Source organism: Aquila chrysaetos, chromosome 15 (assembly GCF_900496995.4).
Source record: "Aquila chrysaetos chrysaetos chromosome 15, bAquChr1.4, whole genome shotgun sequence".
NCBI classification, from domain to species: domain Eukaryota; kingdom Metazoa; phylum Chordata; class Aves; order Accipitriformes; family Accipitridae; genus Aquila; species Aquila chrysaetos.
The window spans coordinates 2,763,844-3,323,217 of NC_044018.1; the positions used below are offsets into that span (position 1 = coordinate 2,763,844).

The following is a 559,374-nucleotide window of genomic DNA, read 5'->3' on the forward strand; positions in this document are numbered from 1 at the left end:
ATTTTTATCAGTTATGGAGGGGAATATGGGAAATGATTTCCAACTGCTAGCAGCCGACCCCAAAACTGCAGGAGTGGTCGTGACAAAGATGGGGGATTGGAATGAGTCTCTGCTAGTAATTTAAATGGTGCTAAGGACTAGGCACAGAACACGATTTTCTTTATATTGCCATAATCATCTATATACTTCTGTACATTGGTAATAAATTAATAAAGAGCCCTTGGGAATCACAGCAGTATACCTCTGAGCCTGGAAGGTCTAATACTGCCCTTGGATAGATGAATGCAAACCCAAGCAGGAATCATGAAACCACATTACATTGGCACTTGCTTTGGTCTGACCAGTACCAGAATGCTGTATTCATAATTCACATCTTCATCAAAGTGAAAAAAAAAATCAGGAAACACATCATTTTAAAACCTGGAGAGGGTACAGAGAAGTGCAATGACAATACTTAGTGAATTAGAAAACATACTTGACTGTGATGCACTCCTAGAGTCCCATTTATCTCATCCTGAGGGATGGCCACAGTCTAGAGCAGTAAGTCTGGATAACAAAAACTACATAAAAGAAACCTCTTCATTCTAGGAAAGATAACCTAAGATTTAATGGGTGGGAGCTGAAGCTAACCTAAAAATAAGGTGCATATTTTTAACAGTAATCAAGCACTGAATAATCCACTAAAGCCTGTGGAGGATCTTCTTTCACTGCATGTTTTCAGATAAAAAAAAAAGAGATTGCTTTTCCAGGAGATGCACACTGCAGCACAAACCTGCCTTCATAATCAGTGCATTACCACGGAGATGGTTACATAGGGCTTCACGGGTTTCAAGACACAGCAAATTTTGCTACCTGGGAAAAACGCATATATCCTAAAACACAAAGACTAGCAAATTTAACTCAGAAGGAAACGATTACGTACAGTAAATGTCAGGTCCTGGAAAAAACTGTGTACATTTCGAGCAAGTTCCTAACACTGGATGACTAGGAATCTGTGTGGAGCAGTGGCTGAAAGGACACACGTAAGCCCACATCTCTTTTCTTCCTGCTCTCTCTCCCTCGTGCCTCTCTTTTTTCCTTCTTCATGCTGGTTTCCTGAAGATTTTTTAGTATATGCCATAAAATTGCTGTGCTGGGAATACTGTGATTATTACATGGGAATGCAAGCACTGTGTAGGTGCCTTAATCTAGGCTTTTTTTCTGACATACTTCTTAATTCGATCTATGTGTTGGTATATATAAAGTCTATGTTTAAGTGTGAAGCGTAGTACACTATAAATAAAAAGATAATCATGTTCTGCTGCTTTCTTGGATAGGCAAATCTGTATCAAGAAAACTTGTAAAAGTTAGAATGTTCTTCAGCATCTCCCACCCAGACCTCAACCTGTGGAACAAAAGGGATAGTCCACACTTCCCTGAAATGTAAGCGGGATTTATCTAATTTAAAAAGAATTCTGTTTCCATCGAGCCAAGAAGCACTAAGCACTTCTGAAAATGAGCAGTTTTTATTTGTTAAGTGGCACGATGGCTTATTACTATTTAATACTTTGGATCCAGTTAGGAAGCAGGAACACAGTGTGTGAAGTGCCATACAAACACAGAATGAAAGACTGTTTCCTGCCCGTAATAGCTGTAATTGAAATGCATCAACAGCCCTGCGATCCGTTGCTGCTCTAACCACTGTTTTGGAGTCCCACCGCCAATCTTTCAGTGCCCTGCTCTGCTGTTATCAGCCTCGCAAATGAAGCAGCTGAATGCAATGGGTGACAAAGCAATTTCTCCCATAAGAATTAATGTACCGGCAGGGACACCTATGATTTAAGAGATACACACAATATCAATACCCAGGGACAGTGTGTATGGCATGGAGGATCACTGGGATCATTTGAGTGCGGACAATGCCCGCTTTTCAGCAGCTGGCATTTGAGAGCACATCAGGGCTCTGGAAGATCTCAGCCACTTCATCTGCAAGGCTGAACAGCCAAACATTAGTCTGTTTTTCTGCCCTTCACCTCTGACTGACCTCAATTCATGCAAGGGAGATGGCAATGAAAATGCAACTGTTCACAAAGAGGCAGCAAGGATGCTCTCGGTAAAAGATTCAGCCTGGGCATTCAGGCTCACAGGCAGATCCATTAACTCTTACGGGAAAATTGCATTGCCATCCATCGTGACATTAACCGGTGTTTTTAGAAACATGTTCTTGGCAGATAGTGGAGTGAGTATAGATATATATGGTGAAACAGAAGAAACGGTCAGTATAAAACCAGTGGACGTCATCATCTTTAGTGGCTTCTTACAAAGTAAGAAAGAGCTGGAATACGTCAGCGAGACTGTAAATGAGAGAACAGCTAAGGAGGCGAATGTGTTTTAAATGAAATTCACACTTTGTTATCAAGCATTTCTGATTCTTACTAACCTGTACGGTTAAAATATCACAGTTATTTATCATATGTATCTCTCTATTCACCCATTCTTTATTTAATGGATTTTCTTCAGGTTCTTGCAGGTTTTTCTGGAGGTCACCTAAGGTCCTCTCCAGTCCTGGTCTCAATGATTCTAACTGTATCGAATTTAACAAAACTTGAAAAATGGACTGCAATCTTGGGACTACTTGTGCTCAAAGAGGATGCTGTTCACCCTTCACACACAGGAACAGTGAATTTGAAAACAGAGATGGGACAGCTTGCCTCTCAGGTTCCCATCTGAGTTTTTAATTTTAAAGAAAGCCAGACTCCCCAAACATGAATTTCCTGCTTCTCTAGATTCTTTTAGGAGCACCTGGGAATTCTCAATATTGCCATAAATATCCAGCTCCTTTATAAATATGAATTAAGTTCTATGTCTTGAGAGTATCATATCCATGTAAAATCCAGCTTGATTATGGGCTGAATGGAGCTGCGTTCCTTTGTCATAGGCCATCTTTTGAGAGAATTATCTGGCCCTCCTCTCACAGACTAGGCATTAGTCTGTTGTTTTATCATCTTCTCTCCTATTCAGCAACCAGTCCAACTCTTTCAAAACCCTCCAGATGAATTCTGCATTGAATTACTATCATGTCCTTTCTGTAACTTCTTTGCTGCTTCTTATTTGTGCATTGCCTGTTCCTATACTCTGAAATTCTCAGTGCAAGACCTCTGCCTAGTTCACAAACCCCCTTTGCAGGGTTTTGTACAAATTTTCCTTCTGTCTATTGACCATGACTACGTGCATAGAATGAGCTTCAACTGGTTGAAGACCAAACCACCATTGTTCTAGCTTCTACAAGTCTTCTACGCTAGAAACCTGGTGGTATTACACGTTCAGCATGCATCGTATTACCCCCAAAGATATGGTGGATATTCTCCACAAGTACTTATACTCTGTTCACTTTTTGTTTCTATATTTTTATTGCAAACATACGTGCAGACACTGATCTCCGGAGATGTATGCTACTTAGAGCATCTTCACACAAAAAGTACTCTGCGAGACCTGCACGACACAGTACATTGGCTAAACATAACACAGGGGAGCGCTGCCCATATCAACAACCAGAAACTCTGGGGGAAAAAAAAAAAAAGATATTATTGTACAATGAAACACATTGCTGCGTGAAGAGTCTGTGTAGCATGTTTCTCTGAATGTGTTTGCACAACCCCCCCCCCCCCCCTCAACTGGGAGCACGGACAACAAGCCAGGGGTTGGATGTGACACGTACGCACACCCCAAGAGGGGCATGCACACAAAAACCTCTCTCGAGGAAGACCCATGCAAAAACATATTGGGTACAACTGTGCGGGGGGGGGGGGACGGATGGGGACTCCAGAGCGAGGAACATACCGCACAGACGTTCACAGCTCGGGGGGCAAGGTCAGGGACAAGGCGAGCAAGGTCAGGGACAAGGCGCAGCGGGCAGAGCTGAAGGAAAGGGCTATTTTTGGGGGCAAGCTAAACCCCGAGCAAGACCCCAGGGGCGGCGGGTGCACCCCTCAGAGCACGCAGACCCAAGGGCCCACCGCTGTGTGGGGAGGGGGGGGGGGGGAACGGGGAGAGGGGTGCCCCCTCCACAGCACCCACCCCCCCGGCACACACCGGTTGGGGACACAGCCGGGAGGCTGCCGCCCCCTCCACAGCACCCACTCCCCGGGACGCACCGGCGTGTGTGGGGGGGGGGGGGGGGGGGGGGGTGTTTTTGCCCTCTCCACAGCCCCCCCCCGGGACGCAAGAGCCGGGCTGAGGGAGCCCGCCGCTGCCCGCCGCCGCCGCCGCTCGGCAGGGGGGGGGCGGGCCTCGCGCCCCGCGCCCGCCCCAACGGCCAGCGCGCGCGCGGCGGGCCGCTCACACCCGCCCCGCCGCTCCCGCCGCCGCCGCCGCCGCCGCCGCCAGCCGACTTCTCCTCAGGGGCGATGCCCGCAGCCCCGCGGCGCCTCCTCCGCACGCTCTGCAGCTCCACCTTCAGGATGGGCGACTCGGCCTCCCGGCTGCCGCTGAAAGAAGAAGCGCTCCCCGGCAGGAACCAGCGCATCCCGGTGGCAGGTAGGGACGACTTCACACACACACACACACGCACACCCCCCCCCCCCCGCCGCCGTTACCGGGGGAGCGGAGAGCCGTTCGGTGAGAGAGGCGGCGCCGCTCCCTCAGGCGGGCTCCGCTGAGGGCGCCTGCGCGGCGGGGCTGCGGCGCATGCGCGGCGCGGCGGGGCTGGGGGGGGGGGGGGGTGTGTGTGTGTGACATGGCGGGGGCCGGCCCGTTCCTGTCAGGCGGCGGGGAGCGGGGGGGGTTCGGGCGAGGGGCTGGAGGGCGCCTTGCGAGCGGGCTTGTGTCGCGGTTTAGCTGCGCGGTGACGTGTCCTGTGCACTCTTGTCGTAAGAACAGGAATTAATCGATTGCTGGAGCAGTCAGCAAGCACGTACCTGTTTTTCTCCTGGCCGGGTGTGAGCGTTCTGTTTTGTTTTTAGGGCCGTGGTAGTCCTGTTCAGGGTTTTAAACAGATTTCCCTAGCCCTTACTTCTTCTGTTGAATAATAATACCTAAGCGTGGCATGGATGTTCTAACCCTAATGTTTGCAAAGTGTTTTAAAGTTCTTAAACAACAACTCTTTCAGTGATTCTCCAATACACCTCCTTTTTCGTTTCGCGTAAGCATGTGCTGTCAGGTAAGCAAAGTAGCAACCTAGAATTAAGCAATTCTGCCTTCTGTCAGCCCTCCTAGGCACTGAAGACACTGCAAGATGACTGTCATCACCGTTAGGTAGGAATTAGATAGGAATTAGAGTAGGTGCTCTAACACACATGATCTCATCACCGTTAGATAGGAATTAGATAGGAATTAGAGTAGGTGGTCTAACACACATGATCTTCTCCCGTTGTACAAGGTGTTTATGTATCTTTGCTCCAGACACCTAAGGTCCCTAACAAAGTCTGTGAACTTAGGAAAAAGAAAAATCTTAAACCCATAAAGTGCATAAGTGCTGTTGGGAGAATAATAAATCGATGATGGCATAAGCCCAGTGAAAGAAGTGTTTGAGAGCATAGTAAAATCTCAGATTGTATAGATATTTGGTAAAATGCTGAAGGTAGCAAGAAGGTAGTGGTGAAATTAAAGGTAGCAGGAAGACTATTCTGTCTGATGTGGAGAAGGTGGACTCAAAGGAGCTGTGCAGAGATGGGGTTGATGTTGTTAGGGCAATGAACTCTAAGATGATACCAAGATTAGCACATTGCCTAGATTAAAGTGGCACCTTCACATTGCGTCTTGATAAAAGCCTGGACAGAAGGTACGCTAGCCCGTTTTATGCTCTGTAATTCCATAGAGAGAATAATTTTGTGCTGCTCTACAAAAAACATCCTCATAAGGCCAAATACAAAATTTTTTTGACATTTTTATTCTCTGACTAAATGTGCTGTTTTGTACTTAATAACAGCATGGACCTCCAGTAAATTGTGAAAGTTAAAATAAGATGTAAACTACTTTCAGAAAAGAATGGCAATTTAAATTTTAACATTGTGTAACATTTACTCAATTGCATTTCCTTTGTTTAAGTTGCTCTTAGGTTGCAGAATCAGAGGAGTGTTGCTTGGAAGGGTGCTCCCCTGTTCAGCCTCTGTGCCAATGCTGCGCCGCCTCCCTGTCAGAGAGTTTTTCCTCATGTCCAACGTGAGCCTCTTACAGCAGAGTTAGTGGCTGCTGTCCTTTCCGATACTGTCTGGTGCTGCTGAGAAGGGTTTGGCTGAATTGTCATTCTCACTCCCTATTAAGCTGCTGTAAGGTTGCCCCTTAGTTTACCCTTCACCAACTGAAATACGCCCAGCTTCTGCGAGCTCTGTAGGTTTGTGTGCTGTAGGCTGCTGACCAACTTGACCATTGACCTTGCAGATCCTTGCCATTTTATTAACGTCTCTTGTGAACTGAGGACCCAAAACGGGACATGGTATTTCAGGTGAATTCTACCGGTACAGCACAGAGGAGAGAGTTTTTTCCTTACTCTGCTGTCCATGCTCCTTGTAATGCAGCCCAGTACACAGTTTGCTTTATTTGCAATGAGAGCATATTGTTAGTTCATATTTAACCTGGCATCCAGCATAATCACAGGTCCTTTCCAGCAGGTCTGAGATTATCTTGCACTGGTGCAGAACTTGCACTTCTCCTTGTTGACCTTCATGAAGTTTCTGTTGGCATAGACATGAAATTTTTCAAAGTCTCGTCGGACTGAAGCTCTGCTGTTTGGCATGTCTGCTCTCACTCTCTGTTTAGTGTTGCCCTCAAATTTGCTGAGTGTGTTTTCTGTCACATCATTCATGTTATTGTTTAAGATATTGAATGATTTCGGTCCCAGCATCAGCCCCTGGGGTAACCTGCTACACACTAGACATCAAGATATTGATCACTGCCTTGTGAGTCTGGTGGTCCTGCCAATTTCTGACATGTCTAGTGCCTAGCAGTCTGTTCTTCAGCCACTACTTTCTCACTTTCCAAATGCAAATGCTGTAAGAGATGGTGTCAGAAGCCCTGCTAAAGTCAACATGTATTACATCCACTGCTTTGCCCTCATCTGCATAGCCAATCATTTCATCATAAAAGGCAACCCAGCTGGTCAAGCATGATTTACCTTTGGTAAATATGTTGACTATTCCTGATTACTTTCCTGTTCTCTTTGTGTTTGGAAATGATTTCTGAGGACATACTCCATAATCTTGCGTGGGACTGAGCTGAGGCTGAGCAGCCGATAGCTCCTCAATCCTCTTTTTGCCTGCCTTAAAAATGGCTGTTACTGTAGCCCATATCTAGTTATTGGAGATCTCCCCCAGTCACCAGGATTTTTCTAGATATCATTAGATCTAGATCTGTCACAGTGTTCTGATGATCACAACAGTGAGCTTCCTCTGCAGCCCTGGAAAAACTCCACGTGGCTCCTTGGACATTTAACTTCTCTAACTAGCCATAATGCATTTTCCCCCACATTGCTGCTTTTCTTTCTGACTGTGCCAGTGCGTGCAGAGGTTTTGGAGTAGTCTTTGTTTCTGAAGACACAGGCAAAAGAGGTTTTGAGTACTTTCGTCTTTTCAGTACTACTGCTAGACTGTCTTCTGTATTCATCAATGCACCCAGATCTTCTCTGTGCTTCCTTTTACTCTTGTAATTTTTGTGAAGTCATTTCTTATTACTGTTTACATCCTTAGCTAGTTTTCACTCCAGCTTTGGCCTTTCTGATTTTGTGCCTAAATGCGTAGGCAAGGCATTTTATATACCTCCTTTGTTGCTTGTTACTGTTTCTACTTCTTGTGTCCTCTCTCTTTGCCTTTTAGTTCATCGATCTTGACTCGGAGACTCTCAGCAGACGTGACTTCAGTTTCTCTGTGCTATTAAGGAGTTTGTTTCCGTAGAGTGCAGCTCCCCATCTTATTCTTCTGTGCTAATCCTTCCTACATACCCTGTGCATGACACTGCTCAAGTTGTGTGTGCTGTGCCAGGTCTCTGATTCTGACCACATCATAGGTCTGTGACCACACTTGGACATCTGAGTCTTCTTTGTGAACCAAACTCTGCCTTAGTGTGCAGACACTTGAGGAAAATGTCTGCCAGACCTTTCTTTTAAGTGGTAACTAGCACTGATCCTAATCTAGTGACCTGACGTGTCCATCCTGTTCATCTTAAATGGTGTTGAGGGCCTCTAACTGTTTCCCAGGTGAAGAGCTGCAGAGCGTTCGGCTTCTTGTCTGTGCGGTCTCTTTGAAGATCCTGTTGGATCTCCTGCTCCTCCTCCCTGATGCGATATAATGTGCTTACTTCTTGCAGCTCCTTCCCTCGCGCTGCAGCGACTAGGTCTGCCAGGGCACAGCTCTCAAAGATAAGGCTGCTGCCACTGCTGCGATCCCCACGGAGGAGCACCAGGCTCTCCCCGCAGCCCGAGACCACTCTCAGGAGTTCGGTCTGGAGGGAGGCTGCTGAAGTACCAGAGGTGTTAGCGCTGTCTGGGTCAGGGCATTGTGTCCTGGAAGGTGTTTTCAGCAGCTGAGGCTTTTCTTCTGTGAGTGGCACTTCTGGGCTCTCTTTGTGCCTCCTGCACATTGTGTTAATTGCATTGTACCTGCTTGCGCATCCTGGTCCCAGCGCTCCAAGTTCCTGATGCTTTCTGGGTGTCAGATAGGCATGAATGTGCTCTGCCCCAAATCTCAGTGAGATTTGTTGTATGGCAGGGAACCTCTTGTGCTGAGGGTTCTTGATCGCCATTCACAAACCTTGTGAGTACAGAGAGGAAAAGACAGCTGAGTGACAACTTTATCTTGAAAGTTGCATTTAATCCAGTCTTGTGAAAAACTAAATTACATTTCTATTCCTTTGTAACTTGCTGACCATGGGATTATGTGAGACTTGACCTTGTCTGCGAAAGTTTTTTTTGTTTGTTTTATTGTAATTTAGGATCTAAGTCTAAGAAAATGATGCAGTTAAACCTCGTATATTATATGGATTTCTGTGAAGTGACTGGAAGTAGTTGGTTTGTGATAGAAAGGATTCTGTTTGTAGAAGTCAGTTAAACAGGGATAAAATACGATACTGTGAGCTGAAAACAATATAAACATTAGTAAGCCTTACTTACTCTTTTTGTAATCAAGTTGGATTTATCTGATCTTCAACAAATTTCATAATCTGGGAATTAGAGTTCGTAGTGCTGTTTTCTTTCCTTGCAGTAGAGCTGCTGCATTCATTTTTGAAAATTACTTGTTTCATATGATTTCTGTATAACGGTGCAATACAATGTCATGCTTTATAGTAAAACCACATATTATTTATTGCTTCTACCATTCTACTATAACTGTAGTTTTCAGAATTAATTTTACTTACTTTACAGCTGAAACATGGCTGTGTTTTATGAATATGTGAGTATATATTGCTTACACTATTTGACTATTTTATTTTATGATAATGGTAGGAGCGCTAGTCAAGGAGCCCTAATAATGTAGAGGGAACCTCTTGTGCAAGACATTGTATAATAGCATATATACACACACACACACACACACACTTTTTTTCTGCTATATAGCCTGAGATAGGAGAGTATAGTAAATTAAAAGAGTGTTTTGACCCACTGGTCCCCATGAGTAGTGTCAGGAAATACCTTCTCTCTCTGTGGTCTCAGCTATGTTCCTAGCAGAGGTACTTACATTGTAACATACACATCTGTAGTGGGTTAACTTTTTTGAGGCAGTAAAGGTACAGCTCATGGGTAGACAGTCTTATGATTGTTTAAACCTATTAAGCCTCTTAGCTTTATATTTATAGACTAATAGAGCAATAATTACAAACGTGGAGGAGGTCATGGTGAACTTTAGTCTGACCTTCTGTATAAAAAAGAGCACAGCATTTCCATGAATTAATTCTTGCTTTAATCAGATCATGCTCTTTAAAGAAAATATTGATTAAAAATGTCATTTGACAGAGGATCCACTGCAAAATGTCATAAATCGTTCCAATGTTTCATAACTCTCTCCATCATAAAGGTGTATATTTTGAATTACTTTGTTGTGTTTCAACTTCCAACCATTGCACCTTGTTAGTTTCTTCATGAAGATGAAAACCACAGTAGTATGTATTTTCTGGTTTTCATGGCATACATTTAGATCATAATTAAATTGCTGGTTAGCCTATTTTTTAAAAAAGCAAAGACTTTAACCAGACATAAACCAATCAAAGTGAATTTTTATTCGGTCAGCAGAAGGCACATTTTCAATCATTTATTAATTTTTGTTTTTTCTCCTTAAACTGTCATGAATTACTTAAGGTCTTCCTTGAGTTTTGGATTTTGGAAGTAGACACAGGATTTTACTAGTGATAGTGTTAGTGCGAACTGCTGTTTTGTTCCTTCTCAGTATTTTCCTGTTTGCGTACCAAAGGTTAACTAACATTTTGGGTTAAAGTGTTGCACTGGGAGCTTTGTGTTTAAGTGATCAACTCCTGCATACCTAAGAGCTTTTCAAGTCATTGGTATAGTGTCTGATTCTACTCTTAACTTTATGAATTGATCTGCGTTTGGTTTGACTACTTGACTTAATTCCAAGTCTGTATATTTTACATTAAATTCATACAACAGTGAATTTCAGTTCTATGTGGAATTAGTACTTCAACCTGACATACTGAACTCAAGAAAAAGTTGCACTGAGTGTTTTTGCTGAGACATCTGGAGAAGGCTAGTGAGCATAGGAAATTGAGATTTTGATAGGTTTCTAGTCTCACCCTTGTTTTATTATTATTGTCTTCAGGTGTAGCAGGAACATTTCAGCTTTAGTTGCCTTGATATTGTTAAAACAAATACATGATCTTTGAGTGAAACGGTCACTCTGCTTAAATTCAGTTAAGCTGGGACATGGTGCTCAGGGGGATCTTATCAGTGTGTATAAATAACTGATGGGAAGGAGTAAAGGAGATGGAGACAGACTCTTCTCAGTGGTGCCCCATGGATGGACAAGAGGCAACAAGCATAAACTGAAACATTGGAAATTGCATTTCAACATAAGAAGAAAACTTTTTTTTCTCTGAGGTTGGTTGAACAGTGGCATAGGTTGCCCAGAGAAGTTGTAGCTTCTCCATCCTTGGAGACAGTCAAAACCTGACAGGACACAGTACTGAGCAACCTGCTCTAGCTGACCTGGCTCTGAGCAGGGCGGTTGGACTAGGTTATCTCCAGAGGTCCCTTCCAACTTCAGCTGTGCCGTAACTCTGTAAATCCTCTTAGCTGTAGCTGTGGTTGTAGTAGCAGTGTCTGTCTTTTCTAAGATACTCCAGCAGTTATAGAATTCCCTCAGGATGTTGATGATGCTCCTCTGTTGGGAGGTTGAAATGACGTCCTAAGCAGATATATCAAAATAACCAGCCAAAGCACACCTGGGATGATGGTACTTCTTTAAGATGGTACTTAATACAGGAGGCTGGAGCCAGACCCTCAAGTCTTCTCTCTTTTTGGCCGCAATACTTTTGCATTTCTGCATGTATAACAGTCTGACCCGTTGCAGAGTGGGGCATGCTGTCAGTCTCGCAGGACACTCCGAGTCCAAGTGGTTAGAATATACTTCTGAAATGTGTTTCAGTTTTTCTCAGTCTGAGTGGAGTTATGTCAGTTTTTTCTAAAGTTCCTAGAGAATGTACTGAAGTTTTATGACAGGGATCGCTTGCTCTTCCTTCAGAGGCACACTTCTTTCCATTAAATTTATGCAGAACATAAACAGGTATTTTATGAGTACTGCTTTATTTTTCCTGTTCTGTCCGCTGCATGCTGAAGTAGCACTTGCTTTTCACAGGGTATAGCCAGATTGGATTCCACGCCAATTGATTGTATATGCATGAAGAATAGTATACCTTATATTCTTACAGAGAGTTTATTTCACAAGAGATTTTTAAATGAGATGATTTTAGGTATCATATGCCCTGTTAAGAATCGTTTAGTTGATTTCTAATGTTGTATTTAGTTGGGCGTCTTTTGAAGCTTAATAGTTTCCAAACACAGTAAAAATAAATGAACATTCGGAAGAAGAACTAACCCTTTAAATTATTTTGCTTCTATACCTGTTTGTTTTAGTGGACTTTCTGTCCGTGCTAATCTTTTTTTAACATTCTTAAAAAAATGAACAGAAATTATTGTGGTCAAACTGGTGGCCTGTGGTCTGGTACTTTTGTTTGTCTCATCCCGTGCCCTTGGAGGAGGTTGCTGGCTGGACTGTGTGTGCTGCCATGGGCACATGGAAGGGTGCTAGGGCTGAAAGACCATAACTTATGCATGTTCATGGCTGGTACAAAGACTTCCCAGTGGAATTTGATCCCTGTGGGCATGGGATCATCCAGTAATTTTCTCAACGGTTAGTGAATCTGTGTTGTCGTTAAAGTTTAAATTATGCTGACTTGTAATGGTACAGGGGCATTGCACTGACAAATTGTACTGGATATCACCGAGCTGTGATCATTGAATTAACTTATTCTTAAATCATCAGTACTTTCCCACCAAGGGCGAATGGCAAAATGGAGAACTGCTGAGTGGGACAGCCTGATCACTTCATACTTGTGAATTAGTATGTCACGAAAATCTCCATGTTTTTGTAGCCCCTTTGTACTGTGCAGAATTAGGGAAAAAATCTGGTACCTTATGCTTATTCTGTGCCTAAATATGTATGCAGTGTTAGGTTGAGAAGTTTTAAAGAGATTTTCCCTGATATTCTGACAGTTTGCTGAATAGTGCAAGGCACAAGATTTTGCAATAGAATTGCAAACGAAAATGTAAGCTTAATGTTTTCTGAGATATTTTTTCAGTAGCATATAAGGAATAAAATGAAAAATATTAGATTTTTTTTCCTTTCATGATTAAAAAAGTTTGTTAATCATGGGTAAATATAAACATTTTTTTCAGACAGGAATTTAATATCACTATATTGTAGATCTAAAATAGAGATTCTTGAGTGAGATGATGACTCAGAACAAAGCCTACAAAGGAAATACAGTTTCTCTTAGGGTTTAGAAGGATTAATTTCTTAAAGTCTTCTACGACTTTATTTACCTGATACAGTGTTTTACATAAAGAATTAACTAGTTACCCTTTTTTACTGAAGTTTCTATGGAATATGGGCCAAAAAATGTGCGACCTGACTTCCATTGAAGTAGAGTTCAGGAGCATGTTGAGTGGCAGTGTCATATGTGGAATAGCATTTCTCAAATTTCAATTTACCTTGCTAATTCAGAAGAGTTAATTACTTATTTCTTCATTCTATGAGATGATCTTTGCCTCAAATACACTTAAGCCATCAATTTCCATAAATTATTAAATTTCATTACAATTTCACTGCGTATGCTGAGATTCAAATCAGAAAGGATGTAAACCAGAGTACGTTTCTTTCCGGAAGCACCTCACTCCCAGTAATTGTTCATTATCTGAAAGACAACTTCTGAAATTTGTGGTTACAACATCTTTACAGGTAGGTGTGAGGTGAATTTGCTTGGAAATCCTGTCTGTACTAACATGCCATAGCTTTTTCTCCTTCTCTCTCTGTTTTTTTTTTCGCACCTTGTCAGGTATTTATATCTAAACACTAAACAGCTCGTTCTCAAGCCAAGTGTACAACTATAAATATTGTACTGTCATTGGAAAAACAGGAGTTACTTTTTAACCACCCATTACATTTACATGTTGGAAGGTGTTGCAAGGAGAAGCAAAGGTTAAGTCAGTCTAAGGGGATTTTTTTGTTGTTTGCATGTGCTTTTTGCTCTTTCCATGGCAGCTGGAAAACAACAAAAAGGAAGTTAGCGTGCACACACGATGCTTGATAGATTAAAAGCATACAGAAAATATGTTTACAGAGCTGCACATCCAGCTGTCAAACGCTGCTCCCAAGGTAACACCACCCTGATGAAAAACCCCTGCACTGCCTCATCACCTCTAACTCCATTGCAATAGAAGGGGCTACGTCAGTCATCACTAAGCCCTCTCCACAAAAATATAAAATAAAAAAAATCTCATGTTCGAGTCCCTGGAGTTCCTGGCGGACTACTTAGCATGCTGCTCACGGTCAGATGTGTGCGCTGGCATGAAGCAGCGCTGCACAAAGCTGTACCCCCAGGACTGCGGCGGGGCGGGTGCGGAGGAAGCTCTCCCCGGGGTTTCTCCTGGCAACAGCGCGGGTTGCTGGGAAACAGAATTACTTAAATGGGGAGAAACTTTACCCAACTGGCAGCCTCTTGAATGCAAATAAGGCTTGAAGGAGACTCCTCTTGCTGATACCGTAATTTCCCTCTCTGAAATGAAAAATGAATCCAGAGGTTCTTTATTCAGAGGATTATGTGTGGATGCTGCTCTGAGGAATCATTCAAAGTTGTGTAATAAAAGAGGATAATTATTTCTAGTAAAAGGTAGTGGTGTGGTACACAGGATTCAATAGCTTCTTATTGCTGCCGTTTTGAAAAGGGATGTAATGTCTGAATTTGGCAAATTTGTGTTGTTAAACAAACCTGTCAGTTATGAGAATTAAACACAAGGGTTATATTTACACAGGTTATTTTTTTCACTAGAGAATATTTTATATTATTTTGTGTGAGTCCTGGGATACATTGGAGTTCTTTGACTAATTGTGTCCATTTATCTTTAGTGCAATTATTGCATGAATGACATTGACTTGACATTTAGGTAATGTTGTGATTTTGACTCAGAAAATAAGTCAGTTGAGAGAAACATCTCACTTTCTTCACTTGGTCTCCATGCTACTATTTAAAAGCCTTTTGTGCTGGGATGCTAAAGATCTGTGGCACCAGCTATGACTTCAGTTGTGCCTGTGTAACTCGAATAACAAGCATTCTTTTTCAGTGTGATGTTTGGCTGACTTCATCATAGTCACACTAACACAAAGTTAGCATATGTGGGGAAGACTAAGTTGGTTTTAAATGATGGGCTGCTGCAGCTATTCACATACAAGTAGGCATTGCTAAAATACCATGTAGTAAAACAGGTTGTGCCCTGGATCGCATACGTGCCTCTGTAACGCTGATTTGGTCAATGTCTGTCATAGGTAGAGACATGGGATTAGGTTGCCCATTGCTCCTTCTCCTACCACACCAGATAGGAGAGTATGGGGGAAACCCCCCTTGTTCTGGCTTTACATTGTACCAGGTACAGAGCTGGGACAGAGCACTGGAAGGGACTGTACGTATTGTTGAATTGCTGCTGCAAGTACTGCTACAGCAAAACACAGAGTTACGCTTTTATAGGTAAAACAGTCACTTGCATGTTTAGTTCATCACATAGTGAATGTCAAAAGATATTTAAACCAGGTGAATAGTGCCCCCCAAATGCCTCTTTCTTCCACTGGCTGCAAGGGGAGTGACCAGTGACCAGCTCAAATGGAGGCATCAGTATTATAACCAGCTAAAGCGTGATGACATGAATCATGTCTTTGGTGTCTTAGGCAACCATAGAATCACAGTATGGTTTGGGTTGGAAGGGACCTTTAAAGGTCATCTAGTCCAACCCCTCTGCGATGAGCAGGGACATCTTCAACTAGATCAGGCTGCTCAGAGCCCCGTCCAACCTGACCTTGAATGTTTCCAGGGATGGGGCATCTACCACCTCTCTCGGCGACCTGTGCCAGTGTTTCACCACTCTTGTAAAAAATGTCTTCCTTATACCTAGTCTGAATCTACCCTCTTTTAGTTTAAAACCATTACCCCTTGTCCAGTCGCAACAAGCCCTACTAAAAAGTCTGTCCCCATCTTTCTTATAGGCCCCCTTTAAGTACTGAAAGGCCACAATAAGGTCTTCCCGGAGCCTTCTCCAGGCTGAACAACCCCCAACTCTCTCAGCCTGTCCTCATAGGAGAGGTGCTCCAGCCCTCTGACCATTTTTGTGGCCCTAACCAGATAGTGAATAATCTTCTATGTGCCCATTGACTTGTATTTCAGTTATGTAGCAGTTTGGTGTTGGTTAAGTCATTGACATGTCTGCCCCAGTCTTCCATTTGGAAGGATTTTCCAGGAGTGAACTGCTTTGACTATTTATAATGTTCTTTTAATTTTGACCCTATTATTTATTGCTTTTCTTATCTCTTTTTGTGTCTACATAGTCATTTAGCGTCTCTCCATTTTCTTTTATTTCCTTGATGAGAGGAGAGAGAGGGTGGTCCCATGCCACCTTCTCCTGTGTTCTGTTAAAGAGTAAAGCTGTTTTAATCTCTGTCAAACAGTATGACCAGCCAGTCAAAAGAGGGGATTATCCTGCTGTACACAGTGTTGGTGCACCCTCACCTTGAATACTGTGTGCAGTTCTGGGCCCCACAGTTTAAGAAGGATGTGAAGGTCCTTGAATGTGTCCAGAGAAGGGCAACAACTGGTGAAAGGGCTGGAAGGAATGTCCTGTGAGGGGTGGCTGAGGACTCTGGGCTTCTCTAGTTTGGAGAAAAGGAGGCTGAGGGTTGACCTCATTACAGCTGCCTGAGGAGGGGAAGTGGAGAGGGAGGTGCTGATCTCTTCTCCCTGGTAGCAAGTGATAGGACGCCTGGCAGTGGTTCAAAGCTGTGCCAGAGGAGGTTTAGACTGGACATGAGGAAGCATTTCTTTACCGAGAGGGTGGTCAAACACTTGAATGGGCTTCCTAGAGAGGTGGTCGATGCCCCCAGCCTGTCAGTGCTTAAGAGGCATTTGGACAATGCCCTTAATAACATGCTTTTGGTCAGCACTGAATTGGTCATGCAGTTGGACTAGATGATCATTATAGGTCCCTTCCAACTGAAATAGTCTAGTCTATTCTATTCTTCTCATAAAATAGGTTACTTTTCAAAAAATATATCATAATCATACTTTTCAGCATGGTAGAGCTCGGTTATATATGGTATTCTTAAAGAAAAGGGTAACTGCTATGTAGACTCATTCAAACTAGACATGACTATGATTTATGTTACGGTTACATGGACAGATTAGCTCAGTGCAAGCCAGGTGTGGATTTATAGCATAATAACTACTCCAGGTAACTGCCTATGTGGATGCCTTTGTTGTGCAGTGAATGCAAAGTAATCTGTCTCAGTTTCATTGAAAGGTAAGCTATGTGTTGTGGTTTAACCCCAGACGGCAACTAAGCATCACGCAGCTGCTCGCTCACTCCCCTCCCGGGTGGGATGGGGGAGAGAATCAGAAGGGTGGAAGTGAGAAAACAAATGATGGGTTGAAATAAAGACAGTTTAATAGGTAAAGCAAAAGCTGTGTGCACAAGCAAAGCAAAATAAGGAATTCATCCACCACTTCCCATAGGCAGGCAGGTGTTCAGCCATCCCCAGGAGAGCAGGGCTCCATCACGTGTAACGGTGACTTGGGAAGACAAACGCCATCACTCCAAATGTGCCCCCCTTCCTTCCTCTTCCCCCAGCTTTGTATGCTGAGCATGACATCCTATGGTCTGGAATATCCCTTGGGTCAGTTGGGGTCAGCTGTACCAGCCATGTCCCCTCCCAACTCCTTGTGCCCCCCCAGCCTGCTCGTGGTGGGGTGGGGTGAGAAGCAGAACAGCCCTTGGCTCTGTGTAAGCACTGGTCAGCAGTAATGAAAACATCCCTTTATTATCAATACTGTTTTCAGCACAAATCCAAAACATAGCCCCATACTAGCTACTATGAAGAAAATTAACTCTATCCCAGCCAAAACCTGCACACTATGTTACATTTACTCCAGGGTAAAAAATTGCGGTTACCACAAAGAGATGCTCTAATAGGTAGAGAATTTTGTTTCTGTGAATCATTTTTATCTTCTCTGTTTATTCCCAGAACAGCACAACCAAAATTAATTGAGGGAATGATGTTATTTAATGACCTATTCCTGTAGCTGGTATTCACTGTAAAGCCTTGAAAATCTTTTCTTGCCCAAACAGTTATTCTGGTTGCCCTGAGTCAAAAGCTGTCTTTTTTTTTTTTTTTTTACTCTTCATCAAACGCCAGTTCACAGAATCATAATTTTCTTCCTTCTTTTCTTTGATTTTCTTGGTTAATGTTCATATACAACATTTTCAATAATAAAGAAAAGAATTTCCAAGGTCAGGTTATGCTAAATGAGGGTTAAGTTTTTCACACATGGAACTTTAGAGGTGCAGCAGCTTTAGTTCCCGCAGAACCCTCAGGAAGTACAATAGTAAAACTCCTCATACTTTAATTGATTTGAAAGAAGATAAGTGCAGAATAGACCTTACGTTAGGTTACCATAAGGCAGATTTAAGGTTGTTTGAGTGTTTTAGCTACTAACCTCTGTGTCTTAGTCCTTTTGTGTTTCTTTGATGTGTCGTATTTGCTTTGAATTTTTTCAGCTTAAAAAGCTTCTGTGGTTTAATGAATGTCTTCCTGTCACATTTATACCTTCAAATTACAGTGGTGTACATTGCCTTAACTTCAGTTTTATGTAATTTTTATTAAATTTATTTTTACTTTGTGACCATTGAATTATTTGGCTGGTAATTTGTTGTGTAATAAGCGTTGCTTGATCTTTGCATGCTAATATTTTATTTATTACATGTAGAATTTCAGTATATACATTTGTATATTGCTCTTATTTTGTTACTTGCAAATTTTTACGATACATATGAAACTTGCATTTAAATTTCTAGTACAATTAAAGTAATACACATAAATAAGTCCTTAGTTCAAATAGGATAAAAACCTGTGCAATATATAATGATGTTTATTCCAGTTTCTTATGTATTGCTCATAGTTAATTCCTGTTGCAGATATGCAAAATTGGAGTTAGTGGTATTTCATCCATCTGGGTGAAGAGATTATTTCAGTCTTAGTTTTGAAGATAGGATCTTATTTTCTGTTGAGAAATGGGGCCAAGTAGATTATATCTGTATTTTCACTGTAGTTTGGGCTTGATTTTTCAGGAATTTGACTTTCCATGAGCCTCCAAAGATATTTTAAGGACTGCCCAAATTTCAGGAATGGCTGAGAAGCAGAACTCTAGCAGGAACCAGTTTTTTTGGTGTCCCTCAATGTGAGGCAGAAAGCTCTCATCTTGAGGACGTATGCTCTGTTTGAGGGTAGAGATTTGGTGCTTGAGACACTGCCTGATACCTTCTGCTAGGAATGCAGTGAGAAAGTAGAAGTATCGTGCAAGGGATGCTTGTTCTGATTAGACAATGGAAGTGCTCATAGAAAGCCTGAAGATTAGCAGCAAAAGCATGCCAATTCCTGGACTACTGCTCTGTAATCAGAAAACGCTTGCCTGCTGTTGTGGGATGTTAGATATTTTCCACAAACCGTAGCCAACTCTGGCCGTTCGGTAGGAGAAATATTTCAGTATTGCACCCTTGCCCTCAAAAGGGAAGCACAGGTTGGTTCATGTTAATGGCAGCGCTGGCCTGTCTGCTTTCATTGAGGGATAATCTGGATGATGTTGATGTTTCTCGGGAGGTCTTTCTATTTCTGACATTCCCCATTCATCTTTTACTATTTACAGGCTCAGAAATGCACTTTTTGGTTCATCAAACATTCAACTCCTGAAAATTTCATTCCAGAACCTGGTTATACATCTGTGGCTACTTCAGTCGATGCACAGCCCACTCCTAAAGCAGCAGCAGGAGTTGGGGAGGACAGTCGTTGATTAGCTAGCAGTCTGGATAAGCAAGGAGACGGATGACTCCAGACAGTCCTGGGGGACAGCAAAATAGAATGCAGAGACAGGGCCTGGTACCTACTGAATGGCAGAGTAGGATCACAGGATAATCCAGGTTGGAAGGGACTTTGGGAGATCATTGATTTATGAGATCAGTAGACTGACAGCTGATCTACTGGTCTTGTAGAGAAAATGTCTGTAAAGAAAAATCTGCTACTTTCAAATGTTGAGCTTACATTTAAAAAAAAGACAAAATACTGTGTCATGGAATCAGTGGATGATTTCCTGATATGTTTTAGCAAACTGCAGTAAGATTTTTTCTAAGATTATCAGAAGCAAAGTAACTGCACCAGAGAAAACATTACAATATGTAGGGTCTGTGGTGGCTATTTATATTGCTTGCTTTCTTTTGTTTATGTTCTTCCTTAAAAATTCTCCTTCTTCATAGGGATGTGCCAATCTACTTTTGCACTTACTGAGGTTGACCTGATGTCTGATGGGGAGCAGAAATGAAATCTCATCTTAAAGAAGTTCCACTCAGACAACTTTTAATAAAATAAACTGCTCACGGAGTAGTAATGTTTAATTTCAGTAGTATCTTGAGTGTCAATTTTCAAAGTTACTACTCAGAAAGGGAACAGGAAAGAGAAGATATTAGCAGGCAAACCAAATGTAGAGGGTGGATTCTTAAGCAGAATGTACTAATATGTCTTTATATGAAGAAAAGAAATATCAGTAAGATGATCCAGAGATATATTTACAGTTGATTCTTAAGATATTCATCTAAAAACTTAGCTAATGATCCTTTTTTTTTTGAGTGATTCTAGGATGTTCTGACCCTCCTCCTATTTTTTATCATTTCACCCATAAATCTAATCATAAATTCAGTGATTTGAGTATAATTGCTGTGGAGCGCAGCCACAACTTCTGAAATTAAGCAGTAGGACCAATGGAGTATCTGTTTGCCATGTTCCCTTCTTCAGAAGTGGAGCATTCTGCTTCTGAAAAGTGTCTTCTGATGATGTTGGCAGCTGAACGTGATTCCTGTTTAAAACACTCTGTTGAGCAGTGAAGGGATTTGGGGTAAGACCTCATACCTTGTATCTTACTGTTGAGCAGGTTAATGCATTTGTTTTCATACCAGGTTGTCTAAATTTCTTCCTATTTGATTTAATTTGGTCCCTTGTGCCATTCTTTGTCATCAAATTGCTTTTCAAACTACCTGAAAGATGTTCTCTTTTACTGGAGTAGGATACCATCCCAGCCAGGAAAAGCTGGATTCAGACTCTAATGCTGAGTACCCAGCATGGGCGTTGCAGGCTGTTTCTGTACCAGTAAATTGCACTGTATCAGAGCCCCAGCTCTGTAGATGTAGATGACTCAGATAATCTCTGTTATATTGTTAGAGAGATCCTGGGTCTGCCTTTGTGCTGGTAAACCAGTACGTTCCTCTGAAATTCTTAGACACAGTTCAGGAGTTAGCATAAATCAGGAACTGCTCCCACTTGACAGTTTGATGCAGCCATCCTTTTTCGGAGTGTACAAGTATGGTGTGGCTGTGCCTGGGCTGTTGACACAGGTCCAGAGGATGGGACCTGCGGTCATGAAGTAGCCTTCAGCAGGACTTTGGTGTCTCTCCAGTCTTTGGTGGTGGGAAGTGCAGACTTTCAGTCTTGCCCTCTTGCATTTAAATGACTAAATTTCTCCTTAAGTCCTCATTAAGGAGTCATCCTTGTGTTGAGCATTTCACACGCCAATTAAGACCTACTCAGTGTTTGATTTAATTTACAACAATTAAAGCAAGCTTTTTGAATGAGAGAGAAAAAACAATAGATCATCAAATATGTATCCTATATGTGTGGATATCTGTGCACAGACATTCCTGGGTACTACTGTTGTAAAGATATTATTAAGTATAATGGAAGTGGAAAATAAGTAAAAAATTGTGCTCTCTGGGCTGATGACTGGATGCAGATGAGGAATTCTGAGATATTAATCTCTGTAGAACCATTTAAAATATTTAATTTGTGAAAATTTAATTGTTGAAGAGAATGTGGAACACAAAATGAAGCACTTTGTACCTGAATTTTACAATAAAGCCCTTGCTTAGTGCAAAACAAAGAATATGTTCTTATTCCTCACACATGGACTGACAATTATGAGACGGTAACCTGACCATATTTTGGATAAATTCTCTTTCTTATTTACTTGATTTTTCAGAGCTTCCTTTTTCATAATCACTGAAGATATTTGAGAGTTTCTATCTACTTCATTACAAGTCTATTTTCACTCTACCCAAGTTAAGTGTAAGTGGATTCCATTATGAGTAACTACTTCTACCTAAAGTGCCATGCATATATTTTTCATGTTGCACGCTGTAATCGCTTTTCTAAATGACAGTCACAAATGCCTGTGAAGCTAGGTTCCTAACATTTTGATTTTCGTAAGTATCTGTTTTTCTCCTGAGATCTAAAAGGAAATTATAAGCAGTTAAGGGTACAAATGATGTTTAAACTTCCATGTGGCACTTTATATATATAATGCATGTATCTAAAGTGTTCCGGGTGGTACTGGACGAAGAGAATGGGAAAACATTTTAACCTATGAATGCAAATTCTGTTTGATATGCTCAGAAAAACAGCTGGTCCTCAAAAAACTGAAGAAGAATACATTTAGTGAAGATTGACCCGTGTATTTTGCAATTCCAAATTGGGGCATCATGCCAGCAGATGATGAGTAGTTGAATTATATTCCTACAGTGGAATATTTAGGAAGTTGTTGACAGCTTCCCATAGAGTTTGGACTTGCAGTTTGTTTGCCTTGCAGAGCTGGAGAACTCCACTCAACAGTGTGACAGTGTGCCAGCCCTAAACCCACTGCACTGCGGCATAGTTCAGGCATGCAGATTTGCTGCTTTGATTTTCAGCTGAATTCAACTGGAACAATCCATTTCTGGTGCTAATCCGTTTCCACAGCATTGCTCGACTATTGCAGCCTCCCATGGAAAAGGCCACAGTCATGCATACATTATGTTGTCTAAATGATAAATGATAATTGAAGATGGTAAGTGGTCAGCTGCCAAGGAAAGGACAGTCCGTCCTGTAGCAAAGTTAATTGGGTACATACACAACTATGCAAAATGAGCTGTCATAGGTGGTGGCTGCTAGGGACACCTCATCAGTCTATTGATTGGTTGCCCTGGGAGTCTGGGAGACCTGAGGTGCACGCTGGAGGTCCTTGCAGATCTAGGCCTTCATGTTCAGGTTGTTCATGCATTTATAGGCTTTTATGCTTGTTTTCTTTTATATTTTTTCCATTTTTGTGGTTGAATCTTGGAATGTCTACTTCAGCTACTGCTATCTTCCTTTGCTGCTTCTGTGTGACTGCAATATTCCCTTCTTTTTTTTTGCCTTTTCAACCGTATTTCTCTCAGTATTCATTCTCCTTTTATATTGGTCTCTATGTCATAGCTACATTCACTCACTTATGGGTTCTTAGAGCTTCACCAGTGTTTGGCTATTTAATAATAAAAGAAAAAACTGGAATGTGGAGAGTCATTAGGCAATTCATTGTCATCATCTGTCTGTAGGAACAGCCCAGGTAAAGTAGCCTTTTTTCTGTCACATAATGTACTTTCACCCTTTAATAATAAATCAACAAAGCATCTGGATCCAAAATTAGACTCCTAAAAAACCTCTGACTTGTTCAAAGAGGAATCGGCTTCACTTATCTGTAATGGGAATGCCCAGAAATGATACCAGGAGTGTGATAGCAGAAAGGCTAATAGAGCTAGCCCTGACACGACAAACCTGCCATGTTAAGAATGTGTTTATTCTTAAGAATAAAATGTTTGGGGAATATCATGCGCACGCTGCTTTTGAGCAATATTGTCATATCAGGTGGTCAGGATGAAGTGTTACAGAGCTTTCATTGATCCATAGCACTTAGGTATTCTGTCAAGGAAGACAAAAAGGGAAATGAGAGATATATCTGACATTAAAGTTTTAAAAGTAACTATTTGGGGTTAAAGTGTCTTGATGAGTTTTCCAATGGATAAAGGCCCTTTTATGTGTACAAATACTTGTTAATGTTTGTAGTTTATATTATCTGTATTTAGGCATGCATTTACTGTGTTCCATGAGAAAATGTAGGCCTGTAAGTGTTTTTGCATTTTGTACGTCATTCTGTCATGTTAATTCTTCTCATAAAACTTGCCTGGTAGATTTGTCACCCCTGCAAGTGAAGAAAATAAGCTGTGGTTATGTGGAAGGAGAGGCAGTCTTGTGGGTTACTTTTGTATTGGATTCCAAATATAGCATCTTAAATGAATGAGTTACTTCTGCTATTCCCAAGTTTTCCACTTGTGAGATGGGAAATCATGCTCATTTGACAGGTATACTAGGACAGGTATCCAGGTATCGTACTTTTGTGAGACACAGGTGCATTTGAGTGAGATGGAAAAATATACGAATAAAGGGGTTTTGAAAAGAGGCAGAATAAGAAGACATCAGGAGGCTTTCATCGGGAGAATTTTAAACGAACAAATTGTAGGGACATCAAGGTAAAATATATAAAAGTTGGTAAAAAGAATTTGAATTGAGTGATGACCAAGGTACAGATAAATATTAACTTCTTAATTCATAAAAGAAAGATCAAAGTGATATCTAAGATATTGCAAAAGAATTAATTTGTGGATTTTTCTATGAGCATGGGGGTGTAGATAGTGTTGAAGGACAGACCTACGTGTTGTTCTGCAATGGTAAACCTGTCAACAATGAAGATGGTCAAATTTGGACTAGAGGTGGATAGGAGAATACTTGGAGAGAAAGATGAGGAATTCAACTCTTTCTATATTTTGTGCATTGGAAGAGAAGATCAAAGAAGTATCAGGAGGATAGCTGGAGATGCAAGAATGTTCAAAAGAAAAATATTAGAGTCAGAAAATACTTTCTAGAGTTACTAATACAGAGCCAGATGTCATTAGAGTGAATCAAGTTACCTGAGATTTGAGTACTATTGCAGCCTCCATGGAAAAGGCCACAGTCTTACTGCAAGAAAGGAGTGACATCAGAACCATGGGAGACCCAGATGACAAAGAGAAAAGCAAATTGGAGAAGCTAGTGGGAGAGTAAGGTGAAAAACAGGTAGAGAACATGAAAAAAAAGTCCTGAAACACAAAGCGTGGAGAAAGTTTTGTATTTTCTTCCTATCTGGCGGATATTGGATTAAGTGGGACACTAGATTGATCTGGGCTGGAAACTTATTTATGGGAAGGAGGAGAAGTTGGTTGCATTGAAAGATTCTGACAGCTCAAATTGGAGGAAGATGCATCTTGGAAGGTGTCACTGAGGGTGGTGTAAGCAATTTCAGTGGAGTGGAGCAGAACTGCAATTACAGAGTATTTCAGAGAAGAGAAAGGGAATTAGGAGAGCTACAGTAAACTACATATTTGAAAAAAATGCTTTAAGACAGGAGGAGTGTAGTCATTTCTGCAAATGAGATCCACTGTATTTGGAGCAGTGTATATTGAGAGATAAAATAAAGCTCTTCATCCTATTAGCAAGGCTCTTCTTTTCAGGAAAGCATTTGGCTGCTAGGGAATGTATTTGGTTTTCTTGTCTTACTTTCAGTAAGAGTAATGAAGGAATAGTTAAAATTGTTCATCTATGTTGGAATGATTTTTTTTTTTTATATGGCTGAAATACTCTGTTGTCAATACATAGGGTTTTTGAAGGAAAACTAATTAAAAGATGAGTTTCTAATAGTGACTGCTGAAGTATAGCCTTTCAGAGGTAATTCCACTGACAGTAATTTCTATGAGATCTTTTTGTTCCCATGTTGATTCCTGATGGCCTTTCAGTAAAGCCAAACTGACATATTAGAGTTTTCTGTCAAGTGCACAAAGAAAAGAAATAGAAAAATTATACATAGGAGGTGTATTTTTTCCCAAGCTAGCCTGTCATAATGATGCAAGGTGCTAATTGAAATGATAGGATGTGCAATATTTTGAGGCAAAAATGTGATTTTAAAGTTAATGATGTTTCTTCTGGAGTTGGGAGGCTATTGGGAAAAGCATGGATAGGTCTGTTACAGTCATTGGTAATAAGACAAGGGGAACCTTGGGAGGATGTCTAATTTATCCACCTGTCTGAAGGTCAGATAATTAACCTGTTTTTTTAAAAAAATCAGTAGTTAAGATTACACAATCTCTTGCAGAATGTAGCAGTTGTTATCTTTAGAAAGTTTTTTCTCAAGGCTTAAGCTAGATATTTATTATTTTGGTTCATTTGTTTGATTTCTTGTCCTGTTCATGGCAGTTACATAGAACAGTTTCTATTCTCCCTTTTAGTACCATATTTTAGGTATTTGAAGTCTGTTGGCAATTTTCTTCTTGATTAAATAGCTGTAGTGTGGGGTTTAGTGCTGGTTTCAGACCTGAAATTTAGATATCTGCATACAGGTATCTCAGCGTGCTGTGGGTGTGTGAGCTCCTGTTATGTTCCATGGAGGTATAGCCCTGGAGTGACGCCTATAGAGCTTGGTTTATAGCCTAAACAAATGGGTGGGGAGAGCAAAGGAAACAAAATTTGTTGATAAATTTACTAGGAAGAAATGTTGATTCATCAGCTGAATACTTGGTATGTCACAGATGTGTATCTGATGCAAAGACGGGACAGGACAGATAGGAATTAGATGACTTGCAGCTTGCCAAACAGTCCCACCCAGCCATCTTGTCTGGCATTAGCCTGTTCTCCAAAGTGCTTTGGCAAATGTGGATCTTAAAGTAACACTTTTAAAACTCCAGGGCTTTCTTAGCCTGAGAAACAAAGCATGCTCTTGTATTACATTGAGGAAGAATATTTTGCCTTCTTTTTTAGCCAAGTGAACTTTATCCCTGACTCAAACCTTTGAGAAGATTGTATCACTAAGTCCCAAATAACAACTTAGCCCCAAAACGTCTGGGACTCTATATTGAATCTCTTAACAAAAACCCAGTAGTATCCATAAACTTACAAAATTATACACTTAGGGAAGTTTTTTTTTTCTGCATAATTTATTTTGCTCATTAATGTAATGCATATATTTTAAAAAGTTGGCATTTTGCCTTGGCAAATAGCTTGAAGATAAAAGAAAGTTTATTCCTGTAATTCTCCTCATATGAATTCTTGTCATTTAGAATCTCTTGAATGAAGTTCCAAATATAATTTTCCATCCTTAAAGTCTTGCAACATATTGAAGATTTTTCCACCAAAGTTAACTGTTAACGCTGAGCCATTTCTCCTATGAATGCCACAACAAGAACTTGTGCTTTTGAATTAACAGATGACATCATTGGCATCTACGGATTTGTGGTGATTGCTGAAGATTTTTTGTGCATTAGCTGGGATCAGATTTAGTATTAATTTTCAGCTCATTTTTAATAATGGTGGAATTGATAAGAACCAGTAGTTTTCAAGCTGGAGTTTAGAAAGTTAAAATGTGCTTGAATTTCGAATGTGATCTTAATTCAAATCCATACGTCTCCTGCTCCTGGCATCTTCCCATGATTCTCGGAAGGAGAGAATGAAAACATATTATTTTAAGGAGTATTTGGTGCTTATTAAAATTACACATACGCCCGCCTTCAAAAGAATCTTGATTTACTGCAGGTTGTTCATGTGTCGCATGCGGACATTTTTAGAGAACAGATTTCTTATCACTGTGAACAGTGAATGGCTTCCAGTGCTCCACGATCAGTGAGCAAAAATGTTATAGCCATTGTAAAAGGTAGGAAACCATGAAATCTATAAGCCGATTTGGCAGAAGAAGTGGTTGTTGGTGCCAAGATTTGGTTACTGACCCACAGTTTCCTGTTTTTAAATATATTAATTGATTCGCAAAGAGCATCTCTTGGAAAACAAGAACTCAGACAGACTGGCACAGGCTGGAGCTCCGCCAAGACTGCTCGGGAAGGTTGCCATGCTGGGAGCGAGCGAGCGAGAGAGAGAGCGAGCGAGAGAGCTGAGGAAAGAAAAAAAGGCAAGACTTGGCACGGCTCAGTCAAATCAGCTTCTTTTGTCTGCTTTCTCGGCTTGAGCTTCAGGAAAGAAAACCGTCCTGGGGTACAGAAAAACTCAGAACTTTTTGGTTTTCAAACTTAGATAGCTTTTTAAGTCTCTTGGGCTGTTTGAAAGTGGTGGTACATTAAATGACGTTCAGTTACCAGTGATAAGAGAAATAAAAAGACTTCCTTAATGAAGCCTCCACAATGTCAGTTTATACATATGGGAAATACGATATTTGATTTTTTTTTTTTTTGTATGTCTGATTAAACTGTAAGGGAGCCGAGTAACTTGGAAGATTACAGAGGGAATACCTAAATAAAAGGGAGAATTTTCATTTTTTGCAACAAAAAAAAGTTTTCGTCGACATGAACGTGCTTTAAAACCAAATCTGACCTCCTTCGGAATATGTTCAGAATGGGAATTTCAGCGTTTCTCTCACATATGCTACAGATACGAACTTTTAATGGAACCTCCTTAAAGATTTCATCTGACCCAGCAATGAAGTAAGAGTAGAGAGAAAGTTGTGACATCTTAATATAAAAGTAAGTATGTTCTTAAAGCAACAATATTTATTTTTGCTGCTTCATACTGTCCTAGCTCCATCTCCCAGCTATTAGTGACAACACTGAAGACCAGCAGGGCAAGCCGAAGACACCCAGACTATGCCTGAAGGGCAAAGAAAGAAATGAGAGCATGGTTATTTTGCTACTGCTCTAAAACATTTCTTCCAGTGCATCTTCGTAGAAAGCATATGAAATTGCTGAATTTTCTGCCTTTAGAGGAAATAAGAGATGGAAAAATATTGACTTCTGCCAAGTGAGGAATGTTTGAAGATGACAGAGCTGGATTTGAACTGATGACACTGGATATAGAAACTTCAATTTGTAGTTACAGTACCTGTTTGCTGTAAATTGTGAAAAAATCTGCTCTTTTCTCATACGTGGATTAAAAAAATCTGTGACGACTGAAGCGTGGATGTCTTATGATTTCAATAAATTTAAGGACCTAAAAATCCATTGTTTGTTTTCTCCAAGGGTGCCTGGATTTTCAGTGAGACAGGTACCTTATTTCTGATTTCATAGGAACAAATGCTAGCATACAGCCTATTAGGCCTGGATGTGGTTGGATTATACTACTTCTGTTGTGACAATCAGCATTATTATTTCAGAGAGTAACTGTAAAGCATAGATTTTTATGGATCGTCTTCACTTATAGTAAGTATTATACTATCCTTAAAGAATAGATTGTTCAGCCTGTAAGATGTGCAATTTCTGGCATGCTGCAGAAGTACATTTCCCTAATTCTTATATGCTGAAGGAAAGTAAGAAACAACATTAATGAAAAGCATTTTAACAGGAATGTGTTTGTATTTAACTGTACATCATGGCATTTTGTTTACTGGACGACTAGAAATAACTGGTCTTTTTGATTAAGTAAAAGAACTTGGCTTACTTTAATATTACATTAAATTCATTTCATAGCAAGATATGTCAGATTTTTACTACATCAGTGAACCTTTTGAAAGATACTGTAGTTAAATAGTGGGTAAGATGCAGTTGTGATTACCATTTGATGTACTGAAACCTTTTAATATGGTTTGTTAGTGATTTTTGAAGAAAGTGTCTTCATCAGATGATATTATAAAAATAGCAACCCTGTCTTTCTAAATCGTTAAAAAATACATTCAACAGCTATGTGTTAAAATTAGTATCCCGCAATAGATTGCAAATTGATACTCAGTGGAAAGGAAGTGTTTGAAGGAGTTCAGTTTTGCTTTCTGTGTGGTTAGCTAGTATGTTGTTCATTCCTGCACAGACATTAACATGTGATGTGATCGGGGAAAGAGAGAGATGTGATGGGTGTAAGTTTGCAATCACAATAGTGTAGGAAGTTTGTCTATCTGTGTGCATATTCTGAAACAAATTTCCTCCGTTTCTTAGAAATAGCATGTAGTCTTAAAGCATATGCTATTTTTCTTTGCTCACAACATTTCAAAACAAATTTTTAATGGGTGCCCCTATTAAAATTCAGGAAACAGTAGAAAACATTTATCGTGGTGTCTTTAAGTGAAAACAAGCTCTGAATATTAAAAGAACCGTATATCTGTCCTGAGTGCTTATATAATTTCATAAATGATTTCTCGGGTTTTAAACATGATCAACATGTGGGTCCTTGTAATGCAGTTACAAATATAAATATTTGTACAAATATTTGAACATATATTGACACTGATGTTATTTTGAAAGCAGTTACTAGAATTTTGAACATATTATTTATCTTTGAAATTTCTAGTCAGGACATTTTGGTTTCTAAATGAGATATACACCACTGCAGACTTCTTTTGGCCTACATAATAAAGAAAGTATTTTTTCTTTCTGCTAATCCCTTTGCTTTTAAGAGTTCATCCAAGTGCTTATTTTTGGAAAATACCCCAACTTGGCAAGTTCAAATCAAAATTTGAATTGCATGGTTTAAATGGTTGGTTCCAGAATGTTTATTGGATTGCATGCAAATGTAATTTGTTAGTGTAATTTGACATGGTTTATCGTATTTATATATTTTATTTATAAACTGTATAATAATTTGGAGTTTTCTGGATACTTTAATCAGATCATTCATTATCACCATTCATTTATGATCCTTAATTATTAGTTAAGTTTAATAACTTCATTGGTTAAGTTTAATAACTTCATAAATGAGCAATTTCTGTTTAATTCTTAATGAATCATTAATATATATTTTGTATTGGATTGTACAATTCCTCAAAGTGTCATATTTCAATGTGGACGTGAGGATTAGGGATTAGGGTTTAACTTGATTTTTCTTATTAAATTACAGAGGCATAATATTATTTCACATAGGAGCATTGCGTTTGATACTGTAATGGGCCTATGTCTGATCTCACTTGTATATATTAATAATATATAAAACAAAGTTTACTCTTCTGTTTTTACTAGTATCAAAGTAGATTGAGATCAAAATGGCACTGTAATGGCTTTTATATTGATATGTGTAAACCATTTTTAACACAGATTTGTACAAAGGTTGAACGAGCGCTTACTATGAACCTGTATGTTTACTGGACAAGGAAGAGATAAGCAGTTCTCAGTGTGGCTATGGATTTTTCCTAAATATGGCTGTAGGATAATAATATAGATGTTAAAATACAGTGTATGCAGATTTTGTGTGTCATTTTGCATTCCTATATCTATCGAAAAGGCTGAAGAGTACCTTGATATTCTACATATGGTAGAACTCCATATTCTGCCATTGCTGAGGTATCTTCAGCTTCTCTATCCAGTATTTTTTAAAAAGCTACATATATTTTAAGGCTCTTTCCATTTACCATTTACCATTACTCCAGAATAATTGCTTATTTTGTAGCCCAGTACATGGCAAGGTGTTTTCTCTCTGTATAGCAGCTTTTCTGGCACTGGTGTCATTTTAATTATTCCATATAACTGTAGCATGTATTCCTTCAGATCTCTCTCCAGTACACAGCAAAGTACCTAAAACCGTAAGTGTATTCCTAATATTTAGTTGCTAAGTCCAACCTTGACCAAGGTGGAAAACTGTCTGAGAAACTGCAGGAAGAAGGCTGTAGTGTTCCCCTCTTTCTCATCATCTATACCTTATCATAATTTAACATAAATTACTTATCCACTTTTTCATGAAAACAGACACAGACTTTCTTCATTTAAGTTAAAATCATTTGTCCCATACTATGTGTGCATGTGCTGGTTAGATTCTCAACACTGTGAATTGGCATAGCGGGATTCACTTTGGTGGAATTCCACTCCTTTATTCCAACTGGAGGTATAGGCCACAGTCTTTATCTGTGCAATAGAAATTCTGAGCAAAATCACTAGTGTTTTGTCTAGTGTAACTGTTAAAACAGCATGTAAGTGAGTTAAGTAATTTTTGTAATCATTGTGGAGGAATAAACACCTTTAGAAATGGCTGTCACATTGGTCCTGTGAATCACTCTCTTTATTGAGCATAACGGTAACCCAGGGCAGCTGGCTTAGACTAAGACATCTGACATTTAGTTGTCTAAATTTGAGGAAGATCAATCAAATTCTTAATAAGATAATTTTAAAAAAGGAAATTTTAAAATAAAAAATGGCAGTGATTGCTTGTACAGGCTTGTGCTCCACTACAATGCAGTATTTGTTAGATTCAGTTTCAAGGTTAAGGAAATAGGACAACAAATGGTAAGAAGAGGAAAATATTAATTTTTAATATTTTTAAGTTGTCTTAAGATAACCATATTGTCTGCTATATTCATATTTATTTTATATATAAGGAATAATCCACAGTTGTTTAGGGCCTGACTGATTCTGATAACCTTGTGGAAATTATTGTAGAAATGATAGAAGCTTGTCCTCTTGATAATTATGGACATCTATATTTTTCCAGTTGTTTTCCTATAATTAAATTATACCCAGCATACATCTGTTTCTCTGAGTCACTATAGCAGTTTTTCCATATCTGGCTGATGCTACAGAATTTTAAAATGTTTGTATCTTCCCTGAAGCAGACAGGGACCACCCACTTAATGTAGTTGAAAGCTGTAGTGGTCTTCACCTTGTCTTGGGTATTCTGTGTCCTCTTATGTACACAAAGATGCCACTTAACTGTGGCTAGAAAAATTAACAAAAATGAATTGGCCACTGTGCATTTTCTCGTCTAAGTCATGGAGATGTGGGATTGAAATGTGGACCTGATTTGAATGTTATTTTCGTTACAAGGGGATGAATTGTGGGTCTTGCAAGAAATTCCCATTATTGTCCCTTCTTTACATTTGTTAAATCACCTATTTTTTTGTAAGTTTGCTAAGATCAAGCAGAACAAGGCTATAATTTCCTTTAGCTAGCTTCGTTTTGTTGTCTTAGTGTAATGAAGGTCAACTTTTCTGTGTCTGCTTTGGTTTTACACATTGTGAAGACAAAGACACTTGAGTCGTGTCTAGTGTTTTAAACTGCAGAGTGACTTCTGTATTTGCTACCTCCTAATAAAAATATAATTCCCTTCTCTACTGTATTTTTTTAGTGAAGGCAAAAGATATCCTTGAAGATGCTTGGTGACACTTCTTATGTTTTCCATGTTCCTAAGTATCTTGGAATGGATTAATTTGATTTTTTCTCCATTTTTTTCATACACCATATAGTTTTTCCAAGTCTATATAAGAGGATACTCTATGCTTAATAGTTGTTTGAAGAGAGTCTGTGAATTTCCTTTTCATGAACTGTAAAATAGCAGCTCACCAGAGGTTCATACTGATGCTGTCTTCATTATTCTCCTGATAGTGGTGGATAGGAAAACAGCTTTTTAGGGAAATAGGATATATTCTTTGGGAACATCTGGGGAGTTTAGGTGCCTAACAGCAGTATATAGTGCCATTTTAGACATCCGAGGCTGGCTTAGATATGTTCATGGAGCTGGCAGGCATGAGACAGGGTATACAGGAGAACTGGGGTCTTTTGGAATGACAGCTGAAGCCAGATGGGGGCATCTGAAAAGGTATTGGGCATTTGGAATTGCTTTCTTTTTTTATCATTTTACGGATGAAGACTGGAGACATTCTGTAGAGATTCTTTTTCTATCAACTATGTGATTCCCAAAGTCAGATTATGTAATGCGAAGGACCATGGCCCTACAAATAATGTAATCTATCTCCTGAGTAATGACAAGAGAAGTTGTGAGTACAGGATGAGGATCCCTCGTGACATGTCCTCTCAGTCTTACATTTTGGCATCTTAACACCAGCATTAACACTTTTGTTCGAAGGAGTGTGTTAATTTGCATATCTCTAAGTTGTTTTTCTTTTTCTCTTGAACCTGTCTTGTTTTCTCTAATCCCTGAAATTTTCAGTTCCAAGATGACTGATTTAGTTTATTTTAGTTGCTTTAACCAATTCTGCTGTGTCTCCATTCTTCCCTATTTTTCAGGGATTCAACACTGAACAAGTCCTTTTTGAAAAAAGAATTTCTTTCTCAGTAAGGGACGCAGGGTTACCAGGGCATCCTGTTACTACCAATTCCACATGAAGAGTTAAGGTTTAAGTTCTATCTTGTACTTCAGAAACCTCAAAGGGTAGATAAAGGGTGTTTGAGTTCGCTGGGCTTGGTTTAGGACTACTGTATTCTGAAGCCGTTCTTTGCCACCCTCCAGAGATGTTTGTGGTTCCAGGGCAAATAGTGGTGTAGTGTATAAGAACACAAAAAGAAAATAGGATTGAATTAGGATCATTGTGGCACAGGAAACTGTAGAAATAGTATAGAATAGCCCAGTGTGGCAGAACAGTAGCGGACTCTGATTTCCCCAAAGTATTTTGATTTAGCCAGGGCAGTGAGTGCTTCTTAGAGCTGGGTAATGGATGTGCTTCCTGAATGTGCTTTATGGGTGTGGGAGGAAAGGTACTTTGTACAATTTCTGGCATAAATTAGATACCAAGAGGTATTGTCTCTCCACCTTGGTAAGGTGGATTCTGAAGGGCAGCAAGATCAGACTGTATTATGTGATCACTTCTGATCAATGTGACTGCTACTTTGCTTAGGGACGTTATCTGGCTGGCACAGATGGCCGTCTTGATGTCATCTTTTCTCCTAAATTCTTATTCCTGCTGACCTCTTCAGTCTATATGAAAGTCTTGGTTTGTCTGAAGTTGCAACCTCTGTAGTATCAAATGTTAGGTTTTTAAAAACAGAAAGTATACAGCATTTGTAAGACAATGACAGTTTGCCCTGTGTACTCTTAAGAACTTATTAATGAAGCATATTAATAAGAGAGAAGTTAAAGAATAGTCATGAAACTGGGATGTCATATTTACCTTATTCCTGATTTATGGTGAGATTGGATGGCACACCTGTGGAGACTTTCAAGTTCACTCTTTTCACAGATGTACATTGCTCTAAGGAAAGCAGTTATGAGAGATGTTTCAGACACTTCAGGAGGATGCTTATAAGGAGGTCCGCAATGTAGGAGGTAATCGGATCCCAAGAAGACTGTCTCTCTGATATGGAGATAATACATTTACTGAATTCGAGAGGAAACTGGAAGGTCTGAAGAAAGGTTTGTTTTGACTTCACTAAACTGTAATGAGAAGATATATAGCTGCCATGCAGATCCTTAAGGAAGCTATTAGTAAACTCTTGATTTAATATGCAGAAGCTATCTAAGATTACATTATCCTTTTGTAAGACAGAGCAGGCCCGTCACAAGCAGTTAAAAAAGTAAATTGATTCCCTGACTTTTTGAAATGTTTCAGGATGTAGTTCTTCATCAAGAGTAGTGTGGGTGGCATGGAGTATCTGAGAGCAGATGTGATTTATATTTAGTGAGTAGTTTATCTCTGTTCCATACTGTGGATTGTCTCCACATACGTTAGGATACAGAATTATATATTTCTGCTGAGGTATGAGATCTAGAGTAGTATATGTGATGCTTTTCTGGACAGGTGCAAAAGGTGGGGAACGGATACTAGCAAGCTGTTATTGGGGCTATTAATATATTTTAATATGACTTTGATTTAATCTTCCATATAAATTAGTATTAGAAGAATCAGAGAAGAGGCATACAGAAAACATTGTCTGTGATCTGCTAGATTACATCAAATTGGAATATTTCTTTGACTGTCTTCTTGGATAATGCACTTAACAGTTCTTGCTTTTTTCCTGACACATAAGAAGGGTTTAGTTCCAGTTCTCCATTTGCAAAATGGTAACTTTGGGTTTCAACACTGATAGGTTTCCATTTGTATTGATTTTACAGAGCAAGCCGTCATCCCTTTTACATCTCAAGCACAGCACCAAATGTACAATGTAAGAGTGCTTATACTAGATGAAAGGCTTCTGTGTGGATTTTGTTTTGGATGCCCCACAGCTGTGTTTTTTCCAGTCCTACAGATAGGAATAGCAATAAGGTCTAGTTTGCTTGTTCATCAAATACATAGCCAAGTAAAAACAAAGAAGTCTCTGGGGTCCTTACTTCTACATATATAGTACAGTGGTATGATGTTTCAAATTTTTGTTTTCCAGACAGTGATTTTGGTAATATGGGTTCCAGCCCAGATTAAAACACCTGCAGAGACTGAAGAGAGGACAGACTGAGAGAAAATGTATATGTTCAGGAGAAGCCTATTCAGAAAAATCTTGACAATTTGTTTGTACTATATTGATAGAAATACTTGGAATTGCATTATAGGATGGAAAGTTTTGCACTGAATTTTATCTACGGATACAATCTTCTCCTAGAAGTTTATGGCCACATCGAAGGCTTGTTTTAGGCAGTTTTCCCATTTTTAAAGAACAGCATGGTGTTTGCCCATGAGTTTATATTGTATCCTGTTCCTAGTTGGAGAATGTTGGATTGTTCTGTCCTTAGTTAATTGCTTGTTCATTGTCTGTCTACGAGAGCACTACTTTCTAATCTCCATAGATGAGAAGGCAGGGAGGATTTCAAAGAAGAAAGAGGGACCTCTTCTTTACTAGTAACTATTATTTTAAGGCTTGCTACTTTCACTGACATTAGTTACCTTACACTTTTCCTTGGACTTCTAGATAATGTCAGGTATCTGTGATTTGGGAGGTGGAATAGAGGAGGTGATAGGTGGATGCCGTTGATTATTTGCTAGTGTATTGTCTTTATACAAAGATAATGATACCATCTTGCACAAATCTCCCCAGTACCCTGTGCTGTGATGTGTGTGGTTCTGAGATTGAAACACCCACTTAAACCTTGGTTATGAAAGTCATAGCAAGCCAAACTTCTTGGCTACAGCCAGCTTAGATTCCAGAAGAGAGCCAGTGATGATAGAAAATCAATCTTTTGAGGGCATATATTTCTTCAGCATCTGGATGGTTGTGATCCTTCAGAGTAAGAAAGCCGAGATGAGATTGTTAGCAAGGTACAGGCAAGTGCCATACTGAACGTGCTGCCAGCAGGAGCATGTTACTGCAAGTGCTTTGCTGTTTTAAAAGAAAACCAATGCTGTTTGCAAATAAAACCAATGCTGGCTTGTATCTGTAGTTACAAAGAGGGCAGCACTTTTATTACTTTGTCCTTAGCTTTATCTAGTGAGTGAGAACATTGTAAGAGTAATCCCATATGTCTGACCTAATTCTACATACCCATTTTTGGCACTATCCAAGGAACTAATGCATGGGCAATTGGTAGCATGCTGGGAACCCACCTTTATAATCTATAGATAAGAGGTTTGTGGTCCCTAAAGGACATGAAATTACATACATATGCCTTTATATTAGTTGTGCACAGTTGCGATGCATTTTAAGTACTTGAGTTGTTTTGTTCTGATGCTATTACGCTTACAGCTCTTGTTTTCTGTTTTTGTGCACCCAGTGTAGTAACTTTTTATAAATGAGCTTATGTAATGCCCGTTGTATTTCTTGGCGCGTTTTTTTTGCACTATGATTAAAGTCATGAACTCATAGCATTGGTGTAATTTTGCATTTAAGATGCATTGTGCTACTGTAATAAGATACATTGTCCCAGTGTAATGTTTTTCCTTTCATATGGATTCACTATACAATATAATTCCTTTTTTCTGTTATAACATTTTTTCTGTGTAAATTAATCTGAAATGGAAATGTTAAAAGCCAATATATTTGTAGCGAATGAACCAGTTTTAGCAGAGAGAGCAATGTGATTCCCTGCAATGCTGTCTCACTGTCTCTTCTTTAAAATTGCTGTGTTGTGGGAGGCTATTGTACTTACTTTTATAGTTGGGAAACATTTTCCTTGTTATTTAATTCAGATGCTGACATAATGAGTGCTTGGCTGTAATGAATATTTGATGTGTTTATGCTAATGTAAATGCTCAACTATCTTGCCAGTTCTCTTCAACCTTTATAACTTTTTAGACAACAATTTTGGGAGTGATGCTGTTTGTCTACCTAGTCCATTTTGATGAAAAGGGAGAGTATTTTTATGGACGCTCCACCACCATTTTCTTGTGGTCTTGGCTGTTATTCAGTGAGATTTTAACTTGAAATAGTCTCTTTAGACTCTTATGAGAGAATTGGGCCAGGATCAATATCTGCAGTGAAGGTATGTGGGACTCATTACTCCCGTTTTCCTCCTCAGTCAGCAGACAGAGGTAGGTGCTTTTAGGCAAATTTGTTCATTATATAATACAATGCTGTTGGAGCCTCAGGTGAAATAGTTTCTAGTAAAACACAGTATCTTCTAATTAATTTGCTTGTAGAAGTGATGAATTATGACTGAGGTGCTCATAAGCAGTGAGTTTGTAAATCAAAGGCTTTCTTTAGCTCTCCTAATCTGGAGCAGATAAATGTTCTTTAGAAATTACTAGCAGTATGCAGAATACTTTGTAGGCACATAATTACGTCTAGCTAGCCCTTTGTGTGTGTGTGCGTGTGTGTCCCCTCTGGGTGATACCACCAAGTTGCTTTGTCCCACAGGAGACATTTTAGAAGACTGTCTGTACGAGTTGATGTGGCTCATTCTCTCTGCTGTTTGCCCTGTCATTCTAGTGGTAGGGTACAATAGGGAGTAATGCACTTTTTAAGATTTTGGCACTGCATTTCAAGAAAAATATGGTCCAACTGGAAATAGTCCAGAAGACATCAATGATAGCGATTGGAAGTCTAGAAAATCTAATCAGTGAGAAAGCAAATTTGAGTCATTTAGCCTAAGGAAGAGAAGATTGAAGGAGAATGTGATAACACTATTCAGTTACGTAAAAGGCTGCTGTAAATCGGAAGGTTGTAATCTGTTCTCCATGCCTGTGGTGGTTCAAACAAGGCATAGTGGGTTTAAACTGTGTCAGCAGAGATTCAGGTTAGATATTAGGGAAGAAGTTCTAAAGATACGGGTAGAGCAGTACTGGAATATATGATCTCTGGGTCTTTGGAGCATCCAACTGTACCAATCTTTAAAATCCGGTTGGGCAAACAGCTGTCAGAGATGACAACAAGTAATCCTACCTTGAGACAGACTGATGGACTACATTTCTCTCCAGGACCTCCAAACCTGTTTTTTATGATTATTGATACAATACATGAAAAAAGAGAGAAAAAAATGACTGAAACAGAAGGATGATGCTTTAACAAAACGCCATAACATTTCTAAGACTGCACTCTATCTGTGGGACTCACTCCCAGTTTGTTCTACTTCCAAAATTGATCCCTTTGGTTAGGAAGGCTAACAAAATTTGACTAACACTGGGGTCTACTAACAGTAAATATGGATGGTAGTAACTGGTAAGGGTTGCTGAATCCTGTAGCGCGATGGAGGTGAAGCTGGAGCAGCTCTGTGCCCTGAGGTCCACCCAGCAGTGAAGGTGATCCATGGAAGGTCTTGTTTGTTAATTTAATTGTTTTCTCTTTTTTATTCTTAATTTTCTTCTTCTAGTATTTTGAAGCAATTCTGTAACAGAAAGGAGAGATGTGTTAAATCTTTCAACCTGTGTGCCTAGCTGTGTCAAAGGATGGCACCTCTGCATTTTATGGTCTTGTAGTGCAAGGAAGTTCATCATGTGCTGGCCAGTTTTTCCCTTGTGAACTTTCAGCCTGTTTTCTTACTCTAATTTTCATTTAAAAAAAGGAAGGTGTTTCTTCTGCTCTCTGTTGTCCTTTTTGTATATGAAACTTGCGTGTTCTGTGCATGCCTAGCATACTTATTATTATCACAGACAATCTCAGTGGTCCTGACCGCATATGTTACTTGCTTTTGACTTATATGTTAGAAGTGGTGAATTTTGCATGTGGTATTTTCCCTCAGCTGTTTCATCCTCTGGGATCAGGCACAATTGCACTGGCAGGAATTATGCATGATATTACCGGAAAACATTACAGCTGACCGTGTCTTGTAATGAAAGGGCACAGCACTGTGCCCTGGAGTGGCCAGGCTTATATTTGCTTTGTGGATTCCTTTATAAGGAGCTCATTGAAACAAATCTTCTGGGTGTTCGGCAGCCAAAGGTAGTTTTAAAATGAAAAAATTTTTTTAACATAATCAGATAGTGAAAAAATCAAAGAAAATTACAAAAATGGTAGGAAGAAAGACAAGTGAAGAAAGGGGGGATAAGAAGAAATGTTTTTAGATGAGGTCTTCCAAGAAGTGCCTACATACATGTTTTTTGTGTTCACATGTCTTTTGCTATTAGGAACAGAAATCTGTTGATTACAAAAAGTTCTTTTACTGCTGCAACATCTGTTTCCCTTGCCCTACATGCTTGTGTAGTAAATGAACAACCTCTTATGCTCACAGAGAAGGAGGGTATTTTATCTTTGTCCTGTATTGCTGTGGTATGAGGGAATATAGCCAATTAAAATAATTTAATTTTGGACAACATATTAAGAGCCAGTAATCCTATTGTATTACTACTGCATATCAGTTAAAGTTATTTGCACCCTTTACTTGCTTGGGTTTTTTTTAGCATATTTGGAGTTTTCTTTGTTCTATATAATCTTTTTCTAATTTTTGGTTTGCTTTTGGATAACTGCGAAATCCTTATGCATTTTTTTATTCCTGACTTACTGATGTGTGTTATTAAACTTATCTTTCACATAGGAGATTTTATTTAAAGATGAGAGGGTTGTGTATGTATCTATACAAATACATGTATATATGTGTGTGTGTGGTGAAAGTAAGACTTTATGCTCATATGCTTCTCTGAGATAATCAAAACATTTACATTTTTTTTCATTATAATCAGATATCACAGAGCTTGTTTAAAGATTTTTTTTTTTTTTTTCTGGTAAATTTTCCAGACATTCTGGTATTCATCTTAGTTTGTACACTTGCTTAAATTTGAATTTCTGAGTGACATTTAGATCAAAGGCTCTGTAATTGTTTTATTGTGAATCATTATAATTTCATTTGTAATAGATAAAAATGAGACAAATGTATGTGGAAAGTCCTTGTCTGCCTACCCTCTAGTAATGCATTTCCTTTTTATTGCCTGTGCTGGGAGTTGGAGTTTCTTACGTTGCTTCAAATTCACTGTTTTTTCTTTACAAGTCACTTCTCTTTTATGTATAAAAAGTTTATAGATTTAGTTAGCTAATGCAGTTATTGGTTTTAAAATGTGCCTTTGGGCTTCAGGCAGTCTTTTGTGTAATGCTGTTATATATGCAAGTGATGGGCATGCTGAATGCTTAACTTGCCTTTCAGAAGGACATGGGAAAATAAAATGTGGTATTTGCATATCTTTCAGGATGAGACCAGAAGTCTTATGAGGCACAAATGTCAAAATATCTGATGGAAAACTTTGAGTGCACTTCCTGTGATCCTAAGCACTGATGAAATGAAAAGCAGGACCTTCATTTGTCTAAAATAGTTAGCTGCTCCTACTACCTTGAAGGGGACCGACACAATTTCTTTTATTTGGGCTTTCTGCTAAAGTACGCAAGTTTTCTCTTGCCTTTCTGTCCACAGGAGCGTGCTGTTTAGTATGCCTGAATTGGAGATTTCTGGCTGTAGTTCTTTTGTCTGTAACTTCAGCTCATGTCATGCCCCCAAACACTTGCATCTCAGAGCTCTGGTCCTTCTCCCTAAGGGTCCTCTGAGATGTCAGCAGCATGAAAAGTTCCCTCCTGTTACTGGGAAGCTGTGAGGCTTCGCTCAGAAGCTCGCTGCTACCATCCTACTTGCATCTTTCCCTTTTCAGAAACATTTACATTACTCCCATATGGATCCACAGTCTTGGTGCCTGATGCTGTGGCATCAGGAACAAAACCAGTGCTGATGGTACCAACAGTATGAAATACAATATGTAGTCATGGATTTATGTCTAAATATTTTAAATTACTTTTATTGGCTCTTTCATTATTTAAACAGTAAAAGTAAAAAAAAGTAAAAAAAAAAAAATTTGTCCCCCACAAAACTGCATCTAACTACTGCTAAGAGTTTTTATTAAATTTCTGCTTTATTTAATCTCACTTTTCTAGTTTTACTTGCTTCATTTTTATCCGTCATGGTAATGGAGGTGATAATGTTTGTTTATTATCACAGTACGATTCTCACTTGTACTGTAACTAAAGTCAGTAGACCTTCACTTAGTAGCCTCAACATCTGAGTTAATATTTCTCTTGCTTTCCTTTTTATTGAGAATTTATGCCTCCAAACATTCTGTTCTTAATACGCTGCAAATAAATCTGTGACTCCCATTACTGCTATCAGGTGCTGAGCACTCCAGAGAACGGGATACCAGATAATCCTTGGCATTCATGCACTTACCTGGTTTCTTAGCACAGTCCAAGTTTGCTACACCCCGAAGAGAACCCACACAGATCTTATAATTCACTGAAGAGGAAATTGAGGAATTTAACCTTGTTGAAGAAGGTTTTGCCACCTTCTTGTGCAGCTCAGGGTCCACTGAGAAAGAGCACTTGCTGCATTTTAAAAATTTTAGCCCCTGGCTCCTCATTGAGCAGTTGAATGACACAAAAGGTGTTTTTTCCTCACTTCTGTGAGTGCTCAGAAGAGGACTACAAGCATCTTTGTCAAAGTTGCAGAGCTAATGATACACCCAAAAATAATGGTGTGGGTTTTTTTTTTTTTTTGTGGATCAACTGCAGATTACCAGTGACAGCCTGAGATTACTAGTTTGGGGGCCACAGTTTGGGAACACTTAGAGTAATATCCTTGTCTAGGAAGGTCCAGTAACCCAGTGTAATGGTACAGTGACTTTAATATTGATGAATAGGCTCCCTACAGTATCCTTTAAATAGTTTTATTAGTAATCTAAAAATACTGCTTAGCAGTTTCAGATAAAATTGGCTTTATATAAAATTGAAGAGGCCTGAGGGAAATTTTCTGTATTGTTAACTCCAGTTTGGCTGACTCTAAACCTGCACATCACAAATCATACTGGGACTTGAATGTAATAGTGGGACTCAAACCTTTGCTGTCTACACACAGATTCTTGTTTCCTTCTGTCTGTATTGCACAAAACTTGGACTTTATTTTTTTGACAGTAAGTGAAATTAAAACCTCCTTCTCCCCTTCAGAGCCTAGGAAGCGTCACCTTTCCTGTAACTCTTTATCTGAAGATTTTTTTGTCAACCTATTGCAGATTCCTAAGTCCCAGTGTTTTTAAATGGACAGCTTATGTTTAAACTGTTGTAAGGATGATTACAGAAATTTTGTGTAGTTCAAATATTTTGAAATCAAGCTGTAATTTTGCCATTGATGATAGCAGTTATTCTGAAAAGGCATTCGTGAGGCAGTTGGAACCCAGCGCGTTCCATGCCTTAGGTAGCAGGAACATGCTTTCAGGGCTTTCCAGATTTAATTTCTGCAGCATGGCCAAATATTTTAAGCACGTATGTTGAAACAGGCTTTCAAAATCTGTATTTAGTCTTTGATTTTATTGGAAGGTGTAAGACGCTGGTCCTTTGGAAAATTAGGCTCCTCTAATTATGTAGGTAACATATTTTAAAATGTTAGATTCTGTCTATGAATCATTCTCTCCCATTATTAGAGATGACATTTCCATTTAATTTCCCAGTGGGATTCCATTTAATGTTTTCAAAACAATGTCAGTTGAAATCATATTTGTTTTGGTTGTTTGCCTTTATAAAGAAATTTTTATTAGAGGAATTGCAAAGTTTTTAAAATGGAAGAAAGAGGAGGTTTTAGAGATGAAATATTTGTAAAAGTTCCACTTGTTATTTTCTTTTAAATTCAATACGTTGACTAGATGTCAGACTTGTGAGGCAGCTGTGGCGCATCTAAATATAATATCAGAAACAAAGGATTTGGGAGTCTGCTGAATTTTCTTATTTTGATCATGTTCTTATTCGGTGAATCATACATATTTAGTGCTACTGTGAATGAAGCTAATACTTTGGTTTTAATTTACAGATGAAGAAGTTAGTCCATCCTTGGAGTATCCTTACCAGGAATGATTTTTTTAGCAGGTATATTGAATTTTTGTTACATTACTGGCTATGATGCAATATACCAATCTGTTCTAAATATGTCTGTTCTAAATAAAAGAAGGCCAAGTGGTTTTTGGCCCTGAGACCAGGTGGCATGGACTGCCTTATGTCAGTCAGGCCAAGGCGTGGACTGAGGCACTGAGACAGGACACTCTGTATTCTCCAGATGTCCTGTTCTTTTGTAGATGACGAAGGCTGGATGTGGCTTAAAGTTTTATGAGCTATCACTAATAAGATTCTCCAAGATATTTGAGTCTTTGCCTTGTTTTGGGTTTGGTGAAATGTGGTGTATTGTGAAATTGTATAAGTGAAATTTAAATGTGTTAGGAAAAATGCTAGATAAACTGCTTATGTGCTTGGGAGAGTGTGAAAAGGGAGAAAACTAGCAGAGGGGGGAAACAACGTATGTGTGAAGAATAAGAGAGACGTAAAATTTTAGTATACTGCTTATTAATAGGATTTATTGCTGCTATTTATAATAACCCTGATTGAAACTGTTTCTTTTACTTTTCTTACTTGATACATTTTCAGGAAATCAGAAGAAAATATTAAATGTTTTACCTTCTAGACCATGTCCCCTTTCTCTTCTCCTGATCTTTTTACTTGTTAGGTTTTAAACATTTATGGGGAAAAAACATTTTAAAAGGCCATGTAACACAAAGGTAATAATCACAGTGCCATGCTGTTTTATGGGGCAATAATCCAGTTGCCTTGTTTGAAAAAACTACTCAGCCTTCATTCTTCTAGGCTTTACCTTAGGGAATGGAGCTGGATTATTGCCTTGTAAAACAGTGCTGCATTCCTGTTGTTGATTAATTATAAATCTTTGCCTATCAGTAGTCTTGGAGTACTTTCTGTCTTACAGCATTCCTGTTCCTTTCCTTCATAGTTTTGTCTTGCATTCAGAGAATTCGCAAATAAAAGCTGAGTTCTATTTCTGGCACTCTAATATTAATCTCCTTTCTGGGAGTTTCTGTATAAGCATGTTATACATTTATTTTCTTCAAATGAAGGTGATTCACAGTGCCCTCCATGTGAACAGCTTCTGAGTGAGATTCCGCCTGCCTAAATTTCACTGAAGTCATTCAGTCTGAGATAACTGGGAGTGCAGTGGTGGCTTTAGTGCAGGGGAGGATCTCCTGCCTCCCCATGGGAGTCTACTCAACTTCAGACCACATATCCACTCATTTTCTGCAACCACTGGAATGTGTAAGCCAGTAGTAAGTAGATGTTAGCAAGGGACTTGATTAGTACCACCCAAATGAATTTTAGGAAGGTTGGAATCTCTTTAGGTTTGAACTGGGAATGTGGGCTACTACCTCACAGTGCCACCATCAAGATATTGTCATTCTTAGCACTTAGCCATATACTGATCCCCCTACCTCTTGTTAACTGACCTTGTTGGGATCTTCCAGAGAATTTTTAAGCCTTTTTCCACTTCCTGAGACTTTCTGGGAATGGGAAGGAACAGTCCAGAAATACCTGAAATAGCAAGAAGCCAGACACAGCCATGATCATATGGTTGCTGGCATGACATTTTCTGAAATGCAGGTAATCTAGTAGGACAGTCAGTTCAGCAGTATTGCCAAATAGAGTTACAAATTGATAGACACTGTCCAAATTGGAAGATTCTAGGATTTGTAACATCATTTGTAATTTGTGTGCTGAAGAAGTCTGAATAGTATTCTTATAAATTACGTCTTTTGTGGGGGGAACAACCTACATATGTTGATGAGTTTGCTCAGTGTACAATTAGTGAACGAGTGTTTTCTGATGTAGTATTTATGATTTGTGCATGGCAAAATGGCCATTACCATTCCTTATTTATTCATGTATCAACTTGGATGCAATGGTTTCTATACTTTAAAATAATTTGAAAGTTGAACCTGGTGTTGTGTGTGGCCACCAGCTTACTAAGTAGTGTTTGATACAAAGGACTTATCATACATCCAACTCAGTCATCAGAGATGGCTATCAATTGTTTTCCTTACGAACAGCAAAACAGTAACAAGGAAAAGTTCGATTGCATGTCAGGAAAAAATTCTTCGTAGTGAGAGTGTGAATCACCATCCTTAGCGATTTTGAAAACTTGACTGGATGTGACCCTGAGTAGTCTGTTCTAACTTTGAATTTGTTCTGCTTTGAGCAGGTGTTTAGGCTTCAGACCTCCAGTGGTCCTTCCAAGCTACGTCCTTCTGTGATTGAAACTAGGAGGTGCTGTCTTTGTGTTACTATTACAAACTGCACTGGAAGCCATGGATTCAAGCGTGCTTCTTCTGTGTCGGACAGCTTTTTCGGCTTCTTGCTGGCTTGTGGGACCCATACTCTTTTCTCATACTCCTGCTTTAGTAGTTCATAAACTGTGCAGCTAGATGGAGAAACTTCTTGTTACTTTCTGGGTATGTTGGAGAATATGTCCTGGGGGCCTGGTTACTGAACAAGTGGTCTACTCCCTCAGTTTCAGGTACAGCACCAGAAGTTGGTGGAATAGCTTCATGGTAGTCATCTGCCTTCAAACCATGCATCACCGGTAAGGTTAGAGTTAGAGTAAATGGAGGATAGTTACAACCTTTTAAAATACTTGGTAGGAAGGAGATTAACCCATGCTTGGTTGACCCATCCCAGGACCACACCTGAAATACATTTCTACATCTATAGTAGGCTATGTCATCATAGTAAACTGAGTGGTTTTCTAGTCTTGACTCAATCTGACCACATTCACACTATTAAACTCTTTCACCTGACAGAACACTATAGCAACATTCAAAACGTCTTTTGGAAAGCTTCCAGGTCCATACTGACACTAGCTGAGTAGATAAATACACCAGCCAGTCAGCAGGGCCAGGATCTTCGATCTAGTGCATACACTACATCCTGTTTAAATTTGCTTAAATTAGAATTTTCCTCCCTTTCCTTTCCTATTCAGCTTCATGATTTCTTGTTCATCGTTTGTCTAGGAGGCAGTTTCTGCTTCTGTTCCTGACAGCTAAGTGACCTTACATGCTAAGATATGCTGGTTTTTTGACACGCCATATGCAAGATTCTCTCTTGTGCTTGTCTGAATTACAAGGAGGTTATTAACTTTTAGTGGGCTGGGCTCCTCTTTCTCACCCAGTAAGGCAGTATGCAGGTTTCACGGCGCACTGCGTTTTATAGTTTTTATAAATACACGCAGTAACAGATGTATGTTATAGGCATATAAATGAGACAAATCACTGCACCCCGCTATTGACTTTTGTTTGAGATCAAACATATTCATTATTGACCACCTGAAGGTGACGGTAAATTTTGGGTGCCTGATCCTCAATCATGTTTTTGAGGGAAACCATGATATTTACCTCTTGAAATTCTCAATGCTTTAGATGCCAGCAGAGTCTGTAGTTCTTTGTATGGAATGGTAACAGGTGTGATCACCCAAGAAATAAGAATCTTTCAGTTCTTTGATTTAAGTGATCATGGATGGATACTCACTTTTACAAAGGTCTTTGATTCTTGAATATTATGAACAGAAGTACATAAAGGTAGCTCTTTCTCAGTTTACCTATGTAAAAGAGTTTAACACTAATGATACCAAAAGGATTTTTATGAACAGTGTATGCTGATGAACAGTGTTGTAGTAAAATTTTATATTGATAACAATTATTTGATAATCTTTAATATGCATTTTTATTTTTACTGTGTCTAAATTTGGCATATAATTGATAAACATATTTAACCATCGAACAGACTATTTAGTAACAGATAGAATTAGGAGGAAAAAGCAGAGGTTGTAGGAGGATGAGTTTTGGGAAGCACAAGGAAGTCACTGTGTATTGAGATAGCTGAACTGCTGATTTTGGTTGCAGCAAATCTCTGAAAAGGTTTACAATGAAGAGCCAATTTAATTTTAGAAAAGAGGAGTCCTCATGTGCTGTCACCTGCATTTGGTACATGCAGGTTAATAAATGTCTTCCCTCTACGTATACTCAAGAGAGGTATTCCTTAAAAATGAAATATATTTCTGCACCCCCATCCCCTAATGCCTTATTGTTTTGTGCAAACGAAGTCAGAACAGAAGTGTATTTTAACTTTGCTTAGAGCAACGTAATTGGTAGGATATATGATGCAAATAAATTGGCTCAAATTTTCACCTAATGTACCCCTGCTTCAATTCTCTTGCTGCCCTTGTGAACTGTAGTTATTGTTCTTGCATTGTAGTTATCTTTGAAGAGGCAGGGTTGCCTGTGGCAGTCAAGGAAAAATCAGAAGAAAATTTAAATGATTAATTAATGTAATCTAGTGTCTGTTTTACCAAAGGCTTTCAGGGACTTATTTAGCTCGATTAATGAGAGAAATTCCAACAGCAGGTTTTTAGAATAGGTTTTTGAAGAGTGTAAATGACATAGCTGCTGGAGGGAAAATGATCTTACACCTCTTTATATTAAGCCACCCACTGAATTAGTACTAAGGAAAAATATTCTTTTAAAGCTTTTATTTTTTATTTAGTTATTATTTAGTATTTGTAAAAAATCAATGTAATACACATTTTCTTGGAAGTTTTAAAGGACAGAGGATGTAAATTTCAAATATAGCTATCAGGTAAAAGTGCACATGTTCCTAAAAGTGGCTGGGCGAAATCATGGAAGAAGAGTCTGCTGGGGGATACTGAATACAGGTACCACTTTGGGCCAGGGAGTCCCTGGAGGCTGTGCAAACATTCTAGGACGTTGTCAATATGTCTTTGCACTGCTTCTATGCTCTTCTGTTGGAGAGAGAGCAAGAGTCTGAACGGGCCTTTAGTTCAACTCATATAGCTGTTTTGCATTATATGTTTTAGGATTCAGAAATACCAGTAACTAAATGAAAAAGGTAAAAGAAGTAAAAATGTTGAGATATTTAAATTTTTGAAATGTTTTAGTTTTATCCATTTAAAATTGTTGTTATCATGCTTAAATTTGGAAACAAACACTGATGAACTAAAATACTGTTATTTCTTACTATTACAGAAAGAGTTAGGTTAGATGGGACTTCTGGAAGTTATCTAGTTCAATTCCTTGCTCTGAGCATGGCTGCCTTCAAAGTTAGGGCCTTGCTCAGCTTAGTACTGAAAATCTCCGAGGATGTAGATTTTATTGCATTTTTAGGTACCTTGTTCTTGTGCTTAACCACTTCTGTTGTGAAAAATCTTTCCCTTGTATGGAGCTGGAGTTTTGCTTGCTGCTGATATTTTTGTTTCAAAAATGCGCAACTAAATGTTTTAATACTTCTGAAAGATTTGCAGGTTTTTTTCAAACCAAAAAAATCTATTTATTGATTATTTCCAGCAAATTTTTAATGTAAGGCATACTAGCAATTGCTATTGAAGAATGTCATCAATTCCTGTCCAGCTGTAATTATATTATTTAATGTCAGTCCAGAAGTTACAGCTGTCTGTGGGGATGCAAAATGTCTCAAGCTGAGTTACAGGATCCTAGAGTGGAACAGTGCTGAACACTGAGAAAGACACACAGAGAGATCTTCAAAGTTGCCTTAATTTTTTTTTCTGGGTAGCCTCAAAACTGTGTCGAGTTCAATGCAGATGCACCGGCTTTCCTCCTCGCTCATCCTTCCCCCTTCCCCTCCTTCTCTATAGGTCATGCTAATCAAAATGGTAGTTAAGTAGAGAAAAACTCATACTGTAATTCTATAGTAGAGGAATACTGTAGTTTTTGAAATGAAAACCAAAAAGTGGAGGTTTGCACTGTGTTGTATAATCATAGAATAATGTAGGTTGGAAGAGGCCCCTGGAGGTCTGTGGTCCAACTTCCCACTCAGAGAAGGGCCAGCTTAGGTAGGCGAGGTTGCTTACCTACCAAAATATAGATGGCTCATCCATCAAAAGTGTTTTATTGGTTGAAAGGTAACAGTAGATTGCCACTTATTCTTCTAGCTGTCTCTGTTAGAAGAGTTTTTAGTGGCCAGAAGTTCAATGACAAAATGAAAAAACAATGAAAAAGTATTTTTCAGTATACTAAAAATGTGTACGCTTTACATGTGGCTATATGGAGTAAGGCTAAGTGCATTAATTTAAAAGATGTGCTAATTAGTCTTCCTCTTTCAAGAACAGGGGCAACAATATTAGACTCACCGAAGGTCCAGCTGACAATCAGGAGGCCAGCATGACAGTGACAGCATACAGAGTTGGAGGTAAAGTGATAAAGGAGTAAGAAAGCTAGAAAATGGAGGGATAAAAATGAATCCCCAGGCAATCTGAATATATAAGTCAGAGAAGGGAAGGAAGGAGGATGACTTGCAGAGGAGAACTAAAGTAGGGAATGAGAAAGTGTGGCTTTCAGGGTAACTGTGACATGACTGTGAAAAGAGGGATTGAGACATGGAATTTCACGGGGACTCATTTTAAGGTCATGAGCCAGAGAGGAAACCCCCCAAAAGAAGGCGTCCATCAAACTGCCTCCTCATTACCATGGACTACAACATGAGCAGAGCAGTTTCCAGGGGAGGCAGTTAACCCTCTGTGGGTCTCCATGTTAGTAGTATCCCCAGATTCTCAGTGCCTCAGACCTAGTGTGCTGGAAAGAGAACTAACACACTAACAACTTGTGTAATCGTTACGAGCAGCAAGGTTTTATTTTATATCTTACGTTTGTACATAGCTTCACCAAATTAGGGCATGTGATATGCCTACATTTTTAATATCAAGAGGCTTCAATAAAGGTGAAGAGAAAAGAATCTTACTCTTTTAAAGCTTGCATAAAATACTACATTTGAATACAAAGCAACTGCTTCCATGAACCATAAACCAGCCCCAGTGCACCAAGGAGGTTCATTATTCAGCCCAAGAACACTCATGCACAGCTCACAAATGCAAGCACAAATGGCATCCCCTATGGCTTTTGTTTTAGTGAGGCCTCTGGCAGCAAGAGGTCTATTTCTTCATTAGCTGTATATACATCTTGATTTATCCTTGTTGGTAAGCTAGCCCACCTTATTCCTTGTATTGTGAAATGCACACAATACCTTGATTATGATTATGATATAGAAGTGACAGTTTAAACAGCTTTTAAGTAGCTTCATCTTATCCATAAATGGCAAAAGGTTCTTTCATCACTTTTCTGTAGTCTGTATTTAAAATGACCGTTGTCCTCTTGGTATGTATCAGGGTAATATCTACCAGGACAGCAAAAGATATGCTGTGTTACCAAACAATTTTCACTGGTGTATATCTGTCAGTGATAATTCTGTTACTGCTTATGCTCAGATACTAGTGCTTCTAGTTCAGTCTTTCACCGGAGAAGCTTATGATTCATTGGCGAGAGAAATGTGTAAGTTGTGTCCAAAAGCTGGTAGAGGGAAAACCACAGCAATGTAGCAGCTTTGTTGGTACTGAAATGAACCTTGGGACTTTTCCTTCTGACAGAGTTACTTTTGGGAGCAGTACAGATGCCATAATATAGCGTTATGCTGACATTTACAAGGTAGTGGTGTAGTAGTTGGTTATACAACTCCATACTGGCTTTCACATAATTTGTCTAGGCTAGAATGTGGTGAAGACCATGTTCAACTCCCATGAGCAACATGAGTCCTGAAAATGCATCTGAGAGGGAACTCTGCTAGATTGGTCATGTGTTGCCAATTCAAGCAAAGATAAAGCATTAAAATAGTCAAACGGTAAAATGAGAACAGTAAGCTGTTGGCATTTGAGCTTATTAAGGGTTCCCAGACTCTTGTCTACCAAGAACCCTTGGCAAAAAGATGATGCAGCCTTGAGTGATATTAGTAGCTGAGCTGAACACATCTGATCCCCCCATTTTTGGGAGCCCTGCCTGTCAGAAATGATGGATCAAATAAGCGTGAGGTATTGATGGTAAGCAAACTCCTTGCTTTAAGAACTTTAAGTGGCACTTCAAAGAAAGTAGATGGCCATACCACTGCGATTCGGGGTGCCTCAGCCAGGTACCGCGTCATCACTGGAACTAGTCACCTCTGAAGATCTTTGGAGACCAATGCAGCGAACTTAACTGAAATGTCTGTCTCCTCTTATTGACTGTAGATGTTTCTGGAGGATGAGTGAGTGCTTCTACATGACAAATATGCCTATTAGCTTCCTGCAGGGCCTGAGAAAATAATAAGTTAAAATTACCCAAATGGTTTTGGGCTTGTGTTTGTACTTTGTGTTGCTCTCCTTGTTTTTCACTCTGAGTGGCAAGCACATTGAACTCTTGTTGTGGTGTTTCTCGGATTTTATTTGTATAGCTGAGGTTTGTATTTCTACAGTGTGATTTTGCCACACATCCACACTAGTTCTTGCTGCTAGAAAAAAGCGGGAAGAGATTTAAACACCACCACATCCCTGCTTTTAGTCTTAATTGCTTTCAGTTGGATCAAAGACTGCCTACTAAAAGAAACTTCTAGTCTGAATTAAAAAAATCTTCACAGAGTTATCATCAAACCCCAAAGAAACATCAGTTCTCTTATTTTTACTTTCTTCTATTTTCCCAGTACCTGTAATCCTTCTCATGTTTCTATTTACCTTTTTTTTTTAAATCTGTGCATTCTTTTTGATGTTTAGCTGCAGAACCTGACTTTTCAGAAATTGTGGCTTTTTCAGTATGTTAAAAATACTTTAGTTTTCATACTGTAGCTGCATACATAATTTTAATATAGCTATATACAGTTTTATAGCTTGCAGTTTTTCTGTGCTTTTATGTTGAAGAAGCAAAACTCCAGTATTACATATTGTTCTTAAAAATGAAACTTTAAAACATTAATCCACCCAACAAATAAAGAATCCTGCAAAGCGTTTGATGTTGGTTGCAAAAATAATGTCAGTACTGTATCATATTCAGAAGAGCATTTTATGTGTTTCTCTCTTTTATGATCTATAACACTGCATTGTTTTTTTCCAAAGCTTCTGTTGGATCCTTCTTGTTGAGATTATTTAACAACTTGGTTTCTTGTGTCCTTATGGGTGCAGAGTGACACTTTTCACTGCTGCCTATTTTAAAATTTTCTTACATCTCATTTTCATGATCCTATAATTATGTTGGATCAATGTCTGATTGTGTGATAGTTTAAGATAAGGATCATCTGACTCAGTCCTCCTCTAACGGGCAGAAGCAAATGCTTTATTTGATCAAGGGTGATACAAACCTTTCACCCATTTTTATTATCTCTTTTATTATATTTTTGCATGGTGAATATGCTGGACCTGTTTTGATATACTGCTGATCTGTCTATCACACATCACTTAAGTAGTTCTCAAGCCTTGAAGACATTGAGTTATTGTGTTAGAATTTTTCTGAGTTAAAAGATTTTTGTTTTACATTGTTTTGAAGGTACAAGTTGTTTTGATCATTCTTTAATAAAATAAAAATATATTTAATAGAACGTCCTTCATCATTATTGATACTTTGAGATTGTAGTCTCCTAGCAACAAAAGACAATTTAAAAAAAAATGGTTAAGTATAGAGAAATCTACTTCTCCCTACGTATTATTTTCAGGCTCTTAGTAATTGGAAAAACTGCAGCCAAATTTAAAAAAAAGTCTTTACTTCTAACTACTTCATGTATTTTCTCAATACTTTTTAGTGGAGAAATGGTCGAAGTATTTGTTTTATGATCCCTGCAGTCCAGCTGTGCAGGAAGAAATGGTGAATTTTGCTAATGAGGTCGAGCTTAAACACAATTTCTAACCACATAATACCAGGTCATCCATGCTGTCGGGTCATCCTAGCCTTGTAAAGGGTGAAACAGACTCCAAGAATAAATGCTTCCTCTGTGCTGAGGAGTATCCGTCTTTAGCGGTCAGTGGCGACTGTATGTCAGCTCATCCCTCGCCGTGGTTATTGTAACCCTTTGTGGTTGTTGTAACTGGGGTCAGCAATCGATGAGTTTACACTGTATAGACAAGAAGCTCCTTCCCCAAGGCTACCTAAGAGAACACCCACAGAGCTGGAAACAGAATTCAGGTCTCCGTGCCTCCATCCAGGTGCCCCATCTGCCAGACCAGAAGTCCTTAATCTATAGCTGATGAGCAACATGTTGCCTTTGAGACTCTGCTGTTGTTCACAGCAATGATTAGAGTTTGTGCGCTGTGACCTAAGTGGACGGGGGAGTGAAGGATGATGTTGCCTGTGGCACGTTACATTGCCAGTACTGTTACCTGTGGGTCTGCAAAGATTCAAGTCCATTTGCTGTTAAACCATGTTTTGCTTTAGATGATACATGGCTACCGGTGGATTGTTCATCTCTGTCGTAATACCACAACTCTTACAGAGACAAAAATGAGTATTTAAAATACTAAATGTATTAAAAAAATTAAACCTATGCACAGTACCAGAATTCTTTTTCCCCAAACAAGTACATGGCTTTACATAATCCTCTTTTCCAATATCACTTTCTACCTGTTTAAAAGAATGCTTCTAAATGTTCTTTTATACCTGTGACTTATAATGTCCCTGTATTCCTGATTTCTGACTCACTGTCAGATATGGCTCTTGACATTTATTTGATTCATTTCTACTATTTCATTACTCTATTAGGATTTTAGGTTTGGCCTAATCCATCTCATGTGTTTTCACTCAGTCTCTTACCAGTACATGATCCCTGCATCACAGATGCTTGTAAGCATTAATATTAAAACTAAGTTAAACTTGGGTTTAAAAGCAAATACTACTTTAAATGAAGCAGAAGCAGCACATAAGAAGACATAACCTTTTCAGCTGTGGGTACTGCAAGCTTTTGGTGTATGAGGATAGTTGAAAAGTTACTGTCAATAAACTTGGATGCTAGCAACATTGTCTTGATTTCTCAGCTTCATACGATTTTATGTCATGCTTGGTTTGAGTGGCTTTTTGGGCTTGTTTTGCATTTTTTAAAAAATAAAGGCACATAGCCTACTTATTGATTCAGAGAACAAACGTTTTAATTCATGGAATGTCACTTTGTCCTTATTTAGACTTTATACACTGATTTTCTCTGTACCAATAAAAATTCCAGTTTCTAAAGATGTTTTAGGTGAGCGTACCAAGTAACACTGTTAAAATTGGGACAAGCTATGTGAGAATCTATTCCTTCTGCATATCTGGGCAGCTCAGAAATCATTCTACACTTTATAAGATGCTGTCTTGAACCATGAGAGACATTTCAAAGAACTTTCCCCTTCTCACAGGGGTATTTGCGTAATCATTTTTGCTGGAACAAGTTCCTTTGGCATGCTAATGAATTCTCAACTCCAGGAGGTTCTTTCTACAAAGTTGCTTTACATCAGATTTAATGCTGTTAAAAGCACACAAGAAAATTTAACCCACAAAACATGTGCCATCATCATTTATGCTGCTTCATGAAAATGTGACATGCATGACATAAAGAGATGATTGACTAAGATAACTGTTTATATAGTGTGAAGAGGAACAGGCTAAGCTGTAACCTTGCTCTGTTGGATACAAGCAAAGCCCTGGGATGATGCCATTGTAGGTCCACATTAATTACTCAGTAATTACCCAAGAAGAGAAACAAAGAATTTTTGAGAGAAAATATTATAAGGGATATTGGATATCTGCAGTTTTAGTTTTTTAAAAAAAGAAATATATTAGGCTTTTCTGTAAGCTCTCCTCTTCTACTGACTTTTATGAGTTTTCACAATTCTCCTTTTTAATGGGTCATCTTGGGGTATCTTGAGTCCCTGGTCACAATGCAAACATAGAGTGGCTTGAAAACATAGCCCTTGAAGGAGAACTAGGGCCTAACAGAGCCAAATTAAAATTGCCATGACACAGTAATTCTAATTTTTTTTTTATTTATTTATCTTCTCTGCAAATTTCCTCTCTCAGATTACATTTTTCCTGTTAAGACTTTTGGCCACTGTGCTACCAAGTCATAGACCTTGTTTGTTTTCCTTCCGGCTGCATGACTCCTGCACGCTTATGGTTTCAAACGGAGGTGTCAGTAGTTGTTCTGGTTAATCTAGTGTTTGGGATATTTTATAAAGGTGCAACAAAAATGGATCTGAATCCTCTTAGGATCCTGCACGGAAGACTGAAATTTAATCTGTCAAAGTATGTGATAGGATGGGTTGATGTGCATTAGCAATACTCCCTAATGGACACTGGTAGAGTAGCCATCTTGGTGAAATCTGCACTTTAGTTAGTGGTCAAACCTTTTGCTGTTTTGAATATATTATTTTCAGTAAGGAAAATAGCACTTTCCCCTGGGCATGCTAAGGATATTAATGAAATGCAGCAGCATTCAACAGCATGTTTAAGAGTGGTAAATACTGTAGAGATGTTGCCTACTGGATTTTCAAAGGGATGTAAACATCCATCTTCCATTTTGATTTTTATGGAAGTTATGCATGCAAATACTTTATTTTTGAACATCCAGGCCATAAATTCTTTTAAAAAGTTGCCAAAAGGCTTACTTTCAGTAATAATTCTTAACGGAGAAAAAAAGCAATAGCGCTACTCCATCATTAGAAATGGTTCCTGAAACCACTCTACATCATTGGTAAGACTACATCAAGAATGATACATCTGTGGATGATATTTCCGTGATGAGAAGGATGTGGAAATAGCAAAGAGAAATAAAGGTCAGCCACAAAAATGATTTTGAAGCTGAAAAGCAAGACTTATGATGGAGGTCTTGAAAAACTGAAATTATAATTCTGTATGAAGAGAAGATGGATAGGCAACTCTCCTTGTATGTGAGTACTTGTATGTGGAGAAGATTCCTGCTAATGAGTGGCATTTTAGTTTTGCAGAGAAAAATGTAAGATAGAAAGGCTGAAGTCGATGATAGATAAATTCATCTGTAAAACGAGTTGGTTTGCTAGCTGTAAAGATCATTGAAGTATGGAGCAACTTCCCAGGGGAGTGTTGTTATACCTGGAGTCTTTAAAATGAGTTTAGGTTTATATTTCAAAAGCTTAAAACCTGTTTTGGGAGAAGTTACTTGACCTGTATGTGCAGAAGATATTTTTAATCTCATAGTTCTCTTGTGCAACCTCTTGCATGACAGTTTTTGAGCACAGAGGATTGCCTGTATTACCCTCAATGTATAAACAGTCTCTGTGTGCTGTATTAAAACAGTTCTTACTATTTTTAAGGGTGGATGCAGGTCACCTATACACATTAGGACTTCTTCTTTAGTACACAGTTGGCTAACTGATTTTTTCTATTATGCTTTTCTGGAGGGTGATTACAGCTGGGGGGGGGGGTGTGTGTCCAAATGGCAGAAAAAGGTTTGCAAATCCACAGGTGTGTGTTTCTGTAGAATTACGCAGAGTGGGGATGTTTGAGGGCACAGGGTCTACTGGGGTAGTGCTGAGCATATTCCAGGGCAGGAGGTGGCAACCATGGTATCTCTTTGGCTAAGTCTACAGGAGGAATTAGTGCAAACCAATAGAAATGGATTTTTAGATTTAGATGGCATTGAGGATCTGATGCCTGTACTGCAGACTTTTCAAGGCTTTTTACATTGGATTAGCTTTAGTCTGGCCCCATGGGCTGAATGCCCATTTGTAGCTGGAGTATATTAGGTGCATTTCTGGAGTGAATCTTCCAGTTTAGTTTTATCCAAGAGGAATCAACTTCCTGCACTCAGAGACCATTCCTCTTGTGAAACAGCAATAAGTGGAGAGTATCACAAAGTTTGCCTGAAAAGCAAACTCCTTCTCTGACCTAACATGCTTAATGTGGATGCACCTTTTATTGCAGCCATGGGGATGAAACTTTGGATTGAATTGTCTCCAACATATCCTGCTTGGGAAGGAACTTGTTTTCTTTGAGAGAAAGTCCAGGAATAAGCTAATAAAGATGAAGTTTTAACAGGTAGAACAAACCCAGAAGCAAACCAGCTATATTACATTGGCAGATTAGACAAACCACCCAATAACACTCTACTGTAGGGTTCACTTCAGTGATGTATCAAGTGTGTTTTGAATAACAGAAGATCTTTGGCAATGCACCAAAAGTACATTTGACCCTCACCCTTTGCAAAGCCTTCTTGCCTAAATCTCATATCAACTCTCAATACAGTGAACATGGGGAAAGAACTGCCTACACTGAAGAGCTGTACTGATCCAAGAACACAGGCACTGTTCATGGCATAATGTGACCAAGAATAAAATTACCTGAAAATTAGAAGAGCATTTCTAAAAATTAGAAACATCAAGTTCTGGACTGGCCTTCCAGTAGCAGTAATAAGGCAAATCACTTAAATATTGTATAAATTAAATGACCAGTGTATTGCTGAGAGCATGGTATTGGACTCAGTGACCCAGATGGTCCCTTCCTAATAGAATAACAATTAAAGTATAACTTACAATATAAAATAGTTTCCAATGTGAATTGTGTTTATCTTAATATCTGACTTTTTTTGAAAATTATTTGACTATCTAGCCTCTATGAATCGTACAACTGTGGGCTGAAGATAAAATTTTAACTCATTCAGGAAAATATGCTTCCATTCATACAGAGTCTGAGATGTGCTATTCCATTTTATATTCTCAGAAAAATGCCTTGGTGAATAAAAGCTTTTTTATTAAATTCATGCTATCATATCTTCTTTTTTACATTTGGTAAGGATTAATATTACTCTATCGTTTAGTCATAAAGGAACAGGTCCTTATAATGAACTGTGACAAGAGAGAGGTGAAGAACTTTGATAGACAGATCTGATATAATGACACAGAAGATAATATATATTCCACACTGTCCTCGTATCTTGATCTTTTATATATGTTCAACTGCAGGAAAACTAGAGGAAAAAAGCTTTTTATTAAAAGAAAAAAACACTAGACAGTTTGCTTACAGAAAGCTTACTTGAATCACTGCTGCAGAGGAGTGGAGAATATGTGTGACCATCCGACTCTCTTTCCCTCTTAGTGGGGAAATGGTAACGTTCTCTCACTGATCACTGCAGCTTAATGAAGGAATCATTTTGCTAAGTTGTCCTCAAAACTGTTAATTTGTCCTGCAGTTCCTTTGCTGGCTGAAGACTGAGAAGACTTTGGAGAAGACGTTAAATATCCAGAGCATTTTGGATGTATGTTTCTCTCTTATTTATCCTTCATCTTCTGCCCAAGGGGGAAAAAAAGATTTCCAGCCTATAGCTCTGTGTTGTAACTGAACAAAGCTTTGGTGATTGTGCTGCACGTCTGTCCCTCATTGTTCCCAGTAACTTCTGAATCAGCTGGCCAGCTTCAAGCAAATTGGAAGGAAGGGTGGCATAACTTGAAGGAGAGAGATCAGTGAGTGCTCACGCTGATGGAGAGGCAGGGAAATGCAGTACTTCTGCTTTAGAGGTAGTTGGCAAGCTGATCAATATATCCTTGTGGCTGTCTAATCAGCAGAAGCATGGCTTCAAACTAGCCTCAGTGTGCTTCTTCAGCAGTAAAAAAAGGGTCAAATGACATTTGGATAGGAGCTGTGATCAAGTGAGATGAGATGAGAAAGTGGAGGGAGCAAAGTTTACGAATCTGTAGGAAACCAGACTTCGCTGGCTTCATTTCTCCACAAAATATCACAATTAAACATTTTAGTCTGCGCGTGATAACAGTTGTAGTGTGGACAAGTCATTGTTTTCTCAGGTGTGAGGGTTTGCTTCATTCCAACGGGTGAAATCAAACCATGCTTTCCACGTTAAGATTTTCCTACATACAACCATGACAATTAACTGTCATACAGAGGCATTCTCCTCTCTTTGCCCCCTCCTTCAGCGTCGATCTCCAAAGTGCACATTTTCCCCTAATTCTCATACACAATAAAATGAAATTGTGAAAGTCTGTGAAGGTGGAAGTAAAAATAGTTGACACCTAGCCAGTTCAACATTGTATTTCCAAGGAAACATTTTCTGCTCAAATACTGTCTGCATTTGTCCTAGCTTAGCACAGCTTTTACATGTTAATTTTACTGTGGCTGGAAGTGTCACCCTGAATCCAAATAACTGCCTGGGTTTGAAGAGGCTGTGTGTGTATTTGCTTGTAACTTTAATCTCCCTAAAACTACTGAAAGAATTATTTTAACTTGGTAGTCTTTGTTTCTTTTGTTTAAAGATGTGTTTAATTCTTCTTAAAAAACTTTTTTGATGAGATATTATCATTAAAATGACTGTATTGAACTCAACATCATGAATAATTCATAATGCAAATTTGAAAAACATTGCCATGCAAAACTACAATAATTAGTTTTATGTGATAGGAAAAGCACTATTTTCATATTTAGACAGGAAGTGAACATTTATTTAGATACACTGTTCATGGTATACTAAATTATGGCATAAAGCAGTGTTTGTAATTTAAAAAAATGAGAAGTTAATTTGAAAACCAGCCCTAAGATGCAAACTTGTACATTGCCACCTACCTGATAAAATTGATTACTTTGTATATTTATGCATTTGCTGTTAAGTGGGTGGTTTTAAAATGTGATTGCACATGTAAAATTAGACTTGAGCCCATGATGCTGCCTTTTATGATTTTTTTTGCATCTTATTCATAATATTTTGAGCAGTAATATCTATTACTGTCTGAGGACACAATGACAATTCTTATTAATTGCCTCCAGTCTTGTAGACAACTTTGAAGGAGTTGTGGGATGGTTGGATGGAGTCATGGCATATGCCTCAAAATACTACTTTCCTGAATCTGGGATTGGAAGGTGCCTAAATACTGTCATACAAATACTAACCTACATCTCCCCAAATGAGACTGTCTGGCAGTTTTGAGCCAAGCTGTCTTCTTTTCTCTTACTGACATCTTGAAAAATCTGCTCCCTTTCTCAAATGCGGAGTAAGGAACTGTGCTGAGTAAGTACCCTGTCCTGCCCTAAACCCCGCATTTTGCAGAATCCTGAGTTTCTAGTTATTCACTGAATCAAGCTGAAGGGCATTTTTTCAACTTAATTAATCACCATGTACACAGCAAATAATAATAAAAAAAAATTATTTCTGTAAGTTGTGATTGGCAAGGCTCCCAGGCTTGTGTAGGAAGAGGGGCAGAGATATTTTCACATTCTCTGTTGACCTCAGTCTTTGGGCTGCTGGATGTTGGCGTGTGTTTTTCAAGAAGCTAGTAAGATGAAATGTAATGTTGCTTGCATTTCAGATATTGAGTATCTGCCACACGATCCAATTAGTAGTATGTGGAGCCTGGCTTTACATCCTGTGCTCAGAAAAGTTTTGGCAAGTTACTTTGATCTTCTTGGCAGTCTGTGGGAACAAGCATTTTAATAAAAAGGCTTGAATAATAAATACAATACATTATTTATTTATTTGTAACAAATATATTACTTTAATAAAGCTGCTGGAAAATACTTTTCTGCACTGGTGACCGTTAAGTGGTGCAAAGTTTAGTTTGTACTGGGTGGATAAAGCTGACTTGTGAGCTGTGAGACCAGGAAAGTTAGGAGGTGAGCTGGGGGCCTGCAGCTTGGGCTGAGCAATTCCTTGGGTGCTCTCAGCTGTAGTTGCAATGAGTTTATACAATCTGTTAGATACAGGCAGGTACCAGGATAAAACGAAGTACTGAATAAAACCCTATTCACAAAACTGAGCTGAGGTCCTGCCAGAAAAAAAACTAATGACATAATTGCATCTGTATCATGATGCATACACACAAGCAGGATTACTGTAATGAATGTGGACAGTCATAATTGTGGCATTTCCAAACTTTTGAGCACTTGGTTTTGTGATTTTAACATGACTTGAATGAATTATTTGAATAGAGTACTGCTGTAAAAAAGGGCTTGTTGAAATGCAGTCAATGGCTCAGAGCAGCCGATAAGAGCTTTTATTCATATCTTCCATTAATTTGAATGGCAGGCATGTCTGAATCTCACAGCGCGCCGTGAACATTGCACTCAATGTTTTTAATATGAGCAGAGGCAAGACACTCAGGCCTTGTCTTTCTGTGTTAAAATACTACCATATGGCGCTTACTTACCTCGAAACCTTTTAAAAGCTTTCAATTAAGTGAAAAGTTCAGCAGAGCTCTGCGATCGTAGAATTCTTTCCCTGCTGTCCTGAATTAAAGATCCTTTTCTATTGGTAGTTGTTGAAATTAGTTACCTGTGTTTTAATTACGCTATTAACATCTTGAGCAGTACCTGGACGTTTGGCATGGGAAGTAAGGCAGAAGTGTACTAGATAAAGATTATTGCTATAAGTATTGAAAATAGCAGTGGTATGTCTAAATTATTCCTAAGTATTATTTTTAGTGTGTTTTTTTGTATCTCCGTGATGATTTTGGGACTACCTCATTAGTGACTGGTACCTAGTTTAAAGACCTGGAAAAGATTTTGTTCTATCATCTGGGAAGATCCACTATTGTTCTTTGTACCATGCAGTTTCTTGAACATGAAGAGGCTATAAAATGTTAGCAAATAATTTTTTTCTGTCTTCCATTAAAGGCATCATCAGAATAGTCTTCACAGCAGTTTTGACACCTTTTGTAACTTCATATTCTGTGCAGAACAGTGCATACTCGTTTCATCAAAGCTTATATATGCAAACTTTTGTTGTGCTAATGTAAGCTCCCTCAGGGTTCTCTGTGGCACTAGCACAAATTTTAACATTTTGACTTCTACACTGCTGGATTTTGTGTATGTCACCTAAAAAGCAGCAAGAATTTTGTTTCTTTTTTGTTGTTATTGCTAGTTCTTTGTTCCTTCAAAGGCTTTTCAAGGCATTTTCCTCTATTTTTGTGGATGCACTGATTTCTTTCCATGATTTAAAGTCAGAAGATTTTCTGTGTTACTTTTTGAACTGACAGATTCTTTTTGAGCTTTCAAAGGCACTGCAAGATATAGGGTTGTGTCGTTATCAACACTGTCATATTCTTTCTGCAATAACAAAAGAGTCATCCAAAGACTCTCTATAGCAAGATGAGAATTTATTGTGGATGTGCAGAAACCCTGCCTAAGGTTTCTTCTCATTGCTCCTGGTGTACCAAGTATCAACATGACAATAGCATTGTTATAAGTAGTACATAAAAGTCATATTGCCTATGTGAAGTAAACTGCCATTTCCTAGTGCAGATACGCTAGCCCCAGGAAATGATATAGCAGTATAAAAAATATTTTCATTTTTGTATATAAAATTTCTACCATATGACTGTAGTAGCTTGATCCACCTTCCGCCGTGTGGCATGTGAACAGTTTCTGATATTTGTGTTTCAGTGGATGATGCACTTCCTAAAGCTGGAGTCATGTGGTGGTAAAGGCTGCATTAGGGTTAGGATTCCTACAGGAGGGAAAAAGGAAGCATTGAATCAGAAAGCAGATCATATCAAAAAGGGCAAAAGAATAAGGGGTTTGCAACACAGCCTTCCCCCACAATTAAAACCTCAATATTTTGAAACAACAGAGAAAGTACTAGGTTTCTTCTATAATAAAGAGCGTACACCATCGTAAGTGACATTGCAGATATTGAGATGTGAGAGCAAAAGCATGTGAACTTAGATAACTGCTGTAATAAAAAAGGAAATTTTCAGATAACCACAAAGTTTAGAAGATGGCAAGCCCAGTGTGACTTCATCAACTTCAGTGGTTTTAGCTTGTAAAAAGGTCTATGTCTGTTCAATACAACATAATAAATAATTCTGTCTTCAGTACAAGTTATGACTTAAAAAAAATTCTGAGTGTAAATTCCAGGACCAAGAATCTGATTTGACTCTTCGTTTTATCAGTTGTGAATTCTTGACAGCTTGCAGCCATAAAGCTGAGGTTAAGTGTACCGGGAAGATAGAGTGTCATATTACAAGATTTAATGTTAGTAGAATGAATATTAACTTGTTCCTTCTGCTAAAAATAGGCTGATATTTGCAGTTCAGTTTCTTAAAAATATATATACTTTTTCTATTGCAAGTGCTTTTATGGTACATCTCTGGGTTACTGAGCACATCATCCTCTAAATTTGACCCAGTGTAATTAGGGAGAAATACTGTATTTTGTGGAGAAATATGATGTGTATTAATTTTCTGTTTCATTGGCATGTTCTGTTTACGTTGCCTAAGTAACTACTGAGAGCAAAATGATTACATTTTAAAGATGTGAAAAATGTTATTGTTCCATATAGGTGGTAATTATTCACTCTGCTATATTTACAAAATTATTTATATGTTGTTTATGTAAAACTTCCTTTTAGAAAAAGAAATCGTCTCCTTTCATAGTATTTTAACATTTATTCTCATACGCTGTGTTGTGCATATAATTGTTTATTTTTCTGGAAAGTGTTTTAAAATTGAATCTCACTTCAACAAAGTCAAGGCAAATTTTCATTTTAATTCTACTGGGAACAGGATTGGGCCAGTGTATCTTAGATTCCTTTTAGTATGGTGATTGACATTTTAAACCAGTTACAGCTTTAAAAAAAATGGGTTTGAGGACTGAAATTGAGTTAATTGCAATAGGTAAAACAGATGAATGTGTGGTTTACTAATTTTATGAATTTTACAAAAAGAGCACCTGTGAAGTCACGATGAGGGGATCTTTTAGCATGCATATTTTAAGTTCTGTCCCAGGCAAGAGGAGCAAATAAATATGCAGCAATGTTATTTTTATAAAAATAAATAAATAACTTGGAAGTATATTCAAGGTAATGATTTAGGAAAAAATATTTGCGATCTAGATTGCTATCACTTCCTTGCTTGCTGCAATTTTTATTTTCATTTTTCAGTGTTTTAATGTCATCTTCTGAATAACTCTAATTAGATTTATGTTGGAGTAAAGCATTAAAATACTATTTGCAGGGTTTTTTTTCACAGCAGAAATCAATAAGGAACATTCTCTCATTTGCCTTTCCATATCATTGTCTGCATCAACTATAGACAATTTCAAACTACAGAAAAAAATGTTCTTAAAGGAGATGCTATAGTCAGTTTGAGCAGAGAAAATGGCATTAAAACTGTGAAAAAAAGAGGCAGAACTTTGTAAGTATACTTATTCTGCTTAGCTGTGTGAAATGTTTGTACTACTTTACATTCCTCTATGAGTTATTGATTTACGTGAAAAACAAGCATCAACTCTGAAAACATGATTTTAGAAATGATACATCAGTATTGGTGTAATATCCCAATGTGCTGTATGCTGCACATATATCTATACAAGGAGAAATGGTTGCTGTCCCAAATCAGATATACTAAGACAAGCAGCAGTATGGGAATGCAAAGGGATAAAAAATAGGTGCATACAGGCTATGCTCATGCTAGTAAATTAAATTGCTGAGAGCTGAAACTCATATTCTGTATACTCTTAATGTGTTGTACATACTCTTACTCTTAAGGCTCTTGGTCCCACCCAACTAGCATTTTATCAGACAGTCCCTGGGCACATTTTGGCAGTGCAGACGAGAGCAACTGAAACAGCCTTGCACCACTTTGGATATAGCCTTCCTGGTTTGGAAGATGAGAGAGGTTAGTGTGGATGCGGCCAGACTGGCGTCATGCCAGAGAATGGGCCATGATGTTCTGCAGTTTGCTATGATAGTGGTACCCAGATAGTTCCCCAGGTGAAGAGCTGATGTCCTTAATCACCACCCCTTAGTCCTACACATTTGTCTAATCATTAAAGTGATCTTTAACTGTTAATTGCTTGTCAAGTCTATGGAAAATCTGATTTTGCAAAAGAATTTGGAGAAATGAGGGAGTATTAGGATGCTCTGAGTGCAAAATTCAGCTTAAAATAAAATAAAAAACGTACATGGGGAAATAGCCAGAAAGTGTGTTGAAATTACGTTGTTGGTACATCGATCGCAGTAACAATATTATAGTAGCAGCTGGTTAGAGAGTTCCAGAAGGTCATACAATTCATTTGAGAGTGTTAAATACAGAAAGTTTTAACTTGGTGTCTGTAGTAGGATCTAACAGAAGAATTCAGTGACAAGTAATTACGGTGACCTCAGCTGTGTTTTGTGTGGAAGGGGAAAGTGCAATGTGTGAATCTAGGAGACAGTTATGGATGGAAATAACATGTCTTTGCTTTACAATTTTGGCTGTCAAGACAGAAAGGAAAGATCATCTCACAGAAATTTGTTGGAGAAAAAGCAGCAAAACCTCTACCTGGAGGGGAGATGAAAGTGAGGGAGGGTATGAGTTGGCACTGACTTTGAAGACCTATGCCCGAAAAGAGCAAAATGGTAGTTTTATATAAAAAATACCTAACCGGTGTAAATCACGGTCTTCAGACTTAGATTTTGCCATGATGAGATGGTGGGAAGGGGCAGACGATGGGGACCTTCAACTGGTGTGACTAGTGTAGCCACACTTAACTTAATAGAGCTACACTGATTTACATCAATTAATTCCTAGCTTAGAAGCTTATTACTGTAAAACAGTTACCTGATTACCCTGATTCCAACTGCAAAACCCCCAAACAGGTAAATTCTTGAGCAAGCCCTGTGGAGTGTGGACTTTTCAAGGATATTTTTTGGTTAATGACAGTGATTAACACATAAGATCATCTCCTCTAATTTGATCTCAGTAGAGGAGCAGAGATGATGGACATAGAGATGCCATGGAGATCTCTTCTTATCGCTAGTGCTCTGGCAAAGAAAGACCATTTAACAGTATATGTTCAAAAAGGTCTCCTATGTAGAGCGTGATGCTCAGAAATTTTGTTTTTTATGATAGAAACTTCAGATGTTTTCACCAGAGATACAAAATTAAAGGTTCCTGCTGTTTTCCTTCTGATATGAGGATCTTAGTTAATGAAACAAAAAACTAGCACATAATTATGATTCCTTGAGCTTTGACAAGTCCAGTTTTCATCATGGACAGAAAACTCGGATGCTATTGCCAGGTAACTTTCACATAGTCATCACAATAAAGTGCATTTTATATTTTATAATTCTCACAGATTACTTTAAACAACATAAGTTATTTTGGTCACTTCTGTGCTCATATTTGTCTGAATTACTTCCTGAGTTCACACTATTCAGTCAAGTTATGGTATTGGGAAGAATAAAGAGAAGATACTTCTCTGCTAAAGTTTAGTCTATAAACTGTAGTCTGTGTTGATCAAATTCTTGGCAAAATATTCTAGTTCCCAAAATAGCCCCACTGAAAAGATTACCTGAATATATACAGTCCACATTTTTGACGGCATTGTTCTGTATTAATAGTACTCCTGCACAGAAATGTTAAGAGCATTTCAAGCTCAGATCATCTTGCTGGTTTTCAGAATGGGGTACAATAAATACCGCCTTCCAAAGCTTCTGTCTTTCTTTTATTCATATCTATTCAGCTATAATACTAGCTGGACAAAGTAAATTTTTAAGTCTTAGTATCTTAAGAGGCTGAAAGTTGGTTGGTTGCCATTTAGGTTTATTTATTTGGTGCTAGCTCATATTTAAAGTTCTGTAAAACTGCTAGTTTTGTTCTTCACCAGCATTCTTTTCTGTTGAATTCTTTGATTCTTGTCATACCTGCATGGGTCTGTGTGAGATCCCTTTATACATCTTAAAGCTTCTTGGATTTAAACCAAGCCCAGGAACTGCTTGTGGAGGCTGATGTGCAGTCTGGGGGAGCAGGTCTGCTCTTTATCTCTCTCTTTGAAGAGCTGAGACATGGTGATTTAACTCTTCATTATTTGAACTTCGCTAATGTAAACTCTTCAACAACTCCCGTCATGTCAGCACTGTAGGTTTGTGGTTCAGAGACTTGTGATGGATTAAACAAACAGATAGTGTTTACATGGCTTGAAAGGGAGACAAGTCCAGATGAAAACAGTAAATTCTGGCAACCCTTTCATGTCTCACTTTCACCGTTGTCACTGAGGTTAGATTAGGTTTCCAGGGTCCTCCTCCTGCAGCTCTTGGCTTGTTGTCTGAAAGACGGTGTTTCTCCTTTGTCTTGGTACAGCCATGTCTAGTCTTGGCTAGCCTCTCAGTTAAAGAAGAAACCGCTTTCTCAGCTCTAGTACAATAGTGTTGCTTTGTTTTCTGAGTGTAAGAGACTCAAGAAGCTTTTTGGTGTTTTGTGGAGGGACTGATTTCTCCCACATCTTTTCAAAGAATTACACTGGGTGTTTTTGTTTGAAGGAAGGATCATTAAAATTTAAGAGATGAATGCTGTCGCTGACCTAGCGGAGACAGAGGCCTAGGACCATGTTGGATGGAAGGGACCTCTTGAGGTCTTCAGTTCAACATCCTGCACTTAGAGCAGGTTGCTCAGGGCTTTGACTATTTGAGGACTAGACAGGTACTGCTGACTTTCTGAGCCCTGCCCCAGCCTTTGACCAGGTCTAAGATAAATTTATTATTCTTTCTTACTTTGAGTTGGAATTTCCCATGTTTCAACTTCTGTCTGTTGCCTCTTGTCATTTTGGTTTACACCTGCAAGAAGGGTCTGGTTTCATCTTCCCTACCCCCTCCAGTTAGGTAGACAGCAATAAGATTGACCCTTAGCCTTCTCCTCTTGATGTCATGCAAACCCAATACATTCAGCATCCCCTCATGTGTCCTGTGTTCCAGACCCCTAACCATTTTGGTACTCTATATAGGGCTCTGCCTGTCTGTCTATCTACCTACCTACCTACCTATCTACCTATGTACCTATCTACCTATATTTTGGTAGCTCTGTATGTATACAGTCATTATAGCAAACAGCTGATTCCCTAAAGCAGTGGATAATACACGACTTCTTTAAGCAGTTCTGTAATAACAGCTTCACAAAGTCAAACTGTACCTGGGTACATGGGTGGAATCACACATTTTTTAAGTCAAAGGGTCATTCTTAATGCAGTTTCAAAGAGATTTTGTAAGTTTTTAAAGTAAGTGATTAATATATAATTTGTAATTCCATGTCTAAGTGCTATTCTCTTCTTTTATAGTGCACATCTTCCTTGGTTACAGTGTTTGTCTCCATAAGCAATGCATACAAAGAGGGTGACTGCAGTCATATGTTTTACAAATGCAAAATATCTAAAATTAATATTTGCTTTTGGAAGCTGAAGTTATGGAAATACCATAAAATAAACATAGAGCAAATGAAAAGAGAAAAAAATTATAAAATATATAGGAATGTGTATTTTTTTAAACTGCCAGGATCTGGAATGAGCTTTCAGATGTTAAATACCATATTGTCTTCTTATTACTTTTATTTTATTCTTTTACATTGGTTATTAGAAGAACAAATGATAATGGAATTTAGTGGATGAGCAGTGAGGATCAGGAGATTGAAAGTAATATTTGCAAGTCCTTAAAGATGAAGGTAGCAGAAAGCCAAATGGTTTCCAAAAAGGGACATTTCATGGAGTGATTTATCTGATATGGCATTGCCATTTGTTGTATAATTTCAGTCTTGTTGCTATGGGAACCAATTTTACTGTTGCAGTGATTGTTAATCAGGATTTGTAGTTATACCATTTTTACCACAAGGCCTTATATCCTTACAGATTAAATCATGGTTCTCATTGACAGTGGTGTACATCAAAATTATTGCCAGAAATAAAATCTGACCAACCTTCCTGTCATTTTTCTCACCATTACCAGAATCAGAGAGCAGAAGCTTGAGTTAACTTTTACAGGAACTCAAGGATTCTGCTTCAGTTACATTTGTCATGCTTGTGCAATTCCAGGAAAAGAAAAAAAAAAGCAAGCTTCTGCCTTACAATGTAATTTTATTTTTCATTTAAGTGGAAATGAATTGAGTACTCTGGAGATACATTTTCTACGTATTGTTTCTTTAAGCAGCTCTTAAGGTAGAATTAAAGCTTAAGGTCAGCTAAACTTAAGAACTTTTCTCCCTATATTAGAAAAAGAGACAGATATTTCTGTTTATGGGGGGAGGATTCAACACTCAAAAGTTTAGATATCTTGGCAGTGTAAATATTCTGTATCTCTTCAATCTTCCCTCCAGTTTTACAACTGTCCCTGCAAAGAGGGTGTTAGGAGGAATAGGGACGAAAGCGCTAATGTAGTGTAGGTTGTATTATCCTTTGCTTCAGTTAAAGGAGGATACTAGGGTCAAAGAGCATGACTTCTCTGGTCCTGGTCCTGGTCTGTTCTCTGTAAGGTGAACAGAAATGGGAAGAATTCTTTCTTTCCAAATTTACTCTCTTGGTGACCTGAAGAGCTAGGCTGAAGTATTTGTCTGGACACTCAAAGCTTAAAGTAACGGATAACGCATTTCTATTTGATTTCTTGTATGTATCTTACTAGTTTCTTTGCTACCAAAAAAATCATTTAAGTTCTGAAAAAAGCCATTGGTAAATTGTAAACTAATGAAATGCTGCACTCAAAATTCACAGAAAACTTGAAAAACATGTGAGAATGGTTAACTTCCCCATTCATCTCAGCGGGTGGTTTATGCTGAAGCATATTGATGACCAATATTGTTCAGTGTTCACTGGAGATCAGTTTAATGGAATCATTAAACAAAATGCTTGCCTCTGAGTCCAAAACTACTGACCTCTGATGGCAGAGCTCCAGTTCTTCACTCCCCTGGTCAGCTCTTTTAACTTGCACAATGAAAAGTTGTCAACGCAAAATTTGTGATAGATTGTGAGATGAAATTACGTGGATCACATCATTTGAGTACAGACTGGGCTGGGGATTATTTTTATGTCTCCTCTATTATTTAAGTGGTGTTTTGGCAGAATTTCTAAAGTGCTAAACCAGAATGATGCAGAATTGCTAGCATTGTTCCCAGATTTATGTTTATCTGATAGTATATTATTCAATAGGATACAGCCAGGTAGCATTTTGTGTGATATTTCACAAAACCCCTCAGATTGTTGGCTTTTTCCTGATGAACCAAATTCACAGCTTCTCTAATTGCAAGTTAGCCCCATTGAGCCAAGAACATCTATGTAACAGTTTTGTTTTCACTTCATTGTATTCCAAGTACACTGAGGGATGCAGAATCAAAATATTAGCAAGGTGCTAGTCACATTTTTCTGATCCCTTTCCTGATTTTCTTTCTCCCTTCTTTCTCCTTTTTCACGTTTGCTGCTGCCGATACCCAGCCCCCACTATAATTCTGATTGGCTAAATTAATTCTGCAGCATCCTGCTGTGAATAATTATGTTCATCCAGTGTGGAGCTGGATGCCTTTCTCTCCCCCCCCTCCTCCTTGCCTAAATTATAATGTGACAATTGAAGCTCACAGCTGGCTCATCAGAGGTGGCCAGTTTGGGAATTGGCACATCTGAATGTGCCTCTCCGTTAACTCTCTGCCTTGATTGCTTAAGACAAGACATATGTAAACCCCATGATTATTACCATTTTGTGCGTTTCACAAAGATACTGCTTTAAACTGCAAAGCTGTTGTGTTTGTTGGGGGAGGGGAAATTACAGGAATTTTTCTCTTCCCCTCCCTACAGTTCCCTCCAACAATAAATAGCTGTCAGACTTATGTCAAGAATGAAATTATAGGAGCACATGAGGCCTTGATTACATTGTTTTGGATAGATTGCTATTAGCATACTGAAATGAAGTCTAATTTTTCAGTGCTTTAGCTCAGTCAAGAATCAAGTGACACAGGAGGGGGAAGGGATATCATCTACAAGAAATGAATGATGTAATTCTGTGCAACCATTCTGAAGCCTGTTTCGGTTATCAGTGGTTAAAAACAAACAATGAAATAAATAAATATAGTCTGCTGAAATCTATTATTAGTTGGGAGGTAAGGCAAAGCTGGCATATTACTGAACAAAACATTCAGGTTAGATGTCATTCTTTGTGAACTTATTAAAGACATCTCAAAAGCAAATTGGTGTATATTTAATCCATCCTCATGCAGCTTCTAGTTCACTCAGTACATTTGTATTTTAGAGTTGAAAATATACTAGTTTTTTATTAGTTGTTTGCATAATTCATACCACATTGCCAGTTTCAGCTACCGTGCGTCCTCTGATGATGCATGCTTATTATCAGATAATGGCTAGGCCAAGTGCCCTTGTTGTGTTTTTGTTGTTTACAATTTCTGATGATGTGCACACATTGCTTGCTTAGTTTGAAAATCTTTCATTTTCTATTCTGTGAGTGTCCTAACCTTTAAATGTTTCAGTATCTGTGGCTCCTAAGATGGTAATTTTATTAGTCACAGATACATTGTTTTAACTACCTCTGTTTCGGTGGGGTGGAAATAAATAAAAATTGTTTTGACTGATTCTTGAAACAATCGACCTGGAGTTTGGAAAGGGTCAACATTCATTTGGGTTTACTGGGACAACTGAGAGCAGCAAGAAGAGAGCGTGAGCTGTGCATGATGATACATAAAAATTCTACTTGCATGAGCTTGAGTTGGCCGTGTTCTTTCTGAGTGGCAAAGTAGAGGGTGAGATGCACAAGACATGCAAAGGATTTATACCACAACATCATGAATTTGCTGGATGACACATACTATGCAGAAAGTTCTTACTGAAGTGTTAGACATTTTATCATTCTAATTTGAAATGCTGAGCACTTTATTTTAACTTAAATTAATATACTGCATCAGCTGCAGAGGGACGTGGTAATTACAACTAATTCAATCTGAAATATCCCTAAAATGAAACAAAATACCTTGCTGCTTCTTAAAAGGCAGTTATGAGTTCTGCTGTTTTCGAGACCTCTTTTTACTCAAAGAAAACACGGTTTACTTTGTTGGAAAGTTGGGAATCTCTTGGTTCAGTGGCTCATGCAGCCTGTGGACCTCGTTGGCAAAGGCTACTGTGAATGCCAGGAGTTTAGCAGAGCTCAGAAGGTGCTTAGAGAAATTCAGAGAAGAAAAGTCCATGAAGAGCTGTTAAAAAATAAGTATCACTTCTAAGAGATGCCTTCAGTGCAGATAACTGTAAATGAGGGGATCTACGAGGAAAAACCACAGTGTGCTTACACTGTTACACTGGGCAACATCTAAAGCACTATCAAAGAAAGGGACCCAGATATACTTTTGGTCAGATCCAGTGTGGATGTTCTCAGGTTTATATGGAATATTGAGCATCTTGCATTTTAGTTAGTATCTACCTAGGGTTTGTCTTTATGTGTACTCCAGATGGTTGGTATTAAATTCTAAAGCTCGTCTTGGACTATTTCAGTACGTTGGAATTTCCTGAACATTTCCAATATAAAGAGGAAAAGACAATTCAAAATATAGCTCTTAATAAAATAAATATTATTAATTTCCATGGTTTAAATGGTTTCAGTTGCTTTGGTACTAGGTGCAGACAGTAATGGAGAGAAGGGGAGAAAGAGGCAGTGTAAGCTGGTGTGGAACCAAAGGCTTTCTAGGTCAAAGCTGATATGTCCACTTGTGCCCAACGCTCCCTGTGAGCATGGACTCCTCACTAACTCTTTCTAGTAAAGTGGTGAGATGCTCCATCCATGATCAGCCAACTAACTCCCTTCCAGGTCTTAGTCTAGACTGAGCATGGGGCTCAGCTGCGCTACCCTGGGCCGAGGAAGGAGATGTGAACCTTAATGTGAGTCTCCTGATGACCTGGAATGAACCAAAACCACTTCAGCCCTTGCCTCGCTATGTGACTCACAAAAAGCCGCTGGTAGTCAGATGAATTGTTGCAACCTTGTGGTCTCCCACTGGAAACATATCCAACATTGGGTAATATTTATTTTGCAATTTCTAAGCTGTCTTGGCCTATGATATGACTATGAGGCCAAAGCATTAAACTCAATGCCTGAAAATTTATTGTGGTGGTTTTGAGGAACATTTAATATGTTCTTTGGTTATAACTCATAGCTTGGTAATCACTTCTATACTGGCTATGACATAAGAGCCATGGGAAAAATGAAAATAACGCAGCATGGTTTGGTTCTCCATTATCCCTGAGGCTTGCAAAATGAACTTGGTAGTTCTGAAATACACCTTTTATATCTGCTGTAGTGAATTCTTGCTGATATTTTGGTACAGCCTCAAAAAGCGCATTGTATTGTCACTGTATTGGTTTACTAAGAAATATATCTCTCACAGTTAGGTGAATGTCACTTTTGAAATTGGTATATAAGAACATCTTGAAATGACATAGAGCTTAAACAATTGAAGTTATTGTTAAACAAACAAAATTTCAGTTCCATTGAAATCAGAGGAAAAAGCAGGCTTACTAAATGGAAAAGGGTAAATTCACAGAGGAAAATAATTTTTGATTTTAAATGGAAGGATGAACTCAGATAAGAAGTAGAGAGAAAAATATATCATAGCTATTAAAAAAAATTAAAATATGCTTAAGTGTCGTGTAGAGAATCCTAATACAACAAATAAAGAATCTTAAAAATTCTACATAACATTTCCAAATTCTAAAAATCTAAAAATATTTATGCAAGGGCTAAGTGATATTTCTTGCTAGATCATGTTTTTCCTGGATTAGTTCTACTGAGCTGTTTGAAACTAGTCCCCCTCAATAATGGCAATGCAGCCACGTCAGCCATGCTGAAACCGATGGCAGTGTTGCTGTTGATGACGGTAGGTACCAAATGTTGCTCAGTTTGAATAAAGATCTCAAAAACTGATACTAAAAAAAAACAAAACAGAATTTGTAATTAGAGAGGATGCTAGTTTTCCAGTCTGTGGTGTCTGAATTTTTAATTTCACTGGTGTGAATGTGTTGTAAATATTTTGTATGGGTACTTCTTGTAAGTCACTGGGAGTTACAAGTTTAAAAGAAGTTAATCAGAGGAATAGATCTGCTAGACATTTGAAGTGCCTTACAAAAAAAGCGAGAGAATGCAAACTCATGTTAGTATCTGCATGACTTAATAAAAGAAGCAAATGATGTGCTAACACAGCCAGAGGGAAAATTGTTATATCACTTATTTCCTGAGAAATGTGAGTTTCAGACATAATTAACCCAGCGTTCATACACTTGTGACAATACTATTGATTAGCTAATCAATGATAACTAAATACACACCTCTAAATTACATAGTTTAAAACACATTACATTATATCAATGGAAACAAACCAATTAAAGTGCTCTAAATGCATACAACTAATCAGGAATTTAATACATGCTAATTGTGACCAAAATTTCAATTAATGTGTTGATACATTACATCATATTCAAGAATGTAAAAAAAAGTGAAGTAATCATGTTCATCATGATCATATCAAATGATCTCTGAAACATACTATCAAGAAACAATGGTAATTTTCTGCCATTTGTCAACATTTTCTTGCTACAGATATGGACTTCATCTCTTTATGTATGTATATACATATACATATATATGTATGTGTGTGTGTGTATATAAAATGCCTGGCTTAGTGTGTCCCAGCTCTAGCGTGGCCTCAAGGTGATATTGCCAAATCTATCTCTTTTTTATAATGTTGTTTCTATCATCTCCTTTTAGTAGGTGTGATTGAATATTTTTATGTGTTACAAAAGATTAGTGCTGGAGAGGATTAGGTGGTGGATTGTAAATGGCTGACAACAGGATAAATATGTTTGTGTGTAGGATCTTTTCTCTGAGTAAAGTAAGATTTGTGTGCTGAATTATTATTTGGAGAGTGCTAACAAATCATAATTTTCTCTTTGGGAAATGATTGGATAATAATAAGAATTTGTACCAGTATCCCTATTGTTGCATTCCTTTTATTTTACCTGTAAACTCTGGTGAATTTTTTTAAATAGACAAAAGATAGTTAAGTATGTAGCTCTCAAAATTAAATGCAAATTGGACACTTTACAAATCTCTTTCTGAAGTGAAAAATATATAGTATAAAAATGAATAGTAACAGCCTAATATCAACTTGATCCGTACAGGAATAGTTGGGAAATAGGTGGGGGAAGAATTGCCAAAAATCTGAAGAGCAGCCGAGAGATAAGAATGCACATTAAGAATTGGATTCAATTCAAAGTTAATACACCTGAATTTAGATGTCTTTAAATGTAGTAGTTGTCTAAGCTCTCATTATAGTCACTGTTGGTGCAACCAGAGAGCTGCCCTGCTAACAACGTACATGTCTGCTTTAGGGTGTGCTATGGGGCAGGTGATGACTTTCCCTGCCTTGTGCTGGGTGTGTTGTAGGTAGAAACAAGGACATGGAAACAACTGTACAGCTAATCAATTCTTCTAACTCATTAACAAATTTGATTTGAAAAAGTGTTTGATAATTTAGAATTTTCCTGTTGAAAACAAAGGAAACTAGGAAAAACAAATCCTTTGGTTTAAAACCAACTGTTTCCATTTGGGGCACCTCTAGGGACATATAAAGCAAGAAGAAGCTGAACTTTACCCAGGAGTTTAGGGACACGGATGCTCTCACCAGATGTGATAAATCCAGCTTTCAGCTCCTTCCTTTCCCTAATAGGATTTTAAGTGATCTTCCCCCACTTTCTAAGAGATTCCCTGGATCACCAGCAGTGGAGGAAACACATTTTTTCAGGTAATGCCTTTGACCCTTTGTCCATTTTATAAATAAATAAAGAAACATCCACTGTAGCAGGGAAGTGAACCCAAGTGTCCCATTTTCAAAGGAGTACTCTTTAAGTGTCCTAAAGTCGGTCTAAACTGTGCCTTTGAGTTAGTCTTAATCCATTGCAACTACAGCTTGATGCTAGAAGAGTTTATCACTAGATGATCTAGAATACATTTTTTCAGTGAGTGTACTCCTGAGAATTTGCTGGTAAATCGTTAGGAACCTGAAAGCAAGCAGGAAGAAGGGTTGAGATGTTAGATATACAGAAAGGTAAAATGACAGCTGAAGTACACATAAACTGTGAGAGGTATATAGAAAATACATGAAGTGCTAGAAACTTTATTACAAAATGATGTTGTTATTTCATGGGCTTGAAATACACAGTTGCAGGAGATGGGAAATTTCATAGAGTAAGTGATGTGGTTTAACCCCAGCTGGCAACTCAGCTCCACACAGCTGCTCACTTACTCCCCCCTGGTGCGGTGGGGGAGAGAATCAGAAGAGCAAAAGGGAGAAAACTCGTGGGTTGAGATAAAGACATTTTAACAAGTAAAGCAAAAGCTGTGTGTACAAGCAAAGCAAAACCAGGAATTCATTCACTCCTTCCCATGGGCAGGCAGGTGTTCAGCCATCCCCAGGAGAGCAGGGCTCCATCACGCCTAACGGTGACTTGGGAAGACAAACGCCATCACTTGCAACGTCCCCCCTTCCTTCTTCTTCCCCCAGTTTTGTATGCTGAGCATGACATCCTATGATCTGGGATATCCCTTGGGTCATTTGGGGTCAGCTGTCCCAGCCGTGTCCCCTCCCAACTCCTTGTGCCCCCCCAGCCTGCTCGTGGTGGGGTGGGGTGAGAAGCAGAACAGCCCTTGGCTCTGTGTAAGCACTGGTCAGCAGTAATGAAAACATCCCTGTGTTATCAGCACTGTTTTCAGCACAAATCCAAAACATAGCCCCATACTAGCTACTATGAAGAAAATTAACTCTATCCCAGCCAAAACCTGCACACTATGTTACATTTACTCCAGGGTAAAAAATTGCGGTTACCACAAAGAGATGCTCTAATAGGTAGAGAATTTTGTTTCTGTGAATCATTTTTATCTTCTTTTTTTTTTTGACATTCACAGAGAAACCTTACTAACAATAAAAGTTTTAATTAGAACACATTTTGTAGCTAGATCATGTTACAGGACTTTTGCACCCATTGCAGTTTTTCAAGGGAAAGAGGGCAACCCTTGAGCAGTAGCCCTTACATGTAGAAGAGGACAACGGCAGCTTTTGACAGCCAACCCACCAATCCAGTATCCTTTAGCAATAAATACTGGAGTATCAAACTTGAGGTCATGATTTTTCTAGTATGTAAAGTTCCAGGAAAGATTTCTTTTTTTTAAATACTCAATGGGGAAAAAGAAGTAAATAAAACAGTGGATATTCAGATGACATAAAAAGAGATTAAACACAGTGGTAAAGGCCTCTTTGAAAAATGAAAATTATGTTAGTCCTTCCAGCTAAGTGATTAGGTTAAATGCATATTTACAAGGTCATGCAGAATACAAGAAGAAAAGGCAGGTTTTTTTCCCTTGTCTATGGCAAAACAACTCTAAACTCTCCTGTGTGAGAGAGACAAGTCTGGAGCTGTTCACTAATGTTTCTACTGGTTCTATGAGAATCACCCTGGGGTCATACTGCCACTTTCAGATAATACCTTTGGTTTACACACTGGAGGCTGAAGAACCTATTAGAATACTTGGAAACTTTGGTCAAAACCTGAGAACCATGGAAAAACCACTGACATATTTGTAGAAGAGAAGTGTTCTTTCTCCCCCAAGAGTGAACAGAAGTAGCTTTTGTATACATGTCTTCTTATTCCTTATAAATACAGTCTTCTATAAAGGAAGGTCTCCTCAGTAACGACAGCTTACGGAAAGAGGTGGTCAACAGAGTTTAAGTAAGAAATAGCCATCTCCTGGAGCAAGCAACAAACAACCCATAGCAGTCCAACAGTTTCTATTGCTATTAAGCATATAAAGAGAATTCCTTCTGTACTAGACGGAAAGTATCTGAGATCCATGGCAAATAGGTATACATATATTTTAAAATGCTGTCCATGAGAACAGCAGTGTTTCCAATAGTAACAGAAGCCAGTGAAAAATAAGCTTCCATGTGAACTGAAAAATTTGAGGGTCTGACCCAGAAGGAGATGGATTGCTGCTCTGCACGTTTTAATGCTCTCAGAAACAGTGATGTTCAAACTTCAATATATATGTCTAAATAAATATATAAAATAGTCCAGATTGTTTGAGGAGACACTGATTGCTATATTTTCCATGATACTTTTAATCAGCTGGTAGTTTTCATATATTGATGACCATGTGCAAATAATGGCACATGGAAAATAAGGAGGTGATTGGTGACAGTCAACATGGCTTCACTAAGGGCAAATTGTGCCTGATAGATTTGGTGGCCTTCTGCAATGGGGTTAAAGTGTTGGTGGATAAGGGGAGAGCAACTGATGTCATCTACCTGGATTTGTGCAAAGCATTTGACACTGTTCCACATGACATCCTTGTCTCTAAATTGGAGAGGTGTGGATTTGACAGATGGTTGCACTCAAAGAGTTGCGGTCAACAGCTCAATGTCCGAGTGGAGAGCAGTGATGAGTGGCATTCCTCAGGGGTCATTGGTATTGGGACCGGCGCTGTTAAACATCTTTGTCGGCGACTCGGACAGTGGGATTGAGCGCACCCTCAGCAAGTTTGCCAATGACACCAAGCTGTGTGGTGTGGTCCACAGGCTGGAGGGAAGGGACGCCATCCAGAGGGACCCTGACAGGCTTGAGAGGTGGGCCTGTGTGAACCTCATGGAGTTCAACAAAGCCAAGTGCAAGGTCCTGCACGTGGGTTGGGGCAATCCCAAGCACAAATACAGGCTGGGCGATGAGTGGATTGAGAGCAGCCCTGAGGAGAAGGATTTGGGGGTGTTGGTTGACAAGAAGCTCAACATGACGCAGTAATGTGTGCTTGCAGCCCAGAAAGCCAGCCATATCCTGGGCTGCATCAAAAGCAGCATGACCAGCAGGTCAAGGGAGGGGATTCTGCCCCTCTGCTCTGCTCTGCTCTGGTGAGACCCCACCTGGAGTCTTGTGTCCAGCTCTGGGGCCCCCAGCATAAGAAGGACATGGACGTGGTGGAGCGGGTCCAGAGGAGGGCCACAAAGATGATCTGAGGGCTGGAACACCTCTGCTATGAGGACAGGCTGAGAGAGTTGCGGATGTTCAGCCTGGAGAAGAGAAGGCTCCGGGGACACCTTATTGCAGCCTTCCAGTACCTAAAAGGTGTCTACAGGAAAGCTGGAAAGGGACTTTTTACAAGGACATGTAGTGACAGGACAAGGGGTAATAGCTTTAAACTGAAAGAGTGTAGATTTAGATTAGATATAAGGAAGAAATTTCTTACAATGAGGGTGGTGAGGCACTGGAACAGGTTGCCCAGTGAAGTTGTGGCTGCCCCATCCCTGGTGTCCAGTGTCCAAGGCCAGGTTGGATGGGGCTTTGAGCAACCTGGTCTAGTTGGAGATGTCTCTGCCCAAGGCAGGGGGGTTGGAACTAGATGATCTTTAAGGTCCCCTCCAGCCCAAACCACTCTATGATTCTATGATTCTATGATAATCCCTTTTGGAGAAGACTTCCAAATTTTTGATGTAGAAAGTAGCATCCTTTCATTTGATTTTTTTACATTCACTCATTTTAGAACAAAGGTGCCATTCTGTGTAAAACTATAAAAAATGTGGAAGTGCATAACTAGGAAATGAATCTCTGAAAACTGACAGATAATTCATGAGATCTTCTCATGGAAACAAAAAAATGAAAAAACTACAAATACAGAACGGTAAGCAAAAAGGGAGAGTGTCGCCAGGTAAAAAGAGTTCAGCTGGCAAAGGAGAACAAAATTGCAATATTGAAAAGAATGAAAGAGAGAAAGAAAGAAAAATTATGCACTCCTGTAATTAGAGAGAGTAGATCAGGATAAATAAAGATTTAGGATAAATATAACCAGAGAAGGCTTTCAGCAATAGATTTCTAAAGTCATCAAAGTTTGATAGCATTTTTCCAAAATTGTGGATGTCTAATGCCACCATCAGAATCAAATTCTAATCAATTCTTGAAGTAAATAGAAATTAGTCATCTCAGTTAAGTATGTGGGGTTAAAGTAAAATCTTGTTTGACTTCATTTTCTTTTCATCTTGTGAAAATAATGTAAAATTCAGAAAGGTATGTTGTTCTCTTGGCACTGTACTCAGCATTTCCAGAAAGGTAGCGTTACTCAGAGAGAGAATGTGATCACTGCAATTTCATGAAAAGTGTTTCATGTTGCATGCAAATCATGCAATAAATTCTTAAGTTTTGAGAACAGAGGTTCTTAGTGGGATTTAGACAGATGGACAACTCAGTTTTTATTTGATTTCACTTCTCAGGTTTCTGACTGCTAATTTTGCAGAGGCGCAGGGGTCATACACATATATGTAATCTTCCACAAGGTCAGAGAAATGTGTTGAAAGAAGCAGAAACATAAACTGGCCACGTATACAATACCTGCTTGAGTAGATCCCAAACTTTGAAGGTCTTTTTTGCTTGGTACGAACAATGCATTCAGATTTTTAAAGGAGCAATACAGCTTGTTTCTTAGAAAATAATGTTAAAGCAGGGGTCAAATTATCACATTAATTACCTGGAGGTCATTTTGAGAAAATTACTATCAAATGTGTTGAAAAAGGTTTTATATTTTCACAGAAATTATGATCTGCTGTTTCTATGGAAACTGCAACAGTAGTTCATAAAAGCTCTTTAATGGAGGTTTACAAAAGCTTAACATCCTGAAGTCTAGCAACATCTATGGAAAAAGCACACACTCACACACACATAAGGCTAATTTCATCGCTGCTGCAACTCTTTGATTTGAGCCAGAGTTACATCAGGCATGAATTGAGTCCCTAGCATTTAATAGTTTTATAAGATATAGGGATAAATATTATAAGATAATATTTGAATTGTAATCCTCAAATCTTTCTCCTCTGTTGGACACACACGCTCTGTCATACTGTCAACCTGATGAAATGGAGCAAATCTTGGAGGAATAGAACTATTTAAAAATGAACATTATTTCAATCTGTAGAACATTCTGGCCTAGGATTTTATTTTTATATTTCCATATTCCATTAACTGTGCTTTTCTGGTGGGTTCAGTCTGGAGTGAGGCTGATCATTCTGCTCTTTTACACATGCTTAACTTTAAGCATGTGAATAGTAATATTGACTTCAATGCATAAAGATAAGAAAATGCTTAAGTGCTTTACTGGCTTAGAGCCAGATTGCTCAGCTCCCAGCAAGAGCGTGCCCAGTATCAATGATTAATAATAGTGAAAACTAGAATTTGCATTTTCTTAGATAGTTTATTGATAACTTTTCGAAGATGAATATTCCTTTTATCTACTGTGCACACCCACAGTCTGTTTCTTCACTGAGATATCATTGTAAAAAAATTTCAAGAGGCATGATGGACTGCAGTTCGCACTCTTTTAGTTGAGAGGACTAATAAACATGAATCTTGCAAAAAGAGGAATAATGTGATATTTTAGTTCAAAGTGCAGTCAGGGTTATTACTGTGATTTTGGGAAGATTCAAACTATTGTTGATTTGCTGACAAACCTGTCATATAAATCTTTAAAGCTCAATAATAGTCCCAGGAAAAAAATGTGGGTGGAGTAATGGTGAAGAATGGGCCGTTACATAATTTAATGGAAGTGATAGAAACAACCTTACAGCAGTTGCCTGCAAATATTAGTTCTATATGCTTTTTTCTGCTTTCTGCTAAGACTTTTTAACAACTCCCGTTTGTTTAGGGTAATGAACTACCTTATGGAATTGAACCACAGACTATTTGCAAACTATGGAATCGTTAATGTTTTTCTGTGTTTGTATTTGCTAATGAACATGTAAGCAATTTGGGATGAAATTAATAAGAAGTTTCCTCATCTGCATAAAAGGTGGATTTTCTAATTTTGCTAAATGGATATCAGATGAAAGGGGAGAGAAAAGAATGGCCAAAATTTGTTACAGCATTGGCATCATTTTAAATGGAATCCTCCAGTTATGCCTCCTTTCTGTGTATCTGTTTGGTTTGGTGTATACACTAAGACTCCTTTTGGAGGAAACTATATGAACTCATCATATTGGAAAAGAAAAGCTGAACTAGTGACTGACCTTTAGGCAGCTTCATACACATATGCAATCAGGGGATCAGAGTAAGTCTAGTCCAGCTAAAATCTTGTGCTGCATATAATATACAGATAGGGACTTTATCAACAACTGCTTGTTTACTGATTTATTTTGGTAGAACTGAATTACTTGCTCTTGTAAACATAACCACTGCGTTTAGGAATGTAAAAAATCAATTTCTGTCTTCATGGCCTTTGTTCCTTGTAGCCACAGTTTGCACATAAAGTCGGAAGTCCTGGGAGATATAGGTTTGCTAATAGTATCTATGAACTGCGTGAATGCTGTTGACTGGAAGCACGTACCTGAAAATGTTAAATAATGATCTTGGGTGACCAGAGTTCATTTTGATTCCAACTGCCAACTCAGTTAAAAGAAAATGGAAGACATTACTGATTTCTGTATAAGGTGTGTATTAGCACGTGTGAGTAAAACTAGCATATATACATTTTAGAGAATTTCCTGAAATGTTAATTGCACTAAAGATGTCAGTTTACTTATGTGGTTGGCTACCAAAAGGAGCATGACTGACTCTACGGCTATTCAGCAGTTACTGATGGTTAGTGCTATTCACTCTTTGGAAGTGAATTGAGAATGCAAATGGTATAGGCATACAGTCAAAAGTCAATAGAAATAGTATCATGCATTTATTGTTTTTACTTTTAGAATACAGTAGGATTAAATTGAAGTCCATGACTAAAACCCCACTATCCTCAATGAACAGCCACTTTAGTAATTGATTAAAGCTTTTTTCCCCTTCATTCTCACTAATTAAAATAAAACAATAGCTAAAAAAACCCAGTAAATGTAAAGAAACTCCATATGTAATAACGATACTAAATATTTTGGTTTTTTCATGGAGACCCTGATACTGCTACAGCCTTTTCCTGTTGAGGGTCCAAGACCAAAATAGATACACAAGAGGACCAACAGAATTTCAATTTCTATTGTACAGGTTCACTTCAAGGAACCTTTGCATGGGTCTGTATCTATAACCTCTCAGTTGCAAGACTTAGCCATACTCAGGTGAAATAGAAAGTTAGTCTTCTGTCTTGTCTACATCACAACCTAGGTTCTTTGTCAGTGTGTTATATTGCTGTACTGTTCCTAAAATACTTAAAAGGATGCCTATTAATCAAAGCCCCCCATAATTTGCCTTCCAAATAAGTAATTCTTAAAATTCTCTAACCTATTTTTCGTGTAGTATTTAAGATTACATTCGTATTGTAATAATTAACTTGAATAATTATTTTTATTGAAGAAATGAAAATACTTGTAATAAGCATAAATATAGAGTTAACAAAAAATAGATTTTTTTTCAAGGAAACTCTTCATTAAACATCAGTAGAGAATGTGTGATATTACTATGCTTTTAGTTGCCTTATTTCTAGGAACTGTTTGTCTCTTAGGTACATTCACTCCATAAGTAGAAAGAAAAACAATGAGCAATGTAGTTTAAATCTTAGTAACCGGCTTCAAAATTTGGCTGTCCAACACCCATATAATTTCATTCCTTGGAGCATTGCCGAGAATATTTATTTAATTAAATATCATCTGTTTCCTCATTAATATGTGGTTCTTCTTGGCTAGTTTGTTGTTTCCTTTGTGCAGAAATCATCCAATAAATTTGCATCAGCCCTGATGTATTTTCTTCATTAGATTCTTGGGATGATGAGTCCCCAGGCAGGCCTTAATTTGATTTACAGTGTACAAAGAATTGAACCTTTTTACAAATTAAAACCAAAATGAAACAAACCATAACAGAACAACCTTCACTGAAGCTCTGAGAAGTGCTACCATTTGTTCTTTTCCTTTTGAAAAATAATGTGGAGAAACTGCAATGATGTCATCGCAAACTATTATCATAAAATTAATTCTAAACCTATTTGTTTATACTCAGTTAAATAGTCCTTACTAAGGCAAGAATTTTCACCAGCTTAAACCTGAAACTTGTTTATTTTCCTTCTGTTACGAGTTTTATTTGTTTAAAATCTTCCAAGTTAGATTGTTGAGATGGGCGTTTCTGGGATTTAACGTAAGATACTAACACATGTGAGTGAATAAGTGCAAATTACGCGTGCCAGTGGTAATAAAGTCCACCGCTTCAGCTGTGACCTGAATTTGCCAAGCTATATCCTGGTTGTCCCCCACCATTTAATTTCAGCTGGTCCCCTACCGGTTTATTATATAGATTAAAACAATGTGTATTGCCTATATTAGGGTTTGAAAATGTCTCGGACAAACTTTTGCTGTCTAACTTGTGCTAACACTGTGTTTTAAAATCAAGCCCAGACAGTACCAAAACCCACACTTTATGTTGATAGAAGTGAGGTAGAAGGAGGGCAGGTTCAGGGAAAGCTACATATACTTAAGAAAGCCACATGAAATAATTGGTAGGGTTATTAGATTGTTGTGTACTATGAGCATCCACCACTTCATTGAGATGGAACACACTGGTAGTGGATTTTGACAGTTTTTTGTTTGACTGAAGAAAGCAACGAGCTTTGAGGCTTCTGCGTTAAATTCCAGACCGAGAAGTCCAAAGGAAGAGATGTTGCACTGAGCAAGCCAAGATCTACATTCAGATTCTTCTTTCAAAACAGGGAGTCAACTGGAACTCTTTAATTAAATGATGGCAAAGATTTTTATTTTAAACATGGGTAAACCATTCCTTTATTTTCTTATAATTGTTTTGACAAGTGGCTGAATTAAAGTTATCTGGAATTTATAAAAATTGAATAGATATAGACATAGGTAATAATTGTTTTGACAAGTGGCTGAATTAAAGTTATCTGGAATTTATAAAAATTGAATAGATATAGACATAGGTATGTGAAAATTTTCTTCCAGCGATGGAAGTGTGGCAGTATTATAGGCAATGTGAAACAAATCTACTGTGAGCAATGGGCAAGCCTAATTATAAGTGTATTAACACTGCAGCTAACATGCTGAGATTCTAATTGAAAAAATCATGGTCATTGTTTTCATATTTTCCTCATAATGAATGATTCTTATTTCTTGGAGTGATTTCCAATATTTTGATACTTGATCCTAGTTTGAAGATTGGTCAGCAAATATAGACCTTAATTTTGCAAAATATTCCTCATGTGGTGCACATTTTCCTGGTAGATTATACAGTTGTATAAGATCTTGTGTGATTAATTTGCAGTAGTGTGCAATCTCAGTTCATGAGCACATTTCTGCAGAGTAAGTGCTGCTTAAGCATAAATATAGCAGGTTCCTAGGTTTTCATCTTGCTCAAATCTCAGCCTAGCTTTTCGCAGGAATGTGTTTTGAGATCAGCTCTGTCTAATGCAGGATGCCCACATACACAGCAGTACTAATGAGAGTGACTCTGACCCCCATGAGCTTGTTTGTTCTTCTGTGTCCTTCATCCAGCTGAGAACCTATGCATTAACATGTGTTACACATAGTAAAATAATGCAGGAGTAGTACCTATTGTGGCTATATTTCTCTATCCCTAATTACTGTCTTGAGATTTATAACGATATAAATGAGTTTGGCTTGAGTCTGTTTTATACATCAAGTATATGTGCTTTATAATGAACTTCAGTTAGACTGGAGAAATGGCTTGGTTCAGTTCACGTGTATAAGCCTAGGGTGTGCAGCTTACTGATTTCCATTTCTGAGTCACACGTGTCTTGGAAGTCTTGCCCTTTGCTTTTCAGAACTTTTGTCTCACAAACTTCTGAAATATTATCGCCAACTTAAAGTGTTAAACTCGGTATAATTTGCCTTTCCCAGTTTAGGAAGCTTGGGACAAATTTAAGGGCTGAATCCAAATCTTATGAATATGACTTTAGCGTATTTACAGTTTACACGGTTCAGATCCATGATTTTAACTACTGTGACTTCTTTACTAAACTCACTTAATTTCCCTGTATTAAATTTTTTTCCTTGTCAAGAACTAGCACTAATTCAAATTATATCTCTTTCCGTTGCTGATTAAGTCATTAACATTTAGTAGTGATTTGAACATCAAAACCACTAATCAAGCACAAATATTAATGGCTCTATTTTGTAGCTTTTCCTCTGACCTAGGTTGTGAGTGCTGCAAATCTGTTATGGCCCATGAGTTCTCGGGGCACAAACTATTTCTGGTACAGCAGTTTTGCTGGTGAGCATGAGGAAAGGTTGGAGAGATTTTTTTACCTACCTCCTTTTATTCCCCAAAGTGATTTCCTGCTGGTAGTAATGTGATTTATTTATGATAATGTGAACCCTGTCTCTTCACAGTACACTCGTTTACTTTGCGATCTGTCCACACTGTTCCCTCCTCGTTCGTCAGTCCTAACTCTCTACCTGTGGACTTCTCCTTTGAAAGGTGGATGGAAACCACTTTGATGGCAGTAAAAATTACGCTACTGGGTTTAATAGAGGAAAGACTGCGTGAATAAATGAATATAATGTAATAGTCTGCTAATTAATCAGTCTAGATGACCTCACTCCTTTTTATCCATCAACTTTATGAATCTTTCCTTTCTAAACAGGACTTCTTTCATTCATGGTCTTTCTTCTTGAGTTTGAATATTATTAAACTGGTGCTTTTAATAGTGTCTCTTTACTCCACTTTTGTTCAGTAAGCCTGCCCTCTTTCTAATGGCTTTTTGTTGCTGGGAATATAAAATTTGCATGTGTACAGTGAACTATAATAACCACGACATCACTGTAAAGGTGACACTCTTGTACCATTTAGTGCAGGATGTCTCAGATACCTTAGGCATCTAAAATAGCATTAGCTATATTTTAAGTACCTGAATGTTTCCAAATGTGTCACAGGAGTATAGTAACTTCCTTGCATTTTTTTTCCTTGTTTTACTATATTAAATACATTTCTATAAATATAGGTACCAATAGCGTGAGACTCTTGGCTCTTTTGAATCATGCACACAACAGGGTGGGATTTTTGCTGGTGCTTTAATTTGGCATGCAGCCACTGAACGTCTTGCCCAAATTCTGAATTAACACTGAAGAACAATTGTCTGCAGCAAAAAATTTAACTTCATGATTCTGGCCACTTACTATGTCTTCCATCTGGCAGTGTGTCTTTTCGAAGGTTATGTGCCCATGTCTAGTCTTTTGGATAGGACTGCTATAGCTGAACGGGATAAATAAGAGTTTACCAGTTGATCTCCATTTTCTCTTGCATGAGGAGAGCTTATTCGGCACTCATCTGAATGTGCTAGAGGTGATAAGCAAGCAATCAATTGAGTTTTCTTTAAAAAAAGACTAAACAGAAGGGAATCCAAAACACTTGGAGGCTTCTGAGAACGCCTTGAATTGCTTTTGAGCTACTCTTTTGGCTGATAGCTAAAGCGATGGCCCTAAAGAAAGCTTCTTACAACCTTTATACGCCTGTGGTAATGGGGATGCGGGATTAGTGAAAAGGAGGGAAGAGATTAAAGGAGGAGGTATTTTTGAGAACAGTTCCCAAACCAAATATTGCCTGTCACGTTCTATAATTTATCAACAAGCTGACAGCCTATTTCAGATTTGGAAACCTCCCAGAATTTTGAAATAAATCAAGTCACCCTTCTCAGTTTAAGTAGTACTTTGCCCCTTATCTTAGCTCTACTGTTTGTGGAATAGTGCAAGGGGATGGTGGCATAATCTAGCTCTAAATTAAATGGCTTGGCATTTTTCCAGTACCTACTTTTTCCTGCTACCATGAACTGTGTCAAGATCTTTTTTCCTCTCAGTTGACTGTAATCAAAATGTCATTTTGTCATTATTCATCCTTTCTTATTAGTGTCTGAAAGTGCTGTGTTTGAAAGTGCTGCTTCTTTGGTCCAAATTTACAGTCAACATACAAAAGTTTCTTCATCCTCACTTCTCCATGACTATCTTTTCACACATTTCCTGTATCTTTTGATGTATTACTTTTAGTGAAATTCATATAAAATGTCTGATCTGGATGAAGAGGGAGGAGGGAAGAAGACGGGACTCATGTAACTCCTCTTCATGCTCATCTTTCCTATTTTTGTTCCTTTTTTACTCCCCAGTAACTTGTTGAACTGTGACATCTCAGAAGCTGTCAGTCAAACTGTCAGCCCCCCTTTTTTTTAGTGCATGATATGAGATTATAACTTTTCACTTCTGTCTTTTTAATGCTCCCTTTTCTCTTTGCTGTCATGCTGCTGCAGTGGTGAAATAAATTACCTATTTGTGTAATCGGTGACTTACCTTTGTACCTTCCGATCTCCCCTTACGGAGTTAGCTTACTATGTCAGGCATTCCCCTGGTGAGCTCCAGTCCAGAAACTTCCATTATTGTTAATTTTTCCTTAGGCAATTGCCAAATAGCTCCACAAGAGATGAGACTTCTTGTTGTGCTCGAAGACAGGACACCTAGTGTAAATGGTCCTGGCTTAAGTGAAGTTAAATGTAAAATCATCTACTGCCACGCTGCTGATCAAAGAGCCAAACTCCCCTTTTCACACTTCTTGTCTGTTTCTGCTTCTGATCATTTTCTCCAACCTGGGCATGAATTGTTACTTTGTCTGTTATGCAAATTTTTTTGCAAATTTGTTGGAACTGGATCTTTGTCCTTTTCAGCAGTTCCCTGTTGATTTCTCAGGAATTGCTGTGCATGAAAAGACATTTGTAAGAGGTTTGTTTGCAGAATGCGTCTTTCATGGGAGCATCATTTAGAAAGGACCTTTGGCCAAAGGTCTCAACTATTTCTGTGATTTTGTTTTTCACTTGTTGATTTCCCACTGACCTTCACTTGCAGCTTTGAGGAAAAAAGTTTGAAGCAGCCAACTGAGGCAAAGAGCAGGAATTATTTTTTTCTGCTTTCTCAGGGAGAAAAAAAAAAGAAAAATAAGAAGAGAAAGTTATAGAAATAATTCCTCATTCTTTCAGTCTTATAGTCCTGCTGGCTAGGAAGCCTATTTATCCATTGGCTCGACCAGACAACATTCTGGATCCACATGTCTTATATGCATACATTTTTATATATCAATAAAAAATATATATGGGTGTATAGATATATACACACATATATTCTTATGTATGTATGTATGTATGTATTTGTATAAAGCAAAATGAAACTTGAAATCCTTGAGATTATTGTGTAGGTGTGAGTATTGCTATGTGATTACTTAATGTTTATAGTTTTGCAAAAAACCACATTAGAACAACTTTCAATGTTGAGGCTGTATACTGAGTCTTCTGTCAGTATTTTAAACTACAGATGACAAAATTATTTTCACTTCCAAATGGTCTAGATCCATCTATACTTTTGAAATAGAGGGTATACAAACAAATTTCTGGTTTGATGTTCCAACGTAGCTTTAGGATAAAAGGTGTCTAAGCTAAACTTATGGTCCAAGCTGGTTCTGAAGTCAATGCAGGTGGCTGCCTAAAGTAATTTCTAGATTCCATCATTAAACGGTTTCAAGAAGAGAAGGGGAACTCATCTGTTTGATTGCCACTTTCTCTCTGTTGCCCACAGAAAGCACTTTATGTGTTCATTAGAGAGGTTTAAGATATGTGTATTAGATTAGATAAATCTCACAGTTAAAATTTACAGATCTTGTTTTCCTGCTATTCAATGGGTTGATGATCTGGATATTTTTTTCTTTTTTTTTTTTTTTTTTTTTTGAGTGAGCAAACAAAATAGTCCCCCATGCTTATGACACTGATATCTTGGCAGGTGTGAACTTTCTCTGTGTGTAATTAAACCAAGTTTTACTCCCAATCCTTGACATGTAAGATAATATTTTAGCAATTCACTGTAGTTTCAAAAAGCTGTATATTAAAAAGACTTTGTACACCACTTTCTGCATGAAATATAACAAGGAAAATACTTTAATTGCATTTTGATTTTCAGTTCACTGTCCAATAATTTTTTGTAATTGTTTATTAGAGATTATTGTAGTCTCTACTACAATAATTAAAAGTTGAAGAGCAATAAAAAGAAGCAATCTTGTTGCACAACAACGTAGCTGCTAAGTTTTGCATGTTTTCTTTTGGAGTTATTAACCAACAAAGATATTTTTCTAGGGAAAGACATTTTTCAAGAATCACATTACCAGCTAAACAATTTAAAAAGCTGCATTTAATAATATTGTAAAATAAAACTATTTCCTATGGTTGACTGAATAATGTAGCTTCCTCAAATAGTACAACCCTTAGCTAATTAACTGGGTGCTTTCATATCAGTAGCTGATTATTGCTTCTGGAAACAATCATTTAGCCACTGAGAGAGGAACAACACATCTTAATAAAGACATTTTTCCTTACAGATCAGCTCATTAAAAATTTTCTAATGCATGTCATCAGCAAGGCTGTAAAGTAGTTTTGACTGATCCTCTAAACTTTCATGGGTTTCTGTCTGTAAAATGGGGATATAATATTTACTTGGGAGTTCTTTCATAGCCTGATAAACTAATGAAACTGGGGAGTATGTACAGGGGCAAAGATATTTGGTGTTTATACCAAAAGGTATAATACCTTTACACAAAGGTAAGTGCACTGTTTGGGGGAAGCTGCACTTGTTGCTTGCAGATGTTTAAAGGACAAGACAGTAAGTATGACAACAGTTGTGACTCCAAACTTTTATGAATCTTAGTCAACATAATTGTACTATGTAAAAAACTTGTGTTAGAAAGTTAGTTCTTCTCCATTAGTTATGTATTATTTAGCTACTTAAAACCTATAATTCAGCCATGAGTAAGAAACAATAGCAGGTAGCTGTGATCTTTCTCATACACAACGTATGTTAGAGAGAGATTAGTCTAATGGTTTCTAAATGATTTGTGAGTTTGGCTGCAACTTAAGTGCATTTCTGAATTATCTATAGAATGAAAAAAAGATTACTTTAAATAATAATCACAAAAAATAATTCAAAGTGTCTGACTTTGAAGAGAGTTACTTTTAGAAAATTTAAACAAGCTTTGTAAAGAATCTTGAGATTCTTTGATAGATTTTTTTTAGAAATTCTTGGAAGATTTTGCTAGTTGAGATAGCCAAATTGTCAAAAGATTTTTTCTGATGAAAGGAATCTACAAGAAAATATTTTTATCCACAATCAGCACTAAATATTGATATTAGAAATACCCCATCTTTAATCACTATTATGAATTTGCGATTGATTTAGGTTGTTCCAGAAAAACATAATTATAGGGAAAGCATTATTGGTATAACTTTTATTTTGATTTGAAGAGACAGAGTTCAATAAAATGAATGTTAAATATTATTTTTACTTAAACTAACAAGCCAGCTTAAATAGAGAAATCAAATATAAAATTATCTGTGTAATGAAAGACAGCCTTCACACAAACGAGGCCATATTTTTTCAAACAAAAGTCTGCATTTGGGATTTCTATGCATCTATTTCAGTATTTGGTTGTTCATTTAATTGTGGACACTTATCTAGAAGTATTTATTATGCTGTTACCCTAGTCAGCAAACCCATCTAAATCCTTTGTAAATGTTTTGTTGACAGTTATGTAATTTTAATTCATTTATATAAACATCAGTAAGAGAACAAATCAGTGACTCACAAGCCCTGGACATGCTGTGACATGCAATCTTTAATATAAGATTTGGGATTGAAAACTCTGTGTGAAGTTCATTATTTTATTTTGACACTTGATGTTGCCTATAGATTTATTTGTACTGCATACTGACAGAGATGGCATCTCAAGCATCTGCTAAGATTTCTCTTTTCATAAAGACAAATCATACGTTAGAAACACAGACTTACTCAGGCTGGAAGGGACCTCAGGAGGTCTCAAGTCAAACCTCCTGCTCAAAGCAAGGTCAGCACTGAATTCAGCCAGATTGCTTATGACTTTGTCCAGTTGTGGCTTGAAAACCTCCAAGTAAAACATTCCACAACCTCTCTGTGCAAACCTTTCCAGTGCTTTATTATCCTCAGAGTCCTCTTTACAGCCAGTTGGAACCTCTAGTCTTCTAGACTAGATATACGGAAGAAATGTTTTGTGCTGAGCTGTAATCCTGGCCCAGGTTGCCCAGAGAGGTGGTGGATGCCCCATCCCTGGAAACATTCAAGGTCAGGTTGGACAGGGCTCTGAGCAACCTGATCTGGTTGAAGATGTCCCTGCTCATGGCAGGGTCTTGGACGAGATGACCTTTAAACGTCCCTCCCAACCCAAACTATTCTTTGATTCTATTCTATGTTCTCTCCTCTTTCAGTTTGTGACTGTTGTTTCTCCTGATGCACAGCTCAATAAAGAACTTGAGTTTCTCAGTCACATTTTCTGCTCTTTTCTGAAGAGGGCAGTATATTGGGAAGACTCTGGCTACAGCCTGTGCACAGATACAGTAAGATGTGTCTCTCACTCTTCCTTCATAAGCAGCCAAGTGTCATTGGTGTTGTTCTGGCCTGGTTCTGCAGCAGCATCATTGTGCAGACATCATCTTTATATTGGTCTGTGTGAGAAAAGGATTGGGGTCAATTTAACTTACAAAACTATGAGTGTTTGTGTCCCCAGACTAACTCTTAGTCTTCAGAGAGAGAGCAGATCCTGTGACTTGTACAGATGAAGCTTTGCTGTTGGCTTCCAGTAGTGTCTATTATGCTTAGATTGGTAATAAATTCAGGTCTCGTGTTCCTCTGTAACATCAGAGTGAACAGCTTTTATATTTAGCCGTGCAAGGAAATAAACCATTGAACTTACAAACTTATTCTACATTTGATCGTATCAATTTTATATTATTTGAACATTTCTCAGTAAACATAGCAGTGGGGCATGAGTTACAGCTGCAGCATTTTCTCACATCACTTTCTGTTCTTTCATCAGCTTTGTGCTCTTCATTTATTGCCTCCCCTGAGTCATCAGTATTGGTCTAATGGACTGGAACAGCCTAAGGTGAATGGTAATTACTTATTGAGTTGCTGATAGCCCAGATGAGAATAGGACTTATTAGATCAGTAATAATGGAAATCTGTGTTTAATGCAGAAATTTTAGAGTCTAAAAGAAAAGTGTCTGGATTTATCATTTTTTTGTATGCAGGAAGTTAAAATGTTGTTATAGAAAGGTTTAAAATTAATTATATGAATCATGTTGTCAAAAGAAGACATTCCGAGAGGTAAACATCGTAAAAGTGCACTGACTGTGGTCTTTCCTAACAAAACAATAAAATGAAAATGGTTTTGAAATCGCCTTTTTTATATGACAGAATAGGAAAGAAAATGTTCAGTTCCCTAGCAAGAAATGTATACAACCTGCTTACATCTGCCAGAAAAGTAGTACCCCTAAATTGCCTGAAAAGCATCCTCAGAAAAACTTCCATTCCCCCTTCATCCACACTGGGATGATGAGGGCTCAGCACCAGTTTGGTTTCAGAATTGCAGGCGTTCTGGGTTGAGATCTTGTTAAATCTTTTTACCTGCCATTGCTTGGCTGCCTTAGTGCTTGGATGGCGAGTTATAAGGGAACATAACCTGTATAAAGTGGCTGCTGATATTTTGCTTTTTTCTATTCTTTTTCTGTTCAGATTAATGTGATGTTCTGTTTTTTCTTCCAATCTTTAAACTTTAGTGTATTGTTGCAGGCGTAGACTTGGCTTCCTTTCATTATCCACTGAAGTAATTTTCTAATTCATCATCATGAAAAGTTCTTTATTAAAAGGTCTGCAGCTGCATTGTTAAATAAAATAACAATAATAACAATTATATTTTGTATTAACCTACATGCTCAATCACGAAGGTGGTGCTCCACTGTACAGGACAACGTAGAACATCTAAGGAGACATGATCCTTTGCTCAGAAAGATTGTAAACTGCTCTAAGAGTAGATACAACAACTGTGTATAGTAAAAAATAGGAAGGAAGGTTAGAAGGATGAGAATAATTGCAATAATATCTGTCATCTACAGATCTTCACAGCCTAATGTTTGCCCTGAAATTTTACCATGTTTGCTACAATATTTGTTTCTCTAGTGAACCAATTGTATAAATACAGTCATAAATAAGACATCAGAGCAAAGAGAGCATGAGAACCAAGAATGAATGAGGTATATCTTACATGATTGCTAAATATATGAAGTATACATTTCTATGTGCTATATTTTTCTCTAGTAAAAGAAAAAAGCTTTTAAAACCTTTCAAAGGAGAAGTGTAAGTGATGCTAAATAACTAAAATTAGAAACTCCATTATCTCTTTACATTCTTACGTGCTATTATTTTAAAGATATGAGACGTCTTGTAAATACCCAGCCAAATGAGAAACCCCAATTATTAGGGAGGCAGTTTATTGCTGCTGTGTGATTTACCTTGGAGCATGGTTTGGAGACTCTGTTTCTGTGATCTTTACCTGAAATATGAAATAACGTTTTAAGCACCGTGTCACAAAAAGCTCAGCCTAATTCTTTCTGAAACAAAGAGCCTGTCATTAAGTTCCCATTTTTATGATGCTGTTGAGCTACTCTAACGGTTAACAGTAAATGCTTCCTAGAATCCCGTGTTTTCAGTAAACAGTATTTGAAATGTTTTTTCCTTAGATCAAGTCTGAAAGACCCTTGAATACTTTTTCCATTTGTAAGAGAAACTTTGCCTTCAAGTAAGCTGAGAGCAGACCCTGATTGCATTACTTGATCTTTTAAGATTTACTCTTTACCACATTTAAAATTCACCTTGGTGCTGGGACAACCTGATAAATTCATGGCTGGACTTGCATAACCAAGTTGTTGGGATTCAGAGGGTCCTTTCCAACATTATATCCATGAATATTTTTTAATGTCAAATAAATCCCAGGGAATCTCAGCTCATTCTAGGATTCTTTACCTTGTTCCTTCCTAATCTTTCAAACAGACTAATCCTTCAAGACCAGTCATGCAGTGGTAGATATGAATTAATACCAAGATTCAGGTCTGCTGCGTTGCTGGAATCTGCAAGGCAGTATCAGATATTGTACAACATCATGTGGAAATGTTGAATGAGCTGTATCACAGGTCTTGCTCAAATATCATGTATTAATTTAAAAAACATTTTTACATCCAGGCTACATTGAGTGCTTTCTGACTGTAATAGGTTAAAAGCAAGTATATTTTATCTAACTAAGCATATAGTGTTATAGTCTCTTATAGTTTGTATTTGAAGAACTGTCTGGAATTGCCACATTATTTTGTTGTCTTGGCTTTTCTTTCTTTGTTTCTATAACACTTCCAATAATCCCAGCCAGAAACTGAGTAGCTAACTTGATTTCTTCTCTCCCTCTTGAGTTGTCAGATCAGGCTACATTTGATATTTGAAGGCAGTTCATTGCCTACTTCGGTGAGTGGTTATTGCTTATTATATTTATAAATATTGCCGCCTTTTTTTTTTTTGGCTTTGGGGAGGTTATATAGCAAAGCATTTCAGTTTACATTAACTACTGCCATAACTTCCTTTCAAGCCAGGAAATCTGACTTGCCTGTGGGTAGAAAAGTTTGTGTAGGTGTAGCCTATACTATAAGATCTAAACAATATGCTGTAAATCAGTGCCTTATTTTCAAAATTACAGAGTTAATCATATTTCTGTCAGGAATTTGCAACTGAGATTAATTACTGAAGTTTAATTATACAGTCATACATGAATGTAGATATATGAATATATGCAGGGTACTTAATTTGAATTTGCAAGGTTGTCTTGTTTGTACTTGCATTACTAAATACTTTTGTCCTTGTTAGATATTAGTCGTTGACCCTCTTTCCATTAGTTTACGTGTTTTTTACAATCATTTGAAATAAAAATTGTAGTGCTTAGCTATGATTATTTCCTGTTTCAGGTTTCTTTACTGTTGACTGTGATGAAGTTGATGATATTGTTAGGACAGGTAGACCCTGGGACACACAGATTCAGTTTCCTTCTCTGCTGCTGGCTTCTTTTGTAGCGAGGGGTATGTCAGGTAGCTCCTAATTCTGCCCTTCTGAGGGCTGTGAGAATAAATTCATTAAAAACTATGAAATATGAGATGCTATGGAGGCTTTCAAAGTAAGTGAGACAAACTGGCAGGCTGCAATTTAAATTCTGCTTCTTGAATGCCCGCTTATGTGATTTTTGAAATTGTTTTTCCTTGAACAGTTATAGCAGGAAAATTCAATCAACTGAACGTTTGTAGAAAGCAAATACAAAAGTGAAGCGAACATGGTCAAAGCAAATTAATTTCAAATTGTGAATGATTTTCATTAGAAAATGCTTTTACTTTATTGCCAGTAAGTATTCATCTGACTCTACATTGGAAGCATTAAGAAAGTTTTTGTTTCACTTTGGGGAAGGCAGTGAAATTTGAAAAAATAGAATGGTATATACATATTAAGTGTTATCAAAATTGAAGATACCTGTGCTTTCTTTAACACATCCACTTGACCATCCTCTTTCTGGATGAACCACTTCAGAGATCCTAATCCCACAGAGGTCACTACTGACCTCATAATTGTTTTATTAACTTACATTAGCCTACCAGGTAAATCATCATCTATATTTTATTTTTTTTTATATTCTACACATAACATAGATTTCCAATTTTCAAATACCAAATAAAGTTCAGCAGTAACCTTAATAAAGACAGCAATTATGTTTTCATTATTCCCTCACTGGTTGTTAAATTGGGTCTAGAGTGTTTTATGGATCTAGAGCAATAAATATTATCTTACTTTGAGAGGTATTATAAAGTGTTGAGAAAAACATAATTATTGTTATTGGAAATGTTCAAGGTTTTAATGTGAGAATGTCAGAGAAACTTAATTATAGTTTTTTTCACTGAATAACTTGATATTTTGGGGCTCTGATAATGTCATATAGAGCCTTTAATCTGTAGGAGTTACCAATGAATCTTTGATAGTCAGTAGCAGACATAAGTTGCCACCTGAATTTTGGCAGCATCTCAACCCTATTCCATCTACATTTGTCCATAGGCAAAGATTACTTCTCTTTCCAACCGTAGCTTTAAGTAAAAAGTAGCACAAAATTAGGAACGATAACTTCCAGGCTCAGCTCTTTCTGCGAATTTCTTGATGTAAAATTTTGCATATGGCTGCGTTCGTGACAGGTTGTAGCTTCCTAGAAAGCTACTTGAGCCTCATCAGATGTACTTACCGTGGCAGTCTTAAACAGCTGTGCCCAGATTCCTCCAGCACATGATGTCTGAAAAACTTCCAGAACCTTTTAAGCCTTCGGCAACACGTATACTAGTAAACTAGGCAGAGCCAAGGCCCGTTCGTTGGCTTTGGGGCCACTGGGGTGGTTTGGCCACCTTCATGCTATTAAACTCTCTTATCTTCCAAAACATCACAGGCGCATCCAGGCTGCCTGCCAGGAATGAACCCCGACCTGCTCTAACTCCTGAACCTTGCTGGGAATTGCCTGGGAGAGTGCTAGAGAACCCCCATGAACCCATGCCGAAGACATGTAACTGTGTAGAGCTTTGTCATCCGGCCCATGTGCCTCTGCCACTATTAGTTTATTATTACAAGCAAAGCCTGAAGAGTTAATAATCTCATGTCAGTTCTTACTGTCCAGGTGCATTCATGACAGTGCATCGAGCAGGGGAATCAGCTGGTATTTGGGCTGACACTCAGGAGAAAAGCCCAAATGCGGTGTGGACACACAGACTGGATAACTGGCACAGATTTGTAGGTGACCAAGAGGCAGGTTCTTCAGGCTATGTGGTTAAATGTACACCAACTCTTTTAAAATCTGATTTTTTTTTTTTTGACTGCTAGTTGAAATAATACACAGGAGTCAGATTTTTGAAAGATCTTACAATATTAAGTGCTGAGCTCTTATGAAAATCTGCCATCAGTTCAATGGGAGCTATTGAATAATTTTGAAAAACTGTCCTTGATTATGTAGTACCGTAAGCTGCAGCTGGTCATAATACATGCGGCAAGAAAAAAACTGCAAAATTGGAGTCACATTTACAACACTATTTCAGCAATATAAAGATAAAAATACTGTTGGACTGTTGTAGTTATCTGCAAACTAGGCATTATAAACTCAGGATACTTGATGTTATATTTACTTCTGGTAAAGCAAGACACATTAAAGTACTAAACCCATGATTATGTTTTGTCATTTTATGAAGGGAAAAAGTGTTAAAAAATCCACATCCATTTTATCTACCAAAAATCTGCTTTGTCTACCGCAAAATAGCAAACATTAGCATGTATTACTCATAAAATTGTATAAGAAGTGACTGGGAAAATTATAAAGCAGGATTTCCCAGCAGTTCAGTTTTATTTCACGCTTTAACTGAGGAAAGAATACTGTGGGCAACCGCTGAAGTAGAAGATACACAGACATGGGACATTTCAGAAGCAATGAGAGCTAGGCAAACTCATCCAGGAAGGAAGGGATGCAATGCAGGCAATATTCCCATATCCCTCATTCATTACAATTTGTAAAATAGTTACCTGTGGGTGAGTTGTCAAGTAGTGATAGTGGTTCAATGAGTTGTATGTCATACCATAACCATGTAGCGCAAGCCTATCCTGAGCTATGGATGAGAGCTCAAGGTGGTTTATCTGTAACAGTTAAAGCAATAATAGATAAATTCATTAGACCTCAATTTATTAAACTACAATGTAAGCTCAAGATGTCAGTTAATTTCAGTGCATAATAGGTCTGAAGATTCAAATTCTGTTATTAAGAGCAAAAGAAGAATGGAAAGAATGCTGAATTTCTAAAAAATGCAGTTTATTAATTAGAGCTTTAATAGTTACTAGAAAGAGGAAGAAATTTTCAGAAAATTGATTCTGTATTCAAAGGAATGTGTTGCCTATTTGGATAACATATACTTTATTTTTCTGGGTTGGAATAAAGGTTAAATTCCTGTTATATAAGGAAAGGGGATTTCACTGTTAATTATGGAATTGCGTCTGCTAACGGAATAAATATTGGGGTGCAACTAATGCTTCCATAATAACACAGTGTGCCCTTCCATTGGACTTGATGTGTTTGTTTTTTTCCTCACAGGAGTGACATTCTTTAGAAAATACAGGATTCCCTGGAAAATTATATTGAAATTAGGTTCTACAGTGAGGATGACAAATCACTTCTTTGCAAATAGTAAAAAATGTTAGACTCATTTGGCCAAAATTCAGATGCTTACAGTACAGATGTTGCTATCTGACCTAGTCGCCACTGGCTCTGTAACAGTCACGGGGGAGATAAATGTCCTCAAGGTATGATTCGAATATTTTAGATGACTGCTTTAGGATGAAATGAATCATATTAGAATTACCAGCCTATACCACTACATGCTTTATTTGTTTATATCTCTTGCTATAATGGGTTAAAATGTTCATTTTGATGATTTTCAAAATAAATTCTAGCTTTCAGCTGAAATTTGTTGCGATTTGCAGGGCTATTAATAGAAACTATAGCGTAAAGAAGCTAACTTCAGCATAAAGAAGCTAACTTTAGCATAAAGGAGCTAAAATCTCCCATGTTTCTTCCTCCACCATCAATGGAGAGACAGAGAGTGGGAGAGAACCTCATTCAGAAGGCAGTTCAAAGCTGAAAACTAATTTTAGGTTGTCTGAATTTTTCTCTGCAACGCCCTATCTCCCTGATGATCATACAGGAGAATTTAGGGCGTTTAACCTTGGGGAATATATTGCTTACACCTGCCAAAATAACCGCCAGATCCAGTTTCTTTCTTTTCAAAGGGAGAAATCCTTTCTTGGCGTACCTCAAACACAAGGTCGAGCTTACGATGCCTGTCTCAGGTCCGCTGAGCAGCGGCGAGGAGCAGACTGCTTGTGCTCCCTCTTCCCATGCTGGCGGGGTGCTCCGTGCAGCCCACGTCCCCCCAGATGCAGCCCGTATCTTCCCCTCTCCAGTTCATCTTGTTCTCTTGAGTATTTCAAGGAGCAGCCTGTTCCTCCTGGTGCTGAGACATGGAGCATTCCTGTCCATGGCAGATGCCTCTTACACTAAACAGTCCGCCGTGCTGATTACACTCCCAGTTGCCCTGTAAGCATACATTTTCCCAGGCCTAAAGCATGATACAGCAATGCCAGTAAAGAAATATTAGTGTTTTCAGTGGAGTTCAGAAACAGATCCCTTGCTGTGCTGCTGTTCAATTTAATAATACCCTCCTCAGTTAGTATTTTGATATATTCTACAGTTCTTTTTAATTTTAGTATTAACATGGGTTACTGATAATTAAATATATGTGAACAATCCCTTTTCTACAACTCTACTTTTCTACAGCTCTGCTGGTGTATTTAACGTGTAGTATCCTTTCTAATCAAGCACGCTTTTCTCCTATGTAGCTTTGTCAGTCTACATCCTTCCTTGTCCACTCTGCCTCCTTCCTTCACGGCTCTGCTAGAGCACCCGCGACATGACCCCTGCTATTCTGTCTCTGGATTTCCTCTAAGCCTTCAGTACCAATTATATCTAATTGTTCTAGATTTGGTAATTGTTTAATGGTGTATACAGTGCTCACAAAGGCCAGGTAAAGGCCACTAAACATGTTTTCACTCTTTAAAGCTGCTGTCTTCACTCTACACATGGCATTTTAGTAAAGTTCTGGATATAATATGCTTATTAGCAAGTTTTTTGAGAACACTTAAAGGCCATAATTAGTCCATCTACTTTAGGTTCCCAAATTAGGCAATGCATTACCTTTAAAAGAGTTGCCTTGGACCAGGAAGGATGATTGAGGACCCCAAAAGGAGGCCCCTTGCTCTTTCCATTACCTGAAAGGAAGCCTCATCATCTCTATCAAGCGCTTCAATACTATAAATGTAGATATTCTTGATGTGAGACTTTACAAATCACTACCAGCATGCAGTTTTTTCCATGTAAAGAAATCCAGGTAACTCCTAACTGTGCATATATAGTCAATGAAAGTCTTACTTACAGTGAATAAAGTATCTGATGCGTTGGGGGTGATCTCACCACTCAGAGACAGTCTTTTTGTTCCACTCTCCTGTCTTTATCCTGGCTTCATCGCCCTCAGAAGTCAATGCTGGACAGCCTACATATAGGATAATTCTTCTGAGCCTCTCGGGGTTGATAGTGGATAAAACCTGGTCAGTAAGGCAGAGTCAAATCCACTCTGCTTCCTTTCCTTACAGCTCATCCACTTCCTCTGCTTTGACTACAGTCCTGCTTAGGAGATCTCTCCAAAGACAATCACTAGACAAACAAGTTTCTTTGTGCAAGTATCTAATATAGGACTTCATATTAGATGCTCTTATCTAATGCTTCTTGAAGGTTTAAGTCTACTTCTTAGCCCAAGTGTAGCTTTGCGATGACACTCTTCTGGGAATGGTTGAAGGCATTTTAAAAATGAAACTTTGGTCTCCAAGAGGCCAGGTTTCAAAGCAGAGATGCTTAAAGGTGCAGTGAAACTAATGTTAAGATGCCACGTAGACAGCAAGCAAGGCTGCGACAAAGATGCGAACAGTTCAGTGCCTAACCCTGTCACCCTATGAGAACTGTGTGCCTTATGCCTAGGTTTTCTGCATCTTCATTCATTTTAATTCCTCTTGCATCTCATCCTAAATCACTCATGCACTTTGGAAGCTACAAAATGTGAATTGGAAGTTTACTGTGAAGCATCTATTCACGATGGGTCCTTTAACTGTGGGTATGGTTTCGTAGTGGTCAGTGGCTAATTTGATGTTTGATGGTCACTGGCATCAGTAAAGAAACATAGTTTGAGCCTAGAATCCTGCAGTAATTTATTTGACTTAAGATAAAAGTGAAAAAAAAATTTGTTAAGTATGAAATATTTTATGATGTATTTCTAGTCACTAAGGAACAGAGTATCAGCCTTAACTGCAAGATGAAGTTGTAGCATATTTTTATAATTTTATATTTTCACTTTAAAAATTGTCTTTTTTAGAATCCCTTCCCCATTCACTCCAGATACAATGAAAGAAGCAGTATCATGACGTAGTTTCACAAAGAGGACAAGCACTTTGGATAAACTATATATATAAGGTTGAGGTGCATTTTTGAAGCTTTGAGTGAGACGCATCCGTCCTTTAAGGAGATAGTTAATTGATGACCGTGCTCATTGTGGTCATTGTGGTGGGTTGACCCTGGCTGGACACCAGGTGCCCACCAAATCTGCTCTATCGCTCCCCTCCTCAGCTGGACAGGGGGGAGAGAATATAACAGAAGGCTTCTGGGTCGAGATAAGGACAGGGAGAGATCACTCAGCAGTTACCGTCATGGGTGAACCAGACTTGACTTGGGGAAATTAATTTAATTTATTGCCAATCAAATCAGAGTAGGATAATGAAAAAAACCCCCTAAATCTTAAAACACCTTCTCCCCACCCCTCCCTTCTTCTTGGGCTCAGCTTCACTTCCAATTTTCTCTCCTTCCTGCCCCCCGAGCGGCACAGGGGGATGGGGAATGGGGGTTGGGGTCAGTTCATCCCACGTTGTCTCTGCCACTCCTTCCTCCTCAGGGGGAGGACTCCTCACTCTTCCCCTGCTCCCGCATGGGGTCCCTCCCATGGGAGGCAGTTCTCCATGAACTTCTCCAACACTAGTCCTTCCCACAGGCTGCAGTTCTTCATGAACTGCTCCAGCGTGGGTCCCTTCCACGGGCTGCAGTCCTTCAGGCACAGACTGCTCCAGCGTGGGTTCCCCGTGGGGTCACAAGTCCTGCCAGAAAACCTGCTCCAGCGCGGGCTTCCCACGGGGTCACAGCCTCCTTCGGGCATCCCCCTGCTCCGGCGTGGGGTCCTCCCCGGGCTGCAGGTGGAGATCTGCTCCACCGTGGACCTCCCTGGGCTGCAGGGGGGCAGCCTGCCTCACCATGGTCTTCCCCACGGGCTGCAGGGGAATCTCTGCTCCGGCGCCTGGAGCATCTCCTCCCCTCCTTCTGCACCGACCTGGGGCTCTGCAGGGCTGGGGCTCTCACATGTTCTCACTCCTCTCTCTGGCTGCAGTTTGCTGTGCAGGTTTTTTTTCCTTCTTAAATACATTATCCCATAGGCTCTACCACTATCGCTGATGGGCTCAGCCTTGGCCAGCAGCGGTTCCATCTTGGAGCCTGTCGGACATGGGGGAAGCTTCTGGCAGCTTCTTACAGAAGCCAACCCCGTAGCCCCCCCGCCACCAAAACCTTGCCACGCAAACCCGATACAGTGGTTTGTAACACTGTTCTCATCTTTATTTTTGCCATCAGATTATGAGCTTCTTCGAGTAGTAAAATCGCAATTCCCTTTTTTTGCAAAAGAAAAGCCAGTCGGCCTAACCTTGGCGCTCCCCGATCCTGCCTTTGCTGTGCCGACAGGGGATATTACCAGAAAAAGGCTGACGTTCGTCTGAAACAGATTGCGAGGGGAGGCCTGGACCCGTCAAGCTTAGCTGAGCATTAGGTCTGGTCATTTATCACTGTCAGATGGGCGAGGGGGGGAAGAAGCACTGGACCGTTCCTGCTCATCTGCTGACTGACAGCTGACTGAAGCCTAATGCAACCTCCAGGCAGATAATCTGCCATCAAGGGGGAATGTGTATGAGAGAGATACTCTATCACAGGCTGCATGCTGCTTCTTGCTCAAAGCTACTGACATCTTCACAAGGAAAAAAGAAATGTCAGTTGTGCTTTAAGGGGCTGCGGTGTATTGTAATGCTTCACTAAAACTGTGCTGTACCTCATTTCCATGGTTTCATGTAGATCCATTTTTAAAAACAGATTAACGGTGTAGTGGAGACATGCAGTCAGGCACAGAAATGATAATATGATGACAATGTTCAGATGAGAAAAAGCGCTGTTTGTTTCACCTATCAATGTAATTCACAGGACTGCAGATATGCTGCAAAGCGGCGTAATTATTTAAAAATAGCAAAACCCACCCTGCCAAATATAGGCCTCTGAGTAAGCCTACATATTTAAGGAATGGGAAAAATATCTTGTGAGGGAAAACTGAAGTTAAAGCAAGAAAAATCTAATAAGTAAGAATTAATACTATTTCCTGCAGTGTTTTGTGCAACAAATACTTCCCGTAGGTGCTAATTTAGAGCAATGCTCTGCAAGACAGGCTCCCAAACCAGTGTGAGAATATCCTGTTTTCAAAAATTCTTGCTCTACCGCCTAATGAAAAATTCTGCATCTTTAATTTTGTCAATCTTAAACTCAAGGTTTTATTGTTTTTAATTTGCTATTATTTTTATTAACAGTATCTAATTTTGCTATTCATTACAAATCATATGCATTAACTTAACTGGGGAACATTTTAATTGAGCACTGCTGGAGATTTTCCAATAAATTAACATTACATACTTTTAACAGATGTCTGAATTAGACATTGTTATTAGACATTGTAATTAATAGAAGTATTACTCAAATTAAAATCTCAGGACCTTAGAAAAATTAAATTGTAGGTGACTGAGTGATGTTAACTCATTAATAGAGAGTGACTGTTGAATTCCCTCTGTTGGGTTTTATTAGCCCAATAAACACCCTTTTCCAAGTACCTGGCGAGGGAGTTGGACAAACTTTGGTATAAGGGACTGAGAATCAAGACATGTTTTACCAGGGGTATTGTGGAGTTCTTTAACCTGTCGTTGTGTTATTGGTATAATGTGCATAATAATACCTTTCTGGGTTGTTGTAAAATTTTAATATCACGTGTTGGTTAGATTTTTTTAGATACAAAAATCACAATAGGCCTGGTTGTTCACTGGCTTGGATCTTCAAAATTATTTTGTTCCATTTTCACGGAGAAGAAATACAAAGGTGGTGGACATTTGTGCAAGGAAGAATCAAGCCCCCTAAATGTACAAAGTATCAACGAGTAGAGGGAGAAAAGTATGAGAGTGGCTTTTCTTTGGTATCGCTTCTCTAAGTGAATGAAAACAGACAGTCTGGTTGGAATTAATTTGACCCAATATAGATATCTTTATCTGAGCTGACGACTGTAGAAGCCTTCATATTAATTGGGGAAAAAATAGTCACCTGCAGGATAAGATTCATCTCTTCTGTATGTGGATACCTAAAAGCAGATGAATTGCCCAATACTGCATATTTCTCCCCATTAGTCCAGGTGCTTTGGGTGAGAGGAACCTTCCCTGGGACAAATTCTTCTGCATTGTATTTCAGAAAAAACAAAGTTACATGTAGAGTGATCTCATCAGCTTGAATGGCATGTTTTAGTGCAATATTAAAATATTGTAGTATTAGTCAAAGAAGTCTACATTGGAGAAGCAGTGTTTCTCTATGAGTCCCTCTGCAGGAAAAAAGTGTTTGAGTTACGGCTCTGTGTATGTAATTAAAGACTTGAAAAACCACTGGTCTACTACTTATCTACAAATTCACGGCCAGCCATGAATTTCAAAGGGATTTTCCCACTTTGAACATGTATGTGAATGTCCAGCAGAAATTACCTTGACTCTAATTTTGAGAAGCTATGAACATAAACAATCAATAATAGCTTGTCGGTGTTCAGATACCCAGTATCAGTTGGCACAGGACTTAACTGCTCTCAGGCTGAGCCCTCAGAAAGTGAGCAGCCTAAATCAGAAGTCACATTTAGAAGGTTATTTATGTAAATATTAACGTGTAAAAGGAAATCATAAAAAAGCAACCTACTTAAAAGCAATTTGGGGGATTTTACCATTAGGGCTGCACTGTTTTCTGTACCTAGCTTTTCTTTGCATAGGCTAGCCTAGAATTTGGCATTTATGTTGCTGATTCACGAGCAGGGAGATGTTGAGCCAAGCAGTGCCAGGAAGCATACCAGCAGAGATTATATCCCCAGCAGCAGTCTGTGCTGAGGGCACATGGTTTCCAGAGTTTGGCCATTATAAGAGCTTATTTTTCCTGTGAATCTTCTGTCCTTCTCTTAGGCCGTGGTCCCTGCCCTTTTAGACAGGTTTTTTTCCTTTTTTTCCTCAAGAAAGATGAGGGCGCAAGCTCTTCTTCTGTAATAAGAAAACAGTAGAATTCCTGGAGCTACTTTGCATCTCTCTGTGCTTCATTGCAGAATTTCTGCCTAGAGCTTTGTGCTAGTTTTCATTTTTCATGGTGTACACATGATGTCCCAGTTGAGTATCCAGTACATGTTTTATTCATGTGCTTTTCACCCCTTCTTTGAGATCATTAATAAAGCTGCTAAATAAACCCAGGCTTAACAATCCTCCTTGCCACACCCCACTGGACATCTCCTCCCAACTCCGTTACACTGTGTTTATCATCGTCCTTTGTTTGGATCTCTTGGTTTTCCAGCCTGTCTAGTATTCTTATCCAAGCTGGTTTAGATAAGGGTTTCAAGTGGGGTTTTGAAAGGCATTGTCTCTAATTCTGAAATAAAGTCCAGTTGTATTTTATCAGCTTCATTCAATTCCTACACTAACAACCAGATGCTGCTGGCACTGCCTGAAAAGCAACGATGGTAGAGATGGCATGGATTGTTTGTGTTGTGTGGATAACTCAATACCACACTCTGCTCCAGGTTTAGGGCTTTTTCTAGGCATTCAGTGCATTGCTGATCATTATAGGGAGTCAAAAAAAGGTGTCGTGCTGCTATATTCTCTCAAATGATGGCATGCTGACCTGTTCTTTTGCAGAAGGGGATAATTATCGATCCAAATTATTCAACAGCTATGCATTGGGTCCCACACAGTAAATGCAACAGTATTTTTATTATTTTTATTTGGGTTACCACACAACGATACAGAACTGACAGACAGCTGAAATCTCTCTAGATCAGTATACTGGCAACCTGACTATGCAGTACATACAAGCCGACTGACTAGTGTCAGGTTTTTCATGTACATTTCCATAACTAGAGTTTAAGGAAGGAGATAAGGAGGTAGCTGTGGTTTTGTTTATGGGGATCTCCTCCCTGCTCTAAGGAGAAGTACCACAGAAATGATGAAGAAACTTGTTAGGAAGTATACAAAGTGATGGCTGGCATCTCTGAGTGATTAGAGGTGGAACAGGATGTTCAGCTTGTGCAGAAAAGATGGGTGGCGGTGTAGTCTCGGTCAGGAGGGCCTTGAAAGTAGACAAGCAACTTCTGCTTGGCGTGATAGAGAAGCAATCTGAAGAGGAGAGTGACATTGGCAAACTGATGGACTGGAACAGTGTTCTTTGCAGCAATGTTTTTGGGGAATTTTAGTGCTCCAGAGAGCCTTTCTCAAGTCTCAAGGAAAGCATATTTTAGCAATCAAGGTGGGTGATAATGAGAACCTAAACAACAGATTTATACGTACATGTAGATAGTGGAGCCATATTGTAGAGGTATTAGGAAGAAAAAATCTTGACCATTTGAACACTGCATATCGTCTTAGAAGGGGAAATTACATTTGTATTTCTTGTTTAATTTTTAACTTCTGAATCTAGGTGTTCTCCATTTTTTTAATCTCCCAACAGGCAGGTTAAAAAGCATAGGTTTTAAAAACGAAAACTGAGACTTGCATGTTATGTCATAACTCCATGAGTTATGTTTTTGGGAAATGAAATGATGTGACAGTCCCCAAAATACCACAAGAGTTAACCACAGTGTGTACCTAATATGTTTCTGTCTACGTTACCTGTCTGAGCTGGGTGAACACTGTATTGATTAGAGGTCTATTACTATAGTACAGCAACAAAACTCCGTGTGAGATAGTCTACCTTCTAGCAGCCCTTGTAGATAGGATTGTTATTTTCCTCTGCTATTGTTTCCTTTGCTATATTGAGGGTATGTTTCAGTATTAACATTTGTCCTGGTTCATAACCCAGAATCTCCATTGGTGTCAAGGCCATGTTTTAATAAATACGTATGTACACACAAGTACGTATAATCCTCCCACTGAATAGATCATAAATCTCAGTGGTATTACTGCAGGTGGTATAGGTGGAATTCATCTGAGTTTGTCACTCATTTCCTTATAATCAGTGCTCAGACATTGACATTTTTAAATATGATTCATTTTATCCTGAAGAAAACATCCAGAATATGTCAGATGAATCACCACAGAAGTGTCTGGTTCTTTCCAGAGTACAGAAGGATCCAAGGCTGAATACTCAGATGTAGATATCCATTGTAGATGACTAAAACCAAGTGGCATGAATCCCAATTTCAGCATATTTAATTTAACCTTAATGTATCTACCCCAGAACTCAAAAGTTAAATGCCTGGCCTACAGAATCAGAAAATACATCAAGCAGCACATATGGGTACAGTCAGGATGCGAGCAGTGTTGTTTATCTAAGTCTCATGTACTTTCTGTGCGTGAAAGTCGCATAATGGTACGTGGCTTTGTCTCCTTGAAAGCAGTAAGTCTGTTATTGCAGTTTCTAGGATACATTCCTCTGGCCATACCCCAAATATATCCCCGATCCTCCTATTTTACCCCCCACCCCACCTTCCTCTGTCCCAGCTGCCACGTACCCAGTACCCCACACGCAGTGCGTACATCCGCTCTCTCTCTGGTCTTACGCAGAGCCCTACAGCCGGCTTTTCCCCTTGCCCTACACATGCTCCTATAGCCTATCTTCCCCATCGCACACGCGGTCTCCTCTGACCTTGCAGCCCATCTACCCCTTCGCACTGCGCAGCCTGCTTCCCTTGTGGTCCATAGCTGCGTGACATACTGCTTCCTATTAGCACAGTCACACAGCTACAGGCGCAGCTGTTCAGCCACTAATCTGCAAACCCCAGTAGATTGGAAATTTCAAAATCGCTATTTTTCCTCCTCTGCATCGCCATTGCCCTATTCTAAGAAATGAATTCATTTACATTTTCAAAAACTTATTTTCCTGTCATTCCTGTTGGTACATTTCCCGGTAAGAACTGTAGAACAAGATCAGTGTGCGATAATCTCGCCTTTGTTCATTAAACAGAACCTATGTTTTTTGAGGAGTCCATGTGTTTTGGGGTCTGAACTGACACACTGTGCTAGGACGCATCACATTTTGTAGCATCAATCAGTTCCTGTGTAGTAATCTGTTTGATAGAATGGATGCAGCAGAACACAGTGTGTCACATTGTGAGACATCATCTCCAGAATACATTTCAAAACTGTTTTCAGCTACCACTCTTCCTTTCCTGACCTACTTTAATAAGCAAAGTTATTTATTTTTCAACAAAATTTGTAATTAATGTTTTCCATTGAATGATGTCATGCTTTTTTGATAATAGTTGGGAACCACCATGTGAGAACAATAACACAATACTACAAATAGTTGTAGGCAGTGAATTACCGTTAGGTAGCTGACCTCTCTTTTTAATTGGTAATGAGTTGACAGCTGATCTCTACTGACTGACTGAGGATGGAACTAGAGAAATGAGAGGTGAAAGAAACCCAGTAGATCATGTACGCCATCTCTCTGCCAATGCTGAGAACCAAAATGACTTGTCAGAGTTGGAAACGTAAATGGCTGGGTTCGGGCAGCAATGTCCCTGTGCTGAAAATATCCTTTGGGAGACAAAGTGATTTGAAACATAACACTTCAGGTTTCATCTGATATGACATTAGATTTTCTTATTACACAGGAGCTTGCAGAACTGACAGTTCTGCTCATTGAACTAGACCTGAAAATAAAAAAGACCTTCTATTTCATCATCAGTGATGAAGAATTTATGGACGAAATTCTGCCATAAATTACACGTCTAATACCACTATTAGCTCCACAGAGACCTGAAGTTGAGCAGCCCTCTCCCTCTTGTGCCTCCCTTTAGTCCTCTAAGAGCATGCCCCTGGTGAAGCTATTCTTCCATGGATTTTTCCATTGAGTAGCTTTTTGAAATCCCCAAAATGATGAAGAGAGGCTCCACCTTCAGTGACAAGGATGAATGGGTGCTTTTGGACAGTTTAGGTTGGAAATGGGGGGATTTAGTAAGTAATTCCTATTCCTTCAGCAGCACTACCTACAAGCTTTCTCTTTAACAGCCAGACTTCCCCTCTGTCCTTCCAGATCATTGTGAAACCATCTCAAAAGCATTTTCTGATATCCAGGAAATCTTGGGAGGGGAGACGGATATAAATAAGGTGAAAGATTTCCCCTCTGTCTGAAGAAGTAAGGATCTGGTTCAATATTAATGACTGGAACAATCCTATCCTTGTACAATTTATAAAATGCTCATATATGACATAATTTGGTACATAGTACGTGCATAACTCCTCTTGGCATACTAAACCCTTTTTTTTAAAGGAAATATCTTCTGGGTTTTGAAACAGGTAGACAGTGAAAAGTTTTGCATTTATGCTTTTGTCTGAAAGAACTATCAGGCTTGCTCCTAGAATAACTGACAAAGCAATCCAAATAACTGTTTTGATCAAACTATCAGCCATGCCTACTGAGAATGATAGGACAAAAAAAGAAAGATTCTGGCTCTGTGACAGCTAGGCTTTCAAACGAGAATTTAGTCAGATTGACTTCAAATTGGATGAATCAATTGTTAAAAGATTTCTCAGAGATTTAGTAATTTAAAGAAAAATAAAAAGACTTAACAATTACTGTTAAAAGATTTAACAGGGGTAAGGTACAGTAAAAAAAAAAAAAAAAAAAAGCAACCACCCAAACCCTCTTAGGTTTAAAAAGTCAGGCTTCAAGGTTTGTATTTAGGTATATAAATGAATGACCTGTTTTTCAAAAATACTGGACAGTTGTGACTTTCAGTGAAGTTAACAGAAATTCTGGAAGCCCAGAAGTTTTTAGAATCAGGGAATTTATGCAGATACCTCATTTTAGGCACAAGTACGGTAAAGGTCAGATCCCTGTTTTCTAAGCCAGGTGAATGAAGTGCAATGAAGGTCTCATCAGATAACATGTAAATATACTGAAATGGAGCTCTGTTTTAAAGATATTGAGTAAGTATTATACTTGGAAATGTGAATAACACATCTGTTACTGTCTTTTAATTCCACAGGCCATGTAGCCTAATAGAAGTGTGCATTTTAGTAGAGTTAGTTCACTGTTAATAAATTAAGTGCTGCCTGTAGACTTCAATATAGTTACTGTAAGGGGTATGACTATTTGAAAAAAAATGAACAGGTATTTAGTTCATTCTCTGTTGACATGTACTGGTTAAATTAAATGGGTAAATGAAAAAGAAAATATTTGTTTGGAAAATATTTGTAAGTAAGGCTAATTTTTGCTTCCTTTGAACTGAGTTTTCATGTGTCACCTGTGTTGAACTTTTACCCAAGGGCAGTGAATTCCTTATTTTTACTACTTCGTCTTCCTTAGCTTAGGATTTCTTCTCTTTGGTGACACTTAACAGACCTTTTACTCATTGCACGTTAAATGGTAACACTGCATTGCCGAACTTCCACCATTTTTTTTCTAAATGTTGCAGTCTTTCATTGGAAATAAAAATTAGATAATTTCTTGTATACAAGAGAAAAAAGAAACCCACTGGCCTTCAGTTGTGTGCTGCATATCGATGGTGCACAGCAGTAAAAAGTGTTATATGAAGAAGCAGAAGGGAATGATCAGGCCTGACAGCCCATGTATCTCACTGTGGGTTACTAGTCATGCCATGAGGAGCTTTTTTGGAATGTCTTACTTCTCACAAAGCACTTCACTTGTCTTGTGCTACGGGTTAGATTTGTTGTTACATCAGTTTTCAGACTGCTGATAATTCTGTCTTCTCCTGAAGCAGTAAAACTTTCTCAGCCATCACAGGAGCAATGAATCTGATGTCTTCACACTGTAGCATTCATTTTACTGTGGTCTTTCTGGAGCATACAAACTCCAACATCAAAGTTAAACTTGGGCATTCAATGAATTTTTAAATAGAAGAACATAGCAGCTGTAGGTTACATCAGTCTGTCTCCATGTTATGAGTTTTCAAATGGTGTCTGTCATCCTACTTTTCATTACTTTGCTTTAGAGAGGTGGAGTTGTGACTGTGGGTGACATAGTCCTCTCACATCCAAAATTTAGGAGGCATTTAAATAACTCGCTTATTCGATGCTGAACATTTTTCTTCACCCCTCTTTATTTAGATGAAAGCAGTCTTTTTCACATAGGCCTGGCTCTAAGTTTTATGCCCCTTCATTGCCTCCAAAATTTTGTTTAAAATGAATCTGGCAACTATGCTAAATGTTATATGTATGTGCCATGCACAGCTAACACTCTGGAAAGTGAGCAGTGCTTTTATGTTTCTTTGGCGCCCATCTTGCAACTCTTACGATATATAGTATGACTTATATGCCACTTTTGGAAATAATAACTGCTGAGCTATTTTTATTGCTGTTTTACAAACTTCTCGTATTGCCTCTGTTAATCTGTCTGAAATTTCCAGCCCCTCAGTGATCTAGCTACTGCATCGACAACTGAGGGAGTGTTTGGTGGAGCCAAAGGAGAAAAAGTCGCCACGGTGGTGTGATGGAAAGTGTAGGAAAAGGAGTCTAAGGGAAAACAGAAAGGGGAAAGGAGTCATTCAAGCAGTCGCTGATTTGCTTTAGGAAGTTCCTTCCTCACCCCATCACTGCTTAGCCCTTTTCTTCCTCCTCTCCCCATGTACACATTGTGTTTGTGCTGGTAGGAGATGGAGGAGGCTCATGGTAATTGGTTAATCAGCTATTTTCAATTCAATTCCTGGCTGTGCTTACCATGGAAAATTAACAGTCCTTGTGTATAAATATGACCCCTGCTCCTGGATTAATTTGATTATGTGAGAATCTCAGTTTTCATTTAAAAATAATAACTTTCTGGCTGCTCTGATAAAACAAGTTTGGATATGTAGTCTAAATATTCCCTAATGGTTTAAAAATCAAAAGATAAATATGAAGAATGTATGAATCTCTTACTAATAAAAATTAAATGTTCTCAAATCTTTACTATGATTACTATGATTGCTTGAGATTGAATATTCGGAGACCAGAAAATTTCTGATTTTCACTCAATGCTGGATCAGCATTCTCTGAAAGGCAAATCTTTTTAAGCAGCTTCATTTGGGTCCACAGATAGAGAACTCATGTTCATTAATGACTGTGGGTATCTTAACCTAGAGTTCCTCTCAGATATCTTCAGTTATGCAAAATGCCTTCTGTAGACTTTCTGCACTGCTGGTTTCATTCTTGGTATTACTTTTATTTCATCTGCACTACTATGAGAGAGGATTTTGCCTATGAGTGACTGGCTGCTCTGCATTAGACCAGTGCTTTAATTTTGCATATTTAAGAAAGAAGCACAAACTTCAGCCTCTAATAATTGCAAGTTTGATTCTGTTAAAGGTCTGATAAGTGCTATAAATTTTGTGGCAATGACTTTATTAGGAATCTAACTTAACAGCAGTGAGTTTATTTAACTGAGCTTTAAATTTCCTCTGGGCTTATAGCAGAACAGTAAATCTGCTTAGAACCTAAGTAAGTCAGGCTCATTTGAAAGGAAATATTTTTTACAAAACTTTCTCATTTGAACATCTTTCGTTGTTAAATTTATCTATTACAGGTGTGATTCCATCGACATACATGCAACTCTGAAGATAAATGAAGTGTCTACTAATAAATAAAAATGTGCCAGGGAACAGGTCCAGGCACTGGAACTTGATTGTCCACACTGGTATATTGCTAGGATAGAATCTAACATGATTTCAGCTAGGCTAATTAACACTCCTTCAAATAGTTTCTAGATATGACTTGTTTATTTTTATAGTTTACTAGTATAGATAGTAGCCTAATATGTGTGTGGACAGAACTTTAGTTGAAGTTAGTGAATCTTTAGCAAAGGGCAATTGTAGGACTATGTTAGAAACTATTGAGTGATAGGCTACAAAGACTGAATAATGCCGAAGAAATACTGAGGACCTGTTTAGCAGCTTATGATTATCTTTCCATATATTATGCTGTTTCACAGATACAGAGGACCTGTGAAGGATTATTTCTATAAAAATCCAGAGAAGCTAGGGAGAGCGGGCCAGGCACTGCACCTGTCTACAGCAGACTTTGCCTGAAGCTAAAGTTGAATGTCAAGACCTCCAGGATATGTGTTGCTTTCAGCACATACCGGTTCTGTTCAGCAGGGAGCAAAGTACGTTGCAGATATCTCTCAGGCTTAGTTTGAAAATGGTAGAGAGTTTCTGCAGTTGAGGATGGAGCAGCATTCGGCAGTTTTGAGAAGAAGTCCCCCATTGTTTGGTTGTGAATTTACATTAATGAAAATGCTGACAGCTTGAATATCAATGAAACAGAAATAAAAATTTATTCCTTACCAATTGGCTTTCTGTTGAAACCCTGAGGATCAAGAAGATCAAAAAAATGACATAAAGATATCCATATCCTCCCAATTCTACTTTTCCAGTGCTGGAATAGTGTTGTAGTCCACTGAAGGATTAACCCTGTAAATATTGACAGTATTAGGGTGAAGTGTGTTGTTTTCACCACTAGGAAGCTGAAGTTAACTTCTCATAGCCAGTTCAGTGTTCACTGATAATCTTTCCATGTCTTTGTAACAACAGGTTTTATCTTACTTATTGTAAGCCCTTGTCTCTGGAATGATGATGAGCTTGGAAAAGTCATTTATTCTTTCTGTTGGCCAGTTACAGGGAAAGTCCTTCTAACTTTTTTCTAACTCCATGGGGCCAAAGTATTTCTGATTTTTTGGAGCTACTGAATCCAATTTGTAGGTGAGAATTAAAGCTTATGTTTCCACAAGAAAAACTGTTCAGTAAAAAGCCCCAAACCGCAATGTTCTTTGAATAGTGTACTTGTTGAGAGGCTCTTTATACTTATGTGTTGTTACTTTCTTCCTAAGGTTGAATGTATGTTTTGTGAAAGTCCTTTTAATTTTTTTTTTTTTTACTATTTAGTGCATCTAGGTAGGGGGCAGGGAATACTGGAAAATTATAAAACAAAGTATGAATGACAAGAAAATGAATTATTTTATCTGGCTAGGATCTTTGAAACAAAAGTATGAAGGCATTGGAAGGCAACTTGAGAACTCTGAAAATATTACTTTCATTCAAGCCCATCTCACCTCTAAAAGTTTAATTTTAATTTTAATATATTGAAAGCCTCACCATTTGAAATGATAACTACTTCATACATCATATATGTCATTCACTGTTTAAATGAAGGCAGCTATCAGGAATAGGGCAGGGTTAGTTTATTTGATCTTGCATGATGTTTCGTAATTTTTCTGACTGTTCGCTCATCTCAGATGGCTGTAGATCATGTTAGTAATACAAGCTATAGCTAACGAGGTTGAAACCTTGTACGACGCTGGTCATATTACTCCCACTCTGGAACCTCCAAACAATTTCCTTCCTAAAGCCCCTCTCTTGGCTTGCATGGCCCAGGGCATTCAATCTTCCTAAATGCAAACAATTGACTTCATGGCACCTCTTGTTCCAATTGCAGATAACCCTGATTTTCCCTTCTCATTGACTGCTGATAAATGTTTGATGCCAGCTGGGATTAGCACTGTGCTATGCCTCCCTGCTAATGAGAAATACTGCTTTCAGAGAATTCGCAAGGCAACCCCATGTTCTTAATTTGACATGTTTTATTCCTCACCAGGTTCCGTACTACAGGAAGTAAAATAATGCACGTACTGAGAAAAGTCTCTTGGCTTTGTCCCTGGAAAGTATTTTGTGAAGAGAAACCTGTATTTTGAGTTCAGGCGATTTTATTTCTTTTCACCGTTGTTGACAATGAATCTTAGTAGATCAAGAAATGAATGTGGGGATGCCAGTGAAAAGGATTGGGAATATTCTGTTGTGGATCTGTACATTTTATTTTATTTGGAGGTTGGAAATCTCGCTTCCAGGTTATAAATACAACCCTTCCAGGTTAGATATACATCCCTGATTATACAGTGGTGATAAGCCTATATTATCACAAGGAGTAGAATTTTCTTTATGCAGAGGAAAGTACATTGGGATGAAAGAGAAGTACACTGGGATGTGAAGAATATATTATTTAGTTTGGAAACTGAGCAGTTTCTAGACCCTGGGAGCCATCTTGTCATGGAGGGAGTAAAGCCAGGCTTCTACTACTTTATTGCATAGAAAAAATCCCTGTGAGCACTAGCAATGCCAGAATATTGCACTTTCCTGTACTCTTTGTATTCCTTAAGAATGAAAGTCTCAGAATTTATTTGTTTTTTACACAAATTCTTTGTATAGGTGTTCTGTCTTATGTCCTCCTGTATACTTGTGCAAAGATATATAACTTAGGCTAGAAATGGATCATTTAACTAAAGTAAACCTCAAATGGACCAACTTTTCAGCTTCCATGAAAACAGCAGATGTGGTTTTGCTAATTTAGTGTCATGCCTCAAGTTTTCTAAGAAAAATTGAAGAAATTTATCCACAGCATAGAGGAAGTGTCCTGTGTGAAGAACATCTCCATTGCAGAGACCTGGTGGGACCTGGAAGGCGCTGGAGCTGTTAACTCCAAGTCACTGAGAACAATTGCACAATGCTTTTTGTTTTGCATTTTGTGCTCCTCTCCCCTTCTTGAGTAAGCGTTGGTTAATGGAAGAGCCGTTACGTTTGATCTGTTACAGTGGTTTCCAGTGGCGGCAGTAATTTAATAGTGTTAAAACAGTCCAAGGTGTGACAGCTGTAAAGGACAAACTCTGTATGGTCTGTCATGGATGGACGCGGCATTAGAGTATGTTGGATGAATATTCATTTTAGCAAAGAGGTTGCTTGTTGTGGTGGGTGTAAATGTCCAGGTTTTGGTGGCGGGAGGGTTGCGGGGGTGGCCTCTGTGAGGAACAGGCAGGGGCTGCCCCGTGCTGGTCACAGCCGGTTCCAGCCGGTTCCAGCCAGTTCCAGCTGGCTTGGCAACAGCCCCACCACAGGACACAGCTGAGCCCGTCAGCGTCGCTGGTGGTGCCTCTGGCAAAATATATGTAAGAAAGGGCAAAATATGGCACGGCAGTGAGGAGTGAGGAAAAAAGTGTGAGAAGCAGCTCTATGAGCCTGAAAGTCGGAGTCGGGAATGGAGTGAAGTTGAACTGGGGAAAAGGGGAGGTGGGGGGAAGGTGGTGTTTTAATTTGTCTTTGTTTCTCACTATCCAAACACATTTTAATTGGCAATAAATTAAATTAATTTTCCCCAAGTTGAGTCTGGTCTGCCTGTGATGGAATTGGTAAGGGATCTCCCTGTATATTACCTCGACCCATGAGCTTTTCCGTCTTGTTTTCTCCCCCTGTCCTGTTGACAAGGGGGAGTGAGAGAGCGGCTGGGTGGGCATCTGACAGCCAGTCAAGGTCAACCCACCACACCAGTGCAGAAAATACACATAGTTCACGCTTGATCATATAAAAAAGCTTGTGGTTGAGCACCAGTATGTCCTAGCAGCAAAGGAGAATTATGATTTCCCTGCTTTTTCTGCTTGCATGAAGAGGTTGCTTTCAAGAGTGCTCCATGTGTGACAGTGATTGCTACGTTATATTGCTCTGTATGTGTGTGTCACGTTGGTATCAGCTGACTTGTCTTAACCACTAAACTGAAACGCATCTCCAGCTTATATCCTGGGACTTGTGGACAGTATTTTTGAAAAATAGACTCAGAGAGTGTGAAGTTCCAGATATTAGTGAATTGTACAGGTCGGCTTTCATAAATCAGACTTCAGGTTTCAACAGAACTGTAAGAAAAAACAGTTAGTTTTATGCAAAGCATATATTCTATTACATTTTGACTTTTTTTTCCCCTTCTAGATAAACATCATGTCAATGGAAACAGAATGGTAGAACCTTTCCCAGAGGGAACACAGATGGCTGTATTTGGTAAGACATCAGTTTTAAAATAAAAGCTCTAAGCTGTATAGTGTTACTGCATGCCAAATTTGTTAATATCAGCCTGACTCCTTAGAGTTTTAGAATCTGGGTTGCTATTGCCATTTTCTAATCACTACATCAGCTAAAGCCACTGATTGTTTTTGGAGATGTCCATGCCGCAAAAGAAGTATACTAAAAGTATTTTTCTGAGTTACACAAACAGAAGATTTAAACCCTTATTTTGTTCCATAAAAATTCCCAAACAGTAGATTTTAATGTATGATAATTACTGTAAGATCATTCATTAGTTTAAACAAAATTCTGAAGATGATCCATGATTCTCCAGACCTTAAGTCATGCAAGGAACTCAAACTGTTGGGGTCTACTGTACTTGCAGAGTTGTTACCGTTTACATGCCCCAAACCAAACCTGCTGTTTTGTACTTTACTTTGTGAATAGTCCCATAGACTTCCTGTTAGGTGCCAACAGAGCTGGAAAGGTGGCCAGTTGTAAAAGAGAAGATGCTTAATTTCATTGTATCTGTGCTATTTTCTGTGAAAATGTCATTCTTTGAGCCCTTTTGTAAAACTTGACAAAAGTGTTTCTCTGGAGAAATTAATTACTTCTGGAAAAAAGAAACATCCTAAACCAGATCAGAATCACCAGTTTTTTACCAAGATATGGACTTTGCCCAAATGTAGGAATCATCAGAGCTGTCATTTCAGAATGTGCTAATGTTAGGGCAAGCCTATGGAATTTATTAGGGAAGAAAAAAGTGGTTTTCTATGACAATTATTCTTAAAACTTAATGTTACAGAGAATCAAAACTAACCCTGTTTTGAACCATAAGACTGGATTGTTTAGAAAGGATATAATTCTCTATTAACTTCTATAGGGTGGTACAAAAGTGCCTTAGGAAATCTATTATATCCTATTAAATGTTTATCTATCTGGGATGTTGAAGTAAATATTAAATTACTACTTGATACACGTGCTATATCATCTAGCCTGATGGAGTTCTAAATCATAATAAGTGCAGGTCAGGTATGTAAAGCAGTCATCACTATTTTTGACCTGGGCCGGTTCTAATAACATACATATATACATTTTGGCAATTGCAAGGAAATGTGTGTAACAACAAACATGTAAAAACGGAGGATGTACCCTGGAAAGCCGTGATTCTGAGAGGTGATGCTAAATAAATGCCCAGTATGATGTAACAAAAAGAATAAATGCAGCCTTCAGACATGAAGTCAGGGGCATAGTGAGTAGGCATGAGTGGGAAATTTTATACCTGCATGCAGTGTTTCCGAGACAGATACTAAAATACATTTCATATTCTATTGAGCAATTTATTAACAACAGCAACAAAAAGGTGAAACACTGAAACAAACTATCAAAGCAACCAAGAGAATCTGCGTATCATCATGTCTTCAGATACAGACTGGGACAGTTAACAGGGTGCCTAACCGGAGGTTTCAGAATTCAGCTCACCAGGCTGCCTGCTGCCAAACCAGAGGGATGGAGGTCTCCTGTAGTCCTGCGGTGTGGATATCTCAGTAGTCCTAGGGCACCCAGAATGAACTTAGACACTTGTGTCAGGCACCCCATTCACCCCAGATGCTTCCTGAGGTTGTGCATCCATGGAAAACACATTATTGATCTCCATAAAGGCAAAAGTACTAGAAATTATCTTCTCTACATGATACAGTAGATCATATTAGATAATCTAATCATCCCTACTGATGTTAAAGATTATGAATCTGTATTTTACAGGAGAAAGTAGCCCATGTCAATATGGCATTTTCTCAGTCATTGAGCTTAGCAATGGTGATCTGGTCTAATTTATAAAAAGAAAGCATAGCATAAATATTTCAAAAGTCTGAGCAGTGTCTGAAAGTTCTTAGTAACAGTTTACATAGCTCTCTGGAATAAACTGTTGATCTTAATCTATTTTCAAACAGAGCTGTATTCACATCTGAAATATTTAGCAATCCTATGTGCAATGCAAAGGGCTAAGTTATCCATGGGCACTAATTTATTACTCCGAAAATTATCTTTTGAATTGATTATTGCAAAAAAATCATAGTAAGTGTTAACTTTCCTGTGGAGCTAATGTTTCTGTAGTTACCACAGTTGAAGAGGAGAAATGGTTCGTGGGTGTCACCCTTCAGTTATCATCGTGATGTCTTCAAGTTCTCTTTAGAGTTCCTCTAATCCAGTATTGTCTTTCTGCCAGTATTCCCTTGTCTGTGGATTGTGGGAACATCAAAAAAATCCTGGAGTGTTGGAATGAGAGAATGATAATTTTTTTTGAGGTAATGGAAAATGATTGTATGTTACCTTTTGAGTTTTAAAGTTAAGATGGATGTAGAGATTCTTCTTCAGATTTCTTACAGCAGACAGGGTGAGAGAGTTCTGGTACAATCTGATATTGATGCAGTCTTCACTGTTTAAATTTTTTTAAAGCTCCTCCTTTATTTCCTGTGTGATGGTCAGGTTGGTTTTCCAGTGGTTGTGGTGGGTGTGGATGTGAGTGCTTCTATTGGTTATATCAGTGTTGATTGTACACGATTTGTAAAATTTCATAGAAAGTAAAACCGTATCTACAGAATTCCATTGGAATAGCGCAAAAGCTGATTAAACAGCCTACTTTGGATCATTCCTGAGGAACATTGTTATATTCATATCAAGCCTGGTAACTTTCATGATTTTTAAATTGCCATAGATTTTCCACAACATTATGATTGCAAATGTTGGGCTAGGTGGTGAAAACTCATGCTGCTGCCATCTGTGCTGTGAATAAATGAAAAACCTACATGTTCTTAGGTTTACTATTAAACCTGAAATATAATAGTATACAAACATGACTCTGATAATAATTGTTGTCATTTGTTGGCATTGGCATCCCATTCTGATATGTGGTATAGAAAAACGGAGCTACAGTTCACTTTTGCTACCTCCCAATGGGGCAGCGTTTGCTGGCCCGTGTGAACAGGAGTGATAGGAAGCACTCAAAGAAGAAAACGATTATCTGTTAGTAATTCTTCTCATCACATTGTTACTCATCCTATCCATGTATACTCCTGTTAACAGCAAGTTCTTTGTATTTTAGGACTCTCTAAGCTAGGGGGAAGAAACTGAGCTAGTCTGAGCTAGTAGGCTTTCTGACTCCACCTTAGCAAGAGAGGGCTTCTCCCTCCTCTTCTCCAGAAACACCCTTTAATCCTTTAATTGGGATTGCGCAGGGACAAGTCTCGAAGAGCAGCAGTTACTAAGAAGTAATCCCTCTTCCTTAAAAAGATCTACAAAAGCTAAAAGATGGTAAATAACCATATGATTTTGTAGATATAGCCTACTTGCAGTGAATTTTCCTACTGCTTGGATAGTTTTAGATTCACCACTAAAAATAACAGTATAAAATGTAATGCTGGGTTGTAAACACTAATCCTTTTACCTGCTTGCAAAACGCAGTTAGATTGCATTACATAGCTCCATCTTCTGCAAAACCTCCTTCAAGATGCTCTTACTAATGCTGTGTTATTTACTTTATGGTATGACATCTTGTTTTGATCAAGGTACAGGGGGAATGTACACGGGTCATTGTTTCTGCAGCTTTCCATTTATAACAGAACCTCACAGTTTTCAAAAGACTATTTAAAAGATCTTGAGATTCTCCGGTTGTCTGTTTAGCATCATTCAGCTGCCTAAGATACACCTATTGTTCGTTAGAATAAAGAAATGCATCCTTGTTTCTACAATGGTAAAAAAGCTAGATTTCAAGGATGAGGGTGACTCTTTAATGGAAATCTTTTAATGCTAACTATCCAGTGACCTCTTAATCCCGTTTCCAGCTAATACTGAAGCACTAAGAGCACAGGAGGTGCACAGGCACTGCTCACAGCCTCACTGGAGGCACTGCAGAATGCTGTATCAAAAATCATTGTGCCCCTTGAAGTAAGGAGGAGGATGTATTCCCAAGTTCAGTGACTGAAACAGATGAAACTCTAGACGTTATGTGCTTGTGTTATGGATGGTAAAGTAGAAGCCATTCAATAAATGCCTGTCCAGAAAGTTTTGTTGTAGGTTTTATGGCCATAGATATTTTCAGTTATTTTGCCTGTAGTGACTGATTTTGACCAGAAACCTAACCAGAAATCAAAACTTGAACATATATTAGGGGGTTGATAATGTTTTGAAAAGAAGCAATTTGAGATCTAAAATCAGCTTTTGGATAGAGGTGTAAAAAATGAAAAGAAATGCTTCAAAGCTGCAGAATGTATGCAACTTTTGATAAATTAATATTTCCATCAGTACCATTGTAATTCTTTGCATATTTTGAACACATTTAAATGCACTACTGTATTATGCCTAGAAATATTTCTGGTCAGCATTTCTGAATTTTAAGTGCATACTCTTCTTATCAACTGCTGCTATTGCAAGACTCCAGTTTATCCCAGAGCACCTATGTATTCACTGTGCTTTATATGCTACCTTATTTCTCTAAGAGGAAGCATTGTGCATATGGTGCGTTCATAGAAGGGCTCTTATTTACCTTTTGTAAAATCTGGCAATAGTTCAGATTTGTAATTATAACACTTTTTAAATACAGGACTAAATTGTGTTGTATTTGCTTGACATACTGGCTAGTAATGGGATAATTGGTTTCTTAATGTAAACAAAATATAGACAGAAGTGGGATGTTAAGTAACTGATAAGATCTAATTACAGACATTTCTGAGTTGGCAGACAGATCCAAGCTTGTTCACCTTCTGCTCTGCACTTATTAGACAGCAGCATGTTCCAGTAATTCTACAGAGACATATTATTATTGTACTTTGCCTGAGTTATGATGTCCTATTGAGATTCAGATGTACCCTATGCATTCCCACAATTCCCACTTCTTCCAAAGGTTATTTAAAAACTAAAATAGGATTACACCAAGATTGTCCAGTTAGCCCTGGGCAGAGCCAGGGGTTTCTCAGCCTTTGCATGTGGCCTGTTCAGCTGCCTCGGCAGTGCAGCTTCACCCCATACCTGTGTGGGTTAGCAGTTGGAAAGCCGTGCTCCTCAAACAAGACTTGCTCTTGAGTGGTTTAACTCTTTCTGATACAGGCTTGATCAGGGCAACTTTTCAACCAAAGGAAAATAATTTCACTTGAAAGTGGGATGATGTGTTTAAGAATGGATCACTCTATCCTGAAACAGCTACTGGTGGCTATGTCAGATAAGAAAGTGTCTTAGGAAGTCCTTTGGTCCAACTGAGTTTTCAATTACTATGTTTTTATGATGAGCTCTGTTCTTTTCACCAGGAAAAGGACATTATAGGAAACAAAATTTGAACCCCAAGAAAAATACCTTTTTTGTAGACAGTAAAAATAGAACAATTTTTCTCTGTTGCACAAAGAAAAGGAAGAAAACTTTAAACCACGCTACATGTCGGAAGATATTATATCTCTGTCTGAAGAGAATGTAAGACTTCATGATGTTGAAACAGGTGTGTGTGCTGTGACCCAAATTGTAGGAGAAACATCTACAGCAATATTACCAGATGTTACAAAGATCACACTGTGGAAGAACTGAGAGCCAGAGGGAATGTCTTCCAGAAGGGATTCATGTTTCTCATGCTAATTCTCTTTCAACGTCTTGGAAAAGTGAAGGAAGTGTACTAAATGGCTGGATTGATAAAGGACTGAAGCATTAGTGCTCTCCTATGTTCACAAGGTGGTGTAAAAATGGACACTGAACTTTCTGCAGTTCTGGAATGAGAAAATAAACCTGTGAAGACATTGCATAACAAAAAGGGTTTGCCTAAAGGGAGTCTGCTCCATCCCTGAACCAAATCATGTTCCTATTCTTACCTTTGCAGTATGTTTATTAAAGAAATATATCCTTATTTCCTATTTTCTTTTATCTTCCAGATACTGACTTATGGCCAGTGTCTTTTTGTTGCCTCTTCTAGTGAACTGAAACACAACCCCGTTCCCTGGCCTGCTATCTGGTCCTGGTTCATCCTTATTGCCACCAGTGCCTAAACATCTTCTTCCTCGTACTCTTGCCTGAAGTATGATGCTGTGGTTTGCTGGTCACACCTTCAGGGGGTATGTCAGCTCTAAGCAATTGCCAGGGAACATTGTCTGTTTAGGATTTAAAAGTACAACCAGGGAAGCCCTGAACTGAAAATTTTCCCCTAAGCCTGTTGTAAAATAAGGCGATAAACACAGAAATAAACATTATTCTGGGACCTTTTAAAAATGCAAATCTTACTATTCAATTTCTCTTGTCCTATAGCATATCATAGGCATTAGGCATTAAATGCCGGTGATCTGATTTGATAGCATTGTGCGTCAACTTTGTGGTAGTGTAAATGGCCGATTGCAGAGCACTATGCAAGACAGACCCAGATAAATACAAAATGCTACTGTCTGCTTGGTCTTTGCCAAGGACGTTTCCTGACATTTATAAACACTAATAAGGGACAATAAAATATCCCTAATGCAAAGTGAAAGCTGTCCTTGATCAGCACAACCCTTCATAACATTCTTTTATTTCAAAGGATCCACATCTCTTTTTCTTTTTGCTTCTGAAAACAAAAGTAATGTGGCCTTCAAACACAATATCTGTCCTTCTCCGTCAGGGACTTGTTTATGTTAATTTAGCTTTCTTGAGGTAATGAAGAATTTAGCTTTGTGTGGATTTCCACTTAGAGTGTGTATTGCACATTAGTGAAGATCCAGAGGCTTTTAAAAGTAAATCAGATCGCAGCTTTTAAGTGAACATCATTCACCTTAAAACAGCCATTTAATTATGTTTTGGGGACTTGCTCACTGAAATGAGTAGAAGAGACATAGTTAATTTTCACGGGTTTTGGGATAAGGCTCAGTGATCTCCAATGGCAGGAATTGTCTTTAACATACCTTTTATTTTTTATGCAAAAAGCCAGCAAGAGCACCTAGATTACTTTAGCAATGCAAAAGCCTTGCAGAGAAGTAATTTCTTGCCAATGATAAATAGGGATATATCAGTGACTAGGATGAACATATGCTTGGCATCATTCTGAGTTGGTTTAAGTTTGAAATAGAAGTAAATTATCCTGTTAATGACTAGAGGCTGCCCTCATCAGATTTATGCTGCTTTGCAGGAGATATATGTGTGTGTGTGTTTATGTGCTGGGATATACACACATACACATTTACCATCAGCATTTATCCTTTGATTCCTGTTAATAAAGCACAGAGCATGGTGACATAGCATAAAACATACAGAACGGTGATGATTTATTCTATTCAGCCACAAAAAATGTGGTGCTAATTGTCAGTAGTTACAACAGCAGAGAAAAAAAAATAAGGAGGTTTTTGGAGGGATAAAATTGTGTTGTTTTGATAATTTTAGACATACCGTGACATTCACAAAGTATTGTCAGTGCATCTTACAGCTCCTAATGGATTTATCTTTACAAGACTGCTGTCACAGACTGACAATATTAGAACTGGGGATGTGAGACCAAGAAAATGGGATCCTATATTAAAAAATATGGATTACTTATTATTGGGTTATTCCATCTGGGATAATTTAGAGTGATTTTCCTGATTTTCAGGAGTTTTTCTCACCTGATGAAGTTACAGGTGATCTCAAAAAATATATCATTAGATATCTGGCTTAAAATCGAAGGTACAAAAATCTTCATCTACTTTTAAAATACTTGCTCAGAAATGCTCCTGAAGCTTGGGGGAGTCAACTGGAATCTTTATATTGATCTCATTGGTGCTTTCAACTCATCGGGCTGGAATTAATCTCAATAGATTTCAGGTATGTAATGTAAAGTGGTCGTCAAGAATTTCTCCCTAGTCAGAGAAAACACATTTGGAGGTCAGTTCATAACGGCTGTCTCAGAAAGGAATAAATCACCCTCCGTAGGTGCCTTGTACTGTCAAACACTGTCTAAACAACTAGCTTAGACTAGGGGGAATTGATTTGTTTGCATAAATACGTTGCAAATGTTTTCTGCCATCTAAGGTGTTCTAGGGCATTTGAGACGTCCACAGGCGGCTGGCAGGGATGATACAGGTCTCACAGGAGAGCCATACTCTTCTGAACTAGGAGATGAAAGCCTGGTAGGTTTATGCAGGACGTCCCAAATGATATTAGATACCTTTGTTTAGGGATTCCATGTGCAGATAAATGTAAGTGTAATATGTATGTGAAATTGTCCTTGGCATCCAGCTTTCAAGGACACAGGTCTACCTTTTGTCATATGTGCCACTCTTATGCCAATCCTATGCAGAATTGCTGCATAAGGCATCTCTGGTGACACCAGATGCCTGTAGTTATGCATCGGTACTGAACCCTCGATCCTCACTGACCGTCATGGGAGCTTGGACACCTTTTGTCCCATCTGAACACCTATTTGTAGAGATCTAAATGTAGTTGTTCAAGTCTGCATGCTGAAGCACACCCTAGAGGTCTCTATTTCAAGTGCCTGTGGTTAGCTGGGAAGAATCGCTTCTAGAGTATTTCTCACAGAATCCCTTACATCCCAGTATATGCCAGGTACATTATTTACCCTTGTATTTAGGGTAATGCCCACATTATTAGATTATTTTCAGTGGCAGTCTATGCTGGCAGGTACAGGCTCTCTGCTTTTTCTGGGTGACACACACAAGTCTTTTGTCTTTAGAAGAGAGTGAAAACTCCACCCTTTAAGAGGGTCAGACAGCATTTTGTTCCACATTTTTCTTCTAGAATACCACCTGACTTTGCTGTCTGTGCAGGACACACTTTAGAAATGAAGGAAAAAATGCACTTCAGCAGCTACAAGGAAGAAATAATATGATCAGTTTTTCAAATAAGATAAGAACTAATCACAATAAAAATCTGATTTGAGTTGAACTGTAAGTAATTTTGAAACAGCCGTAGTTATTTGTTTGTGAGCCAGGGAAAACAGCATGCAATATGTCAGGCTTTGAGATAAAATTTATTGGTGTGTCATTGGCTTAAATCCAACATTATGCTCATAAATAATATAATCCTAGTGTGACACATTTCTGCTTGAACCTTGACTGAAAATTATTGAGAATCATGTTATGAATTATGTAGTAGCAGTCACGCATTCAAGTCAAAAGGATATAACTTGAGTGAAATGCTGAAATGTATTTGTAATTAGGTACACTATCTAAAGATGCATAGTTGCAGAAAGGGTGAGGTGTCTTTCTGTGTATCCAAAGGTATGACATGGAGCCTCACTGCAGACTCAGGCTAATGGTCATTCAGCTTTTATTGACTCATTCTTCTGGGATGGAAAGTCTGATGTGGTTGAATGTTGTTGTCATCTGTATCACTCTCTTCTATGCTATTAGCACCGTCTTTTGTCTCTTAATTTGTACTAGCTCAATATGACCCAAGGCTCCAGACAAACCTTGACAATAATATACAGTCCAACTGCACAGCAGGATGGGAGTGTTATTCAGTGGAATGTGCCTGACAAGCCAAGAGAGGACAAATGTAGGGGTTTAAGCATCAAAATGGTTATACTCAGACTCATCAAGTGTGATGGTGTTTATCCCTGTGGCAGACAAAGAGATTATCAATTGCTTTGCTTTCTGGAGGCCAATAAACCCAAGATCATTTTACTGTGCTGCTACATTAAAGATCTGGACATGTTTTTTAGATGTCGAAGGACTTTTCGTAGCTAACATAGTCCCTCTTCAAACCATTGTGTAGTGTGCTGCTTGGGTGTAGTGGTTATTTCTAGTCTACTACAGAAATCCACACCTGGGTTCTTCTCTTTTTTTTTTGTCCTTACTGTATGCATATGACTTTGTTCCCAGTCTATCTTCTGGAGAGAACCAGTTGGCTCCCTTTGAGATGAAACCTGCATGTGGTTCTGGGGATAGTTCATCCTGGTCTACACTATCCTGCAATAATCTCCTGGCAGGCCTTGTACCCTCAAATGTCCTGATGTGCTCTCACGTCATGCCCCAATGCATGCAGCCCCCACCCTGGGTCTTACGCTATAGAAGCGCCTCTTTTAACAGACCGACACTGATTTGAAACAAAAGCCTAAGCTGAGAAAATGTATGTGCACACAACACCAATTATGCCTTAGGTGAAATGTGGTTTGCATGGTAAATGGAAGAACAAGGTTGTTGACCATGTTTCCCATCTCAGAGCTTTATCTTTTCTTAAATTTCCTAGATCTCATGCCACGGTATTTCCTGAAAACAGGGAACAGCAGTGTTGCATGAATAAATGAAGCCAGGCCATGAACCACCTGTGGTACAGATCTATTCAGCCAACTGGAGCTGACTATAGTGTGAGAATTTAGCATCTGTGAAGAATTCATGAATACTCCTGAATTTTACTTGTTCTAGTACTGTACCTTCAGACAAAGAAAACTGCATATAAGTGGAGACTTTTAATACAGATTTCCTCTTGCTGGCCAATATCTTCTGTATCCTTTCTTTTTGCTTTCATTGACAGACTTTTATTAGGTCACCAATTCCTTGGTGCATGTGACAGGGCCAAAATTTGTATTTTTATAATATATGCTTATAATTGCATTTTTTATATCTTCAGTTAAAATATCGCCACTTCCCTAATTTTAAAACTAATCTTGATCCCTGCCAGTTGTTTGTTCCAGACTACAATTATTTACGCTTTACAATGCTATAGACCAAACCCAAGGGTAATCAAAGATGTTTGTAGCCTTGAGGCAGTTTTTGCTTTAACAGACTTATTGACTCTATACAAATATTATCCCAAGAATTCAAGGTACTGTGTGGATCCAAAATGTTTTGGAGCATGTGCTGGATCTTACAGAAGGGCTATGTTGTTTGGAACCTGAGGCTATAAGAGTCTCTCAGATCTCAACCAGTTGTGTTGTCCCTGGCTGCAGCCTGCTGTGAGTCGAAGGCACTTTGCTGATGACTCCATCAGTCATATTTTGCCCCCAAACTCCTTTCTTATACACAGTTTTAGGAGGAGGGTAATATATGGATTTTAACTGATTCCTAAGTATGCAATTCCTTTCCCTGTTGATGCGTGTTGTTGGAAAGTGGAATAGGAATGGAAAAGAGAACAAAACAGTAGTCATCATTATGGCAGTGTATAAACCCATGGTTTTTCCATGTGGTGAATACTGTATGCATTTGTGCACCACTCAGGTCAAAAGAGATGTAGCAGAACTGAAAAAGGTTCAGGGGGCAAAAAGGGTGATCGGAAGTATGGAGCATCTTCTACACAAGGAACGACAGGGTACACTAGGACTATTCAATGTGAAAAGAGATAACCTAGTGGGGTATGAGAGGTCTACAGAATAATGATAGGCATGGGGAATGTAAAAGGGAATTGATTTTGCAGAATATCTCCCCTTATAAGAAGTAGAGGCCAGAAGAACGGATGCAAGTAGGAGCCAGTTTCAAAATAAATCAGAAAAGCTGGAATAAAATAAGAAACTGTTGGTCTCCTTGCCAAAGGATTTTCTGCATACAGAAGATTTCTCAGGTTGAAATGGGGCCAGGAGAAATAGCTGGAAGAGAGATCCACTGAGAGTTATTCAAACCACAGCAGGCTCAGGAAATCCTGCAAAAGTCAGAGACTAGGACTGGCAGGTATCGTGTGTATTTGTCCTTTTCTTACTCTTCCCTGAGTGCCTGCTGTTGTCAACTGTGAGATGGATCCCTATTATGCCATATACTGCATGTCATAGGTCTCATATATCATGTGTGTATATCACCGATCATATCACATCGACTGCTTTTCTATTATTAATTAATTAAACCTTTGGGGAGTCGCATAGCTAGAACCTGTGTGCTGATTTGAAAGTACAGGAGTTGTTGTTGAAAATTGTGTTGAAAACCATGCAAATGCAAGCCACAGTTGTCATTAGGTCCCTGTTGAGAGATTTGTAATGAGAAATAATAAATTAAAGATGCATGTAAGTTTTTCTGCTGGACAATAAAGTTGGGCAAGTTTTGCAAACTTGATATGCGTTCTAGTAATCGCACCTAAACCTGCTTTGAAGTTGTATGTCAGAAAACCCCCTAAAGCCCCCAAAGGAGGCAAAATGACTGATTGCACAGTGAATGCTGTAAAATAGACAACAGCTCTTTCTGGATGCACGTCTAGCTTGGCATGGATATGAGAGATGTCTCTGCGCTTGGAAAGCGGGTGGGCTGAAGGCAGAGCATAAAGGGACCACTTACTGCTTCCACCCTGGGGCAGCACAGCTCTGTCTCTGTGACTGCGGTACCCGACTTACCCAAGCCTGGTTGGATAGCTACAGTTATCCAAAATACATTCGTACAAAGATCTCTGACCATGGTTTGTATAAGCTAATTTATTATCCGCTTCAATGTTCACTCTGGTGCATCTCAGGCTTGTCTGTCATGTATCACTGTTGACTACTGCATTACTCAGAAATGCAGTAGTCAGAAGTGATACAAATTGCGTTGCTTTTTTAAAAATTTTAATAGTTGCTGATTCAAAACCTGTGAAGAAAGAGAAAAACTTTGCTGTATACAAAAATAAGTGTATCTTTGCTTGTTCAAAGAGTTGCTGTACAACAGCCACATCCAACTTCATGGTAAAGACGGGAATTTCCACCTTAGACGGCTGCTGTGCAGCTGTCATGGTGCTTCTTTAATGAACGACAGTGCGTATGTCTATTGCACATTACAAGGCTCTCCCAAAAGCCAGCTTCAAGGATAGAGAGGCTATTTATTTAAGCAAGAGCATGCTACACCAGCCCTTAAAACAGCCGGAGGCTGTATGCCTCATGGTGCCCTCTAGCTTAATATTCTGCCAACCACAGCCAGAGAAGAGAGCACAGGACGTTCAGAGGATGTCTAAGAAAACCACGGGGTTGCAGAGGGAGCAGGCCATGGACTTCGCTGTGTGTAATGGCAATTCCTTTGCCGAGCCATCAATGCAGTGCAGACGCTCTGCCTCAGCATTTATTATAGTTACTTTATTTTCAACAGTGACATACCATGTTTTTTGGGAATGAGTGCATGTCAACTACTGCATAAATGGTAAATGACTAACAACATATCTATTTGGCCTCTGTCTGTTCCTCTGGATATAAATTAGTTTTTCTATAATAATCTTCTCTAGTATTTTCTGGAGTAATTCTCTTTTTGGGGGTGGGTAAGAAAGAGTTATTCTCTTTTGCGAGTAAGAACATACCATAATTTTACTGGTTACTAACAGATGAGAAAATAACTCTTGGAAATTCTATATTTCCATTAAGGACAGCTGTGGTTCAAAATAGATTAATTTTAATGATCTTCTAGGTACACTTAGAAGGCATTTATTAGTTTGGGCTAGAAGGCATTATTAGTTTGGGCTTTTATTGGAAAAAGGTTAAGGGTATGTTTCTGTGGAGCTGGGGAAAGGAGGACTAAAGGGCTGCTTGTTGAATTGGCTTGCTATTTGAATGTAATTATTTTTTGCTCCTGAGCAATTATAGATTGTAACTTTAAATAATTGTCAGGGTGCCTACAGCTTTCTATTGTTGTCTAAAATCTAAGGTTATAAATAAAATAAGTAATATGAGTTTACTTTTTCTGAATGTGTCTATGGCAGTTAATTTAACTTAGCAATAGGTATCAAAAAAGGAAAGAAAAGGCAAGATTTCTATTCCTTGCAGTAAACAGACTTTGTAAACAAGTTATTATTTTCTGCAGAATAGCCCTAAAAGTGATTCTTATTTTGCTGGTAACAAAATGTTTGTGGTGCTTTGCTTTTATAATAGTAGAATATATTTTGTTTAGCTTCTGTATATTTCAAGCTCCCTAAGGTTGCCAAGTGATTAGAGAGATTTTCACAAGACAAGGGTAAGGCTTTGCTATTATTGCAGAGATGAATTTATATGAAAGATACTGTTTCAAGAGAATCAAATGGATTACACAGCCATGATGACATCTCTTATTTTATGTGTACATCAAGTTCTACTTGAGTAGCAGAGCCCTAAAGTGTGTCAAATGACCGAAGATGATCTAAAATGAATCTCTGCAAAGTGTTGGAATGTTTAGAGCAAAGGAAGATCACAAAATGATTTGAAAGCCTCAAATCAATGACTGAACTAAAGATGTGATGCTTTGCAATGAAGCAAATAATCAGGTTGATGATAGGACCATGTAGCTCTATCTCAATCTTTTTCACATATTATTGTACCAGTGGTCCTTTTTATCCCTAACAGACTTTTGAAAGGTAATATATTAAGAAACTACTCCCTTCTTCAAAGGTGATAGAAGAGTGGCTAGACTGAATTTATCTGTGCAGAAGTTGGCATAATTTATTCTTTATTGACTGTATCCTTGGATATTCTACTGTGTTAATTCAGATTAAGATTTGGTTCCATTTTTTGGGGCACTTCAGAGGTGTGCAAAGATCTTCTGATGCTTTTATTAATACTCATCATATTTTCATTGATCCAATAGTTTATTTTGTAAGAGAAATTAAAGAGCATAAATAGTTAAAGGAGTCAGAATTTTGACCATAAACTCTGAGGTTTGTCTCTGTGTCCTTGGGACACTTCAATCATCATCTTTGTGGCCAAGAAACATCAGGTCCCTACAGTACTTATTAAGACTCCTCTTTAATCAATTAGACATGAAAGGCATGCAATTTTAATCCAAATATGTTGCACTTAAGGACTGATTGTACTTACTCTGTGAATAGCACTTCTTTTCTGCAGGTCATATCAATTTTTGGTGCAATATGGCTTTGTACGTGATTCAGTTGTTCATGGAAAATGATACCCAATTGTTCCCAGCCATGAGCATTCACTCAGTTGCATTCCCAAATCCCCAAACATTAAAGAAAACAGTGTTTATTGGTTTCCAATTCCTGAATTGTACAATTTGTGACAGTTCTCTTTCATGTTTATGGAATGTACTGATATGAATGGCCCCATAAATAGAAATCTAAACTTTTGGGGAGGTTGCAGTTTTGTTCTGCATTTGTACCCAGAACCCAGCACAATGGAATTCAAATGTGTGATGAAGGCTTTTATGTGCTGTGGTTTTGAAAATAGCAATACCACAGATGATGGAAACAAACCTCAGAGAGAAAATCTTTCACAGTCTGCTTTCAGGCTTGAATTCCCGAAGCCTCCTTCTCATCTCATTTTTCCCAGTTCTATACCTGTCTAAATATAATGGAATACTTATTCAATGCCAAGTAAACAGAATTAGTTCCATTTCATGAATGAAACTCAATCAAAGAACAAAATTAATTTTTATAAGATGGAAATTTTCAAGAGTAAGACATTGAACTTTTTGGGGGATGAATTCTTTATTTACTTGTTAAAGATTTTTGGTTTCTTTTGTCTCATGCCTAATCTCGACTGGTTCTATCCTCAGCGTAACAAATATCAAGATCACCAGTTGGTATATCTGGCTCAGCATGTTAAAGCAGTCACAATGTTCCGATATATTTTCTGTATTTTTGGAAGCAGTTCTTTATTTTGTCTTATTTTCCACATTACTATATTGCAGATATATTCCCCTGACTGAAGATGAGTAAGATGAAAGTTGCTACATTTTATCCAGATAAAGTTTTACTGCAGAATACAAACTACCAAAATACAGGAAGGAAAAAGTTAGAAAATACATAGTTTTATCAAGTGGTGTTTCTATCACCCAATAGTCATAGCATGAAAAAGAGATACTTGAAACAAAGGCCTGTTAGTTGGGATCCTTTGGTATTTTTCCAAAAGGGATTCTTTGCTTTGCTTTGGGACCACTCGTACCTCACAACTGAGTACTTAAAGTAATAATTCATAAATTATGGTTCATGTGAGGCTTAATTATTGTGTGCAAAATGCTTTGATGGTTTTGGATGAAAGGAGCTAAATACATGTGAATTAGTATTTAAGTATTTGCTTTCTAGAGGAGGCAGAAAACATGGTTCCCCAGATCCGAACGTGTGCTGCCAGGCTTCCTCCTGTGGCATATCCACACACTAGTGTCCTTTTGGGAGCTGGGAAGTAAAGCCCATGAATTTTATGTATATGCTTGGGCCTAATGAACCCTGCACGTCTTCCAACTCCTCCTAACTTTTCTCTCCTAATTAAGAAAATGCTGAGTGTGATTAATGCAGAACAAATAGATGCAGAACAGTGATTAGGAATACAGCCTGTACCCCAAGACCACGGAAGAAGGCAGAGCTGCGGAAGCGGTTGGCTTTCTTCCCTCTCGCAAGATCTAATTCTCTTCCTATTCACTTTTAGGAATGATTCACAGTGGTAGTTCTGATTATTTAGACCCAAGAAGAACTTGTGAACGGTTCAGGTGCAGCTCACAGGTGGAAGTTATGTTGCACAGTTGTCCTCCCAGCTCTGCCAGGTGGAGCTATGTGTCATGGCTACAGGGACACTCTGGTGCATCTCTCAAAGGTCAGAAAGTTTGGCCTCTGCTGCTTTTACATATTCTCCTTCCAGTGTGTGATGACAACCTTTCAGATCAGCATAAATGATTTTTTGAGTGGGCCGTATCTTCCAGTTTCTGGGAATTGAAGGCAAGAAGTTTTCCAACACAGGATTTTGATGATGGAATTTTCTTATGTGGACTCACTAGAGAACAGTTTATTGACCTTTGGGATAAAATTGGTTTGAATATTCCTGCTTATTGGGCGGGGAAGGAATACTGATGCAGTGAATAAGGCCATCTTTGAAAGTATTTTAATACACTGACTTGGGTATATCCCTGCTCTCTGCTGGTTAAGATCAAAATTACATTTAAATAGTAATATCTGAAACCTCTTGTACTATAACTGTGAAGTTCAGAGCAACTGTGGTTTGTGCCTCATTAACATTCTTGATATTGGCTTTGGATTTATTTAAATCCTGTTGATTTTTTATTATTTATAACTTGTAGCATGCTTTTACGATGGATTGAACAAACACATTTTAAGAATCATATTCTATCTCTCTATCCCTCTATTGCTTTTCCCAGTTTGAGTGCTGTTGTCTTACAGGGTTTTTCAAAAGTCATACTTATACTTATGACATGTTATGCATATTTTTTGTGCTGAAAACATGGCAGTTTTTCTCTTGACAGTAAAATATTCCTTTTCTATTATGGTAGTCTGCTTTTCCTTTTACAATAATTCTAATCTGTTGTGCAGATTTTATACAAACATACATACATACACAAACATGTGCCCACACGCACTTCGAATGTCAGCAGCTACCATACAGGCATAAATGAGTTGCCTGGGCATTTGTTAATTTGAATGAACATGAGGCTTCTGCTTCTCCTATGGAAAAAGAAGCAAACCCAACAGTTTCTCTGGGAATTCATGCAGTGTGAACAGAACACATCTTGGCAAAATGGTGAGCCAAGAAATTCCTCTTTAGTTGCTCTGTTAGGCAAACTGCATTTTAAATTTCTTGCCGAGGGCTTTGTTTGACTTGCCCCAGGCAAGCTGTTCAACATATTTATCAACCCTGTTGTAGCATTAGAGCCAACGCTTATCTAGGAAGATCATCCGCTTAATGCCATCTGTCATCAGGAGTTTTATTTCTTTCAGCTGAGCTTGTTCTCCATTTCAGTTTTTTTTATATTCCTCCCAACCATTTCTTAGTTGATTGTTTTCCAGTGATCTCAAATATTCTGTGATTGCTCAAATATTATGTGGTTGCTGCATGTTAAACCCCTAAAGACATCAATAATACAATTTTACTTTAAATCCTGATTGATAACATTAATCCTATATACATACAGATGGCTCACCAAAGTGCCCTACATCTTACAGTGTTATGTAAAAGATGATACTGCATTTCAATCTGAATCTGGAATTCTTTCCAGATACTCAATAGGAATTTGAAAAAATGCAGAACAAAGACTCTGGAGTAATTCATGCTGTGTTTTTATGTTGGTGCCTGTGAGGACGTGGCTTTGATAATTTTAGATTTTCATGTCCTTATTAACTGTTGTGTAAGTGCACAGGGAGTATGTACATGTTCAACAAAGCTGAATTCACTCACTTTTTGCATGTGATTGTGAGATACAGTTCTACTTTTGGATTTGTGTGCACAATCACAGTGAAGCCAAAGGGACCGGCATATTTCCCTGCAGAGAACAAAATTTAACTTTCTGGAAGTCTGATGCTATTGAGTTACATGAAGTCAAGAAAAATTGCTGTAACCAGGTGTACAACTACTGTGTATAGACTAGATAGAGGCTGGATTTTCTCCTGTATTGCCAGGACGTCCTGATCTCCTGATTGTCCAAACTGGGAGATCTGCTGGGTCCCACCACAGCTTCCTTGTTGCCTGTTTGCCCATCTTCTGTTTGAGGGATGAAACGTGATGGTGCCTACCAAGGTCTCATCCTGACCTTTCACGCTGAAGCCAAGGTACCCACTTCAACCTGTAAAGAACTAAAAATCAATTGTCCCCACAGTTTCAGAGCACACAGCATAAATATCTCTTTGGCTCAGTACTTAGAAATATCAGTACTTGGACTGACTTCAGTCAATCAGCTGTACCAACTGCTCGACACAATTTTTTAAAGAGAAAAACGCCAATCACACTCAGTTAGTATTTGGCGGAAATGTATGAAATGAGCATTATTATATAGGTATATAACTTGAGGTTCAATTTATTCCTTCCAACTGGGGAAAAAATTCATTTCAGTTTAAAGCAGCTGAGCATTTCCTTCTCCAGATTTTATAGAGGTAACTAAGTAAATCGTATTCAAAATTTGGGCCAAGTCCTATACTGGCCAAGAGAAGCAGGGATACTGGCAGCTGTGTCTTCAGCTCCCAGGGAGATGCTGGCTAGAGCAAGATGCATTGAGGTAGGCCGGTGGGATGTACTGTTGGCTGTCCTTTACTGCTTCAATGTATAGGAGCAGCCTGTGCCCCCAGCTACTTTTGGCTGGGTACTGTAGAATTTGAGCAGCTGGCAGAATCATTGCTTCTAGGGTTTCAGAACATAAGCTGGCACAAGAGCCGGTCTCCTCCGTCTAGTGTGCTCCCGAGCTTTGGATAGATCCTGTCCCCCTACTTACTCTGATCTGGGGTTAGGGAAGAGGTTTCCAGGGCACGTTGCTCTTTGTTCTCTCAACATACCAGCATGGTTTATTTTTCTGAGTATATATTTAAAACTGACATTTTCCCCTACTTAGTGGAATCATACATTCTAAAATCCTGTTAACAGAAGGAGGAGCAGGATCCATATCCTTTGCAGTTCATCTTCTGCAGCGAAGCATTGCTATCAGCCTGGCACTGAAACAGCTTCTTAATCTGCTGCATGGAAAAGTGCCTTGAAGTGTGGGTGTAGGGATTGCAGGCGGTGGGCCAGAAAAGACTTGGCATTCCAATGAAATAATGCATTCATTCTGCAGAATATGACAAAAAGAGTCTTCTGGATGTCCTGTTGGGCTGCTGGGAGGGCAGGGGAGAGAGAATGCTTGTAAATAAAGCTGGCAGGAGCGAAAGGTCGTTGGGTAGTCAGGCAGAAGTCGGGTTGTGTATGCACCTGATGCCCAGTGAGAAGGATGTACCTCAAAGGTAAAGGACAAAGGTATTGAAAAAAATGGTCCACGAATGAAAATACCATATATATGTACAAGTTTTAGAGAAATTATGAAAATTATCCAGTATATAAAAACAATGCACCTGCTGTGAGTTTCTTTAAATGGAAAGCTGAGAGTCCCTGACGCATCAGCCTCCTTTAGCAACTATGGAGCTCAGAACTTAATAGACTTTAATTAGTACAGAATGGGTGCATCTTGTGAGGTTTTAGTTTGGATCAGGAATACCATCTGATGCAAATTTACTGCTTCTGCTGATTTACATAATGGAATCATGAATAGGAATTTACATCAGGGAACCTGCATGGAAACCAAGTGTTATTCAAAGATGTGATAGGAACAGACATTGGAGAAGGCGAGTAAAGGTTACCTTTGCAGGATCACGCAGTTTCTTGTAGGAGTGGAGAACATGTCTTGAACGTTGCATAATTTTCAAACAAGTTTTCCAATCTGTTTTTTTGGTTCTGTGTGGTGGCTATTGCATGCAGTACACAAAATAAAGACTCTAACAATATTACAAGCTACCAACATTATTATGAGGATAGATAACTTTGTAATTAGTGGTTTTGCTTAGGATTCATCTAGCTTATGCTGCAGCATAGACTTCTACAACTGAGCTAGTCACGCTAGGCTCTTTTTATAGTTGTGGGAGAGAAATAGGCAACTTTCAGACACAAATCACTGTATTTTGGGGGATTTGATTCAACTACAGGTTCAGAGACTTTCAGGTTTTTGTAATGTCTGCATATGGCGTATGCGCTTGTTTCTCTTGCCTTAAAATATGCAAACAGTTACATTTGAGATGTCCAGGAGCATTTTGCCTGGCCTCAGGATGCCTTTCAAGAAAGGCACATGTCTCACCTGAGTCCTGTGTAATTTATGTCAGACTTGTGTAGATAGATGTCTTGGATATCCTAAGGCATCTCAAATGACCCTGAATGTCTCCATTTAGGCAAATAAATTAATCCCTGAATGTATGAGCTCCTGTTGCAGTCAATGGAGACCTAGTCAATATGGTTAACGTAATCTTTAAAGCTATTCATCCCACTAGAAAGTAAACACCTGGGGTTCAGTTCTGCTCAGTTTATCTCTGTGAATATTTCAAAATTATTACAGATTACCTTTAACAATGGGATGCTTATCTCTCTTATCAGAGTAACACTTTGCTTTCATTATTTTAGAAAAATACTTCAGTTTACACTAACTATTTTTTACAAATATGCAAATGATCTGGGTTGCCTATGGAAACACATGTTCCTGGGCTGGGCGTAAGGCTGTGTACAAAAAGAGTTGTTCAGAAGATATATATGTGTATGGATATATAAAGAGAATAGTTTGAGAAAATGGATGTGAGTGCTAGAAAGGAATGGGGGTACTAGCATTTATTCCCAAATTGTATGATTAATATTGTTTATAGGGATGAATGAACCTTTAAAGATTGCCATTTGAATCTGTTTGGTTTTGATGTTCAAAAGCAAAAAATCTTTAAATACCTTTTGAAATTCCAATTAAGAGCCAGTCAAAACCTATCACTAAAAGAATAGGTTTTGTTTTACAAATTAGCAATTAAAAAGTGACAAATATCTTCAATGCTTAAACACTGTTCTGCAATACCCATTATGTTCAAATAATACTTTTTCTGGGAACATGGGTATGTTTCCCAGTATTTCCTTTTTTTTTCTTTCCTTTAGGAATGCCTCCGGAAGCTGTCTAATTCTAAAGCTGCACTCACTTCACCAGTACTGGGGATTATGCAAATTATTTCATGAATAGTTTAAAATCACATTCTTTTTTCTAGTTTCAAATTATAATACGGGTGGCTTATTTTGCTTTTATGGTTTTTTTCTACTGGTTTTTACTGTTTTTTCCTCTGAGTTTTATTTACTTATTTAATTTACTTATTTTATTTATTTATTTATTTAGTTTTCTTACTAGAGTAGTAATAATTAGTGGCAGTAAACTTTTTTGTACTACAAGAGCATGTAAAGTCTTGAACTGAGATTATTTCCCTATTTCAGTAATCGTTGTTCATGTTAAACATGGCTTAAGGCAGCCAGTGGTCTGAAGAACAGGAATTCCATGAGCTGATGTGTCTTAACACTGGAATATTATGTGAGGTTTTATTGTTAATATTTCTGTCCTTGTGACAATTTCTCTGTAGACCGTGGCACCACTTTAGCAGAATAACAAACATCAACCGCTGAATGTATTAACACTGTGGAAAGCAATTTATTATTTCATTGTTGTAAATTATGTCCCTTTACTAGCAGGTTCTTTTATTATGACAAAGATTTCAATTTTATCTATTCTCGTGGATGTGAGGATTTATTGTTTGTGCAAGGTGCCAGCGTACTTGAGAAATGATGAGACTAGTTCACGAAGAGAATAAAATGTCTGTCTCTCAGAGGAAGGAGGGCAGAATGAATTCAGACATAAACTGGAAGAAGAAAAAGTGAAAGAAACCATGATAAGGATGTAGGTCACTAGGTCAAATCAACAGGTCAGAGAGGTCTATCAATGAGAGAATCCTAAATAATAGTTATTGATCAAGGAGGGTCAGCGACCACTACCCTGATGATCAGTAATTTCGGACAGTGCAGTTAGGGATTTATTGAGCATTAAAATTCTTGAAATAAATAGGAAAAGAATGAGCATTTCTACTTTGTATTTGAAGCTGGGCCTATATCTGAACTCAAATCTGAATTTGGATGGTGTCCTTAATTTTGGGTTACTCATTTGCACTCAGGTGTAGGCCTGGGAGTATGTTGTGGGAAAAATTTTGAGTCTGTACTATTCCTTGGCATAGATGAAACAGCTCATTCACCACCCCTCAACATGGTCCAGCCAACATTAGTTTGATAAATTGGCTACAGAGTCCTTTCTGCAAGGGTCTCGGTGTCACCTGCAGCAGACGGAGCTATCGTTTTAGGCAGCTGGAACTCAAAACTTCCCTTATAATATTAAGGATGCACAGCACTGAAGTATTAGTGTTGGGCTGAAGTTTGTTTTCTGTGCTTCGCATACAGATACAGACTTAGGATCTAACAAACAACCCATGAAACAAATTAAAAGCACCCTTGGAAGCAATCTAATACAACCTAAGTCTGCCCACTTCTATGTGAGTTCCAAAGTCCTGTTCTGCTCTCTGCCTAAATGCAACCACCAGAAAGCTACTGAAAGGTGCCTTTTTTTTCAGGACAAAATGTTTGGGTGAATGCTGTCATGGGAAGTAGAGAAGAACCTAATGAATTCCGAGACCATCAAGTTTAGTCAGTCCTAAAAAATAACCAGAATAACTGGGCAGTGTGTGTAGTTAAATATCTAAATTTAAGATAGATGAGATTTAAGTGGATCCTGCCTCCTTCTTTTGGGGTTGCATATCTAAATACAAAATTTTCTTTTGTTGACAGAGTAAATTAGGATTATCAGAAGGAAAAAAGTCTGTCAGAGCAGACTGGATAGCTATGGAAAAGCTGTGTTCCTAACTTTTCACTATCTTACAATGGAATGGAAATACCTTTTTTTGGAAGCTGTGATAGACTTGGTATTCAATAGGCCTTTCACATAATTAAACTGTTGTCCCAGTCATGATTTTTGAAAATTATGTTTTCTTTTCTGTGTTGACTTTAGCAAAATCAGATGCACTTTTCGAATACATTCTTCATCACAGTCGAATTCTGTAATGCCTCCAAAGTGTCCTCATGGATAAAGCAGTTTGAAGGCGTAGTCAAGGTTTAGCTACATCTCTAAGGCTGGGGATGAGGAGTAAAGAACTGCAGACAGGAATGATGAAGCTCAAGGGTTTTATTTTAACAGAAATTTGCCCTCCTACCCCAAGCTGTGTATGCTTGTGTTTGCTTCTGAACTTTGTTACCATATGCCTGTTCAGTGTAAAAAAGTACAGAATTTGCGTACCCTCCATGTTAAAGTACTGTTAATGAGCATTGCCTACATGCTTCACATCACTCAAATGTACTGCGATGGGAATTTTGGCAGGATGCATGTGGTATTTTTACAAGGAACTTGCAGACATACCTGTGTTCACATGCAGTTTTACATGTACATATGAGAAACATGGATAGAAATATACTTCTAAGCAATTATTTGGTTAAAGCCTCAAAGGCTGTGTCTAAACTATGTGTTCAAAGGCTGTCTTCACAATGGACCAAGGAGCACTTCCCAGCTCATTGCTCTAGGCTCCGTCTCATCTGTGACCCGACTGTTGGGATGAGACATGGGCATGCACTGTCCCCCCTTATACATGCTCTGACTTCTGTGGGAAGGAAGCCTGAGCATCAGGGATTGCTGACGTTCGTTCTCCAGTTATGCTCTTGATTTGGACAACGATGGGACCACAGCTGCCGTTGGTTCTGTGCAACATAGGCAGAGTGGTGTGTAAAAGCTGTCTCACCCTACATCAATTGACTAGACCTAGGGGCGTAATTACTGGAGAACTTCTCAGACTTACCTGAGGTAAAATAGTGACATTAGGTACAGAAATACACCCTAGTTTAAATCGCCATTAGATAGGTGATGTGTGAGTGCCTGGAAAATTTCTGAAATAAGAGTTCTTGATTGTTCTTTCTGCAAAACTGGGAGGGAATTTCACGAGAGGTCCTACAGCAGTTTGCCACCAGCCTAATTTAGCTGAGGAACCCAAGTCTAATAGCCATAGCTATCTCTGTAGTCAAGGGAGAATTACTATAATTTGATCAGCTTTTTATCTCTTCTGTGGGCTGAATTGTCCTCAGGAGATGCCTGCCTCTTTCCATGGTCTCCAGGAGCAGGCTAGGCTCCTAATTTATATGGCTTGCTTGAGCACCTGAATTAGAAGGAGAAATTTGGGTCATCACTTCCGTAATTTTTGGTGCATTATAACTTTAATTTGAAGTTAAGCTCTGAAGTTTCAGAGAAAGAATGTGACTTTGTGAGCCATCATAGTTGATAGAAGGGACTGCTTTGTTCTTCTAGTTGTACTTTGAAGGAACATTTCTGTAATTTTTTAACCTGTCATATCTGCAGTGTTATCAATAGAAAACCCATTATGTATCATTGATTTCTAAGTGTATTTAATATTTAGCTTATTTTTTAGTGCCTTTTATTTCAGATGTTTTAGTAAGGGAATAATAAAAGGAAGTATGTTACCACTGAAAGAGAAAATACATCGCCCATAATCAGGGATAAGCTAAACAATGCTAGAGTGTGCATGACAAGTTTCAGCTTTAGAGAGTCCTCCAAATTGTAGCTAACATCTCTTAACTATGTGAGCCATCAGAGAATTGTGAATGTTAGTGTTGTTTGTTCCTTCCCCCTGGCTTTCATACAATGTGCTTGATTCCTATTGCCAGGAGACTTTTGCTAATTTACACCTGTTGACAGTCTGATGTCCTTTGATAATTGGCCATGTGGGTGAATGACTACCAGAATTTTGTCTGAACATCAAATATCTGCATGCATAAATTGTTAAACTAAAGCATTTTTCCTCCTGTATAGCATATAATTTAATCCATTATTACTGCCACCTTTAAAGACTGCATATGCCTGAAAGCAGAAAATTAAATAACTGTTTGCCGTTAATACAAATTATTGTGTTTTGACAGCTTGCTAATCAACTGAAGTAAAAATGATGCTGTACAAATAGCGCAATTGCCTTTTAAGTAACTTTTTTTTTTATGGGCATGAGAATTCCCCTTCTTTGGGCCTTTGAACCCTTACAGGATTTGTCTGCTGTGATATGTTAATGTTCAGAAGCATAAATAAAGCTTTATTTGAGTTGTGCTCTGATGCAGAATGGATTTTTCAGTATAGTTACTCTATGCATAATCTTGGGAAATATTTGACCATCATGTGCTGGTTATAGATGTTACTTCCACTATGGACTGTATCAATTAATGTGCAAATGAGTGATTTAGTATTGAAGGAGGTTTTGACATAACAATATGTACTTTATGCAATATTCAGGTATGGGCTGTTTCTGGGGAGCTGAGAGGAAGTTTTGGAGACAGAAGGGAGTCTATTCCACTCAAGTGGGTTATGCAGGAGGGTATACCCCAAATCCTACCTACAAAGAGGTCTGTTCAGGTAAGTCTTTCTCTTTGTTTTTTAAGGGTTGTGAGTAGAATTGTGTCGGATTATGAGTGACAATGAAGGGTAAAATGAGTGACTGCAGCCACTAAAAAAGATTTGGTGTTTAGACAACCTTGGTATTGGCCTTGCATCTTAAACTGTAATGGAATCTATTGTGTGTCCATCCCATTGTTATCTCCTAATAATTAATGAGTTAATGTATGTACAAATATTCTGAGGAAAAATAAAAAATTATTTCTTCAGGAAGTTAATTCTGTTTCAAACTATGCAAATGTGTTCCTGAGAAAAAGCATGAGTTTTGATTTTACTTTTGTCTGTATCTGAGTATGAACAAAAATCAGAAAGCACACATTCTTTCTTTTTCTTTCCATATAACCAAGAGGTTGTATAGAGGAGTCTAAATTTCTCATTTGCGCTATTATTAATAATTTGCTAAATTTTTATACAGTTCAATGCACAGCATCCTATCATTTCCATGCCAAACCCTTGCATTTATTTTTCATTGCAGTCTTACACTAATCCTTCTATAGTACTAATAACCCAATACAGTTCCTTTCTGTGATCTAAAACATAGAACCACTGGCAGCCAACTGACTAATGTTGCTGTTAAAGCAAATTCTTGCTTTCCTATACTTGCTGGTGGAGAACAGCTTGGAGGTTTTCTTTTGGTTTATTTTCTTGTTAACACTTTTTATGCCAAATGCTGAAGTTGATATACTGTTCTCCCTGACAATCTGTCACAGAGGCTTGATAGAAAGAGTGTAAAAAGTTCAGTGGCACAAACAAATAACGGACACTTTAGCAACTGTGCAGAAGTGCTGCAAGGCATCCAAAAAAGCAGAAACTTTCTGGAAATAGTAAAAAATGGGAAAAGAGATGTTTTAAGGTGGTATAGAATGGAATGGAATAGAATGGAATAGAATGGAATGGAATGGAATGGAATAGAATAGAAATAGAAATAGAATAGAATAGAATAGAATAGAATAGAATAGAATAGAATAGAATAGAATATTTCAGTTGGAAGGGACCTGCAACAATCATCTAGTCCAACTGCCTGACCAATTCAGGGCTGACCAAAAGTTAAAGAAAGTTATTAGGGCATTGTCCAAATGCCTCTATTTTATAGACAATACTGTACTAATTAGAAATTGCCTATAAATGCTAAAGAAAACATATAGATTGGGGAGAATTTCCAGTGGGAAAGCTCCTAAGTGCAAAAGTTTAGTGTATAGAAAATTAAAAATATCTAGAACAAAAAAAGGGACACCATGCCTTTAGCATTAACTGATGCATAGATACCCAGAACTCCTGCAAACATAGCAATAAGAAGCTTCATCTAGGGAAGGATCAGTGATGCCTGTCTTATTTATCCAAATGATCCATTACTTCCTAATACTTCTGCACTTTTGTATTCTGTACTTTCATCATTTGCCTGCACTATCTGTAATTTTTATAAGAATATATAGTCCAAGACCTATCTGGTAATTATTGTCCACTCTGTTTAATGGCCTGGGTATTAAATAATTAGATTATTTATATAGAATAGGGATGTGCAGCACAACTTCTCTTTTCCAATGCACTCACAGTTCCAGTACACCGAGGGTAGTTATGATGGACTGTTGAGTGTTTCTCCCAAGATCCTGAGTGCTGGCTGTTGGCCAGGGGGAGATGTGAACACAGGACAAGATGATGTATCCAGGGAAGTAAAAAAAAGGTACCATCTCTTTCAATTCTGTGCAGTATAGGCTGGTTTTATATTTCAGAATAGCTCCATAGTGTTTTAAGCTTTGCGTTTGATTGAGATACTTTGAAAGCTTTTTGTAGCTACTTTATGTGTTGTATTTCATCAATAGTGAACAAAAATAAAAAAGATAATTGAATAATAAGAATCCTGGAATAAAGAAATGGGAAAAATCTTTGAAATCTATTTTCTGATAGTTTTTTTAGTTAGATTTGTAGCGCAAAAACACAGCTGAGGTTATTTTTCTAGTGCTTGTTTTTATACAGATTTGCATTGTGGATGTTTATATGCCTCCAGATGCTGGACACTAGAGGATTTTTGCTCAGAGATATCCGGAAGCATAAGCACATATTTCATAGCCTTGTCTGTGTGAACATAAATGGGATGTGTATGTGCAACACACTTCTGCTCCTAGTTGTGCAGCTGAGCTGAGTTGGAGAATTTACTGATTTCTGCATGCTATTTTTTTCCTACTTAGCTTCCTCTAGCTCTATTTTATTCTGACTTTATTCTGATCTTTTTTTTGGCGCTTTTTTTTCATCTTTGAACATACTTTTTGGAAGTCTTTTTAAAGAGAGCTCTCACAAGCTCCCCTAAGTTATTGCCATCTGGCTGCTCCTAGGTGCCATAGTTTTCATTGGGAAGAACAGTTCTTATGAAATAGTAGACTTCAGTTATGCACTGTGTGATTGGCACTTTCTTATTCTTCTGTTCTGGAAAGATCATCTCTATGGTAAACACTTAACAGTCATGTCCTCTAAATCCAGCTCTAGAAAGGACATCAGGGATATCTAAACAATATCCACTTGGCAAGACTTTGAGCTTTACTTTCAGCCCATGCAGTCCTGAGAATCTGTGCAGGAAGTTATTTTAGTCCAACACCTTTCTGACTACTCTGAACAAAAAAAGCAACAATTATTTGGATGAAACATTTAGCACTTCTAAAAGCACATTGTCAGCTAGACCTCAGGCAAAATGGTGTGGATTTACTCTTTTCCCCACGCTAAGGTCACTCAAAACCTATCAACCAGTGGTGGTTTTCTTTATTTAGTTGCCTAAATGTAGGATTTTGTGCCATTTGAGATGTCTGGGAATATCCCATGTGCCATGCTACAGTCACATCTGACAGTTTTTCATGAATGCCCTAGCTGCCCTTGGACATCTCAAAAGTAACTGGATGCCTGTATATGAACAACTAATTCAAATCTAAGGTATCTGTGTGTACATTTGCTATCCATACTTCTATCTGGAACTAAGGACATGGGTGGGCCATGCACTGTTGATTTATGTACATATGTGCTGCTACACAATGTGGAGGCAGGGGAGCGTGTGCCTGCTGAGGCATAAGATTTTCCAATCTCATGTTCTTGGATGCATGCACAGTTTTGATCATGTATCTATCGTCTGATCCATGCACGTTATATATCATAGAATCATAGAATGGTTTAGGTTGGAAGGGACCTTTAGACATCATCAAACCCCCTATGCCATGGGCATGGACAGCTTTCACTAGATCAAGTTGCTCAAAGCCCCATCCAACCTGACCTTGAACACTTCCAATGATGGGACATCCACAACTTCTCTGGCCAACCTGTTCCAGTGTCTCACCACCCTCATTGTGAGAAATTTCTTCCTTATATCTAATCTAAAACTACACTCTTTCAGTTTAAGACTCTTACCCCTTGTCCTGTCACTACAGAGCTTGGCATAAAGTCTTTCTCCATCTTTCTAATAAGCCCCTTTATATATCGAAAGGCTGCAATAAGGTCTTCCTGGAGCCTTTGCTTCTCCAGACTGAACAACAACTCTCTCAGCCTGTCCTCATAGGAAGGTGTTCCAGCCCTCTGACCATTTTCATGGTCCTCCTCTCTACCTGCTCTAACAGATCCATGTCTTTCTTGCACTGGGGACCCCAGAGCTGGATGCTGTACTCCAGGAGGGGTCTCACCAGAGCGAAGTAGACGGGGGGAAATAACCCCCCTCGACCTGGTGGCCATGCTTCTTTTCATGCAGCCCAGGATAGAATTTGCTATCTATCTGGACTGTGAGCATACATTGCCTGCTCATATCTAGTTTTTCATCTACCAATATCCCCATGTCCTTCTCTGCAGGGCTGCTCTCAAGCCACTCATCACCCTGTCAATACTGATACTGTTCATTGCTCTGACCCAGCTGCAGGACCTTGCCCTTGGCCTTGGGGAACTTCCTAAGGTTCACATTGGCCCACTTCTCAAGCCTGTCAGGGTCCCTCTGGATGGCGTCCCTTCCCTCAAGAATACCAACTGCACACTCAACTTGTATTATTACCCACAAACTCGCTGAGGGTGCATTCAATCCCACTGTCTATGTCATTAATAAAGATATTGAATAGTGCCGGTCCCGGTACAGACCCCTGAGGGACACTGCTTGTTGCTGATCTCTGTTTGGTCATTGAGCTGTTAACTGCAACTCTTCAGATGCAGCCATCCAGCCAATTCCTTATCCATTGAATAGTCCATCCATCAAACCAATCTCTCTCCAGTTTAGAGACAAGGATGTTCTGTGGGACCGTGTCAAAGGCCTTACAGAATTCAAGATAGATGACATCACTTGCTCTTCCCTTATCCACCCCCGCAGTCACTCCGTGGTAGAAGGCCACCAGATCAGTCAGGCTTTCTGCTTGGAAAGCTGATCTTTCTTACACTGCAAGAAATAAAGTTCCTGCTCGCTGATATATTCCATGTACACTGGCTCATGGAGCCCACAAATGTTTTTGTCCTCTTGTGTATTTAGGATGTTCCACAATGGTCTTAAATAATATCTTGTTTGGAGACCTCTGAGGACAGCACTGCCTTAAATATAATTGATCTTAAAGTCTACAGTAACACAGCACTAACATTTGTATTTAAATACCTGTAAATTGGGGAATTACTGAGATGGAGGCTTGGAGCATATTGATTGCAATTTGATATTCTGCTTCACTCTTTATATTAAATTTGTTAGTCTTGAGTAAGTATCTTCTATAGAAAACAAGAAAATGCTCAGGGTTTCTGTCTTTTCTTCATGCTTTTAGTATATTTTCTAGAAACAAAAAGTGTTGTGTTTCTTCAAGTGAATACAGATCTGTTTTCCACACCAGTGGTATTCCAGTATTCTGCCACGATCTTCATTTGATGGACCTCACTGGCAAGCAAAAGTGATCTGCAGACCTGGTATTAAGCTGTATGTGTGTGGGGACACCATTTCTCTTACAGCAGCCAGGTGATGGCTGTACTGTTACAGCACTGTGTCGGTACCCCATGAAAACTTAAGCCTCTCAGGATAAAACCTCCAACCTCCTAAGCCTTGAAGAGCAGCATGATTCACCTCACCGTTGGGGAGGTAGGGAAGTCATGATTCTGCTTGAAAGGGTCAGATTAGTGTTATCCTGTTCAGATGTGGGACAGGTCATTGAAGATTCTCCTATCAGTTGATGTGGTATTGCCTTGCTAAATTCATGTTTAAGAGATAATTGAGTTACTTTGAAGCTTATGAATACAGTTCTGGAAATTATTTTTACATTTTGTGGTGACAACCATATAGATGAAAATCTGAAAAGGCGTTCTGGAGTGCGTGAAGGATTTGGAGCTATTTTCAGTGCATTAGCCTAATACATAAATACACCATTTTTGGCCAGCATTAGACAACCCAGGATGTTCATTCAGTATGAACATCTTTTCATATTTTGCTTACAGATGTTCAGAACAATTCTGTTTATCTGTATATTCATAAGCTTTTTGAAATCTGCATAGCTCAAGTGGCACTGAAATCAGAAGGGAAAAACTCTGCTGTTGTTATTCATAAACTGGTTATGTACAATTACCATATAAAATATGCAGCTAATGATGATTTTCTTAAAAACAGGACAGTTTATAGGCTTATGGTTCAAGCTGTTAACATCTAAGCAGGTAATTTTATTTTGTTTTGGGTTTTTTTCTTTTTTTATCTTCAGTGACTATAATATAAAAAAAAATAGATCAATATGCCTGTTTTTATCCAATATTAGTTAGAAGACTTAGTGAACATAACAGTATATTTAGTTAGTTAAATCAATTTATAACCTAGTCAATTCTCAGTACGTTTCTGAAGCATATTCTCTTTTACACAAGTCACATTTCTTAATAATTAACAATGCAATAGAACAGTATGCCACATGGACTTAGTTTCTGTGTTGCGTTACATAAAATACTTGATTGTGAAGTTGTTTCACATTTCCTATGCAGCAAACCCACGTTTTTCTGAGGGATAGTATTGCCTCTTGCATACCAATTAGTCCTTTGACTGATTCTTATATGTAGCAGTTCCAGTCCTCCTTAAAAAGTCTAGGCTTCCAAAGGTCATCCAGAATACTTCTAAATAGCTGATGGAAGAGAGTGGAGAAAGGCAAAATTAATTTCTTGCTCTGTTACCTCCTATCCCTTTGGTCAGTTGGTGATTTACAAAGTTAATTCCATCTCTGCTTCTTCTTAGTTATACTTGAAAGAGAGGGCAAGACAACCATTGAATTCCACAACAGGTTGATGATTAGCATGTTCTTGCTTTAAGAATGGAAGTGCGTGCAGAGGGTTTGACTTGGTGATGTGGGACTTATTTGACATACTTATGCATAAACAGCATGATCATTAAAGCCAACAACAGCAAATCTGACTAGCATTTTTCACAAGTTATTAATAGCAATATAGACAAAATGTAATATGGGAAAATATTTCTTTCCTTCTCAGATTTCCCATTCTCTACAAATACAGATGAATGTCCTACAAGAAACCATCAGTAGGTTGAGACAGTGCCTTATATTACTTGAAAAGCCCTTCATTTAGACATCACAACACTATTCCAAAGTGGGTCTGACTCTCCAAAATGTTTAAATGTATAATTAAACTACAAATATTCCTTTCACTTTCTGTAGCTGATAAAGGGATCTGAAGGTTTTCATGAACAGAAACTAAGTCCACAAGATTAAAGTTTCCAAGCAGTAATGAGAATGGCTCAGAACATTTCTTTTATTATTAAATTGCTGTCAAGAGAATAGATTCCTGTTGTGCCTTTGTCTGTTCTTTTTTTTCTTATAAGAACAGGATATAGGAATTTTAATGACTTATAGATTCTGTGAAGAATATCAGTGTTCACCGTGCCCTTGATCTGTACAACGTGCCTTGATATGATTGGCCAATTGCTCCATCTCTACCCTTTTTTTTTGCCTAGTTCACCTGTAAGGATGGAAGGAAAGCTTAGCCAATCAAAGCACAAAATACTGTATTGATCAAAGTTAATGTCACGTACTGTGGATATTAGTGTTTTGTATATTTTTTGTAGCAATTGAAGAACAGGATTTTGTAGAAAATATATAATTTTTATTAACTAGGCCACAGTTAGAATAGTTGTGCCTCTGTAATCGTATGACTATAGTCCTAGGAGCCTCCTAGAAGTGCAGAAAAAACCTTGATATAACCCTATAAACTATAATTTCTCCTCGATGCAATTGCTAAGTCATGAAATAAAATGAATGTACCAATTTCACTTCAAAAAATCATTTGGAAAGGTGATAGCAGATGCTGCTGCGATGTTAAAACCTTGGCAACAAGAAATATAACAGATGCATTGAATTTCAGTTACCTGCTATATTGCAGTTCTACCTAGAAAATTGTCTATGTTGACATGACTGACATGCTCTTTTTCAACAGAATAACTTCTTGTTGACCAAGAAAACTTCATTATACCTTAGTATACCAGGATACAGAAATATGTTCTGTAGATTCATCATGTAAAAATAAAAGGCAGAATGAATATTTTTACCAGCCATCGTCTGAAAAACAAAAAGCTCCCTGTCCACAAGGAATGGTAGCTTCTCTGCTTAGGGAGTTCTGCTACATCTTTAATCAAGGTTAAGTGTACATTTCCATTTCAGAATTTGACTTCTCAGGGTTAATATCTTGGCCGATTCAGGCTTGAAGAAATTAAACTGATATTTATTATTTAGATACCTGATTGTGCCTTGTGGCAAATTTAAAATCCTAATAGCCTCACTTCTATCCTCTGTTCCTTTTATCTATTTATTTCAGCATTGCCCATAATCACAGGCTTAGGTTGTAGTAGCAGTATAAATACTAAATATATTATTTATTATTAACAACTTTATTTGAATTGTATTCCGCTGAGATGTGTTGTTTCCGTCTTTCTCATCTCCTGGTTTTATTAAAGATATATATAAGATGAAAATGTGATAGCCCCAGAGGTTGAAAGAGCCATTGCAGAACAAGTCAAAGACAAAATCTTCTGACCTGGAGCCTACACTAAGTTCCCAAAGGACCTTCATTTTCAGAAGAGACTCCATGCAGGATTAGGCTGTGCTGTTCACCATGTCGCTGTGCCTGAAGACAGAGGAAGCTGCAGCAGGAAGCTGCTTCTCATTTTAGGCATGGGAACACGGTGTATTTGTGAAAAAGATGATGCTGCCAAAGGGCTCATCATTATTATGGCTACTGGGGTTTTCTTACATTTTGCTTTTGCTATGGAGACACTTGAAAAGAAAAAAAAAAACAACAAGGCCATTCTACTCAGCCTACCAAACTGTCCTCCCAGAAGTAGTGATTACTATAGGTGGTAACTCCATTGAAGTCACCTGTGGCTATTTGTGTCCATGAGAACCATTCTTGGTATGTAATATTTGAAGTATCATGTGCAAACTGATAATACAAGTCAAAAGAAAGAGGAAAAACAACAAGCAAAAAAATGCCATGAGGGGTACAGATTCTAGATGGAAGAAACCAGGGAGAAGTTACAGCTATTGGGAGAGCATTGCTCTGGAAGGAAAGCAAATGGTAGAATATGTTTGCGTTTCCCCCGTATTTCTTGTTTATTGTGGTGTGTTTCTGTTATTTTGCTGCTCCTACTGCTTATTCCCCCAGCTGAAATCTTCATTCCTTTAGTGGCACATGACTGAAATGCTTTGGGGATAATACGAATATTTCTGAGAATGTATTTTTCCTGAAATTGGGAAAGTACTGAAATTACTATGTGGAAACATAGCAGCCCACTTTGGCTTACTTCCCTTATGGAACATGTTCCTATGCTGCCATATAAAAGTTTATAAATTGAATTAGGGCTGTATCAAAAGAAGTGTGGCTAGCAGGTCGAGGGATGGGATTCTCCCCCTCTACTCTGCTCTCATGAGACCCCACCTGCAGTACAGCATTCAGCTCTGGGGCCCCCAACGTAAGAAGGACATGGACCTGGTGGAGCGGGTCCAGAGGAGGGCCACAAAGATGGTCAGAGGGCTGGAGCACCTCTCCTGTGAGGACAGGCTGAGAGAGTTGGGGTTGTTCAGCCTGGAGAAGAGAAGGCTCCGGGCAGACCTTATTGCAGCCTGGCAGTACCTAAAGGGGGCCGACAAGAAAGCTGGAAAGGGACTTTTTACAAGGGCATGTAGTGACAGAACAAGGGGTAATAGCTTTAAACTGTAAGAAGGTAGATTTAGATTAGATATAAGGAAGAAATTTCTTACAATGAGGGTGGTGAGGCACTGGAACAGGTTGCCCAGAGAGGTTGTGGATGCCCCATCCCTGGAAGTGTCCAAGGCCAGGTTGGACGGGGCTTTGAGCAACCTGGTCTAGTGGAAGGCGTCCCTGCCCATGGCAGGGGGTTTGGAACTAGATGACCTTTAAGGTCCCCTCCAGCCCAAACCATTCTATGATTCTATGATACTATGATGATTCTATGAATACTGTCTCACCAAGATGATTAATATTTTGAATAATTCTACAAGTGACCTGCATGGTTTCTCTCTTGGATGAATGATGAAAATATCTAATTACAAGATTTTAACTTTCTTCTTTTTGCTCAGCTGTGCCTAGGAAGACTATTGTATCTCAGTTTATAATAAGCAAAATTATGATAGTCGAGTTCTGCTCTGTCTTACATTTGCAGACTCTGGCATTCTCACATGAGTTTCTCCAGGTGAGAAGAATTTGGTCCATGATTGGAAAGGCAGAGCCTTTGGGGTCCTCATGGCTGTAGTGCACTGTAGCAACAGTTTCCGCATTTGACATTAAGTAACAACAGGGTAAAGGATGCTTTGAGAAGGATTTTGGGAAAGCCAGAGCTCAAGGGAATTCACGGAATTGCTCACAAAAATTAAGAAAGGTTATAAAAATCCCTTTGGGAGTGTGACACACAGTAGTAGGCAACTGCACTGTAATACCGATTTAGAGACTTACAAAGAGAAGACAGTCACTAAGGAAATAGCTTGTTTTCAGTTAGCTGGTTACACTGAAAAAACTAAATAGACATAATGCTTGGGTCAATTCAAATTTTTTTTTTCCTGATTAGATTTGGCTAATAGACAAACCAAAGAAATGAAGAAATTGGGACCAAGTAGAACACTGATTTTGTTTTAAATTTTACCTAAATTTTTAGGAAATATTAAGGTAATGAAATCATATTTTAGAATGGTACTTTGGCTTGAACTAAAAGAAAAATCAAAATATTTCATTATGAAAAGAACAACCCCCCACTTTTCACAATTCTACAGTGGCATCCATTAAGTGAAACCAGCAACAAAATTGCAAAATTTTGTGGTCAGCCTCAGGATGCGTTTTGGGAAGAAGGGCTCATAAAATAGCAAGAGATTACAACTGCGCACAGCAAGAAATATTTTCTAAGAGAGATCAAGCAGTTTGTTTGAGGAGTCCTAACTTATCTTGGTAAAGCCAAGAAATGAAGGATCCTTCAGGGAAGTCATCTTTCAATTTACTCGCTGATGATTTGCTGTGGGCTAGGACTTGAGTACATCCATTGTAGGTATATTCTTTTTAGAAGAGACAAAAATCTTTCAAATGCTTTGGTGCACTAAAAAAGGCAGAGATTGTAAAGCTAGGATAGGCTGTAAATTATAATTGAGTCACAGTTCTGGTGTAACAGAAGGTATAGGATGCCATCTACAAATTTCTGCATGAAGTATGAGAACCTATTGCTAGGTGGGCACCCTCACGTTACGTTTGTATGCTGTCAGGTTGGATGCCCGAAGTACTATTGTAATCACAGTAGTAAGCTATGAAGCCCAAGCTACTGAAAAGACTATTATCCAATTTTTATCTGAATACCCAAAGTGATAGAAAGTCTGCCATTTCCATCAGTAGGAAACTTCCCCACAGAAATAGGATGCAACAGCCCTCATAATTAATTTGTAGAAGGACTGAGCTAGATCTGTTTAACATTGCAGCAGAGATGTTTACCACCAGAGCTCAAGGGATAATCCACAAGCCACACAAAATACTTCTGACAAAAGATAACTGAGGTAAAATTGATACACAGGCTCCCGCTTTTTGTTCATTGACTTCAAGATCCTTTACAAAAATCGTGTCTTCCTGTGTGAGACCTGTCTGCTCCTACACCATGGGCAGGAGGAAGGGTGGATCACTCTTTTCTTGACCTCAGGATCTAAGATTCATTTAATGAAATATGTTAGCCATTGCTTGACTAACTGGGTCACTCAAAGGTTTATTTGGGTCCCCACTCAGAAACCAAATCCCCTTTTTATTTAAGCTGCCTTTCAGGAAATTTCTGGGACGTACAATCTCAAAAAAGGGAGAAAACAAAGGGAAAGTATTTGACTAATTGAAATATAACTGCTGTGTTGTTCCACACCAAGGACGCATTTAGTCTAACAAACTACTTCAGTGAAAGTTAGCGTAAATTCTGTCTTCATATACCTCAGAGCTTCCAGGTATTTTAGTGATTTAGTATTTAATTATCACTGATGACCTTTTCTGTATTAATTTGTCTATCCATTTGTTTAATATGATTTTATTCCTGGCATTCACAAATATGAGGGGAAAATGGTGATTTCATTAACTCTAGTGCTGAACCTGTGCAGGAAGTTTCAAAGATAACTTGCTATAGATAAACAATATTTTGCTAAAGGTTATTTCATGCCAGCTAGGTATCAATACGTCTGGGAATGAAGTATTTATTCTGAGGAGTAAGTGAAAAGAGCTTAGTTTGCTTTACTGACACTCTGCCTTATTAACAAGTATTCCATAGTTACATGCTATATCTCTACCATCAGTAGAGCTCAAAGCAATGGGTAAGCTGGGAAGTGGAGAAAAAACAAGGTAATGGGGATAAAACAAACAGCAGATCTGTCATAGGAGATCTGAAAATATCAGATTTTTTTTTTTTTTCTTCTGGATGGTTACTGCTTTGAAACCCTTCTGTAATACATCTTTGGAGGCTTTCACTTTGGCAGCAGGAAGGAGATGTTTCTTCCCGGCTGCACATCATATGGCATCAGCCTCCCTGGTGTGTTTCACGCACAGCGCTGCTGGCAGGATGTGTTTTTTCTCACCCCATAGTTATAATAGTCGCTGTCATTCATCTACACTGGATTCAAATTATATGTGAACTGTGACCACCAACAGTACTAAGAGCATACCTCATTTCCACATCAATGAGATCTTTTCAGCCTGTTGATATGGACAAAGTGGCCAGTCTAAGGTAACTGCCCTTAAACCTGTACTTCAAAAGGAGGAGAAGCCGCCTGCCTGGAATAGAGTCCACTTGGAGCTGCAGACTCTCTTAAAAAAATCAGCAGGGTAAAGTCTTCTGAAAGGCTGTCTCCTCTTTAGCTTCTAAAGGAGCTTCTTTGTTATCAGCACTAGTGACATCCCCAGAAGAGTTGTCATGGCTACGCACAGGCGATATCTATGGCAGTAAACTGAACAGGGCGCAGATTTGGGCATGGGTATGGGATCAGTCCTACCGCTGGATTGCTGTCGTAGTCCCTGACGTGGTCGTAGCCAGGCAAGTAGCCTGTCCTGGACAATTCCTAGACACAGCTGATGGTTAATACGGTACAGATACTCAAACTCAATGAGCAGTGCGGATGCACAAACCCTTTTCAGTTTAGTTGCAAGGTAGGTTCTGTTGTGGCGTTGGCCGTACAGCCAGAGAGTAATCCTAGGCCTGTTGTACTTGCTAACAAATATTTTGCGCTGAGAAACTCAGTGGATTCTTTGGACTGCCCTACTCTTGTTTTTCATCTTTTTTGAGGTGTATTGTCTATACTGACATTCACAACCAGCCCTTTAAAACCATGGATCCTAGGAGTTCTCTGGCTGGGAAGAAGCAAGAAGGAATTACCAGCTTTGCCTCCTCGACTTTGCATGCGGTGCATGCCTGGAGACACTTCTGTACCTATTACTGAGCGCAAAAATATGCCATGATTGTGGTTGCATACACATGCGCCCACAGTGCTAACACACAGATCAAATCTGCCTGGAAAAAAAAACCAACCCTGACATGTGGCTAATCTTATTTTTTGTCTACTAGTTCCCCACTTGGTTTTATCCAGTGTTTATTCAGTGAAGCGATTCAATTAGAAACTATTTTTATTTTCTTTCCAAGGAGTGAAAAATGTTAATTGTAGCTGAAATGCCTTCGAGTGATTCTGTTCTAATGTCACATTTCCATAAAGTCTATACAATTTGCTTTCTGCTAGAATAGTACAACAGTAGAACAAAAATACTAAAAAAGTGTCATTAATATTTTGAATGCTAGACTTGGCGTGGACTATGACCTTGCTGGGTAAAGCACAGAAAAAAAAAAAAAGTCCTTTCCTCCCAAAGCGTACGATATAAGACTGAGAGAAAAGACAACAGATTGCTGCAGACAGTTGGAGAAGTCAAAAGAAACTATAAGAGAATTTTAATTAATATGATAAGCCATCATCTCAGCATACTAGTAAGTACATGCCACTGGCTTTTTTTGAGTAGCAAGTAAGTGAGGGGAAAGCAGTTTCAACTATACTGTCCTTGGGTTCCCAGGCTGTTACTGGGTTTTAAACTGGAGCATGACGCAGACTGCGATGGTCCTTCTTCTCAGGAATCTCATCAGCCATGAAAAAGAGAGCTGCACTCCTGTCACCTAGTACTAGAGCATTCGGTAACATCCGTTGTAGCACCTCTGGGAGAGGTCGGGAGAAGAGCGCTTCTGTCACCAACAGCGTGAGGTCAGCTCGCTGAGCGTGCGTGGCGTCCCGGTGGAGGTCCCGCTTTGGCTGTCGGTAGGTAGTAGCATTTCGATCTGAGGAACTCAGAGGAACAAGTATAACCTTAATGGGTGATGATACTCAACACATTTGTGTTAAAGGGATGGCAATCTATGCCTATGTTCAGTTTAGAAACTTCTCAGGGGTAACTAGATGGAGATGGCAAAAATCTTTCAGCATAAGTGGGAGGCTGCTGGGAGCACAGAGTAGTTATGCACATTAGGCAAGTTATGGTACTCCCTGGAGAGTTGTTTGGGGAGAAAGGCTTCATGGCCCATGGGCATTGTTGAGCTCTTCATGGCCCTGTCACATCACTTCTACCACCCCTGTTGCGCTTCCTTTCAGGTTGAACCATTCTAGAGGCAGGGGAAATGGAGATCCTTTCAAGTACTTAGAGATACCTATGCATCAGATTGCTGCAGGGAGCTGTAGCCATTGTTTTACCTTGCTTCTCTGCAAGCAGAGGAACCGTTCTGTTCAGCTTAGGAGCCAGCTAAACAGCAGAAATATGCATTGAGGCTAAAACATGCATTATAGCTGGCAGCCTTGACTAAGATGCATCTCCTTAATTAAAAAGGTTAGAAGAGATTCCAAAACGAGGTACAAATTTGCCATCACTGCGAAGCTTTAAATTAGGATTTGTTTATCTTTCTAAAATATGTTCAGCTTAGCCATGAGTTATCCGCCTCACTGGTGTGAAAGAATACTTTCCTCTGCAAAAGGAGACTCTGGTTTAAAGGAGGCTCTCTGGCCTGTGTTATTAAGGAGGTCATAATTTATTCTGGCCATAACTTTCCTTTATTCATCCTGGAAGGGTGACAGGTACTATGTACTAAACTGAAAGTTTGCGTTATCATCAACTACCATGATTACACATTGTTTACTTCTTTTTTTTTCCTCTTTTTTTTTCTTTTTCATTTTTGTGTTATAATTATAGTGGTTTAGATTTTCTGGAAAGGATACAGGGTTTAATCATGTCATTATGTGTGCTGAATGCTGTGAAAATTCTTTGTTCCAACTCAAGTGGAACACCATTATAGTGCTCTTATCATCTATTAAGAAAGTAATAAAATTGGGCCAAATTGATCCCAGACATAATTCTGCTGATGTCAATGGTGTTACATCAGGAAGAAATTTGTCTCAGTCTGTTAATAGGATGACAAGATAAAAGAGAAAAGTGGCTACTGAGTAGCAAACAAGTCTTGGAAAAAGAAGTTCCACTCACTGATTAGGCCCTGTTTGTGCAATGTTTTGAAGCTACAAAGCATTGCAAGAGTGCTAAATATTGTTGTTGTTATTATTACTATTATTGTTGTTTTCTGAATGGACTGTGTATGGTGTTGAAAATGGTCAGGATTCTATTTCATTCTTCTCCTTTCAATTTTTGGCAGTACACTTTTCTTCAGCAGAGCTGACCCCGAACCAGTGGTAGGTGCAGATGGGACCATTATTTTTCACCGCTTCATTTATTTTGGTTTAACAAATGGCTTCATTTTATTTCTTGCCTCATTCCTTTCTGTTCAGGGACAGTTTAGCCCTTCTGCAGGTGTTCAAAGATGTTCAAAGACAGGAGTAATGTGTAATGAGTTCTCCATTTACAATGCAATCTCCCAGCCTGCCTTTGTGATCCATTCAGAAGCCTTTAAGTGAAACTAAAATTAAATGAAAAAATATAGACTGGGATCTGGTGTCCTTAGTCTGTGAGCTGAACTTAGGCACCTAGCTTGAAAGTGCAAAGAAGGAAGGATCCAATTTTCATTAATTAAGTAGGTCAGATTTTGGATGGGGAGGGGACCTTTTCTTCCTTCTGCTTCTGAACGTGCAGCAACACGCGATCCAAAATGGAAATGTGGTGGGTACAGAAGCAAACGAGATGAGATTCTTGCACAGGAAGGAGCAGGGGTCCCAGATTTGGCTTCCCAAAGTGCATCTGGCATGAATCTGTTACAAAGTGTATAAAAAAAGATGTTAACCATGAGAATAGGTTCCAGGGCCTTGCCCTTCTTTCTCTCCTTCTCCTCCCTGCCCCAGATTGCCTTAATCAGTAGACGAAAACCAGCTTCCCATCTGGCTTTATGGTGTCCAAAGAAGAGCAACAAAGCTGGCTGGTGAAGGGTCTAGAGCACAAGTCTTATGAGGAGCAGCTGAGGGACCTGGGGATGTTTAGCCTGGAGAAAAGAAGACTGAGGGGAGACCTGATCGGTCTCTGCAACTACCTGAAAGGAGGGTGTAGCCAGGGGGGTCTCGGTCTCTTCTCCCAAGTAACGAGTGATAGGACAAGAGGAAATGGGCTCAAGTTGCACCAGGGGAGGTTTAGATTGGATATTAGGAAAAATTTCTTCACTGAAAGGGTTGTCAAGCACTGGAACAGGCTGCCCGGGGAAGTGGTGGAGTCACCATCCCTGGAGGTATTTAAAAGACGTGTAGACGTGGTGCTCAGGGACATGGTTTAGTGGTGGACTTGGCAGTGCTAGGTTAACGGTTGGACTCGATCATAAAGGTCTTTTCCAACCTAAACGATTCTGATTCTATGATTCTATAATCTTGCATTTGTGGCTACACAGTGGCCTTGCTTTATCAGGACAAGTAACGAATGTGCTTCCTCAGCATATCCGCTATGCTGGTAGTTAGGATGCTCTCAAGAGATGTATGTTTCTTATTTTGAAAGTCATTTGGGATCCAGGCATGAAACTTCCTGAGCAGGTGTTTGAATCGAGGGCTATCACAGCAAAGGTGTGCAATATTTTGGTACGAGCTCCCACTGTTTCAGATCTAATTAACTAGGAAGAGCAAAATACTCTTCCTGGTCTTTTCCAGAGATTCACACACTCTGAATCTCACCAAAGTCTCTAATGATTAGCAGTATCTTTTATATAGCAGTGGGGATTTAAGGAACTTTGCATAATAAAGAGAATTATTTCTAAAGCCTGCTTGAAGGATGACTGTTTCAGGCAGCTATGGAAAATAAAATAATTAATTAAAAAGGGAAAAAATTTGCAGCAAAACTGCATTTGTTGCTACTGCTCTTGTAATAGGCAGTTTTGATCTTCTACTAAAGGTGCAGAAATAAATAGTGTCACAACAGATATGGAAGGCAGATTCTTCAGACCAACTAAATATAAAGCCAAGTGTCTTACTGCATATTCATCTATTTACTGCCTTCGATTCTTGTCTAATTCCTTTATTCTCAATATGATAATAGACTTTTCTCCATGCAGACTCATTGTTACCATGAAATAGAATTTGTCCACACATGATATGTTCATATAATGTGTGAGGGCAGAATTCATCAAAACAATTGAGCTATGAGCAGGGATATCACTTAGTCGCTTTTTGCCTCCTTTATTCTCATCTTTCTGCATTTGAATTGTTAAACAGGATCTCTGCTGCAGTGTCAAAGAGTATCTTACAAAAGCTGTTGCCATAGTGTTACACCTAGATATGAATTCTTTGTGTATCACTGGCACGATAAGTGGTTATTTATTTGTACTTAGGCTTACTTAATAGCTCTTAATTAGAAGAATGGCCCAGAGTTGAGGAACAACTTGACTATTAGAACTACTGCTCCCATTATAGTTGATAAAGATCAGATAAAACTTTTTCAGATAACTTTTTTCAGCAACTTAGGAGAAAATAACTCCCTCTTTTCTCACCTCTTCCAAGAATCCCTAAACTACCACTGTAGTTGTCACACCAGCAACGCAACCTTCCTCTCCTCTTTTGAAACCCCTCCTAGAAATGAAACTTCTCCCTGAATGCAGTAGGGGAAGATCTTCCCATTTAATTACACTCGTACTGAAAACGGGCAACAGAAGTTTCTCTCCTGCAGCACCACAGTCTTGGTTGGTGTGTGCTTTCTTCCCTTTTGTTGCTCTTGCCTTTCATATTCCTCAGCAGTGGTTTTAATTCTGGACTTTGCCTGGCAGCTCTTTGGAGCAGAACGTATTGCAGAAAGAAGGAGGAGCACCTCAGCTGGGCTGTTACCTTGAGACTCAGCTGATTTCCTTCTATTCCTGGCTCCAAGGCTGACTTGGATGACCTTCAGCTCTTCCTGCCTATTGTCCTCATCTATAAAAAAGGAAATACTTTATCTTATCTTATAAAACGCTTTGAAATCTACAGCTATATGGATTTTTCTGGTACTGAGTGTTGGAGGAAAGCATAGGTAACAAGGGGAAATCTAGTTTTCTTTTATCTCCTGCAGTCATAGACAATTTCAACTGATATATTTAGGTATTTATATATCTAAATTGTTTTATTCAGCTGAAAAGGATCTGTGTATCTGAACACTTTACATTAAGCATAATTTTTAATCTCCATTTTAAAATTCTGATTCCTTTCTAGTCCTGTAGGATGCAGAAGTAGATACTGTAGTGTATCATATAAAATCTTCTTTGGGCACTTTCTAATCTTCCAGATTTTACAATATGTGATAATACATACTATATGCAATGTCTGCTCCCAAACCTGCTCTGTATACTTCATAAAAACATTACTTTTAATTGAAATAAGCTTTCAGACAGAGATTTTTACAGCTCTGCAGCATGTAACTTGATAGCTTCATTCAGTACTTACATATATTGTGAAATGCACTAAATTCATTGGAGTTACTGTTTTCATTTATAATGAAGTCACTGACAAAAAGATCTGCCCGTAAAACTTTTGCAATTTTGACTTATTAAATATATGGTAAATAAGGTAATATATTTTTTTTCCAGTGCATGGACTGTACCATAGTGTCTCCTTCATTGAAGACCTTCTATGAAGATTGAATTTTAAAAATCTTTCCCTTGCAGAAATGTTCTAAAACCCCCTAATTCTCCTATAAAGGTTTTTCTTCCCCCAGAAGTATTTAAAACACTTTTTCTGTATCTCCTTAATTGAAAGCAGCAGTGTTTCAGTGCTACAAGGCAAGGTAAATCTTGTTTCGTTGTAAAACTACTACCTTGACACAACCAAAATAATAATAAAAAAGAAACCCTTGGGGAAAAAAAACCCTGAAGCCAGAAATTACTGCTTATGCAAGGATAGTGTTAGTGGTTGTGCCATTCCCTTTTAAATAATACCTCTCTAATTGGTAACCCAATGTAATGGGTAAGTGAACATATTTCACAGCAGCAGCTGTTGGATGTTCAATGACTGGAAAATACAGTGATGGTTAAGTGTATGGAGTACTCATCCCGTCAGTAAGAGTAAGTTAATCATATACAATTCACTGAACAGTAGAGTTGCATTTGCAGAGCAGTGGGCTGCCTTTTAATTGTTGTAGATCTTTTTCAATATCTTGCAGTATCTTTTGTCTCAGCTGTAGCAGTTTTGGTTGCATCCCTAAAACTGTCAGTCTTCCTTATTTTTGCAAGGGCCTAACAATTCCTCCTTCACAATGCAGCTTAAATTGGACCAGATGCTGCATCAATAGAACAGTCTGCCCATCTCAGAGGCATTAAGCCCAAAATTATTTAGAAAATTGAAGCCTTTAACATACTCTGGATTAATGTGATTAAGTAGAGCTTGCTTTAATTCATAGCCATCTATTCCTTTATTAATAGCCATTTCATCAACAGGAGCAGCACATATGGGTACAAGATGACTGAAAGTTAAATTGATTGCTGTAAGCCTGTAAGAAAAGCATTTAATGTTTCAATAATAACTGATGTAAGACTTCACTGTGGGGCATTTTAGATAGATTTAGACCAGCTTATAGGCACAGTATTTATTAACATCTTTTAATTTTTAATATAAGCTTGCTAAATGAAAGTCTTTTTTAAAAAAATTTTTAATCCCTTCTTTAAGTCTGCATTTGATATACAAGATCAGTGCATTTATAAGGGAGAGTCTCCCTTGTGAATGGTAACAGCTGGTCCAGGGCATAGTAGAGTTGAGACTTCTGTCAGGCTTAGGAAAAGATAAAATGTAACAGAGGTTAATTTTATATGAGTATATATACCCATACATCCTCCAACAACACATATTTCTCATCCTATAATCATTATAGGTACTGGAAGAGTGGGTGCTAGCTCATGTACCGCAGGAAATCCAGGGAATCCATCACTCACACTCTTAAACTCCATTTTTAGGGAGGGTTCAGGTGGTCCTTACTTATTTCCCAACTCAGTAATTATATATGTGCAAATGTATACATGCACACACGTGTAGGGAGAGGAGAGAGACATTTACAGTATGACCCAATGCCATGGGGATGACCATTCCAACAATTTACAGTTGAAGAGTAATCTAATCCCAGTACTTGGGAATGTTCCCTGGTACTGTTTAATTTGCTAGTATAGGCATAGTCTTAAATTCTGCTAAAGGTAACTAAGATGCCAAAGTTTCTTTGTATGTTCAGACTGTGTTGTTTTATCCAGAATAAGTCTATAAATTTAAAATGGAGAATGAAGGGAACTAGCTGTAATTTATTACCATAATTATTGTCAAGGTGTAGAATCATAGAAAAGCTGGTCAGAAGGGACATGCGGAAGTCTTTACTCCAAACTCTCATCTGAAGCAGGACCATCTTCAACACTCAATCAGGTCATCAGTGGCTTTGTCTAGCTAGGTCAGGAAAAGCTCCAAGGATGGAGGTTACGGAAGCGCACAGGGTAGTGTGCTCCACTGCAGCAATGTCCTCCACAAAGGTTCTCCTAATGTCCAGTTTGAACCTTATGGCCATTGCCACTTCCTATACTGCCTATCACTGCTGAAGAAAGAAGACTTTGTTTACATCATTGCTGTAACTTCCCATCAAATATTTTAAGTTGGAATTAGCTTTCCCTTTAGCATCCTCTTGGACAGACTCAGCTTCCTGCAGGTCATGTGTGTTGGCCTCTTGCCATTTTGATAGCTTTCTGTGGACCTGCTTAGTTTCTCAACATCCTTGAACTGGCCAACAATCTGGCCGCCTTTGTGCAGAAAAAACCAAATGCAAATGTCAGTGTCATCTCATGCATCATTACAGTTTCACACTGTTAATGGTTAAAGGGGCCACCAAACAATCTAATTTCGGGCTATGGCACACTTCCACAATTCACCTGTATTTCCACATTGAAGCTCAGATAACTGCAGTACTATGTGCCATATACAAGAAGCAGGCAATGGAAAAGTGCAGCCAACACACAAGGCCTCAGTAGCGGCAGAAGAATTCACTAAACGTTCTTAGATGATCACAGGGGAAAGCTATTGGCTTTCCTGCACATAAAGTGAGAGATGAAGAGGAAAGAGCAAAACATATTAAATACCCATCTGTCATGGGGAAATATCCCCTTCCATTCCTTCATCCGCAATGTGGACCATGTAAGCCCAATGCAGAGCACCGGGCCATCGTGTCCTCGCTGTAGGGGAATCTGTGCTTCGGTGGAAGGCAACAATAGAAGACAGACAGAGAATACCTCTGGCTAGTTATATAGAGGGACGTGGGGGATATTACTTTCTGAGCAGTCGAAGCTCCAAAGTGTACGAGATGACTATAGTAATTGTTTTAATGAGAGCTGAAACTACTATGAGTGCTGAGCTTTACAAGAGTGATGTTCTCAGTAAAGCTTGTGAAAGAAAGGAACGATGGACAGAGCCATAGATTCATGGATTCTGGTGCTGTGGATGATCACCACGACCATCCCTGCTGGCCTCCTGCATCTGCGGACCATAGAATTCAGCACAGAAACTTGAATTAAAAATATCTTAAGAAGATAAATAATGTCGAGCATTTATCCCTCAATGTTAAGAAACTACATTTTATTACAGGTTGAATTTAAGTAGCCTCAGCTTTTAGCCACAGGATCTTCCTGTGCCTCTTTCTCTTAGCAAGACTGGATCTTCTCTCAATAAGAGAAGAAAATATCTCCAAGGAGTGTTGTCTGTGAGAAAGCAGTTTGTGCCCCTCATTTTGCCATATTTGATGTTATTAAATTCAAACAGATCTCACAGTAGTAGGTACTGTACAATAAACATAAATGCGGGCACAGTGATTCACATTATTTGAATATGATACTTCTTCAGTTTGGGGTTTTTTTAATAGATGAACAATTACTTTTTTTCCCTCATTGTCTTCTAAGTACTTTTGGGCACCCAAATTGGGCATTTCTTTCTGGATGAATTAATGTCAAGGAATACTGGTTTCACTTCAATTAAAATCCTTTTTTTGCTTTTCTTAAATGCTCCCATTTAAATGGGAATTTTAGAAAGGATACAAGTGACCTGTAATTTAAAACTCTTGATTTGTGACTGGTTGAATAGAAATAATGGATAGTCAAATACAATGAATGTTCATTAGGTTTAAGCAGGAGGTAAATGCTTTCACTGGGCTAATGTGAAGTATAACATGTACATTTTAGTAAAAAAAAAGCAAAAATATTTTTTGTTATGTGTAAGTAGCAGTATAAATAGTACAGTGTTTACTGGAGTCAATTTTAATTAATTTTATCAGTGGCTGAAATAAAGGTTGCTCTTATTGGGCTATTACAGCGTAATTAATCATCAGTAATAATTCATTTTACGTGACTTCTTGAGGTTAAGCATTGCCACAGCCATTCATTAAAATTGGGGTGAGAATTAATAATGTCTAAAAGGTTTGCCACAAAAAAGTGAAATATCTGTAAAGATTTATTAAAGGCTAATGATTGATCTACTTGCCTTTATTTTTTAAACCTGATCTCAAATATGGGTCATGCTGCTGTAGAAATATATTAGCCGGCTTTTGATCTGTTTCCAGCGGTTAATGGTCTTTGTGAAACCTTTGACACTATGTAGCATATTTTTCATGGTGTCCTTAAGAAGATGCTTGTCATCACTAAGTGAGGTTTTATGCTCAGGGTGAGATTCTAGGAATGAAGAATTCCACTTACCATAATTAGAAATGAGGTATTCTAAAATGTTGACGTAGCCTCAGATGATGCTGGCCACCGAACAAGCCGCCTCTTCTCATTGCAGGGACCTTCCTGAGGATGGTTGGGAGAAATAAACTTGCAGTCTAGGAACTGTTAATTCTTTCCAGCAGGTTCAGTGGGCGGCAGGGCTGTCTCTTATTCTGTATTTATACAGCACCTTGCACAGTGAGATGGCAGCTACCATTTGCAATGTAATGTCCAGGTATTATAATAATGAAATAAGGCAGGAAAGGGAGGAGATGTTATTTTCTAGCAGAAAGACAACCCATCGCTCTATTGTACACTCCGTAGGGTCCCCAGGAGGAACTGTGCTTGCAAAGAACCCCTTGCTAGTGTCACTGGTTTTAACTTCATAATTAAAGAAAATCAAACATTTTCCTAAGTGTGCCACAACACCATCTACAGTTAACGGAGAACAATTTATGGTTCCCTCATGGTGGACGAAGCGCTGCCTTGAGCCAGCTGAGAGATAATGCCAGAACAGCTGCTGACTTAGTCTTCGCAGTATCCTGATTACCAGGCTGTAGGGTATGACATCATTTGTCAAAATGCTTTGTGATGTCAAAGATCAGACCAGGTACAAGAGCTCTACTGTTTCTGTTTATCAGATAGGGATTCTTTGGGAGGCAGGGATTATAAGTCCATAGCCTAGACTGCAACTACATTTCCTTGATTAACCTGAAGTTGTACAGTAACTAACCTGTTTTCAGTGAGCTCTCTGCAGTTTCCTGGCGTTCTCTGCCAGTTCAATCTTCTGCATTCAAACTGATTTAATTATCACAGTTTTAAGTTTTTAAAATTTCTCTTTTTAGGAATCAGCCAACCAACTTTTTCACCTTTTCTGATTGGAACTCCCCTTTCTTGCTCTTTGCAGTCACTTGCACCACCCACCAAAGACTGTACGTTTCTGATTTACCTGTCGCTGACCTTACTGCACTTTTTAATACTTATACTGGGCAAATTTTTAGCCCCCTCCCTCAATAATCTTTTAGGAGTATCACTTTAAGAGGGGTAATAGCTATAGTTTATATTTAAAAGAAATAGTAGGATTTCAAAAGCTCTTAAAGGGAGGGTACAGTTTTTCCAAGGCACTGTAAGTGAAATAACTAAATATAATTTTAATGTTTTTGCCTTGGAGATTTTTTTCCTGATCCTTAAGGTACTTCTCTGCAGTTCCTCTGTCAGGTCTGTAGTCTGTTTTCATTTTGAAAGGTGCTCCATTTTGTCTCTGTGCCCAGTCATTGGTCTTTCATCACGCTACACGCAATGCCTGCTTACACACTTTTCCCCAACATTCTCATATCTGTGTTCTAGATGTATAAATTGTCAAAAATTTATCTTTTTAAGCTCTTACCCAGTTTGTTTCTGCAAAAGACTTTCACAGAAAACAGGTTGCTTGGGCATTTTTAGAACTTTCATTCTAGAGTTCTTTTATTAGTTTTGGTGGACTTAAAAGTGTTTGTCTAGTATAAATTAATTCTGAATTTTCATCCTAGTTCTCTTTTTGCTGGAAGCCCTCTGAATGTCTGTCTGTCATCATGAAGTTCTCTGCTCTGTTGCTGTATCTTTCCAGTTTGATGTCTGTGAGAGGTCTCTGGTGAAACCAGGTTGCCTGTACTGTTTTTTGCATATTTGTTTTTGGGAAATCGTGAGGGAAATAATGATCCCAATCATATTTATGTATATCATATAACTGTCAGATTAGTTTAATAAAAGTTAGATATGAAAGAGGAGCTTTCAGAGTACAAATATAGAAATCTATCCTTTTTTTTTGCATTCTAGCCTATGGTTCTCAGGTGTTAAGATATGTACGTTTTTCTTCTGAGTGCTATGTTGGTGTCCAGATTCACAAAGAGTGAGAATTGGCATATTTCAGAAATCTAACGTTGTATTCAGAGATCTCCTCAGAGTAGTAACCTCTTACTAAAATCACTGTAGAGAGAAAAGGATAAACCCACAATTTTTGTTGTTCTAGTGGAAAATAATAGATATTAGAATATCTTACTCTCATTTCTTCTTTTTTATATTCCAGATTATTTAATATTTTCCAACTCCTTACATTGAGCTTGCTATAAATAGGTGTCCCTAGGTATTTTATTTACTTCCTTTTATCCATTTTCAAAGTTGTTCTCAATGCATGGCATATTCTTCACATGTCTATTATTCTTTGCCTTCCATCATGCCCATTTATTTAAGGAAATTCTGTGTGTTGCATAACTGTAGTACAGAGGCTTTGCAGCTAAAAGCTGTAAACTTTTAAGCAAAAAATCGATCATATTTTCTGCTAAATTGACATAAAAATATTTCCTTTATAGATTGAAGCTGGATTTCAGTACTGAGTCCAGGCATTTTATTTATATATATATTCTTTGCTTTTCCATCTATGCATTTTCTGTACCAGAGCAGAGCTCCAATACTGCTTTGGTTTGGGATATTACAGCCATTTTAGTGAAAAAATCTTCCCTTAAGACTCTTTTCTGGAGTCTGGGGTCTCTATAGCTCCTTACTCCTGAGCCTGCTTGCAGTTCTCCTGGGGAATTCTTGGTTTCCATTTGCCTTCTCAGGAACACGTCGCAGTTGAAGCAAACAAGTAAAGCCTTATATGAGACAGCAATACTCAGGCTATTGAACACTTTTACTCTTTGACTTTTTTAAACACAGGTTGTTTTTTTTTTTTTTTTTCTTTAGGAACTACAAGAAGCATAAATATTCAGGCAAACTGAAATGCAATCTAGAAATAATGGTCTTGGCTTCCTAATCATTTGTGATTGTGTGATTCAGTGGGTTTTTAGGTTCTTGCACCCACTTAAGCAGTCTGTGCTACTAGGATGGGCTCTGGAAAATTGCTCTTGAGTCATTCTTTGCTCTCTACAATCAGCTGCCTCTGTTCCTGGCAGATGCAGTGGTCAGAAGGTTCCCGCTCTTCAAAGACTTATCCTTTGTTTCTCTATCTCCCAGAGCTTTTTGGGGATTGTATTAACATTTGGTTTATTCACTGCTCTTTAAGGAAAATTTCAATGTTTCAACCATCTTCCCTCATTTTGCAGTCATCTTCTTCTCCTAGGGTACTTCACTTTGGAAGCTGTTTGTATTATGACTCTATGTTGTCTTTGGCAAGAGAAGGACATGACACAAGTCCTAAAGCCATTGTCTGACTTCACATTCACCAAGGCAGTAACTGAGGTAGCATTTTTATAAATCAGTCAGGATTCAATCATTATACACAATTCCATTTCTGAAATGATCACAGTCTGCCAACTCACCCATGGTGATGGATTGTATCTGGAGACAACTTCACATATCTTACGTGCAAAATCCTGAGGGAGACATTAGGATACTTGCTCAAGATGACATAGCAGATCTGTGTCTGCACCAAAACTGAGCCAGAGGGCTGCAGTTTGTGTCAGTGGATTTTGCAATAAAATAGAGATTAAAGGAATGGTTTAGTTGCTTGAAGGGACAGACGTTTAGATGCTGTATCTGAGACATCCACGCAGGGCTGACAAATTGTCACTGGGCATGTAGGAGACCTGCTGCCATCTGGAGCAGGAGCTAAAGTCCAGACAATTTGTCCTAAGCCATCTCAAATAAACTACCTGCCTTTATGGCACAACTGAATTAGTGTCTTAATTTCATGCAGCTGAAGATAGCATCCTATTTATTGAGCTTGTTAGAACAGTTATTTTTTTTTTAAAAAAGGTAGGTAGTATAGCCAAATTATTACCTTTTGAAATTCTTATCTGAAGTCAAAATTGCATCACCATATGTATTCCACACATCATATAACTGAATTTTCTATTATCTAAGCATGATAATATTGTTTCCCTTAGTCCCACACTAAATTTTTATATTAGGTAAGGTTTTGCATTTGGGTTTTAAAAGAACAGAAATGCTGTCAGCCCAGGGCTTGTAGTGTTTAGAGAAATTATGTTGTATATATGGAAAATTAACTATGAGGAGCACAATGTAATAGTGAGTTATGCTCTGCAAAATGGGGATAATGGAATCCAAATTTAGAAAGTACTTTGAAGTCTTTAGGACAAAAGCATGGTGCAAGTGTGACGTAGTGTTAATCTTTCATCCTCAAAGTTTTTGATGCCCGTGGATAACAGGATATATTTCCTGGGCTGATCTTTATTCACTGTGTTTATCTGTTATGATAAAAAATGTCAACATAGTTTCATTAATTTAATTTTTCAAAGGAGCTTTGCAATGAAACAATCTTCTGAGCTACTAAATTCATAACTGTATGACAGGAGAAATCGATGAGACCAGAAGCAGACTAAAGCTGTGTGGAATGTCATGTGGTGGGATAATGACTCCTGTGCTTTAGGTAGTGGCAGAAGTTTGAGTTGCAGTTCAGTACAGGTCTTATTCCCTAAGCAAAAGGCAATGAGTATAAGTCGGACACCCCAAGGTCTTATTCTGTCCCCAATTCACTTCTATTGCCATAGTCCTTTTTTATGTTGTTCAAGAATGACCTCTATACCTAATACTAATCAACGAATCAATGTGTTTATGATTTATAAAAAAGCATATATATGAATAAAAGACAGTCGTTTATGGTATTTCAGTTTGTCACAGCTTTGTTACAGTAGCTTTGTTATGTTCCTTAATAGACATTTTCATATCTGCTGTATTAGGCACAAGTATGTCAGATAAGGAATTAATTTGAGGGGAAGTGAATGAGTAGGACTGCAGAATACAAGGACTTAAGTTCTGAATGGCAACATTTTTTTCTTCTGAGGAAACTCAATTCTCTCAATCCAAAGTATCCAACAGAAACCTAAGCTGAGCAGTTCAAGATTGAATTCTCCCCAAACAGAGAATCTAAACTTGTGGACCACTAAATCTTTCCTGTAATATGAATAATTTTAATCAGGGGAGTACCTTTGTATTCATGATATGTTACTCTATTGATAGCAAGTTCATCATGTACTTTGGCCATACTTTTTCCTAAGGAGACTCTATAAAAAAATAGAAGTCTTCCCCGTTTTGAGTTTTTTCTGTGTTACTGATATGCTTATTATCTAATACAGGGTAAAGAAATAACACACGTGAAATGCAGCAACTTTGAGGAATGTCAAAGTAGAAGGTGATGAAATCAAAGAAAATTCTTGCATTACCTTCTATATAAAATGAGTGGGGAAAATACAATAAATGTATTGTGGATTTTAGCTCGTCTTATAAACACCATGTAAACAAAAGATACAGTGTTAATGTACAGTTAAATCAAAACTGTATATTGTGCTGTTGTTATGCTGTTAGGAAGGCTTTGGAACAAGTAGTAGATTTTCTTGTGCTTTCTTTGAGGAGATGGAAATAAATATATTTGGAATAAGAATGATGGACTCTTATTTTGTTGTACTCTTCCAAAGCTTGGATCCTAGTCTAGGGAAGAAAATTGAATGATTTGTACTGCTTTATGCTATTAGGTGTTTCAGTCCCAGCCAGGAAAGTGACAAATTCAGTGACATTTTTCAAAACCACCTGTCTTCAGTGCAATATCTTCATTGTACCATTGTGTGTTCATATGACCACATTTTTTACCTTCTTTCATTTCTTATCACTCTCCAAACTTCTTTTCATGAGATACATTGTGACTTTTCAGTATTTGAAAGCCTACAAAATACGTTTTTGTTTCTAAAAGCAAAACTTAAAGTTTTTGTAAGACAAATGGTTATTTTAGCATGCCATTTTTACAGAAAACTTATAGTATAAACCAGTTATGCCCTAATTCTTGCCTCCATGGTAATGTAAGATACTGTCAATAATACAAGATTGCTGTTAGTTATGAGGCTAAGGTTCTGTGATTCCCATTACCTTCCATATTTAATGCTTCATTTTATTAATTAACTTTGTAATTAATGTGTCCTAACTTAAAGCTAGCATTTCTCACTTGCATGACCACTTGTTTTGTTCTATATTCACCTAATCTAGTGTTCAGATTCACACAGGCTAGATGTTACAAGCCTGGCATTGCATTTCCTTGGTGCCAAGTATGACTAGTTTGTCAGTAAACATAATTTACTGGCATGTAAAGGCTCCATCCATCTGATGTGTAAGTTTAGGGTTAAATTTGGGCTTTTAAATGAGAACTTTGTTAATGTGGCAATACGGTATCTTTCTGTTCCCAACACTGTGTAGCTGAAAGATTTTAACTCACCTGTATAAAGATCATATAGAAATTGTAGTTAGGTTAGAGTCTACTTCGTCAACCATGATGAAAAGAAGATAATACAAAAGTCCCAACTCTTTGTACAGGTAACAGTGTTTGGGATAGAAAGACTTCGTTAAAGCTAAGTGAACAAAGGAAAAAGAGGGGCAATTCACTCATATATTCACAGCATTTAAGGCTGGTAAGGGCTCACTGCATTATTTAATTTGACATCTTTTATATCATACGTTTCATTCACTTACTATTTTATTAAGCCCTATAACTTTTTCCTTTAAGTTTAACTGTTATTTGTCTGAAGGGTCTCTCCCAGAAAGGAATCTGATTTGACTTGAAAACATCAAGAGATAAAGAATTGACCACTTCCCTTGGTTTATAGGACATAGGTTTATAGGAGCACCGAATGATCCAGTGGTGTAATTGAGCAGTAACCATCTTCTGTATTTAAAATATGCACCTACTTTTCTGTTTGAATTTACCTGGTTTCTGTTCCTACCACTAGCTCTTGATATGCCTTTTCATTGCTTGTTCAAAGACCCCTTTTGCACTTACTCATTCTCTTCCTGAGAAGACGCTTATATCCTTTAATTAAAAACCTCTAGGTTTTCTTTTAGAAAGGCTAAACATATCACGCTCTACATGGCTGTCACTGAAACTATTTTTGGGGATCTACTGAATGTCAGGATTGATCTCACCAGTGCTGTTCCTACCAACCTCTTCTTTACTTAGGCAGGCATCCCAATTCAGTCACTATTCCATTTTATTGCAACATTGTAATGAAATTCCGTATTTACTTGCTTTTCTACTGCCACTCTTGCACTTTCCTCAAAGATTGTTCCCCATTTGCAGGTATTGTGTGTGTCACTTTTTCCCTCAAGTAGAGATTTTACGTATGACGTGTTTTTAATACATTTTGGATTGAATGGCCCCAGTGCAGCAAGTAATCGTTTTATAAGAACATCCTATCAGACTTCTCATCTGAGTTATCCCCAGATTTTATAAGAAGTTGAGACTTTTTATTTCTTTAAAATTACTGATGAAAGACTTTAACAGCAACAGGCTTTGTACCAGCCCCTGCAGAGGACAGATAAAAATGCTGCCATTCAATGCTTGTTCCCTTTAGACAATTTTTTTAGAACTGTCATTTAGACAATTCTTAATCCATTTAACATGTGCACTATTGATATTGTATAGTGCTAATTTTTTAATCAGACTGTCATGAAGTAATAAGTCAAATTCATTAATAAAATCTAAGTCTGTTACATCCATGCTATTACATCCTATATTTATTACAACTAGACTTGTAATTTCATGAGAGAATGATATCGAGTTTGGCTGATGAGACCTATATTCCATACAACCATGTTGACTGGCATTAATTATATGCCTATCTGCAACATTTTGTCTTCAGCTGAATGCTGCAGGAGATATTCTGTTGTGTTGTCGAGGTGCAATGTCAGACTAATCCTTATGATGTGGTTCATCCAGTTCAGTGATCTCTGCTATACCCTGGCTAGCAAAGCAACACAACTCAAAGCAGAGATATCCCATATCACCTATCACAACCAAAATGGTTTCCCTAGGATGCAGACATTTCTCCCTATACAAATAGTAAAGAAGCTTTCCACCAACACCTGCAAGAAATCACTGGGATATTTTTTTGAACCTGAGATTCCTTTTGAATGAAATTAAATCAGAATATACTTTCTAGGAGCACACATAATGCACTCCAACTGTGAACAGCATTCAGTCTGCAGGACCGGACCAGAGTGAATCTAATGTAATCCCTCTTGAAGTGCTTGCAGTGTGGACATTCAGCCTATAGAAGACATAACCTATAAGGACAGTGAACAAGATAGCAAAGTTTGACCATCTCCTTTTGTCCTATAGGCTATAGAATTGTTGGGGTTTTTTTCCTTTTATGGGTTCTTCAACGTACAGCTATTTGAAAAATAAGAATAGAAAAAGTGTCAGTAGTAGTGGTCTTGCTTTCAGATATTCTGTTCAGTGTCTGACTCTCAAAACCAATTTGCTGCTAAAGAATACATAGGATTTTAGCAAACAAAAGTAAGAACTTTTTATAGCTATACCGTATAAATTTTAAATACTTGCAAATAAGAAACAAGTTCATTTAGTAGTTACGTAGGTTTTTAGAAAAAAGCAATATTCTTTGTTCAAACTGACAATCTTCTTTATTTGAATTCATTCAACTAGTTTTGCTGAAAAACATGACTGAATTCCTGTGAAAAAATTATCAGTAACAGCATTTTGTACCCCATTTTTCACTGTCACCTTTATTCTCTTAATTTTGATTTGATGGGGTAAAAAACTAAGTGATTGTAACAGTCACCAGAAATGCATTTTATAGCAGTTCATTGTTCTATCAGCAAGTTTTCTTATCTTTAAAATTTTTCATTTTGTGTGTAATTAATCTGTCCTCTACTAACACAAATAAATAAAATTCAAGAAAATTCTCTCTTTAAATCTATGCACCACATTGTAGCTACTCTATGTGCTACTTTCTGTAGGCGCTAGAAGAGATATGATTTCCCGTGGTCCAGGCAGAAGTTTCTAGAATTTATGGAAAATTTTATTTTGATTAACAACTGCAAGATTGGCTGGCCCATAGTGATAAATTGGCTTCTTGCGGTATAAGATTGAGATATTTTAATAAAAATGTATAAAAGAGCGTGGATCACACTGAGAAAGTAAATCATTATATTTTGTAAAGCAGAAATTCACAGTGGATAATAAACGAAACATTATCTCCTAGTTCAATGCTAACAAAGTCATTAAAGTTATTTGAAATATAAAGAAGGTAAAAAAATAGTAGCCACGTGTTAGTGCCATTGTATACCTGATATATTTTACAGTCTCTTCCAAACAGTGGGGAAATCACCCTGAAAAACTGAAAAGTGCTCAGGAAAACATGAGTTGCAGGAGGCGAATGTGTAGGGACGGGCAGCTCACCATCCCTCCAAGCAAAACAAGCTCAGAAGCAGCCAGTGGGAGCCAAGTTCAGATAAAGGCAGTTGGTTCTTCACGTACAGTGAAGTAGACGGATCACACACGCTTTTTCAACCCTACCCTGGGCATCTGCTTATGGTCATGGCCAGGGAGAGGCTGAAGGTCTGAACTAGTACATTGTTATGTTCTCAAAAAGTGAAAAAAAAAATTGTGTCCAGAAAGATTGATTCAGTTGAAATATTCAGAAAAAAAAGTTAAGGGATGACTTGCTAGTAGTCTTTGTCTGTACAAAAAGATCTTTAAATAAACTAACTCAGGTAATAAATAAAATGTCTGTTGTCTTTGTTTTTTTCTTTGCTTGTTTGAAAAGTGAGAGGTATTAACCTCTTGATGAAGTTACCTTGACTTCTGGTGGATGTTGTGTTCTTTGAGTCAAGAGCTGTTACTTTTATAAGTACAAAATACGGGCTTGCTTCAGTGAAATTCTCTCATCTATGTTAGGCAAGAAGTCAAATAAAATTATCATAATGGACTCTTCTTAAAAATCTATTGATCTGTGATTATTTCCATTCTTTTCATCCTCGTTACTTTGAAGGTAAAAAAGTAAAAGTTAAGTAGATCCCCAAAGTGTGGGTTCTCAGCCTGTTAGTGTTGAACCTTCTGTTTATTTAACACATTGCTATTTTAGGAAGAAGCTGGAAATTTTGTTAGTGATAACTACAACATAATAAAAATTCCCAGGCTAGTTTGGAGAAACAGATGCTCAAAAGACCTACTACTTTTTCATGTAATACTTTGCATATTCTCTAGAGCCTAGGCTTTAGCTAGCACAAATTGGTTTAGCTCCAAAACCAATAAGCTCTGAAATGTGCCTCAGCTGAAGATCTGCCACCTATTTCTCCACATTTAGACATTTACTGGATTTAGGAACTTTATTTCAGTGGGTAAAGAGAGGCCAGTCCTTTTTTATTGATGAAGTGAGGCAGGAGGGAGTAGTTTTGGCGTTGCTTGAATTTTATAATTTAATTCACCCAGGGCTGGACTAGCCGGAGATGAAGCACACGTGTCATGTCGCAGCCCCGTAGCTGCTGGGTGGCTGGGTATTTACAGGTGAGGTGCTCTCAAGCCAGCCCTTTGAAGTTGTTCCACTTTGCTGGAAATAATTAAATGCTTACTGGATACAGCGAGTTAAAAAGGATGAGTTGGCTTCTATAATCCATCGGCTTGGGCACTCACCTGGGAGATGATTAAGAAGGTGAAAATCTAAACACTATTAGGAAGAAAAAAATTGAAAAGGAGCACTGAGGTGTCACTCAGATGTCTTTTTCTATTGCTCTTTACAGGAACATTTTTTGCCAGAGTTTGAATCCCCACTGAAAGAGCTCACTGTAGCTAATCCTCTGAGAGTGGCTGTGTTTTCTGTGTGGGAAATGGATATAGGATAAACAGACAATCTGCTGTTGGCACACAGCCCTCTCTGCCACGGTGTAATAAAGTCTTATCATCTGCAGTGAGGTTCTACAATGGCTAAGCTCCTTCTAAAGCTGAAGGAGAACTGAGCACCATAACTGGAAATCCGATAATGGCACCTATAAATAAAGGATTTCTATTTGCACAGTTAATGGCAAATGAAATTATATTTAGTGATTCAATAAATTATTTAAAAAATATGGTTCAAACCTTGAGCTTTTCTGGGAGAAGGCTTCTAGAAATGTTCATACTTGTTAAAACTTTTGGAACTTAAAGTGAAGCATGCTTTTGCTGTGGAATATCAAGGATCAGCTAATTAAAAGCAATAGGTGAACTGAGGACACCATGACTCTCTGACTTAATATAAATGGACCTTTCATGAGAAATTCTGAAAGAGGCACTAAGGTGAAGAGCTGAATATCACTGAAAGAATAGCATCTATCACTGATCATTTTAAATCATTTCAGCTGTTCAGTGTTAGCCTGTTAAATTTCTTGTTAAAAGACATGCAGCTTTTTTGAGAACAAGTGGGTTTATTGTTTCTCTTTGATTACTGCCTCTCCATTTTAAGAAATCTTACAAAAAAGATGTGATTAGAAAGATTTCAATGATCTTTTTACAATACAGTGGAGTGGTTAGCTGGTTTGATGCCTGCTCTGTTCTTTTGGTGCTGTACTGTACCAAATGTATGAAACCCAAACTGAAATGTGATTATTCTGTGTTCATAGTCAAACTTAAGCCTAATGCAAAAAGTGAAATAAGAAGATTAACAGGGAGAACCCAATTTAAGTTCCCTTTTGCCACTTTGGCTGCAGCTGTGTCAGATTCGGCACCACCGAGCTGGTTGTTTCCACTTGCTACTTAGGGTAATCTCCTGGTATTTTTGATTCCTTCCTGTGGGGCATATTGCACCTGTGGAGAGATTGCTCTTTTTCTATTCCTGTCCCCTGATGCCATTTTCTCTCTGTGGTGCTTCTAGGAAATTTTGTGGTTAATCTGTCCCACATGGAGCCATTTACCTGTCTATTTGCTCATGTGTACCCAGTTGATTGGTATAGTTTTCACTAAAATTGTTGGGAAGTAGGAGTGCTTACCACAAATGACTAAGATTGTTCTTAGTAGAAATAGCCACACTGTATTCTGAAAGAAAACCCAGTAGATTGTGGAAAAGCTTTGAGGAAAATTAGAGGTGAATCTGATAGGACCAGCAGCATTACCTCCTTGCTTTTCCTGTGAGGATGAATATTGATTTTAAATATGCTCTGGGTTCTAACAGTCTGTTAGCCACACATCTGAGGATTTTTTTTTTTCTTGAGGTCAGGCTATAGTTTTCAGAGTAGCACCATTATTTCCTTATTTAGAGGAAAAGAAGAAAGCTGATTCTTTGAACTTCTGGATTAGTCAGAGCAGACAGTGTTGACAAGATGTAATTGCTGCTTCAATTGAGAGGAAAGGTAATGCTTCTGTTGTTTTGAAGTTCTTTAAGAAACTCTCTTGTGATCTAAAGCTAGTCATCTTAGACAAGCAATTTGCTTCTGAGTGATAAGAACCTTTCATAAGCTTCACATTGGCTCACAAAAAAAAAAAAAGAAAAAAGAAAAAAAAAAAGAATTAAAGTCAGAAGCCACTCCTTAATCTCTTTAGTCGGTTTGCTCTCCTTTTTTATCTCAAGCAACAACAAAAGTCCTGACCTGGGCTTCAGATAAGGCAAACCCCATTATTCTCACTGATAGTCCATATTAAACCATGAAATCTGGAATAAATTTCCTCTCTGACCTAAACTGGCCATCAGTTCATGCCATAATATATAAAGACCATTTCACTTTATTATTAAGCCAATTACCTCTGACTTGTATTTTTATTCTACTAAATGTATGATCCCTTTCTGCTAATCTACCATCAGAATTTGACTTCAGATAATAAGTTGCTTCCATGGACTTCAATAGGCGTAGTGCATGTGAAAGAGGAATTGGGCCATCGTTCACCTGGACAGTACCCTGGTGGACAGGATGACATGGCTTTAGCTACGGGTTACCGGAAACTTGGATTTTTTTGTCTTTTAATCTCAGCGAGCATATCTTTGTTGTATTGTAAAGCACACTAGATAGGAATCAATTTGATTTTATCAAGAGTTTCATTACAGATATCCCAGATGTGTCTCCTTTTACTCCTCTGCATTCTAGACTAAATTTAATCCCAGTGTTTTAAATCCCTTTTAATAGCTAGCCCACCCCCCTGTGCCTCATTTAGGTTTTCTTCATTTTAGGGGCCCCATTAACTAATATAATGCTGTCATACTTTCCCCTGTTATCTCTCTTTAAAGTATCCTAGCATCCTTTTTATTTCTTTCAATTTTATTTTTTTTTAATTCAGATTTCTCCTGGTACTGAATTGGTGTTTCTACTGAACACTCCCCAGTTACTCATAGACTCTGGTTTTTCTTGTTTGGTGACAGCTAATTCAGAACGCATCACTGGGCCAGATTCAGCTGGTCATTGCACTGCATGAAATTCAACAATTCTATTGAAATCAGTTGAGTAAATCTGAAGTTTATACTGGTATAAATGAAATAAAAACTTCGCCTAGTGTGATCAAGGAGCTTATTATGTCCCCACCAAAAGACAGATCAGGCTGTCCAGTTTACTTTTTTTAGTATTAACTTACTATGATTTAACTGAAGAATGGGATAATGTTTTTTTCCCCATTCATGGATATATTATGACAACAAATATGCCTACATTTATATATTGTAAAATATATAATACATAATATTTATAAAATATAAAATGCTTGTGTAGCTCTCAATGCGATGGACTTTCACCCTGAAATATCTGAGCACTCATCAATCTGTTTAGTTACAATTGAAGTGAATTATGCGGCCAGATTCTTCACATTTTGTGGAGCTGGATCTTTCAATAATATTGTGATTGATTAGACGCATAAAGAATGAAAAAATCATGCCCATAATGTAATTGAAAAATAGGAATAATATGTTTTCATGTGCTGTAACACCTGCTAATCTTCCTTGAACTTCATCTGCTGTCATAAGGTTCAGTCAGGCTCTCTTTGACTCTTTTTGAAGCCTGTTGTCATCAGTGGTTTGGATGATGTTAAATAGTTTGAAATTATTTGTATGGTCTTGTGTAAACTTGCTCTTGAAATTTGTTTTTATAATCAATTATCTTATCCATATCTTACCTCATGGAAACAAAGCGCAGTTTTATACTGTCCAGACAACTTAGACATACAAGTTTTCATATTTTAATGTTATATTTAGAATATTTTAAAATATTTTACTAGTTGTTGGTTACAAAGATTTAAGAACTATTCTTTTTGTCTCCTGAAAGCTGATAGCCTACTGCAATAACATCCCTGTCTTACCTTACTGTCTCTGGTTGGTTTACTTCATGATGGCCTTGTCCAAACTAGCAGACGTCTTAAAGTTGGCATGTATATAAAATATTGTATAAAAAAGCTTAAGTATAAATGATGGTCAATCAAAACACCTTTAGGGAAAAAAAAAGGAAAACAAAGGATTGTGCTTTGAATCTCAGATATAAAAAACTAGATACGCAGTAGCTAATTCTCACTAATAATATCTGATTTTATTTTGTCTTTTAAGGTAAAACTGGCCACACAGAGGCTGTACGAGTAGTATATCAGCCAGAAAACATCAGCTTTGAGAAACTGCTCAAGGTCTTCTGGGAGAATCATGACCCGACACAAGGTAGAGTGATGAGTGAGCCAGTATTTAATTATCTTACTAATTACAGCTGGGATAATTAGTGTTTGAGCTGCATGGAAGAGATGAACCTTGAAATCACACTGGAGCTCAAGAATATGATTGCAGACATTTATTGACAGAGAAAGAGAGGAAGAGAGAGAACGAGAGCACAGAAACTCACAATACCCCTCCTCCTTTACAGCTGTCTGTGCTGGGAAAATTCCCACAGAGAGGCACAGTAGACAATAGAAAATTTTTTTCCACTTTGATTATGACAATTTCTTCTGTAATGCTATCTTTTGTCTCTTAAATTAAAGCATATTTCTTCACAGCTTCAGAGCTGGTCATTTTATTTGTGCCGAGGACCTTTATCCTTCATAAAAATTTTTGTTTGTTTTTTATATTTTTCAATGGCAGTGAATATCTTTTATGATTAGAAAAAGGGAACAAAAAGAGGTAAGAGATTGTGTGTAGAGGCACCAGCAGAGCATTCTAGCTATTTGCCTTATTTGAACCTTTTGATTTAATTTATCTTTCTTGGAAGAGGCTTCATGATGACATTATACACATCTGTGCAAACATAAATGGGAAACTGTGTTGAGAAAACATTTTACATGTTTATATAGTTTCAATAAACATCATCCTTTCCACCATTTCCCAGAAATACTACACACAGTAACTCATTTCAATATTTTAACAGCTATCATAATTATGCCACTTGTTACTACATCTGGGAGCAAAAAAATGCAGATGATACCTTCAAAATGTGATGCCATCCCGGGAAACAGTAACTCTGAGAAGGATCCAGGGGCTATTGTGGATAAGTGTCTTCCAGTGAGCCCAGGGCACAATGCAAAGACAAAAATGGCTATTGCAACTCCTGCCTATATGAAAAGGGAAGCTGGAGTACGAAAGCTATTTTCTGTATGCAGAGTCAGTAAAATCTCAGAACATTTCGTGCAGTTCCTGTGTTGGCATACCGGGAAATTTACAGAGATATTGCTGGGGATTTGAAGGAAGGACAGAAAAAGGATATAGAGCCTAGAAAACTGGCCTGGTGCTGTGAATAAACACGTTCAACTACTTGAAGAGACATAACACTATGATCAAGTAATTTTTACAGGTGCTTATGTGAGGAGCAGATACCTTATAATGAGGTTGACAACCCAACCACTGGTAAGCCATAAGTACCAGTAGCTGGAAGCTGAAGTTTGAAAAGTTCTACCCTGGAATAAAATAGTTTCACAGCTCTCAGTGTAATTAAAAGCTGGAGTCTTTTTCCATCACCATCCTTCCGAGTCTTTAAGATGAGATAATTTATCATTTTAAAAGAGGCGCTTGATTCAAGTCATGAGAAGAAATTCTATGTCTGTGTGTCAAGTGTGGTGGCCTCTACTGTTGATTTATGGGCCTCTCTTTTCAACTCCTTCCTTTATATTTGTGTTCAGAGTAATTGTCTGCACCATCCTTGAAATACTTGCAGCTCTGCATTAAGACAATGACCATCTTCAAATCATGCTTCAGGGCATTTGTGGCTTGCTCATAGGGGTCAGGAAGGAGGTTTTGTCCCTATCCTACCAGTGGTTGTTTTTAGGTATTTTTTTGTTCTTTTTTCTTTAGATTGTCAGAGATTGGCCATCACCAGAGGCTGGCTTCTTTGTAATGGGCTGGTTGTTTTGATACAGCAGAGAATCCTATTTCAGGATAATTGGTTCATGTGTCTTGCTCACATGTTGGGATTCATCCTGATTGCCAGAGCTGGAACTAATGGGCAGGACTATAGGATTCTTCACCTTCCAGAGCAGTATGAGGAATGGATTTCTGCTGAAATAATCTGGGCAAATACCACCTAATCAGTCATCTGCCATGTCTGTAGTCTTGCCTTTGACAGTGTATGGTTGAGCTCTGCCTGTGGCACACGTACAGTAGGTCAGTCTCTAAAGGACTTCAGTGCTTTAGGCTGACTGAAGTTCATGTGCTGGACACAATGGTATGGGGATGAAGTGTAGTAGTTGTGATAACGGGTCAGATCAGATGAATTTATGATTCCTTCTGGCTTCAAAACAAAGTAAAATGATGACATTATGTCTTTATATTCACCTTGCATTCTCAGATAACTGAGGTTCTAAATAGTTCCAGTCTGTGCTTTCCGAAGAAGGTTGGATGCTGGCAGATGTATGATTCGCTCTTTGATTTCTGGCAACTGGGGAAACATCACCTAATTAGCTCGGGCACAGAGCCACGCTAATGTGGCTGTATTCCTTCTGGGACGTGAGCTAATATCTCTGTATGACACTGAGCTGTGTAGATACCCAAGTCATTCACGACTGTCTCAGGCATCTATATGGCACTGCAGTACTTGATGTAAACATACCTAAGCCTTTATCTAAGCTTGGCTCAGTAGAATTTCCAAATGGTTTTGTAATGATTTGCCTGAAGTGAAAGCATCACTTTATCCACAGAGAAGATGGCAGTCTTCTCTGAAGACTTTGCATACCCCCGACTTGGACAGGTTGCTTTACCTATGTTTTTTTATGGTTGCTTAAGGCTAATCTCTGTTCAAGAACTTTGCAAAGCTCATCACATCTCTACAACCTTTCTTGATTTGAAGCAAACCTAAACCACAAGGTCCCAATTTCAAGTTTCTTTGTTTTGTAAGATAGGGATGGTATGCTTATATATCCTTTCAAGTTTGAGCAGTTAGCAGTAGAAGGTCTGTAAGGTGGAATTGTGTCTTTGCCTTGATTTGTATGTACTACCTGCTTTTAGCTTGCTATGGGAAATGTGGTTTTATGTAAAGATACTGAAAGTGAGAGTTATCTCTCTGACCTATGATACTTTTCTCCTTTCCTGAGGTTCAGCTGTGTGCACACAGTAAGTCTTATTTAGCCAGCCTTATGGGAATGAAGGACTCTGTCAAAGAGAAGGTTTTTACTAAGCAGATATATTAGGAAGATTTCTTATTCATGAAATTCAGCACACTCTTTGGATGAACCCAGTGTCTCATATAGCCAGCGAATGCTGGACTTCTTGAGTATAGCGCTCACTCAGAAGTATAAAAGCTTTGTCTGTGGCACTCTTATCTTTTCTCCAGAAGTTGGGTTAATGCCATTTAAGCCCTCCTACCCCCAGCAGAGATAATGGACTTGTCTAATTGTTCTAATGTCATTAAACATCAAATATGTACATTCTATTGCAGTTAAAGACCTTTCAAATATCAGTCTAGATGGTACCAAGCTGCTAAAGAGTACAGACCGGCAGTCCTATCATTCATTATTGTATGAGTGTATTAATATTCAAAAGTTCCTGCTTTCCAAACAGTTGGACCTCCTGCCTTCAAGATGAGACTGACATCTCACTGGGATTCCAGTTTTCTCTGGGAGGCAGCCTGGCTCTTGTTTCGTGGAGCTCTTGAGTCTGAGTATTATACAGAAGTCTATTGAACAGCAAGAACCTTTGATCAAGTCAAACAGTCTATGAGTTGAAAGACATTCTCCCAGATGAGCATCTCCTAAGTGTGGGGCACTGATAAAGTCCTCCTTGACTATTAATTTAGGGTCTATTTTATAATTCATTACATTTGGGAGACTGAAAAAGCAACAAACAAACCCCTGACTTCTGCCAAGTGACATATGGTTGTCATCTCTGTTCAGCCTCTAATGCACAGTTCAGCATTCCTTCTCTCCTAGGAATGATCTTATCTATAAGAGGATTGCTCTGGATAGCTCTATAAGTGCTTGAGGTGGTTGCTTCTTTGTCATTGATACAGAAAAAGAGAATGAATGTGATATGCTGAAAATACTGCAAAAGAATCTTATGGCTATTCACTTTGTACATCATTTAATTTTTCTAAAGTTTATAGAGGTGTAGGACAGATTCTGTATTGCCTTGTTTTTGCACTAAAGAGGCCATCCTCAGAGCCTTCCAGATTTTTACAATATAAGCCTGACTGTGTCCTTAAAATTGCACCTTAACGGTGGTTCTGCTGGCATCTCCATGCTGTCTGGCTGGAGGGATGTGGACTTTCAGACCATAAGTTTGTCTGTGTTGTGCCTCAGCCTGTAGTTTCATGATTGCTGTAAGCTAATCTTTGACTTAACTGTTAAGGAAAAGGGCAATTTTCTTCTCTCTCCCTGACCTGTCTGCAGGATACACCCTCTTTCTTTGGGCTGACACTGGCAATCACAAAGTTCTCTGATCAAGCTGAAAATTAACCCTATGTGAATTGAAGTGAAATGTAATTTTCAGCCAGGATGTAAATTGCCAGGAGCATGACTGCTAGCGGGACCACCCTTCTGGCATTAGCACTGTCCTATAGTGTGTGAGCCAACTGTGAAACTCGACTGTGTTTATGTTCAGGGAAGAAGATGCCATATTTTATCTGATCAGAAAGTTTAGCCACTCTTTGTGGGGTGTCAGAAACTATTTCTCCAAACCTTGGAAAAATCTATCTGATACCAGAGGACTCTGTTTGTCATGGTGCAAATATGATTCCTGTAAAGCATATTACTGTTCATAATTATCCTGACGCTGTGTGTGGTTGAAGTCCTACATGTGTCAGAGATTTCAGCCCAGTCCGAGGCAACTTAACGAAAGGCTCCTTGTTGCTTTCAGTGGCTGTACAGAAGACAAGCAGAAGACAAAACAAGTATTATTTATTCCTCTTTAAAACATGTTTAGGGCAAATGAAAAATCCACTTGCCTCTTTTAGCTCTTTTCTCTCTTGAATACAATCCAAAACAGATGCTTGTTTAGGTAGTTCTGCTCCCCATGTTTGTCAAGAGTACCTAATCCTTCCTAGCCCACAAGAAACAACTTAGGTACCACTACAATTCTCTGGGGTGAGCCCCTCTTGCCCACAAATCCCATCCTTGTTCCTTGCTTCTTCTGGCTTTCTGTTTGGTTATTTGAATTAGTGGAAGGAGCTGAGAGGAAGCCAGGACTCCATAGTTCTGGCCACTCTCTGACAATGGGGTGAAGGGCAAAGGCACCCATGGCCACCGCTGCCCAGGAGCTTCTGGAAATTTTCTTCTAGCCTTATTGATTCTTTGAGTGTGGATATACAAAGAGCCAAAGTTACTGGTAAGTAAAGAATCTCATTCCTCCTTTCTGTCATGAAGAAGTCTTTATCTTGCCTGTGTTTGTACAGGAAATGTAAGCAGAACTGATATTTTTCCAGCAGTTGAGGACCATCTGTACTACAACAAACCCATCACCTGCCAGATTCATTCAGAACATCTCTTAGTCCATATGTCTTGTGTATCCACGACAAAGAAGAGCTGTATGAGCCATTTCTCCTCCCTGTGACCTTCCAAACAGCTTGGCATTTAGCCTTAGTGCTGATACATGAGTTCTCCAGATTAGTATCTGTTTTTCATTGTGCTGACCCATTTTAGTTGCAGAGGGTATATTTATTTCTCACCAGTTTTGAAAGACTGTACTTTTTTTAGACATTGCATAAGGAATCTATCATCTGCAAATAATTAAAATTAGACACTAGAAATGACATTGTATTGCTAATGAGCAGATGTGTCTACTTATACCAGTGGAAGAACAGCTGTACACATAAAAAACGCTACAACGACCCTAAACCAGCATTATGTATTCTGCTACAGGCCTGTAACTTCATTTAGAGATTAAAGGGAAAAAAGTAATCTTTCCATGTAAAATATAACCATTTTTTATTTTTTTCTTTACATTTCTGTAACTCTCTTCCCTTTATAATTTGAATGAAATTTGCAACTCTCGGATTAAAGCACAGAGCACCTTTGTTTTGTATTTCAAATGTTATTAAGAGTCCTGATGGTTTCAGCATTATTACAAGGTATAACAAAAAACAGTAGAAATACAAAATCTATTGTCACCAGGCATATTAAATATATTCAAAATAGAATTACCAACCCCTTAGGGAGCCATTCTTGGTCCAATACTCTTCAATATTTTCATTAATGACTTGGAGGATATAGTGGAGAGGATGCTAATTAAATCTGTGGTAAAGACATTGCTAGGAGGCTCTTGGAAGAAGTGAATAAAACACAGCTCTGTGTTGATAAATTAAAAAAGCCTTGGAAATCGATATGCTGAGACACAATAAAGATAAATGTATATTGGTTCATGCAGGACTGAATACTCAACAATAGAAATATGCACTGAGTTGTTTGATAGGAGGCAGTGTCTTCTATTGCCTTCAGGTTCTTCTAATTCCTGCTCTTTCCAATGAAGTATCAATGGTGGGACATAGTTGACTGATGTCTACCCATCCCACCAGCAACCAATTTAGTGGTCCCTGGCCCATAATCACCTCATAAATACCTGTGGTCTATACTTTTTGAAAAGTAGCAAAGAGAGTCTTTGGCAGTGATGCTTAACCAGTATTGTACTTTGAGAATGCAACTTCATTTCTTTCATGAACTGAAATGCTGAATGATATGTTGTTCCCATTCTTTGTCCTTTCTGTAGAGCTAAATATGCATTAAAAATAAATACATATTATTAGGCTGCTTTGCGTCCCCAGGAATTTTAGCTGTCATGACCTAATTTGCATATTAGACTCTTTTTATCCATATAAATTAGAATAGACTTTTTCTGACCTGTATTTCCAGTTTAGGAGATGTTGTTTTTCCATATCACAGTGAGAAGCTGAGATTTGACTCCGCGTCTTTCTAATGAAGGGGATCATTAGCCAGTGCATTGGTTGCTGAGATGGCTGAACAGTTTGCATTATGAAGTGAGTGGTGCTGAATCAATTCTGGCTCAAGGGCAGAAGTCCTTCTGGGCTCTGATTTCTTCTGGCCTTTAAACTACTTTTAGCCTATTTATTTTATATCTGACAATGATGTGTTAACCAGTTCTCCAGAACTACCAAAAATTAATTTTATCTTTCAGTATTGCTACAGTCAGTAATAAAATGGTTCCTTGAAGATAAGAAAAGCCATGGCATCAGTCTTTTGCGCCACTGAAGATGACACTCTGACTCTTATGCTGTGGGAAGCACGAACCCACCACTCACCTGAAAGGAGGGTAGATTTAGATTAGATATAAGGAAGACATTGTTTATGCTGAGGGTGGTGAGACACTGGCCCAGGTTGCCCAGAGAGGTGGTGGATGCCCCATCCCTGGAAACATCCAAGGTCAGGCTGGACGGGGCTCTGAGCAACCTGATCTGGTTGAAGATGTCCCTGCTCATGGCAGGGGGTTGGACTAGATGACCTTTAAAGGTCCCTTCCAACCCAAACCATTCTGTGATTCAATGATTCCTTTTGTTCATAATGCCTGTATCTACTAAGAACAACTTTGGACAGTGTTTTTATTCTATTACAGTCTTCCTCAGGATCATTTCTGGGTTATTTTGTAGTTATAGCATAGCTGTGTTTCTAATTAAGGAGAGGAAGAGGAAAGGATGAGGCAAGGAATCTTCATTTTAATTCAGGCTTGTTGATTTGTAACTTCTGAAGGAAAATCTGGACATCTCAATGCTTAGGACTTCTCAATGCTTAGGACTGTCTTCATTAGCTTTCAAATATCCATGAAGTCAATGGGCATATGGTGTGAATAACAGCATCTAGATTTTCATGTATGTTTATAGAAAAGAGTAACCTTAGAAGGTCTTTTTCTGCAGATTTTTTTGATGGACTGTTCCTAATCTTTATACAAGGAAAGCAATAGACAAAGTCAAAACAAAGTAATACCAAACATTCTTTTCTTCTTCAAATAACCCACTAGTGAATTTACTGTACTTGGGCCTAGAAATCTGAGGCACTGAAGCATAGCATCATTAATCATAGTTTATGGTGATTATTAGTAGGCTTTTAATCTTTGTTTTCATGTATAATTAGGTACAAGAGGTCAAAGCTGACTCTCCTCTAAACAACAATATTTTCAGTGAATGACTGTTTTTCTCTGCCTGCAATTTTCCCTCGCATATTTATAAGAGCATACTTGTCTGTGTTTTGAGAGAGCAGTGTCCCATGAGTTTATCTGCTGATAAAAGCAAATGACAACTCTGTTATTTTTATTATCACTAATTATTTTTATTACTATTGCAATAAACACCTGGTGGATCATAGTAGGTTTAGATTCATAGTGCTAACACATGCCTAAATTTAGGCAAGGCACTAGTGAGCAACAGATATATGAAGAGAAAGGAGAAGGCACATAAAGAAAACAATAGCTAATCTGTGTGATTCTGTAGCTGAGCTCTATGTAGTACCTGATCTGAGTTGCTGTATTTCTTAATTATATTTTCTCACTTTATCAGTAGTTGTCCAGCTTTTTGTAAGCATCACAACACAGCTAGTCTGTGAAGGAAAGAGGCAATAAGGACCCAGTTCAGATGCCCAAACAGAAATGTCTTTTGCCTTGTCAAATCCTCTTGCGCATTCTGCCTGTTTTCCAGTTGTGCTTTAGAAAATGTGGGTCTCCCTTATGCCCTGTGTCATGTCCTCCAGTCTCTTCCAGACATCTCTGCTCGATGTATTTATTTGTTTTTGAAGACTATGAAGATCTTCGGTCAGATTTGGCTGACCAGCATAGACACGTCAGGTGGGATAAAGACTGAGATAAAGCCACCTAAATTTAGATGTTTCCATAGGCATGGAGAGTCTCAGCTACCATGATTGTCAGTAGAGGTCTAGTTAACATGGTTGACTCACCCCAAATTAGGCACCTATGTTTGGTCAGCTTTTGGGTGCCTAAACATGGACGCTTAGTTCCAGCTGCACCAATATATATTGTTAAAAGTTTTCGCTCCCATCCCAAGTTTGTCCATCCCTGAGACAGATTTTTAAGAGAAGGCACCTCTGAAAGGGCTTAATGCCTCTTTATGATAGAAAAAGTCTAAAAACTTGTCTAAAACTAATAATTTAACTTTTGATTAAAGTTAAGTAAAAAAAAAAAACCCCTACAATAGGTTTAATGCCATTAAGGATGCCTTATGTATATATTCACCGTTCTATTTGCCTGTTCTATACGCTACTGTTAAAGACCTATTTTTAATTAATAATTAGAAATGGATTCAAATTCCTGTCTGCCAGTGACATTTAATACATCAGCTTTGTGACACTCATCAAAAACTAACCTATGTTTTTTTGTGGGCTCAAGTAGATCATGCACTTCCTTCAAAGGTCAAAGAGCATTCAAAAATGCATTTAAGCAATGTTATATCTGAATGAATTAATAAATAATGAAGCATACAGGGAACTCTTCTTTCAAACCAAGTCTTCATTCAGACTTTCTAGTTTTGTAAAATATTTGAACTATCTTGAGAAGCAGTGTGATGCATTTTATAACTGTTGAATAATAATGCTAATAAGAACCAAAGAGAATTGGACAGAGATAGAGCTTAGGCTGGTATACTATCACCGCTTCTTGAGGGCAGCCTGTCATTTCCACTAATGGACAAAAGGGAGACCTGGTAACTCTTCATGGCCCAAATCTGATAATGTTGGAGGCCTGCATAAAGTCCCTTATGTACCGTATGGGAATGTCTCTGTGAACAACTAAGGGGAAAGTAACAGTTATTGACATACGTGAAATACATGTGATATTTATGCTTCTCCTTTACTGGAAAAAAAACCCCTAGCATATGGGCAAGCACAAGGTAAAGTAGGAAGCAGAAAAAAATGGTCGGCATTTTGCTGGATTGAACTTAAAATCTACCACTGCAGAGTTATGCATTCTGAAAGTTGCCCCTTTATTTCATATTGGGTATAAAGCAGGCTGCCAAAACTGTAGACACCAATGCCCAGGAAGTGGGTTTGGTGAATGCAGAAGGGCGGGAGAGATTTATTCTAGATGGGAGAAGGAGGTGAAGAATCTCCTGAGAGTGTTTCTCTTCTCAGCTTCTACTTCTTGGATGACTTTTCCCAGCAGATGCTAGGGTGGGCCATGCTAATTTAGTATGCTGTAATGATGGTATGTGAATCACAGAATCACAGAATGGTTTGGGTTGGGAGGGACCTTCAAAGGTCATCTAATCCAATCCCTCTTCCCTGGGCAGGAACATCTTTCACTAGATCACATTGGTCAAAGCCCCATCCAAACTGACCTTGAACACCTCCAGGGATGGGGCATCCACAACTTCTCTGGGCAACCTGATCCAGTGTCTCACTGCCCTCTTGTAAAGAATTTCTTCCTTATGTCCAATCTAGACTAGACTAGACTAGACTAGACTAGACTAGAATATTGAGTTGGAAGGGACCTACGATGATCATCTAGTCCAAGTGCCTGACCAATTCAGGGCTGACCAAAAGTTAAAGCATATTATTAAAGGCATTGTCCAATGTGGTCAAATTGTGATGGTTTTTGGTATTGCAATGCTGTTAAACCTTTTGGACAGGGTGTCATTAAGATCTACAGATAGTGATAGACTACTCTTTATCTCTGTCACTGTACTAACTGCACTCCTCCCCAGTGGGTTGGGATGGGAAATTGCATAAGAGATGAGGAAGCTGTAGAAGGCCTGGCAGGGAAATTTATTTCATTACAGGGCAGTGCTAAGACTATTTCCTTGTAGCCCAATCCCATGGGACCGCTTTTCTTGGCTGTTACTCCCCTTGTCTCACAAACCCATTTGCATGCCTTCTGTATCTCAGTTCTTCTCTCGTATTTTGCTGGAAGTGAGGAGGAAGGTCTTCCTACTCACATCTGGACAGAAAGGCAGTGCAGGTGTCACCGCTCCAGCTCTGGGGAGAAGGCAGAGGTGTCATGTAGCTGGGTGGCCTGGGCCAGAGTCAAGCCTGGCCACACTGAGGGAGGGACATTACTGTTGTGGCAGATCCCACAAAATCAAAGATTTATAAACTTGCTGTCTTTCACTGGTATTTTGGTTTTGTTATAGCAGCATTCTGGCCATTGGTGGTGGGGAACAGACAAGATTTCTTGTTGCACCAAATTGGTGGCAGCAACTCATCCCATTCCCACAAAATGTCATTGCTAAAAGAGTGATGGAGTGTGTTCTCCATGAAGAATCTGTTGTCTGAAAAACTTCTCTCTACTTAAAGAACTATTGTTATTTCATACAGTGAGTTTTGTATTGACCATCATCAAGAAGCTCATTTACACCAGCACTGGCAATCTTAAGGAAGTAAGTATTTTGTAACGTCTTTGTCCTTGGTGATGTTCAAAACTGGACTGGACGAGGCCCTGGACAACCTGCTCTAGTCTGACATTACTTTGAGCAGGGGTGTTGGACTAGAGACCTCCACAAATCCCTTCCAACCTCAGAAAATCTGTGATTCTGTTTTAGCTTCAAAGCTACACCAGAAAACCTGTAATCTGGTGGTTTGATGAAGGTTAAAGACCAGGCATTTTTGCAGCTGATATGGACTATTGAAAACATTGCTGTAGGCATGATCATAGAATCATAGAATGGTTTGGGTTGGAAGGGACCTTAAAGATCATCTAGTTCCAACTCCCCTGCCATGGGCAGGGACATCTTCAACCAGATCAGGTTGCTCAGAGCCCCGTCCAACCTGATCTTGAATGTTTCCAGGGATGGGGCATCCACCACCTCTCTGGGCAACCTGGGCCAGTGTCTCACCACCCTCACAGTGAAGAGCTTCTTCTTTACATCTAATCTAAATCTACCCTCTTTCAGTTTAAAGCCATTACCCCTTGTCCTGTCACTACATGCCCTTGTAAAAAGTCCCTCTCCAGCTTTCCTGTAGGTCCCCTTTAGGTACTGGAAGGCTGCTATAAGGTCTGCCCGGAGCCTTCTCTTCTCCAGGCTGAAGAACCCCAACTCTCTCAGCCTGTCCTCATAGCAGAGGTGCTCCAGGCCTTGGATCACCTTCATGTCCCTCCTCTGGACCCGCTCCAACAGGTCCATGTCCTTCTTATGTTGGGGGCCCCAGAGCTGGACGCAGGACTCCAGGTGGGGTCTCACCCGATGGGAGCAGAGGGGCAGAATCCCCTCCCTCGACCTGCTGGCCACGCTGCTTTTGATACGGTTGGCTTTCTGGGCTGCAAGCGCACATTGCTGCGTCATGTTGAGCTTCTCATTCTAAGTTCTAAGTATATGTGCAAGTCAGAATTTATAGAGAAAGCTAGTATTTGCTGTGTTGATCCCAAAGCAAATGGGGAAGACCAAAACTATAGTTTCCTCCTTGACATTGAAAACCAGGTATATTGAAAGCTTTGTAAATGTTTTGGTCTATTGACAGTATAAAAGTTTTCTTTAATATGTACAAGCTCATTAATGTATTGTAACCTTCTGAAGAAACTCTTTTATATTTCATTTATCCTTCCTGCACCCCAGCACCTTGAAAATCATCAAGAACTCTCAATCCACAGCACTGTAACTAACTTCTTTTCTATTAACATTTTTCTCCTTTAATCATATGCCATAAAGAGTTTTACTTTCCCTTGGCAACTTTTAAGCTGTATAGATGTAATCATTACAGTGAGTGATGACATCAAGCCAGGGTGACATGGTGCAATTGATTTTTACTAAATAATTATATGATGAGCTGGAAGAAAGAGTTTTATTAGTCTTAACTCAGCAAGGATTGATTGGGGAAAAGAAAATGACCAATCAGTATATCAGGTTTCTGCGGTTATAAGAAAATAAGTGACAGCTGCAGAAAAGTCTATAAATCACAGAAAAAATTATGATAAAAATAAGAGCTATGAACTGCCCTTTAAAATTTCACTGGGTGGCACAGAAGAGTCTAACAGACCTTAGTCATTTATCTCCATTATGCTTGGGATCCTATGAGAATAGTAAGGCTGACGAATGATGCCATTACATTTTTTTATTATTTTTAAATGGAGAGAAGATAAGGATTGTTGTATAAGTATTACTTTCAAGTCATTGGAGGGTTGAGTCTTCAAAAGAAATCCCTGATTTAGATAATAAAATAAATAAAGTATATTTTGCTTTAGCCTTCTGTAGGTAATATATTCAAAAATCACCGTTTTGAAACAAATCTGCTTGTTTGCAATTAAGACTCAATTTCTAAAGCAAAAAAAAAAAAGAAAAGAAAGTATAGTACTAGGAAATATGTGTTTTTATTAATGCTGTGGATATTCCTATTTCTTATTGACCTCAAGATACTCTGGAGTTAGACAGGAAGGACAATGACCTACCTAAGATGCATCTCAGCATCTCAACAGAAACTCAAACTGTAGCGTAACAGCAGTGTAACTGCTTGAAAGGGGCAACTCTTTGCCCCAGCCAAGAAGACACCGTAGTTTTGACAAGGTATAGAAAATATGAAGGAAAAAGCACTGACCAGCTGAATGGAAGCAGGGATGATTTCATATATTCTAGTCATTCAACTGAAAGGAGAGCTAGTATTTACTACTTTGATGCCAGAGAATATGGGAAAGAACAAAACTAAGTCATTCCTACCCAGGTATATCAGAAGATATCAAAGTGTTGGTAAGAGAGCTTTTTAGAGCCATTTCTTTGACTGTTATCTACCTTTTGGCAAATAATAGTTTTTCTAGTGGCAGTGTGTTTGTATTGAATGGCACTCTCAACCTGGGAATCGTTCCTGTTGCAGGATCTGGGAGAGCATCACAGCTCCCTGTTCTTTCCATCTACCATCCTATGGCCACAAATTTCTTTCATGTAAGTCAGAGCAAGCGCTTAGCTCTTGAGGGCATTTTTTGATTAATTAGTGTTCTGGTGTCTGCTGGCACAGTGAGGAAATTTTATGTTCTCCAGAGTGGTCCAAGCTGAGAACCACTGAGGTGCTTTGGTCAGCCAAAGTGAAATTCCTAAATATGATCCATGCCCAAGATCTAAACACATTTAGAGCTCCAGATGCTGTCATCCCCACTGGTTCTCCAGAGACAAGAGCTTTCAAGGACTGGCCAGTGCTCACACAGGCTTTGGGCTTACATTCTTTGGCACCATGCAGCCATATCCAAAACCACGTATTTTTGTGTCTTGCCAGAGAGGTGCAAGTTCTATGCTTTTCTCTCAGTTCTAAAATCAGCCTCTCTATCTAAACATATCTTTGACAAGAGATTTTACAGCTGTTCTCAGCATAGCAGCTGATTTTCTTTGTCTCGGGCATCAACAGCAAGTGCCAGCCTTTTGACTCTAGGGTATATTTGTTCCTGTTGCTGTTGAATGTGTTCCTGATCACCTGGTCAGGGAGATAGATTATTTGCCTTTTTGCCAATTACTGGCTTGCACCATTGATGTTAGTAAAGTACAGCCAGATGAAATGGGGTGATCTTGCAAACCCTGGGCTGGCCAAGGTGGTTCTAGTGTCAGAGTCCTGGAGGACCTGATGTGAAGCTCAAGGACTTGTCTCTGCTCTGAACCTTCTTACACCAGGTACAAATCAGGTAAAACACCGAGGCTTTGGCTTCCTCTGCATCATGGCAGGGACATTGGGTAGCCCTTGAAACTCTGTCTGGTTGTCTCTAGTTACAGAGATTGTGATCAACACTGGGAACAAGTCCTCTGGGTGTGCTTTGTGACAAAGTGGACCAGGTCCGATGCTGCATGTAAGATGATGTTCTGTTTTCAGGCCTCTGGAATCTTTTCTTCAAACTACCTGTTGGAGAGAAATGGGCTTGAGATCACTCAAGGTGTGTCTGCTGGTCATTACAGCTGCAGAGAAGGCTTTTTCTGTGTTATGCCATTCTGTCATTGCAACTTTTCTGAAAGAGTTGTTGAAGGTCTTCCTGTCAGAGACCTCATTCCTCAGTGTTAATACATTTTGTTAACTTCTTTACAAAGCAACCTGGTTATCATCTCAGCCTAGAATGAAAAGGAGGTTCAGACCCTACTGACAGATTTCCCTATGTATTATATCCTTGAGAAAGAATCTCCTGGCTTTACCCTAAATTCTATCCCTAAATTGGCAGGCTTTACACAGAGATTGACTTTATGACGTCTTGCAGAAGAACAGTTGTAGGCAATCAGCATTTCCCTGCCAGGAAGATCCAGCCGCTCTGAAGATGTGCAGCTGATGTTCTGTAGGAATTATTCCTTCTTCCAGTAGCGAAGATTTAGACAAACCTGATTCACTGGTTTGATCTGGAATTAAAGCAAAATCACATGTATCACTTAATTATTTAATAAATAATTTTCACATTCTTATCTGAAACCTAACGTGTGCAACTGTGGTGTTATGTTAACAGAGAGAGACAGAATGTCATGATAGACAAAATAAGAAAGGTATTTCAGAAATGGAAGGAAAGTTAACTACAGATGATATTGTGGAATTTTTAGATAGCCAAGCAGAGATCATTTTTGATTTAGTAGACTTTCTTTCAGACAAAGACAAGATTGTTAAGCTCAATCATCCTACCACAGTTGTTTAGTAAATTGAATTTCTTGCCTTGTTTGCTACTCATTGAGTTAGTGAATCTCAACAAGTAAGATTTGCCAGAGGGTTTTAAAAAATCAGTGATGGACCCTTGAGAAATAAGTTTGTACATGTGAGGTACATTACAAATAATAACAGCAACAGTGGCAATTGATTATGTCTGTACACATGGAATTTATTTTGTTTTATTATCGCGTAGTCTTTGTGGCTTAGATAATAGCTACTTATTATGGGAGATTTAGGTACAAATTAATTTAAGTAACAAGTAAAAATAAATGACATTTTAGCTTAGATGATTGATCACATTAAAGCTACACTTTGGAGTAAAACTTACAATACCTGTTCAGTCTTCTTCATAGCTAGTGGATGGTTTAACAGTGCAAGCCAATGCTTGAGTTCTAGGAGGGGCTGTTATTATCGCACAGTCTGACCTCCTCCTTAACTTTATCATTTCATCACTGGCCTTATACAGCTCTTTGAGCTTTGGTATATCTTTGGGGAAAATGTATATCCTTGATGTGAAGCCCTCAGGAAAGGGGTGTGGCTTTAAGTGCATTGTTCCAGTGAGAAATGCTCTTCGCTATTTAAACGTTGCCTTATTTCCAATCTGGATTTTGTATACTTTGGCTTTCAATTGCTCTACATAGTTAAGCGACTTTGGCAAGATTAAAGAGCCTTATTGCTCAGGTTATTTCTCTCTATACGTATTTTTAAATCAGAGTCAGTTTTCCTCTTAACCTTCTCTTCAATAAATTAATTAACCTGACCGCTTCCCTATTACTATGGAACAGTGGTGGCACATGCATGTATTAAATAATCTTGTTTATCTTCTTACTAAGAGTACCATGCACATGAGCTCATGCTAAACTCATACTCTTGAAATTCATGCTAGAAACTAGCATACTATATAGTGATCCTCCATTTATAGAGATTTTTGTAATCTACTCCCTGGTCGGTTGTTAAGTAATTTGTTAAGCAATAAATAGATTTGTAGAATGCTAATGCTTGAGCTCAAACATCAATCAGCATTAACATATCCTGGCAAAACTAATGCTTTACTGGGCTGTATTCATTTTATGCCTAACTATTCAGTAGCACTGGCTTTACAAGAGCTCCCTACCACCCTAAAATAACTTGCAAAGAAATGAGCAAAATATTCTCTGCCTTGCAGACCACAGTATTAAGTATTGATGAAGAACGTAGTTGTTGTTCTTATGTGTAATAAAGTAACATTTTATCAATTAAAAAGTAACCCAAAGCATCAGAAAACTCCATAACATTTTTCAGAATCACATTCTGTCATGTATACTGTTGGTCACTGAATGGAATTTTTGTCCAAATGCATCTTTTAAAATATTTCTGCATCTTTTAGTTCATAAATATTTCAGCCATATTTCATTTGTTTATTGTACTATCCTTTAAACCATTTTTCTGTTTCCTTGGAAAGTACAAGAGAGATAAAAGTTACCATGTTTTAATGAGTAGTATTATGTTGATAGCATATTCCCCCTCCCCCCCCCCAGTATCACAGGCTCTTTCTCTACCCTCTGCCCTTTGATAGGGGGGTATCAGGACGTACAGGTTTTTTTCCCGTTCATCTCCATAGTCCTGAGAGTTGATGGTAATCTTCAAAGGGGCTTCTGTAGTCTGGTGGCAGTCAAAAGACAAATCCTGATGATTTCCAGTTTTTCTTGGGTTGCAGGCATTTGGGAGGGGTCTGCTTCTTTGAGTCTCCTTTAGAAATTCCAGCTCTTTCACTCACCCAAGTTCATATACACCACCAGACAAACTCAAAATTAATACATTTTATTACAGCAAAGCAAAAAGTTGTGTCCTTGAATGCAAAATTGGGAACAAGATATGCAAGACAGAAACTGCAAAACTGCAATTGCAGTTGCAAAACTGCACCTCCAGATCACTCTTAATGCTAAAGCTCCTCTCTAAGGCTGTTGTTTGACTTTATGGAATGATCCACAGCAAAGCTGGCTTGCAGTATTGCTGCCTGAGGGAATGGGAACGGGTAGCGATGAGAGGCAGCAATGCCTCTGGCCAGCGCGGCTGACTAGCACTGCATAATGCCAAACCATATCTGGGTGAATCACCTAAGGGGATAGTAACCTTCGCTCTGCTTTGGCCCATTATTTTATGGTTTCGTAGGCAGAATCCATCTCATATTTTGGAAATTTGTACATGAGCAACTTCATACAACCAGTCTTTTGAAGGGATTACATAGATCAGCATTAAAGGGGCTAACCCTTGTACCAAAATTACTCATTTAAGGTGTAATTTCAAGGAGTTACTAAGTATGTATAAGCAGGGTTTTGTTTTCACAATGTTACATATAAACAGTATTATATACTTTCGCCATCCATATTATCCACATGTAGGTTGCAAATAGAATTTAGTAAATATTAGATATATACCGGTGTTTTCTACTTCTCCCAAACTCAAAAAAAATTGTGAAAGTGTTGCTGTTCTTACACATTACTCACTCTACAACAGCACTAACGCAGCCAGACTTTCTCCAAACCTTCTCCTTAGCATACTTCTCTATCAGAGTCCTCTTTGGAGCTCAGATGTGAGAGTTTCATAAGAGTCATTCCTTCTCTCCGTAACTAGTGGTGATGATGGTAGGAACTGATAACTTCAGAGTTAATTCAGCAATACATGCGTACAAGTCTTTTAGCAAGATCATTGCTTTATGAATAGAAGAGAATAGCTAGTTATCTCCAAGGGTATTATGAACCTTTCTCCCACTAAGATGTACTCCTCCAGCACAAGAAAATTTTTAAGCACTTGGTAAAATCAAGGGGTTTTTTTGTAACTATTTGCATGGTTCAAAATAAATATTTTAAGAGTACCTTGATTACAGTAACTACAGCTTGATTATTTAAGGTTTTACATCTGTATTTGACTACTGTGTGATTTACCAAAATGTAAAATGCTCACATTTCATTTGCATGTCATTTAAAAGTAGATGTCAGAGTTGAAACTTTTCAGGACTGTTTAACCAAAGAAAGACTTGGACTTCCTAAAAATACCTACTGAGTATGCACATAAGAGACCAGGCTAATCCAGGTGTATGGAACGTCCTAAATTTAGGTCTGTTGAACTTGTGCCTACAGCCCTGTCAAGTAGGGAGGATGATCCTCATGGTGTGCTGCTGTGTTTTCTCTCTCCCCAGGAATGCGACAAGGTAATGACTTTGGCACACAGTATCGCTCGGCCATCTACACATTTTCTCAGGAACAGATGGAAGCTGCCTTGAGATCTAAGGAAGAATATCAAAAGGTAACATTGGGCAGGGCGTGGAATTGCTTCACATACGAGCGGAGGTCAAAGACATCACCAGTTAGCACAAAATCACTTCTCGTGTTGTACATTGTCTCTGTGTTGCTATTGGAGTTTCTCATTTCAGTACTGAACTTGCATCATATTTGCTTTAAATTCCTACTTTTGTGAAGTGGTTTTTTTTTTTTTGTATGTGAGTCACTTTATAACTATGGAGAAAGAAAAATAGTTACTTGTGCAGAGATAGTTTTAATCTCTTCTAGAGATTTTTTTGTGTGTGTGCACCAGAGCGAAAGTCTGTGATCTTAAAGTTATTCAAGTGTATCTGGACCCCATACTTCGAAGGGTGTAGCCAAAATCTCAGACCTAGGAGTTCTTGAACACTGGGGGAAAGTCCTGATCAATATTTGAGCTTGGTAACTCCGGATCACCCACCTTCTGCTTATAAGATGCTTCTAATCAAGCCATTCCATAAATGTCTTTGATTAAATGTGACAGCCTGTGACTTAGTAAGACTATTTGTTTTGACACTAGGGTTTGTGTGAGAGAAGATCGACCATTTCCCTTTCTATACCCAGTCCTGTTTTTCAGTGAAGATGGATTCTGTCTCTTGCCTGCCACATAAGCTATTATTTAACTAAAGGAAGAGGGATTACTGTCCTATAGTGTTGCTGCATTGTAATTGCTGTCTGATCTGCCTAGTGGTCTTGTCAATGCAAGCTCCGGATTCTATAGCAGAGATATATATAAATTCTTATGGCTTACACAAAATAAACTACTCACCTAGGACATCAGGGCAATAGACAGTGTAACTATTAAGTAGTGCTAAAAGAATACCAGCTTTCATGCATTCACTTATATATTATGGCTTCACTAAAGTGTTATGTTGAAGAATCAGGGCTTTTGGTCAATATCTAATGTTAAAGGTAAAGAACTGTGTTTTGAAAAGTGAGGGTACACCAGTCAGAGGCATGTACCAAGGTCCAAAAAGGAGGTGCATGTGCTGAAGTCTTGTGTGGCAGTTTGGTTTCCATAAATGTGTGTGATATTGGTGGGCTGAGCTATGTATGCACTTGTAGGGCTGGTTTGTACATGCAGTTGACGTTATTTTGCATGCAAAGAGATGCTCTGAACTGCAAGTAACTAATTTGCAAGTCGTTCCTAGCAGTGTGATAACTGTGCATGTAAATTAAGTGTTCAATGACATATATCTTCTCATGAGTAGCTGAACACATGGGGATAAGTCAGTCTTGCAGGTGTTTATCTTTGTTAACAGAGTAGTTTCTGAAGGTTCGGTATTCATATTTATCATGCAGAACTTCTTTCTACGCATTGTTTACCTTAGATCCATTGCTTTTCCAAATTGGTTTTGATCCTTTTTGTTAGCATCTGCTGACCAATATCACACTGTAAATCTTACAGCTTTCAGTTTGCTTTCCCAACTCTATTATTCTCTGCTGTTATTTGTCATTAAATTAATACTGACTTGAAAACAAAATTACGATGTAGGAGATTGCAATATGATATTACAGAGATTTCCATCATCAAATATGTCATGGTTTAACCCCAGCCAGCAACTAAGCACTACGCAGCTGCTTGCTCACTCCCCTGCAGTGGGATGGGGGAGAGAATCAGAAGGGTAAAAGCAAGAAAACTCATGGGTTGAGATAAGAACGGTTTATTAATTGAAATAAAATAAAATAAAAATAATAACAATAATGAAAATAACAAAAAGAGAGAGAAATAAAGCCCAAGAAAAACAAGTGATGCAAATGAAAAACAATTGCTCACCACGAGCCGACCGATGCCCAGCCTGTTCCCAAGCAGCGTCCCCCGGCCAGCTTTCCCCTCAGTTTTTATGCTGAGCACGACGTCCTATGGTCTGGAATATCCCTGTGGCCAGTCGGGGTCAGCTGTCCCAGCCGTGTCCCCTCCCAACTCCTTGTGCCCCCCCCAGCCTGCTCGCTGGCAGGGCAGCATGAGAAGCTGAAAAGTCCTTGACTTAGTGTAAGCGCTGCTGAGCAACAACTAAGAACATCAGCGTGTTATCAACATTCTTCTCATCCTAAATCCAAACTGCAGTACTATACCAGCTACTAGGAAGAAAACTAGCTCTATCCCAGCCAAAACCAGGGCAAAATAGATTTTCTTAGTGGCACGATTTAAAATTTACCTACTTTGAAGTCTGTCACCATTTGAAAAGTGTGTATAATTAGTACATTTATATAATTAGGCAGAAATCTGTAAGTGATCACATGTAGAGTTTGTTTTTGCACTGAATTAAGGGGAAGGAAGGCACTGTGTTGCCAGCTAAGGAAGCACAGCAAATATGTACTGAAATTCCTAGAGGATATGTGGTTTCTATGTATTATTAACAACAATATCTAAAATATTATCTTCTGTGGTATTGCAGTAGCAGTAGAATGGTTGTATGGGAAACATACTGAGCAAACAATATGTCCAGGAATCCCTTTCCGTATTAAATGTTTTGCATTACATTATTTTAATGTAAATATAATACAGCCACTTTCCTTATTATTGCAGTAATTTAAAATAAATACCAGGCTCTTCTGGCAGTGACACATGCATATCTGTGCACCTGATAATGACAGATAAAAACATGTGGGGATGGCATAACACTTGATTTTTCCATGATAAGCAGTTGTGCATACACCAAATGGAGGAAGGCCTGACAAATACTAGAAGTAAAATTAGAGTTTTTCGGCACTGCAGGTGGATAAAAACAAAATGTAGTTTGTTTGTTCACTGAATAATTGTGCATATGCTGTTAGATGTCTTTTTGAGCTGAGGACCTGGAAGAGAGCTAAGAATGGCCTCCAAACAGAAAATGATGTTCTTGCTGATAAGTTTTTTTCTTAAAGACAGGTAGGGTTGTTAAGTTAAAGGAAACATTTTTGTTTGCTGAGGATAGAAACCATCCAACCCCAGGGTTTATATCTTAAATTCCTGCCTCCAAGACAGGCGATCCTGAAGCGCTAGCTCCTCTCTAGAACTCAGATAGCCGTGTTCACCTCTGTCTACATTGAGCAAGCAGTATGGGCTGAGAGGAGCGGATCTGCAGAACAAAACAGTTTGTACCGAGGACCCCGAACACACTATGTGCGTTTCAAGAGGGTTTGCTCTTCAGTAGCTGTGGTTTGGTGCTCCGAACCGCGTGCCACGCTAGCAGGTGGAAGTCAGTGGCGCATTTCTGGTTTAGCTCCATCAAAAGGCATTGGGTTCATCCGTCCCAAGACCACTCTGTGATGTGAACCAGAGCATGATAAGTGGCAACGATCAGGAGATTTATTACAAAAGCACACTTCTGCTCCAAACTGAAACACTAATGTAGCTTACACCTTTAGGGTAGTGCTATGCTTGAGTGGAGAAATACTGTAGTTAAGTGCACCACGTCCCTAGCTCCTATCAGCCTACGAGTGAGAATCATAATGCTCATTGAGCCCAAGTATCCTGCAGGGTTACATCTATTTTAAGTTGTGAAACTTGTTGCTGATTCATGCAGCTGTTTTAACAGCTGAGAAATGGCAATACAGCAATGAATATGCATCGAGCCATGCATCTTTAGCTGTTGATGAAGCTGAATGCATACAGTCAGAGTCGGCTAGTGGTAATATATATTATAATACAATAGTGCTGCTGGTAAATTGTAACACAATGTAAGTGTAATCAGAAAAACAAAAAATGAGGGCCAGGGCTTGGTGAAAGTACTGCGAATGAGCTGTTCCATCAGTTTTGCCTGAAGCTGAAGTTTTTTAATACAGTTGAACCTGAGGTTACTCAATTTTCAAGACAGTTGCTAGGCTGGATTTGGTTTTCAAATGAATTATCTAGGCAATAATCCAAATATTGAAATCTGAGTGGGAAGAAGTTTGTATTTATGTTTTCTGAATCAGAGGCCTCCGTTTGTTTTGTCAAGCACTAACACTAGGTTTTCAGGCTCCAAGAATATACTGAGTCCCTCCCCACCATGTTTGGCTTATATTAAAGTAGCATCCCCAAAATGCCAACATCTCCGCATCCTCACGTGGGACAGCACTGACAATGAACATTATGCACAGAGAGCAAAATACAGGTCTATTACTTTGTTACAAAAGCAAATATTTGGCAGGAGCAGATCCTTCCACAAAGCAACTAAAGGGCCTCTCCACGAATAATTATGAATGAATTGAGTCTTGAGCTCTTGACGGAGGTGTTGGATGATGTGAGCAGGTAATAAGCTCCTGATTTGTTATAGCCAAGAGAAGTTGGTGGGGAGAGTTGCTGTCATTTGCTCTTGCAGTTGTAAAGTGGAGAGAGTAATAAGGGCTTAAAGAGACAGGAGTATAGAAATGTTGAGATTTTATGAAGACATTAAAAATGTGGCCTTTACTAAAGTCCAGAGAACTAGAATGGAGTGGGTTTTTACTTAACATATAGGAAATGTAGGTGAAGCACAGAAGTAACTTTTTTTCTGCTTAGAAATGGATGGAGCTTTGCTAGAAGTAACATAATACTTTTTTTTTTTTATGATTTGGACTGTAAGGCTATAATCTTGGAAAGTTTCTCTGCAGGAGTAGATTGTGATGCTGATAGAAATCCTCTCTGAAATCTAAACCAGCTGGTCAACAGATTGAGAAAACAAATCAAATAAAACAATAACTGCACCAAAGCCAGAATTACAAAGAAAAAAAAAAAGAAAGAAGCAATGCTAATTGTTTGCTTTGGGGCCTGCAAATATGTTTAAGAAGTTCAAAAAGTAATGTAAGTAGAGGTGAAGAGATTAAATTTAAAAATTAAAATTTAGTATAAATATAAAAAATACAGGCCATTGAAACTAACCCATTGCCCAATCTATTAGTCTGGAGAACAGTCTCTTTGTGGAAATGTCAGGAACTATAAAACCATAGGTGGGTAGACTTTCTGGAGATCTTGAAGCGAACAGTATATGAGGCTCAGAGGAGAGACTGGGTCCCACTGCAGTCGTAGCAAATAAGTTTCTGTGAAGGTATGAAGAAGATGCTCAGTTAAATGACTGCAACTATCTTTGACTTGGTCAAATGATCATTTTTCTTTGCATTTTGTCAAACAGCATTTTCTGTTTCTTTAACAAAAGACTTGTCCTGAAGAACATGAATTTGACCAAAGATCTAAAATTTCTTTTTGAATCAGGCAAGCAAAGGATTTCTATGCTGCACTAAATTCCCTATTGGTGTAACTCCACAAGAGCTGATATATTTGCACAACAGGTTAGTTCTACCCATATGCTTTATTGCATATTTACTGACATGCAGCTGAGAAGTGAATCTTTCAACTGATAACTTCAAATGTACTGTTTGGTTTCACAAATGTAGGTCTTGGAGCATCTGAACTTGAAGCACCATTGGTTTTTCTCTGTTTGTGCTTCTGTTTTTTTGTTCTGCACAAATTTTATAGTGATGGGGAGGGGTTTTGAGGGAGTGGGGTGGGTGGTGTTTTGTTTTGTTATTTTTTTAACTTTTAAAGCCCTGAATGGTTACATGATAAATCATGGATGACCACGGGGATGAATATTATTTTACACAGTTGTGGATTTACAGTGCTATCGTTCATTTGCAATGGCCAAATTTCAGTGTGGCTACAGTTACATGATAGCACTCCTGGTCCTGAACTTGCTCACAGGAGTTCCAGGAACACATTGAATTAACACTGAGGTTGGCTTTGGTAGTTTTCAAGAAGCTCCTCTGTGGTGGGGTAGTCAGATACCGTGTCTTAGCCGAGAGCTGAAAAGCAGCTGCTGGCCCGTGGTTGAAGCTCCCTTAGTTCCTTGTGAAGCAGAAGTGCTTGCACGAGCAGTGCTATGCTCCACTGGAAGGACTCAACTAACCGCTGACCTGGGAGCTCGCGTTCACCCAAAATGGAGTGTGTGCTCAGCCACGGGACACATTCCCAGGGCCTGGTTCAGCTGCTCGCACCTAGTGCTGTTGGGGAAGCTCTAGCACAGCTCAGCCGACCTCCTCCGGCCGCTTCACAACCCACAAATACCCCTTAGGGGCTCTATCGTACCTGCCAGTCCTGTGAAGATACCTGAAATACCCTGGGCACCTCAAATAGTGCTCAATGCCTATATTTTGGTAGGTGATTTTAGGCACACCCTGATCTCTCATGACTGTAATGGAAGTTCAGTTACCTAATCCACACGTGTACCTCACCACATATAAACCAGGTTGTGATGGATGGATGTGTTCTGCAGGATAAGGCAAACAGTGAATTAGTACGGGCCAGCAGAAGATGCAACAGTCTCTGCAGCTCAGGAACCTAACAGATACCGTGAAACTTTCATAAGCTTGCTGTGGGATGATGTGGGAACAAACCAGCAAAACCCTCAGCTGCAAAAACAAGAGCTTTATATTTGGTATCATAGAAACGACTTTCAAAAGCTGGCATTTCAGGGCCAGTGCAATGAGCCTTGGAGCGGCAATCTACAAAGAAATGGTCAGGATTGTTATTTGTCGAGGCTGGAGAAACGGCTATTTACAGACCTACAGGGTCGACAGTTCTGAGTTTTTAACTGCATGAAGGAATGCCTTGTGGAGTGAATTTACAACATTCAGCTGTGGTTTTATGTAACGTGCTGTGTGAGGTTAGAACATGCTTTGGCTGCGAGTCAGTTTTTCACATGTTTTTTGGCTGGGAAAAGTTAAATAGCTCTTTTAAAAAGTAGGTTGTTGTTATTAAAGCAATACAATAGAGTCAATAAAAAAATAACACCTGCTTACTCCTCTTCAAATTATGTCTATTTCAGAGCTTTACGTATCAAATTATCTTTGCTTCACTCTGATGTGAATAGTAGCTACTTGATTCCTGATTGATGGTGGTAGTTCTTATGAAAATAAGCAAACCTGATCTGATAAGCTAAGCCGTTATTTATTTTGTAATCACTCATCTGTGCTACAGAGATACCCTTTTTATGTTCATCCCTCTCTGAGAAAGCTGCATTCAGCTATGGATGAGGAGGTTTTGTGTGAACAGTTGCTAACTCTTTTCATATTACTTTAAACTGCAGAAAATTTGACTTCTTTGTTACTCCAAGAAAATTTGGTCACCTTGCAGCAGAAAGATAGCTCAAAACTAATACACACTTTTGACTGCATTTCTTGATGACAGTGGCAACAAGATAAAAGCTTTAATGGCATGAACTTAGGATACTGTTGTTGGCTTGTGTGAGTTTCTTAGAATAAACATGTCTGTGAGATGACCTGTCCTATTGTCAACACTGATTAACAACCCACTTGTGCTTTCTTTGTTGAATTTATGCTGAAATGCATCTATATGATGCGTTTATAAAGTTTTATGGTTCTCTGCTATTTTTTTTCTACCTTTTCGATAGGGAATTCTGTTATGATAGACATGGTCAGCACCCTATATTTTTCTTTGCAGCCATAACATACAACATCAGAGTTCGCTCAATATCATAGTTACTGTTTACCTCGCTTTTCTTTCTTAATAAAATTTCCTACATTTCTGTGCTGTAGAAGCTCATCTTGTGTTGTGGGAGGAAAGGCATCTTAGTATCACCACCAAGATGACTTTATTTTGAAACAATGAAATGTACAGGATGTATATGTCCATATGAAAACATAAATGAGCATCCCTGGAAAGCACAGGAGGACTAAGGACACCTCTCAAAATTCACTGAGGCAGAGAAGTGCCACCATCCTACGCTGAGTGCAGCATGCTACCAATTGCATACTATTTCTGTTCCCCTGGATGCAGCAACAGCACATGTTGCTTGCTTTTCTCAATGCTGAAGAAGGCAAGATTTTTTTTTTAGCTTTCAATTCTGCATATATGCTGTTCATTTGATCAAAGGCCAGGCATTTCACTTAGCCCTTTGACTGTTGCAAATATAGCTAATCATGCATTTGAAGTTAGAACGATGAACAACATTATGAAACTGTACTTTCTATTTTACAATCATTTTTTCATCTGGGAGGTCATGGAGTTCAGCAAAGAAGCCATTTGCTTTATTGTACTGTGAATGTGAAGCCAGTGCTTCAAGCTAACGCTTATATTGGACATTTAAACCAATATTAGATATTACCCTACAATAAACTAATGTAAATATAAAATAGAATTGACTCCAAGGATGGCTTGTAAATAAAACATTTCCTGCTTTGTATTGCTTGCTCTGTTCAGCTTGTCAGTAACCTAAAAACATCCTAAATTTGTCTAGACATTAAGTTTTCATATACTTAGGCAGACGAATTCTCAATCTTCAGGGCACATCTCCACGCTGATCCAGAAGATGAAGATTTAAAGGGCTAAGTTGACTTGCCTACAGGAGTCTAGTGCCATTTGAGATGTCCTACCCTATCTGGCCTGGCCTCCAGCTGCCCCTCCAGGTGGGCACAGATCTCCTGTGGGTCCTAGGTTATACCAGTGGTAAGGCAACATAATGGAGTCTGCCGTGATGCCAACACACTGAAGCTAAATACCTTTACATCAGCCTGTAAATGTGTTCCCACATGGTTCAGTGGCATCTATGATCATTCTGAAGGGCTTCTAGTTCAGGCTTTTGAATTTCTTGATGTTGATTATGCATCTGTTATAGCACTTTAAAAGTTTCACAAGCATATTAAATGTCAGGAGCATAAATTTGATAATGATATTAATAATGATGGCTTAAGTGTACACAGTGATTTACAGGGAACAGGATATAGTTCCTTCTCTTAAGGAAGCTCTCAAGGAGCTTAGTTTAACTAAGAGATTAGTTATGGGGAGGACATGATAAAATAGTCTAGAAGGTCAAAGCAAAAGAAAGATGATAACGATTAGCTGTTGCTGTTCTGCGTCAGATCTTGTTGTCTTTGGGTTAAATGTAGCCCTTAAAACTGACTTAAGCAAAAATTTCCAGGAAACAAAAACTGAGAAATCATCTCAAGATGTATTGAGTCTCAATTGAGAATGTCGTGTCTTAATTCTGCTACGGCTATTGAATCCATCTATGTCCAGGTGAAAGATAAGGCTTGTAGTGGGACTCTCTGCATTGATCTGGAGAGGGGGAGAGGGGCTCTCCTGGTTTATTGTTTCCATACAAATTAAAAAATGAAACAAAAAGCCTTTTTATTTTTTTTTTTTTTAATGACACATGCATTTTTAATGAGCATAGTGAAGCCTGGGAACATTACTTCTGCTATCCAAACAGTTTGCTTATCCTTAGTGCAAAGCTGTGGGATCCAAAGAACACTATTCAAATCTCAAGTTTTCTCAGTGACAAAAGTGTGCCTAAGCCAGAATTCAAGTAAGTACTCATGTAACACTTTTCCACTGTTTATCCAACTCTAAAATATAAAGCCAAGAATTTATCTGAAACAGGGCTTTTCAAGTCAGATGTAAGAACATAATGGCCCTTCAAAAAGTTCTGAGCTCCACAAAGCTCAGACATGGAAATGACAGATACTCAACATTTATAAAATATGCTGCATATCTAAATATGGATGTAGGAGTGTCCACTTAAACACTCACGTTCAAACAATTTGATAACCGGATGTACTACAACATGTATTGAGAATTGTCATACCCTGATGAGGTTGCTTTCTAAGTGATGTTAATATTTGCTTAAATAACTCTCAAGATTTTCTAGCAGGACCCAATGCAGATCAGACATACAGCTGCAAATCCAGAGCAACACCGTTGGAATCAATGGAATTACTTTGGATTTCCAGTAATGCAATTGAGATAAAAATCTGGCCCAGGAGTTTCTTTAATTTGAGCATTTTTGTTCCCCAATGAATTGTCAGAGAATTCTGTGTATTATTTTCTGTTTGAAGTATGCCACTTAGTCAAATATGGCGCTCAGCTTTTGGGAAAACAAGTAAATACTTACTGGAAAAAGAAATCAGAGCACACTTTAGCAAGCAACATTGTCATGTCTGTTTTGATCTTGTGATCTTTTTGCATCAAGATCTTTTTCTCTTTTATTGATTTCCACAGATCACTTGTAGAATAGTCTTTTTTTCTTTTAGATCCAGGATGTCTACTGATTTCAGTAAGAGCTAGATTGCAGAAAGAGATCAGAATGGGCTTTTTGGTTGATGGGCAATACCATCAACTCTATTATCGGTCTTGTGCTAGAGCTTTGTAGGATTGCAGACATTAAAACGGAACCAGCTAGGGAAAGCCAGGACATTTCTCTTTATGTCAATGCGTATCCATCATTCCTGAGAAAGCATGGAGTTACAACAGATACTAACTTAAGTATTTTCTCAATGGTGTATCAATGGGCTTAAGCCTGTACATAAATCATTTGTACACAGGCATATAGGAATATATAAAGATATTTAGTTAAGAGCTGCTGTGAAGCACAGAGGAGGAAACATGCTGCACAGATGCTGCTATCCCTAAATATTTGGGTATGGCTGAGGACATGGAGGGATGGGATTTGCCTGAGTTCAGTCCTATTTTGCAAAAATTTCAGTTCAGGAATCTCTGCTTCTACGACTTCGACTGATTTTATTCCGTGGCTCTGTAGCTAGTAATTTTGTCATCTTGTGCTGCAGGGCTTATGAGCCTAACTGGTGAAGTACCAGCTAGATGGATGTCTGCATTCACACCAGGCACTGCTGAGAAGCAAGATGAAGCAGAGCCCACGTTACAGCTCTCCATTGAGCTGATGTAGAAAAATCAGTTCTTCTGCCTTTCTCTCTTCATTTTCCCACTCCCAAGTTTATTTCAACCTTTATTTGTTGTTTGTTTCCTCCCCACATTGTTTCCTGGCTCTTTTGCTTTCCAGGATCTTCTAACATTTGACCTTGCCCCACATCCCTTACTTCCTAGTTCCACATTTTCCCCAGTCTTCGATTTTCCACTTTCTTCCTCAGGCCTATGTTTCTGAAAAGTCTCTTCTCTTTATCCTTGCAGACAAAGATAAACTTGTATTTTTTCTAGCTGACCTTTATTACATGCCATTTAGTCACAGGATCTAAAAGTAAATCTAACTACCCACTATATCAAGGTGGACAAAATATATTCCCTCTTCCTGCTGCCTGAAGCATCCTAAGATACATCCTACTGCAGGACCATGTAGGTGTGAGCTCTGCTGGACCACTGCAGAAAGTGTCTTCAAAGACTGAGAAATGTTCTTCAGTGATGCAGTGCTCGCAGCCCCCAGGACTTTTTGCTCTGCAGGTTTGGGTCCTGACCTTTCCCCAAGCAACCAGCTTCCTATGGCGTATTGAGGTTAATATATTTCCATTCTGGCTGCTCCTTTCTCCTTTGCTTTCGTTATTTTAGGTGACTCGGTTAAACCACATCTTTTTCAATTTTTAAAGGAGCTGTATTTAAGGTGTTCATAGAAGAAAAACTCTTTTACACATAAAGACAATTTGTAAGCTAGTAGGGAAAGGCATAATGTAGACCCCTAGCCAGAAGCTTAAACTAGGTGAAGGTATATATTTGTAACAGCAGGTGACTGACAGTGAAAGCTATGGATGCACCATCTCTTCAGGAGAATAGTCAGTATTATTAACTAATTAATTTTTATCAGGAAATGTGTGTAGTCAAAATTGTAGCTTTATGCATCAATGTTCTCATATCAGTGACTTTCACCAAAAAGGTTTTTTAAATTTAGTTTGGAACTTTCTTCAGTTTTTGTCTTTTAAAATCAGCTTTCTTTTTTCCGTGAAAAAATGGATACCAGAACTGGATACAGTATCACAGAATGAACTTAATCACTGACGTAAATAAAGGTCAAATTACCTCCCTGGGCACACCGCTGTTTATACACGTTTCTGTAGATGTGCCTTTATTCTTTGTTCCTAGATGTAAAATTTTTTGATTTCACCTCCCTAGATGTAGAACTCGGGGTTTAACTATGTTATAATGATCTCAGCTCTGCAGTGTGAGCGCCCCAGCATTACCAGCATTTGCTGTACCTCTGACCTTCATGTGATCTTCCAATTTTACCAGCACTCATTTTGTAATTATTTCTAAGTCTTGGTCACTGCGCTTCATAACAATTCTGGTGAAAGTCCATCTTAATCCAGTTATCATTTGCTGTATTGATACCGTGTAGCACTTCTTTTTTTATATACTACTAAATGAAACATGAAATGTTAACTGTATTATATCTACGAAGTTTCCTTTGTCAGCTAAACTTGTAATCTCATCAAAGATGTTGGGTTTATATTTGACCTGTTTTCTACAAAAACATGTTGATTGGCACTAATTATATTCCTTTCCATTTGAATGTCGTTTAATTTTTTGTTTGTTTTTGTTTTTAACCAAGTACAAATTGGCACAGTGTTGTGTGTGTTGTCTTACTTGTCCCTTTTGAAGTGCTGCAGGAAACCGGTGCTCATTCCCTCTTTTAGAATATTCAATACTAACCATCCACTGATTGTGTGAAAACCATGTTTTTCTAAAAAGTTGAAAAATTGGACAACTTTGGGTTTATTAGCCAGTTCTTCATGGTGAAGGACTCCCAGCTGCAAACTTCAAGGCTCAGTTTTTGCATTCCTTAAAGAAAGCGTCCCGATTTTTTTTTTTTTTTAGTATGGAAAACACAATATTTTCCCCAGTCGTATTTCTAAGAAATGGCTGAACAATTACCCTAGAAAATTTGGAAAATTAATTGCCTCCAGCAAATACGATTTGATGACAACTTTCAGCTTCAAAGGTAAAGTTTCATAGAGCTTAAAAAATCCAAAGAAAAATTCTGACAAAAGAGGAGTTAGAAAATCTCAGTGAGGGATTGTAGCATCCCTCCTCCTTCTCCACATACACACACAAATGTGCCCTTATTAGCATCATCTCCCTCATTTTACTTTCTGTAATATTTTTTATTTTTATCTCAATCAGCTAATTATATCTTGGATGATTATTTTTCATCCAACTCTTCTTGCCATTATATATACGTGGTTGCTATTTTATGTGCCAACAATCATAGGAAATAAATTTCCCCATTATCCCATGATATATTATTATAGGAAAAACCTTCAGTGCGACATTAGGGGCTTTAACAGGGCTGGAGGAAAAACCTGATTTGTTTCATTGCCCTCTAGTGGCCTCGCAGCACGTCTGCAATGGCATGAAATGCAGGAGCTTGTTTTCCTTTCTCTTTGTGTGCAGCACAAACCATCGGGTTTCTTGTCATCTGAGCATCCTGAAGTTGTTTGTCCACATTTGTGTAAACCACAGAGCACTGTTTTATATATCAGATAAGGCAGAATTATCCTACCCGTGTTTGTAAATGATGACAACAGGGGATTCTGTGTTTTTTATATTTTGCTATGGAAAAGAGGAAGATGCGCATTACCTGTATGAACATTATTTACCAAGTGAGTTTTGGGAGGGACACTAGTATATGGTGCCCCATCATTTAAATATATACAGTCTAGAGAAGTAGACATCATTTTTTAGGCATCGTTTGCTGCTGCCATTGCTGTGTATAATTGTGATTTCATCACACAGTCCAGCTGAAGGAGGGCTTGGCAAATGTTTCATCCCATTTATTTGTAAACTATCCTTCCATCTTGCAGTGGAAATCTTCATTGGCATCCACAGGGGCTGACCACTGTATGTGTGCAGGTCCACTTGCAGGTGCAGAGATGTTGAATGCCCATGAGAGTTCATGGTTTCACATCTTGAACTTGCTGAGCATCTTCAGCTGCATTGATACCCACAGAGATGATGAGTGCTCACCACCTTTCAGAGTGAGCTCTTCACTGTTGTCACACTCAATGCTTGACACTGGACAGAGACCACAGAAATCAAGGGGATCTAATTCTTATTTTGCAAATAGAAAGAACGTGACTCCCCACCCCCCAAATTTCACTGCAAGGTAATGTTTCAACAAATATATAAGTAAGGTGCATTAGGCAGTGAATTAGATATGTACAAGACATACCAAGGGAAGGAAGAAGATGAAATAATGCTTGTGTTGGGAAAAGATCATAATATCAAGAATGGCCTTTTGTGAATTAAAAAACCAAAGCAAAACTTGAGGCAAAGATATTAATTTTGAACAGTAAGATCAGAGGAAATCAAACACTGCTCCAGACTGGTTGTTACTATTTTTTACTTTGAGTTAAATTGCAATGTGCAACTGAATTATGGCTTGTTAGTCTTAAAAATGGAGTGACGTTTTGCCATAAAATGCCTAATATATATTGACTTTATACAAAGTCATATTTCTGCACTATCCTGGAAGGAGAGGAAGGGAAAAAGCTTTACAGGGCATTTTTGAAATGACAACACAGTTCTGGCTGGGAGAGTTGTTTTAGGTCAGGCATTAATTTAGCATCACGAGAAAATCACAGCTTTCATTAGAGAGCGGAGCACGGGTGACTCGAGCACCTGTGCGAGAGATGAAAGCACATTTATTTGTACGTCCGTGTTTGCGGATGCGCATTGAGAGCGCAGGAAAAAAATATTGCAGCTTTGCACTTACTTCAAAAATGACTCACTCCCTCTGGTGGGAACATTTAATTCTGAACGTGTGATGCTGCTTTCCCTCCTCCTCTTGCATCCACCCCCCTCACCACATCGCATTCATCTTGCTTCGCGTGACATCTGCTCCGTGTGCTGCAGAGCAGCACTTTGGTTTCTATGGTAGCTGCTGTAGCCAGTGGACCCACGGATGGGATAGGGAGAGGAGGAAGAAAAAGCCCAAAGTGGCCGGGTTCGGGTGCACGATGTCCACTCGCCCTCGGCCGGTGGGCTGGGATGCTTTCGGAAAGGGTGTCCCAAGAGTAGGTCGCTTCCACGGCCGGCAGCTGCCGGGGTGTCCGGGGCCAGGGGTGTTTGCTTTCTCCTTCAGTGTGAAGTGGCTGAAGGACAATAGTCAAGTGGAGGGTGTGAAGAACAGCGGATTGTGGGTTTGGTTGAACTTCACTCCGTGTTTCCTTTTGTCTTGTTTAGGTCTCCAATTTTGCAGCAAAGAGTCCTGGCTTCTGCCTTTCAGATGGTGAAAATGCAGATGCCAGACCTAAGATATTATAATTAAGTGTCTATTTATAACATAGTTTGTCATTAGAATTACCATGTCATTTTTTAAACAAGAGAGGATAATGCCAGTTCACAATCTACACCTGTAGCTTTTTTTTTTTTTATTTTAAGCACACTTCTTTGATTTGTTCTGGCTCTGAATTCATTAAGAGGCCTGAATTAGCATCCTGCCATATCGTCTGTGGCTTCTTCGCTCCTCCATCCCCCCAGGTATAAACACCGGGATTCTGAGCTGGCTCACTTCAGCTACAGTGGGTTGAATAAAATACAGAGCCCACTTCTTCCTTTTTTTTAAAAATTCTTTATATAATAGAATCAGAATAGGGTTTGTGTTTGTTGAAAAACCCGCGAGGATTGTCATTCAGGTTGCAACGTCATGGCTCGTGTGCCACCGCTTACCGTGGGGCATTGCTGCTATGAAACGTCCCGTGTTCAGATCAATGTTATCATGTTATACCATTACAAAGACTTATTCATTTTAGAGCAGTTTGTACGTGGTAGACTAAGCCTGCAGGAGCTAGGATTTTCTAGTAAAATTAATAGGAACTTGGCAAATGTGAGAGGAAAGGTTGTCAGAGATTAATATCACTCCTGTTTCCCGTATCTGGTATAACGAAGGGCAGGCATCACGTGCCAGTGTGCGGTGAGTGAGTTCATGGATGATACCGGGCTCTGACATGTCTTCAGAGAGACAGCTGCTGGCTTGGTGAGGTAAATGTAGTGTTGGATGTACTTTAGAGAACTCTGAATAGTCTTTTTTTACAGCAGATGAACAAGTCCTTTTCATGTCTGTGCTTCTTATATTTCTTTTCTTTGAAAAACCTTTCCTTTTTTTTGGTTCCATTTTCTTTAATGCTTGGAATGTCAGGAAGGTAAGGCTAAGTGTTTTGTCCTATGTGAACAACATTTTGCATCTTCAGGCATGCCTGCTATACTTTGTGTGATTGTATTATCTAGCTGTGTTTGTACCTTGCATCTTGTCCACTTTGTCAGTTATTCCCGTTTAATCCTATATAATCTTTCCCTGAGTCTTTATCAGCGTGCTAGATATCAGATCCCCCTCAAACTGTTTTAAGTAGCTGTCAATGGCATGATAAATTCTCTAGAGCTCAGTTGTAGTCTGTTGTGTGTGGTTCTCTGGTGCTGTCCTAAAATAATACAAATTAGGCTTTATTAGAAAAAAAATCACAGAAAATTATGCCAAAAGAAGAGGAATACCTTTTACCAGGCTTCTTAGGATCTATGGTCATCTCCCAATTTTAAAGTGCCTCTTGCTTGCCTGTTCTACCCTTAGTCTTGCTCCTATTCCCATCTGTTGTGTGGAGCCTCTTCCAGTTGCGTGGAAATCCCATCCTAGTCTCCCATCTTGATGGACATTTTATTTCTATTTATTATTAATAGTCCTCCTTACAAACAACTTTTTTTTTTCTTTTTTCTTCTTGTCTAAGAGCAGACAAGCTTCATAGCCTTTAAACTGACTAAGCATCTGACTTGAACCCCTTGAGTTTTCTAGAGGTCACAGTGTGTAGCTAAATCCTATGCTGGCCTTCTAAAGGTAGCTGGAAAAAAAAGTTAGATCACTCTAAAAGATGATAAAGTTATGTGGGTCCTCTCCCCCACTTACAGAGGGCATCGTAGACTCCGCCTGGTTTACATTATCCTATAACGGTGCTGTTCATTGCTGTAACTTCAACTGTAAATGATTTCTTTGGGAGCTAAGATCATCCCACATTTTCCAGTATTTGGCCCTGAATGGTTGTAGACCCTGTGATCCACTTTGGAGAGGTGGAACAGGAATTCTGCTCGTAGGAGATGCCACATCAGGAGAGGGGGGATGGCCTGAGCAGTTACTCGGAGAAGGTTAAGATCTTTTCCTAAAATGATGCTGTGAGGAAGCTGATTGTGATCAGTAAGGGCAGAGACAAAAGACAAAATTCCAAAGGCAGAGGGCTGCTTGCAATTGTGCAGACACCTGATTTATTCAGGTTATACATTATATACTGTTATAAGTTCCTTGGGCCCAGCATGACTTTCATTTTGCATGCATGGTACCATGCTCACGTTCTCAACTTCCATTTGCTTTTTTGGCTACTACCTCAATATATATAGTCCATACTACTGCTATTAGTATAATGCATACTAAAAGGTTCTTTCTTAACATTGTTAAGAGTCCATGACATCTTGGTTGTAGGTGGAGTGTAGTTATATTTACATTTTTTTATGTTTCTTTTGCACCAGTTGTTTTTTTTTTTTTTTTGAGATCAATCAGTTTATGACTTATGTGTCTATGTATCGATCAATGTTTGAAGATAATATTAAAAATGGGATTAGCACGTAGGAATGATATATTAAACAGTGCAATTCATCATTCTGCAGAGGCCATCATTAATTTAATTTGTTTAATTAAAATAGCCCATTAAAATGCTGGTGCTGGATTTAGTTACTGGCATAAATACACTACTGGCTTCCTTTTTGTTAATGGGACATAATATTATACAAGGTCTCAACAACTTCAACATTTTGCTAATTGAGTCAGCAGTTCAATTTGAAATTAGTGTTGCTGGGAAGGAAAAACAAATCAAATATATAACCTAGTTAGCATTTAAAACTTAAAACAGGGTGTTTCCTTATTTTCTTTTTAGTGAATGTGAGCAGGAGGTCAGGTTGTTATGTGAACATTAAAAAATGTCATCACTCGACCTGCTGTATGGCTGACAATGCGTCATGTTTATACTGACAGAAAGAAGCAAACAAAACAAAATGAAAAGGTAATGAGGTAGAGCACAGAGGGGCTGAGAAATCTTCCCCTCAGAAAGCTCTGCGATGTTTATTAATGCTGCTGGTTCAACATAAAAATGCAACCTGCAATAAAATGCCACTGTGTATTTTTCCATTTCAACTTGTGCTTCTGGAATTTGCCCACGATAGAAAAGACAAAAATGAAATAATTTCATATCTGAGCATAAAAGCACAGAATATATCCATGCTGGCAAGCAGGTTCCATTTCTACCATGGTTTTGAAGCATTGTGCATGGAGTGGAGAAAGTCCAGTTTTACCCCTTTGGCGAAGTCTTTGTTGTTAATATTATAGCCCTAACCTTCCTGCAGGCTTTCCTTCTGCAGGGCCGATCTGGTTCTGCCTTCTCCTGCAATCTTCCTTCTTTGGGTTGAGTTTGTGCTGCCTCAAAGTGAAATCCCCGACCCCCTTTTTTCTGTACAAAAATACAGTAAGTGCCTGTGCTCAGGGCTGGCAGAGCCATCCTGGATGACCTACACCAGTTCCCAAAACTTGAACACCAGGGTCTGATGGCTTAGTAATTTTGTAGTAGATGCTAGGGTAAAAATTTGGTTGTCTAACTTAGCACCTGGTGCAGTCTGAGATGCTTCAGGATATCCGATATATTGGTATGGGGCTGCTAGATAGGTCAAGGGACCTGCAGGAGTCCTGCACACTTCTGGATCAGTGGCTGGAGATCAAAGCAAAGTACCTGTATTTAGACCACTGAATCCAACCTCCAGTTTACTAGCAGACACCTCTGCTGTAGGTTTGTCCAGAACCGAGTCATGGAGTGAGCTACTATTAAACAACTTGCTTGGGCTCTCTCTTTGGGCTCTTTTGTTCCCTGTTACAGGTGCACGTGAAAGCTAGGCTGATAATGGTGTGCTAAACATGGTTATGGCCTGGGTCCAAGTGCTGTCCTGCGACTGTGCGCGCTCTTCAGTTGTTGGCGTGGTCGCTGGCATGGTTTTAGCTTTGTCTCACTAACAATCTCCAAAGCGATGCCCATGAGAGATCTGAGGGTGGCAAGGTGAAGGACAGTTCCCAAGAGGCAGTTTCGGTGTGACCAGACCGTTGGGAGTAGGAGAGTCTGGTTGCTTGGACGTGAGCCCAGCTGCACCGCCTGGCCTGTGGACTGCCTAATGAATAATGAATGATTCAGCACACTTCATTTTCCAGTATGAATGAAGCCATTCCACATCAAGAATTACTTCTGTGAATGAGAAGGACTTATACCGTTGCCTTTGATCATGGTGAAATCAAGGAATACTCTTCTCCACAGTTGTTTCAAATAATGCACTTCACTCAGATGGGTGTCTTTTTGCCTGTTGAGAAAGTTGATGGAAATCTTTAGCAAAACCAGTGCCATAACCTTCGCTGGTGGTTGAAGATTTTCAGATGCTCCAAGCAGCGAAAAGGGGTAGGACCTGCAGAAACTTCTGGGTGACACTGTGAGGCAGCAGGGAGGTAGATCTGGAATCTATCAGCCAAGTTATTTTCTGCAGAACCGGGGAACTGGAACTGTAATGGTAATGTGGAAGACAATAGTTCAGAGCCCTCTGCAGTGTTGTGTACAGCCCTGGTCACTCATCCAGGACAGATACAGAAAAGTCTTACTAGGATGATCGGGGAACATAGAAGTGTTAAACAAGACAAGACTCTGATTTGTTATCTAGCAAACAAACTGAGCAAAAAAAGAACATTTTTTTTTTCCCTAGAAATAGGAGAGGAGTAAATATCAGGGAGAGGGGAAAAAGCTGTTTAAGGTAAAGAACAATGTTAGCACAAATCCAGGTGGGTATAAATTGGCCATCTTTACGTTTAGGTTTGGAAATTAGATGTTTTATAATCATTAGAGCAGCTGGGTTCAGAAACAGCTGCCCAAACAGAATAGAGGGGATAAGAAATCTGACGATTTATGCGACAGTGCTTGCAAAGTTCATGAAAGGATGTATGTGAGCTTCCAGTGGCAGGAAACTGAATTTGATAACACAGGAGGAGGTCTTTCAGACCTGTGGCCCTATCGGTGCAAAGTGCTACTATTTTATGAACTAATTTATCCTCAATTTTTCGCTATTTAAAAAGAGCTGGGACTGCATTAAGCCATTATACTGCATCCCATGCCTTGTCTTTATGAATTTATAGATTCACTGGGAGGACCATTACTTTGTTCATCAATATTCAATTTCCTGGACCCTATGGTACACCTGTTTTGTGTGTCCCACTATTCACAGCTGTTCGTGTAATGTCACAAGTTGCAAAGCCTGATGTACTGAAAAGACATGATGTACAGAAAATAAGCAAATTCTATGGCCAGAGTGTACTCTGATGTTGGTAGAAAACTAGGTTTCCTGGGATCATACACAGACAGCCAGTCAAATTGCAAATGCCTTGTTGTCAACATCATCATAAAATACATTATCTAAAGTTACCCATGAAAAACTCGTACACTGACCACAGCACTCCCAACATCTTTGTGGGGAGTTGACCCTGGCTGGACACCAGGTGCCCACCAAAGCTGCTCTATCACTCCCCTCCTCAGCTGGACAGGGGGGAGAAAATATAATGAAAGGCTCGTGGGTTGAGATAAGGATAGGGAGGGATCACTCACCAATTACCATCACAGGCAAAACAGACTCAACGTGGGGAAAAATTAATTTGATTTATTACCAATCAAATCAGAGCAGGATAATGAGAAATAAAACCAAATCTTAAAACACCTTCCCCGCACCCTTCCCTTCCTCCTGGGCACAACTCCACTCCCGAATTCTCTCCTTCCTCCCCGCCAGTGGTGCAAGGAGGACGGGGAGTGGGGTTTGGGGTCAGTTCATCCCACGTTGTCTCTGCCTCTCCTTGTTCCTCAGGGGGAGGACTCCTCACTCTTCCCCTGCTCCGGCGTGGGGTCCTCTCTCCCCGGGCTGCAGGTGGAGATCTGCTCCCCCGTGGACCTCCCTGGGCTGCAGGGGACAGCCTGCCTCACCGTGGTCTTCCCCACGGGCTGCAGGGGAATCTCTGCTCTGGCGCCTGGAGCATCTCCTCCCCTCCTTCTGCACTGACCTGGGGGGCTGCAGGACTGGGGCTCTCACACATCCTTACTCCGCTCTCTGGCTGCAGTTTCTGTGCCACAGCAACTCTTTTTCCCTTCTTAAATACGTTCTCCCACCGTCACTGATAGACTCGGCCTTGGCCAACGGCGGGTCTGTCTTGGAGCCGGCTGGCATTGGCTCTGTCGGACACGGGGGAAGCTTCTGGCAGCTTCTCACAGAAGCCACCCCGGTAGCCACCCTGCTACCAAAACCTTGCCACGCAAATCAATACAATCTTAATGACAACCCTGAACAGAGAAAGCTTAACACATCTCTTTCTATGCAATAATCACAATGTAAGATGGCTTCTTCTCTTTGCTGATTATGACTGATGAATCTATCCCCGTTTTATATTTTTTTATATATATATATTTATTTATTTATTTTATTTTTACCATGTCCATGTGTCAGTTAAGTTCATAAAAGGGGATCTGATAAAAGATGAGGTAGAAAGATCCCTAAAATTTGGAGAGACATGATTAGCCTGATTAGCCAACCAGTTCACCAACAAATGATAGATTTAGAATTTATTTCCACCAGTGAATTTAGAGTGCATACAGATCACAAACAGGTAAAATACTGTAATATCACAGATATTGAATGAATAGAATAAAAAGGGCTATATTCACAGAGTAAACTGCCAAATAGTCTGTGAATGGATGCAATAGGGGTTTCAGATCTTTTGAACAGATCCTCATTTCCACTTTCAGGCTCCATTTTGCCAAAGACATCAGCACTTGAAATAAGTATTAGATATTGGTGATCCACGGTGTCTTCTCAGGACCAGAGGTTTCCTGTCAGTAACCACATTTAATTCAGATGATCAGTGTATCTGAAAACACTACTGAATATTGCAGCATATCCCTGATGCGGAGAACTGGATTGCAAATGTAGTTTCTTTTTTTTTTTTTTAAACTACTAGGTTAATTATTGCTTTGATTATAGAGCTAGAATTGCCATCTGTCACAAGCTCAGTGGGATGACCAAGCTTATTTTGGCTTAGTGTTTTCCTACATATAATGTTCATTATTCCCAAAATAATATAATGTGGGACAGATACTATCATCCTGGGACAACTTGTCATGTGATGACTTTACTCATCATACTGTACTGTAATGCAATTACATTTTCATGTGCCACTCTATTAGGCTGTGAGCTACATGATATTATATTGTGCATAGCTTAGAGTTGTGACACAGGGAAAAATGGTGCATCTGACTGACATATCTCCTCTGTTTAATTAATGTTATTTCCGTGTAACGAGTGTCTAGCCGTTAGCCAGTAGCTTTCTTGAAAGTTGAGAGCACTTGGGAAAATAGGATGTTACTGTCAGATTAAAATATCTTCATTTTGTTAAGGATCCTCCACAGATCTATCCCAAAACAACCCCCTTTGCCTTTGCATTGGGAAGCTGTAAGATCAAGTCTCCTGGTGCTGACTGCTATTGCTGTATTACAAGGAAAAAGGCATAAACACATTCAGTTTTGTCTGAGGCTTTGCAGATAAAAGTGAATATTTAACTATCATCCTAAACTGAAAATACTTCCAGGTGAGAAAACACAAATCTGTGGAAATACCATTAAATAAACAGGCAGATGTATTATCCTCTAGCTCGAGTCTTAACTGAGCTTGGGCTCTAATTCTGGGGAAATACATTACCGTTATCAGCCTTGCTATGACGAGGGCTGCAGCTAACAGGAAAAGTTTCGAGCTCCTTGCTGTGTAAAGTTTGGGAAAAACTCACATTCTGGGCCAGAACTAAATTAAAGGATCATTTTACACACTGGCAAGTTAATATAGTGACACCACCAAAGCCTCTTGCAGGTATTTTTCCCTAAAAAATAGGTAGAGGAAAACTGTAGGATGTGTCACTCTTACCTATTAACTGCTAAAAAGATACCTCCATGTCTTCGCATGCCATTCCACCCTGTCACTTACTCCTTGCTTCTTCAGGCTTTTCCTTTACATTTTTTGATCTAGAAACAATAAAGGATATTTGAACCCAAGATGTGTGCACGGAACAACTTCAGAATTATCGGATTTTTTCAAATGTTTCATATTAAGCTAATCAGCCGTAAAAGAGAGGGCCAGGGCGTTACCTCCTTTTTCAGTTTATTGAAGTGATCCTGATGGAAATCCTTATGACCATTTCTAATCACATAAGAAGGAGGAAAAAAAAAGAAGAAAAATTAATTGCCAGCAGCCTAGCTTTCATGATGAGCTGTACTGACAAAATGCTATGCCTGTCTATAGGCAATGAATAAAGTGCATGTGATTTCAAACTCCAGGAGATGAGAATGTAAAATCTGTAGCAGGTCTCTTGTCACCGCCTCTTCTGGCCGACCAGAAAAAAATCCTTTGGTTTTTTTTTTTTTCCCTTTTTTCACAATTTTGCTGTGGAACACTCTGTGCAAACAGGCTTCAAAACCCAAGTTACCGAGCTTTTCAATTAAATTCCCATCAAAGCCACAAATGGAAAAATCAATATGGTTCATCTAGCATTTCTAAAGTTGCTCAAGTACTGCCTGAAAAAGGACACACTGGCAGTGGTTCCCCCCCCTCATTGTTTTGTTAATGATTTAAAAAAATCTGATATTTTAGGGTCTCACCTCCAAAACTTGAAACAAACTTAGAAGCTTGTTTTCCTCCCCTTCACGCATTAAATACGACTTCTTAGAAACCGCTTGGCTATTACTGATTGTGTGTGTATTTCTGCCAGCTGTTTTGCCAGCGCGATACCAATAAAAGCAATTTTTTCCTTGGGCAGCCGTGCCGAGGACCTGTCAAATGCAGTCGAGCACGTGGGTCCGTGCGTGCTCCGGGGGACACCCTCCAGCCATGCCCGAGGCAGCGCTTGCAAGTCCCGGCGCAGGGCAGAGCTCTTTTCGAGGGTGAGCCTCAGAGGAGGTGCTGGAGACACTCAAGGAGATTTGCGATTTCAGATGAGGCGGCAGGATCGGGTCCCCGAAGCATTGTAGGCGTTTTTGCTGACCGTCTTTGCGAGCGGGTGCAAAAGCAGTGGCAAATTGTGAACCTAGCTGCCGCGTCAGCATCATTTTAATTAAGTATATATTGCTTTCTTTAGCTCTACGGATAGCATCAGTTGTATTATTTCTTTAAATGAAGGGCTGGAATGCAAATGGCATGCATTTAAGTGTCAAGAGCAAAGGATGGTATTATAGTAGGAGAAAATGTCTAAATGAAACACAGAGAAAAGAGTTGAGTCTCAGTGATATTACTGCTTATGGCAAACTTGGTTGAAATGTGCATTCACCCATTATCTTAACTCCTCATGTGCACACAAATCGCATTCCCAGCTTATTCGGAGCCTGCATACTGTTAGCACAGTCACCAGGGTGTTTGGGCAGCATTATTAAAACAGCATTAGTATGCAGCAAGGTGCTCCTCGCCCTGCTAAATCACTTTGTAAAGTGGGGCTACAAGCTCTCCCTCTCTTTGTTATGACAGCATTACTCCTCGCGCTTCTGATGCAAGACTAATAAGACTTAAAAGTAGAGAGCTAAATTAGGTAGATGGGAAATGAAGGCAGGGGTAGAGACTGAAATGGGCTGATGGAAAAGAGTGGGCTGGTGGGAAAGGCAGAGAGAGAGTGAACATGGATGGGGAGAGGCCCTGGGGAGTCAGGCTACGTGAAGAGGGCACAAGAGGCCCAAGCAGGAGGGGAATTCAAGCTTACTCTGAGTCTGGCATGATAAAGATGGCTGAAGTGTCAGCATTAAAAAGAAAAAAATGAAAAAAACCCACAGTATGTGCAAAACAAGATGATCCAGTGAAACGATGCATGTGAAAAAGAAGAGAGTGAGGAATAAGGAGGACATAATATACAAAGGAAATAGAGAGAAAAATGGCTGGAAAATTAGAATATTTCTGTTAGAAGGAAAGAACATTCAAGTAATCTTTTTTTTTTTTCCTACAGACTTTTAGTTCAAGAATGCTTCTAACCAAACAGAACACCGTATTCCTGGTCCTATATGGTATTTTTTAACACTTGCCAAATGGTGTCTGTTAGCTTGTAACAGATGTAAAAGATTATTTCCCAAATCTGCAAGAATTGTCACTTTACACTTGCAAAGTGAAGACGTCTTGACTGGAAATACAGGAAGAATGAATTATGCATGACAGTGCTGCATGCCTATTTTTAATGGTGCATGGGCATAGTCTGAAATATTATTTGTTTCCTTGGCTTACGTTTAAGAGGGGTGTGAGTAAGGAAAGAAGGTGAACAGGGAAATCTGCCTTGAAAACATGTGCTGAGATTTCCTGATTACAGAGACACCAGTCCAGCACTGTGGAGCAATAAATACTGCTCTGTGAGGAACTAAAATTAGTACGTATAAAATGATAGTAACTTCATGGTACCTTTGTCACCATCACTAATAAAATGGCATTACAGCTGCAGGGCAGGCCAGCGTTAACAGTAAGCTTCCTAAATTCAGGCTAGTTAAATGGTTTGTTTATTAATTAGCCATACAGAAGCAAGCCAGAAGCAATCCTGATCAGAGCAATGGTTTCCCTTGCATCGTGGAAGAGGAACGCACGTTTCTTGCCGTTGTTTTGAAAGTCACAATTTGGAACATCAGGTGGAAGAAGTGACGACTTTCCCACTGTGCTGGCTTGTCGCAGGTGATAGATGGCCCGTGCTCCCCCATCAAAGACCTCGCGCATCCCTTGTTTATATCCAGTTGTAAAAGACAGGGAGAGTGAACAGCTTGCACATCAGAAAGTTTGTATTGGAGGGGAGATTAATGAGATGAGACGTACCTGCTAGAGTCATTTGGATCCTTAGAGGAGTCTGAATGAAAAATTTCCAAACAGAGAACCTGTTCAGGTTGTAGCTTCAGTACGTTGTAATACATATAAGCAGGAATGATTAGAGAGGTAGTCACACTTAGTATTTCATTCTAAATTGAATTTTGACTCCCCCAGTTAAGTAAAACAGATTTCTTTCCAAAATGTCTATTATACTTTGTAGACTGTGTAGGGCAGGTCAGAAAAAAAATTCTGTTTCTTAGAAAATGTCAGGATTATCAAGGTTTATGTGCTTGCTTTTGTTTCACATTAAAACAAATTTTAAAATGATTTGATTTTTTTGTGTGTGTGAAAGAACAAAGATATCCTGAGAAAGGGCGGATTTGTGCATACTGCCCAGTTTGTGATGGCTGTGAGATTGCTCCCCAGCACTAATTCCTGGATGATCCTGGTGAGGTGGGACCTCCTGCCACATTGCACTGAGTTATCACCTGATGGGAGGTGATCCCTACCTTGAGAAATTTTTGTGGCAAACAGCAAATATTTCCATTCTGATGCGTTAGTGGAGAGCTGTAGAAGAGAACAAAGTTGACTGAGGCAGCACAAAGAGCAGGAAGCAAAGCTTGGTTAGGGATTTCTTCCCAGCATCTAGTGATGAATGGGACCTTCATGGGTGTTTCCCTTGGGTAATTTTTCCGTGGTTTAGGAGACCACAGTGGCCTCTCAGCATCCTCTGGTTTTCCTCTCTCTTTTTTTATCTGCTCAACCATTGAGAATATCCTGCTTGACACTGATCTTTGTGTGAGGTGGTGTTGTATTGGTACTTTGCTATTTAATAACTAATAACTTTATCGCAACTGTATAATGGAGATGGGTGTAGTTGAGAAAATTGGTAGTTTGAGAGATAAATAGGCCGTCAAGCAGACAGTCCACATGCTCTCTGGGAATACTGCTATGGAGCTGGCAGCGCACACAGGATGTGTTTGTCTTCTGCTTCTGTAAGAAATAAGTCATTTTACAGTAATACTCCCCGCTGGCACTGCCTCTTCCTTTCGGAGAGGATGGGAAATGTGTTCAGCCCCCAGTAGATTGGTTTGGCAGGTGCCTACCGCTGGCACGACTTTGGCAGCTGTAAGACCCAGATGCCTGGCTCTGACTAGTTTATCCATGGCATCTGGGAGTCAGTTCTTATGTGACCTGGCTTGGCCAACCTGCTTCTTGAAGAATGTGGTGTAAAGACTTAGGGTTAGTACGTTACTTTCTTCTCAGTTTTTAAAATCTGATTTATTCTTCGTGGCCTTGAAACGATGGGTAGAGAATGCATTGCTGTAGCGGAAGAGTAACAGCAAAAACTGTATGCAGTGAACAAAACACCCAACTATATCAAATATTTACATCACCATACAATGCCTCTAACAAGTTTTCAGATAACTGTATGGTTTCGTTAAGAATTACATCTTACGATCTTGTGGTGTGTATCGCACTCAAGCATGTAAAATCACAGAAGGTAGAAAGGAAGTCACATTCCAGGCTAAAATTACATTAAAATTTTGGCATATCCAACAGCTTTTTGAGTGAAAAGTGAAATTAAGATTCCTTTAAATTCTGGGAATGTGGCTCCTGCTATGTGTTTGCAGTCATGCCCATTGACTCCAAGGGAAGCAGTTAATCCATTTTTGGGTCGTAGACTGGGGGATCTGGTTTTCATCTTTTAACGAATGTCTCTTGCCTCCTTGGGGAAAAATCTTTCTTATATCATGGCAGTGTACGCTGTTTTTTGTATGTGTTTTATATTCTCATGCAGTTACATCTTGTGCACTACACGTGAAAATCACAGTGACCCCATGCAGACTGATCATGAGTCGGTATAAATTATCACAGCTCTGGTGGTTTCCAGGCATTCACTTTGTTTTATGCTAGCTGAGAATATGACCCGTATCCTTTCAAACCTGCTGCGGTAACAAACTCGGAGCCCAATCCTGCTTTCAGCCAACTCAGGAGACTTTTTGCAAATGGCTTAATGGTGCCTGAGAAGGCCCCAGATCTTATAGCTTCCTTTATGTGCTGCTTGCAGTTTTAAGGTTTGGGAATATGTTAACTTAGCTCTGATGAGAAGGGGAAAAAGCAGCAGCGCTGTTCTTCATCTGTGGAAGTACATTTGTTGGGTAGGCTGTGTTCTTTTAATGCTTTCCTCAAATGCCATTTTGTAACAGTAAAATGCTCACTAAAAATACTAAAATATTTTTAGTTGTCGAGTACAAATCAGATTGAGCTGCACATTTCCCTCGTGAGTAAAAGTGATGAGTTTGTGTTCATTAACTCGGGGCCATCTGGTGCAGACATGCTGCAGTCTGTGAATCAAACATGCATCAAACTCCAGGGATCAGAATAACCGCCAGACCCAGTGTTTAGGGGGCTTGGGGGTGGAGGGAGGAGGAAGAGGGTAGTCGACTATAGACTTCACTCTTTTTAAAAATTAACTCCACTCTACAACAGATTTTAGAGTTTAATGTTACACTATTGTAAAATTGTGTTCCAGGCTCACGAGTGACCATTCAAGTAACCTTCAGGGTGCTCGCCTGCCATTAAAGTAATTGTACCTGTCATCCTGACTATTCTGTGTACAAAATGACTAAATGGTACTGTGTTTCTCTGAATTTTTAAATAATGCATCTTGAGGGTGCAGCTACACAGATGCGTATAAGAAATAAATCTACGCTCCCTTTCTCAGTTTTTCGGGGTTTGCACCGATGCAAGTCAGTGGTGTTTTCACTTACATCAGCAGAACTGGATCAGATTTTGTAGGGTTTCATAGAAAACTTTGAAAAAAGAAGGAGTTGTAATTAGAGGTGCTGATTCCATCTTAAAGGTCTTTTCCAACATAAATGATTCTATAATTCTATGAAATCCACTCTGATTACCAACCTGGCAGCCTTTATATGTTTCTCACCCAAATGTCTCCAGACTTTCTTCCTGCCTCTCCTGTGTACGTTTTTTCTGGGCTCTACTTTCATCTCTTCCAAGTTCACGTCTGTCACTGGTTGCAGTGATAGCCGGGTGATCCCACAGGGCGGGGAAGAGCCAGTTTTAAGCCTGCACATATTTTGTGATGATCCAAAGGCACCAGGCTCCACCTGCAAACCTGTATAACCTTGCGAGTTCATCGTCACGTGACTTGGGCTCCTCCCATCTGCATTGCATCATGTTTTTGTCATTTTTCATCTATTAGCCTTTGTATAAGCTTGAGAATGACATAGACTGGGGCTGTGAGAAGCATGACAACACTTCCTTTAAATTCTGGGAACATGGTTCCTAACACGAAACATTTTTTCTTTTCTGAGGATAAATATGTGTGACTTGGTTTCCCTTTTTCTCCTGTCTACCAGGACCTGTGAAGTCTGGAGGGGTGAATTTCTTCCCCACAAATGATGAGTAAGAGGTAGGCACAGGCCAGGCAGGTGTGACTGGGCTGAACACAACCAGTGTGAATGGTTTTACTGGGGGAGGATGATGGCAGACCAGTGATCATACATGGGTGTTGCAAGTGCAGTCCATGGGAAGTCCATGGGCACATAAACCCAGCAAAGCTGGAGCATGAAACAACAGCAGAAAAAGAGCAGTTATTAAACAGTAATGAGAACCCTCTTGCCTAGGAGAAAGGGAAGGATTGAATTTAGCGTACTTGGGGTCAGCTCTGTAGTGGTAAAAAAGAAAAAAGGATCAGGCCCATTGTCTGTCCCGGAGGCCAAGTTGTCTCATTCATGTAGTTGCTCAAATAAAAACAAACTAGGGGGGCTGCGTCCATATTGTCTTCCGAGGTGAGTCCTGGGCCCGTTGCATCCCCTGGTACAGGCAGTGCTGGGACAGACACCAGGGTCTGCAAGGTGCCATGGGTCACCTGTGCCTGAGACCATGTCCTGGCCCTGCTTATTTTACTGATATAAACATAACCTCTGGGGCTAGGGGGTACTTTGCACAGTCAAAATGCATGTGCATATCAACTTTGCTTTTTCTTTCCAACCTCAATCCCTATAATAACATATTACACTATTTTTATACAAGGTTATCTTGTTTTGAACAGGCCATCTGTGTCACTGTAAACATCTGCTTATTCCTAACTTCAGTAGGTTTTTCTTTTCCTAACATCAGGAGGGGTAAAATCTCCAAGAGGGAGCTGAAATTACTGTAAGCTTGCTGAAAAAGCCATATATTTAGAGCCATAAAATAGACAGTGCCATGGCCGATGTCCATATCGTTTGAGTTGTTTTAGTGGTACCTTGCAGAGTTTTGCCCAGGACAGCAGTCACTCCCCTGAGTATCTCCTAGGTGCTTGATCCCTGTGTTTGGGCAACTGAATTGAACCCCCAGAACCTTCAGAGAAATTCTGGTGAACAAAGATAGATGTTTACTTTAGAAGGAATTGAATTGCTCCCTGGGCTCCGCTGGGCTCATTTAAGTTGCCCACACATATATGTCAAGTGCTGTTAAAGATGATCTCGGATATCTGAGATGTCCGTGTAAAGCAGGCAGACATGACTCCGGTACCCACGGGAGATCTGAGCCAAGGGAATGGTAGTCAGGGGCTGGACAAGATTCCCCGTGGCATCTCAGTGCCTATGGATGCCTATGTTTAGGCAACTATATCCTGCAGTAAGACTTTATTGTCTTTAAAGGAAGCTTAGAAACATTCTTGGAAATGCCCAAGTCAAAGTTTCTGGAGGAGAATCCCATTTCATCTATTTTGTTAGATGTCCTGGGGTATAAGTTGTATTCTCCATATCTGTAATGTATCCACTGGCTCATAGTCTAAAAGTTGTGTCCATCCTCGCAAAAGACAGAGTACTGTGTCTCCTTACTAAACCAGGCGCAGTTCATGAGCGGGGACTGGAGGCCAATTCTTCCTGTGGGTTGTGGCAGTACTTGTGGGCCATTACTGCAGTCTGTCTGTAAATGAGAAATGACACAGCTGAAAACCAGGATGAAATCCATACAGGAGATAGGAGAAGATTGAGGTCCATAGTCTGTCACTGACTTAATAAAAAAAAAAAAAAAAAAATCTATTATTAAATATATGAAGGGAATGAGAGCAAGAGTAAGTAATCACTTCTGAGCAAAGATCATGTTTCCATGACAATATCCCTATCACTAGATAATCCATATAGCATAAGCTTGTCTGTCCTGCTGGGATGTATTTTGGCATATTTGGAAAGAAAAATTCTCAAACAGAAAAACTCAAGTAGAATCACGCCTTTGAAAAAGTTAGGTTTTTTTTAAAGAGTCCTACTCTTTTCATCACTCTCTTAAATGACTCGTTGTATTAATGGGACCCAGTCAAAGGAGATAACAGTGCTGCACAGCCCCCTTGTTTCCTTTCTCTGTTCTCTTTGAGTCTTCTCATCAAAATGACCGTCCCTGCTCTGTCTCTTAATTTCCTGCCTGGATTCAGTCACTCTGCTCTCCCATTAAGGGCAGTTTTGTGAATGACATCTTTGAAAGCTCATCATTGCTTTCATTTGCCTGCGAGGGAAATGACTGCTTACTCATCCCCTTTGGGAAATCAAGTTTACCTTCCAAAGAAGTCTCTTTTTTCAGTACTTTGTACTGGAGTCTTTGCAAAATTCTCAGTACGCTTGTTGGCTCTTCCTTTGTGCCACCTCTAGGAAGAGAAATACACGTTCATGCTCATTTACGCAGGAAAGCGGGTGACTTTCAGATTCTAATAGCTCATTTTTCGAGTAACTTTTTCCATAGGACAAGGTGATTCTTTGTCATCTTCTATTAAAGGATGTTTCAAATTTGCACCAAGTTCTTTCTCTATAGGGTTGCTTTTCCCCCTTCAGTCTCATGACGTTTCGGTTTGAGTCTTTGGATTTTGGATGCTAATAAAATTCTAGATTCTGATTCTTTTCGTATTACCTTCCTGTTACTTAAGCTCCTTTTACGCTCACTTTATGGCTTCCTTGCACAGTGAGTGCAGCAAGTTCACAGCAAGCCCTAGCAAAGGTGAAAATTAGGTGCATAGTTTTTGTTGAAAGAGAACTAAAGGTTCATTACAGCACTTGACTTTGCATTGCCTTGAGATGTGTAAAGCTTCCCAAGCCTTTGATGTGAGCAGGAGAGCACACTGAAACCTGATCTAGCACAGCTCCCAGCATCCAAGCGCACTGTTGTTCATCCACCAAAACCACTAGTTTTTGCGATTTGCTCTCCACACTTCCCGTTATTGTGCTCTGCGAGGCAGTTATTTGCCGTTTCATGGAAATTACGTGGTTAGATGCAATTCTCAGTCAGATAGAAGTACCTCAGCAAAGTGATTTTCAATTTGTTTTTTTGTTAGGCTTACTGAGGGAGACTTTATAACTACTAATCTCTAGGAGTGGAGATCTCAGGGGGCCATAGTGAATAAAACAAGGTTATTTTCATAGATCCGCACTTACCTTTTTTCTGTTCCTATTTCCTGTCAGAAATTGTATCTTGTGTCAGAGAATAAAAAGAAGGACCCTTATTCAGTACTACTGTCTTTATTATTACTCTTATTCTGTCCTTTCCTCTTTTCTTTTCTTGACTCTTTTGTTTAGCTATATGCATGCCTTTCCGAGTAGGAGGTAGCCTTTTCTACAGCCCCTCGGTGACTTAATAGGCTCAGTCCCAATAAACTCAGCAAAGTTCAGGCTCCTCAGTCACTCTGGGGATTTCAAATGTGTTACTCTGAAAGCTAACAGGGACAATGACTGTCACATACCATGCCAATGTACTGCATCTAGAACGATGTCAACGTACTGTGCATGAAGCTATGGCACATTATTAACTGACAGGGTAGGGCCAGCCCGTCTCCCTTTATAAATATGACTGGTACAGCTGTGCACTCGCACTGGGATATGTGGGAACAGTATTAATTTAAATGCTTTAATTCCATCTGGATCTTCTTGGCTCCATTCTGTGACTCTAGAAGAGCTCTTTTTTGAGGGAGTGTATCTGAAGAATTCCATTTAATACAGATAAATAATCCATTGCTATGCATTGGTCAGAAAAGAAGGATGAAGAAGTCCTAATTAATCAGATCTCTTCCTAATTGGCTATGGCAAAGAGATGTTCAAGCGTGCCAAGTGCATAAAGTGGCCGAATAGCTGGCTTTGCCTAAATAAGATAGAGACTGTTTCTGAAACTATTGTGCTGAATTTGTTTGGATTTTCTTTGAGGAGACTGCAGCAGAATGTCAGGTAGATTAATCTTGGCTTCAGTACATCCTGTCCCAGAGTGTCATCCCTTTACCTCCCATCCACTTTGCCCAGGAGTTTGACTGCAGCGTTTTTAGCCTTGGATTTTTAATAGTTCTGATGAGGCTCACTTGAACCAAATACAATTTGACTGGCACCTCTGGAGCAAGCGATGTTTCAGTGAGTGAGTAGAATTAAATTGTTGACTCTGTGTCATTAAAGAAAGGAGAGAGGGATTTATAGTCTCAGCCATTAGTTTTCTTTGTTTTGGTTCACACAGCCTTTGAGGCAGCCTGTTTGGACCATATATAGAGTGAGCTTTACAGCATTCCCAAGCAATAAATTGTGATGTTGACCATTTCTACTGGCTATTCTCCTGATCTTGGTACTTTTGGATCACCTCACTGGCCTAAATCTGCTCTCTTGGTGAGGAACAGTCCAAGCCAAACCTGGTAGGCAGGAGTCAGTTGTCAGCTATGTTGAACATGCTGGATGAAGAAATCCGGGTGCTGTGATGGTATGTCACTTAGAAAAGGCTCTGACCCTTTGGCCCTCGGAGCTACTGCATTTTAGAAATCACCCCAGGAAACACTTCAAGTTATGCCCAGCCATTTGAGATGATCATTTGCTATCCTGTTTGCTGGATGTGAGCTACCATTTAGCACAGCCAGTAGCCCATTTGTGTCAAACAGGTCCCGGAGAGATGTTGGAGAAGAGGAGAGGGTCTGTCCGAGCACAGCACTATGTCCAGCAGAAGCCAGTCCACCAAGCATTTAGGCTTGCAGTGATACATCATTTTTCCCTAGTATCACAGATAAAAGGTACAAGCTTTTCTCCTGCACCAGCAGCAGTATAAAAGGCAAGGTGGGTAAAAGAAGAGTGAGATAGCACTGGTGTAAGAATGGCTGCAATCAGGTTACAATAAGAGTCTATCAAATGTGTTGTGAAAAGTTCTAATAATTAATTGTTTCTTAAACTGTGCAGCCTATTTGTTTGAGCTTTCTTCTGCATTTCTAAAGCAGTATATAATTTATTTTTCTTCATTCGTTTTTCCTTGTGAGCCATATTTCTATACTTCATACTTGATTTAGTAACCATAGCAATGAAATAAATGCATTGTCTTCATTTACAATGGTGTCTAAATAGGTACTCATCTCTGTGTAAGTCCTTTAACAAGGGATAGTTCCCTACCACCATAATGAGAAGGCTATGAGCTATGTTATTGAAATAATTTTCACTTTGATTTTGTGACATCAAGTCCAAAAGTGTCTGAAAAAGCATCTGTGTCTACTTTATTTCTCAAGAGTGTACATAGAAATAGATAACCAGAACTTTCCAGAGGTATTATTTTTTGTGTAGAGAGAGAACATGGTTAGCATTGTATCTTTCCAGATACAAAGAGATGCATTAATACCTTTTATTTTCTTACGCTACCCTCACATTGTCAATAACCCACAAGTTTCTATAGACAAAAAAAAAAAAGAATGCATACTGACTTTTTTCTGTAAGAAAGAGTACATACTCTTGTGCTTGGGCAGTCCTTACAGGAATAGATGTAGACCGTGTTCGTTTCCTAAGGTTAAAAATAAAAGCTGCAAAAGCAAAAAAAAAGAAAACCCCTCTCCTTTTGTGTTCTTAACAGATTGCTTTTGCAACTTGGTGACGGATACGTGACTCCCTTTAGCTTATTCATGTTTTATATATTAATTCTGTTTATCATAGTCTTATGCAAACATAATTCAGTCATTTTTCTAGAAAACAGACATAGATTTCTATACGTTTATGCTACAGTCGTGCTATAGCCTCATAGCAATTGTAGGAGTTGAACATCACATTTGAGCAGCAGTTTGCAACTCTTTTATTTTGTTAGGATCATATGGCACAATCAGAGAATGCTGTGGTAGGTTTGCACTGAAATTAGAGAATTTTCTCTGTGCATCACAGTCTTTCCATACCTCTGCCACAAGCAAGAAATGCTGAATTAGTGTCAACACTGAACCGTTCTCAGATAAATGCAAACTGCATGTTGCTACATGCACCATGAGCATCTCTTGGATGGAGTAGTGTTACAGCTACTGAGATTTAAATTTAAATCTTTCAGCTCCAGGCATATTTTTTAAAAGAAAAGGCTTATTATCCCTTTTCCATATGGAGCCTAGACTTCCAGGAAATAGAGACTGGAAAGGATTTGAACCTTAGAGCAAATTAGAGACCTAAATTAGACTTCCCTGAAAATTTTGCACAGAAATATTTCTTGACCAAAAATATGGTTTTAACAAAGGGAAATTTTCTCATGAGGATGAATTTTATATCTTTGGATAGTGAAGCATCTAAAAAAATCCATTTTAGGCTGTTGATTGTGTATGTATATGTTGTCATGTGCTTGTGTGTATGTGCTATATAAACAGCCATTATCTAGATTTTTGCTTTTTCATAAAAGTTAAAAAAAATCAGTGGGATAAGAACAGATTAAAATTCAATGCTTCTATTTTATTTGATTTGGGGTTTTTGTGAAAGGAAAGAATTTTCCTACTAGCTGTACTTTTAACCGTAAGTCTTAGCTTTTGGCCATTGCCTGTGTGTTATAAATGCCCAATTGCAAAAGCCAGCTGCTGACTCTAGACTTTTAAACTCTGTATATCTCTAATAGGCTAAATCAAGAAAAAATCTCTTGCAAGTGCATAGCATGGCTAGCAGCAGGATAGGTAATTTATACATTCCCTGGGGTTCACAGGGAGTCTGAAAATTGAAATTGAAGCTTAGCCCTATGTCCTAGTAATGTCACTTCTATATCACCTGCCCATATGTTACTTAAACAGTTCTCACCTGTGTCTCTACTGGGGTTTGAGCCTTTACTGCTTGAACCAAAGCTGTGCCCTAGCTGGGGGCTGCAGCAGAGTTGTACCCTGCATTTTGGGTGCAGAATGGGGACTTAAAACACATGGGCTTGGACTTCAAAGGAGGTAGGTGTGTGCTGTCTTTGACTCAGCAGGAAAATCCTTTTATCCTATGAAAACCTTCTGAAAAACTGTTTCTTTTTACTTCTTGCAGTACTGGTTTAGATGACAGTGCAGGTAGTTCCTGTAGGGTAATGAGTTTGGGGGGGGGCATAATTTTTTACGGGGAGGTGTTAAAGGCAGAGGCTGTTCCTCAAGATTGCAGTAAAATAGGAGTGAAACCTTGTGGTTCAGACCCCTGAACCCTAAATAATGACGACAGAAATACTAGAAATAATAATATTCTGGTGATGATCAGACCTTTCTTTTATGTATATCTCAACGCAACAGTGAATAGAGAGGTTACAGGAAAACAAGGTGTTCATCTTGTCTCACCAGAAAATTCATGGGCTCCTTCCCCATACCAAATTGTTGTCTTAATCCTTTTTATGTAATCCTTTCCCCTGCCTTCTTTCTTCATCCCCTTCCTCACTTTTTTGCCCCTTAGGAAAAAACTTTGCCAACTACAAATGTCACAAGGTGTCATCCAGTCATGGTAGTTGCACTCTTCAAAGCCCAGAAGCTGTGCTTTGTTGTCAAAACTGGGGAAAAAAAATCCAAAGCTATGTGTTTTCAGCCTCTTTTTACTTTTGAATGCATACATCTTAAAAAAAAAAAAAAAAAAAAAAAGAGCATTGCCTTCCGTTTATGCTAAGGACACTATGAAACAGTGCTTGAAACAGCAGTGCTGCCTCTCTCTGATGTGCGTTCCTGTCCTGTGGTGCTCACTTGCTCATGGCATTAAAGAGTTGGGAAGGAAGAAACCGAATGGTTGTGTTCTCTCTGTTAGAGGTGACAGTATGAACAGGGGGATCCTGAGTTCTGATGACCATTTTAATTTAGACTTTTTAAGACAGTTTTGAAACTCTGCAAGTCCCAGAAAGATAAGCAAATACTCTTGTTCTTACAAAACATTGTCTTTCTTATCTCATGGGACCTCAAATAAGACCTAAAACAGACAGATGTTCATGACAAAACCCAGTGTTTTCTAAACACAGTATTCAGTTTCCCCATATTTCTGAGGTTATTATGAATTATTGTATCAATGGGCCAATAAAAAATACAATGACTGTAGAATTGGAAGGGATGTCTTCAAAGTTCAGTCATATGTTGTTGCAGACAATATCATATCATCTGGTCCTTTTCCTATAGGTGATCAGACTTTATTTAGTAGTCATCCTTTCCGCAATTTCTCTTCCACATGTGAGTGTCTTGACTGACAGCTCTATAATCTTAGGTTTTCTAAGAGCAGAGGCAATCGAATCGTTGCTGATTATGGAAATATACAATGGAGATAAATTTACTTTTCTGTCATTCAGAGCTTCTGAACAGTGCAGGACTGCTAGAGTGAAGATACCAAAGGTGAAGCAATTACGTTAGTACAGGCTTTAAAGCCCAAACTTCTTATTATGGGAGCTCCTCATGGAGTCTTTTTGCAGCATTGATTTCGCGTAGAGGAGCCCAGCACTTTGTCATGGGTCTGCTGCAGTGGTTCTCAGCAAACTTGAGGAGGAAACTTCACATGGACTTTGCAGTGAAGATTCAGCAGATTCATATCCTCAGAGAAAATACCTGCTCACCCAAAAGTTACAAGACAGATCAAAGTATTTCTGGGTGGCACATGAGAATGCTGAACCAGGAATGACTGACACTGTTTACCGAAACAAGTGGTTATAGTCAGATTTATCCAGCTGCTACAGGAAGGTATCAGTATGAATGTGCTACCAGAGAGGACTTGACCTAACAGAACAGAGTGAAGCAGGCACCAGTTCTTTGGTGTACATTTCCTTCACATCTTCTTCTATCCAGAGTCCTTCAAAATCCTTGACCTGAATGGTTTTTCTCATCTCAAACTTCCTTTGGTATGTGCTCCTACTCAGACTACCTCTGGTTTCCTTTAGGTGCAATGTCCTGGTTTGTGGGTTTTTTTACCACTGTCCAGATTTATAAAATCTGATTATGCATCAGATTTGAAAAGTTTACCTTCGGAACTGGCACGCTAGGAAAGAACATCTATGGTGAGATGCAGCTTCTGCATTTAAGTGTCAGCAGGTAGGGGCTACCTGTGCACTAGTCAGTAGAGCCTGTGGAATCCAGAGAGCTATGCAGGTGACCAGACATCTACTAAGGGAAAGCAGAATTCCTCTTGTGTCCCATTGATTAGGTCCCCATTAACTGTACAGGAAGGTTGGACAACAAACACACATGCACACCCATATATGTAGATACCTATATTTAGGAATGTCAGTCTCAAACTCAATTCTTCTCTTGGGACCAAATGATCTGCCATAGATTAAAAGATCTAGTGTCATTGGAGATGTTCTGACACATTCATCCTGGTGTGAAGCAGTCTGTCCAGATAGGTGCAGGTCAACTGTAGGTTGTATATCTCACCTGCCAGCCCTATGTAGATGGTTAGGATGCTCTAAGGCATTGCAAATGGCGTTGGGTGGCAATGTGCGGTAACTGAATTCAGTCCATGTAGATAGCTAAAGGTAGGTGTCTGAGCCTGATGCTGGATGTCACTCCTAGTGTTCTAGAAAGATATTCTCTGATCTGTTGTGCAAGGGTATAACAGAGTTCAGTCTACGAATGCAAAGCATATGTCAGCGCAATAGATGACAACGTTCCCAACACTCCCCGGTTTCCTCGGGACATTTAAGGAATTCATTTCAGAGGCAGTTTCTTTTCATGAACATAATTTGATTCTAATCATCTTTATACACGTAACATTAAGTTTTTCATTTGCCTCATTAACTGTTGCTTTAAAATTTAGATGGTCAAATATTGATGAAGTACCAAGCTCTGGGACAGATCATATCCAAATTCAACTGTGTTTTGGTTTTTTTCATCTTATAAATTTTCATCAATTTCCCTATATGCACAGATCAATCACTTTTCCTTTTGCCAGAGGAAAATTTATAATAGCTGAAAACAAATGTCCCAAATTACCCCACACTAGTGTTCCAGAACAGGTGTCTCTTCTAGGTACTGCGTCCTCTCTCAGTCCTCTGCTGATATCTCAGATGCCGTAGGGGCATCTGAAATAACATTAGAGGACTGTCTTCAGGCAACAGAATTGTACCCTAGGCAAACTGTCTGACTGCCAGAGGAAGTTTTCCCTCTGAGGCATCTGGGAACAAAATATTGTTTGTATCAATGTCAGTGTTTCCAATCATGGTCCATGGAGAAGTCACCCATAACTCTTACAAAGCTAAGACTCATGCTCCTGGGTGTCATTATTTCAGCTATTGACTTCTAAGAGAAGTTAAAAAGAAATCAAACGTTCCTTAAAAAGAATGTTACTTAAAATGTCTTTAAAATGTTTCTTAAAAAGAAACCTGAATGTTATGTGTCCTGACAGGACCACCGAATTGCTGTGTTTTGCGTTAACGTATTATATGCCTACAAATAGGAAAGACAATGATCTGTCTGAGGTCTAATGAAAGATGGTCAGCAGAGAAGTGTGGGTTAAAAAAGTGGACTTTATAGTTAAAATGCTGGCAAACAGCTGCTCTCTGTGTTATCTGGCCTTTAACTGAGCAAGTATATACATTGGTTGATACATTTTGTTGAGAACTGGTGTATCACAGCTGCTCAGGGCTGCAAGCAAAAGGCATCTCTCAGTCATTCTGGGAACCCTTTTCTCGCTGGCTTGAAAATGCCACTGTCCTAGAGATTTAAAGATGTTGCTGACCTGTGGCATATTTTTCTTCAAATAAATTTTAGTGGCAGAATTTGTTCATTGCTAATGAAGAAAATGATATGAAAGGTTTGTGATTTCATTAGCTAAAATTAGCTCAGAAGACATGTGGTACTGCTAGATGGGCTCATAAAAACTCAGTTATGGGTGAGATCTCTGTATGGGGAATATATTTGTTATTATTAAAGAAGAAAAAACCCAATCAGTTGTGCTCTCCTTGTGCAGTTTCACTGGGGCTGAATAAATGAAGAGTTTAGATTTTAATACCCAGTGGTAAATGAAAATGGAGTAATGGGATAAAGCGAATCAAGTCTTTCATTCTAAATCAGTAGTACTTTCTGCGATTAGGATAATGATGTAGAAAATCATTGCATTCTAAAATTCGTTTTGTAGGTTATACTTGTTGAAAGGTTTGTCTCATGCGTGTTTCCATTTGCATCAATGAGTTCAAAGTAATAAAAATCTCCCAAAATTACAAAACCAAAACAGCTTTCATATTTCTAGAGGCAGGCGATGGGACAATCAGGCCACTGGTACAGAGGTTCTTGCAGAACTCCTTTCTTACTTCAGAAGGTGACTGTTTTGAGGTTCAGGATTATTGGTGTAACCCAGCCACTAAAAATCACTGATGGCTGTTAAATCAAACTTTTTTTCAGATCTCATGAAAGCTAGTGTAATTATCTTCCCGAGTAACATACCACATCTTACGCATTCTTAAGAAATCCATAGTTTTACTTATGCTGTAATAATCATATCAATAACAAGATCTTGAGGAAAATCCATGGGCTGCCATAGCTCTTAGACTACTACACAATGATTTTCATGTAATAAGAGTTTGTGTTTCCTGGGCGTGCAGAATTTGAAGCCAGCCACCTGGAAACCAGAGACATACTCTCCAGTCCTGAAATTACTACTGTAGATCCTTCTCACACCATCCCCAATTTTTCAATGTCCTTTAAAAATGTGGTTGGCAGGAGTGGATTTAATATTCCAGCATTAGTCTCGATGCTGCTGTAAATGAAAATCAAGTCACTCTCTACTCCTACTCCTACTCTGCTGTGCACATGTCCATGGATTGCATTAGTGCTTTTCATCACGGCATCCTAATGGGAGCTAGTGCTAAGCTGCTTGGCTACTGTGACCCCTAAATTACTTTCAGATGCTATTTTCCATTATGTAATCCTTTGTTCTCTCTGTTCCTGCTTTCCTTCTTCCTAGCTGAACACAGAGTCGTATGTCTATATTAAAATATGGGTTTGCTGATTGAACCTAATGTACTAAGGAATCCAAGCTGATTTTATGACTACCTCACTCTCCTTAATACTTATTATGATGTCAAACTTCGTGTCATTCACAATTGTTATCAGCAATGATTTTATATTTGTTTCCAGATCCCATAAAAAAAAAAAAAAATTAATAGTGTTAGACCTAAGACAAGGCCTTTAAAAGGTAATGCAACACTTAGGAGATGGCTCAAATGGTTTACTTTATAGCCAGTGAGAAACAATGTATGTTTAGGAGTAATTCTCAGATTCTCGGTGGTGCATATGAATGGTGAGTAGCAGCGCTTGTGATATTTATTAATGGTCAATATTGTGCAATGAACCCCTGCTTTGCCTCCCGCTCAAAAAAGGGAAGCATTTTAAGGGTAAAAATGAGGCAAATACTGGTAGCTAACTTAGCCAGCTGGTCTCCCCCTGTTCCTGCTGTAGTTAATGGAGAGAGAAGGGCTCCTCTGCAGTCAGCGCAGGCTAGTACTTGGGCACACAGAATTGCCTCCTGTCTCTGCGGACTGTTGAAGGATGTCAGCTATCTTCCATGCCCGAAGCTGGGGGATGTGAATTACTCCTTTCCCCCAGCTGTTAAATAATAATCTTCACTTTTTACGGCTCTCTAATTTGAGGTGCCGAGCACCTATGAAATTCCCTCAATAAATAAAGTAAAGAACTTGCATTAACATCTTAACATTCAGGAGCCATTTTAGGCATTAGAGTAGTGACAGTGCTAACATTTCACAAGCAGCCCTAATGCTTCCCCTGCCTGCATTTGTTTTACAGTGTTCTTTAATTTCCTGATTGCACACTGGTTTCCAAGTAATACAATGCACTGTATACACATTTTCTACAGTTCTTAGAAAAAGTATAGCTTGGTATAAGCAAAGCAATACAGTATTCCCTTATAATCTTCTATGTGTACAGTGTTGTAGAAGAACAATGTACATCTGAGGAAACATCCAGCTATCCTGCATTTTTTCATATAAATTAACTGTGTATCTAATTGCCTCATCTGCCAGTCTGCAATTTGTATGTGTTCACAGGTATATTGCTTTTGTGTTTAACTGCTTCATTTCCATGAATTGTATGCATAAAGGGGTTGTAGAGCTCTGTGTAGTACAATGCTGCTTGCTAAAATATTGAAATACATACCCTAGAGAGAAGAAAGATCATTTGAAGTTGATTAAGATCATGTTAAACAGAGTAAGTATACTGTGAAGGAATGCTACCTACCCTTATAAAGAAACCAGTATTGTAGGGAGGTGTGTGAAATCAGAGAGAGCAGAAAAGAGCTCTCTCCTTATAAACCAAATTCTCTTTCTACGAATAACTTTGTTAAATTCAAGGGAGTCGGTTCAGAATCAAATCTGTGCAAGATCTAAGGAAGGTCTTCTCAATGTGCACTGTCTAGGGGGGTAGAGGGAAGTGTGCAGGTGCAACTCTAGTTGTGACATTTCCTGATTTTGTTGATTCCTTAATTGTAACGTTCTCAATACGCTTGTTTCAGAGTGGAATTTCTTAAATGAACACCACTCAGAGCTGATTAGCACCCAGAGATATACAGCAGCCAGCATTATCATGGTTAAAAAAATACCTGGAGGAAGCATCAAGGCTGGAAATGATCACGTATGAAAACTTGAACCTGGATCCAGCGTTTTGGAGCATTTGATTAACTAATTCATGTAGTACATTGTAATGAGCTATTCTTCCATAATGCTGCTTCTGTACTGCAGGATGTTAAGAATCGAGGAGTGTGTTCAAAACCAGTTTGTCTTCGCTTGTGGGAAGGTTGAGGTTAGGTCAAGACTAATGGTTGACAGCAGACTGACCCTGCAGGTATTTTCACAGGAGAGCTTAACTCCGTGTTACGGCTTGATTAGCTGCTGTATGCAGTGTGTGTAGCCTCAACCTACCCAACTGGTCTTGCAAAGAGATGAACCAGGATCCTTCCTTGGAGGACTCTGATGCTTTTTGCTGCAAGGATAGAGTTTATAGGCATCCGCCTCTCAGGCTTGCTGACACGGTGCTATGGATATGCATTTGGGGGTGTCTGGAGGGGCTTACTGGGATGCAGCGTATGGCTATTTCCATGCTGATAAACATTGCCAGGGCACAGGCCCAGGCACTGGACTGCCGCCGTTCTTATTGTTCGTGTGGTCCTGGCGCAGTTTTGGCCCTGGTGAACTTTCCAGACACTTCCCAAGCACACTTTGGGAGCTGGCACCTGCCAGAGACCATTCCCAAAAGGCAGTTTGGATGCCGCTACCCAGTTCTGGAGTGTAGAAGAGCATGGGCATGGCCAGACCGTGCCAGCTGGCCTCCGTCGCCAGGCTAGCTGAGTTGTGGAGGTGTAAACTTTCAGTCCGCAGTATGAGCGAAGTTCTGTTTTAGAGCTCCCATTCTTTGAGGCAGAATCCAGCACGGCTACTTGTAGCCTCTGCAAAGCGAGACATCTCGTGTAAGCTCCTGAACCGGGCACCTCCAAAGGGCGATTCATCCCACTTGGCTACCAATTTGGGAAAGACCGACGGCGGGTGATGAACACTCCCATCTCGTGGCGGGGCGGGTGTCGATGTCTACGGGAGGGCAGACACCTACGGCAGGAAGCTGGTGGGAACAGAGATGGAAAGGCCACCGGCATCAACAAGGGTGCAAGCACCAGGCCAGCTTGGACAACATGGGTGAAGTTCAACCCTCTGTAAAGAACAGCACAAGGCTTGTATAAACTCACACCCCTCACACGGGACACGAATGGTGCAAAAACTTTAAAGCTGTCTGGGTGCGGCTCAGAAACGAGCCCTCAACGGCTGAGCGATGCATTCACGTGAATCACGATGGGCTCGCTCTCATCTCTGATAACTTGCGTCCAAAAAGTGCTGATTGGGAGAAGAAAACTTTCAGCTAATTACTGTCATTTTTTAATTTTTTTTAATTTTTTTTCCCTGTGAGCTCTGACTACTGTTCTTAATTTCCTGACCAGCTTGCGCCCTTCCCCCGCGCCTCTCCGAGCATCTGTGGTCGTTTCAAATTGAGCTGTACTACCTGCTGCTCCGACTTTCTAACATACCATACCAGTTGGTTTGCCAAACAGTGAACTGCCAGCCATCTGCCATCCGAATCAGAATTTACATTGTTTCATCTTAAAATAACGCCTTCGGAATATCAAGTAACTCTCTGCATCAGGTTTTGCGAACTGAAAATCGGCCAGGATTAAAAACAAATACCAAATGTGCCTCCGAAAGGAGCGGGGAGGGGAGGGGGGGAAAGTTGGAGAGGTAAAGTTTTTAATTTGCTAGTTACCTGATCTGGAGTGAGATGCTAAGGCTGATAATTTTAACCTTGCAAATGCAAACTTCTTAACACAGAAGCAATTTCACAGTAGCTGGTGAGGTGGAGCAGGGGGAATGGGGACTGGTTTCTGTGCATAACCTGGTACATTGTGACTTTTTCTTGAGTCAAATACTCCTTGGGCCTCAGTTTCTCTGTCTTCAAATACTTTGAACTAAGTATTCACAAGTTCTTGGAGTACTCTGGCCTTAGGTCTGCTCTTTGGGTGTAGGGTTTTCGTAACTACAGCAGCTAGCTGTAAATTGATGAGTCAATTGTAGCAGAGTATTAACTTAGTGGAGATCTAATTTGCCTGACTCCTTAATAACAGTCATTAAGAGGAAAAACAATAAATTTTAATAAAAATACGAAACACATTCTGCTGTTTGATATTAAACACTTTTATTCATGAGGCTTTAGGATGTATTTTAGTGACAATATTGGGCAACTGATAGGTCTTTTGAACTCAAGCAATGCCCACCACTGTATATCTGTAATGAAGGTCTCCATAGGTGATGTTTGCTTGTAACACTTACTAAATAAAAGAGGAATCTGACTGACTGATGAACGGTCCCTCCGTTCCTGTGATCTAAAACGTAATACTGGCCAGTGTATTTCTATTTAGAAAAGTCCATCAGCATATCCAACCTATGGCCTGTTATGAAAGGCAGTAAAACAGAAAGGGGTTCAAATGTCACCAACAAACCTTAATTTGGCGCTCTCTCCTCCTGCAAACCTTCCATGTGGTTCTAAAATCTCTTGAGCCCTAAAAAATGCTTTAGTGTGGTGGTTTCTTTTAGGCAACATGCTGCAAATATCCCTGTTGCTGAAGAAGTCATGGGTAGTGTGTATGCACTTACAGTGACAAGTCCAATTAGATTAGTTGCCTTTAGTAATGGTAGGTGCAGGCACATAGGCTACATATAAATGTGTTGAAATGTCAGCCCACAAGATGAATTTCCAGTGTACATAGTTTCTAGTTAAGGGGAAAATAAGTGCATATTCCAGCACACAGTATAATAGCAGTCTCAGTCTTCTCATCTACCAGGACTGTGGGAAAGGTGTATTTGGTACAATATCCATCCGTTAATAGTAAATTAAATATCTGAAATGGAATCATCACAGAACTGACATGTCTGCATCTAGGCCCAAGGCACTGAGTAAGAGTCAGACTGTTTATCTGTGGTGCCTAATACATGCTAAATACTCAGAAACACTTCTTTCCAGCAGCATCTCCTCCAGGATCTGTAAACTCAGATGGAACATATGTTTTGGGCCAGAGCACAGAAGCATGTCAGTTTGATTACTTAAGCACTCAGAGGGTGATTACTCTTACCTTGCTTTAGCTGTTTAAAACTAATGGCCTTAACCTAAACTTGTCATGTAGGTTGCCTCCATTATCAATGGAAAGAGAGCAATGCCTCCAGGGAACAATTCAACCCATCCTCGTGTAGGTCTGGCGTTAGTATACCTCAATGACAATTTTTCCCACCTTTCTCCTGAACATTAAGAATTAGCTAGAGCTACATGCCTACATTTTAAATGAATCCTACTGAAATAGATGCTACCTACTATTTTGGGTTCCTGTTTGTTTTTTTATTTTGCAGAAACAGCACACTAGGACTTTCTTCTGCTAGAACCCAACAGCTGCTCTAGAAGATCTTTCTTTTTTCATTGATTTTTGAAAGGCTGAGCTCTTCTCAGTTAAACATTTGGCCTCGGGGAGACCACTTCATATTCTGAACCTGGGTTGGGCATCAGTAGTGGGAACCCCTCATTCAGATGTTTAAGCTTCAAATCGAAGGGATTGACCCATCTTCGTGCCATGAATTTCAAATAGGCTAACTATGTATTACTCTTTAGAAGTGCCTGGAGCTAAGTTAGTAGTATTTTGTTGAAGAGGCAAGCAGAGTTGTGGCATGGGCACTTGCATTGGAAAGTCATTCTCCACACTGTTAAAATGTTATAAGGGTTCCTGGTACAGTTGGCCAGTTTTGGTCCAGCAGAAACTCTCCTGGATAGTGACCAGGCATGGTTAGAAAACTTGGATGGACAAGGAACTATGCCCAGTTGGCTCTTTGGATGCAACCAGTATGTTTGGGAAGTAAGAAGGTATAGCTGTGCCATGTTAGTTGGGCCTCAGGGGCAGAAAATGGGACCTGGCACATTATTTGCCAGTGTAGATGGTGGCTTGAATCTCTGCATTATCTGCAGAGTGCTTAATTGAAGTACTCTGGATTAATGCTAGGCACCTGCATTTTAGGTGTTATAAAATGTAAGCAGGGACCTGAAGCAACCTGAATCTCACTGCACGTGCCTTGGTTTGCTGAGAAGTGGGCAAGGACTCAGATTCTGTTTTGGGAGCTTACTTTCTGCATTATTTATACACTCGTGTTTTAGTAGCCACTACAAGCCCCAAACCCACTTATGCAAAGCGTTATGCTGACATGTAACAGCAAGATTGTCCTGTCTCCAAACCCACTTATGATTCATGTGTAAGATGAGAGGTAAGAAGTATTTTCAAGAAACAGATGGTGGGAATACAGAGTAACAAAGAGATCCATTAGTAGAGGTATTCGATGAATTTCCTTCATTGCCTCTTCTCCCAAAGGTCTCACAAAAGATAGTTTATGAGAAAACTACTAATAAAACTCGAGAAAATAACTTCAGTTAGGGCTTGAGGGTAGTAAGGTTCAAGCTGGTAGATATGTCTTTACTGCAGCCCCAGAAAAACTAGTGGAGCATATTGATACCCAAATTACTTTCAAAATGGTTCTGAACAGGGAAAATTACCCATGTTGAGCTTCATGCCTGCACATTCAGCCTGCTACTCATACGCAAACTAGCTAGTTTAAAGCTGTCTGAGGTGCCTTAACACAAACCCTTAGTTTTTCTAGTTGCTAATGTTTCACATCTCTCCTCATTCATACAGAGAAGCTCAAGCCCTTGCTAATCCTTTCACCTGCCAGCTGTGTTTGAGTATTAGCAAAAAACTGTTTCCACTTGTCCAAGGTCACTGAGATGCTTCAGAACTGAATTCCAACTATTCAGTGTTCTTAAACTCTCACAGAAACATTTGAAAACAGTTACCTTTTAGAAAATCAAGGACGAAGAATTAGATCACATTCTGTGATTTGCATTTATCAGTAAATGCATTTACTGGAGTATCTTGTGGTTTCTTCTTTTTACCTAAGTTGAAGTTTAGCCACCTCAAAATGCTGTTCCCAGGATACCATGGGAACTGTCAGGCATCGTGCAGCCCTGCAGAAAAGGAAAAAGGAGCTACAAGAAATAGCATCTAGGAAAAATTACTCTTATTTGCGGAGTGGGAGAGGTTCACTTGTTCTGGACTTTCTAGTGGGCTCAGGCTATGAGAACCCAACTATTTCAGGTTTGTGGAAGATTTTATAAATCTGTGTTTGACTTTTAATGTCTTTGATGATGTCTCTATGTTAAGGAACCATTTATAGGGCAAAAAGTTGTGAAAGTCAGTGTATTTTCACAGTATTTTTTGCTTTTAGGGATGGAAATATCCACAGAAGATCAGACATCATTTTTCTTCCAGTGCTGTAAATAACTTCCAGCTTTTAAAGCCCCAAGAAATTTATAAACAAAAATATTTGAGATATAAATATTAGTTTTCATAATCCATGTACTGTTTATTTATAGGAAACCAAGGAAACACAGGAATGGTAGGTGGATGAATTGAAAAACACGCTTTATTAAAGAAAAAGGCATAATGAGCAACCACGTACTGTGCTTGGTGTTGTGCCCAAGTTAATTCATGGAAGACTTGCAGACTATGTTGTCATCTGAATTATGTCATTTTTGAAGGAAGTGTGCTGCAAAGGATGTAATTGTTAGGAAGATCATTTGTATCCTGATATAAATGGACTCTTCCATTTTGTGAAGAAGAAAAAAGAAAAGCCTGTCAGAATTAATTCAAGGTCTTTATATTGGCCATTTATAAGACTAAAATAGATAACACTTGGGCAAAAGAACAGTGAAGCTGCTGAGGTCAGATTTAGACACGGGAGCAATGATATTACTGAGAAGCAGTTGGTAGAAATGTTCATAAAAATGATTGAGAAAGGATCATTGACGGACAAAAGCTGAAGACAAACCTGCAGTAGGCACAGACGAGATAACCTATGCTGTGACTTCCAGCCCTGACTTCCAGTCGCTGCATATGTGTGTATCCGAAAACCAAAGTGCATCCGCCTTTGGCACGAGTCAATAACTTGAGCAAACCTTTGCATCTGGGCTGAACCCGTGCCTTGTCCACAGAGCTGTAATGATCCGTCCGTTGGGAATGCTCAAAACCTCCCTGCTGCTAAGCAGCTCCCGGAGCAGGAGAGCGGTGCGTGTGATTAAGGAGAAGGTAGTTTTGGATCGGGAGCCCTGGGAGGTCCTCCACTCCTTATGCCTTCTGAGGACAGCAGGAAACTGGGCAGAAAGGAGTCTGTGAAAAGGAGTGAGAAAAGTGGTCATAAAAATCGCTTTCTGAACAGTTCAGTGTGACTCTTTTTTGACTCCGCGCTATTTCCCAGTGAAAGCACCCTTTCCTAGGAGCTGGTGCTAGAACTTTTCCCATGTACGTTTTCATGCCTGAATGCAAACTTGCTTACCTTTCTCATCCTGGGCAGCAGCTCTGCTATATGTGGAAAGGAATGTTCTGATGACTGAGAAAAGCCATTTGCTTATCTTCCTCTGAGAGATACATACTCCCAGAGGCTGCATCCTGCATAAGATGCTGTCTGTGGGAAGGGTAGAATTCAGAAAATGTTCATCTCTCGTACTGAAAACAAAGGCTGTGGACTAAATTCCACCTCGGTTTGCAGCCACAGTGGTTCCAAGAGGTTCTGTGCTGTTTGTACCTGACAGAGCTTGGTCTTCTCCAGGCAAATAGAGTTGATGTCATGTAAGTTTGCTGAGACAAAGGTTGTGCAGGTATTCGTTCATGAGAAAGAGAGGTTATGGAGAGATCTCCTGGAAAAAATGGTCAGAAGCTGACAAAAGTATTTTAATAGAGCCAGCTACGACATTATCTCTGACACAAAGGTAACATGGTGTATTGAGTAGAAACAGATAAAGGATCTTGTATTTGCATGTGATTTTAAGACAGTTATTGATAACCTCTGTTCAGTTCTGGATCCATTTGGAAATGAAGTAATGGAAATTATTTAGAATAGAATAGAATAGAATAGAATAGAATAGAATAGAATAGAATAGAATAGAATAGAATAGAATATTTTCAGTTGGAAGGGACCTACAACCATCATCTAGTCCAGCTACCTAGACAGATAGAGAAAACAGCCAGTAGTTGTAAACCAAGGGGTTTGAAACTCAATGTTTCCAGCTTATAGAAAAGGAGAGATGAGGAGAGAGGTAATTTTACCATTAATCTGGAATGTTTAAACATGGAAAATATCTCACATATGGGACACTTTAGTCCTTTTGTCAAAGACACGGTAAGAGACAATGGTTAGAAGTTTCCAGTGGGCAAAATCTAACATGGTGTTTCTTGGAAGTGAAGATAGTTGAACATTAGGGTTGTGGAAGCTTGGAATAAACTTTCATGTCTATGTCTTTTATGGGACAACCACAGCTTTTGACCCAGGGACTAGTTTGTGAAGGAAAGTTGGCCTAAGGCTAGGTCTTAGGCTTACAGTACAAAGAAGTTGTTGATGAGGCCATACCCAGATCAGATAACTCCTTTTTCTGTAAAGAAAGGGTTTTGACAGGTTTTTGCTGGGTTTCATTTTAATTTGAATGAATTCCCTGGTGTGGTTCAGGAAGCACTGGCTCAAGCCTTGCTTCCTGGAGATGGCTTGCACAATGCTTTCCTTGGAAAACTGGGGCACCTGCTATCTGCCACACTTTCCTCAAGGCCATTAAATTCTTAAAGGGAAATAAATTCATCAACTTAACAACAGAAACAGAAAATTCATACCCAGAAACCTGGGGATGATCAGAAATTATCAGAGGTGGTCAGAAATGTTCAGTGTGTGTATATGTACACACAGAGAGATATATATATATATATTCCGTATATCCAGTATATTCTGTAATATAAAACTTTTTGATCTGTGAGTCTTTAGTTGAGCTATCTGGGGGAGGTAGGTGGAAAAGAGGGGGAAGTTATAAAGATGTTGGCATTTTAAAGTTACATTTTTACAGAAATGAAATGGAATTTCTAATCTTTCCATTGAAATGTTCATGAAACCATTTTTGAAAAAATTACATTCCACCATGTCTTTACCTTCTTTTTTCCCCATTTTGTCCTGTAATACAATAAAAAAGATGTAGTACTTTGCTACTTTTCATTATTTCATTGCCATCTTTTATTTCCTTGACATTATTTTTGATGGTAAGGGAGAAAAAAATTTGGGAAAACGAGCTAGGCAAAGGTGAACATTATTCTGATGCATACAGGACACCAGAAAAACCCTAAAGTGGAGTTTAAAATTAGTGATTTCTTAGGAAAGCTAGAAGATGACAATGAAATGCAGCTTTGCCACTAAAGTTTTTGTTTTCAGACAAAATTCATTTTTTCAAAGAAAATATAACGAATTCTAGCATTTATGTACAGTGATGCTGTTGCTCTAAAAACCCTTCATTGATGGTTGCTATAGAAAACCTTTTGAATAACAAGTGTATCTATAGTAAGCTTTTAGCCAAGTGCTTTCTTCAAGTTTTTTTCCTTTTCCATTCACGTGTGATCTTGACGAAATAGATTTACATATGGGCACGTCCTAGTCTCACTTTAATTAGGGTAAATCAGAAGCACTGCATGAGCATCCCTGAAAGTATGCTGATCTAAAAGTGGACCAAAAGAAAAATCTAGCTCTCGTGGTGTATTTATTTTATGGTTTTATTTCACACAGGTTTTGCGATTATTTATTTATGTTTGGCTTAAATATCTCCAACCTGAAGGTGACACAAGGCCTAGTTTTAAATGTTTTTCTATAGCAGTCCAGCTAGTGCCCGAAGTATAATTTGGCTCACTGAGCACAAGATCCTTTCACACCCCTCTAGCAAAATCTTCTGTCAGAAAGTCATGAGCCTTGAGAGGACTTTCAGAGAATTTATTACATTATTAATAAACTGGCTGATTAAAGGACACAGTTCCCTCTGGCTTTTCCTAAACTGGTTTTGTTCATGGTATTTTAATTCAGGCACATTCTGTAATTAAGACAATTTGATTCCATTTCTATTAACAGTGATAAGGAACCAAATCATAAAAAAAATCAAATAAAAGTAGAGAAAGGCCTGAGGACACAAGCCTCAGAGAGCACCCGGTAGCCTGCAGTTGACTGATACTTCCTATACGGAAGGTATCAGATTCTTTTAGTTGCACAACGTCTCCTTTAGAGTTAAAGAAAATAAGAATGGAGAAAGACAAACGTATGGCATCTCAGCCAGGGAGTGCAGTTCACTCCTAGCACACTGTCTCGGCTCGACCACAGCAATCTTGGCAGGCACGGCTCGGAGGTGAATACCTTACAAATATAAAGGTGCAAGGGAAAGAAATCAAATTCACAAGACCTACATTTGCACAAGAATTATATTAGCCATTTGCAGATGCTTTTCTCTGCATTATACCGAGATTTGACCAGGTTCTGCCTTATTAGACAAAGACAAAAGGTTTAATTGGAGAAAGAGGCTTTAATTATGTTTAGCATATGCAGCGCATGCTGGCAATCCGCTTTCAATAAAACGGACTTGAAGACCCAAACGAGCTGAGCTGACCACCAGGAAGGATCACAGATTTCCAGCTGCAATGAGCAGAGCCCATTTGTGAATCAACCCCAGCGAGCACGTCCTGGCAGAGCTGAATTTCGCAAACCCACGGCATTTTAATATGCTTTAACTGTAGCCTAATAAACTACATCTCTATTAGTAGACTAAATAGAGCCAAGACATGGGCTGAGAAGTTGGCCCAGGATTTTTAGCAAAGCCTCTGACACAGTTTTGGCCAGATTAACTATGCCATTCCCAGATGTGGTCTGAGAGTCAGCACATGCCAAGTACCAAACTGAAGTTTGGATGTGGCTCCTCATTTTGGGGTATTTAGTTGTCATGTACTTAAACAGGACCATGACAGTTGATCTTTAGGCCAGAGACGAGTCCTTTATCCCTTATAGAAACCCTCCAAAAGAGGATAGCTTACGGCCAGGTATATAAAATGTAGGAGGTGGGGAAAAAATAATAAATATATATATATTCTGTATTAACCCAACACTTCAATAAAACTATTTTCTAGATGTAGGGAAAAAAATGCCTCCTGTCTACACTTCTGTGTTCCTAAGTACCTATTACAGAGCCTTAACATGTCTTTTTGTAGTGACTAGGACGTGAGGCATTCACTGTATGAGTGTACCACAGCTCTTTGCTGACTCAAATCGCAGAAAAGTGTTTTCTCTGCAGCAGAACTGCCTGACGAACCACTGACAACTCTGACTGAGAACGTGTTCGTGGCTCAGTACCTGCAGCAAGGGATGGAAAAGAAACATCGATGTTGTCAAATAGCTGCCTACAGGTGCAGAAATAGGTCAGCCAACCTGGAAACCTTTGGATTATGTCCAAATAAGAATTGGGAGGTCAAAGATAATACGGGAATGTGGGTCTGGTCAAATGATACAGGAATGCATTGAAGCAGAAAGCAAGCTACACGACTGAAAATGGGTGGGAGAGCTACTTAATACCGAGCACTCGGGGCAAATATCAAAGATGTTGCTTCTGTTTTAACTGACGTCTGATCATGTCCTAGTCATTTAGAATATATTCTACCTCCTTTCGGTAAGGAAGAGCTGTCAAGGTTGTCCTCCCTCATATTTGCCACCTGCACTCTGGTGTATCAGGGCAGGCCAACTTTAATCTACAGGAGATGCTGCTAACTATGTATTCTATATTTCTGTGCCCTCTCTATTTTGTGGAGTGCGTTGGCTTCAGTGAATTATGCCAACATGAAATTGATATCATGAAACGGAGGATGTGGTTTATGAAGCAGTCCCAAACTGCTCATACCTGTAGCTCTGTGATTATCTTGCTGTAGTGCTACCTGGAGACCACTGAGGGTTGAAGCTGAATTCAGGTGGCGTGTTGGCCCTGACACAGGGGGGCTACCTTAATCTTCAAGCATCGTCGCTTTCAGGTACAGTGTGGGGTGGTGGGTTTGTTTTCTTTCATTCTGACTCACCACTGGCTCAAGAAAAGAGTTATTTTTCTCTCCCTACCGATCAGTGAAATAAGCACTAAAAAAAGACTGTGCATTGTAGGTCACCTACCCACTCTTCCTACTTTACAGGTTTTAAAGTGCTTCTTCACATGTAGCTCTATCATTTTCCAGCCTTTCATAAAAGATAGACTCAAGCTATCTGTCAGGGTCATAAAATGAAGACCATTGTGTTCTGTGTCTGATCTAATGGATAAAGCTGGAACTTGCTTTCACACTGATGCCTGAAATAACTAAGCCAACCTATTGAGATGTAAGCTCAAATCCACCTTGCCCTCCTAACTTCTGGGATTCTAAGTACATTTTCACAATTCTCTGATATTTTGAAGCTCTTCCAGATGGATGTGTAAAACAGAAAAACATTCTAATCTTATATTGAAAACCTGGTTATTCAGTATTGTTATCTCTAAGTATTGCTGCAAACTGATGTAATGAGCACATGCTGTCTCAAAGCAAGCTCAGAACAGAATAATATTCCAATGCAGAGACACTTTTGGAGAGAAAACAAATACCTTCTTTTCTAGTCCCCCTCCCCAGGCCCCCTGAATACATGTAGTCAGCTCTTTCTATATCACCAAGGGGTTTTTATTCCTTTGCAATATGGCAAGCTATTTCTTCCTTCTTAAATTTAGTTTAATCAGCAGTTATGGCACAGTGTGTGGCTCTTCATAATTCTACTGATGTTTCTGCAAATGATGACTTAGTGCAGTGCATTATTATTACTGTGGACGATCACTTACAAACATCTGTTGGGACTGACATAGGTAGAGCTGAGCCTGCCTTCAGGCGGAAGGATGGGTTAGAGGTCCTTCCCAGTCCTGTTTTTATAATACTCTGCTTATTCAGTTGCCTGGTGGGTTTTTTTCCTATGTCTTCAGCACTGGATGTTGTTATCTGCCCCAAATCATCTTTTTCTTTTTTGTGATGCCCTAATAATGAGCTTTTGTCATGTATAATGACTACATCTCCCCCCCCCGCCCGCTTTTTATCATAATATCATCTGCTTGGGACGTTCTCAGAAAAATGCAACAAGCTATGATAAATCACCTTGTCAAGTTACACAGTAATTCAAGCTGTTGCTGAAGTTACAGATAAAATCCAGCAAGAGGCTTTGTGGGGAAGAAAGCTGGGGGAAGGAGTTCGGTTCTTCAGAGCCTGCATCTCTCTTGTGTCTGTAATGAATCTATGGGTGGGATGAAATGTGGGGGATGTGTCAACCTTGCTGTTGTTCCTAATGAATCAAGAAGCTATTCTGAAGAGTTTCTCTGTCTCTCAGGAGCCGTTTCTATGTTGCAACATCGGATATGCATTTTGAATCGCTCTGCCTTTTCAACCTGCACCTGCAGTGCAGTAAAATATATTAAGTTTAGTATGGTGCATCTTCTCAGGTTGAAGGGTTGGGCAGACCTAGCTGCAAACTTTATAGAGCCCTGTGCACTCTGAGGTTTTACAGCAGCCACCGAAAGTAGAGGCAAACACGGGCAGTTTTGCGATGTTGTCTCCATATTTGTTGTCAGGGACCTCTGGGGGGAAAAAAAGCTTTCTTCTTTTCTCTTAAAGAAGGCGACTGGGGGCACAAGTGTTCCCAAGATGCTAAGACCAGTTAGTCGGTAAATAACAGAAGTCTTAGAATTTCCCTTTGTAGTCCCTTCAGCCAAAAATGAGTTCTGGAGGAGCTGGAGCACACTCCTTTGCTGCACCTGGTCACAAATAAAGAGCAACCGCATCCCTTGAGAATGAAGGACTTTGCTTTCGATGAAAGGAAAAGGACATAGGAAGTCCAAATATAAGGGTAGGACACAGTATATGTTTCTTTTCTTTGATAGCAGCCATCTTAAACTGAAATCAGTCTCTGAATTGCAGGTCCTCATGGCAGATGGGTAGGAAAACTGCCTGGATACTGAGCTGTACATAGAAATGAAAAGCAGAACAGATCCATGATTACAGATAAAAGAAATAGCTAAGTTTTAAAATAGTTTTACTTCCAATTCCCCCTCTCCCCCAGTGTAGCAATGTTTCAATAGTTTAACACATTAGTGGAAAAAATAGCACCCAAAAAAGACATCACCCAGAGGAATTAAGATACCATTATTTATAATATCTAGAAATTGTCTGTGCATGAGGAGCGTAAAATAAGCGCGGTGTAAATTAGTGCATAAAGCACAGCCTGAACCTGTCCCTGTGTATTAAATCACGCCGTCCAATGTTTGCAGGCGCAATCGCTCCTTCATCCACACTGGTCACTTGTTAGCACGGCCTTGGCACACATGGGGCTCTGGCTGGCTGGCACTAGCCTGGGCAATTCCTGGCCGCGGTGTGCAAGCTAACAGAGGCCAAGAACCATTCCCAGTATGTAATCTGCACATGGAAACCTGTCTTCAGGGCCTGAGAGAGGTTAATAGGATGGATGCGAGCTGTGTCATAACATTTAGCCTCTGGGCCACAGAGCAGTCTCAGGTGTATTTTATGAAATACAGGAATCGGTGAGCACAGAGACTATGATTTCCCCAACAAAAGAGGGTTTCTTGTAATCATCCTTTGCAGGAAAAAAAATTATTAGATTACCTTTACACATTTATATATTAGGAAGAATAGCATTCTGGTTGAAGTTAGACTGGGTAATAGACATACTTTGAGCAGTGAAATAGCAGGAGAAATGCTTGCTATGAAACACAATTACAAATCCCGGCTTTGCACAGATGCTCATATGGGGCCTCTGTTGTGTAATGCCAGATGCGAAAATATCCCTTTGTTCAACAGTTCAACACAGTTTGTTCAACAGACGGTGACAATTTCGTATCAGATTCATTCAGCTGAGCTCATATATAAATTATTGAAATGGCCTGGGATTTCCCTGCCTGGGAGATAACCTCTTTTTATCTGTGCTGCATACCTAGAGTGGAGGCCAGTGATGTTCCCCGTCTGTGTCCCTTGGAAGAAAGCTACAGGCAATGCATTCCGGTTGCTTTTGAAATCTCCAACCAAACCTTGCTCTCAAGGGGAATAAACAATTTCCAGGACATGCTGGAAGACTCAGCTGTTTACATGGGGCTTGTGGGAGACAAATGTCATTGATCAGCATTATTTAGAGGAAGGGATGGGTTTTTTCCACTTTTTCCTCGTGAAAGATAAGAAGCCACATGTGCATACTGTGGTTTCACCTGGCTGAGTTTTTAAATCATTGCAGAAAATACTTGTGGTCTGTTTTCCACCCTTGTGCATACCCTCCTAACTGCCCCTTATGTACATGCTCCGTGCTCTCTGATGCCTAGTTCAGTTTGTGAGTTCCTCGGGGCAGAGACCCATCAGTCCTCATTACCCTGACGTGAGCCATGCACACCCTTGCTGCTATATATATAAAATCATCTTGCATATAAAACCAGGGTTGTCATGGTGATTTGAAACTCCCTGAAAGCTTGCTGTAATGCAGTTAATCTTATGCACATATCTACACTTATTTAAAGTCAACCATATGACAAGTCACCTTGTATGTAATGGCATCCAACCCACCCCTTAGGGAGCAAAAAATCTGCATAGGCTGTGCAGCTGCCTTTTTGGGGGAGTAGTATTTTGAGCATCTAACTGCTTTTGACCTCACCTGGCTGCCAGATGCTGTCAGCTGTTCCTACAACCATGCGAACAGTCCTCCTCATTTATAATTTACAAAATATAAATCATAGCTTTTTGTCGGGGTTCAGGGGTTATATGGAGGAAGAGCCTGTGTATAATTCTTAATGATACCTCGAAATTCAGCATGAGGGTGGGAAGTTGCTGTTTTCTCCATGTGGTATAGTCCTTAAACATTCAACAAAGAGACAACCAGAGGAGAAGGAAAAAAAAAAAAAAAAAAAAAAAGAGGGATTAATTTTGCCATCCCTGTAGAGATGCTCTGTAGAGAGCAATTCAGCTCCTATGGAAGTCAGTGGGATGGGATCAGGTCTTGAGAAGTGAAACAAAAAGGAGGTAGAAGTATTAATATTTAATTTTCAAAGACTGTAAGTTATGTGCCTTTCCTGTAGAGACCCCTTTCTGTAGCCATCATTAAGTGAAAACTAAACAATTCTTTCCACATCTGTATGGAAACTTAGTCTATAGATAAAGACAAGATGTTCCAGAGTAATCTGCACAATACAAAGGAAATCGTACCATAGTAAAATGAAACTATGACTTCATCCTAAAAGCAACTCTACTGTAGTCCAGATCTTTTTTGGTGGCTGTTGTGCCCCACCGTGGGTGCGTTAAGGCTGCCTTTCTGTCGTTGGTTTGTTTTAACGTATTAATGGAGGGCTTTCTTTTTGAATGTCATTGCATTTAAACTGCTAAATGTGCGGTACCAATTAGCTTCTCAAACAGTGATTGGGAGAAAGCGAATAATAGTTAATTTGTGGCATTTGCTTCAGACGAAAACTGTAACGTGCTCAAGTTTTGAGGAGTTTAGCAGCATTCTGAGGAATTACCTATAATGTTCTGGCACTCCCATTTACCAGGCTCCCACGGGGCTGCTGAGCTCATACTGCTCTTTCCATATCCAGTCCGTAGATGGATTGGTCTTCTGCCTCCCTCATTAAAGACTGAGAAATACTCCGTCCATCTCAAGCCTATGTGGTTTTCCTTGCTGTGTTAATCTATCAATGAGTATTTTAACCTGCAGCTGGTGGTCCTCAATGTTGAACACATTTTATTACCAGAGGTACCAAACTCTCAGTGTGTTTCAGCAACGGGAAGGACCAGTTTCAACGTATGATGTTCAGTATAGGGGTCGTACGTTTTTAGTGTGTAGGGGGGAGCGAGGGGAAGGCGGCAAAGGTACTTCAGTGCCCTTTATTTACAGCTCCTTCATGCAGTGTCGTTCTAGTTTCAGTTCCTGTGACTGTGCTCAGTAAGGTGTTAGCATCAGGCAGTGTTTTGCTTCTTTCTCTAGTGGCCTGGAGCAGCACTGACAAATGAGGACTTTAAACAAATTTTGTCCCTCTGTTAACGGCAAAGGAGGATTAGCAGCACTTTGCTTAATTATCTCCATTGGAAAAAGAGTTATACTGAATGAAAAAGACAAAGTCTGCAAGATCAGGCCAATTTATGATAAGAAAAAAGAAAGCATAATCCTTATATTCAGCAAAAGCCCTGTAACTCTTATGGTAACACTGACCTTTTGGGAACAAGCATAAAAGTGTGCAGGAGAGCTCAGGTGGGTGGGTACATTTGGTATTGATTTGTTTTTTCTGCACTTGTCAGAGGATCGGCTGTTAGCCATCAAAAGGGGCAAAACACTGGGCTCTGGGTTAGTGTGCTCTGGTTTTCTTGTGTGAGGCCACTGAGGACAGGGGAGGCATTAAATAAATGAAAAAAAAAAAAATCCAAGAAGGCTACTTTTTGTTCACTCCTCAGATTCTTTTCCTTTTTCTGATTTAGGGATGAATTTCCCCTTTCAAGGAGAAGGGGGAAATGCAGTGCTTATGCTGCTGTCTCATCCTTTCCTGGTGGCAATGAAGAGAAGCTACAGTCCATCTTTGGACTTATTCCTGCCGCCGGTTGCTGTAGTATCTGGCCCCTTTTTCTCTTCAAGGATTAGCTAAGAGAAAAGGCCTCTGCAGTGCAGTGAGGCACATAGCATACAGATACCATTCTCCTCTGTGCCATTCCTCCTTTTTAGGATCTGCCTTACCCAGCTGGATTCTGTGGCTCTACCTATACCAGCAGCCCTGAGCTTGAGCAATGTCCTGAGATCTTCCATGCTGTGAAATTGTTATCGGGGTTCCTTGTCATGGTTTTGGCCCAAAGCAATGAGTACTCTATCCAGAAAGGTCTGGACATTTAGGTCTTTTAGCTGGACCAGGTGACCTTCAGGACCACTTTGTTTACTGGTAGAAATCTGGGCCATTCATTTAAAGTAGTGTGATATAAGCACTGGACTATGTTTTCCTCTATTCCTTCTCCATTCTTTTGATTACGCTTTAAATTTCTTATTTTTTGTTTGCTAGCATGTCTTCCTCTCCCTTCATCTTCCTCGCCTTTGTTCTTTGCTTGTTGCTTGCTAACACTTGTTACTATATATACAGTATTTCTGAACTAAAAACCTTTCATGCAGTACCTTTATTTCTTGACTAGCTAAGTGCTTTCTCTGTTACTTAGTACTGAGTCTGACAGACACATGCCTCTGGCTTATTAATCTCATAGAGTGAGGTTCATTATGAATATGTGCTATTAGCAAACAGGAAAGTGCTTACTTATAATTGCTGTTCTCTAAAGGTTGCCTTGTCTGTGGATTCAGATTCATCATCTTTGTTCTAGAAAGTGAAAATCTGTTTCTGCTAATAGGGCTGGCCCTTATTAAACCAAACAGCAGTCAGCAGTGGCTCTAGGGGAAGATCTATGCTCCTTTTTTTCAAGTTCTCCTAGGGATTACCAGTGGGATGGTGTTAGGGCCACCTCTGCATTCGTGTTTAACACCTGAAGCCTGGGTTCAGAGGTCCTCGGTCCTGTCCATGTGGCACCACAGATAAAGCCCACATGCAGATGTGATCTATCACCACAAACTCCGGCAGGGGAACTCAGCAGCCCCATCCTACCCTATTTGCATACCTGGGTTTTCTGTACTAAGCATAACCCTCAACTCCAGGTATTGTCCTAGACAAGCAGGGTCATCTGCTGTGACTCCTCTGCATCCACTCTGACCTTGTTGCCTCTGCATGCTTTGCCAAGTTGCTGCATGCAAGGAGTGAGAAAGTCAAAAAAAGCAGCAGGAATCTCAAAAGCAGGCAGACCTGCCATATCAGAAGGTAGCAGCACTGTTATCCTCCCGAGATCCAATGCCAAGGGTGCTTCCAGCCTAACTGCATGCTGCAAGTGATTTTGCTGGGTCCATTTCACTGAGAGCATCATGTGTGGGTGTCATATGTAGGATGTCATATGTAGGATGACATGTAGGGTGGTCTCCAGTGGCCTCTTGGTGTTCTGCTTTGCTAGTGATACCTAGGGAACGGGAAAGCTCCTTCACTGGGTTTGCAGGATCAGCTTTGGAGCAGATCCACAGAGAAGGGGAGAAGTTGGTGAAGACCTAGTTAATAGACGGTCTGTAGGAGAGGCTGACTCTGTTTCATTAGTGGATGTCAATACCAGGGAGAGAAAGCCAGCTTATCGTTAGGTGGTGAATCCAATTGGGTTTGTGACCTCTTAGTCGATGGAAGTCCCATCAGATCGGTGGCCTGCCAGCAGCAAGTAAAGGCCTCCCCAAGACTGAGCTACACTGTGTGGCACTTTTGTCTTCTCTGGAGGTAGCCTTTACAGGATTGAGTGTCCTCGCTGTGCAGGCTATCAGATCCACAATGTACGGTCTCAGTCATGAGCAGCCAGAGGTGATAGAGGATTTCCTGGGACTTTCCATACCCAGCCCAATTTACTACTTGACATATAGCCTGGACGTTTCAGGTAGGGTCCGGGCGAGACTTTGGTCCAGGTGAATTCTCTGGGGAATGCCTCTAGGCCTGGGAGCCCTTGTCCCCAGGGTACCAGATGAGGAAGCTCCTACTGCACTCTTACAGGCACCCTAAAACTGTCTCTGGGTGGATGGTTGGGGAGTGTGGTCTCACCGACATTACTGAGGGTGTTACCGGAGGGCAATTTAGATGCAGCCTGAATATGCTTGGAGGCATGTCTTCATTCATATTAATTTTCCTAAAAGAAAAAGGTCACCCTAAATGAAATAAGAAGTCATTTTGCCTCTCACTGGGAGCCATACAGCACAGCAGTAAAAAGCAGTTGCAGAACAATCACTAAAATATTGCAGAGGAGAGGGTTTAAAGGGTCCACTAACTTAAGAGAACTCCATTCACTATGTTGTCCCACTGGTATAACAGTGGAAGATCAGCTGAAGGTCATAACTATGTTTTTACACGTGTGTAATGCTGAGATAACTAATGACTACTTCTAATGTTTTGAGGGAAACCAGAAAATGACTTTTCTTTAAAAACTCCCGTTTTCAGTATAACCCTGAATTCAGTCCATTCCCCGACACGCAGGGAGATCCATGAACAAAAAGGGTCTGATGCCTTCACGGCTTTCTGGTCTACAACAGCAGCACTGTGAGTATTCAGAAGTGCTACCCAAATTACTGTCCGGTGTCCGAGCGCATCCTTCTCAGGGTGTGAGCAGAAGGACTGCAGCTCTGAGAATCGCACAACACCTGAGATGTTGAGATCAGACCGTAACAGATTGCAGCCCAGGGAGCACCGCTTCGATCTTGGGATGAACAACAGTGAAATGCAAGCAGTATTTTAACATTTAAGGTGCACATTTTAACTCTGGGAAGCCAAGGAAGTCAAAGGCAGAACCAAAACGTGAATCCCTCAACCTGTCCTCTTGTCGTTATAAATTGCTGTGGTCTCTAGCAGAGCCATCCTGAGCTGTTTTGGAACATATAGATGTGTGAAAGGTTGCGGAAAAAAGATTATTTAAGAAACAGTATGCAGTGATCTGATAAAAGATGACAACATAATTAATATCCTCAAGGAGGCAGAGTTAAAGCTCTATGAGCCTTGCATTTCTCATTTCCTGACTTTTGAGTGCTTAACTGTGCATATTTAATGTTATATTAAAATAAAGGAGAGGTGCATGTTATAAGCCAATAGTCCCTTTCCTGCTACTTGAGGATATTGAATTATTTCACGGAAGATGCATTGTTTTGATGATATCTGCATGATGTGAATTGAAGTGACATCAGCTGTGATCCACATTTATAATTCTAATTTATAATATCATATTAGTAAATTAGGCCATGCATTTTTCTATCCAATATCAGAGTCCATGCTGCTTTTTGGCAGACATGAGCTAAATATGAAATTGAAAGAGTGTTGTTCTGACTGGAAACAAAAAGAGGCCAGGACTGTTTTGCTGCTCTGCAACATGCTGTTACAGAGAGCGGCTGGTTAGGACTGGGGAGGAAAACATGATCTGGGAAGCAACCTAGAATGTATTAATAACTTTGCTGCTGGGGATGTTGGAGCTCTGTTAACGTAAGACTTATCTGAAATGAGGTAAAGCTGCTTAGAAACATTTCCAAATGTAAGGGTAGGTAGTGACTTTTTAAGATGCAGTGGGGAAGGGGCTCAGTGGGGATTACTCCCAGAGATGTCACTGAGACACACTGCAAATGTTTCCTTTTATAACTTCTTAAAAGAAAAAAGTGAATTCACAGCAGGCATCCTAGGTGGAGTGTCGCCGGCTTGCTCTGTAATCTGCCTTGCTGGCTGTGCTACCATCTTCCAGCTCCAGCACCTCAGGTGTAAAAGTCACAAGTCTGCACAGCCTTGCAGATGGAAGATCCACTTTAAATAATAAAATCCGAAATCAATGCACAGCACTTGGCAGAGGTGGAGTACTGAGGCGGTGCTGCAAATAATGGCAAGACTGTCGCTCTTGGTGTCCATTCCCCTGTGCTTGCTGGCAGACTTGTAAAGCTGCATTTGGGGGTGTGAGTTATTTTCTGTGCTGCGGGGAAGGTGTCTGTGTGAGCACCTCTCTGCTCGAACATGGGAAGGTTGGTGGGGACCGTGAACTACGATGGCAGCTCTGTTCCCTTTTGAATAGGTAAAGCACGCTCTCATCCTTGTGCTCTCAGAGCACCGGGGCTTTTTCCTCACCTCCAGACCTTCTTTGTGTACCAAACACCCATGAAGACGCTGTCACAGTACCAACCCTTTGGTACGAAGCAGGACTGACCAAGAGACAAAAGTGCCTTGGCTGTAGGCAAAAGATAAGTGAGATTATTTTGGGGGAACTTCAGGAGATATAAGGCTACTACATGTATTGAAATTTGCACAAAACCACATACCCACAGAAACATATTTACATCTGTCTCCCAAGACCACTCCCCATAATAAGTATTCTTAGCAGATCAATAAAATGTCTGAGTAGGTGTGGAGAGGAGACTGGAATGTGCACAAATGGGTTTTAATGGATATTTAAGGCATTTTCACAGTCCCTGGCGCTTTCTACCTATGCAGACCTGGAATAATTGTGTCTATAGCTGTAGACCTAAAACAAGCAGGAATCGGATTAGACTCAGGTCTGTTCTGCGGGCAGGCAATTGGCGAACGGCTTTCTACCATTGTGTGGCCAATTTTCATTCACCCAATCTGTTGTTCTGGAAGGCTGAAATTGTACAAACTGCATAAAAACATAGGACCAGATGTGTTGGGTCTGACCAAAGGTCCACCCAGCCTATTGCTCTGATGGCATCCATCTAAGCTGGATCCTCACCTAGTGTCCATCGCTGTCACACCTTGGTGGCCATGGCTGCTTTACTGGCATTTTGATTATTGTATTGGAGGATGTAGACTTTGTTACAGCTTTTCTGGAGTTCTGGTTCATGTGACAGGAGGAAGGGTGTGCCTTTCCCTCAGCCTAAACATGATGAGGTGTGGAAAAAGCATGGGTCAATCTCCCTTGGTGTGATCAGAGAAAGCCAGGCAGGAGGCAGGTTTGGAGGTGACTGGAGCAGGAGATGAGATCTTCAGGTTAGGAAGGGAACCTGAGTTCCCAGGCTGCCATTCCTTCCTTTTCCAAAGGCGTTAGGAGGAAAAGGACGAGCTGCAAGCGCTGGAAGATTGCAACATTCAGGTTATCATCATTCTTTCTTCATTGAGTCGCGTATCCTACTCCTTCAGTAGCTGGATCACAAAACGTGCTCCTGCCTCACCTTGGAGAGGAAGCGCAGCTCTGAGAAATGTATCACCTGCTTTCTGGCAGGGAAGAGTTCTTCTCTTGGAGATATGGAGCAGACTTAAGAAGGAATGAGCGACCCTTCTCTGTGGATCTCATTGACCCCAGCGCTTTTCAGGCACAGTGGAACAGGCTTTGAGGATCCACCTGGTTGACCAGGTTGGGATGAAGAGCTCTCGCTCAGGCCGTCTGCCCAAGTGCCCACTAGCAATTCCCAGCCATTGAGAGCTTTGCTCTGATGTCTTACTGCATGTCGTGGGACAGGCACAGTCCAGGTCTTCTGCTAAAGATCAGGAACCTCCATAATCTGAGGACCTGGAGCCTGGTGCCACTCCTCAGCAAGATTTACAAGACCTCATGGTGGCTGACAACACGGGATAAGGAGAGATTTAGATGCCATAGGGAAGCCTGGCCAGACCAGAGGAGGAATGCTTGCCCTGAACCCTGCTTGGATGTGGCTGTGGCAAGTAGAGGAGAAAGGAAGGCTTCAGGTTTACTTTGCTACCACAAACCTTTAAAGGCTAGTTGAGAGGCTACACTATTATCATGTGAAAAAAACCTCTATGGCAAGAACTAAAGTGAAACACCCCACTGTCAGTAACATCCTTCCATTAAAATACAATAAGAAGAAAGTAATAATTTCTTTTATGAAGCCATAGTTATTTTCTGGTCACTGGTAGTATCTTGGATCTTGTCTTCTGCTATATTTATACTCCTGACAAAGAGGGGAGCTGCAGCAGCTGCAATGACTGATTGCCAGGTATTGAAATAATAAGGCCAAAAAGCTGTCATGTGATGTAAACTTTGGAGAAGAAATTTCTGTGAATGTGAAACGTCGAGGCTCTGAGTCAGGACTCTTCAGTACTATCACTACCTCTGCCAGCAGACTGCTATGTAGGACACCGTGGCTTGTTTTCCCTTCACGCCTAGTTTGCACCAAAATAACTCCGCTGACATCAAAGGCCCTACGTCTGAGCCGCAGCGAAAAGAGGAGGAGGAGGAGGAGGAGGAGGAACAGACGCTTCAGGTGCAGTCGCACGTCACAGTCAAGCAACTCGCCCAACCGTCTGCTGTTGGAAGAGGCGATTCTGACTTCTCTCTTCTGCTGTCCCCTTCCACCCCTTCTTTTTCACTACCACTCATGTGAGACTGCGCTGAGCCAATTCAGAGATCTAAACTGGCAGAAAATGTTGCACTCTTTTGTGAGTTAGTTTTCCACTGATACAATTCCCTGGGCAAGTTGACCAGAAGGTAAGAAGAGCACCAGCACTGACCCGAGGAAATTGGGAGTGCATAAACAAGAGTGATGGGGAGAGGTCTGAGCAGGACTGTCCGTTACGGCGGCATGTACTCCTTTGTTCAGCTGATGGTAGCACCTCAGCTTGTTTTACAGGCAGTTTTCTTTTTTAAGTAACATGATGTTTCGTATGATGCTTCACTGAACTCCAAGGATATTGAGGCTGAGTTAGTTTTTGTAAGTAAGTTGTAAGTTAAAAAAGTGCTTTTGCTAAGATACTATTGTGAAGACAAACAATCTTTCTTTTGGTACATTCAAAGGATCAGCTTATCTAAAGGGAACAATTTATTATGTGTCATTTGATCCACACTGACTGATAGAGTCGATTCAAATGACCTGATGATATTTGCTATTGATTAATAGACCACATATGAATAGTCAAAAACCAGCTGAACGTAACCCACTTAGCTTCAATACAACTGTGTGAGTGAGAAAAAAAAGAGAAGTATGAGTAGAGATTTTGAAAATATGACCCAATTAGTAGGGCCAGATATGGAAGTCCTCACTCAGATCTTGACAAGCTTTTAGAGTAGCAAAATGGTTGCTGGGCCAAACCTTATGGGTCTTATTTCCTAACTGAATCCAATGGAAGTTTGCCTGAAAACCATTAAGTTCATTACTTGGCACGCCTATTTCAGTGACAGCTTTGAATGGGTGAGATGTAAGTCTGAATTCAAGATTTGGCCCTTAATTCTTTGTTTGTAAGAATACACACTATCCAGCACTGTAAACATCACTCCTTTCTTGTAAATGCAAAATACCCTTTTTTTAACACAGAAATTCAGAGACACCTTATGCATTCACAGAGCTTAAGTATTGATACTGCAATACTTCACCAAGTATCTGCTCAAGGAATCATTAGTATGTTGAAGACCTGGTGCGTGTGTCTGATGTATGAACTTGCTAGTGGCTAAATAAGAAAGACTGAGACTGCCACATTAAATTTGCTGGTGTCACAAGGAACAGAGCAGAGCATCTTTGAAGTAATTACAGGTGAGTGAACCAATGTACTGTTACAAATGTAGTTCCATTAAGACATTTTCCATCACATTCTGTCTTATAAATCTGGATGTTTTATTGATGCAGAGCTAAATCAAGTATCTGCCATCACTACATTCTCTTCTTCCACCCCCAGCTGGCATTTCATGCAGCACATATTGCAGTTTTCTTTTTGAACAGAAGCCTTTTCATCTACTGGAAAGCAGAAAAATGCCATAGGTGACATAGTTTAGCAGCATTTAACACATTAAATAGCTCTCTGAACTGCTGCAGATGGGATAAAGAGAGTCCTGTATGCATGTCAAAGCTACAGGAAAACACATTTTCCTTTCAGAAATGAGCACTGCATTTTCCGTGCACATAGTTTAAAGAGAACAGAAACTTGGGTCTGGAAAGGATTCCCTAGGTCATCTAATCTGGTTCCTTGTTATTCTGGGCAACCATCTCATTGAATCCTTCCCATAAACAAATTGAGTCCCATTTAACATCTAGTGAGGTTTTTCTGAGCTATTCCCATTGGGAGGCTATTTCCTAACTTCATTCATCCAAGAGTAAAAGATTTTTTTTTTACTTTTTTTTTTTTTTTTTTTAAATTTACGGCCTATGTATCTTCATGGCCAGTTTAGCCACATCTGTGGTTCAGATTCTCTCTGTCCACATCTGCTGGTTGCTCATTGGCCTTGGACAGAATACAAAAATGCTTTAGAGGACTAGGATAACACGGTATGGCAATTCTTCTTTGCCAGATGGTACGTTTTTTTAGAAGAAAGCTGTCAGTCACTGCCTGTTGGACTAATTCTTTATGCCAACCTCTACAAAATCACGGCACAACAAAGCTGATCGTAGATTACTTGGGAGGTTGAAACCATGGAGGGTTAGAGATGTACTTTACACCAGGAGCTTGAGTGAGCTTTTCATCTCTGTTGCCACTTTGACAAACATGTCCTTATGTGCAGATACATCATAGGGTGCTGTGTGCCACGTTGATAGCTGGGGCAAGAGTAAGACTGCAGATTCCCTGATACAGCACAAATATTTGAATGGAGCAATGAATAGGCAACAAGATGGGACAAATTGGCCTAGAGTGAAGTATAATGTTCTGCTGCCAAAAAGCAGGGGGAGAGGGTCAGCGTCGGAAGACTGTGAATGCTTGGATCCTTGGATAGGTCCAGCTGGCTTGCCAAAAATGATGCTCTTGATAGCCAGTTTTATCCCCAAATCTTGGCAAGTAGGCAGCCTGCCATGCAGGCTGTGGTTTAGCAGCACCTACTAGCAGCGGAGATCAGCTCATAAGACTTATAGATATCGTAGAGGTAGAAATCACATAATTCTGAAGGGTTTAGCTGCAAATACATTTAATGGCAGAAGATGGATGTAAATACCAGAGCCAAAGTGTCATCACAATGAAAAATGACTTAAGACTGCTTACCCAAGCTCATGTCATCAGCAGATAAATTAATGGAATAATGTTTTAAGCTGCTTGATAATGTACAAGTGGAAAAAAAAAAACACAACAGTGCTGATATGGAACGGATTAAGAGGTGCCCCAAAATAGCCTCTAAAATTATGCTGTGTAAAAGTTCTGTAATGTGAATAAACCACGTAGGAAATACTCTAGACAGTCACACTAGCAGGCTGCTGTGGTATAACTTGTCATGGGAGGAAATGATTAACCTACCTCTCTCTCTTCTAGAGATTTCTTGAATGATTGCATCCCTGGATTGCACTTGTCTTATTAATAGGTGCATCATGTCAGTGGGGCAAAGCTTGAAGTCTGGCTTCATTCATATTATTAAAGTCCTTTACTTTCGGAAACAGGGTGGCCACTTGCAACTGCCTTTGGGAATGATCCCTGGCCCACGGTCTCTGAAACCGTGATTGGAAAGCATGGGAAAGAGTGTTAGTTGCTGTGGGCTAAAAGCATGCCATGGGCTGCTATAAAAGCTTAGCAGTACTGATGATCGAGTTCCTCTGTCCGTGCCCTGGCACAGTTTAATTTACTGGTATGGCTGTAGCCATATTATGTGTTATTAATTAGCTCTGTGGATATAATTGAATAAAACATCTTTCAGGAGCTAATGGGGTTCTTTGGGTAGACACAATATGCTTCAAGGTAAGTATAGGTTGAGAACAATATCTTTGAATGTAACTTATGTTAATTAATTAGAAAATTTGAAAGGAAGGGTTCCTAGTTCCCTTAGAGCAGATGTGGCTGGTAGCAAAGGAAGCAGTGATAACGTCAAGGTCACCATATCAAATGTTACCCCAATAAGGGGGTTCTCTCCTTCTTAGCTTTATTTTAATAGCAGAAGATCTTGCTTTTCAGGTCTGGATTTGAAGTCTTCCATTTTAATCCATTTCTAAGTGCTCCACTCTTGAAGAGTAGTTGTTGGTTTTTGGTTTTTTTTTTTTTCTATGATATTCCAGTTCTCTTTGTATTGATCTGAGAGCTGTTAGCAGTTAGAAGTGGCTGGAACTTGCAGAGGACAGGTGAGGTACTGGGGGACTGGAAAAAGGCAGATTTGGTGCCTGTCTTAATACTGAATGGGAAAGGAGGACCTTACAATGTAGAAATCAACCACTCTAAGTTAATTCCTAGAAATATACTGGCACAAATAATCAAAGCCTTTTTAAGCACCCAGAAGATAACAAGGACCTAAGTAACAGTGAACATGGACTTGTCAAGAACAAATGACATCAAACTAATCTAATTTCCTTCTGTGACAGGATAAAAAGCCTTGTGGACAGAAGAGAAGTAGTAGGTGTCATATATCTTTGTGCAAGAAAGCTTTTGACACTGACCCTCATGACATCCTTGTAAGCAAGCTAAGGCAACAAGGTCTACATGAAACTACTGTAAAGTCTGTATGAAATTTGCCGGAAAGCTGTAGTCAGAGAAGTTAACAATAGTTTTGACATTTATTTGTGTCAAAGTAGAGAGATGCATTGAATGGAATTGCACAGGGCTCTGGTTTAGGCAAGTGAATTTAACTGCATGTATTTGGAGTGGAAAACAGCAAGGCTAGGAGGTTATTTTATAGGAACAGATTTAGGATGAGTATGGTGAATAGCACCCAACAATGCCGTGTTCTTAGAAAAACATGCAAATACATTCTAGGATGTATCTTTATTAAGTTAGCCTACACACCATATGCAGTAAACCTGATTTATTCAGCTCTCACAAAGCCATAGCTGTTTTGCCGTGCATGGTTCTGGGTGATGTCCTTCAACAAAAACATAGATCAGCTGGTGGGGATGTAGAGCAATACGAATGATCAGAGATGAGAAAAGATTGGGCAAATATGCATCAGGAAAGCTGGAAATGTAGCTGTTTCTGTTGTGGGACAGTAGGATGACTTGCAAAAGTCTGTGCAAACCGTGTGATGCCATGGTGGCATTTTGCATGTGCATATTTTGTCAACTCATTTCTATTGTTCTGTGTCAAAGTAGTGAATGAACATATGAAACAGGATTAGTCCTAAGAATGTTCCTTGAGGAACTCTAATTTTAATCTTCCTCTGGTCTAATCTTGCTCTAATTTAGGGTGTTTTTCTGTCATCTTTCTTTTAGCCAGAGTCCTTGTACTAATTAGCATCTTTAATCACAAATAGTTTCCCATCTGGCGTGAAATCAAATACTTAAGTATTTCTAGTATTAGAAGTCACAACAGAGCTGTTCAGTCAAAATTTTTCACAAAATTAAGAAGGACTATTAACTCTGTCCATTCTTGGAAACTCCCATGGATGCTAATATTGCTTAAAGTGATGTATTTTAGCAATCTGTCAGATATGTTATGTCTGCTTATGTATGCTGAATATTTAGGGACCCGAGGTGTGCCTCTTCTATATTTGGTAGTCTGAACTGAGCTTAAATGTCACAGGAGCCAAGGCCATCATCTTAGTCACCGGTAATAAGGCTAGGGTTTTTGTATTTATTGTGGCCTTTCCTCTGTATCTGGAGTATACTGAGTGGAGGACACAGTTTATACATGTAATATAATGAATTCCTTTGGAAAAAATAAGGTGAAGTGAGTGTTAATTCCAGCATCTCTTCTTTCCAAATCGTAAGGAGTCTCAACCTACATAATCTATTTATTCTATGTTTTGTGAAATTTCTTTAACAGAATCAGAATCTTTTATGGGAACTTGATTACCTCGTTGCTAGAATTCCATCCCAGATCCAAAGGAAACCTATTTCTGATTCTTGTGTTCTCGTATTTTACTGCACTGGAAGTGCAGAAGCAGTTAAATCGCTCTCCATCTTGCACACACGCGCACGCACGCACACACGTAGCCTAACACACTACTTTATACGATGTGTCTGCTCGGCTACTTGTAAGAGTTTTGCTGGCGCGTGGGAGAGACCTGCAGGAGTCAAGTGCAGCATTAATGTAAGTTCCCAGTGGCTTAGAGGGAAGCTCATTACTGACCTGGCTTGTGCGTCTTGTTCATTTACAGTAACACTTTAAATATTTAATCGATCTCTCATTCTTTCCTGTCATGGACCATTTTCCCTCAATTGATTCCTTTTCGGGGGCAGGGATGGCTGGAATGCATTTATGTTAGTGGAATTCTATAAATTATACTCATTAAGAGGCCAGATACAATAGGCCAATATGGAATTAGTCTAAGCTTCATATTGTACTTTTTTTGCCCCAGGTTCTCAAAGCACTTCAGAAGCACTAACTAGATAAAGGTGAAGAGCAAAGCTCTGCTGAAAGTTAAAATACCTCCTTAAGTTCCCAGGAGCTGCTGCTTAGGAGTTGTCGTTGCAGAGGTAACAGGATTATCCTTTCGGTAATACTCGGCTCACTCCGCTTCAGCCTTTCTGGGTTTTCTGTCATGATAAGGGATGGGATGCATCCTCACTAGAGGGAAGGAAAGTGGAAGGTTGGCGTGAGAAACATCGCTTTTTCCAGCAAAAAAATGTGTAGTCGTCTTGGTTGCATCTCCTGAGACTCCTCACCAGGCCAGGCAATTCTGAGGCACTCGCGAGGTCGAGCGGTGTCCTCATATTACACAATGTAGCTGTGAAGCATCTCTTCTGTAGGTAGAGATGCTGTAACATCTGTTTCACAAGTGGGCAAATAGGGGGACAGGCAGGAAAGGGCCTGCCCCAACTTCTCATCTACAGACTCATAAGTCTTGTGCTGACTTTGTGGGGTCGCAAATTAATTTTTACCACAAAGGATTTGACAGCAACTTTTTTTGGTGATACTTTTAATAAGGTCTGTAAGCCTCACTTTGTAATCCTGTGAAATAGGCATTAGACAGCATGGGCTTGTCAAGACAGCCGTAGCAGGCACATTTACTTTACACGGCTCCTGAATGCACTCGGGGGAATCATGAAAACAATATCACACCTTTGGGGTTGTACAGAGGTCTTGGAGTACAGTTTTGCCTTGTTCTTGATGAACACGATATCACTTTATAAACCCTGTAAAGAAAGAACTGTGGGGTATTTGCCTTTCACCAAGCCAGACTCAGAGAAGATAAGAAGAAACCTTCAGTAGCTGAAGGCAAACACTTTTAATGGGCAGGCAGAGGGGGTTTTCAGCAAATGTGCTTTAATATAGGATGACAAAACAGATATTCAGAGCTGTTTCTGGGCCCAACAAGTTCTTTGCCACTCCTGGTGAACATGGAAATCACCTTGAAAACGTGTCATTTTCAAATCGAATTAAATCCCTTGCATACTTCCTCAGTTGCTATTGATTTTTATCCTATCGATCAGCCAAGAAATGCTCAGGTATTTCATATATGCATTTAAAGTATTCCCGTGTCATCTGGTTTTGCGCTGTCGATCTTAAATCTAAATGTCCTCAGTTAGCTGTAATAACAAATTAAAAAAAACAGCCCCAAACCTGTCCTGTTCCCTAGTAACTTAGCACGAAGTGCTATCCCACAAGTGTCACAAGTGTTTTTCTTCAAATCACAGTGATAGAATACAGAAGAAAGAGAAAGCCAGGTTCCTGCTCTGTGGGAACAAGATATTTTCATGTATAGGAATATTTGCTTTTCAACACAATGCTTTATAATATTATCCATTATTACACAGCTAAAATGCTCAGCCTTTGAACTCAAAAGCTAGTATCGCCTAACTACAAGGACCGGTGTCTGTGCAACTCCATTTATGCTATTACTATTTAAGTAAGCATTTGAGTAGCGGGCTCTGAATACAGTTAAATTGCAAAGACAAATGCTGCTGTTGTCGTTATTGATGGTGTATGTCCTTGATACAAGTGCTGTATCTCAAGGAGAGAAGTATTCATGCAATCGTCCACTGCTGACTTTCTGGGCACCCTTCATTTCAGTTTTGTTTGGTAAGTGGTGGAGTCTTTGAATGAAGATGCAACATTTCAATTATTCCTCTCTTTTCTTTCCTGGAAACTGTCAAGGGATAAGAGCTGTGATTGTAATTGAAAATATCCCTACAAAGCCTCAAAATTATTATAACTGAAATTAAAATCTTATTCTTTAACTACTATTAGGTTTCACCTTGAAAAATCATGCCTGACTTTCAAAGAGAGTTTCATGGCTAATAATAATAATAATCTTTGAGAATTTAGTAGATTTTGACCATTCATTTTCCTGTACAGTCACAAAGAAATACCCAGGGAAGTCTCAGTCTTCTAATTGCAAATTTGATTTGCTTTGACCTGGAGTCACCATCAGAAATTTTGGCACCTAACTGAGGCACGTAACACAGGAATAAAGAAATGATGGGGTCTTCTGTAGTCAATGGAGCAGTATAGGCACCTCTGGATGGCAAGGCAGATTTTAGGAGGACTGAACTACTCGCTGGAGGTGGGTATCTGTTGATGTTGATTGTGGAGTAGACCGTTCTGCTAAGTTCAGGTTATGCAGGAGGTCCCGAGCATGTAGCTGTTGAGACGTCTCTTGTCGAGGAGTTAGATGGAGCCATCCCCCCCGCCAGTCACCTTTTATTGGCTACATCAAAAAAATGTACGGTTACAATAAAAAAAATGTTTCTGCGCTAACAGAAGTTGACTGCTAAAGTAGTGAATGGGTGAAACAGAAGAAGTTACTTCCAACCTCAGTCTTGCAGGTGGAGCTGGATGCTCCCCATTTTAGGGATGTCTGACAGTTCCTCTCAGAAGTCTTTTCCTCAGTTGATTGATACTTTAGCAAACATTAATTTGGGGGGTGAAATTTTCCATGCCAGTTTTCTGTCTCCTCAGACTGATATTTTTAAAGATCCAGCCAAAATTGTTCAGAGAAGGAAGCTGGAGAAAAACATGTTGTTTTCAATACTAAAATATTTCTCCCAGCCTGTCTACAAGGAGCCCTGATACCTCCCTGCTGCAGAGCAGAGATCTGAAATTCGGTAAGGGGGCGTCTTTTGCGCATGTTCTGCCTTTTTTTTTTTTTATCTCCCTGTGGAAATTTCCCTAGCCTTTCTTAATTTACAGGCATTTTTTTTTTTTAAATCCCACACATTTGGGAGAGATGTCGCAGCATTTAACAGCTGAAGCCTTCAAAAGACGCTGCGGGGTAAGTGTCGTGCCGCTCTGACTGCGCGTGCCCTGTGGCCGCAGCTTGCTTTCCACCGCTACCTAAGGGACAGGGATGTTCCTTACCATCGCGGCTGATGTTTGCTCTTTGCAAATTTGGGAGCTGGGTTTTCCTGGGGTTTTAAAACAATGGCACCCAGTGCAATGAGGAGGGACAAGCTGCCTGGCTAGAAGGCAAAAACGAAAGAAATGATATTTTAAGGGGGGAAAGAAAGGAGCAGGTTGGGATGGAGAGAGGGGAACAAGAGAGCTATTGGGATTAGAAATTGTTTAGGGCTGCTCAGACACATCGGAGAGGGAGCTGGGACCAGGAGCCCGACAGAGGTACCTGGGTCTGCAGCCGGCAGAGCTTGGAGAGGTGCTGGCGGAGGAAGGGTTCAGAGGGAAATCCAAACCACCTGGTGATGTGAGGGAAAGGCATAGCCCAAGCATAATTCCCATTGCTCAGCCCGAGTACTAATTGTAACACCACAACCCAGCACAGTGCCTATTTAAAGGCTGACCCGCAGGCTACGATATGTACAGTTACAGCCTTTCTCCTTTTCCTTGTATCTCATATTTAAGGTCCTATACACAGCACATGATCCTGCACCTCCTTATTTTCCCGTGAAGACACAGCTTTAAATACAACAGCCGTGTTAAACTCACCAGAACAAAGTGCTTGTTGCTAGATTTTAATCCAGCAAGCCCAGCGAACATCCACTTTTGCAGCGTCAGGTATTAGAGAGGAACAAGACACACACACTTTCAGAGAAGAAAAAGAAAGGAAATCAAGCTGCTTTCATGTATTCTTTGTAATTATTTTTCCCCTGTTGTTCAGAATTCAAGTTTAAAAAAAAAAAGGGGGGAAAAAAAAAAAGAGGGCTCTAACATTTACTGGCAGTAATCATTTCACCATCTGCTCAGGCGTGCTGCTTCCAGAACACACGTTCTCAGCTGTTGAGCAGTCAGCTCTCCGCTCCCCTTCCTTTTGGAGACAGGGATGCCAGCAGTTCCTAAACTGTAACAGCATGAACAAGGCTTTTTTTTTTTTTTTTCCTCCTTTTTTCCCTTTCAGTCGCTGGAATTTTTTTGAAAAGGCAGGGAAGTTAGGACTTTTCACCAGATTGTTTCAAAGACTGAGCTGTTCCCGACTTGACGGTTCTTCATCTGAGTGCATGCGAGTGGTTAAAAATGTGGACATTATTAATATTTTAATATTTTGGAGTGCCACAAGTGGGTTTGCTTTGTAGTAGAGCTCCACTGGCACCTGGGCAGCTCTTAAGGATTTATTTAGCCTGTGTTTCTTTAGCTGTACCTAGGGGAAGGCTTTCCTGGTGGGGTACTTTCATGCCTGGGCATAGACACGTTTGATTTCTGCTCTCATGAACCGTAATGCTGAGCTCAGCATCCCTCTTTCTAATGGCTTCTTCCCATTCTCTTCTATGTGCTAAGCCAGCACTGGGATGTTCAACATCCCAGTCTCCTCTCCGAGAGCCCAAACTCAGCAGTGAATCACAGCATATAAAAGAGAAGGAGGGATACCTTGCTACCAAATGGGCTTTGTTGGCTAAAAGGAGCTAGGACAGCCAGAGTTACCCTCTTTGCATGTTCCTGCATCATTGCCCTTTGGCTAGTGGTGAGCAGAAGCACTTAAGTAAATATATGACTAATTTAGAGGGCAGAGGGTAACACTAATTAGCTCATCCCGTCCTTGAATTTTTCTGTGTCACTGACGCCCTAATCTATGGCTCTTGCATTTTCTGTTGTTGTTTCTCATGGCAGTAATAACCCACGATCTCAGTTTGTACATTTAAATTCAGAATGAAAAAACATCCATCAGTGAAAGACCCTATTCAATTCTCCCACTGTATAGCCAATGCTTTACAAAGAAATGAGCCAGAGTGAATTCAGAGCCCATTAGGCATGTCCCAGGAGGCATAAATCTATATGCTTACAGATGTACTTACAGATACAAATCTGCATTAAGAAAAAAAATCCTGCTTGACCTAAGGTATTTGTTCTAAACTACACGATTTAAAGTGCAGCTTTGTATGGAGAAGTGACTCTGTGGGATGGCTTTTTGTGATTTTATGTGTGTTTCATTGCATCAAGATCAAATTTACTCTTTTACAAGCAGAAGAAATGTTATTTCTCTGTCAGCCCCACATGCTCTCATTTCCATAGCCCAAGCTGGATGGGTGTTTTCCCATCCAGAAATCAGGGGGTTTTTGGATCAGCATTTGATCCAGCTGAACTGTAATGCAGACCGCATTGGTTGGAGCCTCAAAACCACCTTGGGAATATCCTTTGTTTCTCAAGGCAGTGTCTGTGTTTGTGCATTAGCCTCTGTATTTTCACCTTTGAGCACGCTGTGACACTCAAACCAGTTCTTTGCTGCCATTTAAGAAAATATCAATCTTTGAGATTGAATGAGTTGGACATGCTATTTATAAAAAGGTTATGTGAGCCAAATACTTATCATCCTCATAGCACAGGATGGTGACACAGGGCAAATCAGAAGAGAGGCAGGTGGGAGAAAGGGGTTGGGAAGACAAGAAATGGAGGCTAAAGAACATGAGGAAGCAGGGAAAAAAGGAAAAGAGGAATAGGGAGGATGTTCAGGCCTGAAAAGCCTCCTCAATATCGGTGCCTATTGCAAATTTTCCCTGAGCAAGGAAAACCCATCCACTGACCTCCTGTTGCTGTTGCCTAGATGTAGATAGGAGCTCCTTATGGTGTTATTATACCTCCCCCAATAATTATTAGATGTAGTGCTGTGTAGTAAAGGGGAGTAGGAAAATCCCCTGCAGGGTTGCTGATTTTTAAGATCAAAAGCACTTCACAACCTGAGATGGGCAGAAGCTGGCCACTTTCATAAGGTGAGTGGCTGTGTCACACAGGCTGTGCAAGGCAAGCTTGGCTGTGGGGCACAAATGCTATATTCACTAGCTTAAGAAAATTAGACAGAAACAGTCTATGCTCGGGAGATTGGGGGAGGACGAACTGAATGACCTTATTCCTTCAAAGGAAACACAGATAGAGTGAGCGTGGATTAAGGGCAACAGATTTGAGACCATCCGTGGTGTCAGGCATGGTGGGAGAGGCCATGCTGACTTGTGATCTTGGATATATCACTTGGAAGAGTATGGGAAATTCTTTAACGTGTCTCTCCTGCCCACTTCAAGTTGCCTACATGGAGGGACCCCCGTTGCTTCCCCTGGAGAAGTGACAGCCTGGCAGGGTTGGCATCTGTTGGTGCCTATAGCCTGGATCACAGCGAGCGCTTGGACCGAGCCCCTTCATTTCCTTCTCGTAAAACCCTCAAAGGACCCACACTGAGATGGACGTAAAGAGGCAGCAAAAGGGAAGCAGTTGTTCTCCGAAGGAAGGAGTAGAGGGGTGTTGCTAACACTGTGATTCCTTGGAGCAACATGTCCTGATGCAGCCTGCCATGCCAAGAGAGGCACGGAGCCACGCACGACATCTCCAAATGGTCTGTTAGCTTCCCCCGTGCTCTTGCTTCGAAGAAAGGAAAAGGCAGAGGAGAGGGCAGAGACCCCAACGGCGGCTGGGGAGGTGTTTTGGGGGGCGGTGGGGGGAGCCCCATCGTTTCTCTCTACTTGCTGTAATAACCTAAATGAACAGTTTTGAGACTAGCCACTTCCTAATTAGGACAAGCTTAAAAAGGACCACTTGGCATCCTTGTTGGTGAGAGCCATGTGCTACCTGCAGCAGGCCAACTCCAAAATGAAACTGATTTTTCTCTTACCTACATTCTGCATTCAAGCAGCTGCTCCTAACAGGTGCTTGCTCTCTTCCTAGCAGATGGCGACAAAAAAATGGGTTTGTTGGCAGGTTTTGCCACAAAGCAGCCTTCTTATCACACATATTGATGTGTATACAAACATACACGCGCACTATCAGGCTTTCAGTTTAAAAAGTAATTCTCCTTCTGATATAAGGTCAGTCACGTGGGGGTCTTAGCAAGAATGGTATGTAATTCTCTCTTTTGTATCCTGGCTCTAAAGGCATTTGTGACTTAGCTGCCACATCAAAACCCTGGCTAACATTCCCCCATTAGTTCAACTCTTCTGCTGTATCTAAAGGACCATGTGGTAGGAGGAATATGTAATGTTAGACTGCATACCTCCATATTTATCAGTGCATCTTTAATAGCTTGTACTAGCTTAAATAAGAATGAACTAGAAAGCCAGCAGGTTTTAGACAGGGACTGCCCTGATGTTTTTCTCCTTGTCATTGTTTAGGGTAATATAATAGAAATGCAGGAAACAAATGATCTCTCTCCTTAAATAAAACTACCAACTGAAAATTTACAGTGGAGAAGAGACATAGCAATGCATTTCAACAAAGAAATATAACTGCAGCATTTTATCACTGGGAAATGCACCCAGGACTCTTGAGTGCCGAAATGTGTTCAAAGCTGCCTTGGGGAAGTACGCGGGGAGATCATTTGTTCTGTATTCATCACTCGAAGAGAGACAGCTGTCAAACAAATCCTTATATCGCCTTTTGTTCTTGGTCTGTTAACTCCGATTCCACCTCCCAGATTTTGCCTGGTGAGGGCTGTAAATTTGACAAAATGGTGCAAAGCAATGCCAGCTTCAGAGGACTACGGCATCGCCCAAAAGACCTTTCCTACTTCTATTTCTTGTCGTGCAAGTAGCACCAGGAAGACCCCATACTCGCTCTGTTTTGCTGTTCATTTCAAAGAAACAGCCTGAGCCAAGACAACCAGATGAGGATGACATCTGGCTATCAAACCTTTGCCAAGTCACTGCTGTTCTCTAGCTGGCAGGAAGATGATGTGCTGCAAATGCCAGGTTCTCACTGAAATGTAAAGTGCATTCCCTGCATTTTCTTTGCTTCCTATCCAGCCACAATCAGTTTGGTATTTTGTTTTACTAATGGCCAAATTCAAATCTGCTTTCCAGACGCATAAATCCATTTCGTCAATGCTAGGAGGCTTATACGACAAGTGGAATTTGACCCTGAAGTCCAAGATGGTCTCGTATTTTCTAAGCTTACTGACAAATTAACTTGTTGACTGTGAATCTCATTTAAACATCCAAGCCCCTCCTGTGGGGGATGTTTGTGGTGAGGCTCGCTAATCACATATATGAGAGCAGTTTGTATCCAGACTCTTCCAGGAAGGAGTAGGTAGAGCTTGGGGCAGGTGGATAAGCTAAAGAAGCTCAGGAGTCTCCTTCACTGCTATTTTTCTGTAAGCCTAAGGTGCACCTCTTTAGTAAGAAATCACTATAGCTTGTGGAAAAAAGCGCTGCAGCTTGTGAAAGAAATCTGTTGCTAATCAAAGGTACGTGCAGTTAAAAGATAGGTTGCTAGGCCCCCTGTAACACCTTGCTCTCTGTTGTGCTCAGAAGCAGTCTGATCACAGCTACGCAGAGGAAGCTCATTCAGGGATGGTGTGCGAAGGAGCTGAAGCTGTAGGATTTGCCCTGTTTCCTTAGGAAGGATTTTTGTTTTCACCCCTCCCCGCGTGCTGCTGTACTCTCAGCATTTTTGGCAGCTGCCAGAGGGCATGAAAGAAATAACTATGCTGGTTTTGCAGATGATGTTCTGGCCAAGCGCATTTTTTCCCCTCTTCTGGTAAAATAGGTTTGCTGCAGGCACAAGTAACCAGTTTTCAAAACTGGAGAAGGAAAGTAATGGTATTAAATAAATATGCACAGAGCTTGAAGTGAACTTGCTTTGCAAAGGGTGCAGGTCGTATTTCTACTTTTCTAGTTAGCATCCAAAGTTTGACTTCTTGGCCACATATCTGCAGATTTCAGGAGTATCGTTGTGCTTTCAGTCTGTGGGCTTGGAAGCAGAAGCCATCTGCATTCAAGGGCACTCGCATAAGAAGTGGATATTGACGCCTGAAGAATAACTGAAATCTTTTAGATTTTCTGTGGTGAACCAGCTTGGTATGAAAATGAACTCCATGCCAAAATCTTCACCAAAGAGTCTGTAGATGGAAAGAGCTTAGAGAAATTGGATTAACTGTGTATTATTTTGCCATGTGCAAATGTGCTAGTAACTCACCAGCAGTTTGATCTTCCTCCATAGCTTCTATGGAGCTGATTCCAGAGGCGTGCATGTTTGGATGTGGCCCTAGCAAGGTGATGCAGTGAGTGACGCTGGATTTAGTAGCTTCTGTTCGATCCCAGCTGTGCCCATGTCCCTTTAGTGCTTTATCAGTTTTGCCTGTTTTGGTACACGGGCTGACTTCTGGGGTTTAATTCTGTTGTCTGATGCACAAGTGTCACGGTGACGTTCATGATGTCCTGGAGGGGCATCTACTGTGCTTTAGATGCCACTCCAGTGGGATGGGGGTTCCCACCAGTCTTTTATCAGACCTACCAACCTCCTGAGCGCGCGTCTGGTACCTTGAGCTACCTTGTGTACACGGGGTTCACTACAATCAAAACAAAGTGTACGGCTGACAGCATTACCCTGCCTCCCACTCTGAGATCAGTTGGTTTCAGCATCAAATACGCAAAACCAAACCGATCTGTATGGAAATTCTCAGGATTGTATGTGCTTATTCAAAAGGTGTTTTCATCTGCTGGCTCTAGTGTAGATCTCTCATACAGCAAATTCAAACCATAACATTTTTTTTTTTAACTTCATTAGAAGTTACCCTCTATCTATGTCATAGGAATAGGTTAGAATATTTTGAATTGAAATCAAATTTGATCAAAGATTTGTCAAATATGGGGGGATCTTTGCATTAAAAGGTATGTACAGGTACTGTAACTAATTTGAATCATGTTAGATGCTACGTAACTGCTCAACTTGAAATATCATTCTGAATATCTAACTGAATCTATGTATCTTTAGATTCTGTCCTTATCAATTATCATAATGCATCCTCCTGTAAAATAATCAGTTAACTCATGGAACTGTCATGGCAGTATGGTTTATTCATGTCTGCACAAAAAATAAATTGCTTGATATTATCCCAGTACTTGAGAGCAAAACTTTTTTTCCAGAAAAGATAACAAATAGCTGATTCAGGTTTTCAAAAGCATGTGTACTATTATCGTTAGTAAGAAGCTTAACCAACCTGCAAGCAAATCCTAAACGATCCAGATCTTAGTCTTATTAAGCTTATGTGTTTCCTACCACTTAAAAGCCTATCAAAAACCTAAAGATGTGGGTAAATGAGATTTTCTGGAAGGCAAGCTTTAAAGTTTACCTCCTTCTCTTTTTAAACAAGAAGGCAATGACTCTATTTACATGCCGTTTCTGGAACTCAAACGGAGCGAGTACATCACTGCTGCAGTGTTTCATGGAACATCCTTTGTTTATTCACACTGTGCCACTTTTAAACTTCAGATGTAAACAACAAAGGCTTCTTTGTATTTCACACTATCTCATACTCACTACCTTATGAAGTCCAAAGCCAAAACAGTGTGGAATTTTACCCTCCTCACACTTTCTTCTGCTTGTCGGATGCGTTCTCCCAGCCTTTTCTATTTATAGTAGCTGGAAAACTACTTATCTTCTGATTAAAACGTGCTTTGTTCATTTTCTCTTGACTTTTTGGTCCTTGGTATGGGCTAAAATTGTATTCTCCGGTACCCATTTCAAATATAATTTTAGTAGTAATTATGCATATATTCGATAACAGAAACAATTTGTCATCCTGAAGGATTCAAATTGCTTTAAAGTGGTTGACCCGCCTGTGATCTGTTACAGAGAGAAAAAATCCAGAAAATATTCCACCGAAATCAGCTGGTCAGACAGAAAGGTCAGAAAGACCCAGGCTGGAAATGCAGCAGCTGTCTGACAACATACGTTTCAGTGCAGAAGAGTACGGTTTTCATTTCAAACCAGAGTGAGAATTTTAGTTGGAAATTTCACAAAACTGTAGCTGCGCTGATCCTTGAGATCTGCCACTGAGAAGTCCCCCCTGCCTTTTTCACTGTGGGGAAAGACCTCAATTTTATGTTTCATTTGACAGGCGGTGGGTCAGACTGCATGGCGTCCACATCAATCTCCTGCTGGATCCATCTCCTCTGTTTGCTGATGCCTAGGGGAGGTAGCCAAGGCTCTTTGCTCCTCTTCTTCCATTCTGTGCTTATCTCCATGGGAAAGACAAGGACAGACTGCCCAGAGTATAAACAAAAATTTTGCTTTTCAAGAAAACCAGAGTAGCGTGGTGTTGATTTTTTCCTTTTCCAGGGACAAGTAGCATCCTTTATCATCCCCTCCCCTTGTGCTGCATTTGAGTACAAGAGATATCTGATGGCCCCATCCATCAAATACTGTGTTGGGTCTTGGGCCCCTTGCTACAAGAAAGACATTGGGGTGCTGGAGCACATCCAACGAAGAGCAATAAAGCTGGTGAAGGGTCTAGAGCACAAGTCTTATAAGGAGTGGCTGAGGGACCTGGGGTTGTTTAGTCTGGAGAAAAGGAGGCTGAGGGGAAACCTGATTGCTCTCTACAACTACCTGAAAGGAGGTTGTAGTGAGGTGGGTCTCGGTCTCTTCTCCCAAGTAACAAATGGACAAAAAGGACAAGAGGAAATGGCCTCAAGTTGTGCCAGGGGAGATTTAGATTGGATATTAGGAAAAATTTCTTCACCAAAAGGGTTGTCAAGCACTGGAACAGGCTGCCCAGGGAAGTGGTGGAGTCACCATCCCTGGAGGTATTTAAAAGACGTGTAGACGTGGTGCTTAGGGACATGGTTTAGTGGTGGACTTGGCAGTGCTAGGTTAACGGTTGGACTCAATGATCTTAAAGGTCTTTTCCAACCTAAATGATTCTATGATTCTGTGATTCTGTTTGGGTAGAATATTTAATGTATAGCATAACAAATAGTTTTGCTGTAAATTGCTAGGAGCATTATGTCCATGATAGATCCCTCTGAGATCTTTCCTTATATAAGAAACCAGCAATATAGACTGAAAATTCTTTAATGGTGACAGCAGCTAGTTTAGTAGGTGAGCCTAGTGGTAGGCGTTCAAGGTGAGTCATCCTCCACTTTAGAATATCCTCCTGTGGCTGCGTGAAAGCTTGGTTGAACGAACAGTATCAACAAAATCCTCTTGACCTCAGAATGGCCAGAGTTTTCCTTGCGGTCTCAGGTGACCTAGGAGCTGTGAGGCATACTGTATGATCACTTCCTTCGTATTTGTGTTAACTGTGGCAACTGGAGCCTGCAACTTTGGTCAGGCTCCTCGTTGTGCCAAGTGGTGCACATATGGCCATAGTAAGAAGCAGTGCATGCCCTGCAGAGCTGGGATAAAAAAGGAGGAGTAGCATTAGTGCCATTTTAAAGAATGAGAAACAGAAGCAGAAAGAGAGATTGGGAGTGCTTGTTTTGCTGTCACCAGGACAGTCTGAGGTGAGCTAGTTGATGGTCCTGCTGCTCTAGAAAGTAGGCTCAGGGCTTTCACCACAAACAATTCTATCTTCTAGAGAGAGTGGACAGCACAATGCAAATCATCGCCCAGCTTTTTTGGGATGGGATGGTTTAGCATTACACACTAGTGGTCATGAAAAGCTGAATAGAAAACCAGAGCTTGTTACTAGAGGCAAAATAAGTGGCAGAGATGACAGGTTGCCCAACAATTTCCATTATAAGGATCTTCTTTCAGGTATTCCAGTATACGAATTTTTATGATTTCAGAAGAAAATATTTGTGCTTGGTCTCTGTCTGAAAGTTTTTCCTTCCAATCACAACAGAAGTAATTTCTGGATTTTTCAGGATGAGTTTAGGAAAAGATAAATTGTTTATTCCTCTTAAAAATTCATATGTTTTCCTGAGAAACTGTCACGCTTATATATTGTGGAAGAAATACTTGATATAAATCCAGTGTTGGCTCCAGTGAGAAAAATAAAATGATGGCAATGTAACAGTAGAGCTGAACTGAGCCCTCTACGTTAAATATGTGAAATGAATATTTTTACTTCTACATTGCAACGTCCCCTGAATGAAAAATAATTGGAGCAACTTCCATTTATTGCAAAGGATACATACACAAGGGAGTACCTTGCATCGCACAGGCTAGTCTGCACTTTGCAGCAAAGTGTGGTTCAGAGATAACTGAGCTAATGGAAGTAGTAAAGTCTTGTCAACACAGTATTTATATGTGGAGTGTTTTCTTCTGCTCACGGGCAGCATGGATTTGCCTGATCTTACCATTACACTGCATTTGGACCCGAGTTAGCTTCTCAGAGTCGTTCAGGACTGCACCATGTGGAGATACCAGTCCTGGTCTGCAACAGCTTGGAAGATTCTGCACGAAGCTTCACTGCTCCGTATGTGGGTTGTTATCGGTGGCCCCATCTCAGTTTGGACCTGGCCATTTTTCACTTCAGGAATATGAGAGTAATGGATGAGTGATTAGTGAAGAACAGTCTGCTGTCTCAAACCGCGGAATAGATTTTAGCTTTAGATCACTGAAAGTCAGAACAGGGCATATCTTTTCTTAGCCATCATAAATTATCCATGCAGGATGTACAGTAAAAGGCTGTTTGGCTGCGTTAAAATTGGCTAGACAAACAGAATTTCCATCTCTCTCAATGGCTCCTTCAACACCTAATTAGTTCCCAGATGCTAGTTGAGCAAGATGTCTTTTATCTTTGCTAATGTTATCTTCCTATACCTCCTAAATGCCCCCTGGTGCCATTCTTCACTTTCATCTTTCTTCCCTCAAGAGAAGGCAGGGTGGGTGTTCAGGAAGCTCTACTCTGAAGGTCAAGCTTGTAAAGACTGTGGGTCAAGTTGATCCTGTTATACCCGTCAGTATCTGGAGCAAAAGCTTTGAATCCAGAATTAGATTGATATGATGGCGTGCAGGATATGACTTCCTTTCTACGCATGTTCATAGGATCAGTATCCAACAGGAAAAAATAGAATTGCAGATTTTATTTCACTGTCAGTTCCATTTAATACAATTTAGGACAAATTCAATGTTCATCTTTTCCCATTGCTAGAAGGTACAAAGAAGTCTGTCTGTATAAATCTGCCATTTCAGCTGGCATAGCTGATTGTTGTGGGCAATGAGGAAGTACACTCAGATGTAAAATAGTAGGAAATATCAGACTTAACTGCACTCCTGATCCTTCCTAGACCCTCTGAGCATAACCACTTGGGGCCTCAGATATGTTAATAGCCAGGCTATCGGCCAACTGTGATTTACCTTGGCAGGTCTGATTTATATCCAAGCCCAGCAATTCTTTCCCCTCTGGCAGGAATGAGTGACCAAACAGCCTCCTTCAAGCTAAGTATTTAAGAGAAAAAGCATTTTAGAGAAAGCAGATCTTCAAACCAATGGAATAGACTATATATATACACGCAGCTTTCCCCTAAGGCTCATGAAGCTCTGTCTCTAGCTACGTTCAGTTTACTCGATTCAGATGACGTGCTCTGTTGTGTGTGTGGGTTTTGTCAATAGGCAAAAGCACTGACAAAGTCAGTTTTGCAGTTTTACAGATGAGAATCAAGGTTCTTTAGCTTAGACTTTGCACCACCATCATTTTAAGTTTCTATTGTATTTCCTTCTTGTCTGCATTTTCCCTGTGCCGCACTGGAAGAATACACTCGTATGAACAATTCCAGCAGGCCCATGTAACAGCATTTCTCCTCCTTGACCAGGTTATGTGTAGTCCCTATAGGAAGTTTATGTCTTCAGATTTATAATGTAGTCACATAGCAGCTTGTTTTCTGTCACAGCAAAGACCAAAGAAAGCAGTAAAGTCCATGGGTTTCACCATTTCTGCTCTCAGGTCCATACACCCACACTACGAAGGATGCAGAATTTATACCAACATGATTTGATCATTCCTGGTTTCAATCTTGCCCAATTTGTGAAAGGCATGCTACAAAGTGAGTTCTGAGACTAGATAGCTTCCCTGCAAGGATATTAATAATACTTAGAAATTATATAGCACTCCAAAATCCTGTGCAAGCATTAACTAATTATGTAGTACTCCAAAGCCCTGTGCAAAACATTAGCTAATCAATTCTTGCAGCACCGATCAAATACAACAATATCATTGAATCCACTGTGCAGAGGTAACTGGAAACAGGAGAATGTGGGTATCTGGTCCCAGTCCATGCCGCTGCCTGGTGTGGTAGCTGGGGTTAGACTTCAGCACTTGCCAGCCACTGCTCCCACATTTTCCTTGGCAGGATCCTTCTTTCCGTCTGTGTTTCTGTGGATAAACACATGATTTCCAAAAGGAGGTTGCCTACATGGATTACCAGCTAGACATAATTTCAGCCCATTCCAGGGCTTTGTAGAGGTCACTGGCACCAATTAGTTTGGAAAAGCCAATATCAGTAAGTGACATAGAGAAGACTGGACTCAGCACGGCAAACTGAATTTTAATATTCGCTAGAATAACAGTGGAGTGTTTACCACTGAGGTGCTCCAGCCAAGTGAAGGCAGCACAAAGGAAATAATTTAAAATAATATATCATTGAGATGTGATACTGCAGAGCAGGCTCTTTTCCTTGCAGAAAAGGAGAGGTATATCTACATGACACTTAGCAAATGAAGGAGAGATAAAACATTCTTTCTTAATTGCACATTATTGAGGCCTCAAGCTACTCATTGTGTTAGTTCCTCTGGACCAAAGTTAGTTACTCTGGATCAAGTGAGCATGCATTGCTGAATTTCTGCTCCCAAGCCTGCCAGCAACTAATCCACGCACTTGGCAAAGTCAGTTAATTTGTTTTCCAGTTAAAAATATCACAGTAATCATGTATCTAGGAGGTACGCATACTCCCATCCTACAGAGGATCGAGTCCGTGCAACTAATTCCTGCAGGCCTGCTCCTGAAATAGTGCAGCTCCTTTAACTCTTAGTGCTTTTGGAAACAGAGCTGCATTTCAGTATTGCTGACGATGATACGAAATTTTGAGTAGCCCATATAATAAAGGGGTAGCCCTAGAGATTTTAAGTAGGCACTCCCTGCTGGAGCACTCAGCATCGTGAGATTACTTGCCGTACAGTTTTACATCAAGGATGACTGATGGTACAGAAGCACAAGCTGTCATAGGTGTCAAGATACTCTGGAGGATTTTCAACATCGGTGATTTTAGAGGGGCCATTAGAAACAGGGTAACTTCGTGTAACTTGCTGAGACGTGAGACAAACTGGATATTGCAGCAGCCTGAGTACAGGCTGTAAGCTTGCTTTTAAAGTGCGTATTGGATCAAACACAGGATGATGCTATTTTTATCAAAAGCCACAAAATGCTTGAAACCAATTAATACTCTGCTGCTTTACTAATGCCTCTGCTCAGAAAATTAAATGGTTTCATTTAACAAAACCAATTTTAAAGCTTTTTTTGTCAAATTTTTAAGTGGATTCAACCTCTTCTCTAAACTTCCACAAACTATGCATTTTCAGCACAACGTATCAAAGTGTCCTGGCTTCCAGTCTGTTCCTTCAGGAATATATGGAAGTACAAGGGAATTATGCTTTTCTGGCACAGTTCATTCCAAATTCTTGAGGCACTTTACAAGTATTAGCTACTTCCATCTGAATATAAACAAGGAGCCAAACACCTTGAATGTGTTGTTGCCATGCTGTAATGTCAAATGATTAAATATTTTGACATACTTTGGCTCAATATAATCAGCTGGCTACAAAAAGCTGAAGCAGCAATTACTGTCAGTTCAGAGGGCAGTAGCAAATCAAAGTGCAGAAGTATCGGGTGCTAAATGCAGTTGCTTGGGAGTAAGTGAAGAACAAGCTTCTGTGGTTACACTGGTTTGGTTTATTCCTTGGCAGTCTACCATATAATCTCCCCTGTTGAGGACAGCATTTCATATCACCTAGCATAACTGAAGTGAATTGCTGCCAGCGGAACAAACCGATTTCGCTAACACGTGGACTCTGGTGTGTCCCAGTGACCCAGTGCATGGCCTTCAACTTAAAAAGTGAGAACATCTGTAAGATGATACCATCTCTCTAAATGGCTAGGACATCCCTTAAAATCTTTCTAACTGCATCTGCATGCCATGGGATCCCCTCACTCCAGCGGAGATGGGACTGGTAGCACTGGGTTAAGTGGCAGACAGTTGGATAACCAACTGATATGGTGCAAATGGAAAAAAGGTAGGGTTTGATTTGCTGCAATTCATTGTGGTTCCAAGCCTGTGTGTTCAAAATCATATATTTACTGACAGTGACGTTTGTGCCAGTTGCTGGTCCTATGCACGTAGTGTTCATGCGTATAGCACTGGCTGTTTGATGGCCCGATACCCGCGGTGCAAGTGGGCTTCTCTAAGTGCCTCGGTGCACACCTCCAGTCTTGGTGCCACCAGGAGGGAAATAGCTTCTTGCCAATGTGCTGCACAAATCCAAATATAGATGCAAATCTGCGTCCAAAATAATTTGCTCCTGTTCACTAATTCACTAATAAATTTTCCTTAGGGTAGCTGAGCATTTTAGGAATCAGTTCTGGAGACAAAGCATCTGCAAAGCTTGAGCTGTCCATGAAGGACTTGAAGCGGGTAATACCATAGCAGAAAGCTATTCCTCTTGTCTGTGTTCACAGCTGAGGAATTTGGGGGTTTCCCACCCCAGATTGTAGTTACAATTTTGAGGAGCTGTCTCCAATTCAAGCTACAGCAGAAGAGGTTCAGAGTATATACTGAAATGAGCAGTGGTAGGTCAGTGCAACCAGGTGGTAGTTGGCTTCAGGTATGAAGAGAACTTAAATCGGAAATTGCTTGCACACTAGCATCACGGGTAAGCTGTGATTTAAATTGGCCCTGCTACTGAAGGAATGAAAAGTGGGCTGCTTCTGTGCTTAAGGTGTCTTCAAGATGATCCAGCAGAATTATAGACAAGTTAGGTCTGATGTTTTATGCTGCAGATTGCTGGAGTTATCACAAGTTGGTAGATGCACATAGAATAGTGTTTCAGAGAAGAGTTGATGTGACTTTAGCAGAGGAAACTCATGTCTTGCACACATAATACACTTTTTTGAAGAGAGCAAGTGCATAAAAGGGAGCCAGGTACTGTGGGATAAATGGAAAGTTTCTTTTCTGAATGAATAACTGGTTATAGATAGGAAATAAAAGATACAAATAACTGGACAGTTTTCGCAGTGAAGGGAGATTACCAATTACCTGTCTCGGGAACCTGTGCAGTTTCATATGCTGATAAAAGAGCTGGAAAAGGGAGGCAGATGACAGTGACGTGCCAAAATCTGCTGATGGTATAGAGTTATTTCAGGTAAGCAAAAGTAGACATGACTACAAAAAGTTGCAGAAGAATCTGACAATATCAAATGTCTGGGCAATAAAATAGCTGCTGAAATTCCATGTCGGTAAGTCAAGTGCAGACACAATGATAGGGTTTAAATTAGCCCGCGAAAGAGGTCCTGGCGTCATTGCAGATGGTTCTTTGAAAACGTCTGCTCAGTGCTCAGCAGAGGTCAGAAAGGCAAGTGGAATGCTAAGAATTGCTGGGGAAGAGTTGGAGAATAAAAGAGAAAATGTAAGTACACCACTGAATAAATCCGTGGTGATCTTGAATAGAGTGCAATTCCAGTCACCCCATCTCAATGCAGCAGTAAAATAGAACTAGAAAAGATGCAGAAAAGGGCGAGAAGGCTGACCTGAGTTATGAAGCGGGGAGTCTAAGCCTGTGAAGCTTGCTGAAGAAATGAATGAGCAGGATTAAGGCAGAGGTGTAAAATCAAGATCGCTATGGAGAGAGTGAATAAGGAATTATTTTTTGCAGCAGAGGATGTAATGACATGGTCGGGCAAGAAATTTAAAGCAAACAACTGGAAAAAACTTCCACAGGCTATAATAAATTAGGAAACTCATTAAACAAAATCTTTTACATGCTGGGAGTACAGGTTGTTTAAAAAGGTAGTAGTGCTGAGATTCCTGGCGGTGGCTCCAACATGTTCCTCCAGCACTTATCCCAGTGTACGGAGTTGGCCATGTCCCTTCTGTCCTCTACAGCTGGGTGAGATTTGGGTTGTGGTTTGGTTTGGCCTCTCGCCAGTAGAACCTGCCAGGTTTTGGGGGGCTGGATTATAATCAATTAAAGGATCATTGTGTTCTTCTAGTGTGATCTCTCCTGTGACAAAAGCCACAGAAGTCCCTTGACTGAATTAATGAATTAATTCTCTTTGAATTACAGCAGAGTATTTGCGGAAAAAAAGATCCAATAAACCTTAAAACTTTCCTGCACTGAGTAAAGGGTCCCAAGGGTTAATTACACTCTCCCTAATTTGGTCCTTCCTGTTTCTGCATGCAAAGGCTGCAGTAGCCTTTTTGGCTGCAGCATGGTAATGGGAGGTCACGTCGGATGGGTCAGGAATTTTGAGACAGCAAGGACTAAAAAGTCTGCTAGAACAGGATTATCATCAAATTATATCTGCCTTGGCAGCAGGAAATCAATCAAGAGTGGGCTGATTTACACCTGCTGGAGCCAGCACATCATGAACTTCATCATCTTTCCCAGCGATGTTTTTATCTTTGCATCGACACAGTCAGTGCGAGGAAAATATTTTCCTGTTTAAAATCAAAACATTCTAGGTAGTGTTTGGCAGAGTGTCGGAGCCTGGGGTTCCCGCTGCTTCTGACAACAGTGCTGGTATCTTTTGCTAATGACCAAAGTGCAATATAATGAGTTGTCTTGGGCTTCTGCTTTATTCATCGTGCAGTGTTTTAATAGACTGTTAGTAATTCTGAAAGGGATAAATGATGTTTATGCCCTCTTGTGGTATGTTATTGAACAGAATGGATTTTCTAACTGACAAAATTAGGCCAATGATGGAAAAGTCCCAGGTAAAAATCTGTAACGAATACTGTTTTGCACAGTAGAAAAATATCTATCCCTCCAGCAGCACCCTCATGACTCAGTTAAGGTGGGGGGAAGCCAATTTTACATGCATTTACAGCAGCAAGTAAATGACTAATGCCCATGATGACAGAGTTTGTGCCATCTTTCTGGAGTGAAGATAATCTTAAAAGTGCTTTTCTTTGCTAAGAATTTTAGAAAGTAAGTGAAATACTGCTTTTTAAAAGCAGTTGTGTTGTTGACACCTCTTCGTGTTAGTTGTTGCCGACATGTTGTGGTACATACCTTCACATTTTTTATCTTCACTCACACGGGTGAGTGTGACGGGTAAATAGTCTGATTCCCTTGGGACAAAGCCTTTCCCAAAGATGAAAAACACTGTTTGGTGATTTTACATGGGGAAATAAGGCCAGATTCCTGTGAAATTGGGCTTGTTACCCTGCCATGTTCAAATACAATGCATTAACTAGTCGACATCTTCCTAACCTGTGCTGAGAATTTAGATGTAGGGTTGGGAACCCAGAGGCGCCCCAGACAGGTCAGTCACGGATTTTGTATCAATCCTATTACTTCATTCCTGATTGAAAACTGAATACAGCAAAATGTATCCTCCAGACAGTGAAACTACCAGAATCAATCAGACTAATGCTCTACAAAGTCCAGCAACTGATGTCAGACTGTGGTCAGTACTTAGCTGTGCTGAGGCAGCATCTAGGAAACCCTGCTGTATGAAATTTGAAGATATTTTGGTCTCAAATAATCACCTATTATTTAAGTGTTAGCTAGTGCTGTGAGGAAGCATTATTTCCATTACATGTCATCTTTCTCTCTGCCCAGCCACCAAGTATGTAGAAGACTACTGTCAAGAGGAAGGGAATGATTTCCTTTCCACATCCATGACGAGTACAACCGCAGTAGTGGGTTTAAATGAAAGTAGTGGGCTTAACTGGGCTAGGCTTTAGGAGAAACTCCCTAACAGGATGGTAAATGTTGGAACGGCCTCCTGGAGGAAACTGGAGGATCTGCATCTCCAAAGATCTTTCAGAAACAGTTAAGCAAATGTTTGCTGGGAGTAAGGCAGCTATCGTTTGTTGTATCATGATGAAAGAAGTTGGACTTGATGACTTACAACAGGTCTACCAGTTCAATTTTTGTGATTCTGTGTGATGATTTCCTTTTATTTGGTTTATTTCTTAGTATGATGAGAGAACACATTAATCTGTTAATCTTAAATGCTGACCCTTTGTTCTTACAGTTGATCTTGCTGTCAAGTCTAGCTGATAGCAATGCAATTCTATGTCCAGTACTTTACAGGTATACTTTGCAACAGTAGTCTGACACCAATTAAAATGCTTATTAGGTTATCACGGACTTCAGCGAACACAAGTTATGTCCCCAATGAGATGAGAATTGGCTCCAAAATGTTGGTCCTTAACAGTTTTCTTAGAAAAGGAAAATTCAGTAGGAAAAATGTCATGGCAATTCATGTTAAAAAGAAATTCCCTCTGTCAGAAACCTTTCAGGAGTTTCAAATTCAGTTAGGGAATATCAGAAAGAAATTAAAGTCTAATTTAAAATCCCCACTCAGATTCTTTCTTCTTTTCCTGCAAAGTGATTATTGCTCCTGGTCCATGTATTGGCAAATCTTTCAGAAAGGAGCCATAATTCGCCTTAAAAATACCTTTCTGGTCATGATGGAACTGTTCTTTTTGAAGAATGGTTTTGCAGCGACTCTGTGAAAAGAGCCCAAATGCTCTTATTTCTCAATGACATCAGTGGAGCTAGTTTCACCCGGAAATTCTTCTTGGTATGAGGACATTTGGGGTGGATAGGACATTTCAAAGGTGAGGCACCTGCCAGGCGAAGTACTTGGACACTGCAAGGCAGCTGGCCAGGCTTGATCAGAGTGTGCTCTGCTGCCTTTCACATTTGTTTTCCACTTTTGCTGATGGCACCACATCCCTGCCTGGCGTGGTTAATAAAGAGAACGCATGTGTGGCCATAGCAAATTAAACAAATGAGCCATTAAAATGGGAGGGTGCACTACCTCTTCTCACCAACACCTACTCTGGTGCCCGCAATGTCTCCTAGCGCAATAACATGAGAGCAAGGAAAAAGAGCTTTCAGGGATGTGCTGCAAATGTGGTCCAAGCGCTGAGAGATGTCTGTGGCTCCTGCTGAAAGAAAACCTGATGTCATTCATCAGCAGAGAAGCCAGCAAACCGCTAATGGCTTTCCATCGTGTTTCTCGACAGGTATTGACGGAGGGCGGTTTTGGTCCCATCACAACAGAAATCCGGGAGGCTCCGGAGTTTTATTACGCCGAAGATTACCATCAGCAGTACCTCAGTAAGAACCCCGGCGGATACTGCGGCCTCGGGGGAACAGGGCTTTCCTGCCCTATTGGGATCATGAAATAGCCTGTGCTTACTCCACCGCCTCCACTTTGGTTTAGGGAGTTTGAAAAAAGACCGACAACCCTGCTAAGTGTTACAGTACACCCGCAGCATCAGCGCATAAAGATTTGGGAACCTGTTGGGTCGCTTTCCATAATCTGAGCAGTTTCCCATTCACCGACATTAAAAGCCAAAGTAGAGGCAGAAATTGCGCCTGTTGGCAAATGCAGCTTCTTGCTCTGTACAACTCACTGGGTTTCCTTGTAATCTTGTAATCTGAAGAGAAAAGAAACTTCTAAAAGTTTGGCTTAAAATGCTGTTAGAAGGATGAATTAGGAGGTGGTTGCACCTGCTAACTGCTTTGCATAGCTAATGCCTTCAGTCATGTTTATTTTCTTGGGTTAATGAAATTGCTCGTGTTATGAGAGCTTTGACTTCTGGAGACATGGCTGGGCTCATCTTTATCACAACCCTGTAATTTGATGTCTTTGAGAATGGTGAATTTATAAGATCAGTAATTCTCTCACAATTCCACTTTCACAGCACCATGTAATACCACCTAGAGTGCCTATTTTCTGAAACAATTTTAGTAAGAAAAAGTAAAAATTGTAATGTGATACTTCTTTTTGACAGTTCCAAAAAGTGTATAAACACAAAAAGAAATCAATTTTGTTTCCTGCTCTACAATAAATTACAAAAAAAGGAAAGAAAAATGTTGTCTGTGATGTGTTCCATGGCTCTAAGTATATATCTGGGTAGATCTAAAAAAAGTATCAAATATTATAAAAGGTTGCAGCCTGCTAATTAAACACCAGGGCTTTTAAATCTGTATTATCATGCATGACAGTACAGAGGAGTAGAATTTCTATTGGCCGCACTGTAACATAATTATTCCTATGATTAATTATTTGTACTTCAGTAGCTTGTGGAGCCCCCACCAAGACCAGAGTTCATTATGGCAGGTGCTGTGCAAATGTAACGGCAGGCAGTCTCTGCCCCAGTGCGTGTACAGTCAAAATAGCAGGACAGCCAGAAAGAGGCAAAATAAATTTTCATTTTATCGATGGGGTTCTCAGAGTGGAGACTAAAAGCTACAGCCAAAGGACATATGGGATGCAGGGGTTATTCTGTATGGATATGGGTTCCTGTGGATTATATATATGCTATGGAGTATCCTAGGACAATCAGCTTCAGTAGGAGAGGTGGGGATGGGTTTGTCCCACTCGACCAGCCTGCTGCTTGCAATACTTCCCAGAGCAGTGGGAGGTGTGGGCTTGAGCATGTCGTGTGTTTCCTATTTTGGAGGCTGTCTTAATCACTAAGTTTGGAGAACATGTGTCATTGGTGTGTCGTCTTGCAGATGTGCTTTCTTCAGGGATGGCTTGTAGGAGCCCGCCTTGATGTGTCAGTTCTGGGCAGCAGAGCACATAAAGCCATTTTTGAAGGCCAGATGGTGGGAACCCAGAGACACGTATCCACAGGATTTCCTTTTGGATAGCGCTCCATGGCACTCCTCTCCATATCTTGGTTTGATGTCTCCTGCTCACCAGCTCAGGTTTTAGGCTCAGAAAGGCCCAAAATAGCTCCCCAGAGATCTCTTGTAACTACCCACCAGATCTTGTTCCAAGCTTGGAGCGACTGAAAGTGTGTATCAGAGAGTCAGTCTTCGGGCTTGTAAATCCACTGCTGAAGTCCTGCCTGCTTTATCCAAAGACACACGGGAAGTCCGTGCCAGAGACATTAGCTCCCCATCTTCCCTTGCTCTTCAGCTGATGCTGAGTTCATTCCAGTCTCAAAAGCCAGAGGAAACCTGTCCTTTTAGTAGATTTATACCTGGGGCAAGATTGAGAGGAGCCATCTCTGGCAGGATTGCCATGTTAGGCTCTTTCTGGAGATGCCCCAAAATGTGCCCACATCACGCTCGGGATTTCCAGTTGCTGTGGTAACTGATCGCCTGTCCTTAACGTGTTCTGCCACTGAATTGTTCTAGTGCTCACTGTCAAGGAAACCAGCACTTTCATCTAATTTCCTAGGCATGAGGTGACAGAAAAGCAAAGAAAGGAAAATAAAGTCTTACCTTCATCCCATGCATTTTTAACCTCTGCATAAGTCAGACTTCAGTGGGATAACTCCTGAATTGCTCCAAAGTACAAGGCAAAACATTTCATATGCTGAATCATTCGGGTTCTCATAAAATGTTGCTCGGTTCCCTTCTGTGCTCTCCCCTCCCTCCCTTCCTATTCCATGCTATAGTTATTGTTTTGAAACAAGCTGGAAAGTCTTTGGAGAAAGTGCCATTCTGTCTTCAATATAGCCAGGGTAAAGTCTGAACCTGGCTGAGTTTTTTTAAGTCCTGTCCTGATGGAAATAATATGTTGGTTTAGAAATCAGCATAGATGGGTCCATTGATGCTAAAATTGGCCCACGCTAAAATATTATGCCACCACAGCGTTAATTACAGAATTACTGTAGGATGGAGTTTTGGCCTCAACCCCTTGCAGTTGCTGCTGAAGATACAAAGCATATCAGGGATATAATCAGTAAAGGTGAAATGATAATGATTCAGCCTCATGGATTAGTTTTTTTAAGCTGGATTTAGTCTTGTAAGCCACCCTTGCCCACAGGAAAGAAGGGAATGGCTGCCTTAACATCTTTGATACTATACTTTTGATTTGGCACTGCTGGAAATTTACCCTCCCACAGAGCTGCCTCTTTCTTCTGAGAACATAGACTTGGTCTAAACGAAGAAGAGAAAATTAATTCAGAGTTCGATAGGCTTCAGCACTTCTCAGAGTTGAAGATGAAAACCGATGCATGACCTGGAGCTAAGGTCTTCGGAGAGAAGAATGTGGTTCAAGATCCAAAAAGGGCTACAGCACCAAATTCATGAAGTCCACTATTGCAATACCCTGTGAAAGTCAGTCCGGGCTACAGACAGGAATTTCGCTGCTGCCCTACTCCTATTATAGCTAAAGGAAATTCCAAGCCTCTTGGAAATCACTGAGCTTTCCCTCACCGCCTTAGGAAGGACAGCATCCAACTGCGATGTCAAGAGAAACAAGCGGATTGTGTGATGTCACAGCCTGGTTGCCCCGGCAGAGAGATGTGCTGCCTTTGGTGAGAACACGGAATGGGGACGGTGTCCTGAGGTGTCTGCGGAAGCATCACTGCTCTGAATGTTGTCGAAGAGTGTTGGTCCAAGAGTGGGATTGAAATGCTGCTCCTTACCCTCTTTTGTGTAGCTTCTCTGATCAGCAGCGTCAATGCAGGTTTTTCTTCTCAATCTTTTATGTTCAGAAATAACCAGCAGAGTGGAACTGCTGGTAGTCCTACAGGATATAATGAAATAGGCCTGGGCTTATTCCTTGTACTTGATGGCATATATGGACAGCTTGTACTACAAGCTGCTACTGAACTCTTCCACTCATACTCCCTAGACAAGGACTTTATCCAGCCTGCCTATGGGAAATGGTCCATGGCCCTGCTAGCCCCCAAACTGCCTGGGCATTGCTTGGCAGAGTGCAGGTTTGGGGAGGCTACAGTGATGCCAGGGGCTTTGGTAGACATCAGGTAGCATGGATAATTATAGACCAGGGCTTTAGCTGATGTTCTGCCCCTCCAGTTTAGTAGCACAGGCAGTGGCACTGCCATATGTGAGCAATATGTCTCATTTTGTACCCAGAGTGTGGCCTCCGACCATCTTACGAGTCCTTTCTGGAGACTGGCAAGAGGATCACAGCAGGGAGATACGCCAAGACTGGGGAGTTCCCGTGGCACGTGAGCATCCAGAGCAATGGGAAACATATCTGCGGAGGCACCGTGATCAGCGCATTGTGGATTTTAACTGCAGCCCATTGCTTTGCAGAAGAGGTGTGAGTACTCGGGAGAAGTGAGGACAGCCCAGGCCAATGGGGTTGATAACGTCACTCCTTGTGGGTGTAGGATATGTCTGACCTTGAGGTCTAGTGCAACATATATGTGACTGAGCCAGAAAGAGAGCCCTGAACACAGGATGTGTCGTCTTTGGGGAAAACAGGCCCATTTTTGATCAGAGGTAGTGTTACAACAGGAACGTGCAGAAATCTGCATAACCAGGAGATGCAGAAGGGCAATATTTTGAAGGATGGTCTGAGCAGCCTTGTATAAATGCCTGTGATGCTGTTCTGATGGCTCCAAGTATTTCCTTTACACCTAAAAAGAGGTCTATTCCATTCCAGCGTATACTAACCCCCAAATTACCTTTGCTTTCATATAGCAAACACCTTTACCTCATGGAGAGTCTGATTTTAAAACAGCAGTCTCTGGCTAAATCAACCCCATGCAATGCCCAGGGGCAGACTCCAGCCTTCTCTAAGCCCCTTCCAAAATTCGGCAGGTCCGAGAGCTGAGACCACTCGGTGACAAATGACCTGTGCCATCACAACCCGGAGCAGCTGGGCTGGAGCAGCGATCCCGACGATCTAGCCCACTCCATCTGTTCATTAGCGGCTGGGCTATTTATAACTTGGTTGCATTCATGTTCTCCCTCTGCACCTCTCTCCCCTGAAAATTAGCTTTGCCTAGAAGTGAGGGTAGATTTCTGCGGTATTTATAGCTAACCTGCCTCTGCAATTTGCTGAGCACCACCCTACCCTGCTCAGGGGGAGGAAGCACCAACCTTTATAACAGAAAGTCTTCATGTTTGCTTATGTCTACGCTGCTTCTGTTTTGTTTATAAGGCCACCAGATCTCACTGTTGTAGTGGGGGGAACTGACCTCAGCCGCCCGCTGGAACAACATAGGCCGGACAGCTTGATCCTCCACGAAAACTTTGACAGAATGAGCATGCAAAATGATATCGCTCTGATCCTGCTCAGCAATCCCATTGAGTTCAGCAATGAGAAAATCCCCATCTGCTTGCCCTTCATATATGACATCAATACGTGGCAACACTGCTGGATTGCTGGGTGGGGAACAACAAGTGCAGGTGAGATGCTGTCAGGAGATGTATTTGCTAACAGAGGCTGGTTTTTATCCATTTAAAGTAAGATGTGCTCTCCCAGGAGGGGTTACCCACACTAACTTCCACTCTCTACCTCCCTGGTATACACATCCAGACCCTCGCAGCCTCTGCACATCCACCAGTTCTCTGTTCAGTGCAAGAACCCGTCACCTACTGACCCTCAGAACAAAGTCCCTGGTACTCTGAGCACGTATGTTCAAGCTGAAACCTTAGAGCCCACCTTTGCTCTGCAGGAATGCAACCTCTTGCTTGCATTTTTTGGCATCCTAAGACAAGCTCCACCCTGGTGGGCAAGTTAAGCTGGGTCTAAAGTGGTCTGGAATAAGGGAAATGAAGGTGTAGGGTTGTCTTTGGTTTAATGCCTCCATGAACCGGATTGATTCAATGGTACTGCCCACCCCTCTTCTTCACTCGTTTAGAACAGCAGGTTGCTATTCCTAATTGCTCTCATTTAAGCCCTAATGAAAGTAGCTCCAGCACTGATTGTGACCCAAAATGTCTATCCTGAACAAATGTCACTAAATGGCTAATGAGCGATTTCATTATTGGAAAGAGATAATTGGGATGGAGTGGGCAGGGTGGTGCCTTGGGGCTTTAACAGTCCTCCCTAGGATGTAGTAAGTGATTGTCCCATTTAATCCTTGCTATTCTGCTCTGTAGGTTTACCGTCTCTCTGAAACTCTGCATTTTTCCTTCTTAGACTTCATTTCCCTCACGTAACAGTAATACACGACACAGCACTGTGTTATAGTTGTGAACCTCTCCCATTTCACCAAGGTAACGTGCTCTTAGAAAAGCAGGGGGCTGCTGCAGAGTCACTCTGCAGCTTGGCAGGGTTTCTCTTTAGCTAGTCTCTTTGCAAAATGCATGGCATGGCTCCGGCGATCAGTCTCATGCTGCTGTGTGGGCTCAGTTGACATCGCTTCCTTCTGCTATCCAAATTGCACCCTGCGTGAGGTCAACGCGCTCAGCCCTGGCACACACCGCTTCTGTCTGGGAGATGTTTCAGAAGAAAACCAGCAGAAGCTGAGTACGGTGAGAGGGATGTGCGATGGTGTGATACGGGCCATTGTTCCTTGGTGGGGGAAAAATGGGTCGTTTCTCATCTCTACCAGCCTTTTGTAGGTGGACATCTCTCAACTGGCCCCTCAGGTGGCACTAGCCTGACTCCCCTTCAAAGGCAGTGAATTAGACCTCAACAAGAAGAGCCACCTCCTTGGAGATACTTACCTCAAAGCATTTGAATCTGTGGGCATTTCCCATCTTAGCTGGGAAGAGGACCTGACAACTTTCTGTCTTTTAGATCTTACCTTTGAGTCCCACCTTCCTGAAGGTGCTGGGAGGATTTAGCTCAGTGAAGTACGGAGGGAGGAGTGAGTTTCTCTGTAGGTCTCCTCCCCAGCAGTATTCTCCTCCAAAAGTCAGTTTTATCCTTCAGGCTCAGGTTCACTTTAAAGAGAAACGTGGGTGAAATGAGTGGGTTTTCAAGCAGCCCTGCATATTTTCAGTCTTTTTGTTGCTTGCTGGTGCCCACTGCAATTTCTGTTTTCCCATCTTGAGGGAAGAGTAAAGCAGTTATTATTTCCATTGTGTACTGCCATCCTGAGAGCCACTTTGTAAAAAATACAGCTGGTCCCCTCGGTGAGGCATGGCCAGGAGAGCGTGGGGATAACAAGGTCAGCTGTTCTGGGGAAAGCTCAGCGGACTCTCCTCCGCAGGGCTCACACAGGACCCCATGAAGGGTCCCTCAAACGGAGTTCCCCAGAAACATGAGTAAGAAACCCAAGGTGTGCAGTGCAGCTCATCTCAGGTCATCACCAAGACCAGCAGGACAAGCCATCCCTTTGGGGGGTCTTCCAGCTGTACCACATCCCAGAGTTCATCTGCGAAAATAAGTGATTTTTAAAAAAATCCTATTTAGCAAGTCTCCACTCGCCAGGATTTCAGATTTGCCCATTAACACTTCCCCCCTTTCTACCTACCCACCCAACTCCTGGTCTGGCATAGAGTCAAGAGCACAAACTTATCTTTGCTTGCACTTGGACAGCCTCTGTAAGCGCCCATGACCTCAGGTTGTGCCCTGAGACGCTTTACAAATTCAGCTGAGAGCAGTCCCAAGGGCTGGTCTCCAGCTGTGATATCACTTTTACAAGACTGCACCACTCTGCAGTTTTGTTAATCATTCTCTTCTCACTCGCTCGTTACCTGTTGCGGTTCCAGCGTCCCACGTGCTGCAGAAAGCGCGGATGAAGCTCATCAGCAGGGAGGAATGCTTGGAGCGGATCCCGCAGCTAGAGGAGAACATGCTGTGTGCTGAGCTGGAGAAAGGAGAAAGAGGTGCCTGCCAGGTAAAGTAAACAGGCTCCCGGATGGCCACGCTGCCTACGGGGGCACAGACACATTGGAGGAGAAGCTCCTTCGCTTCAGGAACGAATATTGATCCTTCCTACGGCTTCCTGGGGTTGCTAAAGCTTCTCTGCAGGAGGCCAGGGCAGGATGCCCAGGGGCCAAGGAACTGCCTGCAAAGGCATATTGACCCAGGCAGCGGGGTGCAGGACTCCTGGGGCTCTGGAAAGCAGTAGCGGTGCTGGAAATGAAACACCTTGTTGAGTGGATGAGCCTCTCCTCACGCTCTCCCCCCGCCCCGATTCCCTCCCTGCACCGACAGAGACAGGAGCTCTGCAAGGGAAACCGTGAGCTGAAAGGGGGGCAAGGGAAAAGGGTGGTTCCCAGCAAGTGCCCTTGGATAGGAAACCGTTTTGGATGGCTCTAGGCACAGGATTTCGGACTGTTGCCTCAGAGCAATTTAAAAACCCGGTGTCTGCTGTGGCCAAGCTGTGGAGTGGTGGGAGAGGTGGGAGGAGAGGTCTCGCATCCCGGCGGAGAGGGCTCAGCACAGCATGGGCTGCGTCCTCCTCCTGCCTCGCGTCCCCTCAGCCCTGGGCCAGGCACTGCTGCTCTACCACCAGGTTAAATACTGAAAGGAGACAGGAAAGTTTGTCCAGGAGGGTCAAAGCAAAAGAATTGGGAAGCAGCTTTAATCCAGGTGTGTTTAGTTCGAATATTAGAAACCTTTCTCAGGTGCGGTCTTGGCTCTGATCCAAATGTCCTTTGCTAACACGGCAGGTTGGTCTGTGGGTGCTAGAGTTAGTCGTGTCTTATTGCAATGAGTTCGTGACACAGGATGATGGACTTTTCAAGCTGAATTATAAAGAGTTCAAGTGGTATTTGATATCAGGGACTGCTAAGGGGAGAGAGCTGACACGAACGCCCAAATGTGGGAAAACCTCACTCAGAACTTGTGGCCCCAGAACACACTCCACCTGCAGAATTGCTGTCCGGATGTCAAACAAAGTCTGAAAGCCAACAAACACCTTTTCTTTCATAGCATCCAACCTCCAACCCCTCCTCTGAGAGCCTGGTGAGGACTGGGCTCTCCTTCAGCCTCTGTTTCAGGACTAAGGTCTCCATCCTCCACCGGGCAAGGGTTTTCTTAGACGTGTGCATGTGTTTGCAGCGGGACAGATGGGCAGACACGTGTATGCAGAGCTTCATCCTGTAGGAATCATTCATTGAGGGAACTAAAACAACACCCAGGACTGAGAGAGATCCCCTGCCCTTTAGGCAAAGACAGCAGGTACAGGGACCATGGACTGCCAAGCCACTGCGAGCTGGGCCCATAGCTGGGCAGCGGAGGGGAAGTTTGCTTTGCAAAATCATTTTCTGATTAGCTAGAGAGCATCTGTCTCTGAAACCATTCATCTAGTGACTTTCACCTCCATTAAATTCAATCAAAAATTTTAAAAAGAAAACTGCCACAGGATAACATTAACATAATTAAAGAATGCACTTCCCAGCCCAGCCTTAAGTTCTGCGGCTGAATTATGCTGGTGAAACAGCAAGAGCACTTGTACCCAGCAAAATGAATCTCCTGTACTCAGAAAGCTGATGAGGGTGCTATTTTGATCTACGATAATGTTAGAGTCTTCTGAGAAATGAACTAGAAATGTGAGCTTTCCAAGCAGTGGAAGTACACAACGATTGAATGTGTGATAATGCTCATAATCCAGCGACTGCCCACTCTTAGTAGAAGCTTGACCAGGCAGAAATGTCTTGCAAACTGAAATAATGAGAGCAGGACAAAACCATACCCTAGGCTAGTGGAGCTCCTCAGGAGAGAAGCAGGTGACGGTTTTTCTGGGAAGTGCAACTGAAGTCAGGTAGGGCACATTTTGGCCTTGCTAGGCTGGTTCGGAAATCTGGTGGCTTGCCTGTAGTAGGCTGCCTGGTAATGAACTGGGAAGCCAGGTCCAAACCTGATGCTTGCTCTGCAGCATGGACCACTGGACACCCAACTCATCTGCCCTGGGCAGATAGCGAGGCACACTGTAGACACTGCAATCTATCGTGCTACGCTTGTCTATAAAGATTATGGGGTTTGTGTCTCTATAAAGATTATGGGGTTTGTGTCAAATAAGAATGAGGCCAGGTTCCAAAATACCTAAATCCTTTACAAAGTCAGCGCTGTCAGGGAGGTAGAGCAGCCCTGGGCACAGTTTTCGTCTATGCCAACCAGCTGTAGTCTGGATGATTTCCAGACACAGCTCAAGCTTTTGCACGGGTCAGGAGCCACCCACAACAGAATCATAGAATAAATAGTTTGGATTGGGAGGGACCTTCAAAGGTCATCTAGTCCAACCCCCTGCCATGAGCAGGGACATCTTCAACTAGATCAGGTTGCTCAGAGCCCCGTCCAACCTGACCTTGAATGGTTCCAGGGACCGGGCAGGATCACTTTGGATCCTGTCACCCCAGTTTAGAGGCTAGGAAGGAGCAGCAGCACAGGCAAGGCAGAGACCCCTGGTCAGGGAACAAGATGCTGAGCTTGCTGGTGTAGCTGTGGTCACAGTAAATCTGGAAGCCATGCATTGCAGAGGTGCATGACCTGTCTGGACATGAAGTAGATAAAAGCCTTATGTTAACCTTTTCTGAGGTTTGCTGACAATCAGGATACATTTGTTCATGTCCAAAGCCACGCTAAGTTGGGCAAGTTGCATCTAGACCCAAGGTTGTAAGCCCACATGATCCTGATCTGGATACAAAGGATTACCATCCTAGGTCTTTGGACTGTGTGCCATTTGTGTGCTAGATTTTCCCCATTGCAGCAAGCTGTTTTATATGAGTAACTAGAGCCACACAGAAGTCTTCACCAAGGCATTGTGCAGAAGTTTTATCCTACTGACCACTGCCTTAATACCCCCATGTGGCAACAGGACATGAATAGAAAGACTGAGACATTTCAGCAGCTGCCATCGTACTAGTACCAGACAAGACTAATTTGTGGATCACTGACCATATTCCTATAATAAGTCAAGGAGATTGAATAGCAGAGCTCCCGAGTATTTGTACTTTAAAAAAAAATCCATTCACTTAAAAAGAAAAATCTATTGTATACCATTCCCTAGTGGTTCTGCAGACAAATATATAGATTGACTGTGAATTAACACTAACAGGATCTGTAATTGACTTATAGTTCTATTTAGTCATAAACATTAGCATTAATGGATGTTCATGGGGTACAAGTGCTAAAGAACAGACGCTAGAGATGGCCTATGTGTTATTTTTTCGTGTGCTACATTTCTTCCATGACCCCATGAACCACAATTGATGTCTAATTCCTTGCTTTCTTAAGCATCGTTTGTTAGGCTCTGATGCAATGGTAACTTGAACAATAATTAGAGTATGAGGGACTCACAAAGCAAATGCCTCTTCAGCGTCTTGCCTATCCAGACAAAATTCAGTAAATGGCCCAATTATATTTCAGAGAGTTTCTGCAAAGGAGGTCTGTGGGGGTAGCTCTGCGATGGGGTGATTAGGACAGAGAGTGTGTTCAGCTGGAAGTCACAGTTCACGTACAGTTCAGGTCAGCAGCAGATGAAGAGGGGCCCAGTCCCTGGCCTGACTTTCAGGGGAAGGAACCGTTGTGTAGCCACAAACAAGCAGTGGGACGGCTCCAGCTCAGCTTCACTGTGTAGGGCTGATCTGAGTCATGGGCTGATGGTATCTACCCCCTTCCACCAGTTGTAGCCGGAGGTGATCTTGGCCATCTCTGATGAATGTCTGAAATGATGCGTCTAAGGCTCTGGGGTTTAATTTCTTTAGTTGTGTGAAAAAGGCAGAGAAGGACCTCTTTCCTTCACCTGCAATATGTCCTGCCCACATATACTGTCAGCAGTTTGGAAAGGGCAAATTCCCTTTACAGCACCTGGGGTGCTCAGGGCTCTCACCCCTCATAGCTATAGTGATAGCAGTAGTTGTTGTACAACCCTGGGTGGGATTTACCCAGTGAGATACAAATGTCTTTTCTGTAGCCATCGGCAGCTACCGAGTCATCTTTCCATCAACAGGGAGAAAAAAAGCTCTTCTGACATGTATTCATTGAGACTGTTTTAACCACCTATTATAAAACGAGATAAATCCCTGTATGAGTGCTTATTGCTCCCCATTTACTAAAAGCAAGTCCAAGGTGTCTGGGTCACGGGGAGACACGGCTCCAAGGCAGTACAGTTGCCTACATCTAAATCTCCAGTGCTATTTTAGATATCCCAGGTTACCCCCATGGCATCCCACTGCCCCCGTCTCAAACCATCCCCCAGTGCCAGTAATGTGACTGCAATGGGAGCTTGACACTTGCACTGGACACACCAAGGAGAGGTGACCAGTCTGGAGCTGAGCTCACCCCTTAGCACCCTCGCTTCATCTGCGCATAAGAGTGCAGAAGTGACAAAAGCTCTTGCATCCTTTTACAAGCTCTTGCAGCCTTTTAGTGGTGCTAACGTGGGTCCAAAACTGCAAAGGAAGACTTGCGAAATAGAATTTTTTAAAGAAAAAGTCTGCAAATGAAAATTGGGTCCGCGTAGGTAAATTATGACAGATGCAAGGAAAAGGTCACAAACCAGGGAAGCGTGGTCAGTCCCTCAGGCTGTTCAAAGTATCTGAATGGAGGTGGATAGATGATGGTCTGACTGCAGTCTGTAGGGAGGGCGAGTATCTGTATGAGCTCTGAGGTTATAGGCCCTTCTGCCTATCAGACAAAGGTCTCCTGGGGGCCAGGAGTCAAAGCTAACCACATTTCAGTTCAAAGTTATTACTAACTATACAAAATTACTTTGCTATTGTACCTTACCTTAATAGTGATGAGACTGATCCACTCTCCATTCTCGTGGTGGATTCTCCATCACTGAACTATTGCTAACATGATGAGGTGGGTTTTTTCCCTAAGGGACAGATTGCTTTAAGTAGGAAGGTATCCTGGGAAGCCCCAGAACAGAGCAGTAGAAAGGTGTTTCTGCATTTGCAGTCTCTTAAATTTTCTTCTGAAGGGTGCTTTGATGTGCAGCTCGTAAGAATCAGAACGCTTTTCCTATGTCCCATGGTTTTATAGGCTTTTCATCGTTTTATCATTTTATGATATGGGCTGACAAGTGAACACATTCAGGCTGTGGTGGCTTAATTCTCTGATCAGTGAAACACACTCCTTCCTATTGCAAGGACCTGGGCTGTTGATGATGTTGCGTGTCTCTTCTCCTTCCTTCCTCTGGGTTGTAGCGTTTGGTCCCTCAAACTGAAGCTGTTTGGTTTGCAGCAAGGGGGTCCAGCATTGCTTCGTGTGCCTGGTGGGGGAACCTGTGGGGAGCAGAATATCTTTGCGTCCAGCTGAACACAAAAGCTACTGTGTGCTTGCCCTCAGAGTGGGGGAACGGGTGCGATGACTCAGAGGAGCCGCTTCTCATTCAATTACAGTGAGTCAACAGGGCTTTAAGGGAAAGTCATGACTCACAGGCAGATTTAAATTCTTTGAAGGAGTCACAAGCATGTGGCAGAGGGTGATCCAGCTGATATAATGCGCTGAGATTTCCAAAACTCTTTTAACAAGATTTCTCACCGAAGGCTCACAGAGGACCTGAGCTGTCATGAAGTAGGAGGGCTTCCGTTTGAAATTGAAAGGGTGGCAACACGGAGGAAGGACTTGACCGGAGAAAGGGCTGACAAGGGGAGTGGTGCTGGCATCCGTGCAAGGAATTGTGATGTTCAAGGAGGGCGAATGCTGAGACGACCAAGTTGGCCAATGCCACAGCATTACTCAGAGTGGTCAAAATTAAAACTGACCGTGCAGAGGTGCAGCAAGATCTCATTAGTCTGAGTGACAGGAGGTTAAAACAGCAGATGCAGTTCACTGTTGTTAAAGGAAAAGTAATGACTGTAGGGAGAAGCAACTCAAGCTGTATGCATGCAATAAAAGGCTCTAAATTAGCTATTACCATGTAAGAAGATCTTGGAGTAACTGTGTATAGTCCTTCAAAAACATCAGCATGAGGCTCTGTGGAGGTCAAAAAGGCAACGAGAGCATTATGAATTATTAGGAAAGAAATAGGTAGCAAAGCAAATGCGTGTTATGCCAGGGCACTAATCTTGGGAGTCTATGTCTTGTGTGCTCTGTGTGTGATTCCCGTCCATCCCATCTGAGAAAGCAGTAGTATTAGAAGAGAAGAGCAGATGAACAGGGACACGGAGTATCTTCTGGTGGAAAGGAGAATAACAGAGCAGGACTCTGAGCCTTGTAAAAGTTTGTCTGATGGGGAAATGACACAGATTTCTAAAGTCTTGAGCAGCAAGGAAAGGACAGTCAGGAGCTGTCCTCTTGTCACTACTATTCAAAATACATGAGGGAGGGAGTGTCAGATGGCCGTATCAGGCAGCAGATTTAAAACAACGAGAAGGAAGTGTTTTTTCATCCAACAGATAATTAAACTATGGAAGTCACTGACCAGGATGTTGTGGGTATTTATCCTAAGGGATAAATGGATTCAAAAAGCAATTAGATAACTTCCTGGATGAAGATCTCTCTAAGGCTATTAACCACTGTGATGTAAATACAACTCTGTAAATACTTGCCCTGTTTCTCATTCTCCTTCCCTGAGCACTTGCTACAGATGACAGTCAGACACAGGAGTCTGGGCCACATGGGTCTTTGGCCAGATGCATTATAACCGCCTTTAAGTCCATGCCACTGTAGCTACTAATGGACCCTGCAGACATCAGTGTGGATGGAGTTGGGCGGTCTTGTTCTCCCATTTTCCAGCAAGGGGATGGAGGGGCAGAGTAGCTGAAGGCTCTCACCTGAGGTCTCAAAGGGATCCCATGAAAGGAGTCCAGGTGCCCTGTGTAACCTGGTTCGTTTTCCATACCTGCACGCTAAAAATGGCCGTAGCCTGCCTCCTTCCACCTTTCTCTAAAGATAGCTTGTTCACGGTGAAAAAAACTGAAGAAATAATCTGTTTGCAAAAGCCTTTACTTCCTGCAGCCAGGGCAGCTCTAATGGCAAGTGTTGTTATTCACATGCTGATTCTCTCCAATTTACACAGAGCTTACCAACATGAAAATGAAACCAGCAATGACTTGCAAGGATTGTGTATCCACCTAATGAGTATCAGATGGGTTGTCCTCCCTTCCCCCGAGCTTCTCCCACCTAAGAAGATTTATGTGGCTGAACGTGTTTGTTCTGATCAATTACCATGTTGCAGACACGAATACAAATATCAACGGAAGAAGATTACACCCTTGATCCAAAGCCCACTAAGTCAGTAGAAAGGTTCCTGATATTCACAAAAAGGCTTTAGCTGTGGTGAAAAGGATGAAACTTTTGATCAGCTTCAGTGAACAAAGCGCCTTGTTAGTCGGTGACAGTTTTTGTACAACCCAGAACTATTTATGGGCAGATATATCATGGCTCTCACCTCTCCTAATGGAAGGATTAACACGCAGTTGTGGAAGGCATGAGTTCAACACCAGATCTGATTTGGTGTGGTTGCTTTTCAGTCATCCTCCAGTTGACAAGAAACATGCAACAGAGGCAAAGATACTATTTTTAGGTCTTTTTCTGTCCAGAAACTTGGCACTGAGACTAAAGAGCAGGAGCAGGTATCTGGTGTGTGTTGCTGACCAGAAGTATTTCACCACCAGGATACAGGACGCTGAAAGCTGAAAGCAGCATTTAATAAGTTCTTCGATCTTCAGAGTCGTTAACCTGAGCATTCATTAAATTAGTGCTACTGGAAACATCACAGAGCTGAGATAATTGTACCAGCGCTCAAAACTCGCTCCTCCCACACCCTCTCCTACACAAGAATGGAAAATCTTGGGCCAGTGTTTCTGAGAGCTTAAGGTGGATGCAGAGATATTCAGAAGTGTCCAGGAACTGAGTTTATTTTCTCTATCTTTTGCCCTATAAAAAACAGGCTACTGATTCATCTGGATCACTGCTATTATTATGTGAGCGAGATTATCACATGGAGAGGATAATTTAGCCCATTCTTTGATAAAACCATTGGGTTAGATAGCTGAAGTTAGGAGAAATGGCATAGAAGTTGCACCAGCTCAGCCCATGTGGAAAGGGACCTGAAGCAGGATTTGGGTCTCAGGGCTTGTGGATTAGAGAAATGGATTTGCAGCCGCTGCCTGGGTTTTCACAGCATTGCCTAACTCCCTCTCTGCCCAGGTTTTAAATCGCTTTCCACAGCTGACAGACCCCCAAGCCCTGCAGACAGCTCTCCCTTTCCCCAACGACCGGGCAGAGAGCAAAATGAACATGGATAAAGCAGGCAACAGAGAAAAGCAGATCTGGTTTGAAAGGAAAACTGCGTGATGTGTGGTTTAAACAGGGATTCCTGGCTCTGCCATTGCCTCGTGCAAATCGCATCCCTTTTCTGCTGTGGTTTTTCTCAGCTATGAAATATGATAAGACTTCTCCCCCCAAGGATAGTCACAAGGTATCAGGAATAAACTGGTATCTAAGCGCCCTGGGAGAAAGGTCCTTTGCAAGTGTGAACAGCCTCCAAATTGGACACTCTGAAACCGATCTGCCCTAATGGTGTGCAGGGACTCTGCCATTGCTAAAAATCTCCTTTACAAGGAAACGCTGGCACGATACATCCCGACATATCACCGATGAAGGATCGTCAGCCGTTGCTGCACCACTGGCTTGTGAATGGCTCCCACCCTCTCGACTTCATTTATTATCTTTGTGTAGGAGGCTCGAAGTGCCTTCCTTTTGCTACCAGGATAATACGTTTGGCCTGTTCCTGCCCTAAGGGAATTAGCAGTAAAATTCCCAGTAATTTAATTATGCGTACAGCCTAGGAGATGTTCATTCATTCAAACAGGATGCCATCGCCAAGGACACTGATAACGCATGGATCCAAGGTCACTGCAAGGTCACTTTTGCCATTCACGAAAATTCTTGGCTGAAACAGGGTCGGGAAACATTTTTAGATCCTGAGTCTGAAGAGGGTCCAGCAGCACTGGCTGAGATGCAGACACATAGCTACAGTAACACCATTGCAGTGCAAACAGTATTGAATTCACGGTTGGACTGGATGATCTTAAAGGTATTTTCCAACCTAAATGATTCTGTGATTCTATGACTGAATGCTGAAGCAATATTTGCTCTGTATTTATCTCAGTTTTTCCCTCCTGTATGCATGTTGAACTAAAAAGAAAAATAGAAAAAAAAATAAAAAAAGATAAACATATTAATGATCTGGGCCCTCCATCTAGCGAAGTGAGTAGGAATTCAGCCATAAACTTCAGCGGGTGCTGATGAGTTGCACAGGGGACTACAGCCGCTTCCTTACTCATTAATTAATGTGTGTTAGCACAGGGTAGCTGCTGGTGGAAGGGGGTTCATACATTAATGACAAAAACATTTCTCAAAGCAGTGTGCAAAGAGGGAAGGCCAGCATTTCCCAGGAAAGCTGGCTGTCTCGGGAAATGGGTTTGTATTGAATTTATTGGCCACTTGTACTGGAGACAGGGTAGAAAAAAGATTCAAACCCACTGTGGAAGGAAACTTCTTTAGAGCAGGGGCTGCACAGCACTTAAGATGTACCTAACTGTCAGAAAAGTGGTGTATCTGGCTGGGCAGATTTTGTGCTGGTTTCTCTTCTCCCTCAGGTTGTGTTCAGAGATTGCAGAGGTCAGACGGGCAACTAGACGTGCTCTTGGTGTTCAAGCTACAGCAGCCAACGGGAGGACATTCCTCCCTGCAGGGTGGCTGCAACGTGCATTTGAAGGCTTGCGCACACTGGGTGAGGGATGGTTGCCCTTGCAGTAGCAGGCAAGTCCAGTAAAATCACTGTGGTTGCAAGAAGGATTTGTCAGGATTAGCGTTCTTCTCTTGTCCAGTCTCTGGTTGCTAGCACCCAAAATCAACAGTGGCAGGTACGCGGCACCTCCATGCACCAGTTTTGCAGAGAGGTCAAGGACTGCATGAACGGTCACGGCAAATGTTCTTTTTTGCTCTTGGATGTTGTCTCTTGGTGACAGGATTCAGGTATCCTTCTGGGGCCACGGGAGCATGTGGAAAAGGCTGAGAAGGACAGGGCATTGCACTGAGCCAGAGCTTGTGACTGATCTCTTCCTCTTACCTTCTGTGTCTATTTATTCTGCAGGGATCTCAGGGCTGAGCTGTGGAAGTTTGAGTCCAAAAATTTCCTTGTTCCCCCAAATCCTCACAAACTTGGGATAGAGTTTGATTGTCCCAATCAGCCCGTGGGCACCTCTCAGCTGCTATGAGAGGTTTGATCCTGCTATAACATCCTCCTTGTGCCATAGGTGGACAGCGGGGGACCTCTGGTTTGCAGCTACTGGAACACCATGAAGTGGTTTCAGGTTGGCATCGTCAGCTGGGGAGAAGATTGTGCAGAAAAGCCAAACCATGAGATCTTAATATCTGTTTACAGCTACCGTGGCTGGATCGAGACTGAAACAGCCATAAGGGGGAAACCTTTCTTCATTGAAGGCGTGGATAACCATGCAAATGGCGAGGTGGTTCTTTCCAGGGCTGAGACACAGCTGGTGTTTCTTGAGTGTCGCCTCCTTTTATTTATCTCTTTAATAGCAATTAGATTACTCTAGAGAAGATTTTTCAAAACATAATAAAAGAACTAATGTCTCATTTCTTCTTTTGCTGCTGACCCATATAATCATGTCTCAGGTCAACCTGCTCCATCTCACTGATGTGGACACAGATGCCAAAATGAGATGGCACAGTGAGACAAGGAAGAGATGCAGAGGACAGAGAGATGAATGAGAGAGCCCAGGACACAGACAAGAGAGGCCATAATCCTCTGAAAAAAACAGATTTTCCACACTGCTGGGTCACATCAGGCCCAGTTTTTTGCTAAGCTCACATGCAAAGTCAAGATGTGGCATCTGAAGCAACTGCTCCCCTTGGAAAACTGAAACCCTAAGAAAGGTCTTACCTTACTCAGTTGCATATTAACTTAGCTGTTGGTAGGATAGCTCTGGGTTAATGTATCTTACAGCTAATTATTAGCTGGACTAATGTATCTTCTATCTTGCAGCTGGCCCAAGCTAAAGGCATCTTCAGGGACCAAAGCAGCTGTTCAGGTGATACGGCAAGCTGCTGGGACATGACTACATGTCGTATTCAGTATATCCTTAAGCTACAAAAAGGGCAAGAAATCTTTGGGGCAGTGTTGGAAGGTGTAGCATCATATAACTAATCAGTCTTATTTACCTGGATTGCAAATGCTGGGTTTTGGTTGTTAAAGGCAATAGAGAAAAATCTGGCTGAGCTATCCATAAAATGCTGTCTACAGCAACCCCTTGGCTTTGTAATTAGCCAACATTAATCCTTTGCAAGTAAATGGTAAATCAAAAGGAAATAGCATTATTTTTTTCTGTGTTAGAGGCCTTTTATATGCGTTGCTGAGGGGTCCACATCCCAGCCTGAGCTGGGACTGAGCTGGTCCTTCATGCAATGCGTGGTCCTTCATTGCTTCGCCGGCAGCAAAGTGCATTGCAAAAAGCGTACTTGTCTTCACAAGGAGGTTCCTTTTCTTGGAAGTGATGGGGAAGGAGGCAAGCAGCAAGGTCTCCTTCATGTCCCACCTTTGCAATGGCATAAAAGCACCTGTAATTTGCAGCAATGATAAAACTCAGTGAATGTGCAATGGGACAGAACCTCACAAATTGGTTTTAATTACCTTGATATTTTCTGGCTAGCTGGTGGAGAAGCCTTGTAAATGAGAATTAATTCATCTACCTTAAGCTAATGCAAACCCATCTTGGCATAAAAGTCAGACTTTATTTTCTGTGTTATCTGAGCAGAAAATAATGCTTAATTATTATTAGTTCTGAGTAATGCTTATGAAAATTGCTCCACATTAATTTCACATGGCTGACTGGCTAATGGATGCATAAAGGTCTTGTAACCCTTTGCAAAAAGACTAATAAAAGCTAAAAACAAGGGGAATATATTACTTTAGCAGCTATTAGTAGTAGACAGTGTCTGCTGGCATTAATACCTATATTTATTTTCCTTTCTATTAATAATATATCAACAGATTCTAGAAGCTGTGGCAGGGGCTGGACATCAGGAAATATTTCCTAATGCTGCCATCTATTCAGCTACAGAATTGTTTCCCCCAAAGGAAATGAGAGATGTCCTCCTGCTTGAATTATTTTGATGTAGGGATTGTATAAAGCACTTTTGTCTACAGCACATGGCATGGAAAAAACCTGCACTTACAGGGAACTGCAAAAGGACTCAGTAGGTCTTTTCCATCAGTAGCATTTGCATACTGTTAAGGGTCTGTGTTAAATGAAGGTGATGCTGCTACTCACTGGTTACAGCAGGCACTGCTGCTATAGGTTTTGATCCATCCTGCTGCTCATTTACTCAATGGCCTTGGGGAAAGTAAGTTTGTGCTTCGTGCCTCAGTTTCCTTACTTGTAAATTGAGATAATGAAAGTGGTTCACTTTGCTCTTTGGAAGCATCAGTTCTGCAAATTAAGACCAGCTATGTAGCTGCAAAGTAATAAACAGGGAAGAGACTTTTTCCTCCTTATTTGAAACATCATAAAATTCATTAAAGTGAATGAATCTTTGCTAGTACATACACTCATTATGTATGTTCATTATTTAGGGCAAGAAAGGAAATGTTTGTTTAATATTTCTGTGCTGTAAGTAGGTCTGATGAAAACAGGTTGATGCTGTATTTTGTTTCAAAGGTATTTGTGTTTTGAGAGAGCACATCACTTTTGATTATGGATTTGATGGGAATGTGCTGGAGTCACACAAAATCAAAATGCAATATATTGGTTTTATCATTAACATTTCAGTGTGACCCATTAATTTTTTAAGCTTTACAACGTTGGTGTACTATGTTTCTTACATTATTGTATTCCATATTCACTTAGATCATCTAAGTGAAAAGTTTCCAAATTGAACTACCTCAACTTTTATGCTTCAGGCTATAGTTCAGGATGTTAATTTTCTGTCTTAATTTGCAGCTCATTTCTTATTGCTCCTTCCCTCTTTCCAGATACCCCTTCTTCACGTGCAGTCAGCCCAATGGAGAGACCATCAAGCGGTCTGGGCAAAAGAAATACGTTTCCTTCAATATCCTTTGCTCAATGAGCAACAAATGGCCAACATAAACCAAGAGGCTGCTGCATGGAGCATGGTGATTCAAAGCAGTGCTCCAAAATACCGATTTTGTTGTCAGCACTACACCTTTAGCAGCAAATACCACAAGAGAAGGCAGCTATAAAAATGCGTAGAGACCTGGGGAAACATCCATAAGGGGATTCAGGGGACAAAAATATGAGGATATGGGTACTCAAGGAGACAGAGTAGAGGTAGTCAGGCCTTGCTTGCACATTTTGCTAAGGAGCTAAGAACAAAAGCACCTCCCGTGAGCACCGAAGGTAGCAATTTAAAAGCCAATATACCAAAACAATTTTGGCTTAGTTCTGCAGAAATTAAGGGCTCTGTATATATATGTGCGTTTCCCTGCCTGCCACATCCCAGCTGGCTGTTTGCACGGAAGTTTGAGCAGAGAGATGGAAGATTTGAAGATGATGGTGTTTGTGCAACTTTGGCAGCAAAAGCTGGTTGCAGATGAGAACTGGGGAGGGCTCCAAGTAAGACAGACAGTCGTGTGGCTCCACCTCAGAGAAGGAGGGTTGGAAGAGCATCAGTCCAAGGTCATAACTACCGCTGTAGAAATCCAATCTTTATTCAGGGTGATAATCCCACACTTCTCTCGCCCAGCTCCTCCTCAGTAGATGTGACATGGGTGATCTGAGGACTTTTAAAACAGTTGCCAGCATGAGCCTTTTAGAGGGACAGAGATTTTCCATTTTCTCCTTTTCCAGCCTGTGCTTCCTCACAGGGATAAGACACAATGAAAAACATAGGCTTGTCTTCTCCTGCTCCCTTCAGCATCGCGGGCACCTCTGTCCCTCTGAGGAGAAGGCAGATGGCCACACGGATGTGACCACAACCGTTGGCATCCATTTGTTGGTTCATATGCACTGCATGAAGTGTTTTGACTTTGCGTGTGTGTCTTTAGCTGTCTAGCTTCAATCCAAGCAAATGGCAGAGGGCTTATTTCTCTCCCGTGTTTCTGTGCACCTACCAGGCGATGAGTGAAAAAGCACTTGTAGATATGGTCAAAATCATTGCTCAGGTCTTTAATTATGTCTTTTGCTGATGGTAAAGTAGATTAGAACTGGAGACCGAAGGCTGCAGTGGATCTGCACCCATGCCCACATTTCCCAGTGAATTCCCAAGTGGCTTTCTGGACAAGCTGTTTTTCAGGCTAAGGACTTAGTTTACCCTTCTGTAAGCATGACAGTAACTAAAAGCCAGGGATGTCTCCTGGGATGCATCAATTGTGATAGTGATTAATCACTGCTGTTAACTAAAGTGAAGATAGCTCTGGGACAGAAAACACTACTGACAGTATCGAACTACTTGATTTCTTCAAGAACTGCTGAACTCTTCTGGTGTGAGGCTGAAGAGATGCTTCAAGTAGGTGGATTATGGTCTGAAGGAGAGCTTGGCTTTGGGATGAATACAAGACGGAGGTTGGCAGCCCTTGCCGTGCCTAACCAAGCCATTGACATCCCTAAATGTACTCCAGAAATACAACCACGCTTTTCCCTGTAGTGTGGGAATGCTCAAGCGCGCTGGATGTGTGCTGAGCAGTGCCCAACCTTTGCATAGCACTTGTGCTTGCTGACCTTGAAGAAACGCCTATTCTGCTTGAAGGATTTTGCTCAGTTGCCATTTTTATTCTTTGAGCATTTCATTGCCAGGGAAATCCCTCTGGTTTTGGCTTCTCTGGCAGTCCTGTGACAGCCCACACTGCTGATCATGAGTGGCTTTTCTAAGTCATGCTTGAACTGCCCATGTACTTCAAGAGCACCAGCTTGGCCATCTCTGGGCAGATCATACTTCTTTGCTGTGCCAACATTGGTCCGCACAGCTCCTGGTGGTTATTAGGGCTTGCAAAATGGAACAGCTGGCAGCAACTGAGCTTAAAACATCCTGTGGCACCACGAAACATCCTCTGACTGGGCATTTCCAAATATCTGTGTTCAAAGTACCTGCCTCCCACGTCCTTTTCTGAGAGGACGTCCTTTTCTGAGAGGTGCCTTGTGCTTGCTACTGATTTCTGTATTCACAACTGGTTGCTTTCGCCATGTCTCATCATGACTCACTGCTTCAAGGGCTCTTTAATATGCAGTTCACTTTGTTCCCACCACCCAGACCACTAAATGATTTACCATGTGGCTACAGAGGACAACACTGCATTTGGCTTCTCTCCTGGGAAGGGTGGGCTTCAAGACACTGCTGGAAAGTAAAAGTTCTTCTTCCTCAAGGCTTTTGAATTTTTATGTCTTAGCACTAACTCTGCAGATATTAACCACAACGTAAGCACCTCCAGAGCTAATCCATGTGTCTCCAAATTAGGGAAATGGAGGGGGGGGAGGATGATATGATGGCTTAGGCACTGAATACAGACAAGGAGCATAAATTCAGCTCTGCAGCAACCCTCTGAGATCCTGGAGGAGCTCTGTAGGGTTGCATATGAAGAGGAGTAACTCTTGAAAATTGAGACAATCAGTTGGGAGCCATCTAAAATTCCTTTGGAGAGCTACTAGGAGAAGAAAGCTTTGCTCTTTGTCCTCTTTCCTTTGATCACAATGGGAGATAATTTGAATGGACTTGTGCCTTGGACATACACGGGAAGGAATTTTCCCACCACCAGCATGAAAAGCATTGCTTCAGTCTGGAATGCATAAGAATTGGGGTAAAAGATAGGAAAGTGAGTGTTTCCACTGAAGAGGGTCATCTCAAGCAAAAATTTTGGGAGCAACCTTGGTCTGAACAGAATAATGGGAAAGGGCCAAGGGAACAATAGGAAGTGATCTGTCATCTATGAACATCAGTTTACAAATAACCCCTGAAACACAGCGTGCTGGGCCAGTGGTCTACATATTCCTTTATTTCAAGCTGCACTAATAATTTGTCCTGTTCTGCAACTTTTAGCCAGAGACTCAAGGATAAAAGTGATGCTATACAGAGCAGAGGGCTTTGTTAGGATGGGAGGGGACCCAGGCGTGATGCAGGAACTCGGGGGCACTGGGGAGGTGTTGAGAAACCTCCAGCTGTCTGAGTGTCACTGCCCCAGCCACGCTCACAGCAAGCGCCGAGTCGGTGGAGTGGGTGGCTGGAGCTGGATGTGTAGAGGAGCATGAAGAATCACAAAGTGTTTATTCAAGGCGGGCCCAATTGCTGGGTGCCTTGTGACAAGAGAGTTATTTTGCAGATGAGTGAGCAGCTGTCACTCTGTTTGCACGACTGGTAATATCAGAAAGAAGCCATTCGTGCAGAAGGGAAGCCTCCCGGCAAATGCGTGTTATCACATCCAAGGTGCCTGGGGTATGGGTTCAGGGTACGCTGCCACTTGCAAATGCCTCCGATGCCCCACGTTTGAACCTGTTTCCCAGAGGAACCTGGCACACCACGTCCTTCAGGGGAATATAATTCTCTCCAAAATCCTCCGCACACTGCCAGATCGCAGGGTATGATCTTTTACTGTTCTTTGTTGGCCTTTCATCCAGTATCAGGAGGAGCTAGATCTTGGGAAGGACCTTCAACGCACTGCGTACGGGGTCTGGCTGGGATGGAGTTAGCTTTCTTTGTACCAGCCCATATGGTGCTATGTCTTAGATTTGTGACCCAAACAGTGTCGATAACACACCGGTGTTTCAGCTATTGCTGGGCAGTGCTTGCACAAGGCTTTCTCTGCTTCTCACCCCACCCCACCAGCGAGCAGGCTGGGGGTGCACAAGAAGTTGGGAGGGGACACAGCGGGGACAGCTGACCCCAACTGACCAAAGGGATATTCCAGACCATATGACATCAAGCTCAGCAATAAAATCTTGAGGAAAGAAGGAGAAAAGGGGGAATATTTGGGGTTATGGCATTTGCCTGCTCAAGTATTGTTAAACATGGTGAAGCCCTGCTTTCCTGGAAATGGCTGAACAACTGCCTGCCAATGGGAGGTAGTGAATGCATTCTTTATTCTGCTTTGCTTGCACATACAGCTTTGCCTCATTTATTAAACTGTCGTTATCTTGACCTATAAGGTTTTTGCCTTTACACTGGATCCAAACTCACGCATCTCCAAGGACGCATTTAAAACCACTATTGCAGGTTGGTCCTTGCATAAGCTCCAGGTGACTCTGTTATATTTCCCTTGTAACCAGCACACAGAAGTTGTGGCTTCCTTTCTGATAACCTAAACGGCACCAAGGCCTCTTCTCCAGCCCCAAAACCAACTGGCAGGGTCCTGCCTGATCCATACGGTTAAACTCTCAGCCTCCTAATCAGGGTGGCTGATCCAAACTGCCTCCTGGCAATTGTCCCTGGCCTGTGCTAAGCTGGGAAGTGTTTGGGTTGATGCTTCTTAGTTTGGGCTAAAGTAGGGCCAAGGCTAGCTATGAACCATGTAGGTGAGCGAGTTCCCGAACCCACTCAACCCTGTTTGATTTACCAGTACAGAGCTATAGCTTGTGCATCACTCCCTCCAAACCCTGCTTCTTTCCCAGCCCTTCTGCCAATGATTCCTGCTCTACAGCCATCCCAAACATCCTCCTACCAGCCTGGCAGGCTCACTCAAGTCATGAAGCCATTATTCAAATCCTAAAATGAGCTTAAAAAGTATGGTTTGGTGTTCTGTTTTTCCCACTGTGTTTAGAAGCACACTGAGTCACTGTTGAAAAGGGCTTTGACCGACTCGCTGCCTGCCGTTACGGGAAGGGGATGCATCACAAACTTTTCAATACCACCTACGTTCCTGCTCGGCTGCCAGGATTTCAAAGCAATCACTGCACAATTACAGGCTAACTATACAATAAAGAAAAGGGAATGATACCATCCCACTGTGATCTCGTGGAGAACCACAGAACTGTTCTTTAATAAAGGTAAATCGGTTTCTGCTTTGCTGCATAATGAGCCTCTGATGATTTCAGCAGGAGAAATCCCAATTAGAAATGTGTGGAAAAGGGGCGTCACATCTTGGGAGCATGTTGGAAAGTCTGAGAATTTTTCCTGTTGTGCTTTGTGGTTAAACTAAGGCTTTTACATTTAAAAAATCACCCCAAATTAGCCAGGCACAATGCTGCGAAGCAGGATTCAAGCCTTCCTACCCCTTTTTTTCACCTGCTGCAGTCTGGTGAGAAGAACATCACCATCCACCCCAGTTATGATCCAGAGCACTACTGTATGGGCTGTTTGGTAGTGGGAGTCTCTATGGGAGCTGTTCTGCTTCATATAAATGACTATTTGCAAGGATAAAAGGGTAAGAGATCAACGTATTTCTAATACAGTTTTAAAAGATAGCTGCAGTGGTGAAGGAGGAGCAAAGACATCTGCTGACTCAACCTGAACCAGATCCCGGAGAGGGTTGTAGGAACCACAGACTTGCATTGTACCCCTTGTAGCTGCATTCTGTCACTAAACAACGATGATGTTAGCCAGGAGGCAATCTCACAAGGCCAAACAGCCTGTTTTGGCCATCTCCAGGCTAGTAAGTTCTCTCCCTGTCCCATGTGGGTCACCTCATCCCAACTGTCTCTTGGGAAATGATTGCATCCCGGAGCCCAGGATGCAGGTGGCCAACTGAATGTCTCCAAAGATGTGACGCCCTGCATGGGAGCAGGCACCTTCTTCCCCACATGGGAGGTGGTTTTTGTGGGGCATTGCCTAAGGATGTGGTGGAGCCTGGTGTGGCATATTGCACTGCCTGTCATCAGGCCAGTGCAATCAGATGTGTCAAGAGGGGTGTCTGTCCAGCACCGAGGTTTTTGCAGCTTTCAGGCAATGTAGGCTGCAGTTTCACCTGGTCTCTGGCTATTGCTGTGCTTCTTTTCTTGAGGGAGGAAGGAAATCTCTGACTGCTTTTACTGTCCCTGACAGCTGAAGCAAACAAACTCTACGGGCACAATAAGCCAAAGCCAGTCCAGACCACCAGCCCCTCTACTGCTTTGGGACTACATGAGAAAGCAAGAGGTGTCTGGGGCAGGGTGTGAAGGGTCAGTTGGACTATGATAAATGTGAAACCTTGTTGGATGTCTCAACCTGCCTCACTTACACTGGGGTGAATCCAGACTAGCTCTGCTCATGCTGGTGATGGTACACCACATAAGACCAGTGTGAAGACAGAAGGACCATTAAGTGATACAGCACATAGATGTTTGGTGATTTATCTAAAGGTTTAAAACATTGAACACAGAAGATCTTTGCTTTACCTGACCTCCAGCATGGCACTGGGAAGATGGTTTTGGGGAAAATTAATAGCACCTAAATCTAGTGAAGCAGAAAGGCAATGTGCAAACTCAACACGTGCCAGCCCATAGTCTGCACCCAGTTGTTATGTGCTGCAACAGGACCCTGACATCCCCATGTTCCAGTTTCCATTATGTGTAACAGGAATAAGCAAGCCCGTCTTCTTGCAGTGGGGTTTACAAAATTAAATTTTACTGGGGCTTTTCTGGGACTCAGGGAGCAAGCAGGGGGCTCTGAAATCCAGACAAACAGAGCAACAGGAAAAAATACCTACCCTGTAATGTAAACCCCAAATGTCCAGACTTGGAGCAATGGCTGTCCTTACTTTCTCCACCAGGAGCAAGCTCTGGCAAATTGAATTTACATATCTAACATCAAGCTGAATTTGCATACCCAGTTATAGTTTATTGCATGTATTTCTGCCCAACCTTTTATGTGGGGTTTCTTGGAGGTCGGGCACCATCTTCTTCTGGAAGTTTTGCTCAGCAGGACAAGCAGGGACAGCAGCACCGTGGGTCAGCAGAGCTTAGGTAGGGAGGAAGGTGCACAAGGAGCCTGCCTTTTCTTTTCTTTTTTTTTTTCCTTTCCTTTCCTTTCCTTTCCTTTCCTTTCCTTTCCTTTCCTTTCCTTTCCTTTCCTTTTTCCTTTCCTTCCTTTCCTTTCCTTTCCTTTGTCCTTTCCTTTGTCCTTTCCTTTCCTTTTTTTTCCTTTCCTTTCCTTTCCTTTCCTTTCCTCCTTTCCTTTTTCCTTTCCTTCCTTCCTTTCCTTTCCTTTCCTTTCCTTCCTTTCCTTTCCTTTCTCTTTCCTTTCCTTTCCTTTCCTTTCCTTTCCTTTCCTTTCCTTTCCTTTTTCCCTTTCCTTTCCTTTCCTTTCCTTTCCTTTCCTTTCCTTTCCTCTTCTCTTCTCTTCTCTTCTCTTCTCTTCTCTTCTCTTCTCTTCTCTTCTCTTCTCTTCTCTTCTCTTCTCTTCTCTTCTCTTCTCTTCTCTTCTCCTTTTGAATTTCCTGAGTATCCCATGCCATAAGGGATGGTGGTACCCTGTATCCCAACCTGTCCACCCCTGCATTTTCCATGAGATAGGGCTCAATTCTTGATTTTTCTGGCAGATGGGGCAGTGCCTCCTTTGTGACTGGCCATGGAAAGCATGCAGCCAACCTGCCTCATGGTCCCTCAAGCAGGAGGTGATCTGAGACTGAATTTCCTCAGGCATTTTAAACCGGTTTACTCTAAAGCCTTTTAAAACAGGTATCACGTTAGTTTTGGCATACAAATTCTGGCACTTGGAGCCTTCCTTTTTCTCTTTCTAGAGGACAGCCATAGCTAAGCACGTATATCATGACAATCTTTGCAATTTGCTGCCTGTTCTGCAGTAACTGAGATTTTGTGGCATGTACTAGGGTGCCAAGCTCTTGAAAAATCTGATGCTAAAGCTCTTCTGCTTTCTGGCCTGTGGAACAGATGGATGGCATAAGTAGAAATAGTTATTTCATCCCTTAAGAAAATGTTCCTTCAAAAAGCAGAATGGGGAAAAGAAAATCTTCCTAAGGACTGTAACTATTAGGTGGGGAATGGTTTCGCAAAGGAAACTGTCAATGCCTCATCACTTGGGAATTGTAAAATGACAGCGAATAAAGTATTAAAGACTACCCTGCAAGACAGAAAGTGGCACAGGTTGGTGTAGGCACTGAGGGCTCAAGGGCTGTAGGCTTTGCCATGCCTTGCATTAGGGGTCTGGCCTGTAGAAAGGAGCTACAACCTCGTGTAACACACCTGAGCTCCTAGATAGGGTGGCAGATAGTGCAGTGTCCTGCGATGCTAAATCCAAAGACTTCACAAAGTGAGGCTGACCGCAGGCTGGGGATGCTCCTATAGTTCAGGTACCAGGGAAAGGATTGTTTTCTCCTTGTCATGCTCTTAAAATTTCCCCCTGAGCATCTCCCATCTGCCAGTTTTGGAGATATAAAACTGGGCTAAACAGCCCCAGTTTGAATCTGACTCAGTGTGCTCCTTCTCTTCGTTGCCACTTTGGTGCAGAAATGAAATGGAATGAAAATAAGACAAGTTTTTCATGCACTTCCCAAACTGTTAGATATTTATCAGCCACGTAAGATGGTAAAGTTTGAGTGCTATGAGATGGAAATAAGGGAACTGTGTCCATGTCATAAAATGGGCATGTTGGATTTTCCTCTCTAATACCACAACCAAGGGATCCCTTTTGCATTTCTGAAAGTAGTGGGTATGAACATTGAATGGAATTTCATAGGGGACTTCAAGATGGCATCCACTACCCCTAAAATGGGAATTTTCAAATAATTTCAAGAACCACAGGCCAGATTCTGACCTTCAAAAGAATTTTGCTCAAACTTTAAGGGACTTTCAGGTCAGGAGAAACTCTTCTTATCATATAATTTGGCCATCTGTGTAGCAGAGTGCAACAAAACCATAAAGAAATAAAAAAATCAGTCTGTTATTAGTTTATTAAGATTTTAAAAACTGAACCATAATGCCCAAGCAATGAAGAGTGTGGCACACTTGAAATATCAAGCCACAGCTTTGCTATTTAAACAGAAGTTGAATTCTTTTAATGGCTGAGTTTAGCTGTGGGTGTTAAGCATTAAAAAAATGTGATGCTAATGATGCTACTGGCTATTTTATGCAAATTGAAGTTTAAAAGAAAAACTCTGTTGCTTCCCCCACTCTCTTGTGGCTTTGTCTAAAAACTTTCCTCCCTGTCAGGAAATGAAAAATAACCTTTGGTTTTTCATGTGCTTCATCCAGCACCTTTCTAACACAAGCAATGCTGAGATACTGCAGTACAAATAAAATAAAAATTAAAATGGGGTTTCTTGCTGCAAATTCATAGAGAAAAGGGAGTTGCTTCTCTTTTTTTGTCTTTAAAGCTTATTTTTTGAAAAAGTGTATATACTTATGTATATACGTATATATTTACATGCATATATTTAAGACAGGTGAAATTATGGTTTACCTTTTTCAGCCTAGACTGTAATTGAAAAATATGACCTCTAGATGGCAGAAACTCCCTCTTTTTTTTTTTTTTTTTTTTTTTTTTGGTTTGGTTTAATCTCAGCACAGGATGCCACAAAACCAAATTTTAGTATAATAGATGGATTTATAAATATTCAGCCTTATCTAAGCCTGGAGATCTCATAGCATGGTGTGGCATCATCAAGCTCTAAGCTGCACCGAATTTGCTTTATGCTTATCATACTGCAAACCTTATGTCATACTGCAACTATCTGTACTCAGCCAGATAGGTCCAACTGCTTTTTGGTGGCGAGTCATTTAGCGTAAGGCTGAGTGAAATCAGGATGAGCTAAGTGCCTAAATATTAGAGGATCTGGATTATTTGGATGCATGGTGCAGGACAAGACAGAGAGGTAGTGGGGGCATTACAGAATTGTTTGCACAGTCTAGCTGATATATCTATCAGGAAAGAGATGGGTTTGGGGGGTAAAAATTGGTTCCCTAGCTAAAAAGATTAGTATCTAGGCTAAGGGGGTCACTTAGCTGTTTTTTGCTATCCGTGGAGCGAGACGGGTGATTCATTCCTCCCACTTGGGGCATCCTATGCATCCGAGGACCACTGCTGCAGCCTCACTCTTACAGCCTTCTTTTGCTGAAATTTATGGTTTCCCATCCTCACCTCTGAAGCTGGGGACTGCATCGGCTGGGAACCGGTGGGGTGGTCTGCAAACAAGGTGTTCGCATGTTGCTGCAACCAGAGGACGACAGACTGAGCCACTTAGCGTGAAACAGGCTTTTATGTATCTGCCTTCCCATGGTATCACGACAAAAATACACCTTGTCCTTCCTCTCTTCTGGCTCTGGGTAACAGGCAGGACTTCTCTTCAGTCATCTCTCCCTCTTTATATTTTTAATTCTCTTTTCCCACCTCTGTTCTCAGCCAAGGGTTTCTGGACCTTGGCCAAAATTATGCTTTTCTAAAATTGATGTAAATCTTCAAGGTTTGTGGCTACCTCATGCCCTCCAGGAGCATGTCCTACACTCACAGCTAGTTACCAAAACCACCTGCCTCCAGCCATGGGAAAGGCGGGTGAATCTGATGGATGTGAGGCAGAAATTTTACTCTGCCAGTAAACTGGAGCACATGAATGTAGGAAGCCAAGGCCCAAACCTTGACTATAGCCCAGCATTGACCAAAGAACCTGGGATAATACTTGGTATTAATTAGTGAGAAGTCTATGTTCAAGCAAGGATTGGGTAGGTGAATAAATAACAAGAGAAAAGCTTGTAAGGCAAAATATAATGCAAGAACATAAGAATGGCCGAACGGCTTCAGATGATGAGTCCATCCACTCTCTACCAGTGGCTGAGCAGGCGAGCATGGTCAGGGCTACCAAATGCCTTTTTGAAGGCTGGCCTGTTTGTTCCTCCTGAACCTTGTAATAACAATAAATCCCTTCTTTTGATGGCCAGAAAGGACCATTGTAATCATGTTATCTGAGCTCCTCTGTATGTCCACCTCTTGAGTTTCATGCTCTACTTCTCCATAAGCCAGCACGATGATGAAACACGTACACCGTGAGGATGAAGCTCCCTTCAGCTAAGCCCAGCTCCAGCCTACGGGCAGGATCTCCCTAGGACCCGTCCTGGGAACGGTGCGTTTGCCAAGGCGGATGCTGTTTTGGTACCCCTGGGGTGTTGCAGCCCTCAGGGTCTGAGCGCTTTGGACTCTCATGGGTTCACATGGCCCCTACCCGTGTTGTGCGGTGGGTCACTGTGTGCTGCAAGAAGGTGGCCTCTGCTCACTGGGGGAGACGGGAAAGGGATACAGCCCAGCAACAGTTGAGGTGCTGCTGAGTACTGCTCTTCTCACCTCCCTTTAGATGCTTACAGCACATACTTTTATACCTGATCAGGTCTTTAGGCTCCTGCTATTGCTTATAAAGCCCTAGCAAATTATCCCAGCCAGTGATTCACCTCACCCTAAGTCAGAAACCTACATTTGGTCTGATGACTCACTTCACTGATTGTGCTGGCTGGGTTTCTGCTGACGTTAACAGGAGGCTAAACACCTACCTTGGATGTAGACGTCTATGCCATTGACACAAGGTTCTTGATTCAGCTGCCCACACACAGGCACGTAGTGCCATTTGAGATGTCCTGCAGTATCTGAGACATCTGCATCCCCTGGCAGGTATGACATGGGACATCTCTGTCTTCTGGGCTAGCACTTGGAGGTCAGATGGGCCAGGCTTGGGCATCTCACATAGCATGAGGTGTCTGTAGTTAGAGACCTGAACTGAAAAATCAAGTTTCCAATAATGAGTCCCCAGCAGGTTGGCTGAACAAACTATCTAGGGTGCTTGCATGGGAGATGCAGGTTTAATTCCCTGTTGTGACATTGCGTACAAACGCAAGAGCCACAAAAGTGGAGTGAGCTGGGACATACTCAGCCCATTCTGCTGATGCTGTTTCTCTCTCCATCTCTCACTTAGCTGTTCAATGGAGCAGGGAGGACTTGGTTGATGAGTGAAATGACCACTAGACATGCTTTCTCCTCTCTCTTCATCCACCTCTATCTTGTTCTGGTTGAAACAGTGATCATGTTAAACTCAAGGACAGGAAAAAGGTAACAACGTAAGGAGATTTAAAAAAAGCCAGACACATTTTGCAATTCAGCAGGGCAGTGAACAAGGATCAGCATTTCCACTGCAATTGTTTCTGCTGTGGGAAAGAGGGATTTGAGCAAAACCAAATCACGTCCATGGATGGCTTCTGAATCAAAGCTGCTTGCACTGAAGGATGTGAACGCTTTCCTTGTTGCACTGATGTCTCCTGGTAAGGAAAACTCCACCAACATATGCAAGTTGCATGGCAGAGAGGAGAAGAAGCCTGGATGAGGTTTCAACTTGTCCCAGGTAAGAGTCTCTGACATCATGTTAATAAAATTCAAACTCCATTAAGACATGAAAATATGATCCTGAAGGAATCAAAGTGCCTTGAGCTGAAGGGAAAGAGAAGTGAGGCGAAGGGATAGAGGGCATCACCCATGAATGCAGCCAGTCCCAGTGCAAGAGCTGGCTTCCACATGGAGCCAAAGACACCCTGAGGGACAGAGAGGGGTGCCCCTGGAGGGGCTGCAGAGCTCAGGAATCATTGCACTCTTTTCCTCCATCCTAGAGCATGTAAAGGTCTTTATAAAGGGTGACAAGAAGGAAAAACTGTCATTTTGAAACTAATGTAATCCTCTGTCATTCTCTCTGAGGTTTGCTGCAGCTTGGTGAAGCTCAAACCAAAAGGACCATTTTGTGCTCTCAGCAACCCCGTGATACCTCAAGCAGCAACATTCATAGCTCCGTAAAGTAAAATACCCCCAAAACCGCTCGATTCTTGGCTGAGAAGTTATCAAGGAGCAATAGGGATTACCAGGCACCAATTAAAAGGCGAAACAAACCATAATCAGGACTTGCACTGAAATACCTCCATGCAGCCGGCATCAAGAGCAGGCACTTAGCTGAAAAGCCAGGTCCTTTGAAGAGGGCTCTAGTTCAGCTTCCAAAACCTGCAGGCACGTAAGCGATCTTTGCCTGGATGTTGTTATTTCCTGAGAATAATGGCCCTGAGTGTGAGCTCTGTGGCCATGCTGCTGCCTCGATCAGGGGCAAAGAGGGGTCCGTCCAACGGTGGTGGTACAAGGCTGGTTTGTGTCCTTCTGCCCTCCCCGGGGAGGGACCATCTGAGCCCCAGGGAGCAGGTTTCAGGTCTCTCCCCACCATGGAAAATGAGTTTGGCAAGGCGTGGGGTCAGCAGCAGCAGCAGGATCAGGCCCTGCATCTCATACACTACTCCGTGGTTTGGCACTTTCATCCCCAACAGTCTGGGGATTTGGAGAATACTGCGGAGATGGAGAAAGGAAGGAATAGAGTTTCACCTTTTATTCTTTTATCTTGGCAACAATGTGTGGTGGGAAAAAAAAAAAAAAAGAAGAAGAAGAAGTTGTGAATGGCAGAATTAACAATAATATAAGCCCCCCCCTCCCCACCCCTCCTCCCTCTCCCTCTGCCGTCCATTCAGGAGACCGACAATAAACAAGGTCATTTGATTCATTCGGCTTGGGGTGTAAACAAAGTCTTACAATAAAATCCCCCCACCAGGGCCCCCCTTTTTCTCTAAGAATAGATGTCCCCCCCCTATGCCGGGGCCCCCCCCGCTTCGCTTCTCCTCTCCCGTCATCCCCGGGTCGGCGGTCGCGGGCGTCCAGCCCTGCTGCCACTTCCGCAGTCCCCGTCCCGGCTCCGTGAGGCCCCGCTTCCTACTTGGTGTGGGAACCTTGGCTTCCCTGGGCAACATCTGCACGGACGGCCCCTGCTTTCTCATGCCGGCGGCAGCACTGCCTCGTCGAGGGCTCCTGATACGGAGAGAGAGAGAGAAAAGAGAAGAAAAAAAAAAAAAAATTAAAATAAAATAAGACAAACCCGACGCAACAATAAAGAGATTCACATCCCCCTCCCCGGCCTGTGGGGAGCAGATCCCAAAAGCTTGTGGTCAGCTTCCTTTTTTCACAGGCTTCGCTGCTATCTGTGTGGACAATGGAAAAATAGGTCTCTGTGTGTGTATGTGCAAGCACAACGGGAAGGCTGTGGGCTGTGCAAGGGGCTGTGTAGTAGGATCAAGCCTAGGATGGGGTCCAGGGGGGTCCATGAGCCTCTGCCTGCACCGGGGGAGGCGATGAGCATTCATAGAATCATAGAACAGTTTGGCTTGGAAGGGACCTTTAAAGGTCATCTTGTCCAACCTCCTGCCATGAGCAGGGACATCTTCAACTAGATCAGGTTGCTCAGAGCCCCGTCCAACCTGACCTTGAATGGTTCCAGGGATGGGGCATCCACCACCTCTCTGGGCAACCTGGGCCAGCGTTTCACCACCCTCACAGTAAAGAACTTCTTTACATCTAATCTAAATCTACCCTCTTTCAGTTTAAAGCCATTACCCCTTGTCCTGTCACTACATGCCCTTGTAAAAAGTCCCTTTCCAGCTTTCCTGTAGGTCCCCTTTAGGTACTGGAAGGCTGCAATAAGGTCTGCCCGGAGCCTTCTCTTCTCCAGGCTGAACAACCCCAACTCTCTCAGCCTGTCCTCATAGCAGAGGTGTTCCAGCCCTCTGATCATTTCTGTCACCTCCTCTGGACCCGCTCCAACAGGTCCATGTCTGTCCTGTGCTGAGGACCCCAGAGCTGGACGCAGGACTCCAGGTGGGGTCTCACCCGATCGGAGCAGAGGGGCAGAATCCCCTCCCTCGACCTGCTGGCCATGCTTGTTTTCATGCAGCCCAAGATATGGTTGGCTGGGTTATAGGGTGTTTCTAGGGGTGTTGCTATATGTTCATTCCTGAAGGCTGGATATTGAGTTAGATGGCTGCGTGTTGTGGGTGATAGGGTTGTAGCGTGGAGCAGGATGGGACACGTAGAGTAAGAATCCTTTTGGTGGGTCTAAGTCCTCTGAAGGCAGATGGCTTAAACACTTTCTCCTGGTTAAGGTCAGTTCAGGGTGGGTTCGTGCCAGAAGGTAGGCTCGGGAAACTCTGAGACCTTCTCCTCCTCATACATTGCTTAAAATAATTCCTACAGAGCATAACTGGATGCTGAGCCAATGACCCGCACACCTGGGGATGTATCCCCATCTGGCATGTCCACCACGCTTGTCTCCCCCTCCTACACATGCTGGGACAACACTTAGGGGTCCTGCCTGTGAGGTGCTGCCCCAAATGTAGAGATACCTTGCATCATAGATGTTCACCAGAAGCTCCCCTCACCCTTCTGGATTCCCTCCAGTGTCTTGCAATGGCTCCAGGGTCTGCAGGGGATGGTGGGATGCAGGAAGGGAGGTCGCAGCATGCACATGGCATGTAGGAGACTGCTTTGGTCAAAACAGAGAGAAATTAGCAATAACTCTCCTAACACACGCAGTTTTGCTCTCTGTGTTGCAACAACATGGATGCACCGCTGGATTTAAGCACTGGGAAAACTGGCACAGCTTTTGCTCTCTTGAGTCCACCGTAAACTTTCTCTATGTGACCTCAAATAGCCCAAATCCTCAGGAACACCTCAGTTTCCCACTCAAAAGCACTGAAATAACACTGGGGCAATGCACCTTCACCCCCTGTGCCTCAGTTTCCTACTTGTTTTTTCTCAGTGTTCAACTACTTGCTTTACTTAAACTGTGAATTCGCAACATCAGGGGTTGTCTCATGATATTTCCACATCACTTAGTACAATGGAAAACAGCTCATCTTTTACAATTTATCTAATACCACAGCACTTTTACAATGGTGTCTTGAGCTGTGCAATAATAATAAAAATAATAAAAAGGAATGAGTTTTTCCTTCTCAAGGGAGGAAGGCTATTTTCAGAGATGCTCAAGTGATGGGTAATAACAAATAATTCTAATACAAAGCCTGTTTTTTGCAATTCAGTATTCGCAACACCACAAATCTGGCTGCATTTTTACTTTTTGTTTGTCCGCTGGATCCCTTCCAGTTTCTTGCCTGGAGAAGCCGTTTCTTTTCCTGGGAGAGACAGTTCTCCAAAATACAAACTATGAGAGACTGAGCTGTGAGAGGGAAGAAAACTGCAGGCCAAATCATCGGGTAAATGTACTGCAAGAAAAGAGGGCGTATGACAATGAACTGTTCTGCTTCAGTTATCACCTGCATAACATAAATATGTCTTTTAGGCGAGGAAAATGGCTCTCTTCCTCCCTCTCTCACACACCTGCTCACATACACTATAAAAATTTCTCATTTTATCTGCTAAAACGTTGGCAGGTGCATTGCAGTCCTCGCCGACAGGTCCCCTCCAGAAAAACATCCAATTTAAGTCACGAAGCAGCTTGCAGCAGCTTTGTCTTTTCTTTCCAGGAGCAGATCCGTGACTGCGTGTTCATCGCTGCTCTGATGAAACAGGGCAGACCTGTCTGGCAGGGACCAAGAGACTGATGTTTTGCTGAAATTGCTGGTACTGTCCCTGGTCAGAGGAACAGGCAGGTCTGAGACCTCTGTGTAAGATCTGTGTAGCTCTTGGGCAGGAAAAAAAAAAGGGAAATTTAGCAGGGCATCATTTCTGAGTTTGTGCTACACAACAGCATATTTAAGTTTCAGGCAGCACCACTTTCTTGAAGTTCAGCATGGCAAAATTTCATCCTATCAAACAGCAGAAGACTGTTTGATTAGCATGAAGTCTTCCTGTACAGACTTAGCAAAGCATCTGGGGTGCACATACAGAAAAGCCAGGCAATGGGACCATCCTGGTGCGTGTCACTGGGATTTTCCTGGTCTCACGCTAGCTATATCAGTCTCCCCAAAATACCCCTGATCTGGGAAATTATGTAAAGGACAAAACATGCTGCATTTTTTTCTCCAGTGGGCTGCTTTGAACTGTAATTGGAATCACTCTAGGTCTGGTTTTTTAGGATTTGCAGCCCAGTTTTTCCACAGCCTTGGCACCTGCCTTTAGGGACTGATGTGGCCCCTCCATGGGTCAATGAGAAGGGAAAGAAGTTCCTTGTTTGAAGCTGTTTGAGGGGATGCATTGCAAGGGCGAAGGAAAACTTCAGCTGAGTCCCTGGGAATTCTTCTACAGCCAAGAAATCTGCATTGTTGGAAAGAGTCTCCCAGAGGAAGTGATTGAAATATCATCGTGTGAATCATATCTGTAACGAGGTTGGGCTGTAGGAAACAAACCTTTGCTGAACCCTGGGAATAGATTAAATGACCTAAAAAGACTCTTTTTTTTCATGCAGAAATGGCCTTTACCAGCCCATGTTACATGAAGGTTACTGGTTTTGGAGGTCCAGCAGGGCTCGGTTGTCCCACAACATTACCTGTCACCAACTGTGCTGCACGAGGTGGTCGAGTACAGCTGGAGGATGGCTTTTCTGCTGTTTAGAGAGGGCTGACCTACCTCAAATGATGACCCTTGCGGTGATAAAAACCGCATGTGGTGTATTCTCATGGTGTGGCTGATGTGTGGTGTTTGCTGAGGCTCAGAGCAGCCGCGATCGGAGACTGGCACCATTGGGGCAGCGATGGGGCCACGGGGACGTGAGACACAGGGGAGGGTGAGGGCAGCAGACACGTTTGGGGTCCTGCGCTGGACATAGTGGCTGGTACAGGGGAAGGACGTTTGGAGACATGAGTGTTGTGCTGGGGTAAGGAAGCTGGATTAAACCATGGCACAACTTCTCTGGGAGGAAGGGTATCCATGAACTCATTTAGGATCTGGACCGCAAGTCTTGCTTAGGGCTGAGCAGGGGTTAATTCCAGACTTACTTTCCATGATGCACCTTGCTCTGTACTATTACTGCTACCTGTTGCCCCTATCAAGACTGTCATTTCAGGGACTATGGATACAGAGAGCAAAAGGACAGTCTGCTCCAAGGAGCTTAAAATCTGCACGCACCTTCCATGAAATTACTGAAACAGTTGACACGTACATGAGGAAGGTGCCAAATACATTACAAATATTCCTATGCATCTTAACAGGCAGAAGGAAGACTGCAAAAACCACCTAAATTGCTGTTTATTAGGTAGCTTTAACAAATATCTATTTTTTCAGTAGTTGCTTCATCCTGCCAGACATTCTTACTGCCTGCTTCAGCTCAGTCCTACTGAAGCAAACATTAACAGCTCATCCAATTCCCTATATTTAACACTCCAAATCTGGCACAGATTTATACCAGCACTGGTAACAATGGCAATGAACACCTGTTGGTGACTGCATTTGCCCAGGGATTCGCTTCGTTCCATGCTGTGTATTTAATAATTCCTGCGAACAATGGGACAAATAAACATATTTTTTGCTTAGCTCTTACTCAAGCCAATGCCACTGTCCAAATTGTACATGAGAGGCCTGCAGAGGCTGGTGGTTGCTTCCTAGACTTGTCGCCTCTTTCCCTCAAAAATGACGTTGTCAGCAGCTCTGTGCTCAGAGAGGGCATTTACCACTTGTATGTAAGGAAGGAAGAAGGAAGAATGAGCAGGAAAGGGGCAGCGTCACGCACGGCTCTGAAGGCGAGGATGATAAATTTGAACTTGAAGCAGTGGATGACAGAGACGTCTTCTAAGAAAGGCCGAGGCGGCCTGAGCGAAAAGGATGGGAGATGCGTGTATAATAATGAGGGGTTACAGGAGCCAGCACAGGAGGTGGGAGCTGGTGGTGGTTGACCGGAGGGAATGTAACACATTGCAGCTGTGTCCTGGAATAAGATGTAGGGATGGGGATGGGGAGAATTGCTGGAGGTTGGCAGTGTTGTCTTTGGATGGAGAAAGGGCTTGGGAGGGAAGGCGGGCTGTGTTTGACACGGAGAAGTTCACTTCTCCTGGTGTCATCTGGAGAGCTGTTGAGAGCTGAAGGGCCTCTGTGACCCTCTGGACAGCATAGGCCTTTGCATATTGTGAGCAAGGTACACGTACCAATTGGGTCCTCTGGCTAGTGATTTTCCAGACATCAATCAGTGCTTAATACTATCCACTCTTTCCACAGAAATGAGCCCTGCCTTGTGAGGTTCAGTAGCTGTATCCCCTCTGTCACAGTGTCTTGCTAGGAATTTGTGGATGGGCAAGAGTGAGTGTCTCAGCAGTGGCTCACCTGGAAAGATGGGTGGTCTATTTAAAATGTAAATTTAGGGCCTTCAAGCCTTGCGTGCTTGAGGAAACTTACTGACCTGAGTGGTGTGGTAGCATCTTTCTACCTGTCAGAAGGAGATCCACCACAAATGCTTGGAGAACCTTTGCTGTTGACCTTGTAGGACCATGAGCTTGACAGTGGTCAAGGAGACAAATTCACCTTCACTCAGATCAACTGAACTCTGGGTTTACAAAAAAAGAAAAAAAAAAAAATTTTGGCAAGCTGTGTCTGTCCAAAGTCTGAATGAATAGAAACTCCAAAGGAAGCACCTGCTGCTAAAGGAAATCCAGGACAAGTTTTATTATCCTTTTTCACAGGTCTATTCAGGACTACATTAGGGGTTTCCTCTTTCCTTTTCTGGTACTTCACACTCATTCACAACAAAAAACATATTGTGCTTATGAATTATATTCCAGAGAATATAGCTGGAGCTTATAAAGGCGCTGGCCAAAGAACTTTATTTTTAACCTTACTCCCTTGCGAATTAATTTCTCAAATGAAAGCTTTGCAATTGTTTGGGGTTATTTTTCTCTCTTTTTCTTGGACGGGGCACAAGGGCAAATCCTGCCTGCTCTGTGTTAACAAAAAGTGCCTCTCAAGGAATGAGGAGCAAAGGAGGTGAGTGAAGCTCTCGATGGAGCTCAGCTATGGGGAACAAATGGAAAACATTAATGCAATTCCTCCTAAACTAGCAAAGTGTTAGAAGGCCTCCTGCTAATGATGCACTGACCACTCTGGTGCATGCAGAAGCCAATGGCAGTTTTTCCATTTCTAATGTGCTGTAGCTGCACAGCACGAGGAGCAAGAAAAACCCCCTTCGGCTGCTGAAGGCCGTGTAAAGAGCAACTGTTGGGTTTGATCCTGAGACCATTTGAGCCAGTGAAGAGGTACCCAGGAGGCACTGAGGAGTTTGCTTATCAAACACAGCTGTTCAGCTTAACATCTTCCAGGTACAAAGTACACAAAAGCTGAAGGGCTTGCAAACAACCCAAGTGTAACACATGAGCCACTTGTGAACCAATATGTTTGCTTTAGTGGGTCATTTTGCACCTGTGCAAAAAGGATATGACCTGGTCCCTGGGTAGCCTGGGAAGGTTTTGCACCCTTCTGCACCAGGTGGGTGCCTAAAAGGCAGCACTAGGCCCTCTGTGTAGCAAATATACTGTATCCCATGAGCGCAAGTAGCTTCCCGTGCATGCACACAAAGCCTTTTCTCATTCTCATTCTGATCTGTCCTTAAAGGTCTCCTTCTTGGTTTTAAATGCCCTTGTCCATCCCCCTGCCTCCACACCATCAGGAGGTCACAGCCCGGAGCATGGCTTGTCATTGCTGCTACCTTCCCCTGCCCCTCTGGGGGCTGGTTCTCCTTCTCACAGGTTATATTTTGATTAGGAGCCCTTTTTAAGAGAGGAGATGGCCTGCTCTGCTTTTGTACTGTAACCAGCACAAGTATTTCGTCTCAGCCTGAGTCTCCTTGTTGCTACCGCAGCGGAAATAGTAAATTATAGCAATTAACGGTGGCATAAATCAGAAACTGTGACCAGACGAGGTCACCGAGGACTCGAGGGCTGCATCATACCAGTAAATTACCCCAGACAGGAATTCCTTCATCCGCACTGCTAAATTGTTTGAGCGATTCTTGACATGATTTTCGCCCAGGCCAGCAACACTGACCCCAGGAATGGCTCAGGCATTGCAGGGGCCAACGATCGCTGGGCATCTTGCGCGGGACATTTGTCTGAAGGGTTACAGGGCAACCATCGCAGGGACATGGCCAGGCAGCAAGTGCTGGCACTGGTTAGTAGAGATGCAGCCCATTTTTAATGAGCATGGGCTCCTTTTTAATGAGCGTGTTAGCATGGAGATGACATTCTATACAGGCAGAACATGCTCTCGTTCCCAGATTACCATTGCCGTTTTCACTGCCCTTGATGCTCTTTGCATTTCTTCCCTCTGAAGGTGTTAGCTATGGGTGTTTTAAGGTATTGCCCCAGGGTCAAGCTGTTGGTCCTTATGATTTCCAAGTGGTGTCAGACGCTCTGCCACTCTGAGCTGAGGTACGGCACGGCCCCTGCCCTCGCAGAGAGCAGCCTTGGCTGGTTGGAAGGTGCAGCACACAAAGCCCTGAAAGTCCTCGCTGCTGGACATTAGCACGACAGGGGCTTCTCTGTTCAGATGGGATTGATTTTTCTCTCTTTGGCTTTTAGGATGCTTTTCTGACTGTTCTTGTTTGACCTTATTAGATGGCAAGAATACTTCCAGATGTCACCTAATACTTTGCAAAATAGGTACTGATCATGGTGGAACATTCAGCTCATTTTCTACATTGGCAATCTGTATTACTCTTACCGTAGGGCAGCTACACTGTTTTACAAAGTAACATGAAATGTAAGAACTAAAGCCAATGTCTAACTTGCATTTTGTTTGGCCAGGCTGGGGAAGAGGTTGAAATCTGGGTTGCTTCTGGCCTGATGCCTTGCATTAGTATTTCCATTTGGGGGCAGCCTGGACTTGGGCAGCCGATGAATCCCACTTCTTGCAGCACAGGGGGTCGGGGTCCTTCCTGGCTCACTCCCTAACTGTCTTGTCTTCTCGCCACGCAACACTGCCAAAAAGTTCCTCTATAATTTAGGCCTTTAGGTTTTTCCTCATCTCCCAACTGGTTGCCCAGGAACATCAGTGATGATGCAGGACGGTGCTAGCGTCAGCAGATGTGATCCTGCACCCTTGTTTGACCACCACCTATCCTTCTTTCATGGGTGGAAGGTGCAGACAGGAATTAGGGCCGTGTGTGCAAGGGGAAAATCTAGTACCTGCCCATCGAATGAGAACCGAGCTAGTAGTCAGATATGTCAGAGTGGGAGAAGTATAACCTAGGAGAACTGCGGCTAGGAAGAATTATGCTCCAAGAGGAAAGATACTCCAATAAATAGTTTTTCAGTCCAGGCTGACTCCATTGCCTGCCCTGGATGCATCAGTCAAAAGCAGCAGTCATCAGTCTCTCCCCACCTGGTCCTTGAGGCACTCAAAATTTCTCCAAGACCATTCCCCTGGTGCTTGGTTTCTGTATCTGGGTATGTCCAGAGTCACCACCATCCTGCCTAGCCTTGACGGAGAGGCAATCCCCACCTATCCCACCTGGCATGGTCCCTGAAACAGTGACCTCAAAACACATTCTGAAAAAGCAGCTCTTTGCGAAACATGGTTGCTCCCATTCCCACGCTCCTGCACAGCCTCCTGCTCTACAACTCTTTGATGGTTTGAGCTCTTGGTTGGGAAGAGGGAATAGCCAGTATGGGATTAATTTTATAGCAAGAAAATGTGTATCGGTCATGTTGTACTTTGCTCCTTCAGCTCCTTGTCTCAGGATTATCATATAGGGGACCCAATTCAGTTCCCCTCATCTAGATGCCTGGTGCCATCTGTGACGTCTGCTAGACATGTGGAGATGGGTTAGACATCCTCAGGGATGTCACATAGCACTGGGCACTTTTGTGTAGATAACTGAATTCTGTCTTTCATCTCCACTGACTACAATGAGAGTTTAGATGAAGTCACCTGTAGATACCTGCTTGCAGACACCTGAATTGATATGACTTCAGTTGCCTAAAGACAGGCTCTGAGACCTGTCAGAGATACTTCCAGGGATCTGCACAGAACAAATACTTAAAAGGGAGGTGCATGTCTCTGCAACAGCAGCGCTGGGCCATCTAATGTAGACCTCAGACCCAAATGACACTAAAAAATTATGTTAAGGTAACTGAGTCTTTCCTCTAATCTGGAGCTGAATCCCACCCTTTCTTTGAAAGCACAGTTGGAGGAGGCACTTGCTTCCCTTAGGACAGAGGCACCCCAGCTTGTAAGAGTTGTATGTTGTGCATCCTCATCGCATAGGTGCTCCTCAGTGTTGCTGATGGCCTTGCTCCAGGCTGCTGGCCTCGTGTACCCCAGCCACCAGAAAGTCCAGCCTAAGATATGTTGTTCTACCAAAGCATGGCAGAAAGAACTTAAATACCTTCAAAAGCAATAAATGCTATATTAAATAATAAATGCTACTTCTCGTCAGGTATTGCATGTGGGAGGCAATCTTCCTGCGCCCAGTGTGCATGGGACAGCATCCACCCTCCTTCTCATCTCCTCCTAGAGCGGGGTTTGAGCTGCGCTGCTGGGACGGGGATGCTGGTTTCAAAGGAAGCTTCAAGGGAAGCTTCTTTATGAACAAGCAGTGGAGGCAAGGGCTAAAGGGACTGAGTCGTGACTCCAAGGAGTGCTTCAAAATTTTCCATGCTACAGAGCATATCCTCCTCTCCACAAAGACTTCTGCCAGCCAGGGAGAGCTTGTCTTTTCTTTGAGAGCTAAAAGATGAAGATTAGGCTGTCTCCCTCCTGTCTCTGCTGCCTGGGAGGTACCCAAAAGGCTGTTTGGACACAGCAGCTGACTCTTCCCTACTTCCCTATAGGCTGTAGAAAGCCCATGGGGGAAAGCTGGGAGATGCTCCACTGAACTGCATGGGGGTTTGTGGAGGGGCTGGAAAATGGCTGAAACCCTTATAAAACATAGGAGCTGAGTAGCAATGGAGGATATCCTCCTTTTTTATTTTGCAGTCAATTTCAGATGGGGGAAATGCCTGCACGGCACACTTACTTGGTGGGAAATTAATATTTTCTGATATTTCTCCTGCAGCCTTAGCAGAGGGGCTCAGAGCCCCACTGTGGTGGGTGCTGTATGGAATCAGGGAGGAAAAAAGGCAGCTCCAGCATCCATTACCAAGGTCAAGGAAGGGGGAAGAGGTTCCCACTATTTTCTGTTTTGCCTCTAGAATTTAATTCAGATCAAGGAGGTGAATTTGGGGACAAGCTAGATGAGTTCAGCAGCTGTGGCATTGAAATGCAGGGATCATAAATGGCAGGAGGAAGGGAAACCCAGTAAACAGTTTTCAGATCTCAACCGAGCATTGCCTCTGAACTACAAAGACCTGCGAGAAAGTGGTTTCAAACACCCAGCTCCTACTTTGACCCCTGCCTGAGGGGAAGTGAATCAATGTTGGGAAAATATGGAAAGCAGGATGAGATTATCTACTGTATAAAAGAAGCTGGAAGAGATGGCTTGGGATATTTGTGTATTGAGGCTCTTTCCACGTCCTATTCCTTTATGGGGAGGTGCTATTGTACCTATTGTGGCAGATCTTTATCGGCCCTGTTTATCACGTTGGGTGCAGGGAATGTCAGCTTGCTGAATGTCAGGTTGCTGACTGTTTTCATAACAGGAAGCTGCCTGCTGTCTTGCTGTGTTAAGGAACTCCCGTATGCATAATATTTTCCAAAACAACAAAAAAAAAAAATCTAAACACTCTGCTGTGGTTGGATAACTGCATGGATTCAAGTTTCTATTGTTCCTTGTAAGGCAAAATCCTGTAGAGATAAATACACTTGATATACATACGCCTGTTATTTCTTTTGTGTAAAGATACAGGAAATATGGCTGTTGTTTTGTCAAGATGGAATATTTCCCAACGCTAAAACTAAATCTCAACACTTTCATCAGTGCTTGGGAGCCTGGAGAGCTGCCATGTTCGGGTGCAGGTGGGACGTGGGAGAGAGCAGTACAAGAGTGGGTTAGCCATTGCAGCAGCGAGCATCACAGGACCCAGCTTTTAAGTGCCTTCATCCTGCTGAGCTGAAGTTAGGCATCCAGCCTCCCCTGACCACAGCAGAGAGGGGATGGCTAATTCCGATTTCTTACTAGAAAACTGTATCTGCCTCTCCTCACTTGGAAAACAAGTGACCCAAATACCTCCTGGCTGCCCTGAACATCAAAATCACAATGACTGAGTCTGGGAGCTGTAAGTAACCCATGTGAGCTGCCTGAGAATGCGATCCAGGGGACACCCTTCGCCGGGTGCGACATATCTCAGTGGGTCAGTTTGGGCACAAGGTACTGCAATCTGGGTGAGAGGAGGTCCTAAGCGCCTTTGTTCAGAGTCCCGAACTGCCTGCTAGTTGCAGGCACCTAAACTGTTCATTGGAGCAATGCACTAACGAAGCTCCTACACAAGTGCCCTCCAAGTGCTGGTTACTCTGAACTGTCCAAAAAGGGCGCGAGCATTGTGTATGAAGTAAAGTACCTTTGATCACAGCCTGACCTGCTCTAAGGTACAGTATGCCTTAGTGCAATTAAGAGGTGTTCATCTGAAGCACCCCTAGGATGAGGAATTTGAATTTGAATCTTCCCTAATCCCTCTGGCTGCTTTAATCGATGGGCAGAGATGAGGATAAAGTTTTTATACAAGACTATAAAAGAGCTCAGAGGAAGACAGAGGGGGCACCTAAACTTTGGCCATGGGGTCTGTGTTCCCCAAGGGTTTTCTTTTCAGGCACCAGGTAGCAGCGTGTTTAAACAGGGTCGGTGCGCTTTCAAGAATCGGTCAGAGCACAGCCTGGCTGCTGTTTCTCATTCTAGGACTCCAGAATCTGGTCCACAACACGTGTGTCTTCCCATAGGACCCCACAAGGCTGCCTCTCACAGACACGTGCTCTCTCAAATTGCTGCTTGGGCTGTAGGATCATGGCACAGGCGGAGAGCAAGAGATATTGAATTAGCAAACGGATTTCTTAGAAGTCCCTGCAAATTAAAGAATCTTGGTACCAATAGAAAATGCAGCATGCTTTCTGTAGCTGCATATATCCCTTGTGGTCAGCATACTCATATTTCAGTCTGGATAAAATCCCCCTCTGCTCTGTAGTATAACCAGAATTATTAACTCAGGTAATTCTGAGCCTTTGCACAAAGCACAATATACCTTTTAAAGAGCACCTTCCCCCTCTCCAGTCACCAGGTAACCTCATGAGGCTGCCAACCCAGTGCAGGAGTTGCTGGCAGAAAAAGTGGGCAAGTCACCACGACTGGTTTCAAATTCAAAGGTCTGTGAGCAATCAGCTGGTCACTCCCCAACAGGACATTAGCCCATGCTGCTGGTTCCCTCTCACTGCTCTTCTGTGGGGAAAAAAAAAAGATATATTCTGCCTCAGAACAAAAAGTGACAATCCTTGAAGGTGGAAATTGCCAAATCTGTACTTGGAAAGAATAGATTTGTTGGGATTTAGAGAACTTTTGGAAGAAGATTCAGCTTGAGAGGCCAGCTCTGCTTCCTCAACTTTAGCCATGCTATCCAAGGATGGGGAAACTAATGATCCTGGCAGTCAAAGCTGAGCCAGACTCTTCAGAGCTTCAGAAACTCTGCGAGACATCAGGCCAATGGTGGTGGGGACCTCACACCTTCCACTTCCCTCCTCCTGAGGACCTCAGAGCCGACAGCTGCATCCGTACTGCTGGGATGCAGAAGTTGGAAGTGGAATGGCCATGCTGTTAAACTGGCACATGCCAGAATGGAGCAGGGAAAAAATATCTTTCAAAAGAAGATTTAAGAAGAAGATGGACTCAATCAGAATTCAAGCAAAACTGATTTTTGTTTAGGGGTAGGGCATGGCCTAGAAGGCCCTTCCATCCCATATTTTTATTATTTCGTGCTCATGTAAGAACAGAGCTGTTAAGACTCAGCAACACTGGGCCTGGCTTTGAATTAATTATAGTATTAAAGAGAAATACAATAGACTCATATTTATCATATAGTCAGCAGAGGGCGTCAAATGCACGCGTGTGTCTCAACCCCACGAGAGAGTTGGAACAGTAAATCCGCTAACGGCCAACTATTCCTCCGAGCGCCTGATGCTTCCCCGTCAATTGTGCGGTTGCCCCAGGTTTCCTTCCCCGCTCGCCGTGTGCGGTGCCATACGGTGGATGCAGACCTAATTGTTCACCCTACGGCCCCTGCAGACAGGATACAAGTCCAGTGCCAGGTGTTGAATTATTTTCCTGCGTGGTGGTATACTGCATGGGAATTGTTGATAACGCTAACAATACAGCAAAGGAAAAGTGGGAGAGGAGGAGGACAATTAAGCAGCCTTTGAAAGCCCTGGGGACATGTAAAATACCCTCCCTCTATTCATGTGTCACCAAGTCCAAGTTCTTAAGTATAGAAATGTGGGTGTTGTTACTAGGTGAACCTCTCTTACAGCCTGAAACCTTTCAGCGAGACCTGGTCTGTCTTGTGGTAACATTCACCCCACTGGCTTAGTGGGGTTAAATTTGATTTATCCCAGGAGGCTGTCAAGATGGATCATCTTCCCAAGGAATAGCTACATATCCCTGCTATGTTTTGGTAGTGCTGGGGGCTGAGTTAGGGTTGGGGTTCCAGCCTGCTGACCCAAAGGGCTCTCAGTGAAAAGCAGGTGGGGGGTAAGGTCACTGCAACAAAGAGGTGAGGAGTTTGGTGAAGGAGAAATTTTGTGGGAAAAGGAGATCTAGGATGTAGGAGATCTGGGGTCAGGCACTGGCTCCAGACTCACTTCATGATATTGAGAAAGTCACTGGTCCTACTTCGCTCCTGAATGACTGTAGAAATAGTCAGATTTTAGGGTTGAAACCGTGTACAGTGATATAGCACCATATAGAGCCATATAGCACCCAGCCATTCATGCAAAGAACTTGTCACCATCCTAGATGTTGGTGCCTGGCAGCATCCTGTAGGTCTTTCAGCAGAGTATTAAGGGTTGATTTAGAGAAGTGTAAGGGCCTGAGGACTTTTCTCCTGGGGTCCTGAGCTCGCCAGGGCTCAAGGTGAGCCTTTAGCCATGTTTCCAGGCACACACAGAGCTCTTGCCAAGCTGGCTGTGCCACCAGCCCTTCTCACAACACCGAGCTCTTGCACTGTCCAAGAGGCCACCGTGTCCCAGCAGGCTGAGGCCCCTCGAGCTTGCTGCCATGAGGACACTTTCCTGTTGTCCAGCATGCAAATCCCAGCACAAATCACCGGCACTTCTGATTAGGAACTGTTTTGTCAGCATTTGGCACCATCCCAGCAAAAATGACACCAATTATTTGTGTCAGCTCCCCTCTGAAAGCAGGAGATATATGAAATCTCACCCTGAGACAATCCATCACAGCTTGCAATGGGATTTGGGAACTGTCACCCTGATGGGGTATTGACTGAGTGTGGCTTCTTCCAGGACAGAGAGGTTATGAAGAGCATTATATCATCCCCAGCAAGGCATCACAGATTGAAACTGAAAAATGAGCTTCAGAGCCTCCCGACTCGGGTAAATGGTCCAACGAGAGCAACTGAAGTGAATTCAGGCTGCTCCTGCTTTGTGTTTATCTGAGGAGTTTTAATAACCAATACATGATTAAATGGCAAATGTTTGTTTTAAAGCAAGCTGGGACCAGGCCTTATTTGCCTATTTGTTTTAACATCAGCTTAGGTTGTTGTTAAAGTCTTTCCACCTGGGTGCATGGTGAGCTCTTGCTTTGCTCAAGGGCCACTGTATTTTCCAAACAATCCTTTCTTTTTTTTTTTTTTTTTTTATGACTGGTAGCAGCTGGGGTTTTGTGCTCATATCAGGCTTTGCTTGCAGATGGGAAGGGAAATGGTGGGCACTCAACTTAGAAGACAGGAATTGGGCTCTGCCTGGGGTTGTTTTGGGAAAGCCATGTTGCATCCATGATTCCTTAGTGCCTCCTTGCAGTCTAATGAAAAGAACATTAAACATCTTGAGTTATTGCTGAAAGATCCTTATAGCAGCTAGGTGTTAGTTGCACCGATGGCTCAGCAAGACCATGAGCTCTAGCTTGGTTGCACCTGAGTTTACTGGGGAGTGCCCTGTATGCTGCTCACTTCTTAAACACTCTTCTTAAAAACTGCTAAACATTGCAGAGGCATGGTGAGGGCTGGAAGGAACTCTGGTCAGACCCTGTAATAAATGGTCCCTCATACAGTCATTACTATTTGGTAAAACATATTCATTCCTGTTTTGCAGTGGTTGTTTCTTTGTATTTTTCCCCAAAATGAAGTTTGCTGTGTGTATCATTAATACATAGTATCGTGTGGTGATCTTTCCCTTTGTGTATCACGGGCTCCCTGTGGCTCTACTCATCCCACAGCTCATGTCAGCTCTGTCCTGGGCCTTATTCCTCACATTTTGGTGTCTGCAGCTCCTTTTTTTCTGCTAAAGGATCACCTTGGATAAGTGCAGGACACCTGCTATGGGCCATCCCTTCTCCTCTGTCTTCATAGCCTCATACTGGGATAGTCTAGGGTGAGGGTTTGCAGATCTCATCCACAGGTGCAGGAATTACTAGCACAACCCATGTCCTGAAAAGTAAATCTAGAAACTCAGATGAGAGAACAATGGTCTCCTACCTCTGTTAGAAACTTGCCATCTTCGCCATGAAGCAATCCTCAGGTAACTCACCTCCTAACCTCACCAGCACCCATCTCCCAGCCCACCCAAACCCAAAGCAACTACAGTTAAGGAGCCTGGGTGCTCCTAGGTGGAAACATGCCCCTTGCAACTGCATTAGGTAGTGAATGAACACCCACATCCGCACTCATGCATTAAAACTATTGACAAAAAAAAGCACACAGCAAAGCATTGAAGAGGGGAAGAATCAAACCAGGAGGTGTGCTTACAGAGCAGGTTAAAAGTGCATTTTCCCACTATTCAGAATATTTATTCTGATTGTTTTATTATTGTCCTTCGCCAAACCACCAGGAATAGATACTCTGCTCATGCAGGAGAACAGTAACATAATAATACGACCTCTGAGGTCTCTGTTTCCTCAGCACCACAGCTACATTTGACCTGCAAATATTGAGCCTTCTGCTGCCCAAAGGGCAAGTTCAGCCTGGTGCAGTAGTTATGGGATTTCTCAGTGTGTGCAGGGAAGGATGGGGTGCTTCCTGTGTCCCAGATTGCAAGGGAACCAGAAAATCTGTGTTTCTCAATCAGACAGCTTCAAAAATCACCCCAGATCCCAGTGCCAGTCGGAGCTGGAATGATCCAGACACACTCCATCCCAAAGCTTTGGGAGAAGGACTTCACACTCACCTTCTCTGCACTGACCTTCATCAAGAGCAGTTCTCCCTTGGGTGTGCCAGGGCCGAGTTGCCCTTCTCTGACAATTCACTCACCCCATTTCTTGCCACCCATCAGTTTTCCTCTCTTTCCTTGTCTTTTTGGGCTGACTCGCTCTCAGGTTATGCCATGGCCAGTACAATCCCTTCGGGTTTCTCAAGAGAAGATGCATGTGGTTTCCAGCGTAAGCACAGGGTCTTTCTATCGGAGGACGGGACTCCAGGGATCAAGAGAGATTTAGGCAGCTCAAAGGCCACCGTTGCCCACTGGTGACTGACTGACTCTTGGCCACAGCCAAGCGCAGATCCCAGCAAGAGAAGAGAAGAGGGATTCCCAAGGGAAAATACTAAGATGCACCGTGGACACCAATAACAGTGGGGTATCTGCAGTTCTGCCCTTTCATGGCTAATGAAGATGTTGGCTGTCTGATACGTAGCTCCTCCTGCCTTTCCCCAGCCTCAAATGATGAGTCCGTGTCCAAATCACAAGCAATTTCCCCTAAATGCAGAAGACCAACCTACTGCAGAGATTCCCACTAAACAACCAGCTAACCATTGCTTTACCATCTAACTTCATGGAAGGATGCTGAAGTCAGGGATCTAGCAGTATTTCTAGTCCAATTGGGTTTCCCTGGATTATTCATTATTTTCAAAGGAAAATAAATCCTTTGACGTGGGAAAATGCAGCAGTGACTGTCAGCAGAACTGTTCATTCATGGTAGAAAGGCATATAGGATATTTTAAGTAAGGGGGGACTGTTTTTCTTCTTTGCCTTTGCTTTAAGTATACCACATACTCTTTCTCTGTGTTGAGAGTGCAGAATTGAATCCTAATTAAAGGTTGTAAAAACGCAGTGAATATGAGAGGCGAGGAACAGATACATATTATTGCCCCTTTCATAGATCATATGAGTGCTGTGGTGACATAATAAATAATGCGCCCAAAGTTTTTAAAGGTAAAAACCAGCAAATCATTAATAATGTCTCTGGCACCATATATCAAACTGAAGCCTTCCTCTTACAGCTGATCCCCAGCTATTCCCAACTGCCTTTCTGCGTTGCTGTGTACATTTCTACCTCCCTCTGCATTGCTCTTTCTTCCTGTCTTCCCTGCTACCATATTTCTGTGCTTTGTCCGTTTGCATTTGTTTCTGCAGTTCACTGAATGCAGGTATGAATAACCCAAGAAAACACACATGACACTGTTTAAACCCATTTGCTCAGGAGGTTTAAAACTTGCCCAGACAAGAAAAGACTGGCAGAAACTGTTTTTCAGGGTAGGGAGCAGTACTGGATGATCATATGGTAGTCTCATTTATTTCTGGCACACAGCATTTATTTACATTGCTGTCTGTAATGGTGAAGCATTTCACTCTGTGCAATTTTTGCTGTCTTTTCACCCTCTCTTTTTTGCTTTTTGTTTAATCCACTTAATCTGTTTCACTATCTCAGTCTGTCTCTCGGTAAGTCCATTTCTGAAGGGTTGAGATGATACAGTTTGTCATTACACTTTACTTGTTTGTGCTTAGTGTAGGTGAGTTCTTCCAAGTTGCTGGGCTTCTTGGGGTTATCATAATTAGTATATCTTCATATCACTATTATTAAGTATCATGAATTTGGTAACAGGGATTCCTCCAATAATGCCTCAGTCCAGCTGCCTGATTGCTCTTCTGTCGCATGATGTGGGCTTTTATCCTACCTCTTTTTAGGCATTGAGGGAACACTGATCACACAGGTCCCGCAGAGGAGAAAGGGACTGCGAGCACAGAGGCAGGGTGGTCTTGTGCTGGATTCCCCCATCTGGAAGATGCACCACTCAGTGCCAGATCAAAATGAATCACCTTTTTCACAGGGAAGGCAAGAACAGCAGGGAACTCACCGCAGTGGCCAAACTTCATTTCCTATGCTGGTTATTTATTTATTTATTTTAGATCTGGGAGTTACTCCAGGTGTTACACCATTCCTGGTTGTCCTGGTTTCGGCTGGGATACAGTTAATTTTCTTCCTAGTAGCTGGTACAGTGTGTCTTGGATTTAGTGTGAGAATAATGTTGATAACACACTGATGTTTTAGTTGTTGCTCAGTAGCTCTTATCCTAAGTTAAGGATTTTTCAGTTTCCCATGCTCTGCCAGCAAGCAGGTGTACAAGACACTGGGAGGGAGCATGGCCAGGACAGCTGACCCGAACTAGCCAGAGGGATATTCCATACCATATGACGTCATGCTCAGTATATAAACTGAGGGAAGTTGGCTTGGAGGGGTGGATCGCTGCTTGGGCATCCGTCAATGCGTGGTGAGCAATTGCATTGTGCATCACTTGTCTTTTCTTGGTTTGTTCCCCCCCCCCCCCAATTTTCCTATTATTATTATTATTAGTAGTAGTAGTAGTATATTTTATTTTTCTTTAGTTATTAAATTGTTCTTTTCTCAACCCATGAGTTTTACTTTTTTTTTGATTCTCCTCCCCATCCCACTGCTGGGGGGGAGTGAGTGAGCGGCTGCGTGGTGCTTAGTTGCTGGCTGGGGTTAAACCATGACACTGGTACAATACAATTCTCTGCCAGTGGTCTGGGATGCACTAGCACAGTAAAGGTGATATTTCTCACTATGTGCGTACCTGACTTCTCTCCCTAATGCTTAGGGCAGGATTCACCTCACCTCGCTTTACAGATATCTTCAGCTTGGGGGCACCTGGAGTTAGGACACCTGTGGGTGTCCCCACATGAACTGCCTTTCTAAATGCCTGTTGCAGACAGCAAGGACGGGTGGCTCAATCAGTTGCCCATGCATAGGTGTCTAGTGCCACTTGAGATGCTCTTTGCTATCTGAGCTACCCGCATGCAGGTGGAAAATGTGATCCAGTCAATGGAGTTTAGACAAATATTCAGAAGAGGAAATGTCAATGTCTGCTTTAGGTTGAGCTCAGCGGCTCTCCAGGCTCTGCTGTCTGCACTGACTAAATCGTCTTTGACTATAGTGACGTTTGATTCCCACAGAGACACTTGCGTTTAGATACCCACGATCTGGAACTGAGCCCCATTCACTTGCTTACATGCCCACAAGCAGCATGAAGTGCCATCTGAAATGTCCCAACTAGTCCTCTCTGGCTCCCACCTCCTGCTCCAGACGAGAATCTCTTGCAGAGGTCCTGCATCCTATCCGTCAATCCTGTGTGAATATCTCTGAGACCAAGAGGTGATCCATGGCACTGAAATCAAACCCTTTCTGTATCATGAGAAAGTCTGCTCTGCATCATGTCCATAACGAGACAGCTGTGATTTGTACATGTGGCACCAAGATAAGCCAAACTCATTCATCTCTGATACACGCCATTGCAGCTTTTGGGGCTGAGGAAGAGCCGAGAATGGAAGCGAAATGGGAGGACTGCACACGTGTGGGTGCGAGACAATGATGAAATGTTGCTGCAGCTCTCAAAGGAGCTAGACTGCAGGGATTTGTATAGTACTGAGGTGACACACGTCCTTCCAGCTGGTAAGGAAGACTATCGTTTTGCTCTTTCCTTACTGTGTGCACATGTGGATGGGTGATTCCAGCAGGATGATAGCGTGGCTCTCCAAGAAGGCATGGTTAAGTTTCAGTTCAGCACCAACCAACCTTGCACTTAGCATTCCCCAAACTGGGAGGCAATTTTTTAGTCTTCACATGAAATTTCAATTGCCTTTGTAGCGGCCCTTATGTCTGCCTCTTCAGTGTTTCATTGCCACAGGGAAGTCCGGTCCACTGAATACCATGGGACTCTTGAGAACTCGCTGTAGTAATTTCTGTGGCCATCTGAGAAGGTAAGGAAACCTTTGGAACAAGCTGCCCAGGGAGGTAGTTGAGTCACCATCCCTGGAGGTTTTTATAAGACATGTAGATGTGGCACTTAGGCATGTGGTTTAGTGGTGGACTTGGCAGTGTTAGGTTTACAGCTGGACTCGATGATCTTAAAGTTCTTTTCCAACCTAAATGATTCTATGAAAAATTTGAATGAGGTACCTGTGTTCAGAAAAATGTGTAGGGTCCCAAGTCCTACTGACTTCTGTGGGGACTTAGGCTCCTCCATGTGTTTCTGAGTGTGGCTGTAGAGCTACCTGGCCAGGGAAAGGTTTGTTATTTCAGCTACCCCCTTTATTTTCAGTGGAAAGCCACCACTGATGCTCAGCATACTTGTCTCAAAGAACATCACAAGCTTACAACTATAGTGTCCTCCAAGCTACCACCTCAAGTAGCATATTCTACCTGGTATCTATTCACAGTAAGCAGAAAAAGGTGCAGGAAGCAAAGCTAGCACTTCCACAGCAAAAAATTGAGTCCTGCCTTGTTCTACTAAGCAAGTTTCTTCTGCATCAGGGATGAAAAAAATTAGTGGGTCTGACTCTTCAAAAAAATGACGTTCCGGGTTGCCTGAGCTTAGCAAGGGCTCTGTGCTATCCATCCCCCTTTGGGTTTCATAGTGCTGCAGACCTTTAAAGTAGTTAATTTCCAAAAGCAAGAGCTATGTTCTAGGAAGACTTTGTAATGGAGAGTTTGAAAATCATATAGGGATGTCTATGGGAGTGCCAAGAATAGTAGCACCTAAGTTTCTGGATGCCTCATCTCACTATTGTGGAGAAATTTGCTTCTGTGTTTAAATGCCCATCTGACTTGCTGTCCCCACTTATAACTTTTCTGTCTACCCATGCTCACAACTAACTTGGAAACCATCAGCAGCCACATCTCCTTCTTTGGGTGGTAACTGCCCGAACATCCCATTTTCAGTTGTGATAGGTAGCCTGCCTTAGTCTTCATTGAGTTGGGAAATCCTGGCAAAAAGTCCTGCTACATGAAAACATGCCACTTGTGCCAGCACGATACTGGCTGTAATTCAGATGGAAATTGTATCTTCCTTTCTGCTAGCACTGAAACAACCCCAGATCAAACTGATTTCTGTAATACTCTTGTCTCTTAATGTCTTGCAGCAAAAACTTTTGTGTTTCTTTTATGTTTTCTAGGGAGGAGAAGTTACCTTCTGGGGTGCTATTGTCAGGATGTTGCGTGCTTCATAGCTAGGCTAATTGAAAAATTTTCTGTGTCCAGAAAAAGGATTTAAAGATATCAAAAAGCTTCAAGCAGAGATCACATCAATTGTCTGGTCCACCTGCTCCTAATAACATTTAACAAGCTCATGTCTTGGGCAGTGAATTCTTAATGCTCAAATGATAGTGTCCTCTCTGGAAACTTTTACAACCTCACCGGTTTCCTTAGGTCAACTCTCACTCCAGTATTCAAGCTACATTGCTTGTTCAGCCTGAGCCCACCCACTTCTGAACTTATGGTAGTGTAAGTCAAAGGAGACAGTAGCAGTCAGCAGGGATGAAGAGGGACAAAGGTTTGGGTGCCTCAATCAATATTTCTCATATTGACTCATCAGTAAGAAATCTAGAAAACTTTTGCCCTCACACCGGACAAAAGCACAGAAATGGCTGAAAACCATTACTTACATAAAAATCAAATCTGTGTAGTTCATACCTAAGTGTTTGGGTTTTTTTAAAATGTATTTACTTGTTTTGGTATGCTGTCATCTAGGAGTCCACCTTCTGCCCTTGAACTTTCTTACTGTGCATTTAATTTCTCCTCCAAACACTCAGTTTGCAGCCACCAGTCCCTGGATGCACCAGATGCTCTTTATTCCCATCAGTCCAGCCCTCACAGCATATAAATTTCTCTATTTCTGGACATGTCTGGAGCTGCCTAAGTCTCAACAGTGATGATCAGTGAGGAGCTTACTCAACTCTAAACCCTGTTGGGATTCACCAGCTGAGCGTGTCCTTACCTGCTTAGCTTTGGGGATTGATCCAGTGGGTGTATTCAGAAGATGCCAACCTGTTCCTTGCACAAATGGCAGCAGCAGGCAGAAGTAACCTCTTGCCTGTTTAGTGGTTTGTCCCTCTCTCCTAACTTTCGGGAGGCCTTTGTTCAAATAACTCCATTAGGAGCTTGAACCTACATTTCCAATGTCATAGGAAAGGGCACTAATCCGTAGGTACTCTGATACTCCTCACTGTTTCTCTCCCATTAAACTACCCCACGGTGTAAAGCAATGATTGCATAGTTCAGCAGTAAGTGCATTGCCCTGAAAGACCATGGTGTCCCCATTGATATGTTATGCAAAACAAAACAGCTTCCAGATGGGAAATCTTGAGACCACTACCAATGCCCCTGACTAAAAGACGCTGATGGGACTTGAGAAAGCATTTCTGTGTCTCTTTTTGCCGTCTGTGTGTAGCATAGCCTGTTCTGAGAGCACTGACTAGGTCAAGGCCAATGAGTACAATGACTGGAGAAATACCAGCTTGTGGACACTGTATTTCTCAGTGTGACCAGGGTTTGGGTGACTGTGTGTTATCACTAGCAGAAGGACAGGTACTTGGAGAGTTAGCTAGACAGCTGTAAGTGCTAAGGGAAGAGCTGTGATTTAAGCACAATGCCTAAATGTCTTTGGCAGGAAAGGCAGTGTTGTTATTTCAAAGATCTTCTGTGGGTTTGTACAACCCATGCTAGAGGAAAGTGGGTCTTCCGCTCACTGTGGATGATCCACATGGAACAATAAGAAGCTATTACAAGAGTCAGGTCATGGTGTTGTCTCTTAAGGTCCTGAGGGTCAGGACACTGTAAAATGTCTTCCCATCTCAGCATCATCTGCAGATGTAATTAGTATAGGCCTAAATTCTAATTCTTGGTTATTAATGACACTAATCCAAATCTATCCCTTTCATTTTCCACAAGTTAGTGTGCTCCAACATGGCAAAAACCAGGAGCAGAATTGTTTGAACCACTCCTGATTTGGAAAAGAGACTCTAAGACCCCTGTACTTACTCATGTATCCAGAACCCTCTTTGGGGATGGATGCTCTTTTCCTCCTCTTTTCCTCGGTGGCTGTGGGACATGGGATCTCCCAGCTCCCCTTGGTGCCCTCCCGGCCACCCTGGCAGGGAATAGCCCTAAGCCCAAGAGGGACGTTGGGTTCCCGTCATCTTGCTGGGAAAAGGTCAGTCTCTGCCAGGATCAGCGGACGGGAAGAGATCGGGAGGAGCAACAGGAAAGTGAGGGAAAGGGGGGCGTGGAGAGGGGCTCAGCTTTTTCCCATCTTCTATCCTTCCTCTCCAGCAGCAGCACTCCCACACGTGATGTGAATGTAGGGTGCGGCCAGAGATGCACAATCCTCTTTCCTTGCTCAAGGGATGTCACAGGAAGGTGAAACCTGATGAGATTAGATGAGGTACCTTGCTGCAACTGGCTGGCAGCTCCAAAAGACATCTGATGTAACTAAATCCTTGCAGTTCAGCGTAGGCAACAGCCGTGGGAGATAATAAAGATCTCACAGAGCGGGTGCATTTTCCTCCCCATGTTCTCCTTCCTTCCTGGCACACATTGATGTTGTGGACTGATTTTGCCAGGAATTGCTATCCTCACTAGCTCGATCTCATCCCTGTAGTTCTCATATTTATTAAATGCATCATCAGGGCTGTGGCTCAGAAAACTAAATTACTCCATGAGTAACTTCCAAAATGTTACTCCTTTGCTACGGACTTGGCTTCTTGGGATGGGATTTTCAGGTGTGCAATACGGTACCAAGTCTGAATGAAGCTTTCTTCACCTCTGGGGCAAGCATTACGGCTCTGTCCCCAGGGAACTCCTTAGTGTCCTTCTATTTTTACTCTCCAGGTTTCTCAGGAAGCTAAGCAAAATACAGCATGTTAGGACTGATGGGTATTTGCTTTCAAGGTTAGGTTTGGGGCAAGGTGGGAGACTGGGAAAGAGATCAAGGCTCCTGCCACAGAGTATAATCTGGGCTTTTCAGAAACACAGGGATGCTTTCACTAACAGGAAAACACTTTTCTTCAAATCATTGTAGATTTTAATGTGGAATCTCTGTTCTCTTGTCTCTTCCATCGTCTGACTGGCTTTGAGGTTTAGCAGCCCAAACCAACCTCGCATGTCCAATGCTCCCATAAAGAAGAGGGGAAGCCTTAACAGTCCCCAGTCCACACCTTGGTTGGTGCATGGGGTCAGGGAGCATCGTGGAGCCCACAAGGTGAGACAGCAGACAGGGTGGGTGCCCTTCCCCAGGACAACTTGGTGCATGAAGCCCTGCAGGGCTTGCAGCACTGGGCTGTGGCTGCTCTCCATGATGCCTGACATAGATGTTTGGTGAATCATGTGTCTGACGCATGGAGGCATGGCAAGGGAGAGACTGCAGCACAGGACAGACAGACAAGTGAGAGCCAGACCTGGCTGCATCCCTTGCCTGCTCCTGAAGACAGACTCTTTAATAAGGGTGAGTCCTACTGCCCAGGGGTTGGTCCCTTGTACTTCAGTAAAGTTCCTGCTCTGGATGATCTGGGGCAAAAATGATGCTTGAAAGAGAAGTACAGAAATTTGAATGTTTAGCAACCAGCAAATTATTCTTCAAATGTTTTAGTGTACAACAAAGATTTTTGCATATTCTACAGACTTACCCATGTCATTCAAGAAGCTTAACGTGGAATTAGCCTTGAATGGTTGAGGTTGCTGTCATGGACAAGAGAGGCGCTGCTTCAAGATAGCACTGCGGTAGAAGTGAAGAGATGATGTTTGCGTCTGAGTCCTAGAGCTGTAAGTCTTCTCTGTACCTCGGCACAAGGGATCAGGAGTGCCAGAACAGGAGCCAAACTAGCCACTGTCCTAAGGCAGTCCTGCCACCTGGGACCATGGAGCACTCCCAGATCGGGGACCGGTGAAGGGGGAGGATTTCTGTTCTGTAACAGACTAATTAGGCACCACGGCGAAGCATTTCCATCCGCTTAGGAAGCACTGTCCTGACCTTGCTCCTACGCCCACTCCCTCTCTGTCACAGGACTGAAAGAGCCTCGCTCAGCTCTTTTAAAACTGGAAAAGGAGCCCGAGCACCATCCTTTATGCAAGAGCTGAAAGGTTAATACATGTCACTTTTGTCGGCCAGGACTCTGCAATAGGCTAAGGAGGAGCCAGCCCTTTTTACTGAGGAAAAAGAAACACAAGTCTGCCACAGCCTGCCCTTTCAACCCTCACAGTTCAACCCCACTTTCACACTACAGGGCTTAGAATAAATATATCCTTCTCTGAGCAGGGCTGTGTCCTCTCAGTTGCAGCAAATGCAAAATGCAATTCATTGCAATGCAATGCGCTGTGCAGGTGGCTCTTAGGTAGGGAGTTTCCTGTGGATTGCAGGGATAAGCAAGCATCAAGCTCCCGAAATTAGAAAGGTCAGCAGGGATGCTTCTTGCTGGAGCTGCACAAACCCTGGTGCTCAGATCAGAGGGCATGGAGTTAAAATTAGAAGGGGCTACAGGGTTACAGAGATTGCTCCTTCAGCCTGACATGGTGATGGGGTCTGTGGCTTAGGGGTATGAGAAAATAAACATCTCCAGCCTGAATATGTTCTAGAGGATCACAGAAAATACCACTCCTTCTGTCTCAGACACAAGGTTTGGGTTATCAGGAATTCCTCTCTAAATAATCCCTCTCTTTCCCTGGCATATAGAGGATGTGTATACGCCTAGTTGTCTACACTGAAATAATAGGGACCAAAACAATTACGGAATTCTCAGTCGAGTTGCTTCCTGGGAAGGCTATGTTGAGTGGACACAGCTGAGAAGATGTCTTGGTGTCTGGCACTTTTCTGGGATATAGAAGACTGAATAATTCAACATTCAGAAGCCCGGAATCTGAGGCCCCTTCTCTGCCAAGTATGTCCTGCATCTCTTTCTGACTCCGGGAATATTTATTCACCAAAAGGACGGCTCCAACAGAAGAGATGGAGAGAGATCCCACAGCCCTAAACAGCCCGTTTGTTTCAGACCTTCTTAGAAACCTTTCCCCAGGTGTTTATCTTCCATCTACTCAAGGTATCTAACTTGGAGAAGGGCAAATTGCAGGGACTGACTACTGCCAAGGATGTAATGCATAATCACATGCACCACCCACTGCAACAGTTTAAACCATTGTTGTGTATTCCTTATCCCATGCCCTAACCACAGCCCACTCCTCCTGCATCCACCAGGACTGGAGGATCCTCTCTGGAGGAGTAGCGGGAGTGATTGCTGCAGGAAAGTAGTGTTGCACTTTTGGAGCAAAACTCTGCAACTCTCGCATGTCTGATTTTGGAGCTTGATGTGCATGGATTTGGTTTTTCCATCCCATTCCTAACCCTGTCTTAGGAGGAGTACTTATTCTTGCCAAGGAGCCACCAAGCCCTGTAGTGCAAGTTCTCCACCTTCCAGTTAAAGAAAAGATGAAGCTTGCAGGGCACATGCACAGCCAGCTTGGAAACTCTCCCTTCCCTCCAGAGCAAAGCCTGCTGCAGGAGCCTTAGATCCAGAAATAACAACAAACCACCCCTTCCTGTAAGGCAGATGGGATTTCAAGTGGCTGGAGCTAAATACAGTGCTAGGTCAGCAAGGACCCACCAGGAAAGGGGGATTATTGCTCTCCATTAGTGAGAGGAATGTCTGCTTGCACACATCTGTGAAGACCTCAGCTTTAGAAAGCACATTTCTTTTATTTCAGTGGTTTACACTTTCATTTTCACCATGCTCTTCATCATCTCTCACTGAATATTTCCTATTCAAAAAACAAACAAAACCAACATACATCAAGAAGCAATTTGTCTGGCTGGTAAAAAAACAACAACAACAACAACAACAACAAAACCCCCCAAAACCACCCAAAAGACAAACAGAAATGCACAGCAAAACATGCCATACAGCTATGCACAGCCAAACACGCCGTACAGCTGTGCAAGTCTTGCATTGCCTCTCCTCCCTCCTCCTCAGCTCTGCTGAAAGACAGCAGCTGTAATCCCCTCCAGGTGGTGACAAGCATTATCTTTCCAGCCAGTATAAACGTGACAGCTCTGGAGCTGGCTGGTAACACGTGTTCCTGTGCTGTAAGAGGGAGAGGGAAGCTGCAAGACCGAACACGCGCGTGAGTCATACCAGCCAAGGGGAAATGTAAAGTTTGGAAGCAGTGCAAGTGTGAGAGATGTAACTGCGAGGGATCCTTTTCAGCTGCGTGCTTCATTCACGGATGCTCTGGGCGATGCTGGGAGAGACTGATGGAGGAAAGAAACACCTACTTCAGCAACATCTGTCTGCTGGATCGACGCAGTGACTGCTCCCCAGCCCCTCTGACCGGGGCTTTTTGTGAGCGGGCTGCATGGGTGCAGAGCCCACTCTGCCCCGACGAGGACAGGCACGTGTGTGAGTCACTGACAAACACGGACATGAGTGGGACAGGTCTCGTGGGGGGGGGAACTCCGGTGATTTCAGTTTTCATGGTTTGATGATTGCATTTTTGTGTTGTATTTGATTTCTTTCTCCTTGCTGGTGCTGTGAGTGGGGAACTTACTGACTCAACACAGCTAGGGTGTGATGTTGACTATGCACAAGTGGCTTTAAAATGAGCAAAGTCAACAGCTGGAGGAGAAGTCCTGGGAAATGTTTGCCCTTTCATTAACCGGTTAAGTTCCAGCAGCGGCTTTTAGCAATAGCAGAGAAAGGTGATCTTGGAGCCAACAAACACTTTTAAAACTTCCAAGGATGACTGGCTTGAGGTCTTGCCTGGCAGTCTGCAAGTTACCACCAGAAGCATTGTAAGATGCTTTTGGGTAGCTACACTGGGATCAGCTCTTCCCACATGAGACATCTCCATCTGAGCAACTTGTCTAGATTCCCTGTGCACTCAGCAGAGAGAAACAGGCCTGCTGAGAGTGTAATTCATCTGCTCCTAATGTCGTTGTCTACAGCAGATGAATCACGCTCTTCTTGCCTCTCTCTCCCTGCTGGTTATAATGGGAGTCTGGATGGCGGGCTCAGAGGGAGACATCTTCACCAGCAATGTTTAAAGTTAAGTTAATGTGTACCACTTCCAGTGTATGTCTCATGCCAAGATCAGAGCTATGACTCCCCAGCTCAGTGCCTTTCTGAATCCTGCAAGAACTGATGCATCAGAAAGCAGACGTTTCACTTTGCTCCCTGTGAAACCAAAAGGCTTCTACACACGACTCTGTACCTGCCAGTCGCTGCTGACATGGAGAGACGCACGCTGCAGGGCCCCTGAGCAGCCACGCTGGGCCAGCCGTTCTCCTGCAGGGACTGACAAGCACTAAATAACAAGCTTCTTTCGGCAGCAAACACGTTTTCCCTGGCATCTGGAATAGCTCCCTAGCAGGCACCAGTGAACAAAGATGCCACAGCCTTCACCCAATGTCCCTAGGCTGGGTTTTGAACCAAGCAGCCTTGTCAACTTCCAAGTTGCAGGAGTAGTCACAGCTTGAATTCAACCATTTGCTCAAAGTGCCTGGGCCAGGATGCTTCGGTCCATGGGCTTCACCTCTCCAGGTGACAGTCCTGTGTCACACTGAATAACTGCTGGGAGACCCTGTGTCTTCACATTGCCTGGAGAACCCAGGACAAAAAAACCTGATGCACGTACCTAGAGTTAGTGGTATGAATCCAGTCCAGCAGTAAGTTTCCCCTTGGTGTCTTTCCCTTAATTACAAATCAATGGATGTAACTGTATTTTTTGACATTTCTCATGCTGGACACCTTAAAAAGTGTTTTGGAATTGGTTTGTGGAAACCTTGGAAAAGTTTAATAGAAAGTCAGAATACTGATGTCATGGGACATTACTACAGAAGGGGAAAATTGCCCTGCAGCAGCACTGTTTCTGACCCAGACAGTAAATGCAAGAGGGATCACCGGTCCTGTGTGGGTGCTGTCTTTAACCATGAGCATAGTCTAGACAAGGAGGATTCAGTAGGACTACCAACTCTTGTGAACAGTGGGCGCTTGAAGGCATTTGCAGTCAATCGAATCCAGCTCATAAAGGCAATGTTCACTTCTGTGCAAAGCCCAGCACTGAGCTCATGCACAACAATTTCTGCTTGAACCTTCAAATAGCACCTTAAAGGGATCTTTAATGGTACAGAAGCTACAGGACCGGCCCTTGTGTGGTGTTCGTCATGTACTCTGCATGTGGGAATTAACCTGTTAGTGCAATACTGAAATACTAGAAAATGTGTAAGTATTGCTGTGTCAGTGGAGAGTAAGTTTTCATTTTCCTGTTGTGCTGGTTTTGGCTGGGATAGAGTTCATTTTCTTCACAGTAGCTAGTATGGGGCTGTGTTTGGGATTTGTGCTGAAAACAGTGCTGATAACACAGGGATGTTTTCGTTACTGCTGAGCAGTGCTTACACAGAGCCAAGGGCTTTGCTGCTTCTCACCCCACCTCACCAGCAAGCTGGGAGGGGACACAGCGGGACAGCTGACCCCAACTGACCCAAGGGATATTCCAGACCATAGGACGTCATGTTCAACACATAAAGCAGGGGGAAGAAGAAGGAAGGGGGGGGGATGTTCGAAGTGATGGCGTTTGTCTTCCCAAGTCACCGTTAGGCGTGATGGAGCCCTGCTCTCCTGGGGATGGCTGAACACCTGCCTGCCCGTGGGAATGGGGAATGAATTCCTTGTTTTGTTTTACTTGTGCACGCGGCTTTTGCTTTACCTATTAAACTGTCTTTATCTCAAACTATGAGTTTTCTCACTTTTACTCTTCTGATTCTCTCCCCCATCCCACTCTGGGCAAGTGAGCAAGCGGCTGCGTGGGGCTGGGTTGCCAGCTGGGGTTAAACCACAACACCTGCACTTCAAACCAAATTAGTTTTAACATTTAGTTTTAACCTTGTACTTCAGTTTCTTGAGGTAGGATTTGTTTACACAACTTTCAGGGTGGATTCAGGTTTTTTTACATCCATGACTAATGCAGTTTAAGATGCCCTAGAGCATCCCTGACATTTACAAGGAGGTTGTGATATGACTCTGGACCTACAGGAGATCTGTACCCCTTTAGACTAACACTGGGACTGGTCTGGGACTTTAGACCAGTACTGGATTCCCTAGGCCATCTCAACTAGCACTGAACATCTATGTTTAAACAACTACACAGACTCTAAGCTGTCTGAAAGCTAGTATTCTTAGTTATGGAAGTGTCTGCAGAAGAAGCATGGAAAGGAGACTACCAGATGAGACAAGATATCGAACTTTGAGACAGTCAGGGTTCAACTGAGTTGCATCTAGAGAGAGGCATAGTTCCACCCGAGATGTCCTAGGAAACCCAAGACATCCACATGAGGCTAAGAGATAGGGTTATCCTTCTTTTTAGGAAGGCCCAGATCTTAACTTCTCTGTCTTGAGGACGGTGTGGTTGTCTTGGACTGCCTGGAGGATCTCATATGGCACTGTAAGCCTTTGTGAGGGCAGCTCAGCTGAGATCTGGCTCTCCATTGACTAGTCCACATAGACCCCTATTTCTCAGACACCTAAAACTAAGTATGCACCTCTGGAGCTAAACCCAATTCTTAATTTGGGAGAAATGAATCTTATCTCTGGAAATCAATTGGTTGGCTATGCGTTTCAGAAGTTGATTCATAAAATGATAACAATCTTAATTATTTGGTTTTGATTATTGATTATTTCAACATGTCTGCATGCACCTTCACAAACCTGGCACAATACTACACACATACTTTTTCACCGTACAATTTAAGGCATTTTGTTTTCACCCTCTCTTAGTTTTTCACTGTTTTATTCTCCCTGCAAATTATTGATAAAATGGGCTGTTTCCCAAAGAGGTATATACATGTACGCAGCTGAGGTATCGTCAGACTTCTGCTGGCATTAGTTGAGCATTCATTCAGGGAAAAAAAAAGATATAATCTGGTAGAAAACAGTTGTTAAATGAAGTTTGCAGTTCTATCACGGTTTGTAAAGTCCAGCCTCTCGAGTAAATGCTTGAGCCTCTTCCAGCTGTTTGCTGCAGCACAAATGCCCAACCCTTTTCCATGTTAAAGGTAAAATTAGTTTAAATTTTACTGGTTGTCTGCAAGGGCGAGGCACTGAGCAATTGCAAATCCTATTAGCTTCGGAACAGGGCCTCGTACAAAATTGTCTGAGGGATCCCATATGATTGTAAAGTGCTTAGATACTGTCATTTGCATAGTAAAGGTAATCACAAGGGATTGAACTTTACTCATTTCTAATTTGGTCAATATTGCATTCAACCACTTCTCAGATACCTGACAGGTGAATTGACTCATCTTATTTATCTACTGCTACATGATTACATACTACAGTGATGAACACAGTACAAATAGATAGGTGGTCTGGAAAAGGAGAGATCTACTGGAATGACCTTTCTCGGTGTTGAGGATTTCCAGTGAAGTGAGGAATGATTTCAACCTCTACTAAAGAAAAATAGGGAAAGTGGAGAAAGACTTTGATAACTCAGATCTTTTCTGGGTACAGAGAAGATAGGGTAGGGTAGGGTAGGGTAGAAATGAATATACATCTCTGTGGGCTCTGACCAGACTTTGGCAATTAATCCAGATTTTGTCACGTTTCTGTGGATTGGCAATCTTTCCAGGAAAATGGCATGCAACAGATGAAAGGCATCCTGCAGTCACTCAGAGATGATGCCCAGCAGAGCCATAGATCACTCAAGCAGCAAGCAGCATGGCGTAAGGAGTGGGAACAAGAAGGTATCACAAACAAAACAGCCTTCCCTTTCCCCAAACCACTTTTCTATTGAAACCACTAAATTTTAATGAGTTTACTAGCCCTCTAGAAATGAGGGCAGGTAATTGCAACGTTACTTACAGGATTCAAGATCAAGTTTACCACATTTAACTCAGAAGAAAAGCCAATTATAATGGCTTCACTCACTGGAGATACTGTAATATGTAATGAAAATATACTTTTAAAAAAAGAAAGAAAGGAAGAAAGAAAAAAGCAGTTTTTGATAAGCAGTTCTAGAAGTCCAGGTCATCCTGGCCAATCTCATCAGAGTCTTCTTTCTTTTTAGAAGCCTGAACTTCTTCACTATGTTCAACCTCCTTTGGATTTACACCTTCAGCATCTGCCTGGTCCTCATCTCCCGAAGAATCAGTGCATGAAGATTCTTTGTCCTCTTCTTCTTCCTCACAGTCAGGATACATCTGTGAGGGTTTGCTGCTCTCATCACTTTGAACCTCTCCATTGGGATGGCTGCTCATGGGGTTATTGTCATCTTTGCATTCCTCTTCACCTTCATCTTCAGACCCCTTCTGGGATTGCTGTGAGAAGTTTCCTACAGAAGAATAACAAGAAAAGACAGCTGCTTTGTTCAGACTCTTTAGCCTTTTCTTGTTTTGTTTGCCTTTGACCCTTGAGGGTCTCTCAGAAACCTTGTTGTTGCCTTCGTCTTCATATGTTTCATGTGCCTTGTCAGGGTCATCACTGGTAGGTTTCTCATCATTCTCATCATATTTATCACCTCCTTCAGTGTTGTTTTCCTCCTCAGCTGAACATGCCTCATCTTCTGACTCTGGATTTGCATCTTCCACTGCCTCAGCTTCATCCTGCTCAGCTTCTTCAGTTCCTTCTGCAGCATCTCCTTCAGGATTGTTGTCAGTACCAGAGCCGTCAGCATCTCCTCTGCATTCCGATGTCTCCTCCTCATCATCAGCCCCAATGTCCTCATCCTCTGGCTCCTCTGCTTCTTCAGCTTCATTGTCAGCTTCATCTTCAGCTTTGGACTTCTCTTCAACTTCCTGCTCTTCATTTTGAGTTTCTTCTTGCTCTTCCTCTTTCCCGTTTGCTTCCTCCTCTGCCTTTGTTTCTTCCTCCTCTTTTGCTCCCTCTTTTTCTTCTTTTGTTTCTTCCTCCTTCTCTTTTGGGTTTTCTTCCTCTTCTTCCACTTCCTGGTCCTCTTGTTTTGTTTCTTTATCATCTTCTTTTGCTTCCTCATCCTCATTTGTTGCTTCTTCTCCTTCTTGCACTTCCTCCTCCTCTTTTGTTTCTTCCTCCTCCTCCTTCACTTCCTCCTCCTCTTTTGTTTCTTCCTCTTCCTCCTTCACTTCCTCCTTCTCCTCTTTTGTTTCTTCCTCTTCCTCCTTCACTTCCTCCTCCTCCTCTTTTGTTTCTTCCTCTTCCTCCTCCTCCTCTTTTGTTTCTTCCTCCTCCTTCATGTCTTCCTCCTCCTCTTTTGTTTCTTCCTCGTCCTCTTTTGTTTCTTCCTCCTCCTCCTCCACTTCCTCCTCCTCATCCTCTTTTGTTTCTTCCTCTTCCTCCTTCACTTCCTCCTCCTCATCCTCTTTTGTTTCTTCCTCTTCCTCCTTCACTTCCTCCTCCTCATCCTCTTTTGTTTCTTCCTCTTCCTCCTTCACTTCCTCCTCCTCATCCTCTTTTGTTTCTTCCTCTTCCTCCTTCACTTCCTCCTCCTCTTTTGTTTCTTCCTCTTCCTCCTTTACTTCCTCTTCCTCTTCTTTTGCTTCTTCCTCCTCTTTCATGTCTTCCTCTTCCTCTTTTGTTTCTTCTTCTTTCTCATTCACTTCCTCCTCTTCCTCCTTAGTTTCTCCTTCCTCCTCATCTTTTGTTTCTTCCTCCTCCTCCTTCACTCCCTCCTCCTCCTCCTCCTGCTCTTCCTCCTCTTTTATTTCCTCTTCCTCCTTTGTCTCCTCTGCTGCTTCCTCTTTTACTTCCTCATCTTCTTTCTCTGTTGTTTCTCCCTCCTCTTCCTCTTTTGTTTCCTCCTCTTCTTCCGCCTTCATTATTTCTTCTTCCTCTTTCTCTTCCTCCTCTGCTTTTGCTTCCTCTTCTTCTCTCTCTTTTGTTTCTTCCCCCACTTCTTCTGCTTCTTCCTTTTCTTCTTCTTTGGTTTCTTCATCTTTAACCTCATCCTCCATCTCACAGTTTTGACTCTCTGATATTTCAGATCCTTCTCCACCTCTGTTCAATGTTGTGCTGTCCACTTCGTTTAATTCTGGCTCCTTTTCTTCATTGCCCTCCACTTCCGTTTCACTTGGCTGGGGTTCACCCTCATCGTTCTCCTCATTCGGATTGCTGTTTTCTGCTGCTTCCTCCACAGAACTGCTGGGAATTGCTTTGATGTCCTGGGCTGCTTCTGAGGCACAGGCTTCCTCATTATCATTTTTCTTCAACCTCAGGATTTGCTGTAAATCAAATGCCTTCATGACTGGGGCATTGGTGGCCACCACTGGCTTTCTTGCAGGCTTGGAAGCCATTTTTTTCCTCACACAGGAGTCACATGGGCAGTATTCCTCCTCACTTGTTTGTTTATTAAGACTGGACTCAAAAGCTGCACTAAATGCTGTATCTTCATTTACATCAAATGATAAGTCTGATGTGTCCTCTAACCTAGTCTGGGTTCCATTCTTGTCACTGATGAGTGACTTTTTATGCATAGTTTGCAATCGCCGTCTCCTCTGCTCAGTTTGGAGTGTTGACTCACGCTTGAGTGGTTCATCTGGAGGTCTTGGCATCTTCTTCCCTGCTCTGCTTTTGATCTTCCTCATCTCCTTATCTATGCTTTTTTGTATCCTTTTACTCACTTCTTCCTTCAGCTCCAGTATCATTTCATCCATCTGCTGATTGTTCTGCAGGTTCCACCTGACTTTGAACTCATTCATGGCACTGACATAGTGGGTCATGAACTCCTTCTCGATTTTCTTGAGCAGTCTCAGGACCCAAATTGGGTCCGGATCCATTGAATTTTGCTGGACAAAGGATGTGCCCATAGTGGTGGCCATATTGACTTTGGGCTCTGGGTCATTTGGAGACTCTTTTCCAAGCTGCTCTTCCAAATCAGCTTTCAGCTCTGTTCCACAATCAGCATCATTGACATTAGTATCATCATTAGTGGGTAGCTGATCAGCTTCCTCTTCAAGATTTTCTTTTGGGAGTTCATCATTCACTGCTTCATCTTCTTGTTCTCCATTTTCAGTTAATTTGCTGTTTTCTTTGTTTTCATTTTCTCCCCCTTCCACCTGACCATTTTCACAGTTACTGCACTGATCCTCCTTATTCTCTTCTGCCTCCTGAATTAGAGAGTCCTCTCTAGTAGACTGTGCTTTTGCCTCTCCTTTTGATTTGGAGCAGGCTGTCGAAGGTCGGGATGACTGCTCTTCCTCTTTACCTTGCTCCTCACCCTCAGTCAGTTCAGTGCCAGTCTCTACATTTTCCACTTGTCCAGCTGATTTGAGTTCAGCAGTTTTCTGTGCTGTTAAGGTGCAGTCCCTGGCACCAGCTGTACTCTCTTCTGAGCCACCAGAACCACTGCCAACATCAACCCCAGAGGAGGACATGGGGGTGAAGTCACAATCTACAGATTTGGGAGCTTTAAACCCAGAGGCTGTCTTTGGCTGCTCACTTGCCTCTTGACCTGAACTTGGACCACTTTTTTCAGCTGTGCATCCAAACCACAGGGCTTGAAAAATGTTTAGCAGCTCCATATACCTGGGCTTATTCAAACATTTTGATTTATCTGATGGATCTTCTGACACTTCATCAAGGAGTTGGAGACTCGCAAGACAAGTAATCAAAATGTTGGCAGAGTTACTCAGTTTTCTCCCCATAGTGGGGGACACTTCAGGCAAACTGTTTGATCGGTCAAATTTTGTTTCATGTTTTGAACTGAGCAAGGCCTTCATGATCTGGACGGAAGTCTGGACAGAGGTTGGCAGGTCTCTTCTGTTGTTATTTTGGCTGGATGTAACTGACTGGCTGCATTCCGCCTGGTCAGCTTTGGCAGCTTCGGCAGCTTCGGCAGCTTCGGACACAACCTCAGAGATTTGTTCCTGATTCACACACTCTTCAGCCTCTTCATTAATAGCAGTGCCTTCTGCTGTCTCTTTTCCCACTTCATCGTTTGCTTCATTTTCAGCCTGCTCTACATTCTTTTTCTCAGTGTTTTCATCCTCCGAGGTTTCCTTGGCATTTGGACAGTATGATACCTCAGTGGTTGCCTCTATACATTCCTCTTCTGCATCATCCTCCATTTCATATTTCATAAGCAATGTTTCTGAAGGGATTTTACTTAGCCATTCTTGCACAACTTCTTCTGGAGTTGTATTTGGTAGAGTAGATGGCATTAAATCACTCCCTTCCTCCTGCATACCTGTGCTTTCTAACTCTTCCTCCACTTTTCTGTTGCAAGAATCGTCAGTCTCTTTATTCTTCTGATCATTTATTTCAGTTGCAGCTGATTTAGACCCATAGGAAGTTGCTTTGGAGGAATCTACAATTTCTTTCTGCTCTTTTCCTGTGGTCAGCACTGACTCAGTACCTATGCTGCTAAGGGAAGAGTTCTTCAACATGGCTGAATGTATTTTTTTGCTGTTTGGCTTCCCTTTTGGTGGGGCAGGACAATGCATACTACATACTGACAAAGTCTCAGACAGTGATGCTCGGCTGGAGTTTGACATCCTCACATGGAGATTTCTAGTTTTTACCTGCCTTGATTTTGAAGACTGAGATATGTTTGATTGTAAACACCTATCATCACTTTCCTGGGATACCTGTGTCAACAAGCATTTATCTTTTACTTCTGACTTTGAAGAGACTCTTGAAGAGACACTTGCAGGGTTTCCATTCCTAATCCCAGTCTCAGTTGAGTGGTCACCTTTTGAACATATACTCTCGCTCATACTTCCCTGTCTTGAAGATGGGGCCTCTGAATTAATCTTGGAATGACCCTCTCCAGCTTTTTCATTAGGGCTTGAAACACTTGAGCAGAGGGATGATGGCTTACTATTTTCTTCTCTATGGCTTCTCTTCTTTGAGCCTTTTGAGGATTCACTGTAGCCATCGGCGGTACTTTTCAAGCTTTTCTCCTCAGTAAAACCTGTAATTGCCTCTGCTTCACTAGTAGATGAAATGTTTGAGTGAAAAGATCCTGAGTTATGAGACATGGGGTCTCTAACAGATTTTTTCTTGATTTCACATGAGCTTTTGGAGTAATTAGATGCCCTGCTGCATGATCTCAGATCATCTGCATGTAGGGAATTCTTCTTTTTATTCAGAGTGGATTCAAGTGAAGACACAGACATTTCAGACTGTGCATCCAAATGAATATGGCTGTGTTTGCTCTTTTTGGATCCTCTGGAAGAGCAAGAGGCATTGCACAGAATCTCATCACTGTCACTTCTCTTGCTGTTCCTGTCACTAGCTCTGGAATGGGGGGTACCTTGTGTAGAGCATCGTTCACTTTCACTGCTCTCATCTCTAATTGATCGGCTGGGCTTTGTTTTTGCTGACACTGAGCTGACTTCATTGATTTCATCTTGTTCTGCTTCAGCCTCTTCAGCCTCTTTCTTAGGGCAGGACTCACTGGAGAAGGAGGAGACCACTACGTTGTCATCAGAGTGGTCATTCTGTTCACTCTTTGCTGTTGGCGTGGTACAGTTACTAGACTTGCTGTGCACACTGTTGGCAGAAGTGGAGCACCTAGTGTTATCTTCTTGACTTGCCTTCTGAACACTTGAGGAGGACATGGTCCTACCCGTGCTACTTGTTTCCTCACATACGTTCTTCTTGCTCTGTCTGGACTGCAGAGATGACCTTGATGAGACACTCCCAACTCTGCTGCTTTCAATCTCTTCTGCATCATTCTTTAAGCACTTCACAGAGGAAACTTCAAAACAATTTTCATCTTCATTTTGTGAATTGGTTTTGCTGGCCTCATGGTCTTCGGGGGCGTCTTGGGTATCCAGGTTGTTTTCACAGCTTGAATGTGACATTAAACCCAAGGATGAAGGTCTCTGACTATTGCTCGTGCTTGTCCGAGTGTATTCTTGCTGGTCTTCTCCATTGGAAGCACCTGTAGACAAATCACTTCGACACATACACTTTTTAATGGATCTATATGCCACTCTGTTCTCTATAGTCTCTGAGTAGGATGAGGACTCTTGCACAATGTGCTCAGAGAACTCCTCACTGGATGTGGTGTGGAGGCTATCCACAGAAGCCATTTTTTTGTGGACTACTCTCCTCCGGGAAGATGTGCTGGAGCATGACGACCGTGTGTGCCAGGTGCTTCGTACACTGGGCTCTTCCCTCTGGGATATGTGCATGGGGTTTTTCCAAATGTCATAGTCCTGGTGTTTCTTTCCACAGCTATGACAATGAGCCTCGTCACATTCTGATTCCTCAAGTTTTGACATGTAAGAATCAATATCACAGGGATATAATGACTCATCCGCCTCTGAGCTGGCTTCTGGGTTCATTTTCTGTATGGGGTCTACTCCGCTGTCCTCCTCTACACCTGACTCTTCACAAGGCATCTCGTTCATCAGATTGGACTTTTTGATCTGGGTGGACCACTGCAAAGTCTCATCATTCAGCAAGCGGAAGCGGACTTTCATCTCAACGGATAGGCTACCATCCTTGTTCACATGTACCCGTTTTTCTATGTCGTCATTGACCAAGGAATGGACCAGGTCCCCAGGTTTTGGATGTGAGAAACTGTTTGAGAAAGATGCACCATTATCTGGTGAGGCAACGAGACCATTAGGATACGACTTTTCTGATGATAAAGAAAATCTCATTGACCGATTGCTTGATGCTGACCGTGGATGGATAACACTTTTTTTGGCTTTCAGTCCAAAGTTCACTGGAGTTTGAAATAAGTAAAGAAAAGAAAGATGGAGAGAAATGTTAACTCACATAAAGATGACACAAAATATATAGGTCAAACCCTCAAACTAGTGAATACTGATATTATTCCATTAAAGCTAAGCCTATGCCAGTTTACATAATTTGAAAATTTGGCTTTGGCTAAGTGATGACCATAAATATTAAGTTTGAATTAATAATCTGTATTAAAATCTTCTAAACATTAACTTTTTTTTTTTAATCTAAATTGAAACACAAACACTTTTTTTGTCATATTAAGTGCATGTCAGGAAGAAAAAGAAATATATATACAGAGCAATTTAGTCTCAGAGTTTCTGTATTTTATCATGCTGCAAATATCCCTTTATTTAACTGTGCAAGTTTTCATCCTTCCTATTCAGTCAGAGAAAAATACATGGAGAAGTGACCCTCTTCCTTAGCTAGAGGTCAAGTGTCACACATTTATTGTGCATCATCCACCTCTTCACTCACGTGCCAGGAAACACAGGTGTGGCTGTGTAGACCAGAGCAGCACTCAGTCCCTGCAGGGATGTGGCACTATGAATAATTATAATGCTTATTAAAACATAAAGAATAAATGGAAAAGGAATTGTAAGCTGGTGATACTTACAAAAAGAAATAGTGGTAGTTATAGAAGAAATCAGTAATAGTATGGGAATTTTAAGAATTGTAATCCAAAGCACATCCCTGTGGCTCAGTGCAGTGATCTGCATAGATTTATTCAAGTCCTTGACCCTTCATTTCAAGTAGAGTACATTGCTATCATGCAGTTTTGCAAGATACGCACCTATCTCATTTCTAATACAAATTTGTTCAAAGTTTACTTTTATATATCTAGACAACCATATGCCTCTGTGGGCATATGGATATACAGCTGAATGGAGGGCATTTTAGGCAGGTAGTGTTGAACAGGGAGCACATCAACCAAGATCAATAACACATGAAATATAGCTCTTATCTAACCATCCTTATGCATTTGAACTGATATATTTGCTCAGTCTCCTGATGGACAAAGCTTCAGATTATTCCCACTGCTCCCTCCAATTTTTTATGTCTCGGGCAGTGAGTGTGGCATGCCTCTGTCCTTAAGTTTCTACAACTAGTTGTCAACATACGAGCGAATCTTTCCTGGGTCCTGGTATTGACAACGGCGAGAAACAGGTGCACCTCCAGAGCACACTTCATTTCATGCTAAAAGAAATCCCTAATACAGGTGAGATGAATTGCCCTTTGGACATGGGAAGTTTCTTTTCATAGGCTACTGAGGGTGGCTGGTTTAATTACCTGTGACCTCAGATAACTCATGATGAAGTGCCTAAGAAATACCATCCTGAATAACCCATAACATACTCCTTCCTGAACATAACCTTTCCATAAAAACATGCTTTGTTCCCAAAAGGCTACACTGCAGCTGTAACCTGCAGGAGCAACTGAATCTCCTGCTGACAAAAACAGGGCATCCTCTGGTCCTGGTGCAGGCAAATGCAGAAGTGCAGGCATTATATGACATAAAGACAAGGGGATAGAGGATTCGTGGGAAATCTCAAGGGTTTGGGGAGCCTCAGAGGCAGACACAGGAAAGGAGGGAGTTCTGGAAGGAAAAGGAGACACAGAGATATGAAAGAGGAAGGGAAGTCAGCCAGACACGGGGAGCATGTAAAAGAAAGACTGGAGGGTGTAGGGAGGAAATCCTAGAAGGAAACCAGAGAAAAAGAAGGGGAGGATGGAAAGGCCTGGGAGGCAGAGAGAGGGAAGTACATTTTCCACGTGAAATCTGCGCGTTGGGGCCGTACAATAGGTGCCTGTAATCTCCATGTTGTGGGACACAGGCCTGGAGAGGATGGTGCAATATGCGCCAGAGTTTTTCTTACTTTCATTGTTTTCATTGACATTGTTGCCGTTGGAACGGGGAGCCAGGTTGGGCAGCTTCTCCACCGAGTGTTTCCTCAAATTCTCCATCGATACAGGTTTAAATGGCTCCCGGCCGACACACACCAGCACGCTGGGACAGTGAAGCAGAGCCTGCATGCTGTCGATCTAGAAAGAGAAGAGCAAGTGGGTCAACGGGAGCCAATAGAGCAGAACTGCATTTTACCTTCCAGGTCCAGAATCACTTGACATTTAGATGACACCTAAAATAAAATAAACGTGGTTCTGGAGAACTTCAGGGTCTACCAGGGCCTGCTGGCAGACTCTGTTGCAGTACTCTTCCATTGAAAGAGAGACTCTGCTTTGCTTTAATCAGATCTCCTAAGACAGGGGAGGTATGGGAGAGATTGCCTAAGGGAGAAGATATTTATTACAAGGTTTTACATCTTCCGGGAAAGATTTAGGCATAATCAATGTGGTAGTGAGGAAGGGGGTGGAACCAGAGGCTTCTCAGTTTCCCTTACAGAGAATTATACTCTTCAAGTCTTCTAACTTCTGCATGGGACAGCAATTACTCCCAGGTAAATGCTACATTCTAGGTTGACCACTAGTTCTCTTTCTTCCTCTGCTCAGGAGAGGACAAGAACTGTGACTTCCCCTAATATTACCTCAAATACTCTCTCAAATATTACCTCAACTATTGCCTCAATGAGGGACAATGTGGGACATTGTGCCTCAGCGTGGGAAGTGCCTGTGAAGGACTCTGTTCCTCCCCGAGAACCCAGGCTTACACACTGCCTCTTCATCTTCACCTCATGACCTGTGTCTCGATTACACACCAAGTCCTTCATGTCAGCTGCAGCTAGGAACAGGGAGCAGGGCTAGAAAGTCACTTTTACCCAAATACAACGTTTACCTAGCATCTAAAGGAGCAGGAACCAGTCCTGTGAGGAGCACGAACCAGTCCTGTGAGGAGCACTGGCTAGGCGAAGCCTGGACCCTCTTCCATCTTGCTTCTGCAATCCCTTGTTTGTAAGACTGAAGTTAAGCTCCCAGGTAAACCACTTGTTGGCTTCTGAAAGGATGAGAGGGCTCTCTTGCTGTCTGAAAGGTCTCTAGAGTGGCCAACATCTGGCAGCTTTGTGCTGTCAGGGGTCTCCACAATCCAGCTAGGATGTTCCTTCCTCCTCAGACTGCTACATCAGGAGAACATCTCTAGAGCATACAGGGACTCACCAATAAGAAGTGACCATGCAATGGGCTACCAAGATGTTAGCTAGCACCGGTGGTGGGCTGAACACTATCTTGCCCATAAGATGCACCCTGACCTCACTGTGTCACTTAATCATCAGCCCTTTAACTAGCAGCCGAGTATGGAAGAGAACGAATCTCAGAGGAGCTGTGATGACAATTCTGCAGTTGTCACACGTGCCTGGCATAACAGAGCGTGAAGGGCGGACCTCATTCTCTAAATGTTGCTATAGCATCAGAATGAAGAATCAGGCCCCCTTCAGAGCCCAAGCCCTGAGTTTGTGAAATGCCTTCGGGGTTTTCTGAGATTAGTTAGTACCACCAGGGCTCTGAGAGGTACTGAGATAATAGTGCTGGATCTTGTGCAAATAAAAGGAGGGTGAATATGTGGAGGGTGAAAGAACAAGACAGAATCACACTCAAGATCCAGTTAAACACTTGCAGTAATTTTTCTTACAGTAAAGCATATGGCATCAACTTTTTAGTGGGAATACACTAAAATCCCATCATCTTCCCATTTTTTTTAATTTACTGTTTGCACTGTAACAACAGTTGGAACCTGAGGCCCATTGAGTTTGGTGCTATAAAAAACCCACAGTAAGTGAGGCTCTGCTCTCTAAAGCTTACATTAAGCACCACTGTGTGTAAAGCAACAAAACTCCTGAGTCTATGTGATAAGCACCATGAAACAGAAACAGAAAATAACCGACAAATCTCAGTCTATCTATCCCTACTGCTTGTCATTTGTCAATAAATCCACTTTTGGTCCATATATTTCTAAAGAAAACATCTTTCTAGCTCACTCAAAAAGTTTGTAGAAAACCTATAATTTAATAAATGACAATATTTTGAGTAGGGTATTGCCACCTATATATTTCTTTTCCTTCTTTACTTGCCTGGTCTTTTTTCTTTTGTTTTTTATTCCTTTAGTGAGATCTTTCGCTGTGTCCTCATACAAGTAGAAAAAAGGTGAGGGTAAAAAAGGAGAAAGAGAAAAGGAAAAAGAGGGAGAGAAGAAAAATAGATGTGAAATCCCTCCTGATCTTAATGTAAAACAACCTGACTTTAAAAACCCACTAAGTTTTGGAACTATCCCTATTTGCAAGGGACATGTTTTCAGTGAAAGCTATTTTTTGCCCAGGACATTTTCTCACATGGTACTGTGTCTGTATATAGATACTTCAATCACACTCATCACCGGTGCGTTGTGTCTGCAGAAAATAGATGGTGCCAATGACACAGCTTCAGGAATCGATGGAGCTGAGCCAGATGAGTTATTGAATTTATATATACTCCACAAACCAAATCTTTCATATGGAATATACTTGTGTTATGTGATTTAAAATAAAGGGTCTGTCATGTAGTATTTCTGGCATCATCAGCTCTTTAGCAGTGTTTATACCTATAACATAGCCTTTATTCCTAATAAATTGCAAGCTTAATCTCTTTGAATTAATAATTGTAGAAATTCATATATATTTGGGAAATCAGCACTTCATAACACTTCATTGTTAAAAACATTTTGGCAGTTGTAAATACAACTGAATGTTTCCTAAGTGTTAAATAAATCATTTTTCTCACATTGATTTGGTTTAATGCAATGTTCATTCTTTCAGGGCAATACAGTGGAGCTGGGATAACAGTTCATCTCATTTTGCTCAGCACAGAGCTTTCCCACACTGCTGCGTGAATCCCATCCTCTCAACAACACGTCGTTGCCTGGGCTATACAGAGGACAACTGTCTTCAGGGCAATCAATATGGCATTTCTTACTAGCGCTAAATTATCTCTGAACAGTATGTCCCCGCTTAGGTGTTTAGCAGCTTGCAGCTCGCTCAGCATGTCCCAGGATGAGATCCATGCGTTGCTTCTCAGATTTGCTTCTTCTTAAGGAATATATAAAAATTATTTCTATGAGAAGGGATCAGATCCTGAACCTGCAGCCATGCCAGTGTCTACTGTTGCTCCTGAATGCGCTGAGAGAAATATTGGCCCCATTTCAACCAGTGGCAGAATTTCCCCTGGCTTTTCTGGAACCTGCATCACACTGGTAACAACTAGGAAACAACACAAAACCCGGGAGCTTTCTTTTGCTATCCTGCAAGAGAAGTGATCCTGTTCTTCTGCTTAGACATAACAACCACCAGACAAAGAGTTATTACGGCTTGTGAAACTGTATTTTCCATGCACCTTCTGCATTGATTTTTCATGCTGGGGGAGGAAACAGGACATCAAACAGAAAATTGGTGAAGTGGTTTGAGAGATAAGATTGCAAGATTTGGCAGTAACACCATGGCAAAAAGCAGACACAGTAGCTATTCATATTTCAGAAGCACATGAGCCCCAGAGAAAGAGATGAAATATTAGACCTGATTAAATTATGAGAAAATAATCTGATGTTGAATTGCTGTTCAGGATAGGTAAGAGGTGGGAATCGTCTTGCAGAGATGACAGTGTGAATTCCAGCGTATGGGATGTTGTTCAAGGCTGAGATGTGCCTCCCCAAGCATGATCCTAGTCTAACTCTCAGGAGTTATCTTACTCTAAAGTGGCTTGCTCTGGGACCTAGGCTTTCATAAGCAATGCTTTTATAAGCAACTTCTATAAAGGAACATACTGTCATCATCTCTCTTAGGTAAGTTCTGGAAAACAAGGAACAGGCATCCTTCTGTAAATGTTGAAATCAAAGGACAGGACGATAATAGCTAGATTTGGCCTCAGATTTTGGACATTTAAAAGTTAGGTGTGTAGGACTGAGCTAGTTAACCAAGGCTGTGTAGTCCATGTAGAAAGGGCAATTCCTGTATCCTGCTTTGGACATCCTTTCTACTGTGAGACAAATCATGGTCTGGAAATGCCTTTCTCCCTTGGTATACAGCACCTTGGAATGATTAGGAGAGATGTAGACATCTAAGCTAAGGCAGATTAACTCCAGCCAACGTGACCATTCAATAGTTACCAGGAAGCATCATCTGAGCTGAATATTGAATAGCAGCTCCAGGGTCCCCGGCCTGTGCTCCTTCTTGAAGGCCATATTATTTCAATGAGTAGCTGCTCTTAATTACTATTTTAGGAATACAGTCATAATTAACTTCAGCTGTATAATATTGAATGTGGCATAATCCTAATATAAATAAGATCAGTAATAGAACATGCTGGAACAAACCTTATAGGTCTGTCCTGAAGCAGGGAGACTATCACTGCAGTAAATATTAAATGATTTAAAAGGGTCATTTAAATTTCTTGCAGTCGGTGAAACCCCAGGACTTTAGAGACTGTTGTTGTCTGACCTTTACTGTATTGGATTATTTTTTTATTTATTTATAAATTCCATTAAAACATAAGAAAACCATTTTTTCCACTGCAAGAGTGGTCAAACACTGGAACAGGTTGCTCAGATATGTTGTGAAGTTTCCGTCCTTGGAGATATTCAAAAGCCAGCTGGACACCGGAACAATCTGAACCTAGCTGGACACCTGGACAACCTGCTCTACTTGACTGTGCTTTGAAGAGGGGAGTTGGATGAGATTATCTCCAGAGGTCTCTTCCAACCTCAGCAATAATGTAATTCTGTGATTTGTTGTAGGAGAGGTGGTTGTTATTGTCATATAGACCTCAGCCTGAGGAAAAGTGTGGTGCAACTGAAAGAAGACTAGAAGGTAGATGTTCTTAGCTGCCTTAGCTGTCACGATCACTGGATAAAAATAAATATCATTAGGTTGGGACATGTTTCATTTTAAAGCAGCAATAAAACCTTAGATAGTTGGTGCTTTCTTTTTTTTGGGGGGGGGGGGGGGGGGGAGGGGCAAGATCAGAAGATGCCCCAGTGAAATAAAATGGTGGCTACTGGTTGGTCAGCACAGATTTTTTCTGACATTTAAGTTTTCTTTGTGTGCTCTGAGATGCCTTTTATCTCTTCCGAGCAGTAGCCTGTAAGGAAATCCTTCTGGTAAACAGATTCCTCGCTTCCCTCAGGCTGCCACAGCAAGATTTTTGAGTACCCATGCCAGGATACCATATTACAAGAAAACAGTATTACATCCCAGTCCAATTTAGCCATAAAAACCAAAGGCAACTGATTGTGAATACTTAAAATCTGGTGATCACCTCAAGGAGTTGTGATGGAGAAAGGAATGCCCTGCCCTATTGTTTCTCCATTAACTCATCACACTTGATTGTAAGTCATCTTTTACAATCTAGGCTTCTTGCACATTGATGGAGAGCAATCGATATTTCTGGGGGACAGGTCATTTCACCCCAGGAAAGCCACCTGATACAGGTGGTACACCCCCCACTGGACATGCCTGCGTCTTTCACTCTCTAGAGAGGAAGTCAATCATCTCAATGCAGTTGTCTAAATGTAGATAACTAGAGCAATTTGAGATGTTCTAGAGTATCTAATATGTGCCTGAGGGTGGCAGACAGTGTACAAGTTAAATATGAGACCTGTGCCCCACCAGACTACCACCTGAAAGCTAAGCAGGAAACATCTAGCATATTCATATAGAGACAGTTAGAAAATTAAGTGTCTTCATTTGCAAGCTGAATCCCAAAACATGGTAACTTCCAAGAATATTTTAATCCATGGTAAGTGAACAGTCAGGAATAAAATGGAAGAAAATGAATGGCTTATGATAAAGGTCTTTGATGGGTTAGGAAAGAGCTCCTTTGCATAACTCAGGCCCCATTCAAGCCCTCTTTTGAGTTCCCTCAATGTAATTACCCTGTCATATGAGTTCATGAGAAGGGTTGCTCACAGCTAAGGCACTTGATCTTCAGAGGCAAAAATTGTCTTAGCAAAATTCACAGGGAACAATCTCTAGCAGTTTGCAGTTGGTGGGCTGAAATAGACTCCCATTAAAGTTTTATTGCATAATCCTTGAAAATGAAATTAAGTTTCTCAATCTTACTGCAAAACCTGATCCAAATCCCACTGCAACCAACAGAGAGAAACTTGCTGACCTCTAAAGACTCTGGATCGAGAACCAAGAGGATTATGGAGGCTGTTAGTGAAGTTCTGGACAAGAAAGCAGAAAACTTGTTGCCAGTACTTGCCTCTGTTGAAGTATTTTTGTTTGTATCAGTCAACTTCTGACCCACTGTGGTGTCTTAAAGATCAGGTGCTGCTATGTGAAAAAAATTGCAATTTGCTGTGTGTTAAACCTATATGCACAGACTCTTCCAAGGAAATGTCAGCTATGTCTTTAGGTTTCATTGAAGTTTTTGTACTTCTGACAATAAAATTATGACTTTTCAAAACAGTAAAACTTCTGTTTACTTGCATACTTCATTATCTCGTACCACAGGAACTCCCTGTCACAGTGGGATATGTCACGTATGGATTGGTTCAAAAAAGCTAAATGTTCTTTCCAATAAAAATGTTTCATAGGCGTTACCCTCAGCCCCACTGGGGAGGTCACCATGTGCGAGGTGGAAATGAAAGGACATCCTCTCTTCTGAACTATGTCTGTTTTTTTCAGTTTGGGTGCTATCCATTGGAGGATGGATTGTCTCCATGAATGTTACTGTACAGTACCTACTACAAAGGGGCTGTGATCTCAGCAAGGACCTCTAGGTGCTACTGCAACACAATTAATAATAAAATGTCATCATTACCTAAACAGAAGAAAGACAAACATAACACCCCTAAAATTAGGAATCTGTTGCTTATTGTGGAGAACATGCTATCCTCTGGCTCTTCCCAGAGAAGAAAGAACCTTTGTAAACCTTACTCACCTCAGAAGCTGAATATAGATACCAGTTTCTGAGTAAGGTAAAATGTAGGAAACATCTTTTGTTTTAACTGTGCTGTCTACCAGCCAACCACAGACATTTGAGAGTTAGAGAGAGAAAGACAGAATGGGGAAATAACGCAAGGCATGGTTGAGATCACAGGTCCATAAGCTAATCCACCTTCCAAAGAGTGCAGAGATGCAAGGGAGAAACAGGAAAAGCTTGTAACAGACATGTTGAAGAAAAGGCTAACGGGCTGAGTTCATTGCCTATCATGCTGACTCATTGCCTCGTTTCCTTGTGCTCTTTCATCTGTTCCAGTCTTTCATTCAGATTTACAGCTCTTGGGAGTGCAAACAGCCCTTTTGTTTTGTAGTTGTACTACACTCAGTCCAGGGGGATCCTGGCTCTGAACTGGGGTATCTCATTTAACAATAATAAATTTTGTATTTTATTCATGCCCTTCCCCAGACTTTGCACTGGAGGAATTAGAGTGGTTCTTCTGGGGAGTGGTTTTTTAAAGCTATGCTAATCTGTTGGTCATAAGGTGAATCATGGGGTGTTGCCACTCCATGCCCACATACATATTAGCAAATTAGCGGAAGAAAAGAAGGAGGAAGGTATAGGAAAGTGCATTACTTGACCTCACTTTCTCTAACATCAGCATGGGCAACCTGCCCCACACCCTACCACAGTGGAACACCCCTCTCCCCATCTGCGGAGAGGTTGGTGGTTGTGGCATGGGTGTGTGTTTGGTGAACAGCCAGAAGACTCTCCCCATCCCATCAGAAGGAACGCAGAACAAGAGCTAATACTGAACTTAAATTACGGAACTATTGCATGGAAATATGGATCTAACCCTCTGCAAACTGTAGCACCCCGGTGATTAGTCTAGAAGAGAGTATGCGGCATCCCTTCCATCTCCCACAGCAAATCAAAACTCACATGGTCTCTTACACACTAAATCAAATATCAGGTCCCAAAATCCACATGCAGGAAGCAGGACAGATGCCAGTATCCTAGGCTCCTGCAATAGCAGGTAATCTGCTAAACATAAATTACATGCTGCTACCTCTATTTGATTCTTATATCATGGGAATATGGGCCAGTCCATTGCTCCAGATGGTGAAATGCAGCACTGTAAGATGATTTGTCATACCAACACTTCTAAAAACATCAGCGTCTTCTAGAACTTTTCAGACATGAGCTGTCTAGTTTTCTGGTTTGACCACTGTGTAAAGCTGCACGAAAAATGATAGCTTTGGGAGTTGTGATCTGGAAATCAGGCCATGAAGCACTCAAACAGCCAAGTAAAATATGTGAAAGACAGAGGAATAATGCACTGCACTGCTTTCTCAGTCAACCACAGGCAAAGATCATGTTTAGCTATTTCACTGCTGGCAGCTTTTCCTGGAGTACTCACAGATGCCTTTTCCCTGTGTGTGAAGCTTTGCACATGTATAAAGAAAATGTTCTGAGTTTGGTCCTGGAAATAGTCTGGATGAACAGGTCTTTAGCAGTCCAGGTGTAATACTACAATCAGAAGTTCAGTGGCCATTGGAAATCATCTGGGTAGCAGCAGAAGAGAACCACCGAATGGAAAAAGGGGAAGGAAGAGGAAGGACTGAAAAAAAAAGGCATGAAGAAAGTAGAAGAGGTTTTGAGAAACAGGTGAGGAGGACAAAAAGGGGAAAAAAAACTGATTTACAGCCTGGTTCAGTTTGGAAGACAGGCTGCTAGGATCATATGAGGGGTGCTGCAGTTACTGCCTCTGTGGGGGATGAGCTGGTTCCTGATGAAGACTATGGGAGGCTTCCTGAGGACTTCCACTGAGTGCTGGTTTGAACTGGGGAGGTTCCCGCAATGCGCTGACTTCATATGCAAACTTTTGATGGCCTTTTCCCTACCCACCCACCCTGTCAGCTCAGAATGACGTCTGAGACTGTTCTAGCTGCAACTGAGGCAAACCTTTTATCCTTTGCTGTTAAGGGTGCAAATTTCAACATAGAAGAGAGGAAAGCATTTCTTAGAAAGTTTTTGCTGCAGATATTTCCCACCTTCTGACACACTGCAATTCCTCAGTGAAATCAGAGTCCACCACCTGCTCCTTTGGCACCAGGTTCATCAAATCTAGTCCATCCAACCTCAGCATTTGAAAACCATGAGTCAGACTAACATCCACCCCACCCCAAGCGCCTGTCCTTATCCTCTCCGAGGGCAGGATTAGCTTAAAAATTGACAAGTCTTGAAAAATGCTAAGCATTTGGTTCTTGCGATTAGCCTTTTGGTGACTGAGTCAGTGGGAAGGATACAGTTCATGAGTTCCAGCTTCTCCCCGGGACCAGAATCTCAAAACTTACTCTTTTTATATGGGGAATATCTACATCATGGACGAAAAGTTACTCCAGCTGGAAGCTGAGAGGGAAAAGAGGGAAGCACAACATAGGTGTGTTCCAACTAGCTGTAGGAGCTGGGACTGAGTATATAAACCCTACTGCTTCTAGATCAAGCTCATAGATCCATATGGCGTTGTTCCATGGTCTTACCATCCAGGGTGTCTCCTAGTGTAAACATTTGTGCATTGTGCTTCTTTGAGCGCTATGGATACAGTATATGGACTCCAGAAGCTCAGGGCATAAAGAGAAACACATTTAGCTGAAAACCCTGGTTTAATGGAATAGTTTTCTTGTTACAGAGTCCAGGGTTTCACCTTCAATTTGCAGAATCCATAGTACAAATGTGGAAGCTGGAAAGTTGTTTACTTCTACACAGTAGAAGTAGCTCCCCTGATGTTAACTCAATTTATTTCAGAAAAGATACAAGTTGAAAAAAAACCAGACCTTGCTAAGAGTTGCAGCAGATTCCTTTGAATTCTCTGTTCAGGGCCCAAAAGGAAGAAGCAAATTGATGAAGATGCAAAACATCCTCTCTTTTCCTCTCCTGTTAGCGGTAAAAACTCCCAAATCTGCATTTGGAAAACCAGATATCCCTATGAAAAAAACAGCCTTTCCTGCAAAAATTCTTTGCAGAAACAGTGATTTCTACTTAAAGTACTTAAAGAAAATTCACAGTTTTTCCAGGAGAGGGTGGAATTCTGCTATTCTTTGTATTCTAAGTAAATGAATAAATAGAAGCATCAAGTTCACAAATATTATTGCATATACTAAATAATATGATTGGAAATGTCTTTGCCCTGGATTAAATTCAAAAGAATTAGAAAGTAATTACACTTTGCTACATTATTATTATTGAAAGAACAAAATCTCCTCAGGCTAAGGGAGTCATTTGCATTTGGTATATGTTAGATAAGAAAGTATTAGATTTGGTATATGTTAGATAAGAAAGTGGCTAGCACACGGGGTCCATTTAACTACATCTTGTAAGGCACTGGGCCAAATGATTTCAGGGCATCTCAAAGGTTCATAAAACACACCTGGATATGAGTCTTCTTATGGATCAGGTTCATGGAAAGTTTTGCTGAGGTTTACAGATCGCTTGTGTAAATCTCATTGGAGTCATTGTGGTTTTGGCATGGAATCAGAGAATATTGAACCTGAAACCTGTGGTTTGTTTTTAGACTATGACTCACACACACGGTGGGTGGAAAGTGGTACAGCTCACTTGATAACAACAGTTTGCACCAGATGAGGGGCTGAAACTGGTTGCAGTTACTCATACCTGAACACAGCATGAAACCAAGTGTCACGGTGAATATGTCAACATGAACCAGAAAATTAACTATCCCAAGGAGGGAAATTATCACCTTTCTTCTCTTAGTGTTTATATATATACCACGTTTTAAAACAGCTTATTTGCCTCCATCTATCCCATTCCATCAGGGTCTTGATGACACCTGTCATTAAGACAGATGAGCTTGGTAGACAGCCCAAACATGAGCGGCCTAGAGGATGCCTGCGGGCAGTCTACAGATGTCCTAGAAATGGCTATATGGTTGTGTAAATCTGAGCCAGGAAATATGTCAGACAAGCCTGTTTCCTGGCCTTGCACCCTGAGGTCGCTGTAAATCCAGTCACTATTATCAAGGATGATTTAGTAATAATAGTTAGACTAACACCTTTACTAATAACAGCTAAAAATAAAAATTCTGTCTTTACTGCTAAATTAAACAACTCTGGATCCAGGGCACTGGAACTGAGTTGCCTGTACTGTTAAATTCTTAGAATGGTCTTTAGTGCATTCAAAGCCTGGATCAGCTGGCACTCTCCCAAGAAATTCCTGGACAGATCTGGGAGTTAACATACACCAGGGACCTTTCCTAAGGAGTAGCTTGAATGTGGCCACCCAATTACAAAGGCTGTAGGAATTAGACCCTATTTTGGAGGCTACATAGTAAGAATATGTATAGATAGTGCCATTCGGTGTCAGGGCCAGAGTATGTGCCCTGATACTATTCTGCCCACTAGAATAGCTGTAGCCCATGGTGCTACTTCTGGGTGAGGAGTATCTTAGCCTACAGGTTGCTGGAGACTGGGAAGACACACTGGGGAAAGCATCAGTTCATATGTGCCCTTCTGTCTTTCTCCAAGACTGCTAAAACTGGCCACTGCCAAAGATGGCTTGATTTGACCCAGAATGGTTAGTCTTGCCACAGCATCTAGTGTGTCTCATTCCAAACTCTACACAAACACAGAAGAAAGATGAGGGTCCTTACCCCAAGGAGTTTCTAATAACTAATCCTTCACAGTCTCCAGTCAGTGGTGCCTGAGGAAGCATTCCTTAACTCATGATTGCTCCCCTGATTAACTCGCACAGTAATTCTCTGATCCCTCAAGGAAATTTGGTTGCATACAGTGCTCATTCTACAATGTTCTCACTTGCAGAGTCTAAGGCAAAAGACAGTCTTTCTGGTCATCTACTCTGCCTTTCTACATAACAGTCTGGATCAGATTCACTCATTAAATATAACAACTTACGGTCAGCCTTGAGCGCGCCTAAGCAAAAAACCATCTAAGTCTTGGCCTGACTCCAACAAACATAAAACTAGCCACATCCCTTGGAAAACTCTTCTGACGGTTGATAAATCCCATTTGAGAAGCTCATGGTAATTGCCACCAATAGCCATAAACTATGTAGACTATTTACCATAACACAATGTGGTTTCAAATGCCGTACAAGAAGGAGTATTGGATTTTAAGGAAGAACTTGGTTTTGTTTTTGTTTTAATTTAAGACAGTCAGTAAAAGGCAGGCCTAGTGATTCAAGAGTAAGTGCAGAAATCAGGACATCTGTGACTAGACATATAGTCATGTTGCTGGGTTCCTGTGACTTAAAGAAGTCTTAATGACTGTTCAGCTGGCGGACCCTGGATAATTGCCATTTGTCGGGGAAATCCTCTGTTGCTGTGCAGTTGCTGTCACGTAATCCTACACGTCATTTCTTATAGTTTAATTGTCTGTGAGGATTTCTGGTCTTTCTATGATCTGTCTCTCTCTTTTTGCCCCTAGAGGCATTCTTCCCTCTCCAGAGGCAGGCGGTGGGGATCTGCACATAGGTGCACTCTCCTGTGGTTTAGACCATGGAGAAAGAAAATGCACTGGGTTGTATAAGAACTTCCCAGAACAGAGATGAAAGTCCGTGTGATGGAGAAGATAACCTACAAATTTTACTCTACCTTTTTTTATTAAGATATCTCCTCTTAGTAGCACACCTGGTTCTTTTTTAGCGTAGAACTGATGTCCCCAGTAAAGACTAGGAAAGATGCAATTTTCAACTGTCTCGTCAGCCAAGTGATCTTCAGATGTAAAGTCCCATGTCTTATGTTTGCTAACATTTAAAAATCTGCAGTACTTTAAATAAAATGTATAAAAATCTAGGCCTGGGTTAATTTTAGGTGACTAGTCTGAGTCAGTCTTCTGATCTTCTTCTATATTCAATAAAAAGAGGCCAACAGGCAAAATCACCCCCCATCCTAAATGCCTATTAAGATGATCAGATCTAGATCAATTAAGCCCAGGCCTGTCTATCTTTTAGTGCAGAAGCTTGCACAAAGTTTCACTGACAAGTTAATGACATGTCAATGTTAACCTATATAACAGATTTCTCCATTTGGGCACTATTGCCAGTTAATCACCTGGAAAACAGTAACTGGTGGCTTGACCAGAAAAGAACTATATGATTTACACTATTTACTTGCTGAAAATTTAACTGATTTTTGTAAGCTAAAATCAAATTAAATTTGCCTCTAGTCCTGTAATCATCTAATTACTATTTTGCTTTAGAAACTGTCAACAAAAATCATGGTTAGTTTGGGAAGAGGGGCTCTTGGCTCTGCTGATATCGGTGCCCAAATACTTAAACACCTATTCACTTCGGTGGGAGTAGCTCTTCCTTTCTAGTAGGCAGTCTTCTTGATGCTTAAGAGTAAAAATACCAGTTTCACCTCATTTAAGGCTTCAGGAATTAGAACGAAAATTCAAATGTATAAATACCAATAGAACCACTCTGGATTTCTACTAACATTGGAATCAGGATCTTTCAATCACTGTTTCTACTGACCTGAGTTTTGCATAATTATTATAGGCTAATTCTGAACTCATAGCATGGAAAGACTCTCTGGCCCAAGAGCAATGAAGGCCCATAATCCAGGCCACAGAAGAAACAACCAGCGAATACACTGACCTTTCCTAGGAAGTTCATAAAGTATAATATAATTTTGAAAATATGTGAGAGGTAAATAAGCAGACAAATGGGAGCAAGAAAAGACAAAATAACAGCAAAATAAGTGTGATCACAAAAGCAAGAGCTCTGCTGGCCTCCAATGGATCTTGGTGCTACACCACCTTTGGCCTTACAATGAACTTCATCTGTGTTAGGATTCTACATAGCTGCCCATGACCTTCTTCTGACTTTGTTCCATGAAAAAGAAAAATAGGTAAAATGTTCAGTTTATTGGCTTCATGAAATCACTAGCATTTCTTCATTTTTTGGGTAAAACCTTACGCTAAAACCAATTTGAAAAAAAATGAGACAAAATGAGGGCTATAAAAATAAATGATACAAGTTTTGTCTGGAGAAGAAAATGTACTGATGTGCAAAACCAGCGAGATTTGCAGTCCAAAAAGTTTATTTCCCTGTGAGTTATGATTGAATTAAACTTAGAGGTTTACTGGAAACATTTGTGGACTAGGCGGACTACAAAATGAAGAAAACACTTTTCTCTGTTTTTTCAAATCAATACTACATGAAAGGAACACAAAACAACAGGCCTGTTCCATGTGTGTCTAAGTTTATACCCACTAAAGGTATAATAGGAAACCAAAGACTTGTAATTTTCAAATGTTCTGGATTTTTTCAATAAAATGGTAAAGATACTAAAACAGAGTCACTGGGCAGTATATGCCAACCATACATTATGTTTCAGAGGTGATTTAACTTATTTTAAGATTTCAGTTCAGATCTGGAATTATAGTAGTAGAAGAAAACAAAAGGAGATCAAAGGGACAACACTCTCAGGTCTATGAGTAGCACTTTCATTGGTGGAAGAGAACGATTCACCTGTAGGAGATAAGATTTTTCCTTTTTTGTGTTCAGATTTCAAGAGATCAAGAAAAAACTGGCAGCAAAAGAAACATTGTGAACCTGCTATTAAGTGTCGTGAATTATGTTGTTCTAAACCAGACAAATACAAAATCAGTCAAGCAGCAGTCCAGATGCATTGCTTAGGAATGAATTTTACTGTTATTCAGCTAATCTGTCAAATCACGGGAATGAATGTCAAAAGTTACTGTTCCCCTCAATCCTAGCCCTCTTTCCCAGAAATAATGGCCTCTGTAATAAGTCTTGCGAAAAATTTACATAGACATGTCATAAAAGCAGTTTACAAAATTATTAAAAGATAATTTGAATTATTATTCAAAGATAATAATAGGAGAAACAAGGAAATACCCAAGAAATATGAAGCATCCAGACACCTTTGAATAGTCATGGAAGATTGGAGGCTTGTTTTCGTTGTCTCTAACAGAAAATTCAAACGTAAATATAAAGGCAAGACATACAGTCAAAATTAATCTTCAGCACCAGTTGAAGGAGGTTATTTCAGGAAATGCCCCAAATTGTGTGACAAATTCGCCATTTTCACCCCCCAAAGAAACTGCTAGTATCTGGTGAAAACTCTGGGATACAACCAGTTGTCTATAGGAACAGAGATCCTGAAGATGAGGTGCAACAAGAAAACTTAGACAGAAGAACAAAAGTGGTTTAGAGAATCCTTATGAAAGGAAAAAATGGGAAAATCCAAGACAGAGTGACTTTTTTTGTGGTTTAAACGGTTTGTACCCTAGACTAGAGTAACAGGTCCAGGAAGTCCTAACAGCAATGACCATTGAATGAGCAGTAACAAACAGTTAAAAAGCAAGAGGTAAACGGTTGAAATGAAGAATGGCCAAAATATCACTTTAAAAGATTCCCCAGAAAAGATATTAATAATCACATATTTCCTAGCTATGTGTAAGCTGATAACATTGATCAGGTTGGACCCATAGACACCTATCACTGTGATATTCTACATAAGAATAAAAGGACTGCAGATTAAATTAATAAGGTACAGAAGATGAACTGCCTATTGACAAGACGGTAATGAAAACGTTCATATCGAAAAAAAGAATCCCAAGGGACTGTGGAGAGATTAAGTAAGTGATAGTGTTTGATCCACACCCACATTTCTGCAGATGGAAAACATGAGGATTTATTGTGGAAAATATCATTATCACTACCTAGAAGATAATCTTAAACTCTGTGGCATGCCAGAGAAGATAATCTAGCTGCAACAAAGAGCGTCAATATCTCTTCAAGTGATGTTCATGTGCAGCCTAGGCTGAACCATTTCCAGAAACAAAGACTGAACTGGGAATGGGGATGCAAAACAAGTGACAAAGCTATTGACACGTTGTCTCCTGAAGAGACCTACATAGCTTGTCACTTAAACTGTCAGCAAAGACGTTAGCACGTAAAACTTAGTAGGTGCCATCAGCTTCAAATACTCCCCAGTGACCACTTCTGGTCAGTCGGTACCCATGTCATTCTAGCCATGTCTCGCCACGTCTTGGCACGTTGGGATGAGATCCGACTCTAGGAGAATAGAGACCTTTAGACAGCATGACCACCACCGCAGAGCTGAAAATGTAAAAGATAACTGCATGTCTTTAGATGGAAAAAGAGATGGAGGCTGCATAATAGTGAAGATACTGTGTTTACAGAGTGTGTATTTAGTATATATGCCAGCTAAAATATCGGTGTTTATAATGACTAGAAGGAAAACTGTGGGAAACTCATTTAAGAAACACAAGGAGAACATTAAGACTGCACTGAGAAGTAGAAAGCAAACCTTTTCTTTGGAGAAATGAGTGAAAATTCTCAAAAATGGAAGACGTGAAGAAGTTACTGCCACTACACAAGATTATTATCTCCATGTGGACTGAACGGGAGTCCAAGTCTTGAAAACTGGAGAAATCAGTGACAAAATAAAATACTTATCCATAGATTATAACACAACTTGGCAACAGGGTGGGGTTTGTTGGTTTTTTTTCCTACATTGAGTTGGCTACATTTGTAATAGTAAAAAAAGCAAGCAGTGCCAGACCCTGTTCTTCAGAATGGAGGTCACCTGAAGCAGCCTGGCTGCTCAGACACAGGCTGGCCACATCCAAACCACCTACGTTGAGTGGTCCCAGGCGCTAAATCTGAAGTGTCAGGAGACCGTTGCTCTGGGCCAAGACCAAACCAGGGAAGATGTTAAGAATTTAGCGGAATAGAGAAAAGAAGGATGAGATCCTGCTCTAACACTTTTTAATTTAGTAGCATAGTTGTAGCTGTGGTACACAGCAAACTTCACCTTGCAAATAAATTGATGGAAGCTAGAAAAAAAGAACCTACCTGATTCTGAAGGCCTCTAGACACCTATCTTTGGCCAGCTCCAAGTTCAATGGACTGTCAGCTTAGTCTCAACAGCTATATGCTTAGCCACTTGCTTCACCTACTTACAGAAACATTTAGACACTGACATGCTGAATCTGAAATGAATCCGGCTTCAGATATCTGCACTTATTTAGACAGTTTCTTGGAAAGTAGCTGTCTAAAGTGCCTATTTCTTTCCATTGACTGCTGAAATAACCTAGGGCATGGGATTTGTCTTGCCTACCATGCAGTTGCCTACAAGTGAGCCATTTTTTTCTACTCTCCCATTAGGAGAAACACAGACTTTAGACAGACTTAGAAAAGATGAATGCCACAGTAGGGTGGCCAGCTTGCTCACCTTTTACTTAGACAACTGGGTCTTAGGCTGTAAAGTCTGAGGACATGAATTACCTATTTTGCTTATCCTAGACCATGTTGGGTTGTCCACAGCTAAGTTTCCTCTCTTGCTCCTGAGTCTCTTTTCATAAATCGTTAGTTTCTACAGGACCCTCAGTTTCTGAGCAAGATTGGAGTTTTACTTGTCTGGCATATGTGGAGTGGCACCATCCTTTCCCTGGCATTTCATCTCTAACTGCAGTCAGGCTGACACTCTTTTAGCCTCTAGATCAGTAGGGTTGGGAAAACTGTAGCAGTAGGATGTTCGGAAAGGAAATTTTCCTTGGAACCTTCAGCTGAGAACAGGAAGCCCTTTCCAGAGTGGTGGGCATAGCAGAAAGCACTGTGATATGACGTGTTGCCTCCACCAGGAAAGATGACTTAAGGCACCGTTATTCCCTCCCTCTCTTCTTCATAGCTGCACACTCCTGCCCCTGTGCAAGGTCAAAATTATTTGGGTTAAAGATATTCCTCCTTTTTTTTTTTTTTTTTCTCCTCCTGTATAGTGGGTCATTTGAACCCAAGTCATTTCAGTCATCTGGTTCAGAAAGTGACACCACAAATGGTTGTAACATTACCACTGAGGAGCTGGCACACAGCACTGTAAAGGTGGAAAAAGTGGCAAGGAGCAGGGTAACCACTCCGCTCAGCTGCACTGCCAGGGGCAAGTCAGACTAACATGTGAGACCTCTTCAGACAAAATAAAATACAGGTTAGTCTATGTTACAATGAGATGGAGAAGAAATCAGGAGAATCTCAGGTTTGTCAGGAAATTAATTTGGGAACAGAAGAACAAAGGAATTGTCATGTCCCAAATTTATTATGAGAGTCCACCCCAACTGGCACATTCACCAAATCATCAGTACAAATGCATCACTTGATCCCACTCATATCCTAATTACTTATGCATTTATCAGTTATATTACTGTAATGCTGAGGATCCCACATCATGAGCAGGACCCTGTTCCGTTAGGAACTATGCAACTGCACGGTGCTACCTAAGGGCCGTCTTACTCTGTTGAATTCCCAGTTGTTAGGTATAGAAAAGTTTAGCCTCTGCTGGGACATGCCTCCCAGGAGAGGGTAGGAAACTCCATTACTAGAAGTTTATTTAGGGTTTTATACCCAGCTGCAGAACATTGAGCTTCTGGACTTCTGTCAAAAGTTGCCTCCCATTGACCCAAAACTGATGTATGAAGTTCTTGAATGGCTGAACAAGATTCTTCTACATCACCCATTCATCTAAGTGGTGGGGAAGTACCTAGTGTGACAATAACTACACAAGACGAAAGAATTAATGTAATGTGGGTAAACTAATGGCCCCATGAGCTAAAGGATTTGCATCACAGGGAGTGCAAACACTGATGTGATAACACCTGTTAGAATAACTGACCAGCACGAGGTATCAGAGATACTTGCCTTCTTCCCATCAACAGTGTAAAGCTTCTTCACTGGGAACTGCAGGATGTCTGAAATCTCATCCAGGAGCGTTTTGAAACTCCTGGCATTTCTGCGGTTCAAGATAATTGAGCGCCGGAAACCACTTTCTCCATTCTTAACTAGAGTGATTTTCTTGGGTATTCTTGGGCCATGCTGAGTGAAAGGTGTGGAATACTCTTCAAGCTTTCCCTCCTGAGCAGCTCTTCTCAAGGTACTGGAGGGACGACCATTTCGCGGAGGGCCTGGCCTGTGTCCCCCAGAAGTAATGCTAATAGGCTTGACATATTTCTTGTCGGAGCAAAGGTAGCATCCTCCATCCTCCAGCTGGTCCAGCTCACTGATGCAATGTATTCCTCGTGGGGTGGTGATGGTCCGTACCCCAAAAGGCAGTGGGACCCTGTGAGAGAGGTCATCCATGAGTGCATTGAAGCTCTTGAAGCTTCGCTGGTTGATGGCCATCTTGACTCCTGCAAACTGAGGATCTCCACTCTTGAAGAAGGTTATTTTTTTGGCTGGGGGTACCTTGGTGACAGTGCTGGTCCGAGCCAAGGAGGGAAGGGGCTGCTCATAGTTGTAGGAGCTGGTGGTTGACAGGTAGTCAGCAGGCACCTGAGTCATCCCTCTTGCTTAAAGGTAACTACAAGAGAAGCAAAAACAGGGTAGGGTTTGTTTGAGTCATGCAGAATCAGTGCCTGGCTAGCACAGGAGCAAAGTTTGTTTTCCTTGCAACAGTTTTACCATCTATGCTTGATCAAGAGCAGATTGTACCAACATGGAGTTATGAACTCACTGGCTCAGGTAGATACGAGGAAACACAGCAGGAAGAGTAGCAGTAACCCTGCTCCTCACAGTTAAACCATCCTTGTCCTGCAGATGCCAATGAGAATTCAGTCAGTGTTAGTCGACCCTGAGGCACAAAAAGCATGAGTCAGACCCCAAGCAAAACCCACAAAAAATTATATTTGTGTATTGTTGTCTTTCTGAGTTTTGTGTCTTCCTTGCTTATATTTTTGAGGTTTTCTCAGAAACTATCAGAGCCAGTGATTATTTTGGTTTTATTTTTACAAGCAGAGCGCTGAGATTCTCATGTAACCCTTTAACTCCGTGAACTGGCACATAACAAAAACCAAAACAAAACTGAATTTGTTCACGTAGTAATTGCACACTGTAGCACACAACCAGTCCTGAGTGTACCGAGGGGCAGAGTAGCCTGGTTTCAGAACAGCTGCCTGTGGTGTGCTAAGGTAAGGTCTGGATGAAAATCCATGGCAGTTATGCAAACAAGTAACAGTAAGAAATATCACAAGATCTCAAATAGAACTACAAAAGTTGGTTCTGTTAAACAGTGGGAAAATTTGAAATAAGCCTGGTAAGCACAGATGTGAGGAGAATGATCTGCCCAATTTGTGTCAGAACAGCTGGTGTCCTTCACTTTTAAAGCAAAACTGACTTTGGTGTTTAAGTCTGGAGGTTGAACCCCAGCTTTTGGAACCTAGTTTTTTTAATGTCTTCCCCATGACGGACACAAGTGGAAAAGAGACTGGACTCTACTCTTTCTTGCTTATCCTTATCAAATGCATTGTCTTGGAAGTAATCAATAAAAAATTCAGACCCCACATGGAATGAAACTACTATGCCAAAAAAGAAGACACTGGTTTTGACATGGAAAAAAAAAACCCTCACCACTATTTACAACTGCTAAAATATTGGCTGTAACGAGTATGACAAATGTCTATTTCATGAATATGAACAGTGATTCCACAGTTTACTTTGAGTTAATTACTCAAACTTAAATGGAGACTCTCAAAATGTCATTTAGAGATGTCATCTTCTGATCAGAATTTACTGCTCACAGGTAGGCAGCAAACCATTTGAATTGTTAGTAAGGAATACAGTAGCTTGTCTTGTAGCTTGCAGAAGGTGGTTCTGGCTACAAGTACCTACATCCAATTTACTTTCCAAATTATCTTCTTAGTTGATAGCAGTTTTCTATGGCAACTTTAAAAAAAATCTCTCACAAGAAAGGAATTTTTTTAGTGTTCACAGATGAGTTGGAAAACAATAAATATGCTTCTAATGACATTTTTCCTTCAGTTTGCTCCTGGTTATGCTTCTTGCAGCAGCTGAATAAAATTCTAGTTTCAAGAAAATAGTCATGCTACTCACAAATTATTCTTTGGAGGACCAGTTCAGGGACCACTGTAATTAATGGGAATTTTGTCATTGATTGCAGAGGTGCAGCATTCAAAAAGCTGTAAATGCTGATTTTCTCCACATTTTAGAACAAGACCATTATTTTCTTACTATGCTACTCTCTAGTGAAATATTTGTGCACTTTGTACTACAGCAAATTCACTCCTGCAATAAATGGAAGTTTAACCTCAGCTAGGTGAGAAAAGACATTAGGCACCATTTGAAAGATTATTATTTTGACAAATCTCTGCTTTTTTATATCCATGCATACTGACAAAGGTTTCAGTATGATTTATTCTTTCCATGTACATATTTCACCAAGCAATTATTCACTTATTTATTTCCCAGTTAAAGGTCAATCCATCACTCTATCTTCCAGGGAAAAAAATATCTCATTTCTCTATTTTTCAACAGCTTTCAGAAAGGTGGCTTTAACTTTTTCTCCATGAGTCCCACATTAGAGCTTTCAGACACCATCAGCATAATTTCCAAACAAACCCATTATCCAAATTGTAGTCCCTGGACCAATGGTGGTCCACAATATGCTGGCTGCACTCCCAGAAATCTAACTGCTTCCCAAGGATTTGTTCTACTTTTTTCAAGCTGTTAAATCATATTGAAAGAAGTACAAAAAATTAAAATAAGGGACAAATCATAACATATTTTCCCAATACTAATTTTCTTTGGGAATAATTTCACAAAACTGTTAAGGGATCACCAAAGTAAAGGAACATCAATCCCTTAAGTTTTGGGTGATAGAGTTGGTTACTCACGCAAGCCTAGATGGTCTGTCAGATCTGCTCTTATGAAGCAGAATATAATGTGAAGAAAGAGCCTTCCACAAAAACCTTGCATGAAATATAAACAGTTCCCACAGGAAGAAGTTTTGTATTGTCCACTTGAAGTTTCAGAATGGGAAGGGGATTCTACTATATATCTAGCAAGGCAACAAAAATGGTCATCTTGTCCAAATACATCTTTTTATAGATATATGAGAGGAGTCTCAATGCATTTTTTTTGTACTTACATTGAAATACTTCATGCCTCTTGCTCAGGACGACTTTTTCTTATAGAATATCCAAGAGATTAAAAATAAATCAACAAAATAATAATAAAAAAACCCAACACAGCCAACCAACCACCTTCAGGATGTAATGCACTGGACAATGCAGGGAAAAGCATTAGCAGGTTACATGCTGTCAATCAAACTGTCCTCAAAATGACTGACCACAGCTTGGAGGGTTAATCAGGACTGTGTTGCTAAGGATAGAAAGAAAAGCTACCTAAGCTGCTGGAGAAGGCTCTCAAATCCACTGGGGCTTTAGGCACAGTTTGCCCAATCCTTCTCTTGCTTGCGCCCATGTAACTCAGGTATAAATCTGATTCAGTGACACTCCTCAAATCATAACAGTATAAATGAGAATGCAGTAGTCAAGGCCAAAGAGGTAATATTTTCCTCTTGCATAAAGGCCTGCAGAGATCTGGAAAACTTTCCTGAGCCACCCCACTCATCAACTCATCAACCCACCTGCTCATCAGCAACACTTTGGAATCAGATTTATCTTTTGGGTAACACCGGGGAAATCAATGGATCTAGAGTGAAGATGATGGTAGCTCTTAAGTATTTGTGTATATGTTTGTTACTTCTCAGCTGGTTGATAGTCAGTCACTCAGGATATAGATGGCTGAGACTCATAACAATTTTTTCAGTGAAATATTGTCTTAACAGGAAAGTCTGGTGAGTCCTAACCCAAATATTTTCAAGTTCATTGCAGATGACAAAGTCAGATTCTCAGATAATGCTCAACAGCTGGATCACTGAGATTTGGGCATGAAATAAGGACAGACAATCAACCTGTCAATGATAAATGATAAGAAATGACTGGTTCTTTCATAATTCACCTATAAGAGCCTTCCTGCTTTCTCTCACACTTCCTTTTTGCAAGGAAGACATAGACACACAACAATAAAAATGAATCAGTTGGATTCAAGTACAAAATCAGTGGCAAACCCCACTTTTCTATGAACTGGAATTCTTGTCTTTTAGCAATATTTATTCATTACTTGCATAGCCATTGCACCTGTGCACCAATGTCACTTACAGCACTAGGCACCTTCTTTTTTAGAAAGCAATTACTTGCAGAGAGACCAGAGTCATAAAGGGCTTTTATTGGAAGGGCAGGGATGTGGGGATCCTGTAAGAATAGGTTCAGCAAGTTTTACATCTCAGATCCTTAACATGAATCTTCCAAATGTAAGGTTAGTGTTCGAGCCACTACATGGTCGTCTTTCTTACCCAGCATTGCTTTTCCACCTGTGGACAGCACACCTTTCAGGGTCAAGAGACCATTCCTGTGAGATCCTGGATCCAGAAGAACAAGGTCATCTCTCTGTAGGCTTGCATCTACTATAAGAGGTCAGCAGCACTACTGGAAAATTTGTAGGAGTCCATGCATGGGAATGCCTGAGCCCCTCATGGAGCGCATTCTGCTCAATAAGGACTGTGCCAGGCGGGCTGGCCCCTGTTTTTCAATTTCCCATCACAGTTCAAAATGACATCTCAAAAAGACTAAGCCATAGCAGGCAGGCAAGTCATGCACTTCTAAACCTTATCAAACCTCTGCTATCAAACTTCACACAGAGGAAGGTATGTGACCATGTGGTTGGGCTTCCATCATCCCTTAGCCAAAATCCCCCGGAACCCCCAAAACACCTACAGCATGTCTCTTCACATCAGCCTTCACCTTCTGTTCCCTCACACTAGGCTTTTTATTTCTGAGGGTGTTTTGCAGCCTTCTCTCTGTTGGGGACATAGAAGAAGGAGAGGAATCCAGATATTGCCTGAGCTGAGGCAGGGGTGGTGACAGAGATCTTGACTCAAAGAATTGGGCACCAAGTCTATAACCTCTGTTTGAGAGATGGGAAGGCCTTTATGAGAAGCATCCAGACTTGACTTAAATAAATTATCAAGAGTCTACCCTGTCCAGAGGCAACAGTTCCAATAGATAATCCCACTTATTGGTAAATATCTGTGCCTTTTCTCTAACCTGAATACGCCTAGTGTCAATTTTTGTATGGCTTTTGTTGATAAATTAGTGTGCAGACTTTTACTGGAATTTTCTCTTCCCATACAAGTAGTTGTAGCTTCCATTTTTACAAATTCATTTCTTCCAGACATAAGAAAAATTTACAGGTCACCATTAACATTTAGAATGTGGCTGGTTGAAAAATCCAGGTGTGTGTTCTAGTGAAATCATGAACAAGATTCTTTAATTTGATTTTTTTCCCCAAAAAGGTGAGAGTTTCTGTCAAGAAAGATGAATCATCATTTTGTAAGGTCTAACCATGTTTCTTTAAGAAGGCTCATTTCAGTTTGCTCTGTGCCCTTCTTGAGAAAGAAAAATATTTTTTAAATGTCAAAGTGATCTTATTAACAAGGAGTATTTATGGTCTGACCAAGCCAAGTATGGTATGGAAAATGACACAAGTTGAGACATTTGATTCATAAAAGAGAAAAGCATTGAATTGGAAGGCAGCATATCCATTTGCCTGTGATTATATAAGAATTCCCTGCAAACAAAACAGGTAGATTGTATATTTTTCCCTCAATTTATTTGTTACTTTAAATTACTTGAAAAGGATTGTCAAACTCTGTGTCAGACTTGAAGTTTTAATTGTCTGCTAAAGAGGTTTCTAACAGCCAACGCTGTCATTCTGTTCCATGGCTGAATGAGCTTAAAACAGAGTGCTCTTCTTCACTCAGGTCCTCCTCAGAGCTGGTGTTAAATACAAGGAAAACCACCTCTTGGTAGGAACAGTGCTTTGGTAATCGCAGACGTTGTGACCATCCCTTGAACCACACCGCTGGACCAGTAAGCTAGAAAGCATGCTGGAGATGCAAGCCTCTATCTTCTGTGCTAAAACCAACCTGGATTTGATGGCACCTACAGCTTATAACATTGTCCTCTACCGTTCTCAGAGAAGAACATGGGCGTATCCGTCTAGGAGGCTTTGGATTCATTGGATCTAAGATAATTTATTTCTTTCCCTTCTCTTCTGGGATTCAGTTGGGAATTTACCATATGGCTATCTCGGCTACTAAGCTGTACTGTGCCCTTGTCCCATTCCGTACAGGTAAGGACAGTCAGGGTCCTGAGCAGAAACAAGCACGATATTAGTTTCTCTCAAGTCCTCTCTTGGAGTATGCACTTACTCAAGCTCTTATATTCTTGTCCGTGCCTATGATCTGGATAGTTTCTTACTCTAAGCAACAGTATGAGGCAGGCTGTTCTTCACAGAGCCCTAGGGCTGGAATGGTAGGGGCAGGGCAGCACTAGAAATGGCTACTCAGAAATCCTCATTAGTGACCTGGGTGGTGACAGAGGGCACCCTCAGCAAGTTCCCCAGTAACACCAAGCTGTTGGGAGCAGCTGACGTGCTGGAGGGCAGCACTGCCATTTGGAAGGACCTTGAAAGTCTGGAGAAATTAGCTGACGTGACCCCCAGGAGAAGAAAACGACAACCGTGTGTCAGGGACGGTAAACCCCCTGCAGCAACACAGGCTTAGGCTGACTGGTAGCAGCTTTGCAGAAATGGATAGGGGGGGTCCCGGTGGACAAGAAGTTGAACAGGAGTCAGCAGTGAGCCCTCATGGCAAAGAACACCGCCCACATACTGCGATGGATTAGCAAGAGTGTCCTAAGCAGGCCAAGAGAAGTCATAACTCCGTTCTGCTTGGCTCTTTTGAGAGCACACCGGGACACTGTGTCCAGGTTTGCCCTCTGTAGTACAAGAAAGATACTGGCATACTGGAGTGAGTCCAGCAAAGGCCACCAAGATGATGGGACAAAATAGGAGCACATGATGTGCAGGGGGAGGGCAAGAGCACTAAAATTGTTAAACCTGGAGAATAGGCTTGGAGGCATTCATATCGTTGCCTGTAACTACCTAGGACGTGGTTATGGAGAGCCAGACTCTTCCCAGAAGTGCATAGTAAAGCGCTGTGGCAGATACAAGTAGCAGCCTGCAAAATGCCATTTAGGTATTCAAAAAAATTCTTCATGATGGTGATCAAAGACTGGAACCCAAAAGGTGGAGGAAGAGCCAACCCTGGCGATATTCAAAACTCAGCTGAGCAACTTGATCTACTGGGCCTGGCTACGAGTCTGTGGTTGGACCAGAGAACTTCCAAAGTCCCTTCCAGCCTAGTTTATTCCATGATTCAGTGAAGGCAAGGCAGCTTCTCCAAAGGTTGTCTGCACTCTCCTTGGCTCAGGCTTATGTGGTAATTAAGATCCAGTTAAGTGCCAGTTTAATATGATACATCCTTTGTAGCAATCTGAACTGTTCCATCCTCAGAGATATTTTCTGTGATCTGATAGAATGCTCCACTTCTAATTAATTTCATATTATTAGCTCTTCCCTTTTGGGATTATTGGATCTTCTTCTAAGTAACTTAAATATTCATTTATAAATGTGAGGCAGATCTTAGTAGATAAGGTTTTTTGTTGTTGTTTTGGGGGGCTTTGGTAGGAGTTTTATTTTGGGGTTGGTGGGGTTTTTTTGAAAGAATGTATTGCTTTTTCTTTATTTGGGTCCATATCAGTTTGAAAGAAGTCAATCTTCAAAGCACAGCAGTCCGAGTTGTATTTCCAGCTACAGCCTTCAATGCAAAGGATTACATTGCACTTAACCCAGGTAATCAAGAAGCCCAGCTTTCTGGAGGATAAGAATTAGTCTCAGGGATCAGATTCACCTACAGCAGATCTCCCTCCTATTCTAGATGCATTATCTACTTAGTTTTTCAGCCATCAACCACGGGTGCGAAAAAGAAAACCCTCTGAAATTGCTAAAAAATATGTTTTTTTCAATGTTCCTTACTTTTAAAAGCATTTATTCTGTAGATAATATCTCTATAGGTGATACATACGTCTTCATGGACTTAAATTATGAACTTGAGTCCCTTCAACATGAGATAAAATACAGCTGAGAAACGTTGTTACTTTGCCAAGAGTCACCCTCACCATGCAAATAACAGGTGCAGTGTCCTGGTTTCAGCTGGGATAGAGTTAACATGAGTACAACATAATAAAACAAGATGATGGACGGCACATGGAGCATCCGTTAGGTTTTCTTGGTGAGCAGAAAGAGACAGGGAGACGGTGGTGCCCGTTCATTATTCCTTCCCCTACGTATCCTGTTGTCGCCCTGAAATCAGGTCTCTCAGTTCCTCAATACAATCATACTGCGACAGCTCCCTCGGGATGCCGTTAATCACGGTCCACTGTGAAATTAAAGCATTCTTCCACTGAAGGGAGCAGACAAGCCCTAACAGAGGATTGGTTTTTCTTTTACTGAAGAAATGTAGGATTTGCCTTTCCTAAAATGAAAACAGAGGCTTAAGAAACCAGAGGCAGAGAGGCCAGTTCTGCCGCATCCTCACACCCAGCTGCGGTCTATTGAAGCACAGCTCTGCAACACAGCCCTGATTACACGCGTGTCTGCAACAGGCTCTGACAGCAACAGTGGCATCTGGGTGTTTCAGACTGCACACAGTTCAGCTCCACCAACAGTTCCGAAATATCCCTAGAAGCTGGGGACAATGCTTTTGTTGCTGAGGGTATTTCTAGTGCTGTAGCCAGGCATTTCCTGAGAATATTGCTGTTTTAAAGATCCAGGATTTTAGGTAACCTGCACTGCCCTTTACTCACATTTCTGGCAACACTGGGGAGAATAACTTTGCATTTCCTTTTGAGATGGGCTTGAAGTTTTATGTCCAAGCTGATCTGCATGTTTGTGCCAGGAAACTGATAAACAGATGTGCTATTTATCACATCAGATGGAGGAGACAGCATGGCAAGATTGAAGCAGCTTGCCAAATTCAAACCTAGAATTGACACAATTGATTACATGAAAGGAAAAAGATCACAAGAACATACACGTATCATAACAATTAAGTATGGTGTGATTAGCAGGGTGTTAGCAGTCCTTTTGTCTTCTCATGAAGACTGTCTGTAGTATGCATGTCCCTTGATATGTCAACACAGCCACACAAGGTGGCTCCTCCACCTGCCACCTCTCATTCCAGGACTGTTTCCATCACGGAGGAGGACATAAAAGCTCAGGCACAGAAGTTCTACAGACAACCAGCTGAGATTTCCTAGGCTGGTTAACTCATATGCACCCACTCCCCTTGACAATCCAAGTCTAGCTTCCTCATCTTCCTGTTTGTAAAGGAGAATGAAGAAAGAGGCTGAGCAAAGATGATTATGTCCGTATCCAGGAAAGCAAACCAGCTAACTGGAGTGAGCAGCTGAAGAACCAGGAATATGCACAAAAATCGGGACCTGAGGCAAGGCATGCCTAAAAAGTGACAGCCAGGAGCCAATTACTGAGAGATGAACCAAGAAAGTCACCACGAGCTTTGAAGAGGTTTCGGTCTACAACTGGATCTGGACTTGGCAGCTAAAGGCTGTATGTCAGTAGAAGAAACTCGCTGTACGTTCCAGCAACTGCAGATGCTGGAACTTTTTTTTCCAGTTTCCATGCAAACCCATGCCAACCCTTCTTCCTCAGGAGAGCACCCAACTCTGCAAACATACAGGCACTTCATTGCATATACTCCCGAGGTCAATGTGGGGCTGTCCACATGTGCAACCAAACAACCACTTACATCCTGGTGTTTTCATCCACTGGAAAGCACAAGATAATTTCCACTACACCACCATTATTTCCCAATTTTACGTTTCCAGCAAAACTTTTACTTGAGATTATTCAACCTCTGATACATGACAGTTGCTTTTTTTCCAGTATGGATCTAATTTTTCTGACCATTTCTAACGTTTCTAGGCCCCTTTGTACCATTTCTCTTGCCTTTCTGATGCCCTCAGTTCCTTCCAAATGATTATCAATTTTGATTTTCATTAATGTGTTTTTTGCACTCTTAAAAATTTTTTTCAAAAGATATTAAATCAAATCCCTCCAGATTTCAACATGTATACTCTTTCTCTCTCACTTTTTCAATGTGTTTATTACTGAATCTGTGGACAGCTTTTATTCATCCAACAATGTATCTTTTAAAACCCTTTGAAATAATTTTCCAAGCCAAATTAAGCACTGTATATAACCTGATAAACAGTAGAAGCAGTCAAGTTTCTCTGGCATTGTGTATTTATTTGGCCTTTTGCTTAAATTCTTGTGCCATACAGGTGTGTACTTATTTCTGCCTTAATATTTGTTCCATTATATTAGAAGACACAATGTCTCACCTGGAGTGACTCTCTTATTTTGGCTTTGAGTAGTAGGGAAAAAAAAAATCAGGGGTATTATCCCAGCCTTTACTTCTTTATTCATTCCAGTTAGCACCAGTTGCCTTTGGAAAGCGATACAGCTAGTTTCTCAATTCATTCTCTAATGTCCAACATGATCAGAAAGCTGATGTGTACGCTTTCCAATTTTTTCAAGGATTCCTCTACTTGTTCTTTATCAATTATATTTTTTTTATAGTGACTTCCTTCCTCACTTTAAATCCTGTCCAAACTACTCTCCTATAGTTTTCTTCTTTAGGAGAGATTTTTTTTTTAACGGTGTTCAATAACTCAGCCAGTTTTGAATCATTGTCCTCCTTTTTCATTTATTAATGATCCTGCTTTTTCCGCTACTTTTGCTCTACCCCCAAGATTTACATCCTTCCAATTTTACTTATTCTTGATTTTAATTCATGTCAGCAGAACTTTGACCTCTCATCAAGGGTAGCATTGCTAATACTGGTACCCTGGCCAAAGTCTAAATTTGGTGATTTCTGCAATTTTTGCTTACCTACACTTTTAACACAATAAACTGTTCTTTCTTTTCCCCATCTATTGAGTCTCAGTGCCAGATTCTTAGATCAGATGAGCCAGCAGGACTCACTGGAGCTCACGAGATCTCTTGGGATTAGCGCTTGCCGAACACCTGCTCCTTTTGGGCACTGTACAGGAGCAGAAGGGACAAAGCTTTCTCACCCACCATTGTCACGCAGCTGGCGGCGGAATTTCCTACACACACGTCTCTTCCCAAATGTGTTGGGGCCATTCTGGAAGAACAAAGTGTTATGGTGGGGTAGTACGGTCAGATGGCTCCACAACTGCTCAACCCCAAACAGGGTTGGAGACATCTTGTGCCACCAGGGAGCAGGGACAAGGATCAGCCAGTGCCTGGGCACCGTGGGATAAATATAGCTTAGCTGGGTAGGATACTTCAGGCTGGATGTGGATGTTTGTAATGTCACTACTCGAGGCAGTCACTCCAGCCCTCCTTCAGAGTCCCCAGGAAGATATGGTGTCTTTTAGGCTGTGTTCATCTCCTCCTCAACTGGATGTCCCAGATGAACTCTATCTTAAAACTATTGTTTCTCTCCACTGTCTGGAAAAGAAGCTCAAGGTGCTAAATTACCAGAAATTAATACCTGAATTGCTAACAAAGAAGGGGGAGGTGGGTGAATCTCCTTGGATGATCCTTCAAAGCACATGTTTAAAAATATTTTTTAAAAAATTGGATAGAAAAAAATTACCAGAAATTAATACCTGAAATACTGTGTGGGGGGTGTGGTATGGGGGGGGGGGCGGGGAAGCCAAAAAGAAGCACCATATTTCCTCCTGGGCTGACCCTTCAAATAGCATTCCTTTGATATTTTGCAGAGATGAGAAGGTAAAAAAGCCATTTTAAATTAAATGAAAGATTTTGCTTCACCTTCATTTTTCTTTTACTCTTCCAAAGCAGGTGAAAGAATGTTTGTAAAAAAAAAAAAAAAAAAAGAAAAATAGAAATTTCATATGAAACTTTCAAAACTTCATGAACGGAATGGTTTGGGTCCTTTAAAAGACTCCACATTTGAACCTGACATTAAAAAAAAAACAGCTAAAAAAGCCATGTCCTGCCCCTCTGCTACTTGAGCTGCAGCTGAGATCCAGCTCTCCTCCACAGCAACGGACACCACGTTCGCTAGCCTCCGTCTGCTTTGTGAAAGACCGGCCACCTGCTGCCTTCCCACCACATGTTCTCTGAATGCCCTGCTACTTCTTCCTCATCCTCCTTCTCTCTCCTGTTCACCTCGTGCTCCCTGTGATGTCAGCTGGTGACATCATTCTCCACATTCATGGTAGCAGGTGTAAGTCTCCGCTGCTGGGTCTCTCTTACTCTTCCTCTGAGCTCTTTTCCAGACGTGGGGCTGCCAACTCTTATCGTGGTTAAAAGAACACCTCCTTATCTTTCACCACAAACTCTTCCCTCCCCCAGCCCTCCTTGCTGCGAATAACCCGTGCTCGTATGACACTCAAACTCACAATCTCCGTTGTCGCGTTCAACACCTACATCTCCTTCACACCAAACACTCGTATCTGGGTTGTTGCCAAATCCTACAGATTCTTAACTGTAATCTCTCCAAAATCTCCTGCCATCCCTTCCTGCTAACACACCTATCTGTTTCTGAGTTAGCTTGTCTCAACCTTTATAAACTTTACCAGCTTTCACAATATTATGCAAGGTCTATTCAAATCCTGTCTGTAAAATTCTTTGCTTCTGCAATCTGGTGGTTTCCCTCTGTTTTTCCATGCTTTTACATTTGCCCTTACCACCCTCAGCAGCTCTGAAGATCTTCACCTTCTCCTTTCTCGCTCCTGCCTCTCCTGAAGATTGCCAGGGTTGGGCAATTCAGCTCACACCTTGCAATCCATGGAGCAGAAAGTGTTCAGATACAATGGTAATAGGTGACATGTGAAGGCACAGGGAGAGATGTAGTCCTCCCTTCCCTGGCCTCATACCCATCCTAAAAACACAGATCTTCTAAAACACGTAGGAGTTAATGCAAAGCTTATATAACACCGCAGTCATCACTCAGCTCTTCATCACCACCATCTCCCAGCCTACATCTGATCCTGACCTGGATTCAGACGTGGACGCTGTCCCATTTGTCCTGTCTCTCACTCAAAGGCAGATATGATAAGAAATAGCGAGATTACTTATTAAGAGGCTTTGCATGCCTTTGAGGAAGCTTAAAGTGATAACATGTTGAAATGGGTAAATGAATCCCCAACAAAAAGGGAATAGGTCTGGAAAAGTACTGCTAAATATACCTAGGATTATTTGTACTGATTTTTTTCCATGGATTGGCCACGTGCCACGTTTTTCTGATTTCAGTGTTCACTTTGCCGGAACTTTAATGGCAAGGGCATCTGCCAAATGTGCTTATGGGCTTGCTGAGGTGTTCATGGAGGGCAAGTCAGAACTACCTCCCTGCAAGACCTCATGGCCAGATCTCAGTGACACAAGATTGGCTTGTGCAGTCAAGAAACAAGGACGACACCAGGTGACTAAGCCCGGTCAGCTAATGCAGAAAGAATGCAAATATGAAGAAACCAAGCCACTGAGCAAAAGAAACCTGTGAGCAGTTTATATGGGATAATTCCAAATAAACTGTGATGTAGCAGTGAATGTTCCCTCAAGTAGGACCAAAAAAAAAATCCACCAAACTGTTGTAATTTATTGAACCAACTGTAGCAGCTCAGTTACCTCTTACATTTAGGATATATCTCATTATTTTTAGGTGCACTTTTAGTACCAAAATTACTGTAAATGTGTTTCTTCCTAGTAACTCTAGATCAAATATTCTAAACTTACAACTCTGCAGGTTATTTTTATTACCTGCCAGAGCCTTATTGCTTTCTGGGCTCTGAGAAACATGCTCTGCTCTTCTGTCATTCCCAGTGCCACCCAGTGCAACCCAGCACAGCAGCTAGAGATGAACTGGCACCCATATGTATGTCTCCATAAGGCAGCAAAAAATCCAGTTCTCACTCTCACAGCTTTACTGACTGCACCGCGCTAACAAAGTCTAGAAACACATGTTTGTTCAAGGAGTAGAACTGGCACAGTCTGGCTCCGGGATGTGCATCGGGTCTGTTGAGTAAGCAGGTATCATTTCTACAGATTTATTGCTCCTTTGGATTCCAACAGTGCTCCGAGGCTGCTGCTGAGACGGCTGACAGTGAATGCACATGGTAGGACATCCACACCGCCAGCCGGCGCGGGCCCAGGCTTGCTGTCAGGAACAGACTTGCCCACCATCACGCTGTGATCAGGCATGCGTGCCCGAAGAGGTCACCTCGGCTCTCTGGGTGCTGCAGCGCGAGCCAGCCTCTCTTTGCTGGGCAACATCCAGGTGGTCCAGCATATGCCATCGCCAGAGAGCCAAGCCTGGCTCCTTCCAAGCGTGCTGGGGATGCCGAGACCCAGGGCAGCCCAGCACGTAGCACAAAGGGTGGGTGGAAAGCAGGCAGCCTGGGGAGCCTGCAGTGCTTAAGCTCTCTCTTCATCTCAGGGTTGTATAGACACAAAACTAAGCGATAGTCACGGTTCCCAGAGCATCAGACAGAAGAGGCAGACTAAAAGGGAAACTGAGGTACTGACAGATGAAGTGACTTGCTCAGTACCGCTTATTTGGCCATTGGGACAGGACTAGGAACGCAACCTTTGTTTCCTTGGTCCCGATACAGTGATTTACATCAGCTCATTAAAGCAAAGAGAAAGAGACAAAGCCAATTTCTGACAAAAGTGCATTGTTTCCGGGTGAGCTGCTCTGAAACTAGCATGGAAGAATTTGCATTGCCATCTCAGTAGCCCACGTCTCCCTCTAAGCCTTTAAGTACACGCGGGACTCTTCTCACGCAATCCAGGGCACCAACGTCAGTGGAAACACCTAAGAAAGTAAGGCAACAAACTTAACTTCCATGCCCTGCAGGAGGAGGAAGACGGAGGGTAACGCTGGACAGCCATAATCCTGCAGGATGCCAACAATTTTGAGAGGTTTTGGAGAAAATCAACAAAATGATTGAGGGGTTGGTTAGATGAAGGAGGAAGGAAAAAAAAAATATTGAAAGTACTAAATATACATTGCTTGGCCAAGTAATGCCCGAGGGAAAATAAAAGAGCTGGCAGGCAGGAGGGAGCCGAGAGCCAAGGAAGAAGTAGGATCTCCATTGTTAAGAGCTCTCAGCCCTTGTAAGCGAACAATGAGGAATGACTGCGTGCTGCAAGCCAGGAGATAAGTTAGGCTGAGGGGAAGCTGGTGAGTGTAGGCACTAAACAAATAGATGAAATCAAGTCCTTTCTGAAACAACTTTTTTGGCACTAGCTGCACCTGGGTCTTGATTTTCACCTGTGTTTTTCATTCTCTACGTGGTCAAAATGCTAAGGTGCTAATTCTTCCCAGGTGTGCAGAGGAACCGCTTAATATAGAGCAAGAGGGTATAAATAGATGTGATGGGATAAAACTGAGAAAAGGGCAAGTGAGGTCATTTAGATTGGAATAATCCTCAAATGAAGTAGTGGAAGCCCCTTCTCACAGGTTATTTAAAACTAGACTGAGGAAGAAAAAAAAAAAAAAAAAAGGTTGTTTTCTTTTTTTAAGGGAGAGTAGACTTTAGGGGAAAAAAATAACACTGTGAAGGGAAGAGATTAATAGATGCATTGGTTATCTCTCCAAACTGATTTTTTTAATCTATTAAAACCACCTAAGCTATATAAGCGACATTTTACACTTGAATGTGCAGTTTGTCCCTCTTTTACATTAATGGGCACAAATTAATAATAACAATTGATAGCAATAAAACTCACATATTGGCCAATGATTCATGTTTCTCTAAGGCACAATAAGAAGACAGCCATGATTACAAAGAAACAAATTAAAGAGATGAGGAAAAAAAACCTGTAAAAGCTTCAAAGGAGAGCTGAGCGAGATCCAGTGAAGCAGGGGAAAAAAACAAAACAAAAAAAAACCCAGCAAGAGATGGAAATATTATCTTGTGCCCTCAGTTGCTATAAGGAGCAATTTGGGGGAGTAGAAGATGTAGAAGATAAATACGAATCAATCACCATCACAGCCAATAATTACTACTGATTATGGACAGGCCAAGAACCCACTGTACTTTCAGATGTTCAAAAGCAAATACAAATCTTGGTCCCAACCCTACAAGAAGAGTCACAGACATGCAGAAATTCCCAGATCAGGAGTACGGCCACCAGGCAATATTCTTCCATAACAGACAGATGAAACCAGGTGGGTTTTGAGCAAAAGGCAACTGAGTATTGCCAGGGTCCTCTCTTCAAAGGCTCAATGGGCTGCTGACCTATGACCTCCTAGTAAATTTATATCAATGTTTTTCTTCCCTTCCGTGTTAATTCAGCCCCTACAGCTATGCGGTCCTGACATTATGAGTTTCCTAACACGATGTATAAAGGCCATAAATGAAAGGCCAAGAGCTACAGGATGAAATTCAGTGCCCTGTACTATTCAAGGGGTCAAATCTGATGATCTAAATGACCTTTATGTCATCAACTATATGAATCTCTCTTCAGCCTAAGAAATGAATTCATTTTTTTAATAGTAATTCACTGAAGAACTGCCAAGGGTTAACAACCTGAGGCTTGTATTAGCCAAAAAACACAAGGCCTCTGTTTTAGCTTTTACTTTGAGAGACTGAGGGGTTGTCGACAAAAGAATAAGGGGGTCGGGGGGGTGGGGGAAGGCCTTGTGGGCTATTCAGATCTTACAGAGAAAATCAGAGTGGAAATTCTGGTTTAGGCTCCAACTGGGATTGTGGTGAAAGTCACAATCTCTTCCATCAGGGACCAGTGCTGGAGCAAGCCTGCGACCAGCCTGGCTCCCTGCCTGGGCAGCACTGCTTAAAACGGACAGGAGTCCCCTCTCTGTGCACAGGAGCCCATATCTTCTTATGGGCTTGATCCACTCAATCTCCTGCTGTCCTTGAGTAGCAGCAGAGACATTAAGTGGTCACATCAAGTTATATCAGGAAAACTAGAATCCAGCCCTGATCAGAAAGGATACCTGTTTGCTTGGGAAATGCCCCAGTAAGGATGGACCCAGAGCCCACTGCAAAGCCTCCCAGGAAAACACAAAACCAGCCTTTGGAAGTCTTCCAGGGATAACACCTGCATTGGTCAACAGAGCAAAATACAGCCACCAACTATGGTGTGATCACATCAGCACCTTTCCTCATAAGTACAACTCGTATTTATCATGGGCACCTATTTCTGCCACGTGAACATCAATCACATCCCACGTCCCTAGTAAGAAACAAAAGATGTAAGAAAAAAGGACAACAGAGCTACTGAAAAAGACAATCAATACTAACATCTGACCTCCTGCTGCCGCCTGCTCTCCATTGGTCCAGCATCTCCCTTGCTGCTCCTTCTCCCTGTATTGATTCACAAGTGCATAGAAGGACAGAGAGAGGCAGATTCAACTCACCGCAGTGAAGGTAATCCAGGTACATAGCTTTGCTCTGGTCAATAATCCATCTCAGGTCAGGCCTCCCCTGGGCGCTCACAGCGGAGATCAAAAGCCAGGCAGAGAAATCTCCCTGGTTTGCATTTCTAAGCCCTACAGACGACAGATAGAACACTTCTGCTCACTCGCTACCTACACAGTGGGATGGGCCCCCACCTCCCTTCCTAAAACTTCACATCTCTCCCCTTCTCGCAGCTTTCCCCACCGCCATGCGCTCCTGTGCTCAACCACTTCTCCAGATAAAAAACCAAATGGGCTTTTCTGCCTCGGGTAGCCACTTGGAATGGGATTAAGATGAGCAGAAAGGAGCTTACAGCTGGGCACCATCTGCGGTGACGATAATTAACTAATGAGGTTTTAAAGATGTTTTTTTCTTGCTCCTCATACAGAGCTGATGACTGAGAAATTTGCATCACTGTGCACATCATGGTCTCTGCTTCTTGACAAGCCTGACCCAGTGCCTCCTTCTCCTCTGTACGCGTGTATTCGAGTCACGAGCTTGAACGCAGGGGAAAAGCTGGCTCCTGGTGGCAAAGGCTTTCTTGCCTTTTCTGATCACAAAGCCCATGTTTTAAGTTTCCAGCCTGTGATATGCAGTAAATAAATTAAATGATTGCAAAGGTCCCTCCCAGCCTGGAAAAAAACTCGTTAATAACAAAAAGAAAAATTCAGAATCCAGGACAAAGTTTAAAATATTCCATCAGGGGATCTTAGAGGGCACCTATAAATGCTAAGGAATGACAAATATCACAACCCCAAAGAGGCGAGGGGAAGCATTATTCCTCATTCACCAGTGGGAAAATTCTGGAATTTTTTCCACAGTCACACCACGTGCAGACCCCAACTGTCCTAATGCTTAGCTCAGTACCCTCACCCCACACCGTGCTTCCTCATCAAAAGACTCTCATGCTTTCTTAAATAAAAACATTGCCTGGCCTGCAAAGCTGGTGTGCTCTGCAGTCCCTGTTAATAATCATTCACCCCAAAACTTTCCAGTTTATGCTGAGGCTCCATTCCCACTTCCTCATCTGGGCTTCCTTTGAGCGGACCAAGAGTATGCAGAGATGATGGTCCATGGCTGAATGCCACCCCAACCCTGTACTGGGACACAGCAAGAGTGGAAACCACCTGACCAAATATAAGTGTCTACACTACAGACCCTGTGAGATAGCAGCCTACGCTCCCTGCTCAGCATGCTCCTCAGGGCACAATTCCTCACATGCTACAGCTGATGTCAAAAACAGGTCAGCTGATTCACCCTCAAGAGCGCTTCCTTCTCTCCAGGGAATAAATGAAGTCTGAGATATTAGCTCAGATGCTGACCTCTACCTCACAGACATCTCGAGTTAGATGGGATGGGTGCCCACTCTCAGCCTGCCTGGTCATATAGTGCTCATGAGGATAGGCACTTTCTTTCTGTATCCCAGAGTGAAAACAATTAGCTAACTGCAGTACTGAATAACTAATAATTGCAGCTATTCTTTTGGTGGTGATCAGGAATCCTAATTGCAAATAAGGCTTCTGTCATGTTTTACCAACAAAAACTTTGGTGATGCCCACCTTTTTCTCCAAAGTGTGAAGTACTCTTTTAACAAGGCCAGATGCCTTCTCACCCCACCTTAGACGCAGATCAGCTTCAACCCAGGAGCCTGACAGCCAGCAAATCTCCAATAGGGGTTCAACACTGTTAAAACTAAACCTAAAGACACTCTGTGGATGCCTGTGAAATAAGTTAGCTTTGTGCTGAAGTGAGAAATAGTACTGTCCCCCTTGGAAGTTGATGTATTTTTTTTTTTCTTTGGGGGAGGAAAAAATTAGGGAATAAAACTGTAAATTTTGGAATTTTACCCAGGGGAAGACAGACACCTGTGGGCCTTCTGCTTTAGAATGAGCTGAACCATTTTCCAGGCTCTGTTGACCATGTCTCATCTAGGAAGAACATCACAGGCAAAACACATACAGTATAAGCATAAAGAGTTCAATGTCTGAGTTTATACGGCAAATCCCCACATGAGCTGTGGCTGTAAATAAGTAGTCCCAGCAATTACTACCTACCCTCAGGTGCTTCTGTTTCTTCTACACGAAGGGAGACGGGGAGAGACCTCAGCCAGCTCTGAATTACCCTTGCAAGTGACTATTGCCCCACTGATGACAGACCAGAGGCTGTTTGCAATGTATTATTCAACAGAATAATAACCAGAGCAGAATCTAATTCTGCATGATTTGCCCCAAATAATACTCCAAAGGACAAGGTCACAAGAATAGTGGTGTAAAAAGATTTTCCTTTTGTGTGGTGTACTCCCACCTTCTTCCTCACCCTGTCCCATCTGAAAGAAATCATACCTGCAGTGGTGTTCAAACCATAGCTGAAAACAAGGCTCACTTCAGATACGTGTGAGGACTCCACATGTTGCAGGCTGTAACTTCAGGCAGGTGTCATGTTAAATCTCTCAAGGGATTGATTGTTGTTTATCATCGGAACGAGGGGAATCTCTCCAGCTTTACCCTGTGCCATGGCTTCGTAAGTTAAAGCTGCACATGATCAGCTTGACCTTATGCTGCAGTTGTTGATTGGTTTTTTTTCCAAAAGAAGATTACACATTGAGTTGCTCAGAGTGGGATTTCCAGCACTTTTCTCCTCTGAGATTGTCTTAATAATTTATTGTTTATTAGCATTAATTGCATTTTGGCAGCCTCCCTGGCCTATTTCACCTGTAAATCTCCATGCAACTTCAAGGCATTAATGAAAATGGACTCACCTGCAGAGGTGGCTGAGGATTTTTTTTTATTAAGTGTTAAGGGAGAATTCAAGGGGGGAAAGGCATTTTGGAAAACGTGTTAGGCTTGAGAAAAATTCTGCTGCGAATGTTTCTCAAATTCAGGGCTGAACTCCAGTCAAATCCACACAGGGTGGATAGCTATTAACCCACATTCAAGCCTTTTTAATAAATTAAGAATCACACTGTAGGTCCCAGCTCCACACCACAGTGGCTGTCCTGACCCTGTCTCCTCTCCAAATCAAGAGTCCTATAAGGTCTTGAGCCCAAGAAATAGCCACGATGTTCATCTGCATTGAGAGTGAGAGAAAGGCAGAGGAACTAACACATTGAATGTGACACGGCAGCAGGTCATGCAACAAACCCAGGGTCCCCTTTTCTAATCCCCCTCCTCCGTTAATAAATACCTCTTGCCTCACGATGAGAAATTTAGCGGAAGACAGGAGAAACTTGCTGACTGAGAGACAGGGCAAACCTAAAGCTCTTTGACTCCCATAACACCCTCCTTACATTTGGGTATTATTAGCACCTGTTTCTAATCCATTATTTAAAGGTTTTACGCTTAACAGCTGAAATTACCAAGGGTGTTAGGTGTCACTCAGAAAAACTGAGTACAGCACAATGGGGGTTACTTTGGGCAAATCACTTACTCCCAGTTCACAAAGGAATATAAGCCAGCACCTCGCTTCCAGGAGGTGCTTATCTTCCTCCTAGGTTCTGCTGAATAGGGCCTCATTTTCTCTATATAGCAGTATTTTACATATAGTAAAAGGATCTTGGTCCCAGCCTCCCAGAGGTATTAATCAAGAGGTAATTGTGCTGCACAGCAGAAGAGAATGAGCGTAGACCTCCCTGTTTGTCTCAGTTATCAGTTAGTGCTCTCTACCAAAATAATTCCCAGAACTAGTAACGCTCATTGCAGTCTCTGTATGTATGGTGATATGTCAATATTGTATAATTTTAGGCAGACTGTACTTAAGGACTGGTTTGCTTAGATGATCCCAACCGTGGATGACCAACTTCTAGGAGGACTATGAAGCCTAGGTGTTATGAAGACTATATGAGGACCTCTGGAGAGTCTAGAAACTTAGGAAATACAGCTGCAGGCAGGCCTCTGTCCTAGCTACAACAGATCCCTCTTTCCCATTGAGACTAAATGTATTTCTTTTCCAAATCTCCCCTCCTTCCTCACCAAACACACATCGTACTTCAACATTGCAGGGTCATTCGAAAAAGCTTTTTGTTCGCTCCTGTGTTTTATAAAAATAGAAACACCTGGAACCCCAACAAACTAGGAAACCCAGTTCTGTCCTGAAATGCAGCTGTATAAATGCATTAAACTATCAGGGTCACCACGAGTGAAAATGAAGTTACTCAATTGCCCTCTGCTCACTTTCATAAAATGGCTCTGGATTTGCGCTGCTGGGGCTGATGGAGGAATTTAGCCTTCAGGATCTGAAGGGGATTGTCATGTTATTAATTCAGGACAGGCACATCAAAAATTAAATTGTTAAAAGGGCACAGGTAAAGTCAAGCACATTGGATGAAGTTTATTACAAAGTTGTTGCTACCCCTAGGGTGGGCAGCACCTTTCTGAGCCCAGCCAGCTGGCTTTTCTGAGCCAGGCCACAGGCAATGACCGTGTTGTCTTCTGCTGCCCAACAGCACCAAAAAGACTAGACCCATCAAGGTGGATAGCGGGGAGGCCAAAACCACAGGTCTCAAAATGCCGATCGCCTTGCAGGAGTCTGACTGGCAGGACAGCGAGATTACCTTGCTTTGGTCCGTTACAGAGATAAGAGATGGCTGTGGGATGCTCGAGCATCTCCCCAGACCTCACCTTCTGCCTGGGCCCCTCTCTAAGACCAACCCCAGGGTCCCGGTGGGGCTGTGACCACAGTGGGAGATCTGAGCAGGACCCTCCATCATCAGCGGCTCTTCTGGGTCAACCAAAAGGAGAGCTGGAGCTTTGCCAGGCTTTGCTGCTCTTATCTTATCTCAGCTGGAGTGCGGCCTCCGACATATCTTCACAGGTTCATCTCTCAGCGCTGTGACACAACTGGGCAGATGCACAGGGTGATATCGCTGCCTCGGTCCAACACCCCTGCACTTACCACACTCTCTGTTCAGTGGGCTCCGAGATTAGGATCTCAGGTTGCCGTTGGGAGGCAGCTGGTGTACCACAAGCCTTGTTGAGCTGAGGTGAAGGTCTCTGGCCTTACGCCAGTTACACCTGCAGTGGGTAATGGTAAGGGTTTTCAGGACTGGATTTCTTCACCCTCCAAGGTGCTGCCTCTCGCAACAGACCATACGGTGCAGAGCACCATGGGTGTGATACAGCACACAAGGGCAAGAGATGATAGACCTTTCCTAGTAATGTTCTTGGACCCAAAATCCATATACGAGAGAACTGCCTTATACGCTAAAGCATTAATGTATTAGCACTAAGCATTAGGGACTTGATTAGTACTGTAACCTCCCCACCCACCACATGCCTGTGCTCCATCCTTGCATGGTCCTTGTGCTTCTCTGCCAGTGGAAAGGAAAAGATGCCTCCAGAGAGGTTTTATGTAAAGAGCTTTGGTTGGTTAGCTCAAAATTCAGGCCATAGCAGGCAGATGTTGTTTCAGAGAGGGATTACAATTCGCATCATGTGTAAATACAGGCAGAAGAGTCCATGGTGGTCTGAGAGCTGCCCCAGGCTGGGAAGAGCCCAGGAGGGAAGGGTTTGTTAGAGCTGTGGTTGCTGGGAACACCAGGAGCAGTCATGCTCTGCTATACTCTGGGCAAAATGTCTGGGAGCACAGCCCAGCAGAACAAGTCTGGTAGGGTTGCTGGCATATTCATACCGGTGTGATTGGTATGAAATCATGCCCTCACCCTACCTCCCAGTGAGCTGCTGAAGAACTTCCCTGTTTTGTAATAAAGATGACAACATCCATCCGTCCTCTGCCAAATGAGGATCTGAGTGCAGCGGGTAAACATCCCTGGGCTCCCCTGAGGCCGGCAGGCAGGAGGGGGTCCTGCCCACTGCTCCTGCAGGGCAAAATGGTGCTCACCCCTACACGTGCCTGCGGTTCACTGCAGCAAACAATTTTACTCAACCCACACGTACTTGCAATACTGAGGTGTGTGAGAACGTGCCCCTTTGTAAGACTGGCTCAAGAGACTACTGTTTAGCTCAGGCAACGTGGCTTTGGGTTCTGGTCTCAGGTCTCAGGTTCTGCCAGACACTTTCCTTGTGATTTCTTTGTCCCAACCTTTTCAAACTATACTTATACCACATCAGAAGTGAAAAGTTAAATAAAAACCTTAGACTTCAGTTCTTTGCATGGCAGCAAAAAATATTGCTACTGATTTTACTTGTATCATATTGCTTTGGACTTACATACGTTCTTGGGCATCAGGTCTAGATACAGATTCTCCATCACAGTAGTGTTAATCTAGAGTAGTCAGATTAAAGCTGAAGGAGCTACTATGGTTTTACACCATTGAAATGCATCCAGAACTCAGCCCCTCACTGAGTATTATATTCATGTTGGGTATGACAGTCTGGCCAGGAGTGAGAAATTGGTTCTACCGGATGGAGTTTTGCAGAAACCTGACTATGCCATTGCTGCAAGCCCCAGAGCAGATGGGTTCTTCCCAGTGAACAAGGGTAGCCTCTACACTTTTCTTCTTCCAAAACCACTGTCTTGATTTGTTAATCCTCCACCCCTGCTGCTGTAGGCATGTCACCGCCTTGCGCAGCTCTGACTCTTCACTGACGTGGCCCCAACTCTTTAATGAGAGGTGTGAAGGTTCTTAATGGAGCATTTTATACTCATTTCCAGTAGTGGAGTCCCTTGAGGATCACCAGGAATGCACTGGTAAATATAAGTAGTGAATTAGCCCTGAGCACGTGTATGGATGACCAGACCACTTACTTGAGTCACTGGGAACTTTGGCTACTACTAAAACTAATGTTAAGTCCCTGGCATGGTTTCAGCATGACCTTACACTACTCTTGCAAACAATTCCCAGGCATGGATCAAGAGTTAGTACCGGACCACCTGGTTTTGAAGGCTGAATTTGGCAGTATGGACATGGCCAAACTGTATCAGGGGAACCAAGGCATTGTTTGATTTACAGATATTGCAGTGAACTTTTTTATGTTGCCTCTGTTGGTTGTGGCTTTGTTGCATATGAATATATTGGTATCTTGAGGGCTTTACCCTGCAAGAACCTCAGTTTGCATTGTCTTAGCGGTTTCAGAGTGGGCAAACCCACTCAGTACTTGAGTACTTTGAAGTATCTGCATTGTTATGGCCATTTATAAACATCGTCAGGCAGTTTGTTTCTTTCTTGCCCCCACTTGCTGCAAGAAATAAATTAGAGTTAATACTTCCCTTGTTTGTGTATGAGAGAACAGAGTCACTTTACACCGCTGGGTGTGCCCGATGTGTGCTCAGCACACCTCTGAGCAGTGATGGACAGTCACCTTTGTGGAGCTTGGTGTGAACTTCCTTAAAGCTTCCCTTACATCCAGTGTTGGGCAGAACACCTGCAGCTGGGGGCTTGTCCTGGGCTCTTCACAGAATCACGGAGTGATGCAGTTCAGAAGGGACCACGGGACATCTCTGATCCGACCCCCCATTCAAAGCAGGGGGAGTCTGAAGTTAGATCCAACTTCAAAGTTATGAGATATTGCTCAGGATCATACTCAGCAATGTTTTGAGAATCTCCAAGGGTGGAGATCCCCCAACATCTCTGGGTACCTCCTCCAATTTTTTATTGTCTTCATGGTGGATTTCCAGCCCCTGCCCCCACCCTGCCCCCTAATGTCTAACTGGGATTTCTGTTCTTGCAATCGAAGTCCATTGTCTCTTTCCCTTTCACTGTGGACATCCAAGGAGAATCCGACTCTACCTTCTCTATACCCTCCCATTAGGTAGTTGAAGACAGCAATAAGATCCCCTTTAGACATCTCTGTTTATGGGTGAACAAACCCAGTTCCCTCAGCCTCTGCTTGTAAATCCTGCCCTTTAGTCCCTAACCATGATGGTGACCTTCTGCCTGACTCTCTCCAGTTTGTCAGTCTCCTCCTTGTGGAAAAGCCCAAAACCGGGAAGCCCAAAACCAGATCCAGTATTCTGGATGTGCCTCACAAGTACCAAATACTTCCATACAAAGGAGAACAGGTGCTCTGTTACACTATTATGCTGTTCTGTTACACTCTATTGCACTCCAGAAGGTGTAATAAGGTTTATTCTCCTCTTGGGCTGTTTTTACATCCATCTCCTTAGTATTTTGAAATTCTTTCTTACTTGAATTGATGCACGTAAGGCAGGAATCAGATCTAAGCTAAGAGGGAGATGAGGATGATCTCTTTCTCCTTCATGCCTCCATTGAGAATGAGAAGGATGGAGCAAGTGATGAGAGAAACCAGCAGCAAAGCCACATCAACACAGTTCAGCAGGAGATGTCCACGTAAGAGTTGGGTGAAAAACCAGTTATCTGGCTATCTATTTCCTGCACTCGATGGAAGGAGAAGAGGGAATGGTACTATGGCACCATGTTATTTTGCATGATATGCTGGCTGGCTTCCCATCTCACTCACCTTTAGGAGGTGGTCCATGTCCACCACACGGCCAAAGAGAGATAACAGGGTTTTGTCCTGATGCTGGAATAAACCTGTTTGCCCACTGGGGTTTTTAGAATACCTATGAAATAGAATTAAGATGCCGTTAATGCGTAACTCAACACAAAGCTGGTGCCTGTGCCTGCATAGTACTTGGACTCCCTCCCCTCCCAGGTCCTAAGCATCATATTGAAGGTGCAGAGCAGAGCTGAAAAGAATGTACTAATCTGTCCTGGATTAGACCCTGCACAGGGAAGCCTGAGAGATTAGGTATTTTGATGCTTACAAAGCTGTTTAATCATAAGATAATGCACAGCTTGTTCACACAAATTAGGGTGGGTCCTGTTTGCATAATGTTGATTTCAGAGATGAATTAATCTCACAGACAACTTGTGTCTACTGCAGGTTTTATCCATTCAGCACATTCGATACGGGATCAGATCTTGGTCTGATGAAATTGTTGCAGGGTACATTTTGAGAGGAAGGAAGGAGGAAAAGGGAAGCACAACCAGAAAGGTAGCTGGACTTCACTGTATAATTGCTCCTGGAGCGCTAGGTTTAAGTGGAATTTAGCCAAGGCTTTACAACCTGAAGGAGATCTTTGCTTCTTGCTGACCCTTCTGATCAGAGGATGTTTAATAACAATTCATTCCTTATTTGTTTTGCAAATAATACAACTTCAGTCATGGATCAAACGTCTCCCCCCAACCCTCCTGGGCTTCTTGCCCCACAGCTCTTACAATCTGACTACCTTCCTTACAAAAATGCATCCATTCATTACTTTCCCAACACTACACAGGATCAGAGCACCAATTTTCAAGCATTCCCTTTGAAATAAAAATCTATTCACAACATCCACTGCTTCTTAACAAATTAATTAAATTTTAATTAAACATCACTAAGAAATTGAATTTCCCTTTGCAGTCAGCTGGGTTGGGAAGGGCCATGGGGCATTCTGACAAAGTTGCAGTTTTTCTCAGCTTTCAAAGGGGAGGGATCTATGCTGATTCATTCATAATCAGCCCACTGAATAATGCATGGAATGCTAATGACAGTCCAAAGTCCTGAGAAGGAGCCAGAATGTACTTCCACAACTTTTTTTTTGAGAGGAGGTGTGAAGAGGGGAATGAAAGAAAATCTCATTTCAGTTTAAGAAGCCAGGATGGAAAACACAGCTTTGAGGACAATGCTGAAACAAAAGGATTGGCACTGGTTACCTCCACCCAGTCCTGGCTCTCCCCTGGGAACTATATTCCTGTTTTTTAAGATGTGAATAGGAATTGCCCATTCCCATCTATCCTCCAGCATGGTTTCAGTTTGCTTCTCCAAGGCTTCCTGCAATTGCCCACAACTTCTCCTTGCTGTTGCCCTGGGTGCGGCTTGTTTTCCAGCCACCTCCCTCCGTACTACGCAATTTCATTGACTTTCATCCCCTCTGGGTTTACACCACTACATCAAGATCAGCTTCCGGCTGGACCAAAGGCCAGACTCCACCTTGGAAGCCCCAGAAGATGCCAGCTCCTCAGCAGGCTTGCAAGAGTTTCTATTAGAAGTGCATTAAAAAGTATTAAATACAAGTTCTTTGTGCCCTAAATGTATTAAACACAAGTTCTTTGCTTCCTTTGAGAGGAAAAGGGTGTGACAGAGAATCTGGACCTTAGCAGACCCATGGGCTGTGCTCCATCTTCTCAGCTGCTTCTGCATAGCTACATAGAAAGGCTCAGGTCTCTTGCAGACAGCTATCAGTAAATTGTGTGACCACAGCCCAAAGAGCCTAAACATTAACTTCAGCAGCTGCAGGGAGCTCAGGACTTTCACCATCAGCTTGAGATCTCTTTCCACTACAGCTGAGCTTTGGTGTCCCCTCAGCCTGCTTCTTCCCTGAGGGTCTAAGGGTGGAAATCATAGCACCTCATTCCATTTTGTGTGGTGCTGCGGTAAATCTAGGGTAACTGGTCTTCAGTGGACCTACCTGACATTGACATGGGTGATTAGGTGCTAAAAGGGTGCAAGAAAGGGGTGGAGTAAGCTACATCTGGTGGGCCTGAACTTATAAGGAAGCAAATGAGAAGTAGTTGCACTGAACTTTAGGGGGCTGCACTCAATGAAACCAGCATGTGGTCAGAGCGAGGCCATATCCTAACATGAATGTGTTAACTCAGTATTTCAGCTTCCTGGATCCCCTGTTTGTAAAGTGCTCGGGGTGAAGGACTTTGTCGCTGTTGTTTTGCATTTGTAGACAAGCTGGCATGGGGCATTGCTGGGCCCTGGCTGAAGTCCTCTGGCAGTTCAGTGGTGATAACACCACTTACAGGCAGTAAAACACTGCTGGTGAATCTGGGTCTTGTCTCCGGTGCTCCAGGCTCTTCATGTGTTGTTTGGATTCATTTACGTGCAGGAAGCATGCTGGAGCCATCTAAATCCAACCTCACTGCGCTTGCTCCCCTTCATACCTTCTGGAGACTACATTGAAGAATGGAGTAAAAATGAGAGGCACTTTTACAAAGGACAAGTTTTCTTATTTTAAAACAGGTGCATAAAATACCCTGACCACACCTGGAGGTTCTCAGCCAACACTGACCCAGGCGAGTCCTGTGCACATTTTGGGAGTTTGCACTGATCGGGGCAATTCCCTATAGGGAATGTAGGTGTACCACCCTAATAAGAAGTTTAATTTTATGGTTGTTTGGGCAGGGAATGGGCTTAGTAATATTTAGATAACTAGTGGAGATACAACTCTGAGTGCCTAAATTTAGGTGGGATAAATATCACCCTACATTTTTTCTGTGATCCTAAGACAGATGCTGAGGCTTATCCTGCCATTTTCACTACAAGGGCATTCACCAATGCTGTGGACAGGGCTGTGCATAAGTTAGAAGCAGGGGATGGATCTCTGTCCTTCAGTTCCCCAGAAATAATATTAGCAGTAATGATGATAATAAGCAGGGGTGATGAATACTTTCCCCTCTTGCCTCCCCAGATGTTTTGCCTGTTTCAGTGCTAAGCACCGCAGACCTGGTGTTGTAGAGGTTTGTACTGCACTGTGCACCTTGAGCAAATACTGTTCCCAAGAGTGGCTGACACTTGTGTGTCACTGTGATGTTGATAACACACACATTTCATCTCCTCGTCCTACTGAGAAATGTATGAAAAGCTGCAGGATTTGGGGACTTACTTATATATTACACGTTTTTTCCTGTATAACTGCACAAAAGATGTAGACTCCGCTTTTACATATGAACCTATAGTTGCAAAAGGTTGGTGTGGTAGTCAGGCACTTGTACAATAATAACCTGTTCCTGTTCATCCCACAGGACCCCTGAAAGATTTTCATGCCTAGGCAGGATGAGGTGTACAGTCAATTCCTGGTCTCACCTCCCTAACACCATTCCCATGACATGACTCATTTTTGGACATCCAGCCTGAAGAAAGTCCAGGAGATGTGCCTTCAAGTGAAATCAGTGGGCATCAGGATCCTACATCCTCCTGTAATTAAGCTCTTTCGGATATTTCCCATCAAAAAGCATCAAGGGAAAGCTGTACTTAATGACCACATCAGTTTATTCAACACTGCTTCGCCTCAGTTCCCCAATGGGCTTGGCTGTGCTTTTGCCATGTGTTGCTGTGGATCTTCTTTCCTAGCCAAATATTTTCATGCTAACAATTTTATCTCCCAAGGCTCAGCCTATTACTACAGACATTTCTCCCAAAAGACACCAATCTCTTTCCAACTCATTAATGTCACCTTGGAGGAAACTAATAACAGCGTGTGTTCACCAGCTCTTTAGGATTTTGCAGAGAATAATGGATGTTCCCAGGTCCCTTAAGAGAGGAATTATCATTCTGGTACTACTAACAGGTTAGACAGAATGCACTGAGGTTAAGGGACTTGGCAAAGGGCATATAGTGATTTGGTGGCAGAAGCAAGACTGTAATTGCGGAGTCCTGACTCACTCCATTCATAATTACTGTCTGCCATTAACATAATGCAGACTGTAGGGTTAGGAAGCGGATCCCCATTTCCCTTCAGCCTCCAAACATATGTAACCCCGCACTTGATTTTTAGAAATGTTCCCTAATTCTATAGGTGTCATTTTGCGGCTTGGCTGAAAGGTACAGGCAAAATCAATGATAAAAAAATTGGACAATCTGAACTGTTCTCTCAGTTTAGGTTTGCATCATTCTTTCTTCAATAAAAAGCTGCCTTTCTGAAAAAAAAAAATTTTCTTGTAAAAATCTTCAGTTTATTAAATGGAAAATATGTCTTCTCTGATACAGTTTTTCTTTGTTTGATTGAAAACAGTGAACTAACCATCTTACATATTTATTGAGAAATCTCATACTTTTAGTCAATAAAAAAATTGTTCACCTGAATATAGTTAATGTTAAAGTAGAGAGTTCTTAAATCATAGAATCACAGAATGGTTTGGGTTGGAAGGGACCTTCAAAGATCATCTAGTCCAACCCCCCTGCCATGGGCAGGGACATCTTCAACTAGATCAGGCTGCTCAGAGCCCCGTCCAACCTGACCTTGAACGTCTCCAGGGATGGGGCATCGACCACCTCTCTGGGCAACCTGGGCCAGTGTTTCACCACCCTCATAATAAAGAACTTCTTCCTTACATCTAATCTGAATCTACCCTCTTTCAGTTTAAAATCATTGCCTCTTGTCCTCTCACTACATACCCTGGTAAAAAGCCTCCCTCTGTCTTTCTTATAAGCCCCTTTATATATTGAAAGGCTCCAATAAGGTCTTCCCGGAGCCCTCTGATCTTTTTTGCCTCTAGTTACCTCTTCACAGACTGGGAAGAGATTGTGTGACAGAAACCCCATCTCTTCCCAGCTCTGTTGCTGTGATCCTGCGTCTCTAAACACTGTTGGGTTTTGAGGTTAAGAGTATTTTTTATTTAATTTCCTCTCACTCCTCCTCAAATATTTCCCATTCAGACAGGATGTCTTTAGGAACACTCTTCAATATTAGAAGACAGTCCCATCAGAAATGCTGGGGTAGGGGTATGATCATTTGATCTCAAACAGCTTATGAGACAGATGTCCCAGTAATACCCTTTTCTCTATTGTCCATAAACAGAGCTGCGTTCTCAAGCCAATGTCTGCTTTATAGACATTAGAGATGAGGTTTAGCTCACCTACCTTTAGCTCTCTCCACTGAGATCAAATGCCGCTTCCAAACTTGGGGAGATAAATAACCTGCCTGCTCAGGTTCTTTCCTTCCTTCCAAATAACTCCAATCCTTTAACCATGTAACACCTTTCAGTGCAGAAAGCATCCCCAGTTTACAGGCTGAGAAACGAGGATAAGAGGGATGCTATGATTTGCCCAGAGCCCTGCAGCAGGTTGTGGCATGACTAGGAAGCAGCACTGGAGAGCCTGGCCCATCCTGAGTAATTCTGCGTCATGCAGATGTCATCCTGTGAGGAGATCACCTCAAAACTCGTCTTCCAGACCGGGTACTACTAGCACGTCTTGCCCACATAAATGCTCTTGTGTCCAGCAGTATAGCTGTGTGTGCGCTGTGGCCGTATCCTCAGAAAGAAGAAGTATTATGGTGTCTGAATTCAATGAATATCATCAAAATTATCAGAGCTTCACATCTTTGGGACTTCTTCCATGCCCTCAGATTGGATTGAAACCGGCCAAAAGACTTACAAATAATGGGGAAGGGGGCAGTAGCTATGGATATTGTGATCGCAAAAGTCACATTTCCATAGCACTTTAGGCTTTTTTCTGTTTTTTGAAAGCTGAGAGTGTTGGCCAAACCAGGAAGATTCAGAGCTGGGCGGTTTATATTTTCATTATGTTCTCCTTAATCTACTAAAACTAAATAGGTCTTCAAACTGGTAGAATCTGATGATGAGAATGAAGACTAACTTGAACAAAAAACTGTTAATTACAGCTAATGGAAAGAAATAAGTACAGCCCATGAAAAAAAAATATTGAATTTTCTATTTCCTATGGATGTTCTGGGGGAGCTTGGGTATTGCTATGAAAAATGTTATTTTTTTAAAAAAATGCATCATGTCTTTAAAAGAATCAAACAATCTCACTCTGGCTGGTCAGTCATCACTTTTATTTTTCCTTTATGCGTGTGGGCCATTAAAGAGGAGAGAAAAGAGAAAAAGTTGTGTAAAATGCGTTTTTTTTTAAAGTGCATTTAAGGGAACTAAGCTAAACCTAGAATTTTCTTTAGGTTTCTTTTTTTTTTTTTCCTTAGAAGGATGTTTTCTGCAAGGAAATCATCAATGGAAAATGTTTGACCAGCTGTACTCTTATCTTTAAATCTAGAAACACATGCAATACATGGAAATCCCCACCTCACTTGAAGTTTCAAGGGGATGACTGGTTTTTGTGCTCATACTTCTTTTGATATGAGTAAGTGCTTCAGTATTTGCTTTTGTTTACTATCCATCCACTCCAGTTCAAGGAAAAATACAGGCGAATTTCCCCTTTTGCCATTACAGTGCATGATCACTGTGCAGGGATCTGTGAAGTCTGCGCCTGATCATTTTTTTGCAGTCCCCTGAACAAGGCCTCGGTCTTGACTCCTTTCATCTTCAGGGAATTTTAATCTGGAGATTAACTTCCATCTTGCAGGAAATAACAGAGGTGACCTGGATATATCTCGATATGGACTGGCCATCAGAGCTCAGTCATTTGCACTCTTCTTAGCACAGTCCTTGCCTTGGTTTTGGCCTGACCCTGCTGGCGTGAACCCAAAAGATCCCCAGCCGTGGTCAGGAGTTAGCATAGTCCAAGGACCGTTCCTGGTAGTTTGTTTAGATGCAGCCACCTTGCTCTGGAGAGAGTTTAACTGTATGGACTTTACCGGACCAGGCCAGCTGGCCATCAAGCTAGAGCATGGGCACTGGTCTAGGTTAGTCTGCTTGTAAGCAACTATTTGGGTTCATCATGGAGTGTTTTTTTTTCCTCCGACATTAATGACTCAAGTGCATCTTTGTACCATGGAGTAAAGTAGCAGAAGGGTCTTGTCCTTTGGTGGATGTTGTCCCACCAAAACCCTTGTCCAACTGCTTTACTTGTCAAAATCATCTAGGCAGAAGATTTGATATCCAGGTTATGCAGAGGATCCTTAAACAAGAACTGGTTTAACTGTTCTTTGGAAACAGCAGCCTCCCATCCTCTCTGCACCTCAGGTAGGAATTGCAGGAAATAAAGTAGTAAGAAGAATAAAGGGGAAGAGGAGATTAAGTTACTTTTTCCAGTTGAGTGAACATCAGTTGATGCTAATAGCTGCTGCTTTTTTTTTTTTTTTTTTTTTTTCAAAACCAGAGTACCATAATAGTGTGTTTGCCAACTGCAGGATTCTTGCCGGCTCATTTAGGTCTGCATTTACTCACCTTTGGGCACACAGCCAAGGTCCCTAAAGGATTTTAACTGACTAGTCTCCCTCTGGAGCCCATGGAAAAAGCTCGCCACCTCTGGAGAGCTAGGAAGAACTCAAAGCAGGAGGATCACCCTTAGAAGACCCCGTCTCTCTTCACTGGGCTGAATCCAAGCCTCAGGAGCCATTATAATCTCTTTTCAGGTATAACCAAACCCTCCAAGTCTTCCGGGATGAAGTCTCAGCCTGTAAGCCGAAGTTTCAGCCTGTAAGCCAAAGCTGAGGCTGCTCAAGATGAGCATCTTGTGTGATCACTTTCTCAACATGTACTTCAAACACTTCCACCTCTAACAGGTCTCACTGTGCCCCAAGAGAGCCATGGTGTCAGAGCTACATCAGCCTGGAGGTCTGTGTGCCTCCATATGCCCTCTCACTGGAGGATGGCGTTAGATGTAGAGGTTGAATAACACCATTACCACATTGCTGCCCTGTTGGACACCAAGACTCAAAACCACACGTATGTGCTGCTTCTGCAAAAGACAGTGAGGGTGGAGAAGGACACCATCTTGGAGAAAGTATACAAATCACTGCAAGACCCAGGAAAGAAGCTGGATATAGCAGTAAAACCCTCCTGTACTGAGAGATGCTGTTGGTGCAGCGCTCGGAGCAAGTTAAAAAGGTTGGAGATGGCACCAGCCCTCTGCCACCAATTCACTCTGACCTTTCTACCTCTTCATTTTCCACCTAAGGGTGAGGATCAGATATGCAACTTGTCTTTGATGTAAAGAGATCTGGTTTTGTTGACCATCCAAAGCTGTTGAGTTTGGAATTCCTTTGTCCCTCTGTTTTTTTGCCAAGCTTCGATAGTGGGAACTAATCTATCTGAGGGCGACTTCTAATTCCTGATCATTGCACCTCCTGCCAATGTCCTACAAGGGGACTGTAGTGCAAAATCCTGCTGTTCTTCCAGGAGAACAGCACTCTCAGCAGGAGTGACGGGTGCAGAAAGTCTGTAAGGTTTGGCTTTTCTTTATACAGTCTGGACTGGATTGCCACCTCTGGTTTTATTTCATACCGCAACCATGAAGTGTTGATAACGCTTAGGAAAAAACATCACATGTGCAAATAGTAAAAAAAAAAGAAACCCAAAACCCCAGACGTACATACACACATACACATGCAGACCTGCTTCAGCTTGCATTGCAAGTTCTCAGCCCGGGAGCAAATCACTTGGGAAATTTAATTAAACTTTAATGAGGTACTTTGATTGTTGGGCCGTATGCCTAGTGGAATTAATGTACAATGAAGGGGCGTCTCGTCATGCTGCTGGCAATAGCTGGCAAGTTCACGTAGAGCAGAGCATGTCATCCTAAATCACCTTTTGAACTCGGGAAAGCAGCAAGGAAGAACAACCAGGAAGCTCTAATGGGTCATTTAATTACAGCAGGTCCTTTACATGTGAGTCCCGAACATTGAAGAAACTCCTTCTGAGTCACTTTTGGGACTTTTCAGGAGGTTGGGGAATGGAAGACAGGCAGGGCAGTAGTGGTGGTCTGGGTTGTGGGTTTTCTTCTCTTCTTTCCCTTGAGTAGGCAGGAGCCTGGATTGGAGGGAGCTCTGGCACGGGAGATCCTGGGAGAGTTGAGTGGTGAGCAGTGACGTCCATGGATCCTTCATGGGACCTCAGTGCACAGCCACCCACTAAGCAGAGAAAGGCACTATTTTGTTGCTAGTGGAGATGTGGCTTCTGTTTCAAGTGAAGGGCCTATTCACGCCCTCCTCGGCCACCAGGGAAAGGCTGTTTTGTAATGTAAGGCTGGTTTGGAGAGGGCCATTCAGCCTCAGGAGAGTCCCACCTCCTTCTGCCTCAAAGCTAGGCCTCCATCTCGGAAAAGATCTGTCATAGATCCCATATGGGATCTCCAGACATCCCTTACAACGTCAACATTTCTGTGAGAAGCTGCTGCACCAGGCTGATTTCACTATCACCCACCCTTGGCTTATGGGGTCCCAAAGGGACTGGGACACTCTGCAATCCCCAAGGTATGTTACCACACAAGACCCCCTATCAAAAGGATCAGTTTTTGAAAGGGACATGCCTCTCTAGGCATCCAGGAAGGGAAGTCTCACGCGCTGGGAGAGAAAAGAGTTGCAAAGTTTACAAAGGAGAACCATAGGATAACTCAGGTTGGAAGGGACTTCTGGAGATTTCCAGTCTAACCCCTCCCCTGCTCAAAGCAGGGACAGTTAGAGCAGGTTACTCAGGACCTTGAGGAGTTGAGCTTTCACTGTCTTCAGGGATAGAGATCCCATGGGACCTTGTCCCCAGGCTTAACTACTTCCAGAATTTCACTTGCTGCAACCTGTGCTCATTGCCTTTTATCCTTCCCTGCACGTCTCTCACAAGAGACTCTGTCTTCTCTACAGCCCCCCATTAGGTAACTGAAAGCAGCAGTAAGATATTCCCTGAGCCTTGTCTTTTCCAGCCTAGGCAAACCCAGATCTCGGGCTCTCCTCATACATGAGTTTCAAGAGGATTACCAGAAAAGATAACGCTCTGCTTGGACCTGTGTCAGTTTGTCAGCAAGAAGAAACTTTAAAAAGAGAAGCGCCAACCTTCCTGCATTTCTTTTTGCTCCTTTAGAGGTTGGAGGATTCACGAAAGACATGATCAGTGGCAAGACAGAATCCATGCATGAGATTTTCCAGGCTGAGATCCAGACCACCTCTGAGATCCTGGAGCTGAGACTCCAGAAGAAGATACCAGCCTTGAAGCCATCTCTTTCAAGGCAACCCTAGAAAGCCCAGTTTAGAAATACAGTCCTGCTCTGCGCTCAGTCATGTCAGCGTTATAATCAACAGATACAGGAGGGGGACCAGGCAGCGTCTTCCTCAGAGGTGTGGAGAGGACAGATATTTTCAGCTCTGGGCATCCCTTGTAGCATTCATCACCAAGACAGGCTCCTGGGAGCACAACTGTGTTTATCTAGAGGCTTGAATGTTAAGGGTTCACAAAGGACTTGTCAATCCTTGCTCCATCAGGAAGCTCTGAGCTTACTCTAGTCAGGGCTCTGGTGTTGCACCGGCCATTGGAAAGTCAGAAGTGGGTGAGCTCTGTCTCCTCCTGACTCTCAGCTACCACAGGGACTTGGAGATTTTGGCATGTCTCAAGTTGGCCAAACTAATGAAATGTCCTGCTGCTCTGCAGCCCCACCGGGTCCTTCTGTGCACATTATTGTAGATCAGCTCTCTATTGTAGATCAACCCATTATTGTAGATCAACCCTCAAGGCAAGGTCCTTCACCTCCTCTGGTCTTTTTACTCCACGTAAATGAACTGGAGCTGTGCTGGAAACATGTCCGAGGAACGCAAATGGTTAACGTAAAGCACTGCATGAACTCTTGAAATCTAACTGAGATGGAGACAAAACAGAAAGTTTTGTCTGCACATGCCAAATGATCATGTACTGCGTTCTTGGAAATCTGGAGGCCACTGAGCCGGTAGCAGTATTTCTTGGCATTTCTATAACACCATCCACCCAGTCGTACAAAACCAAGCTGTCAGTACGCTGACACAGTGCAGCTGGGAGCGACAAACTGTTTTGTGTTCTCCACTGTTTTTTCAGCAACACCCATTCATTTCTGCTTCTCTTTTCAGTGGACAATACAACTTCTGCACTGTCTGGGCAGTTAAGGATGTGTGGGACTCTGTCATAGAATCATAGAATCATTTAGGTTGGAAAAGACCTTTAAGATCATTGAGTCCAACCATTAACCTAGCACTGCCAAGTCCACCACTAAACCATGTCCCTCAGCACCACGTCTACACGTCTTTTAAATACCCCCAGGGATGGTGACTCCACCACTTCCCTGGGCAGCCTGTTCCAATGCTCGATAACCCTTTCGGTGTAATTTTTCCTAATATGCAATCTAAACCTCCCCTGGCACAACTTGAGGCCATTTCCTCTTGTCCTATCACTTATTAGTTGGGAGAAAAGACTGACCCCCACCTCACTACAACCTCTTTTCGGGTAGTTGTGGAGAGCGATCAGGTCTCCCCTCAGCCTCCTTTTCTCCAGCCTACCACACACCAGGGTCTTGAGATCTGAGTTGCCAAGTAGAGATTGACCAGTGGGCATCCAGCATCCCAAGCTGATGGGCAACCCCTCCATCTCTCCAACACCTTGCTTCACTGGGGTCGAAGGAAATAGCTGAGAAAGAATGAATCCAGCAACTTCTCATTACTGAGGGGCTGTGGTCTAGGTTCAGCCATTTAACGGATGCCTCTGCTGTGGTGTTCAAGTTGGGAGCCTTGCTACCCTAGGATCTCAGTGGAGACAGCTGGGCATGTCTGGGAAGAAAATCCCACCTTAAACCACTGATCAGACTTGCCCAGATCTGTGCAATCACTGGGGAGGGACCTGGCAGGCTCAGTTAAATGGTAAATGTTGAGTGGATGCATCCAAATCTGCCTGTGAGCTGAAAGAGGTAGTGATCCAAGGGGGGGGGGGGGGGGGGGGGAAGTTCACGCGTGATCCTGCAATGTGGTCATGCAACGAGTGCCTTTCACCGCATGATCACATCATGGGATCTCCTGCAACTCCAGGTCTCCTGCAATGCCTGGCACCTGGAAGGAGCAGGGAGGTTGCACAAACATGCTGCAGCCCGGCATTTCCTAATCTTGGAGCACTTGACTCTGCAACTGCGACACTTCTTCCATCCTCCTGTGCATGGGGGAGGGAATTGGGAATGTTTTCTAAGGTTTTAAGAGCCCAACAGAGAAATCTACCCAAATCCCACACTCTAGCATTACCCAAGGGCCCAAGTCTGCATTTATACTCATAAATAAATAGGACCAGGATCAGGGGCACACACGCTTCTGCAGTGACCCTCCAGTTATTTGTAGCACGCACCCTGGTGTGATTTTGGCCCAAGTCAAGTGGCACTGATGCAACCAATGCCCAGGTAAGGTTCAAGGTGAGTGAAGGCTGTTTGGGTGCTGTTGTCCTGTTTTTGGAGGCTGAGAGGGTTTAGTAGGAAGGGTAGACCAGCTGGGCTCAGAGCTGACCTGTTTATTTTCCTGCATAGATGCATCCACGTGAGCCATCAGGGCCTCTGGAACCCCCATGCCACAGTAGGAGATTGTCACCTCTCCCAGGCCAGCTCTGAAGAGGACACATGGGATGTCCACTCTACTGAGCCTTTCTCCAATCTGTGCTGACAGCTGTGGAAAAGGAGACCAGGGGACACTGCTTTCTCCAAGCCATGGCTAGTCTGACCTCTGTACTCTGGCTTGGTCACTCACGGGCAGCCCAATCATTTCTTCTCCATCTTGGACCATTGGTCCCTCTCTTGTCTGTTTTCTGTTAATAGAAAATAGTAGGGCCCTTGGCCCTACTGTAAGGTCCGTCATCCCCACCTGGTCCAGCAGATCCTGATGCCACTCCTCTCCCCTTCCCAGTCCAGCCTCCACTCCAGAAAGTTCCTTCCACTGGTCTGGTCCTTTTCTCCTCCATCTCCTTGTTCCTCATCCGACGTTCGTCCTTCCAGTCATGCTCTGTTCCTTCCCAGCCCTACCCTTCCTTGCCAGACCATGGTGGTTCACACCCACCTCCTCCTTCCTTGGCTGCTTTCTCCAGCCTCTTTCACCATCTAGTCCTGTGCCCAGCACCCCAGCTCTTTGCCTCCTGTCTGGCTCAGAACAGGTCCCACCCCCAGCCTCCCACTCGCTGCTCACAGTGCATGCCACCATTCCCACACCCACCCAGCATCCCTCGGTTGTCTCCTCCACCCAGTCTCCCCCTGCATAATGATAGTTTAAAGCTGTTGAAACTCCACAGCACGCAAGTCTCCCTCTGCAGCACCTGCTCCCAGCGCTTGACAAATATTCCTGAGGTGAATAATGAGCAAATCAAGTCTCAGCTCTCCCAAGGTAGGCTGACAACCAGAGAGGAAGACTGCAGGTCTCCAGACTGGAAAAGAGGTGGCTAAAGGGGTGGGATATGTTATATGCTTACAAAGTCGCACGTGGCCCAGAGAGGGTTAATAAGGAATAACACAACTGGAGAAATACAGCATCAAACGAACCTGGCAGGTGGCAGGATCAAAGCAACAGAAGGAGGTGGTTCTTCACGTGGAATGGGGTTGTGAAGGGTACTAAAATTTTAAACCCACAACCGAGCAAATGTATGGAAGAAAATCCCACTGAGGGCATGTCAAGACAGAGAGCTCGCAAAGTCCTGAGCTGCAGGTGGTCTGAAGAAGGAGAGATGCTGGGATGGGTCGCTCTGCTTGCCTCGTTCTTATACTCATCTTCAGGCGTGCTTTCCTTACCCCGTCGGAAAAAACATCATGGGCTGCATCAGCCTTAGGCCTGGCCAGATGCAGCCTGTGTGCATATATATATATATATGTGTGTGTCTTACCTCCTCTGTATATATGTGTGTGTGTGCGTATATATATGTGTATCTTATATCTCCTGTAAATGAGAGGGGTAGAGTTGGGAATACCGGCCTCTCCATACCAGAGCTCATGGTGCTCCTGGGTTCAGATCAAATTGGACCTCAGGCTTTTGCTACTCTGGGGGGGGTCTGAGCGGTGACAATCTTTGTGGTATCGTGTGATGCTCAAGACAAGAAGCCTGGCCCTGACAGCAGAAAATCAAATAGCTGGTCCCAGTTCAGGGGTGCTGAGGAGCCTGCTTCAAACTAAGGTTTTCAGCATCCTCCCTGGATTTTGGCCGAGGCCCAAAAGGGCAGTGTGGAGACTCTTCACTCGCCTGGGAAGCAAATCCAGCCTTTCCCACTCAACTGCGGAAAAAAAACCCAAAAACAAAGCAGTGTTTTATTTCTCAAAAACAAACCGGTGGTGCTGGTGGAGAAGGATTTTTGGCGCCTTAGCTGGTCAGGGGGGCAATGGGATCTGCCATCCCTTGGTACCCGATGCCGCCCGCTCCTTGGGATGCCGGGAGGGAGCAGCGGGATCGTGACTCAGCCCCCACGTGAGCGGGTTTCCTTCCTGCGCCGCCAGCCCGGGCTTCTGATGTTTTGTTTGCCGTGAAGCTCTGGGGGCCAAGCGGGAGCTCCTGGAAATCAAAGGGAAAGAACAACATCTTGGGTTTGCCGAGGCGGGGTGCGTCCCGGCTGGCCAGGGGGGGTGGGATGGGGTATTTGGGGTGCTGAGGGAAGAGAGGTGGGGAGCTGGAAGGAGGGCAGGGGTCAGGTCTCCAGCATGAGCCTTTTTAACCCCCAAACTCTCCCTGCATGCAGCAACGCTCCTCGGATGCCCTTCAGCTGCTGACGGGGACCCACACGGGCTCCCCAAGCTCCGAGGAGGAGGAAGGGAAGGGAAGGAGCTTCCCCCTCTCTCCTTTCTTCTCGGGGTGTCCTCTCTCTGCCCCAGCGGGTGGGAAACGGGACCCCCAGCAGTCCCTCTTGCATTGCCGTGGGAGTAAACAGGGGTGGGGAGGCAGCTCAGCTCATTAGCCACCCGGGACAGGAGATTGCCTGGTTTTGTCTGTTATCAGACTTCTCTCTGTTGATGCCAAAGAGAAAACTCTCAGTCAGAAGTCGCTCAGTGCTAGCAAAAAACTGTCTGCAGAGTCTCTGGTAGTGCCCAGACATAACTGTTTGGCCCTGAGGTCCCAGGGTTGGTCTGGGTGCATCCGAACTAGGTGCCCACATCCAAACCTTCCCTGGGGATGTCCTTGGCTACCTCTGCCCCAGAGCTGGGGGAGGACTTGTTGGCCTGGGCACCGCTGTGCTGGGGACGGTGATAATTTCGGTGTGGATGGTTGCTGTTGAGGGCTGGGGATCTTCCCTGTCCTGGTTTCTTGACCAGTGTGAGCCTAGTGCAGGTCTCTCCGCGTCCCTTCCCATGTGCAGAGACGACGCTGAAGACGTACCAGCCTTCAGGCAGCGTGGAGGTTTTGGCTCGAGCCCTGTGGATGGTCCCAGAAGGGCTGCAGGAGCACCCAAGCTGCATCTAAAAGACAAGGGGCCAGCCAGCACTGGATTTCACTGATTTATTGCAAAAAGATGGAAACCCGTCTTCCCTCTTTCAGCGTCTCTGGATGACGGAGCAGGCAGGAGCCAAGCCTGGACCTTCAGCCACAGAGGCTGACGTGGGTGGTCTTAGCTCCTGCCTTGAAGGGGCTCTTCTGAGCAAGTCCTGACTGGGGGCTGGATCTCCTCCAGGCGGGCACCATAGGTGACGTGCTGGATTCGGCCAAGTGGGTTGCCACCAAGGTGACTCTGGATTGACGCTGAGCCTGAGCCCACGGGGTCGAGCCTGCACTGTCCAGCCCCGGGCTCTTCTCCCCAGCTCCTTTGCCTTGGCACCCTCCCACCCCAGCCCCAGCAAGAAGGGGGAGACCCCAGCCCGCCCAGCCTACCCACAACCCTCCTGCCCCGGGGCCAAACCCTTCTCCCCCATCACCCACCTCCACCGCCTCGCCCCCGTTTTCCCACTCCCAGCATTTACCCTCTCGCACGTAGCCCTGGGGGAGCCGGAGGATTGTTACGCAGAGGGAGAAGTTATTTTTCCTTGACATAAACATCCAAGCCTTTCCTCGGCCCCTTCGCTTGAAGCGTGGAGGTAGGACCTGGACTCATAACATCCGGCAGGAGGGGCTGGCCTTATCTGCCAGGAAACACTCAGCTCCGGATACATCCTCCCCTGCTCCCGGCACCCCAAGCAGCTCCCATTGGCAGTGCTGGGCAGGAAACCACTCAGCAGCTTGTCTCATTCCCTCCTCTGGAGGGACGGGAGGGAGGGCCTGATCCTGTCCTCCCCGCTGCCCGCAGGAGCAGCCGTGGGTCCCCCGTGGGGTGCGGCAGGGTTCGGAGTTGGGGTGAGAGGGGAGCGAAGGGGGATGGAGGGGGAAGCTGTGTACTCCTGAGGAGAAAGGGGTTGATGGGGGCAAAGGGGGATTCGGGGGAGCTGGTGGTACTGAGGGTCTCCTCCAGGCTCTGCCACTGATTTGCGGGGTGACCTCGGTCAAGTCTCCTCGCCCCCTTCTCTGCCTCTACTTCCCTCCCCTGCTTCTGCTTTGAGGGCAACAGAGGGAAAAAAAAAAAATCATCTCCCAGCTAATTCAGCAGCAGCATCCAGAGCCCTCGCATGGGATAGAGACCCCCTGTGCTAAGGGCAGCACAAGCACTTGGTCCTGTTCAAACTCTCAGTAAGAAGACAGTTCATACCCCAACGCTGGACAAAAAAAAGGATGGGAGGGAAGGAAGCGTTATCTCTGTTTTGCAAACGGGGAAACTGAGGCACAGAGCAGCCGTATGGCTGCTTGTCATTGGGGTCTAGCCCTGCCCAGTGGCACTGGGACAAGCAGATGTGGCTGGTGGAGCGAGGACGGAGAGGAGCCACCACCTGCTCGACGGATGCAAAGGAAATCGCCCATCCCGGGGGGGCCAGGGCATGACACACACCACAGCTCCCAGCCAGCCCGAATCCCACCGCTATCTGGGAAGGTGACTTCATCCCTGCTCCCAATGCCCAGCACCGTGACCTGCACAGCCACAGGGGCCAAGGGCTGGCCAGGGCCACCGGACACCGGGGGCAGAGGACTCACGCCCTGGTCACCTCCTGGCAAGGAGACACCCTTGCCCTGGCCCAACCTGACACCCCTGAGCAGGAGCCCAAATGTGGTGTGAGGTCATTTTATCCCTTCCTGCAGCCCTGATTTGATTTTCCTGCTGGTTCCCAGCCCATCCCAGCCTGGAGAAATCAGACCACAAACCACAAAGCTCCTCGGCGTGCCAGAGACGGCTTAGGCTCATGGGTTTGGGATGGGGAGGGAGGAGAAACGTGCCCAGGACTGATGCAGAACGAGTCCCGCTTGGGGAGGAGATCCCCCCGACATCCATAAACCACCACGACCATCAGTCCTCCATGGGGATGTCCGCTTTCCAAGCAAAAAAGGCTCCTTCTCACCTCTGTCCACCACTTATTTTCTGGCTGGTCCCTGCAGCAACCCTGTGCATCCCCAAAACGTGGAGTAGGGTGGGGGGCAACCCGTAGCGTTGCGTTTTCCATCCCGCCGGAGAAGGGGAGGATGGCTGCGCTCCCGAATTTCATCTCGGCTGCCGGTGTCCTGGGAGGTGGAAGCCGGCTGCTCCCGGCGCTGGGCGTGTGCCTGGATCCGGCCGGCGAGTCCTGGCTCCCAGGGAGCCGCACCTCGCCTTGGCTGCGGCTCCCAAAGCCCTCGGGGGGCCCCGGCTCCCGGTTGGGGCCTGTAGCTGTTCCTGACGTGCCGAGAGCATGGGGACACGCTCCCACCTCTCCTCACGTGGCTCCAGGTTGAGCAAGTGGGGACAGGCTCGGCTCGCGGGAGTCTCCGTGCATCCCAGCCCGGCGGGCTCCTTGGGACTGGGATGAACGGAGAAATCCCTTTTCCTGGGGAAACCAGACTCCGGCCACCGCCGCACAGGCTGCCAGGAGCTCTTGGCGTGGGCTTTGCCTCCTCCAACCCCGAACGCGGCTCTGTCTGGGAGAAGGGAAGTGGGAGAAGCGGCTCGCGGGGTGTTTCAGTCCATCCCATCACTGCTTGGGGCATGGGAACAAGGAGCAGGGCAGGTGGGAGCAGCCAATGTCCCAGAGAGAGGGTCCCACCGGGGGAATAAATGCAACAGCCCAAATCAGGCATGCTGGTGGCAATAGCGGGGAGCTGACCTTGTTGGGGGGCCAGGGGATGCGCTCTGTGCCTCCTCACCAAGGCAGTTTAAAAACTCTTTACACCGTTCTCAGCCGCCCCTGCAGCAGACCTGGCAGAAAGGGACGTTTGCAGAGTGCCCTGGGGTGGGTGCCCCCCTGATGCCCCGGGGTGGGTGACCCCCTAACGAGAGCCTGCTTGGAAGGGAGCAGCCTCCCGGATTTGCTGGTTGAAAGGCAGACCCAGGTTTGGCCACGTGCACCCAGGCCACCCTTCCTACGAACAATTTTCCACGTGCTGCTGGGGGGGCTGCGAGCATCCCTCGGGCCTGGGGCAGCACAGGGATCGTGGGCAGAGCAGGAGGTGGGAGGAGCAGGACTTCTCCAACCCTGCTCCTGGCACGGTCCCACGTGAGTCAACGCTGCTGGGCAGAGAGGCCAAACAAGCTCATGACACCTCTCTCCCTCCAGCCCCGCCGGGCTGATTCACAAATCCTCTTGGAAGAGCGACGCTGCCCCAGCCGGGCTGCTGCACCGGCCACCTCGGCACCGCACCGAGCACCATGCCCTTGTGCTGTGCTGGTGCAAGAGCCACCACAGTCCACGGTGCCGGTAGGACACCCAAAGCTATCTATTTCATTCCCCCGAAAAGGGAGACCAGTGGCATGTGGATGCCTGAGGGATGGGCAAAGGAAGAGGCGGCGTGTGCGATGGGAGAACTGTCTCCATCGGGGCCACGAGTAGGGGACGGAGAAGGACCATAAGCACAGGGCAGGGGCACATTGGTGCCTCCCCAAATACTCACGCAGCATCCCACCTTCTGGGACCACGGACTCCCCGAGTCAGAGAGAATTCATTTATGGGAGGCAAGCAGCTCAGTTGCGTTGGGGCGCATTGGGTTAGGTTGGGTCGAGTGACCTCTGGAGACCCCTTCCAGCCAACACACACAGGTGGGCATCACAAAGTGCAGTAGGAAACTCGCTCCTCCACTTTTTGGGGCCGCAAGCAGGAGGACGCAGCCTGGGAGGACACCGCTTTGGGAGGGGGTGCATGGCTTAACCTCACGGACCGCAGGGACACAGCCTAATTTCATGTCTGGCCAAGAGCAGGCTGTGATGTTGGTCCACGGACCACGAGAAGGACTAAGCTTTTCTCTTTGCTAGCGATGCCTGAAGGCCACCACTCAACATCCACCTACAAGAGCACCCTTGACACAGCTCCCCAAATTTGACCCACGCTCCATTTCTCAGGCCTCACTGCCTTGATCCGCATTTGCACCGAGGACCATTTATGTGGCCCTCACACTGTGGAGCATCTTAAATGGTGCATCAGCACGACCTGTGAAAGACAGCCTTAAACGTGAACAAAACCCATGCTCCAGGCACTGGCACTCGCTCCGTAAATAGGCAACAGCATTCGTGCTCACCAACACACCAACGGCAAAGCTCTGCCTTAACTTCACTGTAATATCTACATAGGACGTGGCGTTAAAAGGCCATATTCATGAGATGGCAAAAGCAAAATCAAAGCCAACAAAGTGACTTGCTGCCCCTAAAGACACACCATGAAAAGTGAAGGTATGCGTGCCCCGAGTCGGTTTGTTAGAAAGTAATCCACAATTTGTAAAGATAACCACAGATCTTTTTTATTTTAAAAAAAATGGAAGTAGAAAAGTTTGGCTGAAAATATAAAAAAAAAAAATTAAAAAAATAGCACTCGCACAGGAAATGTTTCTGTTTTGAAAACTTTGTCAATAGCTACAGCAATTTAAATCATAAAACAATCATCGTATAAAAACATATTTATTTAAATTAAATATTTTATGCAAACTCATATCTACACTCATTCAAAATGCATAGAGTCACACAAAAAAGATGGAATGTATTAGCTTAAAAACCTGTGAAGTTGTGGGGTTTTTTAAGTATTATTTGCAATTATTATTAATATATGTTTGGGACTGAAACCAGAAAATCATAGCCACGCTACTAACTAATCATTACCAAGTGCCATACAGTAAACACTAAGATTAATCATGTCATATAACTGATTTAAAATAAAGCTTCATCTTTATGAAAAGGAAGAGAACTCGAGCAATACAAAATCCGAGGGGAGGAATAATGGAAGGAATAAATCAATGTACAGCTTTATTACAAGCAATAATATGCCGGAGTTAGAAGAGGCATTGGGCACTGCGGCTCGAAACGTGAAGCATTCGACTTCAAAGGATATTTGATAAAAAAACCTGTCTGCTACATCATCCCCTCCTTGCCAAAACGCTCATCCCAGGACCCGTTCCCAGCCCGGCGGGGAGGGCAGCTCACGCCACCCCTCCTCCGGGAGCTCTTTTGCGGGAAGGCCAAGGGAAAGCCGTGGCGGGGGTGGATGCCGGCCGGATCCTGCCTTCCCAGATCTTACCCTCCTCGGGAACACACAGGCTGAGCGCCCTCGGGGACGGCTGCCCCCCCTGCAGCCCCCCCCCCCCCCAGCCCTTCCATCCCTGGGGCCAGCCCGGCAGCATCCCTGGTGTCCCATCCGTGTCCCGAGGGATGAAGACCCCGACTCGTGGTTTGGGAGCAGGGGGATGGGGGGGTTCAACCAGGCGGGTCCGGTTGGCCGCAGCGACACCGACGCCAGGAGCCAAGAGCAGGACGAAGCACGCTTGCAGACCGTGCGTCCCTTTACCAAAATCTTCCCTGCCCCCCCCCCTCCCCATCCCTTGCCTTTTCCCTTTCCAGGAGGTTTTGCCCTTGCCGGGACTCCAGACCTGCTGTCTGCGGGATGCTGCCGCCCTCCCGACTCCAAAGCAGAGCTGGGGGTGCCCCGAAATGGGGGGGCAGCCTCCCCGTCCTCCCAGGAACATCTCTGCTTTGGAAGAGGGACTTGGCCAAAGGGCTTTGGCGTTGGGAAATCCCCCCCCCCGCCCCGGCCCCGTTGGAAGCAGGGCGCCGGAGGCTTTGCACCGGCGGTGAGCCGACGACCGAAATCCTTTACCTACGCCACCGAGGAGATTCCACGGCCCTCGTGGTTCGGACTCGGTCACCCTGAGGGGCGTTGAGCGATGTCCCCGGGGAGCAACGCCTCGTAATACTGTGTCAGGTCCTTCCTCGGCCGGTCCAGGCGGCCCCGGCCGAGGTTCTAGGAGACGCTGTAGTTATTGTAGTAGGTGGCCGTGGCGTCGGCGAGGACGGAGATGAGGCTGGTCTCGGAGGCGTGGGAGCTGCCAGACGCCGAGACGTGTCCGTTGACCAAGACCCCACCATGGTGGTCACCGTGGCCGGGGTTGTTGAGATATTGGTCGAACTCATTGCGGTCCATCTCCCCCAGGAGCTCAGCTTGGCTCAGCTGGTCCAAGGTGTCAAAGCCGTGGTGGTCGGGTGGTGGGGAGAGCTGGCCCAGGTGGGCATGGAGGCTAGGGGGGTGCAGGGAGGGGAAGGCGGGTGTGTAGTAGCTGGGAGGAGGAGGAGGAGGAGGAAGGGGAGGGCAGCCGGAGGCCGGGGGGATCATGCAGGTGGCCGGCTGCGGCATGGGGCTGAGAGGGTGATGGTTGCACGGGATGGAGCTGCCCGCGTACTCCGGAGAGTAGGTGGCTCCGGCGAGGTGGGAGCGGTGATGCTCGTCGGGGCAGGGCGAGGAGAAGAAGCTCTGCTCGGGGTCTATGGCGTCCAGCGGAGACATCTCCGGGGGGGTGGGCAGCCCGTAGGGGTAGGTGTCCACGCTGGTGCCGCCGCCGCCGCCTGGAGCCTCCCGGTATCCCCGGACGGCCGGCAGCCCCGGGCGAGGGGGGTACTCACCCGACCCCTCTTTCTCCCCCCCGGCCCGGCCGCAGGTCCGCTTCTCCGGCACCGCGTTTTGGTCCCGCGTCAGGCTGCCCAGCAAAAAACCCGGGTCCACCCGCTTGCAGATCCGCTTGACCTGCTTCTTCCGCCGGGGCCGGTATTTGTAGTTGGGGTAGTCTTGCATGTGCTTCACCCGCAGCCGCTCGGCCTCCTCCACGTAGGGACGCTTCTGCGAGAGGCTCAGAGCCTTCCAGGACTTGCCTGAAACGGAGAACGAAACTCCCCTGAGCGCCCGCGGCGGCCGTATCGGGGTGGGGGGGGGAAAGGGGGCTGCCTCCCAAAGCTTGCAGGCACACGACCCGAGGGCAAGCTCCCAATACCCGAGCCGGTGCACGTGGAGGACGCAGCCTGCAAAACCCGCAGGAGGACAGGACGGCAGCGGGAGGGCGAAGAAGGAGGGTATCGAAGCCACCGTAGGTCCACCAACTCCCCCCGTCCCAAACGTCCCAACAGGGCGGGTTCAGGGTTAGCTGAGCCCCACTGCAAATAAATCAGAGCAGATAAACTCCCCCAGCTCCGTGGCCTGATCCTGCAATGCCTCTCCGGGACAGAAAGCGCGGCTGCTGAGCGGGGACGGTCGAAGCCATGCCCGGCTGAGCAGGGGGTCAGGACGTGGCGTCCCTGGACGCATCCCAGCCCGTACCCTGCCGGGACTCGCGCTAGGGCGTACGGAGACCCGGGTGCCGTGACCTCGCTGCTCCCCGTGTGAGCGACCTAAAATGTCCCCGAGATCCAGGACAGAGAAGCAGCACCGGGGCTGGGGGGTTGTATCCCACGGTGAGGCTACCCCAGGCTGTGCCTCAGGGTAGGGGGAGAAATGAGGATACAGATCAAAGCGTTTGATGCCTTCCCATTGCCAAAGAGACAGCAGAAATAACACTAATAAGCTGAGATGCTGCATGGCAAAGCAGCGAGGAGAAAACCCAAACCACCAAAGAAAACACCGCAAAACTGTCCAGGGAAACACAAACTTTGGGTAAGAGGCTGGACAGCAAAGCTGTGTTGCAATTCGGGCAGCTCTTTCTCAGGCTGTCTGGGCTGGTTATTTCTGTTTGCCCTCTCGGTTTCACATAAAAAATGGGGATTGGGAGATGGGGGAAATAGTGGATGGGGAGGGGGGGAAAAAAAAGTATATTTAAAATGGGTTGTGATCCCTGGAAAGAAACAGCAGAAACACCACCCCACCACCCCCGGGCATGCAGTATTGGGGTGGGCTAGTGAGTTTGGGGACAAAGTGGGACAGCAAAGACAGGCCAGGAAAATTTGGGGGTCCCTCCTTGCACTGCATTGGGGGGGTCCCCGGCACAGGTTTTACACCCAAGGGGCGGCAGGGTGTGCACATGGGTGTCTGTCCCCTGGGGTGGGGGACACCATCAGGCTTTGCACCCCATAAGGCAGCCCGGTGGTTGTTACCCCAGCGCGCTGGACCCGGGCGGGCTTTGCACCCTGCAGCGTGGCCCTGTGGGTGCGTGGGTGCCCACCCGCTGCGTGCCAGACCTGCCTGTATCTCGTGGGGTGGCCGGGAGAATGCACGCACCCCCCCAGGGGGCTGCTGCCAGACCCGGGCAGGGCTTACACCCTGTGGAGCGGCAGGGAGGGTGCATGGGTCCCCATCCGGACAGGGTTTGCACCCCCAGGGATCGCGGATGGGTGCATGGGTGCCCACCCCCGGGGTACTGGATCCAGACAGGGCTTGCACCCCATGGGATGGGTGCATGGGTGCCCACCCCCGGGGTACTGGATCCAGACAGGGCTTGCACCCCATGGGATGGGTGCATGGGTGCCCACCCTGGGGTACTGGATCCGGACAGGGTTTGCATCCCGTGGGATGGCCGGGTGGGTGCATGGGTGCCCATCCCGGATTACTGGATCCAGACAGGATTTGCACCCCGTGGGATGGCCGGGTGGGTGCATGGGTGCCCAGCCCGGGGTGCTGGATCCGGACAGGGTTTGCATCCCATGGGATGCCCGGGTGGGTACACGGGTGCCCAGCCCGGGGTGCTGGATCCGGACAGGGTTTGCATCCCATGGGATGCCCGGGTGGGTACACGGGTGCCCAGCCCGGGGTGCTGGATCCGGACAGGGTTCGCCCCCCCCCGCGATGCCCGGGTGGATGCAGGGACACCCTCCCCCGAGTGGCACCCCTCAGCCCCCCATCCCTCCCCTCTCCTCACCGAGCATCTTGCTGAGCTCCGCGTTGTGCAGGTCGGGGTTTTGCACGGCCAGACGCTTCCTCTCGTCCTTCGCCCACACCATGAAAGCGTTCATGGGCCGGCGGATTCGACTTTCGGAGCTTTTTTCCCCAGGAGGACACCGCGGGGGCGGCCCGGGGGGCAGCCCCTCGGTCGGATCCCCCTCCAGCCTCTCCGACCAGGGGTAGGTACTCAGCAACGCAGCCATGACCCGGCTCCTCTTCTTCCCTTCCCCTTCCCCCCCCCCCCCCCCCCCCCAAAACCCCCCAAATTCTCTCCTGCCTTTACCCGCTGCGCTGCCCTCGGGGGTCCCCGCGCAGTCCCAGCCTCCTGCCCCGGCCTCTCCCGTATTTATGAGCTCCTTGGAAAAAAAAAAAAACCTCCTCCAATGACACCGAAGGTACTCGCTGCTCCTCCTTGTTTGCAAACTCCTGAGCCCTGGCCAGGATGGTGCGGGGAGAAAACTTCTCCCCACCCTCTGCCTGGCATCCCCCCCCCCCGCCCGGTGTGTGTGTGGGGGGGCAGCACCCCCCAAATCCCCTCCCCCCCTTTAATTATTATTATTATTTTTTCTTATTTTGCCCACTGAAAGGCTGAAGGGGGGTGAGGAGGGAGCTGGAAATGGCCCTGCTACCCCCCCAAACAGCCCCGGCTGCCCCCCCCCCCCCACACCTCAGCAGCCCTAAAACTTCAAGGTTGGGGGAAATGCAGAGAGAGGAGATGAGGGCACTGAAATTTTTTTTTTTTTTGGGTAGCCTGCAAAGAAAAGGAAAATGAACCCAAAAGGAAGGTCTCCAGAGGGGTGCAAAAGGTGTGTCCCCCCCAGCCCCCTCCCCAGGCTTTGGCAAGCTGCAGCGTGTCTGTTTGAAAGGGGAAATCAAGGCACGGGTCCTACAGGCAAGGTAACCCCCCACCCCCCTGCTTTAACCACTAGTCCAGGCTGTGCTTTGCCACCCCATGTGGGTTTTCACCCAGTTACCCCAAAGGCCCAGGTCCCCTCGTATGGGAGGGAAACTGGGACACAGTGAACCTGCTGGTAGGTGCTTGCCCAGCCTGCTTGGGGTCCTGGGTGATTTTTGCAGGGGATGGGGCTGGGAACAGCCCAGAGGGGCTGCAACATCCCCAGTCGGTCCCCACTACCCATCCCTGGGACATTGGGAGACGAAGGGCCGCTTTGATGCTTTGCGATCTTTTCCTTGCTGCTGCGTTTTATGGAGCGCTGCCCCATCCTGCAAAGCCACCCCAGCCCGGCTGGGATGGAAGCACCACCGTCACGCAACGGTATTTCCCACTAAACCCCAGTTTGGCTCTCACGAGGGCAGGAAAGTCACCCCCGAGAAGCATTCCCCCAGCTAGGACGAAGGATCTCCAAGAAAGCAACGGGATCAAAAATCCCCAGCCGGACGCCCTTGCCCAGCTCATCCCTGCAACCTGCCCCAAGGAATATATTTAGTCGCTGGATTCCTTTATGATTCTGACCCCCTGACATGGGCTGCAGGGCTGCAGCGGCTCCGCTTTGAGTGATTGTGGATTTCCTCTCCGCGCTGCCAGAAAGCCGGCGGGCTGGGGTGCGAGCTGGGAAAGGCATTTCCTTGGGCTGGCCATCGCTGCCCCGTCTAACCCCCAAACAGGGGGGGGAAAAAACCCAGCACGGATCCCAAGCCGGGGTGTTTGTGCAGGTAGGCAGCGATTTACCACGTGCCTGGGTGTTCCTATTGACTCTTGTCAGATTACAAGTGATGGAGAGAGCGGTATGTAAATGTAAGCTACGCGGGTTCAGGATCCGCCTGGGTTTCCTGGTCTCTCGCCCTGTTTCGCACAGGAGCGGGATCGCTGCCATTCTGGTTTCTCGTGGGTTACGGCGATTTGGGGGTCCGGAGAGGTGGAAGGTGCCAACTTCGCTCGCCGCAGAAGCAGCAACTGCCTTGTCTGAGCTTTTCCCCAGGACCGAATTAAAGCCCTGCGGAAGCAACAACATTTTCCAAAGGAACTGATTAAATCTATTAAGCTATTTACAAGTGGGCTTGATCAGAGCTGCGTTATCTGGGAATACAACAGGAAGGCAACTTCTCTTAAATCTAAAAGGCGCAGGAGATTTCCTGGTCTCAGGACAGATTTATAAACCCTTTACACACACACACACGCAGGCCGGCACATAGCACATAGCAACTGCCTTTTATCTGTGTTTTGGAGCCGTACGTGCTGCCGGGGACAGCCCGTGCCGTCCCAGGCTTTACACAGCGGGCTCCGGTTCGCTCCGAAAGTCCCGTCTCACGCCTTGAAGTGCCGGGATGGGGCAGGGAGAGAGGATGCCAAACCCTCCATCCTGCTCCGAACGGGTCTCCTGGGTGCATTTTGCAGGCAGGAGTTGCTGCAGAGGTTGGCAGCAAGAGGTTGGGAAGAGAACCCGTAACATCCTTTTTTTTTTAAATTTCCCTTTACTAGGGGTTGAAGTGCACTTAAAGAGAAACTGCCCGAAGTTGCAAGGTTTTATTTTGAATGTGGCGTTACACCGCTCAGTGTTATTCTTTCACCCTCAGGATGCACAGGGCCTGGATATCATCAGTATTACAAAAATACCACCTCTATACTCGAGGCCCCGGAGGCCAGAGAATTTTAATAGTAGTAGTACAATATATCCCCTCAAGGGAGAAGAAAAGGAACAAACGAATTCCACTGGAGCCCTTTTACACGACATGCGGCAGTGCCTCCATCCTGCGCTGCGTTCCCAAGGTGCGGTGCGAGGATGGGAGGAAAGGTCTTGGGGGAGGAAAAACCACTGAGCAGGGACGGGACCCGCGTCCACCTCCTGCCTCTGATGCCTGAAAGCTCTCGGAGCAACTCACCGGGTTTTCCTGGTCCTCGCTATTCCCTCTGCGTTGTGGGGGTAACATCGTTTGATGTCCCCCAGGTATCGCAGGGTAAACTCACGTGGCTGTACAGAACCCCTCTCCCGAGACGCGTGCTGGGACTCCCGTGCGGTTGCAGGACAAAGAAATACTGCAAAATATTTCTCGTTTGGATTTTCTCCCACGCCGGAAGACGGCACCTTCCTAGGGGCCCCCACGCCACATTTTGAGTGCAAACAATAATAATAATAATAAACGCTTTTTTTTTTCTCCTCCTCTCCTTTAGCACCTGGCATTCTGATTGCATTAGTAAGATGGGTTTCATTCTGCACCCTACCTAAAATGCTGGTTAAACCTGTCCTGTAGGAAGCTCTGCATTACATAAAGACAGCTGGGGCCATGTGAAAATGCCACCTTTTAATTGCGACCGTATCAGGGTAATTAGCAGCAGTCTGGAAAAACTCATCTTTACTTTTTATGCTTACCTTCCCCATTCTGGTGCAATGCTTACCTGTATCTGGGGCACAGGAAGAAGCAGAGCTCTCACAGGGCTTTGAGAGCTGGGAAATTACGGCTAAAAGCTACAAGCTAAAATAGACCGAGCAGACAAAGGGTGGAAGAAAGCTTTGTTCTCCCCATTTTCACGGATGGGGAACAGTGGCAGCAACTCCCGTGGGTCAAGCAGAAAACCCGTGACTGAACCCGGCTTTTGCGTCGTATAGGCGACACCATCCCCGCTCTTTAAAAACATCCCTTTTTGGCGTGGATCCGACATCTGGCATTTTACTCGGCTTGCAAACGGCGGGTCTTATTTTCACCAAGTAACCTCCCCCCCCCCCCCCCCCCCCCCCGCTTCAGAGACATTAAAATGTGTGAGAAAGTGCAAATCCTAAATTAGCTCAATATTCACATGTTCCTTAATTATTGATGAAACTCTCGTCTCCCAAGGGCAGTTTTTGCAGAGCCAGCTGGGGGTTCCCAGCAGAAGAGCCGGCTCTCAGCGGTGCAGCTCCCAGCTGCTCTGCCACCGCGACAGAAGAACCAACCCTGCCCACCGCCTGTCCTCCCCGGGTCCACCAGGCTTTCCCCAGGGACCGCTACTGGGACCATTTATTTGCTAGGAGGAGAAACCAGAGCTTGCCCATTATATGGCCCGCAGCGAAAAACGTAGACAAAAAAAAGATGCTAAAATTTTCAGCACACACACTCATGGTGCGGAATACTTCTGCTCTTACTATTTTTAAACTGCAGCTTTAAGTTATCAAAAAATATATATTGTAGTCCCTTTAGGTTAAAAGGGACTAGCAGAATTTCCCCCTTACACTTTCAAATTTATAAAAATGGACTAAGATAAGAAAAAAGAAGTATCTTTGAGTGACTCAGAAGCAGGATTTAAGTTCTGACCTGCTGAGAAATCAAGCTTCAATTTAGCATTGGAACAATCTTCCCACTTCTGCCACCACAAAAGTTTGTATTTTTACCATATTCACCAGTCCCATTTCACTGAAAGTTTGCTTACTCCTACATGGGATGGGTATGGAGCCTTGGTTATTGTCCGAGTACTCTGTGAGCTCAGATCCTTGACCACTAACACTATGTGGATGCGATTTATAACCCTTTGCATAGCAAACCTCACGCTGCCCGGGAACGAGGAGGAATTAAGCAAAGGGCTGCTTTGGATGCTAGCGATCCTCACGCTGCTCGAGGACACACTATTATAAGATCTTTTTTCCAAGACGGGCACGATGCTATGCAGCGTTTCCAATAGACTGTGTGTGGTTTTCCTCTCTTCTTGGAGCTTCCTTCCTCCTCTTAGTGCTGGCAGGTTTGGAGGTTTCGTGACGTAAATTGTGCCTTTTGAAGGTGGATGCTTCAAGAACTTCAATCTTGTGTGTTTGAACAGGAGAAAATTGGTTAATTACACTGGTGCATTCAGCTAATTTTCTTTGCCGAGAGCCGATTATTTGAAAGAAGTCAGCACCAGAGCTGCCTTTTGCTTAAAGGAAAATTGCATTAATTGAACATGATGCTGAACTGTCCCCAAACGCGTTTCTTAAATTTCACAAAGCAGCTGCATCCCAGATACCATCTAATGGACTGAAATTCACATAGATGTAAAGATAGGCGGTTCTGAAATCTTAATGGGTTGTCCTGAAACTTGTACTTAACAGTGTCATGCATCCATGCTTTAAATTAACCCGGGTTGTTACTACTTCTGCTTTACACCGGTTGTGTGTAAAGCGCTACGGCTAGTACATCTTGGAAAGAAATTCACGGAACGGTGCCTGTTCCACACATCTGGGGTGTCACGCAGCGTGCACCAGTGCAACCTCCCACCCTTGGCTCTAAGGAAGACTCTGCAGAGTCGGACACAGCAAGATCAAACCAGCTGAAGCCCATACAGCTCATGTAGACTTTGCTGCGATGCTGGTAGCAGGACTGCTTTTCCATGGCCTCTACCTTCCAGGATACAGTTTTGTGCTTGCAGGTATTTACAAGCACAAAAGTCAGCATATATATTGCTGTTCACAAAATTGCAATTGCAAATCACGTAGCTTGGCATGTAGCAGCCTTTGCACCGACAGTTAATTTCAAGGCTCAAAGCAAAGACCAACACTATACCTGCGAAGAATGGAAGTAACTCAGGAGAAACCATCATCTCTGTAAGGCTCCCAATGCGAAAAGGAGAATTTTCTTCTGTCACTGGTGACCTGGGATTACTAAAACTGAAAACATTTTAATATCTATGCTATGTGTGCATCATTCTCCATTTGGAAGTGAAAGCAGAGTGGCAACTCTCATTTTGCTTAGCTTCTAGGTAATTTCACTTGGAGGGACATAATTTTGTTCTGCAACGTGTGAGTACAATGGACAAATATGTAACAAAAGACCTAGCTGTTTAGAAGTCTTATTTTCACAGAAATGAAACCAAGTAATTTCTTTGTGCTTACATTCTGCTAATTTCACTATTTGGGTAATGATGTAATTCTTTTTCTTATGCTTTCTAAAAAAGACCTCCTTGCCAAACCAGAGTTTGGTTAAAACTGGACTCACAACCCACTATAAACAAACAAACAAACAAAAAAAAAATAAAATTTATTACTTTGAAACACGTTCCTGCTGTTTCAATCATCCATTTCACTAGACAGTATCTGGTAAGAAGAGCTTTTTGTCAAGTAATGCAAAGTTGGCTGACCACTAACACACACAAAGCAGAGCAGCTAAATGAATTGCTTGTTTCAAATACTTGCCTATTATGGTTTTTTTTCCCCTACAACCCATATTCTGCACATGCTATTTCTCTTTGAGCTTGAAGCACATTAAAATCCCACATTTCCTGGGATAAAGTGAAATTCCCGCTCCTTGTACAAATAGAGAATCTTCTATTTGTAGCTGATATTTCAATCTGAGGCAGATTTAAATCTTAGGTACACTGTACTTAACTGCAGTAACACCATAAATTTAAAAATTTATTCCTGGTTTTATTCTTTCTATAACTAACACTGGAATCTGGCCAAACACTCATAAGAATTAGCACACAGAAACTCATGGAAGTTTAATACAGAGAACAAACAAACAAGCCTAGCAGTATTGGGAGAAGGAAACCCTATTCCTTGACTTGCACCTTTTTAAATTGAAATCCCAGAGAGACTGTAAAGTTTAGCTGCTTAAGAGTTAAAAAAAAAAAAATCATGGGAAACAGTCAGGCTTTTGGCTTCTACTAACAAACAAAAATCCAAACTGATGGTGAACAAGAAATTAGAAGGGCTGCTTTGCAGGGGACCCACAAAACGTAGGATGCTTCAATGTAACATGAAAAATTATTTTGCTGTCTTCTTCCATTGAGGTTATTTTTTTCACCCCAAGCATGGAGCTTACTCACAACTCTACAGCAACCTCATGGTATTAAGTGGTATTTCGTTTAAGGAAGCCAGGGAACAAGCCCAGTCACAGCAGCATCATAATGGCTAATATCTGTACAGCAGCGAAAAGCAAATGCTACAAGGGTTAAAAACTACTGGCATGCCAGGTGAAACACAGAGAAAGGCATCTTGTTCTCCCTTACAATAAGTAAAACTACCGTAATTTTGCTGCAATGAATGAGTATGTCCTGAGGGCAAGAAAGGTGCATTGCAAACCAAGCTATCTTAGAAAGGAAGAGTTCAGCTGCAACTAAAACATGTGAAGCCATGTGGACTGTGTGCTGCAAACTAAGTTTCTTCCATTGGACAATAAAGGCAGCTTAAGGAAATTTTTTCATATTAACATCTGCATCTTGACAACGTTTTTCAAACCACGTTAAGCAACTCAACTGAGCTAAGACAATAAAAAAAACGTATCCATTTTATTCAGCAGAGCAGGCCGATGGGATGTTTTAAATTTACATTGATGAAACACAGCCAGGCCCAAAGTCAAACGAACAGCTAATGGATTTGAATACTGGTCAGCTGCTCTGGATTATGCCATGATAACTGCCTGGCTTTCAGGGTTGTGCTGTCAATTTGCTGTGGCCAAAGCAATATCAGAACCGGACTGCAGGACGGTGAATGCTTCTTCCCATTCCAGCACTTTACTTCCAAGTTCACCCATCTCTTCTGACAGCTCTTAGCTGAGTGAGATTAACATGTCAAAATTCATGCTGAATCTTTAAGATCTCATACAAAACTGCTCATGGTAGTGCCGAGTTCCAGCATTACTTATTTCCAGGTTTACAATTAGAAACAAACTCTAATTTGGTTATAAATCGAAATTGCAAGTTTTCAATGTGTAAATGACAATACTAATACATCTGACCAGCTATGCTTTTAAAATCTATTTGGTCTCCTAATTTCAGAAAAAAACCTTTCTCTATCCAAGACAACTTTTTGAATGCCAGATGCATCACTGAAGGTGCTCTGAATGTTGCCTGGGAACCAAAAATTTTGATACAGTTAATAAAGGCACAGCTCCTTTAGCTTTGTTGCAAAGTTACAATTGCTTGACAATAGTTAACGACTGGCTAGGAAACAAAGGGAGGTATTTTTATTTCATTCTTTAGTACTGACACTCAGCCGTATACCTTTAATTAGAATAAGTATTTTGGGAAGAAACAACATTCATTTTATATGTTAAAAGAGATCAATGAAAAAATTAGACACAACTTTGCAAAAATCAGTTAAAGAATACATACAGCTTTGCAAAACCCCTCCTGTTTCCAGAAGCAGAGCTGGGCTATCACAAGTGAAAACAACAGTGGCTTTAACAAAGGCAGTAGTAGGGTGACTTGGTTTTTTTTTTTCCTGGATTGAGAAAAACACAGTCCGTGTGAAGCAGCAGATAGTAATTCACTGCCTTTCACAGTCTTAACCACAGTGGTTAAAACCAGGCCTGATTTTGCTTGCTGTTACCTGACTTGAATGGAGTTGCACCAGAGCGAACCTGGGCTGAAGGCAGCACAGGGTCTGCTGTGTTAAAACACAGCTCTTGCAAAGCCACCAAGGCGAACCGTCTGCCATACTGGAAGAGGCAAAGCCTAGCTGGTTTTTATCAAGTCTTGCTTTGCAGACATGCAAGCCTTGGCTTTACGCATGGATATGTTTTTAACACGGCACTGAAGCTCGTGTTGGCCTGTCACCATGTTCTCCCTTGAAAAAGCTATGTTTAAACACAGTCTGTGGTTTCAGTCGCAGGTAGAGCAGTGTGCTCCAGTCTGGATTAATACGTGATGTCTGGCTGGTGTGTTTACACAGACCTCTCCTCTAACAGGCTGAAGTTCAAATCACCTCAGAGTCCCAGCCTGACTTAAATGGTTAAACGTGCTTGCAGCGCTTCTTTTTCTTTCTCTGCACTCCTTCGATACACTCATCTGTCTCCTCTTTTTGCCTTTTGTGTTTCTTCTTATGGTGTTTCTTTTGCTTTGCCTCAGAGTCCTTTATGCTGAGATCTTCCCCATCAGATATTCCTGTATAAATTTCTCCATTGCGCATATTTTCATCACAACTAATGCGTTCCCCTTCGTGCTGCTCTTTATGTTTCCTTTTCTTTTTCCCTGAGTGACGTTCATTTAACGGAGCATCCAGTTCCTTTCCATTCAAGCTACCTATCCTAGGTTGTTTCACTTTTAGTTTCTCACAATGCTCTGTACTCTCTGCCTCATCTCTCTTCTGCTTCTTTTTTTTCTTTTTGACTTTTGTTTTCAGTTCTTCTGAAGGCTCCAAAGCTTCATCGGCTGTTGGGCAGGAATTGTCTACCTTTGTTCCTGTCTCATTCTGGGATCCCTTCAGTTTTGCCATGCGCTTGGCAAAATATTCCTGTACAGTGAGAACGCTCTTCACTGTATTGTAACCATCTGCAGGCTCAGATAGCCAGAGGTTTTTCTGCTTCTCTTCCTGAGACTCGGGATTAGTAATGTCCTCCTGCAGGTGAACAAAGAGGAGCAGGAGTTAGAGTCAGAAATAATGGCTTTAAACAAAAGGTTGTTTTTTTGCACACTAATAAAAAAATACTAAAAAACAATATGGTGCTTTGAAAATTTAACTGTAAAAGCATAGACTTGGGCAGAAGTGAGAGGCAGCCCTTAATGCAAAAAGCAGCATAAGTTTAGGGAGAAGAGGTCGCAGTATGGAAGGCAGCAAGAAAATACAGAACAAGACAATTCTCTGTTGCTTTGAATTTCTTACTGTTTACCTGCTCCTGTGCAACTCATGCAGATTATGTATAATACTATCATACTCGGTGTATTACACTCACTTTGCAAAGGCACATGTCTCTACAGGATATAAAACAACATGAAAAATAATACAGTACGACCTATTAGCCTGTGGCATAAAGGAAATCCCATGCCTGGAATACCTCTACAGCAAAGTGCAAGAACTTATGATATACGGAGCAATCCAGCATTGATGCATTTCTTCCATCTTATCTGATCTTTAGAAATGTTTGTTTCATAGCTGGTTTACTGTCATTGTGTCCTAGATGTTGTTATTTAAACACGTTCCATTTGATCTTACGTTATCAGATGGCAAAACCAACATCACAGGTTAGATCTTACAAGGCTTCTGCATACACAGAATAAATAGCTGCTGAACTCTAGCTGCAGGTGAATATCTATAAAAAGAGTCTAGTATCTAGAAAGTAAATATAAAACAAAAAGCAACGTATAGCTCTGGAGCTGGATGTTATGTATGGCATGAAGAGAATTGACTCTGAAAAAGTAACAAATGCAACAAGATGAAAATACATAACTTGTTAAATTATCTGCGACTTACAAAATGAACAAGCAAAAAAGGCAGCTGAACTTCAGATTTGTTTACATGGACACTGAAGCACTCAAAAATAACCCTTCGTGGCATATCCTTTCCCTTGGCAAAAGTCACAAATAACTTTCGCAAATGTCCCAAATTTTACATTGTTTTTTTTTAAAACCTTGTACGACCTGCAGGTAAGTATGCACACCTCCCTCAACGGGAAAAGCTGAGCAGGTAAGAATTGTGTAGAAACTTTACCAACATCTGGCCTACAACACGCTTCTTGAACGGGAGGTAATCCACAGCTGTTACAATCAAACGTGGTGAGTATGACAGGGATACTTCACTGTTTTTCCATTCATAAATGCAAGGATAGAGAAGAACATCCACTCTACCCATGCATCTTGTATGTGAACTGATGTGACCATAAAATGCAACCAAATCAGAGCAGTAAAATTTCACACCCACTTTCACTGGCATAAAACAATACACAAGGTGAAGGCCAGTAGCAAACTGGGAGATATAAAACCACTTATCTCAACACTTTATAGTTATTGCATGATGGTGTAGATAAGTGATCTGGCTCTCTTCAGGGCATCATTACACTTGCTAGCTGAAGTGGGGTTTATTAGGGTTTGTGAGTAATGTTTTGCAGGTCTGACTCCTTATGCATCCATAACCTTTACTCACATGACCAGGAATGCAAAAATTTGTGTCATTAGTGATGCATTACGAGTAGCGATTTCCTCATACATCTGCTTTCAAGAGAGCTATTCCAGTGGAACGAAAATAACGCTACACTTGAGATTCCAGTAATGTTTGTGTGGGCACTTATAAAAATAAGGTACTTTTCTTGTAGGAATACCTTGTAGTGTACCTTCAGGTAAGTTTACGAAGCAACTGAAACTATTTGACTCCTGGCAAAGAAGTCTGCAAAGAGATGTTGAACCTGGGGAAAAAAAGAACCCCCGCAGGTATCTACACACATCTATACATAGAGGTTACATTCGAAAGGGGAGCTGCAGTAGAAGTTTGACAAGACAGAATCCACAGAATAAATGGATTGAGCTACGTTTGTAGTTGCTCTCTTTTTAATAAGATATACCTCCCAACCCAAGCAAGCAGTGTTAGTGCACATCAAAAATAGATGCCCTGCTAAAGCAGAGTTAAACAGGTCACTTTCTTTTCTTTTTCCTTCTACCCACAGCAGGATTTTGACACCTTGTATTGCAAAATGACGAACAGTCTCCCAGGTTTTCTGCTGCAGATGCCAGCCAGAACAGTTTCCCTCCCCACCCCAATATGTAAAACGTGCTTGGGACCAGAACACCAATTACCCCCTGGCCAACCAGGAAAGGATTTTCTCATTCCCCTGGTGACTTCAAGTCCTGACAACTTAATTACTGTAATTGAAGGCAAATATTACTTGAACTCTACACATTTCTTTTATAAAATACGTTAGGCATAAAAAAAAATGTTCCTTTGGTTAAGCTGAGGAGTTCAGAAGGTATGCATGATCCCAGAAAATAAGAACCTTGCTCAGAAACTCCTTTATTGATAAGAATTTTAATAACCATGGGCCACTGAACACAGAACTAACAGGGCATGGAGACAAGCAAAGAGGTGCCAACCTTAGAAAACCTCTCAGTTTAGGAAAAGCTTATGTGAAACCATAAATCACCTGGAAAGGCTGTTAAAAGCCAAAAGTGTTCCCCCTCCCGTGATGTACCTGTCCTAGTAGCCATGGGAACACCGCTGAACTCTAAACATGGGTTTTCTCTAACCTCTCGACAGGAGACTCGCGGTTTATGCAATTCCTCCCCTGCTTGCCCCAACACACACATATCGAAGTTTCAAAGGAAAATAAGATATACATACTTAAATGTGTACTGTGTTGCAGCAACTTCTGAAAAGCAATTTATCACACAAGATAAAAGACAGAAACACTCCTGCTCCAAAGAACTGATGATCACGTAAAAGGAAAAGAGCAATCATGCTGTAACTGGTGGGAGGCCTGAAGGTTGGGCTTTGGAGGAGATACGTTTGTCCACACCATGAGTTCCAAAATTGCCAACAAAACTGGGCTGAGAAGATGAAGTTAAAAGGAGCTGGGAATACTGTCCTCTAAGGAATTGGTAGGATGGTCCCAAGCAAGAGAAAAGGACTGCTTGAAACATGGTGTTAAATGTAGAATGATTAAGAGGAAACAATAGGAAAATTCAAGGAGAGACTGGGAAGTGCACAGGAAAAGATGAAGGTCAATTATAGCCAGAAGTCCCCTGTAAATATCATCTGTTTATGTAATTAGTTAAATGTATGGAAAATCATTTGAAGCACATAAAGCACTCTAAGCACCACCGTTTTTTTTTTTTTCTGCCTTTCTTCACTTGAGACACACAATGCTGATTTAATCATTAAGTTAGTACACACAACTTATACACCGAAATCCTGGTTCCCTTGACTCCTGCAGGATCAGGATTGCATCTCTAAGGCATCACACTTTCAGAGCACCTTTCAGCTACAGTTATTTGGTGAAGAAAAAAAATAGGGATTTGTGGTCAATTATAGAAACAATTCACATCACATTGTGAAAACAGTCTGGCAACAGTAGAAGTCCAAAGTGGAAAGTATTTAGACACCTCATGAAATCAAATGAGTTTGAAACCCAAATGTCTTTGGAGATTTAAGACCTGAGGTTGAAGAATTAAAATCCAAAAAGAAAAACTGGATCTGCATGTTACTCTGGGAGGAAAAGCGAGATATAACCAATCAGCAAAGACAAAGGGTGCCAGTACATAAGCAACAGAAGCAGCTTGGATTAATTTAGTGAAATTTCCCTCCTCTTCAGACTGCAACTGTTTCTTTCTTAGCACTTAAAGCTTAGAATAGGGGAATCAAAAAATCTACTATACAGTCTCAGATCTGCCACACACGAACTACAATTACTTAAGTACTTTGCTTCCTCATTTGCAAATGAGGGGGTACTAATTCACAAGCAATTTTGATAGCTCAAATTCACAAAAATGCCACAAAAGGAGAAGTACAGAAGGGGTGAGCATAAAGGCAGAATAAAGCTAAACTATAATTTCAGTAGATTCTCACTTAAATTACAGAAAATGGGCTAGATGAAGTAAGTAGAGGCTAAACCTCTAGCCTGAGTTACAAGGCAATCACACGATCATTCATAGCTTTAAAATGCAACAACCCCTTTCTGCAGTCTGGCTGAACCACAGTGATTAGCTACTTCCTTGTTGAAAAACCGTAACAATAAGATTAATATAATCCGGTTCTGTTTCTGCTACTTCAGATCCTCACTGCAGAGGTGCGTTGGTATGACCCCCATGCAGTGCACAAAACTTGACAGGCAAGAACTGAGGGCATCCCTGTATCTTTCTAACCCAGGTCTAGCTGTAATGGGGAGAAGCACAGCAGATTATTCATGAAGAGTCACTCTGCAGCTTTGCAGACATTAAGGATGACAGAGTCTTGCTTTAAGGAGTTGACAAAGTTAAGTATGAGAATAAACATTTGGATTGGGATCAAACAGGCAAGAGAGTGAACAAAGACTTGTAGCATGATGAGTTTAAGCAGGATTAAAATAAATACATGCATAAATAAGGCCACATACAATCAGTTCTGAAGTCAATTCTGGCATAAGAACAGGTACCCAGGAGGCTTTAATGTTTTCAATTTACCTGATTAAGATTGGTAAATTGCAGACAGCATCTTTTGAAGAACTAATAACAGACTTCCAATACAGAAAGGGCTGATGCAAAGGGAAAAGGGGACAATTTTCCCTGTGCTTATGAGGAAGAAGCCAAGCAGCAGCAGATGTAAATTACCAACATGAAACTTTGCTAGCAGGAGAAATCTATCAGTATGTATGTGAAGCCTCAACAACCACTGGCAGTCTCAACCACTGAAAGCAACTCAGAGAACTATCAAGAAAGCACTAGGTAGAGTTAATCCTTGCTTGGAACGGAAAATGGAAGATCTGGACTCTAGAAGCATCTTCCAGCCCTGTAAAGCTTTAAAAACTGAAACAGGGATACGATTTGACCTCCTGGTGATAAAAGAGGGTTTAATGGAAGAGATGAAAAGCAGGAACACTAAACCTGGAAAGAAATGGTAGAAATTCAGGTCACCTGCAATTTCCTTCTTTTGTTGACCCTGGTATTCTAATCACCAGCATACCTCACACAACCATAGCAAGGTTTAATTTTACTGCTATTTATACCGAGTGCCAATAGAGCAAGGAATCCACTTATGGGAAATGGAAAGAAAATCCTGAATGTCTAATACATGACATGCTAGTGCTTTTTAAAAGGACAAGTTCCAATTACTATAGAGAAGCACTTTCTTGTTTGACTGCATTAAAATAAATTCTGTGCTAGAATACACTGAAAAACCAGCTGCTATCTTGCAGTTGGATATTAACTACTATACTCCACGTGAACTATCAGCTCTGTCTTTTACCCAGCAAGGACAAGGACAGAGGTTAGGAAGTAACTAATGGAAAGAGGACAAGGAAAAACCTTTTAAAAAAATCCAACCATTTTCTCCTTGGAATTATGAAGATCCATTTTTGCAACACCTACCTCCATCTGCAACTACAAAGGAAAGAGCAGTTAAGACTGCTCCTCTTGCAATTAAAAATGCCAGGAATTTTACTGTAGTAAACCTCTGCTTAGAATAATTTTGGGTTTATTCACAGAATCATTGATTGGAAGTGACCTCTGGAGGTCTTTAGTCCAGACTCTGGCCTGGAGCAGGACTACTGCCAATGCTGGACCAGGTCAGCTTTTTGTAGCGCAGTCATGGAAACCTCCAAGGACAGAGGTTCCACAATCTTTCTCGATGCCTGTTCCGATGCGGCACTGTATCCTCGTAAGGAGGTTTTATTACCACATAACAGTACCTGTTTCATTCTACTGTATAAATCTATAGGTGCTTGGTTTCAAAGTACATTTACATTGTATGTGCTGACTCAATTTTTTATTTTAGTTTTAAATTCCATGGTGATGTGTTTCTATTAAAACTGCATTCAAATTCTCTCAGGCTGTCTTGTCTCTTATATTTTTGCCAAAAGCTCATCCCTCAGCAAATGGCCAATTTTAGCATTTTCCTTTATTTTTATAATTCACACATTATTACTGCTAAAATAGAAAGCCACCATCTCTCTTGCTGAATGTAATCTCTAGGTATCCAAAATGCCATTTGCTTGCCATATAAACAATACATTTTTACTGTCGTATGATGTACTGGATCCCAGCCTGTTTCTATCAATAAAACGGGAGCCATACAATAAACTGTAATAGTCAGCCGGGTTTTGCCTTCAGCCTGAAAACAACAGCGTAACAGGAAGCAACAAGGTTGCAAAAGTGCAAGGGATTAAATTTTGGCCAGAGACTTGATTACAATGATAGCCATGGGGATTCATTCCAGCTGTCATTATCAGATCCTGGTCAGTCCTACAGTATGAGCAGTTACAATACTAGCAGTTACAACACCTGTATTTCTAATGTCAGCTTGGGAACCCTGATACCGTGTCACACAGAGCACACAAACTTCCTCCTACCGTTCTTACACTTTTCAGGAAAAAAAAGCACTCATTTAAGTTTTAGCAAACAAAGGCAGCAAGTAAAATCCATGAACAGAAGGCAGCCTGTGAAAGGCTAAGGGAGAATACACACAGTGAGATAATGCACAAGAGGTGCAGAAGACTGAAGGCACATAGAGAAAGAGTTAAAAAAATCAGCACACTGCACAGAAGAAAAATCCTTTTCATATCTTGAAAGAGAGACACTTAGATATCCTTGTGACATCTCATTTCACTCTAGCTACACTGCTGAGGCCAGCAAAATCTCTTTTCCTTTGCATTTCCTTGCAAATTACATCTGTGCATTAGACTGAATATAAACAAAACTAAAGGAAGAGATTTCCCCTAGGATCTCTCTATTGGCACGATACAGAGATCCAAACATAGTGACTTCATCTTCCCAGAAGCACCTAAATCAATTCTAACCGTTCTGTTCTCACCTTGAATAACAGAGGAAGTATGGTCCGGCAAAGCGAGCACAGGACTGGGAAGGTCACGTTTCCCAAGTTCTCTTCCCAGCTGGTGGGAAACCGTGGAGAAGATGTTATTCCCTCCAGCTCTGGCACACGCTATCAGTGCACGAAACATGCCGTACCAACTATATAAAACTCGCAGCAGAGCTAAGAGTTTCATTAAGTGTTTGTAAAGTGCTTTGAGATCCTTCAAAGAGGTATCCCAGATATGCAAGGCACTATGCAAGTACCGAAATAACCCTGCCGTTCCACTCACCTGACAGCGCTATGTGGCTATGACACTTAACGGCAAACGGACACATCACAATTTTTGTCTGTTCTGCAATATACCCATATATAATCCAGTCATCAAGAGACTCTCAAATATAGTATTTTAAAAGAGCAGACAGGACTAGAATCAAATCAGTGCAGACTGGTCTTTTCGTCCTGTACCCATAATCTAAGTGTCAATGCCTTCAAATGTCCAGGACAGTCATGCCAGTAGTGTAGGTATTGTTCATGTGGCAGTAGTACTGCCAGGCACACTCAGAAGCAATGCAAGTTGTCTTCACATAGTTGTTGACTACTGTCATGTCATTCCCTGGACACTTTTCGTTATCCCTTTGTAATGTGTGTGGAATAGGCAGCTGCTGATAATCCTTTCTAATCAGGATTAAGAAGACCAAACTTCCTGATTCTTGAGTTCAGGATTTCTTTCTATACCCCCCAGATACCGAAGAAACTGAATGGACTACATGAGAAGTAACAAGTGGGCTTGGCCAGCCAAACTGTGAATACAAGAAAAGGTATTAACAAGGGCTCTAAAGATCTAAGATGCCGAGATATGCCACTGAGAGAAAGGATGCAATAAAAATCATTGCAAGTACCCAGAGGAGAGGAAGGAGTTCTGGTAGCAATTCTGAGAGCAAGCACAGTCAGCAACACAGCTTGGCTTCTGGCAGAGGAAACTGCATGTACTTTGAAATGCAAAAAATAACACCTGCCTATGTGAAAACTTCACTTCTATCTCTTTTCTAATAATAAATGTAGAAAAGCATATTTGTGTATAAATAAAGTGCTTCTAGGAGCATTTGAAGCAGATAATTTAAACGGCCAAACCTCCACTGCTTTCCCCTTCCCCTTAGAAAATGCTTCTCAAAAGGAAAATACACACTTGAAGCTCTTCCGCTTCTTTGCTCTGAGAGGTAATATGCTGAAGAGCTGATCCACGTATTGAAATCAAGTCAGACCTTTGTGGAAGGGTACAGACATTTCCTGTTTTTCAGCACAAGCAGTGGCCTAGGAGTTGCTGAGAAATACCTTGTGTCACTTTTTAGTCACTTATTTAAGTGTGCCTTCATCATGACTTGGTTCCTTTTCTCTAAGCAGGTGTGAAGAAGTATTCGCAGCACAGGAAAATGAATCAGAACATTACAATTTAAAGCAGCATAGACCATAAATACCAGCAGAGCTCTCCTGCCTGAAAGCGTGCAGACTGAAAGACAGATGCAGAAAAACAAGACAAACAGCAAGAATAAGAACTGAAATCTGAAACACAACTGCACGGATATATATGCACATTTTCTTCTTCTCTCCCATCTCTAAGTGTCTGAATAAAAGTTTGTCTGAGGAAAGGGTTTTATTTTTCAAGGAGTATCAATCATGCAGTGTACCTACAGTCCATATGGATTTTATTCTTGTTTTCAAGAATTCACACAGTACAGCCCTGCAACCATAACCAAGCCAGGTACAATCTCCCTGCAGCCTTCTTTCATAAATTTCTGCATTTTCTTCATTGCTGCCTTTAGTTTTGGTGCTTCCTTGTGCAACTATTCTGACAAGTCAACCCCTCAGATCAATTCAAATTAGCACTCATCCTCTCCCCCCACAAAACAACCCTACTCTTCTACACTATGCTTCATAATGCTACTCTGTTTTCAAACACAGACGTGTTTAACTAACCATATTGCCCATGTCCTACCTTACCCTTTTACTATCTGATATGTGTAACATCCTGCCCTTGTTCTGTCCATCATTTTATTGTAAGCTCTCTGGGGAAGCAATTAGCCCACATGTGAGCACTATATAACATAATTAACAAATAATAACCACCGAGAAATGTAGGCCAAAAAAGCAAAGTTATCAGAGCAACATTTCTGCAGAGACTTGTATTGTTCAGTACTCACTTGCAGCGTTAGCTTCCAAGTTCCTGGAGGCACATATTATACTCCAAGTAGCATAAAAGCAAAGGTGAACACAGTGCTTTAAAGAAGACGTAAGATGTTCTGACTTTATTTGGATTTACAGGCTTTGCTATTTTTCCACATTCATTGACACTACCAGTAGTCAGTATTTACACAGAACACTACAGTTAATAAATTTCAGAATTCGAGGTAAAAGGCTTATAATTTGGTTCTAAATTAACTTTGGCAACAAGAGTATCAAAGGAAGGGAAGACAGGATGACTGTAACCATGAGCAAGATGCAACACAAACTTCGTAAGTGACATCATTTAGTATGGAAAAACTGCTTGAGGAGGCAAGGACAGAACCTCCGTTGCTGGGTATTCACCGCCACACTCCACAACAGCTAGCAGGGAATGGCAGCAATTGTGGCTGTCCTAACAGGGAAAGCCTAAAAACTCGCTCTTAATTCAGCAGGAAACAAAGTATTTCCCATTCCTGAGGCTTCCTACTGTAGGACAAGTATTTCAGCCTCTTGCACACTTGCTAGAAAGTGTAGAGAGTCCTGGGTATCCCTTCAATGCTGTCTCTAACCCCTTGATACTGAAAAATAAGTCTGGCTGTTAGGGTGCCAAAGCAATTAGACAAAGGTTTCTAATAATCCTGAAGCAGACTTGCCACTTCATGGGGACTTGGGGAGCTAAGGAAGCATAAAGAAGGATGAAAGAAGGGAAGAAAAGGAGAAAGGATCAGTTTGAGCTGGTTATTGGGATGAAGAAAGATGGCACTTGAGATGTACAGAGGAGGAACAATGGTCAGGAGAAAGTATGTGATTACATCTCCACATTTCTCATCCTTCAATATGTTAGCAACAGTGACCATACTCTGAAATACTGATTTTAGATCCAGCGATAGCTGATCTTGTCTTGAAACACCAAACTAAGGTGGTCCCTACTGAGAACACAAGAGTGAACAGAACATTTCAGCCACAAAGCAGATGGAAAACTTGTCATCAAGCTGTTGACACTACTTTATGGGTAATCCCTGGAGATTACACGTGCCAGCATGACCTATGCAGCCTTGTAGCCTGAGCAAGACAGAGCACGTATGCCGTGACCTGTAGCAAAGATGCTAGCTTTTCATGGTCAGTTTATGAAATCTGCAATCTTTGGCAGAACTTTGGCTCTATCAACCTGCAAAACAACTCATCTGTTTTAACCTATGTAAGCAAGCCATTTGAGAAGAGAATAGCTTAGATCAGCATGTACAGTATCTACATTACCAAGGCCTGCTTCAATGCCAAAGAAAATCTTAACTATCCAAGTGAAGAAGACAGGTCTTGTGCTTCAAAACTGATAGCCATATGATGTTGAGACAGTTTGTACCCTCACAGTCAGGGTCTTATCTCCACTTCTCTGCTCATAGGCAATCCAGCTCTGATCTCCCAAGCATTAAAGGTGAAAACATTTAGTTTGTATTTCACATCCATATCTATCCAGTCTGCTGTTGGGTTTACATTACTTTCCTCCCCTGCGAGTGAAAGAGCCTCACTCTCCACCTTCAAACCTCTCCTCAGACTTCATTTCCTTTGGCTTGCTTTCCATAGCTGACCTTTGTGTTTCTGCTCCGCTTTTCTTGCCTCCCTTCGACTTCTGCACCTTGCAAACCATAGCCTTCATTTCACACCTACCTTTGCCATTTCCCTTCCTCCTTACCTTTTTTTTTTTTTTTTTTTGATGGTTCCTTCTACAATTTTGACCTGGGTGAGTTTTAGAGACACACATGTCTTTCATTATGCTAAGTATTAGCTTTATGGTACCGCATAAAGATTTAGCGGTAATGTAAAAAACGACAATGAGAAAATCCCTGTGCCTGTAATTCCAAATAGATTTCCTAGGATTTTATTATTAACACTTTAAGTAATGCCCTAAGGGGAGTGAAGTGCTCTATGGTTTCCCAGTGAACCACACAAAACACATAACCTGTGCCTCAAGGGACTTGCAGGTTAAAGCTATGCATGGGTACAAACCAATACAAATAATTGCCAGGTAGGCAATCCTGCAGGCAGCGCGCATGTTCCAAGCCGGAACGTCTCCTGGCACAGGAATGTTGCACAAGGAGTGGAAATGGGATGCTTATCACACCTTAACAGCAAACTGCTCCAGGAATAAGCAGCAGAATAAAGAGAAGAGTCAGGAGGAAATGTCAGATTAAAGGAAAGACCAATTTGTTCCCAAAGTCTCATGCGGTCCTAATACTCTGCTGTCTACAGGTAAGCAAAGGCAAACAGTGTAAACCACTGCTAGTGTCTCCAGACCCTCAGCCACATCGTGGGAAGCTGTTCCATTGAGAGGGAAGTGGTGCTGGTTCAGGTCTCAAATCCTTAGTGGAAGGCTTGGAGTAGTTCCCCTAGATTTTTTAAGTGTTCTGAAGCAGAGAGAAAGCAGATACCAGACAGCACAGAAATTTTGCTTTATGTTGAGCACTAAAAGGGTGGAGAGAAAAGAGAAAAAAAGACCCTTGCCCAACAGACCTGAGTGGCCTAGCATTTAGGGAGGGGGCAGAAGCCTTAGAAGATTTTTGTTTACCCCCAGTTAGACTCTAGCGATCCACCCTTAAAAGCTGCTTTGTACTTTTGCTTTATCTCCTTTCAGTCAATCTTCCTACTACCCCGCTCTCCTTTCATTAGGTGAGCCCTCTGCTAATCCCTTCTGCTACCTGCAAAAACAGAATGGTCCCTCCATCTTGAGTAGAGCTCCACCAACAAGTCAGCCAGTCTCAAATCTCGGCAGTGACTCAGCAATGCCAGCTCAGTTTTATTCTTCCTTTCATTACCTCACACAATGCCATAAGAAAAGCAGGGGGTGGAGCCATGGAGTTTTTAAAGAAGTCATTCCAAGCACAGACGAAGGTCATGGCTACTGCAAAATCTGAGCTACGTTTTTCATTTAAAAAAGGACAGTTGTAGTAACTCTAAGCAAAGCAACTTGGCTTCCTGTGGCTTTGCATGTTGTGGCTGGATGACCCCGTATCTAATGAAGTGCAAGTTCTGATAGAAGCTGTTCCTGTGGTTACGGTATTCATAACGGCTTTCCTCTGTGTGGATTCTCTGATGTCTAATAATACAGTTGAGCCCAGCTGGGAAAACAATTTGTCTTTCCTTTTTATGCGACTATTTATTTTCACAAAGAGTAGGAACTTACTATTTGTAAGGCTGCTGTCTGCCTATGCAATGTGATTGAAATCAGTGAGAGGACAGAATAGACAAATGGAATAATCATATATGTTTAATTGACCTGGAAAACAGGCTAAAAATGAGGTAGCACTAAGTAGTTGAAATGATAGCAGAAGAAATTCAGTGTTGATAAAGTAATGCACTTGGGTGAAAGATAACCTAACGTTACATAGTATAAAAATTAGGAAATCAGGACATATTTCAGCAGTCCATCCAGCCTTCTACTGCTACTGATAGTTCTGCACATCTAAAATGTGGTATACGTTAGTAGTTGGATGACTTTAAAAGCAGCATACCGCACAGATACAGGTTAAAAAGAAAATCCATGTAACGCTGATTAAAGAAGTCCGAAGTCCCCAACAGTAAAATGTGCCAGCTCTGCTTACCATTACTTCACATTCATACTACCTTTAAACCAGTTCCTCAGACATGTCTCCTTCATGAGAACATGATTTATGCTAAAAGGCAGGTGTTGATTTAAGATGGAAGTGAGGCTCAATGAGAAATAGGAAAACAATAACGACAGCATAAACCACCACTAAAGACGATTTAGAGTAACGGGCTGATTTTGTGCTGAAGCAGATGAGAAGCAGTCACAGAGTCTGTTCCACCACCTCTGCTGCAGAGGAAATCACCTCTGGAAAAGGGGCAATAACATACAAATGGAAGTGGTGAGGGTAAGGTGCAGATAGCAACCATTAACACGACTATTTTTGCAGCAATCAACACCTCTTGAAGAAAAAAAGAATCCATGCTAAGTCATAGGTGGTAAGAAGCCAACACATCACTAAAGAGCAGGAATTGTTCAATTATTATTCTGGATATGAGCATTGCAAATGCAGGCACTAACATCCATGTTACAACCTGTTACCAACCGCAGCATGTTGAAGGGATTAAAAGCTAACGTTGTACCACCATTCCTCTTAAAATCCTGTGCCATGCCAGGGTCTTCCAGTTTCTCAGCTTAAATATCCATACACTTGCAACATCAGACCAACTTTGTTTGTTCCTAATGAAAGAGGTGATTCACTTCCCTTCCAGGAGCTACACCGTAAAATGTTGATTAAAGTGCAAACTGCCCCCAAAATTTAAAGCAGAGGGAAAAAGAATACAAAGTGAGGTGTAAAAGAAGATGGGAGTCGAGGGGAAAATCGAAGCAGAGAATTCACCAGGAGGCAGAGATTTTATCAAAGTGATTGGTTCATTAGGCAGAAAATTTGACTGTGCATTAACACTGTACAGTAGTGTTTTTCATTAGTGAGTTCTTCAGGGCAGACACCTTTGTCTTTATACTTGTAAAACACCAATTAGTATCTTGGGCAGACTACAAACAAATCAACATTAAAACAAAGCAGCAAAATAGAACCATTTGTATATCCTGTTATGCCTAGAGTCACTAGGACAGATTCAACTCTCTGGAGAGAGACCATATTCTCTTTTCTCTAATAGTCTTGCTCGTGTGTACTGCACGGCTGTAGTAGTTAAAAAGCACAAACTTTGATTTATCTCTCTGCTTCAGTTCAGGAGTCCGCCATAGGATGCCTCTCTGGGAATTCTCTGGGAATATTCTACTTTTCGAATATGTGTATTCAACCTAGCTTTAAATTAGTAACAGTATAACTGCAGAAGCAGAGTCCTCTGAAAGCTGCAAAGCCCACCCAACGTTGCACAAGCCAGCCCTGTGGCATCACTGCTTTCCCAACGTGAAACTGAGGGTACCTCTTACACATCCTCTGAAGGGCTATGGGCATGTTTGGGAGTTGAAAGACTCCTGGAATGGTACTGGAGGACTATACAGGGTGGAAGGAGCCAGACCTGTCTCAGTCTTGTCCATACGGTTGGACTGCAAAGGGTTCCCTGCACCAACTATCTCCAGAAGTGCAAAGCGGGTTTGTCTTGGAGAGAAACAGCTCATTCACTTTGAAGCAGAGTTTGGGAGACAATTTACTTATGTGGATGACTGGTCACCAGTATCCATGAGGGAAAAGGAAGACCAAGTTATATCAGCAAAGGCATACACAGTAACTCAAGAGAACCTAATCCAAAGCCACCGCAAGCTTCCCTTTCAACCTGCCCTACCCAATGCAGCGTCTTCCCCCACTTCCCACACACACTTTCTAAACCGGAAAAGCCATTTAATATTGTTTAACACCCTCAAATATGTTCAGAGGAAAGGCCAGACACAGCAAAAATCTGTCGATTTAGGGTCACGGTAATGGTTAAGATGCCACACTACAGATTCATACAAAGGGCTGGTCAGGTTATACTTGCTGTAAGTAGAAAAATGGTAATTTAGATTCATGATTGAAAAAAACTGAAAATATGCCAGCCACATCTCTGTCTGGCATGCCAGAAGCTATTAAAACTCTAACCAAGGCTACAAGCAGGAATGCGTGATTTGGGGTTTATGATTCCTAGAGCAACGTTTATGTCAAAGGTTGGAAGAGAACAACGGTCTTATCTCCATGTTCTACTCCCTATGGTAAAGAAATAATGATCTTAAATAGTAGTGACAGATGCATTTTTTAAGAGTTGGAAAAGCCTTACCATGTTTAGTCAAGCACACAACAGACTGTGTAGAGTCTGTGGAGTTCATATAAGCAAGGCACCCATTTAGTGTTGTTTTGTTTTTTTTTTTTTTTAAACACATCTGTCAAGACTCATGCGAGCAGAGCTGATCCCTCCTAGAGAAAAGGTCATGGACTTGATGAGCCCTTAAGGTCCTTTCCTAACTTACCTCCTATGAAAATAAACCTAATGCGTAGAAACAAAGAAGAGAGGAATTAATAACTGCATCCTGCGAGTGAAGAATTGTTCCAGATCACCCTGCATCTTGTCCCGAGAAGCTCTGGTGGACAGCAGCTTGGTTACAGAAAAGACTGAGATTTAGAGATCTCATGAAAGAGTTAAATATTCAAACAGGTAACATCTGAATTTTGAAAGAATTTGGCCACCAGAACTACTTCCCTGCAACAGTTACAAGAAGCTGCTGCCAATGTTAACATCAGAAGGCAGATACTGACAGGTTTTTTTTGCCCAGTCAGATGCCGGTATTGACACTCATTTAGACAAGCCAGTACAAACATGCATAAAAGGACATTTTCTATAGCAACGGCTTCTCAAGTAACTAAGGAATTTACCGACAGTCATGAAATCTCTGGCAGGCGGGTGGAAGGCGGTGGGGTTAGCTTCCCAAATGTCCTGCGGCACGGAAAAGCTGATGCGACTCACGCAACAACGGTTCCTACCACGCTGCTGAAGCCTGGGTAGTTTGAGAGATGAGTGACAGCCTCACCGAGCTGTGCAATATGCAACAGGAGTTATTGAAACTTGGTAACGTGTCCTTTCGGATGGTGGCCAAGTGATGTGGAGGATGGGTGATAAATTACAGTTGCAGGTCAGGCTCCTCATGAGAGGACAGAAGTTTTTGTGGCATTGACAGCTACTTGAATTTTTCTTTAGACTGAAAAGCAAATGGCAAGTTTCCTCACACAAGAGTTACTGACCAGTTGTTAAAACTCAAAGCAATAAATAGTATCCCTTCTATGGGAAAGCCTCAAAATGCTTTATCAACGTTAGATCTAAACAGGAGCAAACTATTGTGAAAAAGGGAACCTTGCAAAGAAACACAAGTAACAAAGGTACAAATAATGAAGGGTGGGTAGAATTACCATCCAAATTTCTGGCTCTGCATTTTATGCCCCAGTTCACAGCACACCATCTAACCAGACACAGTGCAACTCTATGCTAGTGCAGAAGGTAAAACTGATTCAGAGGGAGGAAGCTGATCTAATTTTGCAAAGTCTAGGGGAAGGGTGAGCTGTGCACAAGGTGCGGAATGTTCCCTTGCAGACTGGGATCTTCACACCCAGTGCTCAGACCAGTTTCCAGTCTTCCTGTCTTGAAGAAAAGGGGATGTGGGTGTAAGCTTGGAGCTGAACTCCCAGCTTCGAGCTGCTCTGCTTTTCAGAAGACTGGCATCGGCATCCCTGTATTTGGATTTTGAATCTGAAACTGTCAAAATTTATGCCTTTAGTCCATCACTAGTTTGAAGGCAGAAGAAAAACCTTAGTCTCAACAAATTTAATCTGGTCTCAGATTTGCAGCACTTCAGGAAAAGATTTTGCAACTTTCACCAGCAGTTCTGCTTTTGTCTTTAAAGCAGAGCTGAAAACAATACAAGTCCTGGAGAGCTGATAGCCATGTAAGAAAGACAATGTGAAAGGTTCCAAGATGATTTTTTAAATACCAGAAGAAAAGGTCTGGATAGGTAGCTGACAGTCTGCTACAGATGACAGATTAGCCAATTCTACAGGGTACAATTTGCATCTGATTCATGGGGACTGGAAGAGAACTAGAAAGTTGAGATTATAATGAGATTAATCATACGACTCTAGGGATCCCATTCATCCCACTGCTGAAGGGTCCTAGAGCCACTTTGTACTATCTGAGCTGCACTTAGGAAGTTATTTGGGGTTCGCTGGGACAGAAACATATCTGATTGGAAGGAGGGAAGAGATAAAAGTTTGCTGGTTTTCCAATCAAAGCCAGCCCGTATCAAAGTTATGTGACCACGAGCTGAGATTAAGGGCTGTAGTAAACCTCAAATTCCAGACTAGAGCTGAAAAGCTTTGAGATTTAATGCTAATAATTCATACAGCTCTCACATTTACCAGGAGTGACTGTTAAAAAAAAAAAAAAAAAAAAAAAAAAAATCAATCAATCTGGAGGAACCGTTCTGCATCCTGAAACAAAGGGAAAGGATGAGATCATACCTATTTCTTCAGCCTTGGTGAGGTCTCAAAGTTAACATATGAAACAGATGAGGAGACTCGTGTTAGCAAGGCATGCCAATGTCATAGCAATAAATAAATGTTCAAATAATAAGGCTGCACCTTCAGCTGATGTGGCAGCAAACTATACTGCTGTCAAACCTGGGCAAACCACATGAGTCCCAGGATCCATGGGTAATTGAAGATCTGGTGCCACACATACCTGAAGGTAGACTTCAGAGCACAGGCACTATATAAAGTGCTAGGTTGCCAGGCAGGCAGTTAATTAGAAGAAAAATACTGTGCACTTCCAAAGTCTCTTTCCCAGTGTGATCTTCTGTGTTGAACTTGGCATTACCATAGACTTCTTGGGCTGTTCTACCAATAGGGACAACAATGCCCAGAAAGCAGTGAAGCAGTTTGCCCCAAACTGTACAGCATCAATATTTGACGTGGGACTCCTGGTTTTGTTCCTGGATTTCTTTTCCTGAGCTTTGGCCACTGAGATGTATTTCCACATGTGGCCAGAAAAGCTGCAAGCTGGGGCTTCTTGTGCCTCTTTCAATGGCAAAAATTACGAATGAAATCTAACTATTAAGTGTAACAGAAATGAGCCGGTCTAACCAATTTGTAACTGTGTTGCTATTTTTCTAAGAACTGGTTACTACCCTAGAGTCACAGCACAGACCCTGGCTAGGATCCTGAGGGCCAGTCACACCGAGGCTCAGGCAGTCCTGGTGGAAGGTTCTCTTTGCTCCAATTCACATTCCCTTTGACTTAGACCCTTCATTTCTAGGTCACATAAAGACAATACATAAAAGAAAACCTCTGATGTTCGTCTATAAAGACACTCACTGTCCAAATAACCCCTTCTTTGAGGACAATTTTTGTCTGACCTTTGTTCCAAATCTGACAGCACAATTCTGATTTTTATAAAACTCTCTTAGAAAAAAACCCAGTTAATTTAAAAAGAAAAAAGCAAAAAACCCCAAACCCACCAAAAACTTAATTTACCTTTTGGTAGAAGTCTAAACAAACAACTAGGAGTCATGCTGAATTTATGCCCTTTGGGGAAAAAAAAAAAAACCTACAAAACACTACAATGTCTACAGAGATGTCTATTGACCCAGCAGTTATCAGAAATGTGGTGGTTTGTTTTTTTTTTGTTTTTTTTTTTTTTTTTTCTGGCACAAAAACAGCTTTCTAAACAGCCAGTGACCCACTTTCACCTAGCTGGCCTCTGAAGTTGAGAGAAGATTCATACCCTCTAGACGTTAGAGGCTCTGTTTGAAGTCACTGCTGTCAGGAGATGGTCAGTTTACGTCTCCTGTCCTAGGACAGGAAAAGGATGCACTCTCAGCTCCATGTGTTGCAGTGAGATAAGCACAAAGATTTCTGTCCTCTGCCCTTATCAGCTTTTCCTGCTACTCTCCAGAACAGACACCACCAAGATTGGCAGTAAAAATTAAACTTGCTTAAGCAAAAGGAAAAAAAAAAGAGAAAGAAAAAAAAAAAAAGACTCAAGTATTTCTCATAACTGTAACTCAAAAGGTTGAAGTCTTGGGAAAAATTTCATGTTAGGATTTTCGGGGGCCCTGAAAGCTACCTAAAATCTTCTGCATCCTCACTATAAACTGATCTCCTCCACCAACACACCCAGGATGACTTACATTTTAAAACATATCTCACTAGTTCAATAGCAGTCTTCAACACATGAAAGATAGAAATATTCCCCTTGCAAATAAAACCAATTAGCTGGCAAAAGGACATTCCTTGCATATGGAAATTATGTTGATATATTAAAATTTTTCTTCCATGGTTTCCTTTGCTTTTCATTCTCTCTCTGCTGCTCCCTCTTTCTCTTTGCATTACTTCTGTCCTTCCACCTCAGTTTCTTAATGTGCAGAAGACAGGCTAGACAGAGCCTCCAAGGACCTTGGTTTATCTCCTATCTTTCCATCACCCACCCACATATGATTTAATTTATGGGTGCTTCAGTCTCCACCCTGTATAAAACTGGTGTTACTTCTTGTTAAAACATTGTCACCCACACGTGAGATGGATTCAACATCACAGTAGCACGTTGGTCCAATAAAGGGATTTTACAAAGTTAAAGGTTTCTTTCTAATCTTGTGGAAGACATGGTTGTGCTCCCCAAATTCTCCTCAAATACTACTCTCGTAGGTGAGCAGCATTATCAGGATCATACATCCATGCCTATATATGTATGTTGTGTTTTTGACATCTACTGACACAATCAGTTTCACCTTCCAGGGATGGTGCAAACTGCCTGTGCAGTGCAGGTCCAGGAATCAGACCCCCCTGGCTTTACACCAGTCGTCCAAGTGATAGCAAGTGACATTGACATTCATCATCCCAACAAGACAGATATACATCCCAAGTGCCCCTTTAACACATCAACACCACTTTAGGAGGCATCCTCAGCTAAGACTTGAACATATAGGTGATAAATAAACCTTCCAGATAGAAACCAAGTTCCCAGTCTCTACAAAGCCCCACTTTGACCTACCAATGTATATAAAAACAAATACTGTTTAGCATATACCCAGATATCATTGCCAAATGGCATATTTCAGAAACATCAGCAATTGCTCTTATGCTCCTCCTCAGCCCTCAATATACATAGTTATTAAAATTATGGCAGTTGACCATCTATTATTGCCTTTCTGAAGTACCAAAACCCAATCCATTCTTGCCCACAGAAAGAAATAAACCAGCATGGTCATTTTATACATTTAAACAATTTTAGAAAATACACAACATTTAATTGCAGCAGTTATTAAATACACATCATGTAAGTCACGGGGTGCCATAAAAATAGGGGGGCGAGAACTTTATTCATATGCAAGGTATCACTGAAAGGCATGCCACAGGAAAGCCCTTGAGTAGTTCAAGACTTCTGACTTCTAGACTCACTTGGACCTGTTGGAGCAGGTCCAGAGGAGGCCACAAAGACGATCAGAGGGCTGGAGCACCTCTCTTAAGAAGACAGGCTGAGAGAGTTGGGGTTGTTCAGCCTGGAGAAGAGAAGGCTCCGGGCAGACCTTATTGCAGCCTGGCAGTACCAAAAGGGGGCCAACAAGAAAGCTGGAAATGGACTTTTTACAAGGGCATGTAGTGACAGAACAAGGGGTAATGGCTTTAAACTGAAAGAGTGTAGATTTAGATTAGGTTTAAGGAAGAAATTTCTTACAATAAGGGTGGTGAGGCGCTGGAACAGGTTGCCCAGAGAAGTTGTGGATGCCCCATCCCTGGAAGTGTCCAAGGCCAGGCTGGATGGGGCTTTGAGCAACCTGGTCTAGTGGAAGGTGTCCCTGCCTGTGGCACTGGGGTTGGAACTAGATGACCTTTAAGGGCCCCTCCAGCCCAAACCATTCTGTGATTCTATGATTCTGCTACTAATTTCTTCTAGGACAAGGTATTTTGCGTAAAGTTTAAAAAACAGTCCAATTTCATTTTTACAAGCACAGAAGATCCTCAAACACATGAACTCTCCAGGCACCTTAAAAGACCTACCTATCTATCTACATAGAAGAACATGTGGACATCCAAAATGAACACAAGCCACTGAAACTATAATCCATGTATTGGTTCTTTAGTCTAAGTAGGGCTTTCCTGTTAGGTAAACAAAGGAGCTTCTAAAATTTTGCTTTTAAAATTAATGTGCTCCTGATACATTTCACCCCTAAACCTGATTTAGTATCCTCATTAAAGTGAAAAAAAAAAAAAAAAAAAACCCTTCACTACATCCATGGAATACCAAAACTTAGTTTGTTACTCTTACTGCTATTGAGTAGTTTTCAAAAGGAAGATGTTGATATATTAGTATTTCTCTAAGCCACTCTGCAATTTCTCTTTAAGTTCTACTACAATAAAGAAAAATTTACTCACTTGAATCCCCTGCAATAATATGAAAATATGGAAAAGACTGATGATGAAATGATCCTTGGGCAAGACAAGAACTATGGTGATGGCACAAAAATGTCAAATATTCCTTCAAAACCAAACTGGAATGAAACAAGTATTTTAAGACCCTAATCACATGAAACCAACAACAGCATTATGGACAGCATTCTAGATAAAACAGCATGTGTGTGTATGTGCATGTGTTCGGGTGTGTTTATCCCTAGATATCAGACAGAACAGGAAAGGAAGAGCTCAAACACTTGTCCAGAAAATGCTCAAAAAGAAAACACAGCCAGGACAAATTTAGAAGCTTTACTTAGCTGTTATATCAAAGGCAGAGTTGACTGTAAAAGCAACCACCTCTCAAGAATGGCAAAATAAACTTACACAAGTCTCAGGAGGAAAACACTGATCAGAGACTGGATATTGTTAACTGCTGCTGTTTTGGTTAAGTGAGGTCCTTTTTGACACTACTAAGATAGTCTTGTCAAAGAACAACAAAAATGAAAAGCAAAAAAAAAAAAAAAAAAGACACAGACAACAGCCATTTCAGGGGGAATCTGTTTGGCAAAGCCTGGCTTTGAGCTGCTGTCTGAAGAAACAAAACTCGGAATGAACTTCCTAAAACTTTTTTTTTTTTTTTCGGTCTGCTTTGGAAAAGCAGTATAGGCCCTTTTACAAATTTCAATAGTCTGATTGGCAACTTGTTTCTTGATCAAAGCAAAAGTCTGAAACACATCTGAAAAAGATTTTCTGAAAAAAAGAAGAAAAAACCCCCAAACATTTCATGCTCAACTCAGAAGAAAGTCTCCCTAGCAGAAACTAGGCTATTTGAATTTATTTTTTTTTAAAAAGGAGATTTCCATCAAATAAAATAAGCCAAAAGCGACACATTTTAATAACTTCTGTCTTAAAGACATGCAGTTTACATAGACCTATACCCATTACCTGGATATGATACCAGTGTGCTGAAATCATGTTTTGAAACTGTATGACTTTCTATACAGTGTAGATTAATTTGCTTACATTACGCAGAAGAGGATTTACCTCAGACTCTGAAAAACATCTGGATCTCTTCTCTTACAGTAACCATAATCACAAACTTATGCTCAGGAATAGCGTGCATTTAGATAGGAGTGTGGCATCCACCCATCTCTGCCAAAAAAAAAGAAAAAAAAAAAAGAAAACCCTGAACTTGGTTAGTAGCATGCCTTGAAATTGCTGCTACTTCACCTGGGGAAGTCTACCTTGAGGATTCAGTAAAAGCAATAAAGCATGTGTGTCAACATGATCTATACCATCCAATGGATAAAATTGGCTTCAGAATTCACCCTTGGAGTGCCAAACTCCTGCTGTCTAGATATTCAGAAATTTAAGTGATGTCAAGCAATTTCCCTTGGCTTAAAGTAATGCCAGTAGACAGACACTCTGACGCCAAGAGAGGATGATGGTGAGATAGTACGTCCCTCTCATTTTCACAAGAACTCGAGGGAACTGCTCCCATATCTTTTGCAGAATTAATCAAGATAAGTTAATGTGTGATAACATGTATCTCAAGCGCTCTGAAGGGAAGAAAACCTGAGCAACTTCTGGCTCTCCAGGATTGACTTTAACAGCTCTCCAAGAAACACAAAGCTTTCCTTTTCTGCCCTGATCCACCCCCAGAGTTCATACTGTGGAGTCAGAAATGTTGAGGATGGAAGTATAAGGTATGTCACAGGAAAGCGACATGATGGAGAAGCATCTCGTAACACAGAGGTGCTGACATACTATTGATGCTTTTACACCCTGGCACAAGAAGTTTTTACCTGACCTATAAGTACTCCTTCTACTGTTAGTCTTAAAATACTCTACAGTAATAATACATGAATGGTTTCTGCATACACAAGCGTGGACATTTTGAGGTATTTCAGAGAGGTCTAAACTATACTTTATTGCTACATTACAAATGTGACACGTTTTACATTAAATGCAAAAATCAGAAACTATTGGAACATTTGACTCGTGGAGAAGGTAGGAAACTGGAAAAAGGTTTTGGTTGCAACCACGTATATTGGAGCATAAAGAGACTACTATTTCTACACACACGTGTACTTTTCTCTCCATAACCCAACTGCACCAAGCAAGCTGTTGCCTTCCCAACCAGTCTTGCCTTTCATATGATACTTGTTTTAATTCTTCTAAAAGCTCTTTTCATGAAAACAGAAAGAAAAGACAAGCTTGACTTCTTACTTGCTCTGTAACCAAGATGTTAGCATGCTGGTTTGCGAGACACTAGAAGGTGGGCCATGGGATGATTACAAAACCCCCACATGCAATCCATTTACACTCAGCTGACGGGGACGAGTCACTGCATGTAGGCAGACAGAGGCAAGAACCAATTCCCCACAGCAGTCAGTACCTAATTAAAAAGCTAACTGAAAGAGTAAAATGAGGGTTTTGTAAGATAATATGTTTTTGCTTACTTCAATATAAACTACTTTGGTACCTCTCTCGCCCCCAGCTGCCAAACACTTGGAGGTAAGATAGTCTGCAGGATGTTTCTCTCAAAGGGGCTATGGTCCTTTGATTAAGAGCTTGAGAAGCACTGCCTTCCCCAGTGTAACACAGCAATTAACACAGTTCTCAACCAGCTATCAGTGTCTAAAGACTCTAGTATCTGTGTAGCTTTATTCATCACAAATTAGGTACTTTGCAGATTCAAGAAGTCTTCTAGCCACATGACAGTAACTAACGCACCAGGAATCACGTGCTAGCAAGCAAATATCTGCATAGAGTGCTTTGAAGTGTTCACAGGGAATTCCCAATGAGTGCAATGAATTAGATCTAATTAATAAACCATGCTAGCAAGACATGGTCTGTCTGTATATTTGTGCTCACAATCACTTCTAGGCACATACAGGCACAGATGTGGTGGTAGGAAAGCACCAGGCATGTGTACATTATACACAAGGACATCACATGTAAAGAGTTAGATAGCCAAAGGCATCTAAAAATATCACCCAGTGTTTTTACAGAAAACACTATTTGAATGGAAAGCTCTCATGCTCCATTTTCTCACCTGCACCGTTCACAAGGTGACATATATAAGAAGCATCCCTGATGGCATGGATTAATAGAGCAACTTCAGAGGATGAGTTTCTAGCAGGTATTTATATCACCTCCCATTGTGAGTGAGCTGACTGTACTTATATAAGAAACTGTAACCCAAAAAAGGCAGAAGTGTCAATGCATCAAAAAATGAAATCAAATACGAAAAAACCCTCCAAATTTGTCTGTTTTGTACGCAGACATGTTGGATATGGAATAGCCGTCTAAATGAAAGGTGATTTGACCAGCATATTTCCCTGAGGCGTAATTTGCCGCTCTAATAAAACAATAACTTCCCACTGTGCAGTCATGAATAATATCACCTGAAATAATGCGTATTTCTTTAATCCAGGAATATACGGAAGGATGACAAAAAACATTCCTAAGTATAACAAATGAACAACAAAGCAGCAGGGCTGGCAACAAAAACTCTCTCTTCTTTAGTTCTTCAGAGTTATTCTTGCCAGAGACTAACAGTGAAAAACTAAAATCTTTCAGCTCCAGGTGTGTGAACCCGAGTTTTGAAACCTGTATTACGCAGAGAGACAATTTTCAAAGCTAAACACTAAACAGTCACAGAAGTCTATGGGTGCTGGTGGGATTACTATAACTCAGATCCACAAGAGTATTTAGGTGTCTGACTCTTTCAGCATCTTTGTGCTTTTGCATACCGATACCCTTTGAATTATGCAGCTACGTGTTATGTTTTGTATAGGACCTCCTCTCATGCAGTGAGCAGGACAGACTTCTTCAGAGATGAATCAGAGGTTTGTGGTGAAGGAGGCATCGCTCTACAGGACCATATCGCATCTGGAGCAAAATGCACAGACCCAAATGAACAAGAGTCTTGCAGTTAAATTAGTTGAATACTGACCTGAGAAATCAATTCTACTTTGGCCTTGGCCACAGAGCACACTGATAAGAAGTCATGCCCTTAATTTCTGTTTCCCTTTTTATAAGTACCTGTCAAAAACCTCAATCTGAAAACCATTCAGAGCTTTCCTTAAGTCAAGAGTAGTAGTACTGTGAATACATGCAACTCTATGATTTGAAGCAATATGAAAACAAAAAAAGCTGAGGTCTCCGGTATCTCAACCCGCAAACCTAAAAGCAGTAGACACCTATACTGCCTTGTACAAAAGGGGGCAGTTGCACCCAAATTACTTCCTAAGAAGAGATCCTGATATGTGCTAGTTTCCTAAACCAGGCCAGGGCATTGTATGCAACCATCATTTGGCCAGGCAATTGGAGGCCAGTAAACAGGCTGGCACCCCAGCCTGCTTTGTTGCCCATTAAAAGGTTGGGATTGTATCCTCCCCATCTCATAGCAACACTGTGAGGACTGGGACAGGTGAGGGGGGAATTCTCCTTGCTCAGAAGACTCCTCCAGGTTTTGACTCATCCTACTTCAGGATATAACAAACTGTCCTCTACAAGTACCTGATCTCTTCCCCAGACCATCGAGGAAATGCTGAAAAGGAAGGATGTAGATACTACTGTAGCAAACAATGTAGAAAGACAGCAAGAATATTCATAATTCCCTTTTCTGAGCAGCATTTGAATTGTATGTAGTAAATAAAGACCAAGGCCACACCCTAAATGAAAACAAAATACTGAATATTCAGTATATTGAACAATATTCAGTTGTTCATTATGTGAGTGCTATTTCCAGAGAAATGAACAGTACATAATTATGTAATTAACAATTATGATTGTCCAAATAATCTCATTGTAGAACTGAAGCGAGTCAAGTTACATGATCAATCTCAGATGCAACACTTCTAGTTTTTGCAGTACTTAACACAAATTAGTATTTGAACTAGGTTCAGTATAATATATTCTGTATTGAGAAATGGTATTATATAGTGCAGAGAAAGGATGAAATAAACATTAAACTCCTAACTGTACAAGAAGTGCATTACATAAAGGTCTCTAGGAGACGCAGTCCAATCCACTTCAACCCACACAGGCTACAGGCACAGCCAACTCACATCCACACTCAGCAGCCAGCTCAAACTTTGTCTGCGAGAACATGCAATCCCAACCTTATGTAAGTACAAGCATGAAATTCAGTTGACAGCTTAAATATTCCTTATGTGACATCCGCACATGTCCCACGTAGGGAAAAATAAAAAAATGTTGATGGATTTTTTTTTTTTTTTAATTCAAATACTGTCAAGACAGCCTAATGAAGTACATGTAAACTTTTCAAAGACATCAGAGAAACTTCTTTCAAAACCTTGCCATAAAAAACCAAGAGCAACATCCTCTCGCCCAAACAAATAATTTTCAAATACAGTGTTTATGACACCAGGCAGTAATTGTGAAACATTTTACAATTTTGAGAACAACCAAAACTGAAATGTACACTTTACTAAAAACTAACTGGAAAAAAATTTACATTAGAACATTTGACTCTTTCCACTGTGAAGCTCACTTATTTCAAATATACAGAAGCTAAGAGCGCTCTGCACTGAAATTTAGGAAGCCACCTGATACATGTTATGTTAAAGCAGTAATGGTTTTTACAAGTAAATATTTCATTGTTTGCCTTATGAATGGATTCTTTTTGTCGAATGCCCCTTCAAGACCCTTCTGAAGACAATGAAACTTTTAGTCCTATGTTTTCCACTTCAGAATGGACAAACCCCAACTTTTCTTTCAAATAAATCCAGCTATTCCTCCAGGCGATGACATTACCTCTGAACCATCCAGACAGGTGCTGAAATCAGTGTTGCAGGGCTTGCAAAACAGAAAGTCACTTCCCACTCAGATGGTTAAAACCTGTCTGTAGCCTGTTGGACTCCTCGGAGCAACTGGCTGCTCCAATAATTTTGGCAATACACGTTCCTATTTTCACTAGGGTTAGCCAGAACAAGATTAGACCACATTCCTGTTAGCCGACTCCAGCCGTGGTAATCTACGTTTGTGTAATCTCAGGTACAAAGGCAGAAGTTTATCTCCATGTCTGAATGCAGCTAGCTCCCTTTGCAAAACCACCTGCAGTGAAAAGAGCAGCTCAATTAACAGATCTCCAAAGAATGGCAGCCCACTGAAGAGAGAGTTCAAGGTCATTCGCTTGATACTCAATAGCTTTCCTTAGTATCAGACAAACATTGTAGAGATGATTTCCGCTATCAAGCATTTGTGCAGTTAGTCTCTACTGCAGCAGGGAAACTCCTAGCTGCTAGATGGAAGTTTCTGTGACACAAGGTCTTTATTGCAATAAGATCCTGGCGATGGAATCCATCTCTCCAGGAAAATGCAACTGGCTGCAGTTGCAAGAAAACCACTTGCACCTTCAAACAGCTCAGTGGTTTGTTCTCGCGTCACCAGGTAAAACAGGTAAAGCAGGAGAATAAGTTATTCCTTTTCATTTAATGAGAAAGAAGAATTAAAACTATATTAAAATGCTTTAAAAGTGTTCAAGGATGGTTTTAACAAGAATTAGGGGGAGCTATCCCACTTCTAGAAGTTGATCTGCCCTCCACCCAGAGAACAAGGTGCCTGGGAGATATCAAACCTAGTAATCTCTTGAATAGAAAGTTAACCAATAATATTAGAATAAGAACTATCAAACCCTATTGATGCTTTTAAAAGTGCCTTTTTGCTTATGTATTTGAAAGATGATTGAACACTTGGGTCCTTCCCACCTGGTTATAGGGTGGGGGTACAGTGTACAGCTCTATTCATCACAAACGTTTCTCTCCAGCAATTTAAAAAAAAAATATGGAAAAGAAACTTTGCGTCCAGTTAAAGCTAGAACTACCATCTTTCAAAACACTTAGAAAGGCTTTTCTTGGTTTAGAGGCCACAGTCTCATGTTACAAGCTGTGAATCAGTCCCACATCTACATTCTCTCAAACACTTGCCGTTAGGACAGCCTTGGGAAGCCTAGGCAATTAAACCAACATGCCTCAGTTTCTCTGAGTGGAGAGAACCAGCAAATCTATTACGGGGATATTAAAGAGTTAATTAGGTAGTGCTTCCTGCATCACAGCTTCACTATTTCAGCAAGTCTCCAGTAACACCTAATTAAGAAATCTCTGATGAGCTGTTTCTTAGAGAGCTCAGCATTAGTGCTCCACGCAAATCTTCTTTAACATGCCAGCCATGCAGCTATGATGCCCCTGCTGCCCCTCGGTGAGGGTATATCTTGATACTTCTGGCTGGCTTTAAGCTGTCATTCATGCCCCCTCTCCAATAAAAGTTTATTTACTAAACTTTGGAGCATTTGGTACAAAGCAAAAAACAGCAAGCTACATCAAAGCCTTCCTATTATCACTCCCTAGTGAACTGTGAAAATATAAATTCAAAGCTGACAAGCTAGTTAGACTTTTAACTAAAATCTGAGTGCAATTAACTTTAACCATGCCACTCTGCTACTGTACTTCTGGCACCAACTTTGAGAAGTGGCCCAAATTCTTCTGAGGAACAGAAAGACCATTTATCTACTATATTTATTCAGGGCAAACCTCCTCCTTCATGTCAAGCAGGGAATGTAGCGTTGCTGACGGTGACTGGCAGTGATAAAGGAGCTGGTATGATTTTCAAATGAGTAGCATGTCCTGCTTTCCCAAATGTTAGAGGAAAGTGAATAATATGCCCTCCTAAATAAGAACCGGAATACCGATTCAGAGATGCACACTGGGGAAAAGGTGCCCCTAAATTACTGGACATATAAAGCTACTGCCTTAAGGCAGCTTTCTGCTTGGATCTGCTACATAAAGGTATTTTCATTTGCAGAAGTTGATTAAGGAAAGTGATTCAGAAAGAGGGAGAGAAGGATCATTTGTCTATGGTAAAGTTAAGAAATGGCATTAATTTACAGAATAATTTGTACACAGGTGGTCCCTTCCAAGGTTCCTATGCACATTCTGTATACTGAATCATTTTAGTAGCACCAAATCTGTGAGATAGAAACTGTCATAAATGTCATGCCTTACCTAAGCATCCATATGGAAAGGAAAATAATATAAAGCTTTTATATATTTGCAATATAAGTATACAAACCAAGAGCTTTGTACCCAAAGCTCAAACCTTTCCAAATGTTTATATTTAGTGGAAACTTTAAATCTGGAGGCCAAAATCATCATATTCAATGGAGAGAGGTGACCCTCAAATGCACAGGTCATACCTTAAGTGGGTTAAATGGCCCTTCACTGGTGCTTTTCTCTTCCTCTGCTTCTTAGATGTTACATCACTATATTTAACCTCTCAGCTAGGATTAATCTCCCTCTACTTTAGGCATCTAGCTTAACTCTGAAACAATTGGAGAATATTGTCTTGAATCCATCATTATCAGCAAATCTCCACAGCAACAAGATACCCTGAAGGACAAAACAAGAAAGCTAAGTGGGTACCTCTCGCATGACACCCTGAAGATGATTGTGTGTCAGGGCCCTTAAGTGGTATTAAACCCCATCACTCTCCCTCGAGAGCCATCTCATGTTTTCTTTCAAGGACTTCAGACCCCGGAAGACAGAGAATTCTCTTACCAGCCTGACAATACAAGTTCCAGAAAAATTGGTTACTAATTAGGACAAAAGAGTTTTGCAGCTTTCAGTTCAAAACTTTTAACCATAAAATAAAAGCTTCTTGGAAAAATAAGTACAAAAAGTACTTTACAGGTGTTACAGCAAAATTCTAATATTTTGTTGCCTGACTTCAACTCGAGATAATTCTTCCTAGTTACCAACCTTGCAAGCATCCTCTGAGAGTGCAAAATCATCACTGAAGAACATCTGCCTCTAAATCAGTCAATCTAGTGCAGAGCCACCTTGCTGATATGTTAAGCCATGAAGCCACACTGTATACTAGTGGCTGAGGCATATGTATGCTGCTTTTCTTCAGCTGACTGCAGCAGGGCAGGTTCCTGGGAACAGAAACATCTTACATCCCCATAAATTCACCCAAGCTCTTCCGTGTTCAGGTGAAGAGCATTTTGTTCCACTAATACTTACAGGAAAGAAAGAAGCTTCAAGACTAAGTGAACTTTAATTCTGTGATTTGAACAGTATCTGCAATAGCCCTGCAAGACTTCAGATGCTATCAAGCCTGTGGAGGTTCCAGACTTTGAGGTACAGAAGGCATCCGGGACCAGACAGGCTCTACAAACCATGTTGTGAATTCTGCCATCCAGGGACAGCTCTGTGGGTTAAAGCAGAGGGTCAGCATCACCACTACACTGGAAGATTCCCAGAAAGCAAGCCCAAGCCAGGACTGGGCATGAAGCCCTTTATTGTTATCAGTGTTTTTGTAAAGTCAGTTGCCAGGAGTGACAAACCTCTGTTTTCTAGTAGCAAGTGTTAAAATCAGAACACCCAGACATTTGTTGCTGAAGAGCAAGGGCTATACCGATGGGCGTCTCTTGGAGACACCCATTTCCCTACGACAATGGAGGAAAAAGGATCAGGCCATATTTTGTGCCTTTGGATGCGATCCATTGCAGTTGCTACACACAGCATTCCTTTGCCATTTGGTAACTGAGAAACACTAGGCTTATTAAAAAGAAAAAAAAACAACCCCGCAGTGCTCTGGTTGGTAAGCACTGGTCAGAGGAGGTCTGCTGTAATGAATGGATGTCAGAATCAGCAGCCCAAATGATACATTAAGTACTAGCTGTCAAAACAAGGGCTGCTACTTCACTTGACCAGAAGCAACCATTTATACAAACACTCCTGCAGGTAGATACTTCTTCACTTCTTGCTTGACCTCAACTTTCCAAGATTCACAAATCTGCAGGGTTACATACCCTCGCTCTCAGTCGTGCAAGTAACATGGTGCTCTGGAGCACACTCCCCCCTCCCACCCAGATTTTATGTAAACAGCCTTGCTTTTTGCAGGGATTTCAGAAAAGCCGGAGACAGTCACGCTTCAGGAATCTCTGAAAGTTTAATTAAGTTACAATGTCCTAAACCCACAATATAGCTTTTATAGGCATTATGGCTGTAAAGTTCAAAAGGTAAACAGGTAAGCACATACAGTACACTTCAAACAGCTCTTCTAGTTCTCCAGAAACAACGGCCAGGAGAAACTGAACATGTACGATATACTTTGCACTTAAACATTCTCATTTATCATCTAAATATTTCAATGCATTTCATGAAGAACCACACACTTAACACAAATTAGGCTAATACCACCTACATAGGGTATGTGAATCATCCCCAGATTTAGTGATTGTGAAATTGGGATGCAGAGAAGTAACCTGACCCAAGGCTGCATAGCATGTGAGTAGGACAGTGGTGAAAGCAAACCAAAGAGCCCTGATTACAGGCTGGCTGTGCCTCACCTGAGCCACATTCCTGGGATCCACTGCAGGGTGATGTCCTCTACAGACAAATCACATGCTCTAATCCAAAGGGGCTGGGAGAGAGGAGTTTGAAAGCAGTGATTAATAGAAGGCTTAACAAGGCATAAGTTAAAATAGGGACATTTTGCCTTCTAACTTCTTAGTGTGCAAGTTACAACAAAAAACTTCCTCTTCCAGTCGCTTGCTGACGTGTAAGATTACACAATTTTCTCTCATCACCTCAAAGTTTGGCCCAGCATTCTCACTGCTTTTAAGATGAAATGTAAATGAATGCCTAAGCTTTCAGCATTAGCACAGTCACAGATATTAAAGAGGCTGAAATTAGGTCACTTCGGCCAACACTGAATTGCTCCCCACAGAACATTCATTCTTCAATTCAGGAGGAGAAATGTTTTTAGGTAGAAGCAAACTTGAGAACTGGATAACCCGACAGTCATGTGTTTCATTATATCACTGCCCCAGATTCAAGCTGAGTAGCACCAAAAGGTTTATATAAGCAGACTATTATGGTGGTCTTCGTGGAACAATTTGAGTTTTGAACTGATGCCATTACTGGATAGATTGAGAACATAGAAAAGGAAGATATTTAGAAAATAATAACCCACTGGGCTAAATGTGTTGTTTACTGATTAAGGACCCGATACTGGGACGAGCTGAGCCAGGCAAGTAAATAAAAGATTTGAAGTTCTAAGATAATTTGAGAATTGTTGGCGGAAACAGCTTTTGCTTGAATGTGACAGCAGCGGCATATAGAGTTAGTAGCCCCTGATATGCTATGCATCAAGACAGAATTCAAGAAGTTGTCTTTGCTGCTTCCTATGACACTTTTCATACCAAATGTCTTAGTGTCTTAATACATTAGTAGTTGCAGAGAAATTTCATATATTTACTGCTATCGAGAGGACTTTACAGTTATTTTACTGAATAACAGCTAAACCTAGGAAGCGTTCCAGGAACCTTGGAGTGTTTGGTACAGACTAAGATGCTTTCTGAATAGAGTTAAAGAGTTAAAGGTAGATGAGATGGGGAGGATCAACAAGAAACTCCTGCTTAATTACTTACACTGTTCCCCTTTTCTCCTAGAAATACATGAACCATATTCATATTAATAAGATATCAAACAAATATATATACACAAAAGGTTACCTGAACTAATAAATAACTAAAATCCAATTATTTTTTTCCTCATCTAAGATTTTTACTCCATTATGAGTATAGTGGTCTAATGAATTATAATAAAAAGCACCTGCAAGCTTCCACTTGACCATAACAAGACATTTGTAGTAATTCCTACTTCTCTAACTGCAAATATTCATTGCAAAACACAGAAGTTGACTATTTTAAATAAAAATAATTTTTTTAGAAATTTTCCGAAGAAAATTGATCGTATTTTCTGTGAAGTAGAAAGCATTTCCTAATTAGCATTAGCCTTTGACTAACTTGCTGTACTACAGTAACTTTCTTCTACTCCCAAGCTTACAGAAATTTCTTTGTAAAAGAGTATTGAGAATAAATAATTTTCTTTCAAGTATTGAAGTACTGAGTGACATTTAAATTCTTCAATATTCTGGAAAACAGGATTTTAGGGCAGACAGTATTTTTGATCTTGACTCTTCGTTTGTTAAAAAACAACCTGTAACACACAGGTGACATAGGATCTAGTTAGCCTGAGCTGGATTCGATTCTGCTGCTGTCAACAACATGTCCCAGCACTTGGAAGAAATCAGCTCATGGTGAGAACAGAGCAGATTTAAAATAAACCCCAGCAAAACAAAAATAATAAGAATGAACTAAATTATCAGAACTCTTCAACTCTGAGGATATCCACACTTCTCACTCTCTGTCCCTTCTACTGTCCCTGGTCAAATCAACCCTGGTTTTGTCCTTTTCATAGGAGCTTAAAGTTCAGTATAAGGGCCATGCAAAAAGGTATTAGTGCTTAACTTCAGCTGAGGGAAGTGCCAGCTGGTCACCAAAACAGCCTTGGTGACTCCAGATCCTGAGGGACAGGAGCATTTTCTACCAGCAGGTTAAAACTCATCTGTGCATAACCTTCTGGAGGTCCATCACAGACTGGGCAACAAACTTCCACAGAAACTAATTAACATAAACAGCATCATCTTCTGCTCCAAAGCCAGAGCACACTTCAACTTGTCTTCACTAATACCCACTGGGTTCATATTACTGAGAATCTGCCAAATCAAAACACTTGAATGCATAACCGATTTCCCCCAAGGAGAGAAAGAACAAACTACGCTTGACAGACAGACGTCACATCCCTTAATCCAGTGCAGGGAAGAGTTCAGACAGTGTTATGTGCATGGAAGCTTCAGAATCTGTACAGTACAGTACCCAAACGCTTTCCAACTCAGCAAAACTCAAGGTTTGCTTGAGCTCCTCTCTGTTCTCTTTTTCTGTTGCTTACTTCAGCTGTTAAGACCCTTGCTTCCTTGCTCTCTCAACAACAGACAACCTGGCTTAGCAATCAAAATTGGACAATATTCATCCTTAACACCGTATCTGAGGTCCTTCCCCCAAAGTATTCCGTGATGGAGAACAGTAAGTCATCATCACCAAGATACTCGCAACTGACATATCATTTTAAAGATGATGCTAAAGCAAACAGAGCATGGAAGGTACCTACTATCCCACTGCATGATCATCTTCTCCATCAAACTCTTCCTCTTTTCTTGAGAGGGATACATGCATTTATTAGCAGATGGTCAAATTAGTGACATTAGTCAGCAGGTCATAGTTGCATATATATATATATATATATATACACACACGGCAACACCACAATTTTTCAAAGGAAACACACTGGTATTGATGATAGTTTGCAGAGTGAGGCTGTAGATGTAGGGAAAAACATAGACAATGGATTTCTTGACCTTGTCTTATTACTTTTGAGAAAACCCAAATGAGCCTAAATTAACTTCAAATTGCCAAACTTTTCAAACATGTCAGGCAGCTGAAGTGAGGTCAGAGAGAGGAGGGAGTACCTCACACTCTCAAGGTTACTCTGAGGGGGAAGTTTACCATTAAGTCACACTCCAGCACTAGATATCTCTCCTGACTGGAGAGGAAAAAAAGCAAATGCTCACAGCTGAAGAAAGAACAATTCAGTAGAGAAGTCAAAATACTGGATTGGAAGTGGAAAAGCTTGTTTCGTTGATTTTAAGCACTTTCTCAGGCTGAATCATTTATTTTGCTCCAACTTCTGGTTTGCTTAACCCATCTAAACCAACTAGCCATTTCATAATCAGTTTGATGAGCCAAAATCTGAAGACACACTTGGAGAAAGGTTAGACACCCTTTAATAACTAAAAGTCAGCAAGAATAAGACTGTGCTACAAACATCCAGTCCTTCTGCAGGCTATTTGAATGGATCCGGCAGCCTTCTTAGAGGGTAATAAAATGCATTCTATTCCCTGATTTCTGGGAGAGAACACATGCTGCTATTTTCCTCTCATTCCCACAGCAGTATTATTCCCACAAGATACTAATCCCAAATGCCATCTCACACTAACCCTACTCCTTGCATACAGAGGAGTAAGATCCTTTGTGCAAAGGACCATCATCTTGGCTTTGTGCTACACCAGCGTAAGAAAAGAGCATGCAGCATACTCTTACAACAGGACACCAGGGAAAGCAGGGCAGGTAGCAGCCTGCGAGATCAACTTGTTGTCAAGAACTTGCCCACCTGGCTTTAAAATCAACAGGAAGCCACCTGCTTAGTTCACACTTCCATATACAAATCCTGTTATGATAGGATCAAAAAATGTACTTTTCCTTGTTTTGAACTACTGCACTGGAATTTTTTTTTTTTTTTTTTTTTTTTTTTTTTAAGGAAAGCTCTTTGATCAGACAAATATTTTTAAAAGGAAAAACAAAACAAAGCTGTCCTATAAAGCGCAGGCCCATGACAAGGGCTGTTTGGGAGGAAGGGATTATACATGACAAAAATAAGGTTAACTTTATTCCCTAGTAGCCAAGCCCATATTCTTAGGTACTGGTATGTTACTTTCTCACAGTAAACACACAGTTAATAAAAAAAACAAAAAAGAAAAAAGAAAAAAACAGAATTAGGATTTGCTTTGTGCACCCAGTGCACCCAGTTAAGCAGCTATGCCAAACATTATTGTTTTGTGGTGCCTTACATGATTACACTGCTTTAACCCTATTTGCACACCCCACATAAAAGAATGGTTCTGGATCACATTTTTATGCAATTTAATTTAGAGCAGGTTCCCCCCCCTCCCCTTTTTTTTTTAAACTCCCAGTGAAGAATTCCACTTGGGAACCATCTTTTCAGGATAAGGTGTTATAAAGTACACAGATGACAAGATTCAGCATATAGATGCCAACACCCAGTACTAAATGAATTGGGTAAGATGAAGTCTTTTACCAACACAGACCTGCATCTTACTTCATGTATTCTCCCCAATTATTTCATTAGACCCATTTATGGATGTCAGCTTTGTTCATGCAGTGCCTGAGGAATGGGTATGACCCACTGAACAGTCTCAGTATATTTAAATGACAAAATGCTATGAGCCGTTCTGATTAGAGACCCACTCAAGCTCAATACGAAGCCATGACAATGATTCTGCCCTCAACCCACCCCCCCCACCACCTTTGGGGGGAAAAAAACCCTACAATCGTAACAAAGTTCTGTTCGGGCTTTTCCTCTTGAAAACTTTCACAACCTAAAAACTCCCACAATGCAAAAAGCAAGGGCAGCAAAAATACACCTCCAAAAATGCAGTGCAGCTTTCACACAAAGTGTAGTTAAAAAATGACTAAGTTTTCTTGATATATGAATTTGTGGGTAAACCATTTATCAATGACCTGTTTACCTGTGCAGCAGAGTCCCTCAAGCCGAGGGCCATGTCATTCCCCTTTGACTGATTAATTAGCCAATCAAAGGATATTTTTCACTGTGAGGTATGATGGTTTATTCCAGCTAATGCATGGTCTCTAATGGTAACACATTAAAGCCAACTCGGCTCTTTAAGCCTATCGAAGTGACCAAAAGGGAAAGAGAGAAGATAAATCAAAAGAGCTCCCCCCAGTTTTGTTTCTGTTCCTAACAACCCCCCCAAGGAACTAACACTAGAGGCAAAACTCTTCTCCAATGAAGAGAAGAAAAAGCACCATTTCTTCCAGATCAGGAGATGTCTCCTCCTCTCCCTCTCTGCTGATATCTGAACAGCAATAATTTATCCTCAGTTGATTAACAAGGTGCTTATAGAATAGGCAACAAAACATCAATACTTTGCTCTTCCTCCTTTTATCAAAAGCACTACTAGGACACCATGCTGGGTAAAGTAATTTTTACCGGTGCTCCTGGAACAATCTCATCTGCATGGAGGAGTATTAAAAATATGGCCCAAATTAACACCTTGAGCCCAATTCATCGTTTTTCTGACTTGCTATATACGGTGTTACAAGTTATCAGCTCAAAGCAACAGGGTTTTAGATCCAGTTTACACTAGTCTGTGCTGCCAGATTTGCTCTACCTGTACCACTCGTGTACACTGAAGATGCATTTAACCCTTCAACTGTATTGTCATACTGTTCTCCTTGTGAGTTTGTCTCACCAACCTGTCCTCATTGCCCCTCAAGCATGGGCAAAGGCCTTGTACTGCTAACTGCTGGCAGAATCTGGTTTTGGGGCTTTTTTCCCCTCTTCTTGTCTTTGGAAATGATCCTTCTGGCAGTTAAGAGTCCATGGTACGCTGCAGAGCAAAATTGGAGAGACCAAAGTAACTGCAGTGTTACAGATACAGTAAAAAGCCCCTGCCAATGGTCATTTTAACACACTTCACTCAAATCGTCAGAGAGAAAAGACATAACAGATGAACACACAAACCTAATGATATCCTCCAAGAGTGATGCTGCAGAACACAGTGAGCTCCCACAGAAGTCAAGAGAACTAAGCCACTGTAAGCAGAGTGTTACCATTTCCTAGATCATGAGTCTAAAAATCTGTAGTAAGCCATGCTGGTCAAAGTAGCAGCTAACTAGAGGCTGACAGAAACCTTTCTACTCAGAAGCAGGTTCCTGAGGATACCAAATGCGTAAAAGCACCATCACGTCGTCTTGCAGACTCTGCCACTAGGTCACCAGCCTCTTCCCACTAACCAACATTAAAAACAAAATTAAAAAAATGCAGCCTGCACAAGAACTGAATACCTCAAGAGGACTGAGCAGTAATCACATGCTTACAAAAACATAGTCAGCTTTTGCACTGAAACAGAATATATTCAGAATATAACTACTTGGATAGGATACACCTCGCTGTTAGATGTCCTCTACAATCAGTGAAGAGGCGCATATCGCTAGGAAGAGTTTGGCTTCATACACCTTTATCATCTTCGGAGACAGTGAATGCATCTGTTTGGGCACCTGTGGCTCATCACTATGAAGGGAGTCTGGAGAAGATGCCTAGATCTTCTACCAATAAAGTCGGGTGGGATTAAATCCTACCTTTTGTTACCTATGTTTTCATTTGCCTTTATTCTTGGTAAAACGTTGTATTCACTCTTCCCAATGACACACAATACATTACATACTTCTGTGCTGAATTGGTTAAGTCATATATAGGAATAAGCACTGTGCAGTTCTAAATTTTAACCCCAAATCTGACAAACTCTGTAGCCTGAGGATAATTATAAAACCTAGGCACAAGATACTCAGTTCCTCTAAAAAAGCAATTATTCTCTCTGACAATAAATGTATAATAAAAAAAGAAGGAAATATGTTAAAAACACTATTCTCAGTGTTTTCCTACTGTCTTCCTCCGGAACACACTGACAGCAATTACATTTTTACTCTGATTTCTTAAGGAAGCAAAGTTTCCATAATCATTCTGCCCAGACATTTGTGTACATCATGCACTCCTTTCTCTCCAGCAACTTTTAAATCCAACCTAGCAGAAGCTTAGAGATTTCAAAGATATTAAGACTCTAAAATATTTCAGCTGGACAGAGAAGGCCAACAGATCAGTGTGCACATGGATGGGGATTTCAGCATGAGCTCATCTCCTTTAGTCACACAGAATCCAAGCACAACACAACCACAGGAAACCAAGCTTCAGTACTGGAGCTGCTCACAGAATGACTTGTTGGGAGTTGTTTTACTTAAACCAATTCATCTTTGCCCATTCCAACGGGTCTAAAAGTGTTAAATTCTTTTTTTTTTTTTTCTTGGTGTCACTTACTAAGGAGCTGGGATTTCCCTTAGGAGACTCTTCCACTGCCCCGCTGACATCACTGCGAGGAAGCCTGCTGAAGAGTAAGCTTGTGTCTTCCTCTTTCTAATTGAAGTTCTCACCCCTAGTACCATTCTTGGCTTTTGCCTCCCCTGATTACTATCCCTTCCCTTCCTCTGTTTCTCCCTCCCCCCGACCCCCAGATATTTATAGGCAGAGAGGTCATCTTTTTCTGCCTCTTTTCTGAGATGAACGTATCCAGTTCCTCCACTCTCTCCTTCTAGGACATGCCCTCTAACCCTATTGCCCATTTTACTAAATCCTTTTGGACTCTCTCCAGGTTTTTGATGTCCTTTTTCTGTTCTGCTTCTCAGTCCCAAATACCTCATGCTAGCTGCAGTCTCCAAAGCAGAACGGTGAAAAACCCAAGTTAATTTTTAACTAATTTTTCTCTTCTGCAGTTTTTTGTTCCCTGACATTGCTGAAAAAAGGAACAGCAAATTAATTTATATGCTACCTCTGCAACGGACACTTTTGTCACAGGTAAGAAAACCCCAACAGACGAAACTTGCAACTTGCCTAAAAGTCACAATTGTGAAACCCCACAAACATCAATATCATGATTGTTATTTTGCAGAGAGAAAGTTGAGGTGTAGGGAATTATATCAGTTTACCCATAGCTTCAGTGAGCCCATGGCAGAGCCAGACTTTAATGGATTTTCAGTTATGTCCCTTAAGATTAGTCAACATACTTTTCTGATAAGTGCTGGGAAATGTAAGTCAGTTGAGGAAGTTCTGCAAAATGTGTCAGAAGACAATTTCCTGATTTAAAAAAAAAAAAACGAAAAAGCAACAGGGTTGATAGTTACATTTCTAATGACTAACATGGAAGAAATCACCATGAACTCAAGACTTTCAGGCTACTTGGATTAGGTGGTTTAAGGGAACTTACGCAGTTTTACATCCAAGTTACAAAAATTTGAAGGAAGCAGATTACTCATCAAATGGCCTGAGACATGGAAGTGAGATGGATGCAAAACATTCAGTTTTCTATGCATCTCAAACAGAGTTATTACAAATGCGCCAGCAAATAAGAACTACTCCCCCAGCCCCCAAAGCGAAATCAGTGCCAGAATCATGTTATTCAGCAACCAAGCTGGGACTGTCTGTAACTCATTCCCAAATCCTCAGTCTCACTCAGGAGCATTTTCTCCAGTGATAAGGCTTCATCAGGAAACACAGCTGGATGGAGGAAGGAAATTCTGAGAAGCAAAAAAAATAGTGGGGGTTCCAGGAAGTTCAACCAGATAGGAACTAATGGAATTTGTTTTTCTGTCTCCCCAGCTCCCAGTGTTCCTAAGCAAGTGAGAAAATCAGAGGGAAAGTGGGGGCAAAAAAAGTCTGGCAGATCTTACCCTGCAAAACAGGTCCTCACTGCAGGTCTCCAGAGAGCATCATAATTACAATTCAATATTTTCGATCACTTACTCTCCCTGGGAAAAACTGCAGACGTTTTCAATTTAGGTCCACTCTGAAGCTCAGCCATTGTTTTCTCCCCCCCCCCCCCCCCCCCCATTTTTTTGACTTGTATTTTTTTTTTTTAAAACAAAGGTCCCTGTGTAGTTTATTAAGGAGGTTTTAGTTGGACACATGATTTATCAAAAATAATAATAAAAAAAGTACCGTTATGTTTAACATTCAGGATAATTAAAGGTTGCAAGTGCCTACGATTAGTAACGCATATCCCAGAACCAACAAAACAATAGCTTAAACTAGTATCTAAGTCTTACTATTTCTAAAGAAACTCCTTTCGACCCTTAGGGGCAAACAGCATTTCCTTCCATATCCTTTGCAATTTCACTCTTTTGCAATCTTTACAATCCTCTAGCCAACTCCCTCTTCCTTTGATAAGGCAGATAATCCAAATTTCAACATCCCCACTTACTGCAGTAGCATCAGTGTGAAACAAGAGAAAAGATCCATCAGCCAGATCAGTCCTAGGCTACTGAGACAGTTAAAAAGTGAGTCTGAGTTCAGTACTACAGTTAAAACGGCTCAGATTAAGCTAGCACAAAACATCTTCTGCCAAAGACTACTCCACAGGTCAAGATCATAAAATGATTGCTAACGACCATACTAGAAAAGACTGAACACGACTAATTGGAACAGTGTCTCTGTGACATATCTGATTTGTTGAGACACCATTTATCACAGCAGCAGTTCAGAGGTGACATATTTTTGACAAGCACTTCAGAAGAGACTGGATTATCTTGCTGGTCCAGAGACCATGTCACTTAGCCTTGAGCCCTTCCACTAGTTTCCATTCAACCATAAGCACAGATGGAGTTTCCTGGGTTTTGCTTCCCCCCCACTTTCCTAATATTTAAGAACAATTTGGTATAACACCAGCCAACCAACCAGACCTAGTACGACAGTACCGATGAACATCAATGTAATACCACTGCTAGGATCTACTGCACATTAGGCCATTTGTAGAGACAGAAAAGCTCAAAGGCCATGGGTACAACAGCTCTTGGGAATAAGAGAAGTTCCGCAACTCACTCAGATGAAAAACCTGGCCATAATGCCATCAACAGCACACATCCTTAAACGTTTCCATAACTTCCACTGTGTCTGATACCTACAGAACTGCAAATCATCACCCAGCTAAGTCCATTTACAGCATAAGCGTTTTGTTATTCCAAAAAGTTCCCATCTTCTGCTCCTTAAGTGATCTCTTTCACCCATCCACTGAATTTTGTCACAGGCTTAAATTGGAGGCTTTAAGGGAGGGAGATAGTCAAAACTCAGTTGGACAAGGTCCTGAGCAACTTGTAGCTGACCCTGCTTTGAGCAGGGTGACTGATCTAGAGACCTCCAGGTCTCCTCCAATCTCAGTAATTCTGTGATTCTATGAAAAGCAGTTCCTGCACCTTTCCATGAAGTTATACCCAAGATGGTTCTGATCCTAGACTGAAACAACTAGAAATACAGGAGAAAGAATTGTGCTGAATATCTTTGTTGAAAGATCAAGAGTGGAATGACAACTCTGCTGTGAGCAGAGGATAGGTCATTCAGTCCAAATCAAATCTGTAGTGAATGCTTCTCAAACTGCACCTCTGAAAAAAGCTGAGGAATCTAATACCTCGGAAAGAGCCTTAAAGATAGGACTTTAAGCTACAGGATCAATACAAACAGGTACTTCCACATATCATCTCAGTTGCAACTACAGCTGGGAACCTGCAATCAGATTAATTGATAGTAGCAGTTCTGGCACCTATGTAAGTATGGAAGCTGTCCTCATCTACTCTGAACAGGGACAGCAGCATACAACTGTTACTAACAGTTGCAGGAGCTGCAATTAAAAGGGACTGCAGCCTATCACAGCCTGGAGGCATACCCCAAGGCTCTGATGGACACCAAGGCTCTTCCGACATTATCTCTACACAGGAACAGATACGAACAACTCAATTCCAGCAGAATGACCAGCACTTTCCTGCTCCTGTAGTGCACTCTCTGCCACATCAGAGAAATGCCCAGAGCCTAGGCATTTCAAAACAGAATGCAAACACACAGAGAGAACAGTACTGCAAATCCTCCCAAGACAGTTCCTTCTGTGCCACCTTAAGGACCAGGCTCTGGAACATGATGGAAAGGGATCATGAGAGTTCATGGGTGCAATGAAATGAAATTGCTCAGAGCTGGAGGGTCTGAGCAATGCATTTTTGTTCTGTGCAAACTCCACAGATCTCTGATCCATGAAGAAAGGGCGGGGGGAGGGATGTAGCAACTGTGCTGAATTGTGCTGCCTCTGGCTTTCTCTCACTGTGGCTGCTTAGCAGCAGCCAGTAGCCAGAAGACAACAATGCAGCTCCAAATTACATTACCTCCTGCCTGTATTTGCATGTGGAAATCTGGGTGCTTAACAGGGAACAGCCTGTGACTTTTTGCCAGAACCTTGACCCATTAGCTTACTGTTCAGTGAGGGGAAAAAGGAAATCTGCACAGTAGTCATCAGCCATCCACTGCACTGGTCAAGGAATTAGCAAAAACATGCACAAACTTAGATACTCTTCACAAGCAGCCATAAATGCACATACTCTGCAGGATCTATCAACAAAAGAACAAATGCTCTGCAGGATTAAGTCCCAGAAGAAGCAACAGCACTTTCCAAACGTATCTTTAATTTCAAAAGATGGGGGACATGCAGAGAAAACAAGACCAACTATTTGGGACAACTCACGGGTGGGCAAAATCTACTCCCTTAACCACAGCACTGTTGATTTGCATTAAATCCCAGTGTGTCTTGCTTCATATTGATCTGACAGCAAGGGAGCGAAGAAGTAGATCCATGGCATATTTAAGTGATCAGAAGTGTTAATCAAGGAGGCTCCAATGGTGCAAGCTTACCTACAGTATTTGAGACCTCTAACAGCTCTCACGGACTTGAAGTCCCCACATGCTTATTTCAAGACAGTAATAAGTTAAGATGGGTTCTGTTGTGGCTGATGGCCTCCTCCCAAGCTCTTACCTTTCAAGCCAAGCCATGTGACTTGTAACAAAGGTTCATACTGTTTTTCACAGTCACAGACAAGACAGGACAGTTCTTAATTTGTTTAAATTTCTTCTAACCTCCCAGTTTAATTAACTGTAACTCTATTTTTGTAGTTTAGCGAACAGTACTCAGAAAACAGATGACATTTTTCTCCGTCCTTTAAAACCTACAGCACATTCACTGAAATTGTAACACTATATGGGATAATGGCAAGACCAAATCCTTCAAACTGTTCAATTCAGGACACTCCACTGATGTATTCTTTATTTTATAGTCAGAGTTTTTTCCAGTGAAGAATCCCCAGTGGATTGCTATTTGTTCTTCACAAGCTTCCTTGTCATTCTGCCTAGCATTTACACAGCTACAAACCTTATATTACTTTCACTACTAACCAACCAAGATCTCTTAGCACATTCTTCCCCCTATTCCTCTCCTCCCAAAGTTCACAGTGGCCTAAAGTGAAGTTACAGAAAAATTTTCAAGACTACTGCACAACAAGCAAGGTGTCAAACACATACATGGTATTCCAGAAATTTCCATTCAATTTCAGGCCCCATCTTTCCCTCTAGACAAGAGACTTCAGACCTCTGAACCAACAGGGCAATTCTTGCAACATATTCATTTGTGCTTTTCCAGATGTTATTTTTGCAAAGGATTTTTCTGGATATGTTAGTCATGTCACAGTCTAAGTCTGTTATTTTATATACTGATAGAGCAGGCCTATTCTCTGCAAGTGCAAACGCGAATGACTAGATAAGTAAAATAAAATAAAATGAAATAAAATAATAAAATAAATGCTAGTACGAACCTTGATCTCATTACACAAAGTGGGGAAAAGTCTTTTCATTAAATATTTATCAGTGATCAAGCCATATCTGAATCCTTTGTTCAAAGATGAGCAAGACTTAGCAGCTGCTCAGCCTTTCACAATTCTTCTGAAAATAAGGCCAGTTTGCTGAGATTGGCCAGTTGCTACTGAATGTCGAATTTTATTTTGTATATTTATGCAACTTTCAGATCAAGCAAAATTGATCTACTTTGCAATGTACATTGCTTAATAAGTGTAAAATTAAAATAATGAAGTTTCCTAACTCCAAAGAAGTTAAATCTCGATACATATATTAGCATTCATAAAAATATGTATTAAATTCACTCTTATTTCCTGATGGTTCAGAGCACAGCCATTCCCCTGCAGCCTTCACCTAGAAACAACAGTAATTTCACAGGCAGAAGACCCCTTGCTTTTGATGGGCACATGGTAATCTCATTAGCAGAAAGACATTTCAGTATGTTTTTGTTATAAGGGAAAATATGCAAGGAAACAAGAAAAAGGTGAAGCCTCTTGTTTACCTGTGTCTTCACACTCTTCTGTCGCTTCCCAAATATGCAGGACAGATCATCTTCACTGCGCGAAGAGAGATCCTTACCTGAAAGGGGTAAGGGGAGGAAAAAAACCACACACAACTTTCACATCTGGTGTTGACAGGTACATTTTGATAACAAACTGTGACCCATGGCAGTAGAGAAATTATTTTTGGAGGTGAACAAAAATCAGGAGGAGAATGTTGAAGACTCTAAATGAAGGCTGACCATGACTCCCACATACAGTAGGAAATATGTGTGTGTGTAGGGGGAAAGGCTGGTGAGGAGACAACCACAGCCTGCTGGTGAATGCCCACAAGGAAACACAGAACAGCAGCTTGTTTCCCCTGACTTGACACTGCAATTGGTATAGCAAGATGAGGGAAGCAGCCTGTACTACGCTAAAGGGAAAGAAGACTTGTAACCTCCTACACACAAGAAAAGTTCAAGGAGAAACTGCACATCTTTGGATTCTCATGAGAATTCCCCATCTCTGACAGCATTAGGGAGTTATAGCTCCTCCATACAGTGAAGAAAAAAAATATCCATCTTTACTCAGTGGTGACTTTTCTTTGATTCATGAAATTGCTTTTGAAAAGCAAAACCTCCATCTCTGTAACACACTGGATTATTCCAACTTAAAGCAATTTCAAGGGTGAAGCAAAGATTTCTCTGAGTTTGAGTAGGACCATTAGTCCCATCTGACTGTTGTGTGGCTAGCTGAGTATCACACGTGGAGCAGGGAGGGGGAAGCAAAAGGGTGTGATGTGATATTCTGAGATACTGCTGATTCCACAGTGCAGAAGCCTTTATATTGAGTTGTCCACAGCTTGTCTCAGAAAACCCTTTAAAAAAAAAAGTCAACAAAAGTTAAAGAAACAAAATTAGCCCAGATAGGCCAACTTATCAGGAGTCTGCTGGGGTCTTACGCCACTTGATTTTCTGATTCCAAAATCACTGTCCACAAAATGAATCTAAGCACTTAATGGACAAAAAAAAAAAAATAATACATCTGACTATTCCACCTGTTTCTTCTTCTCAGGATCCTTAACTGCCCACAGAGGGTAAGCAGACGTGAACCTAGAGGAAAAAAAGTGTTACCCAACTTTCTGGTGTCTCACTGTACAGTCTTACCCAGTCCTTACCCAAGCAAGCTGGATGAGCCTGGTGGCTGTTTTCAGCTTTATCTTGGCCAAGCTTTGGAACATGACACTTACAATCCTGCTGCTCCTCCTCTCATCCTACACTTTCTTTCCATGCCTTCCCCCCCACCCCTAAATGCATCCCCCTCTTCTTGCATTCTGTAATAGAAAACCAACTTAGCTCACAGTCCAAATCTTTTGCAGCATCACAGTGGAACAGCTACTAGAAAAGCAACTGAAATCACTGTCTTAATCTCATACTGGTGTGTATCCCCAGATCTAAGTGTGGCTGCTAAGGCTATGTGTGGTGCCTATGTTCCTGCTGCAGCGAGGCTACAAAACAGCAACAGAAACGGAAGCTGCATTTTCTATCGTTGCTGCTCCCTTCTCCCGCTTTTGTGTGAGCTCGTCTTGTTTAGTCTAAAAGGAAGCTGGATCGGACTTGAAGAACAAGGGCCACAACAACATTAGCCTTTCTCAAGTAACTTTTCCTCTTTCCCTGAAAAAGGACAATTTCCCTGTTTTAGACCACAGAGGGTACAATCAAACAGGGGCCTCCCTTATAGAAACACTGCAGCCAAACAAATAAGGCATATTGTTAATATGAAAGCCTTGCTCCATATTTTACATACTCAAAAGACACTTCTTTTTTCTCTATATTTAGTGAAAGGTTAAATCCAAATCAAATCAAAATAAATCCTCTTTGCTACCACCTCAAACAGGCCATGGCCTCTGTACTTGGAAGCCCTGAACCAATTTAATTGTTTAATGTTGTAAAGTGACAGGGTCATGTTAACATGTTTGACTTCAAGGCTGAATTATTTAATCAAAAATCCTAAACCCCAATATCAGAATTTGGTCTCCATTAAAACATCAATTACCTCTGTTTTAGCTGAGGCATTTGCTATCAGAAAACATTACACAGAGCTTCAAGTTTAATAAATTAGCCATTAGTGGAAACCGATCCTATCCATACACTGAAACACATATATACACACACCATGTGCTCACGGGTGTGTGAAAGAGGAACACGACCAACGGAGAAATAGAGCAAGGGATTGAACAATTGTCAAGAGCCAAAACCAGGGATGGTTGAAATAATGTCATCACTGTAAGAAAGAAAGAGATTACTAAACTCTACAAGTTTTTGATACAGTTTTTCTGGCCACCAACCACTGTCCTAATTTATCCAATAAAGTACCTGGTAGATGTAAGAGGGCTTTCCTCTTCCTGCATTCAGGTTTAATCTGATCACTGATCTTATCCACATGATCTCCTAACAGGGGTTATTGGAGATTGCAGAGGATAGTGCCGTGCAGATGCCCAAGTAACTCTGTTATCATCTTTGCCTCCCCCTCCCATCCCCTACCCATGCACAGATCACTCAGAATATTCACTGTTCCTTTATTCAGCTGATGGCTCCTTCAAACAGAAATTATTTTATTCAACAGTATGAGCCTAAAGCCATCCAAAATTGTCCAAAATAAAAAGGAACAGCGTAATACAGCTTTAAGTGAGTCGCTGCAGGGGGTATTTCTAAACCGAGATTTTACTTGCCAAATTTAGACCCCAGAAGGCAACAGATCACCTTGACACGTTTTGGTTGGGTTTTTTTTTTTTTTCCCCCCTCTAATCTTGGCTAGAGCTTATGAAACAACAAAACTCCTCTTACCTTTTGCAAACTTCATATAATGGACACGTTTCTTGGAAGATTTGGATTTTTCTTCGAGACTGAACGTCATCTTCTGATTATTCACTGAGGACTCTAAAAAAGCCAAAACCAAACAGGTTCCAACCCTATTAGAGGCACTCTAATCACCAAATTCAAACATTAGTGTATTTAACTTTCTCAAAACAGAGTCTCAACAACGTATCACAATATATTACTGAAGGAAGCACGGTAAGCTTTTTCTGAGACATGTTACTGCTTGATTTTTTTTTTGCCACATGCCCCTTCCCTTCCCATTTCTAATCTAATGTGATTTGAAAAGGCAGATACAGGTACTCCAGGTCAAAGGCAAAGTCTAATTCAACATCATTTCTACAGTAAGAAAGAATAATAGGTCAGGGTTTATTGTGCTGTTTGTTACAAAATATCTCCAGTGCCAGAGTCTGAGGAAGATGTAAGAAACAGTACAAATAAAATACTGAATCTGACTGGGTACAAAGAAAAAAGAAAAAAAAAAAAATCACACAGACAGGCTTTCCACTTCTAATACTACATGAAGTGCCTTTATCTGGACATGGTCTGATACATCTATGTAAAGAAATTAAACGGTGGCAGAGCTTTTCTGTCCCTGAGGCCAGCTAGAACAAATTGCCACATCCATATCAATTAATTTTCCTAGCTTCCAGAAGAGGGGTTGCACCTAAACTGTCCACTGGGAATGGTCTCTGGGGTTGGCTAAGTCCCAAATTCACTCAGGATCTGTTTGGAAGAATGTTAGCTTGTGCAGGTCAAAACCATGTGAAGGATTAGTCTAACTATTTAACAGTAGAGGTATCAAGTTCCTGTGCTGTGGCAGGTTATTTTACCGGTACTGACGTGCTCTTTGCATCCACAGAGCCTGTTAATTTACAAGAAGTTCTCAAAAGGAGGTAACCTGCTGTCTGGTTAATAACGACGTTATTAGCCCTGTCCTGAAAAGAAATAGGCACCATAGGATTCTCTGCTCTGTAACTCTAGAAAAGGCTACTCTGCTGAGATTTTTTTTTTTTTTTTCCTTCCACTGGCAACTGGGATGGGTAGGGAAATCAACCCATACCCTGAGGGCGAAGTTGAATCACCTTTTTCATATGATCCCACCCCTGAAAGCTCTGCAGACCAAGCTTTTCTGACATTGGAATTACAGCACTTCACTGTTTGATAGGTAGTGACACCTGATGATAGAGTCATTGACCTAAAAATGAAATCCACAGCTTGCAGTGGGAGAGCTGACTACCAGAATGCAGTCTGAGATCTACTCTTCCATTTACACACCAAGCCCTAATGAGAAGAGTAAGGACTAGCAAACCCAGTTTTAGACAAGAGTTTGCAGTCAGCTTGAAAATCCTCAATAAAAACGGTCTATGGGGAAAGTAAACATCACAACTAAAATATCATGACCAGAGATGAAGCACTTTGCGTCTGCTCTCAGATCCACTTGTACCGAAGGGAACATTACACAGCAAAGGATTTCCACAGGGCTTCCTCCTCGACTTTATTCTTACAGCAAAAGGGGCAGCAGCACCGCCTTGTGCCTTCAAGGAGGAATTTCACTACTGAAACGTGCTGGCACTTGCAATGGACAGGTAGGTACATCCCTGTGCCTTCTAGTGACTGGTAAATCCTCTGACAAACTGAGCAAGCAATGCAGGAATATTAATGTGTTTTTTAAAGCAATTTAGTCATAGCAATAAAGCTATGTGTCATTTCTGTAGCAAATCTGATACAGATGAATATTCCAAAGCACGTTACAGACATGGCCAGTATGTTGTTGCCCCATTTTACAAACAGGAAAGGGACACAGTCATCATCACTTAGTATCCCAGCAAAAGAGTCAGGAATCAAAACTCCTCACTAGGTGGTCAGCTAGAAAAAAAAAAAGAAAAGAAAGCTAAAACTATGTACATCAAGGGTATTTGAATGCTGGCATACTAACCACCACGGGGCCCTTCCTTCCCGATCTCTAATTGCAATCCAACTCTGGCAACTACACCAGTTATTTAAGAACAATGAAGTTTTTCAGCTGACTTTTAATGCAATTTGAAACTGGACAATGGCCAATAATGTAACATTTGATCCTGCAGCACAGCTGCAGGCAGAGTTATCTGGATGAGTTTTGCCAGCTTAAACAATTGCCAAAAAAACAAGTTTCAGAGCAATGCTTGCAGTCTGCAAATCACCAAATGTGATTCTGACTGGGAATTTTCAACATGCACCCAAATTTGTCCTCAGTGATTGAAAACTCTTGTCCCAGCTGCTAAAAAGACGAAGGAAAAATAACTGAGTAAAACAGGGAGAAATACGGTTTTCAGGAGCCACTTTGCATCCGTACGGACGACCCAGGGAATACTGCACAGATTTAGGAACAAGACAGCCTTGCTCAATGAACCTGCCTCTGTGCTGACTCATTGTGTCCTTGGGCAAGTCATTTCAGCTCTCTGCTCATCAGTTTGCAGGTTTCCCACCAGTTACACCTAACTGATCTTCCCATGGCTCAAGTTGGAACTTGGGTAGGATTTAGTTATAAAGGCAGAAAGGAACTTTTGGAATTTCCCTATGATACGCTATTCTACCTCTTGAGGACTTCAACTACAGCACCTAGCACTGTGTGGCCTCAGACCGTGATGATGGCTCCAACGCACAAGGACAACTTACACAGCAATTTAAAGAAAGTGCTTTTAAAGCATCAGGTTCAGAATTGTAATCCTAGTTCTCTAGGATTAGAACCAAGTTTGATCCTTCTTGCTAACTGATTTTCCTCCTCTTCTTTCTACCTTTCCTCCCTAGAAAACCTTCTGTGGTCAAATGTTAAGAATGAACAAATGAAGAGTTGCTAAATTCACTCAGCTGGCAATTCTGCCACTAGCAGCACGTGGACAAGCTGCTGTGTCCAAATGGAAGCCCTTGGTTTAACAACACTCCACAGAGAGTTGTTTAGATATATGATCAGAGTCTAAGCTTGAGTCTAACTAAAGGAGAGACGATAAACCATTTGATGCATACAATTCTTTCTGTAAGCTTACAACCACTAGTTTTGCATAACTTCATTTTTACAAACCAAGGTCAAACTGTAAAAAGCTTTCCAAAATTAAAAGAATTTATAAATAGCCCTTTTAGAAAAGTTGTGTAGTTTCCCCACTTGTGTGCTCTACATCAGGGCTGCAAAAATCACATTATACCACACTCAAAACAGATGCATAACTCTGAGTCAAAAGCTAAGAAGCAGCTCTCTGAGGACAGGAAAAGTAGGTATTTAAGAAACCACCAGAGCATGGACACCAGGTGTGACAGTTCATTAGTAAAAGAAAGACAAACGCATTGGAATGGTGAGTGACTGTGTTGTGAGCCTTCATAATGGCTCTGGCTGCTTTATAAAGAAACAAGTCCTGCTGTAGTACATCCCAGCAAAAGGTCCCCCATGTTGTGGTCCTGGATAAAATAAGCAAGTTCAAAATTTTGTTTGCTTTCCCCAACAAAAAGCCTCTAATCGAGGCCTGACTGAGAGCAAAACTGATCCACTGAGATCTACATATCGAGGCAGACAAACTTGAGCATGGTCATGGATGGCAACATGTCCTTTGGCTCCCACTGATTTTGGGGGAGAAGGGGAGTTGTCAACCTTAGCAAGGAGATTATTAGCAGCCCAAAGGATTGGGCCTCAGCTAGCCTTTTAAGACAAAGAATGGAAACTCTGCTAAGCTTCCAGCATCTGATTGAGGAAAGCATGAACCTACCTGTTTCACCCTGTCCATGGCAATCATTCAGTTCAGCCAGAAGCTGGTTGAAGTCATCCTGATGAGCAATCCAGTTGTCCTGTAAATATCACCCACATTAATACAAGACAAAAGTCTTCAGAACTAACAGAAGTTTTGCTAAAGCAGATATTAAGACTCTGCACTCTAAGAAGCAACTTAATTGTATATACTCAATCCTTGCTGGTGGGAGGGACCCTCAGAAGCTCCACAGGTGGCAACGCTAGCAACATCTCACTACAGTCACTCCAAAGTGCAGAAATGATAAGGGTTGCATCTGTATGTCCTTAAACGATACTGCTGCTGGCTCTGTGTGTCCCCCACCTGTGCAAGATGTTTTCAGAAGTAGGCAGGAAATACTAGTGTGATTTTTCCCAGCAAGAAAGTTACTTAAGATGTTGATTACGAGACAAGCACCTGTAGGACCATGTTCTGCTCTGCCTATGTACCTGAACTCCAGTCAGGAGTATCAGGAAGAGGGACAAAAGGCATGAAGCTAAAGAGGGCAGAAGACACAGGGAGAAAGGAAGTATTTCACTGATTTGCTTGGAAGCAAAAAAAAAAAAAAAAAAAAAAAAATCTCTCTCTGAACAGCCTGCTCCTAGAATTCACTGTAATCCTTCCAAGCAGGTACTTATTCCTAAACCACCCAACAAAGCAGAACTAAACTCCAGGTCAAGAGTTTCTGCAGAGACATTCTCATAGGTACATGCTGCCACCAGATGTGACAACAGATTTCACTAACTTCCCATTACAAAGATTGTGCTTTAGCTGAAATGGGAGCCATTTCCTTACCTGGGCCTAGTGCTCACCTCGTAATTGATGGTTGCTCCTAACCCCAGCATGTTGTTTTTCACCTGAACCTTGATATGTTCTGTATTTCCTTGTTCCTGAGCCCCAAGACCCTAAGGAGGATTCAAGGGTAAAAATGTAAGGATTTTACAGCAGTGACTAAGCAATTAGGCCTTTTGTACTGTAAGACAGTTTGCAACGAAATACAGCAAGAAATCACAACTTACTATTTATTTGCTTGTCTGTAACTGAATTCATTCACAGGCATTAGCACACATGAGATACTATGTTTTTTTAATTTACTACTTAAGCCTCCAGCAAAGTATTATAAACACTAAAATAGCAACAACATTAAGTAGTTGGGTGATTAATCAGGAAGGCACCTGACATTCCTAGGCAAGTCCAAAGTGTTTACAATTTTAAAACAAGACACTACATAAAAAGAACATGCCTCTCACCAAAAATACCTCCGTCATTGGGAAGGCAGCTGCGTAATGGCTGTAAGACAGATGCCACATAGAACGTACAATACAGAACTAAGTTATATGGGGAGAAGAAGGAGGGGAAGAGTCAGACTAGAGCTAGCAGGACATTTAAGAACTTATTCCATCTCATTCACGCTAATTAGCTGATGAAGATACTGGAGCAAACAAGTGTCAGGTTTGGCTATCCTTAAAAACATAATCACTCAAATCTGGGAAGCAATCTTTAGGCCCAGTATTATCTTTCTTAATTGTATGGTCAGGGGAAAAAAAAGACAAAGCATTTGGTTTAAAACTTTACTCCTGGTATCTACCTGCTTTTTCCCTAATCTGTCACCAGTAACAAATCATCAGCTAAGTGTATGGCTATAATAAACATGTATGTGGAGCAGTGGAGAAAACCCTGTGGATAGATCCTGGGCATATCTAATATCTGAAGCAATGAGGCATATTTGAAAAAGGCTGTTCCTACTACGAATCCAGTAGAGTTTATTTGGTCAGTGGGGTGGAAAATTTACCTTGAAACTTCTGCTAACCAAAAAGTATGGAAGCAAGCAGGACACTTGGTTACACATCCTGCCGTGACCCAATTCCAATACAACTAATAACAGGACTAGTGTAAGCAGCTTAATTTCACTGCACAGATGGGCTTTTGCCCATTAATTTGATCAAGCTAAGGTTCCACTTGTCTGAGTTTGTAGTGGAATGGAGAGATAAATCTTTCTCGTACAGCTATAACTGTTGTAAAGGAAGATCTGGTAGCTCAAGTAGGAAACTTATTGTTGTGAAGAAGATGGGGAGGTGGGGAGGGTGACAGACAGAAAACAACATGAGGCCTTCCTTTCACACCCTGACACAGTGTTCATAACGGCAAAGGTGTTATCTATGGTCAGAGAAGCTGCCTGCCTAAAAATACAATCAGAACATTTAACAGCATTTTTTTATACTCTGGTTTACATATCTATTTTAATCTTACACACATAAGACACCTATGCATACAATTTACATAAAAGGACCATACTCATGCTCCATGCTCTTAACAGTCTGGTCTAAAGCCTAGTGAAATCAATGCCAGCTCCTTGACTTCCAGACTTGAGTTTGAATCAGGTACCACTGCTTGTTCGTGAAATGAGAGGCAGTTAGAAGCCAGATTTATATGTGCTAACTGTAGGACAACTGAGGCAACAGTAGGCGACACTAAGAAATCCAAGAGTAGGCTTATTTTTCTAAGTTTTAACACATTCACAGAATTGAGAATGATCCTCATTTTATTGCTTTTAAAAAAAGGCTGGGAGATGAAATCTAGGAGAAGAATTAAATATTGTGGGAGTCTTGTGTGCATTCATTTCATTAAACATGCTGACATACAGGCCCAAATCTCAGCTTTGCTGAGGCACCTTTGTGGAAGTTAAACTGCTTTTAAGGGGCAGCTGAGAAGTCTGCAGCTGCCTGCACTGACCTAGAGATTATTTTTAGTGCCAGAAACCAGTCACCTCACCCCACAGGTACAGGCTGGAGCTGGGAAGGAATACAGCTCACATAACGCTGCATTTTGGCCATTCAAGGAACAGATCAGAAGTAAACTTTAATAACAGGTCCTGGAGTTGCTTTGAACAGTACCAAAAGCCAGGGAGAGAACAGAGGGTGTAAAGGCAGCTTAAAGCCTTTAACCATCACCTGATTTAATGTACCAACTCCTGCTCTTACTTGGCGACGTCACCTTGTCAAAGAGAGGAGAGAAAAACTGGAAAGCAGGACAGGCACAAGCAAGCAAATACCTTTGTAACAAACTGCAGAAATCTAACATTATTCAAATTCTTTGTGCAATTAAGAGAATACATCAAATAGAAAGAACATGGCTGTTTTAAACACTGAGATCGAGAGTCCCCTGGCAGTCTTCCACCCTTCAGCTAGACAACTCTCCTTTACATCATACCTTTCCTTTGGACCAGCCCATCTTTTCCAGCATCTTCTGGCCAAATTTAGATTCATCTTTACTCCAAGCGCTATTTCGTGGATCCACAGACCACTTCTGCCTTCTACGGGCTAGAGCAGGAAGGAAAAATTCAAACAGGCTCTACTGACATTTCTGCAGTGTTCTTAGTATTTAATCAATTCAAGAAAAGCTCTTCATTGCAAAAAACCCAGAACTTATGCCAGACCAAACATGTCTTGGCGGTTTAATTTTACTAAACCTTATATTGCAAAAAAAGGACAGCGAATATGTTAATTATTAATGTGAAGAATGTCAAAGTAAAATTGCAATGGAAGTTGTCATCCCTAAGGATGGGCTGCAATTCAGGGAAGGCTTTAAGGATTACCATTTAGGTGTAGAGGCCTAAATTCCATTTTTATTCCAACTTTGTCTTACATCTGGCTTCAACATGAACTCTATAGGGGATGAGACTACAGTGCTGGCTTTCCCAGTTCTGGACAATATCCACTAGCCAGTCTTCCTTTTAACCAGAGCATATAAGTTTTAATACTTGCCTTCATAACAAAAGCCAAGTCAAAAATCAAACATAAGTGACCAGAGAAACTGAATTACAGAACACAAACCAGTGGGATTTCAGCTTTTGGATTTACCACAAAATGGTTTATTCAGAAATGGAAAAGTCACCGGAAATTATTGCAGGTGTTAAGAGATCCAAACGTGAATCAAGGCTCCTTTGTCCTATACAGACTCCTAAAGAAACTACAGTCCCCCAGGCTCACATGCGTGCGCTTGACTCTATCATCAGGAATAGCTTCACTGAAATCAAGGAAGAAAAGCTAGCACAGTTAACCAGTCACTTTAAGTGTGCACCTAAACATATGCAGGAAGACAACCTAAATAAACAAGACAAACAAAGAATGGGAGACAGGAAGATTACAAACTTCATTAAACACAATGGGAAATGGTGGATCAAAACCGACCGATTAACCCAAGGCCGTACAAAGTCAGTGAGAAGCCAAGTCCACTGAGGGGCTTTCAACATAATCAGGAAGTCATCTTTCCCTAAAATGCAACACTTAAGATTTGGGCCAGAGGGACAGAATATTACAGGGATGTTCGATTCATTTTTTCCCCAGCTTTGTTTCGTTCTTAAGAACTAATACTGTCACAATGCGTGATGGTGGCTTTTTTTAACATAATTCCGAAGCTTTGAAGCTCAAAATAGGTGCTGCGTGGCAGCCCAATAAAAAGTAATAGTCTGATAAAGAATTTCATAAAACCCCAAACAGTCCATAAAAAAGATTTTACAGTAGGTTAAATGACTGAGCACTGTGAGAGGAATCGAGACTCGGTTCACTTCTCTACAGAAAAACAACAACTTATTTCCAACAGTCAACCTTCAGAGAAGCAGCTACTACAAGCCCTGCCTGTGCTGCTAATAAAAGGTGGTAAAGTGCCACTGCGGACTGTGATTTTAAACGCCCAAGCAAATTAGGGTTCCCTGCTGCCCCACTGTGAACAAAAACTCTGGCTCCCTTCGCAATGTGGCTCACTTCACTCATTTATTGCAGTGTTTGAAACATCGAGCTAGGAACCTGGGACAATTAACAAGCTTTGTCATCTTCCCTCACCCAAGATGCAAATGATCTCTAAGAACCCAGGTTTCCAGTGGTTTGTGGGGGGAATGAGTTAAAAAGCTATCAAGCTGGCAGCAAAGGTTAAGTCCTATAAAAACAGGGAACACCTTGGCTGTTGGCTTTCCTCCGTAGCTGACAGGGAAACAAACAACATAAAAAGAAAGACAATAAAAAGAAACAATTTAATAGAGGTTATGCTGCACAGCCGAGCAGCAGCCCTCCTTTTCAATCGTATTTCTTAATTTGTCCCTTTGTTTAAAATCTCTCGATTAACATCAACTTTCCCTCACTCAGTCACCAAAACCTAACTGTTCAATGCCTTTTTAAAAAAAGGCATCTAACTGTAACAACATTTTAAGTATGCTTATATTCTGTTATGCTCTTTGTAACTAGTTCCCCAGGTGGTGACTTTGCAAATCCCAAGAAATTAAATTCAGTGCAATTCTTACTGTTCTAAAGCCACCGTATGTATCTAAGGATTTGTCTACACAGCAGAGGTAATCTGTGTCAACTGAATGTGTGAATTTAAATTAACTTCCAAATTAAGTTGTTTGATGTAGTTCAACTAATCCACTTTAAAAGTTAATTTCTATTAATCTTCCTGAATCTCTCTCTCTGTAGAGAAGCCCTGAGATGTTTTACTCTCAGGAGGACACTGGTAACAAAACACAAGGGCACCTAATACAGAGATTTCTCAAGCTTGAAATTTTGAGAGACCTTCCCTTTCCCAGCACTTGCAATCCAAGTATTTCAAACCTCTTAACTACCACAATGGAATTAATCCTCACATTTCTGCCATGTTTACACACACTTATTTTCAAAAATGGTAAGCCACACGCAGAAAAATAAACTTGCTTACATCTTTAGAGAAGTATTTAAGAAAGCCAGGAACAACTTCATGCCACATACAGCAACCATAATCTCCCCTCTCCAAACAAACAAAAAAAAGACTGTTTAGTCAACAATTTATCAGAAATGTTTGTTCGCTGATGTCTTAAGAGCAAGAAAGGAAACAATATACTATTTTCCAGCTAAAAAATTCAGCTCAGAAGTTAACACCAGTCTTCTCGGCTGCTCAAAAAATGAGCCTAGCAATAGTAATGCAAGTCTGGGCAAGCAGCACCATCCAGTGGAGAAAAGCCTCATTTCTTTAGATACTTCACTCAGATACCCTACGATTTGAAAAAGATCAATTACTAAACCCTTTTACCAAGACTAATTCTGCGCCTGGAGCATGTGTTTAACCATCATTGCTGAAAGTTCCCTATCAGTTCCCATCCAAAGCCCTGCTGTGTGCCCATTTATGGTGATAACACAGAAAATAATAAACAGGCTAAATTTCTCCAACAAACAGAAAAAAATATACTGCCCACAAAAAGGACTTTATTTTTAATCAAAGCTATGAAACCCATCATTAACACATACATTTTTTTCTCGATAAGTGCCAGTAAGATAGAAAGCTTATTAACAGTTAAGAAGAGTTAAAAATAAGTGGAAAAAAAAAGCTCTCTGGCCATATCCGCAATTGATACATTTTTAAAATTCAAACTACATAAGCATAGAATGATCGAGTTTGTCTTTTCTCAGTTTAGTTCACAGCATCACAAAAGTTGGAAGGACCTCTCAAGATCATCGACTTCAACCCCCTGCATAAGCAGGTTGTCCAGGACCATGTCCAGTCTGGTTCTGAATATCTCCACAGACAGATACTCCACAGCCTCCCTGAGCAATTCGTTCCAGTGTTTGGCCATCCTCACAGTACAAAAAAGACGGAATTTCTTGTGTTTCAATTTGCACTCACTGCTCCTTGTCCTGTCACTGGGTACCACTGAGAAGTTACTTTAAGTGCCTGAAATGCATGTGCTTTCACAGCTGTAGTAAAACCAATTAACACCTCCACCCTCAACTTTTTTTTTTTAGGATGAATATTAATAAGAGCATCAGAACTTGATCTGGAACTGCAAACAAAAATGCATGTGTGTAACATGGCTTCACAATTACAACTGCAGCTGAAGGTGATGAACAAAGGCATACAACTGTCCAAAGGTGGCTCTCAGCAGCTAGATTTGGCTTTTAAGGCATTTGATTTTAGAATTCACTGCATACAAAAGCTATGTTAACACACTGGAACAGGTCACCCAGAGAGGTGGTATACGCCCCATCACCGAAAACATTCAAGCTCAGGTTGGACGGGGCTCTGAGTAACCTGATCTAGTTGAAGATGTCCCTGCTCATTGCAGGGCGTCTTGGACTAGATGGACCTCGAAAGGTCTCTTCCAACCCAAACCATTTTGTGATTCTGTGATTATTGTTATGTACAGTGTCCAACTGAAATAATTAAAAAATTCTGAAAAAAAATGGTACCAACAAAGTTTACATCTAAAATAATTAGAAAATTACATATGTAAATTCAATTTTGTTTTCCTCAGTTCACACCTGTATTCTCCACTGGAAACCATATTTTCTAATTAGTCATTATACTTAAGCCCGTCTTTCCTGTAGTCAAGCAAACAAATTCATCAGACCCTATGCTGTCATGTTAAGGGTGTCCTGACACCACTAAGCTTACCAAAACCACCCAAGGACATTAAAAATACTGAGACAGAAGTGTATTAGTCCTATTACATAAAAATCTATGGTTGAGAAGTTTAGTCTTTCTATTCATATACAGTTTTACAATTACTAGAAAAGGCTCCTTTACAGGAATGAATCTTTAACTTGGAAGAGAAGGCAGCAAAAGTTTTTAGTTCTCACTTTGGCCAGCCCTGAGACAGTTCTGTTTCCTGAACTGAGGAGCTTTACCCAAGAAAGAGTTATCAGTCAGGGTATTTATCCAATGTTTTAATAAATTCTTTTAGATATGGCGAGCCCAAGTCCTCAATCGCCTCAGAGGTAAGAGCGAAGCTCTATTGGACTCCAACATTAGGAAAGGGTTAAACAAAATTATCAGACTGCATATCATAAAACCTTCAGAAATTATTCACTCGGCGACACTCTTACACAAAGGGCATAACACAACCTCACAGCCTTATCCTGAGCTCTCCCCACGACTTCAGCGGATTTACCTGCCTTTTCTGAAGCACCTGCCTGAAACCCCTGGCACCCCACTCTCACTTTTCGCACCCCAGAATTCACCTGCTCTCCGCAACTCCCTACACAGACAAGAAGGGCGAGCTAAACTCAAACGCTAACCCTGCGTGCGATCGAAAGACCGATGCCTACACACACGCGGATCCCCCGAGTCCTGCCTGGCTGACACACAGCAGCCGCCAACCCCCAGCACGGCCCCGGCCCCAAGGTTTCAGGGTACCTAACGCACCCCGCCGCAGAGATGGCGCCCAGGCCCGGGAAGGAAATGCCGGCCCCCGCCCCATCAAGCGAGGGCGGTGAGGAGGGGCTGGGGTAGCTCCCAGGCAGCCTCCCCCCGCCCAGGAGAACGGCTCTTCCCGACCCCGACCCCGGCATCGCCCCGAGCCCCGCCGGCGCCGTTCGCTCCCCGCGGGGAACGGCACTCACGCTCCGCCAGCATCGCCATCTTGGGGGCCTTCCTCCCTCCGCGGCGCGTGGCGCGGGAACGCCCCCCCGCCACCCCGAGGGGGACTTTTGTGAACGCGGGCGTCGGTAGAGGCGGCGAAAGAAATGCCTGATTAAAAAAAAGTCTTGAAGCTGGCTAGCGCGGGCCCCACCCTACCTGAAACAGAGGGCGTAAACCCGCTAAAATTCTACTTAAAGATACCAAAGGACGTGCTGTTATATCGGCGATTCTCGCGCCTTTCTAGAGGATATCGGACAGGCACCTTTGGGGGCAGCCGAAGAGCGCGCGCGTGCGCGCCGCGGGGGGCGGCAGCGTCCTCTGCCTCCACAGGGAGGGCAGGGGGTGCGCGGCGGCTTCTGCCGGGCGCTTCGGGCCTGCCCCGCCGCCATGAAAGCCGCTTAAAGCCTCTGCGAGCGGGTGGTGGGGGTCCCTTCGGGTGTTTAGTCGTCCCCGCAAGTGCAGCTTGGGACGGCGTTTCGCGGTGTCCGCAGGCGGAGCCCGTTGTGAGGGGGGTTCGTGGGGGATGGGGGGTGGGATGAGCCAGTGTTCGCTGTGGCCTCGGGGTGTGTGGTGAAAAATAACGGGGCACGGGCAGTCTGAATCCTTGAGGGGGGGGGTGAATGTCCCTGAATTTACCCAAATCTGTACCCGTCGCGGGCGGGAAGAGTGGTGGGGGGACCTCACGTGTCTTGTGCACTGTCCTCTGCCTGTCCTCTTGTAATAAAGCTGAACTTCTCGTGATTGGATTCCAGGAGAGCTCTTGGTATATTAATGGTCGAAGATGTTGAAGCCTGAGCCTGAGGGGAAACTACCAGACAAGACTCTTAACAAGCAGCAGCAATGAACTATGTAAACATATATCTTAACAGCAGCAACTTGAAGCCTCCTCAGGCAAATTACATCGTTATTCTGCTTTTCAAGATTTTTAAGGATTCTGTGATGAACCCATATCTTCCTTCCTATAATATCAGCTCAGTGCTTCTTGTCTTACTCCCCTTACGTGTGGAATAAAGAGTATTTTTTCCTTTCTGAAACAAAACGTTTTGTATTTGGCTACTGAATGCAACGCCTCCTTGATGTTTACTTGCTGAATCAAACCACCACTATTTAGTAGTCTTTTCTTGCAGATCATGGTTTTAAGCCCTTGGTCATTCATGTTTTTCTGGTTTTTTAGCCACTCTTAAGTTGTTTTATTTAAAGTGTAGCACCCAAAACACGACACATGTGACAGTGCTGAGTTCTTCAGAGCGCTTAACTGGAGTTGTAGGCTGCTTCCCCTATCTCTTCTCTGGCTATGTTTTGCATCTGAGTGTAATATTTTGTTTTCTAACCTCTGTACCCCTTTCAGAGAAGTGCTACGTAAGGCTTTTGTATTCTGTGTTCGTGGAGTGTGTTAATCCTGTCTTTTGCCCTTACTGAATCAACACTTACTTCTGTCTTTCTATTTTGTTGCATTGTTCTGAATTGCAGACCTTTGGGGTCTCTGCTGTCTCTTTCCCAGCTTGGAGTCACCTGCAAGTGTTGTAAGTGTGCTCTATACATTAAGTCAGGTCGTTAATGGGAGTATTGAGTCCTACCAGGATCAGAACAGATTGGCCACCACTCTTTCTTCATCCATCCTTCCATTTGGATGACAACTGGATTACAGCTGGCCCAGTTCAGCTTTTCAAACTGCTTTGCTTCTGTGCTTTTTGATTTACATTACATTTCCCTATTTGCTTATAAGAACACTGTGAAAGACAGTTTCTAAAGACTTTATAGACATAGAAAATAGAAATTATAACTGTCTTTTCCTCTGTAAGACCCATTCTGTTGGTCAAAGTTAGATTGATATGATGGAGCTTGTTCTTGGCAAATCTATAAACTTACAAATAGCCTGTTAGGTTTTTTTAATAGTTTATATTCAATTCCTATTAAACTGACTGCTCTGCCCTACTTGCTCCTTTAAAGACGAGTATCAGGTTGGTCCTTTTGTGGTCTTCTAAGCCCACATCCAGCAGAAATTCTCACAGCATATGTTCTCACCAGCCTTTTTACGTCAGTTCTCTGCGTACTTTCAGGTCACGTTCGTCAGGCTTGACTGGTGTGAAAACAAATAAATACTTCCCAATCCTTCACTACCTGGGAGAGAGATCTTTTCCCTTTGCCTAATTGTGTTAGCCACTTGATTGCATCTAGTCCTTTTGGTGAAGACTAAGTGGATGAATCATGCCCTGCTCCTCTGCTGTGTAGTGGATCAGCCTTGCCTTTGGCCTTTCTCTTATGCCTGCTGCGCTATACAAAGCTTTGCAACTGCAGGTTTTATCTCACTCAGTGCCTTGACTTTGTTCATTCTGTCTGTTATGCTCATACTATATGTCTGTATGTGCTCTGCATAAGGTGGTCTTGCATCTACTTCTTGTGTCCTGGCTTGCAGCTGGATGTTATGCACTGATGCGCTTATTAGCGTTAGTTTAAGGAATGACTGTCTTTAATTCATAAACCAGGCTCCCAAGAGACTGCCTCGTCATTCTTTGAGCTTACTGAGGTCTACCTGAAATCTGTCAATGTTTTTTGGCTCCTCTACTCTCCTGCCTTAGGAAGAGGAACCATCATTTGTACCTGGAAATAACCAGGTATGGCAGATTTCAAGCTTCCACTTAAGGTTTTCCTCCAGGAGGAAATCCCTAGAGATCAGAATCAACCCTAGGAGAGCCTTCTTTCTGTTTTATTTTTTTCTTACCCTAACAAAATTCATACACAGCAGAGACCTGCTTGGACAGTCTAGGACAGGGTCCACCTCACCTCCCTTAACTACGTACAAAGCAGGCCTGTAGCCTGAATTCCTGGTGCCCATCTTTCTGCTAACCCAGAGGGAGTTTAGATACCCAGCTGAGTCTCAGGATACCTCTAGCTGAATCCCATCAGCCCTGCTCTCTTCATAAGGGAGGACAGGCCAGATGAACTCTCATGTCACCACCAGCTCTGTGATTCTGGTAGTTCTCGATCTGACACCCCATCTGCTTTCTAGTGCTCACAGGTCACACGCACCAGGATCCTCCTCCCCTTTCATCACCACCCAGGGATTCTCAGCAGTGGCCACTCTTTGCTGTCGTCTGGTTCTGAAATATAAGGTGATGTATCTTCCCCTCCGCCATCCTTCCACCTGTGTTTCCTGAACAAAGTACTCCTCCTGGCAGTAATAGCCATTATCACTCCGAGGTCTCTATTACATCAACTAAATTGTAGTGTCATCCATGCGTTAAGTGTTCAAACAGTCACTTACTTGTGTGAGCCATTTCAGACCAGCCAAATTCTGCTTCCATTTTTGATTCTGGAGAGGTGTTAAGGCTTCTAGCTGAGAATTGAGTGTAATATTTGATCGCTCCAATAGGTAGCAGCATTACATACCTTTGAGTCAGCTTCGCTGTGCTAGAAAGACATCACTGAAGGGGGAAGATTGGAAGTAATGTCTGTTAAAGGATGCCTTGAGGTTGAGATTTGTTTCTTGTTTGTTTTTGAAACTTAATATTCGACTGCATCGGAGCACTTCTACTTCCAAAGCTGTCTTACTCCCCTGCTTGCAAAGAATCACAGCTTAAAACACAAATGAGATCATACCTTCTTTAATTATTGCTGACTGCATTTGCTTAACAGCAGGCTTGAGGTCAAGGTCCAAATTATTCTACACAGATGTAGCCACAGTTCTTGCAAATTAGTATTTTAAAGTGCTGATCCTAGAAACATTTAAGTACATGAATATGCACAGGGGCAGTGAAATTAGGCAATGTGCACAAAAGGGGAAGGTCCCATCCAGGGGCAATTATTATATTTCACAATTACATATCTGGGTAAAAGCTGGTGTCACAGGAAAGAAAAATATTTGTATGCATATATATGTATGTTTGTGTATATATTTTCTTCCCAGAGAAAGAACAGCTTATATGGGTGATTATAGCCCTCTAAGAATATAGCCTGAAATCCTATTTCCAGTGTGCTTGGAGTGGTTGAAATGTAGCTCTTCTCTGAAAATAAAGCAATAAAGATGCCTGGTGGGCATTACGTTCAGAGTTCTCCAGCGATTCCTCCCAAGGGTCTTACTTGAAAAGGTGTTTCCCGACAGCCAGCACTGCAAAGATCATTTAGGGCTCAGAGATCTGAGCAGGGTATTTTCCTCCTAGCACATTGTTATCGATTGCACGGTGGCTGCAGCCTGCGCTGTGCTGTCAGCGTCAGCTCCAGAGTCCCCACATGCCTTGAGGAATTCCTTTGATGCCACTCGCAGGTTGAAGTGTCTGGGTCTTGGGGGGAGATCCAGCTGGGATGAACAGAGCCAACAATACAGATAAATTGAAACGGCAGATGAATGGAGGAGGGTTGCAAGCGCGTCTGAGCCTGATACCCACCTTGCTGGCCCCATTCCACCCAGAGGAGACACGTAGAAGGGAGTTACATTTCCCAGCTAACGAGCAGTTCCTATGCCCCACAGAAGGGCAGCGACGGGTATCAGCAACGGGCTAATGCCACGGGTAGCTCTACGCCAGTCTCTTGCTACCTGAGGACACTGGGGTGGGATCCATGAACGTGTTATAACCCCCTTGGAGTTCATGGGGAGACAGGCATTCGCAGGTGGGGTTCAGGTCCCCTCACACTAGATGCCTGCAAGAGATGTCTAGACCTGAATGTATCACCCTGAGTTCAAATAGAGAAGAAACAGCATCAGTCAAAACACCCATTTTTCTCTGTCTGTGCCCCATTCAAATACCCCATCAACAAGGGAAATGTGAGGAGGGAGAGGAGAGGTGGCCAGGAAAAGGAAAGTGGGCAAAAAAGGAGGAGAAAAGTGAGTAAAGAAGTAGGATGTGAGTCCTGGCTGTGCAACAGGTCATTTGTGAGGCAAATCATCCTCTGTTGTGTGATAAATGGCCTGAGGCCAGACTAGAAATGCTTATTGAGCGAGTCCTGGGAGAGGTGTGATGGAAGCACTAGGGACAAGGACTGCCTGGAGACCTTAAAACGAAAAGACAGGTTTGATTTAGGACAATGATTCAAGAGAACATGCGGATTAGCGGTGAGCTCTGGTATAAAGCTGTATTAGCCGAGCAGAGAAGTCACCCATCAAGAGTCAGGCAGGGAGCAAGAGATTAACAACGTCTGACCCATGGAGCAAAAGATGTCAGAACGAGTGCCTGCAGCCAGGAGATGAGGGGTTCAAAGAACAGCTACTGGGGCAGGCAAGGAGCAGAAAAAGGCTCAAGGCAAGGGGTTGATGTTCCTAGAAATGCTGCCAGTGAAGAGCTCAGCAGCAGTGTGCAGTGCCTGGCAGGGAACGCTGGAGGGAGCGTGGGCAAAAGAGGCAGCAGACAGAAATCCAGATAATTTTCCTTCTGTTCCATGAGCACAGTGCGTTTTTATTATTTTTTTTTTATTATTGCTATTGTTGTTGTTGTTAATTCATCAGCCTAGGCTTTATGGGATGTAAGACTGAAGTCCTGTTGTAAGCAGTTTTTTATCCAAACACTGAAAGGAGGTAGGGAGCAGATGAAAGACCAGCAATGATTTGTAAAGAGGAAAACTGAGGCATGGACATGATGTGAAAGTCAAGGCGCTAACAGCTTGCATTTCTTGTGGAGATATTTTAAAATATAAAGGAGTGTGAAAGAATTGGATGCTACTGAGATTAAACTCATGTTAATGGGCATAGAGTGGGTGGTTTTTTTGTTATGACTGGTATTTTGGTGATCAGATTTCCTGGCTGGGCTGTGCTGAACGTGGGTTGGAAGCATTGCTCCGAGCTGCAGTCCTGGCGGGGTGAGGCCAGGCACCAGAGGGTCCCAGATGGACCAGTCCAAAGACGGTCAGCAAGCCAAAGAGTCAGAGCCAGCAGGTCTCAAGGGCAAGCCAGGGTGTAATCCACAGGTGGGGTGAAAATGAGGATCCCAAGGACACGGACAGCAGCTCAGGGCTTGGGAAAAAACCTTGGGCAGGTTGATTTAAAAGAGATAGGGGATTCAGGGTCAGAAACCATTAAGGACCAGGCTGGCGTGGGAGGAGATATCGGGGAGGGGGCTGGAAACAAAGACATGGAGCAGAACTGCAAGATCTATAAACTGGCCAAGAGTCTTTGCACAGATGCACTCTCAGGAACTGTCAGCTACAGATAAAATCAGCAAAGAGTGCAACTGTCAGCAAACAGAGGTTTTATAAATACATTGCAGGAGAGGTAAGAGGAAAACGGGCCAGTCTGGGCCAGTTCTTAATGTAGATGCAATGGTAACAAGCCCATAAGAAGCATTGTCAGGAGACTGAAGGATTTGCATGTTTCTCGTTTTAGTCTTCCCCCAAATCCCGAGGGAATATTCAGTGCAATTTAACAGTGCAGGTTCGAGGGTGGGAAGAGCGGGCTGATGTGTCTGCTTGGAGGTTTGTAACTTGGGTAAAGCTTAGCCTGGAAATTTTGAGAAATGTCATGAAATCGCTAATCATTATCGTGGGACAAAGAGGACAGTGGCGGAGTCAGGGAATCATGGGTGAGTTACCTTGACTCCAGTCCCTGGGAAAACACTGCAGAAGTTCTTACATAATTCGTTCAATATTTGGCCACTGGAGGACCACGGAGCGATGAAAAACAATCTACATGACTCACTGGGAGCAATTCTCAACAAACCAACCTAATTTTTGTCTCTGACCAGAAAGCCGGCTTTGGTGGCTAAGGTAGCAAGATGTTTCATCTAGCCAAGAGCCACGGACGCAAGGTCCACCCCTCAGCGCTGAGGGTATGGGGAACTTTGGGAGTCATCCACGGATGGCAGAGGACTGGAGCTCCTCATGGTTCCCTGGCCCCATGGTGGGATGGGTCCAGGCTGAAGCCCCAGACGTGTGATGAGGTCCCAGGGTGACATGGAGGTGTCAGATCCTGGCAGCTGACATCCTCCCACACCCGAGGACTCGGACAACCCAGCAGCCTCCACAGCAGCCCCAGCTTGCTGCCGATCATGCAACAAAGCTCGCATATGGGATTTGCTCTTGGCCTTTCCGCAGACTATCTGCAACTCAAAAAGCCCCAGGTTGAACATCTCTAGGGAAAAAAAATAGTCCTTAAAAAGACCTTCAGCACCATCCCACATGCAGACTTATGTTCCAGACAGCTTCCCCGTAGCACAATGTGTCTAGTTGGTACTCTGTGAACAACCTGGTGTGGGACAGACCATCTGTTGATGTACCATGCACAGAAGGGCTGCAAACAATGTGGAAGGCAGGATCAAAACTCAAACGATCACTTTGGAGTGGGGGAATAGCCTGAAAAATATGAGATAGCAAGCAGTAGGATAAGACTTAAACCTGGGAAATATCACATGTAGGGAAACTGGGAATGACTAGAAGGCACCAACAATGGGGGGAAATAAAAAAGGAAGGAGTAGAGCTAAAAAATAACTAATGAAATAAGAACCTGTAGTAAAATACTGGTTCAAAAGGACCAGTTTCTTTCTGGACCAATTATCTGTGATGAAAGAGGATAATTGCTCCCTGTCTCAGAGATGGAAAAGCCATAGCTATAACACCATGCCCATATCTGGCCACTGCACTTAAGGAAATTGGGGATAAACCAGATATGGAGCAGAGAGGAGAGGGAGGGACACAACCAGATGATTAGAAAAGACAGTCTGAGGAAGAGTTTGGAGGAACCGGACTTGTTTTGTCCAGAAATCAAAAGCATACAGGAACTCCAGTGCAGGCTGCTAGGGATGAGGGCAAGCAGTTGGTTTCCTTGTCCACTGCCACCTGGACAAGCATAAATCAACATAATTTAGCATGTTGGAGAACAAGCAGGGTACCAGAACACCTAGGACTGGCTAAGGGGTGGTGAGATTGTCTTTTTTGATCATCAGACTTGTCACGAATGGACTGTTTGACCTGACCACAGAACAGCGAAAGGAGCTGGGTGGCTTCCCAAAGGCTCCTCCAGTTCATCAAGTTCTCCATATTTATCACTTTATGAATCAATTTAGGAAGCCCTCTCAGAATGCGTCTTTCCTCAGGTCCAATTCAATGTCTTAACCACAAAACCAGTCCTGTGCTATTTACTCTTCTGTAAAGTGCAGTTTACTCTTCTGCAAATTAAGTGTCCCATTTAATCCTATGAAACGCTCACTTGCTTTGTTCAAACTGAGACAGGAAAGGAAAAAAAAAAAAGGATTTCCTGCAGATCCTTGTTCAGATTTCAAAATTAATTCCCTTCCACTATCATTGTGTTCATTTTCTGAGAAGCAGCTAGGCAGCAAATTTCATTTACACAAGACATTTGTTGCCATCTAGGTTCAAGTGTTATTTACCACAAACATGAGATCAGAAGCAAATGATACTTTTGTAGATATGGGAATTGCTCCTCTGGTCAGGAAGCAAGAAAAGAAGTAGGTGAGCAGCACATAAGCAATACCAATGGCTCAGTTCAGCAAAAATATTCATGATGAAACTGCTGAAATAAAAAAGCATTCCTGCCCCAGATATCAAATACTTTTGGATTTGCAAATGGCTGCAAGGAAAGTTCATAGTTTTCTATGAGGAGGAGAAAATGCCAGGCCCAATAGAGCATGTTTGATATATTATTCATAAAAAATTATGTACTGAGGACTAGTCAAAATCCAGCAGCAGCAGCAAACAGGGGTTCAGCAGTGAAAAAAAGCAAATAGGTCTGCAGCAGTTTTTAAACTGTTTTAATGCATCCAGTTTATAGCCCGTTTTATTCATTAGCCCTGGTTGTCTGGGAAGTTCTTGTGGCAGGATTGAGGTTACTTCTGAAGATTTCAGAACCAACATTGCTCACAGTCTCAGCAGGGTTCAGCTTTGTAAACACAGCAAATCAGATTTAGGTCTTTTGAAGAGAAATAAAGAGGGAAACCCACAAGGACATTGCTCACTTTTCAAAGTGTAGCTGCACTTTCAAGGCTGACCCAGTACCGTCATTTCAGGGCTGTTTGAGCAACCACTGGAAAATAAAAGAGCACTAAAAATAGCCAACGTGGGCTCATTAGCTCTTTAATTACACATTGGTTTTCCTTTCTCTCATCTACACTTGCAACTTTGTCCTGTGATCTCACCACTGACATTGATTGGGGAATGCCAGGAGCTGCCTTGGTCAGGTGGACACCACTATGATTCACTACCAGTCTGTCTTCCTATCCTTCCCTTTTCCACACATTGGAAGAATGGGATTCCCCCACGAAGCCCATGCTAAGACAAGCATCAAGGAATGGAAAATGCAGGGAAAACAGGGTGAGAAGTGACAGTAACAGCCTCTGAAGTGCTCAGAGCCTGTCCCAGTGCGTGAAATCCAGTTGTGTCTTCAGTAGGAGACATATCTTAAAGAAGCAACCAGCTAAACACACATCCATGAAGCTTAGGGTACAGCAGAGCCCACGTTACCAGGGACAACTCTAGTTTTAAACCCAATTCAACAGGTATGGCTGAATAACATATCCGTAACATATTCCACAATCCTGGACCACAGGATTGTCTACACAAAGGTGACCCTCTAGAGTGGGCAAAGCAGAGGGTGTGTGTAGGATGTGTCCTGCTACATCATTTAGACTTAGTAACTGCACCAATGCTACTACACTAACCTGGGCTCAGATTCTGGGAAGCTGTTGTCCCCACTGGTCAGTTGTCAGCATGGACCTTGGCCGGGGTTTGACCCAGACCAACCAGCACTGATCTTGCCGAGCACAGTTCAGGAGTCAGCAAAGGCCAGGAATTATTCCCAAGAGCAATGTGGATGCAGCAGCCTTGTTTTGGACCAGTGTCCTATAGGGGTGGTGACGCACTGAGATCTACTGATCTTGCTACAGGCCTTGCATATGCTACTGGTGGGCTATATCATGAGAAAGCTCAGCACCATGGTAGCCACGGGGCTCATGAACTGCCTCTGGAGCAGCAAGAGGGACAGGCAACTCCATACCACCATTTGTCAATGTCACAAGGATTGCCCTCAAGGTTTGCAGCCTGGCTTGGGCAGGTCAGAGGGAAGAGGAGAAGTGTGACTTAGGCCCATCGACCAAAGCAAAGTGGCAGTGCCTTTTTCTGCAAAGAGAGTCCTTCTCCTAAATGTGTAGGAATGTACCTCCAGGCTCAGCTACCCAGGGACACTTGGCAAAGTGAGTCTGAATAAACCAAGTGCTTCCCCGCATGGGGAGGTTAGACGCAGCCCCACCGTTCCTATGCTGGGGTATCACTGGAGTTGCCCGAATCAAGACCTCCGACAACTTGCCGGCTTTTCTGTTTGCAGCACCAACACAGGAGCCTCCTGTTTGCCACCATTCCCTCCCATATCACAACTGCTTTTACGGTTGGGCTCGATGATCTTAAAGGTCTTTTCCAACCTAAATGATTCTATGATTCTATGAAAAGATTCTATGCTTCATTGTGGTACTCATTGCCGCAGGATGCTGTGGAAGATACAGGGGTTGAAAAGGGGTCAGACATATTGCTGAAGGGTGCCATTAAACACAGTAGTCCAGCTGCTACTTCCAGCTCAGGAATTCCTTGAAGACATGATTATAGCAGACAAAGAGATGGGCAAAACAGAGCGATCACTCCAGACTTGCCATGCGTCTTACACTTTTTCCTGCACATCAGCTTTTGGCCACTGTCTCAGGCCATGTGCTGGGCTAGGTGGACCTTCAATTTGATTTAACATGTCATTCTTCTTTTCAAATGTTGCTGAATGCAGGTTAATGATGCTTTTTCTGGAGCCCAAAGGCAACAAACCAGTTGGTTTTCACAGCATATTTGGCTGCTCGGGTCCATGACTCTGCTCACTCCACCCGCAGATGCTCTGCCCCGCTATATACCTCAGTGAGGTGACAAGCTGGGATACAACAGCATCTCTGAGCTACAACAGGACAAATAAAACAAATGATTGAGTTCTTGTGGCTTCCCAAGCATCCAGGAAACACTCCGTACACCATGTTGTTTGGGACATTTCAGTTTTGAATACTGCAAACTTTTTAATTTCCACATGCTACTTGTAAAACAGGAGCTGTGCTGGAGCTTTCATTTGTTCACTCATCGTAGAGTCAATGAGCCAGGGAAAGTATCATGGCACACTTTTCCCACAGATTCATTCAAATCCACATCTAGCGCAAACGGCAACACTAATAGTGCTTGTAAATATCGTTGTTTGCTTAACGTTCTCTGAAGCACTTGGGAAAGTGCTCTGCTTGAAAAGAAAATCTCCTCTTTAACTCAGCACTCGGGTCCCAGCTTGCTCTACAGAGAGAGAGAGATTTACAAACAGGTAAAATGCACATGCACACGTGATCAGATGTTTTGTTAAGTTGTAGGCAAGGAGTTAGAAAAATCAGTTTAATCTACTGAGGTGTACCTCTAATAAACCCTGGAATAGTGCCTACCTTCCCAGTGGTACTTAGAAAGCGGGCACTGCCAGAGGTCAGGACAGCATCAGTGCTACCTAAGCCAGTCCTACTGAAGTGTGTCTAACCCCTTCTTCATCTCTACTTGTGAATGCTCAGTTCCCATCCAGATAACCTACCCAGTGTCAACTTATCCTACCAGGAGAAAGTTTCTCCTGGTGTCTCACATCATGCTCCTTTTTGGCCTGAAGTCCATTTGTTCACTTTTTCCTTACTGGTTTGTTTTCTAGACTCTTTTGTCACAGGAAGATCTCTAAGCCACTCTTGTGCCACGCATTATATAAACACAGTGACCTTCAATTAAATGATGATTTAATGGCCTGGCACTTTTCTCTGTCAGGATGAAGATGCTGGCATCTGGTCCCTGTAACTCTACTCTTACTTGCATGGTTTCAACCCAGACCAGTTAGCCTTGGTTTCTAGACATGGTTTCAACCCAGGCCAACTAGCACTGAGCCAAACCATCCCCAGGTGCTACTAAGAAGGTAACACAGGTCATGGGTCAGTCCCAGCATGCCGTTTGGGTATGGCCATGTTTACGCTCTCCATGGGTCCATGGGTATATGTGCCTTAGCTCCTGTGAAAGAAGCTACTTCCAAACCTTCCTACAGAACCAAAGACCGGGCAAGTCCAGAAAATTCACATTGAAAACCTGGTCTAGGTGGAGGCAACTGCTACCTACCTTGTGCTATAACATGGCAGGAGTCCACTCTGCAGGCAGATGAGGAACAGCACAAAAAGCAATCAGGTCGTAGACTGAGCTGAAGTTGTCCTCTCCAGAAGTTGTTTGTTGGTAGCAAGCCAGGGAAAATATTAAGGAAATTGTTAAAAGGGAACTTGGCAGACTGATGAAAGGGAACAGGGAGCCTATTTTGTCAGAAGGATGTCCTGGGATGGGTATTAGGAGGAAAGGTGTAATTGCTGTGTAAAGCAATTTCTTCACTTGTTTTTTTCCCCACCCTTCTAGGTGAAAGATGGTCTTTCCAGGATTGCTGCTCTGCTCTGGCCCTGGTTAAAACCCCTTGGCATTCTTCCCTTGGCATTTATTTCTGCCTCCCTTCCCACCCTCAAAGGTGTCCTGGCTGTATTTTTTTTTCTCTAGGTCCCTTCACAGCTTCTCCCACTGTCCTGGGATCTCTGCAGCCTCATCCCTCTATCATACTCCTCTTCTCTCCCTTCTCCTTCACATCCCAGCCTCAAAGACCACATTGCTAAAGCGTTTGCCCAATGCTTGTGAGCCAGACTTGTCATTGTATGCGGAGAAATGCAGGGATCTCCTTGCTCCTGACGCATCTGGGGAACTGAGAGCATGGAGGGGTAAGAAGAGATCCTCTTTGCAACTCAGGGCTGATTACCCAAGTCTAAGAGAGCCGTTTGGTAGCTCCCAACCCACACCACAGCCCCCTGCTGCAGCATGCAGGCCATCATCCCTCTAGTCCTGGGGTAAGAAAGGAATGGTCCACCTCCCTTCTGCTAGAAGTGCCTTTCTGCCCCTGAAAAAACAGGTGAGGCCACAGTGAATGAGACACAGGGTACAGCGGTCAGAAAGGCAGAGGTCTTCACACAAACTTAGGGCAAAGGTGTGAAGGTTTGTCATGGATGCCATGCCCAACACAAGTCCTTCTGTGCTGAAAATCCCATCTCCTTCCTAGTGGGAAGCTGAGGAAGATGCCCTGCAACAGCCGGTGTATGCTGCACTGTTACATCCACCCCAGAAGAAATGGTCTCCCTGTATGCCTCTCCGTAGAAGAAGTCAGCTTCTCCTGGAACATAGCTTTTCTGGCCGTCACCTATTGCCTCTGACCCTAAAGGACTCCAGCACACCTGGCAACCACTTTTTGGGAGAGCAATCTGTAAGGCTCATTATTCTGTCTTAGAGTCATGATGAGGGTGGACTCTAACTGAGCAACCTGATCTGGTTGAAGATGTCCCTGCTCACGGCAGGGCGGTTGGACTAGGTGACCTTTAAAGGTCCCTTCCAACCCAAATTATTCTATGATTCCAGGGCTCCTCTCAACTCATGCCATCTTTGCAGATAGCAGTTGCCCCATTCTTTGGGGAGGAGTGGATGCAATGTAGAAAGTGCCTGTCCTTGGCTGGTTTGTAAAGACATGTGAATTACTTAGCTCAAAGAGGGTAAGTTGAGTCAGAATAAAGGAAGCTGTCTGCAGTGAGTGCCCACACTCACCTGGTTTTCTTCTAGATGCCTTTCAATAACCCATGTGCTCTCTTCTCTGATGTCCCTTAGGTGTAACATTGAGGTTGCACAGCCTCCCACCCCCTTCTCCTTCCTTTTCCATTCAATATCCCCCAGACCTGCCTTCCAGTCAAAGTTTGGCATTGTCTTGAAATTCAGATCCTGCCTAGAGCATCTGGGAAACGCAAGGATGTTTGCTTTGAGCTACTGTTGTGTGTGAGACACCTCTTTTACTACTATGTATTCTTTGATATGCCGTGAAATGCTAGACTTTCACAGCTGTGTGACAATACCCAGAAGCTATCACCAGAGATCAGCACCCCACTGGGACTCTGCAATGATTGTCCACCCTCCCTTGTTGTTAGCGTGCTGTGCAGTCCAACAAGTTGGCATGATGAGCCTCACTGGTTTTATCTCCTGGGCAGGTTTACAAGCACACTCCTGAGTACAGTTTTGGACCAGGTCAGCTGGAATGTCCCAAATAATCCTTGGACTTAGCTCAGGAGTTAGAACAGACCATTCCCAATAGATGGTTTGGATGTGACCACCCTCCTCTGGAGGCTGAAGGAGTTTGGTAGCATGGACCTGGCCAGACAGTGCCTTAGAGCCAAGGATGGAGTCAGCATTTACCTCATGGTCACAAGCAGATTTGCTCTCCACGCCATACCAACCTCCAGCACCAATACAGAGGCATCATGAGCAAGTTTCTCTCCTCACAGCTGGCATATCCTGGGTGTCCGTAGGCAAGAGTTACCATTGAATGACAGACCTGTGTCTGAAGCAGGACAGCTTGCATAGCCCGCTTCATACTTGGGGTTTCTCTATGAAGTGATGGATCAAGGGGTCAGTTATCATTAACTGGGCTAAACACGCGTTTGGGTTCAGCAGGGGCTTGGGGGAGGGACTCAACAGGAGGCACAAACTGAAGCCAGAAAACTGGAGCAGAGAAGCCAAAGCACAGCTCATCGGCAGCAATAGAGACGTGTCCCTCCGTGTGTGTGGTGCGTTTATGCACCATTCCGGGCAGGGATGTGGAGGAGGTGACAAAGGAGGTGGGTGAAGAAAAGCGGGAATAGGAGTTGAATTGGGGGGTTTGGTGGAAGAAAGAGTCGGTCCTTACTTACGGATTGAGTGAGTGGGGCTGAGGGGGGACAGGACAGCTATCAGGCACTCAGTCCCTGTGTGAGCAGGCTCACCGGGGAGTCTCAATGCAGGGACCACGCCACTGCCAGGGGATGCAAACTGGTTCCCTTGCAGCGGTGCCCACGGGAGACGCGGCGTGGTTGTGCCATCCCCTATCTGGGGACTCCACAGGGAGGTCACGTCACCTGGAGCCAGCAGCAGACAATTAGATTTCCAGCTGCATGGTAGTTTACTCTAACCCTGGACCATCCTTACCCCCAGGTCTTCTTCTCTCTCAGGCCACCTCATCCTGTGGTCTGCCCATTTGCTTTTCCTGGAGCGTCCTGCTAAAGACACACTCTTGCTCTGGTTTAAAAGAAACTCAGGGTTGCCAGGATCTGAAATGTTGCAGATCTGCTCTTGGTTTCGTAGGCTCTGTGTCCATTGTGGAGTAGAAAGGAAAGAATAAAAAGACACAGCACACTGCAAACATGTTATTAAAATGAACTGTTTATATTATCTCAGTTGAGTCAATACATTATAATGTATTAAAATGGAAAGGTACAAAATTGAAATAAATACTTTCTGATTCATGTATAAATCTTTTGTCAAGATGACATTTTGTTTGTTTTTTTTCATCAGTACATGTTTCAATAAAACATTTAAAATGACAAAGTATCATTTAAAATATGGTTCATGGAAGAAAAGGTTGAAATCAAACAACTTTTGGCTTGTTTTGGCATGAGATCTTGACACAATCTGGGTTCCCCAAAACCACGTAAATGGTGGTAAAATATAAATGCTCAAACTTATTTAAAAAAATAAACAGGCTTTACAAAACCCTCTGATCCTTGACTTAGCCACTTTTCTGTATAGTCTGCACTTACGATATATACATTCATTATTGTCCAAGGGAAGACAGCCACTGACGTTCATTTAAAGAGCTTGGTGGAGAGGCCTAACAAACATTATGCAGCTGACTACAATTAACACGGTTTAAAAAATTCCCGACAGTGCAAAAAACAGCTCAGAAATCAAAGCGTACAAATGGGACAGGGAAGAGGCAAGTGCACAAGCCCAGACCCAATGCAAAGCTCTAGGCATTTCGGCCAGCTCTAACAGAACAGCTTTTGCCAGGATAAGCCAGCCGGCCAGCTTCTCCCGCAAAGGTCTGCAGCGCGCGCCTAACGTCGGCTTGCAGATCAGCCTCTTTGCTGACGCAGGTCGTTTCAGGCTCACCTGCAGCTCCCAGGGCTATCCGTGCTCCCGGGAAAATCACCCCTCGGCACACGGGGACCTTCTGCAGAGACTCCTTTCTCGTTTGCGGTGAAGGCGAGAGCCGTGCTAAGCAGAATATACTGGTGCAAGCCTGGCCTGGGAGAGGGGGGTGATGTCTAGATGAGAAACTGCAGAGCGGGAAGGGAGGAGGGGGGAGGGTGAATGTGGGTTTGGGACCTTTGAGAAGAGGCAGTGGGGAATTCACTCCCAGGCAGCAGTTTTTATCAGGATCGTGGAGCAGGCTTATTTGTGTGCTTTAGTCTCAACAGTGTGCTTATTTCTGTGTCACTGTAGCCATGGGCTGCTATGGTCCCTCTAACCTCTACCATGTGCTTATCGTTCTGGGGCAATGGACAGGGTGCTGCTTGGGGCAGGAGGTGAGAGCATGGACTTCCCTGTTGAATAACGGTGGCTTTTTCCAAATTTCAGTATTCCAGGAACTTTTCAAGTTTCACTCAAAAGGGGAAAAGAAACACGGTTACATTAAAAATAGTATTAAAGAGAATCTTCCTGCCAACCTCTAGATAAAAATTCTCAATGCCTGGTACAGGTCCTGCGGGTTGTATTGCTGCCAGCGAGTTAAACTGCATAAACCGAAGAGTGGATTTTCTTTGTTTGATTGGTTTTAAGGCAGTAGAAGATTTTATCACCTCAGAAAGGCAGTACAGCCCCATCCTGGCTCGGTTGAAGGGCAGGCAGGACTTGAGGTGGTGCTGCCTGTGCTGTTCTTGGTGCTCTGCAGGCTGATGGGGACTAACTCCTCTTGGGTACCTGGTTGTTCCTATCCTGCGAGGGAGGATCTCGTGGCGCAAGCTGTTTGCAATGCTCTGAACACTGCTGCAGGCTCAGGGCTCCCATATCAAAGGCAAACCCATTGCAAAGAGAGCCCTGTAAGGTTTGGGATGTGTAGGCTAGAGGGTCAAGGGATGTGGAGAGTATTGTTTGGAAAAATTACTTTCTCTCCTCCCACCAAAAAGCCAGTGCATCACAGTTAAAAATTCTTGGAAAATGCCACTTTCAAGCCGTTTCCTGTTGAAAAATACCACAGCCATGGGGAAATGAAGGATGTGATCTGAGGCTCTTGGATGTTGTCTTTGACATTTTTCATTCCATTTTTTTCATTTCAGAACAGCTTTTCATTTCAAAATGCAGGGTAATTTATAAAAAAAAGGAGGATGCAAACAGGGAAAGATCAAAACAATCTTCCTGCAAGATACCAAAACTGGTTTTGTTGGCATATGCATTGTTTTGCATATTTTTGTTTCATGTTTGCTGTTAGCCTTGAGGTTTCCATGTGGGTTGGAAAAACAAATTTGCAAAAATTCTTAAGGGGTGGAACAGTTCTTTCCTATCCAACTCCCCTGTGCAGAAAACTTGATTCACCTTAGCTAAAGCTCTCCCCTTCTGTATTTTTGGGTTTGTGACTCAGTTTTCAAAGGCAAACGAAGCAGAAGTTCTCTGAGTGCTGCTTTCCAGTGAGGGGTACCCACCTGAAGCTGCTCCAAGAATTTCCATGTACCAGTGTGGGTGAAAGGAGATAATTCATCCTACTGTTTTCCCTTAAGCAAATTCACATAGTGCACAAGAAGGGTCTTTCGTGGACTCCTTTTCCACCTCTGGGAGGATAATTAGCACTTTTTTTTTTTTTTTTTTTTTACCATTTTGTGTCTTAATCCAATCTTCTTGCAGCTTTTAAAAGCCCACCTTAGTGGAGGTCCTTAGATTACTCACTTTCTTGAAGGAAGTAGCAGAAATTCCTGCACCTGGACAGAATGGTTTTCATTTTGTTAGCCATTCATTCTGGTTAAGATGAAGCTTGGGATAAAATAGCATCCTTCACTGACTATAGGGTAGGCTAGGAATGTGACAAGGTTTTCCTCTGCTCCAGTGCTACTTGCTGGGATTCATGTCTGCTAGAGCCTGAAACCATTGACTGAAGCCTGTATGGTCAAGGAGAGTCTGTCTCTGTGCATCAAGGTGCTAAACTCCTAGCAAAGCAGAGAAATGATTTAAAAATTACTTTTCTCTGCACGTCCTTTCAAATAGCAGCCAGCAAACGTTTTCCTGGATGTTCCTGTGGTGCTGTAGGACAGCCCGGACTGGGTCACAGAAAGCACTGGCATCTTGTATGCAGCCAGCATGTGCACTTGCATGAGTCTCCAGTGAGATTTTGCAATCCAAAGATTGAGTGTTCATGGTGGCAAAGAGATTGATCAGGTAGTTGTTGGAGGCTTGGGACAGTAGGACAAAAACCCCTTTGTCCACAGTTGTGTCAGTAATTGCAGCTGTCTCAGGAATAAGAGCAGAGCTTCCCATATCTGATCTCTTCCACATGTCATATCCAGCCTTGCCTGGAGGGATTCTATGTAAATGCCCCAAAGCTTGGCATCGAATGAAAGCAATGAATAAAACTCATAACAATGTTGACTTCTGCCAACTCTGATGTCTCAAGAAAGAGTTCGTACAGGGAATGCTAATCAGCTAATCTATGAACGGTGGGCATTTCTACCCCACCTTCCAGCAAGGGTCTCAGTAACAGAGCCTCACAACACCCCTGTGAGGTAGATATTATTATACCTGGGTGGGTAAACTGAGGCACGCATAGACGAAGTAGAGAGCAAGTGCAAGGAAAAGCTACGATGAGGATCCAGGGATCCCTGATGCCAGTCTGTTGCTCTGAGTAGCATTTCCTCTGAAGAAGAAGACACGTGGCTGTCTGCTGGAAGGTGGGAGAGACAGACCAATGAGCTCCTGGGACAATGTATCAACATCCATTTTCCTGGTTGAAATCTAGGGTTCAGCTTGTTAAAGGTCAGAAAAGGACACTGGGCATAACACCAATGAAAGACGTAATCCAGAACAGCTAAGAAACCAAGTTGGGAGGCGGACATGAACAAAAGCACAACCAAAAAGTAGCTCCAAAGGGACATCTGTGGGCTCTTCACAAGAACACACTCAAATGAACTTTGAAACTGTGATGGAAAGACCAAAGGGATTTGCTTTCACAGATCCAGTGGCTTCCAGTGAACCTTCTACCTCCTCATCTCACGAGAAAGAAAGAGGGAAGAAAGGAAAGAAGGAAAGGGAGAAAGACAAAGAAAGAAAATGAGAGAGAGAGACTGAGAGAGGGAGAAAGAGAAAGATAAAAAGAAATAAAGGGAAAGAAAAATAAAGAAAAAAGGAAAGAAAGAAAAGAGAGAAAGAAGAGAGAGAGAAAGAAAGAAAAAGAGGAAGGGAGGGAGGAAGGAAGGAAGGAAGATAGAAAGAGAAAAGGAAGAAAAAAGAAGAGAAAGAAAAAGAAAGAAAGAACACATTTAAAGCCACATAGTTTTCCCCATTTGCAATCTGCCCCTGCTGGGACAGAGGCAAAGAGGGTATTTTCCCTTCCAACATTCTGCAAAGTGCTGCTAGGCGGAGAAAATACAGGGCAGACTGTCCCATGCAGAAGGTTTTGGGAGACAGCACCTGGCGCGAGGTTTGCTACAGTAAGTTGGTTATTCTTTATTGCGTTGGAAATAAAACAGTCATGTAAAGTCCTGCATAAATCCACAGCTCTGGCCTGCAAAATCTCAGCCTCACCTTGACTTTGCTGAATATTTTCAGGGTTTAGGGCTTGAGGTTTTTTATTTTATTTTATTTTACTTGGTTTCAAGGATGGAAATTAAAGCTAGTCATGGGATTTGTTCTTCTTGGGGGCGGGAAGAGGAAAGTCTGTCTATACAGAGAGATTCTTCTAATGGGTTGCTAGTGAGGGTGAGGTTAGAGGGTGAGTGAAGCAGTGTGCCCAGCTTGTAAACCAGTGTAATATTTTTTAAGATTATTTTTATCTACCCCAGAACATGCTCCCATTGAGCAAATCAAAGCCTGGTATGCAACTAGAAGATGAACATCTTTCTGGCAGCTGGTAGAGAGCTGCGCCATGCCCTTGAGCTGATGCATGTTAGAATAGCTCCATTTATTTCTGTGGGACTCTGATAATTTACATCAGATGTATGGCTAATTGCTCAAATGAAAACATTTTCATGCTGGCCTTGAGACAGGGGAGGAGGACCAACCATCAGAGGCTGACTCTCTGCAGGATGCTGCTCTGAAAGCCAGCTTCCTCTTGATGTATGTGGGGCCACAAAGAGGCAGATAGGTCAAGGGCAAGGTGACACTACATGAGCATACTTCCATATTGCATCTCTCCAGGAATAAGCTCTTTTCTAATAGAGCACAGCTCCTTCTCCCAGACATGTTGGAGATACAGAAGGCCAGCTTTGCAGAAGCAAATCTTGGCTATTAGGAAATGTTCTTGCAAGGGATTGAATACTGATGTCCTCCATCTGAGGATGCTCCACATCATACAACCTTGAGGGGTCTGAAGTAACTGATCTCACAGCCTTTGAAAGCAAAACTTGATTTCAGCAGGAGCTTTTCTACATAAAGACTTAGGATTCAGGATTGACTGAATCCCTCTTAAAGAGAAAGATCCACTGAGCATCACGCCATGAAACATCAACCAGGTGATCTCCTCCTCTCGCCAGACAGCCAGTGTTTGGGCATTTCCACTGTTTTACTGGAGAAACTCTGGATCTGGAACAAAGTAAGAATAAAGCTTACCAAGCTGGGGAGACGACCGCCATGAGCAGCTTTTCAGAGAGGCAGCCAATCCTGCAACAAATCATAGGATTTGTAGTCAGCATCAAGGCCGTAAGCCGGCATCGATCAAGCTGTATGATTTGGCCACGGGACAGTGCATATATCTGCATGCCAAGCAAGGATTCCTGCCAGTGCCTAATGTCAGGCTGTTTATTTCTGTCCGCATTAAAAACAGTTAGAACATCAAGCAGCAACATCAGAGGGTAACCGTGGTTTAAAAGAAGTAGAGATCAGAGAAGACTGAAAGTTAATTGGCCAATAGCTTTGTATAAAGAAGGGAGGCAAGGAAAGAGAGAGGGATGGAGTTGTTTTATTTCTGGAGCAGAGGAGGGGCAGATTTGTTCCCTATTCTCCTGTGTGAAAAGAATATTTTAAAAGCCTTTAGGAAAGAAAAAGGTGATGAAAGCAAACTGGAAAAGTTTAGGTTACTTGGACAGCAAAATGTCCAACATCGTGTGAGGACAGAAAAAAAAGGGGAACTGCCCAGAAAAGGAAAATTAAATGAGTCAACCTGTCCTCTCCGGTCTTAGTGTGGACTTAGCTCGGATCTGTGCATGTTCTACTTTTGCTAAGTTCCCCCAAAGGCGTGATCCACACCTCTTGCACTAGACTGTTGCATAGAGTTGCCGTGAGCTGGCAGACGTTGGGCAGGTTCACCCCAGAGGTGGCTGCAGGTTAGTAACAGTGCTCTGCCACTTCACAGGCTGCACGAGTAAGATCGTGTTATGCTGGAAAAGCCCTTTGAGACCCTCTGGGATGAAGAACACAAAGAAATTGGATAGCTCTATGTATCTAAGTCTAGCTCTGTCTTATTTTTGGGAAAGGCCACTGGAGATTTTTCAGGCTTTAAGAGACAAGAACATGTCTGCATTGACCAGCGCAGGGAGGTCAATCCCAGGAGACATTAATGGTCACTAAAGCCAGTGACTTTTGATGGTGTTGGTGTGGTTCCTGCTGCAGGCTTGGAAATGTCCCCATTCTGGTGGTTCAGCAGAAGCAAAGCTTGGAGAAAACTGATAAGAGGTGTGGTGGGGGCAGGAGATATGAAAATAAACCGTGACCATTGCTTGTGCAGACTCCACTTGGATGTTTGGTCCTAGATCTCATCACATCCATCGGCCAGACTCAGCTCTGCAGGACACAGAGCCAGCTTCTCTTGAACGGGGCAGGTTTGTGCTTCTGGAAGGGAGCCTGGACCTGATGGCGAATGCTGAAGGTTCATTGTGTTTCTCATGGTGGCAAGGGCTGATTGTCCACACTCCGCTGCCGGTACCCCATTATGTCAGCAGTGTTGGGTGGCTGCCACTAAAAGCCAAATTCATCCATTCAAGAGCTGGGAGAAACCCCAGGGGATGCCTGCTGTGATCCTGATAAAACACATGCTGCCGAGAGGAAAAACCCAGCCTTCGTTCGTTAAGGAGGAACCAAATCCTGCTCTCATACCCCTCCGTTGTCAGAGACTGCCAGGCCCGGTGCTGATCTCCTGGTGTCCGACTGGAGGAAGCCACTCGGGTCCTCCTTGTCCCAGTGGCCCTCGCAGCCTGGTCTCTAGCGTCTCCCCGCCAGCAAGCTAAGATCCCAAAGGAAAGTCAAACCTGGACTTCACAGCAAATTAAATGGAACGCAACTGAATCACAACTGTGATGCAAAACATCATTTTGCCGGACGAAACGCAGTTTCCACAACCTGGTTTTAAGGAACAGTTTTACATATAGATAGATACACTATGCTAGATCTTGAGAAAAAAATAAATAAATATGCTAAATAAACTAAGACATACAGTATAGGGGATATTCTGATCAACAAACCAATCACCATTAGAATCAAAAAGTAAACCAGCCTTTCACTTAGGACCCTAACAACATTTCTCAATGCACTAAGTACATTTTAAACCATGCAAGTTTACACAAACATCTTAACTAGGTTTTTTTTTTTTTACTTTTTAAAACACCAACATTATGCATTTCTTTGTTAATTATATTGGTTAAAGTTGCAGCCGTTCACTGCCAAATATCAGATACATCATATACATATTTTTATACAGAATCTGGACAACACAACATTACACAGCCTAAAGAGAGAAAAAAAGATTATTTGTTCCTTTGTTTGTTTGTTTTTTTTTCAGTTTTGTAAAAAAGATGAAATGCTGATAGGAAGGAGGGAGAAGGTGTGGGAAATCTTCTACCAAATTAAAGGATTATATCAAAATAATTCCCAAATCACAGTACAACAAGGAAAAAAAAATGGTTCAAACTCAGCTCCACATTTAAGATTCTCTTAGCTAAGAAACAAGACTTTACACACAGAATGTATCAGTATTTAAAAATAGAAAGAATTGCAACACCATGCTGTCTGATTCCAAATACATCTTATTTAAAAAAATGTTTAAAAAGGGGAAGAAAAAAACAAAATCAATAAACTTAGTGATTGCAAAGTTGTCTCGTTGGTTTGGATTTCCTACCTACTCGCAATGCATTGCTGTGTGATGGAACTGGACAGCCAACGTGGCCAGAACAACGCCAGAATAAAGAAATGACTCGGGAGTCGCTCGCTGGTTCTGTTGGTCATACGATCGGGGCAGCTGGAACTCTGAACGGGATCTGAAACCATCCGAATGGTTTGGGGTCTTTGCTTTTCCTTCTACTCAGCTTGTTCGGGCGCACCTCTCCGAACAAGAGCGGGGGGTGACCTACGCGGTTCCCATGGCCATACCCTGCCCATCAACATGTAGCAATGCATGTGTTTGATTAGACGGAAAGGAAACAGAACCCGGAAATTAACCATGGAGGATGCTATCGTTGACATGGTAAGTATACAAAAATGCTAAAATTTCAGATATAATCAAAGATACAAAATCAGTTCTGACAAGAGGTTTTTTTTTTGTTTGTTGTTTTTTTGTTTTTTAATAGTAACCATTACAGTGCAAGGTTTTAAAAGTTATTATTACAGTAAAAGTTGTGTATCTGGTTTTACAGTAACTGTATCACTGATTTTTGTTATGTATAGTAGGTCCCTGATGTAAAGTGTATGCACCAGTTTGAGAGAAAACCCCGCACAATAACGGCTCTTTAGCTTTAAATACATTTTTTTTTAAACAGATACAAAATAACACATCAATTTCACAATTTCACAAGCACGTACTTTTGCCTTAATAAAAAGCATGAAAACTTTGTCGAAACCCCGACATTTAAAGAAATGTAAAAACCATTCAATGAGGGACGCGACTGTGTGTTTGAGTCATGGCATTCTGCCACCCCACTGAGCTCCGGGAGTTCACGGATGATTTTGTGTTGTCAAACTGCTGCTTCTCGCTCACTCACCAGTCTCTGGCCAGGCAAACTGGCGGACAGCTTCCCACAGCTGGGATTTGAGTGTGTGCATTTAACGTTATATATGATCTACTTTTTGTGGGGAGGAGTTCCCTAAAGAAGACTCATCCATACCAGCCTTGTGACTCCAAGCCACAGATGTATTTGGAAGGGGCTCTTTCTTTTTTGAAACTCTCGAGATGAGATGCATATGACTGCAGCCCTGGCAATAACCCACTGCGTGGAACTAACTCAAGGAAGATACTCCGCTCCTACCCTAAAAAGCCAACTTCACAGCGAACCAAGCAGGCACACAGAACATACCACAAAGGAGGCAATTCAGGAACTTGCTGGGGCGAAACCAAAATCAACCCCTTGATTCAATGGAGTTAATTCAGAATTATCTTAGTGCAACTGACTGCCCTGTCTCTGTGGGCTGGCAGCTGAGGTCCCACAACTTTATACTCGTGTATACTCTGAAAGTACAGCAAAACATCCCAGCACTCGGAGAGCAACCATCACTGTGCTGCTCGTCTGTCACTCGTGGTACACTGCTAACATACATCTTCCCTGTCTTTGTGCATCTCTCTATCTAGCCTGTCATATGCCCTAGACACATACAGATGACTTCATGGTTTACTGCAACCAGCTTTGACTTTTCTGAGTTAAACAAGCTTTAAAATAGTAGAAGCATGATGGTAACTTGCTAATTTAGTCAAATACATTGATTTTACTTTATAACCAACTTGACTTTTATCTAAGCAAGAAAACACAGTAATCAGAAAATAGTCAGGGAGATCTGAGGCTGCAGGTTAAATCACAGCTCCAAGAAGAGATATCCAGCTGACTTCATAACCACCTAAAATACAGGCTTACAGCAGAAATGTCCCCATCCCTTGAAGAGTATTTCAGGAATTTATTTAGTGCTTGATTCTGCAATTTCTTCCTCCACAAGTTGCCTTTACTCAGCTAAATAGGATGAGTTTAATCTGAGTTCAAGTTATTGAAAGTTAGACCCAAAAAAGTGGTGTAAGATGAATTCCTCTCCAAAGATGCCCATCTCCTTCCACTGATGATAGAGGAAGGAGATGCAAAGAGGTTAGACCAGGCACTTTAAATTTTAGGGAGTGAAAGTTAAGTGGGATTAATCCCTCTTTCAACTTCTCTTCCCTCTCCAAATGGCTAGGTAAGTGAATATATGGTACTCAGGTAGGAAAGGCTGCAGAATTACTTAGAAGGAATATTTTATACTGAAAGAAAAAAACTCATATTTTGAAAATTGCATCTGCAATCCTCAGCTAAATGAAGTCCCAGCCAGAGGCTAGAGGAGCTTGGATGAACATTATGAGCTCAAGGGAGATAAAGACAAATATTTTCTCAAATGTCTTCCATCTGCCTCCCTTTAGATTTTGTTCTGAACACTTGTGAGACTGTAAGAAACAGCATGAGTCCAGCACAAGAATGGGATGCTCTTGGTTGTACCAGCCGCCACACATTAGTTCTGTCAGACATTACATCCTCTCATCAGGCTTGACTCCTGCAGTCAGCTCCACCATTGCTCCTCATTGCAAAGCCCCTCCATGTAGGAACCCACACCTCTCTCACAGCACACCTCGATCTTGGCCTGAGGAGCTCCTTCCACATGGAAAACCTGCTACTGCATCTTGGTTACCTTATTTTTTAAAAAAATACCTTCTTTTTGAGAAGAGCCTGCCTTTGCTGGTGCAGCCTACCTAACACTGTGGGAGGTCGTATCAATCTTGCTCATAGAAATGTAAAAAACTTGAGAAAATTCCTGGTCAGGAAGAATGCTTATCCCTTTTAAGTGGAAAGATTCAAGGGTTAGACACATTCTCATCACAGTGCTCCTCTACCCTGGGCTTTCATGAAATGAGGCATTCCTCTTGAATCTTGATGAGCCCGTGGAAAAGCAGTCAAAGTATGGAGGCATGTGCTGGGTGTGCTTCCTCACCGCAAGCAGCATTCATTTAGCTATGATCATTATTCTAAAGCAAAAATGAATTTAAAAGACAAAGATAAATTCCACAACAAAAAAAATCCTGTAGAAGGAAAAGCACCACTCCTCCCAAACTCTAAGCAACAACAAGACAGTGAACCACAAGTCTAACCCAAAAAGGCTGAAAAGTCAGGATGTCCATGAGGACTTCTTTACTGCCTACCCAGAAAATACTCAGATACTTAAAGCACAAACTCTCAAGCTGGAAAAGAAGTGGTCAAAATCTGATAAGTAAAGTTGCTTAAAATTAGACTATGTAAAGCTTTGGGACACGAGACTGTGAGGCTAGTTGAGAGGGGTAGTCTTCATTATTCTAGGAAACAATGAAGACCTCTACCTTCTACAGTGATTTCTCCCCTTGGATGTTAATGTCTGAACTTCTCTGATGAATTGTGGATAGAAGAAGTACAGCAGGAATGCTGCCTCATTCCTATACAAAAGAATTTGCTGCAAAATTAGTGAAAATGGCCTGTGATCTCCACATTGTGTTAGAAAATCACCCTTGGCTCCTTTTGTAGTCAGTGGAAAGAAATAGGCATTTCCAGACTGATTAATTTCTCATACTTTAGACATCTCTGCTACGAGAGGTAAGTATTATTCTCCAAGAATCAAAGAGAAAGTTGAGCAGCACTAGCTTGAGTTTGGAGAGTTATGTTTTAGTTATCTAAGTCAGATAAAGTGAATCTTACCAGAAATATTCATTCTGTCCAAGCTCTTAAAAATTTGTGGAGCTTTGGATTTTCTGAAATACTGACACATTTCAATACTGGCTTATTCCATCTTGAACTTATCAATCCATCTTGGAGTAACAGCTATCTTAATTTTTTGTTCCTTCATTTTATGCCAAGGCATCACAGCTGCTTTTCCACAGCAGTTGTCAGAACAGTTCCTCTCATCTAAATGCACTGGTAGTTTGTTTTCCCAGGTGGGTCACCTGTGTGCAGCCTCTGACTGTGGTCTTAGCAAGTGGCTTTGGGAATCAAACACATCTTGTTCATTGTGTCATGCAAGGACACTGATTGCTGGAGCAGCTCACAACGTCCAGATTCCAGTAAGATGTTCACAAAGAAATCTGCAAGATCTGTGCTTTATGGAACACACGGAATGTCTCAGCACTGGATCCTTGACATTATTCCACAAAAACCTCTTTGGAAGATGAGAACAAATGATCCCATTTGTTCTGCCAGAAAAAGATGTCAGTTTTGAGCAAGAGAGATGGGTACACTGAAAGATTTCGTCTCCAATTGTAAGGTAGCAGACATTGCAGTTCAAGCCTTTGAATTGTTTTTATATGTTGCAGTAAAAATCTGGAAGAGGTGCTGAAGGACCTTACAGTGCCCCTTTGGAGGGACTTGGCAAGCTGATCTTAGTTGTTTAAGGCTGTGGTACCTTGTGCTGCAAGCTTATCTGAATGCAGAAGCTAAGTAAAATTGACTATGACCAAGTCTGGATAGAAGACCAAGACTGAAAGTGACTCTAGAGTTTCAGCAGGTGACACTTCTCTACTGAAACCCTGAGTTGGGGAAGAAGATGAAAACTAGATTGTTTGGAAGTGCTACTGTACGAATAAGGTGTAAACTGACCATTAAGGTTCCAATGAGATGTTTTGCAGAAATAGAAATTGTAATATCATCAACTTGACTCATAATGTTGGACATGAGAAGTTCTTTTCCTTCCACACCCATAAAGAGTGTAAGAAACAGAAGACCACCTTGACAAGTAAGCAGTCTGCAGAGTACACTTTAAAAATTTATTTTGATCTTGAGACACTGGGAGCATCATTATCTGAGCAGAGATTGATGCTTGTATTTGAGTTAGTATCTTGGACTTCTTCTAAAGTCAAGACAGACACAGACATTTCTAGGACATGATTCATCCGACAAAGTGCAGGCAGCTGCTTTACAATGACAGCAATTGCATCCCAGAAGCACATATTCCTTTCTACAGGCTGTAAAAGTGGCCTCCATTCATTAATCTACTCATGTGGGGCATCTGCACTGTAGATGTCTAACGTCAGGTGAGACGAATTTCACCTTAGATTGAAAAGTTATTAATTTTTGCATCTTTTTGCCTCCCAAAGCAGCCAGGATGTTATGGAGCAAACAGAAAGCTCAAGGACCAAGAACCACTTACGTGGAAGAGATCCTATTTCTAGTGGAGACCCAGACAAAATTTTAAAACTTCAGAGATTCCTACTGGAGCTCTGTGGGAGACCTTTTCAGTTGTTGCTAAAGAGCAAGGGAAAGAAATAAAATTGCCCTGGGAGAATGACAGAGTACCAATATCTCGCCTCACATGTACCCATGTAAGGTATAGAGGGGTGACTAATTGTCATGGTGATGTAGATGAAAGATACCTTAATAAAGAACAGTAAATAAGCCATGTACTAAAAGCTTACGTTATTGTTGCTAAGAGAAATTTTCAAAGAACTAAAATGGCAGGATATTCTCATGGTGTTCTTAGTGTCTACAAAAGCAACCAACCTAAAATCCTACCATGATAAAACAGCCTGGACACACCTAGGTGAAGAACACCTGACTGCACATGGGGCTGCTAAAGCTTGCAAGTTTAAAGGACATATCTTCTGGAACTCCTCAAGCAGCTAAATAAACTATAGATGTAGCCATGGGACATGAAAATAACTAGACTTTAATCATTGCTTAAACAGTTTTTCAGGCTAGACCAAGTGAGAAGTGAGCAGAGAATAGTTTCTTCAATTACCTGGTACTTCAAATGTATCTCAAAGCAAGTAGGCTGGAAATGGCAGTGCTAAGGGATGAAACAGCAGAGCTAAAGAATTTTTGTCCAATGTCCCAATACCCCATCACGAAGGCTGAAGCAACAGTGGGCTCCAAGGAACACTGCCATTGGCAATTTCAGCCAAATAGTTTGATTCAGGGAAAGTCATGACTGAAAGGGTTGTGTCAGAATAGCAGTGTCGTACATCAGCAATACGGAGATAACTGCACTGATGTTATCTATGTTCATCTATATTCCTCCCTGATACCAACCTCTCTTTCCTGCATTGACTTGAAATTCTCCATTTTTAAAAATGATGCCATTTGGTATGATTTTTAATACCGGATTCATTTCAGCTGTCTTTTTGCTCCCTATAAACCAGCCACTTCTTTTCCTGAGATAGATAAAGCGTTATGGGTGATCTCTGCTGTTTGAATTACCTGTATTTGGCTGATATGGATCAAGGTTGCTTGTGTCATGATATAAGAAGAGGCAAATGCATTTGTTTTGTCCAATAAAAAAGCTTCAGATTTATAGAAAAAAAGTAGTAATGCAAAAGCATCTGATGCACTGAATACAGGAGCTGATGGAGCAAGCACGTACAAGTGATCCAGAGAGTTCTGCAGTCATCTGCTTTACCAAACCTGTGAACTCTTAACCCAATCTCGAGTTGCCATGCCGAACACCTCCCCAGGGCTCACCTGATGCAAATTCTTTCAACGCTCTTGGCTATGAGTTTTGAGAAAGCCCAAGGCTGAGTTCCTAGTGAGCATTGGAGCTGAGGAAGTATTTTGGGAAGGTGGCAAACAATTACATTTTAAATCACTCTTGGACTGGGGGGAAGTGATCATTCCCATAGCCTGAAAAATAAGGAATTATTACAGGAAAATGCAGCCAGCTCTGAAGCTGCTGAATTCTGCAGAAATATGGTGCTTGTCGGAGGGAAATGCACATAAACATAGCACATTTTACACCATTAAAACACATGCAGCACTGTGGACTCTATTTTTTTAAAAAAACCAAGTGTAACAAGGCCATATGCTGTCCTTGAGGCTCGCTTGGCAGTGTAACAAAGGGAAGGCATGGAGCAAAAAAATTCTGGGCTCTTCCTGGAACATACTGATCCCCTTAGCTCCCACAGAAAACAGGAATGGTATTTTTGGACTTAATAAGAAACCTTTGGCACCTTGCAAAGTTGAAGTCTCTTGCTTTGGTGTGTACCCTGCGATAAGAACAGGGTGCAGGCCATAAGGATTAAAAGGGCCACAAAAGTTTGTTAATGCTAGAATGACAATGCTGAGATGAAATCCATTGTAAGACATTTCTAAACACTTCCTAGTCATGTTTTGGTAGCTGGCATAGTCTAAGGTAATACAAGAGGCATGGTTTAAAGGGGGAGGTATTTCAATAATAAAATATATATTTCTAGTAAAAGATATGATCTCTCCCTCAAACCTTGTCTCTCTTATTAACCAGGGACTTGGCTGCAGGTCCAGTCTAATATTACCTCCTCTTGACTATCACACCATAGCTTGTCATGCCATTTAACTAGCAGCTGGCAAGTTTCATGTTGACTATATCTATAATAAACAAAACACTGCTAGGGCCCATTCTTTCTCCCTGTGACAATCTCCCTTAACCTCCAAGACAGGGTGCCCACAACCAAAGTGCCTGTTGCCTCCAGACTCCCTGCTATATCAAGTAGGGGATTGTTTGGGTCAATGCTAGCTGTCCCCAGCTAAAAACGTGCCAAGGATCTTGCTTACAATTGAAAAAGATTGACAACTGAGTGCCAGTGCCTGTAGCCAGGTCCTGCTCTGTTTAATTTACTAGTGTGGACATAGACAAGGAACCCAACAGGAATGGGATAATAATCTGTGGCTCTAATCAAGTCTAGAACTTTTACATCTTCAGAGCACATCCAGATGTTATTCAACCCCTCACCCTGCATCTCAGTGGTATATAAAGAGCATGCTAGATCATGAGATGAGACCCCAAGCAGGTCCACCAGGAAAGTAGTTTGGTTGTTCTTCATCTTGAAGACTGAAATTGGCTGGGCAGTACAACGCTCATCTGGTGCCCAGGCAGATCAGTAAGAAATTCACTGCCAAGTGATGTCAGCGGTGTTGAGCTAATGATCCAAAGAGGGACTGGCACCAAGAAGAGCTGAGTGTCCTCACAGCTAATGCCATTATCACTTCCGAAAAGTAATTCAAGGTGCATGCTTGAGACTCAAGCCAGCCTCAGAGACGGGACAGGCCCACTGGGTAGGGGGAAGATTATCCTTTCAGCATCCACCAGTCTTCCACCTCCTCCTTGTATATCTAACCAAGGTTACGGTCAGGCAGGTCTGTGGGCTGGATGGCATGACTGCTTTGGTGATTCTGAGCTAATTCTCTTCAGGTTTAAGAAGATCCATTGCTTGTTTGAACAACCACCTTTTCCTGACAGTGGAATGGCCATAACAAATAAAGCTTCACATCTGCCACCTCAGGCATTATGTCCTTAGGCCCCTTTGCTAAGTGAGTCCATATCTCAGAGAAGGATTTCAATGGGCTAAAATTGAAGCACTTTTTCTATGTATTTTAAGCTCTGGTATCTTTTGTAGGATCTTCTGATGGTGCACTGGTCTCCCCTTCAGCATGTGAGCCTGAGCATGTCCTGATGCCCAACCACACAGCCATTAAGGGACCCAGAAGCCCTCAAACCATGGTTTCATCATCACACCTTGGACACAAGTCTGCTTCTTAACAGCATGGACATCTCCCTCACCTGCTGCCAACCACCTTGACTTGACCTGAACAGTGAGTGAGCCAACTGGGACTCTGTGCGGGGCTCTGTGCCTCCAAACCTCAGGAGATAACCGAGAGAAAAATAAAAAAGTCCCGCAAGTGAAAGCCTCTGTCAATACTCTGCTGCCTAAAGGATCTCAGGAGACCCTTGATCCAAATCAAATTAGTCTTGGTTTCTGTAAGGGCTCCATTGCCAGAACCTGCTCAACCTTTTACCCAAATCTTCTCTTTAGTAAGTGAGACAGCAGAAGACATTCCCAGTGCTGTTATATCCACTTGTTACAACCCATCTGTCACGCAACAGTCAACAGAGAGGCAACTCCCGCTCAAATAGCACACCCTTCTCACCAATGCATGCTGCTACTCTACGCTAGGATAAATGTTGAGTTAGCTCCACTGAAGCTGGTAAAGCTCTCCCAGATTTACAGAGTTGGAGTAAAAAGAAAATTTTGCTCATGATACAGCTGCCAAAATAAATGGGACCTTTATAGAAATGAACAGTCTTACAACCTGGAAAAGAGCAGATAGCACAGCAGTGAGCATGAAACTAAAAGAACCACTCTTTTCTCTGCAGAGATATTGCACATGATGGAAGAGACACACAGAGCTTCTTAGTAAAACTGAGCCAGTGCTACAGAACAACATAAAAGCTCGAAGTCAGAATTAGCAAATCATCATGATACGACCACAGTAGCAAAGTAACAAGAAGATGTGACAAGAAAATGCTTCCATGACCAAAACCCAAGGCATCCCATTAGCATCAGTGGAAATACTTGTGAGAATAAGGGAAGAAAATCTAGGCTCCTTTCAGACAAAGAGATGAAGAAAAAGAAATGCTTAAGACTTTCCAATTTCATCAAACAACCCACCAGCCCTATGAACATCTGAGGACACCATTAACACTCTTTCAGACATTTACTTCACCCAGCACCTATGCCTGCAGCTGCAGAGTGCAACAAGGATAAACCTGGCCCCTCATTAACATTTATCAGCATGATCAAATCAGATCCACAAGCAATTTGCATGACCTAGTCCTTCATAGACCGCATTTCACTGCAGATGTGATAAAAACCAGGCTGCCTCTTCCATTTACTGGATAGACTCTTTGTCACTCAGTTAAAAGGACACCTTTTTGACTTTACAGTAGGTCTCAAAGAGGATAACCACTAAGTACAAAATTCAACCCTATTTTTAAAGCAAATAAAGAACAAATGAGCCAGGAATTCTGCATGATTTCTGAGCAGAAATGAAACAGCTGCATCTCTCCCTTTTGCCTAATGCAAGATGATTAATGAACAGATATAAAGGATTATATATTTCATGTCAAAATTTGGGGATTATAATGTTCAGATAGGCAAAGAATGAAATAGCATAATGGAACCTCAATAAAATTATAACAGTTTAACGATAATTGTGCTTTTTGGTATCTCAAAACCCTCAACCTACATAAAGTCTCATTATTTCAAAATAAACCTTTCAAAAAGCTCAGTAGAATGACAAAATGCTCAAATTCAAACACACACTTTGGAAGCATACTTTTCATATAGATATTTTTCTCATTGTTAGATTTTTTTTTTTTAAATCAACTCCAACCTGTAATTCCATCTGCTATACAATTTCATGAACACATCTGTATTTCATTCCATATAGACAAAATACTACACCATAAAAATAGAAATAGCTGGGAACAGGCAACAAAGATAATAAAAACAACCAAAAACCAAGCCAGATTTGTACAGACACCAGATTAGAATGAGGAAAAAAAATGCTGTTTGTACTGAACAATTGTGCCAATTTTAGAGAGAAGACTATGCAGAAGGGGTCTCATGAAACCAACTCTAAATATGTGTTTTGCAGTCCTGTCTTGTGCTTTAGATGAAACCCAATAGCATCTTCTCCACTGAGATTTATTAATGTTTGGGTTTCATTTCCTGCACCTTTTTTTTTTTTTTTTTTTTTTTTTCCTCATGGAATAGATGGATTTAAGTTCAGTAGTATTTTTTCTCCTTGCTTTAAAAAAATATGTCATACTCCATTTGTGTCCAATTCTTTCTGGTCACCAATTTTTTGTTTGCTTTGATAAAGCAGTGGGGGAAAATGTTACTTTCCCCACCGTCTGGTGGAAAGGAAATGGAGAGGATTCCCCTCATTCTGCTCCCGGTAAAGTCAATGCATGAGATCCAAGGAAATATTTTCTAATCAAGCAAAGAGTCCCAGCATTTGGGGGTCGATGCTTTTTTTCTAATTCCAGCCTAAAGGAGCAGCGTGGCGGTTGAAGAAGGATTGCACTGGGCAGATACGGGCTTTGTCCCCGCGCATTTCTGGCAGCACGATCAAGCTGTGAGGCTCTTAGAAAGGCTTTACTGGGAATAAACACATGAGAGGTCTCGTCCATCTCAACAGTCCTCCCTGATGCTCCTCCCCACAGTGTAGGACTCAGCCAGCATTTCTGTGCCAGATGTTGGTTATTACGATATTTCTGGCTAGTCACTGGGTCCAAGGACATTTTCCACCACATGAGCATAAAAGAAGTAGGCAAAGTTCTGCTCGCTGTACCAGGAGCTCCCACCTTCCTCACCCCTTCCATTGACAGAGCGCCAGGTACTATGTGGTTCAGAATAATGCACATGACCAAAAACTGAGACAATTTTCACTTGCCAGGTTATTTGTGCATTAACGATGGGAGTCCTTGAACTTGGTTTTAGCCCATAAAGTTGAGGTATCCAATGTGAGCTCATCTTCTCAGTTCCATCCACAGAGATAGGGAGAGACAGCCATCCTGAAGGAGATGCATCCCGCATGCCTTAGACAAGTGTCTTAGCACAGGGTGAATTGTTCTAGGGAACTTTTTGTCTCTCTCCATTCCCATAGAAAGGACCTGAATTAATGACTCTGGGTCAGTGACTGCCATTAGACAGACAGCTTTTCAACAGCTGGAGTTAATTTGGATAAGTGTGGTCCCCATATTCAGGGAAGTGCCACATTTCAATTATTCCAAAGAATGAATCCCCTCTTCACCCAAATGGAAATAGATGAACATATTTTTCCTTCATCAGTCCTAATAGCCCTTCTTTTTTGGCTCCCTCTCCGCCCCCTGCCAAATTCAGTGTTAAGATCAGACAAACCAAAATTGAAAGATCAGGACTGCAAATCATTCTCTTTCAATTTCGCTGTTTGATTCCAGTTACAAACAGGCTGTATTTGGGGGAAAAAAAAAATAAACCAATTCATGTTTGACAATTCTGGTGTCTATCTCACATCTCAAAAATATCACTTAAATGGAAAAGTAACAGAAATAATAACCATTCACTCATGAACACAATATTGATTCTAGTGTACAGGAAAATAGGATCCAGACAGGATTTTACAACTAAGAAGGGAACATTACAATAAAGATTATGACATTTTATGAATATTCGTGTTATAGCTTTGAGCTTTATTGCAAAGCAAAAAATATATATTTGTATATATATATATATATTTTTATCTACATATCACCTCTGACATTGTATACAACACTAAATCACAAGAAATCAAAGAAATCATAGTGAGGTAGATACAAAACAAAGGGATGTTGAAGAATCCAGCTGCTAAATTTGGCTTAACGCAACTGTCATTAACATATGTATATCCAACACAGCAGTGAGCTTTGATTCACAGCTTAATCAATGGATCCTACTAACAGTGAAATTGGTATTAGAGCCCATTTAGAAATAATGCCATTTGGAAAGCAGGGGGGGAAGGGGAAAGTAAATCAGGAGTGTTTCCTACAAACTAGTCATCTCCAAGGGAAAATTTTCCATTGATTTTTCATGACTTTTAATGTTGATAAAACAGCTCTGAGAAATAGCCTGTGTTCTAGGGGTACTAGTAGTGCATGAGGGCAGAGAAGGAGGGAGGACTCTACAGTAGGGGAATCTGCTGGGGTTGAACATAAGTAAAAGAAAGATAAGCCATTTCCCCTCCCTTGTTGATGGCCAAGAGGAAGCAGCACACCCTGGGAATGCTTGAGGCTACATTCACCAACGCATGCTTGTGAATATCGGCTTGGACTTGTTGACAATGGCCAACGAAACAAGGCTTCGGTAGAAGGGCAGCCCCTTGATGGATTCTGTTGCTCTTTTCAGGCAACAGCAGATACGTGGCAAGAAAGACAGTACCACCAAAGTGACCGGGCGTTGGTGTGACCGGTGTTAGTACCTGGTGGGATCTGGCTGCTTGGTCTGCACTCCCACAAGGAGACTTGTTAAGGCACCTGGATGACTGGGGCTCTTCAGTTAATTCTTGACACAATAGCTTGGGAGGGATTTGGAATAGCCTTGGGCTTCCTGGCTTTTAAATTTTAGTCTATCAATCCAGGACAGTATGTACCTGGTGCTTCCACAGGAGAAAAGATATGAAGATGAGAAACAGTGGGTTTAACTATAGCAAGAGGGAACCAGGATGGATACAGGAAAAACTTTCCAATAAGGTTGAGCACAGGGATGGCTGGTAAAAGCTCTTTGGGCCATTGGATCATCCTCATCCATGAGGTGGCATGTGCAGCAAAGGAAGGGCATGGCACCCTCATATCCCTGGATACAGGAGCCACATATTATCAGGGATGTAAGGAGCTCTCAGGTTCTTTATGTGAAACACAGACAAAAACAAGTTTGAAGCTCTGGTCTGGACTAGGCAGCGCCTTTGCTGCTGCTCAAACATCTCCTAATCTTCTTGCGAAGGTAGGAAGTGGTACTCTGGAAGGAGTATGATTCCCTAGCTGTTCTGCAAATGGTGGCAGTCTGAGCTTTATTCTCATGTCATTCACAATGTCATGGCTGAATTAAAGAAAATGAGGACAACTGACCAGAACAGATTGCTAATGAGCAGGAGAAGAAGCTAATGCGATTGTTCCCAGCTTGCTACGTCAATCTACTAAACAAGACACTGTTATAGTTCAGCTTTTACTTTTTGCTTTTCACCTAGGCAAGGAATGACCTTATCCTTTAGGAAAACACACAGAAGGTTATTGCTTGTGCATTAATTTTCAAGGGTTTTTTTTGCGAACCCCTAGAGCGACCAGAAGACTGTCACAGAAAGTATGTATCACTTAAGAAAATCAAATTCCCGCCTCTCTTGAGTGGGTCCCACTCTGAATTGCAGTCTGATCCCCTTAGTCCTGGGAGGGGAATGCCTGATGTGGCTGCTGAGCAAGCATGGAGCTATGTTGCAGGAGGTAACTTTGAATGTTCGTTGGCAGAGCAGAAAGAGAACAAGTCTCATGGTAAGCCATGGTGGGAAATGTTTTGGAAGCGTGGTAAATCCTGTCCACTTTTGGTTGCATTCAACTCACCTAAATGTAACTAGCTAAAGGGCACACAACAGGTCTAAACTGGAAACCAACTGGGATGAATCCTTACCTGGAGGCATCTTGCTGTCTGTCTTGAGTATGGAAGGGACCTTGATAACTCACTGGATACCCAGCTTTTCTGGCTAAATTAGAGGACTGTATCCCATGCTCATAGAGCCAGCAGGCAAAGTACTTTGGACAAACATCCCCAACTGGGGGTGTGTGTGTATGTAAAGGAATATGCTCTCTCTTAGGGTCTGAAAGCTGCAAGTGGCTTTATACTTGTCCACAAAGTGATCCTCTCCTGCTGTTTGCCAAACATGCTCTTCAAGATTTGTCTTCCATGTCACAAAAAAAAGCCAATTTGAACTGAAACACAGGTCTGCTTTTACTTTAACTCTGGCGGGTGCATAGCTTTGCTTTGAAGGGGCTGGGTAACCTGGAGAGGAAAAATATATTGCCAAGCATCTTCCATGTATTTCTTCCCCTTAATAGATTTTCTTGGTGAGTCATGGAAGGAAGAAGCCTTTGCAAGTTACTGCCTTTAAGAAACTGGAGTGTATGAACTTAAAAGATTTTAGCTGCAAGATTACAGATTGAGTCAAACTTGCCCTCTAGGTTCCTTCGTTCGCTGAATCTAGCAATTAGAAAAGTATCTTCATTTTTTTCCTTAAGGCTTTAGTAGAAACTGCTAACTGGGACAGAGGATGACTCCACTTGGCCTCCTTAGGTGGGCACCTCTGAGCACTACATTTTCAGGGAAGGAAATTAGGTGTTCTGCGTTAAAGTGAGCCAGAGGGGGGAAATACTGTCTTTGATTTGTGTGTGGGATTAACCATTAACACAGCCCACAGATGCCAACATCCTAATGGCAAGCCCAAGGGACAACTATAGATCCTTGCAAACACCAGCCACAACTACAGCCTGAAACCTGTCAGCACAGGTAGATGGAAGAGCCCACGTTTGTGCAGGAAGAGCAGATAAGTAGACACTTGAGGCAATACAGCTGTGTTACATATTATACCATTAAATAGACAACGTGTAACATGTAAGGCTGGGTGAGGTGTCCTGCAATAAATTATTTAGGTATGAATGCTGCTTTCTAGAGAACTGAGTTACATAAAGCACTCACAGGAGGTTTCTGAGCCCACCTGGATTTACAGATCAACCAAATGACTGCCAACAACTGCAGCCATGAGGTTCTGCAAGATGGGAAGGCTGCCTCCAGCTTTTCCACTACAGTTGTTTTCAGATAAATGTGGCTTTAACTTCAGTAGGAAGGCTGACATGAAGTCTTTGTTAGGGACTCAACTGCAAAAGACTGGCTGAAGGAAGCACCCATGCTGCCACAGACTGATGTGGATATTTGTGTTCCCACTGACACATGGAAGAGGTGCCACAATCTATTCCCCTCGTCTCTCTTCCCCTTCAGTGAGGGCCCCTTCTGTACCCACAGCTGTGTATGATACCCAGCCCAGCTGTCCCTTGGTCACTTGGAAGAGCTTCACTAAATGAGCCAATGAGCCAGAAAAGGGGTTTCATCTGCCCTACCCCAAGAAACTTGAGGTCATAGAATCATAGAATCACAGAATATCTCAAGCTGGAAAGGATCCATAAGGATCAAGACCATCAGGTCTGCGTGTACTATGTAGGGCAAGAGTGGGCTAACGACAACAACCCGGGGTTTTGCCCTTTGCCAAATTGTTTTAGTGCCTGGAGGTACCATGGCTGAGGAGAGTCCAATAAAAGGATTTGAAGAACGTTACTGTGGTGGGCCATTACTCAAGGATAGGGAAGCCTTGAGTGGAGGGAAGGAGAAGCACAATGGTGATAATTTAAAACCTAATGGTGAGGGGATGAAGGTCAAAGCATGGCCCAACGAGGCAGCAGTGGGCTTCCTGAACAGAAGAGAGATGGAGGACAAGGGGTAGGTTGGTGAAGATCTCACCGTAAACTGGTCCAAATCACCTCCCACTGGTATCGAGGGGGACCCTGCGGTATTTGCAGAGACGGACCATGAGTGCAAAGTGCTTAAAGGCTTGGTAAGCATTAGCAACCCCAGTTTGACAGGCACAGAGAAGTGAGAGTGATGCGCTCTAAGCTGCGTGGTGGTGGGCAGGGGACATGGCAGCCACGTCTCGTGGTCTTGTGGTTTCCTGAGCTCATCACTGGACAACCCTGTTTCCTCACCAACACTTTCTCCTCGGCACCCGTTGGTAAACTGGGGTGGGGAAAGAAAGGTTATAAAGGCTAAATCCCCCCAGGCATATGCACTGTGAATAACAGGGGAGGACAATTTTCTACCTTTCATCTAAGGACAGGGAAGAAGTTTACCCAGTAGAGTCAGGCTATTTAGTATAGCTTAAAGAAATACAAACCCTCTAATGGTATAAGATGGGTATGATCATGTGTTTGGATTTGTGTATATATCATACACACCCTAACATGGACATACGCTATTATATATTTCTATAATATATAATATAGTATATAATACACACACACACGCGCGCGCGTGAGATACTCAAACATCTTAACTCCTCTTAATCAAAACGCTCTTCTTTGAAGGTCAGGTAACACTCACTACATTTTCTATATAGACAACTTTGTACATACAAGTCGTAAAGTGCGTTAAAAAGCGCGTAAAATTTTCTATGTAGAAAACTATATACATATAGCACACACATGTACTAGAACACTTGAAGTTAAGCCAAATTTACCTTCATCTTCACATCCCCAATACCTACAATACAAAACCAGAATTAAAAAAGGAAAGAAATACATAAGGAAACAAACAAATAAAAAAAAAATCTTAAAACCCAAGAGAGAGAAAAATGAATCAAGAAACAAAACCAAACCCAAAAACAGTCAACAGAAGCCTGGCACATGTAGAAAACATCAATTCATTTAGAGAACATAAAGAGGGTCATGTCCGAACCTCCTTTTTCTTAAAAACAAAACCAAACCAAACCCCTTTTGTTTGTCTGTTAGCTCTTATCGTTTGAGAAAAGTCACAGTAGCACTCTCACCTTGAACCAGAGTTTGGAACTTTTTGTGTTTCTTTGTACAAAAGAAAAAACGGTTTAGGTTACGGAAAATAGTTGGGAAATTTGAGGTTGGAAAGAGGAGATAGAGAGAGAAACTGGAAGATTGCATAGTTGTGAACAGTGGCTTCTCATCAAGGTGAAAAAGTGCATCATCTGATAAAATAGCATTTGATTATTATTTTTTGTTCGGTTCCATATGTTTTTTTTCCTCAGTCAACTGTACATGTCACACATGAAAAGGTATATACAGCACACACACATGCTAACATTAAACGTCTGACATTGAAACAGCCATTCTTTAAATGTTCCATCAGAGTTTTTTCCATGCAAATTTGTATTCTTTTTAAATACATTTTTTGCTACATCCTAAGACCACAAACTTGTCTAAGCCCATCTCATGTAATTTTGATCATTAGCAACACAAAAAGGGGAAAAGCACCAGAATGGCTCGGTTTGATCACCAAACCTCTGCTTTGACTTCTTTCTTTTTTAATTTTCATTCCTTCATTCACTGCTGGTTGTTTGCTTTTTCTTTTTTCTTTTTTTTTGTTGTTGGTTTTTTTTTTGTTGTTGTTGTCATTTGTTTGCTTTAATTTTCCAGAGATGGGAAAAAACAATTGACTTTTTTTGTAAGCGTTCTTGAGGTAAGAGTTATGCTCAGCACCTGGGGCAGGCAACAAAGCTTTCAAAAGCATTTGAGAAATGAAGTGTGAGTCCAAACACCGTCACCAATGTCATAAACTAACAACAAAACAAAACAAAAAAATAAAACTGAGATGAATATTCCAGGTTTCTGTGCTAGCTAAACCTCCCTCCCTCTTTCCACCCCTCTTTCCTTTTCCCAAAAATCACAAACAGAATTAAAAGGAAATAAAAGCGACTTGGCACATTCCCTTTTGCACCAGCCAAACGAAAAAAGACAGGTGTTGTGCATTAAAAAGGATACTTCAACAGCTTTTCATGCTTGCTGCCTGCCTCTAGTGCATTTTAATATATGTCTGATCATTTACATTTATATAGGAAAGTCATATTTGTTACACTTTATACAGGATCGCTTCATTTTTGTCCTTTTTTAACCTTTTCACTTTTTTTTGTTTTTTGGATAAAGAGTTGGTTATAACAATCTACAGTAAGGCTGCACAGGAAGAATTCTGTGTATTTTATTTTTTTTCTCTAAGAACCAAAGTATATAAAATGAGGTTTGATTCTAGCACCTTTTACAGTATTATTGGTGTTGTTCCCTTTAGTAGAAAATACCTTCACTCAACATCTCTTCTACCATCTATCTATAGTTTCAGCAATACTTCAAAGGTAACGATAAGGTGACGATTGACCCAACCCAGCAGTCCCTTGACAAAAAAAAGTCCCCCCCTGAAGTCAGGCAGAACTACTCGCGTGAGCAAAGCACACCGCCTTCGCCAGCTTCCCTCCTCCCCGCCGGCGAGGGCTGCGGCGCTCGGCTCGCTCGGAGCAGCGCGGGAAACCGAGCATCCGAAGAGGGAAAAAAATACACCAAGTTGCTGTCTCGCTGGGGAAGCTGAGATGGAGAGGCTCGCCAGCGGATGGTTTCGCTAGCGGGAGAATAACGCCGCTTGCCACCCGGCAGGTTGCATTGCCTCGGCGCAAAGAAAAAGCAAGGATGCTGCCCTGGGATGCCGCCCCGCCGGCCCCACCGTCCTCCTTTCACGGCAAGGGGACACCTCCCCGTACCGGGACAGGAGGAAGATGTTGCCTTGCAGCATACGCTGGCGATGGGGAGAGCTATTTGGAGAAATCGCTACGGTGCGAAACAGCAGCTTTCACGGAGTGTGTTTCTGGGAGCGGGGAGGAGAAGGGCAGGAGGAGAGAAGGGAGCTGGAAAAACGAAGGCGGGAAAGAGAAGCTCCTTGCCAAGGCTGTAACACTTTACAGGACGTTGAGCTGTTGGTTTCACTCGCGCAGTGTATAATCCTGCAGAGGAATGGTCCATTCCCCATATAGCGGCATCAGAACCTCAATTATATATATATAATTATAACTATAGCAATATATCTATCTATCTATATTTATATATGTATACTTTAAAGTCTGTTACTGCACTGGCACGTAATACAGAGGAAAAGTACTGGCGTTGCTGTTTGATGCAAGTGGTTGCCTTGATTGAAGTCCTGTGAAGGGTAAGCACCACAAGAAAAGGCACCACAAGGTTTTGAGAATTGAAATGTTACTGCCCTAACATAGCCGTCAACATAGCCGTCGTCAACAAACATAAAGGGCTTTTTGGAGTTAATGAGGGCAGGTGGGGCCAGGCCAAATTCTGGCCTCACTGACGGCACAAAAACGAGGGCATTCCCAGAAAAAATAGTGGGGTTCATGCAGGGTGGCTGGTGCCTTGGTGAAATCGAGACCAGAATTTGGTCTTTTTAAGGGGCACGTTGATTTTGCGAGCTCTTATCTAGCACTTTGGACACTTTTAAACAGCCTTCTTAAATTCAAATGACCACGTCTTGCCATGTTCAACATGCTTACACCGGTGTAAGGAAAGCAGAATTGAACTTTGAACACTCAAATGATAACCTAACATAAACAGGGCACAACTTCACATGGACTGCCTCCTGGGGTGTGCTGGATGCCTTCAGCTTCCACTGAATCAGGGGAAGTTGAAGGCGCTTAGCGAGTCTGATCTCATCCCTCTGCGGAGCCCTGCCCTGAATATCTCAATCTGTCACTCCCCAGGAGTCCAGAGAAGAAATTGTCCTGAACACAGAAAATTATCTTGATGGATTTACAGAAGTCCCGCTGGACTGAGACGGAGATCAAATTCTGCACATCTGGTTTTCCGAGGTCTTAGCCCGTGCTTCTCATTCACTCCTTACTCGGTCAAAACCTCCATTGCACTAAGTATTTGGGTTGGCCCTTGCTCTATTTCTTTTGCTCATAAATTCACACTCAAGCACACACGTGCATGCATACCTTGCCGTCCAAGACATAGAAATTAGAGGAAGAGCTGGGGAATAAGAGAGTACATACTCATTGCCCTCCTGTGAAATGAGAAGTCGCTACAGACACCGTCTATAAACAACGGGCTTCCCATGCGTAAGGTAATTGCTTGGTGATCGAAAACGAAAAAGAAGAGACTCGCAGGCACTCTATGCCAAGTTAATAGCACCAGTTTTGCATCGTGTTGACACCTGTCAGCCCATCCCATCTAAACCACCCTAGCTCTTCAGACAGCTGCTGACAAGCAGCCTGCCCCGGCTCTCGGCGGCATTGCACCTAATCAAGGGCAACGCCACCGAGATTGGCAGAAATGCGCTTGCTGGACGTAGAGGAGGGTCAGGTCTGCCCTCAGCCACTTCTCTTGGCCAACTCAGAGCAGGGGTTGTGGGCAGTCCTTGTATCTCCTAAGCACCACGTGTGTGGCTTGCTGGCAGAAGCTAGAAATGGTGTTGAAACACCCCTGTGGGGGAGAAAAGGAGTTGCCTGTGGCGGGACTTGACGTAGTTTTCCTTGTTCATTCAAATCTGCTTTTGGAGATCTAATTTGGATCCCAGTCTCTCTAGACCACCCAGTAAGGATGGCTCAGGTGCAGAAGTGACCTAGGAAGGAGCCAACCTCTCCCAGCCGAACTGGCAGATCCTTGATCCTAACCTGGATGGATGGGCACCTTCACCTGCAAGCCATGCTGGGTCAGAACGGCACTGGAAGGACAACTGCAGATGAATGACCTGGGTCCAAAATGGGCTGAGTTCAGTTAATAAGGCAAGATCCAAGGCATGGGCATGATTGAGTTTCAAGCTTAGTTAACAAAAAATGTACTTCTTACTAGGAAAGCTTACACCATTATTTTTGTCTGACATGCCTGATCGAGAGGGTCTGGAGTGAGCAGACCCCTTCTTTGGAAGATTTCCAACCAGACAGGATTTAAGGTGGGAGAATAAGACACAGGGATGCCTGTGGCATGAGCTCTTGGGAATGCACCTGATGATCCATGTGCTCTTTTCATCTCTGCTTTCTCCAACTCCATGACCCAACAGGACTGTGCTAAATCCCTGGCTTCTCAGTTGACTTCCCTGAATGCTTTCCAAAGGGAGAGTGGACCATTTCAGGGGATGGAGAAAAGCACTCCCCAAAAGCTTAGCGTGGAGTCTTGAATGGGTTGTGCTAGTCCTCCTCGAGAAACCCAACTGGAGATCAGCCTGCCTCCCTCTCTCTGCTGGGCTGCATGGAGACAGGGGAAAGGTGACATGCTGCATTGCTTTGTCCTGCTCTGCCCAACACCACCGCAGTCCTGCAGCGCTTTTGATGTTAAAGTCTTGAAGCACTTCGCCAACATTGACTAAATAATCCTCACATCATCCTTGTGAGGTAGGCTTTACAGCTCCCATTTTACAGACAGGGAAACTGAGGCACAGAGCAGTTACATGACTTGCCCAAGGTCACACAAACAACCACAGTGAAACTGAAGGCTATTTTGGGGCAGGTCCCTGTCTCTCTGTTTTGGTAAAGTGCTTAGCACAAGGAGATCCTAAGCCTGGCTGCAATCCTAGTGTGCCTACTGCAAGGCAAATGGACAAAATTCAGCGGTTAGGGTTTATTGCATTCAAAAACACTAGAAAAACCCATATGTCCTGCTTTAATAGCTTCATTTTACCATTTTGTCGTGAATGGGGAATTTGTTCTCCTTGAATACAGTTTATCTGAGGAATCAAGTGCAAGAGTATTTTCCGGGTTTTGAATGTTAACGAGTTCCAGCAGTGATTAGTCAAATTTCAATGTTTATGGGAAAAGTGGCACTTCTGAAATATAAGTATTTAAATTGTGCTATTCTCTATGGCTGTGCCAATTTTCCAGTACTATTAAAATTCACTAATCAAAAACGCTCCTAGGATGAAGGCTAATTTGAGAAGATACTGTGAACTTTCAGAATTCCTTTCAATCGGAAGGTGCTCAAGAGTTTTGCAAGAAGTACGGAACTAGTCTGTCTTCCCAGCACTTTCATAGGGTAGACAAGGATCTTTAAACCCATGTTGCAACACCTGGTGCAAGTATGGCAGGGCTGGATGTGGGATCGGTGATGGAAGCCAGGCAACAGCCTGGTCATTCCCATATCACATGCCCTGCAGCACAGGCCAATGGTACTAGGGAACACACTACACCTGCCAGAAGACACAACCCTAAAATCCTCTTGGCTTTCCCAACCAACAGCCCATGGCAGAGATGGAGAGAGAACATAAATCTTCAGGCACTATCATTTTACCTTCCATATACAACAGTGCATCCAAAAATATACACACCAAAGGGATGATATTTCCTTGCAATCAAAAAGTCATTCAAAGCTTCCAAAATATATAGACTTTCTGCGAAAATCCTGGTTTTAGGGGAACAGCTCCATGATGGGGCATGCTATGTCAGGTTCCCGAGCACATCACTGTAAGTCTGTGATTGGGAACACACAGGAGACCACGCAAGGGCCTCACCTCACCCATTATCTCATACTGGTTTCATACTGTGGGTAACCATATTGGCTTTAGTGGAATGGTCTGAACTTGGCCTGATGACATGAATGGAAGTCACCAGACCTAGATGTGAAACAGTCCTTCCCTGAGTAATTTAAACACTGTTGAAACTACTTCCCATTCCTCATTGGAACAAAAGGCTGGAATGGTAAAATAGTTTGCAGAGTGGAAACATTAGCCAATACTATTGTATTTTTCTGATAGGAACATGTTTTCCACCAAAAAAAGGTTTTAGACCCATTTTGGGAGGGGGCACATTTTGCAGCTAATGGCAAACTTTGATGTTGAATGTAAAATCTCTTGCCTCGCACTCTCCCTACATAGAGAAGACGGGGACCAAGGGACTTGGCTGTGATACCTATTTAGACACTTTTTTAGAAAACGCGGATCACAGCTTTCCTCCAAATGGCTGCCATTACGTCCAATTTAAGGCTTGTTTAATTGCTCGAGTAGTACTAGGAGGTCTGCGGATAAGTACGAACCAGTCCACTTCCCCTACTACTTATCCGTTGTAAAGTTGTTGACTGATACCCAGGCTTCAGTAATTGTTGAAAAAAACAGGTTATATGGGAATGATGTGAAACTAGTAATTTGAGGGGGTCACCTGGGGATCACTTGGTGTATAGTTTCTCTTGCAGCAGTGTCAGCTCAGAGAAAGTCCATTGAAGTCAAGTGGCTTCAACTCCAGGCTACTGAAATTTCTGCGGGTGCATGTCCCTGTGTGTACTCGTATGCCCTCGGAAACTAAAATAAAACCTTAAAGCGAACAGATTGCAGGTGTCATCATCTGGCATTTGTCCTGGATTTTCGCTACTTGGGAAAGAACAGTGTTTGCTTTTAAGGTGGAGGAAAGGGGAGGAAAGACGGGGGCGGCATGCAGGTGGTGTTCAGCTGGGTCTGAGGGAAGGAGGTTCTGGCACTGGCAGCGTGTTTTATTGGTAAACACTGCTAGAAAGGAAAATATGAGCTGCTTGTCCTTGTGACTGATGAACAGGAATGACATCTGGAGAGAAAACAATAATCATTCCCTTTCAGTGGCATTTGGCATTTGAATTCTAAGGGCTTGAAATCAGATTGGGGGGGTTTAATCCCTGCAAAGGAGGGCCCGGTTCGCTGCCTGTATTAACAGGGCTGTTCTCACTGCAATGGCGATACTGGTGGAAGGGGAAACCATCTCTTCCGCAGCTAAAGCCAGAGATGACAAAGTCCCCGTGTAGGTCAGGGGTATGCTACACTCAGATAGCTCCACTTGGAAAGAAACTCTTGATTTTGTCCAAGTTTTGCCTGGATTTTGACAAAATCTACAAGCTCAAACGGGAAATCTATTATCACAGGTTAAGGAAAAAAAAAAACAATAGAGCCCTTTTTGGGCTTCCCTGGCGCCAGTAGAAATGACTATTTTTAGCATAGGGAGTGTAAGGAGGCACCTGGACATCAATGGAGCTTTACTGATTTATACTGACACTGCGTTTGGCCCCCATGTTTGGTCGATTTTGGCTTCCAAATTCCTTAAGAAGTGGAGGATCAGATGGTACAGCACTTCCTCAGAAGGACCTTAAGCTTCTGGTGGTCTTTTGTCCCTGTTTTTACTTAAAAAAAAAAAAAAAAAAAAAGGAACATTTATTTCAATCCTGCTTGCAAATCCCAAATTGCTAGCACCTCACACCAGAAACTACCTTCCTCATCTCAAAAAGCCCTTTGGAATTCACAATGTGTTCATATATATTAAAACATATATACTGTTGCAGTAACATGGCATGTATGCTTTTCTCTATTTCCACAGGACTGTGTATATAGACACAGACATACATGTTGATTAGTCCCTTTAATCCTGAAAATTCATAGCCACCCACTTCACATGATATAGTAGGAGGAGTTCTGTCTCTCCTCCCTCTTTTTTACCTTTGCAGTTAAAGCAGCCATTGCTGCTGAAGTGGGTCAAAGCAAAACAACCGGGTGCAAGCACAGCCAGGTGTATTTACTGTTGAACAATACATTTTCAGGAAAATTAAAGGGCAATTTATTGATAAGGTGAACTTCTTTTTTTTTTAAAATATATATATATATATATATAATGCCCTCAATACCTTATAGGCTATATCCTATTTACTTCCACGAGGTGGGCGACAACTAGCTTTGAAAGCAGTCTACATTTACATCTTTTTTTTGCTCTACTAGATACACATGAGACTTTAATTGCTTTCAAAACCACGCTTGCCCTCTCTCACCCCTCTCAGTCCGTCCCCATTCAAGACACAGGTGTGTGGTGCTTCTTAGGACAAAGAGGGAAAATCTATATGTTGACCAGCATTTGGTTGGGTCGAACAAAGCAGTTAGCATAGCACCAAAGGAGTTACATTGCTGTTTTTTTCCAGCTTCAATCTTTTTGGAACAGAAGCAGTAAAAAGAACCCAGAAGCACTGAGCTGAGTGCTTAAAACAGGGCAAATAAATGGCTGGGGAGAAGAACGGGGAAGGAGCAGACCCAAAGCCGATGTAGATGAGCAGTGGCCCATCCGCAAGAGTAGGGCTTCTGAATTTGCTCTGCCCACGTGGGAAGATATGCAGCTGCCTGTTAAGTCACGTGGAAGAGCCTGGCCCGTGTAGCCAGAAGATTATGAACTACCTCCCCATGGTGGATACAGAAAAGGGACAGGGAAGGTACGTGGCAGACCAAGACAGAGCTGGAGGAGGAGGGTTTCCTAGCTTCGTTCGCTTCATGCAAGGCAAGTCTTGGGCTAGAGAAGACAACTGCTGCCTGAAACACCACCCGGTTATCCAGAACAGGCCACATTTCACAGTCCTTACTCAGGGGAGAAAACCAGACCCAACAACAAAAGCCAGGAGTTTTGCCTGAGTAAGGAGTGCATGAGTAGACTTCGAAAAGCTTTTCTAAAAGGGAGGAGGGAGTCTTGCCTCGCACTGCATTTCCAAAAGAGACATTATATAATGGTCAGGACACTTAGACAAGAAAAACACTTGGCTCAAAACCACAAAACCCCGCAGGCTTTCTATAACATGCTTTTTTTCCCTTCTGAATTATCTGACCAGGGGCGATATTTGGAGCAATGAACTGGATCCCTTCCCTCGTTCTAAAAAAAGTTATCCTGGGTTTCACCCGAGTGTCTTGGGGTTCAACCAGGGATGAATCCGCCTCGATGGACACATAATCGACAGTCAAAACTCCCACGGACGGCAAGGGAAGTTTTGCCTGCGGGAGGACGGTGAAGGCAGGCCTGGTCTATTCTCTCTGGATGTGGCACAGATTTTTCTCCAGGAAAACAGGTACTTTGAGAAGAGTTGCGCGTGAGCAGCGTTGAGTCTAGCTTATCCTTTCACAACCCACCTTCACCCTTCGCGTAAGAAACAGTTTAAAAAAAAAGCTACTGTACAACCAAGTAAACTGCAATTATTATGCTGTCTTAGGCAGTCAAGAAACTTAAAAGGCAAAAACAAAAAGAAAAAAGATTTTTCACGTGTTTATCAGTTGAGACTCTAGTTTTCCCATGCCTACAAGAGTCCTCAGCAAACAGTATACCAGCCTCCCAAATAAGGTCCAGGCTATTCCAAAACAGCGTGAGCAAATTTTTCACTGTATTCAGATGGAAGCTGATGACTGAAAGGTTAGTGCACATTAACCGTGGCTGATGAGAGCAACTTTTAAAGAAATTCAAGTATTCACTGGCAATCTGTTGGGTTCAGAAATACTTTTGTGATATTTAGTTTCAAGTTTCCAGAAACAGAAAGGAAAAGGGAAAGGTCACCTGTTGTGTAAGAAAATAATATTGCAAACAGTGCTATTACATTTGACCAAGAAAGCAAGGCTATTCAGTTGGTGCACAACAATTTTCTCCATTCCTTGCTTTTGGGGAGAGAAAAGACTTAAGATCACTTTCTCGACACATGCACGCACCAGCAGGTTTTCCTTCTACATGTTGTAACAAACCCCTTTACTGCTCATTCCCGATAACAGCACAAACCCAGCAAGAATGAAATTTTTACGGCGCACTTCCAGCACCTCTCACACGCATTTACTTAAGCCTCACAACACCCCTGTGAGGTAGGTAAATATTATTATACCCATGTACAGATGGGTAAACTGTAGGCACAGAAAGGTTAAATCACTTGCCCAAGGTTACACAGCAACTTCGTGGCAGAGCTGGGGTCAAAGCCCAGGAGTACTGTCACCCAGAAATCTGCAATGAGTTTTAGACCGTGGCCACTTCCTACGCTCGCTGTAAAAGACCATCTGACAAACACAGCATTACACAAATCCAAATAACTCTGTGTATTACAAAGTGCCTGGTTTTCAAACAGTCGCCTTGCTGCATGTGTCCCAAAGGGGAGGGGGGGAGGAAGTAAAGTTTCTGCTCTCAAATAATTTTCGTCTGCTTGCAATGCTTTGTTTTGTTGTGTTTGTTTTGGTTTTTAGTTTTTTAATATACAACAGGAAATGATAGTCCACATTATTTTATCAACAACATCACTTTCCAATTGGGTTGTGTTTACGTCTGAATATACATTAAGGTCCAGATGGTTTATGCAGATTTAATTTAGTTGTCACCAATTGCCTCCCTCCTCATCAGTGAAGAGCCAATGGAACATATGCAGCTATCTGTCATCTCATTTTCTCATTTTCTCATTATCCTACTGTCTGGGCTTCAAGTAAGGAACAAGGGTTGAACACAGGCAATATCTAGCACAGCAGGAAGGCTCCTACCTTTCTTCACATCACACCTCAACAGAAAAGAGTCTCCACACCGTTATTCCCAAGTTCAATCACAACAGAACAATGAAGCGATTCTGAACGTGCTCATGGAGAAATAAGTGGATTGCAACAATCTCTAGCGGTACCCAAAGGTCTGGAAATGCGTTCTGCACACAGTGAAAGGTTTGCCCACGTCTATTTGGGATAGCCTCAAATCTTCTTGTTCAAACCAGGCTGAGATTCTCTGCACCAGAATACACCTGAGCTCGAAGGAAAAATAAAAACAGCAATCATAACCCTGGGAAACTACCACCTCCAAAGCCCCAGGGCTTTAGACAACTGCCAAAATAACAACATGCAAGCTTCAGCAAGCAAAGGGTACACAACGGAGTTCACATCATCCCTACCATCTAACATCAACTACCTCAGCTTCTATGGGGATTGGCATAGACCTTATTTTGTGGTGGTTATTTGGGTTTTTGTTTTCTGGGTTTTTTGCATGACCACATTCGATCTGAACAGAATCCAGAGAAAAGCTAACCCAGTAAAAAAAGAAAATACCCTAGAAAAGCCTGTCTCCACAATTTTCCGCTGACTCCGGCAGCTTCCAAATTGTCTCTTGCCCAAGCTGCCCAGCAAGCAGGCACTAAAAGGTTTTGCAAATGCACAGTAGTAAGTTTTCCTTTTCAAAGCACCTCTGAGCTTCAATGAAATCATGCTGGATGAACCTCAGACCACATTTTCTTCAGGAGGTTTAGTCATGCTGCAGGTATGTGGGTGACAGGTGTGTCATGCATTTCTGTGTAGGGATGAGGAGTAGGGATAAATTGTGAAGTGAATCTCGTGTGTACAGAAATATATCTGAAGAGCACAGGATGACTGCTCTGTGAAAGTCAATAGCAATGCTCCCCTTGTGAGCAGCATCAGCCGGGTTTTAGCAGACCACTGACTAAAGCTTGAAAATAATTTTGTTCTGTTTCATCTACTCAGCTTTAAATAAAAATACATGCAAATGACTACTGACTTTTGGCAGGTGCAGAGAAGGATAGGATGAAGCAGACAATTAGCTCCAATCCAAAACAGTGAAAATATATATATTTACACTTGAAATTGGTGGTTTGCTTGCACTTTCCACTGGTAATTATACAACATTGGCTCCTCTTCTGTGGTTCAGGTTGGATAAGCTGCGGATAAAAAATGCCTTGTGTGGGTGGCAAAGCATGACAAGGGCATGTAATTCCTGTATTTCCATTGTTGATTTGATCTGGTCTGAATCATTCCTGTCTCCAAATTAGCTACCTACAGATATATAACACTATCACACTAAGCATGCCAGCCATCTGACATGGTTGAAGGGATGGTTGGATGGGTTGACATCAGCACGATAAAAGTGACTCTGATTGCGAAATAACCTCAGCAAAAAGAACAAAAAGTGAACTGAAAAATACCTTGTCCATTGAATCAGCAGAAAATAGAAAAACACCAGATTGGAACTGACGTATTCCACCAAGTCCTGAATCCTGGTCTGTGGCATATAGTTACATCTTTATTAGTAAATTAAGCACTGCCAGGATCCATTCTGGCCACGAAGCCAGCTGACAAGCGCTGGCCACATCCACACTACTAAACTCCTGCACCCCCAATACAGAGCGGCTGCATCCAAACTACCGATTGGGAATGGTCTCTGGCCAGTGTCAACGCCTGTGCAAGCTGTGCCCGAGCCCGGGGCTCGTTGGAGTGGGTCGAAACCATGCCAGGGAAGGTTTGAGCAATATAACAGTGAGGATGGTGGAGCCCTCATGCCCCGGCTTTGCCCTGGCACAGCATAGTTGGCTGGTTTAGATGATCCCAGGGTGAATCCAGCAGCACAAACATGCCAGAGAAGTTGCCCACTGATCTTGTGATGTGAATAAATATGGACTCAACCTTCTCCATGACAGTTTGAAAAACCGCTCATGCAGTATCTTCCGGCAAGAAGGTGGGACATGGTATAACTAAGCTACCAGGGAGAAGCTGAGGAGTTAAAAACCAAGTGAAACCAAAACAAGCCACTGACCATCCTGCCAAAGTGCACACCAAAAATCAAAGAGACCCTGGGGAAAAAAATAGCAAAACAGGAGGCAAGGACTAGACTCTTAGCATTGGGATTAGTACCAACAAAGAGCTGGGGGTAATTTTCCTCCCCGAGCTTTTGGCTTGGCAAAAGGCGCTGTTTGGCAACAAGATTGCAGATAATCCCGAGAAGAAATGGTCACCACACCAAACTGTCTGTCATGAACCTGTTGGGTGTAGTGGTAGAGCATGTGTTTTACGTTAAGGCTGTAATGAAGTCCTTTAAAGAGAAATAGTTCTTCAGGGTTGACACAGGCTCTCACTGGAAATCTTTTGCTAAATCAAGATGCCAGTGGATATCATTGAAAGAAAGGACTAAGAGCAGAGGCAGAAAGTTTATGCAACTCAGCGTAATGAAACAGTCTTAACACGCAGTGGAGGCACCTGCCTTCGTTGTTATCCATACTATGAGCCACGAAGAAGGAGGACTTTGGAGCAGGATTGTGTCAAGCCCTTAGTCAAGCTGGTTTGGTTGTGAGAAATTAGCACTGCATTGAGAGGTAAGGTCACTTCTAGAGTGTTTTGTCCCTCCAGTCCCATAACGGGATGGAGAGGACGGCTGTTGGTGTGGTGTTCTGGAGCAAGGATCCTGTTCCTGAGGGAAGGCAGGCTGCAGATGCTCACGAGAGGCAACACTGAAGGGTCTCCTCCTTGCCTCCTGATGAGTGTGCCTCGGCTCGTTGACTCATTTCACCGTCCCGGTGCAAAGCGGCAGGTCCAGCTGTTCAGTGGGGCCAGGGAGTGGGATCACATCTCCAAACCAGACCTCAAGGTTGACAAGTTCATCGAGGGAACCTTCTCATGGTGCTTTTGAAAAATGAGGATGCTACCTGCTGGAGGAAAGGTCCCGAGGAACAGCAGGGTGGTTTGTCATCCATTCCTTTCTCATGCTTATGCCATTGCAATGCAGATGTGTAGAGGAGAGGTCTTCATGGAAGGACCAAGGAGAGTCTTTACGCAGGGCATGAGTCTCAGGGAACTGGATCAGAGTAAATCTGCGCTAGTATTAAAGGTAAGTCAAAAGAAAGTCCTGGGAGGAGAAATGCAGGCCTGTTGCTGGAGGATGGGCACCTCTGTGTTTTTAGGACTCAGTAGCTGGGGACAGCAAGTTCACTTCACAAATTACCTCTTTTTATGGAGACAGCATATTGATTAGGGAAGAAACAGGGTGAAATGTTAGTAGGACACTTGAGAAGGGACTGGTTATGGGACACATGGAGACAATGGAGAAGGGAAACAAAAGCTTTTCACAAATATATGTGTGTGTATATATATATATATATGTATTTATGTGCACAGTAAACAAGGGACTGGGAATTTAGATAGGGGATGACAAGACAAAATCCCTCCTTTTGCATGAAAATGTGACCCATCGCATTGGTTGTAATCAGAGCCCAGAAACATTTGCCTGAAATGGAGTTTGACTGGGAATTACAGTACCATTGACAATTTGGCTTCTTATAAACTTTGCCGTGTGTCTATAGTTTGGTGTGAATGAGTCCTGCCCTCCTTGAAAGGGACAGACACCAGTTAAAAGTTTTCTTTACAAAACAAAATGAAACAACTGAAGAAACCCCAACATTTTCTCAGAACACTTCAAAGGATCACTGATTGAAAAAAATGTTTTTCTTCAGGTATATTCAGGCGAAGAAAGCATTCAGCTTCTTTAAACTGTTATATAAAATTGGTACTAGTTTCTTTAAATACTATTATAATTAAAAAAACCAACTGATTCCTCAAATAAAAAAAAATCATAATCATAATTAAAAAATATCCCCCCCCATGCTGATCTTCTCTTCAGAATAGATCAGCATAGGAGTTTTGCACCCTAGACAGTTACAGTATTTCTGGAATAAAAAATTGCAATTACACACAGAAAATACTACAGCATTCACTTAAAAATATCTCATTTTGTTGTTGTTGTTTTTCCCCTCCCAAGTAGAGGGATGGTGGGATTGAAAAGATGCCCTGAAACGGGAATATTCCTTTAAAGGAGCAATACTCTCGAAACGGAAAAAGGTGTTGGATAGACGCAAACCTGTGATTTAACTCGAAACAAGAGATTCCAGCACAGAAACAGAATTCGAGAGATGTGAATGTTCAGACACCGAGCGAGTTATTTGGAAATGTCAAGACAACCACACAACCCTCGGCAGGTGACCGTCTAGGCTTTGCCATCATCGGAGGTGGCAGCATCTCCTTGCGGTGAGAAGGCTAAGCTAAACCACGATGCTCTCGCTACGCTCTTGAATTTCCTCTGGTGGTGTTTCTCGCCATGTACTTACAGTAGAGGGTGACACGAGACAGTTTTTATCAGCAGTTCCCCACATGTACCGAGTTGAAGAATTCTCAGCTAAATCACAACAACAACATCAACAAAAATACAAAGCACCAAATCATCTCGAGACGTGAGTCAGTTTACAGGTTATTACCATTTGAAGAAGTTTGTTGGTTGTTTTGTTGTTGTTTGTTTTTTTTTTTTATCCCGATTTTCGTGTTTTGTTTTCCTTAAAAACAAAACAAAACAAAACAAAAATCAAAACCCAAAACCCCCAAAATGGAACGAAGGATGCTTTACAATCACTTTAAGGCTCGCACTGAATGAGACATGACAGGTCTTACACGAGATTACAAATAATACATGTATGCCTTTCACAGCCTTAAAATGATACAGTAGGTCAAATTATTTTGCCAGTCACTGATCAAGTATTGTGCCTTTAAATTGACTCGCTTTTTGCTACTATGCTGAGTTTTATTATTACTGAAATAGTTATTAGATATGTGTAATTGTACTTTAGCATAATGTTTTTGGTATATAAT

At 41.7% G+C, this 559,374-nt stretch overlaps 5 protein-coding genes and 3 long non-coding RNA genes across 13 annotated transcripts; 3 read left to right on the top strand and 5 right to left on the bottom strand.

Moving 5' to 3' along the window:
- Positions 1-3,365: 3,365 nt before the first annotated feature.
- On the bottom strand, positions 3,366-4,204 carry LOC121233822. The gene is made up of 2 exons (XR_005934028.1): positions 3,820-4,204; positions 3,366-3,539 (listed from the first exon to the last, which is right to left on the bottom strand). It is a non-coding gene; the product is annotated as an uncharacterized LOC121233822 (long non-coding RNA).
- A 64-nt stretch (positions 4,205-4,268) lies between these two features.
- On the top strand, positions 4,269-292,834 carry MSRA (methionine sulfoxide reductase A). Of its 6 annotated transcripts, none has more exons than XM_030037338.2 (7): positions 4,269-4,515; positions 117,719-117,787; positions 143,284-143,403; positions 180,325-180,429; positions 198,901-199,007; positions 214,861-214,864; positions 291,981-292,834. In XM_030037338.2, the coding sequence occupies exons 1-7, from the start codon at positions 4,386-4,388 to the stop codon at positions 292,076-292,078; spliced, it is 633 nt and encodes a 210-aa protein (XP_029893198.1). In that variant the 5' UTR covers positions 4,269-4,385; the 3' UTR covers positions 292,079-292,834. The 6 variants fall into 6 exon arrangements, with proteins under 6 accessions (XP_029893198.1, XP_029893200.1, XP_029893201.1 ...); XM_030037340.2 differs by lacking the exon at positions 291,981-292,834 and adding an exon at positions 241,666-241,712; XM_030037341.2 differs by lacking the exon at positions 291,981-292,834 and adding an exon at positions 218,170-218,210.
- A 2,363-nt stretch (positions 292,835-295,197) lies between these two features.
- Positions 295,198-310,764, top strand: PRSS55 (serine protease 55). Its single transcript, XM_041128876.1, is given in 7 exon segments — positions 295,198-295,226; positions 295,271-295,304; positions 295,306-295,471; positions 295,804-295,993; positions 296,840-297,087; positions 299,344-299,471; positions 309,796-310,764. Coding segments are annotated over 7 exon segments (1,071 nt in total). The 5' UTR covers positions 295,198-295,224; the 3' UTR covers positions 310,099-310,764.
- A 47,592-nt stretch (positions 310,765-358,356) lies between these two features.
- Positions 358,357-403,395, bottom strand: RP1L1 (RP1 like 1). The gene is made up of 6 exons (XM_030038051.1): positions 403,116-403,395; positions 386,409-386,485; positions 385,598-386,255; positions 366,889-367,054; positions 360,036-364,994; positions 358,357-359,141 (listed from the first exon to the last, which is right to left on the bottom strand). The coding sequence occupies exons 3-6, from the start codon at positions 386,234-386,236 to the stop codon at positions 358,357-358,359; spliced, it is 6,549 nt and encodes a 2,182-aa protein (XP_029893911.1). The 5' UTR covers positions 386,237-386,255; positions 386,409-386,485; positions 403,116-403,395.
- A 22,341-nt stretch (positions 403,396-425,736) lies between these two features.
- LOC115350808 lies at positions 425,737-426,894 on the bottom strand. The gene is made up of 2 exons (XR_003926630.1): positions 426,814-426,894; positions 425,737-425,994 (listed from the first exon to the last, which is right to left on the bottom strand). It is a non-coding gene; the product is annotated as an uncharacterized LOC115350808 (long non-coding RNA).
- Positions 426,895-431,355: 4,461 nt separating this feature from the next.
- SOX7 (SRY-box transcription factor 7) lies at positions 431,356-435,846 on the bottom strand. Its single transcript, XM_030037945.2, has 2 exons — positions 435,580-435,846; positions 431,356-433,606 (listed from the first exon to the last, which is right to left on the bottom strand). The coding sequence occupies exons 1-2, from the start codon at positions 435,803-435,805 to the stop codon at positions 432,705-432,707; spliced, it is 1,128 nt and encodes a 375-aa protein (XP_029893805.1). The 5' UTR covers positions 435,806-435,846; the 3' UTR covers positions 431,356-432,704.
- Positions 435,847-442,776: 6,930 nt separating this feature from the next.
- Positions 442,777-504,437, bottom strand: PINX1 (PIN2 (TERF1) interacting telomerase inhibitor 1). The gene is made up of 7 exons (XM_030037679.2): positions 504,341-504,437; positions 499,188-499,297; positions 496,790-496,882; positions 495,960-496,038; positions 492,193-492,285; positions 489,367-489,443; positions 442,777-444,841 (listed from the first exon to the last, which is right to left on the bottom strand). The coding sequence occupies exons 1-7, from the start codon at positions 504,357-504,359 to the stop codon at positions 444,236-444,238; spliced, it is 1,077 nt and encodes a 358-aa protein (XP_029893539.1). The 5' UTR covers positions 504,360-504,437; the 3' UTR covers positions 442,777-444,235.
- Positions 504,438-504,672: 235 nt separating this feature from the next.
- On the top strand, positions 504,673-505,398 carry LOC115351191. Its single transcript, XR_003926734.2, has 2 exons — positions 504,673-504,871; positions 505,112-505,398. It is a non-coding gene; the product is annotated as an uncharacterized LOC115351191 (long non-coding RNA).
- The last annotated feature ends 53,976 nt before the right edge of the window (positions 505,399-559,374 follow it).

Coding starts and splice junctions, on each gene's coding strand:
- MSRA (XM_030037336.2), top strand. CDS start 4,386: ATGCCCGCAGCCCCGCGGCGCCTCCTCCGCACGCTCTGCAGCTCCACC. Junction 117,788..143,283: donor AACACAGATGGCTGTATTTG/GTAAGACATCAG, acceptor TGCAATATTCAG/GTATGGGCTGTTTCTGGGGA. Junction 143,404..180,324: donor CTACAAAGAGGTCTGTTCAG/GTAAGTCTTTCT, acceptor TTGTCTTTTAAG/GTAAAACTGGCCACACAGAG.
- RP1L1 (XM_030038051.1), bottom strand. CDS start 386,236: ATGACTCAGGTGCCTGCTGACTACCTGTCAACCACCAGCTCCTACAAC. Junction 367,055..385,597: donor ACACTGTTGATGGGAAGAAG/GCAAGTATCTCT, acceptor TTCTCTTTCTAG/ATCGACAGCATGCAGGCTCT. Junction 364,995..366,888: donor TGTCAATGAAAACAATGAAA/GTAAGAAAAACT, acceptor TTCAAACTCCAG/TGAACTTTGGACTGAAAGCC.
- SOX7 (XM_030037945.2), bottom strand. CDS start 435,805: ATGGCTGCGTTGCTGAGTACCTACCCCTGGTCGGAGAGGCTGGAGGGG. Junction 433,607..435,579: donor GGAGCTCAGCAAGATGCTCG/GTGAGGAGAGGG, acceptor TCTCCGTTTCAG/GCAAGTCCTGGAAGGCTCTG.
- PINX1 (XM_030037679.2), bottom strand. Junction 492,286..495,959: donor CCATGGACAGGGTGAAACAG/GTAGGTTCATGC, acceptor TGGCTTTTTTAG/AGTCCTCAGTGAATAATCAG. Junction 489,444..492,192: donor TTATATGAAGTTTGCAAAAG/GTAAGAGGAGTT, acceptor TACCCCTTTCAG/GTAAGGATCTCTCTTCGCGC.